General features: G+C 43.2%; 2 protein-coding genes, 1 long non-coding RNA gene and 2 pseudogenes across 3 annotated transcripts; 1 reads left to right on the top strand and 4 right to left on the bottom strand.

Moving 5' to 3' along the window:
* Nucleotides 1-25516: 25516 nt before the first annotated feature.
* On the top strand, nucleotides 25517-468724 carry SND1 (staphylococcal nuclease and tudor domain containing 1). Its single transcript, XM_002752042.7, has 24 exons — nucleotides 25517-25824; nucleotides 62904-63053; nucleotides 71256-71376; nucleotides 75628-75706; nucleotides 77948-78108; nucleotides 79219-79310; nucleotides 79904-80062; nucleotides 81217-81323; nucleotides 83585-83675; nucleotides 97671-97784; nucleotides 183324-183413; nucleotides 223045-223145; nucleotides 268203-268313; nucleotides 284337-284409; nucleotides 308378-308519; nucleotides 366731-366840; nucleotides 451423-451611; nucleotides 457795-457936; nucleotides 461112-461235; nucleotides 462097-462166; nucleotides 463336-463449; nucleotides 466031-466234; nucleotides 467977-468021; nucleotides 468134-468724. Exons 1-24 carry the CDS (start codon nucleotides 25747-25749, stop codon nucleotides 468197-468199), a joined length of 2733 nt encoding a protein of 910 aa, XP_002752088.2. The 5' UTR covers nucleotides 25517-25746; the 3' UTR covers nucleotides 468200-468724.
* LOC103795052 (phosphoglycerate mutase 1-like) lies at nucleotides 202380-203708 on the bottom strand (annotated as a pseudogene).
* Nucleotides 236662-243487, bottom strand: LOC103795056 (CD2 antigen cytoplasmic tail-binding protein 2 pseudogene; annotated as a pseudogene).
* LOC144578455 (uncharacterized) lies at nucleotides 318005-335633 on the bottom strand. Its single transcript, XR_013524282.1, has 2 exons — nucleotides 318950-335633; nucleotides 318005-318373 (listed from the first exon to the last, which is right to left on the bottom strand). It is a non-coding gene; the product is annotated as an uncharacterized LOC144578455 (long non-coding RNA).
* Nucleotides 404077-406588, bottom strand: LRRC4 (leucine rich repeat containing 4). The gene is made up of 2 exons (XM_035254826.3): nucleotides 406489-406588; nucleotides 404077-406312 (listed from the first exon to the last, which is right to left on the bottom strand). Exon 2 carries the CDS (start codon nucleotides 406210-406212, stop codon nucleotides 404251-404253), a length of 1962 nt encoding a protein of 653 aa, XP_035110717.1. The 5' UTR covers nucleotides 406213-406312; nucleotides 406489-406588; the 3' UTR covers nucleotides 404077-404250.
* Nucleotides 468725-501691: the final 32967 nt, after the last annotated feature.

The raw sequence follows: 501691 nt of genomic DNA, 5'->3' as shown, positions 1-501691 counted from the left end.
TTATTTTTATTTATTTATTTTTAATTAATTAATTTTTTATTGCATTTTAGGTTTTGGGGTACATGTGAAGAACATGCAAGATAGTTGCATAGGTACACACGTGGCAGTGTGATTTGCTGCCTTCCTCCCCTCCACCTATATCTGGCATTTCTCCCCAGGCTATCTCTCCCCAACTCCCCACCCCCCGCTGTCCCTCCGCTATTCCCCCCAACAGACCCCAGTGTGTAGTGCTCCCCTCCCTGTGTCCATGTGTTCTCGTTGTTCATCACCCGCCTATGAGTGAGAACATGTGGTGTTTCATTTTCTGTTCTTGTGTCAGTTTGCTGAGAATGATGTTCTCCAGGTTCATCCATGTCCCTGCAAAGGACATGAACTCATCGTTTTTGATTGCTGCATAATATTCCCTGGTGTATATGTGCCACGTTTTCCCTGTCCAGTCTATCATTGATGGGCATTTGGGTTGATTCCAGGTCTTTGCTATTGTAAACAGTGCTGCAATGAACATTCTTGTGCATGTGTCCTTATAGTAGAACGATTTATAATCCTTTGGATATATACCCAGTAATGGGATTGCTGGGTCAAATGGAATTTCTATTTCTAGGTCCTTGAGGAATTGCCACACTGTATTCCACAATGGTTGAACTAATTTACACTCCCACCAGCAGTGTAAAAGTGTTCCTCTTTCTCCACATCCTCTCCAGCATCTGTTGTCTCCAGATGTTTTAATGATTGCCATTCTAACTGGCGTGAGATGGTATCTCAATGTAGTTTTGATTTGCATTTCTCTAATGACCAGTGACGATGAGCATTTTTTCATATGTTTGCTGGCCGCACGTATCTCTTCTTTTGTAAAGTGTCTGTCCATATCCTTTGCCCACTTATGAATGGGCTTGTTTGTTTTTTTCTTGTAAATCTGTTTTAGTTCTTTGTAAATTCTGGATATCAGCGCTTTGTCAGATGGGTAAACTGCAAAAAATTTTTCCCATTCTGTTGGTTGCTGATTCACTCTAATGACTGTTTCTTTTGCTGTGCAGAAGCTGTGAAGTTTGATTAGGTCCCATTTGTCTATTTTCGCTTTTGTTGCCAATGCTTTTGGTGTTTTGGTCATGAAGTCCTTGCCTACTCCTATGTCCTGAATGGTTTTGCCTAGATTTTCTTCTAGGGTTTTTATGGTGCCAGGTCTTATGTTTAAGTCTTTAATCCATCTGGAGTTAATTTTAGTGTAAGGTGTCAGGAAGGGGTCCAGTTTCTGCTTTCTGCACATGGCTAGCCAGTTTTCCCAACACCATTTATTAAACAGGGAATCCTTTCCCCATTGCTTGTATTTGTCAGTTTATCAAAGATTGTATGGTTGTAGATATGTTGTGTTGCCTCTGATGCCTCTGTTCTGTTCCATTGGTCTGTATCTCTGTTTTGGTACCAGTACCATGCTGTTTTGATTACTGTAGCCTTGTAGTACCGTTTGAAGTCTGGTAGTGTGATGCCTCCCGCTGTGTTCTTTTTACTTAGAATTGGCTTGGCTATGCAGGCTCTCTTTTGGTTCCATATGAAGTTTAAGGTGGTTTTTTCCAGTTCTGTGAAGAGGGTCATTGGTAGCTTGATGGGGATAGCATTGAATCTGTAAATTACTTTGGTCAGTATGGCCATTTTCACAATATTGATTCTTCCTAACCATGAACATGGAATGTTTCTCCATCTGTTTGTGTCCTCTCTTATTTCGTTGAGCAGTGGTTTGTAGTTTTCCTTGAAGAGGTCCTTTATGTTCCTTGTTAGTTGTATTCCTAGGTATTTTATTATCTTTGTAGCAATTTTATATGGCAGTTCGTTCTTGATTTGGCTCTCTTTAAGTTTGTTATTGGTGTATAGGAATGCTTGTGATTTTTGCACATTGATTTTGTATCCTGAGACTTTGCTGAAGCTGCTTATCAGTTTCAGGAGATTTTGGGCTGAGATGATGGGGTCTTCTAGATATACTATCATGTCGTCTGCAAATAGAGACAATGTGGCTTCCTCCTTTCCTATTTGAATACTCTTTATTTCTTTTTCTTGCCTGATTGCTCTGGCACTTCTTTTTTTCTTGAAAAAAAATGAGGAATTTATTTTAAAACAACTGATAAAAAGGTCAATCAAATTATCTAACATGATTGTCCAAAGGTGCTAATCTTTTTGGGGGGTGGGGGGTGGGAATGGAGTCTTGTTCTGTCGCCCAGGCTGGAGTGCAATGGCGCGATCTCGGCTCACTGCAACTTCCGCCTCCCGGGTTCAAACAATTCTCCTGCCTCAGTCTCCCAAGTAGCTGGGACTACAAGCATGCACCACCAGACCTGGCTAATTGTTTTGTATTTTTAGTAGAGATGGGGTTTCACCATGTTGGCCAGGCTGGCCAGTTAGGTTGAACTCCTAACCTCAAGTGATCCACCTGCCTCAGCCTCCCAAAGTGTTGGGATTACAGGCGTGAGCCACTGTGCCCCGCCCAAAGGTGCTAATCTTAGTAACTCAGAAGGAATAACAATTATATTGGATCAGTAGCAAAGAATGCTAATTTTCACTTGAGCCCAGGAGTTTGAGACCAGCCTGGACAACCTAGGGAGACCCCATCTCTACACAAAATACAAAAAAATTAGACAAGAAAAAAAAAGGAAACAAAATAAACAAAAAAATTAGCTGAGAGTGTTGGTGCACACCTGTAGTACCAGCTCCTTGGGAGGCTGAGGTAAGAGAATCACCGCAGCCTGGGAGGGCAAGGCTACGGTGAGCTGGAATGGCATCACAGCACTCCAGCATGGGTGACAGAATGAGACCCTGTCTCAAAATAATAATAATAATATTAATTTTATTTCTGGAATTTTCTTTTCTTCTCTTTTCTTTTGTGGTAAAATATACATAACGTAAAACTTGCCATTTTAGTCATTTGTACATGTATAATTCATTGCCATGAAGTGCATTCACAATGTTGTACAACCATCACCAACATCCATCTCCAGATACTCTGTACCCACTGAATAATGACTCCCAACCCTGCCTCCCCTCGGCCCTTCCTAAACCCTGTTCTACTCTCCTTCTCTGTGAATTTGCCTATTCTAGGTACCCCATACGCATGAAACCATACAACATGTGTCCTTTTGTGTGAGGTGTACTTCACTTCGCATCATGTTCATGAGAATAGACTTCATATGCATGCTTTCTCTTCCCTCCTCATCACCCTTGCCTCAGTAAAAAATGAAAGCTGCTTTTGGAGCTATTGGTAGAGCTTTAGGCAGTAATGAAGATGTCAGTCTATGAAGATGAAGGATAAAGTAAAGCACGTGTGCAAAGTTGTCAGTCTATGAAGAACAGACTCCTTTTTTTTTACTCTGAGGCATGGTCTTGCTCTGTCACACAGTCTGGAGTGCAATGGCCTGATCTTGGCTCACTGCAGCCTCAACCTCCTGGACTCAAGCAATCCTTAGCTTACTTAGCTGGGACTACACGCGCACACCACCACACCAGGCTAATATTTTGGTACAAATGAGGTCTCTCACTATGTTGTATAGGTTGGTCTCAAACTCCTGAGCTCAAGCGATTCTCCCACCTCAGCCTCCTGAAGTTCTGGGATTATAGGCATGAGCCACCACATCCAGCCAGAGTTTACATATCTTGAGATCTGGCAGAGCCCCACATGAGACAGAAGACATGGCAAGAGAAATTCATCAGCCCACGAAGATACCAAGCAATTCAAACAAGAAATGGCAGCTTGCCTCTCTCCCCATGTTTCTTCTGGCCAAACCTGGGCTGGAATTGCCCCAAACACCACAGCAGGGTAATTCCCTCAAGGGAGTGCCCAAGCCATCCTGAGATGGAGCTGGTTGAGATTCCAAAGAGAAAAGCACTAAACTCCCGGGTGATGAATCCAATGCATCTATTAGGGGAACTTTTATACAGAGTGACCTACAGCAATGCTTGCAGTGGACAGTGAGAGAAAAGGGAAGGTCTACCTAGGTATGTCCACAGTGAGGGTATCAGGATATGGAATCTATATGAGGTATTTGGCTCAGGGCTGGGGCTGCTTTTCTTGCCGTGTTTTGAGTAACAACCTTGATACCTTTATTAGTGCCTGGCCCCTTTATTAGTTCAAGGCCTCAGGCTGGGTTCAAACCTGCTGGGGAAAACCTATAGCTGGCTGGATCAGAGTAGTCAAGACACTCTGTGATTTTCGGTCTGGACACAGAAAGAAAGTGGAGGTAACTAGGGTACCCAGCACCTCAGATGCTTAAATTTCTCTGAACTGAAGGGTGAGACTCCCTGAGCTCTGATCCGGTTAGTGAGGCAGTAAAGAGTTAGCAGCAGAACAGAGGAATTAAGGTGTCAGAGTAAGTCCTGTCTCCTAGTTCTTTCTCTCCCAATCCAGTCTCATTTTTTAGAATACATTAAAGCTGTAATCTTAAAAATTCATGGAGTAGGAGACAAAGGGAGAAAGTTTGAAGCAGGATGAAGGAGCATGTGGGAGGGGAAAGGAGAAAAAGAAGGTATGGCAACTCCCCTTTAGGACTTGTGGCTGCGGTCCTGCCTATCCAGAGACAGTGGGAAGACACCATTGTCAAGTGTGTGGAGAGGAGGACATTGCCTGGAAAAACTGAGATTAGGCCAAACTCTGCTACTTCTTTTTGCTGTGAAACCTCAACTTTCTATGAATAAACTAACGCTAGTTCATCTTTCTCTTTTCATCAAAGGGAATTGTATTCATTTGCTATACAACTGCCTAGAAAGTACTACAAACTATGACTTAGACTACATACATTTATATTGCCTCACAGTTCTGGGGGCTAGACGCCCCCAGATCCAGATGTTGGCAGGGCCATGCTTCCTCTGGAGGCACCAGAGAAGGATCTACTCCAGGCCTTTCTACTAGCTTTTGGTGGTTCCTTGGCTTGTGTCAGCATAACTCAAATCCTCATGTGGTGTTCTCCCTCTGCGTGTGTGTGTGTGTGTGTGTGTGTGTGTGTGTGTGTCCTCACTGCATCTCTGCATTCTCATTCTGTTCCTAAGGACACTAATTGTATTAGTCCATTTTCATGCTGCTGATAAAGACATACCTGAGACTGGGTAATTTATAAAGAAAAGGAGGCTTAATAGACTCACACACACTTCCCCACATGGCTGGGGAAGCCTCACAATCATGGAAGAAGGCACATCTTATAAGCTGGCAGACAAGAGAGAATGAGAGCCAAGTGAAAATGGTTTCCCCTTATAAAACCATCAGATCTCGTGAGACTTATTCACTACAACGGTAACGGTATGGGGAAAACCACCCCCCATGATTCACTTATCTCCCACTGGGTCCCTACTGCAAGCACATGGGAATTATGGGCACTGTAATTCAAAATGAGATTTGGGTGGGGACACAGCCAAACCATATCACCAGTCATATTGGATTAGGTCCCATCCTATGTCAGTATGCCCTTGTCTTAACTAATTACACTTGCAATGACCCTAGCTCCAAATACAGTCACATTATGAAGTACTGAGGGGTGAGGACTTCAACATGTGAATTATGAGAAGACACAATTTAACCCGTAGTAGAAATGATTCCATTGTTTTAATTAGCACCTCTCTTATGGTAACCTCTCAGCACTAAGGTCCAGAAAGAGACTGCCAGTCCCCTTCTAAGCCACCTTCCCAAGAACCAAGCATCGTCTGTTCTGTGCTTTCCTGCCTGGCCCCAAAGATAAGGTTCTACTCTGCTTCCTGGGCATGGACTGTAGAGTGAGTGGCCAGCAAGGCAATAATTCTCCTGGTTCTCAGCAACATGCCATTTATCCTTTCACCCTCACCACAAGCACTTATTTGGGGACCACTCCATGGGGCAGATATGGGGTCAACACCACTTTCTACTGGTCATCATGGTCTTGTTGGTGATTTTAGATTTCAGTTTAGATTCATCCTCTCTTTCCCTGAAAGTTCTAGGCCTCAGGGTGAGGAAAATACCAGGAGCTGTTCAGAGTCTATCTGACAAACACCATCTTCGAGTTACTTGCTGCCTCCTGAAGACACCTAACCATAGGACCAAGGTGTATGGGGTGGAAGAAGAAGCCAGATCACTGGGCATGCATGCCAGCAAGGCCTCTGCTGGGCAGCCCAAGGGTGTCATTTGGCCTCTAGCCTTTAACCAAGAGGGAAGAAACCTCTAAAAGGGGGGACAGGCTCTGATAATGAGGATAGGATTGAGACAGTCAAGGACTATGAAAGCAAATCCCCCTCTTAAATAGCGCTCCCTATTAGAATAATAGTCCCTATAGGATTCCCTATAGAAGTCCTAATAGGACTTCTGAAAGTTCCCAGATACTGTCAGCTCTGTCTTAACCCAAGAAGGAGGTTAGGGTAGACTGGACTCTCTCTAATCTCTGATTCGTAGAAACAGAAATATTCTTGGAAGATAAAGGACAAACAAGTTAGATAAAAGGGAAAAACATTACCCAAGGTGCTGAATAAAAGTTTCCGTAGGAGGAACATAGAGAATTGCCAGAGTGACTTGAAGCAATGGCTCATCCAGCCTGATGGAGAAAACAAAGATGGGTGGGCAAGAGGCCTTGTGGGATAAGAAAAAATGGGCATATGTGATGAATGTTATGAAATGAATTGGTCTTTGCCAATGCCCCTGGCCTCTATGTGGGGTGGGATGGTCTCTAAGAGACTTCCAAAAATAATGACTCATGTAATAGTTTAACTGGTAGAAAGACTATGAGCTTCAATTCAGGAGTCAAATCATGTGGGTTGGAATCCTGTCCTCCTGAGCCTCAGTTTTATTGTCGTTATAATGGAAACGTGTCTTCTATGGGATTATTATAGTAATTTCATGATAATATGATAATATATATAAAATATCTAGTAATGTGCCTACCCCATTGTAGAGATTGAATAAATGGTAGTTTTTATAATTTACTTGAGCACAATAGAAGGCAACAAGGGAATTCTTAGCTATCAAAAATCACAAGCATAGAGTTTATACAGGCACGCTGAAATAGTGCACAGCAAAACAAGGCTAAGCAAAAAACTCAAGTAGCAAAAAGTCTTTTGCTGCTTTTCTAGGCTGCTGTTTTATGGTCACATGGGATTCACTCCTATTCATCCTTCTCACCAGGTTAATTTTATCTGGAGGCCAGAACAGTATTACTGTCAATCATGCTGTCACTGAAGAGAAGCAATTTGCTGTCCTTCCAGGCTCCACTGTGGATTGTGTTGGCCAGTAGACAAGGCTGCTGGGAGCAACGCCTGCAGTGTAGCAGCAATACCAATCCCCGAATGAGTGATGAAAACCGAGCTTCTGGGCTTTTCTCTAGCATTATACAACCAGCACTCTCTCTTCTTCCCTTCTGCAGAACTGGCCCTGAGAAAAGTCCTCTCTTTGGCGACTTACGGTGGGAGGGAGGTTAGGACCTCCGTGAGCACCCAAGCAGTTCAGGGCCACCTTTTTGGGGAAAAGTTCATCAGTACCACCTACTTTCTAACCAATTACAACCTTTTCTGTGAGCATTTATTATGCTTCCACTAAGTTCTGACTCCTTTTCTCTCTCTTGCATTTCCTGGTCCCAGAAAGCTTTCATACTGGTATAAGATGCAGGCTGAAAATCTTTAAGGAAAATTATGTATGAAGGTGGAATATGTTTTCGTTGGGGCTGTTTAGTTATAATTTGCTTACTTTTAGTTTGGGGAAAACGATAAAGCCATTTAACAACATGGAGAAGGCATAAGCAAGAAATAAGATGAATGGGAGGAAGAGAGAAAGAAGAAGGGGTGTGGATGACTAGTGGAGTCTGTATACTTGTAAACATTAGGGTAATTGAACAGATTTTCCCATTGCCTTTCCTGGCTAGGACGATGAAATTGGTCTCACATGTTAGGAAACAGCAAGCTGGAAATCTAACTTCCCTGAAGTTCCATGAGTAGCAACCCCCAGGAAGATAATCCATTCTAATCCTTCCAGGGGAACTCAAATACCAAGATGGAAATGTTTAAAATTACATTTAAAATGAATGAACATGCTTGTGTTTGCTCCTGAATCTAGGGATCCAGAGTTCAGAAGGGACATTCCTCTTAATCACCTTATCCTGGCTACAAGGGCCAGATGGGAGGGGAAAGTTGATGCTTTTTTTGGCTGTCATGGTGAAAGAGGTGGAGAGCCACAGCTTCAAGTGAAGCTTGGTCTGAAGGAGAGGTCTGGGCTGGGGAGATTGCAGTGAGTAGAAAATACAACATGTACACACCTCTTCTGTAGAAGTTGGGTCCCAAATAACTTAGTTGAATTAGGCTGCTTGAAGAATATAGAGTTTGAATCTTCTAGGGCCTCAGGATTTTGATTTTATCATTTGATTTGTGATTAAGAACTTCTAAGCTCTAGGAGCAGGAGAGTATTCCAGGGTCAGATGCTTTCTTTCTCTCCTACCTCATTTTGGATTAGAATAGGACACAAATGGCTACAGTCCCAGAAGATGAATTAAGGGAATTAAAGGAAGACAAACAAAAAATATTACAGTAGCTCCTGGAATTACTGCTATGAATGTGAAAGGCAAAATAATAAAGCTCTTAGAAGATAATGTATCTTTTTGACCGTATACCAGCTACATATATTATAAAATGCTCAACCCTGATTAGAAATCAGGGAAATGCAGGCCAGATGTGGTGGCTCATGCCTGTAACCCCAGCCTAGATTAATTTTGGGAGGCCAAGGTGGGCAGATTACTTGAGGTCAGGAGTTCAAGACCAGCCTGGACAACACAGTGAAACTGCGTCTCCACTAAAAACACAGAAATTAGCTGGATTTGATGGCACACGCCTGTAATCCCAGCTACTCAGGAGGCTGAGGCATGAAAACTGCTTGAACCTGGGAGGCGAAGGTTGCGGTGAGCCAAGATTATGCCATTGCACTCCAACGTGGGTGACAGAGCAAGACTCTGTCTCAGAAAAAGAAAGAGAAAGAGAGAGAGAGAGAGAGAGAGAAAAGAAAGAAAGAAAGAAAGAAAGAAAGAGAAATAAGGGAAATGCAAATTAAGACCACAATGAGATACTGCTACACATCCACCAGGATGGCTGAAATTTAAAAAGTCTGACAATATCAAATGTTGGTAAGAATGCAGAACTAGAATTCTCATATGCAGCTGGTAGGAATCAAAATTAGTATAATGATTTCGGAAAAAGTTTGACATTATCTATCAAAGTTAACTATTCATAACCTATGACGCCTATATATTCCCCCCAAAAATGCATGTCATGAATGTTTATTTGTAATAGCTACACACTGGGTACAACCTTGTACCAGTTACTATTGCTGTACATTAAACCACTTCAAACTTAGTGGCATAAAACAATCACCATTTTATTATGCTTATGGATTCTGTGGGTCAACAGTTCAGAAAGGACCTAGGAGGGATTGCTTGTCTCAACAATGTCCATGGCCTGTGCTGGGAAGACTCCAAGGTTATGACTCAACAGTGAGGGGCTAGAATCAGTTCAAGGCTTGTTCATTGATACATCTGGCTGCTCATGCCAGCTGTTGGCCAAGAACCCCATTAGACCTGTTGGCCAAAACATCTGTATGTAGCCTCTCCCTGCTCTAGGTTGGGCTTTCTCAAAGCAAGATGGTGGGTTCCAGGCACAAGCATCCCAGAAAAACAAGAGAAAAGTACATGGCATTTTAACAACCTACCTAGAAGTCATTTTTGCTGTACTCTTTTGGCAGAAACAGAGCAAAAGCATATCCAGATTCAAGAGGGAGGGGACTCAGATTTCACCCTTTTTTTGGTTTGTTTTGTTTTTAATTTCTTCTTTTTGTTGTTGCTGTTTTTTTGAGATGGAGTCTCATACTGTCACCTGGGCTGGAGTGCAGTGGTGCAATCTCGGCTCACTGCAACCTCCACCTCCCAGGTTCAAATGATTCTCTTGCCTCAGTCTCCCAAGTAGCTGGGATTACAGGCATACACCATGACACCCAGCTAATTTTTTGTATTTTTAGTAGAGATTGGGTTTCACTATGTTGGCCAGGCTGGTCTTGAACGCCTGACCTCGTGATCCAGCCGCCTTGGCCTCCCAGAGTGCTGGGATTACAGGTGTGAGCCACCACACCCTACTAGTTTTTAATTTTCTTAAAAAAGAGATGGAGTCTCACTCTGTCGCCCAAGCTGAAATACAGTGGTATGATCACAGCTCACTACAACCTCAACTTCTCAGGCCCAAGAGATCCTCCACCTCAATCACCCAAGTAGCTGGGAATACAGGCATGCACCACCATAATTGGCTACGTTTTTAAATTCTCTCTATGTTGCCCGGGCTAGTCGTGAACTCCTTGCCTCAAGTGGTCCTCCTGCCTTAGCCTCCCAAAGTACTGGGATTACAGGCATGAGCCACTGTCTGGCCAGATCCCATCTCTTAATGGGAGGAATGTCAAGGTCACTTTGTAAGAAGAACATGTTTTGAGATATATTACTGTGGCCATCTTTGGAAAATATTAAATACAATCTTCCACAAGCCAAATGTCCATTAACAGTAGAATAGATAAATATATTATGATATATGAATTATGGTGGAATACTATACAACAATGAAGATGAACAAACAACTGCTACATTAAATGATGTGGATACATCTCACAAACATAACACTGAGCAAAAGAAGCTACATGAAGTAATACATGTTAATTCCAGTTATAATTTTTAACCTTGTTCCCATTTTACAGGCCAGTTATAAACTTTTAAAAACAAGCAAAATTACAGTGTTTTGAGATGCATGCTTAGAAAGGGTAGCAGTTAGAAGGGTAGTTTCTGGGGATGCTGGCCATTCATTGTCTTAACTTGGGTGGTAACTACATTGGTGTGGTTTTTTGTTGTTGTTGCTGTTTTGTTTTGTTTTTGAGACAGGGTTTCCCTCTGTCTCCCAGGCTGGAGTGCAGTGGCATGATTGTAGCTCACTGTAGTCTTGAGCTCCCAGGCTCAAGCAATCCACCTGCCTCAGCCCCCTGAGTAATTGGGACTACAGGTATGTGTCACCAAGCCCTGCTAATTAAAAAAAATTTTTTTTGTAGAGACAGGCTCTCACCATGTTGATCAGGCTGGTCTCAAACTCCTAGGCTCAAGTAATCCTCCTGCCTCAGTTCCCAAAATGCTGGGATTTGCAGATGTGAGCCACGGCTCCCAGCTGGTATTCACATTTGATAATGCATTAAGCTGTACATTTTTATTTTGAGCACTTCCTATTTTGTAGTAAAAAGTTTAATAAATTAATTTCCTGACACTGAGACCCAAGTTTATCTGAAAAAGAATTCACTATGGGCTAGGCGTGGTAGCTCATGCCTGTAATCACAACACTTCGGGAGGCCGAGGCAGGCAGATCACCTGAGGTCAGGGATTTGAGACCAGCCTGACCTACATGGAAAAACCCCATCTCTACCAAAAATACAAAATTAGTTGGGTATGGTGGCGTGTGCCTGTAATCCCAGCTACTTGGGAGGCTGAGGCAGGAGAAGAGCTTGAACCCAGGAGGCGGAGGTTGTGGTGAGCGAAGATCACACCATTGCACTCCAGCCTGGGCAACAAGAGCAGTGAGACAAAAAGAAAGAAAAATAATTCACTATGAACCCTAGAAACATTACCCAGCAAACCAACAGAACATTAAACTCTGTTTCTGTCTCTAAAAATTCTGTTAGGTTATTTCTGATGTACATGTCTTATCACTGTGTTGTAAGCAGTATGCAAAACTATTTTGTGTCCTGGCTTTTTATATTGCGCTTGATTTACATAAATATAGCTTGCATACATGTCTTTTAAATCGCTACCTAGTATTTCATTTTGTTTATATACCTTAAGTTTTCTTAGCTATTTTTATATCTTTGGGGCTTTGAGTAGTTTCAAATTCTCAAGATCATCATCATATCACTAACCTCGTTAAGAACTCCCTAGATCCCAGGCACTCTAAGTAGAACTTCTCATTCATTATTTCATCCACTATCCCAACAATCCGTTGAGCCAGGCATTATTTTTATTCCCATTAAACAGATGAGGAAACTGAGATTTGGAGAGATTAAGTAACTTGCAAGTTTCACAAAGAACTTTCACAAACAATTCTTACCCTGACAAACACATTCCATTGTTCATACTCGCAACCCCTATGTCATAACATTTGCTTTGAACTCCTCTGAGCTTCCCTGGTAATTTTTTTCCCCCTTAGAGTTCCCAAAGTGGAACTGCCAGGTCAAAAGACTTGAACAAGTCTTTTGAAGTCTCTCATGCGTATTCCAGTTTATTCTCCAGCTACTCTGAACAATTCACAGTGATATGAGGAATGTTTATATGAAGGCTCAGAGTCATGTCAAGTGTAGGAAACCCAATTTTAGGGTCTCTCTGTATAGCTTCCCTCACGAAGATGGTGTGTGCTGGTGAATGCCTAAATATTACCCTCTCCGCTTGATCCTCTTAGTATATTTCAGAAGATTTTTGTTTTCCCTTTATTACATGTTTTTAAGTACTAACATACTTAGAAAGAGAAAATTAAACATTTTGGCTCCGTTATTTATTTTTTTGAAATGGAGTCTCACTCTTTTGCCCAGGCTGGAGTCCAGTGACATGGCTCATTGCAACTTCTGCCTCCCGGGTTTAAGCAATTCTCCTGCCTCAGTCTCCCAAGTAGTTGGCATTACAGGCATGTGCCACCACGCCCAGCTAGTTTTTGTATTTTTAGTAGAGAGGGGGTTTCACCATGTTGGCCAGGCTGGTCTGGAACTCTTGAACTCAGGTAATCTGCCTACTTCAGCCTCCCAAAGTGCTGAGATTAAGGCATGAGCCACTGTGCCTGGCCTTGACACTTTTATTTATTTATTTATTTATTATGTTTTTGTGAGATGGAGTCTCACTGTGTCGCCCAGGCAGGAGTGCAACAGCATGATTTCGGCTCACTGCAACCTCCGCCTCCCGGGTTCAAGCAATTCTCCTGCCTTAGTCTCCCAAGTAGCTGGGACTACAAGCATGTACCATCACACCTGGCTAACTTTTGTATTTTTAAGTAGAGAAAGGGTTTCATCATGTTGGTCAGGCCGGTCTTGAACCCCTGACCTTGTGATCTGCCTGCCTCAGCCTCCCAAAGTGCTGGGATTACAGGTGTGAGCCACCACGCCTGGCTAACACTTTTATTTTTAAGCAGAGTTTTTGCTTTAAAGTGATTGCTGTTTCTTACCACAGAATGTTTCACTGAATCACAATCCAGCAAATTCCTACAGGTTTTATGTGAACTTTTGTAAGAAATAGCCACCTTTCTGCATCTCTTACAAAACTCTGTTAAAAACATTGCCCATTGGAGCTATCAGCCCACCCCAGTTAAAATGGCTTTTATCCAAAAGACAGGCAATAACAAATGCTAGCAAAGATGTGAAGGAAATGGAACCTGCACGCACTGTTGATAGGAATATAAATTAGTACAACCACCATGGAGGACAGTATGGGGGTTCCTCAAAAAATTAAAAATAGGTTGGGTATCGTGGTTCATGCCTGCAATTCTAGCACTTTGGGAGGCCAAGAGAGGAGGTTCATTTGAGCCCAGGAGTTTGAGACCAGCCGGGGCAACACAGTGAGACCTCATCTCTACAAAATAGACATTAAATTAAAAAATTAGTTGATTGTGGTGGTGCATACCTGAAGTCGCAGCTACTGAGGAGACTAATGCAGGAGGATCACCTGAGCCCAGGAGTTCTAGGCTGCAGGGAGCCATGGTTGTACCACTGCGCTCCAGCTTGTGTGATAGAGCAAGTCCCTGTATCAGCAACAACAACAACAAAGATTAAAATGGAGTTGACATATGACCCAGAATCTCACTGTAGATACATACCCAAATAAAGGAAATCAGTCTATCAAAGAGCTAGCTGCACTTTCATGTTTACTGTAGCACTATTCACAATAGCCAAGATCTGGAAGCAACCTAAGTGTCCATCAATAGATCAGTGGAGAAAGAAACTGTGGTACGTATACACAATGGAGTACTGTTCAGCCATAAAACAGAATAATATCCTGTCATTTGCAACAACATGGATGGAACTGGAGGACAGTATGTTAAGTGAAATAAGCCAGGCACAGAAAGGCAAACTTCACATGTTCTCACTTTATTGTGGGAGCTAAAAATTGAACTAGATAGCTAGATCATTAAAATGATGGTTACCAGAGGCTGGGAAGTGTGGTGGCATGAGGGGCTGGGGAAGGTGGGGATGGTTTAGGGTACGAAAATAGAGTTAGATAGAATGAATAGGCGCTAGTATTTGATAGCACAACAGGGTGACTACAGTCAAAAAGAATTTACTGTACATTGAAAAACAACTAAAAGGTTATAATTGGAATGTTTGCAACACAAAGAAATGATCAATGTTTGAGGTGATGGATACCCCGTTTACCCTGATGTGATTACTACACATTGTATGCTGCTATCAAAGTCTTGCACATACCCCATAAGTACATACACCTATTATGTACTCATCAAAATTAAAAATTTGAGAAAAAACCAAACCCAGAAAAACATTGCCCATTATATTACTCATTGTTTTTTAAATAAAGACTCATGTAATGAAAGCCTTCTAGAATTCAATGTCAAGGGAAATGTTTGTTTCTTTCCATTAAATAATATGCTTCCTTTGATCAGTGAGAATTATATAACCTTAACGTGTCTTCTTTGTTTTTGCCTTGGTTATGAGTACTTCTAATCCAAATTTCAAGTTTAACCATCACAATGATCTCATCCTGCGTTTCTGATATTAGAATGTGAGCTCTCAGAACTCAGAGATTTTGTCCATTTTTGTTCCCTGTTCTGGGGACAGAGCTCCAGGCAGAGGGAAACAGCTGAAAGGCTCTGTATTGAGAACTTAAAAAAAAAAAGCAGGCTGGATACAGTGGCTCATGCCTGTAATCCCAGCACTTTGGAAGGTCCAGGCAAGTGGATCACAAGGTCAGGAGTTCAAGATCAGCCTGGCCAATATGGTGAAACCCTGTCTCTACTAAAAATACAAAAATTAGCTGGGTGTGGTGCTGGGCGTCTGTAGTCCCAGCTACTCAGGAGGCTGAGGCAGGAGAATCACTTGAACCTGGGAGGTGAAGGTTGCAGTGAGCCAAGATTGCACCACTGCACTCTAGCCTGGGCACAGAGCAAGACTCTGTCTCTGAAAAAAATGTAAACACATAACTTGTTGGTAGTTTAGCCTGTTTCAATTGCTCATAAAGCAACATCCTAACCTCTGAAGCATTCTTAAGAGAGCAAACTCAATTAACTGCTCTCCACTGAACAACAGAGTGTGGTATAATATGGTGTAAATAGCAAATATAATTTGCTCTTTCATGAAATCATTTCATATTGGAATTTATGCCATTCTCAAATGCATGAAACAAAGACTTGGAATAAAGAGGAAAGCGAGATGCCACTTTTTGGTGTCTGTGATATTTGTGTGGAATGTGGCTGCAATCGAGCTTTATTCTACCTGAAGTAGTTACCCTTCAGGAGAATTAATCTGGAGGAGAGCCAGAAAAGGCACCTGAAAAAAAAAAATGCACGGACCATCCTGAAATCCACCCTGAGTTGACTGTGCCCTTCAGCTGCCACCTGAACCCTGGCCTCTTGCCTCAGCTCCTGCCCCTGTCCTTGGATTCCCAGCAATGACAAATCTCTTCTCTTGGTGGTAGCTCCACCCTCAGCATTTCAGCTATCCTGTCCCTGTTCATAGAAGCTGGGGCCCATTCTCTCACTTCTGGGCTTGCCCCTGCACTCCTGACCCTTACCATTCACGCTGATTTATTTTCACTGCTCTGGCCCCTAAGCTTTGACAGCTGATGCCAATTGTCCTGGTGGGGACCATGCCCACCCAGTCCAGAGGTCTGGCTTCAGTATGGATCAGCTCCTGGTGATTCCAGGGCCTGCCTTCCCTGGAAAGGGCCTCATCTACAGTCTTGGGGTGACTGATTCTATAGAAACTCATTCCGTCTTCTGATTCCTAAGTCCTCCCACTTTATTTAGACCATTGTGAACAACTGATGTAACTATCTCAATGTCCATCTTCTCCTTCTCAAAATGTTTCTGCATCATTACATGACACCTCTTCCTTTGCTCTAGATTTTTGTTGTTGTTGTTGAGACAGAGTCTTGCTCTGTCCCCCAGGCTGGAGTGCAGTGGTGCGATTTCATCTCACTGCAACCTCCACCTCCCAGGTTCAAGCGATTCTCCCACCTCAGCCACCCAAGTAGCTGGAACTACAGGTGCAAGCCACCATGCCAAGTTAATTTTTTGTATTTTACTAGAGACAGGGTTTCACCATGTTGGCCAGGATGGTCTCTATCTCTTGACCTCATGATCTGTTGGCCTTGGCCTCGGCCTCCCAAAGTGCTGGGATTGTAGATGTGAGCCACTGCACCCAGCCTGCTCTTGACTTTAAATGAGAACTGTTTTGCTAGTAGAACTCCTGTTAGTAGATGGGAGAGCTGCCACCCAGCCTTAGTCTTTGGAGGATTACACGAGGAAAGTCGCCATCCTGTGTTATGTGAGAAAGAAATGCACCTCTGTATTATTTAGGTCACTGAATAATTGTTTTCTTTTGTTCCCACAGCCGGCCTCTCTTACCTAATATACAGGAGCAGCCTCAAGTTAAGATATGTGTGGGTTCAGGAAGAGGTGGAGACACATTCTATTGTTGGCAGAAGTCAAATAATATTTATGATTTCATGAACTATGCTATGTTGCGATCTGTTCAATGATAGAAACCCCAATTAGGATCCCCAATTTTCACCCTAAATATCCCTGACATTCTTAGGTTCAATTTCCAGAAAACATAAAGGATATATAATGAATATAAGGAATGCAAAGGGAAGGTAGATAAGTCATCTCAGACATTCAAACAGATTGAATACTTTAATTTAGTTCAAAATACACTTATTCTTATTGACAAAGAATACAGCTTGCTCTTTACAAGGCACTGCCAGACCTATGGAAAACACAGAGTTAACAAGATTCATAGGAGCTTATTGTCAAACGGTTTACTGGTCCGTTCAACGGCTACACAAGTAACTACGACACAGGAGAGTGCAGTGCACAGCACCGGTAAGGCATTATCCAAAAGGTCTGGGGAAACAAGGGAGGGAAGAGTCACTTCTGTTTGGAAGAATCTCAGATGACCTTACGGGAAAAGCTGTGCCTGAACTGAGCTATAGAATTCCAAGTAGAGGGAACTGGGTGCAGGGACAGAAAGCCCTGGGTGTGTGTGGGGTGAGATTTGTAGAGTGGCTATTGCTACTGGAGCCACAGTAAGCAACAGAGGGCAATGCACACAGGATTATGTTCTTCAGTGGACAGGAAGCCTTTCTGCAGGCACAAGATAGTAGGGAAGCGGAGGAAGCTGATGGTGCCAGGTGTGCACGTTCCCTGAGGCACACCTCTGGGTCAGAGACAGCAAGCACGAAACACAGGCTTACTGCTTTTGTCTTTTTGGGTCTGGAGAGAATGAGGGGCCAGGATTCTGCCTGGAAAGAGAGAACGGAGCTAGGGGATAGGCCAGAGTTCTAGAAGGGCAGAATGGCCAGAAGAAAAGAAGAGGCCCAAGCCTCAGGCCACCCTAATACCCATTTCTGATTCTGTCTCTCTTATCAATCCAAATTCCTTCCCAGCCTCCCCTGCAGCAAGGAGAGGCCTCAGGCCTCAGGATAGGCGCTTCTGGAAAAACTTGCTCTCTTGATGAAAATGAGCAGATGTTTCTGGCACTGGTCTTTTCCTTCTTTTTGCTGCCTCCTTTTCCTCTTCCTCTTCCTTTTCCTTCTTTCTCATGTCTGGAGCTGAAGTAGCTATTTTGCAACTACAAAGGAAAAGCCAAGGAAATTGCTGAGAGGCCTGCACTGAGATGGCTGAACTTTTAAACAAATACCTCCAATTTATTGATCTATAAGAGAAAAATGTATAGTAGTCCCCGCTGTGATCTGTAGTTTTGCTTTCTGTGATTTCAGTTACCAACAGTCAATTGTGGTTCAAAAACATTCAGATGTTTTCAGAGAGAAACATTCAAATAACATTTATTATAGTATATTGTTATAATTGTTCTGTTTTCTTATCAGTTATTACTGTTAATCTCTGTGCCTAATTTATAAATTAAACATACATAGGTATGTATATATACAGAGGAAAAAACAATACATATCTGCAGTTACTGCAGTACTACCTGCAGTTTCAGGCATGTGCTGGGGGTCTTGGAACATACATCTTTCAGATAAGGGGGGACTTCTGTATGTTTATCCCATGGTAATCTAGTTTGCTGTTACTTGCTGAAACTTTTCTAACTGAGTTTGCTGACTTCAGGATTGACTTCAGGATTCTGGGGAGAGAAAGGAATCCTCATGATGTCTGGATCATCTCAGTTTACAGTCTCAGAACAACATGCTACCTTATAAGAAAAGTGGTACAATTGCATAGGTTTTTTAAATGCCTTTTTTCTTAGAAATTTGTGTAGCAAGCTAGGTTGGAAGTGATAAAACTTGACAGCAGTCAAAGCCAATAACTGTAGCAGGAGCGAATTAATATACTATTACCTAAGGCTACAGAGAATTCACAGGTATTGATTAATGACATTTGGGAGAATAGAATGAAGGTTGGCCTTGCCATTAATTGACAACATGACAGGATATAAAGTTGATCCACTAACTAAAAGTTTTGTAATTGTTACCCAAATCATATACTTATGTAAATGCATACTACACTTTCATAAGTCCTTTACACTGAGTTATTATATAGATAGGGCAAATTGGGAAGAGCACATTATTTTCCTTATGTTGAAATTAATTTTTTTCTACCATGAGGTTTGAGATATAAAGTCTAACTCTAAAGCCAAACATTTTTTTTCTTTTTCTTAACAGGATTTGCATTCCACTTTTAATGTTACAAAGTAAACTTTTTTGTTGTTTCTTAATACATTTTTTTAAATGATGGGTTATGCTACTATGCATTTTAACTAAGTTTGGGCTGCATAAAGCATACAGAAATATTTTTTAAACCTACATGGAATATTATGGTAATAGATATAACAACAATATTCAAATTTAATCATATAATCTGATGCTGTGCAATAGTCACCAGCCGTATGTGTTACATTAATTAAAATTAAATAACACTGGCCAGGAATGGTGGCTCACACCTGTAATCCCAGCACTTTGGGAGGCTGAAGTTGACAGATCACCTGAGGTCAGGAATTCGAAACCAGCTTGGCCAACATGGTGAAACCCCATCTCTAATAAATACAAAAAAATTAGCCAGGCATAGTGGCGGGTGCCTGTAATCCCAGCTACTCAGGAGGCTGAGGCAGGAGAATTGCTTGAACCCAGGTGGCGGAGGTTGTGGCGAGCCGAGATTGCCCCATTGCACTCCAGCCTGGGAGCAAGACTCCATCTCAAAAAAAAAAAAAAAATTAAATAACATTAAAAATCTGCTTCCTCAGTTGCACTAGCCACATTTTAAGGACTCATTAGCTGGTGGCTATGTTGCTGGACAGAGCATGTATATGACATTTTTGTCATTGCAGAAAGTTCTTTTAGATAGCACTGGTTTAGACAACATGGGCTTGTGAGGCTTTTTTTTTTTTTTAAAGAAATACAGTCTATCTTGACTCCATCCTTATTAGTTGTTGACCTAGAGTTGGTTGGTCACCTTTTCTAAGCACTAATGTCCTCCTTTGTGGAAAGAGATTGATTATATTTACTTTATAGGGTTGTTCTTAAAAAAAGAGAAAAAAAAGAGGAAGAGTAGGCGAAGAGGGTGAAAGGAGAAGCTGAAAAGTAGGTCAGGGCCAGGTGGTGAGGGTGCTATGCTATGTGGTTGAAATTGCTTTTTTTTTGAGACAGAATCTTGCTTTGTCACCCAGGCTAGAGTGCAGTGACATGATCTTGGCTCACTGCAACCTCCACCTCCCAGGTACAAGCGATTCTCCTGCCTCACCCTCCCTAGTAGCTGGGACTACAGATGCACTCCACCATGCCCAGCTAATTTTTGTATTTTTAGTAGAGATGAGATTTTGCCATGTTGGCCAGGCTGGTCTTGAACTCCTGATCTCAGGTGACTGACCTGTCTCGGCCTCCCAAAGTACTGAGATTACAGTTATAAGCCTCCATGCCTGGTTGAAAATTGCCTTTTAGAAAGAATATCAGGTTAATAGTATATGGGAAATGGGTTGAAGCTGGAGGTGGGCTGGGAGGAATGGAGGCAGAAAGTTATTCTACAGTGTTGAGTTTTCTCCTGTTTTCCCAAACTTACTGGAGAGTTGAACTCTTTCTTTGCCCAGCTTCTGGATTCTACAGGTGCAGGCACAGGATGAGAGGAACATTTTGGATACCTTGGAAGCAGGCTAGTCAAATGGCTAAGAGAAGATTATGGTAGAAAGTTCTAGGTTCAAATCTTGACTCCATCCTCATTAGCTGTTGACCTGGAGTTGATTGATCATGTTTTCTAAGCACTAATGTTCTCCTTTGAGGAAAGAGATTGATTATATCTATTTCATAGGATTGTTCTAAGGGTTAAATTATGTAATGAGGGGAAAAGCATTTAGCACAGAGTCTGTCTAGTGCATATGTTTAGTGCTGAATATATTCAGGCCATTACTGCTAAGAGGAACATATTTCCTAAATTTATTTTCAAGGAAGCTCAAGAAACAGGATGCTTTGTTTGTTTTAGTAAATCTTGTGCATCTTCAGACTACATTCTGTGTGTGTTTTCCATTGTACAAAATGTCTTCTTTAAGGATTTCAAAGTCCCTTTCCTTCCTATAAAGCCACAGGGGAAAGATCATGAGCTTTAGAGGCATAAGAGCTACTGTCAAATCCCTTCTGTACTAGCATTCACTAAAAAATTAACATATAGATCTAGGCGATGTCTAAGTCTTCAACATGTACTGATTCATACGATCCTGCAAACCAAAGCAATCCTAGGAGGTAGGTCCTATTTTCATTTTCATTCTGCAGAAGAGAAATCTAAGGCACAGAGATACTACACAACCTGCTCAAGGTATACAGTGTTGGGATGTGAACCCATGCAGTCTGGTTCCAGGGCCTGTGTGTTTGTTTGAGTGTGCTGCTGTAGATCCAACAGACCTTCCCATTCCATTGACAAAGGAATGGGAAAAAAGGAAGAGGGAGGAATGACAGATGATGTAAAGGTTTTAGGCTTGCAACTGGGTAGCTCTAGGTGCTATTATTTGAGCTGGGCAGGTTTGGGAGGAAAGAGAATTAGTTCCTTGTAAGACAAGTTGAATTTGAATTCTTCAGGTGATAGCCATGAGCAGACCTTTAGAGTATTGCTGGACAGATGGATCTGGAGCTCAAGAGAGATTTTAACAGGAGTTGTATATATTTGGGAGCCACTGGTATGCAGTCATGGGAGTAAGAATGTTTAGAATTAGAAAACAAAAGGCCTTCAGAAGAACCCTGAAGAACATCAATACTAAGGGGCAGGCAAAGGGGTCATCAAAATGGAGATGAGAAGGAGCAGCTAGGAGATGGGAGGGATACACAGATACAGTATCTCAGGAGAAAGGCATTTTAAGGAGCAAAGTGTCAAATGCTATGCAGACCTCGGCAAACTGAGGTCTGAAAAGTGTCCACTGACTGTAGTAACAAGGAGGTCGTTAGTGACCTTGGAGAGAACTGTTTTGGTAAATTGGTAAGGGCAAATAGAATGCGGAGGGCTGAGGATTGAATATGGGGTGATGATGTGAAGGCAACAAAGAGAATTTTACCAAGAAGATTTGCCTGTAAAGGGAGGAGGGATGTCTGGGGAGGGATGTGGAATGAAGGAAAAATGTATTTAATTAATTGACTTTTACAATGCAAGAAATGTGAGAATATTTAAATGTTAATAAGGCTGGTCTGAAGGCAGTGTTATATCAACTGATTGTTCACTGTCAGTTGCAGATTGAACTTCTTGTTCTACTTTTTTTAGGATTAAAAAAAATTTTTTTTAATGCTAATGAGAAGAACCCAGGATACACTGAGAAGCTGTAAAAACTGGAAGGGGAATGATTGGAAATGTAGAGGGGGCAGATCAAGAACTAAGAGGAAGAGTTCAGTAGGAGGGAGTAGGAGGGAGTCTTTCCTTTGGAATATGAGACAAGGTAGCAAATGTAAGAAGCCATGTTTTCTCATTTCTGCTTCTCAGCATAATTTCACAAAGCCCCTGACTGTGACGATGACACATGGCTCTACTGAAAGATGCTTTGAAGACAACACAGGATGTTTTGTCTTCAAAACACAACTCCCAGTGTCTCTTGCTTGAGTCAATGTGGTCCATGAAAGATAAATGACCTTAGTCCTTGCCTTTCCCTGCACAGTTAGTGGTTCTGCTCCTACAATCTATAACCAAATGTACTTTAGTGATCTATAACGAGATGTACTCTTACACCAAGCTTTGATGTGATTTTGCACGTACTGAACCTCCACCTCCTGTGTACAAGCAATGGGCTGAAACACTTCGCAGGCAGAGTCTGGAAACTGCTCCTGGGCTATATATAGTCCTTGGGCCTCAGTAAGACTTCTGGATAAAACTAACCTTAATTCTTTAAAAGCTTGATTTTTTTTTCCTTGTTGACAGTCACAAGGGAGAAGAAGAGGGGAATGAAAAGGAAGACAAGATTTTAGATTCAACAGTGGGAAATAGAGGGAGTTCTTGATTTTCTCTCCCAAGTAGGGGGCCTTATTGCTATTTCAGAGTGTGGGAGACAGTGAGTCAGGGTAAGAGAACACAGAAGGTTTAAAACAAGTTCAAGACCAAACTGACGGAATAAAGAAATTCCAGGCACTGTGTAAGGGCCCATTAATTAATTCACTCTGGCACCAATCTGCAGAATTGAGTATTTTCTCCAGGTAAGTGGTAGGTTTGAAGAAAGGAGAGAGTTATAGAGGGCCTAGAGTTCAGATTTTGACAGGGGGGGCCCAGTGAAAGACAATGGGAATTACAGATGAAGATATTGGTAGGAAAGTGGCTAAAATGATGGACAGTGCATGGAGTCAAGCCAAGGATCCAGGAGAAGGCAGAGGGGAGCTGGTAAAGTGGAGGGTAGTGAGTTCAGGGACTTTAAATTCTGGTTTAAGTTTGCCCTCTGTTGTCTCTCGCTTCCTCTGATGGAAACCAACTGTTATGTTATGAGCTGCCCTATGGAGAGATCTATGTAGAAGGAAACTGAGCCATTGAAAAACTAAGGCACTTACTCCAACAGCTTGAGGAACTGAATTCTGCCAGCAGCTATGAGCTTGAAAAGCAACCTACCTTCAGTCAGAGGAGGATAGTCCCCTCCCCAACTCCCCTTGACACCTTGATTGCAGCTTTATAAGCGAAGACCTAGGGGAAAAGGGTCCCAGCTGAGATTTCTTACTCACCAAAACTGTGAGATAAATGCTTATTGTTTTCTTTAGTATTTAAGTTTTGGGGCAAATTGTTATGCAACTAATACAAGATATAAGATAATTAACTACAGCCAGGAGCGGTGACTCAGCCCTGTAATCCCAGCACTTTGGGAGGCCGAGGCGGGTGAACCACGAGGTCAGGAGCTCGAGACCAGCCTGGCCAATATGGTGAAACCCTGTCTCTACTAAAAAATAAAAAAAATTAGCCGGGCATGGTGGTGCATGCCTGTAGTCCCAGCTACTCAGGAGGCTGAGCAGGAGAATCTCTGGAACCCGGGAAGCAAACGTTGCAGAGAGCCAAGATCTTGCCACTGCACTCCAGCCTTGGTGACAGAGCAAGACTCAATCTCAAAAAAAAAAAAAAAAAAAAAAAAAAAGATAATAACTGAGAAGGGAGAAAGGACAGCACTTACGATCAAAGTACAAGGTGTTTGAGTTTACAATCGTCGCCATGAAGTTATGGTGTTTTATCTGTCCTGGGGGACGTCCTAAATTGGTGCAGAGGTGAAGTTTACTGAAGATGAGGACAAGGAGCAAAGAGGCCAGGGTTTGGGATAAGTCATGCTCATAGATACTGAAGTATTTCAGGATTATTGGCTGAAGCGTGTGGACCCAGCGTTAACAATTTCCATAAATGACAGGGTAAGAGTAGTAGGAGTAGGGGTAGGGTAGATAAAAAGCCACGAGATGGAGAGTGGTATAATCAGATGGAACGAAACCCCACAGAGTTTTTTTGTTTCTTCTTCTTTTTTTTTAAAGGGTGGCAAATTAGGGATCTAAGAAGATGGTGACCTCAAAACTTGACCCTGGGATATGTTTAGAGTGGGAAAATAAACTGACAATCTTTTAAGAGCACAGCGGGCCCAGCACTTTGGGAGGCCAAGGCAGGAGGATAGTTTGAGCCCAGGAGACCAGCCTTGGCAACAAAATGAGATCTCATCTCTACAAAAAAAAATTAGCTGGGCATGGTGGTGTGCGCCTGTGGTACCAGCTACACAGGAGGCTGAGGCAGGAGGATCGCTTGAGCCCAGGAATGTCAAGGCTGCAGTGAGCCATAACCGTGCCCCTGCACTCCAGTCTGAGAGACAGCGCGAGACTGTCTCAAAAAACCCACAAAACCAAAGAAACAAAAAACCACAGGGGAATTACTGTCCTCAGTGTAGAGCCAAGTTTTACGATTAACCAAAGTCCTTGGTTCCACATAGTGGGCACTCAATGAATATTAGTTCTCGCTAAACAGTCACTTAAATATCTGTAGGCCCTGGCTCTCCCGTTCCTTCCCCCACCTCTTTACTGGGGCTAGGGGAGGGTATCCGGCGGCTGGAGGTGCTTCACACTCGGTCGGAGGAGAGCATGAAGCGAGGCTTTTCCCTGACGTCACGGGAGCAGCTGGGAAGAGGCAGAAGAACTAGAGTCATTCTCCCCTGTATACGGGGGACGTCCCTCCTATGAGACGTGTATTCCTCCCACCAACAAACATTAATGGAACGTCTCACAAGTGTTAGACCCCAGAGACACAAACAAGAGCAAGACACACTCCCGACTGTACGCAGATCCCGCGGCCGCGTGGCGGGTCAAGGCGCACATCGGTAGGAGGTTCCCCAAAGCTCTGACTTGCCCAAGGTCTCTCCATACTTCTAGCCGAGGTAAAATGTCGGAAGTCGAGTAAAGCGGGTACGGAGATTCCTCCGGAACTCTGCATGCGTGGCTCAACCCTCCCACCCCATTGCCCGGTAGAGCCGCGTTCACCTAGGCCGGAGTCCACGTGTGCGTCCCTGCGGCCGGCGGGGCGGGGCATCATGGGCGGGGTTAGGTTGGAGGGCGCGGCTGGCTCCGTCCCTGGGGCTCCCATGGCCCCCTGCGCCCCACGGCCAGATGCTGACGTGTCCTTTCCTTCCCACTACACCTCCCGACACTACCTACTCCGGCTGCCCCGGAAATCCCGCCCCATACTTAGCCCATCCTCGCAAATCATCTCTTTTAGCGCTTCCTGGAACTCGCCACCCTTTTGGGGACCAAGGGGCGGGGCTCTGAGAGCAGGGTGCCTATTGGCCTGAGGTCCGGCGGGCTCTGGGCGCTAATTGGCCGGAGGGCGGTGGCGCTCTGGCACGCTTGCGCGGCAAGTAGAACGTGTGGCGGCGGCGGAGATCGCGTCTCTTTTGCTCCGAGTCCCGCAGCTGCTCTCGTGAGCCGCCCAGCGAGTCCGTCCCCTCCGCCGTCCACAGCTGGTCGCCAGGCTGCCCCTCGCCTCGACTCCCTTCCACCAACACCGACACCCACATTGACACCTCCAGTCCGGCCAGCCGCTGCACTCGTTGCCTTTGCATCTCCACACATGGCCTCCTCCGCGCAGAGCGGCGGCTCCTCCGGGGGACCCGCGGTCCCCACCGTGCAGCGGGGTATCGTCAAGATGGTGAGAACGGGCCCCGGACACCGACCCCTCTGCCCGCCTTCGGGCGGGAGTCAGGCGTTGACTTCTTTCCACCTCCCGCCAGCCCGCTTCGTATCCCAGATCCCCTTGACTCTGCCCCATTCCTCACTTTTCATCGATTCTCCAAATCCTCTCACTAGACGGAAGCAGACACGGACTCCCCTGGGTCCTTGTCTCCGGGACACCTTGACATCAGGGGTCACAGTGATTTCCAAGGTTGCGGCATTCGGATCTCCTGGCTGTTTACCAGGACAGATCGATTACTGATTGATTAACGGAGACAATTAGTTGATATCTGTCCTCCCATCCCCCGTCTTTCTGTTCATTTTGACATATGCTGAGTAGTTTGCGGTTTTTCGAGATCCTGACATCGACTGTTTTGTACTACGAGTACTTGGGCAGCATGAAACTTTTCTGTTCCCACAAACGCTGTTACTTGACTCTCAAGTTTCCTCACTTTCTGGCCTTCTTTTCCCCTCTTTGCCTTCGCCTATTGTGTAAATGTGAGAGCTCCTGATCTTTGTGAACTTTTGAGTTTTAAAATGTTAGGCCGGCAAGAATCTTAGTAATCATTGTTCTCTGACCCCTTAAAGATAAGAAGATAGGTTTAAAGAAGGCAAGTGACTTGCTTAAGGTCACATGGTGGTTTGGGTTGGAGCCAGAACAAGAGCCCAAGTGTCTGATTTCCAGTCTAGTGCTCATAGCACTATAGATTCTGCCTAATTTTATGTCCCCTCAACTTTTTGAAAATTTTTGAATTTTGAATTTGAACCTTCCAAGTTTATTTTTAAAATTTACTCCTAATATAAATTCACTTTATCACCTGCCCCCAGTTGTCCTCCCTGCAACCCTCCCAAATCCTGGAACCTGACATTTCTTGGTTTTACCAAATTTTCTGGTTTATGATGACTGTAAACTTTTAGATGTCATTTCATACTGCAGTTCTGACATTTCCATCTGCAACAGCAAATATCCTTTGTGATACTTTCTCCCAAAGCCCACAAGTTTTGCTGTTGTAGAAAGTTTTAAAAATTTTTATTTTAGGCCCAGTGTGGTAGCTCATACCAGTAATCCCACCACTTAGGAGGCTGCAATGGGAGGATCGCTTGAGGCCAGGAGTTGGAGACCAGCCTGGGCAACATAGCAAGACCCTGTTTCTAAAAATAAGTGAATAAGTAAAATTCTATTTTCTTATCCCGTTATCTTTCACAAGATTAAAATGTTCTGTAGCTTATGTGTGTGTAAAGCCGATTTTAAGATCCCCTCTCCCAAGTCCCATGTGCTCATTTCTTAGGTAATAGTCTGCCACCAGCCGACATTCCTGGGATTTTTAATATTGCCTTTTCCTTTTGTTTATATATAATGGAGGGTCAGAACTGATCAGAAACTGAATGAGAAGAGAATTTCCAGGATCTGCATTTATTTTTCCTCTGAAATACTGACCTGACCCATGAATGGATTATCCTAAAGTGGTGCTTCTTTCATTAGCTTTTTCATTTGCACTGATCTTCCCTTCAGCATAGGAACAAAAACATCTCTTGGCTGACTGGTGTTGGGATTGGCAGTACTGAGTGGATCTTTCTGAGATTTCTGCTTGCTGAGGTTTGAGTTGTTCTTAAAGGCCTCTCTCATTTGTGGAATGAGAATAGAATGAGGCTGAACATAGTTTTGTTTCTGCCAATGCTGGAGGCTTTTAGGGCATCTGGATTCTGTGCAGTGACTGCCCACAGATTACCTCCATGGACACTAAATATAACCAATTACTTGTTTATTGTCATGTATTGTGCTGGGTATTCTGCCCATGTTGTCTCATTTGTAATACCAAACAAGTAGATAACAATTATCAGCTACATTTTACAGATGTATTAATTTGAGGCTTAGAAAGAATAGTGTACTCAAAGACAAGTACCTTATATTGGTGATAAGAGGCAGAGTGAGACTTGAACCCAGGCTTGTCTGCCACAGCACATGCTCTTCAAAATCATGCATGTCTCTGACTTCATGACTCCAGGGTATTACTTTATAACATGGAGGGTGGGGCCAGTGATACATAGCCACAAATTGCAGGAAAGTGAAGCTGTCTATAATTGAGAAAAGATTATATGTTACTCCTTGTCTTGTCCGGGAGCTGCTCTTATGGTAAGTGACTTCATTTTGTGCTTATGGTTTTTGCATAGGAGTATGGTATGGAAGATGGTTGAGTCTGGAAGGTGGCATATAAAATTGAGTGATTTGAACGTTCTGTACTGAGTATAGATTGCAGTGCCTTCTCTGACCACACTACAGGGGATGGGTGAGTTACAGGCAGGGATTAGGGGTGGGAAGCTGAGTGAACTGCAGAGTGACAGGCAGATTTGTGCCAGGCTTAGGAGCCTTGTCTGGAATGAAAAATTGACCACTGGCAAATTGCTCTGTGTGAAGCTCTTCTGCTAAGCAAAGTTGTATTTTCCTGGAGAGTAATAGTTTCCATTGGTACCAGGAACTGCTTTGCAAGAACGCAACAAAGGAAGATGGAGCTCTGTGACAGATGAAAGGGAGAAAGAAATAGTTTGATGAATAGGAAAACAGGAGATACTACTTTTCTGCCTTTTGGGAGAGAGGTAGAAATTGGAACACTGACTAACCTATGCTTTTTTTTTTTCCATTGTGAACTCTTTGGATTTATCTGGACTCAGGCTGAGCTGAAGGTCTGAAATCGTCTAGGGTTGAAGTTTGCTGTGGTAAAGAGGAATAGTCCTTCCTCTTTTTTGGCAAAAGAAAGTGTTACAGGGTTATGAAAGGCACAAGTTTCTTCTGGTCTCTGCTTTGCTACCCTATTAAGTCCTACATTCTTTTATTCATAATCCAGTTGTAAAACACTTTGACCGATTTTTAAAAAATGACAGTGGTGGTAATACCTTTGTCTGCTATTGAGAGTGGGGGTGAAGGGACAGCGTTGGTTATGGACTGTTTAAGGAGGAAGTGGACAGTAAGTTGATACTAACATTTTGGAGTTGTTCTGTTACGGAAAAAAATCAGTGAAGATGATGGAAAAACTGGAGATGGATTTGTATTTTCTGAGTTGGGATGAGACTAGCAAGTATGTGGGTAGACAAAATATAACCTGGGTAAGTACTTGTCTTCGGTCAAATCAGATCTTATTTTCTTGAAACCCTGGAGGATTTAAAAATCTGTGTTTCTTTGAATAATTTGTTTGATATTCTTTAACTGCAACAGAATATTGTCAGCAGATGTTAAGTAGAAGTGTTGGGGTACTTAGTATAAACTGAGTCATGCTCCCTGCATTAGCAGCTTAGAGATAGCTATTTTCTCTGGTTTTACTGACCTGGTTTACTCTCTGTTTTGGGGTTAGAGCCCTTTTCTATATCTTTTCACTCATTCATTTCTCATTGAGTATGTTCACATGTCTTGTCAAGTTTTTGAAACAGCAGAATGAATCTTTAATTCTTGAATCTTCATTACTTATCAGAAGCAGCCATGAAAGCAGCATATCTTATCTGACTTACGGTGTGGGAGGCTAAAGGGAGGATGGACAATGCCAAATCCCAGTTCCCATTTCACCTTACCCTCTCCCCCCACCCACTTAATTGCCTCAGAAAGGCAAAGGAATGCCTCTGCCAGTCTTTTGTTTTTTTTCTTTTTCTTTCTTTTTTTTTTTTGAGACAGAGTTTCACTCTTCTTGACCAGGCTGGAGTTCAATGGCACAATCTCGGCTTACCGCAACCCCCACCTCCCAGGTTCAAGCAATTCTCCTGCCTTAGCCGCCCAAGTAGCTGGGATTACATGTACGTGCCACCACACCTGGCAATTTTTTGTATTTTTAATAGAGACGGCGTTTCACCATGTTGGCTGTGCTGGTCTTGAGCTCCTGACCTCAGGTGATCCACCCGCCTCCCAAAGTGCTGGGATTACAGGCGTGAGCCACCACAGCCAGACCCCATTTTTGTTTTATGCTAAGAACTGTAATTCTCACTGGGTGACCAAGGCAAAGAGACACAAAGGAGGAGAGGGCCATAATTTTCTCCTTTAACAGGACTTGTGCTGCCAGGTTGTTGTAAAGCAAGACGTAGACTTCTTGCTGGGGAGCTTAGAGGAGAGTCCTTCAGTGTATAGCCTCCAGCAAATGCTACTTATAATTTAGTTCATTATTGCTAAATGTTTCTTAGGGTTTTTTTTGTTTGGTTGTTCATTTTTGTTTTTTTTTTTTAGATGGAGTCTTGCTCTGTCATCCAGGCCTGGGGTGCAGTGGCACTATCTTGGCTCACTGCAACCTCTGCCTCCTGGGTTCAAGCGATTCTCCTGCCTCAGCCTCCTGAGTAGCTGGAAGTACAGGTTTGTGTCAGCATGCCCAGCTAATTTTTGTATTTTTAGTAGTGATGGGTGTTTCACCATGTTGGCCTGGCTGGTCTTGCCTATTTCCCAGCAGGTGAGCCTGGTAGCTTTTAATCCAGATTGTAAGTAAAGGAATACTAAGTTTTTACTGTATCTTAAAGGTTTTCTGTCATTTTTCTGTCAAAAGGAAGCATCCATCTGGCTCTAGTTATGTTAGCAGTGTAGTAACTAATGAAATAGAATCATAAGCAATTATACTTCCTTTTTTTCCTGAACAAATACTTATTGATCATCTGCTATCTGTCAAGCTCTGGCATTGGAGATACATAATTTAAAAAGTAGATCAGATTTCTGTCCTTAGGGCTCATGGAGGAATCAGACAATAAAGAAGTTAACAAGAAATAAGCCTGATCATATAAGATAGTGATACCAGGTAGGGGACTGGGACAGAATGGTTGGGAATAAGGGAGAGGGTAGCTCCTTTAGAGACTGTGTTTAGGAAAGACTTCTCAGAAGATGGCATGTGTACTGAGATCTGATGGACATCAACAAACTAACCATAAAGGAAGTGTGTTCCTGGCTGAGGGAACAGCAAGTGCAAAGCCCCCGGGGTTTCTGCCATTGATGATTTATTCTTTTTTTTTCTTTTCAGTCAGGATTTTGCTTAGTTGCCAGGCTGTAGTGCAGTGGCACAATCATGGCTCATTGCAGCCTTGATATCCTGGGCTCAAGGGATCCTCCTGCCTCAGCATCCTAAATAGCTAGGACTACAGGTGGGTGCTCCCACACCTAGCTAATCTTTTCTTCTTTTTTTTTTTTTTGTAAAGATGGGGATCTCGCTGTGTTGCCCAGGCTGGTCTCGAACTCCTGGCCTCAAGTGATCTTCCCTACTCTGGCCTCCCAAAGTGCTGGGTTTACAGGCATGAGCCACTGCAGTTGGCCTGTGATTTTTTCTTTAGCGTTTTTATAGTAGCTCTTCAGTTTCTTCAAGTTCAGTATCCCATGTAAATGGTTTGGGTTTAACCTGAGTTGTTATGTAATATATGTGTTTAAAGGTGATAAAAGGAAGAGAGGCAGTGGAGGTGGTCATTTTTCTGGTACCCTGGTGAGATCAATAGCTGATATTAAGTACACTGAATAAATATTAAGAATGGGAGCCTGGGCATCAGAGGCTGAGGCAGGTGGATCATTTGAGGTCAGGAGTTGGAGACTAGCCCAATCAACATGGCGAAACCCATTCTCTACCAAAAATACAAAAAAAAAAAAAAATTAGCTGGACATGGTGGTGCTCACCTGTAGTCCCAACTACTCCGGAGGCTGAGGCAGAAGAATCACTTGTACCTGGGAAGCGGAGGTTGCAGTGAGCTGTGATCGAGCCACTGCATTCCAGCCTGGTGATGGAGTAAGACTCTGTCTCAAAAAATAAATAAATAAATAAAAAGAATGGGAGATTGATAAGAAAAAAATACATAGTCATATGCTGTTTCTAATAGTATTAAGACTAAGATTTTCTGACTATCAGCGAGTCCTGTGTATTCCCAGAGTCACTATTTTTTTTCTAATGTAGGGAAAAACATGAATGAAAAAAGATGCCACGAGTAGGCTTAGTAAGAGCTTAATAGCATCTAAAACTTGTCGTTGTTTATATTTCTGTTAGCATTTTGTTGCTACGTGGAATTTACTGCTGCTCTGGCCTCTGGCAGTACTTTTGCTTAGCAAGCTTTAGCGAACTGTGTTATTGAAAAGCAAAGTAGCATGCTTCAGGGATCAAAACTGACAATCAGGTAAGAACTTGCTCACATACCCTGTGGCTCTTTAACATGGGTGGGGACTTCTGAGTGCAGTGACCAGTGCTGGTAGTAGTGGGCAAATGATTTGGTGACATCTATGTCCCAGTTTACTTGGAGGATGGAATTTGTGAAGCAAGTGAAAATTGTGGTTTCCATTTGTAGGTTTAGCAGAGAAAATTGGCCAGGTTTTTGAATTCAGGTAACAAGGATATCGAAAGCCTATTGTGCACTTACTTGCAGTCACTTCTCAGCATAGGCTAGCTATGCATCTGACAGTTGTGGTTCTAACAGGGGCATAGTAGATATCCTTTGAAGTCTGGTCTTTGGCTTTTTTTCATTTCTCCCAGAAAAACATAGGTACATACTGTAGGAAAATTTGCACCTTATCAGGGAAAAGAAATGCAGTAAAGGGACCCAATTCTTACTGGGCTTATCTGGCTTTTCCTCTTATTTCTTGCTGGGAGAAACACACCCGGTTTCTCTTGCTACTTCCTCTCTTGGGAAACTGACATATGCTTTTTGCTTTTACAGCAGAAATTGATGTGGAGTCACAGGTTGTGAACATTTGATATGGATGGAATGTTATGAAATTTCACTTACTTTCATGAGACTCTATGATAAATTAATGATCTTTTCCTTCACTCTAATGTTTAAGAAAAAAATGAGCAGTGGTTTTGGTTGGCATTTTTAAAAATTAGGAAGTTAAGCAACTTATGGGAAAAATAAAACTAATTAAAATGTTGATGTCATTTTCAGATGCCATTTTTGAAATATGTAATCCGTGATATGAACTGGCTTAGCACATTTTCACTTACATGCTTATCATGCGTGACTTAAGGTACCATGTCCTGTCTGTCCCTCAACACTTTTTGAGGCCCTTTAAGTTCTTAGTTCTGTTTATGTGGCGAGTAGTTTGCTTGGGATGGCCTTGTAACACCAACCTCATGTAACAAGAAGAATAAAGGAGATTTAAGGAATCTGTACTTAAAGTTAGTAATCTAATTTATTAACTTTGTCCCTGGGAAGAGGTCATTGGCCCAGAAGTCAGGGGACACAAGTTCTGGCCTGGGTGCTGCCATTTGGGTAATGTTGGGTAAGATATTCCACCTCAAACTCTCTTTTTCTCTAAAATGAGGTTGCTAGATGCATTGTTTCTAAGCATCTTCCAATCCCATAAGGCTGTATTTTTATAAGAAACCCTGTGTTACATTTCTTTTAGGCATGCTGAAACAAAACTGAGAAATCTCATACCTTAACGGCTTGACTTTACATTGCTGCTTATCTTGCATAAAGCAGGTTTTCTGTTCCTATTTTTTTTTTGGGGGGGAGGAAGGCAGGAAGGGAGGGAAGGAGGACGGTAGGGAGGAAGGAAGGAAGGAAGGGAAGAAGCGGGGAGGGAGGGAAGGAAGGGAAGGAAGGGAATCAAGCAATGAGAGAGACATTGCCGACCTGGATCTAGAGGTTTACAAGTTGATTTCTTTTTTTGAGAGAAGGAAAGGAAAAAAAAAAAAAGTAAGTAAAGGAGAGGAAGAAAGAGGAAGAGAAAGAGGGAGAGTAAACGGAAATATTGCTTTATTTTGGAAAAAATGGGGTATTAATAATGGCCAATCAATGTTTTATTTAAACTTATGAGTAGGTGTGATGTGGTATTGACAAGAATGTATATTTTGTGTATTTGAAGTGGGGAGCTCTATAAATATTTATTAAGTTTACTTGTTCTGGCTCTGAGTTCGAGTCCTTGATATCCTTATTAATTTTCTGTCTCATTGAGTCTAAGTCTTTATGTATCTGGGTGTTAGGATCATTAGCTCTTGTTGTTGCATTGATCCTTTTACCACTATATCTTTGTTGCTTTAAAATCTACTCTATCCGATACGAGATTTGCAACTCCTGCTTTTTATTTATTTATTATTTATTTTTGCTCTCCATTTGGTTGGTAAATCTTTCTCCATCCCTTTGTTTTGAGTCTTTGTGTATCCTTGCATGTGAAACAGGTCTGGATGTAACATGCTGTTGGGTTTTGGCTGTGTCTTTTGACTGGGGGATTTAGTCGATTTAAATTTAGGGTTACTGCCATTTGATGTTAACTGGCTGTTTTATCCATTCGTTGGTGTAAATTCTCTTTATGTTGGTGCTCTTTACTTTTTGGTATATTTTTAGAAAGGCTAATACTGGTTGTTTCTTTCTGTGTGTAATGCTACTTTCAGAAGGTCTTGTAAAGCAGGTCTGGTGGTAATAAAATCTCTGAGTTCTTGCTTGTTCATAAAATATTTTATTTTTCCTTCAGTTGTGAAGTTTAGTTTGGCTGGATATGAAATTCTGGGCTGAAGGTTCTGTTCTTTGAGGATGTTGAATATTGGCCCCCACTCTCTTCTGGCTTGTAGAGTTTCTGCTGAGAGATCTGCTGTAAGTCTGATAGGCTTGCCTTTGTGGGTAATCTGACCTTTCTCTCTGGCTGCCCTTAGTATTTTCTCCTTCATTTCAACCCTGGTGAATCTAACGATTATGTGCCTTGGGGTTGCTCTTCTTGAGGAATATCTTTGTGGTGTTCTCTGTATTACCTGGGGTTGAATATTGACCTGCTTTGCTAGTTCAGGAAAATTTTCCTGAATAATATCCTGAAGGGTATTTTCCAGCTTGGATTCATTCTCTCCATCGCATTCAGGTACACCTATCAAACATAAATTTGGTCTTTTCACATAGTCCCACATTTCTTGGAGACTTTGCTCATTCCTTTTTATCCTTTTTTCTCTAATCTTTTCTTCACGTTTTATTTCATTAAGTTGGACTTTGACCTCTGATATCCCTTCTTCTGCTTGAACAATTCAAGTGTTTAAACCTGTGCATACTTCTCGGAGTTCCTGTATTGTATTCTTCAGTTCCATTAATTCACTCATACTCCTCTCTAAGTTGTCTATTCTCAATAGGATTTCATCAAACCTTTTTTCAAAGTTCCTAGTTTCTTTACGTTGGGCTACAACGTGTTCTTTTAACTCACCAAAGTTTGTTATTATCCATTCCTTGAAGAGTGATTGTGTCATCAGGAGGCGCTCGTTCTCCATCAAGCCTTGTTCCATTGTTGATGTGGAACTGTGATCATCTTTAGAGGGAGAGGCGTTCTGACTTTGAGTATTCTCAGCTTTTTTACGCTGGTTTCTTCCCGTCATTGTAAATTTATCCTTCTGTCGTCTTTGAAATTACCAACTTTCAGATTAGGTCTCTTGAGTGGACGTCCAGGTTGTTAGTTCCCAGGGCCAGAGCAGCCGCGTTAAAACTGATGGTGCTTTTCTGCCCAGGATTCTCCTGTCGGGCTTCCTTCTTGTGTCCGTAGTAGGCGACTCTGCCTTCCTGGGGCTCCAAACCCTGGTCAGAAGGGGAACCGGTCCCGTTTACTCTGCGCTGAATGCTGCCTTGCTGAGGTGCCTTCACAGCCACTGCGCCGGGCTCTGGTGTCCTGCTGGGGACCCGGGCCGGTCCTCCGACCCTGTTTACTCTGCTCCGAGAGCTGCTGCAGGGAGGTGCTGGCGGAACCGCTGCGCGGGCCACGAGAGTCGCGCTAGTGACCCGTGTGTTTCCTCCACTGGGGATCTTCTGCTCCCTGAGCCACCAGAATTTGTCTGAAAGTGTGGCGTCCTCTAGTTCTCTGGGCCTTCACTGAGAGCTGCAATCCTGGGATGTTAGCGATCGGCCATCTTGGATCGTTCCTCCCTATTCTTTTTTTTTTTTTTTTAAATTTTTATTTTGAGAAAGTGGATTAGTGGAAATATGGTTTTCTGGTGTGGAAGACTGGAGAGTTAGAATGAAAGTAAATGATTGGATGGTGGAGTGGATAGAGGGGAGATAGAAGGGGGTGCTTGGTTTCCTTTCAGTAGTGAGTGTATCAGGATAAACTAGTGGGAGTGTTGCTTGAGACCCACTGGAACATGGTGCTGGTGGGTTTTATTCACCTCGTCCCATCTCTACTTCGGAACACCCTGACATTTTCCTGGTGCAGCAGATCTTGACTTGAGAAGGGAGAGGGAGAGGAGGAAACTTTAGGGAGCTGCTGGCTCGTAGGGAGAGTCTATTCTTGCCCTCCTCTTGATTGGGAGACTGATGGGAGTGTGGGGCCTAATAGGGTTGTGATTTCTGCTCTTCTTGCTTGGAGCCATATCTTTAGTTTTTGTTTAGTTTTGTTTTCAGATCTTTTTGACATCCATTTAATGCACAAGTACAAGTTGAATAGCCCTTATCTGAAATGCTTGGACCCAAAGTGTTTCAGATTTTGGAATATTTGCATTATACTTAGGGCGTAGCTTCCTTCATCTGGAAATCTGATATCCAAAATATTCCAATGAGCATTTCCTTTGAGCATTACGTTAGTGCTCAAAACATTTCAGATTTTGGATTTTTGGATTATGGTTGCTCAGTCTGTATAGGAATCATTTTAATCTATTCTTGGCAGTTGCTCACATGGTTTCTTTACTTTCGAGTTTATTTTTTATAGTAAGCCTTCTTAAATCCTTTCTAGAGTAGATTCAGAGTGAGAGAAAGGAGCTCAGTGATTTCCTAAACAGGGCATTGCATCAGGACCACCTAGAAGACTTTTCACAGGAATTGAATTAGAAGCTCTGGGGCTGGCCTGGAAAGATCTATTTTCAAAATAAGCCACTCTTAGGCGATTCTGAAAGAATCTGTTTGGGATTGATTTGGCACTGGCATTTGAGATCCACTGATCTTGTTTAACTAATTCCTGTACTGTTTGTAGTTGAAGGGGCGAGACATAAATAAATGTATGCACGTGGGGTGAGTACACTGGAATTTTATGAGGGTAGGGTGGTGATTTCTCTATCTTGACATTTGTCTTGATGGTTCCCAGGATACTTTGTTTTTAATTTGTGGCTCAATATTGGGCTGGGGTCCTCAGGGTCCACTTACAGTGACTCAGTTTCTATTCCTAGGTCACAAATGACAGATGAGAAGTTGTTTTATATGCCTGATTCAGGCCATATGCTCATTTTAACACTCATCTGCCACTTTTCCTTCTGTTTGCATAGATTCCCAGGATCTTCCTATAATTTGGCACCAATAACTTGGCACATTATTTCAATGGAAGTCTTTAGTGTCATTTACAAAACTAAGATTTTAAATTCCTTGCTTCTTCTGTTCTTGGAATCCTGAGGAGCCTCATCCTTAGGCCTTTTGGATCTGCCCTGTTTCTTAGTCATAGGCCCCATTCTTAACAGCGCTAAAACCCCAAATGATCTACTCATCGGTCTTAGTGTTTGTGTTCCACTAGCTTGTCTAATATCGAAGTAAGATTTTCTTATAATTCTCAGGTCTTATGAAGTCCATATGATTAGGGGGTCACATTTACAGTTTGCTTGATGGCCTTTTTTCATTTTGGTCAACAGTTTTCCAGTTTATCCTGGAATTCCTTCAAAGTGTTCAGGTTGTCATCTAGTATTAGTAATTGAATAATTGGTATTTATATCCTTGACTTGCTGTTAAAATTTCAAGCAGTGAAAGGTATGAAGTCAAAACCAAAAATCTCTGGCTGTGCATGGTTGCTTGCGCCTGTAATCTCAGCACTTTGGGAGGACGAGGTGGGTGGGTCACTTGAGGTCAGGAGTTAAAGACTAGCCTGGCCAACATGGCAAAACCCCTTCTCTACTAAAAATACAAAAATTAGCCAGGCATGGTAGTGTGTGCTTGTACTCCCAGTTACTTGGGAGGCTGAGGCATGAAAATCTCTTAAACCTGGGAGATGGAAGTTGCTGTGAGCTGAGATCATGACACTGCACTCCAACCTGGACCGCAAAGGGCGACTCAGTCTCAACGACAACAGCAAAATCTCTCTCACTGCCCTCCTTGCCCCTCAGTTTTCTATCATTCATTCTCATCCTCCCAGCAAATGTCAACAGTATATTTGCCTCCAAAATGTTTCATGCAGATACACACCCTCCCCTCCTTTTTAAAACAAACTGAAATAGGATCAATTTCTTTTTTTTTTTTTTGAGACGGAGTTTCGCTGGTGTTACCCAGACTGGAGTGCGATGGCTCGATCTCGGCTCACCGCAACCTCTGCCTTCTGGGTTCAAGCAATTCTCCTGCCTCAGCCTCCCGAATAGCTAGGACTATAGGCCCGCACCACCATGCCCAGCTAATTTTTGTATTTTTAGTAGAGACGGGGTTTCACCATGTTGACCAGGATGGTCTCTATCCCTTGACCTCGTGATCCACCCGCCTCGGCCTCCCAAAGTGCTGGGATTACAGGCTTGAGCCACCGTGCCCGGCCTGAAATAGGGTCAATTTCTATGTGTTTGGCAATTTTTTTAGTTAATTGTCGTGGCTTTCTGTCATAGATCCACCTCATTCTTTTTTAATGGTTGAACAGTATTCCATAGTTTGGGAGTATATTATCTTTTCTCTGTTGATATATGTTGTTTTCAGCTTTTCATATTCTGAGCACTATTGCACTGACTTAACTATACATCTTTCTGCTGGGATGCTAGCATTTGTGTAAGGTAGATTCTAAAAGGGCAACTACCAGTACCTTTTCTGTAACCGTTCAGTGTTTTTGGTGGTGGTTGGGGTGCTTTACTTGTACCTTACCTGTTTATTTCTTACAGGTGTCAAGTTAGATAAAATTCAGGGCAAAATACAGCTTAATAGCTCATTACTCAATAATTGTTTTATGTTTGGTAGTCTTATTTTCCTGATAAGAGTATTCCTAAAAGCCACTTTGTCTTTTCTATGAAGGGCAGGGCCCCACACCTGGGCCTTGGTAAATAACTACAGTTGTCCCTTGGTATTTAGTTCCCAGACCTCCCTAACGCCTCAGTACCAAATCTGGAGATGCTCCGGTCCCTTGTATGAAATGGGATTGTTTTTGCACATAACCCATGCACAGCCTTCTTTCTTTATCTTATTTATTTATTTTGAGACAGAATCTCTCTGTCACCCAGGCTAGAGTGCAGGGGCACAATCATGGCCTACTGCAGCCCCAACCTCCTGGGCTCAAGTGATCCTCCCACGCCAGCCCCCTGACTGGCTGGGACTACAGGTATATGCTACCACATCCAGCTAATTTTTAAATTTTTTGTACAGATGTGGTCTCCCTATCTTGTCCAGGCTGGTGTTGAACTCCTGGGCTGAAACGATCCTCCTGAGTCAGCCTCCAAAAGTGTTGGAATTATAGGCATGAGCCACTGTGTCTGGCCTCCTGTATGCCTTAAAAAATTTTTTTTAAAATTGTTGCATTGTTACTCTTACTGTTTTTTTCCCCCCTGAAGATTTTTGACCCATGGTTGGTTGAATCCAAGGATATGAGGGCCTACTGTACTTCTTAATTGGCCCCCCCAGGTGTCTTAGGGTCTTAGTACTGACAGGTGGAGTAGGTCCTTTTGGGCTTTGCCATTATCTGCTTTCTGTGGGTTCTGGAGAGTTCCATGACTAAGGAAATTTTTGACTTCCTAAAGTACAGATGACAGGTAGAGGTGAGGGGCAAAGTCTGTGAGAGAAATCTGACTTTTTTCCTATTTGTAGGCTGATAGCGCTTCTTCTTTTCCCTTTTTCTTCTTGAGTAAGAAGGTGGTGTGTGATACTGTGATGTAAAAAGACTAGCCTGCTCTTGGTCTTCCTGGCATAGAGCTCCTAAAACTCTAGTCATTTCTTTTTTGTTTTTTTGGAGATAAGGTCTCAGTCTGATGCTCAGGCTGGAGCTTAAGTGATCCTCTGGCTAATTTTTGTATTTTTTATAGAGATGGGGTCTCTGTGTCTTGCCCAGGCTGGTCTTGAACTCGTGGGCTCAAGTGATCCTCCTCCCTTGGCCTCCCAAAGTGTTGGGATTACAGTCGTGAGCCACTGTGTTTGGCAAACAAGCCCCTTTGACCCACACTTGAGTTCATGAATGACTCTGGGAAGCTCCTAAGTTTGAGTGGGGCCTGGTTGCTGGAGATCGAGTTCAATCACTGATGGCCAGTGATTTAATAAATAGTGTCTATATGTAGTAACCTCCTTAAATGATGGGGTTTGGAGAGCTTTGAGATTGGGGAGAATGGAGAGGTGCTGAGAGGGTGGTGTGCCCAGAGAAGGCATGGAGGCTGTGCACTCTGCCCCCCTATATATTACCTTATGCATCTCTTCCATTTGGCTGTTACTGAGTTGTATGATTTTATTTAAATCTAGTTACTAGTAAGAAAGCTTTTTTCCAGAGTTCTGTGAGTTGTTTTAGCAAATTAACGAACCCAAGAAGAGGTTCCTGAGAACCCCAATTTATAGCTGGTCAGTCACTGAGGGTGGCTTGAACTTGGCATCTGCAGTGGGGCAGTGTTGTATGATGGCACCTTTAACTTGTGAGATCTGTCACTAATTCCAGGAAGACAGTGTCTGAATTGAATTGAATCGTAGAACACCTGTCTGCAGAGAAATGGAGGATTGCTTGGTGTGGAAAAAACCCACACACATTTGGTATCAGAAGTGTTTGTGTGACTACAGAAGAAAAACAGTTGTTTGTCCTTTTTAGGGTGGTAGGTGGTAGTAAGAATGACAGCATCTGGCATGAAGGAGAACACTTGGTTTTAAGCGTTGTTTGGGGAGGTATCACTGGACCAGGGGATCTGGTTTGCAGCTTTTCTGGATATTGGGAAGTGCGCATTTTAATCCTGGTATTGGTTTACCCAAAGTTTCTCAGGCTTTACATGTTTCTGTTCTCCTACAATGGTTTTGACATACCACTTAATTGAGTTTTGAAAATCTTTTTGACCGTCTTTTAAAATAATAATTTTTTTTTGAGACGGAGACTCACACTGTCAGTTGGCTCACTGTAATCTCTGCCTCCTGTGTCCAAGTGATTCTCTTGCCTCAGCCTCCCAAGTAGCTGGGAATACAGGTGTGTGCCACTACACCCAACAAATTTTTGTACTTTTAGTAGAGATGGGGTTTCACCATATTGGCCAGGTTGGTCTCAAACTCCTGACCACAAGTGATTCGCCCACCTTGGCCTCCCAAAGTACTGGGATTACAGTCGTGAGCCACTGGGCCTGGCCCCATAATTTTGTTTTTAAAGCAACTTACATTTCACTATTGAAAATGCAAAGTCAACATTAAAGAAAAAAATTATTCATGACACTTGTTAAAGATGGTAAGGCAGACTTTATTCAAGGAAGGCCACAGTGATAGGTTTAGGGACCACTGCAGTGGATTCTTGTAGGAGGAAGCGATTTAGAGGTATTTGTTTCCAGTCTCTGAAATAACTAATGTGATGTTATTTTCAGCCTTAGGAATTCTCTTCTAGGAGAGGGGGAATCACTGGTTTTCTTCTTTTTTTTTTTTTTTTTTTTGGGGGAGACAAAGGCTTGCTCTGTTGCCCAGGCTGGAGTGCAGTGGTGCCATCTCCGCTCACTGCAGCCTCCGCCTCCCAGGTTCAAGCAATTATCCTGCCTTAGCCTCCTGAGTAGCTGGGACTACAGGCACATACCACCACTCCCGGCTAATTTTTTTTTTTTTTTTTTTGTATTTTAGTAGAGATGGGGTTTCACTGTGTTGCCCAGGCTGATCTTGAACTCCTGAGCTCAGGCAATCTGCTTGCCTCGGCCTCCCAAAGTGCTAGGATTACAGGCATGAGCCCCTGCGCCTGGCTGGGAATCACTGTTTTATAGTCTTTAATACTGGGACATGAAAAAAATTTTGATAATAACCCAAGACAGAATTACTGTGCCAAGTGAAATTTATCTGTTTGCCTATCAGGACTGTGTTGCAGGTTTTAATGAGAAAATGGTGCATTCTATTCCTCCCCGTGTATAAGGTAGAGGGACACTTCAGCCTACCTGGGTCCTGAAATCCCGCCGTGAGCTATTATTGTGTGTGGTAATTACTTGGATTATTGTTCTTGGCTGGTGAGCCTTTCACAGCCCAGAGGCTAGGAGGCTGCCTCTACCACTTAAAAGCTGAGTTATCTTGTTAAGTTGCTCTCTTGTGAGAGCTTTAGAGTCTCCAGAGACCTCCCACAAGCTCTCAGCAGGACACAGGTCCAGCTCTGGGCTAAGCCCGCCCTGCCCTTGTATTAGGCCCTGGTCCTATAGCAATAACTTGCTGTTACATTACCAGCAAGGTGGTGTGGGGCTGCTAGCCCGGACTGCTTGGTTTCCATTTAATCCTTAAGAGTTCCCATACCGGTGCTGTTAATGAAAGTTCGTAGAAGAAAATGTGTTTCTTTGATTATCCACAGGAGAAGCTGAAAGGCAATGTGCAGAGAATAATAAGCGCAGGACTCAGATTATCTGAGGAAAAGGGCCTCAGAAAATTGATTTTTGGAAGTGGTTGATGGCACAAGGCTAAACATATAGTAAAGGTGGCCCCTGAGTCGGAGCTGTTCATAAACTTCCATTTGAAATCTCTGCTTTATGTGTTAAAGAGTTTAATTATTTGTTATTCGTTGGAGAGAGTGCCCCACTCAAAAAAAAATGTGTGGACAGTCACAGAGCTGGGCTTTAGTAATAGCATAGGGAAGGTAGAATGTTAGGGGTGTTCTTAATAAAAATGGATGAGCAGTCTCTTTCTATGGACAGTACTTGCAGTGCTGGGATCATAAGCAAGTTCCAGATTGTGGTGATATAGCTACCTGTTTAATATCGTGAGGTGTGCAGATCTGTGTGTGATGAGGGAGGGTGGGAAGGGGCAGGGACACTGGCTTCGTGGTGGGGAAAGAATGATCAGTTCTCTTGTAATCACCAGCTGCATTAGATGACCAGGGGACTTTAGCTTTTATTCCTTTATAATAATCTCCCAAGGATTTTAATAATGAGGAGAATCCTAGGATGATGTCTTAATTCAGCAATAAAGGATCCTAAAATTTTTATGGTAGACTTGTGATTTGTACTTTATTTTGATATCTAAAATTGACTATCAAACAGGAAGAATTTCCTGTTAGAGTTTGGAAAATAAATGGGGAAAAGTCATGCTTCTCATGAGTATCATAGAAGCTGACTTATTTCCTCAAGCTCTGTGGTCAGTTCTGTATATAAACCCAAGTGAGTATATTAGACATTCTTTAGAGATGATTCACTCTAAGTAATACCGAATATTATATTTAACATCACTATTTCTGTAGGTCAAGTTCAGGGAAAAGTGTTCATGACTTTATAGAAGCAAACCTGAGGAAGAGTAAATGCAGTCATTTTCATTTCTCTAAGAGATTTCAAGATCTCTGGTCGGCTTTTATTCAGTTGTGTCTTGTATATAGGTCCCCCACCACATTCTATCATTTTGTTATGATTTGATATTTTGTACAGTACATCTCGTTCAGGAGCACAGTGAGGCAGTGCTGTGAGGAGGAGAGATGAGATGACGGCAGCCATGGCCATTGTGGCTAGTAATGCCGTAGCAGCTCTCCCCATCCCTGGATCGGGAACAGCAGCTGTTTTGCGCTTCTCTCCTTTCTCTGGGCCTTGGAACTGGGGAGGAGGAAAGGCTCCCAGTTAAAGGAAGTGGTTGCTGGACTTAACGGATTTCTGGTAATGCCCAAACTGAATCTTTAGACTAGGGCCCAGCCCATCGTTTGGTAAACAGTATTACATATGGGGTGTCAGAAAATATTCAGAAAGCACAGTCCTTGGAATTATTAATCCCACTCATGACAGGCACAAGAACACACATAGGTATTTATATCAAAATCAGAGAGTATAGAATTTGGTGGTGTTAGTGTTTGCATTGTTTTCCATGATGTCAAATGCTACATTAACTTTCTCCAACTGGGATCTGGGGTTGTGGTGGGGTGGGGTTGGATTTTGCGCCTGTCAGACAGTGACCTGGCTTGATCGGAGCCTAAGCTGTTTGTGCCTTCTCCACTGAGCACCTCCTTCCTTGTCACAGTGTGTTCCTTGCCCATCCATTTGTATTTCTCTTGTGAGCTTCTTTCCCAAACATAAAAGGAAATACTATTACTCTGTCATTGCTCTCAGTGTAGGCATTCAGATGTGTTTTTGTTACCATGGTATTGGATATCAGTTTTGCGGTAAATCTACTGAGAGAGTCTTGCCTAGGAAGCAAGAACGAATATAAGAGTTGTGGAGACTTTAATTGTAGAAGAGATGATTGTATTTGCTGAGACACAAAGCATCCCTTCGGAGGATATAGGTAGTGATTGAGGAAAGTGGGAAGACAATTGAATATTGAGCAGTTAATTAAGAGATTCTCCAAAGTGGTGAGGGATATTGTATAGATTTGAGTGGTTTTTGTGGAGAATAGAGTAGGCTTGACAGCTCAAAGGAAATAATTAATTGATTGGTTAGAAATGAGTTAGGTAAGACATTACTGAATTGGGTAACAAGGGAAATTTGATATACTGTAAAAAGTGGAGTGCTGGCCAGGTGCGGTGGTTCACGCCTGTAATCTCAGCACTTTGTGAGGCTGAGGTGGGTGGATCACCTGAGGTCAGGAGTGTGAGACCAGTCTGGCCAACGTGGTGAAACCCTGTGTCTACTAAAAATACAAAAATGAGCCGGGCATGGTGGCGGCGCCTGTAGTCCCAGCTACTCACTCAGGAGACTGATGCAAGAGAATTGCTTGAACCCAGGAGGTGGAGGTTGCAATGAGCTGGGATCGCACCACTGTACTCCAGCCTGGGTGACAGAGCGGGACTCCGTCTCGGAAAAAACAAAAAACAAAAAACCAACAACAACAGAAAAAACGAAGGGAGTGCTGAGGGAAGCTGGCTGGAGTAAATGTTGTCAAAGATGACATGAACTTCTTGGGGGAGAATGCAGTGATGCACAGGCAAGTTGGAGTTGCATTAAAGAGGGCAGAGGGAGAAAGTGGGACAAGGGACTGCACTGTGGTAATGGAGAATCCAAATGAAGGGAGGAAGAGGTTGAGGGTATGCTTGTCTAGAGATTTTGCCGAGGGAATGGAAGGCCCTTAAGACGTGTGGACCACCTCTTGTCATTTGGCAGAGAAATAGGTAAAGCAGATGTGAGTGAAGCACATGCTGTTACGGGTTTGGATTTCTTTCACTTGAGCAAAAATCCAGTAAGCTTATGAGCTGTAGTAAGGACAAGGACCATGTCTCAATTGTTTTTGTCTTCTGTCTCCTGAGTCTAGCAGTGTACTCAATATACAGTAGGGGCTTTTATTTATTGAAAAAATACTTATTTGTTTCTGGTCTTGTTCTGGGCTCTGGGCTTACCGTGGTGAATAGGATAGACATGGTCTTTGCCCTTCCAGAGCATCCGGCAGAGAGGAAGGCTGATACTAAATAATTATTCTCTTATGTAATATTGTCGTGAGTTCTATGGGAGAGCAGTGTTCATACAGCAGGGCAATCTGATCTAGTCTGGGAATTGGAGAGTCCTCTTTGAGGAAGGCCAAAGTTTAAGCAGAATTTGCTGGAGAACATAGGTTTCTGAGTGAGAAAGTTAGGTTGGGGAGTAGAGGCAGGGAATTAATGGACAACACTTCTCAGACTTTATTGTGCAGACATCAGTCACCTGGGGACCTTACAGAAATGTAGATTTTGATTCATTAGGTCTGGGGTAGGGTCTAAGGGTCTGCATTTCTAACAGGTTTTCAGGTGATCACTGGTCATCTCCTTCAGCAGCTTTCTGCACATTCTTCTCGTCAATTCTGCCTTTTTAATTCTTCTTTTGTTTCTACTGAAAGATGATAGGATTCAACTGAATCATTTTTCCCGAGTCTGTAACCATGTTGACTAGTAATCATATAACTTAACTCTTCAGTGCTTTCAAATTGTAGTTGATCAACAGTGGAGACTCTTCCTGTCCCCTCCATGTACTGTCCTGGCTAAAAATGTTACTCTATTGCCTTTACATTTTGATCCACACAGCCTGTATTGTTGAGAAGGCCAAAGGTGTGGAGACAGGAGGAGGAAGTCTTAGGATTTGATAAGGAAAAAAGGAAATAGAATTCAGCATCCTGCAGATTAACATAGAGAATCTCTCTTGGCATTTCCCAAAGCATCTTTTCTCTTTGTTTCTAGTTTAGACTAGAGGACTTAGGCATTGTTATTTATTTATTTATTTAACTAATTTTAATTTGTTTTTTGTTTGTTTGTTTGAGACAGAGTCTCTCACCCAAGCTGGAGTGCAGTGGCGCGATCTTGGCTCACTGCAAACTCTGCATCCTGGGTTCAAGTGATTCTTGTGCCTCTCAACCTCCTGAGTAGCTGGCAGCACAGGTGTGTGCCACTATATCTGGCTAATTTTTGTATTTGTAGTAGAGACAGTGTTTCGCTGTGTGGGCCAGGCTAGTCTCAAACTCCTATCTCGGATGATCTGCCTGCCTCGGCCTCCCCAAGTGCTGGGATTACAGGCGTGAGCCACTGTGTCTGGCCTAATTTTTTCTTTTCTTTCTTTTTATTTTTTTGAGAAGGAGTCATGCTTCATTACCCAGGCTGGAGTGCAGTGGCGTGATCTTGGCTCACTGCAACCTCTGCCCTCTGGGTTCAAGCAATTCTCTGCCTCAGTCTTCCGAGTAGCTGGGATTACAGGTGCCCACCACCACACCCAGCTAGCTAATTTTTGTAGTTTTCAGTAGAGATGGGGGCTCACCATCTTGGTCAGGCTGGCCTTGAACTCCTGTCTTTGTGATCCAACCACCTTGTCGTCCTAAAGTGCTGGGATTACAGGTGTGAGCCACCGCACCTGGCTTAGTTTTAATTTTTTTTTTAAGATGCTGTGTTGCCAAGGCTGGTCTTGAATTCCTTGGCTAACTGATCCTCCCACCTCAGCCTCCAGAGTAGCTGGGATTACAAATATGAGCCACTGCTCCTGGTTCTCAGGCATTATTTTTGATAATACGATTCTTTTTTGAAAGTAAAGACAGCCACCTCTCAAGAATAAAGGATTTGTGGCCAGATTAGAAAACATACTTAAACCAAAAATACATTTAATGATCTTGCCTCTTCTAGAAAGTTCTCAGTTACTTTAACTCTGAACTTCCATCACTGGTTTATCAAATCTTCTGAGACACTAAGGAGTTTCTAGCTTTTCTGAATATAAACCCTAACTGGATCACATTGATTTATTTATTTATAGTTTTTCTTTAGTAATGGGTCTCACTTTGTTGACCTAGCTGGTCTTGAAATCCTGGCCCCAAGAGATCTTCCTTCCTTGACCTCCCACAGTACTGGGATTATAGGCATGCGCCATCGCACTCAGCCATAGATCATGTTTATATGCAATTAAAAAAAAACATGAGGTAATTGGCATAGGAAGGAAAAGGGGTATCTCTAAAACCGAATATCTTTTATGGGGCAACAGTCTTTTTGAACAGCACAGTCAGAAAGTTTGAATTCTGTGATTTGACAGCGTCTACCATTGTATTTCATTTGGAAAAGAGCATGAAACAGTGCATGGATCACGTAGAAAGATATATGGTCCATGCAACATAGTGATAGTTTGTTATTCAAATTCTTAGAAGCTGTATGTGCGTGGAGAGAGGGAGGATTGGACCAGGGAGAGACAAAGTTTCGGAACCACCAGCTAGAGTTTCAATGATTTGTCTAGCATGGAGGCTCCAAAACAGCCTTTAGTATGTTTTTAGCATCTTGAAAGGTGTTTTAAAAAACTTACTGTGAAATAATTTCAAACATTGAGGAAAGTTAAAATAATATAGATGACTCCTGTATCCCCTTTGCCAAGAGTCCCTAACTGCCTTATCATGCCCTCTATATTTGTTACATCACAGTCATTATTCACAGTAGTTATATTCTATACAGTTGCAGAAACTGTGAATCTGTGAGTACCGACAGTTAGGTCCCTTCAAGCTTCTGGTCACATTTTCATCAGCCGATCAATACCTGACCTTGTTCTATGTGTGCGCTTCTGGTTTGTTTGTTTGGAGATGAAGTTCTGCTATGCCCTTCAGGCTGGAGTGCAGCAGCTCTTCACAGACTCTATCATCATATAGTACACTATAGCCTCTGCCTCCTGCTTCAAGTGATTCTCCTGCCTCAGCCTCCCCAGTAGCTGGGACTACTTGCAGGTGCCACTGTGCTTGGCTATTTGTGTGCTTCTGTTCAAAGACTCTTTATTTAATATGTATTTCTGATTCTTTGACTTTGAACTTACAGCCAGTAGCACTGTAACTCATGACTGAATGAAGTTTCATCTGTCATCTGTTTTCTCTGTAGGGTACATCTGTGACATGGTAATTGCCCCATAAACTGCATACCTTGACCATACCTCGGTTTTCCATTGAAACTGCTCTCTGTTACCCTAATGTGACAGGCAAGCAGTCCAAACCCACGCCATCTTGGCCCCTGCGACTTGTAATAAGTAACTAAGGTCTGTAATTTCCACCCTACCCAGACAATGTATAAACTAACACTTATCTTGGCTTCTGTAAACCACTTAAGTAACTATCGGATGTCCAAAGTCTCCTGGCCCTCAGAATGTCGGAAGCCCCTCACGCTCATCACCCCCAGGAGGTGGTTTATGGGCATAAAAGGTCTTGACACCCTCCTTTTGGGGCTGAGGGTTAGAGAGACGCGAGTCCTCCGTGGCCACTGGCAATAAAGACTCTGCAATTTGGCCTAGTCTTTGTCTCAGTGGTGATTTCGCACTGGCTTGGTTACAACACATCACAACAGCTTTCTTGTGCTAGGAATACTAGACAGCAAGTCAGAACTACCCTTAGGGTCTATTTTAAACAGTGAAATCAACAATAGCACTAAAATGTAAAAAATGTGGCACTAAATAGACCACATAAAGAACACTTGTTTACTGTGTGAAAGCTGAAACAAGAAGGCAGAGTATTTCCCTGCTGGGAATGAGGACATCAGGCAATTCAAATTTTTGCCGCTTTATGCATGTACATGCCCATAAATGACAGTAACAGTGCTGAGAGTATTGATTTGGGGGTTACAAATATGTTATAGTGAGTAGGCAAATTCGAAAATTCAGAATCTGAACAATGAGGATCTTCTGTAGTATTTTTTTCTGAATTATTTGAGAGTATCCCATTACCTGTTAATGCTTTTAAGTATTGTTCTAAAACCGAGGGCACGCAGGTATATGAATACAATAAAACCATCAAGACCAGAAATTAGCATGGTTATGGCAAGGTGCTGTAGCTCATGCTAGTAAATCTAGCACTTTGGGAGGTTGAGGCAGGCAGATTAGTTGAGGTCTGGAGTTTGAGACCAACCTGTTCAACATGGCGAAACCCTAGCTACTAAAATTACAAAAATAAGCTGGGCGTGGTGGCACACACCTGTGGTCACAGCTACTTGGGAGGCTGAGACTGGAGAATCGCTTGAACCTAGGAGGCAGAGGTTGCGGTGAGCCAACGTTGCGGTGAGCCAAGATTGCACTACTGTGCTCCATCCTGGGTGACAGAGCAAGACTCCATCTCAAAAAAAAAGAAAAAAGAAAGAAATTCACATGGATACAATACTGCCATCCGACTGGCAAATTCCCTTCAGATTTTGCCGTTTGCCCCAGGGTCACCTGTTAGCTGTCATGTCTCTAGTTGCCTTCATTCAGGAATAGTTCCTCAGTCTTACCTTGATTTTCATGATCCTGACATTTTCCAAGAGTTATTTTATAGAATGTGCCTTGTCATGAGTTTGTCTGTTGCTTCCTTATGATTGGATTTAAGACTGTGTAAGTTTGGCAGAAATACCACATAAATGATGCTAAGTTCTCCTAAGTGCACCGTATCAGTGAGACACACCATGTCACGGTCATATTACTAGTGTTGATAACTGTAATGACTTGATTAAGATGGTGTCTGTCAGGTTTTCTCAGTGTAATTTTAGGTATAAGTATTTTATGTAATAAGTAATCTATATTTTATGTAAAAAGTAATACGTATTTTAACCTATTAATTATTTAATAATATATATCCTTTGGTAGGAGATAGCTAAAATATATGTGTATGTATAATATATAATAAACATATGGTGTACGTTATATATGATACCATATGTTTATTATATATAATGGTGATATATAATTATGTAGTATATATAGAAAATATATAACTAGTACTTTGTGAGAAGCTATTTTGAGATTATACAGATATCTTTTTTTTTTTTTTTTTGAGATGGATTCTTGCTCTGTTGCCCAGGCTGGCTTGCAGTGGTGTGATCTTGGCTCACTGCAGCCTTCGCCTCCTGGGTTCAAGCGATTCTCCTGCCTCAGCCTCCTGGGTAGCTGGGACTATAGACATATGCCACCACACCTGGCTAATTTTTATATTTTTAGTGGAGACGGGGTTTCGCCATGTTGGCCAGGCTGATCTCGAACTCCTGACCTCAGGTGATTTGCCCACCTGGGCCTCCCAAAGTACTGGGGGCATGAGCCACCACGTTTGGCCTCCATTAATGATTCTTATTAGTATGATTTGTTGGCACACGATTATTTTCTAATTCCATCATCAATTCTACATTTATTAGTTGTTGTTCAACTGTAATAGAGAACTTTCTCTTCCACATTTTTTATTCATGTGTTTATTCAATGGATTATAATCTATTACTATTAATTATGTTGATTTTCAAGGTGCCCCAGTTTGGCTAATGAGAGCTCCGATAAGCTGGTTCTTATGTCATTTTGTTATCTCCTCATTTCTTTGAGCACTTTCTTTCTTTCTGACACAGCAAGGTATTCCAGGCTTATATTGTATTTTCCCTGCCCCAACCCTGGATTCAGCCGTTTCTCTAAGGAGCCTCGGTTCTATTTAGCAGAGACATTTCCCTCCCTCCCTTCCTTCCTTCTCTCCCTTCCTGCCTGCCTGCCTTCCTGCTCTGCCTCTCTCCTTTCCTGTCTTCCTTCCTTCCTGCCTTGCCCTATCCTTTCCTGCATTTCTCCCTCCTTTTCTTCCCTCCTCCCTCCTTCCATCCCCACCTTCCTGCATTCCCTTCAAGAAACAGGAATGTTGAGCCAAGATCTGGGTACTAACTAGGTGTGCCTGTTGCTACTAGTGTATCATAGTTTTTGGGCCCTCTTTCTTAGTGGATGGAGCCGGGAAATATTTGTATATATAAGCAACATACATATATCTCTCTATTTTTGTATTTATCTGTATATATTAAAAAGCAAGAGTTTCTTTTTCTTTTTTTTTTTTTTTGAGGCAGAATCTCACTCTGTTGCCAGGCTGGAGTGCAGTGACGCAGTCTTGGTTCACTGTAACCTCTGTCTCCCGGGTTCAAGTGATTTTCCCTGCCTCAGCCTCCCAAGTAAGTGAGACTACAGGCATGTGCCACCACACCCGGCTAATTTTTGTATTTTTAGTAGAGACGGAGTTTCACCATTTTAGCCAGGATGGTCTCCATCTCTTGACCTTGTCATCTACCTGCCTCGGCCTCCCAAAGTGCTGGGATTATAAGCGTGCACCACCACAGGTGGCTAATTTTTGTATTTGTAGTAGAAATGGAGCCATCTCACCCAGCCTGAGGGTTTACTTCTAATCCAACAGGATTTTTTTTTTCTGGCCTTTTTGTATTTGTACCTCCCCTCTGAGAAACCTAGCTCTCATTATCCTCCAGCTTTGATTTGCTCAGTTCCCCTGTAGGTGACAAATCTGCTCACACTAGCTGAATTTTCAGCTTTATATGACCTGCCAGCAAGTGTTAGCTAAATCTTCAGGCCCTAGAACCCTGCCAGCCTGTGCTGACCAAGGGGAATGTTTATAGCTGTTTTGACCTGTTGGTAGCTTAATGTGATTTAGGCATAGGATTATTCACCCTTAAAATAAAGAAGGTCTAGCAGAAAATTAGCATCTCTTTTGTTTTTGGAGGAAAAAAAATGCTTTGCTTTTAGGCATTTTTTCTTTGAAATATTTCCACCTTCCTTTAAACTTCTTGGACGACTTGAACTGGTTTTTTTCCTCCAAATTTAATGTGCTTTTGGTATTTGTCTGGAATTGAAATAAAGTACTTTTGAAAATGATCTCCAGTTTTTCTTTAGTGTATTTAGTGTTTAAAACAAGCACTTTCATTTTGGCCCGGTGTGGTGGCTCATACCTTAATCCCAGCACTTAGGGAGGCCAACGCAGGTGGATCACCTTAGGTCAGGAGTTTGAGACCAGCCTGGCCAACATGGTGAAACCTCATTTCTACTACAAATATAAAAATTAGCCACTTGTGGTGGTGCATGCTTGTAGTCCCAGCTACTTGGGAGGCTGAGGCATGAGAATCACTTGAGCCCGGGAGGTGGAGGTTGCAATGAGCGATGGCGCCATTGCACTCCAGCCTGGGCGACAGAATGAGACTCAATCTCAAAGAAACAAAAACAAAAAAAGTTCATTTTTAAAAAAATTGAAACGTGTTTCATCACTAGAGATGCATACATTTACCCCAGTAGTATATATTTGATTCCTTTTCCCATCAGAATGTTGTATTTAGGAGTCGTGATCACTGTTAGATCTCAATTCTCAGTGGCTATTCAGAATGAAGCCTCAGGATTTTTGTTGTCTACATTTAGATGTATGCTCCAGAAATTCTGGTTTCTCTGACCTGATAATATTATTATTCAAGAAAATAATATGTAGTAGTGAATCTTATTGAGTGGTTTGCTCTAGTCTGTCTTTATATTTTTGTTTTCTCAAATTACAACGCTTAAGGAAATTCAGAAATACTCCTTTCTGAAGGGGAACATGGGAAGAGAATAAAGAACTCTGATTACTGCAGTAACTTTCCTTTACCTTTAGTAGCCTGAGTACTTGACCCTTGACCTTTGATAGAGGAGAAAGTCCCCTCTATATAGTGATACTCTTTTTTGTGTCCTGGAGTCAGTTAATTTTTGGTTCCTTCTCTGGTAAGTTAACACGTAACTGTTACCTATTCTGAAAGATTTTCTTTTGACAGATAGGGTAGATTTCTCTTATACGACGCTTCACATTTGTCTGCTGTGTGTGGCTAGTTCTTCCTGAGTTGTTCTGTCTTATTTCTGAGTAAATAAGCCTTGATCTCCCAGGTCCTTGGCAACAGCAGAGCTCAGCATGAGGTAGTGAGGTCTTGGCTCTGCAGAGGTCCATTGTCCTGGAGACAATCCTGACGCTGGTTTCCTGGAGGTTGAGTGATTCCTTCATGGTGAAGGCTTCGATTGTGAAGGCTAAGCTACAGTCTTGGTTGTGTTCTATTATATAAGTCATCAATATTTTGACTCATGGTTCTTATATCATAGATTTAGTATTTGGGGTTTATTAGCAAGTACGCTAGGAAAACCTGTGTTCTAGCTCTGATGCCATCTTACTGTGCCATAGTTTTCTCATCTGTAAAATGAGGATGAGGTTCCCTGCCCTGCTTCCTCAGGGCCTTCTTGTGAGGATGAGGAGGGGTGGAGAGCAGGGAAGGAAGGAAAGAGAAATTAATGTTCCTTTAACATTTCAGGTTTCAGGCAGTCAGGCATCTTATTTAATAATCCAAATAACCCAGAGGAGATAGTATTATTATCTTCATTTATCAATGAAGGAATATCACAATGTTCAGAATGGTTTTCACTTGAGTTTGTATTCAAACTAAAGGCTAATTTCAGAGTTCATGGTTGTTCCACTTAGCCACACCATCTGAGGCTATGATTGCCAAGACAGTTTGTCAAGTATGAAGTTCAGTACAAACTTAAGAGATGATACTTGTTACTGTCACCCCTGAGGATAGAGATTGGGACATTGGCACTTAAATCTACTTTCCTAGTGAGTGGGTATCTTAACTGGTAAATTAGGGGAATTAGATTACAGGTTATCAGTCTATATCTAACTGAATTCAGTGGTGAGAGAATTTCTGTGATATTTTCTTTTTTCAATTTATTTATTTTTGAGACTCACTTTCGCTCTTGTTGCCCAGCCTGGAGTGTAATGGCCTAATCTTGGCTCACTGCAACCTCCGCCTCCTGGGTTCAAGCGATTCTCCTGCCTCAGCCTCCTGAGTAGCTGGGATTACAGGCTTCTGCCACTACACCCAGCTAATTTTTGTATTTTTGGTAGAGACAGGGTTTTACCATGTTGGCCAGGCTGATCTCAAACTCCTGACCTCAGGGGATCCACCCTCCTTGGTCTTCCAAAGTGCTGGGGTTACAGGTGTGGCCATGATATTTTCTTTTATACCCCTGGAGGAAATGTCCATCTTTTTCTATTGTTGATACTCTTCCAGTCTTTATTGCGGACACACTTTGAGCCATTTCTTATAACAACAGTGTTGGCTATATTTATTGCATCCTCTTGCCAAGTGCTTTTATTATGTTTAGGTTTCATAATAACTCTTTATTTCAGCAACAGATTGACAAAGTGGATCATAACAACTTAGAGATATTCTTATATTTATTTTATAAATGATGAAACTGAGACTAATAGAGCCAATTAAATAACTTTCAAAGGTCACAGCTGACATCGATTTGATTCTGAAACTAAATTCTTACTGCCATATACTGTGGCACCTTCTCTGATTATAAAAATGAGCAGTTTGTGTAACTTGGATTGGTCCAGAATTTATTTTTGCCATGCACTTGCTATTTAGATGACCATAAAACTAGTTTTCATTTCACTTGCTTGTCATAATGCTTTATATCAGGGGTTAGCAAACTTGCTCTGTAAAAGGCCAGGTAATAAATATTTTAGGCTTTGCCAACCATATGGTCTCTGTCGCAAGTACTCAACTCTGCCTTTCTAGTGCGAAAGCAGCCCTAGACAATACATAAATGAATGAGCTTGGCATGTTCCAATAAAACTTTATTTATGGACACTGGAATTTGACTTTCACACTCTTTTGCATGTTACATAATCTTCTTTTGATATTTTTCCAACCTTTTAAAAATGTAAAAACCATTTTTAGCTCATGGACTGTACAAAAACAGTAGGCTGGATTTGGCTAGTAGGCTGTATTTTGCCGATCCTGCATTTTATCATTTTGAAGTTTTCTTTCTTCGTGTCTCCTTTTTGGGTGTTCTTTTGTAATATTGGACTCTAAGTCAGCTTGCCTTGCAGATGGTAGGGTTTATTAAATGTTGGTATGATTTGGGACAGCTAGCTCATGGAAGCTTTACTTGCTTAGTGATTTGGTCTCCAACACCTGTTCTACTGGCACATATAAACACAGATTTTAATTGGGAAAAAGATTTAATCAGTAGGTAACCTCAGATACCATTTTAACAGAAATCGGCTCCCAAATGCTTGTTTCTGTGTGTGGCAGAGTGGACTATCAGGATTGGGAAACTTCAACCTCAGTCCTTGCTTTACTGTCAATCCTGGTTATTGTTATTTTGGAGGCAAAAGTTACTTTACCTGTCTTGCTCTCAGATTTTTCCGCTGTAAAATAAAAGTGTCCAAATTAGATGCTGTCTTTATCTGAAGTCTCTCTGTAGATGATTGTTATGGTCCCCCTGAGATTTAAACTCCCTATATGTAAACTGGGGCCTGATTTTTGGCATAACTGCTGCAGAGCAGAAACTTGGGCTTATATCTGCTGGGTCTGCGAGTATATCCAGAGCCAGTGAGTCAGCAGTGCCATGAGCTCCTGGGCTTCCGGTTCATTGGGTTTGAATGTTGGGCCTTCTAATTTAGGTTTGCCTCTTGTTCTTGCCAGGAAAACAACAACAACAACAAACAAAAAACTGGCTGTGTTGGTGAGTATTCTGGGAAAGGCCTCCCAGACCACACAGCTTATGTTCTTTTGGGATTGCTTGCTTAGTCTAAATGACTTTTTAATTTTCAAGAGATGATTCTTCCTGCGGAGGCAACAGCTCTGGCTGCCAGGAAGCTTTTTCCTGATACGCTTTTTGAAATAGTCCCCAATGAAGTTTCTTTTTAGTTACTCTTTCATTCAGTTTCTTTAGATGTTTTCATTTCATTAAAGGGGATCCAGTAGGACCACACTTTGCCTCCTCTTTTTACAGCAGCTCCTTCCCCATCTCTTGGTGGTATTTTTAGGTGGTATTTTAGAACACCTTGTCCCTGGCCTGCTTCTTTGCCACTCTGATGTAGAGTCCCTGCATGTGCAGCTTTTGGGTTGTGGCCGTTGAAGAGTGGCATCCTTTAGCTCAGTGACTTTCCTGGTTCTCGTTTCTGTGTAGCACACAGGATGCTCGCTGTATTGCTTCTGAGAAAAAAAACTTGTATTGCTTCTGTCCATTTTCCTCCTTTTTAGAGCTTTGTAGATTTCACTGAAGTTCTGTCATTTTCCTGTGGCTTCCTTCCTAGTTACTTCTAGAGGATTTTAAGGTTTATACTTACAGCCTCTTCTGGGATGAGTCACTGACTTTTGCCTCTCAGTCAGCTGCCAAAACACTGGGGTCTATTGGGGGGAAAAGGGGAGGGCCAGTGGGAGGGGGTGGTGGGGAGGGATAGCCTGGGGAGAAATGCCAAATGTGGGTGAAGGGGAGAAGTAAAGCAAAGCACACTGCCATGTGTGCACCTACGCAACTGTCTTGCATGCTCTGCTCATGTACCCCAAAACCTAAAATCCAATAAAAAAATTAAAAAAAAAAAAAAAAAATTTTTATTGCTGTTTTCCAACTAGCATCTAATCTTCCTGCAAGAATATGGAAATCTCTATAGTGAAATAACATTTTATGTCCCCATGTTTTTATAGTTCTGTATTTGACCTTAAAATATTTTTTTTAGATATAATTAATGTATCCTAAAGTTGACAGTTTAAAGTTTATAATTCAGTGGCTTTTTACCACATTCGTACAGTAATCAGCAGTAATTTGGAACATTTTCATCACCCCCAAAGAAATCTGTATCCATTCGTAAATTCCCCACTCTCCCCTCCTGTCAGTCCCTGGGAACCACTAGTCTGTGTTCTGTCTATGGATTTCCATATTCTGGACATTGCACATAACAAAAACAATTTAGTATGTGGCCTTTTGTGTCTGGCTTATTTTACTTAATGTTTTCAAGGTTCACCCATGTCGTAACATCAATCGATACTTAATTTCTTTTTATTTCTGAATGATATTCCAATTGTATGGATATACCGCATTTTATCACCAGTTGACAGCAGTTGATGAAAATTTGTTGTTTTCTCTTCTTTTTTTTGGCTATTATGAATACTGTTGCAGTGAACATTGGTGTACAAGTTTTTGTGTGGTCATATGTTTGTATTTCTCTTGGAGATACCTATCTATCTATCTATCTATCTATCTATCTATCTATCTATCTACCTACCTACCTACCTAAGAGTGAAATTGCAATGTCATATGGAAACTGTTTAACTTTTGAGAGACTGCCAGACTCTTCCAGAGCAGCTGTACTGCTCATGATATATGAGGGCTCCAGTTCTTCCACATCCTTCTCAACACTTGTTATTTGCCTGTCTTATTGATTTTAGCTATCCTAGGAGTTGTGAAGTGGTATGTCATTGTGGTTTTGATTTGCATTTCTCTCATGACTAATGATGAAGAGCATCTTTTCATGTGCCTTTTGGTCATTTATATTTATTTTTTGGATAAATGTCTCTTCAACTTACTTTAATTGGGTTGTTGTCTTCTTACTGAATTATAATAGTCCTTTATTCTGGATACTAGACCCTTAACAGATATATCAGATAGATGAGATAAGGGTCTAGTATCCAGAATTTGCAACTGCTCATTTTTTTTTCTTTCTTGAGAGTGTCCATTGAAGCATACTATTTTTAATTTTTATGATGTCCAATTTATCTTTTTTTTTTTTAAGTTGGTTGTGTTTTTGGTGTCACCTAAGAAACCATCACCTAATGCAAGGTCATGTAGATTTACACGTTTGTTTTCTTCTAAGACTTTTATAGTTTAACTCTTAAATTTAGGTCTCTGGTCCTTTTTGAGTTATCTTTTGTATACGGTATGATGCAGAGAGCCAACTTCCCTCTTTTCCACATGGAGATCTAGTTGTCCCAACATGTTTATGTTGGAAGGACTACTCTCCCCATCGAATTACCCTGTCACCCTTGTTGAAAATAGTTGGCCATAAATGCATGGATTTGTGTTGGGCCTTCTTTTTGTAATATTTATCATCAGATGTCTGCCCTTGTTCTTCACGTTGGTTCTTCATACTGGTGGATGTTGCTGTTACAGTATACGTATTATAATATCTTAACTAGTGGATGTGCCCGTTAAGCTAGTCCTTTTTGCAAGGCTGATAAGATGCTGTTCTCAGACTGAAGTGTATTTTTGCTCTTGGGCTGGGGAAAAATATTGGTTTCATTGACATACAGATTTCTATACCATCCCTTTCTTTGTCCTTAGTGTAGCCGGGTTTTTGTATAGGACGTTTTCTGTCTTGTGTCATTGGCCTGGGAGTTAAAGAGTTAAACAAACCAAGTCATTTATCAGAATCTAGTGAAGATTTAATGTGGTGTTCCTGTTGCTGGGCAACATTAGTGGCTGCCCATATAGTGTTTCACTGTAGGTAAATCTCTCAGTAAACCTTTAAGTGGGTTTGAACAGTTTGAGTTCCCATTTTCCTTCTCAGCTGCCTTGTTTCAGCCTTTGCAACCATGTGACTTGTGCCCTGAAGCCGGGTCCTCTGAATCACACCCTGTCCCTCTGCAACCTTTATTGGCAGAACTGAGAAATTTCTAATCCATAACCTCAATCGAACTGACTCATTATGACGACTGGTTCCACAAACCTCCCACTGTATCAGGTAGTTCTAAGATCGTTTTTCTAGAATGTCATTTTATTAATATAATTGGATAAAGCAGTAACCATTTGACTTGCTTTCTATGCTATATAAATTAGCAATTAAGGATAATTACTGCATCTATGAAAGTTTGCAACATGAATCAGCACAGTTTTGGCAGACTAATTACCCATGGCAGTTTCTTCTCAATCTTAACATTATTCTCCTGAAATTAAAATTCTGATAAACAACATATTTTACTTACATGTGATGCTTATTGTTTGTCTGTCTCCCCCTACTAGAATGTCAGCTCCCCAAGAGCAGAAATTTTTGTCTGCTTTGTTTCACTGAAGCATGCCACTTGCCTAGAACAATGCCTGGCACATAGTAGGCACTCATTAAGTTTGTATTGAATTAATGTGAATAAATTAGGGAATAAAATTATAACAATGATCAACTTGGCAGGTCAAGAAAAATGGCTTGTTTTGGTGCCATATAAGATATAAATTGTCAAGCATATAGACCCTTGGCCTTTTTCACATTTTACCTGGACATTTAAAGTATTTTTCCCCCAGAAGGTATTTTTCCTTGGTTTTATTTGGTGGAGACTGTTAGCTACAGGAAGGCCATTGCAACGTTTTCATTGAGGAAGAACTTGAATAAAGACTATTGGCAATTAAGACAGGTGAAAGAGCTTAACAGTAGTTGGCAGGTGAAATGGAAATAGCAAAAAGGAGGTATAGTTTGTTTTTGAGATGGAGGCTTGCTCTGTCACCCACGTTGGAGTGCAGTGGCATGATTATGGCTTACTGCAGTCTTGATCTCCCAGGCTCAAGCAGTTCTCCTACCTCAGCCTCACAAGTAGCTGGGACTACAGACGTGCACCACCACACACCTTGCTATTTTTTTAAATTTTTTTATTTTTATTAGAGACGAGATCTTGCTGTGTTGGCCAGGCTGTCATGAATTCCTGAGTTCAAGCAGTCCTCTCGCCTTGGCCTCCCAAAGTACTGGGATTACAGGCTTCAGCCACCGCACCTGGCCTGTAGTGTGTTTCGAATGATTTCAGTTTCTGTGAGTAGTAGTAGGAGGGAAACTAGTTCTTCCCTAGTAGAAATAGTTCTCTTACTTCCATTGTGGTGTACAGTCTTTTTTTTATGTCTCCACCAAGGCAATAGTCAAATGAGAGGAGCAGAGTTTCAGAGGAAAGATGCACACAGGCTAATCCTCTCCTCTGTGAGGAACAGAAATAGCAGTACCTGCCACAATGAATCTATTCCTTTTACTTGGGAGGTTGAATTGGTGACTGCTGCTTGAATTCATATATTTAGTGGCATAAAAGTGTAGAGAGCCTGTAGAGTAGAAATCATCTCTGTAATGTTGGTTCAAGCATTAACTGTTGTATGAATGGCATTTTTGGTACAATAATGCAAAGAAGTTCTGACAGCAGCCTTTAGCATTCAGGGAGAAGAGAAGGTGTACAAAGGAGTTTTGCACAATTACTGGTACAGGTTGTTTGCCAAAGCCCTTAATGGGGCCAGTATAATAGTCGTAGACTCATTGTCCCCAGGGATCCGATTTACTAGGCAGAGGCATTAAACACAATAACTTTTTGATATTTAGAGATGAAAGGGGCCCTTCTCATGAGTCCCTCTGTTCTTGAGCTTCTCAGAGGCATTTGTCAGGCTTGAGAAACAAAGATGGTTTCCTAGGCTAGGTCAGTGCTTGCTTATCAGAGTTCACCTTTGTCGGAGAAGATGAGTTTTCTTATAAATGGACCTTAGCTTTTCCACCTGGGCTTTACCAGGATGTCTCCTGGGAATGCTTTATTACATTTTTTTGTGAAAACTTGACCAAAATTGAGCAGCAAGCACTAGAGGCAGATGTTCTGGTTTGTGTGCTGTATGTAGCTTGGCTATCCTCAGCCTCATTTGGAATTTGTGCCTGAATGATTTCAAGTGCAGGTACTCTACACTGTGCTATTCTTGCTGTGTATTTTGTTTCTGCCACTTGTGAGAAAGAATTGACTATAAATGAGTCAGATCCAAGCTCTCCTTTTCTTTTTTGGCCCTTCTTATTCAGGAACTTCAAGCAGCCTCTACAGTAGCATACCTGTTCCTTCCTGGCTTTGTTTGGTTTGAGAGCTTATCTTTTGGAATGTCAGTTCCCTGGGATGATGCCTAGGATATGAGTTCTCAGGATAGGGTGTTAGCACGGTTATTTGGTTAGAAGTTTTAGGGTTTAATTGCTGATAACAGGACAAAAATAAAAAGCATACCTTGTAACTGGATTAGGAAGACAGTCTTTGTGTGTGTGTGCCATGGTGTATGACCAGGGATTAGAGTGACTTAGGCCACGGTCTGTGTGCTTAAGGTGTTGGGGCTATTGAAACATTATCAGACTACTAATTTAATGTACAATTAAATATTGTGTATTGGAATGTTCAGTATTGTTTGATAGAATTACCATAAAAAGGCAAGATGGTTAAGTGAATTGTGATGTATTTGTATACATTCCCTGGTCAGAGTAATAGTGGGGTTTGGGAGAAACGGTTACAAGTAAAGAGGGGCACGTGGAATCCAAGGTTCTGGCAGTGTGCAGTATTTCAGTTCTTAACTTGTGTGGCGGTTGTTCAGATGTTTACTTTTCTTATTCTTTAATTTGTAAATAAGGGTTTAAATTCATTTGTGTATTTATATCAATTGAAAGCATTAATTAAGGTAGAGAGGTGAGGGGACAATGTCCTCTAAGTGAAAGGAGCAGCTTCCTTTCATTGTCCTTTTTCTCTTCCTTTGATTCAACTTCAGATCATTCCTTTACTGAGAACCCCATGGTCTTGTCTGAATGGTGTTTTGTGTTGACAGAACCCTCGAACCTTCTCACTACTAACCTTTCAGAAGCTATTTTTTATGAAGCATGGAATTGAGAGTCTTTCAGATCTAGTGAAGCCGGGGCGTCAGCCCCACCTGTTTGTTGTATTGTGAGTCTCTTCGCAAAGACAATTGAAAGAGCTTGGGTCACTTTTTTCTTATGCCTCTTCTTCCCTTCTTTCACTTGAAATCCTCCCTTCTTCTCCCTTGCAAATATTTTAAGGTTAATGCCAGTGAGCTTCAGAGCTCTTTTCACAGTTGCAAGTGGGTTCTATGCCTGGCACCTTTGATTAAAGAGATGAAAGGAGCTGCTGACTGCACTTGGAAGCCTTAAAGTGCTTATTAGATTCTTACGTTTTAATCATGTAGGACATGGGTTTTCTAGATTACTTCTTTATTTCTCTCTTGTACTGTCCACAAGGGAAACTCTAGGTTACTGCATCCACCATAGCCTTGGCATGCTCAGTTCTTCCCAGTGGTGTGTAGGGACTTCTTCCTTTAGCTTCTCCTTTTTTTTCTTTTTTTTTGAGACAGAGTCTTGCTCTGTCGCCCAGGCTGGAATGCTGTGGCGTGATCTCAGCTCACTACAATGTTTGCCTCCCGAGTGCAAGCAATTCTCTAGCCTCAGCCTCCTGAGTAGCTGGAACTACAGGCCTCTGCCACTACATCCAGCTAATTTCTGTGTTTTTAGTAGAGACAGGGTTTCACCATGTTGGCCAGGCTGGTCTCGAACTCCTAACTTCAAGTGATCTCTCTGTTGCCCTCCCAAATTACTGGGACTACAGGTGTGAGCAACCCTGCCCAGTCAGCTTCCCCTTTTCTTTTTTTTTTCGAGATGGAGTTTTGCTTTTGTTGCCCGGGCTGGAGTGTAGTGGCGCAATTTCGGCTCACTGCCACCTCTGCCTCTCGGGTTCAAGCGATTCTCTTGCCTTGGCCTCCGCAGTAGCTGAGATTACAGGCATGCGCCACCACACCCAGCTAATTTTGTATTTTTAATAACGGCAGGGTTTTTCCATGTTGGTCAGGCTGGTCTTGAACTCCTGACCTCAGGTAATCTGCTTCCCTCAGCCTCCTAAAGTGCTGGGATTACAGGTGTGAGCCACTGTGCCCGGCCGCAGCTTCCCCTTTTCTTAAGCCTTTCATTGTTTGCTTCAATCTGAGAATGGAGAGAAAGTGTCAGTGGAGATATTAATTTCTTAATAATTGGAAAGAGCGAAAGGGGTGGTACTTGTTGGGAAGAAATTATAGAAGTCACTAATCTATATCTCTCACATACTTTTTTACCCCAGTCTGTTTATTCTATGACTTTTCTATTGTTGGTTTTCTATCATTTCAGAATTTGGCCCAAGACTTTATGTAGATATTTCTCTTAAAAAATTAAAAACAATTTTGTTTATTTAGTCATTCAGTAAATAACTTTACATGCCTTTGAAGCGTCAAGTACTGTTTGAAATGTTGGGGATACAGTGGTACACAACGTGCATTATGGTGATACTGCCTCTGGACCATTCATTTTCTCTTTCTTTCCCCTTCTTAGGTCCTCTCGGGTTGTGCCATCATTGTCCGAGGTCAGCCTCGTGGTGGGCCTCCTCCTGAGCGGCAGATCAACCTCAGCAACATTCGCGCTGGAAATCTTGCTCGCCGGGCAGCTGCCACACAACCTGATGCAAAAGATACCCCTGATGAGGTAGGTGCTTCCTGAGGCCGTCGTGCGCCTGTGGACCTAGGTCGTATGTACTCTTTCTTTGTATTTTGAGTTTTTTCATATTGTAGAACTGCTGATTCTGGATATACCCACAAGCAGCTTGTATCTGCTGTTTATATGTTTAGTACCTTTCATGGCAGTCGAAGCTTTACGGCTTTTTCTTGTGCCTTTCCCATAGACTTAGATTTGTTGTGTTTTCACTGCTAACTCTTCTTGGAATAGGTTAGGAACATTTCCTGGTAGCCTCAGCCATTTGAAATCATCATTGGTTATGGCACAGCTCTTCTATTAATTTATTTTTGAATTCATTCATTTATATTGTTCAAATTGCAGAAGGATATATAGTGAAAAATACAGTAGTTCCCCTGAGATACTGATGTTACTAGGGTCTTGTGTCTCTTTCCAGAGATAGTTAAAACCTATATGCTCAGACACTTTCATTTTGTAATAAATTCTCGGCCCATATTTAATTATTTTATTAAAGATTCTTTTTTCTTTAAGGTTCAGAGGGTACATTTGCATATTTGTTACATGGGTATATTGTGTAATGGTGGGGATTGGGCTTCTAGTGTATCCATGACCCAAATATTGAACATTATATCCAATAGATAATCTTTTAATTCTTAGCCCCCTCACTCCTTCTCCCTTTTTGGAGTCTCCAGTGTCTATTATTTCTTTTCTTTTCCCTTTTTTTTTTTTTTTTTTTTGAGACTGAGTTTTGCTCTTATTGACCAGACTGGAGTGCAATGGTGCTATCTTGGCTTACCACAACTTCCGCCTCCTGGGTTCAAGCAATTCTCCTGCCTCAGCCTCCCGAGTAGCTGGGATTGATTACAGGCTTGTACCACCAGGCCTGGCTAATTTTGTATTTTTAGTAGAAACGGGGTTTCTCTATGTTGGTCAGGCTGGTCTTGAACTCCTGACCTCAGGTGATCCGCCCACCTTGGCCTCTTGAAGTGCTGGAATTATAAGCATGAGCCACCGCACCGGGCCTGTTACTATTATTTCTATCTTTATGCCCGTGCATACCCATTGTTTAGCTTCCCCTTATAAAAGTGAGAACATGTGATATTTGATCATCTGCTTCTGAGTTAGTTCACTTAGGATACTGGCCTCTAGCTCCATCTGTGTTGCTGCAAAGGACATGATTTCAGTCTTTTTTTTGGCTGCCCATCTTTGTTTTTGAGATAAGGTCTCTGTTGCCTGGGCTGGAGTGCAGTGGTGTAATCATGACTCACTGTAATCTCAACCTCCCAGGCTCAAGTGATCTTCCCACCTCAGCCTCCTGAGTAGCTGGGACTACAGGCATGTGCTAATTTTTATACCTGGCTAATTTTTATTTCAATTTTTTTAGTAGAAACAAGGTCTCACTAGTTTGCCCAGGCTTGAGTTCCTGAGCTTAAGCAATCCTTTTGCCTCGGCCTAAAGTACTGGGATGACAGTTGTGGGCCACTGCACCTGGCTTGTTACAGATTTTTTATCTGGGATCCATGTACCTCTGAAGGCATAGATAAATCCCATGAAATTGTAAAATTTTGTGTAAACATGAATTCATGAATTGTTTTAGAGGGGGAGTTTTTATCAGATTCTTTCTTTTTTTTTTTTTTTTTTTGAGATGGAGTCTCTCTTTGTCACCAGGCTGGAGTGCAATGGCTCAATCTTGGCTCACTACAACCTCTGCCTGCTGGGTTCAAGTGATTCTCCTGCCTCAGCTTCCCGAGTAGCTGGGACTACAGGCATACACTACCACGCTCAGCTAATTTTTGTATTTTTTTTTGTAAGGACGAGGTTTCACCATTTTGGCCAGGATGGTCTCCATCTCTTAACCTTGTGAGCCACCTGTCTTGGCCTCCTAAAGTGCTGGGATTACAGGTGTGAGCCACCACACCCAGCCATTTTTATCAGTTTCTTAAGGGAAGTTATGACTCAAGAGTAGTTAAGAACCATTGTATTATTGTGATTTGAGAAACTTCCATGCCTCTGTACCACCATCTCCTCCATCCTTCCCCCATACCCCTCAGCCTCTAATGCCTGCCCCCACCTTGCCTTCTTTGTGGTCTGCCTTTGACCCCTTTCGTTTTTGCCCTCGGGTAGCTGCTATGAGTACCAATTTGGCATTGTTTAGTCTTTGGCTTCTACACTTTGAAACATTGGTACTCTCCTTGGTAGCAGTGCTTTGGCTATCAGAAATGAAATTTCTGGGCTGGCTGTGGTGGCTCACACCTGTAATCCAAGCACTCTGGGAGGCTGAGTGGGGAGGATTGCTTGAGCCTAGGTGTTTGAGACCAGCCCTGTCAACTCACAACATAGCAAGACCCCATCTCAAAAAAAAAAAGAAATTAGCTGGCTGTGGTGGTACATGCCTGTAGTCCCAGCTACTTGGGAGGGAGGTGGAAGGATCACTTGAACCTGGGAGTTCGAGGTTACAGTGCATCATGATTGTGCCACTGCACTGTAGCCTGGGGGACAGAGTAAGACCCTATCTCAAAAGAAAAAAAGGAACAAAATTTCTGGATTCTAATTATTTTTCCTCTGCCCCAACTTGAGGATGTTGGGCAGGTTGGCACCTCAGCTTTTGTGTGCTATTCCCTGCCAGGGAGGTAAAGAAGAAAAACCAAGAGTTCATGTGGATCTTTTATTAATATTTAAGGAAATCATTTCGTTTTAAAATTATAATAAAAGATGTTTTGTTTTAATTAAAAAGACAGTAAAGCAATGGTATAGATAATGGAGATAGAGGAAAAATCTCCCATAATTCTGCTACCAACAGCAATCAGACTAAATAGATTAATATACATTTAAGAAGATTAAAATCAGTTTTTTTTTTCCCCACTGGTCTTCCATCAGGGACCACAAATATTGGGAATACTAGTGTATACCTCAGGGTTGTTTAATGAGGATTAAGCAAGATAACATGAAGTGCTTAGTGCATGCTTATAAAATACTTAATAAATGTTAGTTGTGGTAATCACTACTGCTGCTTGTTAATTTCTCTTACTACAAATACTCCTAGATTAAATGTCTTCTAGCATTTTTCTCATTTTGGGCATTAACAAATGGATGAACCTACATTTTGAATAGTTTTCTTTTCTTACTGTGTAACAGCTTGATTGCTTCCAAGAGAAGAGTATTGACCCTTCTTGGAGCTGACCAAGTTCATTTGCCCAGAAGGAAGAAGTAGTGTAGCCTCTGAGAAAGACGTGTTGGATTTTAATTTCCTGTTTTGTGGATGAGAATCTTGGGCAGAGAAGCACAAGGCCAGTTGGAAGTTGTTCTAAAATATCTTAACTGTATCCCATGTTAACAGGACAGTGAAATCTTACCAGAACTATCCTAGGTGAAAGGATACTGTGTAATCTGATCCTAGCATTCTGTTATAGTTCCATATATTTATACAGTCTAGTGCTTTTTGTCTCTCCCATAGTAACTTGGTCTCACTGTTTTTCCTGGTAACTCTTCAAAGATCCCTGTGAGATGAAATATTTGATAGCTGCAGATTTCATCTTTTCCTAGCCCATAGCCATTATTTCTCCTTCTTAATAATCCAATGTCTCCTCACCCTGCTGTGATTTGGTTTTCCTCCTACTGTGCCCTTAAAGCTGCATCGAGGCAAGTTACCAGTAATGCCGACTGATTGAAAAACCTGATATCCCTGCTCTCATTTTGACTCCCCAACCCCCTATCCCAACGCTGACATCCAGGCCTTTAAGGAGGCCTGGAGATGCTGTCTCCTTAAAACCTCTCTTATCCATCCTTGACATTTGATTAACACTGCTAATCTTTGTTCGTCTCTGATAGAATGCTTAGATGTTGAAATAATAGTCTCTCTGCCCTCATTCTCCTTCCTTCTAATCCTTTCTCCATATGCTCTCAGATTTTTTTTAAAGATAATTTTGTTTTATTCCCAGATTCTTCAGTGGTTCCTTGCATTCCAAGACACTTTAGTAATTCCTCATTACCTCTGTGACAAATCTTAATGCCTTAGCCTGGGCTACAAGCCCATTTGTGATTTGACTTCTAGACTTTACTGAAGCCCCTCTGGGATGCCATGCCCTAACCATGCTGAAGAACTGAGGTCTTCTCACAGGCTGGAGTCCTGCCTTCTGCTCTCAGCTCATGCTGCCCCTTCCATCAGGAGTTCCCTTGCCACCTCTGTGGCTGGTGAGCACCTGTTTTCTTTTAGGATTAAAGCACTCAAGAAATCACACCTGCCATTTCCTTTCATCATCCCATCTTTGTGCTGTCATAGCATTCACAACATTTCATTGCGTGTTTACATGTTTATATATCTTTACTGGATCGCAAGCTCTCCAAAGAAGAGAGGCTTTCTCTCATCTCTGTGTCTTTATGTGTAGTCAGTACCTGACACAATACAGGTAAACAATGAATAAACATTTAAGGGAATAATGAGGAAAATAACCTGAGCATCTCTTTTTTGCGGTTGAAAGATTGTGCAACGTGGCACTACCCTTTCTCTCTGGCTTTATTTCTTTGGAGCATGTTTCGCTTTTTCACATTCAGGAATAATCTGGGACCTTATTGCTCATTTGCATCCCTTTTTGTCACTGTCCCAAGTATCTTTACATGATTATTCTTTGCCTTCCATCATGATCTGTTCTTTCAAAGAAACTCAGCTGTCTCCTAAGTCCTGTGGCAATGAAAGCAGCCCCACCGTACGCCCGCAGCCTTCCCTTCCCTGTTCCAAGCTAATCCCCAGCGTTGCCTAGCTACTCCAGGCAGCCTAGATACTGCGTTGATGGGCACTGTAGGAATTATTTATTTATTTCTCACAGATTTATTGAGCTCTTGCTGTTGGTAACGTTGTTTATGGTTTCATGAGAAATATAGAAATGCATGTCACAACCACTAAAGAACTTACTCATTTAACTAAACACCACCTGTTCCCCAAAACCTACTGAAGTTAAAAAAAAAATTAAGAAATACTGTCTTTAAAAAATAAAAGAGAAAAAATAAAATAAAATAAATAAATATTTTGCTATTTTTGTTTGTTTTTGAGATTGAGTCTCACTCTGTCACCCAGCTGGTGTGCAGTGGCGTGATCTTGGCTCACTGTAACCTCTCCCTCCTAGGTTCGAGCAATTCTCCTGTCTCAGCTTCCCAAGTAGCTGGGATTACAGGCGTGTGCCAACATGCCCAGCTAATTCTTTTTGCATTTTTAGTAGCGATAGGGTTTTACCATGTTGGCTAGGCTGGTCTCAAACACTTGACCTCAGGTAAGCCACCCATCTCAGACTCCCAGAGTTCTGGGATTACAGGCATGAGCCTCCCAAAGTGCTGGGATCACAGGCCTAGCCATATTTTGCTATTATTTAGAAAAAAAAATGAATGTCACAATCCTGTGTTCATTGGAGCTGTTGAGGACTGGGGTAGCTGGGGAAGGATGACAGAGCACGATTATCAGTTACATATCCAGATGGTACAGTGGGATAGCTGGAAGAGAAAGAGGAACAAAAAGTATTGAGTGTTGAGCTGTGTACATAGTAACTAGTTAAGGTTTTACGTTGTGAGGTTTCATCTTATCCCCATAGTTTTAAGAATCTCTCTGGTCAAAGAGCAGATTGGAATTAAAAGCTTAATTTCATTGTGGTAGACATGACAACCTTGCTTGGGTCTGGGAGTGCCAAGCAGGCTGTCAGATTGCCTGCAGTTGGGCATTCTAAAGGAAAGAGTAATTTTAAGTCTCAGCTACTTAAAAGCCACTTGCTTCTTAGATGGGACTCTGGGGCATCATTTGCATAGACCACAGTTATTCTTCCTATTAGACCATTCTGGCCTTTATTTGAATAAATGCTTTGAGCAAATTTCATTATACTTGACTCTTAGAGTGAGTGCAAGATTCTCTTAGGATAGACTTCTCCATCAGATAGCCTGGCTGTCCTTTGTGTGGACACATGGACAACACTGGCCTCATTTCCACAAGGGCTCTCTCTCAGAGTGCTCTCTTGCCCTTAGGAAGAGTGATGTGGTCAGTTGCTTTCTTGCATAGCTCTTGGGAGTCTCCCAGTTGCCTGTCTTCTTAATTAATATCTTGTCCAGTTATTGAATTGGCCCAACTCTGGATGGAACACAACTTGAGAGGGCTTATTTAGGAAAGGAAGATTGCAGAAGCTAGATTATTTTTTCTTACATGGTTGGGTGTATGTCCTTTGTAAGACCTTCAGTGTGGCTTTCTCTTATTGACCAGTGACTAACCAGCTGGAAAGCATGAGGTCCTAAGAGGAAGATCTTTCTTCAGTGAACCTTAAAAATTTTTTAGAAAAGTTCTGCCTGGTTGGTAGAAATTGGAGGTTTCCCTGCAGGGGCTGGATATTTTCCTGTGAACTGACCCTTAATAAGTGAGTTTTCATCAGTCTTGGCCTCCTTTAGGAGCACTGGTCTTGTCAGAGCTTTTCCAAGTATTTAGGAAAGCTGTGTGTTACTGAATTTTAAATATTAATACGCTACTCCAGACTAAGTCTTAAACTTATCTATAGCTGGGTGTGTTTTTAGAGTAAGTTGATCCCTTAGGTAATAAAATGTGGGAGGCTGTATTCATTGGTTCAGTGCTGTTTCTGTGATGTGGTTGTTAATTGGGATTATTTGTCAATCATCAGACTCTTTGGTGACTGGTATCTGATTCATTTTTAGGGATTGAGGTAGGGGGTTAGAAATGAGACATAAAATCAAGGTGAACTTAATATTACCATTGAGCGAATTGCTCTTTGTTTGCTGGTGCTTTGAGGAGTGGGCATCATGTAAGTGAGTATCAGTTCATTTTTGTATCTTTAAGAGTCCTTACTCAGGATCAGTTCTTTCTAGAACCTGATTTATGTTATGTAACAGTACTGTTTTTATGAATACTAGCCCAATGGGTTGGTTGACTTGGCCACCTTTTGTTTGGTTTCTGGTTTCCTGAAAGTCATGTGGATGTTTTTCTTCTAGAAAAGCTTGTTGGGTGACTTCATGGAATAATTAGCATGGACCGAAAAGGTATGCAGAGGCTTCCTTTTGGGCCACCAGTTTACTGTTTTGCCTTTACTGTGTGTGGCTTGAGTTCTGTGGTTTGAAGAGATTGTAATAGACAATGTATGCATATTGTGTATCACTTTTCCCTTTTATACTTTGCATTTTTTTCAGCATATGAGCTCTTACTGATCATATGTTCCTTGAAAACCTATCTCTTCCCTCCTCATTTCTGTTCTAAGGGAACTTGGGACATTAAACCAGGTGCAGACTATAAATTCAAGTGCCAGTGGCTTCAGAGGAGAATCTCCCTTTGTCTGAAGCATCCCAGGTGGGATAGGGTGGGGAAGGGCAAAGCCATTCCTTTGTATATTATCTTGAGATGACATGGAGACATGTGGATGTATGGCTCAGTCCTCGTGTCTATGCCTGGAGCAAGTGAGAGGGAAGAATCACTGTTATCAGGTGGTACTTTATCAGGGACTGTTACTGGTTTTCTCCCCAGGATGCTGGGACCTGTAAAGGCTTCCGACTAGAGCAGAAGTAGAAGAGACACTTTGGGGAATATCTTCTTACTGTTGCTGATCTTTAAAGAGGAGGGTGGAGATGACTTAAATAGAGCTCTTACTTGAGCAGGGGATTCACTCTGAAATAAGAACACTAGAATCCTGTCTCCAACAATGGCTTTAACTGGTTTCAGGCTAGTTTAATAGGCAGTGAAAGTGTTTTAGAAACTGGAAAGAGGCGGAGAAATGGAGGTGGTAGTTGTTATTTATGACTTCCCTCTGCCTAGGTGGGTTCCTGGAGCCTGGACTTCCCATTTGAAGGAGTGGGTTGATATGTATATACGGCATTTAGAGCAGTGGCTGGCACATGGTATGTGCTATAAAAGCATTGGCAAATGTTATTCACAAAGTAAGCTATAACTCTGAATAGACAGTGATAGGGAAAATGTCCTGCTGCCAGTGTCTGGAAAACTCTGAGACCTGTTTTTAGTGTCTGTGCTAGTTTTAAACCAACTGCTGGACCCTCCTTTTTTATGAGCCCCCTAAGTATGCAGTCTGCATTGTGTGCATTTCATTTTTACATTTTCAAGGTCCAGTGCAGGGCCAGGACCACAGTGGGTACTCAGACATTTATTGAAGGAATGAAGTTGCTTGAATGCTGATTGGCATCTGGAACTAGGCCGTTCTCATGTAACATATTTGTTTTGTCTTTCAGCCTTGGGCATTTCCAGCTCGAGAGTTCCTTCGAAAGAAGCTGATTGGAAAGGAAGTCTGTTTCACGATAGAAAACAAGACACCCCAGGGGCGAGAGTATGGCATGATCTACCTTGGAAAAGGTGAGCTGCAGGGAGAGGACTAATTTCTCTGAAGTTCCTTTAAAGATCAGTTTTCTTGCCTGGGCACAGTGGCTCATGCCTGCAATCCCAGCAGTTTGGGAGGCCAAGGCAGGTGAATCACCTAAGGTCAGGAGTTTGAGACCAGACTAACCAATATGGAGAAACCCCATGTCTCCTAAAAATACAAAATTAGCCAGTGTGGTGGTGCATGCCTGTAATCCTAGCTACTTGGGAGGCTGAGGCAGGAGAATTGCTTGAACCTGGGAAGCAAAGGTTGGGGTGAACTGAGATTGCAGCATTGCATTCTAGCCTGGGCAACAAGAATGAAACTCCATCTCAAAAAAAAAAAAAAACCAGTTTTTTTGTGGTGGAAGGCCATTGTGGGTTCTGGTGGAGGAAGCTCTAGGACAGTTGGCTGAAGGCTTAAATGGAAATGCTTTGGGCCCTGGGCATATGGAATATATAGGTACAGAGGAACGCCCTCAGTGGTCCTGTTCCTTGTGTATCCTCCTTTCCTGCTTTCTTGGCTTGGTTTGGTGCATGTAGTATAGAGTTGCATTCTTCCTTGTGTTTAGGCCATCAGCACATGGAACTCAATGGCTCTGTGCTTCTAGGTCAAAATGCTAATTGAATTTCTATAGATTTACTTTTGCATCTTCTATTTCTTTTATCTATCTTGTGGCTTTTCTTCTTTGCTTGGAAACTCCTTTGGAAGGGAAGATTCCTTGAGGGCCTATGGTTTTTTGCAGCCTACGTGTTTTGTAATGGAATGGAAGGAACACAGATACTGGAGTTGCATAGATGTAGAATTCCGATTTCCTACCATGTATTCTTACTTAATCCTTAAATCCTGTAAGTCCTCATTTCTTCATTTGTAAGTTGTTGAGAGAATTTAAAGAGATAGTATAGGCTGGGCATGGTGGCTCACACCTGTAATCCCAGCACTTTGGGAGGACGAGGCAGGAGGATCTCTTGAGACCAGTTTGGGGCCACATGGTAAAACCCCATTTCTGTCGAAAAATTAGCCAGGTGTGGTGGTGCACACCTGTTGTCCCAGCTACTCAGGAGGCTGAGGTGGGAGGATCATGTGAGTCTGGGAGGTCGAGGCTGCATTGAGCCATGATTATGCCACTGCACTCTAGCCTGAGGAACTGAGTGAGGCCCTGGTCAAAAACAAACAAAAAAGAGAGATATTATGTATGAGAAGCACTCTGGGCATTTGTGTGTGTGCATACATATATACACCTACACCTATTGTTTAGCTGGGGCAGATGGCTCATGGGATATTAGGTGTTCTGGGCATTTTGGATTAGGTAGTAAGAGTAAGATTGAGGAATGGAGTTGGAACAGAAATAGGACATTGAAAGAGGAATTGACAGGATGTTCTCCAGAAAGCAGCCAGATGAACATGAAGTTATGTTCCTTGAACTATTTGGGGAGCAGATTATTTTTAAGTTTCCTGTGATTCCTTGATTAATTAAAACCCTTTCAGATAGCTCATGTAACGGAGTTGATTTGGATAATCTATTTGACGGATAGTCAGTCCTAGCAATAAGCAAGCAGGGCAGAATGTCGGTGCTGACAGTATTCTGCTAAGACTCTGTTTTTAATGATAGAGGTCTTAGAAAAATGAGTTGGGAATGAATGATGTTGGAGGTGTCTTGTTCAATGTCCTACCTAGTAGAGAAATACCTCTTTTTAGCCTCCTCAAAAATGGCTACCTGCTTCTTGTTTGAATGAGAAATTCTAGAAACATAAGGACTCTTTTCAAAAAGGGAAATAAGTACGTAAGTTTGCTTTTTGCCCATAATTCTTATATTAAGAAACAAACGCTTAAAGATAATCATTGATAATTACGGGTTAGAAAGAATGTAAGAGGAAAAGAAGTATATACTGTCTTCAAAATGCAATTGTTTAAGGATTTTATTACCTAAAAAATTTCAGTTCCATAACAGCTGGTCAGTCTTCTGTTACCCCACAAGAGACCTTACTGGATCACAGATGATTGTGGGCACAGATATTTCTATAAGTAGACCACCCCTAAGAGTTCATTTTAGTACCCTTGGTCTTCAACCAAAATGGTCAAATTGTTTAAGAGAAGCTGACATTTTTAATTATCTTTAGTTGTTTTTTAAAAGTTTGCTTCTTAAACGGACTCACATTACAAAATGGATATAATTTAGTATGTTAAATGCTAGTGTTTGGAATAAAAACTGGCACATAGTAGGTGATCAATAAATATGTACTTAAAGAATGGTTGAAATTACCTATATCTTTCCATTTTAAAGGTAAAGAAATGGATAAGTTTAATATTTTCACTAAGGTGTTTTAACTAATTCTTAATGCCGATTCTATTATAATGAAAGAAAACAATGTCTTAGATAGCATTTGTGTATTTTATTTTATTGTTACTCACCTTTTTTTTTCGAAGGGGGGAATGGTAGAATTTGAGACTTTGTGGTTAACCTAGAACTTATTATTAAAAAGAGATAATTAGTCTCCTGACTTTTGAAGACAATATAGTCACCCACCTGCTCTGAATACTGTCTCCAGATGTGACTTGGTCAAATTCAGAATTTGATAAGTAAGAAGGAAGAATGGAACCCTTGAAAACAAATTCCTGTTTCACTTTCCTATCTGCCACATTTTGTTGCCTTTCTTGAGGGTCCACCCTAGGGAAACACATTTTTCTCCTTTTTGCAGGTGCATTCAGAACTCACTTTCTAGAAGTGGGCCATTTTAGAGTGGGCCATTTCAGCATGCTGTGTGCCAAGAAAATGTCCGGCTTATTGGGTGTGCTGTGGATTGGTTCGTTTTTATGGTCACTTACCTTGTTTGTATCTGGATTTTGTTCTTTCCACCCCCTGACCTCCTGGCACTTCACTGCTCAACTTTTCCCTTAATAATTGAGTCCTTCCTTTTGATTTTTCACTCTTTGATTCCTGTTGCTTAGAAGAACCAATGTAAAATTTGCCAATGTGTCTTTGGCTGGCCTCAGCAGTAACCTCAGTGGAAAGGGTCAGGTGATCCACACTCACCCTCCGAACCTGAACATTCTTTGTATAAAGTCCTCACTTCAGTTTCTTGGTAGGAAAAGAGGCTTGAGATTTACCCCTGCAGAAATTTGGGCATGATAATGATGAGGCATTAGGTTGGGCTTGGAGGTGATGTATGTACCCATTACTACTCACAAAAGTCAGTGTGTAGTATGTGGAATATAAATCTTGCAGGATTTTATTCTGTGCTGACATTACCTATCAGTTAGACTGCTGTGTTTCAGGTTATCTTGGAGCTTGTTCTCTGCCATATTAAAGATTTTTATGTGATTATTCACTCATAGTTGTCTTCCTTTATGGTTTTGGCCGACAAGCAGAGATTTAAGAGAAAATTCTGAGCCTAAAAGCTTTTTCAATAGCATCAAAATACAATTAATGTTTCAAGTGCCTGGGTAGAACCTAATCAGATTGGGTTTTATGTTTAACTTCATTTTTCTTGCCAGGTCTGATGGCTGCTTTGTGAGAAATGAGAAATCTAGCCAGTGTTCTCTCGGTGTCTCTGTGAGAACAAGAGAAAGTCTTTGTCAAATGGTGTGTCTTGTCTTGGTGTCCTCATGGAGCAGAGAATAGGACATTCCTGAGAAAAATTGGAATTTCTGGCATAACATGTGATAGGCAGCCCTAAATGAATCATCTCTCTGATTGTACAGGGTGAAGGGACTAACTTTTTCTAATTCTTGCTGTGCACTTGGCACTGTGCTTGGTGATTTATACATATTATTATTTAATTCTCACAAGAACCCATCAAGGCAAGTGCTCTCCCCACTTTAGAGATGAGTAAATTAAGATGCTGAGAGAGCTTGTTGAAGCTATTAAGCAGCCGGATTTGTGTTCAGCTCCAGGCCTCTATTCCTCCAGTTACTGCTTTATAGTCTCTTGAGCTGCCAGCTGCATGCGTCTTGCTTTCTTGTCTGTCTCCCATGGTTCCCAAGATTGCCTTTGGCCTGGAAGATACACTAGAAAATTAAAAACAAATTCCTGAGAAGAAGATTGATAGCCCTTTGGATCCTAGAGACTACATATTATGGGAAAAGAGGTTTCCTGAAAAACCCAGTGCTACATTGCTGCCTTGTCCATTTCTCTGGCAACATTATTCTCCTTGAGGAGCTAAGTGTGAAAGTGGTCCCATTTGGGCTCTGTTGCTGTTGGAGGCAGGTTTGAATCTTGTTTTTAAATCCCCCCTTTTCCTCCTCAGATACCAATGGCGAAAACATTGCAGAATCACTGGTTGCGGAGGGCTTAGCCACCCGGAGAGAAGGCGTGAGAGCTAATAAGTAAGTATTCATTACTCCGCTGTCTCTCTGACTCCTTGAGACATCAAGGGAGGTTAGGTAGTCAGCTGTAAATTGGCTTTGTTGCATTATTTCATTCTTGCCCCCAGACATGGGTAACTGTGGGGCTTTAACAGCTTCGAGGATATTCTTGCCCAGGTATAGATTATTCTGAGCTAGGAAGTCACTCAGCATTCATTAATGGTGTTTGAGGTATATGACTCTTTTAAATACAGGCTTTGAGACTAGGCAGTTCTGTTCTTCATAGTTGTAAGACTCAACAAGTCTTAGACCATAGATATTCAGTTGCAGAGTATTTATCTTTCTGTGTAGCTAGTCCCAAGTGTTTATTAAGCACTTACTATGTGCCAGGCTGTTTTCTAGGCACTGAGAATACAGTTTGAACAGACTTAGCTTCTGCTAACATTTTAATGGGGAGACAGGCAGTAAGCAAGTAGCTGAACAGTGCAAGGGATAAGTACAGTGAAAATTAAGTGGGTGAATAAATAGAATACGAAGAAAAATCTCTTTAGAATCTGAGGAAACTGACAAGGCCTCATTTGTTCTGTTTTGAGAGTCAGGAAAAATTTATGTATCTTCAAAGTCTTTTAAGTCTGTGTTGTTTTTGTATCTATAGCTGCTTAATAGGTAAAATGTTTTTTTTTAAGCCAATAGCAATGGGAACCTTTTAGAAAGGTGTTGGGGGTTTGTCAGGTTTATAGTATGTATATCATGTTCAAGTTCACTAGTGCTGGTTCTCAGTAGGATGGATTGCAGCTGGCTTTCATTAACACCTTAGTCTCTGAAAAGTGCTACATCTGTATAATTTGGAGGCTGTAATAATGCTGTTTTATTTCATTAAGTCCCTGCTGCCTTACATGACTGTCGTAGCTATAGGAAAGGCTTTAGAGAAATATTTGCATGAGGTATCCCAATGATGAGGATGAGCAAAGGCAAAAATGCACTTTTTTGTATTCTTTCTGCCTTCACAGACTTAGGGGCCAGGTCTTTCACCATGGACTTCTGTGGTCCTTTCTGACTGTGAGGAGACATTTTCTGACTCTATAATTAGGGTGTGCCAGTGGGAATTTGTTGAATTAAGATATTTGTTTTGGTGGTGTTTTTGGAAGTATGCCAAAGCTGTATCTTAAGGACAGTTACTGGCTTGATTACCATTTCAGTATTTTTTGGGAATTCAGTTGGCAACTAGAATGAATAACAAAAATATCTTACAGCAGGATTGGGCCATCTCAACAAAGAAATCTTTCCTGGAGTACCAGTTCTTTTCCTCCAAAATTGTTTTGACTTCAAGTCACTTTTTCCCATTCTGTGTTTGGTTCAGTCTCTTACACTATATTTCTTCATCTAATTTTGACTGTGCATTTGGATCCCTGGGGGTGTGGTTGCCTTTTGGGGTAGGGGAGGGAAGAGAGCTGAAGACTTCTGGCTTGAGAAATTGGTAGGTTGTCCTTGCTTAGGAATCCCTCCTGCTGAAGATGGGAAGAGATTCTGTTTATGCATACAGCCATTGATGGCACCGGGTGTTTGAGATTATGCAAAATCCATGCAGTTTCATGCTGCCTTTAGCTTAGATATAATAGAGAAAGAGGAGCCATTTCTAGCCTTTTTAAAAAAAACTTGATTTGGTTTGTCTACTGATATTTTGGCGGCTCTAGTACGTGGTTTGGTTTCTTGCCTGATGAAGGAGGAGGCTTCCATTTTCAAGCTACTTTCGTCTAGCTTGCCTTATTGAATGTGTAAGTAGTTTGGGGGTAACATTATCTGTGATAGCAGTATTCATTCCACATTCCCCAGCCTTGTTTTGTAAACTGAGAGAGAGAAAGAGTGGTTCTTACTCGGCTTCTCTGCACTACTGAGCTGTGCCTGGATTCCAGTTCCTGAATCTGGGTTGGCTAAATGAAGCTTTATCCCTTGGAGCAGCTCTGAGCCACTAACTTGTTCTCTTCTATTCAGTGATGGTGGCAGTATTGGCATGTGTGTTCTTTAGATCGTCTCTTTAAAGGCTCTTACTATTTAACCTTTTGTTTGAAGGAACAAGTCTGGAATCTAGAAATTGCGGTCATGATGATTTTCTGGTTATAGGCTTGGGTCTTAAGCCATAGCTCTGAAACAGAGCTTTAGTGTCTTCAAGGGGTGAAGATGCTGAAGAAACCCTCTGTCAGAGAGCCTCATATTTCTGTTTCTGAACTCACTAACCACTCTTGTTTATTTTTTATGTTCCAGTCCTGAGCAGAACCGGCTTTCAGAATGTGAGGAACAAGCAAAGTCAGCCAAGAAAGGGATGTGGAGTGACGGGAACGGTTCACATACTATCCGGGACCTCAAGTATACCATTGAAAACCCAAGGCACTTTGTGGACTCACACCATCAGAAGCCTGTTAATGGTGAGGCTGGCGGGAACAGACAGATACGACTCAGGGTGATTTCTTTCTGTTTGCACTCTTTGCTTCTTGAGATTTGTAAAATCTAGTAAGCCTTTCTTATACTTATTTCGTATCCATGGGAAATCCTTAAGGGTAAAACAGCACCTTAGTATTTCAGAAGGGAATTTGGATTCAGTTCATGTAGATCACATCAGATACATTTTGAAGAGGCTAGTCCTGTGCTGTTGCAGGGTAGTAAATTTCTGATATTTTGCACATTGGTTATGTTCTGTTCTCTAAAAGAAGGCTACTTAAATACCACCCTGAAACTTAGAGGTAGAAACATGTATTCTGTATATATCTAAACATATACAGTCATCCTTCATTGAGATTGGTTCCAGGACCCTGCCCCCATCTTCCTCCTGGGGACACCAGAATCAAAGATGCTCAAGTCCTTTATATAAAATGGTATAGTATTTGCCTATAACCCACTCACATCATCTTGTATACTTTAAATCATCACTAGGTTACTTACAATACCTAATACAATGCCTACACACCACTTCATTTGTATAGACTCAGCATAATACTTGGTATGTGGCAAATTCATGTTTTGCTTTTTGGAACTTTGTGGAATTTTTTGTTTTTTTCTGAATATTTTTGACCTGTGGTTGGTTGAATCCATGGATGTGGAACCCATGGATACAGAGGGCTGACTGTATGTGTATTTATGTGCTATATAGTTTTTGGCCTGATTTTGAGATCTTGCTAACTTCAGACTTAGTAAAATAAAATTATTACCAATCGTAAGTTACTAATTATTTTTTGTTGGGTGCCTGGTACTCAGGTGAGCATCCTGGCTTATGGATAACAAACCTTCAGTGTGAGCCACGAGGTCCCAGAAGGTTCAGAAGATGGAGAAACAGGTCTTATCTGCATTCTCCAGGAATCGTTTGTGCAAGAGTCTGTTATATAAACCCTTATGATCTGCCAGTGCATCCTTACTTTTCAGAGGGAGGCTTTCTCAGGCTTTTCGGGGAGAGGAACTGTGTTAAATGCAGTTTGATTGAGCATTGTTTATCCTTGGCAAGATGTTTGCTAAGGGCTTAAGCTGTTTATTCTGTCATGCAGCTATCATCGAGCATGTGCGGGACGGCAGTGTGGTCAGGGCCCTGCTCCTCCCAGATTACTACCTGGTTACAGTCATGCTGTCAGGCATTAAGGTCAGACCATACTCTTGGCTACGTGGTGGGTATAGAGTTTGTGGATGTTCAGTGATAGAGTCTTCTACTTGGGGACTTTGGAACTGCTGTTTTGTCCTAATGTGGGCCATTAACATTGATTTTAAACTTTGTAGTGTGACAATTCTAATTGGATCGAATAACTCTTATTTATTTATTTTTTAAAGTATTCTGGGTCTGTTTGAAATGAGCTGTGCTTAAGGATTGTTGAGTATGTAAACCTAGAGAAATGGAGCAATGAGAGGCCCTGAAGTTTGCGGAATATGGTTGCATTAAGCATTAATGTAAAATATTTATTTTGGTTTTTAAAAAATTAGTAAGGGGCCACTTTTTACTGTAATTAAAATTGTTGTCCTCACGATAATGTGAGTTTTATTATCTTCCTTTGCCAAGAAGTCTGAGATGATATTTCTAGTCCCTTTTCACCAGTGTGTTTTAAATTAGAAGGCCTGATTTAAGACCTTCCTGAGTTTAGCTTTGTGACATGTGTGCTTTTTGGAAGGCTTAGTATGGGGTGAGAGTGCCTAGCACGCACATTTAGGCTGCATTACTCACCTACCTTGCTTTTGCTTTAGTGCCCAACTTTTCGACGGGAAGCAGATGGCAGTGAAACACCAGAGCCTTTTGCTGCAGAAGCCAAATTTTTCACCGAGTCGCGACTGCTTCAGAGAGATGTTCAGATCATTCTGGAGAGCTGCCACAACCAGAACATTCTGGGTACCATCCTTCATCCAGTGAGTGTGTCTGTGCAGACTGGGTTGCAATGGGCTAGGGATGCATTTGGGGTTTGAAGAGCAGGAGTTTGCTTCTCTTTCTCTTCTTTTTCTCTGTATTTAACATCCCTTAAAATATTATGGCAGGATTATTATTAATATCTGCTGATTTTTCAGGCAGTTATTAATTTTGATTTTGATTTTCTAGGGAGCTATCATTTGTCTTACAGACTTGGACAATTTTCTCACCTTTAGGAAATTAATCTCAAGTGTTATTGGGGAAGAGGAAGAGGAACTTGATCATGTACTTATCTAACTTTTTGGTCCCGGAGGTTGCTACATTCATTAGAAGTATAACTGAAATTTGTAGAATAGGGTTGGTGAGATCTAGAAGTCAGCTAGCTGAAGTATTGGTAGGTTAATAATGAGGAAACTAAGGTATGGAAAAATTATTTTTTGTATTCCTTATACAAAAGGAATAGGTTCTTTATGTTCTTGTGCTTCCGATTGTTGAAGTTTTTACCTTATTGTGCCCTTTGGTAGTTGGGTTATTCTTGGACGAAAGATGGCCTTCTTTTTAATACCTAAATTTGAATGGATTTTCATTATTGTAACTTGTGTCTAATATAGTTAAGCTACTTATGCTTTGGCTAGATAATTCTTCCAGTTGTGGAAGGTTCAGAGGCTTGGTTTGGAGTGTGCCAAGGTGTTTTTTCTGGAGTGCTGTCTGGTCATGCCCTGCCAGATGGTTCTGTGTCACTGTAGAGTATGAATTTTAATTCACTGGGCAAAATGTAGCTTCCCGAAGTGCTGATAGTAAGGGAGGGAAGAATAAGGTGTAATCTCTCCTAAAGATGAACATCCTTCTCTGCCCACAAGAAGAGCTATTGAAATGTCAATTCCATTCAATGCCACTAGCATTTATCCTACTCCTGTTAAGTGAGTTACCATGGTGGGTATTGTTGGGATGCGAAGCCAAGGCAGATGAAAGGAGTCTCAGGGTGGCACGTCTCCCATCTTAGGAATGGCTTCCTAGTGAGAGAAGCTGCTCCACTATAAACAAATAACTGCAGACTAGATTGTGGCTATGTTAATTGTGTCAGAAGTCTAGAGAATTGGTTTTTTTGGCAACAGAATCTAATCCATGCCTGCTTCTCATGTACCTTGTGTTTCAGAACGGCAACATCACAGAGCTCCTCCTGAAGGAAGGTTTCGCACGCTGTGTGGACTGGTCGATTGCAGTGTACACTCGCGGCGCCGAAAAGCTGAGGGCGGCAGAGAGGTAAGGTCTGTCAGAGAGGCCTTCCAGCTGTGGATCTTGTTAAGGATATTTAGGGAAAGAAATCTAGTGATTTTCTCTCACCCCTGTATGTCAGTGTCCGTTTTACTTCAGTGAAGGAGTAGGGCAGTTCCTCATAGAGGAGTGACTTCAATATTGGTCCTCAGTTTCAGTCTAATTGAATTCTGGATAATAAGGACTTAAGAGTTTTCCCTTAGGCATAATTCTTCACTTGATTTACTTTCTTAATATTTTCAGGTCATTTTTTCCCAAGCCCCTTGCTTAAGTTCTGGGTTTTAGACATTTGGAATGAAATAAACTTGAAGCTTATTTGAAAAAGTTGAAACTGCTTATCAGCTGCTCCCAAACACACAGGAGTGGAGTATGATGGAAAGACAGAGCCTGTGGATTTTAATCCAGGACCATTCAGTGTTGTTGTGAGGCCTGTGCCCTAACTTATTTAAAAGCATGTTTCAGTAATAAATGCTAATACGACTCTGAGTTGTCACTGGTGTGTTCTTCACTTGTTGCCTATGGTTGAAGCAGATGTAGAAATAACTTGTTTCCAGGAAACATCATGTAGAAATCCCAGAGATTATTGGTCATTTCAACTATCAAGCTCAAGATGTAGATTAAGTGAACTTTTTCCATTTGATGGGGATAGACGAAAGAAAATACACCAGGTAGCAACAGTGGATGAATGGAAATGACGCTCAGGAGAGTGAATCACCACCTTTCATGATACATTTAAGCAGAAGACATCACACAGCTGATGACGATAGTCTACTCTCAAGGCTAGCTCTATGACTTGTTTCAGAATCTTAAAGTTATTATGGTTTTGATAACTACATTTTTGCCACTGAGGTGTACAGCTAAGAGATGTGCAACAACATGAATGAATAACTATAGTATTTGTTCCTTTTCTTAGGTCTTTTTCATCATTACCTATAAGCAGAAGTATTTGCAAGTTTTTGTAAAAATAGATATTAACTTAGGCCATTTGATATGGCACATCCAACATGTGTAGTGTCTGATGAAAAAAACACAGTGATTACTTAGAATTTTTTTTATATTGTTCTACAATTTAATTAGAAAGATATAATAACCACTATCAAGTACAGTGTTCCAAATACTACCGATTATTCTACAGTGCTCCATTTTCTTTTTTTTGGATCAGAGAATCCTTGTTGAGTTCATTAATATTTTAAATTATTCTGATTTCTTTTTGATTCTTTAATTTCTTGCCTTTCTTTGAAGAAAGTGAATGCAGTAAAAGTATTATCTACATGTTATATGATATCAATAGAAGATTTTGGATTTTTTGAGGGAGTGCTCATCATTAAAAAACAGGCTTAGACTAGGGAATGCAAATCATATTTCGATAATATGTGATTACTTGTCTGCTGTTTTGCATGCTATATTTGAGCTACTTGGATCGTAAGTAAAATTGCTTCCTCTGTATTGAATTACTTCATATGTTTTACAACTACTACATCCTGCTTTGTGTTTTTCTCATTTTAGTGCTTCTCTAAAACAAAAAATTGCAACTGTTTTCAGAAATAATAGTTCCTTTTCACTGCACATGTATCCACTTATTTGTAAGTGGTTTAAGACAGCTGTTCATTGATTTTTTTAAAAAAATCTTTGCATATATTCCATTTCCCATTCTTAGTCTGGCTCAGAAAATATCTACTGGGGATAATACTTCAAAATAAATTTCTGGCTACATAGCTACTTTCTTTTTTTTTTTTTTTAACTCTAGTCAATGAACTTTATAAGGATTTTGTTCATTTTCCAATTATTCTGTAGATGCATGTTCTTCTATATAGGTTTGGTAGCTGGTAACCTTTTTATAATTCAGATAGAAATTGAGCAGGTCTGTGCTTTTTAAGAAATTATGTTTGTTTAGATGTGTGGAATCTTCCCATTTAAAAGAACAAGTTACTCTGTGCTTGTCAGCCTAATTTGTATAGTAGTCACCCAGAAGATACTGGATAAACCAGAGTTAGTAATGAAGGTGGACTCGAACCATCTAGGCTCAAAAAATTGTATGCCTGGACCACAGTCTCCCAGCCATGGGCTTACAGTATATATGCATCTTGCATATTTTCATTTACTGTCACTCTTTGTTCTGGTTTGACTGGTGGTCCTTCTTCTGGATATGTCTAAGGGATTCTGCACCAACTGTGCTCCCATGGCAGTGGTGGATTCCATTTGCTGACTTAGTCTGTCTGAATGATCTTGCATCCTTGCTTTGTTACTAGGTTTGCCAAGGAGCGCAGGCTGCGAATATGGAGAGACTATGTGGCTCCCACTGCGAATTTGGACCAAAAGGACAAGCAGTTTGTTGCCAAGGTGAGTCATTCTCAGCATCTTGATAAGCATAGTGGGCATTGCCAGGCTAGTAATAATACAAGGATTTGAACCATTAGAAATGCCGACACTCTTGAAAATTTCAAGGCCAGCCAGTAGAGAGGTGTGTGTGTGTGTGTGTGTGTGTGTGTTGTAGGGGACTTAGAAACCATAAGATCATTTAAATTTCTCATTGTAAATTAGCTAACTTCAAACTAGCTTGAAATATTTCTTGTATTTTAGGACTCTTTTTTATCTGCTTAGCAAATAGCTTTGTCTTAAGATTTCCTGTGTCCAAGTACAGATGATCTCTGACTTACTGGGTGGACTTAAGATATTTTGACTTTACAATGGTGTGAAAGCAATAAATATTCAATAGGAACCACATGTGGAGTATCCATACAGCCATTCTGTTGATCATTTTTTATTCAGTAAATTAATAACGTGAGATATTCAACACTTTACTATAAAATAGGCTTTGTGTTAGATTACTTTGCCCTGTTGTAGACTTACGTAAGCGTTCCAAGCACATTTAATGTAGGTTAGGCCAAGCTATGATGTTTGGTAGGTTAGGTGATTTAACCTAAGCGAAAGTTGGCTACCTAAGCTAAGGTAGGTTAGGCCAAGCTATGGTGTTTGATAAGTTGTATTAAGTTTAATTCCTTCCTTCCTTCCTTCCTTCCTTCCTTCCTTCCTTCCTTCCTTCCTTCCTTCCTTCCTTCCTTCCTTCCTTCCTCCCTCCCTTCCTCCCGCCCTTCCTCCCTTCCTCCCTTCCCCCCTTCCCCCCTTCCCCCCTTCCTCCCTTCCTCCCTCCCTGTTTGAACTAAAGAGAGATAAATGCATTCTCAACTTATAGTATTTTCAGCTTATGATGGGTTTATCAGGAGTTAACTCTATTGCAAGTCAAGGAGCATCTATAGATATATGACCTCAAGTTTCTCTTCTTTCTGTTTTGGAGCTCTTGTGCATCCCCCTGCCCCCTGCCCTGAGAGTTCTCCATTGATGTGTCTTGGGGTAGACTGCTTTATTGCTTTGAAGGAACTAGAGCTATTATCCTTGGTTGTTATCAGCAGTGCTATAAAAATATATTATCTTGGTTGCATGTTTTTGTAACTGAAGTGGCAGACCTGTTCTCTGTGTCTTCCCAAAATGCTGTAATGTTTTCCAGACTATTTTTAGTTTTGCCAAGAGATGCTAGAAGTTTGTTGTTGTTTTTTTAATTGGCTAAAAGTGGTCCAGTGCCAAATTATTGGACTGAGAGGTGCTATCTCCCTATTACCTATTCGTGAGTTTAGGAGGGAAAGCCACTAGGTGGCACTGTGAGCCTGAGAAATCCTGAGACTGTCTTAGAATGGTAAAATTTTAGCAATCTGAGGAAATAGCTACATTTCTTCACTCTCTTTATTATGATGCCCAAAGTAATAGGTCACAGAGTGGTCCAGTGGCCTCTTTCCCTCTTTTTGTAGGTGCTGTCCAAGCAGCTGTGAGGTTAGCCATAATCACTCCTTTTGGTAGTCATGAGTAGGAGTTGCTCCTGGTAGGATAATCCTGGCATCCTCCCGGTCTTGATGCAGACCAAAATGGCCCTTGCTTCCCTTCTGTGAGAGGAGCGTACCTGTGTGGACACTTGGACATGGGTTGTTCTGCCTACTTGGAACTCAGTTGTGCTTATGCTTCCCATAGCGTGTTGTTCCGTGTTAATATAGCTACAGAATGAAAGGATGATTTTTCACTCAAAAAGGGAGGCAGGCCTTCAATTTTTCACCATGATCACTTTGAGGGTCTGTGACATTAGCGATGTAGATGAAGCAGATGAGGACCTTAATACCCTACTGCGTTCCAGCCAGCCTGTCCTCAATTGAAGCTGACTTTGTAGAAATACCTAGAGTGTTTTGAAGAGTTTTGGGCCTTTGCTAATTGGGGAGTTAAATGAAGCACTACATAATAACAAAATTCAAAGCTTTTAGATTATTGAGCTTTGCATTTATCTTAAATCTGACTTTATTGGTAATTAGAAAAGGGAGACCTACCTGTAGGAGAATTTTTTTCATTTTTAAAAATCTAGGATCCTAGGATCTGTCTTTTCTTTAAATGAGAGTGAAGCTTTTATCATGACAATGAAGTTTTATTCATTACAGTGCCAAAGTAGAGGAGATTGCCCCTAGAAATCATCTGATTGAGGATTATTAGGAGTAACCAATCTTCTGTAGAAACTGAAACATAAATTTAGGCTGTTTGGGTATATGTCGGTTTAGAGGGTAGAGAGAAATAGGTAAAGAGTTTTTAAAATTCTTTTTTTTTTTTTTAAAGGGAGGGAGTCTTGCTCTGTTACCCAGGCTGGAGTGCAGTGGCGCGATCTTGGCTCACAGCAACCTCCACCTCCTGGGTTCTAGCAATTCTCCTGCCTCAGCCTCCTTAGTAGCTGGGACTACTGGTGCGCACCACTCTGCCCTGCTTATTTTTTGTATTTTAGTAGAGGCGGGGTTTTACCATGTTGCCCAAGCTGGTCTCAAACTCCTGAGCTTAAGCAATCCACCCGCCTCGACCTCCCGAAGTGCTAGGATTACAGGCGTGAGCCACCACACCCGGCCGAACATTCTTTAGCATTAGCTTTGCTCTTAAAACAGGAAGAAAGCATAAAGGAGATAAGCATAAATACCCATACTACATGAAACACTATGACTTGGCCTTGTGTTGTTGTTGTTGTTGCTGTTTTTGAAACAAAGTGGATTACATTGTGTATCTCAAGGTTGGAAAACTATGGCCCATGGGCTGATCTGGCTGGACACTTGTTTTTGCATGGCCTGTGGATTTTACATTAGAAAAAAATGTATTTTGTGTTAATAAAAAATATATAGTGGCATATGAAAATTATGTGAAATTAAATTTCAGTATTGTGAACAAACTGAAACATAGCTATATGTGTTTGTTTGTGTATTGTCTATGTTCTTGTGCAATAATGGCAGAGGTGGGTAGTTGTGATAGAAACTACAGCCCACCGATACTAAAATATATGTTATCTGGCTTTTTAATAGTTTGATGATCTCTGATCTATACCAGTTTTACTCAAAATGCCTTGATAAAGTGACATAAGGAGCTTGGGCCAGAATGTAAATCAAGGCATTGCTTCCTTCATCAAGAAAAGCTTACTACAAAAAAAAAGTCAGCAATGTTCTTAGTGATGTAGTTGATTAATGTTCTGGTACAAGTTCCTTATCTAACTGCAAACTGGCAGCCACTTTGAATAGCACCGATCTGTATTCTTTTGTGTATAATTTTTATGTTTGCATGTTTTAATTTTTAATACAGAAAATTTAAAATTTTTTAGAGGCTTACTAAAGAATGTACCAGTTTAATTTCACTCCTCCTTGAGGCAGTCACTTTCAACTTCTGGCTAATTCATTTCTGAATAAAACATTTACATGGCTATTTTTTTTTTTTTTTGAGGCGGAGTTTCGCTTTTGTTACCCAGGCTGGAGTGCAATGGCGCGATCTCGGCTCACCACAACCTCCGCCTCCTGGGTTCAGGCAATTCTCCTGCCTCAGCCTCCTGAGGATTACAGGCTGGGATTACAGGCATGCGCCACCATGCCCAGCTAATTTTTTGTATTTTTAGTAGAGACGGGGTTTCACCGTGTTGACCAGGATGGTCTCGATCTCTTGACCTCGTGATCCACCTGCCTCAGCCTCCCAAAGTGCTGGGATTACAGGCTTGAGCCACTGCGCCCGGCCTACATGGCTATTTCTTAATTTTTCAGTTTTAGGTACAACTATTTTCCTTCATACCATGGAAGAAGAGGACTTAGTTTTTTCACACAAGCACGCATACTCACATTGGCGCACAGGGTTCTTACCCAGTTCTTCCACCATGATTATATTGTAATTTGGTTAATACTCAGTATTTATTTTAAATGACAAACACCACTGTGCTATTTAACATATTATGGCTACTTTTAGTTTCCTGTACAATTTTTTTTGTTTTCCCTGGAGTTAATGATGTTTAAAATTTACATTTTTTTTTTTAACATACTTACTATTAATTCAGCCTCTAACTCTGTCTGCCTAAACCTCCTCTCAAGAGGAGATTTAGTCTGCTAACACTATCTTGAGCCTTGAAACCTGCAAAGACTGGTTTCTTTTTTTTTTTTTTTTTTTGGCCTGTTTTAGAGCTCTCATCTTTGGATTTCTTCACCATTGTCCTGGGGGATTTCTTTGCCTTACTGTTGGATTGGAGCTAGGATTGCTGGATCTCACAGCTTCCTCTTTATGATTTGCTACTTTATTTTGGTGGCACACATTCTCTAACTTCATGGCAAAGAATGCTTGGGAGATAAATTTTTTGACATCTTTCGTATCCATTCTCTACTTAACACTTGATAGTTTAGCTGGATATAGAATTTTATTTTAGAAGTCATTTTCCATTAGAATTGTATCCATCAGTATTGCTCCACTGTTAGTAGTTATCAGAAATTTTTTCAATTTCTTGTTTTAGATTTCTTTATAGTTATCTTTCAGTACCTTTATGGACTTGATACCGTTTTATTTTTTAAGAGCTTTTTTTTGTTCTCTGGATTAAAACACTGAGTTTAGAAGCAATGATCCTATGCGTGGGATTAGTTATTTGTTTGTTTTTGAGATAGGGTCTTGCTCTGTCAGCCAGGCCGAAGTGCTGTGGTACCATCACAGCTCACTGCAGCTTCTATCTCATGGGCTTAAGCAGTTCCTCCTGCCTCAGCCTCTGGAATAGCTGGGGCTGCTGGTGTATGCTAACACGCCTGGCTAATTTTTAAATTTTTTGTAGAGACAGGGTCTCCCTCTGTTGCCCAGGCTGGTCTTGAACTCCTGGTCTCCTGATCCTCCCACCTTGGCCTCCCAAAGTGCAGGGATTACAAGTGTGAGCCACCGTGCCTGGCCAGGGTTTACATCTTGAAATCCATCTGCTTCTTAGGAAGATTTGTTTTTGGTCCCATTTTCATTCCCAGTTGAGATGCTTGATTTGACAGTTTCTGAGTCTTGGCAGATTAGGGAGAGTGGGACTGCAGTGTAAATCAGATTGGCTATTGTGTTTTCTTGCCACTGTCTTAGTATTTAGCTTTTGTTAGCCAACGGAGTAAGTTACTACTCATCCATCTGCTTTTGAGCTTCCAGAATTTTGTTGCAGTGTTCTTTCTTATCTTCTTCCTTTTGGGCTTATGTATAGATAGGTTGTACAGATCCCTTTTATATAGAGATGTTTAGAGAGGGAACCAAAATAAAGAGCTTACTTCTTTAATTGACGTGTAATATTCCATCGTAGGCTGCACCATAGTATTTTTTTAACCAGTCCCCTATAGGTCCATATTCATGTAATTGAGATTTGTTTTCATTATTTAGAAAGTGGAATAAATTTCCAAGTAAATGGCAGTTATTTCCTTAGAAATTATCTGGCTCACATTTGCCAAATATGTCTTTAGAAATGTTAACCATTGTGTACCATGAAGGGTGTTCATTTTCTATCAGGTGGTAAAACAGGGATTGGCCAACTTTTTCTTAAGGGACCACATTGCAAATATTTTAGGCTTGGTGGCCATATGTTCACTGTTGTAACTACTGAAGTCTGCCATGGTAGCAGGAAAACAGACATGGACAATGTGTAAACGAATGGTTGTGGGAATATTTTAGGAAACCTTTATAACAATGTGAAGTGGGCTGGATGGCCCTTGGGCCATAGTTTGCCAGTTGTTGTAGAACACTGGATATCAACATAAAGTCTAAAATGAAAAAAAAAAAACACATTACTTCTATAACCTGGAACCCAACAGCAGTTCTTTATCATTTTACCTGATATCAAATGTCTGTTAGTGGCAAACAGCTTTTTTCAGGGAATCTTAAACAAGCTCTAAGGCACCTGGGACCTTCACATAGTCTGAAAGTCCTGCAAGTCTTCCCTGACTGATTCTGCTCTAAAGATCATGTGATTATAAAGCCTTAACAAATAGGGATTCTCTCTTCAACAGTTACCCTGTTTTTTAGGAATTAATTACACAGGGCACAGCTAAAAATCCTGAAAAGCCTGCAGAGGGTAACCTATGGCCTCTAACTGGATGCCTCTGGGTCTCTACAGTTGGTTTCTGGAACTGATGCAAAGCTGTAGGTCAGAGTGCCAAGAGGCTTAAGCCTGAGAAATATGAAACTCGACAAAGTATTCTCTGATACATGTGGCCTATTGAAAGACTGGTTCCCTTTGTCTGCTGAAGCAGTTTTACTTCTTGAGGAATGAAATGCAAGGGAGGGCTCTCCTTGTCTCACCATGTTAGCAGAGAAGCATGTTCACTTCACAGCGATTAGCTGAGCTTGCCCGAGACTTTTGTGCCCGTTGTGGCCTGCCAGTTCCCTCTCTGCCTTCCCTGTGGCGTTTTAGCTGATCTATGCTGTTTGTAGCCATATGGTCCCCTGAGCACGTGGCTTGGCTTCCCTGTTCCTGCTGTTGGATCCTTGGGCATTGCAGATTTCACAGACCTGAATAACATTGTTGTGGGCGTGGGGGAGGGCTGGAGTGGAAGCATGTCCTCAAGAGGTGTTTCCTTACCACCCTGCCTGGTTAGAGGCTTCTTGCTTGGTTCTCTGTACCTATATGTAGATTAAGCAAACAGAGCCCCAAACTAGGTGCTTTGAAAAGATGTAAAAGAACTGGAAGTGGTTCCTGTCTTCAAGGAGCTTACCTGCTAGGGCTTTGTCTGGGAGCTCTAAGTGTTTAACTGGCGTTGGTGGCCAAGTCCAGTTTTGGTGATCACGGTATAAATTGTCCATGGGTACAGTGGATTTTTGAAAGTATTTGGTTTTGCCCTGATAGTTTTTTGCTGTGCTTCTGGTCATAGCACTAGATAGAGTTCATTGTCATGTCTCTGAGAATTTTTTTCCTTAATTATTTTGTAAGGACGAAATTCGTAACATAAAATATAGTATCTTAACCATTTCTAAGTGTACAGTTCAGTGGTATTTATATTCATATTGTTATGTAGCTATCACCAAACCTATCTTTAGAAATCTTCATTATATAAAACTGAAACTATATGCATTAAACAATAACTCTATATTCCTCTGTTCCCCCTCTCCCAGGCTCTGGCAACCACCATTCTACTTTTTGCTTCTGCGATTTTGACTACTCTAAGTAATTCATATGAATGAAATCAGACAGTCTTTGTGTCTGCCTTATTTCATTTAGCATAGTGTCCTCAGGGTTCATCCATGTTGTAGGATGAGTCAGAATTCTCTTCCTTTTTAAGGGTGAATAATATTCCATTATATGTATATACATTTTGCTTGCAATCTGTTCTTCTGTCCATTTGGACACACTTGGTTTCTTTCACATTGTAACTATTATGAACAATGCTTCATGGTTGAACATGGGTATACAAATATCTCTTTGAGACCCTGTTTTCGGTTATTTTGAGTTTGTAGCCAGAAGTGGAATTGCTGGATTATAGGGTATAACTGTATTTTTAAGTTGTCAAGGGAATTGCTATACCGTATCTCAGAGCACGAGGGTTCTGCTTTCTGTATATCCTCACTAACATTTGTTATTTTCTGCTTTTTTTTTTTTTTTTTTCCTTAATAGTGGCCTCCCTAATGGGTGTGAGGTGATATCTCATTGTTGTTTTGATTTGTATTTCACTAATGATTAGTGATGTTGAACATCTTTTCCTGTGCATTTGTATATCTTCTTTGGAGAAATGTCTATTCAAGCCCTTTGCCCATTTAAAAAATAAATTTCAACTTTTCTCTTAGATCTGATGGTACGTGTGCAGGTTTGTTAGATGGGTATATTGTTTGGAATAGGAATGATTCTATCACCCAAGTCACGAGCCTAGGAGTACCCAATAGGAAGTTTTTCGGCCCTGGCCCCTCCCTGCTTCTCCTGCAGCTCTAGGAGTCACCAGTGACTATTGTTCCTGTCTTTAGTCCATGTCTTCCCAGTGCTTAGCTCCCGCTTATAAGCCTTTGCCTGTTTCTTAATTGAAATTTTTGGTTTTTTGTTGTTTTGAGACGGGGTCTCGCTCTGTCACCCAGGCTGGAGTGCAAAGGCACTGTCTTGGCTCACTGCAAACTGCCTCCCAGGTTCAAGTGATTCTCCAGCCTCAGCCTCCCGAGTAGCTGAGGATTACAGGCACCCACCAACATGCCTGACTAATTTTTGTATTTTTGGTAGAGATGGAGTTTCACCATGTTGGTGAGGCTGGTCTCAAACTCCTGACCTCGTGATCTGCCCACCTAGACCTCCCAAAGTGCTGGGATTACAGGTGTGAGCCACCATGCCCAGCCATTTTGTTGAGTTTTAGAAGTTCTCTGTGTATCCTGAATATTAATCTTTTGTTGGATATATGATTGGCAAATATTTTCTACCATTTTGTGGGTTGCCTTTTACTTTGTTGCACACGATTTTCATGAAATCTAATTTGTATTTGGACTTTTGTTGCGTGTTGCTTTGGTGTCGTATTTGAGAATTCATTGCCAAATCCAGTGTTGCAAAGATTTTGCCTTCTGTTTTTCTTATAAGAATTTTGTAATTTTATATGTCTTATATTTAAGTCATGAATCCATTTCGAATTCATTTTTGGTTTTGGTGTTAGATAAGGGTTCAGCTTCTTTTTTTGCACGTGGGTATCTAGTTTTCTTAGGACCACTTGCTGAAGACTGTCATTTCCTCATTGAATTGTCTTTGTATCCATCTTGAAAATCATTTGACTCAGAAATCATAAGGGTTTATTTCTGGACCTCATTCTGTTTCATTGGTTTGAATGTCTGATTTTATGCCAGTACCGTATGGTATTGATAACTGTGGCTTTGTAGTAAGTTTTGAAATCAAGAAGTGTGAGTTCTCCTGCTTTGTCTTTCTTCTGGATTGTTACGGCTATTCAGGGTCTCTTGAGATTCCATATGAATTTTAAGATGGGCTGTTTTATTTCCATAAAAATCATCATTGGGATTTTGATAGGGATTGCATTACATCTGTAAATCACTTTTGGTAGTATTGACATCTTGAAGTATTGTCTTCCAATCCATGTTTGTGGGACATGTTTCCATTTATTTATGTCTCTAATTCTTTCAACAATGTTTTGTAGTTTTCTTTGTACAAGTGTTTCACTTCCTTGGCTGAGTTAATTCCTAAGTATTTTGTTATTTTTTGATGATACTGGAAAAGGAACTATTTTCTTAGTTTTCTTTTTTGGATTGTTTATTATTTATAGAAATGCGGCTGATTTTTTGTGTTGACTTTTGTATCCTGCTACATCGTGAATTCATTTATTCTAACAGTTTTTGTGGGATTATGAGGGTTTTTTATGTATACATCATCTGGGAACAGTGATAATTTTGTGTCTTCCCTTCCAATTTAGATGCCTTTAGTTTCTTTTTCTTGCTGAACCACTTTAGCTAGGACTGTCAGTACTATCTTAAATCGAAGTGGCTCTCTGACATGGTTTTTAAGCAAGGATGCAGCTGAATATTTTTGGCATTATCTGGATTTCTCCAGTATATTCCCATGTGGTAATATGGAGAGAACCAAAAAATACCTGCCACTTCCTTGCCTTTTGCCATTTGACTTTCAGTTGAAAAGAAAGTTCTGGAGATTGTCTTACTAGAAAGGTGGCTTCTGCTGAATCAAAAAGGGGTCAAGACTTGGTTTGCAGCTTATATTAGTAAACCAGTGTGCTGATAAGAAAAAGAAGGTTACTGAGTTAGAAAAGATTGAAAGAATATTAACCTGGCCTTTAATAATTATTATTAGAGACTTCGTTTTTTAGGCCACTCTAAATTTACAGAAAAAATTAAGCAGGTAGCAGAGAGTTCCCACATTACCCATCCACCCTCAGCCCAGTTTCCTATGTCATTAACATTTTATGGGAGTACCATGTATTTGTTATGGTTAGTGTACCAATGTAGATACATTGTCATTAAGTAAAGTTTGTACTTTATTCAGGTATTCATTTATTTATACTTCATTTCTGTTCCAGGATACTATATTGCATTTGGTTGTCACATCTCCTTAGGTTCCTTTTGGATGTCAGTTTCTCAGACTTTTTTTCGTTTTTGATGATTTTGACAATCTTGAGAAGCACTGGTCAGGTAGTGAATAGGATGTCCCTCTGCTGAAAGTTGTCTGATGCCTGATTTCCATGTAAGTACATCTTAAGAGTATCTGCTTTGGTTGTCCTTCGGTGCCTATAGGTGCCTGCATCAGGATGTTGTGGTTCGTTTTTGTTGAGGATGAGGGTGGCAGCTGTACCCTTCTGGGGAACTGGGGAGAAGAGACATAGCATACAACCTCAGGGAATGGGAAAAACAGCCAGATGTCATGATTTCAAAGAGGAGAATAGGTGTCTATGTGTCATTCTCAGTGACCTCATCAAAGCACAGTCCCTGGGCGTGCCTGTAGAAGGCCCTTTTGGGCCGATAATCCTTTTGTTTCTATCTGGTACTGGAAATTTTGGCAGCATTGGGACTATTGGTGTTTATGTCTGTAGCTCAGGAGGCTGTTGTACTAAAAAAGGAGGCTTTTTTGTTTGTTTTAATGTGTGCTTCCGGGTATTCAGAAGCTGAACAACAGCAGCCCTTTGCACCCAGTGAGCACTGGGACAGGCTACGCAGAAGAGAAGGTGACAGAGGCTGAGATAGGCATGGATATCCCTTCCCCTGACAGACCTCTGTAGCTTTCTTGACTCATGGCAGCCCTTAGCCTACACCTTGTTATCATTAAACCATTTTTTCCTTTTATAATTGGGCTTCAAGAAATGGGGAGTGAATTGGATTTAGTGCACGTGTTTGAGTCTAGCTAGTGACTTTCCATGTAGATTTCTGCTCCTATGCCTTAGGTTATCTCTTGGTGTGTGGGGTGTGAGTATACATGGGGTTGACTTGATTAGGGATCTGTAGCTAACAGAGAAAGTGGGCAGTATGGGCATACTTCAGTTACCCTCATGAAAAGCACCAGAAGAAATACCACTGTTAAAATGTGGTCCGTAACGGTGCTGATGAGCTAGCTTCAGATAGTAATCCACTCTGCATCTCACTTACTGCACAGTACGTGACTGTAACCAGTATTTTATTGCCGATTCCATGTCTCTGCTCAGGAGCTGTTTGTTCTCCGGACAGTAATGACACAATTTACAGAGGAATACAAAACATAAACCCCACTTACAAACACATGCACACATGCACTCACCCTTCCTACCTCCACCAGCAAGTTAAACCTTGCTTAGCTGGCAGTGGCAGAGTGCGCAATTCCTGAAGAGGAGGTTTCTAATCAGGGAGATGCTGAGCAGCAGAGAGTCTGCTGCTGGGGCCTAAAATTTACAGCTCCAAGAATTCATTCGCTGCCATTGCTCCTAACATATTACAAGGGATGCCGAATCCCGGTAACTTGTTAGAAGATATCCTTAGATCTTCATGTTCTGTAATCAGGGGTAAAAGTGTGAGCACTATGATACTTTCTTTGGTTTTATTACTCGCTAAGCATGACTAGGGAGCAGAAAACGTCTAGCTATTTCTTGTGTCTTGATTATAGGAATTTCCCTGTGTTTTTGGGAATTTAAAATAAGAATTTGTTTTGGTTTGAGAGAAGGTGTAGATCTGACCAGCATTAAGACTTGGGAAATCCTGTGATGCATGAGCCTTTAATACATCTGACAATTACCTGTATCCTTTGGGTATCCGTTTGAAGGAGGAGCTGTATTGATTTGCTGTAGTAGCTATTTTAATTAGTATGGCTTAGTGGAATTTTTTTCTTCTCTTTGGCTTGTAGTTAGGATACCAGAAGAGCAGATATCATGGAAACCACCCCCTACAAAATGTTCTGTCATCCACTTTATAACATCTTTCCCTTCATCCAAATGTGGAATTTTGAATGACAGGGAAATCATTAGCTGGGGTCTTTCTTTTTGGTCAGTTGTCCAGCTGACTACTGGAATTCCATTATTGTGGACATTTTTACTTGACATTCGTATGTTTAGATGGTAATGGGAGTAAGATGTACTCTATTTTTTTCTTTCAGTGACTGACGTGTTTTTGGTTATACTGTCTAGACAGTTTTTAAGTTCTAAATTCATGGATGTGTTTTTGTGATTGGGCTGGCATTAAGGGGCTATTTGGTTTGGAGTAACCAGCCCTGACCTTGGTCCTGGTATGATCACTCATCCTGCCTTTGATTACCATTGATCTTCACGTTTTTCTGGCCAGATGAATTTTGGGTTCTGACTCTCTGGGTTTTAGTGGTTAGCCTGTGATTCTCAGATCTGCCACAAAGGCTGTAGGGGAATAGTTATGGTTGTTTCAGGTTGTCTTTTTGCTGCTTTCAGGGTTGTAAGTTAATCTTAAGTATTGTAGAAAATTAAACATTTCTACTTCTGATCTACTCAGTTCTTTCTTCGAACTTTCATTACTTTTCTGACTGCTGGGCTGTTCTTCTCTACACTGCCTCCATTGCTTACAGTGGTAAAACCCAGGGATATCTTCCCATCCGCCAGCCATAGTAAAGCTTCTTGGGACTTACAGACTGATTCCAGCTGTCATCTTTCTTTTTTTATTAATTCTGTTTGATAACACTTAACTCCTGCTATTTTCTGTTATATATAATGTCTCACTTGTTTCTGTTTTATATCTTTCTTCAGATATAAAACATCTTATAAAACATCTGTTTCTTAAGGCATTCCTTACTCTTTGGTGTGTGGTTGGCTGGTTCTTTGTGTTTCTGGTGTGTGGTTGGCAGGTTCTTTGGAAAAGGTAGAGAATTCCTGTTTTTGGAGGAAGCTGCGAGTAAATGGATACATTCTGTGTTCGAAGATTTAAGGCCCTTCAAGAGATAGGGAGGCCTCCTTTAATATACTTATTGGTATGACATCCATGATGGCAAAAAAGAGTCTAGCTCCTTTTGTTTCACGCATGAAAGAGGAGGGAAATTTTGCCAGTCCGCCCTCTCTGTGTGGCAGCTGACCCTGTAAGTTTGTTCAGTCTGGTAGCTCTTAAAGAGGCCCAGATGAGGCCTAGAAGAGTTTGATTTTGATTCTGCAGATGAAGTGGATGTTGACAGTATTTTGTAGTCTGCAGCTACGTTGTAATAAAGTGTGGCTTGAAAAAAAAAGGCTTGGAACAATAGGATTTGAATATAATTGGGTGAATTGTAGACTATTGGCTGTATTATGGGATCTAGTTATAACCCTGATGTGGTAAGATCCTGGTTTGTATGGAGTTTTGTTCTGCACACATGGTGGAATGTTCTGATAATCTTCACAGAGGAATATTTATGCTTTTGTCCTTTGACTACATGTCCTTGTAATTTATCCCTGAGTAGTTCTTTTTATTCTGAGGGTGGGGTCCTGTGTTACTGATTGTGGGTTCCAAAACAAAGATGTCTGTGGTAGTAGTGCTGTGAAAAGGTGGTTTTCAGAGTATCTGAGGTAATATCTTAGCAATTTAATGTTTCTGCCTGTGAGATTAACAGCTGAGCATCTCCTTTCCCATGCTGAGATGACAATTCTTTTTGCCCTTCACTTGCCTTTGATTTTTCTGCTTTCTATTGGGGCATCCTATTTTGGTTCTTTCTCATCTAGTGCTGGTATCTTCTTCAAATCCAACCATTGCCTCTTTTCCTAGATTCACATTGAGGTTTTGATTTTAGTTTAGAAGGTATTTCAAGGAAAATCTTCAATTACATATAGAGACAGGATTTCCAGTTCTTAAGCTTTATAGTTAACCACACATCTTGGTCAGGGAAAAGATAAAAAAGGTTGACCATCTTTATGAATGATACAGATTTTGTCTCATTGAGAAATCATCATAAGGTCTCTGGGAACTGATAATTATAGCATAGTTTTCTCTGACATTGTTGCACGATGAAGGATAATACATTTCTCCCGTAAATGGCTGTTGATCTCACTTTCTACCTGTGAGGGTGGTGGGCCTTGCTCGTGGACATGTGATGGGGCACACAGAATCAGGTTTCAGTATGTTCCTTTTTGCTCACAGGTGATGCAGGTTCTGAATGCTGATGCCATTGTTGTGAAGCTGAACTCCGGCGATTACAAGACGATTCACCTGTCCAGTATCCGACCACCAAGGCTGGAGGGGGAGAACACCCAGGTGAGAATAGGGAAACGGCTGCGCCTATTTGCATAAACCAAAAGGAAGACGCCAGAATTAATTCATATATGATACATACATGTGAGAATGCAAAGGGACAAGTATTCACATCTCCACAGTATTATTTTCCAATATTTATAGCCTGACTACCATTGGGCAGGTCTGAGTGTCTTGGGGCCCACACCCACTGCTCTGCTGCATTTCACATGGCCATTGTTGGCCCTTCTCCCCAGGGGGCTTCAGTGCAGTGAGGGTTGGGATATGTGAGATGGTGGATGAGCTTTATTAACAAGATCTTATTTTTCTGTGAATAAGGAGAGGAGAAGGTCTGTATCTTGTGTACCTTGTAATAGGACCTGTTTCTGCTGGTCATTTTGATTTGATGGTTCTTTATGTTTTTGCTCTAGGAAGAAATGAATCTTGTTATATATATTCACTGGGGTCACCTATTCATTTTTTGCAGGTAGTAACTATAGTAGTTAAACTGTTTGCTCTTTCCTGGATCTTTGGCAGATAGGTTGGTGTGTGACTCAGGTGTATCAATTTTGAGAAATGCTTTGTATGAAAACTCTTAATGAGTTAGTATTTCATGTGCAGATAGACTGATTGTTTTGTAATCATGACAGCTATGTAGTCATAAGAGTTATGAGAGTTGGGAATAGGGATTGAAGTTGAACATTTTGGGAGTTTGGTTATGTCATTTTTACAGACCTCTTTCCTGCTTCTGTTTTTGTCCTCTGATAAGTAAAGTGTCTGATTGTGTCAACTAGTTATAGAACTAGTTCCTCAGTGAGAGCCAGTGCCAAAGGCAAGTATTTGGACAGTTTTCAGCAATTAATTATTGTGGGTTGAAGTTATTGCTGTGTGCCCACTTCTCTTTTTTTAAGAAACAGGGTCTTGTTATGTTGCCCGCACTGAGTGCAGCAGCTGTTCATAGGTGTGGTCATTGTGCGTTCAACTTCAAACTCCTGGGCTCAGGCAGTCCTTCTGTCTCAGCCTCCTGAGTAGGTAGGATGATAGGTGAGAGCCACTGCACCCAACTTAGGTACCTTTTTTATTTATCCCTTTATATAAAAGGGACGGGATTAAAAAAAAAATCCCTTTTATATAAAGGGTTAAATAAAAAGGGAGCTAAGTTGCATGCAGTAGTTCTAAAGGGGTAAAATTTGCTTTTCTGATGTTTTGCACATATACACATCTTGGTGCATTCACAAGTTGAAATTCATGCATTGTTTTCATTTGTGTGAGAGTTTATAGACAGCCGGTAAGAGTAGAATAAAAATATGATTGTCTTCTGAATCAGATCATGCATAAAAAACACATACAGGATGGGTGATTTCAATGTCTGGCCAATCAGTTCTTTCTCTCTTTTTTCCTTTGAGGAGGCCGTTTAATGCAGCAAACAGTATTATGGTAAGGTTGAGAATTTAAATGCATGAAAGCCTAGAAAAGCCAAAATAAGGTTCTCTCAGTAGCTGTAGCTCTGCCTCATTGCACAGAGTAAATACACATCTCCAATTTTATCAGTATTGGGAGTAGTCCACAATTCTGCATCTGTGCCATACAGTTGGAATTAAGGTTCCCACAGCAACCACAACTTTGAAATTCTTGAACATTAATTTTTGTGCCTGTATCATCAGCCAATGCATTATGTTAATGTAGACTATATTGCTGAATTTTAAGCAGTTTTTAGGGGGATGGGGTGTTATAGCTTAGGTAGGATAATAGCAGGTTTTCTGAAGTGAGAACTAACCTACTACCGAGTATTTTTAGTTTTCCCAGGATCCTTCGGGACTTATCAGTGGGTAAGAGATGCATTTCCCTTAGTCTAATGACTGATGGGAAATTGTTGGAACTGGAATATATTTCCTAGTTTAGCCAGAATCCTGATTATAGAATTTCTTGTCTCTTACATGGTGTATTACCTCTTTTTTTTCTTCTTTCTTTTTCTTCCTGTTCACTCCTGAGATCTTACTCCATTTTAAGAAAGTTCTAAGTAAGGCTTAGCTGCAACAATCTGCAACATACGGCTTATGAGGAAGATGGAGGAATGATTTCCATTATTTGTTCATTAAATTCATTTGGAAGAGTTTACTGAAGGGCCACATAACAAATAAGTTAATATAGTGAACTTTGAGTACAGTAGTGGAAGGCACCCAGAAGAGAAGCCGGTTTTGGTGGATGGTCTGGGTGATCTTCTCAGTCAGCTGCTGTACGTTGTGAGTGTCAAGGATAAGAATTGAGTCAGCAGGGCCGGGCGCGGTGGCTCACGCCTGTAATCCCAGCACTTTGGGAGGCTGAGGCGGGTGGATCACGAGGTCAAGAGATCAAGACCATCCTGGTCAACAAGGTGAAACCCCGTCTCTACTAAAAATACAAAAATTAGCTGGGCATGGTGGCATGTGCCTGTAGTCCCAGCCACTCGGGAGGCTGAGGCAGGAGAACTGCTTGAACCCAGAAGGCGGAGGTTGCGGTGAGCCGAGATCGTGCCATTGCACTCCAGTCTGGGTAACAACAGCGAAACTCCGTCTCAAAAAAAAAAAAAAAATTGAGTCAGCAGGAAGAATGGCTCTCTAGGCCAGCACTTTCCAACAGATATATAAATGTGAGCCACACATGCGAGCTCTATTTGTTATTTTAAATTTTCACGTAGCTATGTTTAAAAAACATAAAAAGAAACATTCATTGTAATTTTAAAATTTGACTTATATCTAAATTATATCATTTCAACATCTAATGAATATAAAAAATAAATGAAACCTCCCCCTTTTTAAAACTAGATATTTGAAATATGGTATGTATTGTATATTGGCACCACATTTTAATTCATTCTGGCATATTTCAAGGACTCAATAGCCACATGAGGCTAGTAGCTACCATTATGGTTAGCACAGCTTTGGAAATTTGCATGAACAGGTAATCATTATGATATATATTTACAGATGCTTGATTTGCGCCAGATACTGTGCTGGGGGTGCACCAGGGAATAAACAGATGTCCTCTCTCTGCCTCATGGAACTTTAAAGACTAGTAGGGGAAATACACAAATAATTTCATTGATATTAAGTGCTATGAAAGAAAAGCTTAGAGTTTAAGTCAGTGCATAGTCTGGAAACGCTACTTTGATGAAGTGACATTTAAGACCTGAAGGGAGGTTAGGAATTAGCTAGATAAGAACTGGGAGACGACAATTTCTGACCTGGAGAGCAGTAATGACAAGAATTAGGTGAGTTTTGGGGACTAGAGAATGGATGGCTCCTGTGGATGGTGCATAACCATTGGCAGGGCCAGATCAGACATGTCCTGTGAACATCTCAGGATACTCAGGAAGGGAGAGAGAAAATGGGGCATATGATGAAGTGAAAGTGATTTTGTATGACTGGAATAGGAGATAGTTAAATTTCCAGGAGTGTTAAGAAATCGGCCTGTGAGTTAGGCAGGGGCTTGTTGTTGAAGACTTATATAACATGCATTTTACGTTTTTTGTCTGGAAGAATTTTGAACTGGTGAATGGCCTGTTTGGATTTAAATATTCTCAGTTGTTTGAATTTACAAGATATGAAGGTAATTTGCATATAGAGGAATATTATGCCTGATAAAAACTTACTTTAGCAAGGAACTCTGGTTTTTCTTTTGGTGAGCCTCAGTTGAGCAAAGACCTGGAGAATGGCGTGATGAGTGAGAACTGTGGATGTTGCTCCAACAGTCTTTCTTTATACTTGCCTTTCTACTTAAAGAATTTCCCGACCAGGTGTGGTGGCTCACGCCTGTAATCCCAGCACTTTGGGAGGCCGAGATGGGTGGATCATGAGGTCAGGAAATTGAGACCATCCTGGCTAACACCATGAAACCCCATCTCTACTAAAAAATACAAAAAATTAGCCGGGTATGGCAGCGTGCACCTGTAGTCTCAGCTACTTGGGAGGCTGAGGCAAGGAGAATCCCTTGAACCCGGGAGGCAGAGGTTGCAGTGAGCTGAGATCATCCCCACTGCACTCCAGCCTGGGCGACAGTGCGAAACTCTGGCCAAAAAAAAAAAGAAAAAAGAAATAATTTCTCCCCACTGCCCCTCCTCTGGCCTGGGATTACTAAAATAAAAAAGGAGGAGGAGGAAAAAAAAATTCCCCAGAGCTCTTATAAAAAGTACAAGATCTGGCATCCTAGTGTGACTGTAACTGTATGTGGTTAAAGACAGAGCAACAGGCATCCTCTCGGAGTCTTGGGTTTCGGGCTTCCTTTACTTCATACCAGCTGTTTTTACAGTTGCAAGTGGAGCCCAGTCAAGTATTCATGGCATAGATGTTGGGTCAGGACCTCTGTTAGTTCAGATGGCATCTTTGTGCAAATTTAGAGAAGGGTGCTGCTTCCTTCTGTTAGCATCATGCCAGGGGCCATGACTTGGCAAGCAGAATGGAAGCTAAACTTCAGCTCCTGCTCTCCCTTTGTCCCCTTGCCAGGTACCCTTCTGCAAGGCACAGTGTGTGCAAGAAATGGGGCCTGCCTTAGTTAGAACAGCCTGTTAGAATCTCCAGTGAAAACATCAAGGGCATTTTTTTTGGGAATTGGGGAGTGGTTTTGTAGTTGCTGAAACACGAAGTGCTTGAGGGATTGTTAAGACATGAAGGTCTGGGATGGATATATTGTAGAGGGCCATCAAAAAAAATGCTAAGGAGATTACCTTCTCTCTAATTACAGGACTCTGCCTGGGGGCTGGTGGCTTTGTCATGGAAGAGGATAACCTGAGAACTTTTGGTACTTTTCTAAACCAAAGAACAAAGTGGTAGAGGGTGCAGAATAAGGAACTAGATGAGTAGGTGAAGAGGGAAAGTCTGTGGCATCCCCTTCCTCAAGGACAGGCAGATGGGGGCAGTCATTCCAGCTCTAGGGCAGGCCTCCACTGCTAGCTCCCAGAGGTGGACTCAGGAGGACTTTCCCTTCAAGGAAGCATGAGGGAGATTCTTTAAATGTTTTCTTCCTCTGAGACAACTCTACATTTGGAGGATAGTAGGACAAATTGTTTTTTTGTTTTGTACAGAGGCAAGTTCATTTCTCTTCAATTATACAGGAAGATGAACTTTCTGCCTATGGCTATCCATATTTCCACTCTCTTAATATGGTTACTTTCTAATGGGAGCCAGAAGAAGTATTTGGATAAACACTGTGATCAAAGGAGCTGTTTTCACCCTAGGCTTTCCAGTATTACCCGGGAATTCATGGGTAGCCACTTCTGGATTTCGATTGCAGCTTGGTTTGCTGCTAGTTAGTGTTATGGGAGAGTTAAAAGGAGGATGTGTAATATTTCCCTCAGTAGGATTCTAGTTGCATATGTCTGATGTTGTTGATGGTGTTTCTGTGGCACCATACTTCTGGATTAATCCAGTGTCAAGTCTGAGGAGATGTTAACAATTTCAGGCTGAGTGCCAGTTAAGAAAACTGACATGTGATGCTCTTGTGAACCTGGCCATGTATCATGGTTTCTCTAAAGGTATAGTTTGTTTTATCCAGTTGTTTGCTATAAAGAAATGTGCAAAATCCTGGAGAAGGGCTGTGGGTTTTCTGAGCTGCTGCCTTGAAGGAGATAACACATTGTGCAATCTCAGGACTTCCTAGAGAGCGCTTGGCTTTGATCTGAAACTGGAAAGCCTAGTGCTCTATTGCCCAGGGCTGCTGTGGGCTTTGTGTTACACTTGGAGAGTTAATGACAAAGGAAACAGCCCCCAGGCATCCAGTGAAGGGGCTGACTTATTCTCCCTGAAGTCTGCTCTTGCGTGCTATTGTAGTTGACTAAGAGATACAGAGCTAAAGGTACATAATTTGAAAACAGGTACGTAATTTACCCAATCCCCAGGCGTTACATGTATGAAATTTGCTTTAGGTTTCTGGTCCTTTTTCTCAGATTCCTTTTCTTAGCTATTTGTCTATTCCATTCTCTCTCTTTGTATCTGTTTCTCTGTCTCTGACAGCCCCCACTCCCAGCACCCCCACTTAGTATTTTGGGAAGGAAGTGTGGAAACCCGGAAGGTAGAGTTTTTCCCTTAGCTGGTAGTCTTCCCCCTGCTACCAGCTTCTATTCATTTCCACTACCTTGTCTTTTAGCTTTCTCCCTGTGAATTTATTTACCACATAAAAGTTTGTTCACACCAGATATTTAGACCTAGGCACTAAAGGATCAGTTTTGTTAAAGATGCCATCTGCTGAATCTCCCAGTGTCCTTGCTGCCTTCGTTTGTGGAGTCCATCTCCCGGCCCTGGCCTGCCTGGCTCTCCTGGGCAGGCAGGTGGGAGAGATAGATGTATTTATTAGTGATGCCCTGAGATTCTTAAGGGCCTTTTCTCAGAGGCAGGGTCATGTAAGGCACTGATAACTTCATTCATTGTACTGGACTCTGGGGTGCTTTGCCATTAAAAGAGATTTTCAACCAATTCCCTCCAGTTTAGATTTCTAAAAGCAAAGTGGTCCCTCTGGACCCGTAAGCTGACTTTGCCGACTCTGAGATATATACCAACAGAAAGCTGTGGGGTTAGAGACCCTAAGTGAAATTGGGGCAGGCCAGTAGACCCACTCACTGTGATCAGCTGCTTGTGACTGCGAGCATAAGGCAAATAGCAAATTAGAGACGGACTCCAGCTTGGCATTAAGGACCTTGGAGAAAACCAAAATCTCTTTGAAATGGATATAGCATTTCACTAGTCTCCAATGGAGAGATTTTGGGACTGCATCAATGTGATCAAAAGATGTGAAATATGTCAGAGGCTGGCGGAGGCATTCTCTATGAGTTTCAAATTTGTTTGATCTGGGCATTTTTGAGAGGAACACTTGAAATCTGCTTTGTTATAGGACTGAAAAAAATTACTATTAGAAGACTGTGGGTGGGTCTTAGCTCATCTGTTTAAGACTCCAGGACATATATGTCCTGATTTTTAAGATTAATATCTAGATTAATGGTTTAATACCTATTTCTCAGCAGTAGAGGTCAGGGAGTAGGGGGACAAGCCTGTCTCCTTGTGGTGAGGTCAAGACATTTGGTGTCTGGGTAGATAGCAGACTTTTCCTGAAGTGCACGTTTCACTGGTATCTCTAAGTGAATATTAAACTGGAGAAGACAGCATGTGCTGCCTGTCTTGTTGCCCTTTGATTTCCTTTCTTTCTATTACAAATTATATTTTCTTTAGTTATATATTCCCTTTCCCAGGATCTTGCTTATCTCCTTCAAATCAATGTTTTTGGGATTTTAACAGTCTCCTAGTGGGTCTTGGTGGTTTATCCCTGAACTGGGTGCATTTACTTCTAGCAATCCATCTCTCTCTCTTCCTTTAATCATCACTATCACAGTTCTACATTTTCAATTTATCTAAGTCTTTGTAGTGCTGGTGTGTTCATACTTCTTCTCTCTTCTCAGTCCTGTGAGCTGCAGTAATGCTGTGTTGTTTCCAGAGTTGACAGCACCATCATATTCACTACCCTGTGAGCATTTACCATACCTGCTGTGCTGAGGTAACCCTCTTTCTAGTTCTCGAAGGCTCCTTTAGGCCAGAGACCTCCATACACACCATCTTCCCCTTCTCTGCAGCACCTGCACTGTTTATTTGTGTACATAGCTACTTTCCATTGTGAAGGGTAACCTTTACCAAGGCCAGGAATGGAAGGGTCTTCCCAGCTTCATATCCCTTCTTTCAGAATCTTACAGCGTGCTGTGAATAAGTAAGCATTTAACAAATGTTTGAATCAGAGTATCTGCTGAGGCATGAACCTAATTCCATGCATTGCTGGTGAGTGGGCATCATTTTTACCGTTCCCCAATCCATGCCTAACCTCCTTGATCGCTCTGACAGCCATCTTGGCTTGAGCCAATGTCTGGTATCTGTCTCAGGAGGAAGGTTTCGCACTCCTGTTTTTTACTGCTTCCTAATTATATTACTTGTTTTGCTGGCTAGGTCACACATGGCCGTTTTCTATAGGCACTTCCTCTTCCACACTCCCAGTTTTAATCTAGTTGCTGCCATTGGGTTGATTCTCCCTGCCTCTCTCAGTGTGGTGGTTTTCCTCATAATGTGTATTCCATTAGCACAGTGCAGATTGAGTTCAGTCCACCAGAGGGGTTAATTTCAGGATTTTAAGTGCTTTTGGAAATTGGTCCCCAACTGACTTTCTTTCAACACCTCTACTCTGATTCAGGCGTTTCTGAATATCTTCCTTTCATAGTAGTTCAGGTATCTTGATTCATTCAAGTTTATAGTTGCACTTTTTTCTGAGGGGCATATATATGTATTTTATTGTTGTCGACCTTGTTGGTTGTCAGATTATTTCTTTGCTTGGAACTAATTTGAAAATCAATTAGAGAGCTTTCCCTTCATCTTTCTCTCTTTATTTATGAGATACTGATTGCAGAGCTACCTACACTGTGTTTAGATAAATTACTTTTTTTTTTTTTTTTTGCATAGTGTTTATATTCAGGGCAAGTTTAGTGCAGTCATCCAGTGCTTCACATTTTTGCAGGCCAGAGCTGTAGATTTCATTCCTTGGTGGGCTAATTAGCTTTGTACTGGGAAAATTTTGTGCAGTTCAGAAACCAAACATTTAAGTTCCTCGTGTACTTTAGGAACTGTGGCTCTGGGAAATTATTTTTATGAGTAAGGGGTTTAGAATTTTAGGATTCCTAGGCCGGGCGCGGTGGCTCAAGCCTGTAATCCCAGCACTTTAGGAGGCTGAGGCAGGTGGATCACGAGGTCAAGAGATCGAGACCATCCTGATCGAAATGGTGAAACCCTGTCTCTACTAAAGATACAAAAAATTAGCTGGGCATGGTGGCGCGTGGCTGTAATCCCAGCTACTCGGGAGGCTGAGGCAGGAGAATTGCCTGAACCCAGGAGGCAGAGCTTGCGGTGAGCCGAGATCGTGCCATTGCACTCCAGCCTGGGTAACAAGAGCAAAACTCCGTCCCAAAAAAAAAAAAAGAATTTTAGGATTCCTGTCTCTAATCCTGACAAGTATGTGTGTGTGTTGTGGTCACTAGGTAGACTTTAAACTGGATGATGGATTATGGATGAAGCAGCATCATTTCTGTCACTGCTCTAGCAAAGCCTTATCAGAACCGAGACTGGAATGGGAAGCTGAAGGACACAAATAATTTTTTTTCCCTAGCTAATGACAGGCCAATTGCTTAGGCATATTTTTGATGTCACTTTTCATTTTAGCCTTCCTTTGAAAATCTATGGTCAGTTTATCAGCTGTTCATATTGGACAGCTCTTTTTTTTTATTCTTGAGACAGAGTTTGCTCTTGTTGCCTGGACTGGAGTGCAACGGTGCAATCTCGGCTCATTGCAACAAGTGCCTCCTGGGTTCAAGCGATTCTCTTGTCTCAGCCTGCCGGCTAGCTGGGATTACAGGCATGAGCCACCATGCCTGGCTAATTTTGTATTTTTAGTAGAGCTGGGGTTTCTCCATGTTGGTCAGGCTGGTCTTGAACTCCTGAGCTCAGGTTATCTGCCTCCCTCAGCCTCCCAAAGTGCTGGGACTACAGGCATGAGCCACCGGGCATGGCCTGACATTGGACAGCTGTTAGTTTCACCATCTACTCTGATATCGTCTGTTTTTGGCAAATGCCCTTGCCTGGTTCAGTTGTGTATTGGCCACCAAGGAGTATTGCTGTTTCACAGTAGGGTCTCTATTCAGTTGAGCTGTGAAGACATGCTGGAGACTTTGTGTTCCTTGTCTTTTCATTTCTCTGCTAGAAGCCACTTGATATAGTAGTCTTCATCCTTGTTTCACTTTATTGGGCAATTAGTGTGGATAAGCAGAAATATTCCCTTTGTGTGTGTTCAGACATTGGTCTCAGAATCTGCTTACCTCTGCTATCCTGCTGATTCTGGATAGCCCACATGATGGACGCCTGTAGTTCTGCTGTAAAATACTTTTCCATTTTTTTTCTGTACTTTTTTCTCTTTCCCTATTCAGTTTGATTTTTCTGGGTCATGCAGATTTGTCATTTCTTCGCATCTGTTGCTAACTAACTGCCTAGCACATAGTTGGTACTCAGGTGTTATGGTGTCTCATTGCATTCTCATTGGAGGTCTTTACTCATTGTTCATAATTTGGGGATATGGGGATGGGCAGAATATGCTGACTCTTGGTTTTCTAATTCCACCACTCTGCCTTTCCTAGGACGTGTTTCTCATCATTACTGGGAACACTGGACTTTTTTTCACATGCTGTTGTCTTTTGTAAGGTGGGCCACAATTAGGAGAAAACCACATTCATATTCGTATGGAGCTGCCTTTAGCATCTGCTTCTCCAGCTGGAGAGGCTTGTTTTAGAACGACTGGCATGCGGAAGCGGTAGGTGGAGGTCTGGGAGGGGCTGCGTACCCAGGGCTCCCCTTCCAGCCTCCCGTCTCCCTCAGGCTCTTGCTGGCCTGAGGTTTAGTCCCATGGGTGGGGGTCCAGACTGCACTGCCTGCCCGATTCTGATTGGACTCCCTTTCCTCTACTTCATACTGCAGCTGCTGTGAGTGAGTGCACTGTGTTCCGCATGGGAGAATTGGCAGACAGTTCCATATGCTGGTTTTAGCCATTGGGACATCCAGGATTATTAGGCCAGTTTGTACTTTAAGAGGAGGGAGGCTTGACATCACTCAAAGCAGCTTATTTTATTTATTTCTGTTTCTTATAAAGGGGAAAGAAGTTAGCCCAGCCCTTCACTGTTCCTTTCAGCGTAGCCGGCTCAGCAGTTTTCCTCAGGAAAACATGCAGGGTTCCTCCCAGCTGCTTGAGCCAGGCTCTGTCCTGACTTCGCAGATTGCTCTGTGGTGCCTGCCTCTTCACTCTTCCAAAGCTTTTTTGACTTCTCCTTCCTTCCCTCACCTCTCTTGTTCTTTCCTCAGAGAACTGACGGGTTCCTTCAGCCTAGACACTCCTGTTTGCCTGCCAAGTTACCCCTCTTCTGGAGCTGCATGGCCTCAGCACTGCCAGAGTCCAGGAAAACATAAGCTCCTCAAGTGAGAGGCCAGTCGTAACAGCGTTTGGACCCCTTGTTATTCAATAGCCATCTAGCAGGTAGAGAGTTGTCACTGGGGCTCTGCTGGAGATATAGTCTCAATCCTAGAAAATACAAATTAGTCCCAGGGTATCTGATATTGTAGATGGAAGCTGACAACTGGAAACTCAGTGTGATAAAATCCTACAGCCTTTCGTCTCTTACCCCATCACCCAGCAAGAAATGCATTCTGAGGGCAGAAGCTGACGGTATTGAATGTCTCTCTCTTGTCTCTTTGTCTAGCAATATGGTGGAGGGTGCTCCAGTGGGAACACACTCCCTCCCTTCTCTTGTGCCAACCCCAGAGATGAAGGATTTGGAGACTTTGGCCCTTTTACCCAAGCACATTGTCGTCCTCACCTCATGATTCTCAAAAGGTTTATTTGTTTCTTTGTTTGCTATTGCATTTTGACTTGCACATATTTCTGGAAGTATCTAAATGGTAAGAGTATAGGTATGTGCTCCTGCTTCTTTAGTTTTCATCTGGATTTCTTTGAATTGCCTTCCCATCCCATACTGTGGTTCCTTCCATTTCCACCTGCTACCCTCTCTCTTGGAATGCAGAGGGAATTTGTAAAGTTGGGTTTGAATGATGAGGTCATTTCTGACCAACACAATTGGTCATTCTGTTAGTTGTCCCCGCAGACCTTACACGCGAGCATGTTGCTGTTCTTACATGCCCCTGTCTTGTGTTGCTCAAAAATCCTCTGTGCTCTGTTTTGGATGCTGCATGAGCCTGCAAATGAATGCTTAGCATCGTTGAAGTTGACTGTTGCCCTTTAGCTGCCTGGCTTTGGGTTCAGCCAGAAAGAGTGGCATCTTTAACCTGAGTCCCTTTTTAAAACATGGACAACAATGAAACTGTATTCTAGTTTTCTTGAGCAACCACATTTAAACTGCTTATTAAATTCAATTTATTCTAGAAAACTACATTTGTATAGTTGAAGCAAGACCAATATCCTTCTGCTCCTAGAAGTTAAATAAATTTATATCTTACTTGGTAAAATCTCTAAATCTGTAGCTTGTAGATATTCATTTCAAGAAGACACCTCACTGATCACTGTGGAGTCTTGCCTTTAAATGAGTGAATGTGTGCAGCATGCTCATGGTATGGCCCAGTGTTCCTCATTCTGGCTTGTTTGTAATGTCATCTTTGGTGTTTGTATATAGTGGTAGGAGGCTTCAAAATTCCAGTTTAGAGACTGTCAGATTTACTTCCTTGATGCCTGTGGAAGGAATCAGGCTTTAGACAGCTGTGGTTCAAGATACTTTTCCAAATTCTTTCTCATTCCCCTTTTCACATCCATCTTTAACTTTCTCTTTCTCTCTCTCTCTCTCCCCCCCCTCCCTCCCTCCCTCCCTTCCTCCCTTCCTCCCTCTTCCCTCTCCCTAGCTCGGTGTTCATTATTACTGTCTGGGTGTTGGTCAGAATTAATACAGGGGAGTGAGGAATGAAGAAGTTAGTTTTATTTTTCCTTTTCTCCCTTTACCTTATGTCCACATTGAATCTGTCTTTTCTGCCTAATTGTAAGTTACTGCTGTGGCTAATTGAGGGATGTAAAGTCCGTCATGGTATTTGAGGTTACTGATCTTAATGCAGTAGAGGACCAGGAAGATGTAAAATCTAAGGAAGCAGTTTTGACTCTCCCATCCTCAGGCTTGTGTATCTTTCAGTGTTCCTAAAGTAATTTCTGAACAGTTCCGAAGCTGAGGAGTAGGGACTCTTCGTTATTTCTGACTGCTGTTTGACCTTGGTATATCTGTCTTTGACCAAGGTCCCCTTCCCTGCTAGGGAAATTCTGTCCATATGTATGGTTCTGAGGTATTCCCTGATGCAGAGTTCTACAAGGACAAATCATTTGATGGTTAACTATTAGATTCATTGCAAAATATGGCTGCCCAACATTATTGCTTCTCATTTGCGCCAAATGAGCTTCAAGCCTTCTGGGTTTACACAGGACTGCTCTGAGAACAAAGATTAAGTGGGTTTCTGTTGATGCCATATATTTTGATTGCACAGCAGAGTTGCAGTGTGTATTTGGAGGCTGCCACTGCCTTTCTCTTCATGGTTTCTCTTCCTCCCCTCCCCCAAGCCCTAGCTAAGAGGCACAGGTGCACGCCCTCTTGACTCTCACAGTGAAATCTAGTTGAGCTTTTTTTCCCTAGAGTAGAAACCAGATCAGTTTTTCTTAGGATGCAGTTCATAAGCTAGTTAAAATCTGATTGGATTGTTCATTTTTCACAATTGCCAGGTATCTCTATTGCACTTCAGCTTGAGAACCACTGTTCTAGATTGTTGCTGTTAGCAGTGGAAGACTGGGGGCTTACTAAAGCTCTCTCCCCAGGATTTTGGTATCTGACAATGCAGTTTTTCTTTTTTGAGCCAGTCTTCAGCGCAGTAATATCTCTGCAATTTCCTTTGTGAGATTTCCCCCCTCCAGGTCTCAGAGCCAGATGCTAAGCAGACATGTCCCTCTTAGCTTAGAACATCTCCTGAGGATTCCAGTGAAAGGAGATATAAGAGTTCTGCCTGAAGAAATTTATCTGCTTCAGAAAACAGGGTTCTCTAGGGAATAGTAGAGTTTCTTAGGGTTTATAACACACTATTTGAGCTGATGTTTAGGTGGGACCTGCTATTTACAGTTTCAGGGTGAATTTTACTTCATGATAAAAAGAGAAAAGGTTTATGAAGTGGTGCCTTGTTAGATCTGGGGTCACACCTCATGTGCGATTATATTAGCTGAACTCAGTAAGGCAGAGAAAAGGATGCAGGTTGAAGAACGTTTTTGCCTCTGGCATGTGCAGGCAGCCCTCAAACGATTGGAAGAAAATACGGATCCTTTGTGGTACATACAGACAAGGTAAGAGCTTGATGGCAGTTCAGGAGACAGCACAGCAAAATCCTCAGGCACCTTCTGAACTGTGACTGGCCCCCTAGGACAGTGTGCAGGTTTAGTGTTAGTGGACGATCTGTGTTAGGACTGATGGAGGAAATCTTGCTCTTGTTTTGAGGCCTTATACTAGTCTTCTGCTGAGTTCTTTTCAGGACTCAGCTTTGAGCATTACAGGCTCAAATGCTGCCTGTTAGACTAATTATTTGATTTATGCTAAATAAATGCACAGATGTGATTTAAAAGTCAGTTTTGGGGTTTATTAATTTATGATGTAATTTCCAGCTGCCAAACAGATCAGAATGTTTTGATGGGCCAAGGGCGTACTTTCTTGTGGAGGAAGTTTGTTTTTTATTTAGAGTCGAGTAAAGGAGGTCACTGGTTACTGAGGAAATCTGAGGTGCCCTGAGTATATGCCTGGCCCAGGCAGAGTGTGAGGTGCTGGGCATGCATTATTTTGTTGACTCCTCTACCCATCCTTGGGAAAATATGACAACTTGCTCAGGGTTCCTTCTCTGGTTAAGTGGAGAAACCAGGATTCTAATACCTCCAAAAGTGCCACCTGGACCTGGAGGTTGGTCAGATGGGTTGGTGGCCTTCTCCCTTAATGTTGGCTGGACTTCTTCCTAAGCTCCTGTTTTTCAAGATTTCCACTATTTACCAGAAGCTGTGACTGGTTATCTTTGTTATTGTAACATATGCTTTCTTATTTCAGTATATTTTTACAAATGAAAATACTTCCTGCAACCATTTTTGGAGGCACCATAATTTATATCAAAAAAGACTGTAGGGTTGGGCATGGTGGCTCATGCCTGTAATCCCAGCACTGTGGGAGGCTGAGGCAGGAGGATTGCTTCAGGCTAGGAGTTCGAGGCCAGGCCTGGCAACATAGTGAGACCCTGTTTCTGTATGTATGTGTATATATATATATATATATATATATATATATATATATATATTTTTTTTTTTTTTTTTTTTTTTAAGACAGTCTTTGTCACCCAGGCTGGAGTTCAGTGGCTTGATCTTGGCTCACTGCAACCTCTGCCTCCTGGGTTCAAGTGATTCTCATGCCTTAGCCTCCCAAGTAGCTAGAATTACAGGCTTGCGCCACCATGCCCGGCTAATTTTTGTATTTTTAGTAGAGACGGGGTTTCACTATGTTGGTCAGGCTGGTCTCAAACACCTGACCTCAGGTGATCCCCTGCCCGCCTCGGCCTCCCAAAGTGGTGGGATCACAGATGTGAGCCTCTGTGCCCAGCCTGACCTGTATCTTTTTAATTGCCTTGTCTCCTTTCTGAAGTTTTCCTGGCAATGATCTCATGGTTTAAAAGAGTTAGGCCAACTCTGTGAAGAGACCAAATTCTCCCTTTTTAATAGAGAGTCTCAATACTAGTCACTTTTGTACATTTTCTGAGCCCTGTGAGCACCTGCTTTTAGATAGTTCATTGTCAATTTAATTTTCATTCATTATTTTCATACATTAACCCCATTAGAGAGATGGTTGGTGTTTCTGCTTTCATCTTCTCTACCTAGAAATTTTTCCTGATTATAAATATGACATAATTATTTTATAAATTTGGGAAAATTTAAAGAAGAAAATACAAATTACTTAAATTTCACTGCCCAGAGGCAACGTCACAGCTGTTAATAATCTCATGGCCTTCTTACCAGCTTCTCTGTTCATGTTTTATAACTGAGAATTTCTTCTGGCCTTTAAATAATTTCCTAAAACATGATTTTTAATGGCAATGCAGTTATTAATGTGGATGTGTCATAATTTAACCAGTGTTCACTTATTTTTGGATATACCAGTTATTTCCAATTTTTATGATTATATCTTTGTTCTTAAAATGAAAATTTGCCTTGAAGTACAAAGCATTAAATGATCCATTCAGATCAGAGGTAGCTCTTAGGTAAGTTGTGCTGTAGTACAATGTATGCGGTTCGTACCACAGATAGTTGTTCCCAGAGGGGCTGATATTTAGTCCTGCTGGCAGTATACTCTCTAATCACCTAATTCCTCATCTATTTGTATTATTTAGAAGCAGGCTGTGATCCAGACCTTTTGTGTTTTGTTGCCAGAATGCCCATCCCCCCAAACAGCTGAACTTGCTGCTTCTGAAATAAAGGGTAGAGTGGATAGGTAAATCTTCTCCTGGGGACCACTCCTTTTTTCTGTTGCCCTGGCTGGGAACTGGTGTGACACTTTATGGGAACACCAAGGCTCCCATGGCAGCTTCATGGATACAGCCTGCAGTATTTACTTGTTTTGGCCCATATGCTGCTCTGTCAGGTACTTCTCCAGCACACTTGTGAGTATTTGCCCAATTATATTACAGATTATTAAATTGCACCCTATTGTGATAAAAACATTCACCCCCAAGTAAGTGTATGTAAAGCAATTATAGGTAATTAAAATATAAGAGCGTAAGTGACCAGTAGATAATTAAAATCACTGTTGCTAGCTTAAAGAACTATACCACACCCTCACCTTCAGGAGGATGATGCTGCCAGTTCAGGGTTGGCAAGAAATTAGACAAATGAGTTCTCCCCAGCTGTTCTGTCTATTGTGCGTGAAGTCTGAGCACTGTTAACCTAGTCTTGTTTGTTCTTAAGAGGTGGTATAGTGGCTGTGGGCTGTGGCTCACGGCTGTAACCCCAGCACTTTGGGAGGCCGAGGCAGGTGGGTCACCTGAGGTCAGGAGTTTGAGACCAGCCTCCCAACATGGCAAAACCCCGTCTCTACTAAAAATATAAAAAAGCCAGTCATGGTGATGGGCATCTGTAATCCCAGATACTTGGGAGGCTGAGGCAGGAGAATAGCTTGAACCTGGGAGGTAGAGGTTGCAGTGAGCCGAGATGGTGCCATTGCACTCCAGGCTGGGCAACAAGAGCGAGACCAAAAAAAAAAAGAAGTGGTATGGTATGTATGGGGGTTACAACTCACATTGTTGAGATTACGGGTTTAGTATTCCCTACCTGAAGTGGCTGGGACCAGAAGTGATTCGGATTTCAGAGTTTGGAATATTTGCATATGCTCACTAGGTAAGATCCCAAGTAGGAAAATCTGAAATATTCCCATGAGTATTTCTTTTGAGTGTTATGTTGGCATTCAAAGAATTTCAGCAGTTGAGCATTTTGATTTTTGGATTAGGGATACTCAACCTGTATAACCTAGAGTCTGCATCTCAAATACACTTTAAGGCAAGAAGGCAGCCATTGAAAAATGCAGACCCAGGGACAGTGTACTGTCTGTGTTCCATGTCATTCAGCAGTTGAGCTGCTCATTTTTTACTGGCTTAATATTCTGGTTTGATGCCTTGAATCAGAAAGCATATTGCAATAATCCAACCCAGAGTTACTGTAACTCTGTGGTTAACATCTGTATGGCATAATGAGAAAACACTCTCAGATCTTCTACAGTGTTCACATGTTCAGCTTTGTATCTTCTCTGATTATTTGTCGTGTGTCCTTTCTCTAAGGTTCACTGTAGGCAACTTCTACCCCCAGCTCCAAGGTCTAGCACGTTGATTACTCCTAGTGCACTCTCTGGAAGCCTGGCTCTGGCCTTTCCTGAAAGCTGTTTCTTTTTTTTTTTTTTAGATGGGGTTTCACTCTTGTTGCCCAGGCTGCAGTGCAATAGCATGATTTCTGCTCACTGCAACTTCTGCCTCCCAGGTTCAAGTGGTTCTCCTGTCTCAGCCTCCTGAGTAACTGGCATTACAGGCGCCCGCCACTACGCCAGGCTAATTTGTTGTGTTTTTAGTAGAGATGGAGTTTGATCACATTGGCCAAGCTGGTCTTGAACTCCTGACCTCAGGTGATCCACTGGCCTCATACTCCTAAAGTGCTGGGATTATAGGTGTGAGCCACCACACCCGGCCCTGAAAGCTGTTTAAGGCTCACCTCTTCATCTGGAAGGAGTCCACAGCTAGGAGGGGAGAAGGCCCCAATTGAAAGTTGCATCTATTTGCTGCTTTTTTCCTAAGGTCTTTTTCTTATCTCCCTTCCTCTCAGAGGGGATCAACTCTTCAGATCAAAAGGCTCCAGGGAACCTAGGAGACCAGGGGAGGATGGAGGAGTAAGAGCGAAGTTACCAGTTGCTGGCTTGCTGTAGGGGTCACCCTGTATGACCCTCCAGGGTGGCCTCCCACTCATTTCTTCCTAACTTCCTGCCTCCACTTGTATACTTTCTCCCTGTTCCTCTCTTACTGGCTCTGGAGAGCTAGCCTTAAGAGCCAGTAGAGGGCTTTGGAAGGACACTTGCAGGGTGTGTTGTGTGTGATGCACAGGAAGTGTGAGTGGAGATATTTTAATTTGTGCACAGGTGTGTAGCTTGGAGCAACATTGGCTCCCTCTGGTTCAATTCTGATGAAACAGAGCAGTGGGTTTGTGCTGAAATGTGTCTGTAGTTTCAGTAAGGGAAAGAATGGGTTCAGGACTGCTGATCATTCAGTGATACTGTGTCATTTGAATGGGTCCTTCCCTGTGGTTCTGAAGAATAAATTAGTATCTTGGTCATTTGAAAAAGTAATTTTAGCTCGTAGACTTCCTGCCACACTTGAGTAACTTTTGGAATGTATAATATTTTTACCCAAATCCCATTAAATGTTAGGCGCTCTTTCTATATTCCCTTTATGTCCTTTTACTGATTAGTGAAATATTTATGTGAACCCAGAAGGCTGATTTATTTATTTTATTGTCTTTTTTAATAACTTGCTTCTCCCTAGTGCTGCGTGCTTTCTGAGGCCCAGGCAACTGTCATGATTTCTTTGGTAATAATCTTCTGCCCTCCCCTGGCCTGCATCCTCAGGGGATCACTTGGAGCTTTCTTAGCTTTAATGAAGCCTCTAGCTGTTCTGCCCCCTGGGTGGGTGGTAATATATCCAACCAAAATGCCCCCATCAAGGGAGAGTGTAACTCATTTTGGGGCATATGGCACATTAGTGGCTAAGACTCAGCATCCCAGGGACAGCCATGGAAGAGATGTAGAAGTAAAATGCCACATTCCAAGTTGGACTTGGTCTTGGTCTGGATGCCTGTTTCTTGTCCTAGGTCTGAGGGTTTAGTACATAATTAATTTGCTGGCCAAGGTGCTCCAGACATTCTTAAGTACCTGCCTCTGTCTGGACAAGAAATCAGGCAGGGGCTGATGAGAATGGTGTCTGATATGCTGCTCTGGAAATTCTTTTGACCTTAAAGTCATAGTGGTAAAAGATTGACTGGAAGAGGTCCTCTGAGTGGAAAGACATCCTATGCACAATGCTCGTTTTCTTATTCCCCTTATTGCCAGCATAAAGCAGTTGCACTTCTTGCTGGCAGATTCGCCCTTGCTAAGTCTGTGCTTAGGTTGCTGTCCATGATTAAATTCTTTTTGCCTGCAAGCACAGATCCCAGGTGTTGTTTTAAGGTTCAGGGGAAAACAGGTTTCTGTAATCTCTCCGGCTGTAAGGGTAACTGGCTTTTTTTTGTTTGTAATGGACACATGTCTGGCTGTGTGTGTGTTTGTGTGGAGTACCTTTCTTTTATTCATTAGGCATCTATTGAATGGATAAAGTTTGTAAAAAAGCCATTTTCTTTAGCAAGTAGCTTGGGTTTTTTTTTTTTATGTGTTGATTTGGAATAAAAAGCACACCCAACTTGGAATGCAGTAAAAGACTAATGAGAAAAAAAGCCGTGAACTCATCAGTGTTTCAAATCCACTAAATTAGAGCCCCTAAAGAATCACAGTAACTCATCATTGTACGGAGCAGCAGAACCGATTATTGCCTGCTTTGGGTCTGACTTTGTAGCAACATGGCTCAATCACCAGAATAATGCAGAGGAAAAACGTTAAGAATAGATGCTTTTAACGCAGTTCTCAACCCCAGGCTGCACATCAGAAATCACCCAGGTAGCTCTTAATTAGCATACATGCCCCAGGTCTACTGAATCAGAATTTCCAAGGGGGTGGGAAGTGGTCTATGTAGCTTTTCTTCCCTCCACCCTCCAGAGCTCTTCAGATGCTTCTGATGTGCAGTTGGGATTGAGAACCACTTTTGTGTGTGTGTCCTGGGTGGCTGTGGTAGAAGTGATTCTGGATGGGAGTCTTACGTCTTGAAAATGATGACATCAAAACCGTATTGAATCTTGTAGATGCAAATGTTGTTTAGCCTGCTTTAAGACTTATATGAAGTAATCATATTCTTTTACACTTTGGAGAATTTTTACTTATTCCATAATAAAGATGTCATAGCCACACATTTTTTAAACGATGAGTTTAAATATTTCCCATCTGGAAAGCTCTTTCCTTAAAAAGGTTTATTACTACTTATCTGTCTCCTCTGGAAGTAGGGAGAGAAAATCATTAACATAGTAATAGTGTCTGACTTCTCTTCTCTGTCCTATGGTTTGGGCCTTGTTTCCTTAAGAGCCATAATGTGGCCTGATTTATGAAACTTACCTGGGAAACTTTTATTCTCCCATAAAAATATCTGTAACATAATCAGGATACTTGGATGGGTAAATTTCATTCCAGACTTGATTTGCCATGTATATAATTAACTTTCTCAGGAAGTAAAATCTAAATGACTCTTAAATATTGAATGTGATTTTATAAGATGGCTCCTTGAAATGCCCCTTTCCACTTTTGTCCTTTACCTGTTTGTTTTTTGTTTGCTTATTCTTATACCTTAAATCGCTTGGGGGAACTTAAAAACGAAATAAAACAACTGCTGCTCAGGCCTTAACTAGAATAATTAAAGCAAATCTCTGGGAGTGGAGTGTAGGCATTTTTGTACGGTAGGTGATTCTAATTCTGAAAAAGTATTGCAAGCCCCTGTGTTGAGTGTTGCTTGGTGATGTGCTTCTCTACTAGCCCTTCCTGCTTCTTCCTTACGCTTTGCTGACATTGCCCTCAGCTGTGTACCTGGTATGGCCCTTAGGAGACCTAATCATTTCACTTCTGCAGGTGACTTTAAAAGGCCCACTTGTTAGAATGGAACACAGTAGATTCCTCTATTTGAACTTTGCTTTTAATAAATGATGACACCGTGTGCTTATTTAGTGTTCTTTTGGGGTAGCTCAGATCTCCTTAAAAGCCTTATTAATCCCCTCAGTGTTTCCTGAGAGTCAGGTAAGGGTTTCCTTGTTATTAAATCTAATACCCTGAAATTGCTGGGCTCTGTTATCATGTTTTCAGTTGTTCTCAACTCGAATGCTCTCACTATGGGGTTGGACAGTTTCCCAGAATGCCTTTCTGGTAACCGAGCATTAAGATTTACCATCTAGCTTTTCTTCGCCGGAAGGTAAGTCTTGCAAGAACTTCAGAAAGGTGTTCTTTGTGGTCTTTAGTGAAGAGATCTACTTGATGGGCAGCTGGTAGCTGGGCCTGGGTATTCTGAGAGGAAGGATGTTGTGTTAGTGTGAAAGTGTGCATGAACGCTGGACTGATCCAAGCCAGAACTGATGATTCGAGAGGACAGCATGTGCCACCAAGATGTGTCTCTGGCTGATGTTTAAATTGCATCAAATTAAAGGGTATTTCTCATTTTCCACTGTGGTGTCAGCAAAGGGCAGAATTAGTGTCATTTTCAGTAGCTTTGAGCTTCTGCAACAGTCACTCTCCCTGAGGGTCACTAGAGATAGTAACTATCATTCTGAAGAGGCCAGAAACCTCTCTGTTGGATGACTTCTTTGGAGAATTATTATTCCAGATCCTCTGAACCCTACTCAGCTTCATTTAGTACCTTTTTTTTTTTTTTTGAGACAGCGTCTTGCTTTATTGCCTAGGCTAGAGTGCAGTGGTAGATCTTGGTTCACTGCAACCTCCACTTCCCAGGTTCAAGCAATTCCCTGCCTCAGCCTCCCCGAGTAGCTGGAATTACAGGCACCTGCCACCACGCCTGGCTAATTTTTGTATTTTTAGTAGAGATGGGGTTTCATCATCTTGGCCAGTCTGATCTTAAACTCCTGACCTAGTGATCCACCTGCCTCGGTTTTACAAAGTGTTGGGATTACAGGCGTGAGCCACCACTCCCAGCCTTTTTTTCTTTTTTAAAATCTAGAGTAGGAAAAACTTCCTATTAATGCCTGCCTGTCATAATAATAGGGCAGAAGTTATTGGGGGTGGGTGGGTAGAGGGATGGCAGCAAGTACCATGTACCTTTTCTTGTATGAAAGTGCTCCACAAAGAATGAGCCTTGGGAATGTTTTAATTCTCTAGTCATTTTATAAAAGTTTAGTTCTTCAGGTGGTTTCTTAGTCTTTCTTTCCTCTGAGCGTTGTATTGTTAGGCATGAGGAGGGGGACAAAGTTATGCAAAGTTATGCAAGCCCCTGCTGTGTGGTTGTGGGAATAGCTCTAGCACATGCTGATCAAGGCAGCATGTCATAAGATGCAAGAGAGGCACACTCCAAGTGGTGTGGGGGTTCAAAGGAGAGAGGAATCATCTTTGACTTGTCCTTTACCACTTGGATTCTAGTGTTCTTTCCATCTCTTGTGAAGTAGAAACCAAAGTACAGGACATTCAAATACTGCTTATCACTGGGCACGGTTATGGAGGTAACTTGTCAACCCCCTCCCCCCATTTTATTCTTCAGAAATTTTTGTCTCTGTTGTCTCCTTGTAAACTCTTTTGCCATCCCCAATATTGTAGAAGCCAATCTCCTGTCCAGACAAACAAACTGAGCTTTTTTTGGTGGAGATTGGTGGTGAGCCTTTTACAAGGGATGGAACTGAATTGTGAGAGGGTCCAATCCCATGAACCTTCAAGGCGTTGGTCATTAGGTATTTGTTTGAACGTTTTAAATTTGAAGAGATTCCTTTGCAGCCTGTGGGAACCTCGGTGTGCAAGGTGTTTTCCCTTGAAGTTTTGCTTCTTACCTGGACATTTTGTGAAGGCCACTCCTCAGGCAGCCCTTGTCATTTTGCTGAATGTCAGCAAACATTTACTGTCACTGCTCTGATGTCAGGGAGGAAGGTGATGATTTTACTTTCTAGCAAAATAGCCCCTGGTGTTTTGGTAGCACTACATTTAAAGGTCACTATCCTCTCTGTCCTTCTCTTGCCTTCTCTGTCCTCACTGTCATCTTTATAACCTGTCCCTTCTGAAAGTTGTTTCTGAAAAAACATTGAAGCTGTGTTTTAAAGTGATTGGATTCAGTTAAGTCTGAAGGTGGAAGGGTTGATGGTGAGCTTGAGATGGTCACTTGTTCCTTCAGAGGAAGTTCATGGTTTCTGGCTCTTGGAAGAAACTGGTTGTGAGTGTGTATGTGTGTATTACAAGGGGAATGTTTTTGGCTTGACTGTGTATGCCTGTCAGGCTTGGGTTATTTCACAGTTTGAGCGTATTGTAATTCTGAGTACTTTCCTATTGAAATTGACCAAGGCAATCGTGGTTGTTGTAGAAGTATTATCTACTGGTGACATCGTGTACTGTTTCCCAGGCCTTCCACCTGTATTTTATCGACTGGTACATAAATTGCACATAGATACAAATATTTTTCAAATGTGTAATGATGCTAGTTCTAATGAAGAACCTAGAGTTGCTGTAAAAATCTCTTTTAAATTAAGTTTGTATGTGGTGATTTTTAATGATAGTAGATTATATCTTTCATGATGATGATTAAGTTATAAGTTTAGTCAAACATCTGTTTATTTAGCAAAGTCATCATGAATATTCCCTTTGCAATTAACACTGATTTAGGGAAGATCTATATTTATAATTAATAGATATTGAAGGTGTGCTAAGTATATTTAGGCTCCTGTTTTTTTGTTTGTTTGTTTGTTTGTTTTTCCCCTGTTTCTTCAACATTCTTTTCATTAATTTTGTCCTTTTTGGGTCAACTTAGGGACCACACAGATGACCTGCTTATGTTTACTTTCCTTTGAGTATATACACTGTGATTGTTTATTTAAAAAGACAAGGTACTTTATGATGAAATAGTTTCTTGCTAAGTAAGTAACAGTTTTTATTCTTGTACATCCATACAAAAATCCAACGTCACCAAGGTTGAAGTCGTTGCATGTACAGTGGGCGGAAGTAAATGCTGTTGCCTGATTGGGCACTTACTCCTGTTTCTTGGCCTATTCTGAATAAGAGACGTTTTGAACTGGGCTGTCATTACATGACGATATGCTCATTTCTCTTTAGCTACCCTATGCTTTTCTCAAACGATATCACCTGTGTGTGATCCTATTTTCCTTTTTTGTGTGTCAAGAAGATAATGTGCTTGTTAAAGCCCCTTGTTAGATGATAACCTTTAGTCTTGGTTCTTTTGCCCTAAATGCAGAAATACAGGTACAAAAAAGGGAAATGATTTTGGAGGAGTGCAAATAAATAGTGGGAAGGAGGAGTTTAGAGATACAGCAAATATTCCTGTTTGTAAAGACATACCCACAACTCCCCTGAATGTTTAGATTGTTGCTTGGAGCAAACTCTAAGATGACCATGACTGCAACTGATTATTCTAAGGATTGTCTCACTTGCATTTTGCAAATTATGTAAACCCTGAGCAAGGTTTTCTTTTTAAAACTTCTAATAAACTGACAGGAAGTTTAATTCCAGGACCCTTAACTACAAATACCCCGAATTCTGTAAACATCCTTAGTAAGTAGAAAGATACTGATAGGAAGAGATACAGTTATGCATTGCCCAATGATGGGGATAAGTTCTTGAGAAATGGATCATTAGGTGATTTCAACGCACAAGCATGGTGTAGTGCATACTCACACAAACCTAGGTGGTATAGCTTACTACACACCTAGGCAAAATGGTGTGGCCTGCTGCTCCAGGCTATAAACCTGTACAGCATGTTGCAGTGCTGAATACTGTAGGCAGCTGTAGCACAGTGGTATTTGTTTATCTAAACGTAGAAAAGGTACAGTAAATTTTATGAAACAACCACTGTATAAGTAGTGCGTTATTGACTGAAATGTCATTATCTAATGCATGACTACTCAACTGTGTGACAACTGGGAAAAGGATGGAAACAAGGAAACTTCATTCAGATTTTTTGGTTTTTGTTTTGTAGACAGCTTTAAGAATCTTGCTGTTTCTTATTTTCAGAATTCTACTACTTGAGTTACCAGAATCTTCCCTGATTAAAATGCCTACCATAGCACGCCATCAGTGACTAATGATGATAGAGAGACATCTTTTTTTTTTTTTTTTTTTTGCCAATCAGTGTGAGCTTGTAAGGTTGCTCAGGTTAGCCTTGAACTCATGACCTCGCCTTCGCAAGCACCACGACATCCAGCGGGAGCCACTTTGGACCCCGAGAGACATCTTTTTAGCACAAGGGGAAAGTGAGATCAGATTAGGTGCATTTGACTTTGTGTGAGGTTATGATTGGTACAAGCTTCTTGCTCTTTTTCTAAGGGCTGCCACAAAGTTACTTAAAAGTGATTTTATCTTCTTTTCGTCACTGAGTGGCTCTATCATAGACTTAGTAAGTTTGTGAACCCATTTGCCTGAACCCATTCCTCCAAAACCTCGTATGGTCTGATTAAACACTGCCTATAAGCAGTAGTCCTGGGTGGCCTGGGCCATTTAAAGGTCTGTATGTTGAGGTAACAATCACACCAAGGCATCTCCAGCAGAGGCCCTAACTTCAGCTGCCCTCTCCTGGTTGCTTATGCTGCTTATTCTGATGTTTAGAAAGCTTTGAGGCCATTTTGAGGTAGTCAGCTCCTTTATCTGCTGAGGAAGCTGTGAGCTGTGTGTGTCATAGTTCAGATTTTTGGCAACACAGAACACTGATACACACAGGACACACACACACACACACACACACACACAGATGTAACTTGTGTGTGTCAGTGTTGTGTGTTGCGTATAAGCACCTGTGGGAAAACAGTAGGGAGTACCTGGTCACTGTGGGGAATTGTGCATCTTAGAAATCTCTTTTTACTTTATTTCATAGCCTCGTCTCTGCCTGCCATTATGGATACATTGTAATTTTAGAAGTTCTTTTAAAAAATAGATAGCTTTGACCGTAATCACTTATAGCAGAGGTCTTAATTCTTTTACAAAAGCAAGCTTGAAGATTTCATTCTGCTTTCTTGCCAGCTACACCAGCATTTTGAACCCTAGCTCGTGTGTCCTTACATTCATTTCCATAACAACTGTTGTTGAGCCTCAAACTCCAGGGATTATGATTTGAGGTGGGAGTGAATAGCAGGAACCAATGAATGCTTAAATGAGAAATCTGTTAGTAATGTCACAGACTCATCAGAGGAGGGCATTAGAGAAGGAAAGGAAGAATGGAAACGCCACAGACATCCTGCTGGTACAGTGAAAATGTCCCTCTTTTCCAATTTTCTGTGCCTTATTTCACTGGGAGATATTTTGATTGGTTTTATGTGGGTAGCCTTTTCTTACTAATTTCTTTCTTCCTATGAACATTCATCATTTGAGTATGGTGGTGTCTTAGACTAGGAAACTGATGTCTGGCCTTTGTAGGTATAAATACCTGTTATTTACCTAGTCTCTGGTCCCCTTCAGTCCATAGCACTGATTGGCCACTTTGAGCATATGGTAATGAGCTGCAGATATGGCTAAGGAAGGTTGCTAGCATTCAGTCTTAGCCATTTAAGCAGTCAGCCTATGCTAGTAATGTTTGTATTCAGCATAACTTGGAGGCAAGGTGTTCTTTACTAGCACCTTTTAGTTTTGTGTTTGTTGTTGTTACTAATTTTAAAAAAACTTACATTGGAAATAATTGAGAATAAATGCCTTTGCATTCAGCATGCATGAGATGTTGTTTGCTTGTGTATGGGGAGGTTGTTGCTTGGATGGCAGGGCTGGAATTTGTGTATAGAAATGAAGGGAAATGTGATTTGCAGGGCTACTTTCCAGGTCGACCAAGTTCTTCAAAGTGACAAACATCTCTGTTCCTTTGAAAATTATAGAGATGCTGGTGTGCCCTATCATTAAATGAATTGTCAAAGGCCCTGGATCCTGTGGTTTGTATATAAATAGCACAAGTGGCTGTGGAAAGGACTCTGTTGAGTGTAGGATTGTCTATGCAATTCCTGCCCTCGTCTCTCTGAGGAATCATGGACTCAGACTACTTTCTGCTTCTGTTTTTCACTCATGGAGATCGCCAACAGTTGCACTAACATGGCAAATTACCGTAATACATTGTTTTTATTCAAAGTTCAGATGGTATTACAAGGAACTGGCATTGGATATTCAGGGACATTTCTGTGAGGATGAATTCTCCAGATACAAATGGTTTCTCTAGTTATAGTCTTGAAGGGAAATTGGAGTCAGATAATCCAAAAACTTCATGTCCAGCCTGGAAGAGCCTTTAGAAAAAAATTGTTTTTTCTACTGACAGCCATTATCAGCGCCTGGTTATGACATATTTGACAAGACTGAACATCAGTGCTTTAAGGAAATGACTCTTGCATGTGTAGGCCCACAGCATGGTATTTTCTTGTAAGAACTAATTTTTCAGGACATGCTACTGTAGTAATTTTTAGCAGTGCGTTAGCTAAAGGCGGCTTGTGCCTTTCCATTGTCAATGTCGCCATGTCGTATTGTCACTTACTTGAGTTTTATCTCCTTCCTTTGCTTTCTATTTGTCTAATATAGGAACAGACTGTAGAAGACAACAAGGAGAAGTGGTTTTCTTGATTCTTGTAGGATTAGTGTGTTTGTGTATGACGATGGCCCAAATGTAGTCGGTGTCCACCCTTCCCACCTCTTTTACTCCATGTACATATTATTGCTTTGGATCAAGAAACGTCTTGGTTTTTTTCTGTCTTTCTTTTATGTTTGGTTATGTTTGGTTACCAACTGGCCAAGTCAGTGTTGACCTTGTTTCTGGCACAGTGGAAGCACAAACTTGCATGAAAATAGGTTATTGAAGTGAGACTCTAACACTCATGGGAATCATTCCATGTTGTCCCATTGTGCCTGTGATTCTTTATTTTGCTTGCCTGGCCTTGTTGCCTATATCTTCCTCTTAACAGCTTGTTTTCTGCCTTTTGATTTCACACAAACGATGATACCATAATATGCTCAGACTGGGTTTTTCACTTTTTCCTAGGATGCTTGTGTGCAAGGTACTGTCCTTTCAGAACATGCTTTTCCCCCTTTGGGTTCTGGATTGGAATCGCATTAATCAGCTGTGTGTGCTGGCAGTTGCATGTCTGAATTGGTAGCCATGAAGTCTGATTGTCTGAATCAGAATTGCATCATCAATCCGATGTAATTTTGAAATCGAGATACCCTAATAGTATGAGTGAGAATCAGGCTAAATATATGGTGGGAGTAAGAAAGAGATTAAATATTTCTTCTTCCCCCAAAGGAATATATAGCCTTACTGAGCAATAAGCTTAAACACACAAAATGTTTTTAAAAGTAAGAAGAATATGTGCGTTAGAAATCATATTCCTACTTCAGTAGAAAGTAAAAACGACACGAATTGGTCTATTAGAAATTGTTATAATTGTTAAGAGGCAGGAGAAGGTGTTTCAGGCTGGGGTGGAACAGGATGCTTTAGTAGAAATGGCATTCAAGCAGGTCTTGAAGGGTAGCTGAATGAAAGTGCGGTATGTGGATGCTGGAAGTAAACAGTTTTTTTTTAAACCAGCAGCCTCCAAACTTTGAGTATAGACTTACAGAGAAGCTTTAAAAAAACAATACCCAAAACCAAGATTCCTGCTTTGCACCGTACCCCCTCCCAATGATGTCAGAATATCTGTGTAGGATATGCAGACATGGATTATATATATATTTTTTTCCTCTCTTTTTTTTTTTTTGGAGATGTCTCACTCTATCACCCAAGTGGTACAATCATGGCTCACTGCAGCCTCAAACTCCTGAGCTCAGGTAATCCTTCTGCCTCAGCCTCCCAACTAGCTGGGATTATAGGCATAAGCCACCACACCCAGCAATTTTTTATAGAGATGGGGTCTCACCATGTTGCCCAGGCTGGTCTTGAACTCCTGGGCTCAAGCGATCCTCCTGCCTTGGCCTTCGAAAGTGGGATATATTTGTAAAAGCTTTCCTGACTCAGATATACTTCTAGTCTTAAGAAGACAGCCCTGGAAGGTAGCTTGAATCCAAAATGGAACAGTCTTGAAAGCCATCTGGCTTACCTAAGGGTAGCTCTGGCTTCATTCTGTGGGCTAAGTCATTAAAGGCTTTTGATTAGGGATTTGATGTGATTACAGTGTTATGTGAGGAATATTAATCTGTGGTGAAGAGGCTGTGTTGTTGGTATCAGTAATGAGGTACAGAGAGGCTTAATTAGGCAGTGTACATGGATAGGGAGGAAAGGATGCAAGAACATTCACACCAGGAAGAGTCAACAAGGTTTGTTGATTGCTGAAATTTGGAAGCGGGTGGTTAAGGTGTAGATTAGTGGATGTGAATTTATCAATAGAAATGTAAAGTTTTAATCCAGGAGGACAGGAATTTAATTAATAAAAATCGGTGGAGCTGGTTTAGGAGACTTTGGGTAACCACAAGGAGTTCAGCTTCAAGAGGCAGACGTATAGCTTCCAGCTGGGAGCCTACAAACAAGAAGTTGAAGCTGGGTGCGGTGGCTTAAGCCTGCAATCCCAACACTTTAGAAGGCCAAGGTGGGAGGATTGGTTGAGGCCAGGAATTGTAGACCAACTTGGGCAACATAGTGAGACCCCATTTCCACACACACACACTTCAGGCTTGGTAGCATGTGCCTTTAGTCCCAGCTATTTGGGAGCCTGAGATGGGAGCCTCCATCTTCACCAAGAGGTGAAGGCTGCAGTGAGCTATAATCATCCTACTGTACTCTAGCCTAGGTGACAGAAAGAGACCCTGTCTCAAAAAAAAAGAGTAAGTGAAGTTTTAAGCTAAACAAAGTTTTGTATAGCAACAATTTTGATTTGGCTATGTAAAGATTTATTGTTCATTCAGTAATGGGTTGCACGGATGGTAGATGGGTCATAGCATAAGTATTCAGAAGGGCTGAGGGTTGAGTTGGAGGATTTGTAGGCCCTTGTGCTGGTTCTCATGAGTCGAAAGTTTCAGAGGTGGGCCACTGGTGGGAGTGCTGAGGAAGATTGAGACAATGTAGATCCACAGTCTCTTGTCACAAATCCTTAGGGATTGAATTCAGAAGTTTGTGAATTTTAGAAAGGTTATATGATACATGTGTGGTATGTTAATTACGTACTACCCTCAGTGGGGTTGTGGGTAACAACCCCATAATTAAACACATTAAAATTTATACAATGAAACATAATGAATACAGGTTGAATATCCCTTATCTGAAATGCTTGGGATCAGAAATGTTTTGGATTTTGTAATATTTGCATTGTATTTCCTGGTTCAGCATCCCTATTCCAAAAATCTGAAATGTTTAAATGAGCATTTCCTTTGTGTGTCATGTCCGTGCCCAAAACGTTTCAGATTTTGGATCATTTTAGATTTCGGATTTTTGGATTAAGGATATTCAACTTGAATTCACAGTAACTGGGATAAGGACTTTAAAGTGACCTCACATCTGTTTTGCAGCAAATAATTTTAGGTTATGTTAAGTTTTACCACTAATTGTCTTATAAAAATAAATCATAAGGATGAGTTTATACTAGTCTGTTTGAACTAGCGTAAAATCTTTTGCATGTTCTTCCCTTCCATTATACCTAGTCTTCACTCTGGGGTGCATGTAATGGTAGTATCTTGTCTGTTTTGGTGGTAGAATTGTTTTGGTTTCCTAATGGCTCTGAAGAGGTAGAATATACTTTATTGATGTTACTGAGGTGGATCTAGAAAATTAGTATAAGCAAACAGCTCTGTTTTAAGTGTTGTTGGTGTTTTGTTTCCATGGTAGGGTGTGGGTGTGTGGGTGAGTGGGTGTGTGTGTGTGTTGAAATCCATTCAGTTTCAGTCTTCTTCCTCTTGTTGAAAGGTGTAAATGCCTAGGTATACTGCAGGTTGTGGATGACCAGACTTGGTTCAAAAGAAGCATTCTTAGCACTGCTAGAGGGCTTTTGCAAATTTTGGCTTGTCTCTGATACTAGAGTCATTTGATATTGGAGCCCATGAATTAGGATAGTGTAGTTTCAACAGCTGAGTCCTGGCTGTTTCCATGGTGGAATGGTATGCATTGTTTAGAATGTCAGGTGAGCAGTGGCTTTTCTGCCTGTGCATTGCCCACATAGCAGATTCTCTGGTTTTATATTACACAGATGAATTCTAAATCCATGGTTTAGAATAGGGAAGGTTTTTTGAGACAGAAAAGCTTACCAGTTAAAAAAGGAAGTTGGTTAGAGAGAGTCTTAGGGTATGGCCTTCATCTGGCCTACGGACATTGCTTCTAGAGAGACAGGCCTCAGTGTCCTCATTTGTTTGAAAGGTAATGATGTGGGGTTCTGTGTGACTCATAGCAACCTCCGTGTTACAGCGAATCTGTGGGCTGGGCAGGGTTTGAAAAATAAGGAGAGACCTTGCAGTTTTGCAAGATTGTTGTTGTGAACAAATGACCCTATTGCATTCCCTGGTTACCCAGCACCCTCTGGACACTGGCCTAGTCATGGGCAATTGGCTGTCCAAATAGCGTGGACTAGTCTGCAGCCGGAGCTCTTAGTGAGGTGAGGCACATAGCTTCCCCAGCTGACTGCTCGCAGGAGCATTACCCGGTGTGCAGCTGTTGCCTGAATCCCAAGTAGCATCCGAGTGTAAGGCTGGCATGCTTGCCTCTTCCCATCCTTTTTCCTTGCTGCTCTGTGAATATCTGATCGATGGGGCCAGTCGTTGGCTGGGATCCAGCTGAGCCAGCCATGTTGTTAGATGTAGCATTTCTGCCTATCCCCTTCTCATCTTTTCCATTTTGTCACATCCTCGGATAGTGTCTTCCTAATAAAACTGGAGAGTTTATTCTGGTGGGAATTGTACTTGATGTGCTGGTCTCCATATAAATTGAGTGATTTTTATTTCACTCTCTTTGGTGTCTTGTGGTTTCTGAAAGTGAGCAGGTAGAAATTTGGAGGGGGTGGGTTTGTTTGGTAAATCCTGTGTGGTGAGCTTTGTTTTGGAGCCATCATAATGCTTATGTTCACCAGCAATTCAACAAAACACATTTATTACATACCTATTGTATTCCAGCTTTTGGAAATAGAAAGATGAATATGGCCACTTTTCTTCGGAGACCCAGCTAGCCTCTCACTGCTGGACAGACTGCCCATCTGGGCTGCTTGGTTGTTCCATTGGTAGTGCTGAACTTTTAGGCTCTGTTTCCTTTGGCTAAGCAGAAGAGGAATTTAAAAAGTATATGGCAGGGGCCATGATTTTCTATAAAGGGCCAAATGATAGATATGTAAGCAAATATCGAGATTTGTGGACCATGGACTCTTTGTCACAACTAATCAACTCTGCCATTGTAGCTGAAATCAGTCGTATACACTAACTGCCTGAATCCATGGGTGTGGCTGTGTTTCAGTGAAATTCTATTTTCAAATGCTGAAATCTGAATTTCATAAAGTTTTCACATCTCCAGATATTGTTTATTTGATTTTCTTCCAAACCATTACAAAGTGTAAAAACGATTTTCAGCTTATAGGCTGCACAGAAAGGTCAGATTATGTTTACTGACCCCTGGTATACCGCCTTTGTTGAGCATTGGCCTTTATACCAACTCTGCCTCGTTTTCTTCCATCATTGTCTAAGGAATATCTGCTTGAAGACAACTGGCTTCACATTGATCAGGTACTGTTTTCCTGAACTCTGGTTTGTGTGGTTTGGCAGCATGGAGATAAACATGATATTGACCCAGTGATCTTAACTCACTCCCCATTTTTTAGGGACAAATAGTGTCCCCCTTCAGAGCTGCAGAGTGCTAAAAATTCAGTGCTTGCTCTTGGATAACGAATATCTGTCAAGTGTCTTGTTTGACTCAGAGTTTGTAGAAGAGACTGGGTTCAGGCAGAGGTGTTTTAAATTCTTACTGGAGTAGCTTATGCTTTGGGGGGATTATGTGAATAGAAATTTTTACCAAAAGTGACAATGATAATAGGAAATAGTGTACTTTTATGTCTTGAAAAGCAGAGACAGTGCAGAATAGGCCTGCTGGAACCTTGGACACTAGGAGCCAGATGTTGCTTGTAGGTGTGTTTGGCATGAAAATTGAGATATTGATTTTTTTAAAACTTTTTTTAATTGAAAAAGCCTTTCCTCTTCCCCTGCCACCAAAGATGAAACAGCAGTCCCCAATCAGATCCTTGCTTCTTCTGTTCTTTTTGGTTACATAACACAACTGAGACCAAGGTAAGCACAAGAGGCTCCTAGGGTGCCTAGGTGTGTAGTGTACCTTTCATTTCTGATAAATCTTTTGATATTTCGGGAGGAAATCCAGAATGTGTGAATAAAGTAAGGTAAAGCAGTCTGGTGTTGTGGATTTTCCTTCCTCCTTTATTGTGTTCATTAGAGCACTGTCTATTATTTCCTGCTTTCTTTGGGCTCTGAAGAATATTTTTAGCACTGAAATGTGTCTTTACTCCTGAACCCTGCCCAGCTCATACAATTTTGTAACAATTGATTACTGCTAAAATGGTTACTTCCCGTTGTCAATACTACACCCATCCAGATCACAGTGAGGAAGTAAGATTTTGATGCCTGAAGAACCAAAATAGATCCCTTCCCACAAATTAGCTTCCACTAGAGTCTCCTTGAACACCCAGAGGCTTTTTATTAGTATTTTATTCACATTTAGCCCCAAGTAGATTATCAATTAGAAGTGAATTGGAACTAGCATCCTGATAGCAAAATAGAAAGCAGAGAAGGATAAAGCAGATATTAGACCCTCTGAATGTGATGTGTCATTTTGTGTCATAGTATTTTCTATTTGGAGAATAGAAAATGATTTCTCTGTTGGAATTGTATAGATTATCATCTTGAGTGAAAATAGGGCTCAGATTGAGGAAGTCAGATTGAATAAAATAATTTTTCTTTCTTAAAATGGGCCATGATGCTTTGAGAGATCCTATTCTGCCTCTCTGATTGGATGTTTTATTGCTTCTCACTATAGCATCAGTACCCTTGCCGGAACCAAATTTCCTATAGGCTTTATGCAGTCCACTAGGGGTAAGTCATGTTGCAGTAACAAAAGCTCAGTGGCTTTACAACACCAGAGGTTTATTTCTCACTCTTATGTCCATCATAGGTAGGCTGTGGCTCTGCTTCACGTTTCCTTAACTTTGGGATCCAGGTTAACAGATCGTTTATTATATGGCATTTTACCCTTCAGTGGAGGGAAGGAGAGATCTGGCAATCAAGGGCTGACTCACTGTGATTTCACTGGCCACTCCCAGATCCACCAGGCCAGGGAAGTGCTGATGGTTCTTTCCTAGAGAAGAGTACTGAAGGTCACATGGCCAAGACCAGCAGTGAGTTGGGAGGTCGTTATTCCGTCAGAGAAGGACAGACGAAATTTTGAAATAATACCACAGACTTGATAGTTGGCCAGATTTATTTAGTCTCAACTGGGGAACCATATTCTTTTGGAGTACTGGGCAGTTTAGAAAACTGCTTTTGGCTTGCAGATATTTCACTGGTCTGATAGTAGCCAGCATTAAAAGCCTAACAGAGTATAGTATTCAAGTTGTGAGTCTTATTTTCACGTTCCCAAAAGCCTTATTTCTTTTAGACCAAATGAATTCCTTTAGGTGCGTTGACTTGTTCTAATTTTCATGGCTCTACCTAGTTCAGGGGACAGGTTGTAGGGTGGTCTCTGCAATTTGCAGAAATATTTGGCACATGATCTTCCACCTATCACCAATTAGAATTTTGGGCAAATGATGCCAAGAAGTACATAACTGGTATCTAATTCCTGTTGCCTGAAACACCTGAGTAGATTCATGCTAACTCTTCGCCATATCATTACTTATCTATTGGGTAGCAAGGAGCCCAAAAGGAGTGACATCATGTTCTTCCATAGCTAATGGAGTGGCAGCTCACTGCCCCTACCTCTGTGCAGTTGTAGTGTGAGACATCTGATTAAAGCTGAAATGAGGAAGTTCTGTTCAGGAAGGGTTCATTTTTCTTCCTCCTTTCTCACTCTTTGCTGGAGAAGAGCAACATTTGCTGGTTTGATAGGAGCCAAGTGCTGATGCTAAAACCCAGTGTAAAATCGGACCACATCTTTTACCCTTGCCAGCCATACTGAGGACTTAAAAAAGTCATATCTGTCTTGTTTCAGAGACTTCTCAAAATATAATTCTGCTGATGCTGGGCAGCCATAGGTGCTTTGGCATTGGGGAGTGAAATGTAAAATATCTTGCAGCTGGTGAATGGTAGTATGGATGTGGAGTTTCTTTGTCTGTGCCCTTCAGAATGTGCAGCAGCCGGCTGCAAATGATGGTCTAATTTGATGTGGTGCCTCCGTTTGAAAGCGGAAGCTGCTGGTTTCAGACCGGCTCCCTGTAGGATAATGAATTGTCATGCCTCTGCTGATTATCTAACAAGTTTGTACAACGTGTAACACAAGCTGACAAGACAAACAATTTTATTAATTTAAGCCTGCTGCTAATGGGATTGCAGTGCTATATGAATGTAGGAGTATTATACACAAATACAAGACTATGCTACTCTACAAATACTTGTAGTCTGGGTTTGATAATGGGAATAGTCTATTAATTTTTTTAAACAATGTTTAGTGTTTCTATTTGTTTTCAATAAAAGAAAATTCAGTTGATTTGAATTGAAGAATACATGTGAATGTTTGGAGATTTATGGAGCTTAAATAAAATGAGCTTGCACTATCAGCCTTTGAAGTATTAGAGCTGATAAATGCCAGTGGGCAGTAGATAAACTTTTGGTTGTTATAAACCAATTACACTAGAGGAGCTTTTGTCTTTAATGTGTCTAGAGTTTGGTTGTCAGTTGGGAGAGTGCTAGGGCCTGTGGAGAGATGGATTCTACTTTCAGTTTGCGGTCCTTGATCTGCAGTATTTTAATTTCAAATCATCTTATGTTCTTATAGACTTGATAATTTGAGGTAGTTGAATCTTGAATTGTTCAGAGGATTGATTAACTATGTTTATGAAAGGAATTTATCATCTAAGATAAACAGGGCTAGTCCAGGTAGATAAGAAAGGGGTTTTCTGTGAATTCTGTATAATCTGATTCTGCGATCTGAGAGATATATGCCCAGTAGGGAAAATGACCCAGCATAAGCACTGGGCGGTTTCAGAACCTGTAAGACTTGACAGATGTTGGGTAATTTCAGCAAGACTGGTTATATTTCAGAGGTGGTAATGGGATTTCTCCTCTGAGGACATTGGATAAGGAGTGTAGCAGGCTCTGGTCACTTGTGTAGCTGACCAACATGCAGACGTTTAGAGAGTGCAGGCTATAAACTGTGCCAAGTTAATGTAGCAGACAATCAAGAATTTAGGGCACAGGCATTTTAAAAGTTACTTTCTTTGTTTTTTTATTAGACTTAGTAAGTTGAAGTTAGCAAGTGAGGCCCCTATCATCCTGTCTTGGAACCATAGGTACACTAATTGCTCCCCAGCCATTACGATGTTTCTGCCTATTAGCCCTCCTTTCCTTTCTCCCTTTCAACATCCACTTTAGTGCAGTACCTTATGTACTTCAGCTACATAAGGTACCTGTGTGTTGTTTTAAAGCATATAGGGGCACGGGAGTAGGGAGGGACTGGAGCCAAGCTCTGTAAGTGCATTTGGTGTAATTGAAAAAAGAATCACAGGCCGGGCGCGGTGGCTCACGCCTATAATCCCAGCACTTTGGGAGGCCGAGGTGGGTGGATCACGAGGTCAAGAGATCGAGACCATCCTGGTCAACACAGTGAAACGCTGTCTCTACTAAAAATACAAAAATTAGCTAGGCATGGTGGCGCGCGCCTATAGTCCCAGCTACTCAGGAGGCTGAGGCAGGAGAATTGCTTGAACCCAGGAGGCGGAGGTTGCGGTGAGCCGAGATCGCGTCATTGCACTCCAGTCTGGGTAACAAGAGCAAAACTCTGTCTCAAAAAAAATCACAAACTAGAAAGTAATTGGGGGTATGTTTTCCATTTTATCTTAATTCTTTTCTTTATTTTTTATTATTATACTTTAAGTTCTGGGGTACATGTGCAGAACGTGCAGGCTTGTTACATAGGTATACACGTGCCATGATGGTTTGCTGCATCCATCACCTGTCATGTCATCTACATTAGGTATTTCTCCTAATGCTATCCCTCCTTAGCTCCCTACCCACTGCTATCCCTCCCCTACCCCCGCCCCCCCACGACTCCCAAACAGGCCCTGGTGTGTGATGATCCCCTCCTTGTGTCCGGGTGAAGCAGAAGCTGTGTTCTAGAATGTATCACCTCTAGGTCTTCCATTGTCCTTAACTCTGCCTCTTTTTGTATCTTCCTGTTTATCCAGAATTTCTTCTTCCCAGCAGCCTCTCTGCTTTAGCCATTCCTCTGGGATTTTGCCCTCTAAGACTTATCTTCTGCTAGGATATGTGGCGACATAGAATCTGATCTTCCCCAAATCATGTAGCTGTCCCCAAACAAATTAGATACACAGCCTCATTTCTTAAGAGGTAGAATTGCCAGATGCCACCAGGAATAATTTGCATATATTTGCATAACGGTACATATTTTAAGTAATTTTCAGGTTCTCTTCCTAATACTAACAAAAATATTTCCTACTTTCTGGAAGCTTTTTTTTTTTTTTTAAATAAAATACTTTTAAAATTGAGGTCAATATCCAGTTATTTGTATACTGTACAATAATCTTAAATGTAAATATATGTACAATTAAATGTATATATCTATGTGGATACACTAGTGTATCTACCTCCCAAATGAAGACATAGAAATTTGTTTTGTTTTGAGATGGAGTTGGTTTGAGATGGAGTTTTGCTCTTATTGCTCAGGCTAGAGTGCAGTGGTGCGATCTCGGCTCATCACAACCTCTGCCTCCTGAGTTCAAGTGATTCTCCTGCCTCAGCCTCTCGAATACCTGGGATTACAGGCATGTGCCACCATGCCAGGCTAATTTTTTGTATTTTTAGTAGAGACAGGGTTTCTCCATGTTGGTCAGGTTGGTCTCAAACTCCCGACCTCAAGTGATCCTCCCGCCTTGGCCTCCCAAAGTGCTGGGATTACAGGCATGAGCCACTGTGCCCAGCCAAAAATTTTTAGCATCCCAAAAGGTCCCCTTGTGTCCATTCCCAGATGGTATTTTTTATGGCTTAAAATAACCACTATTCCACATCAATTAGTTGTGCCTGTTCTAGTAGGCAGCTTTTCATATCTGGCTTTTTTCATGAAACGCAATGTCTGTGAGATTTATTTGTGCTGTTATTTGTATCATTAGTGGATGGTATTCCACTGTTTGAATAAACTACAGTTTATTCTCTTATTAATGGTCATTTAGATTGTTTCCAGCCTGGGTCTATTATGAAAAAGCTGATAATGAACATTCTTGTGTATGTCTTTTGGTGGATGTGCACATTCATTTCTTTGTGTGTATCTAGGAATGATATTGTTGGGTCATCTGTAGATGAATGTTTAGCTTTGGTTAGCACTGCCAAACACTTCTCCAATGTTACTATGTGGAAAGTTGTTCCACATCCATACCAACACTGGTGTTTTTATGGTTTTAGTTTTTGCCATTCAGATTTGTTTATAATGGCATCTCAATTGGTTTTAATTTACATTTCTCGCGTGGAGCAACTTTTCATAAGGTTATCAGGCATTTGGATATCTTTTGTAAAATACTTACTCAGATCTTCTGATGATTTTAATTTTTAGAATTGGATTGTTCATCCTTTTCTTATTGATTGTTAGGAGCTGTTTGTATATTCTGAATGTGACTCTTTAGTTGAGTGTTTTGTGAATATCTTTTAATTTGTGGCTTGGCTTTCGACTCTTAATGGCTGGCAATGTTTCTGAAAATGTTTCCCATATTCTTACATCTTTTTGTTTGAGAAGACATTCGTTTCTTCTCTTTACTTTGTTTTTGAAAAGCTTCCCTGCTGTTGATGCTTCTGCCATGCTGGAATATAAGTATCAATATAACTGTAAGCAATTACTATGCTGCAAGATCTTCCGGACTCTCAGAGGAATACCAGGTTCCCTTGTAAGGCACCCACACAAAATTTACTTTGGTGGAAGTTAAATTAATGTTATTACATAGAAATGATCATAGTTGCCATATTATTGTGAGCTTACTAAGCAAAGTCTGAGCATTTTTAAACACATGTTCATATAAGTCATGAAACAGTATTATTGATTATGGACTGCTAGTACTATCCACATTTGACAAACAAGGAAATTACAGCTCAGAAGTCTCCTGTGGATAGAATACCAGGCGGTATTGTTGATCTTGCAACATTATGTCCTTATTTCATTCATAGCTGGGGATCTGTTCTTTGCACTTACTTTAGTGAGATTTTATTATGTTCAAAGCACATCTGTAGAAAGTCAGTTAGAAAAGACACATTCCCTATTTTCCTGGAATTCCATGTCCTATCCTGTGAATTGCCTCTGTTTAGTTAAAAGGTTAATAGTATATCAGGGGATTTTTGCATATGTAACTATGGTTTTTTTTGTTGCTATAATATTTTCATTATAAAATGTCTGATGTATATGGCAACTGTGTTGAAATCTTGGTTTGATTTCAGCATTTACTGCTACCTGATCATGTGGTTTTGAGATTTAAATTTTTATAGTAGAACCTTGCTAATATTTTAAACTAATATGTAACCCTTTTTGATTTAGTGAAAAATTGACATAAAAAGGAGGAGAGATATTTGTTTGAGATTTTTAAAGTAACAGGCTGGGAATAGTAGCTCATGCCTGTGATCTCAGCACTTTGGGAGGTGGAGGCAGGAGGATAACTTGAGCCCAGGAATTTGAGACCAGCCTAGGAACATAGGGAAACCCTGTCTCTACAAAAATTAAAAAATTAGCTGGGCATGGTGGTGCATGCCTGCAGTCCTGGCCCCTCAGGAGATGAAAATGGGAGCATCGCTTGAGCCCAGGAGGTTGACGCTGCAGTGGACCATGATTGTGCTGCTGGCCTGGGTGACACAGCAAGATGCTGTCTCAAAGGTAGACAGACAGACAGGCAGGCAGGCAGGCAGGCAGGCAGGCAGGCAGGCAGGTAGGTGGTAACACTTATATACTGCTTAGTAGACAACTTGCAGAAAAGCCAAGTGAATAGATAAGAATCGTCAGAATGTAGCATGTGACTTAAGATGGTGCCTGTCAGGATTTTCTACTGTAACAAACTGCCCCCTAATTAAATAATAAACATTTTGTGGGGCGGTACCTTGAAACTATATAAAATCAAGTTAATTTTTATCAATATGGACTCTTGGTTTGATACTTTATTCAGTGAGTTATAATACATTAATATTTTTTGTTTTGATATTTAAATTGTCCCTGATTTGTCTAGTGAGAGGTCTTAGCTGGTTCCTGTGTCCTTTGGATGTGTCCCCAGCCTTCTTGATCCATTTCTTGCTTTGTGGGATGAGGCTTATCTTAAACTGTCTCCAGCTCAGCTCTACAGTCAGCCATTTTCCCCAAGGAATCTTGTTTCTTTTAGTAGAAAATCGTATCTAAAAGTCAAGATCTTGGCATCAGGTATGCTCATTGCTACTGGTGTGTTGCTGCACCCAGACCATCTCAGTTGATAAGCTCTAGAAAATACATAGATGCATATACAACCATACATACATTTACGTCTTTATGTATTTCTGTAACACCCTATTTATGTTGCAAACCATATATCCACATACATCCACACCAGCACCTCCAGTTCCAACGCAACACCACAGGGTTCAGCTAGTTTTCTCCCTTTCTGCATTTGTAAAGCCCTTGTCCAACAGGGAGAAGTCTTGCTTCTGTTACCATTTACTGATTTTATCATTTTCCGTGTGTGTAACAAATTATCCCATCATTTCTGCTGCTAATTCTCCTCTAGGAAGATACCCTATAGTGCCCCCAGTCAGGACCTTCCCTCCCTCCCCAAGTGGACACCCTGCTCAACATATTTGGGCTTCTGTCTTCCCTGTGTGACCCCTTACCCTGCTTGGCTTCAGACTTCTCATGACAGGCTGCTTGGGCTCTGGCACCAACATGCCATACTTGCTCTGGAAATGTCATCTTAGCCCCCTCATGATTTGGATTTGCACTTCTTTGACTTACTTCAGTCGTTAATCATTAATTTCTCTTGTTTATTAGGTGAGAGACTGGATAAGGAATGGAAAAGCAATAGACTTTAAAGGGTGGGCTAATTGTGTCTGAAACCAGCTCCATCACAAGTTCTGAGATAGTGAGAGGATAACTATATTTAATTCTCTGTTTGAATGCATAAAGCAGGCACTATAATGATGACTTTTCATGGTTGTTGCTTGTTAAATGAAGTTGAATAAGATAATACATAGAAGATATTTAACAAACATTGCTGTCTTTTTGTTTGCTTTCAAGAGGAATCTAATCACCTGCTCATAGCTTGTTAAGGGCAGTGTATTTTGTTTGACTTCAATAACACTAATACTTTCTAGCTTTGCCTAGGAAAATCATCGTGTGCCTTGATGACAATAAGAAAGATTAGTTATGAAATTAATGTATAACTTTGCAAGAGTCTAAAAAGGCACCTCTCTGCCATACATTTTGCCTTTCTGCCTTCTCTTTGCCAACATTAAGGGAAGAGCCTTGGCAAACCTTTTTTTTCCCCTTAACCCAATTATCCTTTAGTGTTAGCTTTTCATCTGACTTTTCCTTTCTTTACTTAAGTTGCTTACTCGTGCCTTCAAGCACTGAGGCCCTACTAAGTGCTGGGCATTTGCTAGTTGCTGATATTGCAGGATGCAGTACTGATGAACCAGAAACTACATTGTCATCACAAACTGTATTCTCAACGAAATTCTAGATCCTCAGAATTCCAGTTTATAGAACAATCTTTAGAGAACATTTAAACCGTATAAAAAGATTTCAGAAATAGATTTCAAGTGGTATATTGCTCTCCATATATACCTTAACTAGGACTTCTGGAAAGCATAGTTTTCATCACATCTCCATATGGTTTTCTAGGCCACCTACCTCTATCATCTTGGCCATCAAGTACAAAATTAGCATGCTGAAGAATTTTGAGTATTTTGCCTGCATCTCATTACGATTCAACTTCTCTGACTTGAGCTAAGTTAATCTTCCCCACATCCCAAAAGTTTCTTTTTGTGTGAGGGTTTTGGGGAGGACAGAACTTTCAAATATCTATATGTAAATTTCTTTGTAAAGGAAACCTGTAAACTCAAAAGCTGTCCATGGCTATCATTTTCTCGTTATGGTTTGATGAATTTTTAGAATTTCAAGGTAACAGAGTTGTGGTCACCATGTTATCAGGTGTATTGGGGTATTTTACCCCCTTGATTAGCTGAGAAATTATCAACTAAGGGAAGAAAGCTATACAACACCAAAAAAAAAAAAGAATATGATGAGGATAGAAGGAGATTTACAGACACTTTAAACACATAGTCATATACAAATTGTTCTGTAACACTTGTCTCTTCTATCTTTTCCTAGAAATTTTTAGTCTTGAAAACCTGAAAGTTGTTGTAACCTTTATAATCCATGGTTTGAAGCTAGTATTGATATGATTTTGTTATTGGTCATTTGACTGCATTATCCCATCTTTCTTTGAAACTTGTTAAAATTAGATTCCTCCCTCTGCCAAAAACAAGTTTCTCCTCTTATTTGCTCATAGCCTTTGTCTTTTAAAATTACCAGTTTTTAGTTTTTCTTTGAAGATGCATCTTCCATATAGCTGTATGATTGTTACAGTATTTTCCAAAGCCTTATACATTGGTACATTTTTGTTCAAAACTATTGACTGTTTTTGAGCATGCTCAAGAACTGTATTCCAGGAATTAGTTGATTTAAGATTAAATTGTAGATTCTTCATATTGATGCTTAGAAATACCTGGGGCTCATTTGTAATTATTCTGGTAATATGGTGGAAGGAGTTTTGGTGTGAGAGAAAGAGATCTTAAATTTTCTTCCTTGATCTTACATTTACTTGCTTTGTGGGCACAAGTGAAAACAGCTACACTCAGCTTGATATTATACCTTTATATGAAAAAGTTTACAACAGACTCAGAGGAACACATGGAAATGTCCTCAGGGCTCAGATTTGATAACTTTATTAGCTTGCTAGGGCTAGTATAACAAAATACCATAGACTCATTGGATTATACAACAGAAATTTATTTACTCACAGTTTGGGAGGCTGGAAGTCCAAGATCAAAGTGTCTCTTGTGGTCCCGTGGTCTCAGGTTTGGTTTCTTCTGAGAGCTCTCTTACTGACTTGCAGATGACGTAGTCCTCTCTGCACAGGCACCCCCCGTATCTCTCTGTCCTAATCTCCTCCCCTTCTGAGAGCACCAGATTAGGACCCATCGTAATGGCCTCATTTAAATGTAATCACCTTTTTAAAGCCCCATCTCGAAATATAGCCACATTCTCAGGTACTTGTTTGGGGTTGGGGCTTCAACATATGAATGTTGGAGGAGCATAGTTCAGTCAATGACAGTTACTTAAACATAGTAGGCAGGTTAGTCTGGTAGAGAGAATACTTTGCCCTCGTCTTTATCTCTGCAACTGTGACTGAAACTCAAGTTCATCTCGATATATGATGCTGACTGTTATGGGTCTCAGAGTGTCTGAAACAAGCTTGACACTGTTAAGGAACTTCTAAATTCAGTTAGTAGCTGTTACAGGTTTGTAAAATTCTCCGCATTTTATTTTTAAGGAATAATTATAAAAGAAATTGTATATGCAATAGCATCATGCTTTGTTGTTTGGGACCATGCAGTCAACGTGGCTAAATATGAAGGTGACTTCATCAAATGTACATAATCTGTATCAGGGTAATTCCCCTCTGAAAGCTGTAAGGGAAAGATTTAGAGGAAGAATCAAGCTTTGTGCCAAAAGGTGTTCGCTGTAACGTGTTCCCTCAGAAAAGGTAGAAACAGCCTAAATAACCAGGAATAGGGAATAGTGAACACATTCAGGTGACACAACTCCTAGAACTCTTGTCACATAGAAATATGTAATGCTATCATTCTAACCTGGAATAATTCTCCTGGTATAAAATATATATGAATGTTACTTAAAATCAAGTATGTGAGGCTGGGCATGTTAGTGCACATTTGAAGTTCTAGGTACCCAGGTACTCTTGAGCTCAGGAGTTCGACACCAGCCTGAGTAACATAGTAAGACCTGTCTCATAAAATTAAGCATATGTACACATCATATATACACATTCAGTCAGATTAAGCTTTTTTTTTTCTGATGCAGGGTCTTCTTCCTCTGTTGCCCAGGCTGGAGTGCAGTGGTGTAATCACAGCTCATTGCAGCCTTGATGTTCTGGGCTCAAGTGATACTCCTGCTTTAGCTTTTCAAGTAGTTAGGACTACAGCTGCACACCACCATGCCCAGCTAATTTTTTATTTTTTGAAGAGATAGGGTCTTACTTTTTGCCTAGACTGGCCTCAAACTGAGTGTGATTTTTTGTTTCCTGTTATTTCTATTAATGGTAATTTGATACTTGTTAATTGATTTTATTGATAATTGATAGCAAGTGATGGTTTGTGTGTGTGTGTTTTTTGAAAAACTTATGGACAAAAAACCCAGGAATATTCTACTTACTAACCTAATTTTTGATATCATTATTATTTTAAGTAGTGGTGAGGATACTTTTTCTACATTATGTTTCAGAAGCACTAGTATTCTAGAAAAGGGTAGCACCAGGCAGGAATGGTGGCTAATGCCTGTAATCTCAGTATTTTAGGGGGCTGAGGCAGGGGGATTGCCTGAGCTCAGGAGTTCAAGACCAGCCTGAGCAACATAGTGAGACACTGTCTCTATTCAAGATTAAAATAAATCAGCTGGATGTGATGGTGCATGCTTGCAGTCCTAGCTACTTTGGAGGCTGAGGCAGTTGCAGTGAGCTATGATTGAGTCACTGCACTCTAGCTGGGGTGACAGTGCAAGACCCTGTCACACCAAAAAAGAAAAAAAAAAGGAAAACATAAAATGAGACCTACCGAAATACATTGCTAAGGCCTATTAATTTCAAATAATGATACAATTATTTATGGGATAGCATGTAATTCTAAGCTGAATATTAGGGATTTCATAAGAGCAAACTGAAAGTGGCCATTGACTTTTTACTTATTGTTAATAGAAAACATTTTTGTTTCTTTTGCCAGAGGAGCTATTTCCTACCCTGTGATCATTCCTACATTATGAGTACTTCTACATCTCTTTTGGTTAGCTTCATTGAGTAGGTACAGTGTATGTGTGAATGTGACGTATTTTAATAGCACAATTTGGCTTTTTCATGGTCCTTAACTCTGGAAGGAACTCCACATACTCATTAAGTTTGTGATGTTGCTGTATTGCAGATGCTGCTGAAGGCTTCCTCTGCCCTGGGCCGCCATCTTTAGTTTGCCTGCATAGAGTAGAATAACAAAAACAAACCAAATCAGAACTTTGACACGGATGTGGCAGGCTGTGCTTATTATCAGAATGTCTTTTATTGTTTGTATATTTGAGTTTTTGTTGAGCTGATTTTCAGAAATCCTGTCTTTTTAAATTTCCCAATTGCATTTCTGTGTCAAAGTGAAGGATTTGGAATCTGAAAAAGAATAATGTCTAAGTTGGTACCAAATGATGTTTCCAGGACTGGTTTGAAGGATCAGATGTGAGTTTTTCAAATTGGAACCTTTTCTAATGGGCCCCTGGGAAATGTCTTAGCTAAATTGCAACAGTGACTGGTGAAGTCGATCGAGGTAAATTGCTCCCATTGCTGAGGGTTCAGAAACCAGGCTGTGGAAGCTAAAATTTCAAGGGAAATCGGGCAGAACTATTGCAGATGGTTTCCCCCTTGAATAGAGAAGGAGGTTGGTGTCACTGTTGATGAATGGGAGGACATTAGAGCCTGATTTTTGCGACGAGTTGGTAACATGTTCTTTGGGAGACTAAAGAGGAATTTATGAGAAGACCACCAGAATCAGTTAGGTGATTATTTTCAATTTTGACTACAAATGACATCTAGGAACACACCATGATGCCACTGGACTCTGTAGTGGTCTTTATTAGAAAAGTAACAGCAAGAGACTGTTCATGATGTTTATTCTCAGTGAGCTCAGAGGTCAAGGAATTGCCCAGGGTCTTACAAATTTTGATTCAACAGTCTACCACTGAGCATTTTTGATTTGCATTTAAAAAAAAATGAACCTGGCTGATTTTGACTGTTTGTGGTGATATGTTAGAATACAGTTCCTCACGCAAGTATTTGTGGTTGGCACGTCTCACTCAGACATATGTCTCACTCAGACATTTACTTTGTGTTTGAGGAAGCCCCTGTGCACAGTGGGAACAGTAAAATATCACAGAATCATGTGGCAACATTAGGTCCTTTGTAATTGGTAAAACTTGATACTAACAACATCTGTCTGTTCATTTCTTTTCAATCTCTTGTAAGTGCTGAGAGTGCTGAAGTAAGGACCAAGCTTTAAATTCTTCAGTTAAACATTTCAAGGCTGAGGCCTGGAGAGAATTTCTTGTATTTTAGCTCTCTATGACTCTTGGAAATTCTTCTTTTCTAGAAGTTTTAGAAGATTAAGGCCTCTGATTTACCAAGAAAGATAAAGGATTTAATGGCTCCCTTAACAGATGATGTAATCGTCAATTGAATGGGCTGATTTTAATATACTTAATAGGTTTGAAGCGCTCCCACACCCATTGTGAGATCATACTTTGATCCATTTTTCATTTCTTCATTTTCTGTAAGCTTTCAGATGTTTAGATGGCATTCACATTATAATATTCCTTGGATGAACATGGCATCATATTATTAGAAAACCAGAATTCATTTTTGATGGTGGTTATGGTCAGATCATGTCCTCTAAAATTCATGTGGTGGAAACGTAATCTCTAGTGTTAACAGTGCTGAGAGGTAGCGGCTTTGGGAAAGCGTAATGGATTAATGCCCACATATAAGGGCTTGTCGGAGGGAGTTTGGGCTCTTTGTTGCCCCTTCCATCCTTTTTGCCATGTGAGGATGCAGCACTCCTTCCCTCTGAAGGATGCAGCAAACAAGGTGCCATCTTGGAAGCAAAAGACTAGGCTTTTACTATACATCGAACCCATTGGTGCCCTGATTTTTGAGTCCCAGCCTACAGAACTGTGCGGAAAGAAATTTCTGTTCTTTATAAATTACCAAGTCTCAGGTATTGTGTTATAGCAGCATAAACGGACTAAGACAATGCCAAAGATGGCAATTGCCATAGATCTGCTATCCAGGAGTTAAACTCCTTGATATCAACTCTTTGCTTTCTAGGAGTTAAAGCTTTGGATTCCTGATGGATTGATTTTGTTCTGTGTGAACCCTTGTAGTGGTTGCTATTGAATAATTCTTCTCTTATCTTACGGTCTTACTGAGTTATTATTGCCAAAATTTGGTGCAACTAAGTATTTTTATGTTTTCCCCACCACTGTTTGTATGTAATTTAGGCTGAGTTCCTCCAGGCTCTGGTGCCTGTGTTTTGCGGTTTGTAAAGTGCTGTGTACTTTTATAGCCTCTATAAATAACAAAATACAGCTCATGGCAATAACACTGTGGCACCATAGATGTTTAGATATAGTGTGCGTTAGAAAGATGGGAAGAGAGAGAGATATATCTAGGGTACAAAGTGGCTAGTTTGCAAAACTGTTCATCGTCACTTACTCATCTATCCTACTTCTCATTTTTGTTCATTTGTTAGCTGATGACATTACTATATCTTTGGGACATTTTATAATAATGACTAGGTGTGGTGCCATTGTCCTCTTCTCTCACTATTCCTTCCCCCATCCCTTCCCGTTGTTTAATGTGGTAGACGTGAAGAGGAGAAGAGCTGGTTCACAGTGTGGTGAGATTTCCCACCAGATGTTTGCATGCTGGGGGCCCAGCTTCCTATCCTGGTCTTTCTCTTTTGTTTCAGTAGATCACCACAGCTGCCTTCTTCTATTTGGGAGATGTGAAGCTAGACACTCAAAGCTATTTCTATTAGCCCTGTCAATATAGTTTGATAAAATGCAAATGTCTTTGAAATGGTAGTCTTCCAATTAAAAGGCTCCAGCAGGGAGTCTGTTTTGATAATGAAAGTGATTAAGAAGGTTCTATTTTTTCCATTGGTATGAATGTTCAGCTAAAATAGCTTGGCTTTTTGTCTGTAATTGGGCTCTGCTAATGAGGTTTGAATAACTCTTAGGTTCTAATAATGATTCTAACAAAACTATTAATTCTCTTCATTGATCAGTGTTGGGGACCAGAACACAGTCTCTGGATGGTAGTGTCATATAGGTTTGTAAATGCCATTCATTTCCCTTTCTCTTCATTCTAAAGAATCAATAGGAGCAAATGTTTATTTCTTTAAATTCTATAATCTTATATAGACATATCTTACCTCTGAGCAGAGTGAAACATATATGGTATGTCACTGCTCATGTTTGGAATTGCCTCAAACTCTGCAATTTATAATAGGCTTTGAAGCATTGGTTTTGGTGTGTGGAAATAGGGGCTTCAGAGTAAACACATTCACTGAAGAAGACTAGGCACCATCTGAAGCCTAATTTTTAGAATGTTCATTCTGTTCAATCCCTTTCCATACGTACCTGTCAGCCCCTGGTAAAACTAGGCTGGATAATTGAATATGCCGCAGCTCTTTAGCCAGCATGATCTGGGACATGTATTGAGCTAGAATGGTTTTGTGGGGTGGGCTGCCGTGGTTCTCTCTCAGCACCTCATTAGCGGCCTGTCACCTTCCATCTTTCCTTATTAGAGGCAATGTTTGTGTTCTGATTTTAATCAAAGTTTTTTTTTTTTAAACTATTTTTCTATCTTATTCACTGTTGATTCTCAAAGGACTTTATGCTTTTCCCTTATGACAAACTTATGAGGCGAATTACAAGTAGGAGAGGATTACGAAGGGGATTAGAGTGGCAGATACCTGTTTTGGGTATGTTCAGTGACTCAGAATGGCCACCAAACTTGCTTCGTTATGTAAGTTCATAATTCCTATTTATAATTGTGGCCTTGTCAGTAAAGCCGTCTGAATCATTGGGGACTTTTGTGGAACAGAAAGATTTTCTATGATCTTAATAGTTGAGGAATGTTTTCAAATGAAGGGATAGAACTGACTAAAAATTTACAGACAATGCATCTTTGTGTGAACATTCCTGTGGTTGGAGGAGCCGTTTCCTCAGGTTTCCAGCCTGTATAGATGGTGCTCGTATTCTCTATAGTAATCAAATAGCAGAGTTGTGGTTTTTATTTAAATATCAGAAAGAAATTACAATAGAATTATATCTTACTGGTGAGTAGAATCTAAGGTCAGAGTATGAGGTGAGCATTGTATATAGTGAAAATTATTCTTGAAAATCCATTTAGTGTTATTTTGCTCAAACTGAAGTGCTTCAGAATGGTCAGATGCATTGCCTAGGATCAGGAACAGTTTATAGTCAAGTCCTTTCTCTTTTCAGGACATTTGGGAGAGGACAGGGCTGGATAGATAACCATCAAAATTTAAAGTCATTCCCCACCTCTCTGACGCCTCTCCTACCTTCTTTATCTCAGAGAATATAGTTACATAACAAGAAGTTAAATATATATATGTATGCCAAATTCTTTATCTTCATGGCGTCTCTGGAGTTTGGAAATGAATTGCTCCTGGATAAGTTAATACCATATGATTTGTTTATGTATTAGGAGACTGAACTGGGGATAGTGAGGTCTTGATACTGGTGATTAAAATGTTAGCTGCTGGCACAGAATTAAGAGTGGTCAATAGAGAGCTTGGGTTTGTTTATCAAAGCCTAGAAGTATTAGGTAGGGTGTTTTTTTTTAGAAGTGACAGTAGTAAACTCTGCTTCCTCAGGGTGCTAACTAATCAAATGCCTGGGCTGTCTGTCCCCAGGTCAGGGAAATGGATGCTTGTCTTTGCCAAAGGGCAGGATGCAAACATGTTTGCCAGCCCTGTTGAATTCTTCGTGCTGTTACTTGGTGGTTTCTCCTACCTAGAGTATTGAGTTCTTGCTGAATTCAGAGGCCTGGACTTAGATTGCTATTTCTCTCTAGCAACCTGTCCAAATAATTCTGATCACCTCTTTTTCTGGCAGTCCCTCCCTGGTTTCTCTTCTGTGTCTTATGTTTTAACCAGCTTCCATTCCTTGCCCAGATCTGTTTATTCCATGTATCTTATTCTTGAGTGGGCTTCTTTGAAATGTCTTTTTCTTTTTCTTGTATAATGTTGATGGAATCTTTTTGAAAAATCTGGGTGTTTGTGTGTTGTATACGTGCATATATATAAGTAGATAGATAGATAGATGTATTTAATGAGTAATTCCATATATATGTTTATATTCTCTTTCCTTTTCCATTACGAAGGGCACTGTATTAACCAGAACAGTGCCCTTTTTGTAGCCCACTGCTGGAGTGTGCAGTGCTTAATCCTCTACTGCTTTTTAACTCTCAGCCTGTAATGAATTAAATAGTTTTTTACCCTTCCTGATAAGGATATTTATGGGTCAGGGTGGCAGAAATTTACAGTAGCACATTAGTGTCTCCTTTGAGTTGACACATTCATGTGGAGGCATCCTTCTGAATGGAGGGAAATGGAAGCGCTTTGGGACCTTGCTGCTTCCTGACCTTCCAGCTTTGTGCTACTCACCATCACCAGTGTGCAGGGTGGCAAGCAGTGGATACCAGGGCCTAGAAGATCTTAAACCTGCAGAGTTGTTTGTACCTATTGCTCAGATATTTCCTTAGCACAACCATAGAACTTAAATATTTTTCAGTATTATGTTAGCTACAAGGGAGTGGAGACACGAAAATGTTTCTGAAAGTAAATGGGATCGTGGCTGAGTCAGGATGAAATACAAATAAATATAATGTATTGTATAATAAAAGGTCTTTAAGAGAGGCACCAAAATAAAATAACATTCAAAGGATGAAAGATATTTAAGGTTTGGAATTACATAGCTCGATATTGCTGTAACTGTTACTGATGATAAATAGCGATATCATTTTGCATGGTGACAGATTTACCTGCTCTAATTAGATAGCTTTAGCTGTACTGTCTAATTGGTTGCTGACAAAGTCAAAGCTCTATAATGCGAGACCTTTTAAAATCTTTATTTTTCATGTCAGGAAGCTAAAGCTTGGACAGGTTAAGTTACTTGTACAAGGTCAAATAGCTGGTAAGTGGAATCTTTGGGACTAGAACCCAGACCTGACCCAAAGGCTGTACTTGTAACCACTATGCCTTACTCTAAATTCTCTCAGTTTTCAATTCAGTGCTTTATCTAGGTCACCAGTTCTTTTCATTTTTTTTTAAATGGACCGAATGTGTTGACTAATTTGTGTTGTGCTGAATGCGTATTGCTATTTCATGCCATATACTTAATTGCTTCTATATGCTTATTGCTTAATTACATAAAATGCAGTATTCCCTTTATAATGTTTCTCTAAAAGTGCCCCACATTTACTGTGATTTAGGCAGACCAAAAAGCAAGAGAGTGTGCTAATTTTTAATTTTGGTGGCCAGAATTCTTTTTGGTAATGTTTTGTTTATGAGTACACCGATTATCTCATTGGTCAAATCATGTGTCTGGTCATAATGCAACTATTCAGCATGGAAGCATCAAACAGCTGTCACTGTGTAGCATCTTTTCCAGGCACCAGGATAACATCTGGACTCAGTATTTTCGTGTAAGAGAAATGGTTCTTGCTAATTGTGTTGTCACAGGATCATACATCAAACAGAGCTAGGGGCTGTGTGTCTCTGCCAATTGCCTTCTGATCATTATTCACCCTGAGTTAATGCAAAGAAAATGATCAGCTTGGGGGCCACAGGCTAATTCTTGGCATGCGTATACTATTGGTTTCCCAAGGGACCAAATTTAAGGTTTTGGTTTTCCATAGATTAAGTGACATGAATGGGTGACAGGCACCTTGTATGTTCATGTTCTTCCAAATAGTTGGCACAGTATACTCTTAACTCATTAAGGTTTACTTGCAAGTCGATTGATTCTACTTAATATGAATCATACAGAATGAATGTAAAGGGTAGGATTAACTATAAAGTCATTTTTGCCAGTAAGATTTTCCATCTGTGATAGAAGGGGGGGAAAAAAAGCTTTGTAGTATATTCATGAAATATAGCTTACCTTCTTACCCCTATTAGAGATATATCAATTTTTTAAAAAAATTCTTAAAAAGCACCCCCTTACACACATACACACACATAGCTTAACATCTCTGAATTTGAGATGAAACTTAGTCACAATTGATGGTGGCATGTAAAATAATACTGTGTCTTACAAGTAGAATCTTAAATTTGATGTTGTATCTTACAAAAAGTGGAACCTTAGCTTTAATTAAATATGATACCTCTATTATGCATCATTATTTGGTTTTAACCCCCACTCTCATCTCTATTTCTGTCAGCTTAGTAAATTGCCCAGTAGATTTGGAGCACCTTGGTGGTTTTGCTTCTGGCTGGGCCATCTATATAAAAAGATGTGTGTTATTCACTGTTCATCACTGGTACTTTTCTATCCATCAGATAATGTATGGAATGCTTCAGAGTTTATGTAACATTTGAGAACATTATGTAATGTTCGAGATAGAAAAGATGCTAATTTAAATGCATCGGAAGCATAGTCTTCACAAATATAATCAATGCAGAGGGGCATTAAAGGAGAGGAGTGGAACATATATGGCAGTGAAAACTCATTTAGATTAATGCTATTTACATTCACCAAAATAAAGAAGGAGCAGTCACTACGTCCTTGAATCTTACAGGCTTAGACCTGGTGGAGACTCTGAGAGTATGTGTCTTTTCTCACTAATCAAAATTAGATTTAAGTACTCAGATGAATGGTCCTTTTCCATGGGAACAAGGGTTTAGTATTTCCTCATTAATTCTGTAAGAATATTTGCCCTTGCTCACAAAACCCTTACTGTAAATAGTGATTGTGCCTTCAGTCCTAGAGAGATGCTTCTTTGCCATCTTTAAAAACACACACACACACACACTCCCCAAAAACAGAAGTAATGTCTGTCATTTGTTCCTCCCTTATACATGGTAATTTTCAGGGTTGGAAGAAGTGGAGTGTCTCAAATCTGGTGTTTGTTTATACAAGCTCTAGCTCTGCTCCTAAAACATAACCATATTTTGCTCATCGTCAGAAATCATCAAAAAATATTCTCCCTGTATCTCATCTGTGCTGCCACAATGCAGAATGTTAAAAGGATATATGTCAGAGGGCCATTTTGATACTTGTTTACATGCTGCCTAAAAAAACAAATTATGAAACATGTAATTTCTTTTTTTTTAATTACCAAGGAATATTTTAAACAAACATTTCCAGCTACTGTCTTGCAAGCAAGTCTCATGAAACAGTAACAGTTTTTTGATACATTTGCCTTAGTAGCAGAATGAACCAGCAATCATCTGTCGCCAAAGTGTCAATCTCTGAATTTATTTCAGTTTCTTCCTTTTTGATATAATAGGTATAATTATTTAATTTCACTTAATAAGTATATTTCACTATCTAATAAGGAAACTGATTTGGTTTTCCATTTGACAATTTGGGCAGTGGTCACCAAATTTTTATTTTCCCGGTTATGTTAACCTTATTTTGATTGGCATAAACCAGACACTGCATGGAGAACCCACAGTGAAAGCTTTTTTATTTTAACCCTGAATTGAGAGTACGTTCTAACAGTAGTGTTGTCTATGTATGTAAATAAACATATATACAAAAGGAGTGTCTCTCTCCTTGAGAATGAAAATTCTTACTAACGGGAAGCAGTCAGGTTAGAATAATGGTTTGGGATGTTTGTTGCAAACGTATTTTGAAATCAGGAAGAAAAAGAAAAGGAAACTATTTTTTTTTGCATTTTGTCAGCCATTTTGAGGTTTTTGGATTCAATATGAAATGGCGATCACTGTGTATGTAGAAGAGTAGATACTTCTTGCTGTGTTAATTGAGCCCTCTTTTTCTTTACTATCTTTTTGAAAAAAATCTGTTGTGGGTTGAATTGTGCCCTTGCGAAAGATATTTTAAAATTCTGTTTGTGAAGGTGGCATTATTTTGGACACATAACATTTCAGTCAAGGACAGACCACATATACTCTTGTATGATGGTTGTTCCATGAGATTATATTGGAGCTGAAAAATTCCTGTTGCCTACTGATGTTGTAGGCTTTGTAATGTCATAGCACAATGAATTACTCCCGTGTTGGAAGTGATGGTGGTATAAACAAGCCTACTGTACTTCCAGTCGTATCGTGATAATAAATGACCACATGACTAGTTCATGTATTTACCATACCATCCTTTCTGTTGTTGTTTTAGCGTATACTCTTTCTACAGATTTTTCTTAAAAAGTTAACTGTAAAACAGCCTCAGGCAGTAGGTATTCCAGAAGAAGGCATTGTTATCCTAGGAGATGACAGCTCCATGTATGTTGCTGCCCCTCAAGACCTTCTAAGAGGGACAAGATGTGGAGGTGGAAGACAGTGATAGTGTTGATCTTGACCCTGTGTAAGCCCAGGCTAATGTGTATGTTTGTTTAAGTTTTAAACAAACAGCTTTAAAAAGTAAGAAAATAAAACTTTAAAATTTATACAGTAAAAAAGTTATAGTAAGCTAAGATTAATCTATGATTGAAAAAAGATTTTTAAAAACCAATATAGTGTAGCCTAAGTATACAGTGTTTATAAAGTCTGTGGTAGTATACAGTAATGTCTTAGGCCTTCACATTCACTCACCACTCTCTCACCGACTCACCCAAATTAACTTCCCCTGTTGCCCCAGTCATGGAACAAGCTCTAGTCATGTTAAGTGCACCATACAGGTGTATCTTTTTTTTTTTTTTTTTTTTTTTTTTTTTTTGAGATGGTGTCTTGCTTTATCACCCAGGCTGGAGTGCAGTGGCATGAGTTTGACTCACTGCAACCTCTGCCTCCTGGGTTCAAGTGAGTCTCCTGTCTCAGCCTCCTGAGCAGCTAGGATTACAGGCACACGCCACCATGCCTGGTTGATTTTATTTTTAGTAGAGATGGGGTTTTGCCATGTTGGCCAGGCTGGTCTTGAACTCCTGACCTCAGGAAATATGCCCACCTTGGCCTCCCAAGTGCTGGGGTTACAGGCATGAGCCACCATGCTCAGTCCATTTTTTATCTTTCATGGTGCATTTTTAGTGTACCTTTTCTATGTTTAGATACCCAAATACTTAACCATTGTGCTATAGTCACCTGCACTATTCAGTACCGTAGAGTCTGCATTTGTAATCAAGTTAGATGTGATCATACTGGCTTAGAGTGGGCCCTAAATCCAGTGGCTGGTGTTCTGATAAGAATAAGGGAGAACATAGAGATACACAGAGGGAAGATAGCATGTGGTAATGGAAGATAATCCAACTGTAAGCCAAGGAATACTAGGTATTCTCGACAAGGAGCAGAAGCTTGGAGGGGCAAGGACGGATTATTCTGTAAAGCTAGCCAGTTTGGGGTAATTTGTGTGGCACACTCTTCCACCCCTACCTTCTTTTTTTTTTTCTTTTGCAGTTTCTATTTTGTGATTAAGAATGACTTTCCTTTTTATAATAACAAGCATAATAAACAAACAAACAAAAAATCACAGGGAGTTTTGAAGCAAACATCACATATATCAAGGATCTTCATTTGGATTTCCAAAATGTTGCTTTGAATGTTTCAATAGATCATAAAAGAACTGGCATTTCTGGAAATTGCTAGATGGGCCAACTTCCAAACATTGTTATACAATGTTTCCCTTCATACTTTATACCTGGTAGCACCCTGGTTGCCCCAGTGAAATTGGGAAAACATTTCTCTACCTTATCTGCTTGCATCTCTTTCTAAGCATCTACCCTTTTCCAAACATCTTGCTCCAATACTTTTTTACATGTTGGTGCTAGTGAGACTTCTTTTTGAGATGAGGTCTTGCTATGTTACCCAGCTGCCCTAAACTTCTGGACTCAAGCAATATGACCAACCCTCAGGTATTCTGTTATATATGGCCCTACAAAATGGACTCAGACAACTTAGAAGCTGTGCCTGGCACCTAGGGAGCTATCAATAAATGTCTGTTACTGCCATTCAAACCTATGTTCGCACACATTTTGCCTATGTATTTCTGAATTAGCAAAGGACTCTACCCTCAGGGAGACTCTACGTGGATCTTTCACACATCATGAAATACCCACCAATGTCCATGTTAAAGCCAATTTCCATTTTTAGAGATGATTAAACTTCAGCACTAAACAATACTGGGCACAAAGTGTTTGTGACTAGGAAGTTTTTGAAGTTCAGTAGGCTTTATGAACATGCGACTGTTCAAAAAAGCAGTTTGTTGAGTGAAAAAAATTGGCTTTCATCTAGCAGTTTTAAAAGGATGGTTTGGAATGGGCTAAATGAAGTGGGATACCAATCACAATATCAAGAGTAAGTTTCTAAAAAGAATGTTGTTTCTTTTATGGCATTATAACTCTGGTTATCACAGAGTTGAGCGTTAAACAGGTAAATCAATGAGGATCAGGGTGGAAAAGTCCTAGACAACTTTATAGCCAATAAAATTATTCTTCTTATTTAAAACTAATCAAAGGAGGTAGATATTTACACATGCGGACATGATAGTGCCTCTATATTGTAGTTAAGATGTTAAGGAGAGAGCCATTTGTGTGTGTGATTCCAGCTACTGTGTCACTTAGACATCCAAGTACAGGAATGGTATGAAACACTGGGTATTTCTTATAACCAAAGGTTCAAAGCTCTTATGTTAATGGCCAGCAAAAGGAGAAAGTGTTGGGGTTGCATTCATTCTCCCAGGCTAAAGCTCATGCGGACAAGGCTCCATTTAACTGCAACTCAGAACAGAAATTTCTGCGAGGGGACCAGTTAGTTTAAAGAATGTGGGATCTGTGGGTTCAGGGAAAGCAGGTCCCTCTTCGCTCCTGTTGTCACCCACAGAATTGTGATGCATTTCTCCTGTAGACAGTTGCATACTCACCTCTTGGTTTTTAGTCACTTGGGCCCTTTTCATCCTCATTCACAAATAGTGAATTTTATAACGATTAGGTTAAGAAGTTATCCAGTGACCCAGCTTGTTAAGAGGAAAGGCAGAGCTGTTGCCACTGCATTTTATGATCAAGGCACTTGCTGCACCCTCCTGCCTACCTCCCCATAACGAGTGGAAACAAATCACTGAGCAGAGGAAATAAAACCTTCTTACGGCAGTAGGGATTGATGTTAGGAAAAATTGATACTGTTGTTAAACTGAGATATTAATGTTAAATGCAAAATATCATTTTGGAGCTGGCAGCTGTATGTTGGAAAACTCTTGGGAAGTGTTGATAAAGTTGTTCAGCATTAGAGAAGATTTGGTGGAGGAAGAGATTCTTTCAGCTTTGTAGCACAGAGTTGGGTGTCTAGTCTTCTTCTGTCCTAGTTGGGTAATTTGAAGAGGAAGTTTGGTTGTCCATATCTGGGGATGGAGACAAGGTCAGGAATGGACAGTAGGAACATGATAGCAACTGTTAAATCTTACTGAATGAGATAGGATATTATATTGTTGATTTCTAAAGCATACAACCACAGTATACTTTAGTGTGGAAACTATGCAATGGGACAGAGTGACAAATTATTTGTCAGTTTACTAAAAAAAATCAGTTGATTTTGAGTTTTTTATGATTGATTGAGATGGAGGTCTCCCTATTTTGACCAGTCTGGTGTCCTGGGCAGAATAGGGAGACACCCTATCCTGGGCTCAAGCAGTCTTTCTGCCTCAGTCTCTTGAATTGCTGCCATTACAGGCATGCGCCATCTGCACCTGGCTCTGATTTTGAGATTTTTTTTTTTAGACTACAGAAGGGAAGTAGTTGTTTTTAAGCAAATATTCATACAGTTCATGAATGAAAGAAGAAAGATGCTGTGTTTTTGTTGTGTGTTATCTGTATCTCTGCCTTTTACCTGGAAGACTGCCCAGAGACCTTGCTAAAATGAGGTGCCCTTCTTTCTTCACAGCTCCACTGGTTCATCCTAGTGGCTCTGTTGGATTTTCTCAGAAGTTAGCACTCAGTTTTATGTTGTGCCTCTTATCTTCCATCTAGAGTTTCATGACCATAACTGGTCATGTTTGTCTACTCCCTTGCCAGTCCCATTGATTTTTTTGTGTCTTCTAAATGCTTTTCTTGTCATCATATGGTAATTTCTGAGAAATACAGTAATTTCATAGAAAGAGGACAGTTTGTAGTCAGACTGACCTGGGTTAATGTGTTTTAAGAGTGACTAACTTTGGATGAGTTATTTAACATCTTTGAGCTCTGGTTGTGTTGTCTGTAAAATGATAATGTTGAATTCTTAGCTTATGTGAATATTAAATGGATCTCATATGCTGCTTATGCAAAATAGACATTTGAATGGTACATAGTTATTCAGTGGTTATACTGTCACTCGAGCTTACTTAGTAGCTCTGAGTTCACTGTAGATCCCCAACTAGGAAGGTACCTAAAAGCAGCCTCTCGCTTTTCATTTACTGCCCATCATCCTGCTGGCTGCCTCCCGGAGCCCTGATGGATTCCCTTAAGTCTGAAAGACTTAAACTAGTAATCTTGGCTTTCATTTTGAATCGCCTATTCTCAAGTGTCATTTTAAGTTGATTTGTTAGGCTAATGCCTTAACAAATAATGTGTTTCCTAATTAGCCCATATGTAATAAGGCAAGGTACCTACCTGCGTACTTGCACACAACATTTTCTATTCAGAAAACCGTTAGTTCCACGTTGCACTGTGGTGGGCATTGTTGCTGCGCATGGAGAAATCTCTTTTTTCTCTGATGTGAATGGTGACATATACACCAGAGCAGACTATGAAAGCTAGGGGTACATGGTGTGGGGTCATTTAAAATTGGTTTGGACAGTATGCTGTTGAACAGAACACATTTTGAATAGTTCTGGTCCTAATTACGTGTTTCCCCAACTGCTGTAATAGCTAGTCCCAACTGGCCTCCTTATTTCCAGTTGTTCCTCTTCTCTAATCCAGCTATATATATGGCTGCTAGATTAATCATGAAAGATACCTCTGATTCAGCCACTTCCTGATCCTCAACTTTTTTCTTTTCTTTTTTTTTTTTTTTTTTTTTTTTTTTTTGAGACGGAGTTTCGCTTTTGTTACCCAGGCTGGAGTGCAATGGCGCGATCTCGGCTCACCGCAACCTCCGCCTCCTGGGTTCAGGCAATTCTCCTGCCTCAGCCTCCTGAGTAGCTGGGATTACAGGCACGTGCCACCATGCCCAGCTAATTTTTTGTATTTTCAGTAGAGACGGGGTTTCACCATGTTGACCAGGATGGTCTCGATCTCTTGACCTCGTGATCCACCCGCCTCGGCCTCCCAAAGTGCTGGGATTACAGGCTTGAGCCACCGCGCCCGGCCCTTATCCTCAACTTTTAAAAAGCTTCTCATTTGATAGTGGCAGTGGCCATACCCCCATGATGTTGCCTAAGCTTCCAAACGTTTCTTACAATGCCCTTTATATACTGTTTGCTCCAATTTAGAATGGTATCTTAACAAGGGGCCTTTGGAAATGTGTAGAGATGATTTTAAAACGTACAGGTCACTGGGGACACTTAATGGTGAGGGGTCTAAAGTGCTCCCCATGGAACAGTCCTGCCTACTGCAGATTTGACCAAATGGCACTGGCACACCCACTGAGCAGTACGGCACAAGTTCGCCAAACTGGATTGTGGTTTTCCGTGTATACTTCGCGCACTCTGTCCTTTTTGCTTTTCCTGCCTGGATTGCTCTCGCATTATTTGTGTGCAAGTGTTACCCACTTATTATTCAAGCAGTCCGTACCATCTCTGTGAGGCTTCTTTGGTCCTTTGTGTCAGAAGTAATTTCTCCTACCGAGCGGCAATAGTACTTTATCCATGTCTTGTCTTATGGCTTTTTTTTTTTCTATTTTTGCACTGTGGGCACGTCTCATCTCCTTTACTAGACTTTTAGCTCCTTTGAAGGTAGGATTCACATTTGATTTGTTTTCGTATCCTCAGCATGCAGATGGTTCCTTAAAGATCATAGACACTTGTTTTGAGTGGATGAAGAGGTCCATTCCTGCCTTGAAGCAATAGCAGTTTCAGGAATTGTTTGTTACCTGAAAATCCCCACTGAAGGGACTAAATCGTTTACGTTACTTTTGGTTTCTCATATGTTTTATATGTCTCAGAATAACTTTTACATTTCACTGACCAAAGTATGGTAGCTTCTAGTTGTGAAATCTAGTCAACGTGTAAAACAACTAGAATATCTTATGGTAAGTAGGATCTTCTTTGGAGGAAGCAGTGAGATGGGTGCCTGAGTCAGAATTCTTTTCTCCAGTTAGAAAAATGGAGAATCAAAACTGTCGTGGCCTTCTAAAGTACCTGCGTCCAGTGCCCTGATATTACAGATAATTTATGAGACCCAGTGAGGCTAACTTGCCCAAGGTATGGATCCTATCAGAAATAATTTCGGCATTGTTGTATTTCTGTTTTCTTTGACACCTGAGATTTGGACTTAGAATCACCTGCCTCTTCTTCTTGACATAATGAAAGCCTGTCCCAATGTTCTCTGTTTAGGGTTTTGCTCACTAATCATGACACCATTAGTCTTATCTCTTTTGCTAGAATTGCTTCAGTGTCTTAACAGGCAAATTAGACAAGGAGAAGAAGAAATTTTTTATTTTAGATCCCTTTTTATCCAATTTGGTCATTTAGAGAAACGGGCAGTCTATCTCCTGAAGGATAGGTTTCACAGTGCACTGGGGGATTTAGTTGCCTAAGGTGTCCTATGTCTGAAAAGCAAGTTCTTCATGATTTTGGCAGCATTTAGAATTCTACTGAGCTAAAAAAAAAACTCAAGTTTTATGACCTCTTTGTTAGGCTGCATTGCAGGGACACTGTAATATTGCCTAGTCAGTGAGAAAGATTACTAGGTTTGTTCTGTGGGCCATCAAACAATAAAAGTAGGATCAGATATATGGGAATGTATTTCTGCTCAATGTGAAGAAAAGAACTTTCTAAGAAAAGTATCTGGTGGAAGAGAGTGAGCTGCTTCAGGAGAAGGTAGGAACCTGGAAGAGATTTGACGGTACATGGGAGGCTGAACTTAAAAGACTTTTAAGTTCTCATCCAACCCACACACCCTGTGATCCTATGATCTTATAGAAACAAAGAAGCCAATTAGTTCGCCATAGAAATAATACATTATTATTAGTATTTTCACACATTAATTGCAAGTGACTTAGCTGGTTTTTGTTGAAGCTGCCTTCACTATGTGGCAATCATCCTTCCTTTCCCCCACTCATCATTATACTCATTTGTGTAATTGAACACAGATCATCAAGAAAAATGGAAACTGGTTTATTGCCTGGTGATACTGAATTTCCTTTATCATTGTAACTCATCCCAGTTATGCCAAGTTGCTGGGGTAGAGATAATAGCAGTGCTTTGGCTTGATAGGAGTTAAGGAAGGAAGAAGAAACCTTTTTGTTCATTTTTTTCTCTTGGAATAGAAATCTGGGTCTGAACCTTATTTCATGGTTTGATTTATAAGTCCTTCCTTTTGTCCAAGGAATATCTTCTTGCTAACCTTAGAGCAAATTAGCCAGATGCTTATATATTTGATAGAGCTTTCCCTTCTCTTATTAATAAAGTAAAAGCAATCATAATAAAATGTCAATTCAGTAATAATGAAATATTCCAAAGCATGTTCACATTTGTAATCTCACAGAATACATAGGAATACTTCCCTGGATTATTCCCAGTAATTGTTTCATAGAGGGGAAACCCAAGATACTGAACTGAGGTATAATTATTTGCAGTACTTAGTCCAGATTCCCCTTTTTCACTTAAGACAACATCCCATAAAATTTTAGCTTGTGTTGTATACCATCAGAGTGGTGGCAAGTTTCTTCACGATTAAGCTGTAATATCTGCTTCTACTTAGGTTGCACATCTTTGAGGAGGCAGAGAATAGTTTCATGCCCTTCCTGGCTGGATCCTCAGTAACTAATCTTAGTCCAGTGCCTTATTTACCTGTCTGACTTCCTATTGTTTCTTGATTGTCTCTCCCAAGCAGGGGAGTTTAATCTAAACACACTGACCTCCTCTGTGGTTGTTGAGGATGATCACAGTTGAGGTCTGGTTATTTTCTGCAGAGAAAAGGGAAGTTAATTTAATAGGATCCTAATCACAATAGTGGTTTCTGTGATATATGTGCATGACTTTGAAAAGCAGTCCTGGGGTCCTGCATTCTCACATTGGCCCACACTGTCTTTTGCTTACCAGGAACTCTGCTAAGATACTGGTCTTCAGATGAGGAATGTATTTCCTTTCATGTTAAGACATCATAAAACAGCTTAGGGAGCTTATTTTTCTGTTTAAGCCTCATTCTGTCATAGGTTACAATCCTTGGAGGGACAGAGATGCGTTGTTGGTTTGCTGAAAATAGAATTTAATTGGCTATTCTACAGAGTAATGATTTTTAATTTGGCAAGAGAGTCGTGATTCAATCAGCCTATTAGGTCTTTAAAGTTATACGGAAGTTAAAGTAACCAAACCTTACTTGAAACACTTGGCTTCTCCCTCTGCAAAGCAGGGCTGTAGACCTCTATGTGTGATTGTGGGTTGTGCACACTGGAGCGTCTGGCCATTGTGAGTAGCTGCAGTGGGCCGCTGACCTTTTCCAGTGGCCTGGACTGAGTTTTTTCAACTGCCGTACGTGTATTTGCTATAGAAATGCTGAAGACTAGAACTGCCCAGCAGGTGAAGCATTATCTTCCTCCCCATTTTGCTAAATAGGAAATAGACCTATTGCAGCACCTAGTATAGTAATGTATGTGGCCAGTGATTTCTTCTTTAATTCAGCAAAGATGCTGCAGGAGAATGGGGACTCTTGGTGAGATTCTGCACATTGGAAATTTGGGGAAAGAAATCAATTTTGGATATGTTTCCTTTAAAAAGTAGTTATCACATGCCTTCTGAGGATTACATGAGTCACCTTCTGGTGTGGCACCCCTTTTCATTTGGATATGTAGAGCCGTGGTTGCTGTTCCCAGCAGACATTGAGCCAGATGTGCCTGCTATTACAGAAGTGAAGTCTGACAGCTGTTACCTAAACTCTTCAATGGCCCGTATTCTATCTACTTCAGCCTGTTTTGATTTTTGAAGCCTTATTAGATACAACAATTTTTGCCCATGGGGAACAGGCTTTCCCTTTTTGGTGACTGACAGGATACTGGTCACCAGACAGTGATTAGCGGGATACTGTGATTCTTTTTCCCCTGATGAGTATTGTGTTAACAGACTACAGCAGCTTTGTGCTACAGCAGATTCATTTGATGTCATAGGGAGATGGATTTCCTTCCATTTTTAGCTTTTATCTGCTTGTATTAATATCTATGTTTGGAGAGGCTGCATGCTCTTAATACATTGATAATTAAGATTGCCATGTTAAAGGGGTGGTTACAGGCCAGACACACCCGCCCCTTCCTGGGGATCCTTGTAGCAGCTGTACTTGCAGTTTAGCTTGAGGTTTTCCTTGCTCTTTTGCTTCATGTGAAATTTTATGATGAAAAAAATTCTCTTTAGTCATCAAGCATTTATTGAGCACCTACTATACTCAGGTCTTTTTATGCTCTGCCTTGAAGACTTAAAACAATTTCTACTATTTTGGTGGTGACTTTGGTAATGTATAAAATAGTATGGTTTCGAGTTCGATAATCAGTGTTCCTTAAGGTGGGGACCTATACCAGTTATTTTATATTGACATTTTCATTGTGTTGATAGAAAACGTGTTAAATGGAAACCCTTGGGTTCTTAGATATTCGTGGATTAATGTTACCACATTAATGGATATTCCAAGATATAAAGAAAAGAAAGTGAACAGGAAGTTACTAACTTTTTTTGAGTTTCTACAAAGGGATTGTATTGGGATGGTGCTTTATGTGTTAACTGATTTAAACTTCTGGATATTATGTCACACTTCTGCCTTTCCCTACCATTGAAGCCTTTACCTCTTGTCTCATTTATTACACAAGCTTTTTGGCTCCCTGTTTCAAGTATGACTGTTCACTTTGTCTTTGAAAAATTCAGATCACATCACTTACCTTCCTAAAAGTTTTCTTCACTTTTGTGTTCTACAGGTTAACGTCTCTGTCGGGCAAACAAAGCAAGGCCCCTGCCTCCTTGTCCTCTGGCACCCTATCCAGCATGACCTCCTCCTGTTGTATTCCTTTTTGAACTCTATTCTTTTCTACTGCCTATCTTTCTTTCCTCCCTCTGGAAAACTCTTAACTCTTCCTTCAAGTTTGAAAGCTTCAGAGAAGTGCCTCTCCCTTCTTCTTCTGACATCATTATTTCTTAAAAGAAAGAAAAACTAATTCTGAAACATGGAAAAGGTATAATTTCAGAATAATGGACAGTCCTTCAACCTGGGGTAATTTACAATAAATTCATCCAGGCCCATTCTCACCACATTGTTCTCCTTTTATCATTTTGTGAGAACCGGGGAAAACTTCACCACAGGCTGTCCCTTGTTCACAGACCTGTGTTTTTGAGCTTCTTGTGTAGGTAGTGAAAGTGGTAGAGAGGTTGGAAGTGGGAGAAGGTGAGTGAAGCAGGAAACATAAAAGGGTTTTATTTATTGAAATATAGAATATTTTGGAAGAGAATAGCTTTTATAGAAAGGCATGGGAAATAGGAAAGCAGAAAGGCATGAAGAAACCTCATGATCATGAAAGGGGGCTGACTTAAAGGAATGTCTTTTTATTTTTTTGAGACAGGGTCTTGCTCTTTTGCACAGGCTGGAGTGCTGCGGCACAATCATGGCTTACTGTAGCCTCTAGACCTTATGAGCTCAAGTGATCCTCCTGCCTCGGCCTCCCGAGTATCTGGGAGTACAGAGACACAGCACCACACCTTTTCTGGTAGAGATGGGATCTCACTATGCTCCCCACGCTGGTCAAGAAGTTCTGGCCTCAAGCAATCCTGCCACCTCTGCCTCCAACAGTGCTGGGATTATAGGCATGATCCACTGTGCCTGTTCAGGAATGCATTTAGATTGACCAGAGGAAAGAAGGAAGGGAGGAAGGGAAAGAGGGAGGAAAGAATGGAGGTCAAAGGAGAAACGAATTGGAAGATGAACAGCATAGAGAAACAAGGGCAAGTCATAAAGCCTTCCTCCAAGAGTCTTTAATAACGGCTTGAGTTTTGTGGGCTGATTCCTGATTATGCAGAGACAGAAGTGATATTGATTCATCTCATGAATTCTGATGCATGCTATTCACAGAAGGAAAGAGAAAAATCTTATACAAGTTTATTAGTGGTGACATGACATTCTTTAAGAAATACCATCCTTGATGGCCACTGGGAAACTTGAGCCATTTAAACCTTTTGGCCTAAAAGTAATCTAACAATTCAGTATCTTTCTGGGTGACTGTAATTGCTAGCTGTTCGACAGTCATGAAATTTAGTTAGCATTCTTGCTGTTGAATTGATTCTTAATGTTTATTTGCAAAACCTCAAATGTGTATCTAAAGCCTTGAATGCTTTCTCAGAGTTATTCATTGTATACTCGGTAGATATGAAGTATCAGTTTTGCAGGCTACCAAAATGGTATTTAATGGTGGCTGACAAGATAGTGTTTAAGGACAATATGTATTAGATACTTAAATTTTTCTATTATCTGACTCTTGGTACAGATCATTGAATTTAAGTTATACTGAGATTGTAGAAGATCTGCCTGCCTTAATAACCCCAGCTATGCTGCTGTTTATTTAGTGCTGGTTCCTTCCTGTGCCTTCTGCTTTCTAACCATGTACAGAAGAAAATAAAACAATCTTTGTTTCCACCTTCACATCTGCTTGCATCAGGAAAGATGTCTAAAAAATGTGAAGGACATTTTTGCGGACACTTCCCGAAGCCTGGAACTGTTCTATGTGATTTGTTGACATCCGTTTTTTTCTTTACCCTGTTCTAATGCCTGCTTCTTTGATCATGCTTTAAGACCCAGGGTTTTACCACATTGCAACTTATAATTTGAGGGTAAATTTGGTAACTCTTGAGCTCCTTAAAAGATGATCTGTTTTATAGCCATATCATTTTCTCTTGAATTTCATTTTAAATTGATCACAGTGTATTTTAGGCATATGCAATGCCCTTTTAATGGCTTCTTGGATAAAATACATTGTTCAGTTAGATAGTAAAGCAGTCATCTGGGTTACTGAGCATGACTCACTTAAAATCTCATTAGGAACAATTTCTCTGCCCACCCCTTGTAAACCATATATTCTGCTAGTATTGCAGAACTTAACTGTTCTAAGAGTTAAAATAAGCCATGGAGATCAGGATTTGGGGTAACAGCTCTCCCTTCAAGACAAGGACTAGAAGTTTCTTTACTCCACTTTTTCTTTGACCAGCCCCTGGTTTTCCTTATCCCTTTTGTGATAGGTTTCTTTGCTGCATGTTTTTTTCCCTCCTAAGAAGGAAATGAGTATATGAGTTAAACTCCAAAGAACTTTGGAATGATTAACGGATGTGATATCCTGAACATAACCTATTTTTTAATGGCTGTCTGAATAAGAAACCCCTTTGTGACTGGCCCAAATTGCATGTTTGCTTGTAGTTTTTCCCTCGTCTCCTTAGGGAACCTCTGATACGCGCTTTTCTCATCGTTGTCATGTGCTCATTGGAACACCTTTTCTTCTGTCTTTTTCTGCTTTTTGTTTGTTGGCTTTTATGGTTTTTCATTTGTTTGTTTGTTTTTGAGGGGGGACAGGGCCTTGCCTGTTACCCAGGTTATAGTACAGTGGCTCTATCCTAGCTCACTGCAGCCTCAAATTCCTGGGCTCAAGCTTTCCTCCTGCCTCAGCCTCCCAAGTACCTGGGTCTACAGCTGTGCACTACCATGCCTGCCTAGTATTTAAATTTTTATTGTAAAGTCAAGGTGTCACTATGTTGCCCAGGCTGGTCTTCAACTCTTAGGCTCAAGTCAGTTGCCTTCCAATTTTGAAGGCTGTGTAACAGCCTTTCCTGATAACAATGGGGAGTTGGTTTTTCATTTGATCCTCTGAGAATCTGTTGATTTGTGTTGATGTTTTAATGTGCCACAAGTATTTCCTTCCTATTAGCTGCCTGCAGATACAGAGGACTTCGGAAATTTAGCTTTATTTTTTTTCCTCTGTCTCTGTTCTTCCTTTCTGTCCTCCCTAGCTCCCAATTTGGATTAAAACTTAAAGAGTGTAGGCCTAGAAGACATAAGACATTTATATAACCATAGATTTATTACCTTTGAATTTTTGAAAATGAACTTTTAAAGGCTTCTTTTCTATTTTGTAAGGTTTCAAGTCATGTCAGTGTCTGTGCAGACTGACAACTGGTACTGGGGGAGGGGAGGGGAAAAATTACACTTATCAAAACATTTTCTGAAGGGGTCTAACTTTGATTTCCTTTCTATGACCTGATTTAATGGAGACATTTCCACCTCAAAGGAGGATTGATATCAAGAATGCATTTATTCTCACTGGTAGGCAAAACGGGTGCTGCTTTGATGTTCTCACACCCTTGGTTGAATGTGAATGTTACAATGTGGCATGTTTTCCAGGAATCATAGGGAATTGACCCATTTTATATAACATTTACAGGCCAATGGGCATTTAGAATTAGAAGCAACATCATTTAGATCTAGTCAGTCCTTTCTCTCTTTTTTTTATACAGAGAAAAGAAGGAAATGAAAGTCCAGAGAGATTAAGTAATTTTATTCAACAAACATTATTTGAGCGTGTACCATGTGTCAGACTCAGTACTAGGTGCTGGAGGCTACAGAGATGAATAAGTTTGAGTCCCTGATGGAGACAGATACATAGTGCCCAGATCATACAGTTTGTAATTAGTAGATTAGGGAATAGAATATTTATGAATTATTCATAAACCAGTCTTTCTGTATTGTTGTGACAAAAATTAACTGTCCTTTTCCTCTACCTTTTAATTGACTCAATCATCTAACAAAGATGATTTTTATTTTTTAAACAAAATTAAATCCACGTCCTCTCTTGACCCAATAACCTCCTTTAGCTGCCATTCTTTCTTGAAAGATTCGTGTACATTAATCGTGTACGTTTTTGCAACTATGTGACTCACTAAAATCTGACTGAAACTGCTCTTGCTGGGCACGTTTGGGTCTTCACAAATCGCTTGAAAGTTTTGAGTCTGTTGTCATATCTTCCTTCTTCAAATTCTCTTCTCTTGCCTCTTCCTTTTTTGTTTTCATTTTCCTTAGAGTTTCAACTGCCTGCTGCTTCTTTCTTAAATGGGCCGTACTTTTGCACATTTCCTTAGCCAGTGGTTGTCCATCCTTTAAGATTTAGCTCAGTATCATCTCATGAAGCATGTCTGACCTTTTCAAGAATTTAGGCACTTCTTTCCCTCTGTTCTTACAGTACCTTGTATATATTTCCTAATCTTGCAAGTTTTTGGTCTGTATGTTAAGCTGCTACTTCTGATTTCTCTCTTGAGAACCAGGGACAACGTCTCCAGTGATTGGCACTTATATTTTAACAAATGTAGTTTTACCCAGAAAGACTTCACATTCACTTACGCAAATATGTGTGCAGGCCTCTCTGCCTACTATCTACCTCTCCACCCTGCCCCCAGCAGTGGGTCTCTGTCTGTCTCCACCTCTCTGCTGGGTTCTGTGAGCTAGGCCAGTGTATAGCTGCCAAGAAACAGCCTGTGATGATTCACCGTTAATGGTAGATTTATAGTTCTATCAATTGTCTGTCAGTATATGAAGCCAGTTAAGAAGCTTAAACATAACCCTTAGTTACATTATAATCGATTGCCAAACGTTCTAAAAAAATCCATAAATTACGCATACATAAATGTGAGCCTAGCCCTGTCTGATTAAATCTGAGTTCATAATTAGTGTGAGACAAATAATTGAATTTTTTTATAGCTAAAATAATGGAATTTCATGTTTCTCACTGTGGTAGAAAGACTATCCTGCATAGTGGCATTGTTTCCATATTTAATTGTATCCTAAACATTCATGATTTTCAGCACACTGGCAGCACCCGAACAGGCAAAAGACACCTGCCTGCCTTTAAGGAAATCCAGTGTACTGCAATAAAAAGGCCTGCAGGTTGGTTTTCCCTAAAGCCTAATCTTTGACATGTTACGTGGCAACGATAGTTCTTTCAGGCCTGATAGTGTGCTGATTCATTTGCTGAGCTAGGATGTGTTTCTCTGGATTCCTCATTTTGTTTAGGTTGTTGACCCTTCATCCTTTGCTGTGCACTTGTACTGGATCAAAATTAGCTGAATAAAACTACATCAAGGTAAAACAAGGAGTAGCCTCAAAAGAAATAGTGGCCATGTGTTACCGTTAAACCATTCAGAAAGAAATACTTGGTTTTAATTATAGCCTTTTAAAAAATTTCTAATTAGTTCCAGTGTCAAACTTATACTTTAGAAGTGTAGAGGTGGTGACATAGATTGTTTGGCTGGTGGCTCTGAATTGTTTGTTTGTTTGTTTTTTCTTATAACCTCCTGGTCTTAGGTTGTGTTCAAATCTGTAAGATTTATTAGGTGAACATTCTGTAGCTAGGTGGCATGATGTTCTGGCTTCTCATTAGCAGTGACCCTGGAGAGATTTCTCATATTCAGCAACATTTGTTTGGAGCTGCCCAGCATCCCTATCATCGAGTGGTGAGGCAGAGCGTGGGTTTGGGTGAGGAGGTCACCTTGTACGTATCTCTGGAGTAGGGGGTGGTGCTGTGTTGGGGATGCTCAGGCTTACTGGCTTCTCTTCTCCTTACACACGCTCTACTCTTCTAGGACAAGGAGCTGAGTGCTTGGAGGAGAGGAAAAGGACTGTTTTTCTGTTGCTCTAAGTCTAAACTATTTAGAGAGGAATCATAGTATTGTTTGACGCCCTGTGATAACATCCAGTAGCCATGGATTTTGGAATTAGTTAAATTAGAGTTCAGTGTTTGCTCCTGCCACTTTTAGTGGTGTGGCCAAGGGTCTCTCAATTTGTTTGAGCCTCTTTTTCTTCATAAGTAAAAATATAGATAATGTTTGTTGACTCTTTTGAATTGCTTTGAGGGTTAAATGAGCATAGTGGTATCAAAAAGGTGAGCAAGATGTTTTTAATTTCAGGTAGCTTCTGATCACCCGTGGTATGTCAGATGCATACATACTGAGTTGGGTTAGATGTACTGTGAGAATATAGGATATTTTATTAGAAAATTCACAGAAGCCTTCCTGGAGACAGCAGGCAGCATTTGAGCATGTCTCCCAGAATATTTTGCATTTTTGTCAACAAAATCTTTAACACTGCTGTGGCAGTCACATCTAGGCAGAAAAAATAACATAAAACGAGGACCACAAGATCCATTAATGGAGCTTCTTCAGCAAGCAAACAGTTTGGAATACAGTTGTTGGGAGCAGAACTAGGCCAGCATGCTTGATTGTTAAAGAGTAATAAGTATCTTTGCAGTTAACCAAAGATTAGGATTTGTATCTGAATATTCTTATATTAATATGGAAACTGAATTTGATAGCATTTCTGATGCTTCTCATAAAGAAATCAGCAGAATATTAAATAAAATGAGCTTTACCTCTTTTTTTTTTTTTTTTTTGAGGCAGGGTAGAGTGCAATAGTGCTATCTCCACTCACTGCGCCCTCAACTTTCTGGGCTCAAGCAGTTCTCCTACCTCAGCCTCTCAGACAGCTACGACTATGGTCACATGCTGCCACACCCAACTAATTTTTGTTTTTATTTTTTGTAGAGACAGGAGACAGGGTCTCACTGTTTTGCCCAGGCTGGTCTCTAACCCTCGGACTCAAGTGATTCAAATGCCTTGGCTTTCCAAAGTGCTGGAATTAAAGGCATGAGCCACCATGCCCAGCACTACTTTTTTTTTTTCTTAATTGTGAGAATGCATACGTAACATAAAAATTTACCATCTTAACCATTTTTATTTACAGCTCAGAAATGTTAAGTATATTCACATTATTGTGAAGCATATCTATAGAACATTTTCATCTCATAAAACTGAAACTTTGTCCCCATTAAATAGTAATTTCCCTTTCCCCTTCTCTTAGCCCTGGGTATGCACCCAGCTCTACATTTTTTTTTGACAGCTGGCTTAAGAGAAGTTCCTAGACTTCATTCAGAAACATTGCATGATAAAATATGTGATAACAAATCTGGGAAGTTTTTCATCTTACTATAGTAGAAAAATGACATTTTGCTGGTATTTTGGGCCTCCCGTGATTTGCCATCCCCATTAACCCTTACTTTATTTACATCCCATTTTATGCAATATAGTAACCACGTTGACACGTTTGAGCTAACTTTAGTCTTCCATTATTTCTATCATGATTGCAATTTACAAAGCCATGAATACAGCCTTCCTGTGGTTGGGCTTTAAAACTACAAAATGATTCACTATCCATGAGAGTGTTCGACAGCATATTAGGTAGAAAAACAATTATAGGTTATATTGTATAATTTTTATATCTTGCACATTCTATGGATTAGGCACATACTGTGACTTGAAAGTCTCTTTGTGTTACCAATTGTTGAATCTTTTGGGCATTTCTCGATTATCACATATTTTAACTGTGGAAGCTCTTTATGTGCACTAGTTCCTTTTTTATTGGGTCTTTTGTGCGTATTTGCACAGTGTAGGTGGTCATGCTATGTGGGGGCAGGACAGGTGAAGGTGGTGATATGGAATAGGTAAGAGGGAATTTTCTCTGCAGAGTGTTCTTTATCAAGAGATGTGGACTGCTGCTATTTGATGGTCACTTTTCTTTGTCCAATTGCGGCCTGCAGAGAGGGTGCTTTTAGCTACTGTGTCTGGATCCAGTAAGGAGATAGAAAGCACACCAGTTATTTTAACAGAGAACATAATGTAAGAAATGATTACCTAGATGTGGGAATACTAACAAGGGGAAAAAAAAGAACCATAAAGGTAGCATGGAGGTAATAACTACAAGGTGTAACTCTTGCCCTCTAAGGTTGGGGGAATAAGAAAAGAAAACGTGTAAAAACATAGAAGTTTAGCTCTTTCTTTCTCTGCCATTGTGGTGTGTGCCTGACTTTGCTTTTGGCCATGTCTACTTATAAGACTTCCAGGATTAAGCAATTCATGGCCAAGAAAAAAAAGCAAAATAGTCTCATTCCCCAATGGATTCAGATGAAAACTGTTAATAAAATCAGGTACAACTCCAAGACACTGGAGAAGAACCAAGCTGGGTCTGTAAGGAATTGCACATGAGATAGCACACATATTTATGCTGTCTGAAGGTCACAATTATGTTACCATATCAAGGTGAAAATGTCACCACTTTCTGGAGAATTTGACAGTGTTTCCTCTCTGGATCTGTTATGAATGCCTTGGTTGGCTTGGTTCAGTAATAAATATGTGAGATCTTTCATTTCAAAAAAAAAAAAAACATAGAAGTTTAGAGGGGGACCATGTGAAACTGGAACATAGACTGCTGTCAACTGATGCTTGTGTCTCTAAGCTTGGAGACTAGTATTAGAACTCCAAGGTCTCGGGACCCAGTTGATTGGTTCTGATGAATCTGAGGAGGTGTGATAACCTATTTCTGGGAGTGTTGGGAAAACAGCAAGCTGAACTTGCTTGCTGCTACTGGAACAAGCTATCATTGCTGGGAGGAAGAAGTAGTATGCGGGAGCCACTGGCAGATTTGAACAGGAAAGACCTGACCCTTCTTCCTGTGCCGGCTCCCTCTGGCACCCCTTATTGGCAAAGCCTAAGGAAGCCAACTGGCAAGGCAAAAACAGGGTTTGCAGGTTCCCTGCCCCCAACATCACCAAGAAAAAGTTTAGAAAGATCAGTTTTAAAACTGAATGACAATAGCATCATAATGGGAACAACTACTGTAACCAACTTTTTCCAGTTTGGTGAGCTTCCCAGGGTGGGCAGGCATGCATTACATGTTGAAATTAATTGACCTTTTCAGGTCTGAGGAACATGTGTGTGGTGAGTGAAAAGCCAGTGAGTAATCTGCCAATTCTTGCTACCGCAGCGGTTGGGAGTCAGATGAGAGCGAGGAACTAGCATGGATTCTGGGGTCAAAAGATCTTTTTGGGAGTTCTTTGCTCTGCAATATGTGATATTGGGCATATTATTTCTCGGGCACCTAACCTCTCAGGTCTCTGTGAAGTAATGCTATCATTCCAGTTTTATTTGTTATTGTGAGGATTAGAATTAAAATGTTTAATATGCAAGCACATAGCAGGCACTCAAAAAAGTCCGTGGTGTTTGTTTTGCTTTTAAATGAATTGTAGAAATTTCGAGTGGTGCCAACCCTTTGTGTTAAGTGAGTTAGGTTGGGGTGCCAGCAGTAGGAAAGGTAAGGGTGTTGTCACAATGCAATGGTGATAGGATTAGCATGAAAACACTGTTAAATAGGCACCATTTCAGTTGTTTTATGGCTGGAAGAACAAGGGTATTTAGGGTGACATTACATGAAGAAGGAGATAAAACTGTATTCTCACAGAAAAAGGCGCCAGTCTCATGTCCCATGTCATTTCCCCCACAGTTACAGAGCGAGAAGTTCCCCATTCTTTCCTTCCTGCCCTCCACCCTCACCTGACTATTCTGTGCCCTGTAACTTGCCTGCCTGTTCACTAGGTACAACCAACTGGAGAAAAGAACCCCAACAAGTTCCTGAGTATTGCTTCAGGTTTCTTACAGTCCCTTCATGCAATAGGGAAAGGCATGCAACGTATATGTATATATAATGAAATTGCTGTGCCAGCTGGGTACTGAATCTACATGCCCATGCTGTTCATAGTTCTTTTAAGTTTATTTGCCCATATGTCTCCACGGTAGTAGTGGGTGATAAATGTTGGAGTTTTCTGATTGATGTCAAGTAGACTGTATAATAAAAGAAAGTCATCTTCCTTCTGTAACGTTAGACTGGTATCTGTCCTGAGAAGGCACAGGCCTCATTTTACTATTATGCACAGGCTTAGAATGCTTTGAATTTGGTGGATGAAATATGTGGCACTAGACCTGGCATCCTGATTTACACTTTGGAGGGATGCAGCTAGCAAGGCAGAAACCCAGTGTCTAAAGGGAGACCTTTCTGTGTGAACTTACATAATTCAGTCTTGAGTTTTGAAATGCACAACAATTTATTGCACAAATTTGACTGGAAATCTGGCTCAGTTGAAGGTTCCACCGGCACCAGCTAAATAATGGTGTCATATCCAGCCTCATTTTCACTACTGTGTTCTCCAGGAAGAAACTTTAATAATAATTATTATTTTTTAATATGGTGAAGAAAGGAAGAGATTTACAAAGAAGCATTTCTCTGACAAAATGATATTATCCTCTGAATGGGCTCACCCGCTCCTGCTGGCTGTTACAGAGAAACTTGGTTTCCTGTTGTTGGGGATTTATTTTCCTTTTCTCTTGTTCTTTTCCCCTCTTCTATAACTGTGGGAGGGTTTGTGGCACATCCCTGTGCTGGATGGGTTTCATCTGGCTTGGTGCCTGTACTTTAAGTAACGGGGTTGTCTCTCCTGAGGGCATTGGCTCTCCATTTTTAGCCTGGGTATGAACAGTAAGAAATGTGGGAGAAGATTTCTCCATTACTAGAAAACATGATTTGGGGCCAATTGGTTAATTATGGGCTTCCGGTGAAAAGGGAAGTAGTGCCAGAAGGGCATAGCCAGTTGTGATATACTGGTCCCTGCTGCCACCGGTTACCATACTAGCTTCCATTACCTTGAAAACCTTCAGTCCTGCTTTGTCTTTGGAGGGTTCTTTTCTCTCTTTTTTTCCCCTACTGCTTTTAAACTTTGGCTTCTTATTTGTAGATTTTTTAAAATGACCTTTCTAGTGAGGGAATCACCCCCTCTTATGTTGATGCATGTTTCTAGTTGATCTTCTCAAGTATTAGCTAGGTAGAAAAGGCTCTTCTACAGAGACACTAATTATATTTTATTTCTTCTAGCTCTGTTTGCTTATTTAATAGCACATAAAGAGTACATTTCATTCACCAAAACTTTATGCCTATATTGCTGCAGATGAATCTTTCCAGAACAAAGGAAGAGCTCTATGATCTTTCACTACCCTTTCCTTCTTTTCTTCCAATTCAACCTCAAAATATACCAACCCCAGCAACTGTGTTTACTTAGGGTTAATCTCGACTTCATGAGTTTTTTTGAGGAAGCTGGTTCTTTTGATTCCACATTAGGAAAATATTCATTTTTATATGGTAGTTTACTGTCATTTATTTTAATGTTGAACTGTCACACTTGAAATATTTTTAGTTTATCAGTTCAGCTTTATTTGAACTCTGAATGGTATTATATGTGTTTTGTAAGGATTTCTGCTAACTTAGGTAATAATAGATTGAGGGTGTGTTTTTTTCAAGATCATAAGTAAAATAATTCATTATGTCAAACTTGTAGGTGTAGAGAGAATAGAAGATTGTTTTAAAGTCTTAGCCAGGTCAAAAGAGCATACTGATTATTTGGGTTTTGTAAATTCAGATTTGCTCTAACATTAGACACAGGCTGCCAAGAGTACTACTTTTTCATTAGTGATTACAAAGAGTGTAGGTTTTGCAGTTGTACAGTGAGATTTCTAGTTAGATGTTTTCTAATCTTTATTCATTACTGGACTTATCTTTGTTAGTATAAAATCATATTTAGTAATAGTAGCCAGAAGGTTGAGGAATAGCTTGTATCCAACTAGTATATTTTAAGCACTCTTCATTCTATGAATTTGCTAACAATGGTATGAAGCTGTCATAATGTAACCGCCCTCCCCTTCAAAGTTCACTTTGAGATTTACTAACCAGATTTATTAAATCCCATAATCACAAGAAATAGAGTTTGAGTTGTCAAAAATAAATTTTTTAGGTAGGCCTTTCTGTATTTCCCATTATATTCCCTCAGTATGTTAATATTTCTAGGAATCTGGCACTGTGCTGGGCACTTTCCTGGGTACCATAGACACCATTTTTTCTCTTTCATAGACATTCCCTCCTGTAGTCTGGCAGAGGAGGGAGGACTCAAGTGATTAGTTGTGTAACTTTGGCTTATCTCGTCTTCTGTCCCTTGACATTTTTGCTCTTGTTAACATCCACGTTAGATGTTGTAAAACTTAGCTAAGTAGCTTTGCTTCTTAGCAGCAGTAAAAGTATAGATTTGGTTTTCTCATGGAGTTTATGTTTGCCAAAATGTTCGTCGAGTGTGAACTTAGAGCTGCCTTAATTTGTACTAATTAGCTTGTTTCTGATTTTTTACAAAGTTTGAAATAATTTTGCTTAGTTTTCACCACAGAGTCATAAGTAAGTAATTTTTATTTTGCTGGGTCTTTTTTTTTTCTTTTGAGATGGAGTCTCACTCTGTTGCCCCGGCTGGAGAGCAGTGGTGTGATCTCAGCTCACTATAACCTCTACCTCCTGGTTGCAAGCGATTTTCCTGTCTCAGCCTCCCAAGTATCTGAGATTACAGGCACACACCACCATGCTCAGCTAATTTTTGTATTTTTAATAGAGATGGGATTTCACCATGTTAGTCAGGCTGGTCTTGAACTCCTAACCTCAGGTGATCCACCCACCTCAGCCTCCCAAAGTGCTTGGATTACAGGCATGAGCCACTGTGCCTGGCCTATTTTGCTGATTCTTAAGAGGAAACCAAGGCAAGCTCCTACCAAGTAGGAGGCCAGTACGTTGAACCAGCATCACTGTCTAGAACCCGGGTTTCTAGTAGATCAGTCTTAAGCTGCCTACTACGCTTGATCATTTGGTTGCCATCAGATATTCAGGGAATGTTTGATTTCAAGGTCCAGAACCGCTCTTTTCCTCATTTAATCTTAAAAAATTAAAATAATTAGCTGGGTGTGGTGTTACATAGTCTCAGCTACTAGCCAGGCTGGGGTGGAAGATTACGTGAACCTGGAACGTCAAGCTCTTTTCCTCATTGCCTTCAGGAGAACTGAACTCAAGCCTTGTTCTTTTCAAGAATTTGATGTCCTTTCTCCCTCATTTTTCCAGGCTTACTGGATGAATCCTCACTGTTCCTCTAGGAAAAGTAGCACAGACTTCATTCCCTCGTGGAGCAGATTTTTACTTTCAGAGGACTTCGGGGATGGGAAAAGTTTGTGTCTGGTTACATGTTGGAAGCCATGCCTGCACAGGGAAAGGAAGATGGGGCAGGGATCCAGCATCTGTTTTTTTTCTTCCTTTTCGGTTTTCTTCAGTGGGTATGGGAGCCACTTTGCTGCTGGTAGCCAAACTTTTTGTGAGCCTTCATGTCCTTTGGCATTTAGGTTTGTGAGGGGTAATGCTGTTTTTTAATTTCACCCTTCCCCCGCCCCCTGCGGTAGTATTTGTAGCTGAGTGAAGGGATTGTATATGGAGTCCCTAGAGCCTTTGATTTATTTAAACTCCTGACTGGGTCTTGGGAAAACAAAGACCTGATGGCTTGGCTCCTGTTATTTCTTCCCCATCCTTCTCTCTGTCCTCTTCCCTCTCCCATCCTTACTGCGTCTGAGTAATAAATAGCAAGTGCTTCTGAAATACTCTTAGGTGGCTAATGTAATTGAATAGAACAATCTCTAGAGGCAGATTTTCTTTTCTTACATGATGGTCTTGAAAATGGTACTTTAATTTAGGATATGCAGGTTGCTGTGGAATATAATCATATGCTGTGCACCGGAGATAACGGGGCAGTCTCTTTAAGGGCATGAGGCTGTCTAAATTTGCTTTAGTTCCTTCCCTGTTGATCCTGTGAAACGCTTCTTCTCTTACTGGCAAGTTGCCAGGAGACATTTGTAACCAGGACTGTTTCTTGGAATTGCCACTGCCTCCTCTTTTCTGCTGTCACTGTGGCTAGTGTGGGTCCAGACCCCTGGGTGTCTTTGTGGGCTTGGACAGGAGAGGGTCAAGACCTGCCTACTGTTGCCATTCCCTGTCATGGCCAGGTTAGTTTGGTGTCTTAGATTCTCAGATCCCACATCCCGTCTTCCAGTGGGAACTAAGGAATATTTGGAAATTTTGTTTTGCCACTGTTACTACAATGTTTCCTGGTGTCTTATTTGTATAGAAGTTGAAGGGGCATTGAATTCTCCCATTGCTACTACCCTACTTACTTATTTTTTTATTTTTATTGAACTATTTTGGCATTAATCAGGTTCCCCAGGGTGGCTTTCTGCCTTTAATAAAACTCTGACCCCCCCTCCTTGTTTTATTGCCTTTGATTTAAAAGTCATGGGGCCAAGAGCCTAAAATAGAGACATTTTTGTGGCCCACAGACCTCCTTATTACTTATTTAAAAATTCAAGTGGCCACATGCAGTGGATCATGCCTATAATCCTAGCTCTTTGAAGGACTGAGGCGGGGTGGATCACTTGAACCCATGAGTTTGATATTAGCCCTGGTAACAGGACCCTGTCTCTACAAAAAATTAAAATAATTAGCTGGGCGTGGTGGTGCATACCTATAGTCTCAGCTACTCGGAAGGCTGAGGTGGAAGGATCACGTGAGCCTGGAACGTCAAGGCTGCAGTGAGCCCTCATTATGCCCTTGCACCAGGAGCAGCAACATAGTGAGACTATGTCTCTTAAAGAACAAAAATGAAAATGCACGTGTGTGGGAATCACACCAGACCTACTGAATCAGATTATCTGGTGTGGGCTTGGTAGTCTGCATGGTTATAAGCTCCCACGTGATTCTTAAGCACACTAAAACTTGGCAACCACTGACAGGTGGTGATTGCCTTTTGGCAGTAAAAAAACAAGAGCTGCAGTGTCTAGCTCACAAGCCATGAGGCTCTAGGGTACCTGGGATCAAAATCCCAGCTTTGCCATTCCTCGTTATGTGACATTAGGGAAATTACTTAAACTCTAAGCCTCAATTGACTTCTGGCAAAAGGGGATCGTGATCCTAACCTGGTAGGATTGCTATTAGCATTAAGCCTATATTTGATAGGGTTATCAATAACTATGATTATTCTTTCAGTTCTAGTGCTTTTCACAGGTGCTAATAGAGCCTTAAAGGTGGGATCAGCAGGATCAAATAGGGTTGCCAGCAAGATTGAGAAACTGGAGGGTCCTACATAAGCAGTGAAACACTTAAGGGAGCTAGTTATCTTCATAATCACCTCCTTCTAACCTCACACCTGTACATTGTATCACATAGGTTCCAGTTTTTTTAAAAGTTTTATTTCCATTTCTACTGTTTACCATTTCGTCTTTGCTTCCTGGAATATATGCTAAATGTATTGCGTTGTTGTGAATTTGGCCTTTGCCCGGGTCATGTCTCTGTTACAGACTCTTTACTTTTAAGAGGCATTTTGAGTGGAGAGAATGAAACAGAGCTGGTTGGAAATAAAGCTGCTTTTTATTTGAAACAACTCTTGAGGTGTTTAGATCTGTGAAGCTTCTGTGTATGGTCCTTTAGGAATAGTTAGATATCTTAAGAAGATAAAAGATACCTTCCATTTGGCAAAGGTGGTTACAATTTTAAACCTTCCTCCCGCTGCTGGCTTGTAGCTTTCTAGTTAGCAGACCTGCCTTTTACAGAACGTGCTACTGTATGAGTTAAGGATCATAAACAGTGGCTATCCCTGTGTGTTCTGTCTCCTGGCTGCCAAGGGAATTGAAAGGTCCTTAATTGTAAATATGCCCAGGGCATGTGGTAATGCTCCTATTTTAAGTCTTTAATTGAAATGGAAATTGCAGCCTTTGTTTATTAAAATGGCATGTGTGGCAGGGCAACTGGGACTGGCCCATTATTTACTGTTTGAAATTTTATCCATTTTAATCTGATCATGTCTTTAGTTCTTATTTTAATTCAACAGTCAATTTTAAGATCATCCTGGAGTATAATTCCACTTGGGTACATTAATTCATATATTATAGTTGAGTCTCCTTTTAAAAATAAAAATCAAACTTGTTTTTGACCCTGTTACAGCATGTTTGTAATTAAATTATTTCCTCTGCCTCACAGAAGGATATATCTAGGGAAGAGTGTCCTTTTTTCAAGGAAATAAATGGAATTTAGTGCATTTCTTATGAGGAAAAGTATGGTCGGGTATTCTGCTGAAGAGAGGAATAAAAGTTTGAGATACTGTGAGAAACGGGAAAGGGTGATCAAAGAAGCTTTGGAGATATTCTCTCCCTCAATACTTTTGTCTTAAAAAAGAAAATCTAAGTTTATAGAATAACATGCCAAACATCTGGGTTCCTTTTTCAGCCTTGATATTCTTTCCTGTGTGCTCAGAGCCTTGTTTTTTGCCTTTTTAAATAGTGTGTATTACAGAGACAGTTGAACGTCCCTGTGTACTTGTCCTCAACCCCATTTCCCCCTTCTCATTTTCTCTGTCTCCACCCATTCCATATCAGTAACCATTATCTTTTTTTCATTTCTGTGCATTTTTATTCTTTTGCCACTTACATAGCTCTATGAATAATATACTATTGTTTGTGTCTGTTTTTAGTCTGCATTTATACGGGGTTTTACTATATCAGTCTACAACTTGCTTTTCCAGCTCAATTTTGTTTTTTAAATCTGTTCGTTTGCTGTGTGCTGTAAATCGGCCTAACTGCTGTGTATTCCACTGCATGACTATACCATATCCAGTATCAATATGTTGTCCTACTTGTCTTGCTATAGTTTTTGGCACACTTAATGTATACTTGGAATTCTTTAGTGAAGTACTTGTTTATATTTTTCATCTGTGGGTTTCTCTTTTTCTTATTGGTTGTCAGTTATTTACTGAGTAAATCAAAGTAATCAGAAAAGAACCCTTACCAACTCTCAGAACCACATCTATCCATCCACATACTGGAATCTGCACCTGTACACCTGCAGATGAACTGCTGGTGCTCTGTGGACAGCCATTCCCTCCATGGCATGGACATTGCTTTAGCAGTTCTCTTCTCTCTCTTCTTTGCTCACCATTAGACCGTTGCCTGTTATTTCTCCAATCTGAAACCAGACCTAAAAATCTTACCTTTGCTCTGCTGATTCCCTGCCAGGGAAGGCACATGCCACCATAATCTCTTCGTACTCCTTCATGACACAACTTTCTAAAGGACTATATATACAGGTGACTCTTGAATAGTGTGGGATTTAGGAGTGCCAGCTTCCACATGGTCAAAAATTCATGTGTAGAACTTTTTACTCCCCCCAGAATCCAACTGCTAATAGCCTACTGTTGACCAGAACGGGAGAGGTTGGTCTTGCTGTCACAGGGATGGCAGGAGAAAATCCACATATAAGTGGACGTGCACAGTTTAAACCCGTCACTCAAGGGTCAACTGTTCTTGCTGTCTTCAGAGTCTTTTCTTGCCATTCTCTTGTGTACCCATTTCTAGTTTCAACTTTTCAGGCTTTTACCCCTTTGGCTCTACCGAAACTATCCTCGTCAAGCTACCAGTGACTCACACTTAGCTAGATTCAAAATGCAAATCTTAGTTCCCATTTTTGCTTGCTTTAGTTTGTGGCATTTGACACAGTTGATCATTCCTTCTTGTCCATTTGTTTTCCTTTCTTGGTTTCCAGGACAAATGTATTTTGCTGGGTCAGACCAAACTCCATGTTTGTATACCCAACTGCCCATTCAACATCTCCACTCAGGTGTCTAATAGCTGATGCTTTGTATGTCTCCTGATCTTACCCTTCTCCCTCTGTCTATTCTACTGGTGATCTTCCCCATCTTATTTGATGACCTCACCCATGTTTCCATTTGTTCAGATAAAAAAGGAGTAATTCTTGATTCCTCCTTTTCTTTCATTCCTAACGTTCCATCTGTCTTCTTTCAGAATGTTTCCAGTTCTGACCACTTCTTACCTTCCTCACTGCTGCTGCCTTGATGTACTCTCCCATGATTTCCTGTCCAGATTACTATCATAATCCCTTAATTTGTCCCCTCTGCTCCATCCTTTTCTTGCTACAGTGTCTGTTCTCAATACAAAAGGCAAAGTAATTCTTTCAAATGTGAAGTCAGGTCTGCGTCTTCATCTCCTGCTGCCTCCCCTCCTGCATTCTGCTCTGGCCGCAGTGGTGGTGCCTTTGTTGTTAACGTGCATTGGCTGTTATCTTTGCCTTTCTTCAGATGACTGGGCATCCCATACATCTTCAAGTTTTTGATAAAATGTAATCTCAGTGAGACCTGCCCTGATCTCATTACAGCTGTGGCCCTGTACCCCTGTTCCCTCTCCTGCTCTCCATGTTCTTTCTTCCATTTCACTTATCCCCACTAACAGTCAGTGCTTTCTTTGACTTTTCACTTAATTCATGATGTCTTTTCAGTACAGAACTTTTAAAATTTTAGTGGAGCCACGTATATCAACCTTTTTAAAATTTTAGTGGAGCCACGTATATCAACCTTTTTTTTTTTCTAACAATTTGTGACTCTTAAGAATTTTTTATTTTCTACACTTTAAGAAAATGAGCTAAAATATACGTATAAAAATTTAACCATCTTCACAATTTTGAGTATATACATCAATGATAATAAATTTATATTTGGGCCGGGCACAGTGGCTCACACCTGTAATCCCACACTTTGGGAGGCCAAGGTAGGCGGATCACGAGTTCAGGAGATTGAGACCATTCTAGGCAACATGGTGAAACCCCATCTCTACTAAAATATAAAAAATTAGCCAGGCGTGGTGGTGTGCGACTGTAGTCCCAGCTACTCAGGAGGCTGAGGCAGGGGAATTGCTTGAATCTCAGAGGTAGAGTTTGCAGTGAGCTGAGATCATGCCCCTGCACCCCAGCCTGGTGACAGAGCAAGACTCCATCTCAAAAAAATTAAAAATAAATAAATAAAATAAATGAATTATTATACCCTTTTTTCACCTTCATTTCTCCCTCATTTATGAAAATCCTGCAGTATCCCAAGGTCATTAAGTTTTGTGGGTACAATGTTTAAGAATGAGCTAGGTAAAATTAGGCCTGAATGGGGCTTGAAAATAAGGACTTCATTCAAGTTTTCTTTCACAACCTCCTAATGAACACTGACTAGAGTCCAAATTTTGGCAATTAGCCAAAAATGCATTCCTGAAAACATGCCAGCTATACCTTTAGATGCTGAGATGTTTGTATTGGCCCTCCTTCCCAAACTGGTGAGAGGAACAGATGACTGACGTTACCTCTTTCATCTCTAATATGAGCCATTCCAGGGCCTACATGCAATGTCATTTCTTGGATGTACAGTGATTACAGCACATACTGGTTTGTATATTATCCACCCACAAGTTTATAAGGCAAGCATTTTTTCCTATTTTTATATTTTAAAAAATATTTCCATGTAAATTAGAATCTAAACTAGACAGTTCTTTTTAAGCAGGCAAGATTCAGCTAAAGTCCTGTTGTCTGAGAATACATTCCATACCTCAATTGCCTCTTGGAGATTTCAAAGGCTTTTATATACCTGGTAATTTGCAGGAATTGCTTTTGTTTTGTGGTTTCTCAGGGACTTCTAATATCTCTCTTGTAAGATGTTTGCAGATGTCAATAGCTACTAGCTCTGAAGGGTTAGAGTAACAAGATCATTCTGTGGTATCTTGTTTTCTGTTTGTGCAATTAGTTTTTTTCTAGCTTCATGAGAGCCATATAATCAGACTCTGAAGGTGCCCTTTTTTTGTTGGGGTATTCGCTGATACATTATTTATTTTCCTTCATTCTTTTGAGGATATTTTGTTCTATGGAGTGTCTTAAAAAAGCAAGATTCTCATTTAGACAACCATTTTCACACATTTAGTTGTACCTCATCCCATAATCTTCATTTGAAGGCTCGTTGTAACTGTGTTTATTCCTAGTTTTGGCATTACTGACATTCCCAGTTGACATTCCCGTCTACCTCTGTGCTGTTTCAGAATATGTAGGGAGACAGATGTAGTGGTGCATGCCCATAGTTCTAGCTACTCAGGAGGCTGAGATGAGAAGACTGCCTGAAGCCAGGAGTTCAAAGCTAGCCTGAGCAACATCGTAAAACTCCGTATCTTAAAAACAAACAAACAGAAAAGAGAATATGTAGGGTAAGGTGTAGGATTTTGGGTTCTGAGGCAAATCATAAGGCTATGTAAGGTCAGCACCGTTATTTTGTTCAATTCATTTTTGAAAATGTTCGCTTGGTCTTTAGTAATCACACAGCTACCCTCAGAAAATAGAATGTCCTCTTGTTCGGTGAATATGAATACACTGACACTTCTTTATTCCTGAGGGCTGATTCTGATAACCATTGATTTTTGTCTTTATTAAAAATCCTGTTTATTACTGGCACCCGGTATCTTCTGTCTGGCAAGCATTCTTACTGTATGACTTAGTGTCATCACTAACTGTTTTACGGCTTATGTGTCACACTTGGCTCTTAAAGAGATCTCTAATTTGTGATCTATTTTTATAAAATATCTATAATCCTGTACATCTGTCCCTGGTGTTAACCAGCATTCCCCTAACCCAGGCAATTTCTATTCATCCCATTTCCTTTATTTTCTATAAGAAAACCTCAATGTTAGTTTGTTGCTCTAAAGACTGTCCTGTTTACGGTTGTATCATTCCCGTTAGACAGTGATCATGACGCACCTGGGCCTTGATCAGAGCTCAACCACCCCAGTGTCTCCTGTTTAGAATCTGTTGACTTCTACATATGATCTGGGAGAAGGAGCTGCCTTAGCTTTTTAGAAGAGCACTGGAATGATGATAATTATGCCCTCTGCCCCCACTTTTTTTTTTTTTTTAACCTAGAAGTAGAAAACAGTTGGATAGTGAAACTCAAATTTCATGAAATATGAAACTTACATTTCCTTGACGCTGAAAGTGTTCTCTATATTCTCTTAGGAGATTTTCTTGGTCATAGTGAATTGAAATGTTTATATTATATGCTAAGGGCATAGAGGCTTAGTTTGCATCTAGGAGGAAGCATCTGTTTCATAGATCTCCTTAACCATAATGCCAACCTTAGGATAATTTTTAAATGGGGCATTAAGATGATGAAGGCTTTTTACTTAAGAGTAGTGGCTATTTAGGAAAATACTTAAGAATATCTTCTTTGAGTACAGTTTTAACTACACAGAGATGTCTCATTTTGTTGGGTGCATAGTAGACGGCAAGGTTCAGCCAGGTTGGATAAGCATAGAGGATGGGGAATCAGTGGTGTACATCTAGGGTAGGGGTTAGTCCTTGATTTTCTCCTTTCTTTCTATATATTTTACAAATATTTTCCTAGAGATTCTCAAATCTGTAAAGCAGTCCTGTTTACAGGATTTGGGTAATTACAAACACTCTCTTATTTGTGAGCCTGTTGTGTGAAAAAGATAGCCCTATTCTCAATAAAGCATTTCAACCAAATACTTTGAAATCATTTATTATGTATCTTAACACATTTAATATTTGTGATACTAAGAGATAACCAATTTCAGACACTCCTATATCTTGTGCTGTTGGACATGTTTATTTGGTTTTGTTCATTCCTAATGTCATGTTTTATTTTACTTTTAGGATAAGAACAAGAAACTACGTCCCCTGTATGACATTCCTTACATGTTTGAGGCCCGGGAATTTCTTCGAAAAAAGCTTATTGGGAAGAAGGTAAGTAATTGATGACAGAAGCATATTTGCAAGTGGTTGGGCTTGAGCTAATCTTTTGGAGGCATTGTGTTAAGCTGGGCCCTTTACCGGCAGATGACACTCCTTCATCAAGTCAAGCAGTATTACTTTGATACAAAGGGAGGCGTGTTTATGTGTCAGAAATGGTGCCCCATGGGAGAGGTTTAAAATTGGGGCCCTGACCACAGTTTGATTGCCAACAGTCTCACGGCAGGGTCTGGGCTCAATTCCAGTTTTAATAATTGCATATTGCCCTGAGCTCCATTCAGTTGGCTCTCTTGTTCTCTCCAGCCACCTTCATTAAATGTCCAGGGCTATGGAATTTACTAGTGAGGGAAGGTTGCTGCTTCCCCTACTCCTGAGGAATAGGCTGGCTATAAAGGGTAGAGGGGATGTCCCGGACTAAGAGCACGCCTGTTGGAATGCATTGTGGCGTGAATGCTCCCTATATTCTTCTTGCCGGCAGAATGTCCTGTACCTGTAGGAGTGTTTTTTTCAGGAATGGGTATATGGCTTCCTGATAGTTCATGTGCAGGTTTTTGTGCAGCATGATGACTTCTTTTTTTTTTTTTTGGAGACAAGGTCTCGCTCTGTTGCCCAGTCTTGAGTGCATGGTGTGATCTCGGCTCACTGCAACCTCTGCCTCCTGAATTCAAGCATTTTTCCCACCTCAGCCTCCTGAGTAGTTGGGACTACAGGTGTGCACCACCATGCTTGGCTTATTTATGTATTTTTTGGTAGAGACAGAGTTTCACCATGTTGGCCACGCTGGTCTCAAACTCTTGACCTCAAGTGATCCACCCACCTCAGCCTCCTGAAGTGCTGGGATTACAGGCATGAGTCACCACACTCAGCCACAAGCTGACTTTATATTAGTAATGCAACAGTTCAGAGCCCCTGCAGTTCATTTCTTTGTGTTCTTTGTTAAAGCATAGGGATATTCTGTGACTGGCTACAGAATCTGCGTTCTGGGAATCTGATAGTGAACCTTTGAGCATCCCCTCATTTTTCCTCATGTTCCCACCCTAAGAGTCCTGAGTAGTTTCTTACATCTTGGATCAACAAATAATATGAATGGGATGGTTCCTATAATGGTAATTGAAGGAATGCTATTCAAGGAGGTACTGTGGTTCATTTTTTCCTCACTTAGTGTCAGTTTGGAGTTTAGGAAAAATATCATATTTTGGGTCAATTTTTATTGTATATTCAGAAAGGCAAAGGCATTCTTTTTTTTTAATCTGGCCATAACAAACTAAAGCCATATTAGGATTCCTTACCTTAACCATTGATGCTATGACATGTTTAACAAGGCTCTGACTTTTGAACTAATACTAAAATAGTATATCTTAATTATAAATAAAACCATTTTTATTGTATACCATAGGCACTAGGATGATAAATTATAGCAAAAGAGATTTTGAAATTGGACATAAGGTAAAATTGCTAATTTTGAGGATTAGAAACCAAACGATTCTCTAAAATGAGTATTAAATCTATTCAGGTTTCTTCAGAGAATAGGCTCATTTGTCATTGTACAAAACTTGACAGCATGCTGTATTCATTCATAAAGTGGAGTACAAATGATGGCTTTAAGCCTCTTTCAATTTCTAGATCTCCTGTTATCTGATCTAATATCTAACATCTCTGTTCCACCAAGTTGATATCATTTCACTCATTTATTGGCTCATAAACAATTGCTTATAGATAGCCAAGGAATTTCTTCACAAGTGTGGATTTCTATTGAAATTTATCTAAAATCACATTGAAAGGAGTGGCAGCACATATCTGATTTGTGTGCAGCCAGTTCCGTGGCATATATTCTGACATCCACCTGGTTTCTTTGAATATTGCTTTAACCCTGATTCTGTTTCATCCCTGGGACCATAGATCATAGCTTATTGCAGCAGCTGCTGAGTGGTCTTGGAAGGTTAGCCCAAGGCCCTGCTCTCAAAGACTGTATGCCAGGCCATTGTAAAGTCCTCTGTCACAGGATAAAAGGACTGACCTCCAGTGTCAGATAAGGTGTCAATTCTTAATCAATTAGGTTCCCTCTTGGTGAGAGAAACATTCTTTATTGGTTCCTGTACAACAGAGTTGATTTTATTCTATTTGTGCTGAGCTCAAGTTTTGTTCCCCAGAGTGACATTGTATAAATGATGAATATCGTATCCCTGAGTAGTGAGTAGGATGCAGCTCAGCTCTGCTGGGCTGGAACATTCCTGATGCAAACTGCTTTTCCTGACTCACCACCTGAAACCACTTGCCTGTCTTCTGGGCCCATCACTTGCCACAGTGAACACCCACGTGCTCTGGTGTCTGGGAGCAGGCAGGGCAGTTGCTGCCTTGGGGGGTGGCTAGCACTCATTGCACATTTCTGCCAATTCCCTTCAGACCTCTGCAGCTGTTCAGCATGGCACATGGTGATTAAGAGGCACCACGAGGGAGCGTGTATGTCTATATGCCTGTGTGCATGAAAGCTGATTAAGGCAGCCTGTCACAGCTTAAGAAAGATAGTGGAGGTAAAATCGTCTCCTCTACCTAGACTATTATTTGACCTTCTCGGGGAGTTCATAATATGACAATTTTGAGGAGTTGCTAGAATGCAGAGAAATAAGATTGAAGGTAAACTGCTAAGGTGTTTTGTTGGCTTTGCTGACCTCCATCCTGGTTTTTTGAAATTGATTCACTTCCTAGATTTAATTCTGGATTAATGCCTTTAATTAAATTACTCATACTTCTCTTGGAGGCTTTCTTTTGTAATTTGTGAACTGGGACTATTCTATGCCTTCCTTCTCTCATGAAGTTGAGTTATGAGAATCCAGGATGATAGTAGGCTTTCAGGTTTGTCCGGATGCCAGTAAAGTACATGGTTTGATTTTGCTTAATACTGTTTTTGTAAAGAATCTATCATAGCCCTACTTTCTCGGTTATGATTTATTCCTGGTTCTGATATCATGAGAAGTGCATCAATGTGCAACTAATCTGACATGAGTAGTATTTTTCCCTGTCTGTCTTTGTTGGTTCTGCCGACTTTATTGCCTTTTCAACTCATCGCATGAATTCCAGTGTTATTTAATTAGATCTGCATGAAGGCTTTAGCTTCCACAAAATGAGTATGTGCTGATGCTAAAGGGTGCGTATGTGTGTGTTTCTACTAGAGAGAGTGGTAGAAGAATACAGGTGTATTTTTGAAGCGTTTTGGAAACTCCCTCAATTGCTATATTGTCTACTAGAACTCCCTTCCCATCTCCTGTTTACCATCTGCCCTCTTTCACTAAAATCTAGACTAAGGAATATTTACTGCAAAGACTTTTGTGTTAATTTCTTCAGCGGCTCATCATGAACTGGAATTTGTAATAAGTTTAACGTGTTTTCTAGTTTTACAGAATGATTTTCTCGGTATGTGAATAAGATGGTGACTGGTGTCCTCAGGCTGTGGTCCTCTTGGGATAGCAGGAGCAATCTTTTCCTGTGTTTATAAATTTTTCCCCCTTAATGCTTAGAGATCAGTTTGCCTTGCCCTGGTCATTTCGCTTTTAGGAGAATAAGATAACTGGAATTTTCATTGGGATTTCCCTCCGCTATCTTATAAAATATCTAAAGTTGAGACTCATTATGGTTTATCCATGTAATACGGTTTTGAAAATGACATATGAGTCATTTCTATAGCTCCTGTCTCTTAATTGCAGAATTTCCATCACCATGGGAACCATTGTATTTAAACTTGGAATTTGCTGGACAACTGGAGTTTCAAAAATGATGGAAAAGATGGAATTGCAAGAAGCCAGCATGTATTAAAGCTTCAGTGCTGACAGTAGATGCTCATTGTAAACTGTCCTATCACAGAGACCTGTCCTGAAAATATATGCCTATTCCCCTAATATCTCTTTTACATGAGCAAATATTGTGGATGAGCCTCACTTGTAAACTAGCAGTGGCCTGTGTGTGGTTTTCATGCAATCGAAATTTGTCCTCTGAACTAACCCAGCTCTTTTTAGGCACTTAAAATTGGGCATTTTTCTTGATCAGTGCAGACATTTGGGAAGTTATAGGGCTATAAATCATTTGGTGAGTTATTTCAAATCCAGATGGCCTTAGATTGTTGTTCTCTTTTCAAAATCTGTGTTTCTTAGGGTATATACTTTTAGGGTGCGGAGATGGGAATGATCTTCATGTGCACCAGACTTATAAATCCAGAATTTCCAAGACTAATTTCTTAATCTTCTGGCAGACAACTGGCTCTCCTCCAGTGTCATGGGAGTTACCCCATTATCTAATGGTGTCAGGCATCTTTAACACCCTCTTATTCCAGTCCCTCACCCAGTCCTGCCAGATAAATATCTGAATGTTTCCTCCTTTCCAGTGCACTGCTCCTGCCTTGCTTTATATCTCATCTGGCCTGGACTCCTATGTGGCTTTCCTAGTGATTTTGCCACAAGAATCAGGGTGTTAGACTCCTTCCTCATGTCGGTAATCCAAAATCAATCTGGAAATGGTTAATATATGTAATGATATTATCTCTATTCTGGGTGAGTGTGCTTCTGTGAGCTAGGTTGGCATCCCAACTACTGTTTATAGCCTTGTTTCTATGGAGTAAAATATTCTAAATGTATAAGCAGAGTTTAGGGAGATGTGGCTCATTTGTAATTTGGTGGCTACCATTATATGATTTTCATGCCGTTGACATTTCTTCTGTGAACTAGACAGACTCTTTATTTATTTTTTTTTTTTGTAAGGCATTTGATAAAATGCCTATAGTATCTTTTTTTATTGTTGTTTGTTTTTTTGAGACAGAGTCTCACTCCAGTCTCACTGGAGTACAGCGGCGCGATCTCGGCTCACCGCAACCTCCGCCTCCTGGGTTCAAGCAATTCTCCTGCCTCTGCCTTCTGCCTCCTGAGTAGCTGGCTGGGACTACAGGTGCGCGCCACCATGCCCAGCTAATTTTTGCATTTTTAGTAGAGATGGGGTTTCACCATGTTGGCCAGGATTGTCTCAATCTCCTGACCTCATGATCCACCACCTCGGCCTCCCGAAGTGCTGGGATTACAGGCGTGAGCCACTGCGCCCGGCCATGCCTATTGTATCTTTAAGGGTTAGGACTGCTGTTTGTTTTATTGGGTTCCCTGTTTGTAGTAAGCACCGAACTCTAAGAGCTTTGTTTCACTTTTAATTTCACCTCCACCCAGCAAGATCTACATATTGTTCTTGTCTCTACAGGTTAAAAAAAACAAACTGGAACTCACAGAAAAGTACTTTACCCAGATGCCAATGCTTTTAATTGCTATGCTGAATTAAAGACTCTCAGAAATGTTTACTTCTCTGTTGTGTATACTGACTCAGATGTAGACAGCGTCGTGGTATTTTTGGAGTAATGTCTGTTCCTGTATATAATACATACTTTACATGCTGCAAGAAAGTTGGTTCTTCAGGTAGTCTGTAGCTATCAGGAGGTGGTAATAGCACTATATATCTGCCTTCAGAGTGCTTTTTGCCCTCTAGACATTATCTCATTAGTCTTTGAGATGTCCCTGTGAAGTTGTGTTTCATCAAGTCATTCTTCAGAGAAAGCAGTGTTAGATTACATGTTCTTCGCCCAGATATACAGACAATGTGAAGTCCTCGATAACATTGCTAAGCCAATTTTGAAGCTTGATTTCTCTTTCTCTTCATTCCCTTGGCATAGGTGCAACTTCTGGGAGTGTCAGGGAGAAAGGAAGGACAGGTGTTGCTTTTTTATCTTGGCACAGAGTCATGGAGAAGTTGAGGGGCACCGTAGGTGCTTGTTCCACTGTGCAAGAATAGATCTCCGAAGGTACCAGGAGTAACATTCCATAGCAGGAGCAGTTTTTCACTTCACTAATGAGAGCTCTTCAAGGGCATAGCGCTTTCCTGAGGAGGACTCCGCCCTTCTCCCTGGCTATTTATCAGGGTTGTCGTTTTTCTTAAAAACACTTGTATGTTCTGTCTGTTGCAGTGTGCTAACCTAATCAGCTGTGTTAATACAAGACTGGGAGTCTGGGGATTCTTGTTCTTAATTACCTCTATTTAAGTTTGGATTTTATAAACATTTCTTTTGTCATCTCCACGTTTTCCACCTCATATTAATTTGATTCATTCATACTATGGAAAAGTCCTTTACATTAATGATCAAAGCAGGCCCTAAGGTTGTGAATGCATTGTGATTTAAATTGACAGGTTTATACAAGGTTGCTTGTCCTTGCCTCTTTAGTGCCAGCTGTTCATTGTGGCTGTAAATTTTTTGAACAAATGACTGAAGATATTTGCCAAATTGAGAGCTGTTTTGCATGACTTGTAATTTCAGACCATGCATTTTTCTAGGAAGAGTTCTTGGAAGTGGTAGGAATGTGTCAAACTGTGTTGGAGGCCATGGTTCATTTTAGATGCCCTTTACCTTTGGGTTTGGGGAAGGATCCTAATCTTTTACCCCTTTATTCTTTTTTTTTTTTGAGATGGAGTTTTGCTCTTGTTTCCCGGGCTGGAGTGCAATGGTGCGATTTCTGCTCACTGCAGCCTCCACCTCCTGTGTTCAAGTGATTCTCCTGCCTCAGCCTCCTGAGTAGCTGGGATTACAGGCATGTGCTACCACGCCTGGCTAATTTTTTTGTATTTTTAGTAGAGATGGGGTTTCTCCATGTTGGTCAGACTGATCTTGAACTCCCAACCTCAGGTGATCCTCCCGCCTCGGCCTCCCAAAGTGCTGGGATTACAGACATGAGCCATGGCACCTGGCCCTACCCCTGATGATTCTTGAGGGCTCTTGTCTAGTGAGGGTTGATTAACATAAATGACTGGAGTTGCCTGTTTCTGGAAGCTCAGCAAGGTAGCTTTCTTCCTACTGCCACCTAAATGTTCTTTTCAATAATGAGATTTTGGTTGTCTTTTGTTGTTTTCCCTGCAGATTCTGAAAAGTACCCCTATGCTTTGAGGGCCATCAGGGTGTTGAGTGGTACACACAGCTCTTTGGTGAAGTGTGTTATTTGTTGTTGTTGTTGTTTTGAGACAGAGTTTTGCTTTTGTGGCCCAGGCTGGAGTGCAGTGGCATGATCTTGGATCACTGCAGTCTCCGCCTGCCAGGTTCAAGCAGTTCTCCTGCCTCAGCCTCCCAAGTAGCCGAGATTACAGGGAGCTGCCAACACGCCTGGCTAATTTTTTGTATTTTTCATAGATAGAGTTTCACCATGTTGGCCAGGCTGGTTTTGAACTCCTGACATCAGGTGTTCCACCCGCCTTGGCCTTCCAAAGTGCTGGGAATTACGGGCATGAGCCACTGCATTCGGTCTTGAAGTGTGTTATTTGTATGATGTATATTTTAATATCCTCTTCAAAAGCATCTCTAAGTTAAATGAAACTAGAGTTTTCAACTGCATTCCTGGAAATTTCTTGTGTATGCTCACCTGAGGGGAATGATTTATTAGTTACAAGAATCCTCGAGATTCTCATATCTCTGGATAATACCTTATATTACTTTGCTTATTATTAAAGACTTTCTTACTTGGACTCCCAAGTTGCCCATAGTTTTCTGGTGAATGTTCCTATATTTATAACATGATTTGTGGTCTTAAGCCACCCACTCCTGATCTTTTCAGCTAGGTTTCTGAAATGTCGTCCTTGGGGCTGGAACTTTCCATGCTTACTCTCTGCAAACCAAGATTTTATTTTAGGGGAGATTTGTGCTGAATCAGCTCAGCTGTGTTTGGGGGTAGGGAGAGGACAGGCTTTTTTTCCCACTTTAAAAATAACCCTTATGTGCCAAAAAACCCTATAAAATGTGCTGAGTTGCAAATCTTCCAACTTCCTATACCTCCTGGTTTACAGAGAATAGATTCTTTTGAGCTTGGGCTTGATAACTGTGCAGAATATCTTATGTTGTAGACTAGTGTAAAGTGAGGCTGGATGCAGATGTGCTCATTTGGAAAGGAAACCTGACAATTGCTATCTTTTTTAAGTAGTTTTTTTCTCCAGAATGCAGGTAGTTTAGTCTGTTATAAGGATCTATATAGGGATAAAAGATAAAAGTTTTCTAATGAGAAAAAAGTTTTCTTATGTATCTGCGAAGTAATTCATATCATTCAGAAAGAGTCCAATTGGAAAGCACCAACATTCCAGGGTTTCTATATATGCAGCGTCTCTTTTTATTATGCTTGGTGAAGTTGGGCTAATTGTTTAGGTTGCTTGAATATTTCTTTCCCAAGGGTATGAGCAATTCGTTTATGCGTGAAAAGATCTGATACACAAATGTCTGTTGGTTCTAAGGTTGAAATCTGTCGTCTTTTTATACTTGGGTGACAGAAGTGATATTTTAAAGGCTGCATCTTCATAATTGGTTCATGTAGTTGTAAGTTAAAAAATGCACCCCTTGTTTTAATGTATTTAAAATCTGAGTGATACTTTTTGCTCTTGTGCGAAAGAGGTTATTTTTATTGATACCCAGAATTGCCTTTTTTATCTTTTACCTGAGGAGTTATCATCTTCTGGCAAAGAATGCAACAGTTTTCTATCCCATGAATAAGACAGGCCTTCCTGATGTTTTCATGATGATACGTGTAGTGGGTTGTACAGCATCTCCCTGGAATACTCATCCATCTGGAACCTTAGAATGTGACCTTATTTGGAAATAAGGTCTTTACAGATGTAATTAGCTAAGTTAAAATCAAGTGATACTGGATTATGATGGACCCTAAATTCAGTGACCGGTCTCTTCATGAGAAGAAGAGGATCTATTGCCAGGTATGGAGGCATGCACCTGTAGTCCCAGCTACCTGGGAGGCGAGGTGGGAGGATTGCTTAAGCCTAGGAGTGGGAGGCCGCAGTGAACCATGATCATGCCACTGCACTGTAGTCTGAGCAACAGAGTGAGACCCCAACTCTTGAAGGAGAAGGAGGAAGAAGAAGAGATGGAGGAGGAGTATGGGGCACAGAGAGAAAGAGACCATGTGACAATGGAGGTAGAGACTGGAGTGGTTTTAGATACAAGCCGGGAAATGCTAATCATTGCCAGGATGCACCAGCTAGGAAGAGGCAACGAAGGATGCCTCCCTGGGCTGTCAGAGATATAATGACCCTGCCTACACCTTGATTTCAACTTAGAGCTTTCGGAACTTTGAGCGGGTAAAATTCTGTTGTTTTAAGCCAGCCAGTTTTCCCTACTTTGTTACGGCAGCCCCAGGACAGCAGGTTAGCTTCTTGTATCTGGACACTTGACTCTTGGCCAAACCTCTTGTTTCTGGGTTTCTACTTCAGTAGTTAGTTTCTTTGCCAAAGTAATCTGTGAGATAGGGTTTGATAATGTCAGCATTGTTCCATCTCTGATTTCCTGCTTGTCTTGTCTTGCTTCCTTTATTTGTGATCATTCTTTCTGTCAATATTCCTTCTGGGTGCTAATGCCGTCCCTCTTGCAGACCAGCTGACAGTTGGTGTGGTGGGATTGATACAATCAAGCACATTTCCAGTGTTATCCATAGGCTCGCCCCCAAACTGTTGTCCTGTTTTCTTTACTTGATGTCCACTTAGGAAGGCTGCACAATATCATGGCCATCCTAGTCACAGGGCCTCCATCGCTTCTACTTAGTAATTAGCAGGATTTTGAAATACGACACACCCTGGGAGAAATCATTCCTGGCAGTAGCTCTTGATGAGCCGTGCTCATCCCATTCAAGGTTGATGAATAGAACATTAGGAATAATTAGCACAAGCCTGTCTTCTGGAACACCATCTCTGACATTCTGCCTGCTTACAGAGAGCATCATGTGCCCTGTGCAGGAATTTTCTTCAGTAACTGTAGGAATTCCAGGGTTCCTCTTTAATGTGGCCTTTTTGGATAAGATATTTTTTTCTGCAGCTTTGCCTTCTCACCTCTTCTGGCTTCAACAAGTGGGCTGCGCTGAGGAGCAAGTAGTCCTCTGAAAACAAATGTCAATAATTAATATGTTTATTTTCTTTAGGACTCAGTCCCTGAAGCTTTGGTCATGTGTAAACACTTGCTATATTAAGAAGGCCTTAATATGTTAACAAGTAGCCTAGTAACACCAATTCATTTCTCAAACTTATTTTTTTTTCTTTTTTTTTGAGACAGCGTCTCACGCTGTCACCCAGGCTGGAGTGCAGTGATGCGATCTTGGCTCATGGCACCCTCTGCCTCCTGGTTCCAAGTGATTCTCGTGCCTCAGCCCCCTGAGTAGCTGGACTATAGGCATGTACCACTACACCCGGCTAATTTTTGTATTTTTAGTAGAGATAGGTTTTCACCATGTTTGCCAGACCAGTCTTGAACTCCCAATTTCAGGTGATCTGTCTGCCTTGGCCTCCCAAAGTTCTGGGATTACAGGCATGAGCCACTCTGCCTGGCTAATGCATTTCTGTTATTCATTCAGCAAATATTTTTTAACAACTATTCTGTGCCAACCTTTGTTCTAGGAATTAGGGAGAGAGCCTATTTTGATAGTACTAGTACTTTAGAAAAGGCACATGGTTGTTTGGTACCTTTATAGAGGTGCAGTTGCAAGTTGCTTACAGTCTAATGGGGGTAAGATGGCATCCGTTATATGAGAAGTTGAATAAGAACATATTTGAATAACTGTTAAGATAACAGAAATGTATCACTTGGTGGTATTTGATTAATATTAATGCAAAGTCTACTGATTGTGGTTATCTTTCACAGATAGGAGAGGTCTCACCCGCTGGGTGACCTTATATATTTAATGGCCTCAGCTTCCAGTCATAATCCTGACTCTTAGGAATATTTCCACCCCAACTTCTTTCTCTGCTTATAGATTTCTGCTTCCAGCTGCTGACCAGTGGATACCCCACTGCAGGGTTCAGTAGGTAGTTGACATCTGTCACGTCCAAAATATAGTTCAGAGTTTCCATATGATTTTTTTTCTCCTGCCCACAAAGTGCCTTGGCTTTGCTATTGATCTTTCTTAATGTCATCTCCCATCCCTTGTGCCAAACATTAAAACCAGGAGCCACCCAGCCCCTAACCCAGTCTTTTTCATAAGCAAATTCATCATTACTCCTCTTTTTCATGTTCTTTTCAGTGAATCTCTTAGTCTGTGTCTTCCTTAGCTCTCATTTTAATTATTGGAACTTCATCTTAACTACTTGCCCTGTTTCTTCTGTTTATGCCATCTTCCAGATTACTGTCACAATTGCTTTCAAAATGCATAGGCCTGATCATGTCACCAACTCTACTGATACCTATTTGGCTACAGAAAAGAATCTGACTCCCTAGACGAATATATAATAAAAAGCAAAGAAAAGGCAGCTGTATGTAAGATACTGTAACTTCCAATGAGCATCTTGCTTGCATTTCCAGTCTGATTTCCGGCATTATTCTCCACATAATATGTCACAAAGAACTTCTCACCATTCCATGGACATGCCAAGCCATTGCACAACTTCTTGCTTTCATACTTTTCTTTGTTGTTGTCAGAAATCTTACCTCTATTCTGTATTTCTGGCTCGCCATGTAAAGTCTGGTGTTCTTTGTCCTCCTATGATGTTTTTGTGACCATTTCTGTTGTAGCAGTTCCTAGGTCTGACCTACCTCCCTACCTCAAAGGGCAAAGAGCCTGTCTTGTCTTTTCATTGGCTCAGTTCCTGAGACTGTGCTTGACATTGAGAATGAGGTTGAGGGCCTCAATAAATCTTTACAGAAGGGGTGGGATTTGTCCTGTGCTTTGTCATATCAAATATTTGGATGTGGAGAAGGGATGGAGAAGGCCTGTCATAGTAGCTCTGAGCTGAGAAAATGGTTTCGTTGTCACCTGCTTTTTAAATTTCCTCATCCTGTTATATAATAATATGGACTTGGAGCCCTAATTCAAGGAGACTTTAGGTATAAGTACTGTCTAACTGAATACAAACCAAGACTTTAAAAATAGGTTGGATAAATGTTTTCCTATGTTTTACTGTATATGAATTAAAACTGTTGGATTATCACTACATCTGATTGGCAGCTTGTAATGTGAAGTCTTCATGAGGGAAGCTAAGCAGTCACTCCTTAGTGCTGTAGGTCTGATTGGGGACTTTTCTGTGTCTTGTTTTCATTATTGAAAATGTGCATTATTTCTATCCTGTTCTTAAAAAGCACAGAAGGATTTACTCAACTAACAGGCAATAAACTGATTTTTTTGGCTTGAATTCTCTATTATTAAAGTTTTAAGTAACATAAGGTTGATGGACCTTGACTGAACCCTGCTGTTCCCACCTCCCTCTCAACCCCTGGCTTGGGATTATTAATGTTCCTATCCCCCAGTAATAGTGCAAATGAGTTGGAAATTGTAAGTCAGTGCCTTGCTCCGCTCTGCCATGTCTGCAGTGGATGGTATACCTTTTTGCCTGGCAGGTTGCTACTGAGCCCGGCTCCTCAGAGCCCGTCCTAGTAGAATCTGATGCGCAGGGTGGGCAGTAAAACAGCAAAATTTCCTCCACCAGGCTAGGCTTCTACCACCTCCATACCTTTAACCCCCATAAAAAGACAACAAAAGAAAAGCAAGGAAAGGAAAAGTAAAGACTGGAAGAAAGAAGAAAGTCACAGAGGTGACCTGGTCTTTAATTGGAAGTTTAGGTTGACTGTGTTTTGGTAAAATGGTGTCTGATGCAGCTAGAGAGCCGAGCAGGCTTTTTTAGCTTTCTGATTGAGTCTCTCAACATTTGAGTGAGAAAATCATAATTTGATGATTTCTGTGTTCATGAGACCTCTGTTTCTTCATCTGTAAATTGGATATCATGTTTGACACCTGTGATTCCTTGGGTTTGTATAGTATAGGGAGAGAGTGTAAGCAAACAGCCACATTAGGAGTAAGTTTGAGCAGGTCAGAACGGATGGAACTGTTTTAGTTCTTCAGGTTGGAACTATAGAAGCTAGCACCTCAAATGCAGACCTGCATGCAGCCTTGTCCAGAATTTGTCAGGCTACATTAAAATGAAGAGATGAGACATTTCCATGACCTCAGGCTGGAAGATATGCAGTTGAAGATTGTGTATTGTCACATTCTTATACTTGGAGTGAATTCATTTCATTCATTGTTCCCATTTTCTTAATTTGGAAAATCCAAAGGTTACTTTTTCTCTATCCTCTAAAAAGATGATCTTACTAAAGTATCCAGAAAGACTCAATTTGTCATTCTGGTATTTCTAATCAAATTTTAACTTAACAACATTTACTTATAAATGTGTAGTTTTCCCAGTATTGACTCTGAGGAGGGCCACCCTAAAGAGGCAGGTGGTTTTCCACCGTGGGATGCTGGCTCATCTTGTAGGATGGGCTGGAGGTAGAAAAGCTCAGGGGCCTGGAGTCCTGGCCTGAAGTATATCTAGTCTTTGTTTATCTCACCCCCGTTTTATTTTGGACCTTAGTTAACCCCTCTCTAAAAACAGAAGGGACTGGCAGGCAGGCTCTGAGGATCAGTTCATAAACCCCAGTTTGAAGATTTGTTGACCTGTTTTGCATAGACTGGACTACTTTTATGGTTCCAAAAGTTTAATCTTTTCATCATCAAAGATTGTTTTATTTTAAATATCAATGAATTTCATGAATACTGATGTGATGGCTATGTGTCACGCACAAACCCTCTTGATTCCTGTGGCCACTGGGTGATTCTTTGAACTTACTGTGAACACTGATTGTTAAAGACCTGTTTGCTGAGAATGCTATAATATAAATCTCTACTGCTTAATTATCTTAATCACTCATGATGCCCACCTTCTCCCAACCCCTACAAGCTGGGAGACTGAATTCATTCTTTCTCCACCTCTGTTTATGTTACCAGGTTAGGGTCAAAGCAGATCTTTTTATCTGAAATGTTTAAGTGGTTAGGTTGGGATTACAATTCAGTTATTGGGGAAAGGAGTTGCTTTCTACTTTTCTAAGATGTGTGGTTCCTCATGATTTTCTCCCACTTGAGGGCTGGTGGTGGTTTACTTCTGTCATTTGTCAGTTCACTACATTTTGAAATAATGGCTTTAGGAATCCATTGCCATCAGAATGATTGACTTCTTGACATTATCCAGGTGCTTTTTCACATTTTCCCCTAGTTTCTCCTATTGCCAGTGGTGGAGTTTGCTTGCTGCCAGCAGTCTAGAAGAAAAGCAGCATGTAGTTTGAACTCCTCAGCATGGGAGAGTTTTTGAAGATCAAAGACAAAGATGAGTCATGTTGCTGTTCTTCGGTATTTCTGCTTTGGTGTAGTTAATCACAGCTTTCTAAGGGGCAAATGGTAATAAGATCACTATGTCTAGAAAGATTTATGATGTCTCTCTCACCATTCAGAGACTGAAAGTAGAATGTAGTCTTTTTAATGTTACAGACACAAACTCCCCCTTTCTTTCTTTCTTTCTCTCTAACCTCATTTTCTTTACTCCTTCTCTATCCTTCCTTTACCCCCATTTCCTTTGTGTTCGATTTTCCCTCCCCCTCCTCAAAGTGTCTTAGACCTCCAACCTGAAATTGTCAAAATGCTAAGCTTGTAGTAGTTCTCACTTTCCAATGTATAGACTCCATCTGCCTTTATGTCTGACTTGGCTGTTGTAGCGGATCCCTGGGACCTTTCTGGCCTTAACAAGAAAAAAGTGATTTGCTAAATGCCATTTTTTCTTGTTTCTGTTCTTCCTTCCAGCAGCATGAAGCTTGGTTCCGTACCAGAGTTGACAGAGCATTAACTTTTTTCTGAACCAGGTCTCCTTAAGTTTTTGCTTGATAGCTCCAGTTTTTTCTTGGCCTTGGATCCTCCCGAATGATCACTCAGAATGTTCCAGGCGAGATTATATTATATAGTACATTTAGAACTCTCTGCCTTCTTTAACTGTCATTTCCCATTGTTTTTGGAAAAGAGAAAACAGGGACAAGGAAAACGTTGCATCAGTCATTCCTCTTAGTCTGAGTTTCCCTTCCTGAGGAGTTCTAGTTGATGGGCCAGTGTATGTGTGTCCTTGCTGGGTGCTCTAACGATGGATTTGCCTGATGCTGCCCCAAGCACAAGTGGCATGTGGGGCGCTTGGATATTGTTTCAGCTAGTAAAAGAGTAAGTACTTGGATATCACTGACCTGCTTCAGAGTCTGTTGTTTTCCTTGAATGACCCAGCTTTCTGTAATTCACATTTGGATTGGATTTTTTTTTTCCTGGACCCCATGTCATCATCTCTGCTCTCCAACTCTGTCTCCAGGTTGATGGGTAGCAGTACAGGGTTGATTTCTCCATGTCCTTGTTTTTTTCTGTTTCTTTCAGATTGCTTTTTACATTGGGATGATTTCTATGGTCAGGCAAAGGTACTTTTCCTTACAGGATTTTTTTAAATTTAGTTTTTAAACAGCCAGGAAGATACAATTTAAAACATTTTTTTGTTTTATATAACATAACTTGTTCTTTACATTTTAAAAATAGATGTAGAAAGGATGTGTTAAAAAAAATAGCTGCGTAGAAAGCACATATATGGATAAAGCAGTGATTAAAAAAATTTTTTCTTAAGATTTTAAAAAGTCAAATCAAGAAAGTAAATGAATTTGGTTGTTTTATTGCTGAAACAGACATTTTGACGTCATTTGGCAGGAAAGCTAATATGGAAACATAGGATATTTTTTGACAAGCTATTATATAAAATGGGCAGACATTTGAATTATTTAACATCCCTTTTATCTTTTAGACATTTTTATTTATGGGGAAATCAATATCATTTTAAGATTTTCTCTTGGTGTGTTCCTTTTATATTTTAATTATTATTTTTAGTAGATAATGCATTTACTTGGTTTAAAATTCAAATGCTAATAAAGAGTATACAATTGGAGACCTTTCTTTTGCCCTAGTCCTTCACAGGTTCATTTTATCACCAAAGAAGCAACCAATATTACCATTTCCTTGTGAATCTTTTCAGGGATATTTTAGGCCTACACAGGAAGATATGTTTGTGGGTAGGTATTCTCCCTTTTTACACATATGCTAGCATCATAAATACAGTTTAATTTCATACATATCACCAAAATAGTATCTTTGCATTCTTGTTTCAATTCTGTGTGCTTGCAGGTGGTAAAGGTTTATCATATTTGATCTGTACAACTTAGAGCTTGCAATTTTCATGTAAAATTTTAGTCTAGTTTTCTCTATGGCCATAATTATCCTACTTGAAAATGTGATTGTGAATTCTGCTAATACTGGTGATATTGTCCATTCTATTCTTGTTTACGATACTGTATTTCTTTTTCTATTTTGTTGTAAGTAACATTGACTGCTCATTTTTTCAATCATAAAAGCAGCACTTCTTAAAGAGGAAAACATAAAGGGAAAAAAAACCCTACCTCCCAGTGTAGCATCTGTTAATACTTGAGTGTGTATTACTCTAGTCTTTTTTGTTAAATGCATTTGTATGTTTGCATAATTTTCAACTTAGTTATAATTACATGTTACTTACTGTTTTGTAACCTGCACAATATGATGTTTTTTCTATGTCATTAAATAGTCTTCTACATGAGATATTTTATCATTTAATATCATTGAATATTTAATCAATATCCTGTTGTTGGCTATTTGTAGTGGTTTAGTGTATGAGCTTTGGAACCAAATAGCCATGAGTTTGACTCTCTGGGGTAGCATTACCTAAGCCAGTCTTGTCATGACCATTAAATGAGGTAATATATGTTAAGCATTTAGTGCTTGGCATATATTATTGATTGTAAGAGCACAATCGATAACAGCAAACTACTGAGTCAGGGTTTAGGAAAATTAAGAACAGAGAGCAGTATACAATATGACAAATAAAACAAACTAGTGCTGGGTCCTGATAAGGCTGAGTGAGAGAGAGAAGGGGATGGGCAAAGTGAGCAGTGTGGTGGGGGGAGATATAGAGTGAGTTCTTACGAGGAAGAAGGCAGCCTTATTTCCCTTACACCCTCCACCTCCTAGTTGCTTTCAAAACCAATCCAGCAAGATGACAGCCTGTTGCTTGTCCCTCTTTAGAAAGTCTTTTTCACCCCCAGGTGCTTGGTTCCCCTGACTATGATGTTCTTGAGTCTGGGAGGAAGTGGAAACGGCCTTGGGAAGGGGGAGTTGGGAGAGAACTCAACATCTTGTTTCCTTCTTTTCTGAGTTTCTTGGCACATTTTTCATAACCAAGTAGGTTTCCCATGGGAGCTGGCAGGACTTCTGAGGAGGATTTAATTTATTTTGACCCAAGAGAAACTAATAAAGGGCAAAGTATGCACCCTACCAGCAGCTTTTTAAAAACCCGAGTTTCTCTGAAAGTCTTAAAAGCTCAAAATTAAAGATTCTCAGTCTCCTGAACTTATCTGTCTAACCTATAAGTTTGTTTCATCATCAGTTAGAAAGAAATGTTGAATGCCTTGCCTCTCTCAACATTTTTGAGTTCTTCAAATGAATGCCCGATTAATCCAGCATTGCAAACCGTTTTTTTTTTTTTTTGAGACAGAGTTTCGCTCTCGTTACCCAGGCTAGAGTGCAATGGCGTGATCTCGGCTCACCGCAACCTCCATCTCCTGGGTTCAGGCAAATCTCCTGCCTCAGCCTCCTGAGTGGCTGGGATTACAGGCACGCACCACCGTGCCCAGCTAATTTTTTGTAATTTTTAGTAGACACGGGGTTTCACCATGTTGACCAGGATGGTCTTGATCTGTTGACCTCGTGATCCACCTGCCTCGGCCTCCCAAAGTGCTGGGATTACAGGCGTGAGCCACCACGCCCGGCCTGTATTGTTTTTTTTTAAATTCACTTCGACATATTTGCTTTTAAAAGTCAAGACTTAATTGAGGAGGTATTGGTGAATTCTGGTATTGATTAAATTTAGATAATATTATAAAGTGAGTTTATTTCTAATCCCATAGGTAGTATATTTTGTTTAAACTTACCTTGAGAGATTTAAAGTGAAAGAGAGATTTGTTGTGATTTGTGTTACAGAGTGATGCATTATATTTACTCATATCATAGTGAATACTTAGGCAATGAAGGATTTACCCTGGTATTAAATAGTGAGTATGACGATAACAAAATGAAGCAGAAATGTTGCTTTATTAAAAATTATAGGTAAACTTTTAAAAAAGTAAACAACTACTTTTGCAAATGCAGCACTGTATTTTTTTTATTTATTTATTTTGCACTTCATTCCTTTATTATACTGATCTGGAAAAAGGATTTAGTCCAGCTATGCTCAAATGAACGCTGGCATGTGGCAGGGCCAGGCAACTAGAACATGATTTAGAAATCAGTGAAAGACACACTTGGACAAGACCAGGAGGCATTTCACTGCCATGAAACAAGGCGGGGAGGGATTCTAAAGCACACAGCAGGAAGCACTCCTGCCCCTCAGAGGTCACGGAGCTTATCCCATATTGGTACGAGGAATGGCTTAGCTTCTGATGATCACATGTGGAACTATTTCAAGTGCCACGAGAAACCCCAGAAAAGTTATTGTTTTGTATTATTTATATATACGCTATACTTTCTTTTTATATATATAAATATAACACACAAATAAACTTAGGATCTATCCCAACCTTCTGGAGCCAGCTCCTCTGGGGACAGGGAGGAAACAGTTGTCACATCACCATGCAGGTTACATTTGTCTTCCACTGGAATGACTAGAGCCCTCAGGCTGGCCTGACTGCAGAAGAACACAGGACTGGTTCCTAGGGGCAGACAGCCTCTCTTGCTTCTCTTCATTGGTCATGGCTTAGCATGATTCTTCCCCACAAGTCCTTAGTAAACAAAGCACTCGCAAAAACCCAACTCACTACCTTTAAACACTCTTGGATAAGGGGAGCTTTTCCACAATTTGGACTGAGAACTTGTGTCCTAGAAGTGCTACTCTGACTAAAATGTATGAAGGGAATGGGTGCAGGAGACAAAATGGCTAAAATGAAAATGGGAGCCACTGGTCCCCATCTGCAGCTACAACTCAAGATGCCTACAGATCGGTCGGTGTGACATGTGCAGGAGGGAGGGGCAGAGGGGTGAGATAGGCAGGGAATGTGCTTCTGGGAACAATAGCCTGCCCTCTGGCTTTCACTTCTTGGCCTTGACCTGGGTAGCCACAGCTTCCATGGCTTTACGCACAGTCTCTTTATCTCCCAGGAACTGCATGGGCTTGATAGGCTTCAAGTTCTTGTCTAATTCATAGACAATGGGAATACCAGTCGGCAGGTTCAGCTCCACGATAGCCTCTTCAGAGAGGTCATCCAGATGCTTGACAATGCCCGAAGGCTATTGCCATGGGCAGCAGTCAGAACCCATTTCCCCTCCTTGATCTGGAGAACTATTTTTTTTTTTTTTTTGAGATGGTGTTTTGCTCTTGTTACCCAGGCTGGAGTGCAATGGCGCGATCTCGGCTCACCGCAACCTCCGCCTCCTGGGGTCAGGCAATTCTCCTGCCTCAGCCTCCTGAGTAGCTGGGATTACAGGCGTGCGCCACCATGCCCAGCTAATTTTTCGTATTTTTAGTAGAGACGGGGTTTCACCATGTTGACCAGGATGGAGTGCAATGGCGCGATCTCGGCTCACCGCAACCTCCGCCTCCTGGGGTCAGGCAATTCTCCTGCCTCAGCCTCCTGAGTAGCTGGGATTACAGGCGTGCGCCACCATGCCCAGCTAATTTTTCGTATTTTTAGTAGAGACGGGGTTTCACCATGTTGACCAGGATGGTCTTGATTGGAGAACTATTTTTTCATTCCAGAAGGGCAGAGCTCTGGCAATAGTATTCTTCAGACCCTCAAAGGAGGGTGGCTGTTCTTCTGTGAGGTCTGGATACCTGTGATCCTTACTGATGTTGCTGTAGAAAGGATGGTCAGGCTCCATTGGAGGTGGTGCGACATCATAGGAGCACCTCCAGATCTTTACCTGGGCCTCACCATGCTTTGCAGCAGTTTCTGCTTTACTGAGACTGGTGAGATCCCACTGAGGCGCTAAGTCTTCACTACTGGCAGCCACATCTGATCAATGGCACTTAGCACTATACAGAGAGGTTCCAGATCACTGTCTTCTATACTGAGGTGAAGCACATGTCAAACCCATAGCCAGCATCTTGCAGTGCTTGCCCACCACACTTGGCCTTCTTGTGGCCTGCCAAGCTCAGGTCTGCATCGTACCAGCCACTGAAGCAGTTCTCCAGTTTCCACATGCTCTTGCCGTGCCATATCAGCACCAGTTTGTAGGTGGCCGTGGGTGGCAGGCTGGGGATGTGGCACCGATTGGGGTTCGCAGATTCCTGAGTGGCAGCCTGCCCCCTCCACTGCTCTGCATGCTCTCGCTGCATGGCCCCAGTTCTATATTTTTATACTATCTTTTCCTGGTGGTATCTTTAAGTTTCCACTGATTTTAAATAATACCCCTTTTAAAACTAAGTGCATATTGACTGAAATAGGTAATTGAAAAAAATCTGATTTTATATACATCCTCAGCAATGTGCTATTTGTCGTCTCAGAAATATTATCTACAAGTTTTTAAAAATTGTTCATGGAAAAGCAGTCAGTGCTTTATTCTTAGGCAAGTATTAAGGTTTTATTTTGTTTTTGTAAGCCAGATTCCTTGATGCAGATAAAACCTGTTTTCTCTCCTTGTTCATTGAAGTCATAACAAGTGTTCAAGGCCACCTCTGGTTTTCATTCTTGCTACCTGATTCTTGATAAGCTGTTAATTCTAAGGACCAAAGCAATTTAGCTTAGGATCCATTTTAGCCCTGTATAGCCTAGAATGAAAATTCTGATCTTTACCCATCTTCATTGTGTCAATCACTTTATCTTTTCTTCTCTTCCATCACTTAAGCAAGAGTAGCATTCCCAGTGTTACAAAGAAGATGGAATATTCCTTTGCTGTTTGCACATATGCAAGACTCCTCGTGTATTCTTTTGTTTGTTTGTTTAAGCTTGCTTTAAAAATACTTGATGAGCAGCGGAATATCATTTTTAGTAGTTGTAACCATTTTGCTGTTGTTTACCATCTTGTTTTCTTAGTTCCTGACCTTGGAAAGCTTTACAAACCTCTGATCTTCATTTTCTTTGTGACTAATCCCATTGTCTTCCACCTCAGGTACTGTAGTTGCCAAATTTTTGGTCTGTTTCTCGGAATGTATGTACAGCTATACTAGTTTTGTTACTTGAAAGGAAGTAGGAATATGTGGGCACTGAATGAAAATTAGTGGGTTGATTAGAAGCCTGTTGGAGAATTATATATAGGGAATCTAATCTCCCTTATTCATACTAACATGTGTCACTGCTTTTTAGGAATGATGTTAAGTAATGTTACCTTAGGAATCTTAGAACATACCTTTTTTTTTTTTGAGACTGAGTTTCACTCTTGCTACCTAGGCTGGTGTGTAGTAGCATGATCTCGGCTCACTACAACCTCCGCCTCCCAGATTCAAGCGATTCTCATGCCTCAACTTCACGAGTAGCTGGGATTACAGATGTGTGCCACCATGCCCAGCTAATTTTTTATATTTTCAGTAGAGACGAGATTTCACCGTATTGGCTGTTGAAATCTCGTCTCTACTGAAAATACAAAAATACAGGCTGGTCTCAAACTCCTGACCTCAGGTAATCCACCTGCCCCAGACCCCCAAAGTGCTGGGATTACAGGCGTGAGCCATTGCGCCTGGCCAAAACATACCTGAACCATGAATACCTTTATGTTTCTTTTGTAGTCATTTTTTTCTGATTATAAAAGCAATATATGTTTATTATACTAATTTTGGCAAGTATAAAGGAAAAATAAAAGTAATTCAAGTAACAGTTTGGGGTATTTTCTTTCACTTATACATTTATATTCTAATCTGTGTCTGTGTGTCCTTTTTTAAAATTGACAATGGAGACCAGGTGTGGTGGCTGACACCTGTAATCCCAGGAGTTTGAGACCAGCCTGACCAACATGGCGAAACCCCATCTCTACGAAAAATACAAATATTACCTGGATGTGGTGGCAGGCACCTGTAATCTTAACTATCGGGATGCTGAGGCAAGAGAATTGCTTGAACCAGGAGGCACAGTTTGCAATGAGCCAGATCATATCACTGCATTCCAGCCTGGACAACAAGAGCAAAACTTAGTCTCAAAAATAAAATAAAATTGACAGTAGAGCCTGAACATCTCCCCACATCCTTAAATAAACTTTTATGTGTTCATTTTAATGGCTTTATGTTATTTTATTCCATGAGTGTATGTTCATCTTAATTTTTTTGAACTATGGTAATGTGGTTTTATTTTATGTTTTAATAAATAAGCCATACTGTGTATTAGTATCAGCTAGATCTAAGTATCACTAAATCCTACAAAATCAGTCATCTACATTTTGGAGGATATAAAAGTTAGAAGAGTTAAAGATAAAAATATTCTATGTCTACTTACTGACAGTGTTGAGCACTTTCTTAGACAGGATTTGGTCACTTAAGAAGCCTAATAGCTTTTTCCCGTCCTTTTAAGTCCTTGTATTTTATCTCATTTAAAAAGGCAACCTTTTTTGGTTCCTGGAATTTTAATTCTCTCATTTTAACTTTAATTTCATTCCTTTTTTAAATCTTAAATACCATTTAGCCTTAATAATTAATTTCTTTATCCCTTATTTAAAAACAACATAGCAACAAATACTCCATTTTTTAAGTATTTAAAATTTTTGATGTGCTTTTATATAGAGCAGCAAGAGGTATAGCTATAGGGTAGGTGGTTTTTGAGAGAGCCAGAGTCATTAACAGATATGTCAGCCTTCTTGCCGACTACCCTCTTCGCCATCTCCCGGTGTCATTCATTTCTTTTAAAGGGTAGCTTCTGAAATAATTCCAACTTGGAAGGCCCTTGGGCTGGCTGGCTCTTCCAGACTGAAGTGCCATCCAAGCATAAAATAGACTTTATTGAAATGATGTTGATACTGTACCTTTTACTGTGGTTTCCTATCCTCGTACTTCAGATATTATTCTGATTTTTAGAATCTTAGTTAAAACTCTTTTATTAACTAGATGTTTATACTTCAGGAAGTCACTTAACTTTTGAATCTGTTTTATATCATAGTGCATGCTTGCTCCAGGTGATAACTGTGGCCCTTTTCATTCTAATTTAAAATAAAACTTTCATTTTAATTTATCCCTTAAAAGCTCCAATTAACAGTTTGAATTTAAATTGAAATCTTGCAATAATTAAATCATTAAAATTTTAAATATTAATCATTTTTTAAAATTAATTTTTCCCATACAGATACATTTTGTTTTTACCCTTTTATAATCTAGCCTAATTGCAAAATATATGACTTGGCAATTTATCTTTTATGTCTCTTTCAAAAGACCCCTTTTCATAATTTGGGGACAAATTGTTTAACTTCTGTGAATCATTAATAACCCTTGTATTGTCATTGTAGATGTTATTGATGTATCTTTCCATTACTCCCCAGCCCTATTAACTATGGGATGTTCTTCTAGAATTTTTAGCCCCAGACTTATCACTGAATATTACTCAATTTATTCTATTCTTATGTTTATCATGATGCATATTCACAGGAATTATAGCAGATGTCACTAATCAAATACTCATTTTATTAGATCTGAGATTGGCATCTCATTTTATAACCTTCTGTCAGTTTTAACCATTTATTATGCAGGTTTATGAACGAGTGTATCCTTTTATTCTCAACATGCTTATGCACCTTGGTTTGTCTTTTAGAGAAAAAAATAAAGGAATAGTATATTATGCACCTATTTTCAATATTTCAGATATAATAGATGTAACTAATTAACCTGAAATGTAGTTGTTCCTTAATACATTTATTTGCATTACTATTCTCTTTGGTGTCTTTAATAACTTATACAGTTAGCATTTTTCTTACTATTTTTCTAATGTAGCAAGTGTTTTTTTTTTTTAAAGATGGAGTTTCACTCTTGTGCCCAGGCTGGGGGAGTGCAGTGTTGGGGTCTCGGCTCACTGCAACCTTCATCTCCTGGGTTCAAGTGATTCTCCTGCCTCAGCCTCCCAAGTAGCTGGGATTACAGGCACACACCACTATGCCTGGCTAATTTTGGTATTTTTAGTAGAGATGGGGTTTCACCGTGCTGGCCAGGCTGGTCTGAAACTTCTGACCTCAGCTGATCTGCCCGCTTCAGTCTCCCAAAGCACCTGGCCACAAATTTATTTCTATTTTCTATACCTTCTGGTTGTTCTGATATATATACTCTGCATGTAGTGGGGCTTTGGGTCATTCTTTCACTCTTTGTTTTGAGATTGTTTGGCCACCCTCATTTAGAGTGATTTGTGTGAAGATCTTGGACAGTGATTACAGTGAATTCTTGTCTGTAGCTGGACACCTCATTTGAGGATTTTCTAGTGTTTGAAGGTTGGTACTTTTTTATAATCTTGGTTATTGTATTGGGATGCTTCTCATACTGCCTGGGCATTTTCTCTGGAACTGCTAGAAATTTTGGCTTTGTTCTCTGTAGAGTTGTCTCAAATTTTCTGGAAATTCTATAGTGTCAGAAAAAATATCATCACTGTCTTCTTGGGCTGGTCTTTTGACAACCAAGATAATAAATTTATAGCTCGAAATGTTATCTCGAGAGCAAAGCTAATTCTCCTATTCTTGAGGTATTGACTTACCTCCTGGGCTAAACGACCCAGAGACTTTTCTTTAATAGCACAAGAATAAAAATTGTTTCCATATTAAATCATGGAGCAGCGCTCCCTGGGTCATTTTTGTTTATTGCTTTACTACTGTCTTGTAGAAGAATGTATCATTGGTTTTCCATCTGACCTCTTAGAGGTAGGGGCAGAAGAGAAGTCAGGTTAGCTGATATGAAGAGCATCTCACGGGAAGTACTGCAGGTGATGCATCAGGGAGAGATTTGTTGCTGTGTATTCGAGCAATACATTCAAACAGGCTATGTATTATTAACTAAGAGGAGAGTCCTTAAAACCCAAATTACAGTCTGATTCCTTTGAATGAGTATGTGCCAGGAATCTTGGAAGCAAATGCAGCAGGTGAGGGAAAAGCCTGTAGGGATCCCCCACCCGCTCCCCTGCATAGTTTATATCTGTGTTTTGTTTGCATCCTGAACAGTGGCTGTACTCTTCATCTGGAGCAAAGGACCTGCTGCCAGGCAGTTTCGTTTCCCCTGAGGTGATTGGTGGGTTGTTTTATTGTTTGGACCATCCCTTGAGACACTGAAAGATTTCTTCCTCATTATGAGAGAGAGACTTTTAATTTTAAAAAAATAGATTTGGTTGAGGTTCTCTGAAGTGGACAGATTAGGAGATTAATATACTCCTTTTATATGACTTGACTCTTGATGGCTTAGTTTGTGTTTGTCAATGAAAGCTCTTCTCCATAGGCCACTGATTGCTCTCAACTGATTCTCAACACACTTTCTCTTATTATTAAAAATAATATTATTACAATATTTTATTAAAGTGGTTCTCAGCATACTTTCTCTTATTATAGCTGCAGTCTCAAAAGTACACCTTAGTGGATAAACAAAGTATGGTATATCCTTACAGTCAGTACATTCTGTCCTAAAAAGGAATGAAGTCTGCTGTATGCTTCAGTATAGATGAACCTGGAAAATACGGTCCCAAGTAAAAGAATTTAGACACAGGAGACTGCATATTATGTGATTTCATTTACACAAAATCTTTATAGGGATCTATAGGTGGTTGATGGTTGCCAGGGGCTAAGGGTAGGGCAGGTTGGGAAAAAGAAGTGACTGCTTCATCGATACAGAGTTTCTTTTCAGGGAACTGGATAAGCATGATGAGTGCACAGCATTGTGAATATACTAAAAACTGCTGAACTGCTACACCTTAAAATGACTGAGAGGGTAGATTTTATGTTTCATAAATTTGATCTTAATTAAATAGTATATCTCTATGTTAGTGGTGGTATTGCTGAATCAAGGAGGCCTTGGTGGCCGGGTGTGGTGGCTCATGCCTGTAATCCCAGCACTTGGGAGGCTGAGGCGGGTAGATCACCAGAGGTCAGGAGTTCAAGACCAGCCTGACCAACAAAGGTGAAACCCATGTCTACTAAAAATACAAAAATTAGCTGGGTGTGGTGACAGGTGCCTGTAGTCCTTGCTAGTAGGAAGGCTAAGACAGGCGAATTGCTTGAACCCAGGAAGCGGAGGTTGCAGTCAGCTGAGATCGCGCCACTGTACTCCAGCCTGGACAACAGAATGAGACTCCATCTTGAAGAAGGCCTTGGTGTTTCTTGTTGCTAATGCTGGTTGTCATTTTAGCCAATTGGTCAAGTGTTGGTGAGAGTGGGGGGTAGGCTGACAATTGAAATCAAGGATTTGCCTCATTAAGAAAAGCATATATATGTCCAGTGACTTCCTAATTCATGGAAAGTGCTGTTGGATAATCACCTTTATATTCTCATTATCAATGGGATTATGAGAAGTTTGGTTAACATGCTTGACTGATTCCAGTCCCTTGTGCATTCACTATTTTTTGCCTAAAGTCTGTATTGAAACTGCCCTGCTCTCCCTCTTTTCAGAAACTAGCTCCTAGTTTGCTGACTAGGTGTAGATAACAAACGCCGTATTTATTTTGAGACTCACTGGGATATACAGTTCTAAATGCTTGAGTTAGAGTTCTAGTAAAAGGGGCAAATTGTGGAGACAGTTTATTTGTACCTGAACCCTCTTTTTCTGTATTATATTTTCTTTATCAGATTATGTGCTGCTCAGAGAATGGGCTCTATGAGCACGAATTCTTGACTCCTGATGCCACACCCTGTGCTTACTCAGTATTATATTAAAATAATAAACAGAACTCCATGCTTTTTATTGACTGTACATGATGGTTAAGGGAGACAGAATGAATCCGAGAAGACTGGGATCCTTTTCTACTCTGCTGATGAGAAACAGAATCAAAGGGCACAATGGGGATGGGACACAGCCCTTCACATGTTACCAGCTGTCTTAGAACTGGCTGGCTAACTCACGTCAAAGTGTTGGGTCTTAGTGAATGGTCAGTTGGCAGAGCAATATTTTATGTCCTCCTTCCACTCTTTTCCAGCTCTCTCTGAAGGGCTGCAGCTAGGTATAACAAACATCAACCAGTAGTATCAGATTGTCAGTGATCAGCATGCCAAAATGCAGTTCCTTGTTACGTGACAAGTAGAGAAAACATATGGCAGGCAGGTGGTGGTGGCAGGATCATTATCAGCTCAGAGTGAGATTGGCAGTTCATTTGCGGATAGTGATGCCCACCTGCCATGGCAACAGTACACCACTGGGCACCCGGAAGCTCTCATGATCGTGTCCTTCTAACAGTGTTTAGCCTGCCCTGCATAATCCTTACGGGTTGGCAGACTCTACTGAGCAGTGGCCGTGGCCTCAGTGTGGGAACTGTTGTGATGAAACAGATGCTCAACAGTAAAGACCCTGTTTGTGAGCAGGCAACTTTTTTGTGTTTTTTGTTTTTAAAGGTAGATGTTTTCTTTATATATTTACTTAGCTTACCATATTGTTTTTCTCAAGCATTAAATTTTTCCCCTTTCCAAATGTAATTTAAAATTTTTAATCGCAGTGGAAATGTATGATGTAAAAAATTGAAAGTGCCTTATAATTTGCCCCTTTGAAGATAAGCCCTTCTAACAGTGGCAAGTATGTTCCTCTGGATTCTGTTCCATGTTTCCCTCACTTTTGTTCCCCTAACAGGATTACATCATATTTACCATTGTTCATTGTCTTTTCTATTTGTAAATCTTTCCATAGCAGAATGTGTAGCACCCACTTGTTCTCAGCAGCTATATCATATTTATTGAGAATATTGGTGATATGTAGGTGAAAAAGATAACGCATGGTTTCTGCCAGCTTAGAGCTCCTGAGATTTAGGATTACTTAAATCTCAACTTGTAATTATGCATTTGTGTTAAACTACTATGAATGCAAAGGACACCGTGCTTGCACATACATCTTTGTTTCTATAGACTGAATTCCTAGAAGTGGAACTGCTCGTTTAAAGGACATCCACGTATTAAGTGTTAGTGGAATTGCCAGCTTGACCTCCAATGGTGTTATAATAATTTACATTCCTGCCAACAGTGAAAAATACCACTTAGAGAAGCATGTGGAAATTGAAAGTTTATTGCACAAAAGCACAGACAACAGTGATTAAATTCAGCAACTAAAGAAGTAGATAGAGGTGGGAAAATGATGGTGAACGCACGGAAAATTTTGTAGATCTGCATGTGACAGATCTCTAAGTCAGATGGTTCTTCATAGAAAGATTGTGTAACAGAGCAGGACATCAAAATTTGTCAATTTTATAGGAAGTCAGTGAGCCATAGACTATTCTTACCCACTTCTACAACAGCCTCTGAAAAATAAGAAAGTTATATTTGGGTTGATTTGTGGTACCTAGACATGCAGCTTGTGCCTTAGAGCAGGGATCCCCAAGCTCTAGACTGCAGACCCTTATTGGTCCCTGGTCTGTTAGGAAGCAGGCTGCACAGCAGGACATATGAGCAGCAGGCAAGCCAGCATTACCGCCTGAGCTCCGCCTCCTGTCAGATCAGCTGCAGCATTCGATTCTCATAGAAGTGCAAACCCTATTGCTAACTGCACATGCAAGGGATCTAGGTCTCATGCTCTTTATGAGAATCTAAGTAATGATGATCTGAGGGTGGGACAGTTTCATCCTGAAATTATCCTCCACACCGTCTGTGTAAAAATTGTCTTCCCGCTGGGTGCGGTGGCTCATGCCCATAATCCCAGCACTTTGAGAGGCTGAGGCGGTCAGATCACTTGGTCAGGAGATTGAGACCATCCTGGCCAACATGGTGAAACCCCATCTCTACTAAAAATACAAAAATTAGCTGGGCATGGTGGCATGTGCCTGTAATCCCAGCTACTCGGGAGGCTGAGACAGGAGAATCACTTGAACCAGGGAGTCAAGAGGTTGCAGTGAGCTGAGATTGTGGTACTGCACTCTAGCCTGGGTAACAGAGTGAGATTCCATTCAGTGGGGAAAAACTGTTGTTCACAAAACCGGTCCCTGGTGTCAAAAGGTTGGGGACCTCTTCCTTAGAGTGTTGACTCTTCCCAGAATATAAGAAAATAGACAAGTATATTTTATATCCTGAGAAAGGTGGCCTAAAAGGTAGACTATTTTATATTATATGACAACCTGAAACCTCTGTGTCTTTATTTAGGGATTATTGAACATGGCTTCCAATTATGATTCCTTTTAGGAGACCATCCATGTATTTTCTTGGGAATGTAATTGAACTGTCTTTTTTGTGTGTGAGATGGAGTCTTGCTCTGTCACCCAGGCTGGAGTACAGTGGCGCGATCTCGGCTCACTGCAACCTCTGCCTCCTGGATTCAAGCGATTTTCATTTCTCAGCCTCCGAAATAGCTGGGGCTAAAGGAGCAGGTCACCATGCCTAGCTAATTTTGTATTTTTGCTAGAGATGGGGTTTCACCATGTTGGTCAGGCTGGTCTAGAACTCTTGACCTCAAATGATCTGCCCACCTTGGCCTCCCAAAGTACTGGCATGAGATTATAGGCATGAGCCACCACGCCCAGCCTGAGCTGTCTTATTGAAGTAACCAGTAGATTTAGGTTAGCTGGGTTTGGGCTGAGAGTTGCCTGGCTCCTGCTGCTAAGTTATTGACTTACGTAATATGTGGGCAGAACAGCCTGGGAGAGAGAGACCTAGATCCCTCACATGTGCAGTTCACATAGGGTTTGCATTCAGTGGCGTTGAGTACATTTGTTCACATTGTGCAGCCATCACCGTCCATCCCCAGAACTTTTTCATCTTGCAGAGTCGAAACTCTATACCCATTAAACAACTCTCTCCATCCCCTGCCAACCACTCTGCTATTTTTGGTCTAAGAATTTGACTATTCTAGATACCTTATTTAAATGGAATCACACAGTATTCTTTTGTGTAAGTCTTTTTTCTGTGACTGGCTTCTTGCACTTATAATGTCCTCAAGATAATCAGAATTGTTTCCCTTTTAAAGCTGAAAAATGTTCCATTGTATGTGTCTACCACATTTTATTTATCTGTTCATCCAACGATGGGTATATCAGTTGCTTCCACCTTTGGCGGTTGTGAATAAATTCTGCTATGAGTATGGGTATTCAGATATCTCTTTGAGATCCTGCTTTCAATTCTGCTAATATATACCTAGAAGTGGAATTGGTGGATCATATGGTAATTCTATTTTTAATTAAGCAATATTTTTGCATCATGTCTCTGATAATTTAGGAGTGGAAACTGGATCACTGTGGCACTGAGAGATGGTTTGAACTAGACTTATCCTCCAGTGGTTACTGTCCAGTTCCTGAACGTGTGTAGTTGTGGGCCAGGGAGTTGGTTGTATACCCGTTTACTGTTTTCCAAAACAATGACTGTAAGTCAAGAGACCTGCATTTGAAGGTAAACACAGATATAATGCAGGATGGTGTTTGGTATCTGTGACTTTAGTTGTCATTGTTCCATGCACCCTGTGCCTTTGATCAAGGAACCTTGCTACATTTAGTAGACCTTTATTGTGTGAAATAGAGGGATGGTGTGGTATGTTTACAGGAAGAAAGGCTGATGATGTAGATACCTGATTATCTTGGAATGTGTACTTAGCAACAAAACTGAGAATTTATATACACAAGTGCTGTGTCCTTGTGCTATTTCGTCATTGACATGCATTCCTAAAGAATTATTGTATTTTTCTTCATAATTCTCCTTTGATGTCATTATGTACATCTTTGAGGTCAACTCACCATTCTAGGTAAATTCTCCATTTAGGTAAATTATTTAGTTTACCTAAACATACGTTTTCCTTGTTTGAGTGACTTCTCAATGCCAGCTCATGGCATGCTGGGGAAATTGGAGTGCTCTGAATTGTAGTGAATGCAGGAGGGCTTTTCTGTTCTGGTTTTGCTCACCCAAGCAATACCTAGTCCCCAGAGAAATAGGAGTTTACTGGAACTCTTGGCAGGGCAAATACTTTAGTCCCCACTTTTATTGATTAGGTTTCTCAACCTGGTCTTTTGGTGGTGCAGACATTCAAAATCTTTATAGATAGAGCAAATGTAATGTAACCTTTTATTTTTGTCCATTTCTTAATAATATCCCCTTTCCCCCAACTAATTCTTAGAAGCCATTAAGCAAGTCACCTTTCTTTATATTCCTATTCCTCTCATCATACTTTCATTACTGCTATTGTTTTAAAGCTTGGGTGATATTGGGTATATTCTATACAAAGGCATAAGTATCTCCATGTAAAATTTGTGCTGCTTGTGTGGCTGGAACTCCTCCAGGGAGAGTTCTGGACAAAGTGATTTAATTTCCCCTGACTGCTGGTGACCTTGGAAATTTTGGCTGTGGATGACTGTGATTGACACTTGTATAAAGAAGAAAAAAGACCCACCCTCAACTTTCATCCTTTAGAGGAAGGCAGTGGGAGGTGGCAGCTCTGGTGAGGAATAAGAAGGGACATGCAGGGGACACAAGGGACAATTTCCAGTAGTGCCTCTGAAACCTTCAGACATTCCTCCTTAGGGACAAGCAGGGTGGTATTAAAACTAAGCTGGTGTGAGTTATGCCTGTGATAAAATAATGAGCAAGATAATGGAGCATTAGCACAAACACACATTATACTTTTTAGGTATGTTTATAGGATTATAAGGCCTGGAGAATCAAGAGATTTAATGAAAATGCTGGGAGCTGGGAGGTTATTTTCAAATAGTAATCTGTCTCCCTCTCTCTACGGTACCCTCAGATTTATTTAAAATATTGTCATTTGTTAAAATTTGATGTTTATATATGCCTATTCTTTACCTCCATACATAAACTGTGCGGTCAGTATATTTTCAGATAATTTTATTATGTTTGTTTTCATGTTATCACTATTTCTAGAAATCTTTGCCATTTTCTAATGGCCTCTTACCTAAAATGTTTTAATGTTTTGTGGATCTTGAGCTTGCGTATGCTCCTAATTAAATATTTACCTAAGTGAAGGTTTATCAGGGAGCAGTGATATCCACTTAAATGAATGCCTGATGTCAGATAGAGACTCTTAACATCTCCATGGACCCTGTGTTCAGCTGTATTTTACCTTTTCCCTCAAAGCGGATAAAAGCATCTGCCCATCCAGAGGACAGAGGAGTGGTTGGGGTAGGAGACTCATTTTGTCAAAAATGCTTCAAATAAGAACACTTCCTAACTGTGCTTACAAAGGTTTATAGGCACTATAGATAAAAATTCCATTGATGAAAATGAAATGTGCTCCAAATAGTTCTGTGATTTGGGGGTGGGAAGGGTGATTTTAGATAGGAGAGAGCAGTATAAATACATGTAAATAACCAACCTAAGCACTTAATTACAATGATTTGGAAGCTAGTGTTATAGAATACATCTGGGCTGGATTGGAGAGTTAGGAAGGGAACATTGGTATATGTCTCCTAATCTTGGTAGCATAGGTGAGACAAAATGTATAATTTTTTAACGAACATATTTGTAAAGGTTGTTGTAAGGGATATCAGAGCTCAAAGATGTCCTGATGGGAGAAGTAAATTTCAGCACTTCATATTATAAAAATTTATAAAAATAAATGGTTTATCTACCAGTCATTCATTTTCTTTTTAGTAATATCAGTCATTAACAGAAGCCTTAATTATCAACTACAAAAACAATTATTTCTTAACCTGAGTTTCTGGCCATCATCTACCCACCATCCATCCATTAGAATAAACTTCAAACACTAATGTAAAGAATTCTGGAATCATGCTGACAATTCAGGAATTAATAAAATTCAGCTATTGAATTGGTAGAAGGCACTGAAAAATACCTTCACCAAACCATGGAATAGAATTTATTTTACGATAGTACAGGCTAAGGGATTTTTCCCCCAGTGTACAAATTTATCCTCACACCTGAAATTCTTTTTTTGAACTAAAAATGTATGTAGCTTGTCTTTGTAATCTAGTCAGATAAGAGATCTGAAAAAGAAAAGGCTAAATATTTTATTTTTTGATACCAGGGTTTTTGTATCATATTTTTTTCATATTTGGTTTAAGAATATTTACAAAGATTCATAAAACATAAGTTCACAGGGAAAAATACAGGGAGAAATTTGAACCACACATAGGATAGAGGAATGAGGCTAAGACTTGTTCGTGTGCCTTAGCCAATACTCTAGGAATGCCCAGTGAGTTTTTAAGCACTTGCAATGTAGCTGCTCCAAATTGAGATGTATGTAAAGTACGCACCAGATTATAAAGATTTAACACAAAAAACAATCTCAATACTGTTATAATATTTGTTATATATTGATATAATGTTTTAGAAATTTTGAGTTAAAATCATATTAAAATTAATTTCACTTGTTGCTTTTTAATGTTTCAACATTGCTACTAGGAAAATGTGAACATACACATGTGGGTCTCATTTGTCACTTATTATATTTCCATTACACAATACTTGTCTAGAAGGAGGTAAGTTTGACATCCTCTCTTGAGAGATGAGCAGTTCCACAAGGGCTTATGTCTGAATTAGCTGGGAGGTAAGCTCAGAGCATGCCCAGAGGCGGGACTAAGAGGCTCCTTAGCAATTTGTTTTGAAGCTCTTCCTGTACCTAGATGAATGGGTGATTGATGTGTGTTATAAAATGGTTAAAATTATATATCACTTTTTTAAGTAAAATGATTACATAATATAATTTTAACAGAGAAAAAAATTAAGACTACATCATTTAAATATTAAGGAGTAGTTTGTATGGAAGGTCCTGTAAGCCCAAGGCCAATGGAAACTTGGTCACTATTTGATGTTCACTGTCTTCCTAATTTAGTAAGGCAAGAAGTATCCTGCCCCGAGAATCCCTGGTTAACCTGTTAATTGAGATGGTTCACAACACTCTGCTTCAATTATCTTTGGTAAATAAAGTATCCAATAACTTGTAACTGCAAAATTAATCTGTTAAATATCTAAAAAATACTAAGAAGTATATCATTCTTTAAATACCTACTTAGCTCTAAGTTGGGATGAATATGTATGAGGTACTACATATTTTTGTTTGGTGGCTCTTTAAAAAGAAAAGTGTATTTATTTTAGTCTTTCTGCCTAGTGAGTTCCATAGTCTAATGATTTACATCAATATGTATCTGATTTATGCATGTATGTATTTGTGTGTGTGTTTGTTTATCTCATGGATACTTATTTAGCACTTAACTCTGTGCCAGACACTGTCCTAAAAAAATTAGTACATGTTTATCTAAAAATAACTGGCCCTTAGATAGAGCTTACAATGATTCAAGCACTGTTCTAAATGCTATATATATATATTTCTTCCTATAGCAGTGAGATACGCACAGTTAATCTGTTTAACGTAAGCAGAGAAGTTAGGTTGCTTATCCAAGTTCACAAAGCTCCTTTCTAGAATTGCTGGAAACCAGTTGCTGCAGCCCGGTTGTTCCGAAGTGTCCATGTTCTTACTGAGTCTATGTGAAACATTTTGTTTTACTTACTGTTGTTTCTAGGCAGCATCAGTGGGACTTAGGCCAGATGATGTCGTCTTTTCTGTATCAGGGGTGTCTAAAGGCTTTCCATAAAGCCTGGAAATTCTGACATGAGAGGGGTTATAAAGGGGTTATTTTGAGAGGCAAGGTGTTTATTATAGCTCTTTGTGAATTTATGAGTGGCTGTGTGGAATAGTGGGTGGGATTATGTGGTGATTATGCCCAAAAGCCTGGTTTTATTAAAACTGAGCTCTGGCTACAACCTGGAAATGTTGTGACTCTACAGTTGTTTTTCTCCCTACCTCCTCTAACCTTTTATGCTTAGGGAGTTCACTTTTTAGCATTTTGTTATCATCAGCAGCATCAGTCTGTGAAGTTCTTTGTTGGTTTGATACTATTTTAGTCACACATTGCATGAAGAATATCCAGAGAACGTCAGAATTCTGTTGTGTGGCCCATAGCTATTCTATTCTAAACGATTCCAGACTTTACAAGCAATTAATATATAAATTTAGTTTGAAGTTACCATCTTAGTTCCTCTGAAGGGGCCTTGAAATTGCTTTCAAGGAAAATTCTTTAATCCAATAGACCAAGGTTGCCTGCTACCCTCTTATCTTTGAGAACCTCTGAGAAAGCAGTAATACTAGAAATTATGTATGTTTCATATGTGGCTTGCTTCATCTTTCGTGGTTGTTTGCATTAGAGCTTTATCACAGTTTTTAAATATTGTTCCTCCCTCGTTTCCTCCTCCCCACCCCCTGTAGTTTAAATAAATATATTTTTGCTGTATAAAACAGCAGAATGGTCAACATCTTGACAAAATGGTCCTCAGGATGTCCAGCCTTTTCACTTCAAAGGTGTCCTTCATAATGTTATGTCTGAAAAGATTCCTAATTATGTATTTCCTCATGCAACAAACGCTTACTGCATAGTTTCCTACCTTGCAGGCCCATGCTAGCTCTGTGAGTGTATAAGACATTGTCTCCCCTCTCTTGGAACTTACAGTTGGTATGTTCCAATAGATTGTAGTGATGTAGGGTAGGAAACACAAAGGTTTAAGAAAACTGCATACAGTATACCATGTCTGACTAAATTATCTCTTAGAATTCTAGAGTTAAACGATGCTCTAATGTTCTATTCTAGTGCTCTCATTTTTAAGGTAAAGAGAAACTAAGACCCAAAGATCTGATGTGACTCATTTGTAACAGAGCTTCAAGTACCATCAAGCAAGGAGCCCATGGCTCTTTGTGGTCAGTCATTGCTATAAACAGGGATCAGGATCTGAGTCAGTTATATATCCTTTGGTCATGTATTCGTAAAATACTTGCATACAAAACATTTCAGGAATATCTTAAAAAGGAGAACCCATCTATATTAATCAGTTTCTTTTGCCATTCCATACCTAACTTATCCACAAACACAAAATTCAGGTTATCATATATTTAGAGGAAGATGTTGCTAAGATTTACAGTGGCTTTAATTGAAGCTGTTAAAACCATGATTCTTTTTCAAGTGATTGGCAGATCAATGATGAATAATACCTTGAGATGAAAAATTCCAAGGTGGACAAAGAGATCTCAGAATCCACAGGAGAGAGACACAAATGCCAATCACACATTGACTTTAATTCCTGATTTTCATAGCTGCCTGCAGGTGTGTATCTTGGCTGTAGGCTATTCTCAGGGCCTCATTTGTATTTCAGATTATCTTTAATAATGTTGCATCCACAAAGAACTGTTTAATCTCAGACTTATTTACAGTTCTCATCCTCTCAATATAGGAAACAGTTCATTGGCAGATGAATGTAGTTGTTTCTTTTGGTTATTGAAGATTAAAATTGTTTTGTCTTCTCATTGATTTCCCTGGAAGACAGTTTTGGAATAGCACCTCACTTTGGCCTTCTGGCCTGAGAGATGCACAGGTGTTCATCTTTGTTTGTTATACCTCCCATTATTACTCCTACCCACCACACATGTGCCTTCTTGATGAATTAGCCCTCTCTCAGGGTCCAGAGCTAATGTTTCTCTGTGCTGAAGAGCTGCTGTCTGTCCTACCCCTGTCTGCCTGCTCAGGAGGAGTTTTGGCATTGGCAGGTGCAAGGTAACCTTGAGACTCAGTTTATTTTTAAACAGTGCTGATTTCTTCCCCTCAGTAGTAGAATTGAGGGCTTGAGCTTGCTAGATGGATTGGGTGACAAGACAGTAGATACAGGACCTCTTTCCTCATTTCCACATATTTATTAACTTCCCAGTGAATGCCCCCAGATTGGACCATACCCTGTGGCCTTGTCCTATTTAAACTGGGCCCTGAGGTACTTTACATGGTATAGCCACATTTGCTGTCTACCTTCTGTACACTTGTGATTTCTTGTGTAATTTTTGCCATGGCTCCAGCTGTCTTGTTTTCCTGGCCCTCTATCTGCTTCTATAGGTTAATTGTGGGGCCTCGTCTGAGGAGAGTTCCAGGGTGTATTAACTTACCCCTCTTTCGTTCCTTCCCTGGTTCTGAGTTACCCAGGCCTGTCTGTGTGCAGCCCTCCCATTCTTTTGCCCTCTCTTTGGCCTGTATCAACTCTGGCCAGCAGCATGCGGGAAAAGCATTAAAAACCTTTTTGTTGGAGGGTGCTAGTTGTTCAGTCCCCTTGTCTGATCACATTTCTCACATTTTTACTCATTTCCTGAGTTTTGGAGTAGTTGTTAAGACCTTTCAATAATTTCAAGGTAGGTATCTAATTTTAGGAGTCATCTTTATCTCTTCTTATTTTTTGTGTTGTGCTATGACCATACTTCTCATAAGAATGATTTACCTTAACATCAGCCCTTAATTGGCTTGGGCTCTGGTATGGCTCTATTCTGCTGCTTCTAAAGTGTGATTCGATCTAATGTTCAAGTGAGCGAACTGACAGTTGGAATTTTTAGGCATCTATCCTTTTCCAGATTTCCTTGTTCATTTTCAAAATGAGTTTTTGAGAAGACAGTTTGAAAGGATTTTAATGGTGCTCACCTGCAGTGTGGCTGAACTCCATGCTTCTGCAATATGCTGTCTTTAAGCTGATCAGAGCTGTAGATGTGTTTAGAAAAGGGATTCTAGACTGTGGGGATGGCTTCAGTCCCCTCGATCCCCATGGTTCTCTTCAGTGTGGGTTTGTAAACCTTGGTTTTGACCCAGAGCAAACCCACACCTTCATTCTATAATGGCATGCCCTATATGTTTGCTACAGGATACCACATGTTTATCTTCAAAGTTTTCATAAAGAAAAAGCATTGCTTAGTGTGTCCATATCCATTTATTTTATGTATTCTAGGGTTAAGCCTTTTTCCCATTTTATGCTTCTCACTTCCTGTCTGCAAAATTAATTCAAAACCTAAAGATTCATCTAGTCCATTCTCTTTCCCATCTCCCCCATCTCCAAACTGCTTAACTCTCAACTGTATTGGTGTTGGGCTTAATTAGTTGTATCTTTTTAATTTATATACTTTAAAACGAATTCCAAGCATCTTTGTGATTGTTACCTTGTTTGTTCATTTGTTTTATTTTTCAGAGAGATGGGGGTCTTGCTTTGTTGCCCAGGTTTGTCGTGGACTCCTGGCCTCAAGCAGTTTATCTACCTGGGCCTCCCACAGTGCTGCAGTTATAGAATCGAGCCATTGTGCCCACCTTGTTTGTTCTTAATAACTCTTAACCTGATCCTTGAGAAGCTATGACAGATTACATGCAGTTTTTCCATGGAGGCAGTTAGTATTTTTAAAGACAGATTTTCAAAGTAGTCTGATCCAGAAAAGGTTAAAGCACTGCTTTATCATGATGTCTAGGAGTCCTACAGGAATGTTACAAATCTCTTCTCTGTAAAGTAGAATTTCTGTGGGGCCTTATGTGTTTAGTTGTTTGACTTACATCTTTGGTTGTCAGCTTTTTTCTTTCTTTTTAAAATGGACTTTATTTTTTTACAGCAGTTTTGGATTAACAGGAGAATTGAGCAGAAGTTACCGAGATTTCCCTTATACCTTCTGCCCTCTACACACAATCTTCCACACCAGACTGGCATATTTATTACAATTGTTGAACAATTAACAACACATCATTATCACACAAAGTACATAGGGTTTGTGCTTGTTGTTAAATCAACTGTGGGTTTTGATATAGGTATAGTGGTATGTATTCACCATTATAGTGTCACACAGAATAGTTTCATTGCCCTAAAAATTCCCTATTCTTTGACTAGAACTCCTGGCAAAATTTCGGCTCTCTTCCTAACTCCTGGCCACCACTGATATTTTTATTGTCTTTGTAATTTTAATTTTTCTAGAATGTCATAGAGTTGGAATCATACAGTATGATACGTTTTAGAGTGTCTGCTTTCACTTAGTAATATACGTCTACGTTTCCTCCATGCTTTCCATTGCTATATACCTCATTTCTTTTTATCACTGAATAATATTCTGTCATCTGGATATACCACAATTCACCTACTGAAGGATATATGGGTTGCTGTTACATTTTGACAGTTATGAACAAAGCTGCTTGTAACATCCACGGGCAGGTTTTTGTGTAAGCATATTTTCAACTCCTCAAATAAATTTCAAGGAGCTGTATTCCTGGATCAAATGGTAAATGTTCAGTTCCCTAAGAAACCACCCAACTATCTTCCAAAGTGGTTGTATCACTTTGCATTTCTATCATCAATGAATTAGAGTCCCTGTTGCTCCACATCCTTGCCTGCCTTTGGTGTTGTCAATGTTCTGAACTTTGACTATGCTACCACAAGCAGTGGTATTTCATTGTTGCTTAAGTTGCCAATTTTCTAATAACATATAATGTGGAACATCTTTTCCTGTTCTTATTTGCCACCTGTATGTCTTTGGTAAGCTATTTGGATCTTTTGCATTTTAAAATAAGTTTGTTTTATTATTGTTGAGTTTAAAGAGTTTTTTGCATATTTTAGATAAACGTTCTTTATTAGTTATGTCTTTTGCAAACATTTTCTCCCAGTTCGTTGCTCAGCTGTTTCTTTTAATTGGTTTTTAAAATCTTAGATTCAGAAAACCAAACTGTAGTGAGCTGATCTTTCACAATTGAGTGGGCACATGTGGCTGCCAGTGAGCTATGCTGCAGACTCCCAACCCTAACTCCCTTGATCTTTATTTCCAGGTCAATGTGACGGTGGACTACATTAGACCAGCCAGCCCGGCCACAGAGACAGTGCCTGCCTTTTCAGAGCGTACCTGTGCCACTGTCACCATTGGAGGAATGTGAGTGTTCTGCCTGGCAGGGACTCAGCTGTCGTCTCAAGTAGCTAAGAGATCTTTGCTTATTTGAGTCTCTCCTTCCTTTCACTCTGCTTTGCTTTCTCCTGCTTTTAACTCAATGGTTTATAATTATATGCCTGTGTAGCACTTTATATTTGTAAGTACTTTATAATCACTCATTAGCTAATCGTATACTTTCATTGTTGTTGTTATTTAAGATTTATTGGGCTCTGTGTGCCTGGCACTATGAAGTACACATCATTACTATAAATAATGCCATTTATTGAGTATCATGCAGGCCCTAGATACTGTCCAAAATGGTTTTGCATGTTGTTTTAGGAAGTCTAGATATAGAATAGGGGATAACAAGGAGGGAAGAAGCGGAGAGGTTAACTGGACATTTTCTTTGTATGTAATCAGTAGATGATGAGGTCATCCTATTCTGCTGTATTGGCTGTAACCTGGTTAGATTCCAAGGTCTCTTGGCAGCCAGGCTGAGGAAGAGTCTTTCAGGGGAGGTATCTGATACGGGAAGGAGGAAGCCTTCTGGGCCCTGCTTCCACAATAAAACAACAGTCAACCAGGCCCCCATAGCCATACTTTGCATAAAATATACCAGCATGGTAATTGTCTCCTTTTCTGTTTAACAGTCTGAAATGCTATTTGTTACCAAAATGCTATTTTTTATTTCTTTTAAAGTGGCATATTTGTGGGGAAGAAAAGAATAGGTTTGTCATCAAAACAGGGATTGTGTTACTGAAAGTACAGTGAAGCCACTTAGAAGTACTTCCACGCTACTGCAGGCCTCTGAAAGGAAAGAGCATCTTGTAGCTGCTTAGCTTCATGAATGTCTCCTAACAGGAGCCTCTTTCCCCTCACTCCTGCTTTCGCGTTTGGAAATGACTATTTTTGGGCACTGCTACCGATCCTATATTTATTAATATTGTTAATGTTCGCACAACAATCGGCAGTTTTGTCTTTGCCAGGAGGCGCACAGTATAGGCATTTGGTATTTACCTTCACACCATCACAGGTTTTGTTAGAAGCAGGTTCTTGACGAATCAAGTAATATTTTTGAACTGGGAAAAACTAGGACATATTTTGATCATTATTCTATCTATGTAAGTTGCTATAGTTATTTATTACCAATTTGTCACCACTTCTTAGGAGTCAGTTGCATGCTTCCCTACTTGTAGAGACCTGGAATCTGTCTAAACATTTTTACTGTCACAAAGAGTCATCTCCATAGATACTGCTGCTTTTAGGTACTGGTGAAAACAGCTTCACTGTTGTACAAAACCACATGTCTTTATGTTTGGCAGGTGGTCTCCACCAGTATTTAACATTCTATTAGAATGGATTCTCTCATTTAATTACCACTGAAGTATATTTTAAAAACAAAGTTTACACTGCTTAAAATGAGATATTCAGGGAGTATTTTATAGCAAGCTTTTTATTTTTTAGGACAATTTGAGACAGATAATTTTAAATACTTTATAGAGCAGAGTGTTGTGGCCATGCCCTGTGCCTTAAACCTCGAGATTTCCACGGCGTTTATTTCTGCTTTGACGGTGATCACTCTCTCAGCCTTCCCCTCTGCAGATGCGGGGTAGCTCTCTGTTCCAGTCTGGATTTCTATTACATTCTTGAGTCTTTGTAAGAACGTGTCAACCCTGTTGGCTGTTTAACAACACAGGTTGGTTGGTCTTAATTAACAGCCTACAATATCTGTACTCTAGGTTTGTGCCAGAGATGATGAATTTGAGTTTTCTGCTTCCCAGTTCTTGTCATTGGATTGTATGAAATAAGATTTTTTTGTGTGATTTACCAAAGTAAATTTTGTAGAAGTTTGGAAGCATATACAAGTTTGGAAGGACTGTACAAGTCATCTTCTAAATACCTGAATTGTCTCTTTGCATTAGGCTGGCCTGGCAGGTACCTGGAAAGCATTATGAGTTTCTTCATAGGGTTGTTCATACTGAACTATACATTGCGGTTAAATGGGTGGGCTGCGAACAGGAGAAACGTAAGAAATTTACTGATATTGAAACCATCTTTCATTAGACTGTTGTGTCCCTGAAGATTGGGAATTTTTGCCTTTCTCCCTGTTGTAGCCCTAGTATCCGGCATTTGGTAGGAACTCAGTGAATTTGTGGAGTGATTTGTTAACTGCACTGCAAACTCTTCCTTTATAAAGCATAGCCTGGCTGTTACCAGCATCCAAGGTATGACCACAGGTTTGTTTTTATCTAATCAGTACTGTAAAACTCATAATGGATAATTTTATTGTTTTGGTTTTTTTTTTTTTTAAATTGGGCAGCCCCAGAATCACAGCAGATTCAGAGAGACTCCCAGATAATGTTATTCTTTTATTTGGTGATTGGCAATTGCCAAAGATAGGCCATCTCTAGCAAATAGACCTAGCTGTACACTTTTTAAAAATTTTTTTACACTTTTTGTATTCCAATCTTAGTCACAGCTCCTATTTATTTTCCTTTTACCTTTCTTTTGTTTTTATTTATTCTTTTTGTTCCTGGATTTTCTATACTTTAAAAAAAATTCTCCAATTAATATTATAGAAAAGTTGAGGTATTAATAAGAATCTCCAAGTATTTAGCTTATATTCAGATTAAATTATACTACTAAGAGCCTTCTCTCTTACTTAATGGTGATTTATAAACACTAGCCAGAGAAGAGACTTTTTAAAAAACACGGTATCTCAAATATTTTATTTTCATTTTAAACATAAAAATGTGTTTTTCAATCTTTGCCCTCTGGGCAGCATCGACCACCTATTTCATATCTTGTTGAATTATATAACTTCTTGTTTGAAACGAGGACTTGAAATACACTAATTATAGACCCTTATATTTTTGTGATTTACATCCCCCCTCATCTGTTAAAGTTGTTCTACACATACTTACTTTGCAGCTACTTTAAAGCCTTTACTTTTTATTAAATTTTTAAAAGCATGTGTTATTCAGCAAGGGGCTCACTGCCCAAAGTGCCTAGACACCAGTAATAGTATGGCACTGGTATTTGAGAAAAGAAAGGGCTTTATTGTGTGGTCAATGGGCAAGGAGACAGGAGGCAGGACTCAATTCTGTCTTCCCAAGTGGGTGTTAGGTCAAACTTCTATGGGTTATAGAGGGGAGTTTAGTGTGCAAAAGCGCTGGGAGGGCAGGTTTCACTGGAGGACTTTAAACCTAACCATTAGGATAAGGTTTGGAATGGTGGATTTCAACACCAGATCTTTCTAGGCAACGGACCCCTTACTTCTAAAAGGATTCTGGGATTCATGTTTTGGCCTTGTCCTAGCCTTCTTGTTTCCACAGGGAGGAAACATTGGTTCTTAGTATTATAGGAGGTGAAACCTTTTTCTGTTGTGCATGCCCTGTCTACATGACTTGCAATTTGTGTTCTGCTGCGTCTGCAGGACAACTTAAGCATGCTTAAGCAATAGAGTTGAACTGGGTTGAGCTGTCCTGTTAGTTACACATGCGAGTGTTTTAGTAAATACATACTCTTTGGCGACGTTGTATTTCAATGATATTTAATGAAGTATGTAATTAAAACAACAAGCATAATCTGTGTAAACTAGATTTGGGGACAGAAACAAATGGCTCATCTGGTTGGGACAGAAGTGCTCAGGTGTTTTACAGTGGCTCTCAGTTACTCTGGCACGTGCCAGTACCTTATGCTGAGGTCATAGAATGTGCAAGGCAGTTAAGGGAAGGGTTAGTAAAGAGAGCTTCTGTGGCTTGCACAGCCTCTGAAAAGTGCACTCTGTTCAGGCTTGAAGAAATGTTGTGAAATTAAGAAGAAATCCTATCTAAATTATGTTTGTCATAATTTAGGCTTATATACCTACATTTAGGCCTTCACAGCACCTAGTGGCTTTCCTGTTATTAAAGAGAACAGCAAACTTCTCTAACTACAGGAGACCTCTGATTTTAGGGGGCTAAGAAAGAGGCAAATGAGATGGTGTCTCTTAAGTGGTTATTTCAAAGCCAAATTTTAGATGCATTTCACATGCAGAGAGTGCAAATTGACTGGATCCTCAATAGAGTTCAGTCTAATCCTTTTCTCCTCTCAATGTATGGGAAAGAGTCGCATCACAGGATGCTGGCAAGCCCTTGCTGATGTGACATAGGCTTCAGCTTCCTAGCTCTTGCCCCTGGGGAATCAGTGAAAACAAGGTTCATCATTCCTCTAATAGATTAAAATTTTTTTCTTGATTAACTTCACTGTGGAGTTGGCAAGAGTTGTTATCTGTTAATCAAAACTGTTTAAATAAAAAATAAAAAGATCAAACTTTGAGTCCTTTCTCATTCTCTGGCTTCTGGGTTGGGAATTAGCTGATCGTTTTAGGCCTGTTTTGTGACATGAAGCTGTCAAGATGGCGCTTCCTGTTAATTACTTTTTATTGTATTTAAGACACTTAAATAACTCTTCTTGTGATTTAGTCGTGTATGTAATTAGCTGCAGTGATTAAAATCTCCTCCTTTCATTCTTGCCAGAGCCTTCTTGAAGAGTGAGATTTTCTGGGGTGACCTTTTACTGTGCTGGACTTCCCGATTCCTTTGAGCTCCAATTTGGCAAACCCTTAGAATCCATTAACTCCTTGCTTGTGCCTTTCTGCATATCACATTTTCAAAGAAAAGTGTTAGAAGAAAATGTGTTCACATTTAGAAAGGAACATCTACAAAATATAGCTAGGGTTAAGCCATACACATACACATACTCCTTCTCACCACCACCTCACCCCTCATCCATGGAAAACTGTCACATATCCAGAAGATAGAGAGTCACTAAGGTACTTCCTATTATTTCCCATTATGTGAAGTATTTCAGGACAATAGGAAACAATACATATGGACCATTTTGTGAAAGTTAAAGAGTGGCACAGAGGTGGAACTATGGAAGGTGAGCAACTGAAAATTCCTGTTTATTTTCTGCACAAGATCACGTCTTTTCAGACAGGTGACTTTGGTTTTTCTGTTAATTTTTCTCGTATTTTCCTTCTGTTGCTTCCTTGCATTGCTCCTCTTCCTTGATGTATGTCATCACCTGCCTTGATGGCCGTCAGAGCATGAGACCTTGCTGCCAGAGGTACTCTCCAAGTTCTGTGGGGGCTTGGGACATCTTAGATAACCTCTTTCCCCCAGTGATTGCCATGCAGCAGTTTCGAGGCCATCTTTATGAACGTCCTTTCTGTCTGTTTGGATTCTTTATGGATAGAGCTTACCTTTATTGTACTTGTATGAACCAGATTTTTAAATTTGCAACGAATAAGAGTACATTTGCTTTTGCCTTTTCTTTGGGTCTAATTTGCAGGGATACTTTTTCCCCCAGCTGTTCTATTAGTGACTGAAGCATTAGGTTAGGTCTTATCCTTACTCCGCTAGAATAATCCTTTTTTAATCCTAGTTTGGTTTTCTCAGTCACAGTAGGAATAAGTGTCATACAGCCCCCAGCTTTTCTGACTACAGTTCTATAGCTTTGAGGTTTTCACTGTCAGCCAAACCTCCGATCTCTCAGAGTTTTCAGTTCTTAAAACATTACTAATATCTAACTTTCAAGCTACCCTTGGGGAAAAAAAAGTGGCCTCTTGAATCCCTCTTTTCTGGCCTAGTCATCTTACCCAGAGAGGCCCACAGCATTCCGAAGTTCCTTTTCAGCACGTTAGAAAGTATGGTGACAGCGTTAATAATGGCAGTGGCTCTGCCACGAGGTAGGGTCTGCATTATAGCCAACGCTTTTTCCCCGCAGATTGATGACTTACACTTTATCATACTCAATGAAATGGAGTGCCAAGCCCCCTTCCTGCCCTGCTCTGAAGGAACGCATGACACTAGAATGAGGGTTGTTGGTTTTTTCCACTTAAATCAGAAACAAACCACTAACCAACTCAACCCAAGCCTTCCCCCTTCCCGAAAAGAGCAGTTTAGATTGTTTTCTGGAAATGGTAGGCTGCTTGGTTAATATAATTGTGCTGCTTCTCCTCTGTTCAGTAGAAGCGTGCCTATCCATTCTGAGGATAGATCAGAAACCTCTGTGGCATTTAGTTAAAAATACTAGAAAGAAGTATTTGAATAACTAGGTCTGTCTTCTGCCAGCTCAAGTATAGCAATCATTTTAAGAGACTTGTCCCATAAAACACTTTAAGAAGGAACTTGGCTGTTGCACAGGGTTCAGGATTACAGTCAGGAAAATATTGTTGAGTTTCAGACAAATCTATCTCTTTTGTTCAAATATTCGTGGCTGGCTATCTATGGAAACCTCATACTGCCAAGTCTTATTTCCTTAAAAATGTGGTTTCAGATTACTTTATTACCATCATTTCTAGATAGAAGTTCAATTTAGCTTTTCATAATGGCACCCTTGAATCCTACAAATCAGCACAATCCTTTACTGAGGTATGTGAGAGCTTCTTTCCCCCTTTTTGCTTTTTATACTATCAGTTGAGTCGAGTGCCAAGCTGTAGATGGATGACTTGAATATTTACTGCACTGATTTTTGGGAAGCTCCCCCATGTCAGTTTCCCAAAGCGTACCACGGAGAGCCCAGGAGAGAGTGAGGCTTTTCTCCAAATCTATTTATGTTGTAACTTTTGCTTCATGTCTCATTGTAATGTTTCTCTAAATATTTTAAAACCTCTTTTGCATTTTTGTTCTATATTCAAGGAGATATCTTCAACCTGATCTTCCAGGTTATATGTTTAGCCAGACGGCCGGCCAGCCATGCATATTGACTTATTTTCATTCATCTGCACTCTCTTGCTTATTCATTCATCTCACTTATTCATTTTGCCACTCACTCATTAGTTCATTTAACAGGTTTTAGTGGAATGCTTTGGTGTGTACTAAGGGACTGTGTTAGGCATCATGAATATATTGGTAATTCTATAATTGAAATGATTTCTATGCTTATAAAATTTACAGACTTTTCTTTTAATCTAGCCCATTTTATTGATTTCGCTTTCAGCATTTATATTTAAATTTTTCTTTTTTAATTGTTCTGTGTTAATAGCACCCTGTTCTTAGTTTATGAATGCAATTTTTCTCTAATATCTCTGAGAACATTTAAAATTGATTAACACCCTCGACTGGGCACAGTAGCTAACACCTGTAATCCCAGCACTTAAGGAGGTGGAGGTGGATTGCTTGACCCCAGGAGTTCGAGACCAGCCTGGGCAACATGGCGAAGCCCTGTCTCAACTAAACATACAAAAAAAATTAGCTGAGCATACTGATGCATGCCTGTTACCCAGCTACTTGGGAGGCTGAGGCATGAGAATTGCTTGAACCCCGGAGATGGAGGTTGCAGTGAGCCAAGATTGTGCCATTGCACTCCAGCCTGAGTGGCAGAGTGAGACTCGGTCTCAAAAAAAAAAAAAAAAACCTGGGCAAAATAGTTCCCCTCTGTAATCCTAGCATTTTGGAAGGCCGAGGCGGACAGATCTTTTGAGGTCAGGAAAATTAGCTGATTGTGGTGGCAGGCACCTGTAATCCCAGCTACTAGTGAGGCAGGAGAATTATTTGACCCAGGAGGCAGAGGTTTCAGTGAGCCATGATGGCACTACTGTACTCCAGCCTGGGTGGGTGACAGAGCAAGATTCCTCTCAAAAAGAAAGAAGAAAGCCAGGCACCGTGGCTCATGCCTGTAATCCCAGCATTTTCGAAGGCTGAGATGGGCGGATCACCTGAGGTCATGAGTTCAAGACCAGCCTGGCCAACATGGTGAAACCTCATCTCTACTAAAACACACACACACACACACACACACACACACACACACACACACACACACAAATTAGCTGGTTATGGTGGCACATGCCTATAGTCCCAGCTACTCAAGAGGCTGAAGTGGGAGAGTTGCTCAAAATAAGGAGGTGGAGGTTGCAGTGAGCTGCGATAGTGCCACTGCACTCCAGTCTGGGCGACAGAGATTCAGTTTCAAAACAAACCAAAAAGCCAAGAAAAAGAAGTAATGCCCTCTTCTGTTTATCTGTTTCCTCTTAGATTAAATGTCCTGGTTTTGTTCCCTTTTTTTTTTTTTGATAAATCCTTAAATATTTGTAAACTTTCACCTGCATTTATGAAGGAACACATTTACCAGTTAGGGTAGACATGGTGTTTCTCTGCAGGGAAGTAGGTCAACTTCCCTTGGACAGCGTCATCACAAAAGTCAGTAGGTAGGCAGTTAGTATCAGAGGCAGACTTCCTTGAAGGCTGCTCAAAAGTATCTGGGCTTGCAGCAGAGAGGAAGCAAGCAAATTATAGACCTCATTGAAATTGTGGAGGGAGATAGGGCTCTGGCAGAGCACTTTCATGCGTTTTCCAGGATTGTGGTGCGAGTGAGGGCCGGAGGTTGACTCGGATGTGCTTTGCAGAAGCTGTCTCAAATGCTATGGCCACACATCCATCTAAGGTTCTTCCCATGTTAAATTAAGGGACAGTTTTAGCAGTATATAGACTTAAAAAGAAAAATCTTCGTATCTAATGTTGAGAAATCTACAGCAGTAACTTCCTTTAGTGTAAGTTGTGACTATTTTGTGGCTTTGAGAACACTAATGCTTTCTGTTATGTTACAGGTAAGCTTGGTAGCAAGCTGAAAGTGTAATTGGAAGAGCTGTGAAGACACATCCTTTAGTATTAAAACAATGAATTAATGAGTGGTCTCTATTAGAAGCAAAGTCCTCTAATATCTCCTCTAGAGAAGGAGAAGGCTTGAGGGCCCAGGGTTTAAGGCTGCTCTGCTGGTAGAGATTTTACTGTGCTTATATTTTTATTAGGCTTGTTTTTACTAGTGCCTGGGCTACAAAGTTCCATAGGGTTTACTTAAGTGGTCTGCCCATAACCCTGTTTTTCTCACTAGCCCTTTTTGTTCAGGGTTTTCTGTGCAGTTACACCTATACTTTTGCCAGGTATTAAAACCCTTTGCTCCTAACTACTCCATGGGCATCACAGGGAAGTGGAGGAGATTCTGGCAGACTGGCCAAGCTCTTCTGAGTGTGGTTTCTAATGAATTGCTCCGGTGATGACCCTAAAGCCTACTCACTGTGGTGCTTTGTATTTGTTCATAAAGGCCCTTGGAATGCTCTTAATTCTTAGTATTTGTGCTACCATTTCTCCACTGATCTGACCCCATCTGCTTTCTGCCTTTCAGGGTTTGCAAACTTTCTGATATGCTGCTAACGCACATTCTTGTTTTCTAGATTCATTAGGGCTTTGTTGGTTTTGTTTGTTTTGAGACTGTGTCTCGCTCCAGGCTGGAGTGCAGGGGTGTGATCTCAGCTCACTGCAACATCCACCTCCCAGGTTCAAGCGATTCTCTTGCCTCAGCCTCCTGAGTAGCTGGGATTACAGGTGCCTGCCACCATGCCTGTGAATTTTTGTATTTTTAGTAGAGATGGGGTATTCCTATGTTGGCCAGGTTGGTCTTGAACTCCTGACCTCAAGTGATCCGCCTGTCTTGGCCTCCAAAAATCTGGGTTTACAGATGTGAGCCACTGCGCCCGGCCAGGGCTTTATTCTTTTCCATATCTGTCCTGCTCTTATTTCAGGGGACCTTGTAAAGGATGGCGTTTGGATGTAAGTTCTCAGTAGATCTTGCTGTCCTCCCACTAGCATTCTCTTTATTTACTTATTTGTTTATTATTTATTTATTGGATAGTGCCATTGATGTGATAAGGAAAAGGGGGCATTTGACATATTTGACATGGTTACCAATAAGCAAATCTTCTGGGTCTTTTCTATGCCATTTCTCAGCCCCCTTCTCTTTATAATTCCCGTGGTCAGCACAGCACCGAGTGTTAAGGGAATTAGGAATGGAATTTTAATAGATTTTTCTAATTCTCAGTAGTGATTCAGCTTAAAAGGGATTGGCTCAACTTCATACTGAGTGATCTTTTAAAAAGTGATAAAAATTGTAGTAACATTTTCAAAAGAAAATAGGGGGCAATTGCCTATTATTTCATCCTGCTAATATAAAGCTCCTATTTTGGGGGTATTTATTTTGAGTGCTGAGTGCATTTTTTTTTTAAGAATATAAAATTTAGAAGTGGAAAAACTTGGGCCACTTAGCATAACGCTGAGATAAAGTCTAAAGCAAACTATTGTTAATATTAAGATTCTATGGCTTTTTTTTTTTTTTTTTTTTTTTTGAGACAGGGTCACACTCTGTCACCCAGGCTGGAGTGTAGTGATGCAATCGTCACTCACTGCAGCCTCAATCTCTCTGGGCTCAGGTGATCCTCCCACCTCAGCCTCCCAAGTAGCTAGGACCACAGCTGCATGCCACCCTGCCTGGTTAGTTTTTGTATTTTTTGTAGAGACAAGGTTTGCCATGTTACACAGACTGGTCTTGAACTCCTGGGCTCAAGCAGTCCTCCCACCTTGGCCTCCCAAATTACTGGGATTACATCATGAGCCACTGTGCTGGTCCTGGATATTTTTTTAAATGAAGACTTTGGAAGTAAATAGGACTGAGGTAAAAATACTCAACTCTGCTATTAGATACCGTGTAATCATGGGTCTTAGTGTTTTTTGTTTTTTCTTCTGTAAGTTAGAGATAGTAATAGTATACCTCATAAGGATATTGTGAGGATTATACGTGATACTGCATTTTAAATGTTTACCATAATGAATAAGACGTAACAATCAAATACTTAAGTGAGCCCTAAGCGTCTCCAGGGAACTGCTCACCATTGACCTAATTTTAAAATCTAATAGTCTCTTCCATCTTTTCTCTGCCCTCTTTCCCACTTCTCTCTCACATGTCCAACTATTTCCTTAAGCTCAAATTTTATTTTATATTTTGTTCTTTTTCTTCATCACACTAACTGTGGCCAACTCATCCACTAAACGGTATTGTTTCCTAACAGAGTCTTGTAAGGATGAATTTAGTAAGTAGTAGCTACCCAAAGTTTAATTTAAAAACAAAACAGCCGGGTGCGGTGGCTCATTCCTATAATCCCAGCACTTTGGGAGGCTGAGGCGGGTGGATCACAAGGTCAAGAGATCAAGACCATCCTGGTCAACAAGGTGAAACCCCGTCTCTAATAAAAATACAAAAATTAGCTGGGCATGGTGGTGAGTGCCTGTAGTCCCAGCTACTCGGGAGGCTGAGGCAGGAGAATTGCTTGAACCCAGAAGGCGGAGGTTGCCATTGCACTCCAGACTGGGTAACAACAGCAAAACTCTGTCTCAAAAAAAATAAAAAATAAATAAAATAAAAAACAAAACAAAACGCCTCATTGGATTATGGTTGTGGACTATGTTTACTGGGCCATTTTATTGTTCCATTGGAGGAACTTTGGTTTGTGTTCGTCTCCTCACATCACTTTTTCAATTTTCACGATGGCGAATTGCATTCATTTTCTCCCTAACGTATACTGTGTTTCCTTAAGACAGTAATGATTGATAAGCACTTGCATACAGGTGGAAGTAATGGATATGCATGAGTAATGCTTAGTGTTTCAGAAAGCTTAACACATGTCTACCATTTAGTAGGCATACAATTTATTCTTTAATAAAAACAGTTTATTGGATACCTTTCAAACCAAGAGGCATGCTAACCAGCTACTTCCCTGGGTATGTTTGCTTTAGCTAGTGAGCTCGCTGTCTACTTGTTACCTTTTTATTTTCATCAAAAGGCACAGGAATACCACATTAGTGTTTTAGGAAATGTATTTACCCCCACCTGAAAAGGCTTACTCAAAGCCAAAATCCACGGAGCTTTTAGAATGGCCCTTTCTGCTGTCATACCTTGGTTAATTTTTCTAACTTTAGTGAAAATGTGTTTAAAACAGTGAAACAGGCGGGTGCAATGGTTCATGCCTGTAATCCCAGCACTTTGGGAGGCCAAGGCAGGTGGATCACCTGAGGTCAGGAGTTTGAGACCAGCCTGGCAGACACAGTGAAAACCCATCTCTGCCAGAATTACAAAAATTAGCAGGGCGTGGTAGTGCGTGCCTGAAAACCCAGTTACTCAGGAGGTTGAGCCAGGAGAATCCCTTGAACTGATGAGGCAGAGGTTGCAGTGAACAGAGATTGCGCCACTGAACACCAGCCTGGGCTACAGAGCAAGACTGCATCTCAAAAACAGTCAGGCCGGGCATGGTGGCTCACACTTGTAATTTCAGCACTTTGGGAGGCCATGGCGGGTGGATCACCTGAGGTCGGGAGTTCAAGACCAGCCTCACCAACATGGAGAAACCCCATCTCTACTAAAAACGCAAAAAATTAGCTGGGTGTGGTGGCACATGCCTGTAATTCCAGCTATTTGGGAGGCTGAGGCAGGAGAATTGCTTGAACCTGGGAGGCGGCGGTTGCAGTGAGCTGAGATCGCACCACTGCACTCCATCCTGGGCAATAGAGCAAGACTCTGTCTCAAAAAAAAAAAAAAAAAAAAAAAACCAGGGAAACAAAAGGAACTTGGGAAACTTTGAAGGATTTAGCAAATATTGGGATCTTGGAGGTAAGAATGTATGGTAGGACTGGGAGATGTTTAAGAGCATTAGCTTCATAAAGGGAGGTGGGATGCCTTCTATCAGATTTCCAATGTTTTACATGGAGCCCTCTGACTTTCTGATATATCTGCTTACGTATAAACTGGGATTCAGCAGACTGTTGCTTTAATGTGAGCATCTGTTGTGTTCAAAATGTAGTTTATAAGTCATCACGCATCAGGTCAGTAGTAATGGGAACTATATTATAATTCTCACACTATCCCTCTTCCTTCCCAATGAAAAGGGGATCATCTTGGCATTGACTACAAAATCACCTTTCCTTTTTTTTTCACACCATGAAGCGATTAAACAATTCATTTATTCCCGTCACCACTTTTTCAGAAATTTCCCTCTGAAATGTTTATATTGCTTTATGTGTCACTTAGCACCGTCTGCAGCTGCGGAAAGATCAGATCACTGAATGAAGGTTGGCCACAGAGTCTTTGTGGTGCCTTATTGTCTTTCAAAGCAAGGAACCAAAGATACCCCTTCCTTTCCAAGGAAAAGGAGAGAGTCTCAAAGCCCTTAAACTTTTGCGGGGCTTATTTGTTGTTTGTACTCGAACTATGAATCATTAAGTTAAAAAACACTCTGGTTTCCAATTCTCAGGAAAAATGTTGACACTTTTTTTTAATGCGTTTTTGTTTTCACTTGGTTTTGTAAGTGGGGTCTCATTTTTTTTTTTTGGTAGTGCAATTGGTGGTGTTTACACAGCAAGCAGAGTCCAGTCAGGGAGGCCACAGGACACCTGATAGGCATCTCCAAGGAGTATCTTCGTGGGAGCAAACACTTAGGCATCAAGGCGAGTCCGCAGGGACTGTGGAAAAGGCCCCTGGCTTCTGGCCATCAGCACAGCCAAAGCCCTAATACACAACTAAGGACTCTTACTGGGAAAGGGAAATTGCCTGAAAATGGCCTCCAATTTCCTCACTGCCTGAGACACTTGGGGCCTTCTCCCCAGAGTCCAGGAAGGAAGGGCCCACCAAACTGGACTCCCTAGCAGACTCAGGTGTAGAGGTCAAAGTCAGTGTGTTTGGAGTTGTAGAACTGATCACTGGGGAGTCCAGCTTCTGGCAACAAACGCTGTCTGGGAAGTAGCCATCACTTACCCAGGTCTGCATCTGGGCTCTGCTGAAGGGCCTGTACAGCTCAGCACCCCTTATTCTCCCACTTGCATTCCCACACCACATCCACCACACCGGCTCCTGGCAACTCTGCTTCTCCTCTCTGGGTAGGGGTTGGGGTCTCCAGTTCCCCCTCCACCCCTTCCTCAGTGAACATGTCCAGGGAGGGTAGGGGTGTGGGATTATGGGGTCCCAGAGTCTGGCACCCCAAACCCTTTAGCCACATGGCCAACTGTTACCTTGTTTCCTGGTATACGCCAAGGTTGCCCCACACCATCTGGTCAGCCAGCCCAGAGAGCCAGTCCAGTCTCTGTGGGGAACTGGGTCACCCGAGCTCCTTGCTGTTCTCTTTGCCTCCTACCTGGGCCCCACAGTGCCCCAGCCACTGTCTCTCTAGGCATTAGTAGCCTCAAAAGTCCCTCCAAGAATGCTTAGGCATTCACTGGGGTCTGGCCCAAACTGTCCTCTTCTGAGTCTGAGGCCTGGCATGGGGTCTCATTTCTAGAGCTTTTACCTGCAGAAGCTCTGTACTTTGTTTATCCAGTGCAAATCTAAAGCAGCTGCCACAATCTGGACCTTAGCAACACTGACATTGGGTTTGGTCTAGTTCCTAATGGACTCTGGGGAACAAAAACACTCTCCTGCTTCTGTGATGCCAGCTGGCTAGTATGTAGGTCGTAAACCATAATGGACGGTAGTGGAATTCTCTTCCTGTGCATCTTTTCCTTTCTGACCAATACGAAATAAAACTTATCTTGAACTTCTACCCTAAAAAGCAACATGTGCTAAAACAAGTTTCTTCTGACAAATTTCTTCTTACCTAGAATGATTGGATTTGGTAGAAGAATGTAGAGTTAGACTTCCAATTAGCCATGGCTTGGTATTTCTCTTGAGTAGAATTATAGTCTTCTGGAATCTAGACAATTGCTTCAGTTTCTTCCTCTGAACAAAACGTTGATTGTGTATACCTGCATTTACATAAACTATAGAGGATGTGAAAATGACTCTCTGGGGCTGCCTCTCTCCATTTTGGACCTTTCTAGACCTCGTCGGTTTGACTGATTTTGCTTTCACTGTCAGAGCAGATCATTCCAGATGCCATTATGTAATTTTCTGACTTGGGATATGTGTTTGTGTGGGTGGCTGGTTTTGTTTTGTTGTTAAGTGGTGCTTAATGTTGAGCCGATAATAAACTGGGTATGTAGGCTTGGTTTTGTCATAATGGCGACAAGTTAGCTTCTCTGTCCTTATTTCTCAGAGAGACAGAGAGCCACCCTTCCCCACCCCTACATAATGTCTACGTTTTGCATGGGGCTCTTGTCATCACAGCTGCCTAGGAAGTACAGCATGGCAGTTGGCAGTTCCATTCTGCAGAGACAAAGATGAGGAATCTTCTCTTTGATTGCGATCACAACTGATTGGTTGGCTTCCTGTGCCCTAAATAGAACCAATAGGAATGAGTTTGCTGTTCCTGAAATAATACCAAAGTTTGCTCTGTTCCCTTCCCACAATTCTCAGGGCCTTGTTCTTTGGGAAGGCCAGGTGATATGACACATTTATGATTCTGGGGCCTTAGGTTGTATTAGGTCATTCTTGGCCTTTGATTTCTTGAGGAGCGTAATGTTAACAGAATCTTCTGTCTGGGTAGTTTTTCCCAAAACTTGATAGAATCACCTGGAGCACTTACAAAAAATAGTGGTGCCGAAATTTAAAATCTTAGTACCGGTGCTTGATGTTTTATCAGTGTAAATCTCTACCCTTAGAGGTTCTTGTTTTATTTGTCTGGTGTGGGGTGTGGCATTAGTGTTTCTTGTGGTGTGCCTAATATCGTTAACCACTGAGAAAGGGAATCTAAAGGAAACAAGTGTCAAAACCCACAATCTTCTCTGCTCTCACATTAGGTCTGCAGCATTGATACAGGTAATAGGAGGAATAAGAAAGACCTTACAAATATTTACGTTCTCAGTTCACTTTTACAACATTAATTTCTCCAATAGCAGCTCTGTTTGGAAAATGTACATGATGTCAGAGCAGTGGAGGGGCCAAGGGGAGATGGTTATCTCTAGTTCTGCCTCCAGGTTAAAGTGTGACCTTGGAAGTCAGTTAACCTCTTTTCCTAAAGCTCTTAGCTGGCCTTTTTTGAAAGTGGCATAAACAGTACTGTCAACATTATGCTTCCTTAACATTTGTCTGCTTAGTAATGTAAAATTCCTTCAGACCTCATCTCAGGTTCTTGGTAGAGGGCATTTCACTGGTGGGAATGTTTGTGGGTGAGACAAGCAGTAGCAAAAGCCGCAAGTTTCCTGTTGGCTGTAACATCTAGCTGTGGATTTTTCCTTTTGTAGCTCTTGCTTCCTGGGCTCTTGATTGTAAGTGATTAGGTTTGCTTGGAAGTCTGGATTTACAAAAGTCTGCTTAAGGTGCTTGTTCTTTATTAATGTAATCAGACTTTACCCGAATGTTTAATTCGTGGTGATTTCCACCAGTTAACTCAGTGAGCTGATTGCCGTTAGCCACTGATGTGACCTTAGTTAAGCTGCTTACCTGAGCAGTGGAACGGTGGTGTAGTGAATTTGGAGCTGTAAGGTTCCTTTTAGTTAGCCCTATCTGATTTTCAGATTCATAGATTTTATTTGGTTAGTGAGGTTTATTGTTACTGTGGTTTTAAAACACCCTCCTAGAAGGAATCCTTGGCAGTAAATGGTGTTAATCCCTTTTGTTGTCTATCCTATTGCTAGCAGTAGGAGAGACCTGTATCTTCAAGTAATAAATATTTGGGGTAATGAAATAAATTCAAGTATAATCATTTTTCAGGCTCTGTGTCAGCTGACGGGTTTGTAAAGACTGAAGCCCATAGTTAAATATCCAAGAACACCTAGAGTTTGTGGTGTTTTATTTTGGGGGATAGACATATGTATATGAAATTAGTAATGTGTATTTTGATGACCAAAGCATAATTATTTGGCAGCCTTTAATCTAAACTAATATTCTGGAGTAGATTTGCTGTTTTATCTTGATGCCCTTCTAGATATAACCCCATTTATGACCCTAGCTGTTTTCTTTCACACCTTTCTGAAAGGGGCTTTATTCAGCCAGCAAGCACAGGTATAACGAACTAGCCAGTGCTATATGTTAAATATCTGGAATATTATCCATATTTATAATAAAATATTTTAAGAATTATATCACCTAGTCATAGAGAACCCTTCAAGGCTGCTTTGTAGGGAGATATAAATCATTGTATGATGAATTGGCAGAGAAGAATCAAGAATGATTATTTCCCTTTTGGTTTGGATCCTTTGAATTGGAACTGTCTTCTGTACCTCACCCTGCACTGTTGAGGTTTGTGTGTTTGAGTGTGGCTGAGAATCATTGCTTGCGAAGGGATGCTCTTCGCCTGACTGTCTACTTGGTATCATGTTTTGTTTTGTTTTTGTTTTTGAGACAGAGTCTCACTCTGTTTCCCAGGTTGGGGTGCCGTGGCTCTATTTCGGTTCACTACAACCTCCACCTCCCAGGTTCAAGTGATTCTCCTGTCTCAGCCTTCTGAGTAGCTGGGACTACAGGTGGCCGCCACCCCACTCAGCTAATTTTTGTATTTTTCGGTAGAGGCGGGCTTCCACCATGTTGGCCAGGCTGGTGATCCTGACCTTAGCTGATTCACCCACCTTGGCCTCCCAAAGTGCTGGGATTACAGGTGTGAGCCACTGCCCTCAGCCTCATTTTTGTTTTTTAAATTCAGTGCACCATTCCATGATATCCTAAAACAATAAGTAGAAGTCTGAAGGCTGTGATTTTCACATGCAGGAACTCGGGGAAAGAAAGAACGGAGTTATAGGCAGAACACGGCCATGCCCACTTGTGCCAGGTTGTTGTTTGTCACCATGCTTTGTTTTTAATGCATTTGTTGAAGACTTTTTCACATTGATAGGCTCTGTGTAGCGATAAGACATTAGTATTCATTGTGGATTAGAAGGTAATCCTCACATTGTTCTCCTCACCTTCTGCAGTTTAGCTTTGATTTCACTACCTAAGAGGTCTTTTTCTAGAAGGTATGCTTCTTTATGTATATTAGCTCCAAAAGCAGGAGCTGAAGAATGCATTCACTTTTCCTAGCCTGCTAAAGGCAAGGACTGTGGAAACAAAATCAGACTGTTACTGTTCTAAAACTTCTCTAGATCAAATTTACTTCCCAAGCACGAAGTGTTAACAGCACCCTACCCCCTAGAATATTTGAGGGGACAAAAGAAATTCTGACCTGGGGCCGGACGCGGTGGCTTATGCCTATAACCCAGCACTTTGGGAGGTCGAGGTGGGTGGATCACAAGGTCAAGAGATCGAGACCATCCTGGTCAACAAGGTGAAACCCCGTCTCTACTAAAAATACAAAAGTTAGCTGGGCATGGTGGTGCGCGCCTGTAGTCCCAGCTACTCGGGAGGCTGGGGCAGGAGAATTGCCTGAACCCAGGAGGCGGAGGTTGCAGTGAGCCAAGATCATGCCATTCCACTCCAGTCTGGGTAACAACAACGAAACTCCGTCTCAAAAAAAAAAAAATCTGACCTGATTACCAGGACTCTTGTCTCCCTTTTAATATGTCTCTATGAGGTTTTTTGCACTGGAATCCTTTGCCCTGTGATCTTAGGACAAGTCCCCATTTGCAGCATAATTTATAAGTTACCCATTCTCTCTTTCCCCTGTAATAACAAAATTGCTGTGATAGCCATCCAACCAGTTAAAAAAAAAATCAGGTAATTCATTTCTAAATTGGAACTTGTTTCTTTTTAATCAGGCTTGTAATGTATTACAGACATCACTCTCAGCATTGGCTACAGAAGTGATTTAATGCTGGGTTTTTAATGACTCCTTCATTAATCCTGGTATTCTGGGATTTAACACTCACTGGCCTTTGACCATTGGAAATGATGAAAACTTTGAATTCATGCATATTGGATAACACTGGGCTGTTGCTGGAGCCATGAATCTTGCCTCTGCAGTGGCATGTATGATTGAGAGTGTTGCAGATGGATGGGTGCTCTCCCGGGCCGTGCACCACTGCTGAAGAGGTGAACACGATATCTTTATTAGCTCAGGGTGACCTCTTCCCAGCACAGTTGCATTTGAAGCAAGAATTTGCCCTGACAGCTTCGTCTCCTAGATCTCTGGACTTGTGAAGTCAGGCATCACCTTTTCAACTATTTCCTAAAAGATGCTTTCTTTGAGAACACGTCCCTTGATGTCTATATTTTGGATTTTTTCCTTCTAATAAAGTCTTAGAATTTTTTAGTAGAAAGATATTGATAGGACTATGTAGTCCACCTCCCTCATTTTGCAAACAAGGCATCAGAGTCCAGGAGGAGTGACATAACTAGGGCAAGGCTAATAATAATGAAAATTAATAACAACAACAGTGACCGCCAGCATACATAATGCTTACTGTGTGCCAGGCACTATCTAAATGTAGTAATTCATTTTTTCCTCACAAAACCTTCAGGAGGTAACACTGCACAGCAAGTTCAGTGTCCCAACAGCTTTTTTCTGTACCTCCTGCTGCTCTTAAAAGCAGGGAAGGCAGTGTTGGTTGTATTCCTTACTCTTAAAGGAAGCATTGTGAATGTTCCATGGAAGCGAGGTGCCATTTTATTGACTATGGAGTCTTATGGCCAGAGTGTTAATACCTTGAATAAATGCCATGTTCTTTCTTCCCTGAAAAAAAATTACTGCTTAGTGGAGAGGAAGTCACCTTATACTTAGAGTCTTCTCAGAGGCTGTCATATTACAGCGTGCTCCCTCAGTTACTTTCTTTTGAACATGTGAATTAGTCACTGGTATATGAAGGTCATATTGGCACAATCATAAAGCAAGAGCTAACTTTTTTTTACACTAATATAGAAATTATTCCTGTCTGACCAACCCCCTCATTACAAGCCTCATGCAAAGCGTCAGTAAAGCTAAGGTATAGATTGGCAAACTTTTTTTCAAAGGGCCAGATAGTAAATATTTTCAGCATTCAGAGCCATTTGGTCTCCCTTGCAATTATTCAGCTCTGCCTTTGTAGTGTTAAAGCAGCCATAGATGCTATACAAACAAATGGGTGTGGTGTTCCCATAAAACTGTAACTACAAAAACTGGAGAAGAGTTTGCCTGTCCCTGTCTTAGGTTATATTGGGGAGATACGAATATACGGTATACCTATAAGACAAATGATAAAATATCAAGGTGAGAGAAAAGTACCTCAAAAAGTGTCTCTATCGAGGGTGTATGCTCTGGCATTGAATACACCTGTACAGAGTACAGCTTCAGCAAAACTTTTCCGAAATGTAATGGCTTAAACAAAAAAAAGTACTGAACGATGTATAAATATTATTAATAAATACTTTATTTGAATAGTTAGATATTTAGGATAAATAAGAAACTTCTCCCATTTTTCTAAGTCTTCCCCAACCCCAGGGAATTAGGTAACTCTTTATATGCAAGCACATTTTCTTGTAATCTTTTTCTCTTGACCCCTATCAAAAGCTCAGTTTATGAGGAGATGGCAGGTTTTGGAAACTGTTTTCAGAACAGTCTGATGGCTTCTCACTTCCTTCTGATTGAGCTGGTCACTGGGGATAGAACAGTTCACCACTTCCGTTTGGTGACACCAGCAGCTATCCATCCACTTCTTGCTGATGGTGTTCTTCCCCTGGCTTTTTGAATCTGTGAGCATGTCCTTGTTTTTCTGGGTGTCTGATTCTCATATTTTATTCAATTGCTACCCAAGTCCAGCTGTCTGGAACCCTTCTGAACCTGTAAAACAGCACAGTCTTTCTGTTAGAATTTTATTACTTTGCTGCCAGTTTAATTTTCTGCTTTCTTTCTGGTGTCTTTCTCCCTTTTGTCATTCTCAACAGTTCAGTACTGACTAACCCTTTTCTTTGTATACCTTGTTGAAGTTTTTAATGTGATCTAATCGAAGGCACGTCCCTGCACTATGGATTTTGCTGGTCTACTTGAGACAGTTTTTCTTTATTTTCAGCATGCCTCTTTTCAGATGCATCTGGAATAACAGCTGCATTCCCACTCCTGAATAAAATGGGTTAGGAAAGCTTCTCACTGGCAAAGCACCTGGACTCTTTGGCAAGATTGGAGGTAAACTCCAGACCAGATCCATCACCACGAGGATGGGAGGACCAATTTTTATAGGGTGGGGATAAACCATATGAATGAGGATGTGAGTGAACTGGTGTTACAGAAGCACCATTTGTATCTGTTAAATGTAAGGGATTAGATAATCTGTCATTGTGCTAATTCTGGGTAACAGATGGTGGAGAGTTCTGCATCTCAACAGCAGTATTCACCATGGGGGAAATTAGCTTGCACCCAGATCAGCAGTCAGGCAGGAATTCCACTGAGAGGTAAACACTACTGGTGATTACATTAGTGTATCCCTCTGAGGTCATCTACACATATGCTGGGTTCCTTCAAATTAGCTCTAGTTTACATATGCTTGGCCGTAGCCCTTACTAAGTTACAGGACCTCTTTTCCTTCTATCTATAAAGAATTTGAGGTGATTAATTTAGGAAGCTCAAGATTGGAAGTAAGTTAGGAAATGTGGCTCAGAGCATTACTGTATCATACAGTTTTTCTTCAAAGAAAGATGCCGTACAGATGTCAAAAACATTGTTTGTCCATCTTTAGATGTGAACTCCAGCAATGAAATGAGAAGCAGGAACTGGATTGTGTTTTTTCTAAGTGCCATACCTTATATTTGGTACAAGATTTTAAAAATATGTATTTAATTAAGTCCTTCAGCTTCACGTTCTCCAAGGGGCTGTCTTGATTCTGTAATTTTTTTTTCTCCTTTGTGTTTTTTGGTTTTTGGGTGTTTTTTTGTTTGTTTGTTTTTTGAGACAAGGTCTCGCTCTGGCTGGAATGCAGTGACATGATCATGATCCATGACAGCCTTGACCTCCGGGATCCTCCGACTTCATCTTCCTGAGTAGCTGAGACTTCGGGCATACCATCATGCCCAGCTAATTTTTTTTTTTTTTTTAAATAGGTACAGAGTCTCCTTATGTTGCCCAGGCTGCGGTATTTTGTTAAATCATAACTTCATCTATCCTTTTTTCTCTCTTCTTTTTTTTTGATACAGAGTCTTGCTCTGTTGCCAGGTGCCAGGCTAGAGTGCAGTGGTGCAATCTCAGCTCACTGCAATCTCTGCCTCCTGGGTTCAAGCAATTCTCCCGCCTCAGCCTCCCAAATAGCTGGGACTACAGGCGCGTGCCACCACGCCCAGCTAATTTTTTTGTATTTTTTAGTAGAGACGGGGTTTCACCATGTTGGCCAGAATGGTCTCAATCTCTTGACCTCGTGATCCGCCCAGCTCAGCCTCCCAAAGTGCTGGGATTACAGGCGTGAGCCACCCCACAGGCCAACTTCATCTATCCTTTGTATGCTGATGATTATCAACTTTTTATTTCTCCTTCTCTTTTCCCAATTTACCACATACCTGCTTTTCATTTCCATTTGTATTGTCTTACTCTCAAGTCATAGCCAGCATGCCTCACTCTAATGGGGATTAAAATGAAGGTTCCAAACTCCAGCGTGCCCAGGAATCACCTGTGTAGGTTATTAAAATACAGCCTAGACAGTGGGCTAGACCCAACTTTTTTAGTACTATGTTAGAGTCCTTATCAGCCAGACATACTGAGCTTGAAGAGAAGCCAAGAATCTAGACAACTCATTTTGAGGAGTTGTCCAGGTTGATTGGATAGCCATTAAAATGTATCACTGCTTGTACAGAGAATATTCCAAATGTGCTTAAAGTAGGCATAGTCATTCGTATTTCATGGGTTACTAAGTTGGTTTATGAGCTATAATTCAAGAAGCGTATAGCATTTTGCATTGGGGAACCTAAAAGGTAGGGGCTGCCTATCAATAATAGCTTTGATTCCCATCAGGAGCTGAAATAATTAAAGGTGTTTGATCCTTCCTAGGTGTCCCTTAGGGTTTTAAGATAAAGTGATTTCATTAGGAAGGTAGTGATTTAGTTATTTGTATGTTAAAGAATTCTCTTTTCAGTTCTTTCCTTCTGCTGTTGCCATCCCTCCACTCCATACACTCAACAAGGCAGATCCAAGCATTTCGTACCTGTAGGTTTTCCCCTCTCTGCATCTCCTGCATAATACTCCTGGAGTAATTTTTCATAAATGCTGTTTTAATGGTGTTATCTCACTACCACGGGTACTTTAGACCTTGACAGCTTTTGTCCACCACGCCCCTACCCTACTATATCTCTTCCCATCACTCTCGGCAGTCTCATCTCTTACTTTCTGGAGTAAATACAGGGTTATCAGGAAAATGCTTTTAACTTCTCGTTCTCTCAGCTTCCAGTTTGCCTCCTTCTGCTTGCTTTCTCATTTCCTGCCTTCCCGTCTCTGAGAAAGTGTCACCTTCTTTCCAGACTGATTGTCCTGCCTGCATACTCTGGAGTCCAGTTCTTTTGTTTTCCTTGGGGTTTTGTGCTGTTGGCTATTCTGTTTTTTAGTTAATTTTACTTTTAATTGTCCTTCAGTCTTCTATTAAATCTGCTTTTCTTCTTCGGGCTTTCTCTTCATAGCCAAGTTAATTGGAAGAATTAAAAGACATTTAAATTCTGTCCCATTTGCTCTTCATGCCTTTCCCTTCTAGCTTTGAACCCTCCGCATCAATCACCAATACTTCCCGCAAGGACACTTCTCAGTCTTTACTTTTACTCGGTCTCTCTGGAGTATTTAATACTTACCTTTTAAAATCTCGTGTTCTTCTATCTTTTCAGTATACCATACTTTTCTGGATTTCCTTCCACAACTCTGATAACTTCTTCTCAGTCTGCTTTGAGGGCTCCTTATGTATTTATGCTTCCTAGGCTTCTGTCTGTGTCCCGCTTCTTACCACTGTTCAGTCTTTTGGTGATCTCATTCACCCTGTGTGCATGTTGATGCTGCTGACTTTCCTTTCCCTGTCTCTAGCAGGCTCTCCACCTATATTCAATTGCTGTTCCTTTACTCAAATAATCCCATCTTTTGAAGTTGTCACCATTTACATAGTCTTTTAGTCTAGAGATCATGGTGTCATCTTTATTTCCTCCTCCCTCCTGGTACCTGATTACCTACTGGTATATCAGATTCATCCTTTCTCTCCTCACTGCCTGGTTTGTACTGTCAGCATAGAATAACTCAACAGTTCTTGTTACTAGCCTCTCTATTTCTAGTCTTACTGCCCTCCATTCCATTTTCTACATTCCTGCTGTAATTCTCTTTGTGAAACTCACATCTGATCTTTAGAATCATTCTACAGCCTTAGGAGTATATGAAGCCATGACCTGCCTCCCTCCCTACCTCTCAGTGTTTAAAGTTACATTCCCCTGCTCTCATTCACCATTCCTTAAAAAAAAAAAAAAAAAAAAAAAAAAAAGCTTCAATGCATTATTATTGAACTTAGTCTGCTCTCTGTCTGGAAAATACATTTCATCTGGCTAGCTCTTACTCATCCTTCAGTGCTTCATTTCCCAGGAAAGCTTTGCTATAGGTATCCTGTCTAACATCTGAATTGTGCATCTTGTGTGTGTCTTTCCCCAGCACTTTGTGCTTACTTATAATAAGACTCTTAGTAGGCCAGGCAGGGTGGCTCACACCTGTAATCCTAGCACTTTGGGAGACCAAGGTGGGTGGATCACTTGAGCCCAAGAGTTCAAGTCCAGCCTGGGCAACATAGTGAAACCCTTTCTCTACTTAAAAAAGAAAAATAGGTGTGGTAGCATGCACCCTTAGTCCCAGCTACTCAGGAGGCCGAGGTGAGAGCCTGGCTTGAGCCTAGGAGGTGGAGGTTGCAGGGAACTGTGATTGTACCATTGTACTCCAGCCTGGGTGACGAACCAGACCCTGCCAACAACAGAAAAGACTCATAGCATGTATGGCACCATGTGACAAATCTCTATTTTATTCCCATTATGTAATGCCTTTTCTGCCGTATAGAGGGTATTTGAGTTAATAAATGCTCATATTCTTTCCATGGCTCCCCATGGGGTATGTCTTTATTCCTAGGCTTGGCTAAGGTCCGAAACACAGATGATGCCTCATATGGCATCGTTTAGAGCTTCAGCTTTGTGTATGACCATAGGGGTCCTTCAGGTCAAGTTAGTCCCCTTGGTATGATAGAACAGAAAATATGACTTGAAAGGTAAATGTCTTTCCCAAGTTTCATTTTACTAAAGCCAGGCTTGGAATTTGAAATCTTGTGTTTCCAAGTGTGAGTAAAACTCAAGGTCATTGCATGTAATTTCCAAATTGCACCTTATTCTTAGGCTGCACAAACATTATATGGTTATTTTATTTTTTAACTTTAGTTTGGGTTCTTTTTTTTTTCTCTCTAGTCAACAGATTATTTACTGAGTCGAGTACATGACGTTGCTTGGCGCCAGCTCTTTTCACTGGGGATAAATGAGTGAATATAATAGAGAGGTTTATTTGTGTGGCGCTTACATTCCAGTGGGGGCAATCAGATAAAGAAACAGTGAAGATATATAGGTGATGAAAAGTGCAATAGAGTAAAATAAAGCTAAGAAAGAGTTGAGGGAGGTATTCCAGGGCTAGGAGGGGAAATTTTTTAGTAGGGAAGTAAGGGAAGAGTCAGGGAGGTCTCAGTGGCAAGGTGTCAGGAGCGACGACCTGAAGGTTTTAAAAAAGCAAGCGGTAGAAGGCAAAGGCAGTGCTAGAGACCACGGTCTTGTGGTCAAGGGTCCTGGATAGCAAAGAAGGCTTTAGGGCCAGAGCAGAGGGAGCAAAGGTGGGGGTGGCGGGAGATGAGGTTAGCGAAGAAGACAGTGGGGACAGTAGACCATGTAAATGACTTGGGTTTTGCTTTGAGTGAGACAGGAGCCGCTACCGTGTTTGGAGTAGAGGGATGGTAACAAGTTTTATTTACTTGCATCTTCAGAGATTTATTCTGGCTGAGAACTATTCTGATTATTCTAAGTGAGAATGTAGTTTAGAGTCATTAGTGATTTTCTTCTCACCTTTTAGTAAGTTCAAATCCCATAGACTTTTTGTTTCAAGTAATTAAAGATTCACAGAAGTTGCAAGGGTGGTAGAGAGAGGCCCATCCCATGCACCTTTCACCCAGTTTCCACCAGTGGTTAGAGCTCACATATTTATAATACAATATCAAAACCAGGAAGTTGACACTGATACAGCATCTTTGTGTAGTTCTGTGCCATTTTATCAACTGTTAATTCACATCCATCACAATGAAGGTAGAAAATTATTCAGTCATTACAAAGGTCTCCCTAGTGCCACCCCTTCTACCCCTTTCCTTTCCCATCATCCCTCTGACAATTGTTTGAAAACTCTATGTAGTTTTGTCATTTCAAGAACATTACATGAGTGAAATCATACAGTATGTGATTCTGTGAGATGGGCTTTTTAAATTTAGCATAATGCCCTTGAGATCTGTGTCAGTCACTCCTTATATAAATAGTTTGTTCTGGTTGACTTCCAGTCTGTGTATGGCAGAGGAGACGGGCTGTCATGGTGGAAGGATGCCTGTTTTATGACTTGAGACCTGAGTTCTAACCCAACTCCATCACTAAATACTACTTACTGTCTCTAGGTCACAGTTTAGCCACCTATAAAATGAATAAATTACAGTCAAATACTAAGATTCTTTCAGGAATAATTTTTTGGTGGGAGGACTATAGTAGCCACCAGCTCCATCTGCCTTCTTTTTTGTTTTTTTGAGATGGAGTTTCGCTCTTTTTACCCAGCCTGGAGTGCAATGGCGCGATCTCGGCTCACCACAACCTCCGCCTCCTGGGTTTAAGCAATTCTCCTGCCTCAGCCTCCTGAGGAGCTGGGACTACAGGTGCGCGCCACCCTGCCCAGCTAATATTTGTATTTTTAGCAGAGATAGGGTTTCACCATGTTGACCAGGATGGTTTCAATCTCTTGACCTCATGATCCACCCGCCTCGGCCTCCCAAAGTGCTGGGATTATAGGCATGAGCCACCGCACCCAGCCCATCTGCCTTCTTAATACATACTGTGCAGTAATCTCCTATGGTCCTTAGTATATTGTTAAGCTCATACTGACCACTCAAGAAACAGCTCATAATGGTTTTATTGACATATTGCTGCTACTTATCTTTTTTCCAGGAGAGGCTTGATAGGCCAATGTAATAATTAACAAGCTACAGTCATGCATTACTCAACAATTGGGACACCTTCTGAAAAATGTGTCCTTAGGCAATTTTGTCATTGTTCGAACATCATGGAGTGTACTCACACAAACCCTGATGTTATAGCCTACTACACACGGAGGCTATATGGTGTAGCCTGTTGTTCCTATACTAAAAGCTGTACAGCATGTGGCTGTACTGAGTACTTTTGGCAGTTATATAACACAGTGGTAAGTATTTGTGTACGTAAACGTCTAAACATAGAAGAGGCATGGTAAAATGAGAGTATAAAGGGTACTTAACCATGAATGAAGCTTGCAGGACCGGAAGTTGCTTTGGGTGAATCTTTGATTAAATAGTAAGTGAATGTGAAGGCCTAGGACATTACTGTATACTGCTGTAGACTTTATAAACTACATTCAGGCTACATTAGATTTATTTCAAAAAGTTTTTGTTTTCAATAATAAATTAATCTTAGCTTACTATAACTTTTATAATGCTTAATTAAAAAAAAAAAAAAAAACCTTTGACTCCAGCTGGGTGTGCTGGCTCCTCGCTGTAATCCTAGCACTTTGGGAGGCCGAGGCAGGCAGATCACCTGAGGTCAGGAGTTCGAGACCAGCCTGGCCAATCATGGCCAATGTGGTAAAACCCCATCTCTCCTAGAAATCCAAAAATGAGGCAGGCAGATCACCTGAGGTCAGGAGTTCGAGACCAGCCTGGCCAATCATGGCCAATGTGGTAAAACCCCATCTCTCCTAGAAATCCAAAAATGAGGCAGGCAGATCACCTGAGGTCAGGAGTTCGAGACCAGCCTGGCCAATCATGGCCAATGTGGTAAAACCCCGTCTCTCCTAGAAATCCAAAAATTAGCCAGGTGAGGTGGTGCATGCCTGTAATCCCAGCTCCTTAGGTGTCTGAGCCAGGGGAAATTGCTTGAACCCAGGAGGTGGAGTTTGCAGTGAGCTGAGATTACACTGCTGTACTGCAGTCTAGGCGACAGGGCAAGATTCTGTCTCAAAAAAGAAATAAACAAGTAGAGAAAAACAAACTTTGACTCTTTCGTAATAACACTAAGCTTAAAACAGAAACATCGAACAGCTACAAAAATATTTTTAATATTATTCTATAAACTTTTCTATTTTTAAAATTTATTTATTTACTTTTAAAAACTCATTTGTTGAAAACTAAGACACAAACATACACAAACATACCTACACAGTCAGGATAATCCATATCACTGTCTTCTACCTCTACATCTCATCCCGCTGGGAGGTCTTCAGGGGCAGTAATGTGGATAGAGCTGTCATCTCCTATGATTACAATACTTTCTTCTGGATACTTCCTGAAGGACCTACCTGAGGCTGTTTCACAGTTAATTTCTTTAAGTTGAAGGAGTGCACTCTAAAATAACAATAATAAGTATGGTAGTAAATACATACACCAGGAACATAGTCATTTATTGTTGTTATCTATTACCGTTACTGTCTGTACGTAATTGTTTGGTTTTGTGCTGTGCCTTCACAAGATTTGCAGTACAGTAGGTGTGTTTTTACCAGCTTCACCACAAACTTGGGAGTAATGCATTGTGCCACACAGCTATGACTATGCAGTCTTTAGGCCAAAGCACATTTTTTAGCTCCATTATAATCTTATGGGATCCGCCTGCATATATGTGCTTCATCATTGACCAAAACATTATTATGTGGTGTGTGACTGTATGTAAATGTGAAGATGAGTGTTTGATTTTTCATTATTTTTAGTGATAAAATACACTAAAATTAAAGAATTAATTTCTTTAAGTTGAAGGAGTGCACTCTAAAATAACAATAATAAGTATGGTAGTAAATACATACACCAGGAACATAGTCATTTATTGTTGTTATCTATTACCGTTACAGAAAACTGTATCTTAGCACTGAAAATAATGGAACTCCTCTTGCTGCCATAGTGGTCCACAACCAGAAATGCATAATGTATGCTTAATGCTCAGTGAAATGATACACAATCTTGTTGCCCTGAAATATTATCAAGTGTCATTATAAAGATGGATAGAAGTATGAATCTATATTGAATATTTGCTTCATGATTATTAATAAGTAAATCCTGGTTCGTGTTAAAAATTAAATTATAAGCTAGGAGCAGGGACTCACACCTGTAATCCCAACACTTTAGGAGGCCAAGGCAGGAAGATCGCTCGAGGTCAGGAGTTCGAGACCAGCCTGGGCAACATAGCAACACCCATCTCTACAAAAAAACATCAAAAGATTAGCCAGGCATGGTAGTGAACACCTTTAGTCTAACTAATCAGGAGGCTGAGGCAGGAGGATTGCTTGAGCCCAGAAGTTCAAGGCTGCAATGAGCTCAGATTGTGCCACCATTTTCCACCCTGGGCCACAGAGCAAGACTGTATCTCAAAAAAAAAAAAAAAAAATTCATTGTAATATGTCTGAGCTAGAAGCTATTTTATAGAGCATTTAGATCTAGCATCTCATTTTGTGAGCATGGAAACTGGCACCGGCTTAGCACATTTACATAAGGTAAGACAGCTATAGAGAGAGCTAGGTTAGAGCCCAGACCTTCTGCTCTTTATCCCTTCTCTGTGTTATGCAGGCTTTTGTGAAACAGGCTCAGAATTGCTCTCTGGCCTGAGAGGGCTGGAAGAGGTGCGTCGGATTACATGACTTTCACTATTGAAGAACAAATGTCAATGCTCTGTGTAACTTATTTCTTTTGTTGGTATGGATGATGGAGAATGAATTGATCAGTGTTTATTTCCAGCATTTCGGTTTGGCCATGTACATTTGTTTTGCTGTGGGTTTCTTGCTCCTTACCTATTTTTTACAATTTAGATGAGAATTTTTTTCCCTATTAGAGTGTTGATATGACACAATATCTTACATTAGACTTTATTAAAAAAAAAAAAACTGCCACTGGCGAACCGTCTGTTTTAGAAAGTTGGTTTCCTCTTTTGTAAGCTTGAGAAAACAAACATAATAAACTAAACTAAAAGCCAAATATATTTTTGGTACCTATAGATATGAAATTATTTTAACTGGTAAGCAGTTGACTGTCTGTGATCGATTCTTTTTCTACTAGGAAAATGAATGTAGTTGGGGTATTGTATTTGGTTAGAAATGTAAAGAAAATAGGACAATACCTTCTTGACCACCAAGAGACCTCCCTCACATTTACCTTGTTCATTCACTCTTGCCAGCACCTAAACTGATCTCTTTGCAGGAATATAATGATATCTTTGTAAAAACCAGAGATACATGTGTTCTTGACTTTAAGATACTCAACTCTTTAATATGCGCCCTTTAATATGCCGATCACAGATATTTCTAAACTGGCTTTTATTCTTCACCCAGTGGCAGTATCCTTGAAGCCACCTTCACTTCATCACTAGTCTTCTCTTGCATTTCTGTTTTTTTTCTGAGCAGGGTGGCTGAAACTGTTGGATTTCAGGTGTGTTAGGGAACCTCACAGAAATGTATGTGTTCAAGGAGAGAACACGTGAAGTTCCTACTCAGCTAGCGGCGAGGTGACAGAGCAACACAGAGTTCTTCCCTCTTACTCTATCCCAAGTACCTAAGCAGAGAATGAAAGAGTAAGTGCTACCCAGCCACCTTTCCTAGACTCTGTAATTGGAGTGGGATTTGACCAACCACCTGGCCTAGATGCTGCAGCTTGAATGGGAATTGAGTAATACAGGGCAAGCCCGGGAAGATAAAATCCTGTTGTATGTCTTTACCTGGGCCTGCAGGACCTTTTGAGGTCTATATATGTCACCTGGGCCTGGGCTCTCATGTTTCCTAGTTTAGAAGAAATCATGGTCTATGCAAGTCATTCTTAGGGACCTTTTGTTTTTGTTTTTTTGTATGTGTTTTTTTAGAGACAGGCTGTGTTGCCCACACTGGAGTGCAGTGGCCATTCTTAGGCATGATTATAGCATATTCCTTCCTTCAACTCCCAAGTTCAAATGTTCTTCCCACATCAGCTTCCCAAGTACCTGGGACTACAAGGACATGCCACCACACCCAGCTGGACTTCTTATTATTTAACTCTTGAAATAAAACCTCATAATGTACTGTTAAGATCCTTTTCCTTGCAAGAAACAGCAACAACCCTGACTGTTCTAAACAAAAGGAAGATATATGGGACATTATGAAGAGCTGATAGAATTCACTGGAGCATCAGGCCTGGAAAAATAGATGGAGAATAGGGCTGCTGCAAAGCCAAATATGCAGAATTGTTGTCTGTAGTTAGGAGCAGTCTGGCCAGGACACCCTCCTTCATGGTGTCACAGGGGCAGGACACCATTGTAAATGAATTCTGACTGTCCCCTCTTTTTTGTATTACTCTTCAGGTGGAAGCATTTAATGGGTGGACCTCTGTCACATGTCTCTGCCCCACCTGCCAGGGACAGGGACAGGGTAGTCATGATTTTCATCTTCTGTGATGTACAGCTTAGCATTGCATCCAATTAAGAGTACAACAGTGTGATATGTTAAAAGGGCAGTGACAGTTTACTGTTACATCCATTGTTTAACATGTGAAAATGGCTTTCAAACACATATTTAAAAACCATATTATGCACAAAAGTTTGGAATGACTATAATCAGTTTTTGTAAAAGGACCCTTTGAGGTTACTGACTTGAGTCCGGAGTTTGGGACGGTGGTGGAGTAGAGGAAGAGTCCCCCAAGAGACTGCACAGACTCTCAGTTCCTACTCCCACTGTCACTGACTGAGAGAAGCTGAGGGTGTTTTTTGATACCTCTATTCACACTCCCTATACTGATCTTTTTTGTGAAATTTTGTTTTTCTAGGGATAGAGTAGCAGAGAAAAGATAAGGAATGAAGGAAACATCCTTAGATCTACAATGAACATTTTTACTTTATGTTTCAATATATCTTGAGAGAAAAGGAGGGATCATCAGACATTTTCAAAGCATTTCTCCTGTACCCCTTAATAAAATCCTCTGAATCCTTAGAAGGCCTATAAATTATTATAATTAATTGTTTAATATATAATTTAGCTAACGTTATTAGTACTAGAGTGCTCAAATCTATAATATGTGGATAGATTTTTTAATATGCTAATACATTTTAATGTATTAAGAGCAACTTAGATAATTCATGTGCATAACATACTTAAAAAACATAGCAGCTTAATAAAGGGAAATAGATTAAGAATCAGAAGGCTCTTAGATACCCATTGTGCTGGTGTCACTCTGTTTTTCTTTTAGACAACAACTCATTAAAAAATTTTCTTGGTTTCTCTCTGGATCTGTCTTCATCTGCGTATGAAGGCATTTAGATTAGTTTATCTCTGTGGAATCTTTTTGTTAAAAATTCTGTGACTCAGTCAGTTATTACTTTGTTTTCATCCAACAGTCCACAGAACCTCCTGGGGACTCAGTGAGTAAAATCTATCAGCTAGCCAATAAATATTTATTGAGTGCCTACTAAGTGTTTTGCTCTTCTTGGACCAATAGGGAATATGATCTAGTTGGGAAGACAAGATATGTACCCAAAACAGATAATATACAGCAGTAAAAGCCAATTGCCAAATGAATGGTGCAGCTACAGGCACCGGCGTGGGGAGAATGCCAGGCTTAGTTGGTGACTAAGGAGAAGCCTGTTCAGGCTAAAGCAGAAAGTTGGAAGGGATTTAACAGAATAGGGTCAGAGGTATATGAGTGTAGATTGTAGAATACCTTCAGTCGTCTGTTGCCTTGTAATTGTGGCCCTGTTGAGTCAAAAGAAAACTGGATTTGAAATCAGAAAACCTGGCTTCTAATCATGGCTCTGCCACTTGCAAAATGATTATACGTGGCAAGGCTGCAATGTTTTCTCTTCTTTGGAAGCAATGTATACTGCCTCTGAATCCTGTATTACTAGAATGGTTCGCTTAATGTGTGTTTAAAGGCATGTTCTCTGGTAGACATTCTGTAGATACTCATTAAATCTGAAATATTCTTTTGAGTGAAAATGGATGACAGTTGTATCATCAGATGTTTTCAGATTAGAGGCTGGACAAGGTCACTGGCAATGTCCTTTGCATCACAGAAACGCCATAAGGAGCCTGTGTGGGCCTCCTTATTCTATCCTTTTCACTTACAAGCTTCGTAACCTTTCTGGGCTTCAGGTTTCCCATTTGTAAAATAGGGAATAATAATAGTCCCTATCTCATCAGAATTTTGTGAAGATCAAATAAGTTAATAAATGTACAGCATTTAGAATAGTGCTCAGTCAACTTTACTCTTCCTCCCCTTCCCCTCTCCATTTCCTTTTCCTGCTTCCTTTTGCCCCTCTCCCCCTCCCAGCCCTCCATCCTACCTCCTCCTCTGTCCTTTGCTCCTTCTCCCTTCATTGTCATCATTCAAATAGGTTATTTATGATTGTCTCCGTGTTTGAAAATTTCTAAAAAAGTTTTCTGTGGTGTTTGTAGTGTGTTTAAGAACGAGGATTAGTTGCCAACCTAATCCTTTAAGAAGATTCAGTTGACGGTATTTAGAATTGGTCAGCATCGCCAGGAGACCAGGTAGGGAAGGCTGTAAACAGTCCATGTGAGAGGCAGTGGGAGTCTCAACTTGGGTAGAGAGAGAGAATCAGAAAGAAAATATTCATGGGAGACACATTGTAGGTTTCAGTTTAGAGATTTTATACAGGAATGAGAGAGATGTCAGGCCTAGGCGCTGAGAGTATGATGGTCCTCCAGACTGGGCTGTTGGGAGGAGGAGCTGATTTGGTAAGATTCAAAAAAGCTTTTATCTAGGGAAGTGAGTTTTATTTTTGAAATGCTGAGTTTTACAGGATGATGAATCATACAAATTCACATGTCCTGCAGATAGTTGAAAATGTGAATGCATGGCATATTTAGCAGTGAGTGGACCAGTTTAGCTGGATTGGAAGTGCATGTAGTTTACTTTCTTCAAGCTTGATCCAGTACTTGATTGGTCCAATCTAATTATTTTTGAAGTATCTATTTGTTTCCTTCTGGGAAAGAAGTATGTTTGTTTATAGCAGGAGTGTCACTTTGTGGACATTGCCCCATGTGCTGTAATTTAGAGAGATTCAGACAAGTCTATGCCGTTTATATTAAAAGGATTTTTTTCCCCTTGTTTTCCTTCTCTCTCTTACTGTGATGATTGAGGATCAGAGAAAATATTAGATATTTGAAGATGGACATTGTTTTATTGCCACTTATATTTAATATGCCCCACATTCTTCAGCCAACATTCATCATGTCCTAACTTCCCTGGATATTTTACTGACATGGAAGTGCAGTGGTATTCAGAGAGGAGCTGGCATAGCAGAGTCTAATACCACAGTTTTACTTGTCTTATAAAGCCGTAACCATGATATTGCTGAATAAATGGAACTATCAAATAAGAGCTGGCAATAACATTACAGCACTGCAGAAATCCTGGGGGCAGAATAAAATTGTCTATTTACTAAGCATAACTATTTGATAAAACTGTTTGATGTTATGGCTTCTTCCTCCTCTTTTTCTAAATTGCTTTGACCCATATTTTTAACACCATATTTTCTACTCACCAGCTTTATAAAGTGGGTTAGTTGTTGAATTCTACTGCTTCCATGTATATTTCTATCTTATCTTCCCGTCTGTTCATTGTTCTTTCAGGAGCTCTCGGGTAGGTGTTCACCTAGGTAGGTAGAGAATGAGTGGAAATGAGGTAATGGGTATGCTATGGCTCAGAGATGCCTTGGAGCAGATGTAGCTCTTCTGGCCGGGGGATTAGGAAGTGACATTTCTTTATCAACCACTTTATATATATATATATATACATACACACACACATATATATGAGATGGAGTTTTGCCATGTTGCCCAGGCAGGTCTCAAACTCCCGACCTCTTGAGCGATCCACCCTAGGCTTCCTAAAGTGCTAGGATTGCAGGCATGAGCCACCACATCCAGCTTATCACCCACTTTTAAAACCCCAGTTTACAGATGTCTTTGGTTTTATTTCTTTCCTTCCCCAACTGAAGGAGGCTATTGGTGCTCAGTGAGATGTGGCCTCTGAAGCTGGAGAGGTGTTTGTCAGGACTCAGATGTAAGCAGCTTATTAATAATGAAGTTTGGATGGGTATGTGCTATAGGGATTCCAGGGTGTGTTTGTCTACAAAACAGTCATATTTTAATGGAATGAGTTTTCTCTTTCCTCCTGCTCCTCTTTCCCCTTCCCTACCTCCTTCTTTCTTTCTTTCTTTCATGAAGCATTCTACCAATGTTGTTTATGGGTGTCTTTTGGTTTCATTCTAAAGAAATGAAAGTATCCTTTCGAGTTCTTAAAATAGGACTAAGTCTGTATCAATCTTCATTGTTTTCTTTCCACTTCCTCCTCACATGAGGAAGAATGATTAGGAATTATTGAAGTGCATTGTTCCCATGAGTTCTTGATTTTTCTATCTCCAGTATCTAGAAAATGCTCTCAACACTCAGTTGTATTTATAATCACAGACCTATTCATAGTCTGAATGCTCCTTAAATATGAACTACAACTTATTGGAGAGATTTGTTTTGGAGAGTCTAATTTTTTGGGGTCATGCCTTTTATAGGTTGTCCTATAACAACAGCTGTGCTGGTGGACTGTCAAAGGCGGTAGACACTTGGCTCTCAGAGCCTGGAGTAAGGATGCCCTGCCCCAGAACATTGCAGCTCTTGACAGCCCTTGATTTTCCCATCACTCCACATGAGCTACCAAAGCCTGGCCAGGAATGTCGAAGCATTTGAATTTTCCTCTGTTTTCAGCCTGTATTATGAATTCTGGGAAAGTCTAGCCACTGTTTCGATCCTCTGGTGGTTTTCCTGGTGGCAGGTCTTGTTAAACAGAAAATGGGCTTTAAATTGTTAATCAGTGTAAACGGATTTAAAAAATCAATTTCAGTCATTTTTAGAACTACATAAGTTGAAGGGGGAAGTGAAAAATAGTGAAGAAGGTGGGAGAGAGATTTAGTAAATCTATAAAGCATGTGTGCCACCTCAAATGTTTCCAATTATTGAGGCTTCCAAAACAGAATCTCCTGTCTACGGATGCAGCTTGCTTATGTGAGAAATGCCTCCTAGATATATATGAAGAACAAAAATGGGGACAAAAATATCGATGATCCAGATTCACAGGAATTCAGCCGGTGGAGACTAGCTTTCAGAAGTTACCTGTTGCTTTCTATGACTTTTTCCTTGTTGGAGACCTGGTTGGAAAATAGTAACTTAATAAAAGATATTGGCACATGGCCCATTGTCTCTTCATCTCTCTCATCTATAATTTTTTCCCTTACCATTTAAAGATTTCTTTTGTCAGCTTACAGAAGCCAAATCTGTCTCGAGTCTGAAATTGTTAGGTTCCTGCTTGAAAGAACATGGATGTTAGAGGTCTTAGTGTGAACTTGCAGGGAAGATCTAAAGAGAGCCTGGCATTGGGCCTGTTCACTGTTGAGCATTTTTTCTACTTACTAAGTATCTTTTGGTATAGGGAGCCCACATCCTCCAGATATGTGGTCAAAAGAACTAATAATCTGAAGAAAATAGTTTTTCAATCTTCTGAGCTTTCTACCCTGTTATTGAATCCTGTGGTGACCTTCCTTACGCGTTTCTAATCTAGTTGCAAAGAAAGATATCAACACCCTGTAGCTTCCCTTCTGGATCAGCCCCACAGTAAAATATCCCCTGCATAGCTGACAAAAAGTGAGATCAGCCATGTGGTGTATCGGGAATCAATATCAGAACTCTGTCAACTGCAGATCTCCATCCTGGCTCTTCTGAGAATCCAGTTTGTAAAGGGAGTAGAGCAGTTTTCCAGCGTTAAGACATTGGAGCCTTTGAGGGTCATGGGTGACAGAGGCCTGGGATACCTGCCTGATGTCTCACAGTAAACAGCCATGGGGTGCCTTTTGCGCTTAGTGCATACAATTTTATCGCAGGGCCTTGAAGTTACCATAAAGAATATATAATGAATGTACGTGTGTGCATGCATGCAGCAATCCACATGAGATATGTGCCTCTACTATTGATGAAGTGACCACAGGAGTTCCCCTTGACCTGTAATTTTAGTTACCCATGATCAACCACAGTCTGAAAATATTAAATGGAAAGTTCTAGAAATAAACAACTCATAAGTTTTAAATTGTGTGCCTGTCTGAAGAGCCCTATTCAGTGATGAGGTATCTCACCCTCCATCCCAGGCTATGAATCATCACCTTCTCCAACTGTATCCAGACAGTATGCGCTTATCCACATCTTAAGTCTCTTAGTAGCCATGTCAGTAATTAGGTTGACTGGCTATGGATGCTGGCATCTTGCTACAGTTGTTCTGTTGTATTAGTAGTTATTGTTGTTAATCTCTTACAGTGTTAAATGATAGGTTAAACTTCATTATAAGTATATATGTAAAGGAAAACACATACAGAGTTCAGTACTCTGTGCAGTTTCAGGCATTTACTAGGGGTCTTGGAGCATATATTTCTTGTGGATAAGGAGGGACTACTGTATTACAGATATACTACCCTCTTAATTATATTTTATTTCTTTCCTTTACCTGTGACTAAAATATATTGCAGACTCATTTCTTTATGGTTTTACTTTATTCTGAATATGTGCCCACATGTGTTTACTTTAAGGAAAATATTCAGCTTTTCTGATCTCCATGGATGCCTCAGAGACTGATAAAATGTAGATAGTTTGTAAATGAAAAATGTGAAGTTCAAAGAGCCAGATAAAGATCTATGAACCAGAGCCACTGGGTTATCATATCTTTTTCAGATGGAGAAGGAAGGGGTGTGTGTGTGGGGGGGTATAATGGTGTTATTCCCTGTGCCCACTCTCTTGATACTGTTGAGGCCCAGAACACGATCCCCCACAGGTTGACATTTTGACATGCAGAGAGGTCTCTAATTTTGTTTACCTCACCCTGCTACCCGCAGGGAGGGACTCTTTTCTGGAATGTCCTATTTGACTAAGATAGCTTCTTTCCCACGGAAATGCAGTTGTCTTAAATCCCCTTTCTAGAGATCTCACCAGATAATCAGAAAAGATGGACCACTGGAGTAATAGTAGAGAGTGGGCCCCATCACCATTCTCGAACTTTTCCTGTGTTTTTCTGAGGGCAGCTCGGAGGGATTTACCTGGAAGACGATTGGCTTAATAAGACAACTTTTGTTTCCTCTCACCTTCCAGTAATGTCTCCGTCCCACCTTCTGGGCCCATTTATTCTCCCTGAAGATTTACTGCTCCTCAAAAAGTTACCACATTCCTCATCTCACTTCTCCCCTATCAAAAGGGGTATATAAGTTTCTATACCACCCTAGGTTATTGGATGATCATTCTGTGATTCCCTCCATGCTATGCACATTAAAAATTAAATGTTATGTGCTCTTTCTTCTGTTAATCTGCCTTTTGTCAGCTGAGTTTTAGGAAGCCTTCAGAGGGCAAAGGGGAAGTTTACCCTCAGCCCCTGTGATGTCTTTATTCATTTAACCCAGGTTCTTTTTTATCAAGTAGTATATTCCCTTTAAGTTAGCTCTACTTATATGCACCAAATCTTCAAAGTCACAGATTGCATGAATGAGTGAGAAAGAATATATATGTGTATGGGAAAAGTTTTATCTTTATTGTCCCTGTTGAAATATGCATTACCTTTGGTTGTAAATATAACTGGACAGGCAAATGCGTAACACATAGTCTGGTTCTCTCATGAAGAAGCAGGATCAACTTTGAAAAGCTCTCTCTGCCTCTTCATGGTTTGACTCTATGAAAAGTTAGCAGTCGTTGGTGTTTAGTGTCAGATGGAAACAATTTTTTTTTTTGAAACAGTCTCACTCTGTCACCCAGTCTGGAGTGCAGTGGTGTGACCACGGCTCACTGTAGCCTTAATCTCCTCGACTCAAGCAATCCTCCTGCTTTGCCCACCCAAAGTGTTAGGATTATAGGCGTGAGCCATCACACCAGCCAAAACAATTCAGTCTTATAGCAGTTAGGGCAGAGGCTAGATGGAGTGGCCCATGCCTGTACTCTCAGGACTTTGGGAGGCCAAGGTGAAAGAATCGCTTGTGCCCAGGAATTCGCAACCATCCTGGGCAGTATAGCAAGACCCTTTCCCTACAATAAAAATTTAAAAATGAACCAAGCATGGTAGCATGTGCCTTTAGTCCTAGCTACTTGGGAGGCCGGGGTGGAAGGATCCCTTGAATACAGGAGTTTGAGGCTGCAGTAACTATGATCATACCACTGCACCCTAGCCTGTGTGACATAGCAAGACCCTATCCCTTTTATTAAAAAAAAAGAAGCAATCAAAGCAAATCAAAGGCATATGCGCTCAGAGAGGTAGTCTGGCTTGGGGTCTCAGAGCCCCATAGGAGGTTAAGGATGATCAGTCATACAAGGTATTAGAGTCCAAGCTGGGTGCAAACATCCAGATGGAAGGTGGCTCCATAGCCAAGCATTAAAGACTGAGTGTCCACTTGGGAGGGGTGGCATCAGTGTTATAAGATTCGTTATACTCAGGAGTATCAATCCTACCAGTAAAAGTACTAAGGAAAACCAGGTTTCTCACCATCAGAGAAGGTATTTCCAAATACAAAAGGAAGAAAACTAGAATGAACCCTGTAGTGGTGGATTGGAATTTTAGATATTTGTGTGAACTCATGGTATGGTGGTTTAGGCTCTACAAGAAGCACTTTGCCAAGAAGGATTAGATGTGCAAGAGATTAACTGGGGAAAACTCATCTGAAGGAAGGTGGGAAGGGAGCCCCAGGATGCCTGGGAAGAGCCATCAGACTGCAATGCAGGTCAAATCCCTGTGCAGAAGGGAGGGAATCAAGGAAGGTTAGCTAGGGACCGGCTGAGCTATGGGCCTGTTCTAAAGAGTTTCCTCAAAGCTTGATAAGAAGTCAAAATTGTCCATCATAGGAGCCCTATGTCCCTCAGCAATAGGCCTGCCTTAGTATCTCTGTTGCACTCCACTATTGGCTGGGAGCAGCTGGTGGGAAGCATAGCCTTGGCTGAAGTAGCAGTGATTGATTTCAGAGCACAGCAGCTGGGCTGTCAGTCTATTATGCTTCCTGCAGTTAGAGATCCAAGAGGCACATTTTCATGACTGCCACACATGGTTTTCAATAGATATAGATAGATTTAGAAATAAACATATAAAAATAAATATAGATGTAAATGTGGGCTCCTTAGATAAATGGCTAATTTCAGATCTGGGGAAGACAGTACAAGATAAGCCTGGAACATGTTGTACCAGAAAACAGAGAAGCGCTCAAAAAAAGATAGGAGACATGTCTAAAGGACACAGAAGTTCTGGCTCCCACTGGCCGCATTGGGAACAATTGAGCGTCCAAGAGCAGTAGTAGCGGATTATAACTGTTTGACTAAAATGAGATTCCATGAATTTACACTAATACAAACAAATAAATGAATAACTTGGGAGTTTAATGAGAGGTGAAAATTATATAGTTCAAAGTGTCTACTCACAAAATATCTATTAATTACAGTGGAGAAGCCTGGTAGACACCACCTAAATCAAGTGATCAAGATTACCATCATCAATAAATGATGAATCAGTGCTTAACTTTAATATGGTCATGAAGAAACATCAGACAAACCAAAATAACTGACCTGTACTCTTCAAAAGTGTCAAGGCCATGATAGTCAAAGAAAGACTGAAGAGCTATTCCAGACTAGAGTGACATGACCAGTAAATGCAACACCTGATTCTGAACTGGATCCTTTTCTTGAAGTATTCCATTAGAACAGTTGGCAAAATTTGAGGAGGTTTGTGGATTAGATAGTAGCAATGTGTTAATATCCTAGTTCTAATGTTCTTTGAGTATGCAGGAAAATACTCTACTTCATAGAAAATGCAGAATAGATTATTTGAGGAGAGGTACAGCAGATCGGCCAGTTGCTCTTAAATAGTTGAAAGGTATGCTCTTCGAACAGTTATATGCAACTTTTCTATAAGCTTAGGTGGTTTCAGCATTAACACAAACACATTTGAAGTAATCTGGGCAGTTTTAGACAATTATCAATTGTCAATATATTGTTACTTCCAATATTGCTAGAGGTGGGGAAGGCAGGCAAAAATATGATCAAACAATTGGGGCCTACTGTAAATGAATTTTACCCCCTAGGACTCCTGTTCTCTTGTACGGTTATAGAACACATCTTCTCCATATTGGCATAATACAGAACCCCACGGGTTCACTACTGTCTTATCGTGGGTAAGTTTGAGCTTACAAGCCTCTTGCTGTGGAAATTGACTGGAGGAGAGCATGTCAACTACTTGTCTATCCTGTGAGCAAGCCTGTTCTGTGAGACCCATGTCATTTGTGTTTGTTTATGTCGGGGACCACCTGATCATGCCTAATAGAAACTGTTGACTTTTACTAGAACCCTAAATATCTCCTTGAGTTTGGAGAAGCATTTCAGTCCTCGCACTAATTTTCTTTGTGTTTCTAGCTGATAGGGAGAGTGATGGCTTACTGTGAGACTTCCAAGGCTGTTAGGTCCCTTTTTATATGCCGATTGTTAATTATCCTTTCAGGCCAGACATGTGTAATTGGAGTAGAATTACTGATACACTCAAGAAAGAAGAATTTATAAATTTGTCCAAAGCAGCATAATGTCATGGCACACAATTTAATGTTCCCTCTTCTTACTGGGCAACTGATCAACACACTAATGTCAGGTTCGGAGCCATCTTTAGCCAGGGGAAAATCTCCTGACCTTTCATTAGCAGCCAAAAGAAATGAATGAGATAGTCAAGTATATGGATCTAGGCTAATTCCACTTTCTCTCCCTCCCTTTCATTCTCTTTTTAAATTGAAGTCTCAGATAATTGAGAGGAAGAAGACAAAAGCTGGGAAGGCATGCAGAAAGTTATCGTCCTTGATTCCATGCTGGGAACACTTGGCTAGGAGAATAATGTTCCAGTGCTGTATTTCCAAAATAATTAGGTATTTTTCTTTTCTTGTCTTGTCTTTCCTTTCCTTTTCCTTTCCAGACAGAGTCTCACTCTTGTCGCCCAGGCTAGAGTACAGTGGCTCAATCTTGGCTAACTGCAACCTCTGCCTCCTGGGTTCAAATCATTCTCCTGCCTCAGCCTCTCAAGTAGCTGGGATTACAGGCACCCACCACCACGCCAGACTAATTTTTGTATTTATAGTAGAGACAGGGTTTCACCATGTTGACCAGGCTGGTCTCAAACTCCTGACCTCAGGTGATCCACCTGCCTCTGCCTCCCAAAGTGCTGGGATTACAGGGGTGAGCCACCGTGCCCGGCCAGGTGTTTTTCTTAAAAGAATATCTCAAATTTTCCTGGATGTTTCAAAACAAAATTTTTTAAATGTGCTTTAATTTTGCTATGCTTTTTAAGTTATTTTTTTAAATCCTAGATGAGATAAATGATTCAATTTAGAAAATACTATATACTTTGTGCATAATACTGTGCTTGGCACTGGGATGTAGAGCAAGAAAAGCATGGCCCCTGCCCTCACAGAGTTTATCACTCACCAGGGAAGATAAACAATGAATAAATAATTGCCATATATTGTGATGATGTATCACATGGGGAATACACCAAGAAGAGAACACATGTGATTCTCATATGCATGGCACGTAGTAAATGCCCAATAATGATGGTTGTTATCATTTCGTGTATTTTTACTCTTGTTACTGCTAAGCACCAGCATCACAACTGTTCCTCCAGGAGAAATCTATAATTAGGGGATAAGAAGCTAAGGGAACATGGCTTAGATGCTGAGCTTTAAAGGAAAGAGAGAAGAAAGCAGTGGGCAGGGTGTGGAGTGATTTGGGAATCTAAGGCCTCAGGAACTCCATATGGCAGGTCTTAACTGCTTTGTAGACATTTGCTGATGGGATAAAGAGGGCAGGGACAAAGAAGAGTAAGGAAAATGCCCTTGGTTTTTCCTGGCCAGGCAGGTTCAGTAATTCTTTGAATTGATTTGAGCAGCACTAACTGGAGTGGATCATTAAACATTTGTGTTGTTTTTCTTTTTATATCAAAGCTTGTTTGTGTGAATTTTTTCTTGCCTGCTCTGCCTGCCATTCCCACTTTCTCCTCCAGACCCCATGTATTGACTGTAAAATGTCAATGCTTAGTAATTCAAAATTCAGTAACAAATATTTCTTTGTTCTCTTGGTGTTTAAAATGGCTGTGACATCTCAAACTATCAAAAGTGGAGTTGTCCCCCATACCACTCCCCAGCCTACTTTCTAGCTCTTTGATGGGTGGAGCCTCTCTTGTTCCCTGCTAGGGCTCCTTGGTGACAATCTTAGTTACATCCTCACCATGTATCAACATCTGCATCTGCTGATTTGAGGCTGTTGCTTTCTCCATGCTGCCAAACACAACCCTGTGATAATGACAGCATTTGCCAGCACGCTTATGCAGTGACTCAGGAGACAGGGTGGCCAGCAAAGCAGCCTCTTTGTGGGAGTGGATTTTGAGAAGTGCTAATTCCGTGGTGGTTTGGAGATATTAATATCATGCTGGCAGTAGATAAACAGGCATCAGAGGGGCACATAATGAGAAGATAATCAGCCACCACATCTTTTCCTCCATGTTCTACCGACACATTTATTTTTTGTTCTTTAAAAAACAAAACTATGTTCTCCTGGAGTTTGACAAATAGAGCCCTTAAGTTGCATAAACATGCACAGATACTGGTTGGTTCAGCTCCCAGCATCCCCACAGTATGGCTTTCTAAGAACGACTGGTTTGTTAGGAGTTAACCATATTTTCAAACAATACTCAGTCATAGCATATGGCACGGTAGCCTATTGCTTACCATAGCCTCTCCCTAAAGGGCAGCAAACCAGATGGTTTGAGTAGGGCCTTTGGTGTAATTATGACAGACACAAAGAAAGACATAACCACCATTCTCCCTCAATAATATCATGCCTCTTGTTTTTCAGTATTTGCTGTAGTTAATTATACTTAATTTTTGAAAATTTGTTTTTGTAGTTTGATTGTTCATAACAAAGTTTCCCTTTCCAGGTTGGGGAGGAACCATTCAAATAAGCACCATTAAGTGTCTGCATGCCATTTTTCATTTATCCTTCTCTGGTTAGTAGATGCAGGCAACAAAGAGTGGCATCCCTATGTGGCATTCCCAAGTGTGAGCAATTTTCTTATTCCGGCAAAAAAAAAAAAAACCACATTCATTGCATTTGATAATTACTTTGCATTAGAGTCTAACTGAGATCTTTTGTAGCTCCTATGTAGTATTGCTTCAAAACTAGTCATCTCAGATTTTATACTTTTTTACTTTCTTTGGTTCCCATCTTGATTTGATTTTTCTTTCTTTTTTGAGATAGGGTCTCATTCTGTTACCCAGGCTGGAGTGTAGTGGTGTGATCACAGCTCACGGTAACCTCAGACTCCTGGTCTTCCTCCCTCAGCATCCCACCTAGCTGGAACTATAGGCATGCACCAACATACTCAGCTAATTTTTAAATTTTTATTATGGAGATGGAGTCTCATTGTGTTGTCCAAGCAGGTTACAGACTCCTGGGCTCAAGTGATCCTAGCACCTGGGCCTCCCAAACTGGGATCATAGGCATGAGCCACAGCACAAACAATTTCCTTCTACTAGAATGCCTCCTTCCTGCCTGCCCCTTCTCTCTTCATTCACAGTCTTATCTTTTCCAAGCCCACTTTGGGTAGGAGATTGACTCTCGGGAGTTCTTATAAGAGAAACACTGTTATGTTAAACCAATGTTTCTAACGTCACCAAACCAAAAGAAGACATTTTCTGGTTGTTCTGTCTGCTAGAAAGATTTTGAGAAATTTAGGTCATGCTTTTATGTGTTCAGTTTTTTCTCTGTGTGCCTAATATTTTATAGCAGACTTTTCTTGAGGGCAGTGGCTTGTTTATAGCATTCTGTAAATAGCCTGGCACAATGTGGGCTCTTTACAGATATTTTTTGCTAGTTTTTATGTATGGATTGATATAGCATCTGACTGTACTAACCAGAAAAATGCTGAGCTAGGGAACTTTGTTATTTAACCTTTTATTTGGATTTCTAGCTTAGCAACTCATTGGTCTTGAATGAGTTGGCTTCCCCCTCCCTCTGCCAGAATGTGTTAAGACCTCCAGGTGCCTACTGTTATTATTTCTGTTGACTGAGCCCCATATGCACTTCTAGTCCTCACTGACCTGTCTTTTCTGTTGCAGAAACATTGCTGAGGCTCTTGTCAGCAAAGGTCTAGCCACAGTGATCAGATACCGGCAGGATGATGACCAGAGATCATCACACTACGATGAACTGCTTGCTGCAGAGGCCAGGTAAGAACAAAAATTACTAAACACATGGAGACCCACACCCTCACCTGTTTCTTTCCCAGTATTATGCCTATACCTGAGCAGAATGTGTTGGAAAATAATATGCTGAGAATGCTTGTATTATTATTCCAGATTTTCCCCATCAAAAGAAGGACACACTTTGAACTTGCTGTCTAATTTTGGTTAAGTGTACTTGGTCTTCCATTTTAAAAAATATGTAAAATAGGTATACATTAGATATGATCTCACTCTGTAGCTGTATAAAAGAAAGCATGAATGAGTGCACAAGAGCAGATATGTTTATCATCATTCCCGGGACTAACAGTGAAGCTGTGCTTGTGTGTGAAGTACATTCCCCTCGGTTTCTTACCTCCAGAGGCCTCTACTCCCAGCCCCTCCCTTTATCACCTCTAGACCTTTTGTCACGTACAAAGGAAATGAAAACATTTATTAGGAAATGAGTTTTGGTTTCAAACACTTTTGACAGCTGGCAGGAGAGCGTTTGAGAAGCCCTGTGACATTTTACTTTTGTCCTTCATCCCTGTGGCTGGTTGCCCCAAGGACATGCATGCTGCTCAGCAGTATTTCTGGCCATTGGCATTCCTCAAGGCTCTTACTCAGGGAGGCTTTTGTCACTGGGTGGTGTGGTAGTTGAGTGATTCCCAGACTTCCTGGGAAACAAAGCAAGAGCTGAGTTACTTTTTACTGAACTGACTTGGATAGCTCAGCAGACTGCTTGGACTCAACCAAAATATATCCATTGTTTAAACGTGATTGCAGAGGCTTCCTCACTCAGCAGTTTTTCCATAGCCTCTAGGACCCATTTAGTTCTAGGAGTTTGGTAATTGTCCAGTTATTTTCTACAGTTAGAAGAGGAATGATTCTGGGCACATGTTATCTAATCTTGGCTTCAGATTTTGTCATTGAATCACTTCTCTTGCTCTTTGGCCCATAACATTGCCCTGATGTGTGACATTTACCTCTAACACCATGTCACATCCTGATGGATAGAGCATCTGTAGAATGTCACACAGAATGTCATTCGAGAAATCAGTCTGTCAGGCTGCCATGGCTTTTGGATTCTTTCTTGTGGGCTTTTCCCAGTAGACCCTGTCGAGGACCTCATTCTTAAGTACAAAGAGTCCAGTGAAAATACTCACTTCTTTGGTTGTTTAAGGCTCTTTAACGGTCATTTAAAATGTTTAGTTCATGACTGGTATATTCTCGTAAACCTCCTTACTTTCTTCTCTCCCTATCAGTAAGCAAGGCAGCCCCAAAGAACTCATGGTAAGAAATGTGACTTCATGTTTCTTGGTTCTGTTGTTTTTTTAAAAAAAAAAAGTTTTAATTTTTGTGGGTGTATAATAGGTATATGTATTTGTGGGTTACATGAGATGTTTTTATACAGGCATGCCATACATAATAATCACATTATGTGAAATGAGGTATCCGTCCTCTCAAGTATTTATGCTTCATGTTACAAACAATCCAATTACACTCTTTTAGTTATTTTTAAATGTACAGTTAAATTATTACTGGCTATAGTGACCCTGCTGTGCAATCAAATACTAGGTCTTATTTATTCTTTCAAGCTGTTTTTTTTTAATACCCATTAACCATCCCTACCTCTCCTCCACCTTCTCGCTGCCCTTCCCAGCCTTTGTTAACCTTTGTACTCTGTGTCTCCATGAGTTCAACTGTTTTGATTTTTAGGTCCCACATATAAGTCAGAACATGCAATGTTGGCTCTGTGCCTGGCTTATTTCACTTAGCATTATGACTTTCAGTTCCATCCATGATGTTGCAAATAACAAGATCTCATTATTTTTAATGGCTAAATAGTACTCCATTGTGTATAAGTACCACATTTTCTTTATGCGTTCATCTGTTGATGGACACTTAGGTTCTTCCAAGTTTTGGCTATTGTGAACAGGGCTGCAGCAAACATGGGAGGACAGATATCTTTTCGATATACTGATTCCTTTCGATTCCTTTTTTTAGACGGTATATACCCAGCAGTGTGGTTGCTGGATCATATGGTATCTCTATTTTTAGTTTCTTGAGGATCCTCCAAACTGTCCTCCATAGTGGTTGTACTAATTTATATTTCCACCAGCAGTGTATGAGGGCTCCCTTTTCTCCACATCCTTGCCAGAACTGATTACCTATCTTTTGGATTTAAGCCATTTTAACTGGGGTGGGATGATATCTCATTGTAGTTTTGATTTGCATTTCTCTGATGATCAGTGATGTTGAACACCTTTTCATATGCCCATTTGCCATTTATATGTCTTCTTTTGAGAAATGTCTGTTCAAATATTTTGCCCATGATTTTAATTGGATTATTAGTCTTGGTACTGTTTGATTATCTAGCTCCAGTAGGAAACGGACAATTACTAAACAATCCATGGGATTTGGGGGCTGGGTCCATGCTGGGCATATTCAGCCCAATCTGATGGCAACTTGAAGAACAGGTTATCCATTTCCGGAGTAGAAGGAGCCCTCAGCAGTACAATTGAATGTATAGTTATATTTTCCACACAAGCTTCACACTGCCATTAGTGAATATGTAATTCTGACAGGCAGGTAAGCATGGAAATAATTTGCAGGGCTGCTCTGGAAAGTGAGGCCAGAATAAGCTTTCTTATTATGCTGTTAGAAATAGCCATGTTGTGCTATAATGCTTAATGAGTATTCATAGATAGTGAAATTTTTAAAGTTTTAGGTTTTAAGATGAAAACAGCCTTTTTAGTCTAGAGCTCATTTTGTGCTGAAGTAATGTAACAAGATGCTTGCTTGCTAAGGCAGTGAGCTGCCTAGAGATAATTGTGTTGAGCCATAGCTTTCAGACTGATGGTGGGAAAATTGGCTTCAGGGTCATTGCACTGCTGCAGGTTGAGTAAACGGAGAGAATTAACCACTTTCTATGCCCATGAGGCATTACCATAAGGCGATACAGGCCTCATAAAGAATGGGGAGAAATACTCAGCATGAACTGTGAGGGAATTTTTGTTTGGAGCAGTCTTGTCAGTGAGCCTCAGGATGCTAGCCTAGTGCCATCTTCTCAATGCTAACCTCCAGGAAGGTGAAGTCAGATTCAAGAAAGATGAGAATAGTTGCTAGATAAGAATGGTGGATTTGTAGCCATTAAAAAAGATTTTCAGTGCAGAATCCCTATCCCATGTTTTTGGTTTTGGTGGTGGTGGTGGTGGTTTTGAGACAGGGTTTTGCTCTGTGTCCAGGCTGGAGTGCAGTGGTACAATCATGATTCACGGCAGCCTCCTTTTCTTGCAAATGGTAAAGTTGACCACTTTTCAAGACGACCTGTGTCCTGACACTGGCTTATTTTGAGTCCCCCTATGTCATACTCCCCATGTTCCTTTAGCATTCGTCTTGCCTCTCTCATGTTACGGCATGTCAGAGCTCTTTCATGTGCTTCTTCTGCCCCTTATCTGACCAAGTATTGAATGTTATCTGAGTTTAGGGTTGCTTTCCCCTAGATAGATTAGCTGTATTTTTTCTAGTTGAACTCTGCTTTGTGATTTTATGCCCCTATCAGTGCATTTTCTCTACCTCCCAGCTTCGTGTCCTCTGCAGATCTCATTAGTGAGTTGTTTACTTCTGTTCTGGGCCCTGAATAAAACCCCTATACAAGAATAGCTTTGGTGTTGACCCCAAGTCTCTCACTGCATGGACTGTCACTTAACTGTCTCTTGTTTATCATCCTTCAGCCACTTTTTAATCTTCAGCGATTGTGTACTGAACCAAGCCAGTTTGAATTAATTTCCCAAGCAAAATTTCTTAAGGTACTGTTTCTAATGCTTTGGCAAAGGCCAAATTCATAACATCTGCTGCATTCATATCAGTCATTCGTTCTGAAACTCTTTAGGTAAATAATAGACGAGTCAGGTGGCAGAGCATCATTCTGCTCAGTTCCTCCCCATCAGGGTGTCAATTCTAACAGACTCTTTGACCCTAGTTATTGCTGGTAATATCAGCGGTGATGCAGAGTGCTCTTCTGTTGACTTTGCTTTCCAGTGCACTGCTTGGCCATTAATACTTTCAGAGAAACATTGTAAGCTTTGGGGAAAGGGCAGCCCGTTAAACTTGTCTGACTTAGGTCAGCACAGCTGCCTGCCTAGAAGTTGATGAGCTTTCCCAGGGCTCTGCAGCCCCTGCTTCCTCTGCAAAGGGATATGATCTGCCAGCCTTTCTCATATCATTTCATGGGAGCTCAGGGAGTGATGCGGTAGGCACTCATTGGGAGACCAGATGAGACAGGGGGAAGAAGAATAGCAATTTGCACTTTGCCTATTGCTTTCAAGCATATCCACCTGCCTGCATAGACACAAACTCTACCACATCAGCAACTCTGTTCAGTTTGCTTACCCTTCAGAGCTCTTTTATTCAGGTGCCTCTCTGCTTTGGGAAACCCCCATTATGTCTTAAATACATGGCCCATCTAGAGGAAGCTACATCTTTTTTGTTTAAAGGGTAAATAAACCTCACATTCCCAAAAGGCGGCCTTCCAGCTCTGTTGTCTATCATCAACTGCCTCCTCTCTCATTAACTTGTGTCCTAGCAAGATAAGGTTTTGCAGTTTTCTCATATGCTCTCAGGCCTTGTTTCTCTCATAGTCTTCATTGGAAAGCACTTGCTGTTGTCCCACGGTTCTGAGAGTTCCAGCATGTGTATCCTCTGTCTTTTGTCCGCCCCTACCCCCCAACCAGAAAAAAGAATTTAGATGACCCACAGTTCTCTGTGACACTCCTGAACTTGGTCTCCCTTTTTAGAAGCATGATATGGACTCCGTAGGGAGCATGACACATCATTTCTGTTCTGCATGATCCTGTTTGATCACCATATTGACTTCCCAGCATTTTCAATACCTCTGTTTTAGTGTTTCTCAGTTAGCTGGCCTGCTGCATATGCCTAGTCTTAACGAGTCTTCCAAACTTTAGGCAGAGCTTTTAACTTTTTCAGGGAATATTTCTTATATCCTTCTTTAGTATTTCCAAGATAATGAGTCACTACCGGGACCCTTCTTACTTTCTAAAGTGTCACAAAATTCTTTCATATGCTCTATTTTATGTATTTGGTGTTACACATCCAAGTTTTGATTTCAGAGAGGCCAGAATGTGAATTTCATCATCCTGCTAGATATCTTCCAAGTGGAGCTTTTGTTGAGCATACTATGGACACTGAATTCAAGTTTGTAATGTTTAGAGTCAGATCAGAGCATGGCTGTGTGCTGTTTTCTTTAGACACGGGGGTTATCATCTGTGTACATCTTCTGATGCTACCATCAGAAGCTTTATTTTAAAATGTAATATCTTAAGAATTCTTAGAAATTATTAGAATCTGGGCTCTTTGCAAGAAAACACAGAAGTTATGTTAGTTCAGAAGTTGGGGCTTTATTCCTTTAAAGCTATCTTTTAATTCTAAGATTTGCAATTTCAAGATTGGATGTATATATTCAGAAAAGAAACTGATGCTCCAGCTTGACTGGAGGAAAGCAATTGTATTGAACAGCCTAGTGTCTGAGCAGATTTAAATGAATTGTAGGTTCATTCTGGTCATACACAATGAGGTTGGGGTTATCTCAGGAGAAGAGAAAAGGGCAGGTTCTCTCTTATCTTTTCATGTGCATTCTGCTTCTTGCCTGGCACACTGCAGATTTAGAAAACCATGGTGTTGTCATCCATCTTTGAGAGGCAAGTGTGAACCTGCCCTCATCTCAGCATCACTTTGGCTCCTTCTCTTCCCAGTCCCCTAAAGGACTCATTTTTCTGATTCAGCAAACCCTGTTTTTTTAAAAACAACAACAACAAAAAAAAATACTAGCACTCCAGCCTTAATGTGTTCTCCAGCTCTAGTCTCCATACTCTAAAGCCATAAGCACCAGTCTCTTGCTTTTTTTAGTGAGATTGGCAGTACCCTCATATTGTACGCTTCTGTGCTTGAACCTGTAGGAAATCTGCACTGGCATTTCTGTCACTGACTTTGGTCAAAAGCAATAAACAAATAACTCTTTCTTTCTTAAACCAATATCCTTGGTCATTATTAAGAGGGATACAGTATTAATTGCATGTATCTCTTGCTGACAAATGGGAGCCATGGTGAGCTAAGTTCTATGTGTTCATAGCAGTGACTTATAAATATATTTTGCAATTTCATTGACTGAAGTGCTTTTAACACCACTGGGAAGGAAATGCTCTTGGTCTTCTACTCTGGACTTAGGAGCTTTCCCTTTATTTCTGATTTATAGGAAAGTTTTTCCATAAAATTTCAATAAATGGGGGAAAAGTAACTTGTGCCTTAAAAAGAAAACTGTTGACAGGGTCCTTCATATCTGTGTCTTCAGTTTTACTAGCATTCACATACTGGTTATGAATGACATGTGAAGAGCTATTTGCCAGCATTTTTTGTTGTTAAGTTAAAAGATACAATTTTAGTATTCCGAAATGGAAGAGGTTAGTACATTAATTTGACACAGTTGTGATTTGTTAAATGTCTTGATAAGAAGCAAGTTTTATTTCTATACCCATCTATTTAGACAGTTGGCATTGAATTTGTCTGTTTTGAAATTTTATGACTGATATATCCTATCACAGAGTGTGTAGTTTGTATGGGTTAATCAGTTCTCTAAGAAAGCAAACTTTCCTCTGTCGGAATCAGTGGTTAAGGCTTGTCTATTTTGCATGGCTTTGCATTCATTTCTTCTCTTTACTCTTTTTTTTTTTTTTTTTTTTTTTTAAGCGTATCCTTGGTTCCAGACATGGGCAATAATAGTGGTGAACAAAAAAGATAATAGACTCAACCCTTTACAAAGCATGCAATCTCAGAGGGACAGGCATTAAATAATTTTATTAGTACCGCTGGATTTTCTTGTTTTTCCTATTTCTTCTCTTTTCTTACCTGTTTTCTTAGCCCTTCCTCTTTCCTCCCTCTTTATTTTTAACACTCCTTGCCTTACATCTTTTTAATTCCATCTCTCATTTTTTTATTAAATGGTCCCATGAGAGCATCTTTCTGAAATTCATCTTTTCTGTCCAGCCTCTGTTCTTACCTTCTCAATAGTTTAATGGTATGGCTTTAAATAAATGAAGATTTCTTACTTTCAATCTAATGACTTCAACAAGTGAAAATTCTTTTTGAGTAAAAGTAGAACCTACTGAATACTGCGAAAAACTGAGTTTTTACTTGAAGTTTAATGGTAGATTCCTGTAACACCAGGGTACTGTTGGATTTTTAGCTCAAGCATCATAGGAGGCAGTAGTTGGGTGCCTTACCACTGCCCTCTTCATAGGTTGAAAGCCAACACAGAGGAAGAGACTGGCCTTTATCTTAAATGTCCTAATAGCTTCCTTTCTTTTTTAACTTCGGAAATGCACACCCCACTCCATTTTGGGCTTGCAGTTAAGTGTCACGGTCATGAGGTTGCTAGTTGGATTCAGCACGTGTCATTATGTATTAGTGTGGAGGGTTTCACTGTTGAGGAGTAGGGAAGATCAGTTTTTGCAAGTGGATGTGATAACAGGAAAATGCATTAAAAGAGCTGGTGTGGGGAAGTGATTTGACGATGCAGCTGAATGTGGGGAAATTTAGCTTTTCCCTTTCTTCAGAAAAGATGATGCACTCAACATCCAAATAGCAGTAATCAATCTGCATTTAAGGCAGCACAAATGGCCACTTCTGGAGAGCTGTATAATGTCTCCATTTCCAAATAGTTTTCTCCTTCAGGATATTAAGAGGATCTGTTCACTCCCTCCATCTCGTCCTTCTCTTCCCTCCCCACCCCTTGTTCCTTCTGACGTAACTCATGCTGTGAGACTTTTCTTTATGATTCATGAGGGGCTGGGGTATAGCTGGCGCCCCTTAGCTTTATCTCCTGTCTTGAGTAGCAAGCTGTGGGTAGTCCTGCAGATCATGGGTGGATGATGAACTGCTGGGAAGCGGTCCTCCTTGGCTCTGTCCTGTAATCATTAGTCTACACTGGTTGTATTCCTTCAGAGAGGACATTGTTCTAGGCTAAATTTCCTACATGAATTAGTCATCGTTGTGTCTTTCCCCACCCCCACCCCCCAAAATAGTTTCAGCTATGACCGCTTATCTGTCCAGAACCTCTTGTCTATTTTCTTCCATCTCACTCTATTCTTGGCTAAGAGGCTCTTGAAGGTTCTTGTACTGGGAATATCATTTCAATCAAAAATAAACTGTAACAATAAAGTGATAACACTTGACCCTTGACTTTCTTGAATGTCTTATATAACTTGCTTCCCTAAACCAGTGGCTCTCAAACCAGCCACATCACTGTCACTTGGAAACTTGTTAGAAGTGTGAATTCTCGGCACCCTGCCCCCTGAAGTCTCTTTTAACATGTTCTTCAGGTGACTCTGATGCACACTAAAATTTGAGAAGCACTGCCCTAATCAGTTCCTTATCTTTGTAAAACAAATCAAAGTGTGTGCCCTTTTATGGAAGACTGATCATTTAATCTTCACTGTAATTGGAATTACAATTGTGGTTTTAAGTAACAGAGAACAAGGCATGGAATGGATGAGCTTTGGATTTCTATAGTATGTCCCAGCTTTTCATTCCCCTTGACTCCTGTCTCTTTCCCCGTCCCTCAAACTCTGAGTTCATGGTTCCTTAATTCGATTCCTTCTGAGTAGCCTCCACCAGCTCTTGGCTAATTTAATGTGAAATAATCTCAAGTGTTACAGTGCTTGCTTGCTTTGGCTCATCTGCAGCGTCAGGTGGCTGAGTGGGTCGGAGAGCTGAGTCTCTTTTAGGCATATCCCTATCCTGCTTCTGCTCTAATCCATAGAAATCTCTCAGGAGAACTATAGTTCGAATAATTAATCACTGATACATCAATGCACAGAATTTTGTATCTGCCTGTGAACGGGTAATCTGCTTCATAGCTTTCTTTCATTTGCAGGATTCTTTACATCTACATTTCTTGTAAACTACCTTGTACATATCTGTTTTATCCTAAGCTGCTTCTGACTCTCCCCTCCACCAGTACCCTCCAGCTTTGGGCCCAGAAGTTGAGAAGGATTACTTCCCATTGCTCTTGCTTCTGCATCAAGGTCAGAGAGCCAAATCTCTGGGGTATGGCAAGGAATTTTTTCCAGTAGGTCAGAGTAAATGTAGCTCACACTGAAAAACCGGTTTCCAAACTGAACATTGTCACAGAATTGTTGCTTTTCACTCAGTCAAAAGACAAATTAAAATTTTCTGTAACTGATACGTTTGTGTTATAGTAACAAGTATTTTACCAGCTGTTTTGAGGGTAAAAACAAAAACACATTCTCTAGTGGTGATTTCAGTGAACAAGTAAATAATTACAAGTATAATTACGAAAATGGAAAATATATATGGGTAGCTGGGATACATAGGGACAGGAGCACCCTTGTATTTTGATGGGTTATCTACAAATAGAGTCCACAAGAGAAGGCGTGTTCTGCTTGGTTTGCCTTGGTAAAGAGAGATGGAAAGCAAATGACAATTTCTTGCCCTATGACAGCAGTTTCTTATCCTAAGGAGGTAATTGGCAAGGTGCTCATCAGTTTGTCTAGAAGTTATTCCTCATGGCATTATCTATAATAGTAGAACTATTCACATAAATATCTAGCAACAGGGGATTGATTACAATTTTGAACCATACATTCATATATGATAGATTTCCCGTGCACCTATTAAAAGTGATGATTAAAGGGTGTTTTCTTCTTGAAATAGGATGAGTCATTGTTTCCCGAAATTTTTTTCTGTTGGACTTTGTAATCAGAACAGCAAAATCTATAAAATCAGTGTCGTTGAGGCAGCTTTGAGTAATCCACCTTCCTGAGGCAGCCCTGTTCTCTCAAGAAGATTTTAGACTGCTAATAACCACTACTACCTAGCTCTAATATTCCTTCGATCCTAATTTGGGATAGTAGAGTTTACAACTGTGTTTTCCTCATCTCTAGCATTGAGTTGGCGGTTCTCTGCCTTGGAGTTTATAATCCCTTTCCTCCCTCTTATCTGCCACTGCAGATCCATTGTCATACCCAGCACAATAGCATGTGTCTTCATTCCTTCCTTATGTTAGTTTTAGACGAGATCATGACCTAGAGTTCTTTGTTATTTGCTTCACTGCCTCATAATACCTGCTGACTCATTAGTCTGCCCACCTTCCCTTGACCATAGGACTCAATTTCCTCATTTCCAGTCTGTGCACTCTCAATCTTTTCTGTCTTTCTCATCAGTAATTCTCATTTTCGTTGAAAATGCAGCTGCATAATCTTAGTGCCCCCACCTACCATTCTGCACCTGCTCCTGCTCTGTATCTTGTTTTCTGAGTGGTGCTTCCCTGTCACTTCCTCCAGCTGCCAAGGAACTGGAAGAAAGGCCAAAGGAATTATTTATTGCTGCCGTGTTTCATTGATATCTGTATTTGGTTCATGCTGAAAAACCGTATTCCTCAATGTGACCCGAAACACAATGAAATGTGCTTTGGAAGTTTACCAAGTTTTTACTCTTTGTTCTGCTTTTTAACCTTTTCTGTTGGAATTAATTTTTCTTCCTACTGAGTCATTTCTCCTTTAGTATATAGTAGGAGTTCCTTGCAATCCTGCTATTTGGCTCTGTTTTATTGTTTACAGTGGTCAAGCTTTGCTCCTACTCACTGCCACTCAGATTCTTGCCCATCTCCTGCAGTTCCAGGAGACTTAATGTGGAATATGATGCTTTTGTTCTGGATGCTCCTCTGCTTCTGTTTCTGCTCAGAGGCCAGTCTTCAGCTGCTTCTGCCCTGTAGCATAGATCAGAGACTATGCTTCCGGGAAAGCCAACAAACCCCATTCTTTTCCCTTACAGTCACTTAGGCATTGTCCCTGTCTCCAATTTGAAATATTTTCGCTGTTCTGCATTAGTCAGTCAGTTACCAAACATTCGTTCAGCTTTACTTGGCACACTTTAATTAAACTAGATGGCCCTGAATTTATATAATTATGGAAAGATTGCTGTCTGTTAAATACTATAATAAAGATTAAGGGCAGAATACTAACCCTCAAGGGGCCTGTAGTCTAGCTACAGAAATAAAGATTAATACATGAAACAATTTGAAAGTCGTATGTTGCAGTTTACATGCTGAACTGAGTGATACCTGTGTGTGTCTGTGAGCATGTGCACACACATGCACGTGCGCACAACTAAGGAGTTCACCTAGGACCCCAGGTTTTCTGTTGTCATAACTATTTTATGATTATAGTGAGGTTTGGCTACAGATACGTGATACTCTTTTCATTGTAGCGTTGACCTAGACTGACAAGTAGAATCAAGGGGGAAGCAAAAAGCCCAGGGGACACACATAATTAATAACTTGTATGTAGGGGGCATGAAGAAAATGGGCCTAATTGGATTAGGAGTAATGTGGAAATCATGTGTATACGTAAACTAGGACCACATGGTCGGGGCCCATGAAAGCCAAGTCTGATAATTTCCACTTGATTTCACTTTGTCTTTGTTTGGGGTGTAAGTAGGGGAAGAAAATGATGATGTTGATTTTTATTGAGAAATGATGTGACAGTGGTGTGCAGCGTTCAAAGTGTGTGTAGTTTCAAAAGGGATTGATTGAATTTAGTTAAAATACTCGTGGTGATGTTATCTTGAAATAAATTGGTGAGGGCCTAGCCCAAGAGAGTTCCAAAGGGCCAAGTGAGCACAATTATGAAAGAATGTTGGATGTAGGGGTAAAGCAAAAGCAGAGTGAAGGGATATCATGGAGCCTGGTTACCAGGAAAGCATTGTTAAAAGGAAGTTACAGATGAGGAGATGTGTTCAGGGGTCCTGATCTCCCTCAGCTCTATAGCCTTCTTGCCCCATCATCTCCCTGCCACCTATTACATGCCATTTCTGCTTTCTCTCATTGTATTTTCTTTAGATCTCTTTCATATCTGAAAGTAGTTCTTTTTGTAAAACTGTTGAAAGCTCCTGCTCCCTCAGAAAATTCACAGATACTTTAGGGTGGATCAGAGGGATTTCTAGCATCCAAGCTGATGTTCGGTATGTCCCCAGGTTAAGAAGTCCTGATGTGCTATTTTGTGGTTGTGATAAGGTTGAATCTAGCCATAAATCCTGAGTTTTTTGTAAGCTCACAAGAACGTTTGTTCAGAATGACAATCTGCCATCATTGAATTGGCAGTAAGGGAGACCTGCTCATTGGCACAGGAGAGACTGTGACGGTGGTGCTAAGACTTCCAGCTTGGAGAGCAATGGTCTTGGCATTTTCTCGATGAACCAGGGACTGCAAACCTAAGAGCAGACTCTTGCTTGGCATGAAATGTATGCAGATTCTAATCTTGTGCTGAGGCCATGGAGATGATCTCCCCGCAAAAATGTCCTCATCTGCCTTTGCAAAGCGGTAGGGTTTTTCTTGTAGAGGAAAAGCAGCAGCTACCATGTGAGAATTTTCAACTTTGTTGTTTAAAGAAAGCAGAGTTTTCCAGTGGTCTGAATAGAGTTCATCTTCCCACACTTGAGCACCATACAGCCCCGTGGTTCTTAGAACCAACCTAGAAAGCTGAGTTTTCATCCTTGTGTTGCCCTCCACTCCTTGGCATGTACGCAGATATATACTTACTTTGCCTGACTGGTGATGATGTTTGTCCGTTATTGACACTGGTAGTCTTTGCAGTCTTCGTACCGCTGCATCTTGGAGAGGAAAGCTTAGGATTAGGCTGTGTTCTGCCCCACTGCTTCCCTTCTCCTGGCTGGCCTGCACACCAGCCTGCCTTTGTGAGGAAGCGGCTATTAAGCAGACACAGCAGGAGAAGTTTAGAAGTCAGGAGTTTCATTCCTTGCCTAATGAAAAGGGATGCAGAGCTGTGGCTAAGGCCCGCAGGGAAAGGCGGTGTGGGGAGGAGGGGTGCGTGTTTGCTCTGTGGAGCAGATACAGTGGAAACCAGCCTGTGGTCTGCCTACCTTCCCACGTCGCAAAGACAGAACTCCACAAATCTATCCCCGAGAAACTGGGTTATGTGAGATGCAGAGGAGAACCCCACTGAGAAGTGGTAGCAAGGCAGTACACCTTATTTTCAGCAGAGCCTGGGTCTCCATGTCATGTATCCTCATAGCTTGGAATAAAGACACACTCTCCCCTTGCAGATAGCGGTGGCAGGCCTCTCCTGTTGGCATTTTCTCCTCTCATCTGTGCGATTCATTCCTGAATTCCTACCCTGGGCACTACCCCCAGGTACTCTTTCGTGGGGAATCTCTTGCTGTGGCATCAGCCTTGTGACAGGCAGAGGGAGGTTTTCTGGAGATGGCTCACTCAGTGTTGTTCCTGCAGCTGTGTGGGATCCAGAAGCAAATCAGCCTTGGCATGGGGAAGGAGACCTTTGCTGAAGCAGGTCATTCTGCTCATTTCTCACAGACCCCTCCCACTTTGTAGTCTTGATCTAGTATGCTGCTAAGAGGCTAGAGTGCTTCCTAGGTGGGCATATTTGAATTTAATGGTTAACTACCTGTTGTTAACTTTGAATTTTGCTTCTCTTTTATGAAGAATTAACAAAATAAGGACGACTGCTTCTCAGTTTATATATGATGGTACAGTGCTAATTTCTTGCTGCCTCTTGAATGTGCCAGAAATGGATCTAGTTTAACGATAATATTTAAAGCGTGAAAAAATTGTCTTTGAACGTTTTCCCAAAATTTATGCCAGAACACAAATAAGTATCTGATAATATGCTTTGTAGAAACAGGGTAGAACATGAATAATATTAAGACATTTTTAAAGATCGTGTTGCTGCTATTATTTTAAATGTCATGTGTACACCATTATCCACATCTTCCAGTTTTTGATGTTAATTTTTTCCTCTTTGGTAGCATATTTAGTCTTGGTTAAGTCCTAGATTTCTGCTTATAGCACAGAGATACTTTGTGATCACAGAAAGAAGGCAGAATTATAGTTTCCCACCTCACTGCTTTTGCCTCGAGGATCTTTGCTTTCTAACTTACTGCTCAGGCCCTGTTCTTTTTTCCTTTTAGTATATGAGATGCTCTCCAGCCCCCAGGAAAGGCCACAATTTCAGCGGTGCTCTAACTTGAACCTGTATGTTTACAGAACAGATCTGTTTATTTTGTTTGTCCTTGTTTTTAAAGGATAAGGCTGTAGGCATTTAGTGCCCCATAGGACCTACAGAAAGCTTTGCAGGTCTTGCCTTGAAGGATGTGAGGTATGGTCAGAGTGGGAGGGAGCATGTCTTGCATCACGGCAGCTTCGATCTTAAGGCTGCATCTTCCAATTTACAGTAGCAAAATAAGGAGAGCCTGCTGGTGGCAGAGGAGGTTATAGAAATAGGACATGCAAGATATAAGCAGGGCTTTGGGAGGTGGAAGAGTTGGATCGTTAGTTGGCTGCTAGCCACCAACCTCTAGTCTTTTACTGGTAGCTTGCAAATCCCAAGGGGTGAGGGGCAAAGCTTGAGAATCAGCCTTGGTTCCTGACCACTAACAGGATCCCTGAATGATAAATCACTAGAGGAAATTGTAAAGGGAAATATTCTTACCCATTTGCAATTTCTTTTACTTTATTTTGAGACAGTCTCTCATTCTTTGGCCCAGGTTAGAGTGCAGTGGAACGATCTCGTCCCACTGCAACCTCTTCCTCCTGGGTTTAAGCGATTCTTCTGCCTCAGCCTCCCAAGTAGCTAGGATTACAGGCATTTGCCACCACACTTGGCTGAATTTTGGACTTTTTTAGTAGAGTGGGGGTTTTGCATGTTGGCCAGACTGGTCTCAAACGCCTGACCTCAAGTGATCTGCCCTGCCCGCCTTAGCCTCCCAAAGTGCAAAGGGCCCCATTTGCAGTTTCTAGAGCTGAAGCCCAGTGGCTTCAAGAGGAGCCAGGAGATTCAAGGAATTTGGAAGTGCTGTCTTTCGGTTAGCGTTTCAGATCAGAGTGAAAGAGAGGCTATGATTTTTATTTTCTTGTTAATTCAGTGCTTGCCCTCATCAAGGAGTAGACCCTAGATAGTAAGGAAAACTTTGGTTGTTTCTGAACCAGAAGCATTTCCAATCAGTTGAGTGAGGGACAGATCTCCTGGGATGAAGGAAGGGGGCTCAGGCAGATGATAAAAGCCCAAGTATGACTGTTCTACTTAGCACTGAGCAACACCCCCCCAACAAGATTCATGGGAACATCTCTAGTTCCCTGTCTCTTAAGCTCAGAACTCTTCCCTGCTGATGTCTGCAGGCTGGCAGTGCACAGGAAGGCCTTATCCAACAGTGTAGGGACCAAATGATGATTCACCAGTCGCTTTTATTCTGTGGTCCTTCATTGTTATACTGGTTGTCATACTGAGTGATGCTTAGGCTTCTGTCCCCAGAGCTACCACTGAGGATTGGGTGATTAGAGCAAACCAACCCATGGCTGAGGTTGGCAGAATCCCAGAGTTCCCTTTAAATCCCCTCTTATTATAGCTGAGACTGATTGAAAATGAGACTTAATGTCAGTTATGTAGCATTTGCTAATTTTTTTTCCCTACTGTTAAATGACTTTTCTCTACAATATTGCTCCATTCAGGACAACTTATCTTTTTACCTGGGAGGAACTTATTTGCATTAGAATTGGAACACTAGCCACATATTTTACATTTAAAATGTTTCATGTGATTAAACTCCGAAACGTTATTACTTCTGTTTCTCAGGTGGGTGCTGCTCTAACTGATTCCTCTTTTGTGCCTGGAACAATGCCTTTAATTTGGAAACAAGTAAGGGAGCCCATTGATTACCAAGCACACTGTTAGTGACAACTGGCAGCCAAGTGCTAGAAACTGGGCTTAAGAGAAGAGCAGCTTTATAATCCCCCCTCCACCAAATCCTCTTGCACAGACCGGCTACTCAGCAGTGTGCGGTGTGACTTGTGTAGTCATACATCCTCACTTTAACAACCCTTGATTCTCTCTTCATTTTCACACCCTCCTACCCCTTCCCATTGTGATTCTTATTTTAATCGGGTTTTCTCTTCTTCCTTAACAGAGCTATTAAGAATGGCAAAGGATTGCATAGCAAGAAGGAAGTGCCTATCCACCGAGTCGCAGATATATCTGGGGTGAGTCGAGTGAGTCCCTGAATCAAGCTGTGTGGCTCAGAGGCTCAAGAGCGCGTCTGCATATTTGCTGAAGGACTTCAGCTTTTGTGTTTTCTCTAGCTCACTCCTTTCCAGGCACTGAATGTGATTTTTTTTTTCCCCTGGGGCATCTACTTAGGTATCTATAGGGAGCCTGTTTTATAATCTGGAAAAGCAGAATTAACTTCATTCTTTTTCTTTACCTGAACTGTCTCTATGTTGCTTTTTCATTTTGAATTACTGTATTTTGAGTTTGGAAGGTACTTCTTCTCTGTTGTATTAAAATAAAATTGCCTCTTTTAAAAACCCCTGTCCAGTTCTTTCTGTGAGTGGGAAGTCTTACTGGCAAAAGGTTAAGTATAGGTTTTAGGACAAGTATATGAATTGATCATGATTTCCTCATGATCTCTTGTTCCTCTGCTTGCCTATAAGTGGGACAGAATGGAGAAATGTATGAATATCCTTTGAGATAATGCAGATAGATAATAAAGAAGAATCAATGGCACCAGTATTTTAGCGCTTTCCATAGGCTGTGTCCAAGTGATTCTTTAGCTATAAGGACTTTACCTTTGAATGTTTAGGGTCTCTTTGGCTGAATAGATCCTTTTATTAGTTGAGGTGGTTTGTTCATTTAGTCAACAAGTGCTTATTGAGTGCCTACTGTATGCCAGGAATTGCTGTAAGCACTGAGAATATGGCAATGAAGAAAACTGATGAAGTCCCTACGTTCAAGTGGGAAAGGGAGGCAGCTGCAATGCCAGGTAGCAAAAACTACTGTGAAGAGAAATAAAACTGGCTGAGGGGATAGTGAGTGGTATAAGTGCTGATTTTGATCAGGTGACCAGAAAAGGCACTCTCTGTTGCTGAGAGACACACCATCCATTTCAACGCTGCAGTCACCAATGGTTAAGGAAAGGATCAGGTCTGTACCATGTATAGGGAAGATGCCCAGGGAGATGAAGGAGGAAGGGCCAGTAAATCTTAGCTTAGGCACTTGGGAAATTTGCCTTCACTGGGAAGAAAATACTAGTATAAACAAAAGTTCTAGAGCTCCGCCTAGGCTGCAGGAGTAATGAATCAGAGTGTATTATCTTCCTGTTATGTGGTGTGCCCAGGCCTGGCTGAGGTTTTTTCTGTTGCTTCTGGTGATTGCTTGCTACAAATGTGTCTGGCAGGCTCCCTTTTGCCTGGGTGCAGGGGTCCCCTGCTCATCTTAGACAATGGGACTCTGTTGAGCTTTTCTTTCTCTATAACCAGTTACTGCAGATTATAGTTAAACAATGTTACCTACAACACATTAACTGGACTTCAGTCTAGAGGTTGGGTTCTCTGTTAAGTGGGTGAAATAAAGTGATATGTACTTTTTGTGGCTTAGAATCTGAGAAGCCCAGAAACCTGTAGCTAATGGCCTTTGAGCCACAGGTAACTATGGTGTATCTGCTGATGTTCATTTGTAACAGATGTGACTCACCCAGCACTGTTACTTGGCTTATTTACTGTGGAGCTTACCCGGCTGAGTTGTTCCTTGCATTTATATTATTAATATTTTTATGTATGTGCTGAGGCATTCTCAATTCTTTCCTTAATATTGGTCTTTTGGTAAAGCTGTTATAGTAATAAGAGGGCAAATTTTTGGCAGTTTATTAGCAGGAGAAAAAAAAAGTATCAGTGTTTTGGAAAATGCAATGAAAGCCCTTTTACACAAAGGGCCAAATATGCTCATCCAAAAGCTTATGTGAGGCCCACACTCCAGGGCCTTCCAGAAGCTGATTTCAGCTGTGGGGATAGGTTCTCTCCTTGGTCCCACCTGAGTTCATTTCTGGTTCTGATTTCACACCAGCAGTGAGGTGAAGCAACTCTAAGGAGGTTTTGAGGCCTTGGGGCTGTCCTCTCTGCACCCCTCAATGTGGTGTCCTAAAGATCTTTATTGCCATCTCTGAGTCTTATGCTGCCTCCTTCCTTGATGATTTCTGATGCTTTTTTAATTCCTTTATTTCTGTCATCATTAGCAGTGGGTCTTGTGAAACTTGTCTTCATTTATTTATTTATTTTTATTGCTACCCCACCAATTCCCCCTTAAACTGTAGCTCAGTTTCTGTAGTTTAAACTGTAGCTCAGCAAAACAATAATAAACCTAAGATAAAGAACAGCTGAGAAACCTGAGATAAAGAACACTGACACATATATTCCAACTTTTTCTATTTCAATTTGTATTATCTTTTCTGTCTCCATATTGGAGGTTCGGTTTGCTCTTAAGTTATTTAAACATAAATGCCAATTAAATTTCCCTCAGTCACCACATAAATAAAAGAGTAAAGCCTGAGCAAGTAGGAGACTGAATGTGAAAAAGCTGTTCAATTTAAATGGATGTCAGATATGACCTTGTCTGCCTGAATCACAAATTATTCAGCTGAGATTGCAGTTTTTTTATACCCTCTTTAATAGAAGAGTTTTGTCTTTTCCCACCTTCTAACCTTCCCATCTTTCCATCACAGAGTTAAGTCCATGTGTAAGCTGGATGCCCTTGTTCCATTTAAGTGAGATATATGCGTTTTCTGCTTCCTGAAGCGTGCTGGCGATTTTGCTGTCTGAGGGACAGGTGTGGGGTCAGATGGGCAAATGGTTTACACCTAGATGAAAAATAAACAGGGATGAAATACAATCTAATGTACGTATACAGAATGGTTTCACAGAGATTTCTTAATTGTTTTCTAATCTTTGACTCTGTTACCTACTGCCCCAGATTGATCCCCCTCTTAGTTACAGGCCATGATAAATGGAGGTTTTTGTTGAGCTGACAGTGTGGGCAATATGCTGCCAAAATAATTTACAATGAACTGGTGTTTGTGCATAACACCTCTCACCACCCTCCTCTCCATCCCAGTACACATAGTTGGTGAGGGAAAATTAAGAAAAGACATGCATAAGTGCACATTCTGTCTCCTAAACACTCTTAAGAAATGTGTTGAATGGAAGAGATACCTGATGATGGGGCAAATAACCTGTAATTTTGTTCTAGCGTTAACTGCCTTCGTCTTTAGGAATTGAGTTTCTACTCCTTTTCCGTTATCTCCTTTTGCTGTTTAAAAAATGATTTCACAGAATAATGGTCAGAGTGCATTAAAATGTTTTTGTATGAAGACCAAGCAAATATAAGTCCTGCTTAGCTGATTGCCTATGGTTGGAAGTAAGTAATCCAAGCACAGGAGTGTGAGGTTGATGACTCGCCTTGGTAGGTAAGATACCAAGTGGCCAAATAAGCAGGCCTTCTTGTTATTAGAGATGGGTTTTGATGTCAGGGTCATCTGAGTGTTGTGTTTTCCATAAGATAGACAGTATATCTGCATATAACACCAACTGAACAAACCCCCTATTTGTCTAGGGCTTTGATAAAGACTTGGCCTGCTAGACCAAGTGTGGTGGCTGATGCCTGTAATCCCAGCGCTTTGGGAGACGGAGATGGGAGGATTGCTTAAGGTCGGTAGTGCAAGACCAGCCTGGTCACCATAGTGAGACACCATCTCTACCAACAACAACAACAAACATCTTGACCCATCTGCATCTTTTACACCTATTTTTAGGGTTAACTACTAAGGGAAGAAAATTACATACTCCCAAGCTGCTACCTTCGATCCTGAAGAAGTTACTGGTTTTCTGTTATTTCTAATTTTTCCCAGTGTGTAGGAACTGTGGTATTAGAAGTACCAGCCACTGCTGTCATTTCTATCATAGTCTGCTTTCCTTTTAGGCCAAGGATGTTCCAGAGTGTGTAGAACCAGCTGAGAATTTGACCGACTTGGTACTAGGTCTTGTTTGATTTGGAGGGTGGTTCTGCGGTGACTGTTTGACTCGTACATCCGTGTTTTCATTGTTAGTGGGTTTTGTTTTTCCTTGATCCTGTCTGAGCTCCCTCCCTTGCCAGCATAGAAAAAGTTGGAATATGCATGTCAGTGTTCTTTATCTCAGGTTTCTCAGCTGTTCTTTATCTTAGGTTTATTATTGTTTTTGCTGTAGCCTGCTCTGTAGTAAATACAATCTCCTGCAGATACAGAGTGTAAAACAGGCAATAAAATGGGGCTGGTGCATGGCTTACTGTTCTTCTGGTAGATCAGACAAATCAATTATGGTTCCAAGATTAGAGAGAGCTCTGTACTACTCAAGTTGCAGCCAGCCCTGCGAGTGCTGATTTTACCTTTTAGCTTTACCTCCACTTCTCTGTCTTCCTTTTATTTGGGATTAGGACTCAATGAGTCATAGTGTGTATCTGAATTTTCTTCTCTGTCCTTTTTCTTTCATGTCTCTCCTCTGTGCATGAGGAGTTACAATGTTTGTTTGATGGTACAGGAAGATAGCATCCTCTTCAGTCTTACTTCTGAAAGTCTCAGAATGGGAGTTGTCTTTCTTTGAATATATTCTGCCTTTTCATGTTATATGGTCCTGACAATTAGTTTGTTGATTTCACTATTACAGTATTTACTCACTTCATCCGTGGTTCTTTTTTCTCTTAACTGCTGCTGTGCTCCTTTGGACGTTTATCATGTTGTGGCTTGGTATCTTGCTCATGTTACATAGTACTTTTTTTTATAACTGCCTTTCTCCATGAACGATTTTATTGGAAATGCATAGTATTACACTGATACATGTATATTTTATGTGTGTGTGTGTGTATTATATATATATATATAAATTTTTTTTTTTTTTTTTTTTAAGGAGACACAATCTATTTTGTCACCAAGGCTGGACAGGGGCACAGTGGCACAATCATAGCTCACTGCAGCCTTGCATGCCTGGGCTCAGTTGATCCTCCTGACTCAGACTCCTGAGTAACTAGGTCTTCAGGTGCATGCCATCAAACCCACAGGATCTTGCTGCATTGCCTAGGTGGATACCAAACTCCTGGCCCCAAGAGATCCTCCCACTTTAGCCTTCCAAAGTATTGCTATTATAGGCGTGAGCCTAAAAAATTAAGCCATGGGTTGGAGTTCTCCAATGACTAGCTTTGGGGAAGGTGCAGGGCACAAGGGAGGGAAGTCAGACATTTAGGTCCCTGTTATTCATGGGACGAAGTGAATCATGAAATGAAGACTTACAGAGTTGACCAGTGGGATTCTAACTTGCTAATATAAAGGATTGAAGTATTCCTTTAAAACAGATCGATACGGTTAAATAAATAGATAAGAGGTAGATTGGCAGTCAGGGTTGGATTTTCTCCAGCCTTTCCACCTGACCACTGCCTTCAGTTTCTGGTTTTCATTGCCCTCTTAAAGTTAAATAGCACTGTTATCCTTTCTTTGAGATTTCTGTAGGTGTTACCTTTCCTTAGCTCTTTTTTTTTTTTTTGAGACAGAGTTTCGTTCTTGTTACCCAGGCTGGAGTGCAATGGCGCGATCTCAGCTCACTGAAACCTCCGCCTCCTGGGTTCAGGCAATTCTCGTGCCTCAGCCTCCTGAGTAGCTGGGATTACAGGCACGCGCCACCATGCCCAGCTAATTTTTTGTATTTTTAGTAGAGACGGGGTTTCACTATGTTGACCAGGATGGTCTCGATCTCTTGACCTCCTGATACACCCGCGTCGGCCTCCCAAAGTGCTAGGATTACAGGCATGAACCACCGCGCCCGGCTACCTTTCCATAGCTCTTTACGAATATTTAGGCCTTGATGGAAACATAAGAAAAAAATTAATATTCTTTTTGGCTAAAGAGAAGTTTAAAAAAAGGCTGAGCACAGTGGCTCATGCCTGTAATCCCAGCACTTTGGGATGCCAAGGTGGGTGGATCACCTGAGGTCAGGAGTTCAAGACCAGCCTGGCCAATATGGCAAAACCCCATCTCTACTAAAAAATACCAAAAAAATTAGCCAGCCGTGGTGTCAGGCACCTGTAATCCCAGCTACTTGGGAGGCTGAGGCAAGAGGATTGCGTCAACCCGGAAGGCAGAGGTTGCAGTCGGCTGAGAGCCCCACTGCACTCCAGCCTCGGCAGCAGAGCTAGACTCTGGCTTTAAAAGAAAAACAAAAAAGAGAGATAATTAAAAAAAGAAAACAGTGGTTTGCCTGGTAAGTCTGAAGAAGGTAAAAGGAACAAAATCACCCAGAGGCTTTACGAGGTAAGTCTGTGTTAAATTGCGGTTTATCTTAAATGTTTTCTGGCCTACCTAGTTCCAGTTTATTTTTCTTACTCTCGTGATTCTAGTGTTCCTTTCAGCTTTCTGTTTTTTCTAATCTCCGGTATTTGATACACAAATGCTCTATGACTGTTTCTGGTTTTTGTTGTTTTAAATAGCCCTTCCCTTTTTTACCCCCCTTGGCCTTACATCAGGTTCTCACATATCTCGTGCCAATTGCAGTCTAAGTTAGTGTACAGATGGCACAACATCAAGGCCTATGGTTCTGCCAGGTGGCTTTCTGTGACCTGGAGGGGTTACCTAGCACTGGAGCTTCATTCACATAGTCACTGCTGGCTCCACTGCTGGGCTCTTTGCTACCCTGGGAAAATCCCAAAGGAACTCTGGAAGAGCCAGCTCACCGTCTGCGGAACTTGCTGTCCAGATTAAGCAGTGTGTGCTCTCTAAATATGGTCGGCCCCTTGCCTGGAAGTGATGGTTGGTAGAAGTGTTGGGTTATCCTGGTTGCTTCCTTGCATCCCTGTTGCATTTGGTAGCTGAAGTTGTTACTAATTTAGGCATAGATATTGCTCTATTTCTTTCTTTCTCTTTCTTCAAGCAAAGGTTATTGAACTCCACTTAGACTACAATGTGCAGGTGATTGGCTTGGAATCTTGCTGCACGGAAACATGCCATCGGTTCTGTGGCATACAACCTCTGATGCTAAAATGGCAGCCACCTTGAAAGTTTCTCCTAGACTTTGGGGAAAAAAAAAATCAAACTATCAAACTCTTTTTCTTTTCTCTTTTCTTTTTAATTTTTAATTAAAAAAAATATAGAGATGGGGTCTCACTTTGTTGTCCAGGCTTGGTCGCAAACTCCTGGGCTCAAGTGATCCTCCCGCCTCAGCCTTCCAAAGTATTGGGATTGCAGGAGTGAGCCACCATGATGCCCGGCCTCTTTTCTCTCTCTTTTTTTTTTTTTTTTTTTTTGAGATGGAGTCTCACTCTGTCACTCAGACTGGAGTGCAATGGTATGATCTCAGCTCACTGTAACCTCTGCCTCCCAAGTTCAAGCGATTCTCCTGCTTCTGCCTCCTGAGGAGCTGGGACTACAGGCACGCCACCACCTTCAGCTAATTTTTTTATTTTTAGTAGAGATAGGGTTTCACCATGTTGGTCAGGCTGGTCTTAAAACTATAGGGCCACCCCTCTCTCTAAATAAATTTGAAAACATTTATGATTTCCATGGGAATTTTTTCAAAATTCCATTTCAGCGGGTACCACAGTTAGTGGTGGTTGTGTTTCAGTACCTCCTCTCATAGATTTTAGTCCACTTTTTGACTGAGTTGTGTTGTTTTTAGAGGGCACCAAATTTAGGACATGGTTTCTCACTTATTTTATTTAGCTTCTGTTTAACTGGGCTGTTTTGCATCTTTGCAGACAGAGATGCAGAAATGTGGTCCTGAAGAGATACCATTGATTTCCACCATGTAAGAGAAATGATTTGAAACTTTACATTTTTACTCCCTAGTTTGACTCTGTTTCTGCATCTTTAGCAAATTCACCTCAGCATTCCCAGTAACTTATCTGTATCTGTTCTTTAGTCTCCCTTGAGCCTTTCTGGTTCCCTCATTAATTAGTGATGTTAAAGTAAAATTTTTGACCAATTCAAATATTTTATATTTGAATAAATATTTTATATTTGAATAAGAATCAAGCTTTTGCCTTACTGAAAATTATCTTTTAACAGAAGAAACAATTGCAGAAGCAAGAGAAATACAAAATCATGTATATAGTGGGCAATAAAAGATTATAGAATTGTGTGCCTTGAAAATCTTAGTTTTGTTACCTCCAGTGTACCTAGAAACATGAACAATAATTTGGCTGTGAAAGTTCTAAAAAAAGAAAAATTCTAAAGTGAGTATGTCTCTTTCATCTGCATCATTACTGGTTCCAAATGTGTGCCTTACTTGGTCTAGCTTTTTGTTCTAACAGTCTTGTCTTGGAAAATTCAGGCACCAGAGCAGATAACCTTGTGGTAGGGAGCCAGATTGGACTTTGAAGGCAGGGCACAGTTTCTTGTCCTTTGGTGCCAGTGTCCTAGCTCTGCAATTCAACACCTCTGAGTAAATGTTTGCTCAGGTGAGTTGCCCAGAGGTGGAGTACTGTTGGAAGCAGGGTTTCTCTATTTGTTCCTTCTTATATAACAAAAGCATCTTCCTCCCAATATAATCAGTAGCATGTCACTGTCGTGGATTCTATTATCAGGAAGCTTTCTGCCATAAATTTTTCTGGTTTCCTTCTGCCTCCTTGTTTAACTGTGCCTTCACAGATAGGAGTGCATGTAAATGAGCTCCTCAGCAACAGGGTCCTAGCTTTTATTGAAGTATACTGAGCTATAATGATTTTTGCCTTCTTCTTTGTTCAAAGACATGAGAAAGGAAATTGAGGGAGTTAGGAACATTTTTTCCAAATAAAGTAGCATCTTTTTCAAACAAGAGTTCCTCTGGTCCATGCTCTTCAGCTGTTCTCTTTCCCATTCTCTAGGTGCATGTAGATCACACTCTGTGATTCTATTTCATGGGTCAAAATTGGTTAAATGAACCCATTACAGGCTTGGCAGGGATCAATGTAAGTATATTTTGGAGGCAGTTGACAAAATTTCTGATTCCCAGGTTAAGGTGTGTGATTGGGTTGTCTGGTCTGTCCCTTGGCTGCTGAGTGATGTGATGAAACTTGAAATATTTCTGCATAGGCCCAGATTCACTCTCCACTTTACCGTCATAACACTTCTTAGCCTTGGATTGAACTCATTGTGTCCTGTGGCTATTGCTTATGTAAACATCTCAAAGCAAGTAATTTTACTAACATAGACATTCTACTTACTTGTATTTTAAGTCTTTATTTAGCATGCTTACTACATATTCCCTATAGAATATGTTGTACAGAATTTTGGACACTCCTTGCAGTGTTAACATCCAGATATTTTGGAATCAGAGAGAAAACTCAGGGTTACTTTGAAATGCCCTGGTAGTTTTCTGCCTCAGTTGTTCAGGAAATGGTGTTCTCAGGAAGAAATTATAGAATTCCTAATACAATATCGAATTTGGAAGGGGCCTTAAAGTGTAAGCTATTACCAAGATTTCTAATTTGGAGGAAGACCTATGTTCTATTGATTTGCATTACTGCAACATCCCCAGATAGTTTGCCCACAGTAGAGCCCATTTATTTTCTTTATATCATATTCATCTCCTCCACTTCTTAAGGTCCTCAGTCGACTGACTCTGACTTCCTTGTTAATTAGCTCTTGTTGAATCGCATTTCTAGTTTTTTTGCAATGCTGTCTCTTTTCCGCTGCTGGCCATGCCTCCTTCCCTGGCATATGTCTCTTCTTCCAGGTGATTTCTCCCTTTTTATTCCCACTGCCTTCTGATCATGCCCTTTTTCACCATTTACATAATCATATTGCCATGATGTTGCACCTGTTGATAAATGGGTAACTTCTCAAATTGTTTAATATGTGTGCATTGGTTTTCCTTACTAGTTTCAAAACTCCTAAGGTGGGGATCTTTTTGTATCTCTTTATAGTGCCCAGTTTAGATTCGATTTGCCAAGTGATGAGCTCAAACAGCATGAACTTTTGTTTGGGAAAAAAGTGTCCCATACTCCAAGGTACAGGATTAGTAACTATAAGTGGGCAGGTTAGTAAAAGAAGGCAACAGAAATGGTGCATGTCTTCTAGAATATACTGGCAGTATGGAGTCATGATTATTAGCACGGCTGTAATACTAGATTGCTGGGGTTCAGTTGTGCCTCCATTGCTTATTACCTTGGCACCTTGAGGAAGTAATTTTTTTCTCTCTGTGACTCAGTTTTCCCCTGTGGGAAATGGGTATGATAATGGCACTTACCTCATTAGATTGTGGTGCAATTGAATGAATTAATACATGTAAGTGTTTTAAACTGTTGACATAATAAGAGCTCAACAGAGAGAAGTGGTTCACATGCCAGTGTTCATTATATTTTTTTGAAACAGGATCTCAGCTCTATTGCCCAGGCTAGAGTGCAGTGGCGCAGTCTTAGATCACTGCAACCTTCCAGACTCAGGTGATCCTCCTGTGTTACCCTCCCAAGTAGCTGGGACTACAGGCATGTGCCATTACATCCAGCTATTTTTTATATTTTTTTGTAGAGATTGGGTTTTTTCCATGTTGCCCATGACAATCTTGAACTCAGGCTCAAACACGAGCCACTGCACCCACCCTGGTATTCATTATTATTAAATTGCTCAACATTCTGCCTAGCACACAGAAAGTCCACTATAAATGAGAGCTGTCATGATCATCCTCAGTAGTGTTTACATTGCAAACTCTTCATCCAATTCAAGCCCCAAATCCTACTGCTCCGTCTCCTGAGTTCTTTTACTGCCTCTTTATCTCTTTTTTTGACATTTAACATATGTCATCTCTGGCTTGTTTTTTAAACGCATTCCTCATGTTGAATCAGTGAATGAATGATCAAACAATAAGTATTTATGGAGAGGTTTTCATATGCCAGGCACAATGCTGAGTGTTGAGAATATATTAAACAAGACAGCTACAGTCTATAGGGAATACACAGTTTGTTACATAATTACAATTGTAATGGAAGTACAGAGTCCTGGGAGAGTGTATGCTGATGGCCACAACTTATTCTAAGAGGTCTGACAAAGTCCTCAAAGTGATTTCAAATGAGGCCCAAAGAAGGAGTTAGCAGAAGATCGATCGTTCAGGGTCAAGGGATAAAATGTTGTATACGAAGGTCCTGAGGTTGAAGTTTGCTTGTGTTCACAATGGAAGACCAGTCAGCATTGCTGCAATATGAGGATAGTAATGGGAGACACAAGAATGAATTGACTGAATAATTTGGACATTGTAGTCCTTGAAAAGGATTTTGAATTTTATCTGAAGAACAGTGAGAAACCATTGAAATGGGAGTGGAATAATTAGAATGGCATATGAGTGTGTTGAGAGAGAGAGAGAGAGAGAGAGAGTTAGCTAGCTATATATAATTTTTTTTCCATTTTGGCTGTTGTGTGGAGATAGACTTGAAACAATGATCAGGAGAGAATTGCAGTACACCCAGTGACTGCTGAATAGTGGCTGGAACTAGGATTGTGGCAGTGGAGGCAGAAAGATAAATGGTGAGATCTGTTTTGGTATAAGAATAGGTAAAATTGAGTGGTTGATTAAATTGGAGTCAAGGAAAGGAAGTGAAATCAAGTGCCATGCATGATCAATCCAAATGTGTGACACAAATATCTGGGTATGGTGCTGCTCCTTTTCTGATATCGTAAATACTGGCAGAGTAGATTTGCAAAAAATTAAGAATTTCTGAACATGTTAAAATTGAGGCACTAATGAGCTGTTAGTGGCCTCGGCTTCATGCATGAGTTTAGTACTATAGGACACCTAGATGTGAGTGTACAAAATTGCCCAGAGAATATTAAGAGAGAGGAGTCCCTAGGTCAAGCCCTTTATTTCAAGATTACATATGGACAGGGGATTTTGAACAAACAGACTTTTTAAAAGTTGCCTCTGAAGCTGCGAGAGATAAATCAGGTGAGTGTGATGTACAAATTCAGAAGAGAGAGAGCTTCACAAGGCAAGAATTGAGTCTCCAGCTTCAAGGTCAAGTTGAAAACTATCCAGTTACATAAGTTACTGGTAACTATAGAGCAGTTTTTGTGGAATAAAGGAAAGCAGGGGACAGCAAAAGCTAGTTATCTTCCCACCTGAGTTATCAGCATTAACTGTGTCTTATCTCTCTAGTTTTTAGGAGTTTCCTAACAATAGGAAATCCATAAATGTTCATAATGATGGAGTCTATGTAGTTTTGAATGAGAGGAATCTTGAGAGCATCCATCAGAATGTGTGCAGTGATACAGAAATGACAATGATGTGAGATCCTTGACTGAATAAACTAACTTCTGTTATCGTCACCAAGCTGTCTCAGTTCTCTGTCATCACCCATGTACTCTGGTACATCATTTTCCACTGATGGACAAGATCCTTAGAGTCTCAATTCTGCAACCCCAATACAATATCCACATGTGGTTACATCATAACAAAATTGTAAAGCCGCTGGGTGGGGTGAGATTAATTCTATCTATATTTTCCTTAAGAAGAATTAGAATTCCCAAACACACCCAAAACACTTAACTACATTTCAAACTACTTTAAAGGTATCATGCTGTAAAAGTAGTTTCACTATTGTTTAAAGTTGTTTTCACGTATTTTTATGCCTGCATGGGTATGCTTTGTTAAATCTATCTCTGCGCCTGTTGGGCTTTTTACAAGTTACTCTCTTTACTAGGAACAAATTTTTATTCTCACATCCTTTTAATGTATGGTTTTTGTTTGTTTATTTTCTACCCATTTCCCACACTCTTTTTGAACAGGTAACTGCGACGTCAGGCACACTACCACAGCCAGCTAATTAAAAACTGTTTTTTGTTGAGTTAGGATCTCTATCCTATGCTGATAGGGTCTGCTATGTTGCCAGAGCTGGTATGGAACTCCTGAGCTCAAGTGATTCTCCCACCTGGGCCTCCCAAAGTGCTGGGAACATAAGCATGACCCACTGCTCAGCCACATTAAACTCTTACTCCTTAGAAAAAGACTTAGTTTGCTGTCATTAGTACCATAAAACACTGTGCTTAAATCTGTTTTTGATGGAATCATGGAGCAAATTTTACATGCAGCTTCAGGTCAAGCTGTTTCCACATCAGTTTACAGATTTTATTATAGCATCAATAATATTTATTTCTTTCAAAATATGTAGAACAATTATTTATAAGTACTAATTCTCTGTACTGAATGTTGAATGGTTACACTTCCAAACTAAAGGGACCATTAGTTATCTGACCTTTAATAATTTACAAGTTTATCTAGGCAAAGCTAAATCAGCCTTGAATGTTAATAGATTTTTTTTCTTTTCTTTTTTTTTATACAGAGTCTCACTTTATAGTCCAGGCTGGAGTGCAGTGGCGCAGTCTCGGCTCACTGCAACCTCCGCCTCCCATGTTCAAATGATTCTTGTGTCTCAGCCACCTAAGAAGTTGGGATTATAGGTGTCTGCCACCATACCTTGCTAATTTTTGTATTTTTTTTTTTAAGCAGAGACAGGGGTTCACCATGTTGGCCAGGCTGCTCTCCAACTCTTGACCTCAAGTGATCCGCCTGCCTTCACCTCCCAAGTGCCGCGATTACAGGCATGAGCCACCATGCCCAGCCAATTTTTTCTTTTAAAAACAAAACCTTATGCATATTTTTCATCTCATCTTATCTCTTCTCCCCTCTCCTCCCCTCTCTTTTGAGACAGTCTCTATCACCCAGGCTGAAGTGCAATGGCGTGATCTGGGCTCACTGCAACCTCCGCCTCCTGGGTTGAAGCAATTCTCCTGCCTCAGTCTCTCGAGTAGCTGGGATTACAGGCACCTGCCACCACTCCCGGCTAATTTTTTGTGTGTGTGTTATGTGTATTTTTAGAAGAGGTGGGATTTCACTCTGTTAGCCAGAATGGTCTCTATCTCCTGATCTCATGATCCACCTGCCTCTGCCTCACAAAGTGCTGGAATTACAGGCATGAGCCACTGTGCCCAGCTGGCATATATCTCTTTATTGAATTTTTTGTCAAAGTTTCTGTTTTTAAATGCATCAAATATAAGTGAATGAAAAGAATAGAAATGATCTGTACTACTAACTCTTATATTCACCAGAATGTGGGTTTCTTTTTCTTTTAAGTATTGTAAGCTCTTTTCAGAATGGGAAGCTTCACTGTGTTATTCTTAACTATATAGTCAGGTCCTAGATAGGTGTTTGGCACCAAGTAGGTGCTTAGCAGATATTGTTGGAGGAATGAATGTTGTAAATTGTTCTACTAGAATTGATTTAATCAGCCTCCTATTGTTGGATATTGGGATTGCTTTTGTTTTTTCCTCTCGTAAACACTTGTTCCTTTAGATAAATCATAGTCTATAATTATTTTCTCAGAACATGTCCGTAGAGTAGAAACCTAGGCCAAAGAATAGCATATATTTTTAATGACATCATCCTATAAATCTCTATGGAGTAAAATGATTGGGTTTTTAATTGAATGCATTTGTTGTTGTTCTTCAAAACACTGACCACCTTCTGTTTTAATTAGTAATAAATTTCTGTCATAATTGTTGCCATTTTTCTCCATGTCAAAAAATCTAGAACTTTCTCTTGTGACTTGTGTAATTACCCATTTTTATTAATGCTTTAAAGATGTAAGGCTTTTAAAAGACTAATAAGTAGACATAAAAATAAAACTTTCACTTAAGGTTTATTGAACCTGCACTTGCAGGCAAAAATGAATGTTCAAAGCCAAATATTAAAAGTATTTTAGCCATTTGGCCTTTATAACAGTTATTTTGATTTTAAGATGATTTTTATGTTACAGATTACTTGCTGACATTTTTTTTTCCTCTATTCTTTTAAGTTGCATTCTTGCCTTGGGTGGGGCACAGTTTAGTGTGACATCAGTTTCCTTGCCCCAAGTTCTTGATTTGTCCATGAAATGAAGACTGCTGCTCATCAGATGTGTTTTCCCTTCTTTACTCTGCACAGTTTAATTATCTCTCAAGCCATTTTCTGGTTCTATAGTAAGATCTTACCTCTTGCCTGTAGAGACTTTGGAAGTGATAAAAATCGATCTAAAACTGTTAATGAAAAAATTAGTATTTTAAACCTGTTATTTTTTAATCCTAGCCTTGTAACTGATGTGCACAGTTGTAGACGGTGGTTGATTTGCTTTATTCCATATTCTCAATGCCACATACCATGCATAAGCTATGTTTTTAGCCCAGTCCCATGTCTCAATTCTGAAAATGTAAAAGATGTTTATTGTAGTATTCCTATAAAAATTCATTATCATTCAATTCTTAGAAAAGTAACTCTAGGCCACGCACGGTGGCTCACGCCTATAATCCCAGTATGTTGGGAGGCCAAGGCGGGTGGATCACGAGGTCAAGAGATCGAGACCATCCTGGTCAACATAGTGAAACCCCGTCTCTACTAAAAATACAAAAATTAGCTGGGCATGGTGGCACGTGCCTGTAGTCTCAGCTACTTGGGAGGCTGAGGCAGGAGAATTGCTTGAACCCAGGAGGCGGAGGTTGCAGTGAGCCAAGATCGCGCCATTGTACTCCAGTCTGGGTAACAAGAACGAAACTCCATCTCAAAAAAAAAGTAACTCTAGAGTTGTTAAATGTCTAAATGGCCTTTTTCTGTGATTATCTTTATCAGTTCAAAGTAGAAATGCTTCTTTTAACTATTACAGTTTAATGGTGTATTTGATATAAATTGGATGTTTACAGTTTGAGTAAAGTACCTGGTTTTGTAGAATATTTTAGCTGAAAATAATTGGAAGGTATACCTCCCAGTGTGTTAAACTCTCCTATAAACATTTTCTTCTTACAAATTGGTATTTCTGAACCACTATCTCTTATTCCTATATTTGAGTAGATACAATTAAGTTTCATACTAAGTTGTCTTCACATCATTGGTAAAGCATTCAGTCGTATCAAAAATATAGTACATTACTATACTGATGAATAACGGAAGAAGTTTATGTGTTGATTCAACATATTCAAGAGTAGGATAGTTTTTCTCCTAAATAAAACTACAAAGTCAATTCTCTATTTACTTATTTGACCTCGGAGAGTGAAGAATTTTCTGTATATTAAATAAAAAGAGTTTGTGGGGTTTTTTTATATTTTTTTTTTTTTTTTTTTTTTTTTTTACAAAAATGAAGAGAAATAAACTGATAAAGCAAAGACATGGATCGAGGAAACAATCTGGGAAAGGGTGTGAAAAGAATTGCCAGAGTCTTGGCCAAAGGAAAGCCTAGCAAGCCGCCATGCAGAGGTCCGCAGGAGGATGGAAGAGCTCTTAGGAGGAAGCTCTCTAAATGGAGGGCTGTCATTTACAAAGTCACGATATTATAAACACTGCGTATTGAGATAAAAAATTATAAGACCGGTGTGTTGAGAAATTAGAGTATGAAAAAATGAGGAACAGGGACAGTTTGGGATGAAGTAGAAAAGGCAGATTTATTCATGGAAAGTTTTCTATTCAGCAAGAATTATGAGCCATACCTTTTAGGTAGTTCTGTGGGTTGGCAGCCCTGAGAAGGACATCACCTGGCACCTTTGGCACTGCCTTGACGGCTGCCTCTCATCCAAGTTAAAGAAAAAGGATTGAAGACAGGAAGATAGCAAGCTTATGTGCTTGATACTTTAGCCTAACTAGGTATATTCTTATTTCCGCTCTTTTTACTTGAGGCACAGATACACCATCATCTGCACTTTTTATGCCTAACTTATCTTGCCAAAAAAAAAAAAAAAGAGTTCTGTAGAATAAGCCAAGGGCATTGTATTTCCTGTTGATGATAAAATGCAGATTTTTACCACTAAAAGGCAATGACTTCATTTCTAAAGGTTAAATTGAATGGTTCTCGCAGCATAATTTCATATGGTTAATTTGATTGAGAATCGGGTATTACTTTATTCACATTAAGCCATATCACATGATTTTATTTCAAGGTAGAAATGTCAGTAGGCATATGTACTTAGTAGAACTTTTTTCTTTATTTGAACAAAATGTGTCCTCTGTGTGGCCAGTGGAGGATGACCTCATGCTCCATCTGATGCTTTCTTTTAACCATTGCCCAAGAGTTTAGACTTTCTTAGGCTGATTTGGGGAAACCAGTAAGACTTTTTTTCTGTGCTTTTCTAACCCTTTGCTTTCTCATCTACATTTTCTTGTTAAATTTTTAAAGTACTTCAGTTCACTAAATAGTATTCAAGGTAGTGATCAAAGTCGTTGATTTAAAATGTAATGATGGGGCAGTTAATTTTGAATTTTTCTCGCTGAACTACTTACAGATTAGTTAGGGGAAAAGTTTCCTTGAGTTAAAAATTAAAATATTGTATATTCTTCCTGTGCAGGTTGTTTTCATGTTGGTATATATTCTTAAAGGTATAATTTATATACAGTAAAATGTTCTCATTTTTAGCATATAATTTTGTGAGTTTTGACAAGTGTGCATTTTGAGAAACATGTATTTATGAAACCATCACCACAGTCAAGAGACTAGAACTGTTTCATCATCCCCAAAATTTCCTCCATTCCTTTTAGAGTCAACCTCTAGTCCCTGGCAACCACTCATATATATGTTGTTCTGTTTAACTATACTTTAACCGTTGTGAAAATGTCACACAAGTGCATTCGTGTATTTGAGATTCATACATGTTGTTGCCCATGTCACTTTTAGTGTAAAGTAGTATTCCATTGTGTGGTGTGCTATAGTTTATACCCAGTCGAGGGATATTTAGGTTATTTCCAGTTTTAGTGATTATGATACAGTCCAGACCATTATCTTTGCTTTGCTTTGTTTTTCTAAAGGATGAGACAAGGTCTTTGTCATCCGGGCTGGAGTGCAATGGTGCGTTGTCACAGCCCACTCCTTGACCTCTCAGGCTCAAGCTACCCTCCCACATCAGCCTCCTGAGTAGGTGAGACTGCAAGTGTGCACCACCATGCCCAGCTAATTGTTTTGTGAGGCAAGGTCCCACTTTGATGCCCAGGCTGGTCTCGAACTCCCAGGCTCAAACAATGTTTTTGCCTCAGCCTCCCAAAGTACGGGGTTACAGGCTTGAGGCTACTGTGCCCGGCCCAGGCCATTTTCTCCGGGTCCCTAATCTGTTCCTCTAACATGATTTCACTTTATTTTCATGGACTGTGGTGATTATTTGAATGGTGCTTTGCATATTTTTGTTCTAAACACAGAGATGTGTCTTTTCTTCCTAAGCATTTGCCAAGTTCTGGTTTCATTTCTCAGTATAGTACATTGCAGAAAGGAAAAAATAAATGACAGGTAGGACCAACCAAATAAAAATATTTGTAGATGTCTGATATTCTTAGGGCTCCTTAAACTCACAGACGATTTAGTTCCTTGCAAGTTTGATTGGAGGGTCATTGTTTTCTTCTATGTGTTGGAATTGTTTTCTTTCATATGTTGGAAATGAAGCTACCTTTGCCCTACTGCTTCCTTCTTCCAGTTAGGCAAGCATATCATTCCTGCCCCCTTTGGAAACTTTGATTAGCCAGGATATTTTCTTTTAATAACTGTAATACTCTGTTGAGGGCATCATTGATTAGAATGCCACATTCTAAGCTCAAGGCTTTATTCCAGCTTAATGCTCCCACAGATGTCCAAATGTCCTCTTGATTCATGCTCCCAGAAGTGGAGCTCAGAGCCTGGGCTGTGGCTTCTCCTGTGTATCAGCACGCTGCAGGCCTGACTGAGGTGCCATACCAACCAAGTAAACAGTGTGAGAATCATAAAGCACAAACAACACTTAATGATTTTTAAGTTTTTAAGAGACAAGGTCTTAGTCTGTCACCCGGGCTAGAGTGTTGTGGTATGATTATGACTCACTGCAGCCTCGAACTCCTGGGCTGAAATATTCCTCTTGCCTTAGCCTCCCAAGCAGCTGGGGCTACAGGCCCATATCATTGTGCTTGGCTAATTTTTAAATTTTTTGTAGAGATGGGGTCTTTCTGTATTGCCCAAACTGGTCTTGAACTTCTGGCCTCAAGTGATCCTCCCACCTCAGCCTCTCAAAGCGCTGGGATTACAGGCATGTGCCACCCTGCCCGATTATTGAAAGATTGTTGATGGCCTAGCTTTAGCACCTTTTTTTCTGATGTAATTTTTTTGTTTGGGGGTTGGTTGTTTTTGTCAGTGTTTTCTTCTATGTTCACTTCATTCCTGTTAAACTTACAACTCACTGAAGGTTACGCCCTCCCTGGTCTCTTTAGTACACATCTCACCACAAAGCATAGATAACCAGCCAGGGAAGAGCAGTTTACAATTTCCAGTGCTTCGTGGTAACAGAGGAGCTCAAAGGCATTCCCAGAGTATCCTCCAGCTGCAGGGTTCCTTGTATTTCAAGAGATGATGATGCTGTACAATTGGCTCTTCATTGAATCATAAACTTATTCTGTGAATTAAAATGGCACTTGGGGCCTTAGGGCCCAAGGTGTGGAAAGGAAGAAGAGTTTGGAGTCATAGGTGATGGTTTTGCCTGGCTGATAGGAGATGTAGTTGTGATTTGTCTTCCACATAGCTGCAAAAGTAATTCTCCTGGTCTGCACAACCCTGAGAAAGATAGATAACTATGGCAATGAATAATCACAATACACCTTAAAATGAGAGAGCACATTTGTTTCAGTATCCTTAGCAATTAGTTCTGATCACCACACTCTTTTTTTTTTTTCTGTATCTGTCCTCTTGTTCACAAGGATTTTGCTGCTTTAAAGTTAAGATTGGTTAGACCCAAACAGCATTGTGCCCTGGAGTCCTTTACCCTCAGGTCAGCCGTGGTGGGACCAAGCAGTACAGAGAGCTTTCATAGGAAGAAATCCTGGGTTCGGCAGTTGAGTACATGCTTGTGCCTCCAGGAAGACCCAGGTTGATGGACTTCTTTCTAGTTGTTTCTCAAGTGCTGGTAGAATATACTTCCACAGTAACATAATAAGTTCTTTATGTATTTGTTTTTAGTTCTTTTTCCTATGATGTTAATCAAAGAGTGATCTCCATTGTTAACAGTTCCCATTTGAGACTTGCACATGATAATCCTGAGTGGTTACTTGTTAACTAATAGGTTTAGTCTATTCCCATTTCCCTGTGCTGTTTTGTGTGCTGTGGTGTTTGTCTCTCACCAGCCCTTTCTAGTTTTATGCCTGCTATTTGGTGATTTTCATTGGAGAAATCACAGGAATCACTTTGCAAACATCTAGTGCACTCTGACAGCCTGAAAGCCTGTTTTAGCATTCACAGAAATTGTGATTTCTGTAGTTCTGCTCCTGTAGGAAGCAGGTGACCTGGCTGTTTGGGGTGGTGGTCTTTTAGAGAGTTCTATCCTGTACCTGCTGTACAAGGATTCTGCTTCCTCTGCTTTCCCACCTGTCCACCCAACTCTCCCACTCTGCCAAGCCTGGGAATTCATCCTACTAAATTATTTTAAACATGTATTTGTATACACAGCAAGGTGCATTGTAGAGATAAGTTGCAATCTAACTGCTGAAGGGGATGTCTTATAGCCATAGAGAGATGTACCCGCATTTGGAAGAGATTTGGCCTGACAAGCCAGAAGTCAGGGCAGAGCGAGAGTGTATAATTAAGGTGTTTTTATAACCTTTGCTTCTCTGCTTCTCTCTAAGGATCATCCTGCGATTCTGGAGGGTCATTCAAAACCCTATTCCTTTAAGTTTGAGATATAGATATTAACATCCTTTGAAATGAAGTCACCCCAGGCACATTTGTTGCATCATTACTTTCTCAATTTCAAGGTGCATTGAGGAGGCAGAAACATTCCTTAAAGAGATGCCATCCACAATAGCAGGTTAAATGTAGCTAATGTAATCTTATATTAGCTTTTCTAAGAATACAGGAACATACTTATGTATAGTTTGTTGTAGAGCACAGGTAATGTGAAAACTACCAGTGCAACAACAACTAGAGATGATTTCTCTTGTCAGAAATTTAGTTGCTTCCTGATTATTTACACCAGTGGAGGGGAATATTGGTGTCGATAACAGAAAACCATAGCTAATTTATTTACTTGAATTCTCAAAGTTATGAACCAACATAGTGGCAGAAAACTGGCAAATAGAATCCCAGACCTTATGTAAATAAGCCACAGCAATGAAAACTGAGAGTGAAAGCCTTAGCATATAGATATCTAAGCAGAAATATTTGATATTACCTTGAAATGAGCATTCTGTGTAACAAGTCCCATTGTCGTATCTCTAAATGTAAGGTCTCTAATCATTATTTACATATATGGTTTGGTGGTAGTCTTGTTTTTTTTTGTTGTTGTTGTGTTTTTTTGACACGAAGTTTTACTCTTGTTCCCCAGGCTGGAGTGCAATGGCAAGATCTCAGTTCACTGCAACCTTCACCTCCCAGGTTCAAGTGATTCTCCTGCCTCAGCCTCCTTCAAGTAGCTGGGATTATAGGCACACACCACTATGCCCGGCTAATTTTTCTATTTTTAGTAGAGATTGGATTTCACCATGTTGTCCAGGCTGGTCTCGAACTCCTGACCACAGATGATCCGCACGCCTTCACCTCCCAAAGTGCTGGGATTACAGGCGTGATTCGTGGCACCTGGCGGGTTTTTTTGTTTGTTTGTTTTTTCTTGTTTGTTGTTATTGTTTTAAGAGAGAACATCTCTGTATCCCCACCTCTTTTTAGCCCTGGAAACATGTCTAAAAGACTGAAGCACATTGCCACTTGCACTCTCTTTGGAAGACAAATTACTTAACCGAATTCAGTCAGTTCTACAATGGTATAATCAGAATTCCTAAAATAAATAATTTTCATAACTAAATTACCAGGGAGGATTTATAGCTACATCACCTGAGGAAACTTGCCAGTCCTCCTAACCAGTGTTTTCATTTGAGCCACTGAAACAAATATGATTTCAAGAATATTTGTATTGGAAAGGAACATGCTGAGCAAAAAAGTGCCTGAGATGACAAGGAAAGACAGACACCATTGTGTGCCTGTGACTGAGATTTGAAAGCACAAACATCTTTGGGTTCCTACAATCCATTTAATTGACTTTGTAAGAACTTAATATTCTGTCAGCTTGAATGAAATGTCCATCTTTCCTCTTAATGACTGGTCCAGAAGCGTGTCACCTCATCCAAGCCTTTGGAATACTTGCCTCAAGAATATGGGGAGCTCCATGTTCTTCCTACCTTGTAATTTTGGTTTAGAAATAAACATGGCCGATTCTGATGGACTTTTAAATTTTGTTGTATGCCTTTGATTGTCATCGTTGGCTTTCACTTCTGATCTTAGCCATAATCAATGACATGTCATCTTTTTGGCTCTCTTCCCATGTGTCATTTCTGGGATAGAGCTGTTGAGTTGTGCATTGAGACTTGGGAGAAGGCAGGAACATGTATTGATTTTTATGACATGGATAGCACCTTAGTCCCTTTGAGGCGCCTTGATTATTATCAGTCTGAGTAGGTTTCTCTCTTTATAAACTAGGTAAGAGTTTAGAAAAAAAGGAAGAGAGTGTGCTGCAACCTCCTTGTTAGTTTAAACTTGAAAGGCATGCCTGTGTGTGTGCTGTTGTTATTCTTACAAGCACTTTTTCCATAATTACATCCAAAGGAGAGTAGTGATGAGCAGAAGTCTATTTCTGAAAAACATAGTTTGCTCTGATCTTGAGGAAAAAGGCCTTCTCTTCTGAGATGTTAGGTTGCCTCATGATTTACGATAATCAATTTGATAATTGTTGTTGACTTTCTGGTTCAGCTGGTGAATAATATCCCAGATTTAGACTAGTATGGCACAAGGATTTTAATCAAGTAGTGCTTTCTTTCCCATGGAGCATTTATCTTGCTTGACTGTTCTGGACTTCAGCCAGCTGCCAGACAGGCATTTTTCATGCTGCATGTGTGTTCAGTGGGGAAGTCTTCAACCCACTAAAGCGCATGGGTTCCTTTCCTTTTACCACTGTGCTGTTAGAGACACTGAGAATGGATCGCTGTCTCTCTTTTTCTCTAAGAATGTGTTTGATGGGAAGGATGAATCTTATTACTGTAAATATTGTTTTCATCGCAGCCCACCTCACTGCTTCTGAATGAGAGGATCCCCTTTGGCTGCTCTGAAAACTCTTGAAACATTTGATGGCTGGTTACATTTTCGTTACCTAACATGCATTAATTTAAATAAAATAGCTCCGTTGCTAGAAGAGTCAAAAAGGAAGAGCTTGGATGGGTGCAGACTGCTTGTGTCACAGAAGTCAGGAAAGTGTGCAGAACTTGGTGTCCTCAGAGGGGGTTTTCAGTTTTGCTGGCTGGGCTGAACACCTAAAATTCTAACATCCAGTGACTGTTCCCCCCGCATATGCAATGTGATATTTTGATGCTCGCTTACCCTATCATCTGTTTAATTAGCTTGAGAGACTGGAAGGATTTGAAGACCCTTAGCTTTTATGTGGCTGACAGTTCTGTGATTCAGAATGTCCATGATTTGGCACTCTGGAGGATAGAATGCACAGACTTTGTGTGGATGCTTGAGAAAAAGTTTTTAAATGCTGTTCTGTTTTACGTGTTCTTAGTGTTTCTATAATTATTCATGCTGACATGAAGTGGTATTTGTCTCCATGGACCACATCCTGCTGTTACACATTTCCCTGGGTAGGAACAATATGCCCCAGGTATTATCTCATCCCCAAAATGCACAGAGAGCAGGAGTTGCTGTACTAGTGCCTGGAGCTCTTCTCAAGGTGAAGAAACTGTGAGCTCTGAATCTTACATAACCTATTTAAGACTGAAGATAAACTACTTTTGGCTTCCTGGGATAGGGTTATGGGGACCATGTGACATATCCTAGGCATTGTTTTTTAAAAATTAATATTAACAGTTAAATAGAAGGTTAGTACCTCAATTTTATGTTAAAGAAAGATGAGCTCTTCTTGCCCCAGAGAAGTCTCGTGTGAAAGTCTCATTTTCCAAGCACCCTGTTAACTGAGTATTTAAGTCAATGAGAATGTTCTGGAAACTGTTGATTAATTATATTTCTTCTGTTGAGGCCTCATGGGTATCATGTCTGTGTCTTGATTTCAGAAATGTCTATAAATAGGGTTACCTGCTTAGCTTCCTGTGGTCTGCCAATCTTTTTGTCCTAGACTAGAAAGAAACGATGGATTTAATTGCCTTCTAGTTACTCTTTTTTTCTTTCCTCCTTCAGGATACCCAAAAAGCAAAGCAGTTCCTGCCTTTTCTTCAGCGGGCAGGTCGTTCTGAAGCTGTGGTGGAATACGTCTTCAGTGGTTCTCGTCTCAAGCTCTATTTGCCAAAGGAAACTTGCCTTATTACCTTCTTGCTTGCAGGTAAGTCTTATGTGTTACATGTTACTCTGAGCTCAGAAGTCACCCCTGGAGGCCACATGCCCTCCTTTCCCCTGTGTTCTAGACAGGCCCTAGAGCCCACCAGCCTGCTTTTCCTCTCTGGTTGGGATATGCAAACACAGTTTCTAGATTGGATCCTCCTGTTGCTGCAGATCCAGCACTGCACCCTCTTTCTGTTCACCCAGTGTTGCATCCTCTTTTTGCTCCTAGTTTCTACCAAGCGCAGGATGCAGGAGTAGTAGAGCAACTTGAAAGCACGCAGCCCTTTTAGAGCTAGAGTACAGGAAATTCCAGACTTAGGAATACCAGCAATGGAATTCTCAGAGTTGGCATTCATTACCTGCTTGAAACAGCCCACCCCTGCCATTTTAGTTGCGGGGAGACCTCAGAGTAGCCAAGACACCATGCCCCTGCATTTACCCAGGCAGTGCCATTTGTCTCTTTTTTATTCTTTTCAAATGCCATTAAGATCCCAGCACTTTTTGAAACCCCAGCTATGACGTTGCTTTCACACGCTCTTCCCACATCGATAGTATTTCTTGTTGTGCTAAGGTTGAAGTGCTGAGGCAAGCGATGCTCCTTTCTTTGCTGACTTAATGTGGTCTCTCTTATCCTGTCTTTTCTGGTAGCTTAATATTTCACAAGCCAGAAGCCTATGTATAAACTGTGCTCTTTGAGCAATTTACATTTATACATTCAAGGAACAAACTGCTTCATTTCTTTGCTGCTGGCGAATAATAGTTATTTATTTCCAATTGGTGTTTCACAGAGACTGCAGTCTTTGAGGGAAAGCTGTCATTTTATTTCCACCACCCCCCACCATGCCCGTCCAGCTACCCCTGCACACAAACATTCATTCACTTGCAAAAGACATATCCCGCCGTGGTCTCCAGATGCACGTGGTCTCCAGATGCACGTGGTCCCCAGCTTTCCTTTTTTGTTACTGTCCTGTTGTCTCAATGCTTCTTACGTTGGTTGAAGTCTTGAATAGAATTTGCTGTGGGGAAAGAAACGGGAGCCATGCTTGCTGTCTCCTGCCAGATCGCCTTGGCCTTCTTTTCCTAGAAGGCACAGGTAGTTTCTCGTCTAGATAAGGATCTCCCTCAGGCCTCAACTAAATGGATTGAGTTATGTGAGATAAATCACTCCCTGAACACATGACTGTGGAGCTCACTGCTGTTGCTTGGCTGTCACTTCTCGTTGCAGCTCTTGTGCATACTCCTATGAACTTGATCGCTGCACAGTTCTGCAGTGCACAGTTCTGCAATGAGAAGGGACTCATTGAAGTGTGACTCCAAGCTCAGGGCAGCTATGCATAAGAACAGATGCAGAAAATTCATACCTTATTGGAAGGCTATGCTTTTATTTTTGCTAATGTGAGTTGTCGTAAACTGGGGGGCACTGTGACAGTGTGTGAGAGAGTCCTTTTATGCAGTCATTTGTGCCTTTTTACTAAGATTTCTATACCCATGAAGTTTCTTGGCAGTGAACTTTTGCTAGAGGGTTGGAGGCACAGACATATCCAGGTTTCTTGCACTTCACAGGTTTGCATTGTTTTTACAAATAGGAGGATTGCGGCAACCCTGTGTTAAGCAAGTATGTCAGTACCATTTCTCCAGCAGCATGTGGCTGTCATATTTTGGTAATTTTCGTATTTCAAACTTTACTATTAGTAGTAGTACATCTGTTACGGTGATCTGTGACCAGTGATCTTGGATGTTATTATTGCAATTGTTTTGGGTCGCCATGAACCACTGCCTAAGGTGGCAAACTTAATTGATAAATGTTGTATGTGTTCTGATTGCTCCACCCACTGAATGATAAGAAAACCGAACAAAGCTGGGTGCAGTGGTGTTTGTCTGTAGTCCCAACTACAGTCCCAACTACTTAGTAGGCTGAGGTGGGAGGGTCACTTGAGCCCAGGAGTTACAGACCAGCCCGGGCAACATAATGAGACCCTATCTCAAAATAGAAAAGAAATCAAAACCGCCTTATTGTTGATACGGAACAATTTTAGTGGTCCTGGATAGAAGATCAAACCAGTCACAACATTTCCTTAAGCCAAAGGCTAATCCAGAGAAAGTCCTCTGGATTCGACTCTTCTCAATTCTGTGAACACTGAGAAGTAAAGAAGTTGCAGAAGAAAAGTTTGAAGCTGTTAGAGGTTGGTTCAGGAGGTTTAAGGAAAAAAAAGCCATCTCCTCAACATGAAAGTACAAGGAGAAGCAGCAAGTGCTGATATAGAAGCTGTAACACATTATTCAGAAGATCCAGCTAAGATCACTGATGAAGGTGGCTACACCAAACACCAGATTTTCAATGCAGATGAAACAGCCTTCTACCTGAAGAAGATGCCATCCAGGATTTTGATAGCTAGCGAGAAGTCAATGCCTGCCTTCCAAGTTTCAAAAGACAGGTTGACTCTCTTGTTGAGGTCTTATGCAGCTGGTGACTTTAAGTTAAAGCCATTGTTCATTGACCATTCCAAAATCCTAAGGCCCTTAAGAGTGATGCTGAATCTACTCTGCCTGTGCTCTGTAAACAGAGGAATAAAGCTTGTATGACAACACATCTGGTTACAGCATGGTTTGTAGACTATTTTAAGCCCATTGTTAAGATCTGCTCAGAAAAAAAAGATTTTTTTCCATAATATTACTGCTCATTCACAACGCAGCTGACAGTCACCCAGAGCTTGAAAGAGTTGTACAAGAAGATTGTACATGCCTGCTAACACAGCATTCATTCTGCGGCCCATGTATCGTATCAAGGAGTAATTTTTATTTTAAAGCCTTACTATTTAAGAAATACATTTTGTAAAGCTAAAGGTGCCATAAATAGTGATTCTTCTGATGGATCTGGGAAGCAAATTGAAAACTTTCTGGAATGGATTCACCACTTAAAATGCCATTGAGAACATTCGTGATTCATGGGAGGAGGTTGAAACAGCAACCAACATAAACAGGAATTTTAAGGAAGTTGATTCCAACCCTCATGGATGTCTGTGAAGAGTTCAAGACTTCAGTGGAGGAAATAACTGATGGAAATAGCTAAAGAACTAGAATTAGAAGTAGAGCCTGGTGATAAAACTGAATTTCTGAAATCTCATGAAAAAAATTTGAACGGATGAGGAGTTGCCTCTTAGAAATGATAGAAAGTTATTTCACTGACCGGGTGCGGTAGCTTATGCCTATAATCCCAGCACTTTGGGAGGCCGAGGCCGGTGGATCAGGAGGTCAAGAGATCGAGACGATCCTGGTCAACATGGTGAAACCCCGTCTCTACTAAAAATACAAAAATTAGCTGGGCATGGTGGCACATGCCTGTAATCCCAGCTACTTAGGAGGCTAAGGCAGGAGAATTGCCTGAACCCAGGAGGAGGAAGTTGCAGTTAGCCGAGATCAGGCCATTGCACTCCAGCCTGGGTAACAAGAGCAAAACTCTGCCTCAAAAAAAAAAAAAAAAAAAAAAAAAAAAAAAAAAAAAAAAAGTTATTTCATGAGGTGAAATCTAGTCCTGGTGAAGGTGCTGTGAACATTGTAGAAATGGCAACAAGGGATTCAGAATATTACATAAACTTGATAAAGCCACGTCAGGGTTTGAGAGAATGGACTCTAATTTTGAAAGTTCTTCAGTGAATGAAATGCTATCCAACAGCATTCCATGCTATAGAGAAATATTTGTGAAAGGAAGAGCCAGTTGATGCAGCAGACCTCACTGGTTTTTTGCCACAGCCACCACCTCCATCAGCAACCACCACCCTTATCAGTCAGCAGCATGAACATGAAAGCAAGACCCTCCAGCAGCAAAAAGATTATGACTCACTGAAGGCCCAGATGATCGTTAACATTTTTAACAATAAAGTGCTTTTAGTAAACTACAGTATAGGGTAGTAACGCTTACATGTTCTGGAAAACTAAAAATTTGTGTGACTTGCTGTCTTGCAATATTCACTTTTGCAGTGGTCTGGAACTGAACCCACAAACTCTCCGAGGTATGCCTGTATACATTCAACTCATCATCTGCTGTATAGCTGAGAAAGAAAAGCATCCTTTTGGCAGTGTAGCGCTTTATCCCAGGGGTGAAAAAGGGAAACAGTATTATTCTTTCTGGGAAACTTGGCCACACATGTATAGGGGAAGGAGAACATTGAAGTTCTGTCTTTTAAACTCTAAATTACCTGAATGGAGCCGGCTCAGAGCACAGACCATCTTGGCTGGAGTTTTCCTGCAGAATTCTTCTAGTTTTACGTTGCTTAGACACAAGCAGTCTGATCACTCGTCTCTGCATCAGCCAGTTCCTGTGTGTATTTGGCATTATTTTAAGCTTAGCAATTCAAACGGCATTGCCTGAGTTAACTTACATTGTGAAAGATAGATTACACAGAAGCAAATAAGTGATAAAAATATAAGCCTTTTACATTTTTTTCCTGCCATAGTGTATGCCGTTAGATTATGCATCTTTTGGTTTCTTCAGAAACCTGGCAAGAATATAGGACAGGGAAAAGTCTTAGGAGAAAGCAGATCTCAGTTTGTATCATGGCTCTACTGTGCATAAGCAGGTGACTTTAGTGAGGTTATTTACCCTCTTCAAGCCTCGGTTTACACATCAGTTATAACTGGGGATTGTTTCCTGCCTCATGATTGTTGGAGTTTAATGAGTTCAATCTAAAACAAGCCCACTATAAAGCAGATCATCAACAAATATGCTCCTTCCCCTCGCAAAGTTAGTGTTTTTTTAACTAGAGTTTGCCTTGCCCCTCCATTTGGAAGGGCATAATTGTGCAGCATATGTGCACATAGCTATGGCTCTACCACAGAAACTGCGACACACCCATTAGTGGAAATAAGAAGAGGAGCTGTGCCAGCTTCCTTCTGACTGAGCTTGCTGGAAGGAAGGCACCTGGGTTTTCCCTCTGAGACTTTGGAGCAAGGAACTCTGCACTGTCCTAAACCCCATCCCGAAGAATACACAGGTAAGATACAGTCCTAGGTCTCAGGAAACACCCACGGAAATACAGACATGTAAACAAGATGTAAGGTTGGGCACTAGATGAGAGAATAGAATTATGGACAAGGTCTAGAAGCAGCACTGCGGAGGGAATGATTATTTCTTTAGGTGGATATCAGAGAACACCTCCCTAGGTGCTGATATCTTGACCTGTGTTTTGAAGGACATATAAGAGTTCACTGTGTTGGAGAAGTGGAGTAGGAGGAGATGCACGTTCTAACTAGAGATAGCAGCGTGTGCAGAGTTGCAGAGGTGTGATACATCTGCATGGATCTGGGCAACCACATAGCCGTTGTTACTGGTGGAGTATAAAGAGTGAGGAAGGCGGAGCGTGGGATCAGGCTGACAACTCAGACCCAAGCTAGTCCTTCTCTTTTAAATTATGCAGTGGACCCTCAGAGTCACTGGAAACTATTAAGCGAGGAGCAGCATGCTCAGACTCGGGTTAAGAAAGTTCATTTTGTTGGATATATTGGAATAAATGAGGCACAAGAGTCTGGGAGAGCAATTCAGAGGCAAAAGAGTAGTAGAGGTCTGAAATCTGGGGAGGAAACTGCAGAGATTCGGCAAAGTAGGAGACAGACTAGATGAGATTCTGGAAATTCCTGGTCTCTTTTTGGTGAGGAGTAGGGGACGATGTTGAGTGGAGGGGAGAAAGTGACAGTGTCCTAGGTTTGAGCAGTCAGGTAGATCGAGATGTCCACAGTCAAAAGCAACACAAAAGTAAATAGGTTTTAGGAACAGGTTGCTGGTTTGGTTTTGGAATATCCATGGGAATGTTCAAGCTGAGCAGAGGAGCCTATGCAGATATTCAGGTCAGGGAGCCATCGGCATAGAGGTAGTAATTAAAACTGTTACAGTGCCTAGAGGGCACGTTTACAAGGAATAAGCACCCTGGAAGACACCAACCTTTGTGGGGTGGGCTAAGTGTTCATACATGGGCAGAGAAGATATGGTCAGAGCAGTCAGTCAGGAGACAGCATTCTTCTGGAAGCCAAGGGAGTAAAGAATTCCCCCCAGGCATCAACAGTGTCAGAGTTTACATAAAACAGCAAGTATATAAAAACATATATGAAGTGCTTTTATGCTGCTTATCAACTAGTATGTCACAGGTGACCTCTCTTGGTACAATTTCATCAGAGTTGAGTCAACTAAAGGCAGACTACAGGTGACTGGGAAATAAAAGTGGGAAGTAAGAAACAAACATTAAATACAGATTGCACTTCCCTAACATCTAACAGAGAATGGAAAAGTAGTGCAGAAAGTAAAAGCCAAAGGGTGAAGGTAACATTCCGAGGATGTCAGTATCTTGAGTGCTCTTAGAACTGTAATTCTTATTCAAGAATCAAAAAGGTATGGAGAGTTGAAAAGGCTATTCAGTATACCTATTGTTTTCATAATATCCATTTTAGAATGTAAAACTCAACAAAATATTGGCAAATGAGGCTATAAAATAGATGGAGTGAGCGATTATCCTGGGGAACATGAGATATGAAATGTTGAGAAGCACTGGTTTGAATTCTGAAGAGAAGGAATCAGGAAAGGCTGCACAGGGATAATTAATGGAGCAGTGACCTGGAAGAAACAGAAGGAATGAGATGGATGGAGGATGTGGGTTGAGGGAGTAGGCTTAGAGAGAAAAGGAGCTGTTGGTCTTTTAAAACTACCTGCAAAGCTGAAGGTGAGTATAGGCATGCTATTCATGTTGTGGGATTGTTCGCCTGGGTAGCGATTGTCCTGCTAGAGCTTTGCAGATAACTGTCGCGTGCACTCTCCATTATGTAAGCGTGGCATTCTGCTGGAAATGATGTCCCTTTGCAGTAAGGAGGGAGTTTGGGTTGTTATTCTTGAGGGGAAAGTCAAGATAATTGTTGGGAGCAGTCCCTTATGTGCTGCTCTCATTAATCCCAGCCTTTTGGAGAGCCCTCTGTACTTCAAGGTGGGGTGGACACTTTCCATTTTTATGTGGCCTTTTTTTGGGCAGACGGCCCCACAGCTTGATAGGGAGTGGCATTTGGCCCAAGCCAGCTGGCCGTTCTGTCACGGTTCCTGCACCCCTGTATGTAGAATGATCAGTTGGTCAGATGGGATAGCAGGTGGGGCTGGGGAAGTCAGCTGTAGCCAACAGGTCAGTGCCTCCTGAATGCTCTTGCCCTCTAGTCCTTCAAGCACCTGCCTTAGGCTTGGTTGGTGAGCCGGTGACCTTACAGCATCAGAACTGAGACTGTTCAAGGTCTCTCTTCCTGCTGCTGTGGCCTCCTCCTAAGCATGCTTATTTCAGTCTCGGAGGCAGGCACAGTCAGTTCTTGTCCTGTGTTAGCAGGGAAGCCAAGATCCCTGGGCAGCCTGCATTTGTTAAAAAGCATCCTTTTTCCTCATCTGGCATTTAGTGAGCCCCGTACGTTTCTTCCATGACAGCAAAAGTGGTTCATGCAGTTTTTAGTTTATTCTCACTTGTCATGTGTGTCCCATTTTACTTTAGTATTTTGTCTAGAGGAAGACTGAGTCACATATTTAGAAATTATTTGACTCTCAATTCATGCTTTTATTTTTTACTTTCTTTTTCTTTTTTTGGAGACAGGCTACAGTGCAGTGTCCCCATCATAGTTCACTGTAATCACAAACTCCTGGGCTCAAGTAATCCTCCCTCAGATCCTGAGTATCTGAGACAACAGGTGCGTGCCACCACACCTGGCTAATATTGTTTATTTTTTGTAGAGGCAGGGTCTCACTATGTTGCCCAAGCTCAGCCTCCTGACCTCAAGCAATCCTCTTGCCTTAGTCTCCCAAAGTGCTAGGATTTTAAGCATGAACCGTAACACATGGCCTCACATTTTTACTTAAGAGCCCAGTGGTGTGGAGTATTTGTCTTATTACATGACCTTTACATTGAGTGTCCTTATTGTAATTCCCTTGTTAGTTCTTAGGTATCAGGGTCATGCTGCAGGCACAGTTCAGGAAGTGGCCCTGTTGGATAAGCATAGCAGGTGTCAAGGTATGGTGCCTGTAAACCAAATACCTTTCTCCTGAATTGGAAGAGAGCAATAATTTGAAATTTCAGTGCAGAGCGATCTGAGGAGCCTCATATCAGTTATTTGGAGTCTTCTGCCAACTCACTGAGTGAGTCCACCGTGCTGTTTGCATTTCCTTAGTGCAAAGGAGGTACTGCAGTAAATGTGAGGGATTACAGGGCGAGGTAGGCAGGAAATGGATGCCAGTCACCTTGCATGGAACTCAGTACAAACCATCTAGAAGGCAGCAGCCACTTGGCAGTGAGTTCCCCTGTGGATCACACACAGCAGGTGACTTACAATTAACCAGTTACTTATTCATATGAAATAAGACAAGAAAATGAGAAGTCCCTTTACCTGCCCCTTTAGCATTTTTCTTTCCCTCCCCCTTCCTCTTTCCCTCTCCCAACCCCTCTTCCTCCTCCTCTCCCTCTTCCTCCCTCTGTTTCTTCTCCTCTCCCTTTCCCTCCCCCTCTCCTTCTCCCTTTCTGGAGCTGCATTATGACAAGGGAGGCACTGAGAAAGGTTCTAAGTGTTTAGGATTTGATAAATGGCGGTGGGCTTGTGCATGGTGAACTAAAGGTTTGGCTGCATGTCCTTGCACCCTGAATGCCTTTGAATGAAGTTCCTCATTTCCTTCTTTTCCTTTAAGATCTCCTTTCCAGGCAATCCTCATTGTAATATCAACTGACTGTTTCAATAGACCAAAACTTCTAATGAGAGGAGAGAAGGGAAGGTGAACAGGAATATCCTCCTCATCTTCTGGTCCCAGGAATGGTGGGTCCCCATTGATTATCAGTGCCTAACTAAATTACACAATTAAAGCCGATGTATGTTTAAGTGAGAAATCCCATTCTGCTATCACAGAGGTGCTAATGAATCAGGCTGTTATTGTGGTTGTGTTTGCTAGGCTTCTATCCTTAATTAAGCAATTACAGGGTCTGCTGATACTTATGAATTCCTTTCAGATGCTTTAATTGAATTGCAACCTAATGGATATTTGTAAAGTGGGGTATTCTTTCTCTTGGGACTTTCCAGTTTGATTCTGTCTCCACTGCCTACTTACTTTCTGTTGGGTCCCATTACTATAAATGGGCAGCTTAAAACTATCAGATTTTATTTTTGTATAATTTAAGGAAGGTAAAGTTAGGGGACTAGAAGACTAAATTGGCTTCTATATATCAATGATTTAAATGTAACTAGTTTGTTGGGTTTTATAGTTAAAATTATATTTTTGTATATAACATAACTAATCTGTAAATTGTAATAAATATATTTGCAATTATTAAATGTTAAATGATTTTTAAAAAAAGAAATGGGCAGCTTAACATGCAACTTTCCTGGAGCTGCTCTATTTCTTTACTTTTAAAGATATCATTATAAGAATTACGTTCACATCCGGGGATCCTGGAGAGTCACTTACAGGAAAGAATTAACACAATGAACAGATTTGGGGAGTGTTTTTTAATGAGTCCAAGATTTTTACAAGCACAGAATAAGAAAGATAGTCTTCAATAGATAAACTTTGGGTGATACATAAATTAGTAGGGTAACTTTTGCCTCAAATATTTTTTGTCTAATTGTGTAGAGAGCCATACCAAAAGTACAGACAAGGAAATACAAGAGAGCAGTTGTCAACAGCATAGGCCACATACTGTGAGAATACAGAGCAAATAACAATTGTTGAATGGAAAAGTTTTCCTCAGGGAGATGGCATTTGAGTCTCTTAGAAGATCTGCTACATTTTCTTTGGGCAGGCTGGGTTTGATTCATCTAAGCAGAAGAAGTTGGCCTATATCAGATCTCAGGAAGAGTTGCCTAAAAGAAATGGACATATTCATCAATCATTTTTCTCTCCACTTTTGTATTGGTGTGTGAATCTCCCTCTTAGCTCTTCTGCCACTGAGCGTTCACTGCTCCGTCTTCCGCTCCCCGTCTGTACAGGCACACCGTCACCCACTGGTCATGTGAATGAAAGTGCAAACCTCCAATTACAGCCTGATTATTTTCATCTTTACATCATGAATCATCCCCAGAATGAGCCTCATCATGCTTATGGGTCATTCAATTACATGGCTATTTAATAATTTTTTAATATTCATTGGGTACAATGCTAGGAATACAGAAATACATGATATAGTTCCAGCCTTTGAGCAAAGTAATTGTGTCAACTGGAGTAAAGAATATCAACATGAAGAAAAAAGTATTTTCAACTATTTTAAAGTATTTAAGGGTAAACATTCCTTAAATACTATACAAATGAAAACAGCTCAGGTTTTATAAAACGCTAAGAGCAAATATGTAACTGCTGTCAAAAAGACTAGTTTAAAACCCAGAAATACAGAACTCAGAGAGGAGTGGACCCAGGTACTGACCCAGCCTGTCATTGCACACCTGGTGTACAGTGTTCCATCTGAGGACCATCCTATTAGGAAGGACATCAGGAAACTGCAGGTGGTCAGATCAGAGGAGGATGAGCAAAGATGAAAAGAGCCTCAGCCTGCCAATACCTGAAGATTGGGAGTAGGAATTAAAAGAGAGACATCCACAATGTCATCAAGTGTTTCACAGTAAAAGAGGGAGAAATATGATTTGTTTAGCACTCATTCCAGAGGAACAAATAAAATCATCAATAAAAATAAGATTTGTTTGGCATGGTTTAATGACCAGACCTTGGAGCTAAAACACTTAAAGATGAATTCTTGCTCTCCTGCTTCCTAATTAATTATTTATGTCAGACTGGCCTGCTTATCTTGGTGTGATGCTGGTGACGGGGAGGTGAGGGAAACAGCAAGGCCCATATGGCATTTATGTGCCAGTGCATCTAGAGCTTCCTTTAACTAGGGAAAGATAGTCTTGGTGGTGTCATCACCTTCAATGGAGTCAGACTGCTGAGGATGGTGCAGCCTCCTGATTGGGGTGTTCAGTCCTCACCATCTACTTGGTTTTATGTGCCAAGAAAAGACAGATGTTGATTTACCCTTGCTGTTATGTGACAGGCCTGTGGATTGGCTTTGGACGGGTAGGTCAGTGAGGAGATTCCTTCCTTCTAAATTCTCTGACTAGTGTTTTCTACTCTTCTACTCCAAAGCCTTCTACTGTGCTTTTTATTTTTATTCTTTTATTTTTTTATTTATTTAAGACGGAGTTTTGCTCTCATTACCCAGGCTGGAGTGGAATGGTGCGATCTCTGCTCACTGCAACCTCCGCCTCCTGGGTTCAGGCAATTCTCCTGCCTCAGCCTCCTGAGTAGCTGGGACTACAGGCACAGGCCACCATGCCCAGCTAATTTTTTGTATTTTTAGTAGAGACGGGGTTTCATCATGTTGACCAGGATGGTCTCGATCTCTTGACCTCGTGATCCACCCGCCTCGGCCTCCCAAAGTGCTGGGATTACAGGCGTGAGCCACCATGCCCGGCCCTTTATTTTTCCTCTTAGGTTTTATATTTTAATACTGATGAGACAAGGGGAGAAAATATCCTAGATAGAGATGAGGCCTGTCCTATGCACAGCTAATGAGTCCAGCTGAATGGTAGAGAAAGTCAGATCTGTGAGCTTTTCCCTAGGCATTCCTTTTCAGGTCCTTCTCCTTCCCTCCTACTTTAAAGCTCTTTCTGTCTGAGTCTAAGCAGAATTGTCTGGCTTGCCTTCTACCTGGTGGGCATTGGGGAATGGAATGGGAAGTTTCCAGAAATCTGATGGCTTTTCTCTGTTGGATCCTTTCCAAAAACAGCACCTGTCTCGTTGGTTGTACCCAAATGCCTCAGTTCTAAGTCCATTCTTGTGGCTTTCCCAGAGGAATACATTTCAGTGTGGTTTATTCAACACCATCTTGTCAACCTGTGGGCATTTCCCAGCAGCCACTTAGTAGTAATGTTGACAAGTTACTGTGCTACTCACCACCACTCCAGCTCTGTGGGGGAGTCCATTTGGCCAGACTAATAGTAGAAAATGACAGAACCTGGATGCAGGAGAGGGAGTGTAAATGGTTTGGTAATTTGAAATTAAAGGTTAGTGCTTTGAAATCTAGTAATGGGCAGCCCCAGGCTGAGCAGTGCACACGGCTGTAAGAGTTAATCTGGTTGCCATGGAAACCACCTCACAAATCCCCCATCCCTTTCAAGCAGATTTGACTGGGTTTAAAAAATAAATAAATATAACCATTCTTCATCATTGAAAAGCTGTTTACCCCCTCTCCCAAACTCCAGGTCATTGCTCACCTTGAGTTTCTTTCAAAAAGTTTTCCTGAGTCTTCTCCAATCAGGTGGGCTGGACTTGTTAAGAGTTTGGGCCTAGTTTTTTGTGTAGAATTTCAATGACTAGCGCTAACATGGGAATTAGAAGACACTCGGTATCCCGTGTGGGCAGCCTGTGCAAGCTTGCTCTCCTGCTGGTGTTGAGGAGGTGTCACAGTTTCAGTCCTGGCACTGGACAAGGCCACTGACCACAGAGTGCACTTCCTCGTTCCCTGTGCATGGGGGGTTTGGAGGAAGCCCAAGGAGCTGCTCTTCGTCTCAGTGCTGTGGAGTGTTCCCAGATTCTGCTGCGGGGCTGCCAAGCACGGGCCTAGGAGGAGCAAGAACAATCTACAGAAGTTCCTTTCGTATTTGGAAAGCATCTGAGACAACTGCATTCTCTCCGTCGTTTTATTTCATCATTAGAGCTTTTTCCAATTTACTTAAATGACCCTCTTAATCTAGACCTTGTAAGTTTTTGGGCTTTTTTTAACCAAAGCTTCTTCACCCTTTGCCTATGATGAAGTAAATGAGATCTACATCTCATTTGGCTCCCTGCAAGATTAGCTTATAGGCTTTTAAAGTAGGCTTTGGAGGAAACTTTCTATTCAAGCTTTCTGGATTCCCTGTAGTTTTTCCTTAATGTACTTGTTATGCTCTGTAATGCTTTTACAATAGCATTCCTCAATAAACCTTCGTAACTCCCATGCTTACCTTTACTATATGTAGGAAAATATTTAAATTGACTGGCTAGTCTATGGCTGGTGGAGAAGTTCCCATTTCCCTGCCCTTGTGTGCCTCCTTTTCCTGAGCTTGTACATCTGCTAGTGATTTTTCTAGGGTTAATTTGGGTGTTTTTATTTTTAAATTGGAACATGGTGTCTGTCCCTTCTCTGTGTGTGCTTTGGATGCAGCCCCTGTGCTAGGCATGCGGTTATTAACTCCACTCATATACCAGTTCACTCATTAGCATTTGCATTTTAAATTACAAGCTAGAGCAGACAACATTTATGCTATATTTGTACCATTGCCTTCTTCATGAATGATGTCGTATGTGCAGGGAATGCAGAAATAACTCTTCTAAAGCCCTAGTGTATTTTAGTCTCTTTTTTAGCAAACTGCTATTTCTTTTTTACTCTTGATTCTCATTGTTTGATAGGGAGGTTTTTTTTTTTTTTTTTTTAATTTTCCAAGTTTAGACCTATTTGTAAGTGCTACTGATTGGGAAGTGCTAACGACAGACCAGCCCTTCATATCAAAATAGGCATATTGCGTAGAGTGGCCATCTTTCCCTTTCACGTGGTGCTCCTTGTAAGCAGCCTGCCTTGATTTGAGGAGGGAGTTTTTTCCTCCACGGTTTGGTGGGTGGAAAGACATGGTAACAGATACTTGTTCTTGCTAGTATTCTTGCTCAAATCCCTCTTTTTTATAGTTGACTAGTTATTGGTTATTTAACCAATGGGGAAAAAAGGGAAATAGTGTATGTCTTCAAGGATCTTATTTTTGACAAGAAGCATTTATATTTCACCACAGAACAGCGTATACTTAAATGTTAATGTTGAGTGTAAAATACCAAGTTAGAGGTGGATTTCTTAAGTGAGATTTGCCAGGAGGGAAGGTCTTGTGGAGCAGCCGTTGCTCTTGGCAGACGGTGTAATAGCTTCAGCATCTGGATCTCAAGAACCGAATCAGAAGTGCACATAGATCATGGATCTATGATTGGAGCCTTCCTAGGCTTGCAGCTCTATGCCTAACATAGTGTTTGTCTGGTTTCTTGCAGGAGGATGGGGGCGCAGAATACGAGTTCTGGTAGATAGGTCTGTTCATGTCATTGTGCTTTCCTCTATGAGCTCTAATTGGGTTCTCTGAGTTCTGTTGCAGTTTCTTCCTGTTGGTGAATTCTAACGTTTAAAACATAACATGAAAAATGCAAGGAAGTCATACTGGAAGTAAATGTGCATCGTTGGTAGGCAAGCACAAAATCTGCAGTTGATAGAAACTATTTTTATTTTCCCACATTCTCCCTAAAGGTCTTCTCTGATATAATCTTCATTCTGCTAATAGTTGTTGGAATAACCAAGACACAAAGAGTTGCATTTGATGCTGATAATCCACGTACAGATGATATATTAATTCAGAACCTGATCCCTTTAAGGAGTCTCATTACTGCACATGGCATATCATACAGTAATAAAGAAATTACATGGTATGGGGTAATAGCGTTCTAAGCCTCTTCTTATGTTGATCCATTTTCCACTGTGAGGTTGGCCTCACAGTGAACATTGCCATATCATACCCACCCCTTATTCCCTTAGAGAATAGATCTTACTATTGAAATGAGTGCTGGGGAGTTGGTAGCTTTGGTTCCTTCAACATAGTAGCACTTGAGCTGTGCTACTTCACCATCCAGTTCTACTTCATGTTTGATACAGCTTTGTACATTTCCTTTGATTCTATTAATTATTTTAATAATTTCTTACCTGGAATCTCTTGATTCATGGTTTCTAAGAAATTCATACACAGCGCATCAGAGCTCCAAGTGGTGTCCAAAGTCATGTGAGTCCAGTTCCCACTTCACCTCAGTCTTCACATTAGTTCATTTTCCATAAATAAAAGTACTCAGGAAAGTCTTTTGAAAAATCGATGGGCAGGACAAGACAAAATTGATGAAGAATTGCTATCTATCTTTGTATTTCCCCTCTGAAGATTGTCCATTCTCGGCCCAGTGTTTGCTCTGCCCTTCTGTGGCTTCCATGAAATCCAGGCTCCAGATACAGGCCTTTGTGTCTCAGTCTTTAGCTTCTTTTAGTCTCTGTGCCTGTTACCTGGCAAAGTTGTTCTCTAGAAACTAGTAAGCTGTGCCTACCAGGGCAAGTCTAGATCTCACGGAGGAGATGAGTGGGACCCCAGAAACTTGGAAGAGGTAAGGCAGAACAGGAGATGTCATTGGCTGGCATCACCTGCAACCAGATGAAGGTGCATTTGGATGGTGTGGCAGCAGGCACCTAGATGGCACTGGGCACATTCATTCAGTACCGTTTAGAAATGCTCCTTAACAGTGCTGATGAGAGCAGTTTTGACAGACAACTCACTAAAGAGCAGTGGAATCCCACAGACTGTGTTTCATTTTTTCATTACATTTGTTAACCTGGTGGAGGGCTGATGGCTGCCAGTCACTCCCCATCCTGCTGAGCTAGTGCTTAGAGGAGGGTGGATGTGGCTTGACTGCATTCCCCCAGCTGCCAAGCCATCCAGCCTTCTTGCAGTTCTCTGCGCCTACCTCCACTATGCCATTGGCTCCCGACGGAAACCTTGAATTAAGTGGGTTAGAAATAAACTGCTTGAATGCATTTGTGTAGATAGCTTCTCTCACCAGCTATCTGAAATGCTTTTTGAAATACACGGGAGCCCTTTGTAAGCTGCTTTATAAGCTGTGAAGTCCATTGTTGCTGCTCTCTGCAGCTAGCATGTCTCTAACCTAAGTAACGTCTATTTGGCTCTGGGCCAGGGCTTCGTATTGGAAACTGGCGTAAGCAGCAAAGCCGCCCACCAGAGTCACTAGCAGCTGTTGCAAGTTGGAGGATTTGCAGAAATTGAGATTGCTGTTCCCAGATATTGGCACTTGCCTGGTGATGAATGACCGAGTCTGTGCGAGGGGACTCTGTATGCTTTCCTTCAGCCTTTATTCTCAGCCCTCTATTGTGGTGCCTGCTCAATGGCCCCATTGTGGAGGAGGGCGGCTGAATGGAGGGGTGAGGGGCCTGCCTCTACTTCCATTCCCTCTCTCAGTTGGCCTAAACTGAGACATTAATAATAGCTCTTTGATCCCCTGAACTGGATCTTGGGGCAGGAATTTCGTGGCACATAGCACAAATGCCAAAGGCTAAGAATCCAACCTTGAGAGAGTAGAGAAAGGAACTTCACCTGAGAGCAAATTGAGCCCTGCATTGACTACTCTAGTGCCCTTTTGCCTTAATCCACCCATCTGATCCAGAATAGCCAGGGAGGTAATAACGGGTAGTGTTTATTTCTGATACGATTTCCCAAGAATGAACTTTTCAGAGGGTGACGCCATGTTGTATAATTTCTTCTTGTTGCATATAACCATGCATATTCATATATGCATATGCTGAAACCAGTGTTACAGTGCCATCTTCCTAGAGATTACATTGCAAAGAAGCAGCCTCAATTAAGGGGCATCCACCCTCCTGACTACATCTCCCACTGCCACTCCCTCTGACATCACTGTTTCATCATCAGATTGTCAGATGCTTGAGGGTAGGGACCTTGTCTATCTTGTCACCACTGAACCCATCCTAATACTGCCTAGAATAGTACTTCACCAAGTCAGTGCTCACTAGAAAGTTCTTGGATAAGTGAACGAGCACTGATGTTTCTTGGCTAACATTTTGACTATTTTAAAATTTAGAAAACAAAACCCTACGGTTGCCATAGAGAATAGAGAAAGAATGCTAGAGCCACAGCAACCCTCTAGTCACGAATGAAACCAAACTGAGTGTCTCTCAGGAGAACTGGATTAATGCCTAGATCTGCCCCCAGAGTAACAGAGCCTTGAACAGGTCACAGAGCCTTTCTGGGCCTCAGATTTTTTTCATAGAATGAGGGGTTTGGATTAGGTTTCTCTAAGATTCAGTCCACATCTGAATTTCTGATAGTAGTTTTCACTTAATGAGTACTTACATGCTGTGGATTAATTTATTTGATCCTTGCCAACAATCCTGTGAGGTAGGCACCATTACATTACAATCTCCATTTTGCAGATGAGAAAACTGAGGCCTGGGAAAGTGAACTTACTAAATAAATAGCAGAGCATATTTTCTTGATCTCATCATATGTCTCATTTAGAAAGCAGTGCTCTAATTGATACTGAGCATACTCTCCTCCAGGTAACAAGGGACCTTTCCAGTCTTCCTCCATTCACTGCATCTGCCTGTGCTCTCTCACTAGCTAGGAATCAGTCTGGTACTGCCTTTCTTCACGACCAAAAGCAAAGCTTAAGAAGCGGACAGTGTCAGTGGCCCTACGTAGTGAAGGTATGAATTTTTAGTTGTGTGGGGGTTTGGATTTGTTTTATTGGCCCAGAGATGACACCAATAGGGAACACATCTAAGAGGAGAGCATGGCTAGGACATGTGATGGTAGAGCAAGAGAGAGCAGGTCAGACCTGTGGGATGGGTTTATGAGCTGGGGCATTTATAGATAAATTAAACTTTAGCCCTGAGTAAGCAAGGTCCTAAGCCAGTTATTACTCTAATGGGCCCTATGCAACCCTTATAAATTATTCAGCTGCTTTATTAATAAAAGGCCAAGCAACTTGCCTAGTCCTGGTGATACTTCAGTGTATAGCTTAGAGAGAACAGGTTAAAGGAATAGAATATTTGCCATCCACCAAGGAACCCCCTTTTCTAATGTGGAGGTGACAAGGTTAAACTGACCACCTTGAAGAGCAGAGTTTCTGGACAGAGTGCGTGAAACTGGCATTGAAACGTTAACAGTGTCTGCTAACAAAGGGCTTTCCTCTGAGGAAGTGGCTGTTGAGATTTGCTGGACTTTTGGATCTGATGCACCTTTCGTAGAATGGCATGACTGCGGCAAGTAAGTGTCCCAGGAGATCCAACATTTAAGCCTCAGAAATTTTTTAGTTTTTGTTTTTAATAATTCTTATGCCTCTTTATTTTAATATAATTTTATGCTTACAGAAAAGTTAGAAGAAGACAAGTACAAAGATCCTTCCATTTACCCTTTATTAAATTGTTAACATATTGCCCCACTAGCTATTTATGGATTTTTAGAACCAGAGATTTTGGTCAGACTGCTTCTCACATCCATAAGAACAGAAAGTGATGTTTTTCCATCTCATGGAGAAAATACTTTTTTCTAAAAGTTCAAGGGCTCACCATTCTTGTTTTACGATATTGTTCCAGCTTGAAAGGCGACCCATGGCAGTTGTACATCCTGACTTTTCCAGGGAAACTTCTGCTTTCAAGTTCTCTGTTCAAATTCCAGGCCAACTGTGAGGCCAGTGGGTCTTTTTGGTTCAAAACTTAGCATTCTAGCAGCTTTGGGTTGGGGCTAGATGTTTTCAGGGGTGAGAGAACCTAGAAGTATAATAGGATTAAGTAATGTAGTTTACAGCCCTGTCTGGAAGCCTTTGGAAATGTGTACATCTCAGGATATTTTCTGTCTGATTTTTCATGCTGCCCCTAGCTATGACAGGAGCTTTATAATGTTACCTTCTTTCAGATTTCAGGAAATAATGGGTCAAAAGTATGGCAAAATAATCTACTTCATATATACTTCCAAGCATGTTGGGATTGTTATTTAATGGCACTATGAGAATATCAGTGGTTTTTTTGGTGGACTACAAATATTAGCTGAATGCCAACCTGCTGAATGCAGATGAACAGCACAGAGATGAGAGGGCCCTCAAGGCTGACGCTTCTCAAGACACCAGCTAGAGAGGCATGGAGGGCAGCTAGTACCTGATTCCTCTGGGCGCTGGCCTCACATGTCATGGCTCACAGACTAAAAGGAAGACTTATTTCTGTCAACTTTGCACACTCATCATTTTTGCGGTTCCACCCACTCTGAGTCTTGTGTCCTCCTGCATTTTCACTGAAATGAGTACTTTGTTGGTCTGTGTCCTTGTCCTCATTGATTATGTCTCTTTCACCCTCATTCAGCTCTGTTTTCTCACCCATCAGAGAACAGTATGGATTTTATAGCTTTAATAGCAAGCATTATGCTAATAATGGCCTCACCATTCTTAGCTTTTGTACTTCTTTTGCCCCCATTGCTATCCACGATCCTATAAAGGACTGCAAGGAGATTGCTACTTTTTGGTACAGCAGGACACACTCAGTGTAGTAGGGTTGAGGTAGGAAACCTAATTCAAGGGGAATAAAATAGGTGAAACATGAGTTGGAAATAGAGGAAAGTTGATAATGGAAAGTTTAGTAAGAAATTGGAAGACCTTCTCTTCCAGACTCTACTGCTTCCTGTATGGCCTTAAAACACAGCTCACACAGGTATCTGCTCCTCCTTCTCTGATTCTCATTGTTTGTGCCTTTATAGGCTGTACCTCCCCCTCAACCCTCCATTGTTAACTCCAGGTTATAACCCTAGCTATTGGCCTTGAATTATATTAAATGGTAGCTGATGTTCTTTCAAGTGTTCAAATGCCATGATCTTATGAATTCTGCTCCTTACTCTCCTACATTTTGAGTTTGAAATCAAGTCAGCTGATCAGCAAATTGAGTTGATTAAATTTTTTGCCCTGACATAAATGTAATCTGTATGAGTAGGAGATGACAGCTTAGAAGACAGCCTGTGTCTTCCTTTAGTTCATCAGATAAACACTCTAATTGGATAACAGAGCTCAGTTTTAAAGTAGACTGAGCTCAAAGGTGAGCTAGCCAAGGGCTAATGCTAATGCTATTGATCCAATTCTCAGAAGAGCAATTAGGGCCCTAATGAGATGAGAACCTTAGGCTTCTGTGATAGCACCAGAGAGAAGCTGAGAAACTGTGTTGAATGGCCCTACCAGCTTCTTTGGGGCCAGCTGCTTGTTTGGGATTCACCTGTTGCTCAAATGTCTCCCAGATGTTTGTGCAACATCTGGGCCCCTGCATAGCCCAACCCTCTTCCGTTCCCAGCTCTCTTTTTGGAAGGATTATAGATTCATGATGCTCACCGTTCGGTTTATCCGGGATTTGACTTTCTTTGTCAGGTGCTCATTCGTAAGGCTACAGATTTAAACACACAAGCTGAGAAATAAGTTTCAAGTTCTGTTAAAATGCTGTTTCGCCCACTTCACACATGTGGTATATTAAGGGTTCACCTTTAGCAACAGCCAATTAGTAATTGCCAATACTGCTTATGTGCGGTGTGGGATTCTTAACAGTTGCTATGAGAACCTTAACTTTTGCATTCCCTGACTCATTTTACATGAACAATGCAAATGTGAAGAGATTTGAAGGGGAGGGATGAGAAGATAGGGAGCTGGCAAATAAATGAAGCCCTGTTCCCTCTTAAATCATTTTGAATGGTAAGTTCTTGGTGCTCATTCCGTTTTTCCACCTCATGCTCTCTCATGCACATTTGTTTTCCCTAAACCCTTAAGAAGAAAGTAAAATAGTTTGACCTTTATTTGCATCAAACTTAAAAGCAGTTCAAGTTCAATACTTAGCAAGAAGATTGCCTTTAATGAGCCAAGTTTAGAAGAGCTGGATTTTAATCTCTTAATGTTTGGAAGGAGATGAGATGTGCATACACACTGAGAAAGTAAGCTTATGGCTTTAAACTATTAAATTCAAAAATGAATCACTCTCCCAGCAGCATTTAAGAACAAAAAACTGTGGGGTTTTTTTGTTGCTGTTTGTTTTCGGAGGAAAAGCATCTCATACAGCATGCGCCTGTGTGTGAAATCTTGCATTTTGAAAAACACCCTTTCCCCAACAGCCCAGAAGTCATCTTTACTTGTTTTGGACATCACCTGAGGACAGCATTTTTTTCCCAAACCTTTGCCTTCTTTGAAGCTGCCTCCCAGCTCAAGATCTGGCCCCAGCACAGGGTGAAATGTGGGTTAAAGCCTCTGAAGAAGGAAAAGGTGCTTCCCTCAGCCTTCGTCAGCTAATGGCCAGCTGTGTTTTGTGCTCTGTCACTTTGTTTTTCCTCTCCCTTGTCATTTGGTGGGCCAGGCTTTATGCTGAATAGTCGATAAAGCGTGCTTATTCCCCACTCCCTTCCCTCTCAGTTCTCTTCCTCTTACTGTACCTGAAAGAAAACTGGAATGCTGGGTCAGAACTTCTTGATTTGCCCTTCAGAGTGAAAACCATAAAGGGACTGTGGTCACTAGGACCCCATGAGCTCTAGGATCCCAAGAGCTCTAGAGTAGCTCTTCCCAAACTTATTAAATGGGTCTGGAGTTGGGCTAGAGAATTTGCATTTCTAGCAAGTTTCCAGGCAATGTCAATGTCAGTAATTTGCAGACCCTCATTTGAGTAGAAAGAGTCTAGACTTCCCTCCCCGTTTTTTCCTCTAGGTTTGGGGATTATGAAATATTCGTTGCATACACAAAGCGTTAGTGGCTAAGAGAAGAGGTTTGGAGCCATTCCTCACCTAGTCTTAAGTTTAGGCTCCCTAACTTGCTAGATATGTGGAACTCCCAGTTTCCACATTAAAGAAGTGGAGAAAAAATAGTGCCATTGTGATCAGATCATCCTTGTGATGTGCCTCTTGTCTGGTGACACAGCACTTGTATGACGCAAAGAAGCCCTAAGTGGCCATTTTGATCCAACACTTGATGCATGAATTGAATCCTGCCCACACACATGCTATTGTCTGGGAAGGCCTTTGCCTTATGACATTTTAGAGCATATCCTTGAACCAGTACATAACTTTCCCTACTATCCATGAAATGACACTGCAGTCTACTGTTATATTCCCTTCCTCCTGCCCAGATTAGCCCTTGCTTGGTGAGAGGTAGTGAGTTCTTAGTGTGCATACTAAGCTGGTCTGTCATTGTGGCCACGTCTTACAGAGATTTAATGGATCTCTCCTGCCTCGATGCTTGTAGTCAGGACCTCTATGTCGTACAGCAGAGTCGGGCAATTAGCTACCCACCTTGAAGGGTAAGAGGGCAGTTCTTTTGCTGGCAATGGTAGTTGCAGATTAAATCTCAGATGTATATAGGACCACAGACTCTTTAAAAAAATATTCTGGACCTCATACCCATTAGGATGGCAACTATCAAAAAACCAAAAGATAGCAAGTATGAGCAAGAACCAATTTATTAATTTTTAAAATCAGTACCAATTCAAAACACATCTAGATTTGGAACCCTTGTGCGCTGTTTGTGGGATTGTAACATGGTGGCAGCTGCTATGGAAAGTAGTATGGAGATTCCTCAAAAAATGTTAAATATAATTACCATGTGATCCAGTGATTTTGCTTCTGGGTATATATCCAAAGGAAAGGAAATGAAATCAGTATCTTGAACAGATACCTGCAGTCCCCTGTTCATTGCAGCATTTACTCACAATAGCCAAGATATTCAGACAACCTAAATGGCCATCTAGGAACCAATGGATAAAGAAAATGTGGTATATACCACAATAGAATGTAATCTAGCCTTAGGGAAAAAAAAAAGGAGATGCTGCCATTTGCTACTCATGGATGAACCTGCAGGTCATTATGCTAAATGACACATTATGCTAAGTGTTGCAGGACAAATATTGCGTGATTCCAACTGTAGGAGGTAGCTAAAATAGTGACACTAACAGAAACAGAGAATAGAATGAATGGTGGTTGCCAGGGGCTGGGAGCAGTGGGGAACAGGGAGTTGCTGTTCAACAGGTCTAAAATTTCACTTATGTGAGACAAGTCAGTTCTGGAGATCTGCTGTACACTATTGTACCTGTTGGTTAGAGTACTTTATTACACATTTAAAAATGTGTTGAGAGAGTAGGTGTTATGTTAAGCATTCTTATATTTATATGGAAGGGGACAAGGAGAGATTCTGCTTCTTACAAGGAATTTTCTTCTTGGGAGTAAAGCTCATTTTGAGGGACAGAATGTGGTGGTCCAAAACAGAGTTTGGAAATATGGGGCTGAATTGATTAAAGATCAGGGTTCCTTGCACAAATCCTAGGCCCTGACCTCCTTTTATTAGTAAGGGTGGAAGCTTTATCAAGTGGCCTTGTGTCACTGATAAAGCAAAAAAAAACCCAAAAAACAAAAAAACCTTCTCGAGCTGAGGATCCTTTTTTTTCTTTTCCTGGACTTACTTGGACCTGCACATTGCAAAAACCACATTGCCACATTGAAAGAGCTAGCTCCTGTTCATCCTTCACTTCTCAGTTTAAATTCCACTGTTTCCCAGAGCAGAATAAGCCCTTCCCCTTCATCATGGGTTCTAGCTCCCTGCAGTTCCCCTCCCTTACTTATTTCTTAATTAGTGGAGGCTTTCTCCAATAGACTCTTAACTCCTTGAAGTTTTTGTGTTGCTTGTCTCTATTGTATCCCCACCTAGCAGTCCTTGTCACATCATAGGCACTCAATAAATGTTTGTTGAATAAGTAGAAATTTCATCTATTTTCAAAGCCATGCATTTTTGAGTAGAAAATAAGAGAACAGGAAAGCGATGAATGTTCTTATATACAAGTTTATTGCTTAGCAGCTTTTGATCTCAATTTCTATGGGATATCATTTCCAAGATATTAATGGATTTTTGTTTTGTAGTTGTATTTGTGACACCAGTGTGCATTTCTGAGAGTCTCCTGAGAGGCTATTCTACCTCTAGGAATGAAGACTGCACATAAATAGAGATCATCACTGTTTCCAAAGGGCAGACAACAACGACACAGGATGCAAATGGATGCTACAAGCTCAGGGAACAGGAAAACACAAACATCTCTGAGAAACTGTTAGCTGTAGGCTGAAAATTAGGAACTCTGAGCTTTCTTGTATTTTTTCAGACCCCATGGCCTAGCAGCCCTGGGGATTCCTCAGTAGATCCATCAACCACTGAGGAAAGCAGCTGTGTTAGATTTAATGGCTGTTTGCTTTAGCTTTCTGTGCTTGTAACTCATTTTTGACATGGCAGTTAACAACAATCTAGATTATTTCTGAAGTTGCTTATCAAAATTGAAAGTGTCAGATACCCAATATTTTGAGGCCTGTAATTAACAGGAACATTTTTAGTTAATGTAGATGCCTGTAAAACATCTTTTAGCAGTAGACTCTCGACAATTTTTCCTGGTATGGGTGACTGTAGCACAAGTAAGAGAAACCTACAGTCAGAAGAGAGCAGCCAGCTGCAGTGGCTCACACCGGTAATCCCAGCACTTTGGGAGGCCAAGGCAGAAAGATTGCTTGATCCCAGGAGTTTGAGACCAGCCTGGCAATATAGTGAGACCCTATCTCTACAGAAAATTTAAAAATTAGCCAGACATGGCTCACGCCTGTAATCCCAGCACTTTGGGAGGCTGAGGCGGGTGGATCACGAGGTCAAGAGATCAAGACCATCCTGGCCAACATAGTGAAACCCCGTCTCTATAAAAAATTAGCTGTGCGTGGTGGCGCGCATCTGTAGTCCCAGCTGCTTGGGAGGCTGAGGCAGGAGAATTGCTTGAACCTGGGAGGCGGAGGTTGCAGTGAGCGGAGATCGTGCCACTGCACTCCAGCCTGGCTCCTGGCGACAGAATGAGACTCTGTCTCAAAAAAAAAAAAAAAAAAAAAAATTAGCCAGACATGGTGATGTGCACCTGTAGGCCCAGCTACTTGGGAGGCTGAAGTGGGAGGAACACTTGAGCCTGGGAGATTGAAACTGCAGTGAGCCATGATCACTCTACTGCACTCCAGCCTGGGTGACAGAGCAAGACCCTGTATGTATGTGGGTGGGTGTATGTATGTATGTATGTATGTATATATATATATATGAAAGCATCTGTATTAGGGTGTTTGATTCCTCACCTGCCAGCATCAAGATCTGCTAATGGGGACAGAGGTCTTGTCCTGGATCTCTGATACCTCCCCCGAACTTTTCCTCCCTCCTACTTTACCACCCCACACATTTCTCATTCTAGAATTCCTCTTAAAGTCCTTTTTACTTTCAATCTCTTTTCCTCTTTATTTATCCCACCTACTCCTATTTTTCCTGCCTTTAAGTTTTTCTCCCCAGCTGCCTCCCTCTAGTAGGAAAGGAGGGCAAGTATGAAGTAAACATTTGTGGGCACGCATGTGAACCGATCTAGTTAGTCTCTGTGCTCCTGGCTTTCATGTGGATTACTCACTTAATCTCCCTTAATTCTCTCAGTCTGCCTCTTATTTATTTATTGTCATAATGATACTAATTGGGGCAGTAAAAGAAATGTCAAAGTAAAAAGGGAAAAGTGCTTTTGATGGAGAATATTTTTTCCTTGTTCATTCCACCAGCAATCGTTTTTACTTGGATTTGAAGCTATTGGAAAACAAGTCTTTTATTTTTATTTATTCAGTGACTGCTTATCCAATTTGGCAATTATCATTTCCTTCTCTGGTCTCTCCTGCTGTTACTCTTAGCCTTTTCATGGCTCCTCTTCCACCATAGGGAAGAAGAAAAGTAAGGAAATAAAATTTCAGGGTTCAGTATAGCTACTTATTTTTTAATTTGATCAGTTGATTATTGTAAGGCAATATGTAGGTTTGAGATGGACAGCATTTAGATTTGGGAAATTGAATTGGCTTTAAAAAAAAATTGCTTCTTACAAGCTCCTCCCCCATGGGATTGTGGGCAAAGATGGACCAGCTGATTGGTGGGTACTGGACAGCAGACAGGGTGGCTAGGTTGAGCACCTCTCAGTGAAAGGAGTCTGGAGGAACCCGCTTTCTTTCCTTCCCCACTGACTCCAGCAAATATTTATGGAATGCACACTGTGTTCTGGGAACACCGCAGGGAACAAAACAAAAGCCCACCTTCATTAAGCCAACAGTGGGATTTTGTATGGAGATGCTGTACCAAAGATCTTATCTGTGAAAATACCTATCTTCACTCCCCCCAAAATGCAGACTGTAAACCTCATGACTGCAGGAGCCCTTATTATTACCTGCGTGGGTAAGATAGTCCCTCCCCTATTTCTGCCTGAGTTCTGCTTCTCCTTGATTAAATAGTGTGGTTCAGATGGTTTCTTGAAGCAGGGTTGAAAGAGACTCTGGGGAGATCATCTCCTCCTTTAATCTCTTATGTCTTTGGCTTTGTGTGGAGCAGCCATGTCTCTCTTTCCCTGGAAGCTCAGGCCCTATCCATGTGACCACTCTCCAAGAGCTTTGTGTTTGTGTTGGCAGAAGTTAGGATCTGGAGAGCAATATTTCTTACAGATTAATTGCCAAAGTAATTATATTGTAAAATAATATGCATGATTGATATTTAATATATCCCTCTCCAGGGAGCTGGAGAGCTCCATTGATTTGAGAAGATGAGCCAGTTGCTTGTTTAGGAGCAGAGCTTTGTATGAAAAGCCAAATTGATGGCCTGGACCTAAAGACAAAGAGTAGGTGATGGAAGGTAGATAAAGCGCAGCCACCAGCATCATAAAGGGTGTTGCATCAAGAAATCTCCCACCAGTTCCACTTCCAGAAATTACAGATCTCTAGGAGATGACAGGCAGCAGGTTCTCTTGCTGAGACTCATGTCTTGTTCAAAATGAGTATCCCTAGTATCTGCAGTAGGATTGTGCCAATAAAGAATCTCCTCCCTGCCCTCTTGCTTGTACTGGTTTGAAGGATACTGGCTCAAGAGCGGTATCTGGCAGCTCTGTAAAGTCTCTTCCTCTCCTTTCTTGTTGAACAGGGCACATGCAGCTTCTCTGTGTGGGCGACGTCCACATAAGGAGAATGCCTTATTTATTTTGGGTCCATGAGCTTGCGTAATGTGCCTATTTAACACCCTCCTAAAAGTGCTTTTCAGCACATGAGCAAGTAACGAAGCCCACTAAATCCTGCCTCTTCTGGGCACACTGGGCTGTTTAAGGTTGTTCCTGCACTGTGTATTTATGGACAGGAGCTGGAGTTATGACATTTATCTCTGTTGGTTAGGGCACTGATATATATCTGCCTGCATCTCCCATGGAGAGCCGCACCTTATCTTGAGAGAGAGAGATGAGAGCATTCCCATAACTCATCCTGCCGAGACTGGGACTGTCAGTGTGGGAAACTACTTCTCTCCCCCTAGCCAGTGGAGTTGGGGGGTGGCACATGGTTATGCAGGGAGATTTCGGTGGTAAAATTATCTAGGATTTAAAACAGGAGAGAGAAAAATGTAGCTCCTAATAAGCTATCCTTTTGGTGTCATGCTTTGTTCAACCCACCCCCCCCCAGCCCCGTTTCTCAGGCATATCATCAGCAGTCTTTGGGGTCTACAGAATCAGTTTATTCCAGTCTTTTTGCTCAGACAGGATTCTCATCTCCTAACCAGTTTACTGCTTCTGTTCTAATGACCCTTCTGGCCTGTCTGCTTTGTACAAGGGAGATCATTCTAAGATGCACATCTGCTCACATTATGCCCTGCTTGTAACTTCTCATTCAGTTCCTTTGCCTTCAAAATAAGACATACATGTCCTTCATCTGTTCATCCTTCTAGCTTTGCTACCTACATTTCTCCACCATGCCCTCTTCCTGAGCCATGGGCACATGAAGAGTCCAAAACTAGTCATAGTGGCCTCGGGCATCTAACCCATTCTGCTCTCTATTGAGAATGCCTGTTAACTTCTCTCTTTATCATCACCTCCCAGAATCTGGTGTAACTATATGCGCCACAGAAACCTCAGTGTAGCATACATGTCTCTCTTCCTGTAGCCTGTGTTCCAGGTTTATCTTCATATGCTCAATCCTTAGTGCAATGCCTAGCTGGTAGCATGTGTTGCATCTGTGTATGCTGAATGAACAGAGATTGTTACATAGCGATCTCCTGCCAAGCCTCTGCTCCCAACTCCTTGCTCTGTGTGACCACTCTGGCTCCCTGAAATCCAGAGCCTCAGTATGCCACTTGCTCCAATTGCCCCTGCATTTGTAGCAGGACTGTGGCAGATACATCTGGATACTTTGTCTCCAGGAGCAAGTTCATGTTGAGGAGGGTGGTGCACTTGTTAAATCAGATTAAATACTCCTTTAGTATTTAATTAACTCTCTAGCTCACTTCAGGCAGTGAGCATCTGCATAAAGGTGAGATGAGGTTACAGAGCATCTCTGAAAGTTCATGTGAGAGACAGGGATGGCGTGATCAGGAGAGGCTCCATGGAGGGCCAAGAGCTTCAGCAGATCCCTAGGGGCTGTTTCCTGCACTGCCAATGATTATTATTGGCCTACTGCTGAGTCCCAAGAACAGGAGCAAGCTGCAGTTTGGGGCACATTATCTGTTAGTTATCCCATGCCTGAGTGCTGTGGTCGGGGTAGTTTGATGATACATATTTATGCATCTGCACATGTGCATGAGTGCATAATTTTTGGCTACCTTCTTCATTGACACTATCTCTTGTTTTCTGTATTTTATTGGATATTACTTATCACCTTCTATCACACTGTATAATTTACTTGCTTATTTTATTATCCTTTCCCCCTCTTCAGAATATAAAGCCCATGGAGGCAGAGATTATTGTGTGTTTCATTCCCTGTCATATTGGCAGCACCTGGAACATGGCCTAGTTTAGTGGGCATTTAATCAATAGAGGCAGTTTTCCCTAAACAGGAAAATCCTGAGAGGCCATCTAAGAAACCTAGTATTTACCAGTCCATTCAGTGTTCTGTGACCAGTAGAACAGCAAATTAGTAAATTGCATGACTCTATAGTTCTGTCTCCAGGTCCCTAAGATAAGTCCAAGAACAGTTTTTCTTCAAAGGTATCTTGCTATGTTGTCCCTGCAGCTTCTGAACCATGGGAATAGTGAAATGACAATGTTATGACCATGTTGGCATCATTTGGAACTAGCAAAGCAACCCAGTTGGCATTTAACCAAGTGGTATCCTCTCCTGCAGAGATGCTCAGCATGCTGATGAGAACCTGGTCCTGTGTTGGTAGTAGCCAGTTAGATGGCCTCATATTTGTGGGGGTGTTTCTGATGAATTGAAACTCATTCCCTCATCTTATTCTTCTGCTGCCATAGCTGCCATTCTGTTGATTCAAGAGATGTAGAATATGACCTCCTAAGTTTTTGTGTCTGACATTGCATCTCTTGGAAGGCTGTTCTTTCTATTCCACTTGTTATGTACCATTTAAACATCAAAAGTTATACCCTTGCCTTGCCTTGCCTTGCCTAGCCTAGCCTAGCGTTGGCTATGTAGTAGAGATTTCGGCTCTTCTAGAGCAGGATTTCTCAGGATTCTTAGACTAAGAGTTGTGTGATAATAATAATGGCTGCAGTTATGTTATTTGCTTCTTTCTTTATTTATTTATTTATGTATGTGAGATGGAGTTTTGCCCTTGCCCAGTCTGGAGTGCAATGGCGCAATCTCAGCTCACTGTAAACTCTGCTTCCCAGGTTCAAGTGATTCTCTTGCCTCAGCCTCCTGAGTAGCTGGGATTACAGGGCGAGCCACCACACCTGGCTAATTTTTTGTATTTTTAGTAGAAGCAGGGTTTCACCATGTAGGGCAGGCTGGCCTCGAACTCCTGGCCTCAAGTGATCCACCGACTCGGCCTCTCAAAGTGCTGAGGTTACAGGAATGAGCCACTGGGCCCAGCCTAGCTGCAGTTAATTGGGCTGTGATCACTAAAGGTTTAGCTGTTTCTTCAGCTCATGCAGGAGTTCATGTTGAAGGCTAGGGGGCATGATGATGCAAAGCAAACTATGTGAACCAAAAGGCCAGTAGAATCTGCTGAAAGCTGATTAGTACAGGGCCAACCCAGATCCAAGATTCAGATCAGTCATTGGGAGCCTCTTCCCTGGCAAATCTCACTGGTCCCTGCCACCCAGTGATTTAGGATGAAACTCTTCTGAATTTTGTTAGTAGGCACTTAGTGTTTCCCAGTGCTGTTAAATGCTTCGTAGTAAATTATCTGATTTAATACATATAATAATCCTATTTTTATTTTCACTGTTACCCTTATTTTGCTGCTGAGGAAGCTTTGTCCAGTTGTCTGTTTCAACTCTGGAACTGTTCAGGGCATGGACTGCATAGCCATGCATGGTGACCCTGAGATGCACAGAACTGGGGGTAGCCTGAGCTACTTTGCTCTACCTTTGAGTGTCAGAATTGGCAGGAATGTTTAAGTGGAGTCATATAAGGCTAGAGTCCAGGTTCCTCATATGAGTTTGAGCTTCTATGTGAAGGGATGTGAAGCCCCTGGATAAACATGACACATCTTAGGTTGACCATTTTACCTTTCTTTCATCCATGCTTATGTCCAGAGTGCCTGTCACTTATGGGACTCTGCCTGCTCCATTTTGAAAGAAGTGGGGCTCTCCTGCCCCAGGCCTCTGTAGAATACATAGAGAGAGGAGAGCTGCAGGAGAGTAAACCACTGGACAGCTTTTAGCAGGCATTAGGTATGAGTATCCAGGTAGAAGCAGTGACTTCTCTGTCCCCTCAATTCTCTGCACACATAGAAACTGACCTGAGACGAGACTTGAGGGTGCAAGGATGATGAGAGCATGCAGCATGCTGGCAGGTTCACTGATTGCTGCTCTTATTACACTTCTAAGGCAGTGTTAAATTAGCCAATTAATAAAAATGAACACACCCTCGGAAGCTACATTTGTGTGGGGCTTTCTGTTGTTGTTGTTAAATTGGCTAATTTAACACCATCCTAGAGTGGTAGTGATGGTAATAGCAGCAGCCCACGAGTTCAGGAGAAGGTGGGGGTGATTCCTCCCGAGCTTTCCCAGGCATTGCTGTATGCTCTGTGTCTTTACTCTGTGAGGAAATGGGATAAACAATAGCTAGATATCCACTGGCAGACTTGGGACTCTGCAGTACGCTAGCCAGATCTCCATCGTCATGTCTATACCACTTAGGAGCATTTCCCTTGGCAGACTGCATTGCAGTCATTTTTATATACACATTCCCACACATGTAGCTGTCTATGTGTTTCTTCATCCCTGGGTGCCATTCTAACAGTAGCTTTCCATTTGACTCAGAGTGTAAGCTGGGTTCTCACTGTGGCCTGCAAGTGTGGCCTTTGGTCCCTGTGCTTTGTTTTCTCTCTCTGACCTCATCTCCTGCTCCTCACACTTCATGGCCTCTATTCCTGTGTTGGGGCCTTTGCATTGTCTTCTGGTATCCTTATGGTTCAATCCTTGCACTACTTCAGATCTTTGGTCAAATGCAGCTTTCTCAATAAATGTTTCCCTAACCCTCCTCTTTAAAATCGCGAAACTGCCCCATCCCCTCTCCCTCTTCCATAGCACTGTCAACATCTAACATAGTATGTATTTTACTGGCTTGTCTCTCTCTCCCCATCTTAAATTGCAAGAAGTTGAGGATTTTTGTCTGTTTCGTTCGTTGCTATGTGTATCTCCCCAGGATATAGAACAATGCTTGGCATATGGTAGGCACTTGATACATATGTGTTGAATGAATGGACTCTAACTGGTAGCCACAGTATTCCCCTATGAAATCTATGTTGTATCAGTTTTCATTTCACTCATTACTGGGTAAACATCACCCAGCAGAAGAGTTCATTGATGTTGTCTCTTGTTCCCCTGTTCCCTCTCGTCTGCTGTCTGTTTTTGCTCAGGTGGAGAAGGAAGTAGAAACAGATCTGTTCTTCCAGATGCTGGCCATTTGTCCTCTGGAACTTACTGGATGGCAAGATCAATCTAGCAGCACGTCTGCTTCTGTCACTGCTCTCCCAGGCTCACATTCCAGTATCTGGGCCAATATTATCATTGCTGTCACAGGCACCCTGTTTTTCTCAAGCTTCAGAAGATTGGATTCTCATTACTGATTTCCTAGTCACAGCGGGAATTCCTAGGTGGGCATAGGCAGTACCTAAGACAGATAGTAAGTGCACTGTGTAGGACTGCCCGCATTCACTTGATTGGTCCTTCCTCGCTAAATGCCTTTAGCAGCACACCATCCCACCCCAGGTATTGCAACAACCAAAAATGACACCCAGCCCACACACAACGTACATGTTGGAAAACACTCTTTGGAGTTTGATACTGTTCCTCCTTGCAGCTCATGAATCTCTGTTAGAAGAAAGAACGCACTGAGTTATAGTCATCTAGAAAAGGGTGGAGTGCAGAAGTTTTGCTGAGCATTGAGTCTCCACCTGAGGTTAAGTAATGATAAATAATTATTAAAGTACAGTCAGACTGATTATATGAGTTTGTCCATTCAGCTGTAGGCTACAACCCTAGGCTCATCAGTAGCTGAGAAAATAGACATTAAATCTGTATCCACCATGATTCCTTTGTGTTGATGTAGGAAGAATAAATGGATCAGATTGCAATCTATATTCAGATCTTCTCTGTTATATTTTAGGAGAGAGATTAGGACCAGACTGGAACCTTTAAGGGATTATATCAGATGCTGCAGTGCTACAGTGAAATTGGAATGAAAGCTCAACTTCTGTGAGATTCAATACTGTCCTGCCAGCTGCCCAGAAACATCCTGGGATGAAGCTTAGGGGAATCCCAAGAGAAGTTTGATCTTAGGAGAAGAATTTTTGAGTGCCAAATGTATCATTTCCTTTCCACCTGGACTTGGGAGGCGTAGGCACATTTCTGGCAGAGAATTCCTCAAACCCTAACAACGTCAGCTTTCCTTCCTCCTGGCAAGAGAGGGCATTAATTAAATACAGCCCTATCATTTTGGACCATGCAAATTCACTTGTATGTGGGTCCACTGTAGGTTTTTCCATAGCCCTAGCATTTTATCCTGATCGTTACTAAATGTGTTATGTAAAATATATACATACCTGCTTCACAAAATTAAAACTATAGTACTTGGTTAATTTAGGAAGATCTAGTTGTAATATATTACGTAAGTGTATTTTCTAAAAGAATCGATGACAGTTTTTTTCATACAGTAACTACAAATGATGTTTACTTACATATTTTCTTTACAAATAAAGCTGTATGATAGTAAGATCTAGATACTGGCATCTTCATTCTGAGCCACTGTAAAAGCAAGATGAAACTTAAGAACAGAAGAAACCTTAGGATGATAGCATAACAAATAAAATTAAATTCTTTGATTAAGTGTTTGCCTCTGTAAAAAACACGTGCAAAAGCACTCATTTTCAAGAGAGGAGGAAAGAAAGCAGATCATAAAACCAAAACAACCAAAATTTAAATACTACTTTTGCCATGTGAAATTGTCTAATCAGCCTCATTTTCTTCTATTGCCGTCCTCAGCTTCTGTTTGTTCTGATGCTTCATTTTTAGTATCGTTATGGGCTTATGAAAGCAGAAAGATTGCCCGAGTTGGAACAGGCTTTTCTACCATTTCCTATGTGTCCATTCTCAACCAGAATAAATCAGTGCACATGCCAGTGTCTGCTCCCTCACCAGACCTTAGAGACCTATTTGGGAGAAAAAGGGTGTATTTTATCAGGCTACATGAAACTCAACAGGACACCCTCCTGCAACAACAGAGTTGCCCTTTGGTGGCTTAAGGGCCTCTTGTCATTACCTTTGAGAGCTGATTGGCCTGAGTGCTCTCAGTACCTGCCCTGTGCATTGCATTGATCTGATTCTGTAGGCATCTTAAGATCATATTGCACAACTCTTAGAAATGAGTAAGAGAATTTAAAGGTAGAACAGCTACATTGGTACACGTAATTTATGCCTTTTCTTGCTGTTACTAAAAAGAAAATGTAGTTTCAGAGAGTTCTAATATAAAGCTGAGGAACTCTTTGCATAAGGGAATATGATGTATTCTCTCACTGCTTGGAATTGGTGTGCTTGAAGCAAGATGGGGAAAGGGAATGAATATAGTCAAATAAATTAAGCCTTGAAACCCAAATAGTGCTGTGTAAGCAAACTGACTGCAAATCAAACAGAGGAGCGTTTGCTAAAGAATACATGATCTCGGCTGAGGCTGAACAAAACCAGGTTCTTTGTACATACGTATATATTTCTCTGGATGTGTGCAGAGTTGTTGCATTTCCACTCCCTTAATCTTACACATCTTTGGCAAAATGTGTTATCTGACCAAGAAGAAGAAAACTGAAGAGCGTATTTCCCCCAAATGGCAAAGCATAGGCTTTATCAAATGTAGGCGAGCCTGTTGGCAACAGAAAGCAGGATGTATATGGTTTTTCTGTCTTTAGGAATCCCGTGTTTCCTCTGTTTCTTACCATTTTTCTGGCTAACATTTAAGTCTGGATTAGGTCATGGTGTGGGTCATAACCATCAAGCCCACTCTATTCTCCATCACCACCCTGCAGGCAGCTCTGACACCATTTCCGGAACAAGCATTGAAAACTATCTGACTGTCTGTTTTTGTTTTTGTTTTTGAGACAGAGTTTCACTCTTGTTACCCAGGATGGAGTGCAATGGCGCAATCTCGGCTCACCGCAACCTCTGCCTCCCGGGTTCAGGCAATTCTCCTGCCTCAGCCTCCTGAGTAGCTGTGATTACAGGCACGCACCACCGTGCCCAGCTAATTTTTTGTATTTTTAGTAGAGACGGGGTTTTACCATGTTGACCAGGATGGTCTCGATCTCTTGACCTCGTGATCCACCCGCCTCGGCCTCCCAAAGTGCTGGGATTACAGGCGTGAGCCACCGCGCCCGGCCGACTGTCTGGTTTTACAGATGAGGAAACAGCACAAAGAAATGGAGTGGCATTGTCATAGTTACAAACCGTGTCAGCGGCAAAGCAGAGGCTTCATCCACTGGACTTTCAGCTCTACAGCTTGCAATCAGGCATAACATGTTCTTAACTTGCCTTATTGAATAGACAGTTCTCAGAGCCAGAGCTTCTCTAAGCATCAGTTCAAATGACTCCATAATCTCTTAGAGTCTATAAAAAAAACTTTGGAATAGAACATATTTTCTTCCTTCTTAGAACCTCAAGTCAAATCAACAATTACTTTAAAGTTTATTCTGATGATTGCATTCTATTTGATCTGTTTTTCTCTAAGTTGTTAAACAGCCTTTGGCCAAAATCATTATGTTCTGACCTGAACAAGGAGATTGGAGCAGCTCTATTCTAAGCTGTGTGAAAATGCAAAGCATAGGCAGGGTGCAGCAAGTCGTTCACTTTGGATGGAATGTGGATGGTGTCTGAGTACCCAGAAATAAGACTGGAGCGGCATATTTCCAACAGGGGGCAATAGTGGCATTGGGGTGGAACATTTCCTCCTTGTGGAAGACCTCCCATGAATTGCAGGATGTTTCCCCCTTAGCTTCCCTTCTCAAATCCCATAGCACCCTTCTGCAATCAGAAACACTGGGAACCTCAGTAAACCACCCTCAATTTTCCACATGCTCCCAGTGGGTGTTGCACCCTCATTAGATCTGCTGGTTGCTAAGAGTGCTAGAGAAGGCAGAAGGTCGAAATGGAGGCAGTCCTGGAAAATCGTTTAGGAGCTATCACTCTCCTTCTCAGCAGGATCAGTGTTCTTAGACATGGAATTCAGAGAGAAAACTCTCATGCCACCTTGATGCTTCAGGCACCAGTTCATGGCAGGGATGGGGTTGGTGGAAAAAAATTTGCTTGCTAAAATCATGATGCAGCAAATCAGCAAGGAATGTAATTTCTGCTTTCATGTAACTATCACTTGTTGCCATCCATGCTGTATCTTTCAGGGAGCTTGAATAACTACGGCTTGATATACTCCCTTCCTGATTTCCCAGAGGTTGTCTGTTCTTCATGCTTCACAGACTTCAGCCAGAAACACGTCCTAAGATCTAGGAGATGCAGGCCTTTTCTTCCTACTGAGCACCCTACCCCTTCTGGCTTATTCTCACTCCTACCGGCTTATCCTCACTCCTGCCATGCTCTTTAGAATCCAGAGTATTCTCTAATTGTGTTATATATATTTATCCATATTCAGTTTTTCTTGATATACCCTGCTTTTACTTCAGGATACGGTTACTGTGCATTTGCCAGGGAACTATAGTTCCTAAAAAATATCTCCAAGAGGTATTTGTTGAAGTGAGTGAGGTCATTAGCTCTCTCATCACCAGTGTGGCCACCTTTAAGCCCTGAATTGGACCATGATTAAATATGCTAAAACTCATCAGGAAGACTATCCTCCGTAAGTATTAATTTATATAATAACACATACTTCTCAGGGTGTTTCCTGTATGTATTTCCCCCTGGATGCTTATTACAATGCTGTGGGGTAGGAAGGATTGCTCTTGCCACCGTTTAACAAGTGAGGACACTAAGGCTCTGCGAGGTTATTAATCAGCCAGGGTCACACAGCTTAATTAGGGATGGACCTGGCACTTACCACTCCACCATTTCCTCCCTTTCCTTTTCAGGGACTGAGGGAGGAAACCAATTTGATTTGTCCTCTTTAGATGTCAGAACAATGTTGCTTTTTTTCAAGGAATATTTTAAGCTTTTCAATTTCGATCTTCCATTGAGACAAGTTCTTTATTCTTCTGCTGGCAAATTGTGACCTCCTGTCAATCAAATATCTGTCCTCTTTCAGTGACTCTACATCTGTTTTGAAATTTGTCTCAGTAGCACAGATCTGCAGTCCGTGTTGTCTGATATATGTATATAATGTTGGGAAAAACCATTTCCACAATAGTAGAAAGTTAAAGATTTTCATTAAGTGGGGATGAATTATAAAACAGTCCACTTTTTACTCTTCTAGCTCTCATTGAGTTGCTTTTTATAAGGTTTGATTAGACCTCAAGAGAGGGAAGAAGAATGCTGGGATAATGGTTCTCAGATCACAATTTAAATTAAAACCAAATCCGATTGATATTGTGAAATGCTGCGTTCATATAGTTTGCACACAGAGAGTCTGAATGATTACCTTTGTCGATGTCTAAGAAATTATAACAGAATTTGTTGGAGGAAGGAACACATAGGATGCAGTTGTGTTTCACAAAGCCAGTTCCTTTTCTGCCTTAGAAGGAAGAGTAGCGGGAAGACTCTGTCTTGTGCTCTCCCAAGCATAACACAACAGATCCAGCACCCCCTGAACTGGGCTGTGGTTCTCAGAAGAAACCCAAAGGCCCTGTCAGGGTGCATATAGTTTGTTTTTGCCCCAGCCCTCCCCCCAAATTCGTGGCTTCCTTCTGGTTACAACTCAGCTCCTTCCAGAGTTACCTCCTCCACATCCTTCTCTGCCTCCTGTGTGTTCACGTGGCATCTTTTGCTGCGTCTGTTATTGCCTAGTTCACTACCACGTAACTGTTGCTTCGCCTGGAGTTTTGACACTGGCAACACCATAGAAATAAATAGTTGGTGATGGGTAGGTGGGTTCTGAGTCCTGAAGAGGATTAGAGTAGCACATTCATTTCTCTGGTTAGTCATTGCGAGTGCCTTGAACCTGGGAAGGTTCCAGCTGCTTCTACCAGATGTCCAGGTAGAACCAGCTAACCGCTTTCTGTCCCCTCTAACGCTAGTCCAGTAACTGCTGTATGGGAGAAAGTAAATGCCCAGTTTCTGATCCTGGCTCCATTCTTTTATGTACAAAATGAGAAAGCTGTACAAAGATAATAATTCAATGATATATTCCTTTTTGAGGGATGCACTTTATTCATTTCACATGTGAATTTTAGAATCACAGGAATAGGCTCAAATTCTGGAGGTACCCTTTGTGATCCCCGTGGTCTAGGACAAGTTACTTAACCGATCTTTACCTTTGTTTTCTCTTCTGTAAATTTCTCTAAGTATTAAATGGCATGATGCCTTTATTTAAAAAGTGTCTGATTCAGTGCCCTACAGAGCAGAAGGTAATCTCACATTGTAGTCATTATTACATAAGTTTCTTCTCCAGTAGTCTGTGTAGTCTCTTGTTATACTTCAAAAAACTTTTAATTATATGTGAACCTAGTTTTGATGATACAGCTACTTCCCATGTTTTTTCAAAGTCCAACATAGCCTATCAGATTATCTATTCATTTAGGAAAAGACATCTAAAAACAGAATTCCTTTGGAGAAATCAGGTAACCTAAGAAAGATAAAGTGCATTCAACCTGAACCGACAGGATACAATGGAAAGAACAACTGCCTGTCAAAAGACAGAGTTTATAAGCTGTGTTTTATTGCCAAGTCGCCATGTGACCTTGTGTAGGTCATTGAACTTCTCTTATTTCCAGTAACCTCCTCTGTAAAAATAAGGACTTTGTACTTGATGATTCCTTTTTTTCTTTTTTTTTTTTTTCCGAGACAGAATCTCGTTCTGGCACCAGGCGCCAGGCTGGAGTGCAATGGTGTGATCTCGGCTCACTGCAACCTCCGCCTCCTGGGTTCAAGCAATTCTCCTGCCTCAGCCTCCTGAGTAGCTGGGACTACGGGTGCGCGCCACCACAGCCAGCTAATTTTTATATTTTTTTAGTAGAGACGGGGTTTCACCATGTTGGCCAGGATGGTCTCGATCTCTTGACCTCGTGATCCCAAAGTGCTGGGATTACAGGCATGAGCCACCGTCCCGGCCTGTACTTTGATTTCTAAAGTTCTTTCTCCAGCTATAAAATGTTGTAATTCTGTGAATGCTGAGGTGACACATGAAGATGTCTTTACTGTCACTGTCTTTTCCTTTTTAGGCAGGGAAACCCAGGAAAGACAAGCAGTGTGATTTCTTTCTCCAGTTTTTTAAAATTCTGTGTGTCATAGAATGGTAGTCAAATACACATATTTTCTAGGCCCTTTATACTGAACCTGTGTGAAAGTATATCACAGTCTCTCATTTTCTGTTGAGCACTTGCTGTCACCCCTTTTCAATTTTATCTTGGTAACTTTTTTTTTTTTTTTTTTTTTTTTTTTTGAGACGGAGTTTCGCTCTTGTTACCCAGGCTGGAGTGCAATGGTGCAATCTCGGCTCACTGCAACCTCCGCCTCCTGAGTTCAGGCAATTCTCCTGCCTCAGTCTCCTGAGCAGTTGGGATTACAGGCACACACCACCATGCCCAGCTAATTTTTTGTATTTTTAGTAGAGACGGGGTTTCACCATGTTGACCAGGATGGTCTCGATCTCTTGACCTCGTGATCCACCCGCCTCGGCCTCCCAAAGTGCTGGGATTACAGGCTTGAGCCACCGCGCCCGGCCTTATCTTGGTAACTTTAAACCCCGACTCTTGCCTGATTGAGTCTTTTTATGTTTGTATGTATTAAATACATACATCTGCAATGCCTTCACCTCAGCTGTTAATTAAAGTCCTGATAAGGGCCAGGTGTGGTGCCTCATACCTATAATCCCAGCACTCTGGGAAGCCAGGGTGAGAGGCTCACTTGAGCCCAGGAGTTTGAGACCAGCCTGGGCAACAAAGCGAGAGAGAGAGACCCTGTCTCTACAAATAAATAAATATTTAAAAAAATAAAAATTCTGATAAGGCCCCATCATCTGATCATTTTCACAGGAGCAGTGAATTCAAACACTCAGATTTATTCATTCCTTCAGCAATATTTACTGAGCTTCTTCCCAGCCCCAAGCCACCCTTTGCAGACAGAATCTTTTGCTGGAGTTCAGCACAGAGCTATTTCGATGTCACTTTTCCCTGTGGCTCAGTTTCTTTGCTGTTAGGGGAGAGCACCAGCCATTTTACAAATCTTAGAAAGCTGTAGGCTTTCTCTGTAGGCTTTCTCCCTAGGAAATGCTAGGTAGTTTGAGGAAAGAAAAAGGGTTGTAACCAGCAAGGGAAGGAGAGGGCTGTGAAAAAGGATTGTTATTCAAAAGGACAAATAGTTTATTAAGGCTGGCATGTCTCCTAGAAGAGAGACAGTGGTTAAAGATTAGCTTGGAAAGTCAGATGCCCTAGTCTTAGAAGGGCCTTGTGTCTGTGCAAGTTGTTTAGATTGTACCTCATAGATGAGCTGTTGGTGATGCTGAGTTGTAGACATTCTCAGTGCATAATGAATCTGAAGAGAACAAGGCAATCTTATCTTCAGAAAATACATACGAAGATTTTAATATAATTTCATTGGGTTTACAAACACCAGCCTCCATCCCCCAAGCCCATTCTTGACCCCTAGTTTAGGAACTCCTAAGGCAAATTATAGGAAGCAGTGAAAGATGGGTGATATATTATGTCATTAAAATAAACTTAGATGTGACTTATATAAAGTGCACAAGTTGTTAAGTATACAGCTTGCTGAGTTTTATGTGTGAACATACTCTCAATCACCATGCATGAAGATACGAAGTATTTCTAGTACTCCACAGGCTTCGTCACGGTGCTTCCCTCAAAGATAACTGGTATTCTTTCCAAGCTCTGTCATCATAGATTAATTTTATCTAGTTGTTGGGGCTTTTTCGGGGGAGGGGTGGTTTTCTTTTGTTGAGACACATTCTTGCTCTGTCACCAGGCTGGAGTGCAGTGGCACAATCTCTGCTCACTGCAGTCTCTGCCTCCCACGCTCAAGTGATCCTCCCGCCTTCCCAAGTAGCTAGGACTATAGGCTCATGTCACTGTACTAATTTTCATATTTTTTATGGAGACAGGGTTTTGCCGTGTTGGCCAGGCTAGTCTCAAACTCCTGGGCTCAAGTCATCCCCTGTCTTGGCCTCACAAAGTGCTGGGATTACAGGTGTGAGCCACAGCACCTGGCCCTATTTTTGAACTTCAGAAACGGAATCATAGTCTTGGTTTACACTTTTTTATTTTTTTGAGATAATCTCTCACCGTGTCACCTAGGCTGGAGTGCAGCGGCACAACCTCGGCTTGCTGCAACCTCTGCCCTCTGGACAGAGGCAATTATCCTACCTCAGCATCTCTAGTAGTTGGAATTATAGGTGTGCACTACCACACTCCTGGCTAATTTTTGTATTTGTAGTAGAGACGGGGTTTTGTCATGTTGGCCAGGCTGCTGTCAAACTCCTAACCTCAAGAAGTCCGCCTGTCTTGGCCTCCCAAAGTGCTGGGCTTACAGGCATGATCCTCTGTGCCCAGCCAGTTTAAATTTACCCAGCTATTATCTATGAGATTCATCCATGTTACTGGATGTAGCAGGAATTGATGTTTTTTATTGCATTATGTAATTTTCAAAGATCCCTTTGACCACAGTATGGAGACAAGACTAGAGAGGGCCCAAACGAGGTAAGGAAGTCTGGCTGGGAGGTGGTTGCCGTGTATCTGAGAAGAGGAAGGAGTAGCCCTGTTTCAGGGGGGCTTTAAGCCTGGTTGGTTCTTTGATAGAGAATGAGGAAGAGAGAGGTCAGCTGTCTGATGAGGTCAATTTTGACAGCTTGGATATTAGATGCCTGTGGGTGTTTGCATGTAGATTAAAACTTTGAGAGTCATCAGCTTATAGTAGAATTTGAACCACAGAGAGCAAATGATTGCCTAGGGACTGTGGAGTGGGAAGCAGCTAAGAACAGACCATTGTGATATTCAGAGGCTTCAGGAAAGAGGATCTGAGAGCAGAGGCTTAGATTGAGAAGAGGTGGCAAGTGTATCAGGACGAAGGGCAAACAAAGCAGCCAAGCCAAGGGCAGAGGAGTAGGTTAGAAGGGTCAGTGTCAACGATTTGGGAAGAGGAGGCTTTGAAGCTGCCTGAGGGGAGGTGGTCTCTAACATCTCTCCTCTTCCAGCCACACCCATTCACTGTCGCGTTCGCCGACCTCATGCATTTGGTTCTGCTCTACCTACAGCATTGTACTGTGTCATATCTATGTGTGTGCCTATCTTCCACACTGACCTGTGTGGATTCTTGAAGGAGAGACACGATATTTCTTCCTCTTCTCATTCCTTTCCAAAATTTAGTGGAGCAGACCTTTTATGTAGTAAGTGGTCACTATGTCCAAATTGCCTTTGTTTCTAAGGCAGCCCCGAATTGACTGGCCTTCCCTGGCCTGACTGCCTGAACCTCTGTGGGCACTGTCTTGCTGAGGAAGCTTGTGCACAGCCTGGCTATGTGCCTGCCTTTTGTCAGGGGACAGGGAGGTTGAAAACCCAGCTCTGCAGAGTCTCAGCAGCAGACAGTACTGCCTCTCTCGGAGCGCTACTGTCTTCCAGCAAGCTAGGTGGCTTCTTCACTTACATAAGATGTGTGTGTTCTGGCAGAGAAGAGCTGCCTGAGTGAGTGTTTAGCAAAAATGATTTGTGTGGAGTTATTTTGAGACCCCAGGGAAGGGAATGGCAGCCAAAGCCTGCAGTATTTTAAACCACATCACTCATCTCCAAAGATTTAATACGATACAGCATCTCAGCTAGAATACTGGTGAAAGGGAAGTAAGAATGTTATGGTCCCATAGAATTATAAATGGCTGTTATCTCCATCCATACAAGGTGAATTTGGAGTGGGTGTGGATCAAACTTGGTACCTGAAGATTCGTTTATGCTCCTTCCCTGATCTCGCCTGCCCTGAAAATACCAAGTAGAATACAGAGTTGCCTGCTGGGAGATTGGCCTGGGCTCCCTCTGGAGCAGCGATTTCATTGCCCTCTCTCAATCACTACCTTGGGAGCCAGTTGGTTTCCAAGGTGATACCGAAATGAGCCCACTTTTTGTGCCCAAAATACTGACATTATTTAGGTAATTGAGCTTCTTCAAATTCCAAGCTGTCTAGAATCCCCCTTCCAAAGCACTCACCTTTCCTCCTGACTCAGGCATGAACAGCTGTCTGCTAAGGGTGGGTGAATTTGAGAATATAAGATTTTCCAGTTTAGTGACATTAGGGGACACAGCCTCCATATGAAACACTTTTTTTGTTTTTGTTTTTCTCTTGGTTGTTAGGCTGTGAAATTTGCCTCACTGCTCCCCGCCCTTTTGCTGACAGCTGTCCTCTTTGCCATTCAGGAGCTGGTGTATCCCTAGGGTGGCTGGCTGAGATGGAAAAGGCCATCTTCCTGTTGTATAGCTGAGGAGCGTATTGTGCCAGGAGGTCTAGTTACCTTCTGACCTGTGGGGATCCATCTGGGCCAGAGTGTGTCCAGGCACTTTGTAGGTTGCAGAGGGAGTAAGAACCCAAAGAGAAAAAGCCCTATCTGTGACTGACCGCTTGATTCTGTTTGTTTATATTTTTAGAGAACATACAATTACTTTAATAATAAAAACGATGGAAACCAAAATATATTGTTACACAAAAGAGGCATACACAAACCATACAGCTTTTCAGACTTCCCAAAGTTCCCTACAAGGATGCTCAGACCATCGTTTTTCCTTTAATTTAGGTGTTTTTTAGCAAGCCTCTTGTGTACACCCCAGTGTTGAGTGTAGTAGGGAAACACAGAAGGGGACACACTCAGGAGAAGCATTACTTGTGTTTGCGTGCATGGATGTGCATGCGTGTGTGTGTGTGTGTGTGTGTGTGTATGTGTGTGTGTGTGAAAGAAATTGATTCCCCTCTGCTTGCACCCCAGAGCAGCCAGCAATCAGAGAAAAGGGCTTCAGCTGAGTTTCTTCTGCTTGTGATACTAGACAAGAATGGCCTAACAGCAGGGCTACAATATGGTGGAGAGGGAACATGGAACCAAAGTGAGTGAGAAGGGACAAACAAGCCAGCATCTACCAAAGACTGCAGGATGGACAGAGGCAACAGAGCAGGCAGGCAGCCTGGGGCTTTGAAAGAAAGGTGAAGGCGGGCAGATCACTGCAGAAGGAGCTGCTCCTCCCCTTTGCCCTGGCGTGAGACTTCTTTTGTGTTCTGTGCCAAGCACACTACCTGTTCCTCTCTCTGCTCCACTCCACTCAGACACCCCCACAGAGGTGCTTGTGCCTGTCAGTAGGCAAGTTCGGCCCCATTAAGCATCCTTCCTACATTCTTCCCATATACCAGCTTCTAATTTGGGTCATTGTGACAGTTGCTGTGTCCCATCATGGGCTTATGCATGAGAGTTCAGCCCTCAGGGACTGCCTCTCCCCTCCTGCCTCGCCCCTCCTCCACCCTCTTCTCCTTTCCTCTCTTCTTCCCCACCCTCTTTCCTGGGGTGAGTGACCACAGACAAGTGCACACGCACACGCACACACACACGCACGTACACACACACACCCTTGGCTGTCACGGGCACTAGGAACCCTTGTCGGGAATGTGCGGAGCTGCGTTCAGAAAGTTTCCTTCTCCTCTGGGTAATCACTCCTTGCCAGTCCCTCCCCTGTCCCGCCCTTGTTAGAAATTCTGATTTCTGGCAAGCTCCCATCCTGGTGCTGTCCTTCTTTTGTGTGGAGCGCACTGGAGCAGCTTTCCCTGGAAGACGGCACAGCCTGATGGCACAGGTTAATACCTCCCGTGTGGTTGCAGAAATAAAAAACAGATGCGGGTCTGTCGGGTACCTGACTTTCTCCCACACTGCCTTCCCTCTTTTCAACTGAAGGTTTGTGTCCAGTGTCACAGCTGAAATCCTGGTGCTTTGGTGCACTGTTGCCACACCAGGACAGGGGCTGAAGAGCCTCAGTTGAGTGCACTGCCGTGCCTTCCCTGTCCACTGGCCATGGCGGTGACTGAAATAGTCACTCCTGCAATGTTGCATCAGTGAAAAGTAAAGGATGCAGAAGTTCTTTTCTTTCCCTCAGGTCTCCCAAACAGGGAAAATCATCACTTCAGTAGAACAGGCTTTCCCTGAATTCTGCAAAGTGAATTCTGGGCAGTGATATGGATTTGCTGTTCCTTTTGATCCCGGAGAGCCCAGTGAATGAGAAAAGGAAATGAATAGATTGCTTGTCACAACACCACCAGGGTCTCCACAGTGCCTGGGGCTGCTGCAGAGAGACAGAGAATGAAAGCTGGAATGGAGGCCCTGGAGGCCGGAAACCTTCCCTGGCGGGGCTCCACCTCCCCCGGGCATGGTGTCTTGAGGGCTTCCCATTTTCTTAAGTCTAGGGATTCCGCCCACACTGATGGAGCTGTCTCTTGCTGCAGCATGCTGCCTGCAGGAAAAGTCCAACTCTGCCTGGACACACAGGGAGAAGACTGATACGCAGTCTCTGCATGCCCCACCCCCATTTAGCCCACAAAGTAGCACATTTCAGTGCAGAAGCTTCCAGAGCCGGCTCTCAGCAGTGCAGAAAAAGGGACGCTCCCTGTTGCACACTCCGCCACCCCCATTGGACCTTTTAATTAAATCAACTGGAAAGATATTTTCAGTCTGAAGATTCACTTCATCTTATGTAGGTTTAAAGAAGAAAAAGAAGAGAATGGTAGGAAATCAAAATTCATGTCTCATGAGGACCTTAGGGATGTTCAGCCCAGAGAAAATAAGACATGAGAAGAAGAAGAAACAGATGTTGCAAGTCTCTTCAAATATTTGAAAGGGTGTCAAATGGGTAACGCATGTTTTATATGGTCTGAAGGAACTGGACCCTATCTTAGAAGGCCTAGAATGTCAGAGTGTGGAGTTCTGATTTTATCTGGAAGCAAATAAAAAAATAAGAAGCAGAACATGGTATTTTAGGAAGATTAGTCTGGTAGTTGTGTATATTAAAGAATAAGTATAGGGAAAAATCGAGGGCAGGCAGGTAGATCAGAGGATTCTTGGCCACAAGTGACAAGAGCCCAACAAGCACAGAGGTATGTTGAAGATTGACAGGAATAACTATGGAAGGGAAAACAATGGAATCAAGAGGATGTAGCAATCATTGGGTTATGTGGATAAGGTAGGGAAGAACATAAGAGAGGTTTTCAGCCCAAGGAGGATGGTAGTACTGGAACCAGAAAGGGGAACTCTGGAAGAGGAGGAGGTGGTGGAGGTTTAGGAGGAAGAAGATGAGTGGTTTTAAAACACATTGAGTTTGAGGTCTTGGCAGGACATCCAAGGGGAGACATTGACAGTTGTCAGATGTTTGGCAATTGGGTATAGAGCCAGGATTACGTGTCTGAGTGCTGCATATAGAAGGTGAGAATGGATAGGCCTGCCAAAGGATGGTGCAGAGAGAAAAAAAAGGGCCCCAGTGCATGACTGAGGGCAACAGGAAGAAAACAGCCAGAGAGATAGGACAACTGGGAGAGAGAAGCAACAAGGAGGAAAGGATCTCACTAAGGGGTTGGTGCTCAGTGGTAGATACCATAGAACAATCTAGTAGGACTGCTAACTATCATTTAGTTGAAAGATAAAGTCTAAGGACAAAATCTTAGGAGCAAAGGACTTCTGCACACGAAGCGTAATGGTGAACAGATTTGTCAGGAAGTAGAGAGAAGCAGTTACGATGAAGAACAGAGTGGCATCTCTGGCATTTTCAAGCTTTGAGTTTATGGAGAGTATGTTTTGAATGGGGAAATATGCATCTGTGGGAGGAGAATGGGAATTAAATAGAATGATCAGAAGTACAGGAGAGTGGACATTCATAGAACAGGGCTCAGGAGAGAAAGGTTAAGGGGCACATACCTGCGGTTGATAACTAAACATCAGGTTTAGTTATCCTGTACTATCAGGTTCAAGCCATTCTCTTGTGTCAGCCTCCTGAGTAGCTGGGATTACAGGAGTGCACCACCACACCCAGCTAAGTTTTGGATTTTTAGTAGAGATGGGGTTTCACCATGTTGGCCAGGCTGGCCAGGCTGGTCTCGAACTCCTGATCTTGGGTGATCTGCCCACCTTGGCCTCCCAAAGTGCTGGGATTACAGGCATGAGCCACCATGCCCGGTTGTCTGTATTTTTTTTAAAACCACTTTGCAACATGCTTCAGAGCATGTTGGCAAACTTTTTCTGGAAAGGGCCAAACACCTTAGTCTTTGTGGGCCTTACGGTCTCTGTTACAAGCATTCATGGTACAACCCTGTACCGTGAAAGCAGTTATAGGCAGCAAATACATGCGGCCATGTTCTAGTAAGACTTCATTTATTGACACTGAAATTTGAATTTCATAGTCTTCAAATGTCACAAATATTCTTTTGATTTTTGTTTTAACCATGCAAAAATGCTAAACTCATTCTTAGCTCATGAGCTGTACAGAGTCAGTGGGCAGAGCTTAGTCTTCAGGAAGTTGTCTGCTGTTCGCTGCTTTAGAGTATGGTAACTAAAAAATAAATTGATAAATAAGGCAAATGCCATTCTTGACACACAGCCAGCCCAGGATTCAAGCTACTCGGGACAGGATGTATGGAGATTGGCCAGTGCTCTTGACAGACCTCGACTTTTCAGAATTCCTTTCCCTTTTTGCTTGCTTTTATTATTCCTTTTTCTTTTCTTTCTTTCTTTTTTTTTTTTTTTGAGATGGAGTTTCGCTCTTGTTACCCAGGCTGGAGTGCAATGGCGCGATCTCAGCTCACCGCAACCTCCGCCTCCTGGGTTCAGGCAATTCTCCTGCCTCAGCCTCCTGAGTAGCTGGGATTACAGGCACGCACCACCGTGCCCAGCTAATTTTTTGTATTTTTAGTAGAGACGGGGTTTCACCATGTTGACCAGGATGGTCTGGATTTCTTTGACCTCGTGATCCACCCGCCTCGGCCTCCCAAAGTGCTGGGATTACAGATCCACCCACCTCGGCCTCCCAAAGTGCTGGGATTACAGGCTCGAGCCACCGCACCCGACCTATTATTCCTTTTTCTTTAACATAAAGTTAGTGAGGTGAAGGACTCTTGCTAAGAGTTTCTCAGCCCAGAGGTTTTTTTTTATTCATTCTCTTTAGTTCTTAAGTCTTAATATTCCTGACACTAGCTGGTTTTTCCTCCCCATCCTACTGAAGGCTGAGTATACTAATCTCTAGACATTTGGAATTCACTTGCCTCAGGAGGAGGAGCTCAGAGCAATTTTCTTTGAGTGAAAGCTCAAAAAAGGCAGTAGTTTGGAAGTACACTCCACACATCTCAGAACCAGTTTGTTCAAATAAAACAGCTTGGTCTAGAAAAAGTCACTCTAAATTTATGCAGGTAAGTAGCTTTTACATTGGCTGCCAGGTATATGCCAGAATACCTTATGGAAGCTTAGACTTGCAAGCTCTGTAGGGGTATTTCCTGTGGCTTTCTCCTCACCTTGTAACAAATCTCTAGCAGCCTGGACAACAGATTCAAATTTTTCTCTTTATTTATTAACATGGAATAAAAAAGACCAAGAATAGGAACCTTTGGTGCCAAAAATCAACAGAAGGGGAGGGATGTGTTTTATTTGATTCAAAGATAAAGTCCTGTTCCTTTAAAATAAGTCAGAAGAAACAAAAGTTGAGGTTCTCATAGAAACCAACTCCCCCTCCTTGCTCAGGCGTAGCGTTTTTGCTTGATAGGTGCTGTCTGCACAGTGCCACTGTGTTACATAAAAGCTTGAGCCACGTAGGAGCTTTCTTGTCCTTCAGAAGACGGTGGCACTAGCTTTTGACCTCAGATACTTTGTTTTCTGTGAGTTTGTTAATGAAGGTATGAGGGTGTTGTTTTGGTATGGATAATAAAGAGAAACCCAAGGGAAAAAAATACTTGAAAGGCACAGATCTCTCCCATGCCCAGTTGTTTTATTCTGCTAGTAGCTGACTGTGACATTATTGTAGCTGCTGCTTATAGCAATCCCCAGAAATGAACATGGGCATTGGGAAGCAGACAGCCTGCCATCTCCAGTCCCCTTCTCAAACACACCCCCAGAGACAGCCTGGCAGGGTGGTTTATGACCTGCTCTTTGGATGCCACAGGAAGGGAAAGGCCTCGTTAATCAGTGAGAGTTTTTTTTTTTTTTTTCTCCCCTTAAAAATCATTGTTTTCAGATCTTGTTGGGCAGTGGGGAGAATTATAAAAGGTTATTCCCATGCTGGCCTGATTGTTATCTTCTGTACCAGCTCCATCTAAAAATGCTTTTTGCCCATTTGGGAGAGATTCTCTGGTGTCTACAGCTAACAATACATCAAATTTGGTGAAGCTGGTTTTGTATATTGCCTGGCTAGACTGAGAGCAAGAAATTCAGTATAAGGCGTCTAAGTCATCCCTTCCTTGCCTCTTACTGACTGTGGTCAGTGTTCGAGCATTTAACACACACTCACCTTTAAGTCTTGAGAATAAGCAGTACTAGAATTCCTCATCAACCCTCCAAATGTTAGCTCACATGCATCAAGAACTTTTGGAAAAGTAGATTGTTATAACAGTTTTAATGTATCTGTTCCTGCTAGATTTTCTCCTCTCTCACATTCATGTAACAAACTGAATTATTGAGCATCTTCTGTTTGCCAGATACAAGGGAGGTAGCGAGAACTGGCATATCCGTTACCTCAAGCGACTGCAGAATAGGGACCTACCATTAACAGGCGAACAACCATTACGACTTGTATCAGAGAAACTTAAGGCATGTTTAACAGCCAAGCACTGCACTTCCTGTCTGTAGATGCTTCTCTTCTCTTCCCCTTCCTTTCTTCTAAGAGAGCTGCAGTTTCCATTGCAGTGTGAAGACTTGATTTTCTTGTTCCTATTTCAAATTAACTTCAGTGCCTGGTCTTTCAACAAATGCATCAAACGTTACAAAATCCGAACAACCTAATAAAAGTCTTTTCTAAAAAATTGGAGCTGTGACTAAAAACAGCTTCAGTCTCAGCTTCTGCCCAGTTCTCACTCCCCCAACTACAATTACCTGAGGTATTTGATCCCTTTAATTAGGATCCCTTCATTCTTCTTTTATCCCTCTATTCTGATCATTGAAAGAGCTTTAGCAGTGACATGTTCCAAAATTGGCCCACAAGATGGTACCTCCCCTGAGGTAACAAAGTAGGGGTTTAGAGAACAAGGGAAAGAATAAAGAATTTGAGACAATGCAAAATCCTTGTTTTACTTCTAAACGTTTTAGCAAACTGCAGCCTCGTATCATGTAGAATGAACTTTTGGGAATCAACTGGTCTACCATTTGCCTTTTTCTTTGGGCCATTTTAGGAACATGGAAATATATGCCCTAAGTGAGCGTGCAGTTTTCAATGGTGAACTCATTCATTGACCGCATTTGTAACCTGAGACCTCCAAATTCTTTCTACTTTAAAGCTTATGAGCAAGAAATACATGTTTTTGGTATATGAGCTGTTACTGCTCTGAAAAACAATGGCACGAACTGATTTGGCTTTGTATGTTTTTTTTTTTTAAATATACATATTTTATTGCATTTTAGGTTCTGGGGTACATGTAAAGAACATGCAGGATTGTTGCATAGGTGGCTTTGTATGTTATTTAAGTGATAACTACGTTCCTTAAAATTAGGCAGACGGTTGGTCTGCCTCTACCTTTCATGTTGATGGTTAAGAGTTCTTGATTTTGTTCTTGATGCTTAATGAAGGAATAGCTATCTATATATTATTAGTACTGAAAAAGTTTTGAACTTGGCCTGGACAGACTTAAAAGTGTTGCTTTTCTTGAGCTGAATACAGAGTTTAAGTATCTTACCGTCTATGTGTAGTGGGGCTACTTGCAATTCTGTTTTGTTTTTTGGTGGGGAGAAGGGTGGTATGGGAAAGTACAGAAATGGAGCTAATTGAATCTAGGGGTAAAACACTGCTGGGAGCCCATGGATTATAAGTCGAGTAGCTGCAGCAGCAGCTCAGGCAGAGGTATGGGAGTGCAGTCACTGGGACAGGAAGCTTGTTTTGGTGTTCTTTCTGTGTCTTTTCTTGTCCTTGACAATGACTCCAGGGGACTGAGTGCAGTCTACAGAAAAGAGAGGTGTCCATAGTTTTCCTATCTGAAAAACTTTACAGCATTCCTGCCTGGGGTCTTAAAGATTAGGAAGGAAGATGAAAACTAGATGAGATACTCTTGCCTCCTGTTCCTCTCCCCACTGTCCGCCCCAACATCTGCACTGAGCTCCACTTTATCTGCTAGCTAGATATGTGGCTAGGAGATAAAGCCTGTTTTGTTGTGAAAGTTTCATCAAAACTGTCATTATGTCTCCCCCATGGTTTGATCAACAAATTGTGTTGAAATTTCAGGGAGCATTATTTAAAGCAGAGATATTGAATATTCAGTAATATTGAATATTATTAATTTGCCTAAATATAGAAAATAAAATCACAATTTGTGGGCCTGGGCTCCTCATTCTTAGCAGAGGAGTGGACTTAGTGACCATCTTTCAGCTTTAAGACTGAGTAACAACATTTTCCCATCTACTGGGAAACTTATTTATATCCCCGTAGTCATCTTCACACTAAGTTTTTCCAATATGGCCTCCAGATTTTCTTACCCCTAATAATTACACCCACCCCCTGTTTCCAGGCGAGGCATTCCCCCTCCTTTCTTGTGTTTACACCTTTCAAATATTTGCAGATTGTTATCCTGTCACCCACTTAGTCACTACTTATCTGAGCTGTACAAATTTAGCACCTTTTATCTTGCCTTTAAAGTCAGGCCTCCACGCCCCTGAGTCATTTTCCCCTGCTCTCTTTAAGTGTGCTCCAGTTTTCTGCATTTCCATGTGGTCACATAACTTCCTAGAACTGAACACAGGTCATGAGTGAGAATTGTTTTCCTCCTTTGGTGTGTCAGAAGCTAAACATTTCTGCTGTGCTCCAGCCTCAGGTCTCTCTGACATAAGCTGCTCAGTGTTGGCCACTTCAACTCTCATTAAACCACTTCTCCAAATGTGCCAATTTAAAGACCAGTGGGGGAAAGGGTGTAGCTATGCTATAACTTTTTTAATCCTTGAAGTGTTACATAACCATGGGAAAGTGGGATGTATGTAGTTATGGATTCTGTTGGCCCCTCTCCTGGCATTTGCATAAAACACCTCTCTTCTCCAGGTGCCTCAGACTAGACCTCATCTCAGGTCTGCACCCCGACAGTTCATCAGTCATCTCCTTCTCTGTGCATTTTTTCAGAACTCTTTTTTACTAATATTCATTGAACATTTATTGAGGGCTTCTAATGCCACTGTGTGCTGCCTAGTATGTTGGGTGCTGGAAAGAATAAAATCTGAATATGACACAATATCTTAGTGCCTACCCTAAGATGCAATTTCTGTTTTAGTTTTAGTTTTATTTTGGTTGAAAGTACCAGATCCTCACAGATTGGCTTACAGTGTCAATGAGGGGAGAGAGCCAAGGAATATCCATGAAAATCTAATAGGATTGTAGCTAGGGTCAGGTGTCACAGATTCTGGAAACTGGGGTGATTCTGAGTCTGAGATTGCTCCAGGGACCTCACTATAGATCTCCAATGTTAATGCCAGTTCATCCCCTCTGCTCAGTGCCTTTTTCCTCTGGCTCCTGCTGGGCTTATGTTTTAAACGCTGCTCAGTTCAAATTCCGGAAAGAGACTCTTATTGGCTTACCTGCCATCTACCGTTTCTGTCTGAACAGAGCTGTTTTTCCTATTGCTGGCCTAACTGCACATTTGCTACCCTTGAAGTTGGTACAGCACCACTCCCTCCCCTCCCTGCCATCCCCATCTCCTGCTCTGACTTCCCATTCCCAGCTTGTGGTGTGTGGAAAGAACAGAGGTCAGGGTAATGTGCTACAAAGCATAGCTGCCCAAGGCTGTCTCCTTAGTGAGGAGGGATGTGTCCTCTTAAGCCCTGTGATTGACTTGTCCACTACATTCTGCCAACAGCTTCCTAGCCATACATGCATCTGCCTAACATAATCCAATTATCTATCATGTACTTTTTTTTTTTTTTTTAATGAGATAGAGTCTCGTTCTGTCACCCGGGCTGGAATTCAGTGGTGCAATCTCACACAGCAACCTCCACCTCCGTCATTCAAGCGATTCTACTGCCTCAGCCTCCTGAGTCGCTGGGACTATAGGCACACACCACCACACCCAGCCAATTTTTGTATTTTTAGTAGAGACAGGATTTCACCATTTTGGCCAGGCTGCTCTGTCCTCAAGTGATCTGCCTGCCTCGGCCTCCCAGAGTGTTGGGATTACAGGCATGAGCCACCGTGCCCAGCCATGTACTATTTCTCAACATTCTGCAACAAACAGGCCAAATGGCAAATCCAGTCACCAGTAACATATCTTATACAATAGTAGAGGAAAATAATCTTTCCTAGCTGGTAATTAACTTCATGAGCACAAAGTGTTTTCATCACTGAATCCTCATCTTCCACACAACAATCCTCATCTTCCTGGCCCAGGGTAGACATTGGCAAGTATTACCTAAACTGGGGTGGGGGTCTGCTAGGTGAGCTGGTGGATTTTTCAGTATCCTCTGTGGACACAAGGCATGGGCTGCATGCCTTCTGTACCCTTCCCCTGTGCTGTCTGATGCAGTGGTGAGAACACAGTGGGCGTACCGTAGACACCACTGACTAATCCTTCAAACTGTTTATTGTTTCCACTTGAGTTTTGTCTCCTTCAGCTAATGCCTGGTCTCTTACGCCAGAATAAATGCCATTGGGAAGCTGTCACATACTTCCAGCCAAGGCCAATTTGTCACACTTCCCTTAGCTCCCACTGCCCAATAAAGAAAAAGTGAACACATTTTGAGTCCTGAGGCTTAGTTATCATAAAACTTGACAAAGAGTATAAAATACTCAGAGCGATACATAGTTTCACGTAGCCATCAGTAGAATATCTTACAGAGCCCATTATCTTGTCATTAACAAGAATTTGTACTTTTTGTTCCAAAGCTGTCTGACCAGAGTGTTTGTGTTAATTGACCTAGTTAGTCAGTGTCTCTAAATGTATAATTTTTTAATAGAATGATTGCTCCATAGCCCAGCATTTTTTTTTTTTTTTTGAAACGGAGTTTCGCTCTTGTTACCCAGGCTGGAATGCAATGGCGCAATCTTGGCTCACCACAACCTCCGCCTCCTGGGTTCAGGCAATTCTCCTGCCTCAGCCTCCCGAGTAGCTCGGATTACAGGCACGTGCCACCACACCCAGCTAATTTTTTGTATTTTTAGTAGAGATGGGGTTTCACCATGTTGACCAGGATGGTCTCGATCTCTTGACCTCATGATCCACCCACCTCCACCTCCCAAAGTGCTGGGATTACAGGCGTGAGCCACTGTGCCCAGCCAGCCCAGCATTTTAAGTTTGATATTTTGTGCTCCATGAGTCAAAGCTTGGGTGAGGAATCTCAAAAGGGCATAACCAAAATGGGAAGATTTTGTGTCCAGAGAAGGCCTTGCATATCTGTTATTTTATAAACAGAGACCATGAGGTCTGGATAAGTTTAATATTCTGTCAGTGACAGAGCAGAAACTAGAATCATGATGTGCTGATGGCAAACAATGAATTTTCTCTTCCTAAACTACAAAGTCAAGCAAAAACCTCTTTTTACTTTATTTCATTTTGTTTCAAATAGCCGTGGTCAACCATTCATATCCCAGAAAGTCTAGAAAAGATGTGAAAAAATAATGAGTTTTTACTTATAGGCAGATGGACCTGTAGAGTTTGAAAGAGGTCAGGAGCAGGAGCCACATGGAGCAGGAGGTGGGTCAGGCATTTGTCTTACCTGCCTCTCCTGTGCCTGCCCTTGTGGAAGTCAGCTGAGTACCCCCATGGGGGATCTGTCTTTGTTCTGACGCATCCCATAATCGGGAAGGAAAATGCTCAAGAATTCTTGGGTTTCTTTTTTTAGGTATAGTGTTTTGTTTTATTTAAACAAAATAATGTGTTTCTTTAAGTGCTTGTTTTAGAGGTGAGCTTGGCACTTCACTTGCACCTGTGGCATTTGAGGCACAGCTGAGTTAATATATCCTTATCAGCAGGCAGCACTGCACTGGTATGTTATCAGAAAAGACAGCTATTAGTGGTAACATGCAGGATCCAGCCAGGCACTTCCTCAACTGGCTGGGGAGAACTTCTGCAGCTCCGGTGATGTCTCACTTCGTATTTACAGTCCAAGGCCCTCCGTGGCTTGGGAGCACTCCATTGCTGCCTATCAGCCTGCCCAGCTGAGCATCAGCAGCCTTGCGTTTGCTGAGAACCCGACTTTCTTTCCCTTTATCTGTTTTCTTTAACTTTTTTTTTTCTAAACGTCTATTTTATTGCAACACCAGCCCAGCAGTGCAGGCGTTGCTTGAGGAAAGGTGCAGCATGGATTAGGCTGACTTGCTCCATGAGCTCTTGGGAGAGGAGGGCACGCAGGACTCTGCTCACTGGTAGCATGTGTCTTCACCTGGGTTTCAGCAGCAACTGACATTTTGGCTTTAGAATGTTAACATTTGTGTGGTCTCCTCTCTGTCAGTGGACAGCATATTTTTTGCCCTGTTCCTTGGTCTCTTAGTACACAAAAGCAGGTCTAGAAACTGGATAAACCCTCAGTTGGAACTGTTTTTTAACTCTGCAAGAAAGCCACCAGGGCCTGCCCTGTCCTTCCAGCCTTCTGTCTTTACACCTCAGTCTGTACCAGTGTTTTTCAAACTAAGTGTTTGCCCCACTAGAGGTCTTAAATCAATTCAGTGTCATAAACATCTTGTTTTTTTCCTTAACAAAATGGTGAACAGAAGAAAGACTGTCAGTATAACATACATAGTCAAGATTAACCATTGTTTTGTTGGAAACCTAATAACTGCTAAGCTGGCCTCCAATAACAACCACCCCCAAATAAATAAATACATACATAAATATTGCTCTGCAAAGGTAATATCAAGATGGCAGAGAAGAAGACATCAGGAAATGGTCTTCTCGCCTAGACAACTGCACTGGCACAATCTGCCTGATGTGACTGTTTTGAAACTCTGGAGCCTATTGAAGTCTTCTGATTTCCAGCCGTTATATACAGGTGTCTAAACCCATATGTAAATGTGTATGTGGGTCATAGTCAAAATAAGTCTGAAAAACGCTCATCTACAGTATCTTCCATCTGTAGATGTAGCTTGGCTCGGCAAATTTCTAACACTCAGACATTTAGATATCATAAAGCCAGTCCTGCTCTCCCAGCCTTGACTTTGCACCTTAGTCTGGGAATAGATTCTGCCTGTGCCTGACGGGAATGGATGGGAATGCATGTTTACTTATTTCCACTTGAAAAAGGACACAGAAGCTGCCTGCTTCAGCTTCCTACTCTTGTTGCGCTGGGGCTCAACTGCTGGGAAGTGGACTAGCAACATAAAAACAAAGGCCCTTCTTTGCCATTGTGTCTACGTAGAATGGTTGGGATTTGGTTTCCAGAGGCCCAAAGGACTAGCTCATGAAAAATGTTTCAAATCTATTTCTGCTTGATGTGTTTAACTTCCTGGGCCCACTGAGCCATCATGTTTTCTCAATTTAATCACTTGGTGGTCTCCAGGATTCAGAGCATGCTACAGCAGTCTCTGCAGCTTACCAACCTCGCGAGATTTCAGAATACCAAGAGAGTGACAGGAGTAGAGTGGTACTTAGTAAGTGAAGCTCAGAAATCTTTTGTGCCCTCATAGTAAAAATTCAACCCTTTAGTTCCTGCTGCCCAGCGCGGTACCCCAGCTACATCCCAGTTCTAGTCCCCAGTTCATAGCAGCCCCACCCAGTAGCACCCAGTCCTGCCCCACCCATATGGCTGCTAAGAGTCAGAAACAAACTGCACACTTGTTTTAGAATTATGTATGTTTCTGCAACAATGCTTTTTCTGTGGTTATGTGGCAAGATTGTTCAATGAAATTGTTTTTCTCTCTGACGATTTTGTTCTTGCTTAGTTTGCAGATATAAAAAGAAAAGTGTTTTTGGCTATTGATGCTGTAAAAACCACGGGCCATCTTTCATTCCATTTTTCTGTAGCCTCATCTCTCCCTGCAGGGTTAATCTTGGGTTCCCTGGCTCATGAGTTTATTGCAGTCTCCTACAAAAATAAGTTCCACTTCTCCCTTGCAGGCTGGCACTGAAGTGCCAGGAAAGAGGCAGCCCTGGTGATCTTAGCCATGTGACACTTGGGTGGGGCCTTCATCTGTCTCATGTTTGCAAGGGTGGGAGAATGGGCCCTGCTGCCACCTCAAGCTGCTCTTCCTCCTGGCCTAGCATTTTATTTGATATGGTGTATTCCATTTGTAAGGCCTTAGGGCTCAGAGAGAAAGCTCTGTTCTTCATCTTCTGAAAGCCCAAGATATAGCCTTTTCCCTTCCTTCTGAGCTTTGTCATCTCAAATCAGTGCCCTGGCCAGAAACATGAGCAGCACAGCACCTAGGTTGATTCGCTCATAGAGCTGTACCTTCTGTCCTAGCAGTGGGATCTTGTCTCCCCCAACCAGGTGTTTGCCATCATTGAGACACCCTGTTTTTGCTGTCCCTATGCCACATCTCTTGTACATTCCCTTGAGGCTGTTTGTAAATTAAAGCTAGCACCTCTTAGTTCTGCCTTACTGCGGGAGGCGAGACACAGATACTCCGTGCATCCTCCCCCAGATGTTCATCATTTTCGTTTCCTATGTCCGTAGCCCAGTTCTACTTTCTGTGGAATTATGTGTGTAATTATGTAGCCTCATAATTACAGCTACAGTGAAGATTTCTTTGAAAATATTTGTAAGTCTCGATATCAAAATGTAGCATTTTTCATGGTCTGTCACAGATGACCACTGTTAGTGGTAAATATACTTGCAAAATTAACAGGTTGACTCAAAGAAAAGGCAGTCTCATTTGGTTAGTGAGCACTTTGCACAGAACACTATGGTTGGGTACAAAAAGAATATGAAGGATAGGAGTCTGTCTTCAGAGGCAGGTTGGTTGTGGGGGTCAAAGAGGATTTTGAGGTTCTGAGCACGGAAATTGCTAAGAGTGATAACGATGATACAGAATAGTAACAGGAAATAGGGAGCCTCTGCCTGTGGCAGGCATCGTTCTGAATAACCTCTCCTAGTCCACACAGCAACCTTAAGCAGTGGATATATTAAAATATCTGTTTTGACAAGTAGGGAAACTGAGACTTTATGAGTAATTTGGCCAAGGTCACACAGCTGATAAGTGACAGAGTTGGGATGTGAAGCTGGGTCTTTTCGGCTCCAGCACCTAATACTTCATCAGTATTCTGAGGTGTGTTTGCTTTTTTTTTTCTCTCATCCTGAATGAAAAGCTGATGCTACTATTGTCCAAAATACAGCCAGAGTTCAGAGGGGAGGCTTATTTGAAGAGGAAAGTGACACCGAATTAACCCTTTTGAATTTGTTGTAAAAGTCAGACAGTAAGGAGAGAAAATGTCCAGGAGTCAGTGGGAATGACGCTTAGGAGGCAGAATGGCTAGAATATCAGCAGGTGAGAGAGCCATTTCTATAAGTGATGGCTCAAGCTGCGAGACTGTGGGGTGGTAAGTTAGAGGAGTGCAGGATGAGGAGTTCCTGCTCATCTTATTTGGAAGGCTCCCTTCTCCATGTGCTCTTCATAATTCCCAGATGCGGTGGCTGAGAGCCCCTATCCATTGGTGCTGCTGTGATAGTGTTAGTTTCTTCTACCTGGAGAAAACTAAACCCCTCCTCCACTTCTCCCATTGACTCCTGTCTTCGTCTCAGATAGAAGGGATGGAAGTTAGATGTAATGCCTGCTGGTTTGTTGGAGGTGTCAGAGGACTGTCCTCATTGGACAGCAGGCCTAGTGGGCACCTTTTCATAACAGATTCTCCTTTTCTCCTGACACAGGTATTGAATGCCCCAGAGGAGCCCGAAACCTCCCAGGCCTGGTGCAGGAAGGAGAACCCTTCAGCGAGGAAGCTACTTTTTTCACCAAGGAACTGGTGCTGCAGCGAGAGGTAGGACATCTTCCTGTTGCTTATTCTATGAGGAGGGGTGAGAAAATAAGGCTCCCTTGGTCTGCCATGTCAGAGATCAGCCTGTTGCTTTTTCTACTGCTCAGACTTGCACATCCATAATCCATTCTTGTGTCTGCCAACATCTTATTTCCCTGAGCCCTGCATCATTGGCCAGCCACCCGCAAATTGCTCCTCTCCACTGGTGGCCTGGGATGTGTGGTGAACACCAGGCCAGCCAGGCTCCTGATGCAGAGAGCTTACAGCTTTGCATTCCTCCTCCTTGGTGAATTAGCCTGAGCTGCCTGCCTCCAGCTGGATTTAGAAGCTTGACTAACCCTGTCAGGGGCCAGTTTTCTTTGAACATTTATTTGTATCTTTGAGTAATTGCATTTTCTGTAGCGGGTTTTCTGACTTAATTTAATTGTATTTCTGTTTCTGCCTGTTGGGCTGGCTCTTGCAGGCAGGAGTTAGGATCTCAGCTGCTGTGGTGCCCTTCTACCTGCTAATTTTGCTCAAGCCTTCGTCAACAGATCCATCTTCTTTCCAGGAGTATGCCAGCCATTTGTCCTGCTAGGTGGGCACAAGAAAGGAACAGTGGGAGCTTTGTTTCACTCAGCCTTAGGATTTTTGGATCTGCCTTTGTTCCCATTCCTTTTACAATCATATCTATAGGGTCCCTCCAGCTTTCATAATACTCACAGAGGTACAAGATTAGAGGGTCCCAGAGGCTGTCTCTCTAATGAATCTTCATAGATCTTTGACAGCAGATGCCTGTATTTCCTTGGGATGCTCAGTGATAAAAATACCTATTGATAAGCTTCAGCCTCTCAAGCTGATCTGAATTGCTAAGAAATATATCAGGCGTGAGAGAACAGGAGAACACTTGACAGTCTGAGATGCTTATGTTGGACTATCCTGTCCTTGAGAGAAGTATTACTGCTATTGGTTGCCACCTCTTTTGTATTTCTTTAGTGCTTGCCTTCTCATTTTGTAAAAGAAAGTGGGGTGGCCAGACAAATCCTGAATTCTCAGTTCCATTTCCCAAACTTCAGCTACAACAATCTGGGCATCACATCTGCTTTGCTGGCTATCCGCACAATGGTTGGAGGACTGGGGGGCTTAACAGTATCATCAGATTCACATTGCCCTCTATTTTATTTTTTACAAAGATATTTTTGTTAAGATGCTTACGAAGATGTTTGTGAAGTAAAAATCCTTATATTGACATGGAAGGTGCTTCCCCACCTCCCATTCTGTAGTTACACAATGCCGCCTGAATTGTTATCAATGAAAAATAACCCGCGCAAGAGAAGTATTTAGAGAATCCGAACACTCCAGTTGTCTATAAGTGCCTGTTGTAATTTTTGAAGTGGCCCAGGGATTAAGTGGATGGGGCAGATATTGTAGAATTTCCTTCTAATTTTGCGGGCCTTTGGATAATGAACTGCAAAGTAACTGTTGATAAAAGCAGGTGAGTCTATCCAAATTCATAACTTGAAGACATTGACAAGGATGCAGCAAAAGATTTTTGTTTGTTGTGCTTTGGATGGAGGAAGGAAATCCCTTCATTGGATCGCCCAAGACATTTGTTGGTGGCATTCTCATTTACTAAGTCGCATTTCTCACCATTGTTGTCTTCCAGTTGTGTCACATCTCCTAAAGTTTCTTTCCCTTTTTTTTTTTCAACTGTTGTATTCCCAGCCACCTTTCTTCTTGATCATATTTCTGGTCTATCATGAGATCCAAAAGTACCGGGGTCAAAGAGAATACTGACCACTAAAAGGAGTGCGTGGCCCCAAGCTCTTTTACTCTCCCATAGTTATTGTGAGCTTGCCTTTGTCTTATATTTGCTAATACTTGACTGTTGAAAAGGATAAAAATTTTCCCCAGTTTCTTTGGGGAAACTCTTCGGTGCTTTTGGCGTGTAATTGGGTTTGCAGATCCTTTCTCTAACCCAGAGTTGATCTTTCTTGATTATAATGGCCCAATCTTTCATATCCCCACGTTGAGGGTCTCAGTAAGAACCTTTCTTCGTTTTCTTAGATGCTTATATGATCACTTGGGCTGGCTGTTTTGAAAGTTCTCTTTTTTACTGAGAAAATGTGAGTAAGAACTAAACTGAAAAATTTAAAATTCTGACAAAGTTCCAGTCATTGCCTACTGTCCTGAACATTTCCCTTTTATTATGTATGAGACTGGTTTCTGAACAGCATAGGAATGGAGAGACTGGCGTCTTGTTCTAGGCTTATTCATTTACTCTTACCTAGGGAGTGCCTCCATTTTTATTTCGTAAGTTGTCTCGAGGAGTGCTTCTCTTTGTTCTACCCTCCTCACCCCACAAAGATCTAGCAGAACAGGAAAGTTCCAGTCCATTGGTACTCCTGGATGCGGAGGTCCTTCCTGCCCTCAGCAGAAGTCCTGAGCAAGGCATGGATGCCTGAGTGTGGACCCACAACCTCCCGCCTCATGCAACTCTTACCTTCCAGGCAGCCTCTGTCGTGCCCACAGTGCATAACAGTGCAAAAACTCTCCTGGGGTGGAGCCACTGATGGGATGCCACAGTTGAACTGGTTTTTTGCACCTTCTGCCTGTTGCCTTGATCATGAGTTTTAGCTCGGGTAACCAGGTATTTTTTTTTTTTTTTTTTTTTTTTAGGTAGAGTCTCGCTCTGTTGCAGGCGGGAGTACAGTGGTGCGCTCTCAGCTCATGTAATGTCCGCCCCCCAGGTTCAAGCAATTCTCCTGCCTCAGCCTCCTGAGTAGCTAGGACTACAGGCACGCACCACCATGCCCAGCTAATTTTTGTATTTTTAGTAGAGACAGGGTTTCACCATGTTGGCCAGGATGGTCTCGATCTCCTTACCTAGTGATCCGCCCACCTTGGCCTTCCAAAAGTTCTGGGATTACAGGCGTGAGCCACCACGCCTGGCCATAACCAGGTATTTTGAAGACGTGATTGTCCTTGGCCCTGCCCTATCCCTTCCCTTTAAAGTTTTAAATTTTTGTTCGTATCATTTCTTTGGTCAGAATTTCTCTATCTCCTGCATGCTTTCCCTGGTTACCTTAAATCTGCATTATCCTAGGAAAGAGGAAGCCCACAGATTTTAGGATTTCAAAGTACTTCTTGGGCCCCTTCATGTGATCCCGCAGAGGCTAGGTCATCAAGTTGGATGTCCCTATGTGAAACCATAAACTGACCGGAGGAAGATACAGAGAGGAGAGGGGCTGTGTAACGGTGACTGCCCTTAGGCCAGCTTTCTACCAGGGAGAGGACAGGATGCTGGCATGCAGGGTGCCTGGCACTGATAAAATGATGCCATATTTATAAGTGCATCGCCCTGGCTTTGGGTGGGCCATGCAGGAATTCCTGCCTGAATTATAGTCTTTCCGTCTCATATCTTCATGTGGAGCTCTCAAGCTTTAGACAAGTCTTTTATCTCCATTTCCAGGCGACTCCCATTATCTGAGGCCTCGCATTGCTGCTTTCCTTAAATTTGTTTTACAGTGACACTAGTCAGCACAAAGCTACTGACATTTCTGGCCACCCCTCAGCTCCTTTTTGTGACTTCTCTCCTGCCCCCTTACATTGCATTTCTCCTTTTTTGGAGTGCAATGGCGCGATCTCGGCTCACCGCAACCTCCGCCTCCTGGGTTCAGGCAATTCTCCTGCCTCAGCCTCCTGAGTAGCTGGGATTACAGGCACGCGCCACCATGCCCAGCTAATTTTTTGTATTTTTAGTAGAGACGGGGTTTCATGTTGCTCCTCCTTAGCCATTGGTTTCTGTTGGCTTTTACTCTTTTACCTGAGTTGGAAATCTGGGAAGACGATTCCAGCTCAGTGGTCTGGCCATTCTGGTGGTGCTGCCAGGCCCAGGACAAGAAGAACAGTAAGTGAGACACTGTGCTATTACCTGGTTTTCTGACCTTGATGCCCAAAGCAGCCAAGGAGCTCTCAAATGGCGATCACATTTTACTCTCTCTCTCTCTCTCTCTCACACACACACACACACACACACACACACACACACACACAGAGTAAACTCAGCATTTCTTTCTAGCCTAGCTCCGCTGGTATTTAGCACGAGTGGGCAAATCTGTGCCACTGCCAGTTTTTACAATAAAATTTTATTGAAACACGACCATGCTAATTCTTTCATGTATTATCTATAGCTGCTTTCACACTGTAACAGCCGAGTTGTGTAGTTATGACAGAGTATATGGCTTGCAAAGCCTAAAATATTTACTATCAGTCCCTTTACCGAAAAAGTTGCTGACCACTGCTGTATATAGTATGCTGAATTGGGTTTAAATGGCTTGTAATAGCCCTGAAAATGTAAGTTGGCTGTCCTGTCCCCTGCCATTGAGGCTGGACTGCATGACATTTTATCTGTTGGCTTTAGCTGTGACTATGAGCTGAGTGCCATGTCCCATTGGATAGCATGTGCTTGGTGACCCATGCCCCACATACATCTGACTCTTTAAGGCAGTTCCCTGGCACACAGTCAAGGACAAGATCTGGTGTGATTTCCCAGATGGAGAGCTGTGCCCATTACTAGCATCCCCCAGATGAGAGAGACCATTAGCTAATGGGTAGATAACTGGCTTGAAAGTGTAAACTCCTAGGTTTTCGCACTCTAGTTTTTATGTGGTCCTGGATATGTGATTCTTTTCTGCCTTGGTGTTCCTGTCTAAAACACTGACGTAGCAATCCCAAGCCATCCTTTCCTTTTTGCGGCCCTTGTTCTGAATAAAACAGTGATTTCAGATATCTTCTCACTTTCTTTCAGAAGGCAGCTAGCCAGCACATACTCACTGACCAGTTGCTGCCTGCACAGCAGAGTTTTCACTGCTGTGTTGGAGAAACCCGAACTCTTAGAGAAAGGGCCCTAAGGTATTATTTAAAGAGAGCCATGTCACAGTTCAACTCTCTTCACAGTTCCAGGCTGTAGGAGGTACAGTTTCTGAGGACAGGGGCAATGTATGTGGGTTTGGTGATCATTTCTAAGGCCTTTTTCGATGACCCCTTTGTCTTCTCTGAGACATAAGAATTGCTCTTTGCTGCTGCCTGAAAAATGATGTCCTCATGCTGGACAGCCCCAGTTGAAAACTCAGCCTGCTGCCTTGACCTATTTCCCTTCTCCCTGCTGACATTAAAAGGGAGGATGTCCCCCTGGGGAGCTCATTCTGCAGGCCGCAGTGGCCAGGGCACAGTCCTGGGTTTCCTCTTTCTCCCTTACTCCCTGCTTTAAAAAAAAAAAAAAAAAGATACAGAAAAACATTACAGGTAACTGTTGCTGTTGGAAAAAAATATATTTATGTTTCAGGGGAATGTGGCCTCAGCAGTGAATATTGGTGTATATTTATGAAGGGGTGTGTGTCTGAGAAAGAAAACTTAGAATAAAAGAAAAAGTGATTTCATTTCCTTCATCATAGCTCCAAGTGTGCTGTATCCTGTCTGAAATAGATAAACTGCTCTAAGCAGTTTCAAGTTTATCTCAATCTCTGTCCTTCCTGTGCCCTCGGTCTTTTCCCTACGTCACCCCACAAACGCTGTGGTATGTTCTCTCTTAGTCCTTCCCATTCCATCTGCCTGCGCAGGCTCCTTCCCTGTCGAGGAGAGGAGACTCACAAGAGAGGAAACACTAGCAAAATATATCTCTGAATCAAAGGGATGAGGACAGTTCAAGCCACAGGGAATTCCAAGAAAGTAAAGGACACCCGGTGAGGGTGAATCCAGTGCAACCTACGCTCCTGACTCTCCCTGATTGTCATGTCCCTTGGGAACCCTTGGTGAGCCACTAATAACTACCTGCTAGAAAAGCCAAGCAGGCTCTCTGGCGATATTTCATTTATTTTCACAAAGCCCCTTATTCTAGATTATCTCAGCCACTGCCCAGGAAAAAGGTAACATGTTATGGTCAGCTTTCTAAATAGCTCTCTCATTCTACAAGCTTTTAAAGGCTGTTTGGAGGCTAAGGCCTTTCTCACCTCCTGACACATGCTTGACAGTTCATCACCCACCAGTGGTCTTTAATTTCAAGCAGTTTGTTCTTAAAGGCCATCTTCTTTGAACAGGGCTCAGGTAAGAAAAATTCCTGTCTTAATAGTGATCAAACTTTAATTTTATATAGCACTTTCTGGGTTTAAAGGTGTTTTCATGCATGATATTTGATTTTAATATAATAGCAAACCAATAAGCAAAATATTAACCCTGTTTTACCATTCTCAAAACCAAAATGCACAGCAACAGAGCTAGTGGTAAGACATATACTAAAATTCAAATATCTGCATTCCAAATCAAATGCTTTTTCTCCTTAAATCTTACCAGTTTTGCTTTTAGAAGGCAATAGTTTTAGTCATATTTAACCATTTTTCAACTATAGAATATCTGGAACTTGTTAAAGGAATAGCAGAGGACTTCCCTGAAGGTCCCACACTGACTAAGAGTCAGTCTTCTATAAGGCATGGATTCTGATCCTGCAAGACTACAGAGGAATTTGGAGGATTTGCTGTGACCACGCCTTCCTTAAATATTTACTCTGCTCCTGCCACAGCTTCTGTGTCTATGGATTGTCTGCTGCCTGCTTCATCTGCTGTCTGATTTTTGTGGGCCTTGCTTTTCCCATTTTCTCTCTGTGTCTATATTCCTATATCTAATCTCTCTTAAAAGATGAATCTGACTGTATAGTTTCCTTTCTTAAAAAATATAACTCCCCATTGCCTCTGGGATAAAGTCTCATCTCAGTTTACATATGTTCTTGATTCCCTCTCCAACTTTGTGTCTCACCACTCCCACTCACTTCATACTTCGTGCCTTATCAGAATGGACCTGTTATGCTGTCAGTTCGTCATATATACCATTACATTGTGTCTCTCCCATCTCTAGGTAGACTTATGCTCTCCGCCCAGCACATCAGTCGTCCCTCTTGCTTGCTTTCCTGTTCACTCCTATTCTAGAAGGTGCATCACCTTTTCTTGGAAGCCTTCCCTTAGTCTCCCAGGCTGAGATATCCTTGCTATCCCAGGGTGAGATATCCTTCCATCCGTTCCCACAGCACCCTGTGCATACATCTGTTGTGCACTTACCAATAGTGTAGAAGGGATCTATGACCCAAGTCTCTCACCATTAGCTTGCAAGCTCCTCACAGACAGGAGCCATGTTTTGTCTTTGTACTCCAGTGCCTAGTATATACGAGATACTCAATAACTAAATATTTGTCATATCAAATTGATTCCCTGTGACCTAATTCTAGAGAATGGGAAGAAGGCCTGTTCTTTTGTCCTTTATGGTTCTTTAGGAAAGCTCTCCAAGCTCGGCATTTGTCAGGGTGGGAAGAAAACTTTTTTGAAGTATTGAAGCTGGACACATGGCTGCTAATTCATCAGCTTCTCATTGAGAAAGTCTATAGGCAAAATCTGACTGTGCACTTACTACAAGACCATGACCTGCCTGGGTCTCCCCGTCTTTCCAGCCAGTATATTTAAAGGTAATGAGATAATGTTGAATGTTTTGAAAAATGTTTAGTGTTCAAATAGAAACCATGCCTCTTCACTCTCCGTACACAGTCTAAGTAATCTCTCCCTCCCTGGTATGTGTCTGTTTTGTGGATTAGACTGTTAAATGAGTGAAGAGTTAATTTTGAAGTTCAGGTCAACTAATTCCTGTTTGGAGATGGGCTGTAAGGCCTTCATGAATACCAGGTTGTTATCTATTACAGCCCCTTCACTTCTGGGTTCTGGCCCTTTGCCAAGTACTCTTCCAAAAGCCCTAGAGGGAGGGCCCTCAAATTAAAGTGGCATCACAAGGAGAAGAGTTGAGGTAGAAATATACAATGGGGATGCTGCCCCATTGCCTTTCTTCCCTTGACTGCTGGACTTCCCCTAGCAGCTTTTAACATCTGAAAGTAGCTGAGTCTCCAGTCACTGGTGGCCTTTCCCAAGTGAGTTCATCAGCATGATAGGTGCCAATACTGCGCTGGCTCCAGTGGGATTCCTCTCTGCAAAGCTGCTGGCTCAGCTCGGCTGTTTCCCTATTCTTCTCCTTAGAACTTTCATAGCCAGTGAAGCATAGAATTGCATCCATTCTGAAATAGGTACTGCACCTAATTTTTCATTGGCTTGGCCAAGATCCTACAACCTATAATTATGTCATACAGTCTGACTGGTGTAGGTCTGATAGGCCTCACTGCCCTCCAGAGGCTAGTGTTGCTATCCCAGGATGGCCGTTGGGATTAGGAGTGGGATAAGAGCTAGTTTAGGACCACAAGAGATTTCGCCTCTGTGGGACAAGTAGGAAGGCCTCAAGGATGTAATTCTAGCCCAGGGAAGAAAATTCTTTTCAGCTGAAGCTTCCCTTCCCTTCCCTTCCCCTAGGGAATGAGTCCCTACTATAGTAAACTCTTCTTAAGAGAGTTTTAGGTTTTCTCTCTCAGATCAATTTGTTTTTCTTACTGTTGTTCTTATTTAAAAAAATATAAAAAATAAAAAATAAAAAGCCAGGTTGGGGGAGAAAGACATATAGTCCTTAGACCTCACAGTTTCACTTTTCCCCCCAAGTAGAAGCAATAGAAACCTTAGCAGTTCCAAGACTCCTGGCACTCACTTTTCCTCTTCATCCTTAGGTCTGACCCAGCTCAGCCCAGAGTAAAGATGTAAAAGCCTCCTACAGTATTTCCTCTTGCATTTTTTCTGTTTAAAAGGTCCACAGTACTTACTTCATGCCTCATCTCCATTGAGGCTGGGTCATGAGGATAGTGGGCAGTGACTGCCATTGGAGAATGCATGTACTGGATCACATAAGGTCATGAAACAGTGCCTGGCTAAGCAGAACCCTTGCCACTCACGGTATTCGATAAAGTCTACCCATCTGACATGAAGTGATATTCTTAATGAGCCATTCCTAGGGAAGACAGCTATTGGCCGGCACATTGAATCTCCTGATCTCCCCCTTTTATAGCTATGTAGGGCCTGTGACGTAGAATAAATGGAAAAATGTTATCAGGAGGAAGAGACTGCTGGGCTCCCCCAAGAAGTAGGGTTTGTGCTAGGAGAGCTGGGTGCCATTTATTTCATTTAGATATATCAGATGCTCCTAGTAACAATTCCTGGTTTCTCTTACCTCTTCAATCATCCTGAATAGTCACTGCTTCTTGAGCTTTGGTGAGTGTTCTCTAAAAAAAAAAAAAAAAACAAAAGATGGAAGCTAATATTTTTAATAACAAAGGTCTGAAGAAAAGCAGCTCAGAATTTTTACTTTTCAGGTGAAATACCTTATTGTGAAGTCTATTAATTTCCATCTGAAAGCCTAATTTGGCAGTATCTACAGACAAGCAGATAATTTCTTGACAAACTAAAGATGACCTCACACAGACCTGCCCACTACTTGTTTTCAGAACTTCTGAACCCAGAGATTGGTCAGGAGCGCCCATGCAGAATTAGTTTGAGTGTTAGCTTGCTTTGCTTTTTTGAGACAGGGTCTCACTCTGTCGCCCAGGCTGGAATGCAGTGGTACAGTCATCTCCTGGGCTCAGGTGATCCTCCCACCTCAACCTCTCAAGTAGGTAGGACTACAGGCCCGTGTCCCCATGACCAACTAATGTTATATATTTTCTGTAGAGATAGGGTTTAGCCATGTTTCCCATTCCCATTTCCTGGGCTCAAGAAATCTGCCTGCCTCGGCCTCCCAAAGGGCTGGGATTCCAGGCATGAGCCATTGCACCTGGCAAGTGTGAGCTTTAATGTGGCATGTTTGGAGTGTCTTCAGGCTTTCTGCCTCCCTGTTCTGTTTGTCCTAAACATTGCAAGCTATGCCGATTGTCTGAATATCCCCTATGGAATTACATCATTCGACTCATATCTTTTTAGAACACAGCTCTTAATATACAATAGCAAGGCTACCTGAGCCACCAGCAAAGCACAAGCAGACTGTAGTTTGCATTTGCTTTCCAGGTAATACTAACATTCTGGTGTTTCACATGTGACTCCCCCAAGGACACAGGGGCGACTGTTCTGGTGGATGAGCTGACTTTCACCCTGACCTGTTCTTGCCATTAGCATGCCCACTCCTTGAAAGAACCTCCGTGTTCCAAACCTAGCTGTATTGATGAACTTACCGCTTGCTACTCCACCCGTGACAGCTTCTGGTCAGCTGCACTTAAATGGATTTTGAAAATGAAAGTGACCAATGGTCTGTTATGAAATGCTGTGGTGCATGAAATAAGATTATGAGCAAGCTTGATAATTAAGAACAGAGATACCCTAACCTGCTCCAAACAACATGTTTCACATGGTGAGAAAGGACTAGCTCATTCTTAGACTCTTCTTAAGGACTTTTAAGGGCATCTTTTCCTTCTTAATGAAAACTGTGTTAGCATGTGAAAGGTCAGATCTTGGTTCTCATTCCAGCTTTACCATTTCCTGTGTGACCATGGGACACATGCCTCTCTAAACTGAGAGGATATCCCTAGCATTGTGCAGTGCAGCCATCCTGCTAAACCTAATTGCCTCACCTCTGGAAGGAGGTATATTTCTCACTAGGGTTATTGTGAAAATTAAGTATATGTGTAAACTGTTCCTTGCAAACCATAATATTAAACACTCAGTGAACAGCAGCTTGCAGCATCATTTTTATTATTAGTAGAAATTCTCTCAGAGCTTAACTGAAATTTAGGATTTGAACTTCAGAATGGACAAAACCGGAGTAGAGTTCTAGGCTGGATCTAGGTGCTGTGAACAGCATTCAGATTAGAATCAACAAAGAACAATCCTCCCAGTGCTCTTCACTCCCCTTCACTGTCCCTGTTCAGGCTGTCCACCCACGGCAGACATTGCCAGTCAATCACACCGCTGCTTTGGCTTAGGGCTCAGGTCCTTCTCAGAACAGGGATCCTCACTACTACTACCAGTCGAGTGAATTTGGCACTTGATGGAAACCTGTTTGCCATCCTTGGTCTAAGTTTGCAAAAGACTATTTCTTTAAGTACTCTCAGGGCATCAGCCAGTCTTTTTTCTGTAAAGTAAAAAAACATAATATCTCTTTGCCTCTGATTCCTCAGGGTCTCACACATTAGACAATATTACGTTCAATGGAAAACCACAGGTTTGGAGGTAATGCCAGCAAGTCTTAACCTACGCAAGATGCCTTTTCTAGACTTGGCTATGGACTGATAAGGCCGTCACCAAGGGAGAGGAGACACCAGGACTCCACGGATACCTTATGGATGTCTAAGGAATAATGGTTTGAGCATCTTAGCCATGTACTCTACTTGCCATGCCGTATTTGGAGACTTATCTGCCAACAGTGACGGCTCTCTGCTTTGTCTCTGTCGATACAGGTCTTCTTTCACATTGACACTGCAATTTGAAAATGAGGGATACAGGGATACCTATCTAGATCCTGGCTGGTGCAGGCTTCTTTATCCTCTGACAGAACAGCAGTGCTCCTTTGTGTCTCCATACTTTGCTACCGTGAACACAACAATCCAGGATTGCCATAGATTTGTCCTTGACCTGCATTAAGTTGAAGAGTTGGAAGACAGGTAACACAGGCTGGGCACAGTTGCCCGCGCCTTTAATTTCAGCACTTTGGAGGCTGAGGCAGGGGGATCACTTGAGCCCAGGATTTCAAGACCAGCCTAGCCAACATGGCAAAACCCTGTCTCTACTGGAAAAAAAAAAAAAGTTAGCCAGATGTGGTGGCACATGCCTATATCCCAGCTACCCAGGAGGCTGAGGCATGAGAGTCGCTTGAACCCAGGTGGCGGAGGTTGCAATGAGCTGAGATTGTGCCATTGCACTTCAGCCTGGGCAACAGATCCAAGACTCTCTCAAAAAAAAAAAAAAAAAAAAAAGAGAGAGAGAGAGAGAAAGAAAGATCTAGGTGTTAAACAAGGCTGGAAAGGATAGGAAAAGAACTCCAAGAAGAAATGTTTGGAAGGGTCACTGTAGCAAGAACAGGTACCTCTTGAACGGGGAATTAAAGAAGGAACTGGAAACTATGTCATTATGCTGTTTTCCTTTCCAGATTAGGATAATGCCTTCCTCTTCTCTCCTTTCCCTTCTCTTGATACAGTCGAATTCTTTATCACAGTTACCAGAAAAGGGTTTGGCATTGGGTGTACAGCTAGAGGTAGATCATGCAGATAAGACCAACAGGTCCCTCCATTCCCCACCAAAGGCCTGCCTGTGCCATTTCCCTTCACCCATCTCTATAGTGCTTACGGTGCTGGGGTGCCATTACCTCTCCATTTAAATAAATCTGAAACCACTGACCCAGGATTTTCATAGCAGTGCTGCAGCCTTAGATTAGGAAATGCAACAAACAGTCCATTAGCACTGATTGGATATGGATTTTTGGCCTGGCCACCTGCCACTTGATAATTTTAGAATAGGGTCACTTTCGGAATTGGAAGATTCCTTGTAGGAGGGGACTGGTATTTGCTAAATAGTTGTATCTTACTGTCATGCCCTTTTACAGCCAAGCTCTCTACCTCTGGAGTGAGGGGCCGGTCTCGTGGCCTGCCTGGCAGAAAGGGCTAGAGCTCCTTCTTCATCAGCTTCCAGGGCTGCAGACGTGGCCATTTCCAAACACCCAGGGTGCACTTAACCACTTCCTCCTCCTAATCTCAGCATTTCCACTCTAAACACATCAGCAGCTTTGTAACTAACTTTTTTTTTCCCCCTATTTTGGCCCTTCAGGTATTTGTGGGAGAAAGATAGGTAGACTGGCGAACTGTGATATCAACTGATTTCAGAATGATATAATTACACTCTGAGTCACTGCCTCTGGAGAATAATTTAAGCGAGGGTGCCAGGAGCATTGTGAAGGGCTCTTGTTGTTTTCACATGTCAGTGACTGCCTGCCTTGGTTTTGCCAGCCGCAAAATGGGGAAACTAAGCCCTCTTTTGCCTTGAGAATGCTAAAAGGTGAATACTTAGATATGGTGGGGAGGTTTCTAAGGAGACCCAGACCCTAGATGATGCTCTAAGAGTGCCCTGTGACCTGAAGAGGAGGGGGCCTCTGGTCAGAACTTTTTTTCCGTGACCAGCAGAAAATAATTATACCCAGTTGGTGGATTAGGAGAACTGTTGGTCTAGGGCCCCTATCCGACCGTGATGTTCCCCATTGGAACAAACTTTGGCCAATATTTCCTTTTTTCTATGCCATGAAATCTTTTGTGTTGCCTTTTTCTGGACATGAGTAGGGATTCTGGCTTCTGATAAGCAGCATATCCTAAAGAGAATCTGTCCCAGAGGACTTAAGGGTTCCCTCAGTCTTTGCCGCTCTGGTTGCACTATTTCTGAGCTGAAGAGGAAAATGAGACATCAGATGTTCATCTTCGTGTTATGAGTTGTTATCCCCAGCTGTCATAACCCTGTGTCTTGTTTCCTGGTTGTCTGCATAAGGCCGTATTTACATAGAGTTTGACGTCTTGCCTGAGTGTGGTCAGTATCCCTTTCACCCTCGGTTTACAGCTAGACCTCTAACATTTTGACCCAGCCATGTCTTTTCCCCAGAGTGTTTCAAAGGACAGGCCTGTGCCCTCAATGCCATGATGTTTGTTATCTTCATGTACAAAGCAAGATAGTTTTCCTTATATGCTGCCTGTCTGTTTTCTTGGAATGTCAGCCAGGGAGTGAGTTTAGTAAGGTATAGCTAGAGATTGCCCTTGAAGCTTTTGATTCTTGCTTTCTTGTCCAGAATTATAGTCAGTTATTGAGATAGCCTATCCCAACACCACTAATGTATGGCAACTTCAAAAATTCATGAGGCCTTGGGATCCACAGCACCTCTCAGTAATCTAGCCTTGCATCAAGAGAAGTCATATGACTCCACCTGCCTTGTAGCCCTGCTGGATCATTGCCAGCATGTGAGGCACAGAAGGGCCACTGAGACTACCCTCCATGGCCAGCCCTTCAGCCCTTCCAGGTGTGAGAAAGGGCTCTTTTTGCCACACTTACATATGCTGCCATGCATGCCTAACACCCAGTGGCTGAAGACTACCTCCAGGGAAATACAGCAGCCTTACACTGCCCAGACATTCTTTCATCTGTCCTTCTTCTTTCATTCTTTCACCCACCCCCTTGTGTTTCTGTAATTTGTACAGTATCGTTGAAAGGTGTTGAAGAGATCAATAGCAATTCACCTTTTCCCTTATTGATTCAAGTGACGGCAAGAAAAAATGGCAGGCAATACCAATTCATTTGTCATTAGCTATCCATTTCCTAAAGCCACCAGTGACCTCTCCCAGTGCCTGTTATGTTGCTGATTTGCAGTTGGGATTACTTCTTTTTCCAGCCTGCTTTAGTAGCAATGAGAGAACCACTGTGTTTGACCCCTGTAATCAAAGCTGGGTGAAGAAGGAGACAGCAGGCACTGAACAGGAAAACTGCTATGGAGCCTGGTCTCCAGCTCTGTGGTTTTGAGGAACTCCCCACCTGTGCTGGGCTCTCAAACAGAGACAATACGGCATCAGCTGATGGAGTTGCTATCTCCCCCAGCACTTTCCAAGTCCCCACCCCCAGCCCCCGACCTTTTTCTAAAGGACACAGCCTGCCTTTATTATGTTTTTCCACAGAATGTAAATTGAGTGTCGTGAGTGAAAAGTTCATGACTCCTGTGAACTGCCTTTGCTTTTGCTGAAGGTGAAAAGGTTTGCCATTCCTTTCATGAGCCTTCAGGTGGTAACTTCATTTCACCCTGGGAGAATATGAGGTGCCCGGGGGTCCGCCCTTAGCAGGGCTGTGGGTGAAGGAAGGGCTCTTGTTCTTAGAGGGTTTTGCATCCACCAGGGATACAGAGTGGAGACAGTTCTTCTCAGCTTCTTTTTCTGCCCCAGAGAAACAAGCATAGGAAGGGGTAGAGAGGGGTGTGTGTGTGTGTGTGTGTGTGTGTGTGTGTGTGTGTGTTTTGATCAGCCTCACTGGGAACAGTCTCTTAACTCTCACTTGGGAAAGGTAATGGGGGAATCCTCCCTGCACTTCCAGAATAGGACATTTAGCTGCCACACACTTAGGTGCACATTTTAAAAACTGTTCATTGCAAATGGCAAATACATATTAAGTTCACTCACCTGGTGGGAGGACCAGGGTTCTTTGAATCCCAGCACTCTTAGGAGGGAAGTTGGCACTAACTACAAAGCCAAAACTTGGTTAACCCAGATGCTGCTTCTCCTTTATGTACCATATTTTAAAGGTTGTTGGTTCTTACACAGAAGCAACTATTGTCCCCCACGCCCAGTGTGGTCACCAGGCCCTCTCAACTCCCATTAGTGCTGAAGTTTGCTGCTGTGGCATAAAGTAAGCCAATTCGCAGAAACTCTTGCCTGTGTAGACTTCTGGCAGAGAGGCAGCATTTGGAGGGCCACCTGGAAGAGAACCTTGCTCAGCCACTTACCTGAGTGGGCAGTTCCCAGAGCTGGTTGTTGCCAGCCTGGAGGTCACAGTCTTTGTGTCAGCCCAAGCACCCGGCCAGCCTTCTCCAGAGTAGCACTGCCATCTCAGTCATGTTTCCTGAGCGCCGAGTGGGTTGAGGTCACTGTTTTGGATGCCCCTCTCCCAGTAGGGAGATTTCGCTAGAAACCCAGTGTCGCTGTGTCAGGTAGCTCTGCGGTTGGTGGATGCCAGGCTTGGAGAAGGCAGCCAGCTCTCTGTGAAGCTGGTTAATTACATGTGAAGCTGCCAGCAGGACGATTGTTTTTTTCCCATGGATCATTAATAAACCATTCTGGCCTGACAATTCCGTCATCTTCCTCAGCTTTGTCGGACAGATCTTCCTCCTTTTTAGTATAATGCTTTAAAAATGGCTAGGAGTGGCGAGAGGGAGGGAAGAGAATAATCTACTTCCATTTATTGCACGTTTTTCCCTAAGCTGGAAAGTGGACCCTGCTTTCAGATCATCTTGGCAGCCAGAATACCAAGGGTTCAAGGCTTGCCATGGGTGGGAAGTGGCTCAGCTCCTAATATTTGCAGCAAACTACAGACCAGGCCTGATTTGGAAATGAGGCAACGAGTGCAGCAGATGGCAAATAGTCCTGCTCCACTGGGGCTCGAGATGCGCACCATCTTCTTCCTTCAGCCAAGGCAGCCTCATCCCTGCTATGCCTGAGTGCAGAAAGCATTTCTGGCTTTTTAGAAACTCCTTTTTTAGGCAAAGATGGAAGAAGGCAAAGCAAATATAATATGGGAAACTCAGTCTAGTTATAGACGTTTTCTTGTCAAACAGACTAAAATAGAGCTTTTCCTTTGTTGGTTAGAAAAATTTAGGAATGGAAATCAACATTTCTCCAAAGAAGATTAAGTGCAAAGATAAAAACCAAATTATAAATAGAAGTGAATATGACCCATTCAGTTTCCAAGGACTTGAGCATACAACCTTCATAATACTGAATTATATAGCCTTTCATAAATATAAAGGCTCAGAGGTTATAGAGTCCAATCCAAACATTTCACAGTAAATGAGAAAACTGAGGCATAAAGTTTATCACTTGGGCACATTCACACGGTAAATTCATGGAGGAACTAAAGTCTCCACATTCCTGTTGTATTGCTCTTACCTTTATCCCCACAGTGCCTCCCAGAAAACAGCCTCATCATCCACCTGAAGTACAAGTAATAATTTGAGAATATGACAGTGGCATATAAAAGGGAGTAGGTGATGTGATGGAGGCAGACAGAAGAGGTAAGCAAGTGCATTCTCTTTAAGTGGTATTATTTTAGTGAGATAGGAATGAGAGCCTAAGTCAGAGAAGTCATCCAGGGCCTTGGCCTTCTGTAAGGAATCTCCTAGACAGGGGTACAAAGATAACCACACACAGATTGAGAAAGCATTCCAGGGGAGGAGGAGTACAGGTGTCTGACAGACCTGGAATTTTCCATTGCTTTTCCTAATATGTAGTTGTAGAAAAGCTGCTGTCTATTCGTGCCAAATCTAAGCTTCAGATAAGCCCAGAGGAAACCAAGGAGTGCTAAACTATTGTGGTTGGGGCCATTTCTTTTTTTAAGAGGGGAGTTGCATTGTTCAATTGAGAGAGTTGTAGGGAGGTCAAATTGCCCATCTGGGATTGCCCTCCAACTCCCTAGGTGGTACTCCAGTTCAACCACTCTGTTCTGGTCAAGTTGAGGCAGGGCACAGGGTGGGCCCATGAGTGCCATCCTTTCCCCCAGTATCCTGTGCTCCTGACCTGCTCCCTCTACTCTCCCACGAGGCTGATGCAGGAGCCAAGCTATGCTGTCAGTGTCTGGGATCTCTCCCACCCTGTAGCAGAGGCTGGTTACCCTTCTTGTTAGCAGTGATGTCTGTTTGTCTTTTAAGGGGTTGTCAATTGGGGGAGGAACAAATCACATTTTCCTGCAATTTAATTTTATTAACTCTGATTTTTTCCCCTTTTCCAAAACACAGCTAAATGGAGCTAAACATACACATGAGGGCTATATTTAGTCCTAATGGTGTGGTAGAGTAGAGAAGGCACAAACACAGAGGTTTATCTACTACCTAGTAAACATGGGGAGGTGTCAGGACTGGAGAATTCAATAGTAATAATAAGCATTTTTATGGTACAATGACAGCTTTGATACAGGGCATAATTTTCTCAGGATTGCTATTAATTGTGCTTCTGCCTGTGAGCGGCCCCCTGGTGAGGGGCTTGGAACACCACACAAGTTAAGCTATATTAAACATAATTAAAACAGCATAAAATAGAAACTGAATAAAATTTGCAAAGGTCAGAGTGGCTGTGAATATGCAGACAAGGCACTGGGGAAGGAAGGATTAGGGCCTGGTGAGCCTAGTGCACTGGTGGATTCATGCTCCCATATGCTATTAGCTTAGTAGGTTTGCTGGAGAATGAATTATGGGACCCTCTAGCTTTTCCAAGTTCAATTCTCCTCAAAGAGGTTTCAGAGACTACTCGTTGCAGGCAGCAAGAGATGAAAAGGACAACCAGCTTCTACCAGTGCTGTCCAACACAACTTTTTATGTTGGCGGAAATGTTCTTTATCTCTGCTGTCCAGTTCAATAGCCACATATGGATATTGAGCACTTGAGATATGGTTTATGCAACTGAGGAATAGAATCTTTATGAAATTTAAATAATTTTAATATAAATAGCCACGTGGGGCTAGTGGCCACCACACTGAACAATAGGGGACTCTAGACAAGTCCCCTGCACATTGGGCACTCTGGCAATGTTAGGTTTGCATTGTGTTCTTCTGAAAAAGTCTATACCTTCCCCCATGCCAGTGAATGTGTTTTCTCAATAACTTTTTGTTTATTTATTTATTTGACCCTTATCTTTCATGCTCTTAACACAGACTTCCTCATTTTTTCATAAGGGTCACACACAATGCCAAGAAATGAGAAAGGAGTTAATGGCTGGATCAAATCAGACAGCCTTGTCTTTATCCTTGCCTCCTTTTCTCCTGACAGCCCCTAGCCAATATAATGCCAAGTGTTTCCCACTCCCAGAGAGAAAAGGAGGGAATGGCTTTGGATCTCTGGCTGAAGATCACAGACTGTGGAGTCGTCAGTATTCCCACTGAACATCTGATTAAGTTGCTGAGTCTGACCCTTGAGTTGCCCAGAACTTGCAGGGATTGCAGAATCATCCAGGCAGCACTCTCCTGACAGTCTTTGGTCCTTTTGGCATCTGAACTGAAAACCCCTTTTCCCATAGGTCTTTTAACACTTGTTGAATGCTTATAATGAATCCATTCATTAGGATGACACAGTATAGGAGAACAAAGTACTATACCTGTAATCAGAAATCCCATGTTTAAGTCCTGACTCTTCCATTTACTATCTCTGTGACCTTGACAAAATCATTTCACCTCCCTGAGGCTTCATCTTCCCCAATAAAAATGAGTGTATTGGACTAAATGACCTGTGGGTGCTAAGAGGAGGAAGAAAAAAGAGCCAGAGAAAGAGGCCCTTATTGTGAAGCCCTGTGCTTCCACATAGTCTCCCCGTTCTGATGTCAGCTTGCATTTAATGCAGCGCTTTCCTAAGCCCACTGAGACACTTCCAGCAAGTCTGGTTACCACTCACCCCACCCACCAGTTGTCCAGCACCACAGACATACCCTGAGCCAGACAGCATGGCATTACTGCCTCTGGTGGTTATTACACTCATATGAACCTCAGGGAAGTCAAGACCAGTCCCCTATTACTTTGGGTTATCCTCAAAGGTGCCAAGAGGGCAAGAGGTTTCTTGGCTTGGGCACTGGGTCCATAAAGCAAGAGGGGCTTTGGAGTTACCTGACATGTGCAGATCTCCATGCTGGCTTGATGGCTGTTGCCAGCCTTCCTCCATCCAGCAACAGCTAGTCACTGCTCCAAGGATTGTCCCCAGCCGCCCAGAACCCCTGTGGCGCCGCCAACACTGCACAGCTCACAAAGCGCCCTGTAGCATCTCTAATTGAGGAGCTGGTGAGCGGACGCCCTCAGCAGAGGTATTTTTAGCTGCAGTGATACAGCCTCATCTTTTTGCAGGACGTTTTGTTTAGTTATTTTTTTTAATGAAATAAATAAGTAAAATTGAAGACTGTGGTACTTATACCTCAGTGCCAATACCCAAGAAGTTTTGGCATGCACCCCTCCTCCCTGCCCCCCGCCAAACACACACACCACAGACCTATATAATTAATCCTCTTCAAGACCAGGTGCTGAGGCTCAGAGTTTGCCAGAATATTAGGCCAGAGAGAGACAGTATGTACAGAAGCAAGAAGAGCTAGAAATAGAGTGGAGGAATGATGCAGGCTGGCCCAGAGCAGAGGTGCTTAAGGGCCCCGTGAGCTGCCCAGGCAGCTGGGAACTACCCTAGTTCCTGGCCTTTCAGACCTTTGATGGATTTGGTGGATCAAGTGAGTGGGCCTCAACTCCTGGAGAGAGAGTTCCCTTGTAGTATACAAAGGACTCACTTCTATGCCTTGCTGACATTTTAATGCTTTTGTTTTCCTTCTCTTCATCCTTTCTGTGGCATGTCACGTTTTCCTTGGTTCTTTCATTGTGTGACATGTGATCAGGGACTAGAGGACATTCACAGAGCTTGTTTCAGATCAGAGAGCAGAATCAGGGTAGTGGTTCTCACCCCTGGCTGCACAGTGGAATCATGAGGTAGGAAGGCTTAGGAAAGCTACTAATGCCTGGGCTTCCCTCCAAAGAGTCTGGCTTCATCAAGCACCAGCTCTTTAACTTCCCCAGATATATTAGCTGATACCAAGGAATAACTTTGACAATTTCGGTAGGCATGATAATGGCATTGTGGTTATATAAGAAAATGAACCTTTTTTTTTTTAAGAGATGCATACTGAATGAAGTATTTAAGGTTGAAAATGGCATCATGTCTGGGATATACTTTAAAATGCTTCCACAAAGAAAAAGGGGATAGAGATGAAGCAAATATAACTTTGGTAATTGCTGGATCTGAATGGTAGTTATATGGAAGTTCATTACTATCCTATTTTCAGTATTTTGAATTTTTCATACTAGAATAGGTTTGCAATTGTATATAAATACATATATACACACACACACACACACGTGTGTGTGTGTGTGTGTGTGTGTGTGTATTTTAATGTTGAAGCTCCCCAGGCAATTTCAATGTAGAACTAAGATTGAGAACCACGAGTTTAGGCGATTAAATTTAGATCACCATCGCCTAAAAGATATGTTTTGTCTTTGGACTTTGTCTAACCTAAGCCTGATCTTTCTGGATACGTTTTCATGAGTAATCTGGACTCTTGGTAGGTGGGGGACAGGATGGCACAAAGATCAGATTAGACCTGTATCTGGAATCTGACTTCAGGAACAGAAAACCAGACAACATTGTCTCTTCCACTGGATGACCTCACTGTAACTACCCTGAGAGCTATTATGCCTTGGAGTTTACCTGCCTTGTGACTTGCCAGTGCTGCATGTCCCATCCTATGGACTTCTCTGGCTACACCAGGGCAATGGAAGACAACTGCAGCTGCACTGTGACACATGCCACAAGACAGCCCCAGTCCCTTAGGAGTGCTCAGCAGTTTACCAAGTGATATTTGCCTAAAGCTAGGACAGGAGGACTGAAACTTGTACCTCCCCCCATTCCCAGGAGTGCACATGCCCCAGCTCTGCATGCATATGTATATGAGGCCTCTTTTGTGTCCTCAGCGTCTATTCCAACTCCCAAGCACTATTTTGCTCTGGCTGCTTAGCAAGTGGGACGAACAGCAGCTTGCTGCAGCCAAGCTAAATGGAGTTCTGGAGCTCAGGCTGGAAGCTTCCATGCTACATTTACATACCACATCCTTGCTTAGGACCCTGGCTGTGCACCTCTTCATTCAGGGGCAAGCTGCTAGCTCTTCATTATTGGGAGGTTTTGTGATTTACACCTAAACATTAAGCTATTAGTAGTGTATGTTTTGCTAAGCCATACTAAAGCAGAGGGAAGGGCAATGGACTACCCAGGTCAGTCAGCCACCCCAGAGGTTCAGGTGGCAGCCCTCCTTCCCATTCCCCCCGGACTCCTGAGACAGCCCTTTCAGCCAGTGCCTGCCAGTGCACAATTCACCCCCTGCACCTCTGTAGGAGGGCGGCGCATCTCTGTTTTCCTTACCCAGTCAGAGTCAGCATTGATCCCACATTGTCCAGTGCTACATCTGGATTCCAAATAGGGGAGTTGCTTCCTCAGCCCAGTCCTAAGAACAAGCCTACTGTGTGGCCTCATTTGTGTTTCTTCACACGTCTCTGGACAGGAGGAGGCAGGGGCTTTCTCTGACTCTGGCTCGCTCTCCAGAGTGCTCCCTCTGTATATACCTCCACTGTCCCACTCTTAGACCACATTGTCATTATTTCCACCCAAGTGCTGAGTGCCTCGAGGGCAAGGACCAGGTCTTTCATCTCCATTGTTCCCCAGCACCTGGCAGAGTGCCAATCACTGTCCTGGTTCTAAATAAGCAAACTAATGAATACGTGACTCACAGAGGGCTATGGCAGGGAATGCCCTTACACTAAGGGTTGGAATCCACACACTTAAAAATTAGTTTCTCAGTCATTTGGGATTATGAACCTAAATTGTGCGATGATCTACAGCAGCAGTCCCCAACCTTTTTGGCACTAGGGAATGTTTTTGTGGAAGACAGTTTTTCCGTGGATCGGTTGGAGTGGGGCATGAAACTGTTGCACCTCAGAGCATCAGGCATTAGATTCACATAAGGAGCATACAACCTAGCTCCCTCGCATGTGCAGTTCACTATAGGGTTCGAGCTCCTATGAGAATCTAATGTCACTGCTGCTGATCTGACACGAGGTGGAGCTCTGGCAGTAGTGCTCCCCACCCACTGCTCTAATCCACAGGCAGGGCTCTAGATCAGGGGAGACCCCTGCTCTAGATATTCTTCCTACTTGCCTTGGCATAAAGGGTAATCTCTCTGTGTCTTGGTTTCTCCCACTTGATTTTCACAGGCTCTGAGCAGTCTGTTCTCTCTCCTGCCTTGCCTGCGGCTCTGAGGAGAGTGAACTCCTTGTAGGAGGGGTTCCCTTTGTTTTTCCAGGGCAATCAGTCAGTTAACACCTGGCCAGTTCTTTTGGAAGTTACTCCTCCTGAATCTGAATGAAACCTCTGGAACACTCACTCAGGTTAAGCAAAACCATGTACAACAAGTACTTCTGGAGTCAGTGGCACTACTGTCCTGTCTATCAGAAACCTGTCTGATCAGTAATTCTTGTCTCCTTTTTGAGTCTAGAGGCCCTCATCCTGGGTATACCTTTTAATCTCCTGGATGGTTTTTTTAAAAGCATTGAAGAAGTCCTATCACCAACCCTAGAGATTGCACTGTATTTGATATACCATCTAGATTTCATCTACACTGGTATTTTTAACAGCAATAGTGCTGATAATGTGTGCCTGTCACTGAGATGCATTGTCTCCAAGAGTCCTCACTAGAAGGAGCTGGAGTAGCACTTGTCCTCCCTGAGCAATCTACTGCTGGCCTCCCTTTCTGGAAGGTGGGCAGGAGAGCAGAGCACCTGTGTCGTCCTCCTCAGCTAGATCTGAGATGGGACTCCCATATTGCGCAGTTGGTGGTGCAACTTCCCACACGCCCACACACACACACGCACACAAAGCCCACTTCTGCTTCACCTTGGGCACATCTGTGGAGGGGAGATAGATATATCTGTGGACTAAGATTCAGTTTTGCTTTGGCGGGCAGCTGTGAGGGAGAACAGTCCACAGCTGTGTCTGCAATTTGTTACCAGAGATGAAGATTTTTTAAAAATTTTTAAAAATTATAGCTCAAGGAATGCTTCCCTATATCTATCCCACCAGCTCCCAAGCATCACATCCCACCCATTGGTAGCAGAAGAGCCTGCCTTAGCAGTGAGAGGCAAGGCCAGACACCAGTTGAAATCCCAGACGGCTTCCTACCCTCCCTCTATATCTTGTCAGATATTTCAAGCTTTTAAGTCCTTATTCGTGCTCTGCCTACTTGGCTGGCTGTTCTTGCACTTGAGTGGCTTGTTTGCCTGGACAGGTCCAAGCTGTCTGAGCCATCAGCAGCTGCACCTCCTCCCTCGCGCCTTCTGTCTGAGCCAACCTTGATTCACAGTAGTGCAGATGGCCCCAGCCATACCCAGCGACGTCTGCCACTCCCATCCCCTCTCCTGCCCTGCTTTCCCAAGATGAAGGGGCTGGGCCAGGCCTTGCCTGCAGGTCAACCTGGGCCTAAGATGAAGACCACTCTTCGTTCATGTTCTGGCTTATTAATCAGGGTGACATGATAAAAAGAATTGATCTGAAACTCATAGAAGAACAGGGCAAGGTTTAAGTTCATATTTTGCAGAAAACACTTTCCAGCCTTCATCAGAGCGAATCTGTTTTTGCAAATAGCCTTAATACCACCCACTTTACTCCCTAAATATTTCTAGGAGCTGAGAGTCAAAAAAAAAGCAGGTGTCAGAAATCACCTTTCTTCCTTTTCCTACCCTTACCTTATTTTAATACAGATTTTGGCAACCTTTCAAAGTGCCAGCGCTCAGTTTTTCAGCCTGGTTCAAGGTGCTTAACAGTACCCTGTAATACACCAGTATAATCAATTAGTTTCCCTTCTCCTTGTCCCTTTCCAACAGAAATGAAACGATTGGTAACAAGTATGAGAGGGGTCATGGGTGACCTTGTTCAGGAGAGAGATATGGCTGCAGCAGCCCCAGGGCACCACTCTGCCTTTCCCCATTGCTGACTTATTGCTGAGCAGCAGAAATTTGGAGCTGCACAGGAATCAGATGTCCCACCTAGCAGGCTCTGCCGGAACAACACATAGCCATCCACTCTGGCAGCAGCCTACTGAAGGGAGAGAATCCTGGGGCAGCAATCTACGATGCCGCCCCTTCCACTTTAAATAGGGCCATGCAAGGTAAATATATCATTTGTATTTACATTTGGGTTATCTGCAAACCAAAGGGATCCCAGGAGCTGTGGGAATACCATTGGTACAGCCATACCAACATTTATATTATTCACCCTCATGCCTACATTGCTATTACGTTATTTTACGGCTTTTTCTCCCTTAGAGAAAGCTCTTCCAGTCCTAGGCTGCTTAAATCGGGAGGAACTTCTTTTATTTTATTTTTTAAGGACTAGGGTCTTGCTACATTGCCCAGGCTGTTCTCAAACTCTTAGACTCAAGAGTTCTTCCCTCCTCATCCTCCCTAGTAGCTAGGACTACAGATGTGCACCACCCTGCCCAACAAACCTTTTTTTTTTTTTTGAGATGGAGTTTTGCTCTTGTTACCCAGGCTGGAGTGCAATGGCGCGATCTCGGCTCACCGCAACCTCCACCTCCTGGGTTCAGGCAATTCTCCTGCCTCAGCCTCCCAAGTAGCTGGGATTACAGGCGCGCACCATCATGCCCAGCTAAATTTTTTTTTTTTTCTTTTTTAGTAGAGACGGGGTTTCATCTTGTTGACCAGGATGGTTTCGATCTCTTGACCTCCTGATTCATCCGCCTCAGCCTCCCAAAGTGCTGGGATTACAGGCTTGAGCCACCGCGCCCGCCCCCCCACCTTTTTTTTTTAATTGAGGAACATTAGGATTGAGACTCTATACAACTTGGGGTGTTTTCTTCAGGATAAGGATATTTTAAATTTTTAATAATGATAAAATACCTTATTGGCACCTAAACAACAATAAAATACTAAGAGGCCTGAAGAGCCATCAGTTTCTGTCTCTAGAATCTGCAGCCAGTCATTTGGTGAGCTCTCATGCTGGAGTGGGCATGGGGCCATGTGGATGGCAGAAAATCAAGGGATCTTATTCCACTGAAATGTCATGGCTACCTCAGCCTATGGCTGGTGTCTGCCCTCTTCTCTCCAATTTGCTAGGGAAGTAAGATCCTTTACCAAAGGGTAGAACACTCAGGAACCTTTTTCTTTCTCTCAAGTCACATAATAGATCTCACCAAAGCAGTCAATTTCTTTTTCTTCATAATTGCCCCCACCCTCCTTGTGTAGAATTATATGTCTTTATCTCTTCCTGTTACAATTGTTACTTAACCTCTTAACCACAGGAAACTTGCTTTCTTGGATCCATTATTTTCTTGTGTCTGACCAAATCTTAATGATCTGCCTGCTTTAGTTTTTGATCCAGAAATACTAGTCATTTGTAAGTAATGCACTTAGGGTCAGCTATAGGTACAGTCCAGGTTCTTGAGGTATCGGTCCCAAGGACCTGAATTGACAGTATTTTTCTTAGTCTTTAAAGTGACCGTCAGATTCACTGCCAGAAACTTTAGCTAGCAACAAAACGTGGCAGATACACCACCACCACCCCCGTTGTATCAGAGAACATCCCTGAAGCTGCTCAGCACAGTGTAGAGGGGACAGCAGAACTCCAAGAGGGATGCTGCCTTCCTCATCCTGCAGTGAGGTGTGATTCAGAAGAGCCTACAGTACACTAGAGGCTTGCAGGTTAGGGTAGGGAGGTTCTTCTCCCATTCTCATGTGGCATTACCTGCAAACCTGCCTAGTTGGGGACTTACAAACAACTATTGTCACCCCCCCAGTGCTGCTGGGACTGTTCAAATAACTAGGTAGCTGCTTGGTGCCAGATGTCCAGAACATGATGGGGATGCATAGGTACAACTATTAATCACCCAGGAAGATGTTTTCCTGTTGTCCCAGTACAGGGCTACCTCTCAGGCTCCACGTGTCATATCCACTGAAGTTTTAGACATAAGAAATGGCTCTGTTCTCTCTGGGAACAAGTCAGGAAACGATTGCCCAGCTGACTCTTTCCTGGTCTCAGTTCTGAATGGAAAGGCTGCCGTGTGGCCCTCAGCACCTGCTACTCCCCATGCCACACTGGTCCCATCTCAGGTTGTTTCACACCACCAGAGGGAAGCCCTGTTCCCGCTCCAGCAGCAGCACCACTCAGGGGGCAAACTCTTTACCCTTGTGATATTTCGTAAACTGCAGCAGCAAGCTCTGAACTTCCAGGAGGGAAATGAAATGACCTTGGCAGGTGACAGGTTCAGGACAGCCAGCATTTGTCTTGGTTGCTGCATTCCACGTTAAATGCTAAGTTGCTTCTGACCTTCCTTGCCTGCCTTTGTTGGTCAGGTCCTATATGCACTGTGGCATTTGTGCAGGAAGCAGGGGAGAGGAAGCTTTGCTGCTTTACTCTGGCAACTGACAAGGGCTCTCTATCCAGCACTGGCATTGCCAGTGGGGAACTGCTGAAGTAGCACTCTAGAGAATCACCCGGGAGACCCCTCCGTATCCTGCCAAGCTAAACAAACCCTGCCCATGCACTCTTCTGAATCACACCTCACTGCAGCTTTATTCCTTCTTCCCCATTACTGCTCAGGGTACCACCTTATGGAAAAGTCCTGTGTGTCAGCAAGAGAAGCCCTTGAGGAGAAACAAACTGATGTCGGAAGGGGGAGTGCCACCCAGTCATCTTTTAAGTAGAAAGGAAAAGGTCATCTGAGCTCTGTGGGGTCCAGATTGCATTATTGTTGATGCTGCCTTGCTGTGGCAAAAGGGCCAGCTCACTGGGTCCAACCCTTGGTATTGCCAACCCCATCCAGCTGCTGACAGCCCAGCACAAAGAAAACGCATGCTGTGTACACAGATGGGCTTGCATGTCAGCATGAGCCCATTTTTAGCCTTTGCCCAGGAAGGGCAGTTCACAACACAGTAATTTAATTAAATTTGCCTCCCTCCATGGCCCACATATTTGAAGAGGTTTGGGGGGAAATGAATCTGGCTGAGGAACATTACCCTGTCGCTCTGGCACTGCCCCAGAGCTGAGCCACAGTACCATAAAGGGTCTCACCATCCTGAATACGGCCCAGGGCATCTGTCTGCACTGCAGGCTCTGGCCGGGCTGCCTGCTGGCACATCTGGCAAGGCAGCCTCTGGAAGCACTCTGTCTCTATCACAGGGAAGCCACCAGGGGCAAAATAAGGGACTCCCTTCCCCCTACAAAAGACCTGCTGGCAGCAACTTTAGCAGTAACTCACAATATTAGCTTTCATCACAGATTTCAATGTATTTAGAATGGAGAGGGTAGAATAAGAGAACCCCCTACCCCAACTAACACCGAAGCCTCAATAACAGCTGTGATCCTAACTTTATTGCTGTTAAGGCCACATCCCTATACTTCTCTCCTGGAAATGATCAGTATTTAGGGACCTGAAATTGATTCCCTTAGCTTTACTTCCCATGAACTTCTTACATTTCATATCTCAAATGCTCATCAGTTTTGTCCATTATACCTGAGCTTAACCCACACTCCAAACTCCAAAGACCTGCCCCTCCCTCCCAGCCAGCCAGTGCCTCCTTGCACTGAATTCATCGACTCATTAGGAGGCCACTTCTCCTGTGGTCACCCCCAGTCCAGAGTATCTGCCTGTAATGGATAGTCCTTTCTTATTGCTAACCTGTAACCTCTCGGTCCACCTTTTCTGTCCTAAGTCAGCTATACCAAGCCTGCTAGGGAAGAGCTTTCTCTTTGGTTATCTTTCTCTCCCCACATCAATAGCACATCCCCCTGGCTAGCTAATGTCTCTTGTGTAATGATAGCAGCACCTCTGAGAGAAAGGGAATTTCTCTGGCACAGTTCATCTCAACACCAGCATAACACAGGCTGTTGCTTAGGAGTGGGACTCATTAGAGTCAGGCCATTATTGGAGGGGACCAGTCTCTAGGGGAGCTAGCAGAAATTACCGCTCCTTAATAGATAGAAACTCATTTGCCTGAAGCCCCCGCCCCCTTCTTTATTTTCTCTGCATTCCTCACCTCCCATTGCTTCTCAGCTTTGAAGTTGAAAAGAAAGGTAACTCCACTCAATGTAAGGCGGCAAATTTCTGCTAAATTAACTTGGTTAGAGGAAATCCTTGCCTGAAAGCGCTGTTCTTTTAGAATGTTTCTATTGGGGCTTCACTTGAAGCCATCATGAAGGAGACAAATTCTAATTAAATGTATGTGATAAAATGATAGCCAGGGCCACTCTGTTCCCAAGAGAGGCTTTGTTCAGATGGGAGGAAGAGGAGACAATTTCCTAGCTTCCTGGACCCGTTTCAGGGTGGGCCCCTGACTCAGCCTGGGCTACCCGAGCTTTCCCTCTGAGGGGCCCCTTGCTTACACAGCACTAGGAAGGCCAGGGAGGTGGAGCAGAACTCTGGGCCTCTCTGCTTCTCCAAGGGTCTGCATGACCTTGAACAGATCTCTGACATGATTAAGCTTTCTGAAGCCTCCTGGCATGCAGGGATAGATGTTGTTACCTGACTATTCTACACTCTTATAGAGAGAAGAGGAAGGCCATGGAAGCAACACATGCCCCTTTTCATTTATTAGCTGTGGGGCCGCCATCAGAACACACATGCCCTGCAATACTTGTGGTTGAAGAGAAAGGAAAAGTTGCCTGATTTCTCAGCTCTCGTGAGTGGGCACCATCTGTCTCAGAGCATTAAGGACAGACACAGTACTGGTGGGAAAGGCCTCCCCGCTCTTCACAAGAGGGAACTATAAAGGATTGCACCAAATTGCAAACTCCAGGGGGGGCACTAATCACTTTGCCAGTTCTGTAAATGGCGCCTCCTGGAGTTGTAAGTCATGATGGCCGTGCAGGTACTCAGCAGTTGTGCTAGGTGGAGAACCCGGAGGCCACAGGCAGGGTCTCTGCATCACCAGCTGTGTGACACTGGGCAAGGCTCATCTTTCTGGGGTTCATTTTCCTCATAAATAAAATATAAGGGTTCAACTAGATTTTCTGAATTAACTTAGAAGTTCTCATTGCTGTCTCCACATCCCAGAAGTTAGAAGCCATGAGCCTGTGTTCTGTCTCAGTGTCCACTGCCATCCCAAGGTCAGCCAGCCTTGCTAACACACCCAGAATGAGAAGGTGCTCTTGGCTGACATGACACTGCTAGTCAGTGGATGTGGACTTACACATGAAGTGGGAAGCATTAAGGATAGGGAAAGCCTTCAACAGGCACAATGGATGAAATGGTGAGCGCAAAGAATGGGCCAATGCCGTTTTCTTCTTGTGTTCATCCTTCTCTGTGGCTTCAGAGCCTTTTTTTCTGATGCACATGCACACAGCACCCCCAGTGCTTGCCATCACTCCCCCTCATGGGAGAAAAAAATGAAATGCAAACATGCTTTGAAAGAGAACATTCTTGTTCTGTCCCTCTGCATCCCCTCTCCTCATTTCTAACAGAAAAAAAAAAATAGTCTTCCCTTTCCCTGGTTCCTTCAGCAGTCTCTTCCTTAGGCTATTTATTTCCTCCTCCTTTTCCTACTCCATCCAGACTTCCCCCTGCCCATTCTTAAAGAGATGAATTGGAAGAATATGCAGTTGTGTCAGAAGGATGCCATTGTCAATTCACACAGGCAGACACTAATAGGATAAAGTATTATCTGACTTCCTTTAAGTCCAGAAATTAAGTCTTCTTGCAATGGTAATATATTATAACTTATAACCACTGTGGCTGGCAGGCTGCAGAAACAGGCTGTTAGTATCTGAGGCCTCAGCTCCATTTCTGGGCCTATTGTGAGGGATGCACTCAGCATTCCTCCAAACACAGCTGCATGATCCAGGGAACTGGCACTTGGTTCCTAGCTGGAACTGCCTCTGTGGATAGCTGCCTATAATTCATTCAGTTCACCTACCATGGGAGAAGCTGTCTGAATGGTCTTAATGAACCTGGATGAGTGGGCAGGTAAAGGGAGGAGGCCAGGGCCTTGAAGACTGGGAAGAAGTAGCCCGAGGCAAGGAAGCCAAACTTTGCACTGGGAGCAGTTAGTATGTGAAAGCTCTTCTCAGTCATCCTTGCTGACTCATTGAGCAGGTAGAGTGACTTATCTAGTGACTAAATCAGCACCAGCTTAGAGATACAGGGAAATGAGGGTTGAGACCTTAAAGGAACTGTAAAAGAGACTACAAATTAAGGAGTTGCTTTGGAGAGGAAATATCATGAGAAATGTTAAGAAGAAAGAACCATCATTCTTCAAAATGGAGGCCCTCATGCAGGATTTCCTAGGTTCTGTCATGGCAGATGAATGTACTCAAATTGGATTTATGGGACATGAAAACTGATACAATAATTAATTGAAGGATTTCTTTATAATTTTTAAATTTGTTTTCTTTTTTATTCTTTTCTCCCTGTGGTATTTCAGGAATAGCAGGGTATGTTTTTATGAGTAGGGCTATAAAAAGGTAGGTGGGGGCCAGGCGTGGTGGTTCACGCCTGTAATCCCAGCACTTTGGGAGGCTGAGGCAGGCAGATCGCCCGAGCCCAGGAGTTCAAGACCAGCCTGGCCAGCATGGGGAAACCCCCTTTCTACTAAAAATACAAAAATTAACAAGGCGTGGTGGCAGGTGCCTGCAGTCCCAGCTACTCGGGAAGCTGAGGCAGGTGAATCATTTAAACCCAGGAAGTGGAGGTTGCAGTGAGCCGAGATTGCGCCATCGCACTCCAGCCTGGGTGACAGAATGAGACTCCGTCACAAAAAAGAGAAAGAAGGTAGGTGGGTACGAAAGAAACAAGTAGATCAAGGACTGTTTCTTTGGCATCCTATAATTGATTTATACTGTAGAAATTGCTCTAGTATTGTTCCTGAGTGAACAGAATGAATGAACCTGGAAGGCTAAGTACTACTTTGTTCCATCTAGCCCCACACCTGACTTAAGGATAGCCTCTCATATCAGTGTCTCCCTACTATCGTTTCAAAACTCTTCTTGATGGGGGTAAGTGAGCAAAGATCACGCCATCCTCTCAAATGCAAACTTCCTTTGACAAGACAGTTTCTCCCAGGGATATCCCCCACAGGCCCAGGCCAAATCTCTGACTCACTGCAAGGGTCCATGTGCACTGAACTCATAGACATCATTATTTTTATTAGAATACACAATTTATGTAACACTCTCCCTCTGGAATAATACTCTTTTTGTGGACAGATATCAAGTTGCTCCCTCTCTTCTCCCCAGCACACCCCCTCCCCCTCCCCATGACTGTGCCTTAATAGAAATGAGGAAATGGGTTCAGAGCAGATCCCTGAGTGAGCCTGTCAGGGTCAGGATTAAATTACATCCCTGAAGGCTGGGTTGCTTCTCCAAGCAATGGACAGCCTCCAGGATAGGGAACAGGACTGTTGTGGGTAGGTGGTTTGGCCCAAGTACTGACAGCAAAGCTGGCATGTACCAGAGGATAAAACCTGTGATCATCCTAAAATCTAATTCTAGCCTCTCATTAGGAAATCAAAATGCATTCTTTCTTCGCCTCTCTTGGAAAGTTGCTCTCTCTGCTTTTCTTCTCCTCTGTTCCGTGCCATGAATTTCGCACTAACAGTCCTCCCCCATCCAGGGTCCAGCCAGCCTCTTGCTAAGGCAGAGGAATCTCCCTGGCTTTCCTCCTTGACTGCATTGCAGCCCCTTAGTCTGTGTGTCTGCCACAAAGCTCCATTCTTCTCTCATTTGCTCAAATTATGGTGCTTTTTGTCTGCCTTTCCTTTCTCTTAGCTCTCTAATACTGCTTGGAAGCCCCAACAGCCCTCTCGGTGCTACCTTCTTCCGCCTAGTGCCTCCCCTCTCCCCACTCTCAGTCCTGGTAACACTTCATGGTCGGGGAGGATTTCATCACTGACCTGAATAATAAGACTGCGATTGCTCCGTGCCAGAGACATGGGTAGGGGAGAAGACGTTAGGAAGCTTACATTCTTGGTAAAGGATCTAGGCTTCCCAAGGTCCCAGCCCTCAGCTTGTGCACCACTATCAGCACCTTTACTTTCTTCTGGCTCAACACAAAGAAAGGTAATCTGTTCCTGGACTAAGACAGTGTGCTTTGGGCCAGGTATAGTGCTGGTGTAGGGATCGGAGTACAAGGCAAGGTTTTCCTGGGAAGGTAAGTATAACCAGGTTTTTCACAGTGATTGGGCTTTTAGATACTATTGTCTCTGACTTTAGATAGTTACCCTTCCTCTGGAGTAGCATAATAGGCTTGCCTCTCTTTGGACAAATACAATGTTCAAGAATAAGGGTGGTGTTGATCTGTATGTTGGTGTGTATTGTCAAATAACTGTTACCTAGCATTTGCTAATATGGTGTGGAGCACTAAATGTGAGATCTATATCACATACATATATAATTATATATATGGAAAATTTCAATTCTCACAATCTCCGAAGTAGTGAGGTAGATAGTAATATTGTCTTTCTTTTTTAGATGAAGAAACTGAGTCTTTTCCCAAAGTCACACAGCTAGTAAGTGATGGAACTAGGATTCAATACAGGAAGACTGGCTAGAGTCTGTGCTTGCAAGCACTATGCTATATTGCTTTGTGTATGTGTGTGGATATATGTTTCACTGATCTAGTTCCTGAAGCCCTTATCCTTACTCCAAGAAGTAATTTACTTCATTTTAACTTAAAGCAAAGATGAAAACATTAACCCACTGTCCAATCTATTCTTCCCCCTGCATGGGAGAGGGGTGCTTCCTGAAAGGATGGAGACCAAGGGAGTTGCTTTGAGCCAAAAGCTGCCTTGCAGTTTAGCTGAGGCAGGATTTGGAAATGGCGTGAACAGTGCCTGCATTAGCCGATGCATGGAATGCTGAGTGCCAGCAGAGGAGATAAAATCAGACATATGTTTGGATATAAATGTTCCTCTCACTCTCTTTTCTCTTTTCTAATTTTAAGCCCCTGCTGCTTTGTTGCAGTGAAATGATGGAGCCTTAATTATAGGCCCTGGCCCCCTGAGGTAGAAGCCTGGGGTGAGTAAGGCCCACTTAGCCCTCTCCCAGTCTCTACCCATTGCCACTGAAGGAAGCCAGAGACCATGGATTCTGACCCTCTTCCCAGAAAACCACAGGAATTGTCTTGCAGGGACTCTCTTCTGGTTGTTTCCACCCAGCACCCAGCAAGTTGCTGGCCTCAATACATGTTAAATAGCCATGGTAAAGCTAATATCTGTAGGCCTTCGAAGCTAGCCTATCTACCATAATAGGATGCAGCTGAAGGGTGTTAAAAAGCCCTGGAGCACATTATAGAAGTAGCAGCTATAGCATGGTACTTAAAGAGCTAAAGCTGGGGTAGATATAGTGGAGCCGAGGGGTGAAAGAGCCTCCCAGTATTCTCATTGTTGAGCCGGATAAGCAAAAACCACTCCATTATGGGGAACCTCTGTGGTCCGATAGGTGTTTTAAGAGCTCCTCTACGCTGCAGAGCTTCCAAGTCCAAGACTGGCAGGAGGCCAACCCACCTTTTCTCACTGTAAAACACCAAGTCTTATCTGCTTCGCTCCTTCCCCTTTAGCTGTCACCCTCTGTGGGATCCTGCAGTTTCTGCCTGCCATTGGGCCTAAGAATCAGGAAACTGTACAGTACTGAGAATCTAACCCCTTAGCACATGTGGAGCCCCTGTAGTCAGGCCTTAGAGGGAAGTAGAGCCAGTTCTAAAGAGATTGAACAGTTCTAAAAGGAGTAAGAGAACACAGAAGTATCTTAGGAAGGTCCCATTTTAACTGCCTTGTGCAAGTTAAGAAGTATATTCTTGATAGCCAATAACAGCCTGGGTGAGAAAGCACATTGACTCAGGAGTCAAGAGACCTGGGCTTTAGTCCCACCTTCTCCATTAACTAGCAGTATGACCTTGGATATGTCTTTTAATTTCTCAGGGGATCAGTTTCTTTGACTGTAAAATGTGAAGGGATTAGACTAAATGATTTTTCATGGCCTTAAGTTCTATAATGAAAATCCTCTAACACCATACATCAGCAGCAGAGTCTTTACATCCAACGTGTTGCTATAACTACCCCCCAAAGAGCTACCAACCCATGTTCCATTCCTAGGTAACAAACCTTGGCCAGGCCAAGGATGACTCACTTACACAGCATTAATGGCTGCATTTTTGGTACTCACAGGATGCCTCTCTGAAAAGCTGTCCCAAGTGCCTGCTACAGGAAGATATACCCATTATAGCAAAGGAAGGTTACGGCTCTAAAAGTTAAAACTGCACGGATCAAAGGGCAGGCCCACTAGGGTAAGGAACTCTCCTTGCAGCTCTGAGGATACTTAAATCTAGGATCCATATACTTAGTTTCCCCCAACTCCTTTGAGGTTTCTTTGAAAAGTCCTTCTCCCACAGATTGGAGCCGAGTACACTCTTCCTTGGGACAAATGTATTTGTCCACAGGACTCTTTCCCAAGATTTTTAGGCCCATTACTGTAAGCCACAGACTCTTAGTCATTGCAGAGTTACTGCATAATTCCCTGTCTGCTCAAATAGCTGTCAAAAAAAAAAAAAAGGGTGTTAGGAAATTGGCTCCTTATCCTCTATTTCTGAAGCAGCAACTTCCTCCGCAATTTCCTCTGAATGCATACCCGGGAAGCTGTTTTAAACAGCCTGAGTTGTGTCTTGTGGCACTAGGAAAGGGAGTAATTTCTTGCTTTTTCACCTGGTCCTAGCCAAGTCCCACCCTTTGCTCTCCTTCAGTTTTCTTTTTATTGGGGGTATGGTGGTAAAGGAGAAGCAGGAAACATATCTTTGGTGCCTAGAACTGTGAGTGGCAGTTTATAAGTGTGTGCCCATGCATATGTGCTGGCACACATACCCAGAAATGATGTATATACCCAGGAGGATTAAGAATTGGCCCTTTCTTAGCCAACTGCTGCAGAGTGCTTCCTGCCTCTCTTTCCTTCCTCAGTACCAAAGAGTTCACACCCACTCAGTCCCAATTCCCTGCATTAGTATAAATACTAGCACTAAAGAAACGCAGGGTCCCACTTCATGCAGCCTCTGGGCATTACTACTCGGGACACCTACCACCAAGACATGTTTGGATTATTTAGCACCCAGAAAACAGAAGCAACATTGCCTGTGGAAAATTTAAGCCCAACTACATAATTGCAGACCTCTGAAATCCAGGTCCCCCAGGGTCCTCAGCTAGAGCTGGTGCTGCCTGACCAGCAGCTTCTGCTGAGGTGGCATTTAACTTTTGGCCAGGTCCCAGGAGCTGAGGCTGACCCATTTCCCCTGCTTTTCCAGGGCAGAGGGAATTTGGTTATACCCCCAACAAAGCCAGGGACTAACACAGTTAGCTTGTGGAAGGTGCACTAGAATCGGGGTGCTTTTATTTAAGCTAAGGAAAGATTATTGACAGCTTTAGCATTTTCTCATACTTGAAAATAGTTTAACATTTGTCTTTCCCCCATCATACCTCTACCCTCCCCTCCCCACCTTTTTTTATTAAATAGAAATGACTTGGCTCATAAGAATCTATAGGTTCAGGGTCTTACTCAATTTAACCCTTTGGGGACATTGAATTAAAAATTGAACAATATTTATTAAAATACAAAAATACACTTTTCTCACATTACAATCAGTGTTCTTTTGTTGGCAATCCCCTCCACCCCTACCCATACCACCCCCTTTCAAATCTGAACCCCTTATTTCCTTTTAAAGCTAAAATAATAACTGAAAGAAGTGACATCATTAAATGGACCAGAATAACAGAGATCTCTGCCTTCCCCACCCACACCCACCCTTTCTCTTCCACCTCCTCCTGAGGTGGCCTGGGAGAGGGAAGCTTCCCCTCAGTGTGCTCCATTCAGCAGGACCCCATGTGGAACTCCATGTGTGCATGCGTGTCACTTGGAACTGTGACTCTCACAGCTTGTTTGTGAACCATCCTGGCTGGGAAAGGCTTCATTACTTTACATGAGCCTGTACCCTTTTCATCTCTCCTTTTTCTTTGCTACTCATGTTCTGCCCCCAGCCCATCACCACAACCAGTTGACATCCGCTGTAATAATCCCTAATGAATCAGCATTTAGAAGAGTCACCAAATCACAAGCATGAGAAAAGCTTCCACTCCCAAGCTCCCCACTTCCAGCTTCTCCTCCTTAAAACAAACAAAATTTTTTTTAAAAAAATCATAAAATGCCATCATTGTCTACAATCATTTGTCAGATTCCAGAAACAACAGGTGGACGTGGCACAATGCTAATTTATGGCCTCCTGTGAATACATTCTCTCTGCTCTGCCCTCCCTTCCCACCCCCCTGCTGCCTGCCGCACCCCCTTCAGGGGCCTCCTCCTCCTCCTGGGAAACCCTGAATAGACACATGCCTTGCAGAGTGGGTTAAGCCCAACTGCAGGAATCTGGTGCATTGTGAAAGCATTAGGCTGAGAGCTACGCCAGCTCCTGTCCTTCTCTGCTCCTTCCTAAGCATTCTGTCAGGCAAGGCACATGCGTGTCCCAGTGCATAGACCACAAGACTTGTGCACATGGACAAAGACTCAGCCCCTTTAAGGGTTCGTTTGAATTTTGGTGGTTTTCCTGCTTAAAATACATGTATAGATCTATCCTCCCCTTAGCCTCTGAAGAAAAAAATTATTGCCACTAACATTTTGGCACAGTACAAATTCATGGTGCTTTTTTTTTGTATTTTTTTTTTATAAGATAATTCTGCAAAGACAGCTCTCAGCTTAAGAAAGATGTCTGTAGAAATGGGTATTCCTGTGTCCTATGAAGCATCTTCTATATAAAATGATAGATTCAGTCTATCCCTCTTGCCCCCTCAGCAACCCACACCCTACCTCTTTAGGGATGTTTGTTGTTTTAGTTTATTTTATCTCAGCGATTTCAACCTTATACCAGAAATCCCTTCTGGCAGCATAGCAAGTCAACGTGTGGCTTGTACCCCACAACATTCCCAAGATTCCCTCCCACCCCTTTAAATAGAACTTACAAGTTAGAAAATATTTTTGTTTTGACTTTTTGTTTTTAAATTTTAATATAATCTGTTTTTTTAACCAGCCCATAGATTTAATATATAAGCATATACAAGAAAAAGTCTCTCCCCACTCTGTACAAAAGTTGCTGTCTTTGTTTGTGTGCATTCTATTGCATTTTATAAGTTTTCTGGGGGAGGGGAGTCATATTTGAGTTTCCTGTACCTTGTCCTTGGTATGGGTCTGAATTATATAAGGTTCAGAGATAGTGGTGACTGTGGGGTGCAGAGAGTTCCCCAGGCTGTTTTCTGTCCATTGGGCCCCATGTGCTGGTTTGTAGGTGTTGTAGTTAATATGGTCATGAATTGTGGGCAGCACTACTGCCCCCTCACCTGATACACCGGATGGAGCTGCTGTTGCTGCTGCAGATGTTGCTGCTGGGATGTCTTCGTCCACCTGGATAATCTCAACTGTCCGGGCGGCTGTGACTGTACTCCGCTGCTGGTGCCGCTTACGAAGTTTATAGAAGACAATCAACATGGCGGCAGCTAGCAGAGTCACTGCCACAAAGCAGCCAATGATGATCTTGGTGGTCTTCATGACTTCATCCAGGCTGGTCTGCATCTTGTCAGTGGTATCTGTCGCGGGTACTGCCACCTGCTTGGGCACACGGGTGGTCTGAATGAGCACCGTGGTAGAGGTGGTATATGCCGGCTGGTAACCAGTGGATGTGGTAGGAACAGGCTTGTACTTTCGAGTTGTGTCCTCGGGCGAGATCTCCGTGGTCTCCACTGTGACTGTGGTGAAGAAGCTGTAGTTGGAGGTGTTGAGCTCGGCCGTGCTCACATTGAGGTAGGCCGAGGCATTGGAGTTGCCTGCCACATTGGTCACCATGCATGTGTATACCCCAGTGTCTGAAAGCAGCACGTGGGAGAAGTTCAAGGTGCCATCATTGAGGACAGAGATCCGTGGGTGGCGGGAGGCGTGGCTGAGCACTGTCCCATTGGGAAGCAACCACTTCACAGAGGACATAGGGGGAGTCCGACACTTAAGTTCCACCATCCGACCCTCAGAAATATTGAGGTCTCGAGGTGCATCCATGATGAAGGGGGCAGAGCATTGGAAGGAGGCCTGGTCCACCTCCACGAGGTAGCGGCCTCGCATGTGCATGGGAGCGTGACAGCGGCCACAGCAGGTGGAATTGGTGGGTATATACTCTCGAAGCCACCAGGCTAGCCACAAAATGTCACAATCACAGTTCCAAGGATTGTGGTGTAGATGCAACTCCACCAGGTATCTCAGTGGGGTAAAGAGGTCATGGGGCAAAGAAGAGAGGTTATTGTGGGCCAAGTTGAGTTCCACAAGTGAAGCCAGCCCATCAAAAGCATTCCGCTCAATCAGGCTGACTTGCGAGTTCATGACCCAGAGCTTCTTGAGGGAGCTCAGGCCATGGAAGGAGCCAGGCCTTATCTCAGGAAAGTGGTTCCCTGACATCTCCAGCTCCTCCAGCCCGACAAGGGGGGTGAGATTGGGCATGTCTTTAATGTTGCACATGCCCAAGTTGAGATACTTGAGGTTGAACAGCCCCTCAAAAGCTCCCTCAGAGATATACTCCAGCTTCTTAAGCTCCCCCAAGTCCAGGCGCATGAGGGAGGGCACCCGGTTGAAGGCGTAAGAGGGGATGCTTTCGATGGGGTTGTTGCGAAGCCAGAGCTCCCGCAGCTTGGACAGGTATTCAAAGGCCCCACTGGGGATGACTGTCAGCCAGTTGTCGAACAGCTCCAGGGTGTTGAGGCTAGCCAGGCCGTTGAAGGCCCCCACCTCAATCTGCCGGATGGAGTTCCTGCCCAGCTGCAGGACCTCCAGATGGTGGAGGTGGCGGAAGGTGTCGGCCTGGATCATCTGGATGTTGTTCTCCATGAGGTTGAGGTACCGGGTGTTGGAGGGGATACCCTGCGGGACCTCAGAGAGGCCCCGGCGCGTGCACACCACCTTGCTGAACTGGTTACTGCACGAGCAGACGGAGGGGCAGTTCTGGGGCCCGGCTGAGGCAGCAGCAGCGATGGCTGCACACAGAATCCACACTTGCGCCGTGAGGTAGACGACCGGGAGCAGGATGGCATTCCAGGTGTGGTGGTGCACAGTTACCTGCCACAAGAGCTTCATGGTGTGGCACGTTCATAATTCACCATCGCCTGGGATTTTGGCTTGGAAAGGAGAACCAGCCCTACCCCGGCTTAAGTGAGCTAGGAGCTCCTCTTTCCATCTGGAGAAGGAGGTGGGGAGGGGGCGATTAGAGAGACGGAGCGGATCGGCCGAAAAAAAAATCCTGCCAAACTCAAGAGCGGCCCCTGGTCTCCCAGCCCACCCTCAAGGCAAACCCTCCGAAAGCTACGACTCTCCCACACTGCCACCGTCCCCACCCAGTTCGCCGTCACCTACCTCGGAAGGAAGGCAGAAAAGCACTGGCGTGGTGTCCTTAAGCTTTCTCCACGGGAGCTGGGCACCTCGTTCCCATTCCGACTTCTTAGTTTTAATTAACAAAAGGGGGAAGTGGTGGGGGCGGGGAGGGCAGAAGGGAGGGGAGGGGACGGGTGGGGGAGACAAAATGGCTTCTAGTAAATCCGGAGCCGGAGCCGGCGAAGCCGCGGAGTTGAGGCGCGCCTGGGAGAGCCAAGGCCCGGCGGGCTATGCAGGTGCATGCCCCCCCCTCCGCCCGAGGAGCGGCGCTACCAGCGTTTTCCGGCTTTGTCCTTGGACCCTGGCACCGGCTCGCTCCAGCCGCGGGGAAAGGCGCTTCATCGCCAAAGTGCGCTCCGGCGGCACCGGCCCGCTCCTTGGGCCGCCGCCGGAGGGGGTGCGGGGGCGCCCCGAAGCCGCCCAGGCCGCGCTCGCTCGGTACTGCGCTCCCTCTCCCGGCGTCGGCCGCTCCGGGCCGGCGGCAGCTGATTGCGGTCGTGAGCTCGCGGGGCGGCGAGAGTTAGGTGGTGTTCGCGGCGCCTTCGCCCTCCCCAGACACACACCCCCTTTCTCCTCGCCTCTTCTCGGAGGGTGGAAGAGACGAAAACCGGGCTCAGTTGTCCAGTCCGCCGGCTGCAGGCGCACGGGGCGGCGATCCGTCCGGCTCCCGAGGGCGAGCGGTGTGGCTACTGCGCCCGGACCCAGTCCGCCGGCCGGGGGAGCGCGCGGCGCCCGCGGTCGCGCCCGCACCGCAGGCCCCTTCAGGGAGTCCGGGGGCGGGCGCGGGTCCGGCGGCGGCGGCCGCAGCCCCTGGCGGCGCGCAACCGCCCGTCGCCGCCCGCCGCTGCCCGGCCCCCGGCGCGCCGCCGGCTCCGGCTTTGTGCAGAGGGAGCGAGTTCGCGGCTTCGGCTCCCGGCGCCCTCAGTGGCCGCGCCGCCCGCGGACTGCTGCAGCGGTGTGAGCAGCGGGGGTCTCAGCTGCGGAAAACGCTCCGGAGCCCGGGAACATGGTCCCCGCTGGTTAGCGGCGGCGGCGGCGGCGGCAGCAGCGGGGCCCCTGCGCACGGCGCCCACCGTCTCCTCCTCGCGCCGGGCTCGCGGTGTTGCAGGCGGCAGCCACGCAGACTGCTCTCTCATCCTTTTGTCCTTCAGTCAGAACGTGAATGTACTGCTGACGCATACTGTTCTGGGAGAAGATTAGCGTGATGCAGTGCTCTTATGTATTAGCGCCGCTCCCCCTCCGCCGCCTGCCTCGCGGGGTTAACGCCGGCGCCTTTCAGCGCCGCGCCGGCTGGCGCCGCGCAACCCCGCACCTCCGGCCGCCGGTCTTCCTCCTTCCTCTTCTCTTCCTCTCTCCCCCTCCCCCCACCCCCCTCCCCGGGTCGCTTCCTCCCCGCCCCCTCTAGACGAGCTGAGCGGGGCCGGGGCGAGTGAGCGGGCGAGCGAGCCGGAGTGAGCGTCAAGTGAGGGGCCGCGCGCAAGTCGCAGGCGTTCGCAGCTATTTTGGGCCGGTCGGAGGGAGCCGCTGGGTGGCCGCTGATAGGCTGGAGCGGCGCGGGGCTGCGGCGGGAGAGCCCGCGCAGGCCCCCGCCCTCCGGCCGGCACCCCGCGCCCCCTGGCTCTGGAGAGCCGGTCTCAGGGGCCCAACGGCCCGCGGCGGGGCTGCTGCAGTTGGCCGGCCTCCTGCCCGGCCGGCATCATCTTCACTCCCGCCGAATGCTGACGGGGCTCCTTGCGGCGCCTTCCGGGCCGTGGACTCGCGCTCGGAGTTCGGAGCTGCGTGGTTGGGGACTCGGGAGAAGGTGGCAGGAGCCGCGTGGCGCCCAGGACGGAGAACCCGGGCTTCGCTGCTGCACTGCCGCCGGCCCCTCCCTCGCTCTGTCTCACCCCTTCTGGGCTCTCACTGGGGCTTTAAATGAGTTTTCTTAATGAGGGTTGCGGGGGCGGGAAACAGTGGCAGGAATGACCAAGTGCGACGAGCTGGGGAAAGACAACCTGGAACAGCACAGAGGCCGGCAGGAAGGATTGAGGTGAACTCCCGGAGCCCACGACACAACCGGTTCATTCATGGAGCTGCAGCCGCGGCTTCTCTCAGTCTTCGCTGCCCCGAGTCGCCCCTTACTCCTCCCAGCTGCGCCCAGAGAACTGGGGGAAGGGAGGCGGGCGGCTGAGTTCCCTGCCCTGCGGAGCTCGCCAGCCCCTCCTTGACTGGGACTCTCTGAGAACTGCGTAGCAGCCAGGGGTAGCGATTGAGGTTGGGGGGGGGGGGATGCTTGCCCCTATTTTTAGTAGGAAAAGACCCTAAGGCATTTGACAGACTAGTGCTGGTGAACAGGACTAGATCAGCTTCCACCCGCCCCGCGAGAAAGACGGCCCCTTTCTCTGCCGACTGTGGGTGGGGCAATCCGTAGCTAAGCCCTGGGAAGCCAGTCCGACAGAATATAGCATGGTTTGATGTCTCTTCCCTTCCAGAGCTGCCTCCAGATTCTTCATCCCCCATCACTTTCCCTGTGTGTTTTCTGGCGGGCTCGCTTGTTAAACCCTCATCACCTGCACGTGGGCTGTTGCTTAAGTAGGAGGAGGTCCTGGATTTCTCAGTTTCCTGGTTTCTACTACACCCATTTCTCAATATTGTCTGTTGCCCAGTAACCTGAACCTCCTTAAATATGCCATGGAATTGTTGAAGTCCTGGAAACGGTTCCTAACCAGACCTTTTTATTATCATTTGCTGTCACATAACAACCTTGCTAGTTTCTGTTTCTTGATCCCTTACTCTGTATTTCACTCTTAATATTCTCAGCAACCCTGTTACTCATTTTCTATAGGTCAAACATGTTGCCTAGGGTCACGAGTAAGTGATGGTGGATTTGAGCCATAGCACGCTTCAGCTGTCAAGAAATTTGGGTGTGGAAGTGATTCCCCAAAGTAGTCTCCCGGCTGGATGAGAACTCAGGTTCCATTCATCCACTTCAATAGTCATTTAGCATAGTAGATGCTTATCTACTATGTGCCATCCACCTTACCAAGAACTTAGATATGTTCTTGTTTAATCTTCATTTACCCAATGAAAGTAATTGCCACGTTTGTCTCCATTTCTCAAATGAAGGCACTTAGCTCACACAGGCAAATAACTTGCCCAAGGTCATACACTAGAAAGTGACAGAGCCAGCCTTTCCATCCAGCCCTCAAACCCAGAGTCTGTTGTTTTCATAACAAAAATGCCCTCTGTGTCTACTCTGCATGGAGTAAATGGTGGGGACAAGTGGAGAGGGGAGGAGAGCGAGACTAGGAAAGTTGAGTGAGAGATGTGTCAGAGAAGTAAGATGAAGGGTAGGGGACAGACACTGAGAAAATGCACTCTCACTCATCAAGAAAAAGAATGAGGCAGACATGGAGGTAAGTCAAACCCTGATACTAGGGTTTAGTTCCATCTCGGCTCCTTAGCAGCTCTTTTTATGTTCTTCACTGAAGCCCCATCTGCATATTCTTAGTCTTAAGCAGGACACTACCGTCTTGTAGACTCAAGTGTGAACCTAGCCTGACAGGACTGTGGAGGACACTCAGATTTTCTGGCGAGAGGTTCTGTTCCTTTATAGCTGGCACCGACCTACTCGAGTTGTCTGGTGCCTAAGGAGACCCCTGGCCAGGGTCTGAATGGCAATGATTACGTATGACTGTCCCTCCTCAGGCAACAGGAGCTCTGCCTGGGCTGGTCCCCTGCTAGTGTAGGCAAACTCACACCCTGTCTGTTCAGCTCCAGGCCCCACAAATGAAAGCTGCTGCCTCGCACTGTAAAGGTGGATGAAAGTGGGGGCTGGCTTGGGTCAGACCAGTGCTTAGTAATGAGATTGTCTCTCAGTAAATATTTGTGACTGCTGTCCATGAAGGTGACTATGCCCAAGTTCTGTAGAGCTCTACACTGGACTTCTTTGCCCTCTGTAGGCCAGCTGGGCCAGGAAAGCACCACTAAACCTACCAACTGGACTGCAGAGGAGGCTGTGGGGCCATCGTAGCACACAGCCCTTCTCAGCTGAAAGTGGACTGCAGCCTCTCATCTTGGTAACCTATGTACCATCTAGCCATGGCTTCTTGCTCCTCACAGCCCCTGGTTCTGACTGCTTCCTTGAAATGGTGCCACCAAGGAATAAGAAGGGAAGAAGGCTACTTAAACCCTAAGAGGAAGAAACACTGGATTCAGATTGCATTCACTTACAGTTTCACACAGGGAGACTCTGTGATAAAGCCAGAGAGAGCTAAAAAAGCTAGTGGTGGTTGGGCAAGGCCTGTGCCAGCAGCCTGGTATTGTAGAATGAGCCCTGCACTAAGATTGGGATACCTGAGTTCTAGTCCCCTTTCTGCCACTAATTAGACGTGACAAATCTTAAAATAGCTCTAAACCTTGTTTTTTCCATTTATAAACTCAAAGAAATGGGTTAGAAAGTTTCTTGCAGCTCTCTCAGTCCATGATTTCTGCCCCATCTCAGATATGTAGCTCTGTGAAGAAGGTTGATCCTTCGGGATTGTAGCCAAGTCTTGGAAATGGGCCACAAAGTTAAGTGAGAATGCTTCCTTCATTTAATCTAGAGATCCACAGTGCCAGAGCAGTGCAGGTCGGACTGTGTTTTCCCAGCTGCTAAAAAGGCATAGATCACAGAATGTTAAACTAAAATGGACCTTGGAGATTATCTGGATTTAACCTCACTTTACAGATGTCACTCATGAAGCTCAGAGAGGCACGGTGACTTACCTAAAGCTACATGACTAATTAGTATCAGAGTCTGTTCTTTCTGACCTCAGTTCCTCAGTGAAAATGGCAATGTATGGCTAATTGGCATTTAAACCTGGGCCTTGAAGATACTTCCAAATGTCTGTCTTCTGTGGTCTTGTATGCCAGAGGTACTATATTTTGATGGATTGAGATAAAGATGAGTCTTCAATAGCGCCAGTATGTAATTCCTAGTGACTTTGGGTCCCCAATAGAAAATGACAGAAACAGTCGTCTAGGAGACCGAACTAGGGGCCATCTAGAGGACCCAGGACTTTCCCACCCAGTGAGGATAATTGGGTTCCTAGTAAAGCCAAGCCCAGGGCTAGACCCCTCCCCAACCTGATATGTATCCCTGAGGCATTATCCTGAGCAGCCACTAGATGTCCATAATGCCTCATAGGGTGTTCCAGGAGTGAGCAATCTTCAGCAGGGTATCATTTTGCCACCAAATAACTTTTGGGCCCCTTTTAAGGGTCGGTCCGTCAGTGGCAGGAACAGAACAAGAGCAAAGACAAGAAAGGAATTTGGGATACTAGAAAGAAAAAAAGAAGTATGGAAATTGCCCTCCACAAAGGGAAGCAAAGATAGCAATTGATTGGTGGATCAGTAATAATAAAAAGTAGGAATGATCTACATGGAAATAGCCACTGCCTTCTTTCCAAGGTAATGAACACATTGTGTGTGTGTGTCTCATTTCCACCCACGTATGCAAACACCCATCAGAGACAACTAGCCATGAATTTTCTGTTTAATAAGAAAATCAGAATTGCAAAAGGAAGGTTATTTTTCTTGCCTGTGATCCCACAGTGAGGCTGGCTGTGCCATTACTACCCACAGTCATAAAGGGAATGAATTTTATTCCTGGAGCTTGATGATTCAGGGCAAGACAGCTGTTCTAGAGTTACCCACTCTTCTGAGTGTGCTTAGAATCCACTGTTCTTTTCCCCCGAGGACTCAGCTCTTTAAGAAAGTCAGAGGGAGTGGACAATAAAGGACAAAAAAAGCATTCTCCCTCCAGGTCCCATCAAGAGCAATTTTTAAAAAGCATGGCTCAGAAAAGACAGTGCTTAATACAAATGGTAAAGAGCTATAAAATGGAAAGGCCTTTCCCTCTCCTCTAAGACTAGGTTTCTTTCTGGGCTGCAAGGCTTGAGTGATAGGGAAAACCTCCCAGCTAGCACTCTGCCTCCTCTTTTGAAGAGTTTGGTATGTGTTCTAGCCACAGTCACCTGCATGTTCAAATGGAAAAGAGAGGTCCAGCCAGGAGCCTTGAAAATGCACTTCTGCAAGTATACTGGCCCATTCCAGGCCCGTGTGGTTTTTCCTCTTTAATTGCCTGTGTATAGCAGTAATAATAATGGTTTTAATAGCAACATTTACTGCAGTGTTGTTAGGTACTTGGCACTGTGTTTAGTTACACATGTTTACCCCTCACAACAGCTCTGTGAGGTGGGTACCATTAGATTTCCCCATTTTGGAGATGAATTTAAGATGTGTTCTCAGGATCACAGAAATGACTAATGAGTGACTAAATTAGTTTCTTGAGGCTGCCATAACAAGTCACCACATAGTTGGTGATTTAAAGCAGAAATATATTCTCTCACAGTTCTGGAGGCTAAAAGTTCAAAATCTGGCAGGGCTGCACTCCCTCCAGAGGCCCTTAGGGGAGAATCATGCCTTGCTTCTTGCCTCTTGCCCCTGCCAGCTTCTGGTGGCTGTCAGCATTCCTTGATTTATAGCTGTATCACTTCAATCTGCCTCCATAGTCACATTGCACTCTTTTTCTGTCTGCCTCTCTCCTCTTTGTGACTTGTAAGGACACCAACCATTGGATTTAGGGCCTACCTGGATAATCCAGGATGATCTCCTCATCTCAAGATCCTTAATTTAAATGGGTCTTTGCAGACATAATTTCCAAATAGGTTTACCGTCACGGGGTTCTGGGAATGAGGATGGACATCTTTTTTCTGGGGGCTCATTCGGCCCATTACAGTGATAGAGCCAGGTTTTCAGTCTGGGTACAGATCCCAGACTCAACCACTGTAATGTGCCATTTAAGAGGAAGGGGAAAAGGACAATGCATCTGATATCCAGCAGGTGACTCTTCCACACACCTGTGCCTGTGAAGGGTAGGGGAGCCAAGCAGGAGCTGTGTGGCTGTTGGGTCTTCCCACTGGGAAGGGAGAGGGTCTCTCAGTCAGGAAACAGCACATGAGCCGAGAGAAGGGAGCAGGATGACAAGACACACTGACGAGAAATCTGCCTCTTATTTTCTGTTTCTTTCTGATTCCATTCTAAATGATTTTATCACTTTCTCTAGACATTGTCTCTAGATTTTATCCCAAAGATATTGGAACACTAAAGCATTTACCAGTAGTAATACCAAAAGTACCTCCTGTTATTGCCACCAAATTTGGCTCCACTGTAACTAAGTCTTAGAAATGTTGAGCTTCATGTTCGTTGGAAATTAAGGGATACTTCCAGATCAGAGCCAGCAGGAACAGATGTGAAACTGAGAGCTATGAATAGAGTGGCTTTTCAGGTATCTCACACATAAATGTGATCATTAATTCGTGCCTGTGCTTACAATTAACCTCTTCACAGACACACACTGTGTGCTTAAAATTATTCGGGTTTTGGTTGGAGAAAACCCAAAACAATATTTTTCCCCAAGCGGACTAACACAAACTTTGCTACATAAGAGCACACGTGTGTGGATGCTAGTGGGCACTGTGGCATACTGGCAGTATGAAGCATTTCTGGAGTCAGACAAACCTGAGTTTAAACCCCAGTTCTGCCTCTTACATACCATATATATATATATATATATATGTGTGTGTGTGTGTGTGTGTGTGTGTGTGTGTGTGTGTGTGTTAGTTGTTTAAGCTTCAGATTCTTAACGTGTTAAGTGGGATTAGTAACTTATTTCATGGTATTGTAGAACTAGAAGCAAGTAAAGGAAATCACAATCTCAGCAAATAGTAATGGTGGTAGCATCTATTATTTTCTATTATGGAAATTGGTACAGAAGGAGCTGTCTTGTTCCAAGTCGGTTATTGAGGGAATTCTTTTTTTCTAGATATCTGCTCTTGTTGCTGCACCTAATTTATAACTTTTAATTCTCCATTTAAGGTATGAGATGTTTTTCATTGTTTGTTTTTAACAGTTACTGAGTTGGTTTTTTTAATTTCGAGGTAATTTTAGACTCGCAGACAGGTCAAAAATAGTACTGAGTTCCCATATGTGCTTCACCCAGCTTTCTCTTATGTGAGTTAATATCTTATATAACCACAGAACATTTATTCAAAACTAAGAAATTAATCTATTCAAGACAGAGATTTTTACACTTGCCCTCTACAGTCTCTTCTCCATAGCAACCAAAGTGATCTTTGTGACAGTAGATCAGATTATGTTATTGATTTGCTTAAAATGCCCCAGTGTCTTCCTCTCGTAGTTTGAACACCAACCATGCTGCTTCCCATGGCCCACAGGCCCTAAGCCTTCATCCCGGCCTGCACCTCTTCCTTTATGTTTTATCATCTTCCTCCTCATTCCCTGACTTCAGCTACACTGGTCAGCTTCCTTTTCCTGGAATACCCTTACCACGTGGTTCTCCCCATTAAGACCTTTACTCTCTCTCCTCAACCTAGAATGTTCCCCCACATCTTCAGGTGGGTATGCTGTCCAGAGTGGCCCCACTCATCACAGTCATATCACCCAGGTTTGTTTTCTCATTTTATTTTCCATTATCTTTATATTGTCTTGTTTATGGCCTGTTTATTGTACATCTCCACAAGAGCAGAAGCCCCTCCATCTTGTTTCCAATACCAAGACCATAGTGATTTTATTATTTCAGAGGGATGAGGACTGTTTCTGTTGTCCCATGTGGGTAAGAGCTCCGGCCTTCCTAATTTTATTGATAACCCTACCCCGCTCTACTTACAGTCTTTGAAGCGGCAGTTGAATAATGGCTAGCCTGAATTTTTTTTTTTTTTTCTGTAAATACTGGGAAAATGAAGGAGAATCCCAGTGACCTTAAGGTGTCTCCAGTTCTCAATTTTTAGAATTCCTAGCCCCTTGCTGACAGATTTATGAAGGAGAGTTTTATGGAGGTATCATAAAGGCTCACAGGTTCTTGGCAGTTGTGAGTATGTGAGGAGTGAGCATAGGTACACAAATACACATTATCTGTGCTCATGTACACATAAGCCTGTCATTTTCAAATTGGCTAAAGTGCATTTTCTTCAAAGGGAGTGGGGGCTGTTGAGCCTGAAATAGGGAGCACCAGGACAGTAAGATCAAATGCTTTGAAAGTGGCTGTGCCAACGCTTTTTGCTAATTAAAGAATGTTAGGACAATCACCACTAGCAGCAGTAAAGGGCGCCCCATTACCTCGCTTTATGGAGAGCTGGGTAAATTTAAAGGCAGCTATAAATATCCCACTGAGTGCCGGAGCTGTAGCACAGTGGAGAGGCACCCGCTGGGCAAGGAGAGGAGCCCAGAGCCTCTGGGCCCCTCTGTCCAGGGTCCTCATCTCTATTACCTGCCAGTCCCCAAACTTTGGTTGACTGAAGAACAATTCCATTAACAAACTCTTAATTTAAAAACACTCAGAGGGAGACAGCAAATAGCTGTGTGATGAGTCTATCTGGGAGCCCAGGCTACCTGCGTCCTCCAGCTTTGTCACTGACTTTCTTTTTCTTTTGCCTGGATGGAAGATGTTTCTCCATGTTGTGATTTTTTTTTTTTTTTTTTTTGCCTTCAAACATGGGCGTGTCACAGAAATCAAAAAACAACAACAAAAAAGCCAGGCAAGATGGCTTATGCCTGTAATCCCAGCACTTTGGGGGGCCGAGGTAGGAGGATCACTTGAGCCCAGGAGTTTGAGACCAGCCTGGGCAACATTGTGAGACCTCATCTCTACAAAAAAGTTAGCTGAGTGTGTAGCCCCAGCTACTTGGGAGGCTGAGATGGAAGGATCACTTGAGCCTGGGAGGAGGAGGTTGCAGTGAGCTGAGACCGCACCACTACACTTCACCCTGGGCAACAGAGCAAGGTCCTGTCTTTTTAAAAAAAAAAAAAAAAAAAATGAAAGGGAAAAAAAAAGTCACATGGTTTAAGATCTTTCTCCTGGGAGTATTCTAGAACCCCTTAACTGAGTAACTGCTCCAGATAAAAACTTAGCATCTGGAAAGTGGGAACAAAATGGGGACATACTTTTTATACTTATCCTATGGAATTTCTGACTAAATTACTCAGCTTGGAACTTGATGTTTTAATCTATTCAATTTGGCTTGAAACCTATTGTGTCTTTTTCTGGGGTTTCTTATATCTCTTCTCGTCTTCCTTGGTTTGTAGAGTGGTGCCATATTGGGACTGCCTCCTCTCTACCAGCTTTCTTGACCTGTTCATTTTCTTCAGACATCAGCATTTGTGACCATCAGGCCACCTTGCACAATTTGCTAATTGTTTTCAATTGTATGCCTCCAGCTTGAGCTGTGGTTAGGGTTTTCCTGTTCTAGTAGTCCCTCATTCAGTCCCAGGCTAGTAATGTGAGTTTCTTGGCATGTTCATTTGTCTCATCTAAGAAGTTTCAGGAAAGGAATTAACATACCCATAATGGAAATGTGGGCTTGAATTTTGTCTCTTCATAGCTGGTACTACTCACCCCACCCCTTCCCATCTTTGAGCAAAAGGACAAGCACTTTTCCTTAAAAGGTAGAGTGGGCACAGTGTTGGGGCTCCTGCCTATAATCCTAGCACTGCAGGAGGCTGAGGCTAGAGGATCGCTTGAGCCCAAAAAATAAGAGGTAGAGGGGAGTGCAGCATTGGGAACACCAGGAGACCAGCCCAGTGCCCATACCACTGGCTTCCCCATGAGTCATCAACCAACCAATGGGTGAACTGGCTAACACGCAGGTTCCCGGATGCCGCATTCCTTTTATATTATGACATGAGCTTCTTCAGGAATTAGGTCTGTCCTGCCTCCAATCTGCTCTTGCTCCATGTGTTTTTTTGTTTTTGTTTTTGTTTTTGAGATGGAATCTCGCTCTGTTGCCAGGCTGGAGTGCAGTGGTGCAATCACAGCTCGCTGCATCCTCTGCCTCCTGGGTTCAAGTGATCATCCTGCCTCAGCCTCTTGAGTAGCTGGGATTACAGATGTGCACCACCACGCCCAGCTAATTTTTTGTATTTTTGGTAGAGATAGGGTTTCACCATGTTGGCCAGGATGGTCTTGATCTCTTGACCTCGTGATCTACCCACCTTGGCCTCCCAAAGTGCTGGGATTGCAGGCATGAGCCACCGTGCCCAGCCACTCCATGTTTTTAGATGCAACTCTGTCTGCAAAAGCTTCCAGTGGAAAATCACCTTTATATCTAGAGGAATTAGGGACAGGTGAACATGGTCTAATGGTGGTGGACCTCTCAGCTCCTCTGTGAGATTTAGGAAGAATGAGAATGTTCGCAGTTTGTTGGTTGGCTAATTGGTCTATTCATATACATATTCTCTCACTTTTACATACTGAGTTTCTCTCCTACAGCTCTGAATTTGGCTAGAACTGACAGGTAGATTTGTTTGCTTATTTCCTTTTTACCATGGGTAACATGACTACCTTGAAACTTATTCTGCCTTACCCCAATATCACTCCAAGCCGTGAATCCCCATCTTTCAATGTTTGCCTCACTACCAGCCAAGAATGCTAAGTAGGGTGTTCTGGGGAACCTTTCATCTTGGTCTACTTTAAACTATTTCTCTGATGAACACCAGACTGAAATGTCTCTGGTTCGGGGTGGGGGTGCAGGGGGGGCTAAATCCCCAGCCTTTGTGGGCCTACCAGTTGGGGATCTGGGGGGTCTCCTACCATGATGCCTAGATACTAGCAGCCTGGCTAGCAGAGCTCTCATTCTCTATCACTTTCTTGGTGACTATGGATAGTTTCTATGGCAGCCCAGTGAGGCTATTTGATTTGTATTCTGTGCACAAACCCCAAAAAAAAAAACCCATGAGGAGCCCTGCCAGCCAGTAACTGAAAGGATGCTTGTGTGAGTGAGCAGCGTCTCAGCTGGACAGGGACTTTCCTCCCTCCCCTGCAAACAGCCTGTCTGACCCAGCAACTGCTTGGTGCTTTGGATCTGGCACAGAGCTCCTGGGGATCCCTCCCCAAGAGGAGACCATCTTGGGATCCCAGATACAGCGATCAACTTAGCCCCGTCCTTCCTGCCCAGGCTCTGACAGTCTGCCTCCATGTGTCAGTCAGCAGGATCCATTCAAGCTGGTGCCCGTGTATGCAAGAGAGACAATAAGTGGAAAAGGGGAAAGATGAACATGAACAGACCAACCAGCCAACAAATTGGGGATGTTGCTGTTTTCTCAGATGCCTGAGAAGGGTGTAGCCTCTGCTCAGCACTGCTGGCCATCCTGCCGGACTGGTCCTTTCCTTTCTCCCCAAGCAAGAGCTGTGGTAGCCTGAACCTGTTTGATTTCCTAACCCATAAAAGCCTTCTTTTGCTCCTATTATCTGAAAAGGGGCAGAAATAAGAATTCAGCTCCTGAACATCTGGTAGCTACAAGGTAAAATTCTTTATCAAATTGGGACCAAGAGGTGTTCCAGCCTGATAGGAGACCAGGCCTGTCAGTACCACCAGCAACCCCGTCCTGTTTTTAATGCTTCTGGAGGAGTTGGCTCCTGCCAGCTGCTATCTGAGTCTGTCTCCTTTAAAATGTTATTTGTTATTAATGAGTTTTCTAAACACATAACCTTGACTCACTTGCTTAGGTGAACAAGACCATTCTCATTAAGTACTGTTTTCTGTGAAGGAAAAGAATTAAGTGGGTATTGAAGAACTTTCTAAGGGCTCATGCATATATGAGAGCCTGACAGCATCACCAGCCCATGAATGGCAGACTGGTCTCAGTCTTTGGCCCCCGAACATCTCCTTCTTAGGCCAAAGAGGGTGGCTGAAGTTTATTTAATCAGGTGCCCATCTCAGAGGTGACACCAGTTCTCCCCCAATATTTCAGTGATGCTGGCTAATACCAGCCCCATCTTTGCCAAATTAAAACCCTCCTTGTATCTCGTTTGCCCTAATTATTTTGAATTTAGTCCATCATAAGTAATATATATGTAATAAGGCCAAGGCAGGCAGATCACTTGAGGTCAGGAATTCGAGACCAGCTTGGCCAACATGGTGAAACCCTGTTTCTACTAAAAGTACAAAAATTAGCCAAGTTTGGTGGTGTGCACCTGTAATCTCAGCTACTCAGGAGGCTGAGGTTGGAGAATCACTTGAACCCCAAAGGCGGAGGTTGCAGTGAGCCAAGATTGTGCCATTGCTCTCCAGGCTGGGTGGCAGAGGGAGACTCCACCTCAAAATAAAATGTGTATATATACACATACACACACACACACACACACACACACACACACACACACACACAAGCAATAAACATTGCAACACTTAGCATGTCTATTAAATAGGACAATGTAACCAAACAAATATTTTTCTTTTATTTTAGAAGCCTTTAGAAGAGGGATAGTGCAGAGAGAAGGGCCTGAGAGACGCTGTGTCTGGGGACAGAAGGTAGCAGGCCCTGCACTGGCCTGCACTCAGCTTCTCCAGGGAAGTGTTTACTCCCCAAAAGGAACTAAGATGTGGCCCCAGTCAAGCACTTTACCCCAGACTCATTGCTTTCACATCTGAATATGTAGAAGAGAAGAAAACACAAGAAAATATTTCCATTTGGCAGAAAGAGTTTTTTCAAGACCCTCCTCATATCTCAAGTGCCCCATCACCACACTTGAGCCAGTGGCACTTGTGGTTTGTGTGTTATCACTTCTGCACTCAGTGTGGTCAGGGAGCTTTGCAGCCCTGACATGTAGCACAGAAAGATTTATTCAGGCTGCAGCCGCAAAGGGACAGGCAGACTCCTAAAGAATCAGCTGTGTAGACAAATGCAGCCCTGCCTGATTTCCAGAGACCTTTGTCCCCTGGGATAGATGAGGTGAGCGGAAAATCTGAAACCAGTGACTTGAAAACTGTTTACCACAGAATTTCCTGCACGGGCCCCATACGTGTATAACATACTTATTTTGAAAATTTTCCTTCCTTGCTCTTAGCTTGCTGAAATCATTCATTGTTTTTACAACAAAGAAGATAATCAAAAAGTGTTTAGAATAAAAAAGGAGTTCATCTTCTTCCCCCCCACCGCCCCCCTCCCCACACACATACCTTTTATTCCCCTTCTCATTCTTACTCCTAAACAATGTGAGATAATCTTCCAGTTTAAGCCATTTTTGAAATGGCTTTGCTCTCATCCTTGAAGAAGGTGTTAACAGCCTTTCCCCATTCAGTCCTTTATTTTTCCAGATAGTTCATACAGAGTAGAAGGAACATACTGTATCTGTTTCTGTATTGATGGATCGTGTTCATTTGTGTACATTTGTCTCTGAGGCCTGCTAATGCCATTTGAGTTCCTAAAATCCTTATTTTTGCAAATCCATTTGTGTCCAGGTTTTAGCTCCCGATTATAGGATTAGCAGAGATTATAGGGTCTGTCTGATGCCTTCTCCAAGCTTTCTATCAGATTTATGGCTATGAATTGAGAAGTTTGCACATAGATAGCATGGAAACTAGAGGCAGATACAGGCTGATGGGAGAAAAAAGCAAAAGTAGCTCTTGTAAGGAATTGGAGTTGTTATCAGGCCAGATATTTGGATCAGAACCAGTTAAGAACCTGAAAACACCAACTCTCTGTTTCTTGACTTCACAGCTATGCTGGGCTGCCCATTCCCTCTTTTTCAGAACAGCTTTCCATGAACCCTGGCTGTGCCTCCTCCCTACCCCACCCAGTGGCTGCCCCCAGAATAGAGCTCTAAGCCATGCTTCAGCCCTCTGGGTGGCATCCTTTGCTAAGAGTGTTCTCTCCTGTCATCAGCAGTTCCTATGGCCTCCATCCTGTCAGTTCTTATTAGGCAGCTCTTCTGCTGTACATCAAGGAGCCCAAGAGACTGGAATAAAGGACAGAGAGGGGTCTGGGGCACAGAGCAACCTCGGTCACTCCTACCCTGTGACACAGAAATATTAGGGGGTTCCAGACACCTAATTTTTTCTGGAAGTGGAAAAAAACATATGGTAAAGACTCATGGGTCACTTTGGGCTATATGCATTTTTATGCTGCAGTACTAGAACTTACAAGCAGCTTAAATAATGAGCAGATTTATCATCTCACATAAGAAGTCAGTCCCTGGCCAGGAGGAGCACTTTGGGAGGCCAAGGCGGGTGGATCATGAGGTCAGGAGATAGATATCATCCTGACTAACACAGTGAAACCCCCGTCTCTACTAAAAATATAAAAATATTAGCCGGGCTTGGTGGCACACACCTGTAGTCCCAGCTACTCAGGAGGCTGAGGCAGGAGAATTGCATGAATCTGGGAGGCAGAAGTTGCAGTGAGCTGAGACCACACCACTGCACTCCAGCCTGGGCAACAGAGCAAGACTGTCTCAGAAAAAAGAAAAAAGAAGACAGTCCCTGAGTAAGACAGCTCAGGGAAGGGGTGGTTGGTTTAACCTAAGATATGGCCCCAGGTCAGAATCAGGCACCTTGGTTCTTTCTTCCCTCTTTCTACTCTGCCATTCTCTTCCCATGAGCACAAGTGCCTTTCTTGGCGGCAAGGTGATTGCCATAGCTCCAGGCATTGCATGCTCATACACCAGTCTCCAAAGGCAGGACAAGCATAGTTTCTTGTTTTGTGTCTTTTCTAAAGTTAAAAAAAAATAAAAAATCTTTCCCCATAAGCCCCTCAGCTTTTACATCTGATTATCCAGATCTGCATGACATGCCTAATCCTAAATCACTATGTGAAACCAGGAAAGCGGACTCTTTTCCCCCACCCCAGTGATTGGCTGAGACCAGGGATTTGGAGGGACCATGAATTTGGATGTGGAAAAAACATACCTTTTTTTCCCCTGGAAGTCAGAGTCTCACTCTCACCCAAGCTGAAGTGCGATGGCACAGTCCTGGCTCACTGAGCCTCCAACCCCTGAGCTAAAGCAATCCTCCCACCTCAGCCTCCTGCTAGCTGGAACAATAGATGCCTACCACCATGCTGGGCTAATTGTTTTTATTTTTTGTAGATAAGGGATCTTGCTATGTTGCCCATGCTGGTCTTTTTTTTTTCCCTTTCTTCCTCTTCCTTTTTTTTTTTTTTTTTTTTTTGAGACACAGTCTCTCTCACTCTGTTGCCAGGCTGGAGTGCAGTGGTGTGATCTCTGCTCACTGCAACTTCCACCTCCCAGGTTCAAGTGATTCTCCTGCCTCCGCCTCCCAAGTAGCTGGGATTGCAAGCATGCACCACCACGTCCAGCTCATTTTTGTATTTTTAGTAGAGATGGGGTGTCATCATGTTGGCCAAGCTGGTCTCAAATTCCTAACTTCAAGTGATCTGCCTGCCTTGACCTCCCAAAGTGCTGGAATTACAGGCGTGAGCCAGTGCACCTGACCTCCATGCTGGTCTTGAAGCAGTCCTCCTGCCTCAGCCTCCCTAAGTGCTGGGATTCCAGGCGTGAGCTACAGCACCTAGCCTGTGTCTTTATTTGTATTAACTGCTAAGATTTACTTTTTCCTTTGAATATGAATTAAGCAACAAATCAAAGTAAAACTAATTTATGACCTCATCACCAGTAGAAATAAAGAATATATTCATATCATTTTACAGTAATTGAAGAATTTCAGAATTGTTTATTCTTATCACTTCTTTGAAAGTATAGTGGTTTTTAGAGCCGATGGTAGATCTCTTAGTGTGTTGATAAAGAAACACAGGTACTTATATCCTGATTTTGATGGGTTTTTGTACATATTTTCACTATAATTGGCTTCCTTTGCAATCCTATATATTTCATGTATGTAAAAAGATTATCTTTAAAGGGGTCCAAGGCTTCCCTCAACTGCCACTAGGGTCCATGGCACAAAATATGACTTATCCTAGTCAGCATTTTCCTGAGTCACATATGAGAAAAAATGATGGGCTCCTGCCAGCAGGGAGAAGGTTGGAAATGGCTGTTGATCCAGCAGCCCATGGACCTTTCCACAGTGAGTGCCTGTGGACTCAGGCAGCCTAAGTGCCACTGAGTGGTCCCTTCCCTACTATTGCCCAGCTCCATTTACAGCAGGATCTTCCAAACTTTAGATATTTTTATACCATGCCTGTGCTTTAGCCAAATCCAGATACCACCTATTATTTCCTTAATATTTTTCTTGAAATCACTCTATTCTTTCTGAAATCTTTTTTTAAAAAACGTTTTATTAAATGGAAAAAATACCATAAATGAAATCTTAAACACATAGAATACAGAACAGTGTTAGTGAATTCCGGCTAAATCCTATTTGGCTCCAAGACTCTGCCCCTCTTTTGTGAAAGAGATACTAAGGGCAGATTAGTGGCAAACTGAGACTTTCTCCTTAACATAATCAAAGTTGAGAGAGCACTGAAAAGGATGTAACTTAGTTTGTGGTTTCCATTTTGTGCCCTATCGTTGACCCAGCTAAAATAATTCAGTTCGTGGGCAGGTTTAAGATAGACTCCTTGTTTTACAGACTAGTGACCGACCTACAAAGGAAGTGAGTTTTGAATGACTTATTTTTTTATGAACGTGCATCATCTCTTTTTAAATTTTTTTTTTTTTTTTTTTTTTTTTTTTGAGACAGAGTTTCGTTCTTGTTGCCCAGGCTGGAGTGCAATGGCACGATCTCAGCTCACCACAACCTCCACCTCCCTAGTTCAAGCCATTCTCCTGCTTCAGCTTCCCAATTAGCTGGGATTACAAGCATGCGCCACCACACCCAGCTAATTTTGTATTTTTAGTAGAGATAGGGTTTCTCCATGTTGCTCAGGCTGGTCTCAAACTCCCAACCTCAGGTGATCCTCCCGCCTCAGCCTCCCACAGTGCCAGGATTACAGGCTTGAGCCACTGCACCCAGCCGCATCATCTCTTAATGACTGTTTCCTGGGTGTTGTAAGAGCTCACTAACCCCATTTCAGTAACTAGTTACAGAGCTTGATCTGGGACAGACTTCAGTTCTTCTTACCTGTGGTTCGTGGAATTCACTATCTTTTTGCTCCTTTCTTTTTCCCCATGTTTTAAAGCTCAGGGTAGCATTTGCCTGTCTTCATCCTAACAGTTTCTCTTCTGTTCTCTGTGATCCCTGAAAGCATACAGACTATAATCCAGCAACTATTAGGTTAGTTGATTAGGCTTGATATTACTCAATAGGGACTTTAAGGAAGAAGACATTGGTCTTGGAACCCAGTGGCAGAGGAGACAGCCCCAGAGTGCAAAAAGAGGCAAACTGGATGAGCTGAGGCCCTAGAAGTCAAGCGGCAGAGGGCTGCACCAGAGTGGTTTAGGCCCTCGTCCCAGCAGGATGGAAACGTGTGGGGGGTAGGACTGAGACGCAACTTCAATGTGCAGAGCCAGGATTGCAATCAGGTGTTTGAGAGCCAAAAAGGCAGAGAACTAGTTCTTTTTTTGTTTTTTTATTTGTTTTATGAGACAGAGTCTCATTCACTCTGCTGGCCAGGATAGAGTGCAGTGGCACGATCTTGGCTCACCATAACTTCTACCTCCTGAGTTCAAGAGATTCTCATGTCTCGGCCTCCCTGGCAGGCAGGATTATAGGTGTCCGCCACCACACCCAGCTAATTACTGTATTTTTAGTGGAGATGGGATTTCACCATGGTTGGCCAGGCTGGTCTCAAACTCCTAACCTCAAGTGATCTGCCCACTTTGGTGTCCCAAAGTGCTGGGATTACAGGTGTGAGCCACGTCACCCAGCCTGAAGGGCAGAAATCTAATTCCACCCCCATCTAGAGCTGAAGCAGCATAAACCTGGAGAATTGAAGCGGCCTCCATAAAGTCATACTGGCGGAAAGGACTGGCAGAGCTGAGAATCTGCCCTGAGCTGTTGCCACAGCTGAGAAGTCAGGGAAAATACGGTACACTCCATGCTTCTGCCCACAGCATTAACATCCGTCTGGGGTTGCTTGCCTGCCTTCTCCTTCACTCTTCCTTTCCTCACTTCTCATTGCTTTAACCCTTCTTCCTTGTTCTTCCTCTCACTTTTCCTCTCACCAAAGCCGATAAAGACCAGAGCACATAACATCTTGAGCCCCCGCACCCCCCCACACACACCGTCCTTGCTGTAGCTCTACTTCTCCTGAGCACTCTTTTCTTCTTACTTGGGCCCTTCAGGGTATTCTTTTGAACAGTAAACCTTTGCTCTGTGGACTTCCCTTTCTGAAATGCTGTTGCTTATCGGCATCCTTTCTGATACGGACAGATGAGAAGGCAGCAGTGTCCAACAGGGTCTTGGGGTAGTGCTGCTTTCTTTCCGCTCTCTCTCACCTCCTCTCAAAGATTCTCCTCACCAAGTGCAGTCGGATGTGAGGTCTGCATTTCTCTTCTTCCTCATTCTTTTTTTTTGTGTGTGTGATGGAGTCTTGCTCTGTTGCCCAGGCTGGAATGCACTGGCATAATCGCTGCTTACGGCAACCTCTGCCTCTCGGGTTTAAGCATTTCTCCTGCTCAGCCTCCCAAGTAGCTGGGATTACAGGTGCCCACTACCATGCCCAGCTGCATTTTGTATTTTTAGTGGAGACAGGGTTTCACCATGTTAGCCAGGCTGGTCTCAAACTCCTGAACTCGTGATCCCGCCTGTCTTGGCCTCCCAAAGTGCTGGGATTACAGGCACGAGCCACCGTGCCCGGCCATATTCTTCCTCATTCTCGTCTGGACTTCAGAGAATGCAAGAGGCAGAGCTCTGGAAGACAGTGAGACCACAGCTTCAATTTCCAGGCTCCGAATTGGAACTGGCAGTGATTTTTTTTTTTTCTCCAATTCAGGAAACCATGTTGTAAAAGACAGGCTGACACTTGCTGACTACGCTTTGCAGAATCTCTCTTTAAGCTCTAATTAGCTGTGTGCATGTTTACATATTGAGTGTGCCTTGCGGGCATTTGTGGGCATGTTTGCATGTGAGTGTGCTGTGATACCAGAGCAGGCCTCATGCATGATGCCTCAACTGAGTCACTTTTCGTAATGATTTGAAATGACAAATGTTATTGTCTTTGAATTAAGTGGTTCAGTCAGCACTGATTGGAAAGAGTGGGATGAACTGGGAAAAACACGCCTGTTTGATAACAGCCTTGGGAACAGAGGGAGAGAGGGAAGGTGTTACCCCTGAAAACAGCTTCTCAGTGGTGGCCTCACCAGCTGCAGTGGCTCTAGAGAGTGCTGCTGGGACCAATTTTTGTTTTGGAGGGTGAGAGAGCAGTAAGCTATTAGAAGAGGGGCCACGGCGAGCTCTCAAGTAATGGAGGGTATATGTGTATCATCCCTGCTGCTGTAAGAGATCTTCGGTTCTTCAGATAAAATATTCATCACTCCCCCTTGTGTCTTTTCTACCCCACTGGCTCTTCTGCAGTGCACTTTCAGTTAGTAGAGAGAGAATGCTCCCTCTGGTTTATAGCTACTTCTTCCAGCTATTCACACATTCACAGGTGTTTGTCTGATCTGTCTTTCTGTCTGCAAAAGAGCAGAACTGTTGGCAGCATTATAGAGCCTTTTGGACCTCCTTCTAAGCAGCCTTGGCTATTTTGGCCCCACAGTCATCTTGGGGTGGAAATGGGACCAGAACCTTTCCCCTTCAAGGTCTGCACCTTTTGCAGCCTTCCCTCTTCACCCCTCTTGCTACCCTTTCTGGAGCAAAACCAGCATCATTTCAACCTGAAGATTTTTCACTCTTCTCTTTCCAACTAGGCCTGAATTTTATAACACCATGGAAGGCTTCACAACTGATGAAGTCAGGTTCTGGGGAACTTGACTTCACTCTGTCAGGTGCCCCAGAAGCTTTTCTGTCTTCTGGATAAAAGAAACAAGTTCCTGCTCCGCCATATTGTTATCTCCCAGCCTCCTCCTTCCTGTCCTCTCCTCTCTGAACTGCTCTTTCCCCCAAAACTGCCCCCACTCCATCCCTCTGCGGCCTCCCGACAAGGACAGTTTCCTCTTTAGGTGCCATTCTGACATGGAGCCCACCAGTTCCCCCTCTTCCTTTCCTTTCCCCTCAAGTCCACCATGGTGCTAAGAGCACTCAGCTCCCCAAGCTCCACCTGTCATTGATAAGACCAGAAGACTTAAGAAGCTTTGCGGCTAGTGCAGTGTCAGTGCGGCAGGATGGCATTGTGGTCAGCAGCATGGACCTTAGAATCAGAGATCTATGCTTGAATTCTGACCCTGCCACTTACTAGCTGCATGGCCTTAGACCTAAACCACTTAAGTCTTTAATCTTCAGGGTCCTCATCCATAAAATGGGGATGATAATATTAAGAAGAATGATGGGGCTCGGTGCGCTGGCTCATGCCTGTAATTCCAGCACTTTGGGGGAGGCTAAGGCGGGCGGATCACAAGTTCAGGAGTTAAGACCAGCCTGACCAACATGGTAAAACCCCATCTCTACTAATAATATAAAAATCAGCTGGGCATGGTGGCACACACCTGTAATTCCAGCTACTAAGGAGGCTGAGGCAGGAGAATCGCTTGAACCTGGGAGGCGGAAGCTGTGTGAGCCGAGATTGTGCCACTGCACTCTAGGCTGGGCAACTGAGCAAGACTCCGTGTCAAAAGAAAAAAAATGATGGGAGCTAGACCCCAGATGAGTTCAGATCCCCAGCAATTTTGCCATTGGAGCAATACATGAGAAAAGCTCTCTTTAGCCTCAAGTTTCTGGCTGATTTTTTGGTCTTCCCTCTCACAGTTTTCCCCTGGTCTTAGGGCTCAAATCTCTCTTCCATTTATCATGTCACCTGCAAATCAAATCTCTGTTCTCTGCATTCCCACAACCATCTACCTATGACCCAGCCAGTGTTTTCCAGAAACATTCCATACTTATTTGACAGAACCATTGTTAATCCAAGAAGATAGGCAGAACTGCTCTGATGAAGGGCTCTGGGAGGCAGCAGGGCCAAGTCAGTCCTCCTGAGCTGAGGAAAAGCATCTAGGAAATGATTCTTAGATGCCTCTGAGCTCTTTTCTATATCATCCCCATTTTGGCCACAGACCACTAAATCCATCTCTGGGCCCGTGCAAGTGGCAATAGCTTCACTTGCATGAGTGAAAGCCTCAGATCCAGTAACTAGGAAGGAGAGGGCTCAGTTTTCCAGAGGGTGGAGTACAGATCCGCTCCTTCTCTGGTTCTGCCCTGTGTGCTCACTTCCAGAGCTTCCCACAACCTTCCAGCGCAGGAGTTTCCTCCTGGACAGTGTCAGCAAATCCTTCCCATGGGGCATCTTGGAGTCACTGTGCTCCTGGAGGCATAGGCAGAGGCCCAGGAAAGACGTTTGAGATGAACAAAACGTTTTATTGTTAGAGCCAAAAATCAAAGTTCAAAATCTCCTGTAAGTGTATGAGAGAGAGAGAGAGATGGGCTGCAGCTTACAACGTGAGATGTAATTGATCTGTATCACCAAGTCCCATGTTTAAGTTCAAAAATCAGTTACACCATTACAAGATGAAGGTGACCTAGCTTGACAGAAATTTATATAAAAATTGCCCCGCGGGGTTTTATTTACCACAAACTGCAGCTAACAGTGTGAAGTGACTGATAAAAATTGTATTCATAGAGAAATCATACAGATCGAAATCATACAGGAGGTAATTATTCGGCACTGCCTAAACAGCATCCGGGATATTGTGTTCAGTTCTGAGCAGTGTGTGTTTAGAGGGTACCTGATTAACGGAGGGGCATTCCTAGGAAAGGACCTGGGTGGTGTAGAATATGGGATCCACGTCCAGGTAATAGAAATCACTCAGGATGGAAAGAAAGGACAAACGCTGATAATACCAATGGCTGTCATGTGGAAGGAGGCAAGGAATGAACACTTGTGTACTTGCTCTTACTAAGTGCTGTACCCATCATTTGACCAACCTTCTCTGGTTTAGTCTGAAGGCAGCCATCCTCTGAGCTAAGTGATAAGTGGGTTCAGAGAACTTTCTAAAAGTCATCCGCTGGCAAGTAAGAAAATACAGGTCACGTTTGTTTCAAATTGCTCCAGAGTACCAAACTAAGACCAATAGGAAGAAGTTCCAGTTAGAGGGCATTCATTTGAAATAGGACTTTTCTAACAGTGAAATGGGCTCTTTTTGAAGGAGATAGAAGTTGATAGACGCTGATATCAGAGGTGTAAGGATGACATTCGTGTTGGGGAAGGAGCATTGGGACAGCTGATCCTCGGTTCAGTGGAGTGCTCTGGAACTCTCTAGGGCTTTCTGAGGGCAGCATCAGGCCCAGGGGAGCTGCTAGGCAGGATGGGAAGGCTGGGGCTGCCAGGGGTCCATTTCTCCTGCTTGGACTTACAGATTACAAGCCGTTTATGTCCAGCTTTAGCCTAGTACCCCTGTTTGCTCATCTCAGCTGTCTGAACAAGCTCCCATTCTGGCAGCTTGTCCATCAAGGTTGGATCTGTCTCTCTTCCCTTTTGTGACTCTGCTTCATTGCCACAGCTTGTCTTCCCACCCAGGAAAGGGTATTTGGAAGAAGCTTCGCCCTGTCTCCCTTTCCCCATTGGTGCAGTCTCCTCCCATCAGCATTTGCTGAAAGGGGTGTAGTCATCCTGGCCCCAGACAGAGCTGTCTTCCAAGTCACGGATGTTGACGAGGCCTATGTGTATATCTGCATGCTCACACCACAGCCTGATCGATGCCTGTCAGAGCTTAGCATCAGAGTGACAGCTGCATGCCAGGCTGTTTGCTGAACACAACTCGTCCGTCAAGGGAAATCAGACGAAATCCATCTCCTTGTCCAAAGCCTGGCCTGATGGGCTGTGTCTGGAATGCCAGTCTTGTATCCCACCCTACTTTTGTGCCCTGAAAATCATTCCCTCTAGGATTTCAGTGTTGCTTTGATGGGTCCTGGGGCAGGAGGATTATAGTGAAGAAAATTATGTGAAAAGACCAATATTCAGCTCTACCCTTGAGGAACTTCTAATTTAGAACTAGTGCCTACCGTATGGACAGTGCAAGTCTAAAGCACACAGGAATTGGCACATGATCATCTTAAACTGGTTGGTATAAAAATAGAGCATAAATCAAATGCATTTAATAAAAAACTTGCTTATATATATTGAATGGGGAGTAGCAAGATTAAATAGTATGCTGTAGACAATTGGTGGGGAAGGGTCTCTTTAGGGAGTCTCATTAGAGAGACAGTTGGGGGGGTTAAGGCTTTCAGAATTGACAAGTTTTGGCAGAGGTTCTATGTTTGTAAACCATTTAGGGCTGCAAGAAGCTCTGTCACCCCGTGTCTTGGCAGTAAGCCAAATAGCTGCTTCTCTTTCCTCTCCCTAAAGCCTCTTTATCCCATACAAGTATGTACCTGAAACTTGAAGAAGCCCCTCTCTAGCCTCAGCCACTCCAGCACTTCCATTTCCCAAGGCTTTGGGCACTTAAGTGGAGAACTACCCTGTTCCCAGCTGTGTGAGCTAACTCTCTCCCCTTAGCCTGCCCTCCCTTCAGGGGTCTGAATGACTGTCAGGGTTCAAAGAAAAATAGTCCAGGAGGCCAGAGACTTTGGAAGGTAATATTTGCCCCCTCACTACCTACAAAACTGGGGAACACAAAATTCAAAAGACAGAAGTGAGATACCTGGGCACTGAGGGAAAGAAATCAGCCCAGAAGCAAGAGGGTAGAGCATAGCAGCCGAGAGAGAGGTTTTTCTGGGGTGGAGGGGGACTTGCAAAACCCGCAAGCAGAGGATGGCAATTCTGGATAAATGGGAGACCAGGGAAAAGCCCGAGTTTCAGAGCAGCACCTTTTTCTGCTGGTCCTCAAAGGGCCTTTCAGACCAGGGAAGGATTCTCTGGTATTGCTTCCCTGGAGATACATTGGCCAGAATCAGCCCGCTCCTTGGGCCTCCTCTCCACGCTGCCCTACTGCTGCAGGCTGAGCTTTTCCCCGACCCCAGGCCTGTGGAGTGCAGCAGTCAAAGCTTTATTGCCCACACACTGGAGCTGCTCTGCAATAAAGGAAAATAAAACAAGGTAATAGGAATGGCTGGTACAGGGGGCGGGCCCCTGGAGAAATGGGCCTGCTGCTGCCCATCTTCCCAGCGCCACTGATCACTGCTAAGTCCACTGTCAGTAAGCCATCTGCAGTCCCCTGGGTCTCCTTTCTGGGGCTGAGTGACCTACACAGTGGTCAGATGGAGCATTGGCAGCATGTACACAGGCTTGCTTATGCAGGCCTCCGTTAGCCACAGGCCTCAGTGTCTTCTCCAGGGGACAGCCCTCCAGGGACAGGAAGACAGAACAGAGATTGGCATCTCACCTCCTAAGGCAAACCAGAGTGGGGAGAAATGAGTCCCACTCAGAGGTGCCCCAGAGGTGGCCAAGAACAGAGGTTGGTGTGTTAAAGACAACCTCGGCTAAACCATATCTGAGGTAAGTGCTGGTAACACAGAGCTATCTGGCAGAAGGGGAGTCTGGAAATGCCCAAAGGGAAATGGAGGGAGGCATGAGCACCTGGCTGACTATCCTACTAAGGTCCTCACCTCACACATAGATTGTTCTGCATAGCAGATATGTATGCCTTGCACGGAGGTTGGCATTAGAAATGGTTCAAAGTCTCCAATAATTTTCATTTTGTCATGTGGCGTGTCTGGCCCTTTGACCAAAGAGCTTTTAAATTCCTCCTCCTCAGACCTCTTTCTCTTCTTCCTCTTCCTGGCTCCACCATCCCTAGTCTTGATCCAGACTTGTTGATGAGCCTCGGCTTTTCCCCCCACACACAGGAGGCACTAAATCTTCCCTGCCTGCCTCATGACCTACCATCATTTCCCGAGCTCACCTGCGCCCATGAATGCTTAATTTAAAACTTATGCTGCCTCTCAGCAGTTTGTAATTCTGAGACTGATCTCAACAGAGGAAACAAAATGGGCTGATGAATGTACTGAGGAAGGTTAGCAGAAAGCCATACACAGCTTCTCCGTGATGTGGAGAAAGGCTTTCTTAACCATTGAGTTTAATAAGATGAATGTCTGCAGTGTAGAGTTATTCTAATAGGATGGATATCTGCCTGATCTATTGGCCTGCAGGATGGTTATGAGTTTTAAATTTCCTCATCTCCAGGGTAATAAATTCTCTGGGCTTTTAAATTATAAACTTAGGGTTGGTTTTTTTTTTTTCCAGTTGGAAAAGCGGAAGGATTTTGTTTGGGTCAGAGCATGACCAAGGTAGATCCAGTCAGGGGTTGGGAGACAGAAAGGTGGGCCAGTTTCTGTTCTTCCTTCAGCTTTACCTTCTCCACAGCTGTGTCCACAGCTGTGTTCCTCCCTCTGGTGGCTCTGTGGGACCACAGTTTCCCTTGTTTTTGTCGTCTCAGTGTGGCTGATGTTCCTATCACAGAGATCAGAGGTTAGAGCCCCTCTCTGGGTGTCTGCTGTAGCTTTCCTCTGCAGAGTAATGGCAGCAGGGGAGGAAGGAAATGGGAACCTACTGGCCTCACAGCAAGGGGTTGCCCTAACCTTTCTACCTCCCAGTGTAAGTCCGAGAGGAAGAGGTTGCAGCCAGTGGCTCCCAGGTAGTCAAGAGAAGTGATGATGAGTTTTGGGGCTGGGCTCATGCTGAGCAACCAACAGAGAATAGATGCAACGAGCCCCAAGGGGTAATGAGCCCAGAATGCTGCTAACCGGAGTGCTCCGCATGGGATCACTGGGAAAGGAGCTCCGGCAGTTCTGTGCTGAGGGGAATTGAAGCTTCCTTAATGACTTTTTTCCTTTATACTGACACATCACTCCTCAGCCCAAGAGCAGAGCGACTAGGGCCAGCAGGAAGACAGATGCCTCTCCCCGGGTCTGCTTCCTGGCCTTACTCTGCATGCCTTCATCCCGCACTCACTGGGCCAGAGCCTCTACCTCGGCTGCTTCACAAAACTTAGACATCTGGGAGTGTGCTGCTCCCGGATGTCAGCAGAATCATGCTGCCCACTGCTAGTGACAAGAGCCAGGCTCTGGAACTAGGCAGGGCTGAGTTCAAATTCTAGCCTCTCCACTTATCAAATGACCTCGGGCAAGTTCTTCTCTAAGCTTCCATTTTCCTGTTAGTAAAATGGGACTTAAAACAACCACGTCACAAAAATGGTTGTAAGGATTAAGTAAAACAACATGCACATCTTTGTGAACCTAATTCAATGTGTGGCACACAGCAGGTACTCAATAAATGTTAATTCTCTTCCCTCTCCCCTGTAACAAGGAGCTATTGGTCTTTCCTTCAGATGTGGAATTGGACAACTACAGGGCCTCTTGCCGAGAGCATTTATGATCTATCCCCTGCCAGGCCTGGCTGTTGGACAGAACCTGTGTTCAGGGGCAGTAGCTGGAAGGGCGCAGCCATAATGAGCCGGCCTTTGCCCCAGATACTATATGCCATGGACTGCGTTTGGATCAGCAACCAAAGAATAAAGGGCTTTGTTTCTCTGAGATTATCCTCCCTTTATGTTCTTTGAATCAAACATTCTTAAATGCAAAGACAAATTAATAGATAAGTACCAGTGATTGGCATCTGTATTTCCTTTTCACTGGATTCATTTAGCAAACATGCGTTAACCTTCTACTATGTGTCAGGCACCGTGCTAGGAGTTGGGACCACAAAGTCAGATCGTTTTCTGCCATCAAGGAGTTGGCAGACACATGAGCTCATCAACAACCAGAATACAGGGTGGTACAGTAGCCACCTTTTATCCACAGGGGAGACATTCCAGGACCCTCAGTGAATGCCTCAGACCACAGACAGTGCCGAACTAGACGTATACAATGTTTTTTTCCTATAAATGCATACCTATAATTTATACATAAGGCATCATAAAAGATTAACAACAATAATGAGAATAAAACAGAACAATTATAACAATATGTCAGCATCACCTCTCTTGTGCTTTGGGGCTATTAAGTCAATAAGGGCTACTTTAACACAAGTACTGTAATACTGTGGCTGTTGATCTGGTCCCTGCTAGGGAGAGGGCTACCAGGGGAGTCACAGGCAGGTGGCATCGACAGCCTGGATATGCTGGACTGAGGGATGATTCATGTCCCAGGCAGGAGGGGAAGAGGTTTCATCACGCTACTCAGAACGGCACACAGTTTAAAGCTTTGAATTGTTTATTTCTGTAATTTTCTATTTAATATTTTCAGACAACAGTGGAGCATGGGTAACTGAGACTGTGGAAAACAGAATCGCAGAGAAGGGGAGACTCCTTTATATGCCCTGTGGTGCACAACTGGGGATTCAGAAAAGATTTCCTGTTGAGGCTGAGTTTGTAAGAATGAGTAGGCATCAGCCCAGCCAACGGGAGAGGAAGGACATGCATTCCAGAGAGAGATTCAAATGCAGCTGTCAGGAATTGCATTCCATTACTGGTAACACAGATCAAAAACTGCATTCATTTAACAAGGTTAAAGTTTACTACTTTCTCATAAAGGAATCCCAGAGGTGGGCAGTCCAAAACTGATACAGTGGCACCTGGTAGCGTCAGGGATCCAGGCCCCTTCGTTCTCATGCCCAGCATTTCTTAGCACCTGGCTTCCATTCTCAAGGTCCAAGCTATCTGTGATCTCCAGTCATTCACCTCGTCCTTCAAGTCAGGAAGCCAAAACACAGGGAGAAAGCACAAAGATAGCAAATGCTTTCCTAGAAGTCCTACCAAGAAATTTCTGCCAAATCCCTGGGGTGGCCAGTGAGAAAGGAAACTGGGAAATGTAGCCTTTCCGCTGACCATACTGATGCGTGGAATAAAAGAAACAGAAAGAGGAGAGAATGGAGCTGGGGAGATAGAGCTCTACCACACACAGTGTGTCCAGAGGTGCAGAGACGTGAAACTTCAGTTTCTGTTGAGGGAACAGGGAGATCAGTCGGCCCAGATCAAAGAGTCCCTGTGGTATAAGGCGAGTAGGAGGTGGTGGAAATGAGACTAGAGAAGCAAATCCACATCTCCCTGCAGTTACTAAAGGTGGCCAGTACTCAGGCCGGGGCTGGGCAGGCAGCGTCTGCCAAGGGACTAGAGTCCAGGATTCATAATCTCTGGTTCACCACACCTTGCCTGTCCCAGAAGAAAGTTCCTGTGTACTTCTAGAAATCACATAGGGCTGACCTCCTGCCAAGCCTAGGCAAGCAAACTGAGCTATACATCAGCCAAAGGCCTGCAAGGTTCCTCTAGAGAACTACAGAGCTCAGTCACTCTGTGACCTAGGTACACTCAACGTATATTTCTATTCTTAACTACATGTGCTCAGCACAATAAGAAGAGCCAATCGTTATGGAGTTCTTATTGTGTGCTAGATGGTGTTCTAAGATCTTAATGTATATTAACTCATTTAAACCTTGTGAGGGAAGTGTTCAGCTTTATTACTCCCATGTTACAGCTTGAAGAAACTGAAGCATAAAGTCTTAAAATGACTCCCTCCAGGTCCCTGAATGGCAGAGGCTAAATTTGAACTCATGTAGTCTGGCTGCAGATCTCTCACTGGTTACCTCTGTACAGTTCTGCCAGTGGATGTTACCCCGAAATCAAGAGGAAAATGTTGGACTTAAGGCAGGACCAGGCATAAAGCATTTTGGTTCTCTTTTATGCAAGGAAGGATCGAAAATTTATGCAACTGACCACATCTGGTAAAGGCTGGGCCTTCAGCGTTTTTCTTCTCTTTCTGACTCCTTTGATCACTATTCCAAACGTTCTGACTCTAGTTCAACATGGTCGATTCGCAAGCTTCCCCGGGCATCATCATTTCTTTCCATTTCATTCTCCCAGCCATCACAGGATTTGTTTACATATTTTTCAGATTCCTCTCCTTCCATCCCTCCTTCCTTGAATCCAGCCCCTGATTCATCCATCCCAGGTCTGTCTCAGCAAGCGGGTGGGCTCTAACTGAGCCCCTTGCCCATCTTCCAAGGTCAGCTCTCTCCAGATTTTTCTCTGAGCTGCTTGCACAGTCTCCTGGCTTCTGCTATCCCCATCATCCCCAGTGTTTCTCTGATGTCTGCTTGCACCTCCACTGACCTCAGCACGGCTTTCTGTCCCTCATTCCTTCTCCTACCCTACCACTTATGCACTATTTCTAAAGTGTGACCCTAGACGTTCCCCATGCTGGAACATGTTTGCCATTCTCCTCACCTGTGAAGTCCCATCCTTTAAGGTCCAATGCCACCGAAAAGAGTTTCCCAACTCTTCAGCCCCCGGAGCCGGCTCTCTCCCATGAACCCCTCTAGTACCTGCTGCCTGTACCACTCAGCCATCATGTGTTTTACATGGCATTTTGTCACTGACTGACAGGATATGGCTTTATCGTGTCTTCTCAACTAAATCATAGGCTCTTTGAAAACAGAAGTTAATTCTTTCTCCTTTTAGATCTGTGGTGCCTAATACAGTGCTCTTCTACTTAGAAGATAACAAAAAATCATTTCTCAATCAGTTGGTTAAAGTGACTGTTAGGTCTCTTTACATACTCTTAATGATTTTTATACATTCACGTTCTCTCAACATGTATCTTCTCACTTTGAGGAACCCTAATCATTTTTTAAATGTTCTCATCTGTGTAATCAGCTCAACTAGGCATTCCAATCCTTCTCGAGCCCTGCTGTCTTTCTGGAGACGCAGTGCTGAACCACCACCGTCCTTCCCTGCAGTGTACATTGTACTCTGTTACAGTTCTGACCTGCATTTTCTGCTGTTTGTCTGGCCTTGGAAGCTGTCTTTGTTAGGAAAGCTCTGGACAGCAACCAGGAATGTAACCACACAGAAGGTGCTGCCCAGAAACAAAAGAGCCCTGCCAAGCACAGTGTCCCCCAGGAATCCAGCACCTTCTCTTTATGAAGCACTCTGTAGAATCCTGCTGCACATGCCCCAGCTGTGGGGACTGGGGCTGGGTTTCAAAGAAACAGGAAAATAGCCTCATTCAGAGGGCTTAACATGTAAGAGGTAATGGATTAACAAGAGCAAGTGGATATAGGACAGAGCATGAATACTGAGTTACTTGTTAGGAAGAGTAGATCAGGGAGGCTTCCTGGAAGGCAAAAGCAGTGGGTGTGGGTTGCCCTTGCAAGCAGTTGGAACAATTTTCATTCTGTATTCCTCGACAACGCCTTCCTGAAGGGGGTGGCTTAGCATTCCTTTACTGGTAGGTGAACAGATTTCCTTCTGAGTGGGCTTTGCCTCCCTCGTTGACATGTGGGAACTACAGTTTGTCTGGCCTTTGAGCCATGATGCAGGATCAGGGTATCAGGGACTGTCAGGGCTATAGGAGATGGATTGGGCAGCTCATACAACAAGCAGATCAAATGAGCCAGAGCAGAGGGTCTGTGAAGGACAGTCAGAGGAAATGAGGTTGGGGACATGGAAGCATGAGCACCATCGAATATGCTCTCTCTTCGAGAAGATACAAGATGCTGAGACTCTCCTCTGAGGCCTTTTTTGTTTTTTCCTGTCCTTTCTGTAGTGTCTCCATAAACACCTGTTTAAAATAAAGGATGGGGCTTGGCCTTTCCCTTCCTCCTCACTGCTCCTGACCTTCCCACTCAGTATTTTCCTGCCTGCTGCCTCCCAGCAGCAGCTCAGGAGCAGTGGGCAATTGAGAGCAACTCCTGAGAGCACTAAAAGAAATCACATTGCTTAGATGGTATTTACACCGAGGGGTGGGGCGGTGGCAGGAGTCTCAAAGCTTTTTCCTTGGGCACTGTGGCAGGAAGTCCATGGTGGGAAGAGCTGCATCCAGGTGGCCTCTATCCAAGGAGGCAGCTGTTATGCAAGGGTGAGGTCAGTGTTCTTCCTCCACAGTCAAAGAGATCTCTTTAAAAGCTCAATTGTGACTTCTGGGGCATCTTAGCAAGAGACACTGAGTATCTTTATTTCCTCTCTCCATTTCAGGACACACCTCCCTTGAAGGAGTGCTTTCTACCTGGAAAGCAGTGCAGGTATCAGTGGAATTCTGCTTAGCACAACAGAATTGGGAAGTGAAGCAGGGAGAATGAGGCCAGCCTGGCCGCACTGTGGCAGCCACAGGGCAGCATCAGCCTGGGCAAATAGCAGGGCTGAGGAACTAACCACTGCATCCCATGACCTTGTCACACTGAATCGTATTTGGGACATTGGACTGAAGTAGGGAGAGAACAGTAATTGAAAGTAATGAGACCCTGGCTCCTATCAAGCAGATGGGCAGAGAGCCCCATCAGTACCTGTCCTGCTAACCCATCCTATGGATTGTTCTTTCCTGTCACTAATATTTCTCCCTGTCTCACCTCTGATCTCATTGCAGAGGCTTTGAGAACTTTTAGGGGCTGATCACAAGGCCCAAAAGAGCAACAAGAGCCCCTGTCCTGGGCAGTGGGTAAAGTGGGAGAAGAAGGAGTGTGGTCCCTATGTGGAGGAGCTGTGGGGTCAAGATGCCCGGGCTGGGCAAGGACCACTGGGGCCTACTGCAGAATAAGGAAGGCCAGAGGCAGCACTGCTCATTGAGACCCAGACATCGCCAGGCCACACACTGTAGCCCTGCACTAGGAGTTTGAGAGGGCTGTAGCACGTCAGAGCTCCACTCTGAGGGTGTAAGCCAGCCATATTTTAATTGTCATTAGCAATAAAAAAATTAGCAGTGAGGAAACCCGACTGCCACACAGAAGAGGGCACGGGCCAGGGTCATTAACCAGGCCGATCCGGCCTCTGACATGCTGCATTTATCTTTATTTCACGTGTATGTGCTCAAATCTTGTAATTGGTGGCTTTTACCCACAGGCTTTTCTTCGCATTACTGCTGGCCAGAGCAATCCTGGATCCTCCAGGTCATACCAGGCAAGAACCCAGTTGTCCTGTGCACAGGAGGGAGAATGCAGAATAGCCCTCTAGCACTAGCACTGCAGGAGCTCAGAGACCAGGCTCAGGAGCTCAGCATCATCTCAAAGGCCTCTTCACTTTCCTTGCTGGGTTATAATAGGTTTGAAACAGTTTGGGGACATGCACAGTCCCCCGCAGTGTCCAGATCTTCTCTCTACTGTGCCTAAGGGCAGCTCCTTAGTAGGGTAAGAGGATAAGCTTGGATTTTTTTTTTTTCTGTGTCCTATCCAGAGTGTAGGTTAACAGGGCTGAGCCTCCTCCCTGCAACAGTGCCTTCCTGTGCATCAGAAAAAGGTGCCCTCTCTGGGCCATTGTACTTAGCTTGGCGAGGAGAGCCAGGCTTTCTGCTTGGGACATGAAGGCAGGGTAGATTTAAGGACAGGGTAGAGGACTGCCTCCGAGGGGATGGTACCTTCTTAGCCAGCCTGATGATAAGGGAGGCATGAGGACAAAAGGAAAGAGAAGAGGCAAGGGAATTCCTTCCTTTCACCCTCTGGTGCTTTCAGCTGTGCCTTTCAGGCAGTTAATCGAACATTAGTCAGGGAGGGATGGGCATGTGTTTGGTCGAAATTGTTTGGCGTTTCTTATATTCAGTTTTATGAAGTTAAGCAAATTGCATGATCTCTAGCTGGGAGTATAGAATTTTTATCTGTTCAAATAGATTTTTCTCTCTGGTCCCTTCTTCTGGCCTGCAAGAGGCATTGGCATCTGTGCCTCTTTTGCCAAGAGATCAGCTGGTAAAAGAGAAAGTGCTCCATGTCCCCTTCCCACCCCCACATGGGACACTTCTGCCTTATCCTGACAGCTCAGTTTTGAGAACTCTGAAGGGATTGAGCTAGGGGTTGGCTTCCCAATCCAAGCTCCAGATTCCTTCAAACCCAGTAGCAACTGCCTTTCCTCAAAGATTTCCTTGTGCCAGAGGGCTTGAGACCTTTCAGCACCCGGCAGGTGACTTGTAGCTTCCAGCTGTCTCGGCCCTTGTACTCAGATCCTTCCAGAGGTGACTGTGGCCTGACCAGCACCATCTAATCCCTTGCTTAAAAGCCTTCACACTAGTCAGTGGCCTGGGCTCCAGGGATCCAGGCTTCGTGGCATCTGCGGCTGCACCCCTCCTGCCTCTGCTCAACGTCGTTAGCTCATGCCCTGTCCTCACAGCTCTTCCTAGGCTCTCTCATGTCCCCTTTTGCTCTCACTCCTTCCTTGCTGAGGGATGGGTGGCCAGGAGGTGGTGGACGTGTGGGAGACCAGAGGGAGTCACATGCGGCTGCTGCCTGCACTCTTGCCTCGATAAGCAGAGGAGGCATTCTCACTCCACTTGTAGTCAGTACAGGTAAAGCCAAGTGTGAAACGACCCCTTCTGCTCATGGCGTCCCGGCTGCCTCTGAGTCGTCATTGCTGGCTTCACTGACTGAAGCTGGTTTCTACCCCTCTGGGCTCCCACAAGCATGCTTGTGGCAGGGGCAGCTGACGAGTGGTCCTCTCACCTTAGAGGAGTTCTCTAAATAGGTCTTCACCTGTCAGTTTGGTGCCATGCATTTGCCCAAAGGTAGTGTTCTGTGCAGGCACTTTCCTTCTCCCACTTCGCTGCCGGTGTTCTGGAGAAGCTAAGACCTGTTGCCTTTTGTCATCTATTTATTGAAAGCCTACCAGGTGCTGTTAATAAATGCCCGTTGTAATACTGTCATATGAACAAAATGCTGTGGGAACAAGCCCTACCCAGGTAAGTAATGGAGTGGTTCAAATAAAATCGTTCTATTATTTATCTGGGGAGGAGCTTGCAGATGAAGTCACAGGAAGAAACATTCCAGCCAAAATGAATAGTGTGTGCCAAGGCCTGGAACCGTGCAACTTGTGTGTGGAGCTGGGACTCATGTGGCATGACTAGAGCAGAATAATGAAGGCTACAATGGCAGGATGTGAGAGCAGGGAGAGCCCGGCTGTGAGGAGCTGATGCTGTGCTGTACTGAGGAATTCGAGCATTCATGGAGAATGAGGAAAGGATTTCAGCAGAAGGTTGAAGTGATCATATTGGGAATTTTTTTTTTTTAAGTAACATTTATTGAGCACCTACTATTTCCCAGAGTCTTCTTATGTCTTTAACTTGAATCAGTTCACTTCCTCTTCACCAAAGCCCTTTGAGGTAGGTAGCATTCATTATTATACCCATTTGACCAAAAGGTTAACCTAAACCCGGAGAGGTTAAAAGAAAACCCACTCTGGGTTAAGCCAGGAAGTAGTAGAGCAAGCCCGGAAAGAGATGGTCTGGCTGCAGAGCCTGCATCCAACCGGGGTGCTGCACTGCCTGCCACAAGCCACACCCTGCAGGATCATGGAGGGTCAGTCCTCAGCGTCAAGTCTGCTGGCAGGGACAGCTGTGGGGGCATGTTACTCAACTAGGCCTGGCAATCACGATAACAAAGAGGGGAAGAACCCGAGAGACATTTCTGAGGTAGAATCAGTGTGCCCCAGAGAGGGGTGTGGACCTACCCACGGAGCCCAAGGGCGATTCTGATGCTCATGCTGCAGCCCGGGATGAGAAATGCAGGTGGAAAAGCAGTTTTCATAGTGAATGTGAGAGATTCAGGATGGGACTCATTACACTGGAGATTCGCCTGGTGGAGTTGAATTCTGAAGTGAGCTCTGCACTAGAGGTGCAAGTTGAGTTCCATAATTCAGAGAGCAGTGGGATGCAGGGGCTGTCTACAGCTTAAAATAGCCCCTGGAGAACATTCATATTCAAGGGCCATGTTGTTGAGGAAGAATTCAGAATTGCTACTAAGAAAGCAGGGAGAAAAAGCCAAGGTTGGGAAACAGAGGCCTGAAAAAGGAAAGTTTCAGAAAAGAAAGGGAGTGCTTGACTTTTTCAGATATTTGAAAGGTCAAAAATGATGAAATCTGAGAAGAATTATTTAAATGGTAATTAACAGGTCTTGAGTGACCTTTGAAGTACAGTGACATTGGAGTACTGACTGTGGTAGCCAGCTGCATTGGCTACAGGAGTGAAAAGGGGCTGGCAATGTGCAGAGTACTCTCTGGGTAAAGAGAACGAGGTCGACTTGATGGGATATGAGTCAAAGCAAGGCTTGCTAAGATGGGCAAGATGTTTGCAGATGAAGAGTTAGATGCTCGTGAAAAAGGAAATCAGGGAGGTGATGACGGAAAGAGATAAATGATGGAAATGGGTGCCCGAGGAAGCAGAAGAGGTTGTGATCTGGGGCCAAGTTCATTTCTTTTTCTGAAAGATGGTTGGAAGGGAATGAAGTAATCATGGATGCTAAATGCTTCTTAACAGCAAAGTGTGGGTCCCTGTGGGAAACAGTATGGTTCAGGTAAAGGGGCCTGAGAATTGGGGTCTACAAAGCAGAGTGGACTGGCCCCACTGGGGGGCCCACTGGACAGCTACATCCTGCCTGAGAACAGGGCAGGGGTCTGTAACATCCCAGAGGAAGCCTTGAGGTCAGTTACATAGGTATAGGTACCAAAGGGGAACTGACATGTGATCTTGACCTGATTGGACAACATTTGGTTACTTTCAAACCAGGTCAGAGATTTAATAACCTCATGCAGTTACTGGATAGATCATATACTGATTTTCCCCAAGAAAAGAGGCCAGCTGTCATCTTAACATCCCTAGCTCCATCCTTTTAGGGCTCAGGTACAGCTCTAAAGCCGTAGAGGTTCTTTGGCTTGGGAGAACATGGGCCACCTTTGCTGACTCCATGGCCCAAGCCAGTGTTCAAGATAAAGAACAGAGGCACCCAATGGAAGGCAGCCTTCTCCCCTGGTTTTGCCTGGGACTGCCCTTCACTTCAGCCAGGAACATGAGGAGGAGCTGCACCATTCAGGCATGGACGCTCTCAGAAGGCATTCATTCCAGAGCCTGCCCCTGGCTCTGGGGACCTTTGGGAAGACAGGGGTGCCCAGAATAAGGGCCCCTGATCTAGCCATATCCCTGGCACCAGCCTAAGGAAAGTGTGTTAAATTCCCTCCAGCCTCCAGCACGGGGTTTTCTTGAGAAGATGAACAGTCTCTGCTTCCGTATTGTCTGCACAAAAGAAACAGATTGTGTCAGTTTGTAAACTGTGTTAGCGCTCGCAAAGGCCTAGAGTCAGCAGGTTCACATTTCCCAGCAGACCCAGATGACGCTGATGTCAGTGGCTGCTGCCTCACTGCCTCAGACAGGCTGCCCCTCTACTCCTGCCATCCCGCCCTCATCCCTGAGGCAGGGAAAAGGCATTCAAGGAGGGAGAGAAAGCCACCCTGAGCTTCTAGAGCCAGCTTGCCCACTGCCCAGGTCTTTCCTTTCCAGGCGCCTCTTGGCCCCTCTTGCTGCTATGCCAGCCCAGGCCTGACTTCCAGGCATTCGCAGCACTCCATTGCCAGAAGACGTTTTCTAGAAAGGCAATCCACTCTGTGGGCTGTGCTCAGAAGAGTTACCTGGTCTGGAGGTGATGAGGGGAATCAGAACCACACTGCCCCAGTAGCTCATGGGAAATTCGTGCTTCTGCCTGCTCCTAGTTGGACCACTCCCCACAGATGCAGATGGTAATGAGACCCAGGAGGCATTGCATGGGCACAGCCTCTCGGCTTCCGCAGCATTGCCTTATTAATTGCATTGTGTTAACGTTCATCATCTCTGAAAGAAGTTGGTATGGCTCTGTGTGACCGGGAGTGTGTGACCGAGAGGAGATGAGCTGGCTGTGTTAAACTGCTACTGTGTTAAGGTGAGGTGTCTCTTCAAGTTCACAGCTCTGGCTGTGGTAGCATGCTACAGCCTTCACGCAACATCAGTGAGGGTAGAAAACCCAGCCTTGGGCAAGGCTATCTCTGCATGGCAGGAAAGGACCCAGGCTACGCTCTGGTTAATCTGGAACTCTATTCACATTCTCGAACAAAGCTGCATCTAGGATGAGTGGTTTGGGAGGAGGCAGGGGTACCTTGGACGCCTAGTCATTATTCACTTCCCCTCTCTCCGTTTCCTGCCGTCCCCCTGCAAGTTTTCCTACAGGACTTGATCCTTAGCAAACAGGGCCTCCCTGCTTGCCCTTCTCTCCCGTGGAACTGTTGCTTTTCTTCCCCCTTGTCGGCATGCAGGCATGGCTGTCAGCTCTGCCCCTACCTGACCTCAGAGAATGCATAGCGGAGAGAACCTTAGAAACTTTGTCCAACTCACATTTCACAGATGAAGAAACTAAACCCAAAGAGAGGCTCAGTGTGCCCAGAGCCCATGAGGGGCGGAATTGGCACCTGGATCACAGTTTGAGTCCAGGGCCTTTCTCCGTTCCTCAGTGCCTTCTCCCTGTCCAGGCCCCTTGCTGTGCTCATTGCTGGTTGCTTTGGGAATATTGAAAGCAGGAGTGTGACTGGACAACATGTGGAAAGAATGGAGATTTCTGCTTCTAAAGCCTGTCGGTGGGGACTGTGATGTCACCTTCCCACAGATAGCCCTGAGGTCCCCCACCCTGCTATCTGGAAGAACTTCCAGCCAGTACCTCACTTTGTGCAGCAACTCTTCCTCCCCAGATGCCTCAGGGCAGTGGCGCCCTGTACTGGGCTCTTCTCTACCTGGGACCAGCCTGTTGTGCCTGAGGCAGCCCCTCTCCCTCAGGCCGGGAGCATCCTCTGCAGCTGGTTTCAGGCAATCTTCAGCCTCCCGACTCAGGGTTCTGAGGTTGGCTGAGGCTCAGTAATTTCCTGTGCTGCCTCAGGCACTGTGCACCACAGCAATGCCTGTGTACTTGAGGGAGACGGTGCCTCTTCTCCATCCTCCTGGAAAGTAGAAAGGGAAAGCCTTGTATGTGTGGGGGGTCTCCCTGTCCTCCCCCCCATTGCCAGTAAATTCCCTGTGTGAACTCTCTCCTTTGGGTTTCCTGCGTCATCAAGGGGAACGTGCATCCCCCTGCTGTCTTTGTCTAGTCTCCATTTCTTAATTATTTTGCCCTCAGTGCCCACGGCTCCCTTATTTAAGCCAGCCTTACCAGAAGCAGCCTCAGTGCACCTTCTCCCTCCCCCACCCCGCAACTTCACTGCGACCTGGAGGAGACTTTAGGAGAGGGACCTGGGTCTTCCAGCTTTGTGCCTACTTCGAAGCATGAGGCGCCCAGCTTGGCTGCAGGCTCCAGGCAAGTTAGGACAGATGAAGCTCAATCAACCCCCAGGGCAGTCAGAATTTCCTCTGTGGTTTGAAAGCTGAGCTCTTAAATAATCTTTCCCATACTTACCATAGACACGCACACACACACTCACTCCCCCCACTTCTTTAGGAAAGATTTCAGAATCTGAAGTCTGATTTGCAGAGGGCCAAAAGAAGTTGAGAATGTTGACATTTCTAAAGCCATCAGCCATTGCCTGCCTGCCTCTCTTCCTTTCTGCAGACCCCTCAGCCAACCCCCAGTGCTTCCCCAGCCCTGCATTCCACCCCAGGCCAAGAATATGCCTCACTGCTTATAGAAGGAGGACTTGGTCCCCACTGCCTGTTTGACTGAAGTAGTTTCTGTTTTAAGGAGCTGACAGAATCCAGACACTGGGGAGAAGGGAAACAATTTGGGATGAGGACAGGGAGCCCAGGGCACTGAGACTGCTCAAAATGGGGCTGCAGGAAATGAAACAAGTTCCTGGCCACCCCCTTCCTCCCTCTTTGATTTCAGCCATGGAAATGGCTGGTGGCTCCATGCTTTTCTTTCCTCTTCCCGCTTCTCCCCTTGCTTATCCCCCTCCCTGGGAAGGGTGAGACCACAGCCCGCCTGGGTGATCACTGAGGTGTGTGTGTTGCCTGGGCACAGGGAGCTCTGCCTCGGTAATTAGGAAACGTGCAAATTAACAGCCTGTGCCGTTTGTATTAATTTGGTAAATAAGCCAGAACAATTTCATTAGTGGCACATTAATGTGCTTGGGAGCAGGAGGATGTGTCCCACTGTAAGGGAGCCGGGCCCACTGGCTGCCCTAGCCCACAGGCCAGGTCCAGCGCATCGGGCTGCTGTCCTGAAGAGTATGGCTGGCTGGCAGCACCCACCGCTTTGGTCCTGTGGTGGGGAAAGACCTCCACTAAAGAGAAAGGGATCTGTCTGTGCAGATGGCACGGGGACGGTCACACACCTGAGCTCATCCTGTAACCCCACTTCTCTTACCTTCACTCTGTATTTTGTGTAAGAAAATACCCTGGTATAAGAAACCCAAAGCTTTCAGGGTCGGGGATAATAAAGGAACTCAGTAAGCAGGGATTGCCATTTCTGATGAGAAAACCCATGTACGCAGTGCAGCAAAGCAGGACAGCTGCTGGATGTAACCATCCCAGAGACACAGGACCACCAAGGCATCACTGGCATTTGTTGAAGGGAAGGAAGCAGTTTTGCTACACAGGACCCCTCCTCTTTTTACTATAAGGAAAAGGTCTAAGAGAGGTCATGTGACTTACCCAAAAATTCAGATAGAACTAGGAGTTGAAACCTAGTCAATCTGACTCCGGAATCCATGCTCTTTCTGCCGCCTCATGGCCCAGTCAGTGTGTTCAGCTCTTGAACAAAAGCTTCATTCCCCATGGAGCTGACAGTCTAGTTGGAGAATGAAGACATTTAGAAATGAAATAACTGCCCCTTCCAGGAAGTAAATAATTTATGATGATTATGTTGAAGCATTTGTGTGCCAAGCACTCTTCTAGATGCTTAACATACTTATATTAGCTCATTTAATCATCATAACAAATCCTTGAGGTAGATGCTGTTGCAATCCGTTTTACAGCAAAGTAAACAGAGGCACAGAGAAGTTAAGTGGCACCCCAGAATTCATGCAGCTCTAGTCTGTCTGGAGCCAGATTCCATATTCTTAACCTCTGTGCTATACACTGCCCCCCAAATGCCAAAGGGAGGGTGAGCCCATAGGCATTCAGAGGGTGGCTCATGGTAGGCATTTAGAAATGTGTGTGCCTGTCAGGGAATGATATGCACACACATGCTCTGGTGCCCTCAATGCCATAGTCACCCATGTGTGTACATGCCAATGCATGCTTTCATATGACGCCTGCTCCCAACCTTCTAGCAGCCTGTGGTAGTCACCTAAGTCACTTAAGGACATAGGAGGCCTGCTGTGGCAGCTATTGAGTCCAGATCTCTTCCTGAAACACTCCAAGATGCCCGAGAGCTGAGTGGCTATGTTACAGCAGTTTGCAAATTATGCAACCCTCCATCAGTAGGCTCTCATTTAATGCTTGCAGTAGCCAGTTGGACAAGAAGAAATTTCTTGTCGATTTACAGGAATGAGCCTCCCCTGACGTGTCTTCAGTTTGAGGCAACTTGTGGGAATTAACTCTACGTGTCTATACAGTCAGTCTTCATTGTTTGCTGGTCACATATTTGCAAATTCACCAAAATCTATTTTTGTAACCCCAGTATCAATACCCATGGTACTTTTCACACAGGCATTTGTGGACATGCACAGAGTGACAAAAAAATGGAGTCACCTGGCGGGGCACATTTTCATCTTAGGTGGAACAAGGCAACAGCACATATTAGGCAAGGTGTCTGCCTGCTTGCTTCGGCTCTGATAATATAAACAGGTGTCCTTCTCACAGTCTATGTAGCATCATGATGTTGCCCTTTTTTGTGTTTTTTGTTGGTGGTTTCACAGTCTTAAATGGTCCCCAGTGTAGAGCTGAAGTGCTGTCCACTGTTCCCAAGTGCAGAAATACTGGGATGCGCCTTATGGAGAAGATACGTGTGTTAGATAAACTTCATTCAGGCATGAGTCATTGTGCTGCTGGCCATGAGTGCAATGCTAATGAGTCAACAACACTTTTTAGACAAGGTATCTTTAAACGGAAGCACAGAACAAGGTTATATATTGATTTGATGAAAATATTGTGACCAGAGGCTCACAGGAACCCAAACCTGCATTTCCCCTGGGAGCAATGGTTCAGTATTTGCAAATTCAGTGGTCTTTTTGTAGAACAAAATTACCACAAATAGCAAAATTGAACTGTATCTGTATATCTCTATACATGTGTGTCTTTTAATTAAGAGAAAATGTCAGAGAAATTTGAGTCTTTGAGTTGAACAAAGAAAAAATACTTGTATAAACATAGACCCACATAATGTTACAGTTAAGTCATAACTTTCTGGCAGTCAGTGTAAAAGAGAAACATCAAAGGATGATCACACACATACAACCTGCTTAAACCTCTGCTTGCAACCTCCGTAATTCTCCCAGAGTTAGATAAGAGTCACTGAATTCCACAGCCTTGTCCAGGCTGAAGTGTGTTTAGAAGGATAGACACAGCATGGGGTTTGGCTAGAGAGGAGCTAGCCTACTTTCCCCAAGTGCCTTCGTTTGATTGAGAAATTACTGTGGCTGTGGCAGCTGTAATAAAAGGCAACAGAACCCCATGGGCGACAGCTTTATCTCCATCCACAACCCAAGATGGATTCGGTGGCAGCAGTGTGCCCAAGGCCAGAGATTTCTTTTCTCTGCGGCTGGCTGGGCCCAGGGACTTGCCAAGCCCAAGTTAGCATATCGATTGCAAGTGACAGACTGGTTAAGTGTGAAGTTGGTGCTCACCTGCCCAGGAGAGCCTGGCTGTACCCTGCAGTGTTGGCCCCAGGTATGGCTGCTTGTCACTGGGTTCCTTCTCGCGTAAGCCCTAGAGAGAGGGGAGCATGTGGATTGCAGCCTCAGAGAGCAGGGTGTGAATGTGGGGTATGCCACTTGGGTTGGGGTCTGAGCATGGGCACCTCACAGGATAGACAGCGACTGTGCCTGCCTGGTTGCCTCTGCAGCCTGTCTCTGAGGTTTTTGCATCAACCCCAGCAACCCAGTGCCAGAGCCACACTGGCCCATCACAAGCTGTCCTGGGCCTGCTAGGCCCAGAGAGAGGCCTCTCAAGCAAGGCAGCCATCCTTGGTTTTAGGGAAAGGAAACTTGGCTACTAAAGTTGTGGAAGACGAGAGGTCAGGGAATACGGAAACTGATGTGGGCCTGGGCTCAGTGTTGGCTGGGAACTGTACCAGCCTCATTTGCTTTCGGCCAGGCATGTATCCAGGAGCCCCCAGACACAAGGCAAGCAATCTCTCTGCTCTTCCTTCTGCTTCCCCAGAATTCTTCTAGGACCTGCTGCTTCTTGATCTTAGCATGTTTGATAAAGCTTGGCAAGTTAAGAAGAACAAGAGACAGTCTTGTCGTGTATCATTTTGCCCATCACAGGTCTTGTCCACCCCCACCACACTGTCCCTGCGGCCTACCCCAACCCCTGCAGGCATGACAGCTTATTCTCCATTCCTGGCCTCCCCCTGGAGGAGGCGCTCAGTCTTCCAGTGGCTGAGCTTCCCCTATGCTCCAGCACCCTGGGTGTTTGCCAGGTGGGTCCAAGGTGTTGAAACCTGAGCAGCCTCAGGTTGTGCTCGCCTGCCCTTCTGCCCTACAAGAGCCAGTCCTTCAGTAAGTTAGTTGCCAAAATTAGGGATAGGAAAAACCGGTTTGAACATCCGTGGGCACTAGACTCCGTGTCTTCTGCTTCTGCAGTGTGGTACAGGCACTGGGTCAGCCCAGCCCAGCATTAGGGCCAGCACTTTCCCCCAGGCTCTACTAGTGAGCTGCAGGGTCCTACGGTCCTGGGTGGTGGACAGGGCAGAGATATGGCAGTGGAAGGAAGGGCTGCTCCTGAAACAGAAGGCTATGGAAAGGGGGGATTAGGGAGGGCAAGGGTCTTTTCTGCCAGGAGGCAGTGTAGAGAAGGCACTGGGGAAACCTGGATTCTGCTCTCAGCTCTGCCCCTTGATAGCTACTCTCCTCCAGTGCCACCTACAGAATCAACATGGACTGGACCTATATGTTCTCTATTATCTCTTTTTCTAACCCTAATAGAGGCCACACGTCCCCTTGCATACCACACTCCAACTTCAGGCATCGTTAAAGCTACATTTCCTCTCGAAGGATTAAATGTGGGTCTCAAGGAGGAAGAGGGTGTTCAAGAATGGGAGGAAGTGAGGTCCTACCTCCCAGGCTCTGCCCATCTCCCTCCCTGCTACCTTCTCCCTGCACACCCAGACCACCTCCATGTCCTTCTGGGGAGGCATGTCGCCCAGCATCCCTCATCCCTTCCAACCTTCTGTCACTAGCTTCAGCCCAGACTTTGAGAATTCCCAGGTATTTAGACATTCATTTTATTGGTTAATTGATCTTGAAGCCATTTAAATTAATACAAGTTTTTACATTTGGCAACAACGCCATTTATAGGCCCCTTTAGCAGGGGAAGAAAGAGGTCAGGAGAGAATCAAAGAAGGCATTTATCCTGGGCTGTGGCCTTCACGACGTGGGAGCAGATCAGCTACCAGGAGGGCCACGACCCTGAGGCTGCCCCTTTAGAGAAGCAGTCAGCACTGGGGTCCTGGGTCCTCGGGAGGAGACAGTCAGTGGAGGAGCCCTTGGGGCCTGTGGAGATTCCTTGAGGGCTCTGGGGTTCAGCCACAGCCCATGGCCCCAGGGACTGGGTTTATGGCAGCGACCATCCTTCTGGCCACTCCTTCTGCGGGATTGTGGCTCACTGCCCTTGTACTGATAAGTTTCCTGCCCATGTCTTTCTGCCTCTCCTGTCCTCTCCCCCTCTTCTCTCCTGCTTTTCATGCAGCCACTTTAATTACCTTCATTAGACATGAATTCATTCAGCTCTACCAGGAAGAGCAGCCTCCCTCTCCCCAGGGGTTGCCTCACTCCCTAAGGGCCTGCCAGTCTTCTAGCACAGAGCTGGGGTGGGTGCTGAAGAGTGGGAGGCACCCAGAGCTCTGCCTGCTTCTTAACTTGCTCCTGACCTTCAGCTGTGTGTTCTCACTCTTTCTCTCTCTCTCTCTCTCTCTCTCTCTCTCTCTCTCTCTCTCTCTCTCTCTCTCTGTCTCTGTCTCTCTGTCTCTCTCTCTCTCTCTCTAAAGTTAAGGAGAGTCCCATTTGCCCCAGTAGCTTTCTACCACAGGAGGGGAAGGGGCTCTGAGAAGAAAGGCAAGTTTTGAGAGGCATCTGTCCCTGTGTGAGGCTGAAACCAAAGGGTTCCAGGGGCTCCCAGTGCGGATGCTGCACCAGGTCCTGCTCTGCCTCATTCCAGCTGCTGCTGCCGTGTGCAGTGAATGTGGCAGCGGTTGCCACAGCCTGTGAGCCCAAGGCTTCGGCACTACTGTCCTCCCCACAGACACAGCCCCTGCACACTCAGGCCTGGCCCCCACAGACTTACGCCTGTCTCTCTGTCCCAGGTGGAGGTGGAGGTGGAGAGCATGGACAAGGCTGGCAACTTCATCGGCTGGCTGCACATCGATGGTGCCAACCTGTCCGTCCTGCTGGTGGAGCACGCGCTCTCCAAGGTCCACTTCACCGCCGAGCGCAGCTCCTACTACAAGTCCCTGCTGTCTGCCGAGGAGGCCGCCAAGCAGAAGAAAGAGAAGGTACGTGTGGCAGCCCGCCGCGTTCTCCCTGCCCTCCTCTCCTTCTCACACATTAATGCTGCTGCCTCCAGAGAACAGGAGGGAGCAGTTCTGTCGTCCCTGCACTGAGTACCCACACCAAGGCCACACATAGGCAAGGAGAGGCTGCCAGCTGAGGGGTCCTCAGCCATAGCCTGTTGCAGACCTGAGGTGGGCCTGGGCTGCCAGCCGGGAAGGCCACCAGTGATCCCAGGCCTGCTCAGGTGGGCCTGAAGCAGAAAGCTGTCTAGGTGACCGTGGGGCCGTGGGACAGATGCCTAGGGCATCCCTCGCTCCCCAGCCCTGATCCGTCTCTGTCAGTCCCCTCAGAGGGACTGGGCGGGCCAAGCCCACATCTGACTTTCCTTCACATTGCCCTGAGGGGAAACAACCCCAGAAGAGGCCTCTAGCTGTTAGGACAAGAGATTTACAGCCCATTGGTCTCTTCAGGCACTGCATCGAAGAGACAAGGTGGGCGGGGTGGAAAGCGGCTTCTGGAAACCAATTGACAGTTGAGGAACCCAGTGTTTTGGAGGTGGGAGCCAGGCTCACTCAGCCTGTTGCTTTTGACTTATAGCCCTGCCCTGATAATGGGGATAAATCAGCTGGCCACCAATTTGTCAGGGCTCCTCTGAGCTTTAGGAGGATTCGTGGGACAGCCATGCTGAGCCATAAATTTGTTCCAGGAATAAATGCTTCCTTCCCCATGGGGCAGCCATCTGGCTCAAAACTCACTTCCCAGGGCCAAGGCCCAGACACCTGCCAAAAAGAGTCAGGGGCTTTGCGGCCCCAGAAGCACCAGGTTCTTCACCAGCCCAGAGCGGCTGCCTCCTCACCCATGGCTGCATTTCTCTCCCAGGACTGACCTCCCAGGTTTCTATGTATCTGTTCTTCCCATCCCCCCGGGATTAGGGCAGGCACCCAACCCCTTGGTAATGAAGGTAGAAAGACTCCAGGGAAAGGTGGACCACAAAGCTGGCACAGGTGAAAGAGAGTGGGTGCCCTGGAGGAGATTCCCACCTCCTGCTCACATCAAGCCTCCTCCTCCCAGAATGAGGGGGAAGCAGGCAGCCTCAGCTCCTATAGGAAAGGAGTCACATGGCTTCTTCCTGGATTTCCTGCTTGTGACAGCTGAACTTAAGACTGCCACCCCCATGTCTTCTGCCTGCTGCAGAGAGAGGGAGGAGAGACAGTACTGGGGCCTCCTTTTTAAAGGATGACACCTTCACAGAAGAGTTAGCAGCTGGGGTAAAGTGGCAAGCCCCGGAGTCTAAGCATCTTCGTCCTGGCCCTTCTTCCTGGCTTTTCAGCCATGAGCTCAGAAGCCACCTTTTCAGAGCTGGGCAATCCTCTACCCTCTGAGAGTAGAGACCCTAGAGGAACCCAGGAGAGCACAGAGAGGACTCTGGCTGAGATGGAAGGGTGGCTTCCTTGCCAGGGGCTGTGCTGAACTCAGCGTTGTTACTTACTGCACAGTGGGTTTGTCTGAAAGAGCCCAAGTCACCATTTTGCCGGTGCCACTTGATGACGCTGAGGAGTAATTACCAGTGATTAATTACTTACATGGCCTGTGTGTTTTTATTCCAGTCCAATTAAAATGCAGTGCACAACTCTCAGTGCTAGGCCCTGCCGCCTCCTGGGTCTCTCTCCTGCAAATCCCGGTCTGCTCATCAAGGAGCCTGAGGAACCGAGGCTCTCTTCCTCCTGGAGGGGCTGTTTCCTAGGAGCTGCACTGGCAGAGCTTTGTACCAGCTCTCAGAGTTGGCTGGACCCCGATAAGAGGATCTGGTGGCCGGCTGGGGTACAGTAACCTGAGTATCTGGGGTGTATCCAGCCTTGTCCCACTTGTGACCCCACAAGAGCTGCCTTACCTATCAAAAGACAGTGGTTGAGAGATCCTGTTAGCATCAGGATGCATGAATGTTTGTGCCTATGGTTAACCAAGGAAAGGTCACGCTGAGGGGTTCTGTGAGACCAGGAAGTGCAGAGGCTTTTGTGATTATGTGTGTGTGCATTCGTGTGTGTGTCTGGAGGAATCTGACAATGGTGGTTTCCCAGCTGTGAGGGCTTAGCTACCTCCCTGCTGAGTGTAATTCCTCCCTGTGCCCTGTGAATTCCTCCTCAGTGAAGAGGCTGGTAGGGCCCTCTCCTTCCTTGGCAGGAGGTAACCCTGCCACCTCCTCAGCGACCTGGGCAGACCTGAGGACCAAGGAAGGAACCACGAATGGTAGATGCCTGTCCCCCTTCCTTAACCCCCACCCCACACATGCGCCCAGCAGGACCCTGCACAGGGCTGGATTGGCCATTGATTGGCTTTTGTTGAGCTTGACTCCTCTGCTGTAGTCCCGAAGGCCTCTGCCACCTTGGCCCTGCGCCAGCCCCACCCCTGGAGCCTTGCAAGCAGTTATGTTAAACAGGATTTAGAAAGGAAATACTCCAGCCAGTGGATCCTCAGTCCACAGTCCCCATCGCCTGCCAGGAGGAGGACCTGGGCTCCCTGAGGAGGAAGTGCAGGGAAGAGGGAGGGCCAGGACGGAGAGGACAGGAGAGACAGCCTCCGCTCCTGACTGCCTGGTCTATGCCTGGCTTGATGGGCTCTTTCCCTCAGAGTGGCCTCAGCAACAGAACACAAGGAGCCCCAGAGTGTAGAGGAGACCTGAGCAAGACAGGAACTAGCGGCAGAGCAGCCTGGAGCAGATGAACAGGTTCGGGGGGCCTCCCTCCACCCTTCCCAGTCTTGCTCTGTAGCCAGGGCCATGGGAGGTGTCCCATCAGACCACAAACCCAGCCATCAGTCAGCTGGGACAGCCTTTCTGCAATGGCTTACTTAGTAACAGCCTCTGCACGTGCTCAGATGTGGTCCACAAGCAAGAACAGACCGTCTCGCGGTTGGCTCTCCCAGCATCCCTGGGCCCGCTGCTTAGGCCAAGGTCGGGACGCCTGTCCTCTGCCCAGCTCCTTGGCCATAGAGATTCTTCCCCAGCTCCTCCATCTGCCAAGAGTCTGGGGTAGAGCCATAACTCTGTGTGTACAATTACTGCTCCCTCTGGAATGGGTCTTTGAGTTTTCCTCGTCATCTCCCCAGAGGTCCAGGAAGAAGAGCGTCTACAATGGGGCTTCCCAGAAACCAGCTTCTTGTGGGGAATCTGAGCTGTGAGGGGCTGAGGATGGCTGTGGAAAGTGGCCGGGTCTGGCAGGTGTCTTGCCAGCGGGGTGTCTCCTCCCTGCACCGGCTCTGCAGAAGGGCAGTCTGAGTCAGCATGGGCCCAACACACCCTTGTTCTAAGGATGGGCACAAGGGCAGCCACACCTGTCGCAGCCAATGGACTCCTTCCTTCTCACCAAGGGGCCACCTGGCCAGCCTGCATGTACCAGCTTGCCTATGTGGCTGCAAGTCCCAAGGAACAGCTGGTCACCTCAGGGGAAGAGGGAACCATCATAGCTCCACTGCCTGAAGGGCCAAAGGTCAGCCTCTCCTAGAAACAGAATTCCTTTATCTAAGGAGGCAGCTGTCTCTCTCCCACTCTCTAGGTGCTTCTTGGCAACCTCGGGTGCCAGCCACTTTGTGTATGGAGACACCTCGCTTCTGCTGTCTTTTCAATTCAGGTGGCGGTGTGCACCGCCCCACCCACCACCAAGTGAGCTGAGGCACCTTGTCACAGGGCTGGCCCCAGTGCCGGGGGCTGAGGGCCATCCCTGAGGCTTTGGCTTGCATCTTCCATGACCTCACGCCTGCTGCCACCTGAGTCTACAGGGCTAGAAGCTCCACCCTCCTCTCCCCAAGGGGGAGACCCAGTGCTATCACCCCATGCTGTCGCCTGAGGCACTTTTGCTTGAGGAGTCTTTAGAAGTTTCTGCCCTCACCCTGTCAGTCTGTTCCCAATTCATCAGCGCTGCTGAGGGGCCACCTTCCCCCACAGCCAAGGGAAGCAGGGTGGGGCTGAGATGGGAACCCTCAACAGCTTGCAGGCTCAGGGCCCACAGCCCATAGCCCACTCAGGAACAGCACAGAGGGCTGGTCTGTGTTAACAAGCTCAGTGCCGGGAAAGGAGGGAGCTGGCAGGAAGAGGGAAGGGCCCCAGCATGGAGCCTTGTAAGCAGCAACGTTGAACAGGATTTAGAAGGAAAAGCAGGGATTCAAGAGGCAGGGATGCCTGCTGGTGGGGAGGAGGGGGCAGACTCCTGAGTCAGGAGGGCTCTGCTGCAGCTCACTGAAGTCAATGCTGACAGTCTCATCTATCCTCAGAGCTGCAAGCATCCCAGAAGGGCTGGGAGCCCAGGTGTCAATACGAGTGACTGGATAAGTAGGTACCAGGGAACTTGCAGTTCCAGAGGCCCAGGGTTAAAGCCTCAGGCTTATCAGGACACAGGCTTGGCATTTATGGCTATCCCCACCCTTTCACAGGGAAGCCACAAGCTAGAGACGTGCTTCCCCACGTGGGCAGGGAGGCCCTTGGGGGATTAGGGTCTCTCTCCTGCCTAGAGACAAAGCTGTGGGTTAAAGTCCTGCTGCCTGCCTCCTCCCCTCTGTCCGGCCAGGGCTTAGGAGACTGGATGCAGCAGCAGGTACAGGTCTCTGGGGATGGGAGCAAGTGTTAGGGTCTCGGGAGCCTTGAAGGTAAGAAGGGGTCAGGAGCTATTTGAGCCTGAGCCCAGCCCCAGACCGGGGCCCACAAGCCCAGCCATAGAAGGCACTGCTTGGTGTAGGATGGTGGAAAGCTTGGGCCTGGGAGATGTCTCAGTCAGTCCCCCATAGCCACTCCTTCTAGAGGAAGCACATGCTCATGCCACGTTAAAGGCAGAAGTGTGGGGTCTGGGTTGAGCCAAGGTGGTTCCAGATTTCCAGCTTTCCTGCCCTTATGCTGGGTCCTGAAGCTCCCTAGGAGTCTGCATTTCAGCTGAGAGACAAGAAAAGGGGACCCAGAAAAGTTTGACCAAGGTCAGACAACATGTTCAACAACAACAGGGACCTCATTCCCGCCCCCACCACCAACAAATAGCTTTTTCCTCCTGGTTGGTGGCGCTTTCTCAGGGATACTAGTCAATGCCAAAATGCCCCTGGAAGAGCTCTAGAACTGGGTTGCCTGTGTTTGAATCCTGATTTCACTACTTCTAGCTGTAAGCCTGTGTAACTCAGTTTCCCCATTTGTAAAACAGGGATAATATCAAGACCTACTCCAAGGGTTGTTGTAAGGTCTATATGAATTAATATTGGGAGAATGTTTAGAATGCTACCTGGCACCTAAAAGCACATAAGTATTGGAGAAATACTTTTAATCATCCTTGTTCCCGTGTGTGTCTGTGGGACCCCATGCGTGATCCAGTCCCTGCACTCTCTCACGACCCCCTTCCCGCTGCTCAGCTGGAAAGCTCCCTCCCTTCTCCTCCCTGCTCTGACAGGCCTCACCATTTGGATAATCTCCTGGCCGCAGGATTGGACTTGACACACTGTCACCTCAAATCACCTTCTGGACCACTGCAGCCCTGACAGCACAGGACTTGGGGAAGGAAGGGAGAGAGGGAAGGGTGGAGAGCACATGGCCCAGCTTCTGAGCTGAGGTCAGAGCAACCTGCTGGAGGTGAGGAGGATGGAGAAAGGGAAAGTTGCTGAGCAGAGGCATTCTTGGTGAGCCCTCCCCTGGCCTCAGGCTGCAGCTTGGACTGCCTTAGGAGTGCCAGGGGCCCTGTGACAGCAGAGGTCCTGCAGAATTCAGAGGTGCCCTACAGAGGGCCACAGGGAAGGGAGAACCGTAGCACTCAAGGTGCGAGTGTGAGGAGTGTGAGAACAGGGCTGTCACACTTGGACGCACATGAGATGGCCTGGGAGTCTGCTGTTGCTCTTTTTTACTGTCTGGGATGTTCAGAACAGATTGTAATTTGCTAGGCCTGGGGTGGGACCTGGGGCCTGCATTTTTAATAAACTCCCTTGTTGCTTCTGCTGCCTGCCAAAATTTGAGAATTCCTGGATCAGAACTTTAGAGAGCCCACCTTTCCCCTCTGAGATAGGGGGCTTCAGGGTCTCAGCCTGGTGTGAATCGAATGCCCCAGAGTGACCCCACAGTCACTCACCCAGGGGTGATCCCATTTGCCCAAAGCCCATTTCCCAGTGTCTTCTATGACTTCACTTCCTCGCTTTCTTCTCACCTCTGCCGCCTGAACATGCAGGTCTGGGCCCATTATGAGGAGCAGCCCGTGGAGGAGGTGATGCCAGTGCTGGAGGAGAAGGAGCGATCTGCCAGCTACAAGCCGGTGTTTGTGACCGAGATCACTGACGACCTGCACTTCTATGTGCAGGATGTAGAGACCGGTGAGTGCTCGGGCTGCTGGCTCGTGGTTCCTGGCTTGGTCCAACTGGCGCTGCCTGGGGTGGGAGGAACACAGCCCAAGCAGTCCAGGAACCTTCCCTGAAGAGCTCACGCTCTCGCCGCCCCTCTCCCCGCCTCGTCCCACTGCTCTCTCAGCTTGGGGTCATTTCAAGAACTCTCACGTGAGCTCTGGCGTGGGCTCAGGCATGGAGGCACTGCCGGGCAGGTCCTCTGAGAGCAGGTGAGATAACCAGGTTTATCTGGGTGGCACTCTGAGACTTTTAGGGGAGTGTTTATTCCCAAACACCCCTGGCTACACTGGGCAGGAGGATTTGTAGCCCCCAGAGTCTGTCAGGTACCAGCCAGGCATCATCAGCCCCTTTCCCTCTTGAGGAGCAAGGAGTGGCACTGGGTTTGTTTCTGCTAGGGTTTCTCCTTTAGAGGTTAACAGAGCCCTGCGTGATGTTTCCATGGAAACAGGCAGCGCTCCAGGGAAACGCATCCCCGGGCAGTGTCTGCAGGGCCTTCTCCTCCTCCCATCCTGAATGCTGTGCACTGTGGCCAGAGTCCCCTAAACAGAGACCTGGGGTTTCTGAGGCCAGCCGGCAAGAGAGAGCTCTGGCAGCCACTGGCCTGACTCTACCTCACCTGCTTCCTCTCTCCACCCTGACTGCCGCTTCTCATGGGCACCCTGTGCAGGGCAACAGTTGAGTTGGGAAGAGAAGGAAAAGCTCTTAGAGCTGCCTCTGGGTCCCAGGAAACAAATCATGGCAGAGGTGGGCAGAGGGGGCTGGAAATGTCATTGGCACTCGGGCAGCCCTCCAGATGGCAAGACAAAGCTCTGCCCAGCTTCCTCAGCCCACCCCAGGCCCACTCCAGATTGCCCCATCTCAGCCACTTCCCTCAAATGCTGTTTCCCAGGCAGCTGCCTCTGTGGCAGTGTCATTTGCCAGGAAAAACCTGACGGTTCCTAGCCCTGGGCTGGCTGTGCTTGGAAAGAAAAAACACGAGGGGGAGGGGTAGAGACGGAGCCGATGAGCCTTTGGGATTAGGTTCTCTTGAGGTCAGCCACAGTCCTGCTGAAAGCTGCTCTAGCAGTTGCCTTGGGAATGAACTGGGCAGGGCCAGCCTCTAGGGCTGGGTCGTGTGACAGGGAAGGAGTCTTGTAGTCGTGGTCTAGGTAGCAACAAGAGCTGTTCTGGGCAGAGGAACCACCTAGAATCCACCACCCCCAAATCCTGCCAGCCCTCCAGAGAACTTGAGCAAAAGGATGCAATCACTCCCAGGTAGGCCCCCATAGCCACTGGGTCCTGCTGGGGAGGGCCTGCCTTGACTCAGAACAGGGTGCTGAAGTCTTCAGGGAGCAGAAATCTGAGGCAGAAAACAAGGGGAAAAAGAAAACTAGAGAAAACCATGTGTCCTTAGAATGCTGGAAAAGAAGGGAGTGAGGCCCTCCTGGTGGGCCACCTGGGGATTTGTGGTGGGCTCCAGAGAGGAAGGTGGTTCCATGGTATCCATGGAGATAAACCTCAGGATCCACAGCCCCCCTCTGCTGAAACCTTCATCCCCTCTCAGGGGCATCCTCTCGCCCTGTCTCCCTTCTTTCAATTAAAGTCCGTCTTTGAGAAGGATCTGACGAAAACATTGCCATTAGCTGCAAATGACCAGCAAGGCTCTATAAGGACCTCCCAGAGGGCTTTGCCTGTTGGCGGGAGGAGAAAGCCTGCTTCTGTTGCCTTGGAGCAAAAAAATAAAAGTAGACCAAGTTAGGGAGGAAGCTGGCTGTCAAGGCTTCTTAGTCCCTGGAATTTTACTGTCTGTGGCAAGGAGCACTGTCTAAGGAGAATGATAGAGGGCTGGCCATTGGGTAGCAGGAGGGGCAGCTGCTATTTGCAGGCCTCTATCCTGCGGATGCTGAGCCAGTGGCCTGTGCAGCAGCCTGAGAGTGGACACACATCCCTGCATGCTTGTGCAGAGTTTATTTTCAATGCAGCTGAATTATTAACCACCCTGCATGCATTGGGGATTCTACCAGGCCTTGCACGAGTAAACAGAAACAAGTGAGCTACGGTCTGTGCCCTGAAGGAGCTCACAGTGTAGTGGCAGGGAACTTACAAGGCTGACTGTGGCCAGGGTAACAACAGACATGTCATGCCTTGGGCCCTGAAGATAAAGAGTCCCACACTTAGACCACACATCCACAGTCACCCTTCTTGCTTCTGAGAGGAAAGGGGCAAGAAGGATCTGAGACTGAGCTAGAATCAGGGCCAGAGGAGATATAAAAGGGGCAGCCACAGTGGACTCAATCCTCCCAGAGTTACGGTGGGAGGATGCTGCAAAGAGCCAGGGAGAGAAACTGGGGAAGCCTCAGTGTTGCTACAACAGGCAAAAGCAGCAGATAAGCAGCAGGACCGCTGACCCAATGTCAGAATGCTTAGGGAGAGACAAGGTGGGAATCCCTCCTCCGGTGGAGCAGGGGCCCTGAGTGGTGACGTGGGACAGTAGAGCCCCAGCCCAGCAGCACTGGAAGTCCTGTTCAGCATGTATCTTGCAGGGTGACAAGAGTCAGAGTGACCAAGTTTGAATAATACTGAGGCTCTAGGCCCTGATCCCAGAATGACTCCCCCATCTTCCATGACTTAAATTCTGGGGCCTTTTCTTTGTCCACTGTGGTATGGGGCCCATCCTTCATTCCTACTTTTGCCCCCTGGGAAGCAGTGGATAGTGGCTGCTGTCAGTTACCACCTCTGTGGCCTTGGCCGGGAGTTGGCGCTGTAAGAATGGAGTACGGGCTGGCCAGCTCTCACCCTGGAGCAGGCTGTTTGGCGTTGGCCTTGCTCCCTGTCTCCTTGCTTTCTCCACCTCCTTAATCAAAGCTCAGACACATCCCAGGGGCTCCCACAGCCTGGGCAAGTCGACTGGAGAGCTGAGATGGCAAGGCTGTGTGTGCCTTCAAGGCCCGACGTGTCAGCAAGTCACCAGTTCCACTGCTGAAGACAGATGGCACGAAACCTCTGGAGTGAGGACCAAGAGGGCTTCCCTGCTTGGGTTGGGGACAGAGCCGGTGCTGCAGTGCCTCCTGGAATTTCACATTGAGCTCCCTCTCCAAGCCCTCCCAGAAATGAGGCTTCAAGGAATCCAGCACCCAGGTCTCACTGCACTCTTCCTCCCTGGCAGGCACCCAGTTGGAGAAGCTGATGGAGAACATGCGCAATGACATTGCCAGCCACCCCCCTGTAGAGGGCTCCTATGCCCCCCGCAGGGGAGAGTTCTGCATTGCCAAATTTGTAGATGGAGAATGGTAAGCCACTTGGAAAAGCAGTGCAGTCTTAAGCAAGAGCGATAGCAGGGCTGTCCACAGGCCCTGGGCGTTGCCTTAGCAGTCTGATTTCCCCAGCTGGTTATTGACTGACCCAGCAGCTCTCCCAGGTGTCCCTCTTCATTGCCTACAGCCCACCTGGTGCCTCTCTCTGGCCTGTGCACCCCCTGTAGTCCAACCAGGCAGAAGTGGCTCCTTTCTTCTCTCCTGGGGGATTCCAGGGTAGGAGCCCTGGCTGGCCAGCTGGCTGGCTGGCTGGCTGGCTGGGCTCTCCAGCACACCCCTCACCCCACCTGGGAAGAATGATGTCACAGGGTCTGAGGTGGAGGCTGGATCACAGTAGGCCCAGAGCAGCTGCCAGATCCTCCTCCCTGGCTGTCTGGGACATGAGCAGCAGTGCTCATAGGCCGGAAGGTCACTGACGTGTGATCTACTAAGGGAGGGCCCATGGCCTTCCCAGGGTGACGAAGTGACTTGGATATGTTCCCTGCTGTGGCCTCCCAGACAGATCTGCCGGCTAATTACAGCTGCTGTTTAGTGCGCTGGGTTTAAACAGCAGACATCAATCTAGTCATTAGTCTTGTTGCTTTATGCCCCAAGGACACATTAATCTGCTCCACATGCTCCTTTCTCCCTCTTCTGCTCCCAGCTATGCTCTGATTCCATTAGGTGGTGGCCACAGTGCCCGAGGCTGAGCCTAGGTGGAGTGCAGTAACTGTCCCCTGTGACACCCGTTGAACCCGGGCAGTGAAATGCTGTGCCCCTGCCCTGCCGTTGCTGAGGCTCTGGGAGCCCAGACTCATCAGGGCTGTCTCTTGAGCTCTGCCCATGATGCCATTGCAGGTACCGTGCCCGAGTAGAGAAAATCGAGTCTCCTGCCAAAGTACATGTCTTCTACATTGACTACGGCAACGTGAGTGTTGGGGACCAGGGTGTTGGAAGGGCCATCAAACACAGCAGCCCCCGGGATCAAAGCCATCTGATCTCTCCAAGGTCCCTCTGAGCTTACTGATAGAACAATGAGCTTTGGGGCATCTGTGCCGTGTGGGCAACAGGCCAGGCCCCTGAGTGACCTGGCAAAACTGGTGTCTATGGCCAGTGGCTGCAAACACTGATAGGTCTCACATCCAGACCTCAAGGGTGAGGAACCCACAGTTCTCTTCTGCCTGAGGTCTCTGCAGAATGGGGCAGCACCTCTGTAGACACGGAGGCGCTTTACACCCACAGCTCCAGGTGTTCAAGCCAAACTGGGTGTTTGTTCCATGTGCTAATCCCCAGCACATCACCAAACTCAGGCTTGCTGGGAAGGGACAATCACAGATGACAGTGACTAACTAGCACCCTTGGGAGAAAAGTTGCTCCAGTGGGGCCTGGGAGTCTGCTGACAACTCCTGGGAAATTCCCTTTAGGAACAGCAGCCAGCCAGTGAGAAAGCTGTTGTTCAGGGGGGCAACTCTCCTGAGTCACGGCTCTGCTTGTCTGCGTTTCTCCCATACCTTCCTCAAGGACTAGGACTGAGGATCTATTAGTAGAGAGCCCAGAGCTGGACCATGCTCCCAGTCCACCTCCTTGAATCCACAAAGGAAGAGGTCCTGCCTGACAAGGGCCAACCCACACGCCTGGGCTGGAACCACAGGCAGGCCCACTGACCGCAGGAATTCTTGTCTTGGTGTGCTCTCCCAGCGAGCAGCTGCAGCACCCTCTGGCCTGTGGGAACGTAGTCAGGGAACCCATGTCACAGACTGAAGGGCATTTGGAGGAAATGGAAAAGCGATTAGAGTCCAGTTATACTGATTATTATACTGTGATTGTTTTCATGGGAACCACTAGGTGTGCTAGCTCCAGGCCCAGAGTGAGAGGGTGTGAGCCACAGCTCCCCACTACTGCTAGTACCAGTAGGGCACGTTCCCCTGAGGCCTCACCCTCTGGGGAGCCTTTGTACATGGCAAAGTGGAACCAAGTAATGAGATGAACAGGGTGGCCCAGAGTTAGCATTCCCAGTGGCCTGGCCACAGAGAGCTGTCCTGTGAGAGCAAGGGGACAGCGAGTATGTGACATGTTGGCCTGCTGCTTCCTTTGCAGAGAGAGATCCTGCCGTCCACCCGCCTGGGTACCCTACCACCTGCCTTCAGCACTCGGGTGCTGCCAGCTCAAGCCACAGAGTATGCCTTCGCCTTTATCCAAGTGCCCCAAGATGTGAGTCTAGCGTCTTCCTCCTTCCAAAGGGGACTGTCCACCGACACTCAGCTGCTGCTGCAGCCCTCGTGGCTGACGGGAAGAGATGGAAACTGATGATCTGTTAGTAATAGGACTCAAGAAATGGGAAGTTGAGGAAGATGTCGCTGAGAAGGTAGCATTTGGGCATTCCAGCTAGTTCATAGAAGCAGGTAGGCCTGGTGGCCATGGTGCATTTGGACAAAGGCTAGACCACCACAGCTAGATCCCAGGGGGCTTTCAGGCCGTGGCAGGAGGTGAGACGGGGAAGGCCTTGGTGTCGTGAGCTTGTCTACCCTGGCAAGGAGTTTATTCTTTGTGCTGTATAGGCAGGAAGGAAATGTGGCACCATTTCCGGGAGGAGTGTGACATGGACCAGTATGTTTCTGAGAGTTAGTTCTGATGGCACAGTGAACAGAGGGACTGGGAGGAATGGGTGGGAGACAGTTGCAGCAGTCCGTGCTAGAGACTAACGTGGCTCTGGATTTCTTATGTGTGGATGTGTTGCTGCTGACCAAGAAGAATGAGAAGAAGCAAATTTGACCAGTGGGACCTCCAGGCAGCCGTACAGTTTTCAGTTAGGGAGTGAGATGAGACCTGGAATAGTGTAGTTAAACCAAGGCAGTGTACAGGATTGCCCAGACTGAGTGTGTGGAAGGTGCAGTGAGGAGAAGAGAGGGTGTTAGAAGTACTGGGGTCCCACCACCTGAGAACAGGAGCCTAGAGGCAGCAAGTGCAGCCGGAGAGGGGAGAACTCATTCGTAGGGTCATAGATATCCTCCATTCCCAAGTAGAAAGCCAGGGTGCAATGCCCAGATACCCAGGGAGCTCAGGCAGGTTGAAGCTTCCCAGGGGCTGCCCTTGGCTTTAGCTTTGAGGAGGTGCCTGGTACCTAGAGTGAGAGCTGCGTGAACACCATGGTCGGCACTGTCACCAGATTAAGGGTGTAAATGAAGAATAAGCAGATTTACTCTCTGCTGTCAGGAGCAGTGGCTCATGCCTGTAATCCCAGCACTTCAGGAGGCTGAGGCAGGCGGATCATGAGGTCAGGAGATTGAGACCATCCTGGCCAACATGGTGAAACCCTGTCTTAAAAAAAATTTTTTTTTTATTTACTCTCTGCCTTTTCACAAAGTTGCTGAAGGGCAGGAGAGAAACAACAGAAGATGCTGAAGGCAAGTATCACAAAACAGGTCAGTGAAGACAGACACATGGGATCAGGTGCAGTGGCTCACACCTATAATCCCAGCATAGGAGGCCAAGCAGGGAGGATTGCTTGAGGCCAGGAGTTCAAAACCAGCCTGGGCAACATAGCAAGACCCTGTCTCTAAAAAATAATAATAATAATAAGCTGGGTGTGGTGGCATGTGCCTGTAGTCCCAGCTATTCAGGAGACTGAGGTGAGAGGATCACCGGAGCCCGGGAGTTCAAGGCTTCAGTGAGATGATGGCACCACCACACTCTGGCCAGTCCCTACCTCTTTTGGGTTTTTTTTCTTTTCTTTTTCTTTTTTCTTTTTTTTTTTTTTTTTTTTGAGGTGGAGTCTCGCTCTGCCACCCAGGCTAGAGTGCAGTGGTGTGATCTCAGCTCATTGCAACCTCCACCTCCAGGGTTCAAGTGATTTTCCCACCTCAGCCTCCCCAGTATCTGGGATTACAGGTGCCTGCCACCACACCCAGTTCATTTTTGTGGTTTTAGTAGAGATAGGGTTTTACCATGTTGGCTGGGCTGATCTCGAACTCCTGACTTAGGTGATACACCCACCTTGGCCTCCCAAAGTGCTGGGATTACAGGCATGAGCCATCGAACCTGGCCTAGTCCCTGTCCCTTAAAAAAAAAAAAAAAGACAGACACAGGATGTCATGGGCTCAGTGCACTGGAGCAAGGTCCTGCGGGAGATAGGAAATGAGAGGGTACCAAGTGTAGGTGAGCTTTGAGTGCCAAGAAGTCACTTTTCCTCAGAGACACAGGGCAGGAGGGTGGGGGCTTGGGGTAGGAAAGAAAGGGGTCACTTGCAAATAGTCTCAGGCTAAGGGCAAGGAAAAGAAAAGGGGAAGACTTCCTATCCAAAGCCCTTTTCTCCCTCACGAGGGAGGGTTTTTTTGTTTGTTTGTTTTGAGGCTGAGTCTTGCTCTGTTGCCCACGCTGGAGTACAGTGGCACAATCTCAGCTTACTGCAGACTACACCTCCCAGGTTCAAGCAAGTCTTGTGCCTCAGTTTCCCTAGTAGCTGGGATTGATTACAGGCTCCCTCCCACCCTCTCCCACCACCACACCCAGCTAATTTTCGTATTTTTGGTAGAGATGGGATTTCACTATGTTAGCCAGGCTGGTCTCAAATTCCTGGCCTCAAGTGATCCACCCACTTCAGCCTCCCAAAGTGCTGGGATTACAGGCGTGAGTCACCGCACCTGGCCAACCTCCCTAGCGTTCTCAGGGGAGTTGAAAACACCTAGCAGAGGAGGCCCCTGCGGCCAGACTTTCTTGGGAGTCCATGGACAAGAGCTGGGGCCCAAGTGGCTGTTCTCTGGCTTGCTCTGACCTGAGTGTGTCTCTGATCCAGGAAGATGCCCGCACGGACGCTGTGGACAGTGTGGTTCGGGATATCCAGAATACTCAGTGCCTGCTCAATGTGGAACACCTGAGCGCCGGCTGCCCCCATGTCACCCTGCAGTTTGCAGATTCGAAGGGCGATGTGGGGCTGGGCTTGGTGAAGGAGGGGCTGGTCATGGTGGAGGTGCGCAAGGAGAAACAGTTCCAGAAAGTGGTACGTGATATGGAGAGGTGGCCCCAGCATTGCCCTACCACCCTCACCGAGGAGGGGACTGCACCATGAGCCAGGAAGGGAGCAGGGAATCCACCATCCTGCTGTTCCTGCTGGGGAAAGATAATGGATTTGGGTTTGTTGGGGTTTTTTTGGTTTTGGTTTTGTTTTAAAGCTAATTACATCCCAAATTAATTGGCTGCGGGTTTGGCTAAGAATGCAGCTGCAAACTAGAGCGGAAAGTTTCCTTCCCATGTACCCCCAGGTAACAGGCAAGAAAGCTTTGCCAGGGGCAGTGTGGAGAGGGTCAAAGCCTGTCCCTCCCGCTCTCCCAGTTTCACTCTTCAACAGACAACTCCCAAGTCCATAACCAACTCCTGGTACCCAGTGCCACCCCGAGCCAGAGCTGTCGAGGAGGCGGCACCAAAGGGCCCAGGGGAACTCTGCCACACAACCCTCTGGCTGTTTGGAAAGCTCCTTGGACTTGGAGTCCTGGCTCTATCGTCCTGAGAGGAGAAGCCAGCTCCTGAGCCCCATCTCCCTGCTCATGAAGTGAAGGGAGCACCGGCTGCCTTGCCTCTTCTCAGGGCTGATCATGACGATCAATGTGCTTGTCCCTGGGAAATACCTTGCACTGCACGGTCATTGGTGATTAGCTTTGGGATCTGTATACAAGGTAGCCCCTTCCATTCAATGCTGTACATTTCTGAGTCCCTCCCTACCCTCTCACCAAGCAGCCACTGAGGCCCTATTGCAGACCAGCCCTGCTTCCCAGCTGGGCTGAATCAGTGAACCATCCAAGTGGGCCAGGTCGGGGGAAACTTAATGTCTCTGCTGTGCAGAAAATTCCTTTTGCCCCAGTCCCTGAGAGAAACACCAAACGTGTGTTCGCTTATCTATTCATGCTATCAGTAGACATTTACTGAGGGCCTATGGTATATAAGTGAGCAAGAGATAGTGCCCCTGCCCTGAGGAGCTTACATTCAAGCATGAGCAGACAACAATTAAAATGGAAATAATAAGTAAATTAAGTATGATATTAGAAGATGATAACTGCAGTGAAAAATCAGAGAGAGAAGTGGAATCCAGGGAGTCAGGAAGGGGAGGGGAAAGTTTTGTGTTTATTGTTCTTGTTTGGTTTGGTTCGAGACCAGGTCTGGAGTGAGTGCCGCAATCACGGCTGACTGCAGCTTCAAACTCCCTGGCTCGAGTGATCCTCCCACCAAAGCCTGCTGAGTCACTGGGACTACTACGGGCATGTGTGGGCCACCACGCTTGGCTAAAATTTTTTTTTTTTTTTTTTTTTTTTTTTTGTAGAGATGGGGTCAGGCTGGTCTTAAACTCCTAGGCTTAAGGTGATATTCCTGCCTTGGCCTCCCAGAGTGCTGGGGTTATAGGCCTGAGCCACCATTCCTGACCTAGGTGGTAATTTTAAATGGGGCTGCCTGAGACTTCATTAAGAACGAGATACTTTACCACAGACCTGAAGCAGGTGAGAGAAGGAGCCAGGACAACATGATGGGAGGAGGATTCCAAGCAGATGGAAGAACCAGTGCAGAGTTAAGGGAATAGCCAGGAGATGAATGTTATTCCATTTTGCATTTTACTCTGAGGGAACTAAGGCTCCATTGGACAGGCTTGAGCAAGGCAGAGATGGGACCCTGACCTAAGCATTCTGCAGGGTCATGCTGACTAATCATTTGAGGGCACCCCTGACCACTCCCTTTTCTCTCTCATCCCTCCAGATCACAGAATACCTGAATGCCCAGGAGTCAGCCAAGAGCGCCAGGGTGAGTTCTTGCCTTGGGAGCCCCCAGAGGCTACCGAGTTGAGGGGTTTGGCTTTCTGAGTTCCAGTGGGTCCTGTACCCCTGAAGAGCTATTTTCTGTTTTTTTCTTACAGCTGAACCTGTGGCGCTATGGAGACTTTCGAGCTGATGACGCAGATGAATTTGGCTACAGCCGCTAAGGAGGCGATCGGGTTTGGCCCCCAGCACTGCTCACGCCAGTCCCTCTTCCTCTGCCTGAAGGGTGTTTCCAACTCCATACCCCAAAGAGGGGGTGTAGATTGGGTCCAGCTTTGCTTCAGTGTGTGGAAATGTCTTGTGGGGTGGGGGACCCCAAGGCTTTCTGGGGGCAGACCCTTGTCCTCTGGGATGATGGGCACCGCTATCCACAGCCTCTCCCAGTTGGTTTTATTTGGAGGTTTGTGTGTGTGTGTGTGTTCTTTTTTTTTTAAAGTCCTCAAATCAGGAAGAAGCATCAAAGACTACGTCCTGGTGGAGGGAGTCATCTTAACACCTGGGCCGCTGCCAGCTGGCACCTGCCTCTGTCCCAGACTGCCCTTCTTCCCAGCTCTCTGTCCAACTGTTGATTATGTGATTTTTCAGATGTGTCCACTCTCAAATGCCAGTGTGTCCACATCTTCCCCCTGGCCAGCCCATTCTGTATTTAAAGCTTTTGAGGCCCAATAAAATAGTACGTGCTGTCTGCAGCCCTTATTGGTCACAGTGGGGTCCAGAGCATGGTGTCTTGGCAGCTTCAGCCAGGAGGAGACCTGGACACTTGAATGACCCCCAAGACAGTCATCCAAATGCCTGGCCACTCTCCCTAAAATAGAGCACTGGGGAAAGTAAGGCAGATCCTCAGCATTCGAGCAAGCAGCTCCTGGGCCTAGTGGGCACCACTTGGCACCATGGCCATCATGCAGGAGGCTAGAGGTCTTTTCTGACTCATTGCACATGGCTGTTCTCAAGGACCTTAGAGAGTTAGAGCAGCTCGGCTAGCAGAACCCAGGACTATTCACCCGCTGTGAATTGTTGGGCCTCGCCTTAGGCAGACCCTGCCAGATCCCCAAGAAAGGATCCAAAAGGGAATCAGCTGAGAGAAATTACTTCCCTAATTCCTGGTGTGGCCCGGTTAGAGTGGATTAGAATGCAGGCCCCCTGGTTCCTCCCTGGAGCACAGAGCTAGGAGGACCGACCTCTCACGAAGGACCCAGGTCCCAGGTGAGAGGCCCATCTACACCAGGTTAGCCATTGCTCCTGTCTAACTTGATAAGCTCTCCTCGAAGGTCCTCAGGTAGAACTGGCCCCAGAGCTCAGACTCCTCAGACTGCATATAGCCTGTGGGGGAGGAGCCACTGTGGTGCAAGGCCAGGAGCCCTGGGGAGAGAGTCAAGTGTGCAAGTCCCCACTTTCCACACCCACAGTGTCCACGCCTCATTATTTCTCCACTGACAGCGTCACCTGTGTGCCCCTGCCCCTCCCTGGCATATACTCTGGTGAAACTTGGCAGCATGTCCGTCTGACAGCCCCACGTTCACCAATATTCTGATCTGGGTTGATGCTCTAAGCTGCCATATAAATTGATCCTTTGGTGTTTGGGGATACAGAAGAGTCCATAGAGGTGGCAGGGCCTGGCTGGTCAGATTTCCTTCCTAAGCCGGAGGTCCTGCCATAACATACACTTGTCCTGGCCAGGGCTCTTAGGGGTTTCTCATGTGTTTCTTACACTCAAGTTGCACTGTAGTTAAGAGAGGTGAGAGTGAGAGGAAACAGGGAGGAGCCATGGGGAGAAATGAGAGTCAATTCAACTCCAGAAACCACTAGTTTCCCTTGGTCATCTTGGGGACTCACAGTTTCTATTTGCAGTGCCTCCAAGCCTAGCCAGAGCAAGTGCTTATACTCCCTGAATGAGACCCCTTATGGTCCAGTAACTGTGCTTCCCTTGATTGTGTGCAGCCCCTTAGGGGGCCCAGCAAATTAGGAGGGGTGTGGATGATGACTTGGTGTGAACCTCTCCATCCCCGCTCCTGGAGAAGCTGTCCTTCGTCTGGCAGAGAAGCATACTCTCACCATGGTCTCTGATTTTATTTTTATCTATCAAGAAGAGAATGCCCATCTCACTTATTTCTTGACCTCTAAGGTGCTTCTGGTAGGGTGAGATGTGTATTCACAATGAACACAATCGGCAGAGGGGCAAGATGCCAGCCTGGTCTTTTGTGAAAGGGTCTGAAATCATCTCACGGTCTTCACAGTTGCCTTGGTTACATCTGTGCCCAAGGATAAACCCTCCTTAGTTTTCCAATTGAAATTTTGCCTGTGCCTTCCCTCTTCTGATTTTCTTTCTCTTCCAAGGCTGGTTGAGACAAAGGTCAGATCAGTCACCAGCCAGGAAGGCACTACTGCAGCTTTTCTGGTTTTGGCCCCAACTTGGTGTTTCTCTCTCTATCACATCTGCTAAGTTCCTGAATGTGACCTGGATGGGGCTGGAACCAAGGTGAGGCAAGCCAGGTGCCGAGGGTGCAGATTTGAAGGAGGCACTCAGAGTACACACACATCGGCGTGTTCTGTTTTCATGTGTAGCTGTCCGCTCAACACCAGCCCTTGTACCAGTAACACAGAAAAAGCTCTCCACAGGTTCCTCTCCCTCCCTGAGTTATAAAACTTGCACCTTGGCCTCAGGATCATGGGTTCTGCTTCTCCATCCACCTTTCCTGTTGAATAGTGAAGTCTCTTGAGCACCTATTATCCATCCATTTAGGCATCCTTCAAACAAGGATTAAGACCCAGTTAGTGCCAAGCACAGTGTTGGGTCCAGCGAGTGCCAGGGTCATCTCTCTGGGCTCTCAAGGAGGCAGCAGATACCATGCTATCGATAACAAGCCACAGCAGTGGGCGGTGTCCTGGCCTTGGCCCAGGTGGCTGGGAAGTTTCCCAGAGGAATGGAGAAGAGCTGGGGCTAGCAGGTATCAGGAAAGCATCACTTATGTCTGGGCAGGTTGAGGGGGCTCCTGGTCTCTGAGGGTGGATGCAGCAGAGCCCAGGGCTTGGGAAAGCCGCCGGGGAAGCACTGGTGCCTGAGACTCCTCCACAGCGAACTTGTCTCCCTCCTCTGGCTAGTGTGCAGGATCAGCAGGGAAGGCGAGCAGTGGAGAGAAGGGCTCCCGTTACTGCCTCCGTTTTATTTATTGGTTTGATTATTTCTACATCCTGGGGAGAGAGAGTCAATGGACCCCCCCCTTTTTTTTTTTTTTTTTTTTGCATTAGCCCATGTTGGGAAGCAATGGGGTTGGGCCAGAAAGCTGGTGCCTCAAGAGTGGTTATTGATGTCCTAATTACAAGAGGATGCTAATTTAATTTGAACCTAATTACAGTGCACTACCCTGGGTGGCATGTGTTTTAATAATTAACGTCCTTCAGATGCGTAGGAGTGTAATAATATTTACACTAGGTTGGCCAGCAGCCTGGGGAGGCGGGCTGGGGGCCCATACACCACCCCCCTCCTGGATAGCTTGGCTTCGAGCAGGTGGGGAAGAAGGCACATGGGTCCTGGCTGGCGAGTGTCTTGTCATCCTTCCCAGGAAACATGCTTGGGCCTCATTTCCAGCCACTCCCTTGACCCAGCAGGGAGCTTTGCTCTATGGTGCACCAGGCTGGAACTCTGGAATACATCAAAACTGGCAGGATCAGGTCTCTGAGCTCCAGCTCCCAACCTACCACCCCAACCCCACTCCACCACACAAGCAAGTTTCTGGCCTCCTCAGCCTGCCTGGCCCCATCCCGGGAAGGCTTGTTTAGGAGGGAGAAAGGGGAGCTGCTTGGTTTTTCTTCATTCCTTTAAGGGAGGTAACATTTATCAGGAAATAGACATATTAGAAAAAGTGCACAAATTAGAAGGGAACCGCTCAAATAACACAGTGAGCGTTACCCACCCAAGCAGTACACACAACAGAAAAGAGCATCAGCAACCCCTCGTGAGCTCCTCCACAGCCACTCTCACCCCCAAAATTAACCTCTCTCATCTTCTATCCCAGTAGATGATTTTCGCCTATTTTGTTTGTTATGTTGATGTGTTTCTGGTTTTTTTTTTTTTTTTTTTGGCTTGCATGGCTTTACATTTTACATAAGGGGACTCAGACCATACGTATTATGTGCCTGATGCACACCTGTAACTCAGCCACGTGGTTGAGTCTTACAGGTGTGCATCAGGCACATAATACGTACGGTCTGAGTCCCCTTATGTGCATTTTAGTTTGTACATTTTGTGTGGTCCATTGTATGTATACACCAATCCTTGATTATTAGAAAGTCTGCATCGAACAGTCTGCTAGGATCAGAGCTATGCCAGGCCCTAAAGGAGAAATCTGCTCATCCTAATTATGCAACTGGGGGCAGAAGGTGACACAAATGAGAAGGGGAAGCAAGATGACAGGACAAGGCAGTTCTGTCCCCAACAATACCAAAACAGTGTGTTTGTCAATGTGACCCTGCGCCCAGCCTTTCTGAGCCTCCAGAGGCAGGGAAAGGCCCTACCAGCAAGTCCAGAAGCCAAGCAGAACCAGGGGCTTCAGAAATGGGCCATGGGCACTTTGGTGTCTCTGCCAAGTCTCACTAGGCACTAAGTGTGGCTGGCAGGCCAACTACATCAGAATCACCTGGGGTGCTCGTTAAAATACAAAAATAGTGCCAGAACTATATTAGGACTGAGGAGGTAAGTGAGCTGAGTCCTCATCTATCATAACAGGAAGACAATGGGTAATGTCTGATAAAACAAGAGCTAGCTTATTATTTAGCAATAAGATAGTAACCATCAGATCAAACACATGATTAAAAGTGGTTGCCTGTAGGTAGCACACTAGGGGTGAGGAGCACTGCTTTTTATTATAATCACTGTCTACTATTGAATTTTTTAACCATTTGTGAGTGTTTCTAGTGGTCTTTTTAAAATTCGTTGTTGTATAAATACACGTGTATCTAGGTGCCACTACCGACCTATTACCTCAGTCCCCATGGGGTGGGGCCTGAGGAGCCACTTTAACAAGTTTACTAGGTGATTCTGATGAGTTCTCAAGTTCAAGAATTAGCTATCACTGTCCAAACTCATTTTATAGGATGAGAAGGGAGACAAAGTGACTTGTCCAAGGTCACCCAGTTTATTAATGGCAGGGCCAGGAATAGAAAACAGGTCTCCTAGTCCCAGGCCTATGATTTTTCTCTCCATCATGGCTTTCACCTTGGAGGGTGTCCATCCCAGCAGGCCTGGCCCTCGGGGACCTGCAGGGTGAGCTGTGGTCCTAGTTCAGATGAAGGAGGCTAGGGTGTTGTTGCACAGGGTAGAGGAGTGACTCCTGTCACAGGCCCAGAGCCCTCAAGTAGGCAGAATATTTCTAACCGCTGCATGTTGACAGTGCCCTGGATTTGTGCAGATCCATTGCAGAATCCGGCACGTGCAAAAATGCAGCTGCTCCTGTGGCTCTGCCAACAGCAACATCTTTGAGGTTTGTTTTCTCAGGATGGGAATGAGTCTGCCCTGAGCCATCCATAGCCCAGTGAACATTCAGACATTTAGTGTTTCCTGAGCTGCTCCAGGCACTGTTCCAAGGGCTGGGGGAAAAGGAAGAGTTAACTCTGTCCTCGTGGGGCTCACAGTCTATTGAGAACAACAGATGCTGGTGATAGATCTGATTGATGTAATCGATGTATGTACAAATGCTGTGGCCTTAGCATGTCCAGTTGACAATGGCCATGCCCCATGACCCAGCAATTCCCTCCTGGTTCTGTGGCCAGGGGCTGCTCACATGTGTTAGAACAACCCAGCAGGAGTCATGCAAGAATGGGCACTGCAGCTTTGTTCCTACAAACAAAAATGGGGCACTAACAGTCGTGACAAGGTGTATTCACACAATGGTGAATTAACTCTGGCCACACAAAGCAAGGATAAATCTCAGAAATAATGTTGAATGAATAAAGCACATCTCAGAGAACTTCACATCATATAATACCATTATTATAAAGCTCAAAACCAAGTAATGCATTGCTTAGATGTGCATGTATCTGTGATCATTTAATTTATTGTCTAAATAGGGATGTTTTTGAGAGCAAAAAGGAATGCACATTCTGAGATTTGGACTGCAATTTTAAGCTGACACTATCTACAGCAAAGGGATGATAAACAGAAATCTGGATAGTGGTCACCTCCAGGTGGGGCGAGGGACCCCAGGGGTGAGATAAGGAAGGACGTTGGGAGGACATAAGTGACTGGGGATGTTCTGTGTCTTGGTCTGGGAGGTGGGTCCATAGATGGCTATTAATAAAGTGTAGGAATTCAAAGGAGAAAGCTCTTCCAGGGAGTTGAAGGTTTTGAGGACAGGGTGACAGCTTCAACAGTTTACCAGATAAACAATGGCTCTGGTTGAGGGAACTCACTGAGCAAAGCCCTCTCCTGGCTGGTGGGCCCTTCTGAGAAGGCTGTCTGCATTGCAAGTCTTAGTTCTGTGTGTGGTCACAGAACTAAGGACTTTGTTCTTACCAGCCCTGGTCCCTGATCAGCTGAAGCCTCATCCTTTTGGGAAAAAGCAGCCAACGGGATAGGGAGAGCTGACCAGGCCTGCACAAGACACTGACTTCAAGGTTCCCTGCTCACTTTTCAGATTGAGGTGTAACTTACAGGAAGAGCACAGATCTTAAGCATATGGCTTGTGGATTTTTGCAAATTTATATACTCCTGAAACTACTATTTGGATCAACTGTAGAACATCAGCATCCCAGAAATCTCCCTGATAGCAACAACTTTTACCCCATAACCATAGTTTTGGCTCTTCTTGGTGCGAGGGTCTTTTAAAAGACATTTTTTCCTGAAATAGTCCTAACAATATGATGGGACCGTACAGTCTCTAGGTATCTTTGCCAGAGCACCTGTGTGTGGGGCTTGAGTTGACACAAGGTAGGATGGGGCTTCAGAGCCCCCTCCCCTGCCTCTTCACAGCTGCCTCAGAGCCTTAGGCAAGGACAGCAGGAGACAAGGGTCCCTCACCCTGCTGCCTGAGGGTCTTGGCTGTGTCCAGCCAGGCAATACAGACCTATTATCCCAGCTTAATCCAGTCATTATTCTAGGCCCTGGGCCCAGTCACTGCCACAGATCAGGTGACATTGATGCAATTCATTGAGCAGGCAGCCTCGATCTGTAGGACTCATCTGGCTTCCTGGGCCTGGAAAATAGGCCAGCTCCCCTCCACTCGGGCAGTCTCTCTCCTGCTGCCACATGTATGCCACAGGTCCAGCACAGATCCTGTGGTGTTAACATTTTGTGTTCCCAGTTTTGTGGAAGGAGAAGAGGCCAAAGCTACTTACGGTTATTCTAAATGATGCTTCTGTTTGGCTTTGCAAATGCTCTACTCCCCTGTGGTCAGCAGTGTCTCAGCCTCAGAGATTTCACAGTAGAGGAAATGATGGAGCCAAGCCCTCCCTCCAGCCCACTGCAAAAGCCACCATGCCTGAGTTGGCTGCCTCTCTCCAGCCTGTCCTCACACATGGTCAGGACAGGACCTGACCAGGGAGGGTGTGAGGATTTTGGGCTTCAAAGAATTTCTTGCAGAACCAGAGGCTGCATTCAGAGACTGAGTTGATTGATAGATGCCAAACAGATTAGTAAGTATCAGGCCGAGTTGGTGCTGATCAAGAACGTGCTGTGAGATTGATCTCAAGGAGTCAGTGGTGGAGGACATGGTTCTGAAGGCAGATGGGCTGACCTTGAGTCCCATGTGCCACGCCCTAGCCGAGTGCCCCAAGTGAGCTAATGAACCTCTCTGAGGCAGTTCCCTCATCTGTAAACTAAAGAATAAAAGATAAAAATTCCTACCTCGCAGGGTTGATAAAATAATTCAGAGGCCAGGCACAGTGGCTCACACCTGTAGTCCCAGCACTGGGAGACCAAAGCTGGAGGATCAGTTGAGCCTAGGCATTCAAGACCAGCCTGGGTAACATAGTGAGATCCCATCTTTTTTTTCTCTTGTTTTTTTTTTTTTTTGAGACAGAGACTTGCTCTATCACCCAGGTTGGAGTGCAGTGGCGTGATCTCAGCTCACTGCAACCTCTGCCTCCCAGGTTCAAGTGATTCTCCTGCCTCAGCCTCCTGAGTAGCTGGGACTATAGGTGCCTGCCACCATGCCTAGCTAATTTTTTGTATTTTAGTAGAGACGGGGTATCACTCTGTTAGCCAGGATGGTCTCAATCTCCTGACCTTGTGATCCACCCACCTCAGTCTCCCAAAGTGCTGAGATTACAGGTGTGAGCCACCGTGCCCACCCTCTACTTTTTTTTTTTTAATTTAAAAAATAAAAAGTAAAGGAATACAGAGAGATTTGTAAAGTCCTTTACACAAGCCCCAGCACAGATTCTGTGTTCACTGTTTGCTATTACCACTCAGGGGAGAGGATGCAAGCGTGAAAGAACCCCTCTGCTCTCAGGAGCCCTGTGGGGTTGAGGCCAAAACGGAGCCAAGGTGTCAGGAGGTGGGGGTTGGGAGGCTGAGATGACTGGCCTGAGTCTCTGGCTGTCCGCTGTGGAGTGGTGGGTCGCAGGAGGCATGCATACCCAGGGCAGGTCTTCACCTTGCTGGCCTGGAACGAGTTCTGTAGCTGAGGTGGTCAGCCCATGTGCACTGAGCACCTGTCGTGCCAGGCACCATTTGGGTGCTGAAGTTAATGGCAGCAAACAGCACAGAGCCCCTGGCTGCATGGACTAGGGAAAGGACATATGCCCATACTCACCTGGCATGGAGGACACCATGCCCAGCCAAAACTTACATGTAGACACTTGCCCTCGAACCTGAAATCTGAATTTAGACGGCAGAAGGAAGTTAGTGGTAGGGGTTAGGGTGTGTGTGTGTGTGTGTGTGCACACGTGCACGTGCATAGATGTCTCTTGGAGCAGCCGGTTCTGATTCACAGACCTCATAACCAGCAGCAGAAAATGAGTCCTCCCTGCTGATGTGGGTGTGATTCTGGAGAAAGTCCTGTGCTGCAGCTGAGTGGACCGGGGGTAGGATGCTGCAGTGCACCCCACCCACTCACCACGGGAAGCCCCGAGATGGAGTTTACTGGGGCCTGGATGCAGAAGGAGCAGCCAGTATCAAAGCTGCTGCACTCCTGCCTCGTGAACTCCAGCACACAGGCATCACTGGCTGTGAACCGGGAAACATGGGTTTCAGGTGCCAGCAGGCAGAGCTGTGCAGAGGAAGACTTCCAGGGTCAGGCAAAGGGCATCATTCCAGGCAGGAAGTGTTAGCCCTGATGTGGGGACACCTTCTGGGCCATCCTCATGTCCACTGAAACCCTCATGTCCACTGTGTGAGTGGCACACAGTGCATGACTGTTAAGGACATTCCCATTTGACAGGGTGACAAAGCAGAAGAGGTGAGTGCTTAAATCCAAGTTATACAGTGTGTGAGGAATTAAGGCATGAGCTGCACAGAGGCCATCATGATGAGCTGCTTACATGACCTTGACCCTTAGTGAGAAGGACCTGTGTGGGCAAAGACGGATCTGGAGCTGCACTTTACTCAACAGCTGGGGAGGGCCGTTTCCAGAGGGAGCTCCACAAGGTGCAGTAGCACATGCACTTGGGGGTTTGCAGGGAGGAAAATGTCCTTGGGAACTAACCTGGTGGCCCTGTCTCATCCTGGCCTGATCTGTAGAGGGCAGCTCCCAGGGGGAGACCTGAGGCAGAGATCACAAATAGTGCCATGTCTGATCAATTGATAGTGGCTCCCTGGGGTGCCCTATAGTCAAGGATTCTAAGGTCGTGCCAGAAAGTCAGCTGTAATCAATTATTAATGTCTACCAAGGGTGTGGGAAAGGGGGATGGTCATGTGTGCCCCATATGTTTGCTATCCTGTGTCTGCTTTCATGGGAAGAGGATACAGGAATCTTACTCCATCAAAGTAGGGGGCACTTCCACAGTGTCCTTGACAGCAGGTGTCCACTTCTACTTGCAGAGAGGACTGGAAACTCAAGGAAGTGGTGCCCAAATCCATTCTTACCCTGTTACTGCTATTGTGTTCCAGTTGCAAATAATGTTTTGCAATTCATAAACAAGTTAAACACCTACTCTGTGCTGGGCACGAGGGACCCACAGCTGACCAGTCAAGTCCCCTGATATTATCTGCAGATACTTGAACTTGGTAAACTTCAGTGAGACCCATATTTTTTGGTGGGAGGGAGAGGCTGCTAAAGCCAGGGACAGAGAGTTCTCCAGAAGCAGGAAGAGCTAAGGCCCTGAACCTGGAGGTGGCTCCTTGGACATGGGCATTTTTTGAAGACCAAGCATCCATTTTCCTCTGGTGCCTTCCAGGCCAGTAGGCCCTGGAGCAGTGCTTCTCAAACTTTAACATGCTTGGGAATCATCTGGGGATCTTGTTAGAATGCACATTCTTGGCCAGGCACAGTGGCTCACACCTGTAATCCCAGCACTTTGGGAGGCTGAGGCAGGCAGATCACCAGAGGTCAGGAGTTCGAGACCAGTCTGACCAACATGGAGAAACCTTGTCTCTACTAAAAAAGTACAAAATTAGCCTGGTAGCCTGGTGTGGTGGTGCATAGCCATAATCCCAGCTACTCGGGAGACTGATGCAGGAGAATCACTTGAACCCAGGAGGCAGAGGTTGCCATGAGCCAAGATCACACCATTGCACTCCAGTTTGGGCAACAAGAGCGAAACTCCATCTCAAAAAAGAAAAAAAAAAGGAACATTCTCCTTCAGTAAGTATGGAACAAGGCTGAGAATCTGAATTCCTTTTTTTTTTTTTTTTTTTTGAGACAGAGTTTCGCTCTTGTTACCCAGGCTGGAGTGCAATGGCGTGATCTCGGCTCACCGCAACCTCCGCCTCCTGGGTTCAGGCAATTCTCCTGCCTCAGCCTCCTGAGTAGCTGGGATTACAGGCACGCGCCACCGTGCCCAGCTAATTTTTTGTATTTTTAGTAGAGACAGGCTTTCATCATGTTGACCAGGATGGTCTCGATCTCTTGACCTCGTGATCCACCCGCCTTGGCCTCCCAAAGTGCTGGGATTACAGGCGTGAGCCACCAAGAATCTGCATTTCTAACCAGCTCCCAGGAGGTGATTTGGGCCACAAGATCACCCTGAGGAGCTATCCCCTCCCCAGCCCTTTCAGGCCAGAGGCTCCCAGCAGATGATAGGTAGAGAAACCACCTGGGTCCCACAGAGGGCTCTTGGGAGGTCTGACCAAGGCCTGAGTTTGGAGGCAGGAAGCAAACAAGACTCATGCTACCCAGAGTCAGAAATGGAAGGAGCCAGACCCCGGCACAGCTTTGCAGGATAAGCTGCCTGAGGGGAGGGGCTGGGCCTGAGCCTGGGGCTGGGGCTGGGGCTGGGGCTGGTTGAGAATCTCTGCTCTAGGAGCTCCAGGGCCAACATAGAGTGCGGGCAGTGCTATGCTCTGAAGTGTAGGCTCTCTAGGCTACACGCTCAAAATGATCATGACGTCAGTGGCAGCTAAAGATCGGTGGGATCCCACACTCAGCTAAGCACTCTGTGGGTGGTCCCATCAGGGAAGGACCTTTGCCCCCATTTTACAGGTAGCCTCTGGAAAACAGACATAGTGTCCATCATTAGCAAATATTCAATACACGATTTATGAGTGAATGAATAAATGGTTAAAAGTGCAGCTAAGTCCAGGCAGAGGGCATGAGGCCCAACCCAGAGACAGGCAGAGAAATAAAGTTCAAGTCCCAGGATTGGAGGCCGTTCTTCTTCACTTCCCCACCAGACCCAGGCAGGGCTTGATCTGAACGGGAGCCTGGGAACCTGTGGCGAGCCTTTTTACTTGTTGGAGAAGAGCAGCCCTTAAGCTCTACTGCTCCAGGTTGATGCTTCTCTAGTTTTATTTTATTTTAAGATGGAGTCTCACTCAGTCTCCAGCCTGGAGTGCAGTGGCGGAATCTCGGCTCACTGTAACCTCCGCCTCCCAGGTTCAAGCGATCGTTCTACCCCAGCCTCCCAAGTAGCTAGGACTACAGGCGCGTGCCACCACGCCCGGCTCATTTTTTGTATTTTAGTAGAGACAGGGTTTCACCACGTTGGTCAGGATGGTCCCAATCTCCTGATCTCTGATGCGCCTGCCTCTGCCTCTCAAAAGTGCCAGATTACAGGTGTGAGCCACCGCGGCCCCTAGTTCTCTTTTAAAAAAACACTAGATCCGTCCTCTGCGCTGAATGGGGGCGGAGCAGGCCTCCGTTCTCCAAATGGCCTTATCCACGGAGCTCTTCCCTTGTGCCGGGCTCAGTGCCAAGCACATCACATGCTGTATCCTGCGGCCAGGTTGCTGTGGTCCAGGGTCATACCCCGGTCCAAGGTCGCAGACCAAGGTGGGACTCTGATCCAGCAACCACGCCCCTGGCCCGGAGACCGCGCCCCCTGAGGCCCAGCCGAGGTGGGGAGGTGAGCTGCCGAGGAGCCAAGCGCGGGCAGGGAGGGCGCTGCCAGTCGGGGAAGCAGCCAAGGACGGAGGACGGAGGCTGTTCTTCCAAGGACACCCTCTGCCGGGTTGCGAACAAAGGTCAGGGGAGCCCTGAATGGTTTGCGCAGGAGCTTCTCTGTGCGTTCCACATCATAGACCCCCAGAGCCTCAGAACCGGAGATCATCGTCCCACCCCCATTTTACAGACGAAGACACTGAGAGCCGAGGAGGGGAAGCGACGTGGCCAAGGTCGGAGGGCTCATTCGTTGCAGGGCGGGGTTTGGAACCCGCGGTCTGGCTCCGGACCACGCACCCTCGGCCCGCAGCCTTCTGCCCCCTGTGCCCCGCTGCGGCCACCAAGGGACCCCCTCGGCGCGCACCCTAGAGAGCCCGAACGCTCGGCTGAATTCGTGGGGACTCGGAGCCGCGGCTGGCGGGGCGATCGCGGTTCCTGTGCTGCGTGTGCGCCTGGTGTAGCTGAGAGGAGCCCCGGTATCGGGGGCGCTGCACCGACCTGGACCCCTCACCGCTCGCAGACCGGGCCGGGCCGCAGCTGGAGACCGCAGCAGTGCCGGGAGGCCTTCGGACCCCTTCAGGGTGTGTCCGGGAGACTGGTCCCGGGCGGCGGGGCCCACCCGCCGGGGACCGCTTAACTTCGCGGGGGTCTGCCTTGGGCGCTGGGAGACTCGGAGGCTCAGACGGCAGCCTCCGGGTACTGAAAGCCCAGGCTCCCTGGGGTGGTCGGCGCGCCCGCCAGCAGGTCTCTGGGGACTTCTGATCACCTGTTCTTACCCTCCCCCATACCCCATACCTCCCGCCCTTGTCTCAGGAACGGTGACACCGGATTGCTCTCCATCTCCTGTTGGTCTACACTACACACAACTCAATAATCCACTCTTCCATCCGGGTGACAGAGACACAAATCATCTAAGCTAGCGGTGCTCAAAGTACCAGTCCAAGAACAGCAGCATCAGCACCTTTGGGGAACTTGTTAAAAATGTGGATTTGGGGGCCCCACCACAGATCTACTGAACAGAAGCTCTGTAGAGCCCAGCAGGTAATTCTGATGCAAGCTAAAGTTTCGGAGCCACTGATCAAACATTCATTCATTCATTCTTCACCTGGCCCACCCAGCCAGTGGGAGAGACACCCACAAAGCACCAGGCTGTGAGCCCCACCACTGTCCACCCTGAGACAATGTCCATTAGCTTTTGGATGGCAGGCAGAGGTGCTCCAACTTGGTCCAGTACAGGCTTGGGAATCGGGACCAGGTTCAGGGCAGCAGGTTAGCTAATGGCAGCCAAAGGTTCCCCTGGGATGGGGAGTGGGGAGAAGCTGCCTGGTTTGGCCCATGCTGCTGCACTCAAAGCAGCTAGCTTTCGAAGCTGCAAGAACAGGAAATTGACCCTTCTCTGCCCCCAGTAATTGATGATGGAGTCTCTGGAAGGCCAGGCAGATGGGGTCTTGCTCTTTGCAGCAGGGAGCTATCATGACTGAGTGGGTAACCAAGGGGCAGGGCTTTCTGCAGGAGAGGAAACTTACTCCTCTCTCCCAAAGCAGGCTGCTATGGCTGCCTGCCTGGAAGGAAACCCAGGCAAAGAGATTCAATGTGGAAAAGGTCGAAGTTCTGAAACGGAAGCTTTATGGGGTCTTTCTAATACGACGAAGGAACCAGGGGCAGCTACATAGGCCAGATGGATCATGCCAGTGGGGCTTAAGCACCGCCCAGAGCCTGGCTTTCCTTGGTTATAGTCCTACAGGCAGGGGGCCAGAGACATCGGGATACACTGCATCTTCCTTCAGGTCAGAAAGGAGGGGACAGAGCCCTCCTGGAGGGCTTCAGGTGAGCGTGAAACTGGAGCCCTCCCCAGTGTGGCGTCACATGGAACCTGATGTTGTCTGATGGCATTTTCGGTGTCCCACAGCTCCGCCTGCCATGAAGTGACAGCTGATATTTATTCCCCGGCCCCACTCTGATCTCAGGGAGAATATCTTACTATAAATTGGCATGCCATGGCAAACAATTAAAAGAGAAAAATAAACCTCAGTGCAATCTCAGGGTGCTTGGAAATGAGGAATTACAAGATGGTGGCTTGAAAAAATTATATAAAAATCTATTTTTACATCACAATAATGTGCTTTTATACGGGTTGTAATTTCTGGATGTGCAATAAAGTGGCTTTTACATCAGGCAGAATCAGAGTTTATAGGCAATCAGTGCTTTTATCTGGGAAAATACAGCTCACCCATCTTCACACCATCCATCCTGTAGGCAGCAGGCCTCGTCTTCCCCAGAAGTGTTACTGAGGAAATAATTATGCAATTAAAATGTCAGTCCTCCAACCACCCACCAACTGCCCCCTTGGCCCCTCCCCCAGGAATCTTCCAACCACATCTTCCAGCTTCTGTCATTGGCCTTTTCCCAAAGGTAGGACAAGCCATGGGTCCAGGACAGGGTGTCAGAGGTACCAGACAGATGCTGGTCACTGTCTCCATTGGGCCAGGGAAGATCCTGATGGGCTCAGAGAAAATACCTTAGGGCCAGCAAGCACTCCGTCAACACCAAGGGTCCACTACGGGCCAGGCACTGTCCCAATTTTGTGGCAGTCATGATGCAGGAAGGGAGGCTAAAAGCTCTGGCAGAGGTCAATCCAGGGAGCTGAAGGGGCACAGGGGAGGAGTCTGGGGTGGGGTGGAGTGTGGCACTGTACTGGGGAGGCGGGCAGGTGAGATAGGGGAAGGTGTGAATACAAATGTGTGGCAGAGGGGAGGTGCCAGCCTACGTCATGTTTCTGGTTGGGGCACTGAGACAGGCATATTACAGGACATGGTAGCTGTCCTCAGACACCAAATGTTAGTGCCGAAACTGTCCTTAAATATTAGGTAGGCTGGCCCATCATTTTATGTATTCCTTCAAAATATTGGACACTGTATCATCAGTCAGCGGTCCAGCAGTAAACAGATGTCACATTCCATTCAACCAAGGAATATGCACAAAAGTGTAAGGGCAGAATTTAGGGAAATCAAGAGACGGCACAGTACCCAGGCCCAGCAAGAGAGAGCAGTGGTTACCACCAGAGGCCTGAAGTAGCAGGGGGTGGACACAGCTAATGGCACCCTTTGAGAGGAGCTGTGTGAGGGCCACCAGGCAGGTGACCTGGCTGGCTGTCACCTGAAAAGTTGAACAAAGAAGGCCTAAGTGAATGAGACACGTTTTGAGGGGAGTAAAGCCCTACTCTCCATACTGCTCCCTCATCCCCTGCCAGTTCCTCTCTATAACCATCACCAACCAGCAGCCAGAGATGGAGGGAGCCTCCTGGCACCACCCAGACCGATCTGCCTGCAGGGTAGAGAGCAGGGTGGAGGGTCGATCTGGATGTGCAAACCGGAGCCTTCCAGCACAGGTGCAGATTGGGAATGATCGGACAATCTGGTCATTTGGCAAAAATAGAACAGTACAGCAATGGCTGTAATTTTTATGTCTCTATAGTGCAACTTTGGAGGTTTTTCTTCGCACATTTTTGGCTCACCACAACCTATACTGAGTGTCAGTTCTGACAGTCTTCCATGACGCTGTGCTCTGTTTCATGGCCAGGGAGCCTGCATGATATGATGGAAAAGAATTCAATGAGGCCATGTAGATGGGGTGGTGGCAGGTGAGATGGCAGTCCTGAGGCAAGCGGGGCCATGCCCACCCTGAGGTCCTGTGTGTCTCTTTTTGGCATGTACCCCTCCCCCCAAATTTCTCACATGCTGTCACAAGGGGACAGGGTGGGACATCTATGACAATATTTCTTGAGGTGGTGGGAGATGGAGGATCCACTGTGGGGAGACTGGATGGGTCAGATGCAACAGAAGCAACCCAGGGGCTCAGCATCAGGAAGCAAACTGTGGTTCATATAGAACACGCAAGAGCTCACAGCAGTGCTGAGTAGAAAGAGGAAGAAAGAGAGATTTGTAATTCTGAGCCACTCAACTAGATTAAAAATAGCACACACAGGCAACAAACACAAGCGCGTGCGCGCGCACACACACACACACACACCGCTGTGCACTCTTACAAACCGAAACACTTTAGATTGGTTGGCTTTTGAAAGGAGAGGCGCAGAATGGCATTGAAAAAGGATAAACAACCCCTAAATAAAAAGAAGAGAGCCTAGACTCAAGAGACAGGCACACCTGGGCTCCCATCAAAGAAGCTGTACCGTGTGTGACCTTGGGCAGGCGTGTTACTGCGTTGTTTCATCCTGCAAACAGGAGGAAACAGTAATAAATAGATCCCGAGGCGCGTCAATGTGACCTAACTAGACCTGTCTGAGACGCTAATCCACCGAGACCTGTTCCCAGGTGGGTCCACAGAGGCCTCTGCCCCAACAAGTGTAGGGCAAAGGGCAGCCTGGGCTGCTTGGAGGCGACCCAGCAGCAGCTGTGCATGTGTGGCCAACATATTCGAGACATCCAGAGCTGTGACAAATCCCCTCCATCCAAAAACATGTCTCATTGCCAGCATCAGGGTTTCCTTTCTTTGAGCTAAAGCCTCTGCTGCACAGAAATGCAAAATACACACACCCCCGCCCCCACCCCACCTCACGGACTCATTTTGTTGTTAGCGATTATTAACAGTTTCAGCCATTAGCTCTCAAGTTGGTCTGAATTTGTGGGTAGGATTAGTTCCCTGTCATCCAAAAAGCTGAGAAAAGAAAGCCTAAGGGAACGAGACACGTCTGGGGAGAAAGAGAGAGAAAGTGTGTGTGCGTGTTTGCGTAGGGGAACTACTCAGGGTGGGTAGGATGCTAGGGGCCTGGGATCCCCAGGGAAGGCCCTAGGTTTGAAAAGGGCTCCAGATGAAGCCAGGAGAGCTGAAGACAAGCATGTGAGTTTGCCAGGAGCTGCCCAGGGGTCCCGAAGTGTCAGCCTACCCCTCCGCTCCACACCCAGGAAGGGGCAGGGCGGGAGCTGCAGCATCACGGGGAATTTCAGGCCTGGAGGTGGTCTTCCCACTTGTCACCTCTGTTTCTTCTTGGCCTTCTTGCCTAGGTGGCACACATTCCGTAAGGCTCAGATTTCTTTCATTCAACCTTCTTTCTTCCTATTTTTTCTTATTGTCTGGCTCTTTCCTGCAGAGGGAAGGAGAAGACATTGGTGTAAAGCTTGACTCTGAGCTGAGGGCTCAGACGCTGGCTGAACTTCTCATTTGCACCAGGAGTAGGAGGGAAGCAGGCAGCCCAGCACAGAAGCAGATCTCTGGCAAACAGCTTTCTCTGTAGGCCTTGTGCCCTCCAACCACAGTGCCCTCTGACCTTGTCACTCTGCAAGTAGGGGACAGAACTAAGGAGCATCTCCACAAGCACCTGACTAGTGAACTGAACAGTGTTCCCCCAAAAATATGTCCAAGTCCAGACCCCTAGTACCTGTGGATATGACCTTACTTGGAAATAGGATCTTTGCAAATGTAATTAAGATAGGACTTGTCTGAGTCCATTCAAGCTGCTGTAAGAAAAAGTATCATAAACTGGGTGGCTTATAAACAACGGAATCGATTGCTCATAGCTCTGGAGGCTGGGAAGTCCAAGATCAAGGTGCTGGCAGATTCAGTGTCTAGTGTGGATTTGCTCTCTGCTTCAAGGAAGGCACCCTCTTGCTGTGTCTTTACATGGTAGAATGGGATAGCTAGCTCCCTGGGGTTCCTTTTGCATGTGCGTGAGACAGAGTCTTACTGTGTTGCCCAGGCTGGAGCAGCCCAATCTTGGCTCACTACAACCTCTGCCTCCCAGGTTCAAGCAATTCTCCTGCCTCAGCCTTCAGAGTGGCTGGGACTATAGGCATGCACCACTACGCCCGGATAATTTTTGTGTTTTTTAGTAGAGATGAGGTTTCACCATGTTGACCAGGCTGGTCTTGAACTCCTGACCTCGGGTGATCTGCCTGCCTCAGCCTCCCAAAGTGCTGGGATTACAGGCATGAGACAATGCACCTGGGATCTGGGGTCCCTTTTATAAGAGCACTAATCCTGTGAGGACGGAGCCCTCACAAACTCTTCACCTCCCAAAGGCCCCACTTTCTAACACTGTCACACTGGGGATCCAGTTTCAATGTATGAATTGTGTAGAAAACATTCAGACCACAGCCATAAAGATTTCAAGATGAGATTCAAGGGTGGGCCCTGAATTCAGTGACTGGTGTCCTTATAGGGGAAAGGAAAGGGCGACGCAGGACACGGGAGAAACTGTCTGAAGAAGACAGACGGAGCCACAGAGACTAGAGTTATGCAACCCCAGCCAAGAAACACCACGAGCCACCAGAAATTAGAAGAGGCAAGGAATTCTTCCCTAGAGCTTTCCCAAAGAGAGAGCGTGGCTCTGCTGATTTTGTAGAAAAGAGAAACTGAGGCACCAAACTACATCAGCACTCCCTGGGCATGGAAGGCTGGGCCCACAGCAGCTCCAACCAGGGCAGAGATGGTGCTGGAAGCTGATGCCTGCCTCCCAGCTGAAGCCTCCTCCTGCCTTGGGTGGCATCCTTTCACTTAGCCTCTTCAGGGCCAGAGGGTATGGCCATAGCAGGGTGGGAGCATATGCGGGCCCAGGACCCCTGGCTGGACCCAGCCCCTCGGCTGCACCCTGGGGAGATGGTTGCCTCCTGTTCCCTCTCTAGTGGCATCGAGGGTGGTGCCAAGCTCACACCCTCCCAGAAGTGATTTCATGCCCCATAAGATGGGTAATCAAAAATAATAGACACACAGCAACCTGCCTGGGGCCTGCCGCTGCAGCGGGCAGCTGCTGAGGTGGCTACCTGGAAGATAAACTAATTCCCAGCCCCAGTGAGGAGAAATAACAGCATCAGCGAGGAGCAGGAGCTTCGTCTTAGTCTGCAAAGCCCCAGCCAATAAGTGGCCTAAAAATAAGCACCTCTCCCAGCTGCGGTGGCACCCTCCCTTCCCTGACATGAGCTGGCCACGTGGGTTTCTCAGACTCTGGTGGGTTTCTCATGTCCAGGCAGGTGTCTGTCTGCTTGGCAGCCTTGCCTCAGGTCTGGCTGGGGTGGCCTCCATGCGGGGAGCACGGGCTGCGGAATGAGCCTAGGGAAAGGGGATGAGGACCTTCTGACTCCTCCGGGCTCCCTGTGGGGCCTTGGCTAGTCACACAGCCCCGGGCTGCTTGCTGTCTGTGCTGAGCATCCGACTGTCACTGCTGAAGGACATTCTGAGTGCGGCGCTGGAGCTGGGCCCCCAGGGCCATCTGTCTGCCCTTCTCGGGGAGGCGTGTGCAGACCCCTCACTGTCGCTGGCTCTCCTTGGGCATGGTCTGTGATCCACAGAGAGTAACCCCAGGGTGGGCCTGTGTGTCCAGCATGTACTACGTGTGCCTCCAAAAGAATGAGTCGGGAGGTGGGGATGGGACAATGGGTACAAAAAAACAGAAAGAGTGAATAAGACGTACTGTTTGATAGCACAATCGCGTAGCTATAGTCAATAACTTCACTGCACATTTTAAAATAAAGAGTGTCATTGGATCGTTTGTAACTCAAAGGATAAATGCTTGAGGAGATAGATACCCCATTCTCCATGATGTGCTTATTTCACACTGCACGCCTGTATCAAAACAGCCCATTTGCCTCATAAATACATATACCTACTATGTACCCACAAAAATTTTAAAAGAATGAATCCAGTTTAAAGCAAAACAAAACAAAGAACCAACATTTTAGTAAGGAACTGGGGAAGTGAGGATTCCAAAGAACGCCCACCTGGAGTGAGGGGTTAGGATGTGGATTTATCTCAATTCTTCCGCCCTTGATGAGAAAACATTTTAATAATGCCTCTTTCAAAATATAGTTAAAATAGGAGCCTCACAGAAATATTCCTTATATTGCTTTTCGTCACACTCTGCATGAACTCTCGGGGGACCCTTTTGTCCCCTCGCCATGGGATCATCACACTCAAGCTCCCACTTGCCCCACGTCCTGGGTCCAGCTGGCTTCAGGTTTGCAACGTCTCTTACGTGGAGAACCGCCAAAGTGTCCTCATCATCTTCCTGCCGTCAGCCGCTGCCTTCCTCCCCTTTGAGAGTCAGTCCACTCTCCAGCTTAAAAAAGTTCAAAGACTTCTCCCACTGCCTGGCCTCCAGTCTGTGGCCAAATTCCTGTTTCACCCATGCCTGCCCACACATCCTGCTCCTCAGCAAAGGAGACCACATGGGGTCCCCTCAATGCTCCTAATTTCTTCATGCCCCCTATGCCTTTGCTAAAGACAGTCCCCATTGTCTAGAACACCCTGTCCACCTTCATTGTCTCTTGAAATTCCACTGTATTGTCAAAGCCCAGCTTGCGTGTGAAGTCTCTATCCCCAATTCTTCTCAGGGAAGAATTGGCCACTCCCTCTGTTTGGGTCTCCCTAGCTCTTTGGACGACTTCACAGTGCATTTCCTGCATTTCTCGTTATTGTTAATTTCATGTGTATCTCCGCAGCTGGATGGCTCGATGTTGAAGGTCTGACGCAGAACAGTGCCTGCTGCATAATAGGTGGCTAATAGATGCAGCCAAACTCAGTCAACCTGTAGACCATGATATGAATGCTTTTTGTTGCAAGTCACTGAGACTTTTGAGAGTGCTTTATCATTACACAGCCTTATCAAGCCAAGAGCTGGCTGAGACAGATTTGCCCAGGGAGCCTGGGGTAATATTGGACTGCACACTTAGCATTGGCAAAACGTTGTTTCAAAGGCATGGTAGGGCTGAATATGGGTGTTCGTTGTGAGGTAAAGTTGCTCTTGACACGGCGGTAGAGGGCTGACATCACATCAGACCACCAGGTTCAAGTCTTGGTGGTACCATTTGCTGCCGTGTGTGTGTCTCTGGGAGAGTTACCCTCTCAGACACTCATTTTTCCTTATCTATAAAATATGAATCATAACACAAGGATCTATCTCATGGGGCTGTTGTGAGAAGTGGGGGAAACCATGCTGAGCCCAGTGCCTGGCACACAGTGGGGGCTCTGTGGTGTCTGCTCAGTGGTCATGCATCATTAGGAGTGACTGTCATTGGCTCCTCCCTCCCTGTGTCCAGCCTGCCTGCTCCCTGCCCAGTTTTGTACAGGGTGTGCGTGTCTGTTGAGAGAAGCTCACAGAGGGGTGATATTTATCTGTTCATTTTCCATGGCTCCCCCTGAACTCCAGTGTTTCACGAGGGGCTGGCAGTGGCCTGCGTCCTGTCTTCCCCTAGAACTGCTTAGCTCCAGCTGCTCTCCACAGAGTTAAAACAGGAAGTCACATCTCAGAAAGCAAAGGATGGGGACAGCAGTGACAGTGATGACTTCATTCTCCCGGCTCTTATGTGATGGTCCACTTCCAGGACCACCAGTTTCTAGAGATGGACAAGAGTCTTGAAGTGGCCACGGTCACTTCCTTGTCTGTGACATCAGCAGTCAGTCATTCTAACCATATTCCCAGGAAATGGGGACTGTAGGGATTCAGGGAGGGGGGAGGCATAGACCCTGCTTTCTGGAAGCTTCTGGCTAGGGTGGCCCAAGGGACATAGGAAATAGCTGAGCAGGTCACAGGATCGTGTACTGACAGGACTTCTGAAAGTGCCGGGCAGAATGTCCCATGAAAAAGGGACACCAGAATCTCCCAGGGGACACCTGCGAGGCCTAACATGATGACAAGGGCTTGGATAAATAAAGAGGGTGGCTGAGCCACCCAGGCTCCCCAGGACTTGCTGCTGTCCTTCTCTTGACGGTCCACCCTGTAGAAAGCTGCAAGGTCCCATTGCCACCAAGGGACCACAGTGGCTGTTCTTTCACTGGTCTTCCTAGGAGGGAGCAGCCCTCCCCAGCAGCCTCCTTCCAGGCTGGGTTGCAAATAGTTCCCAAACAGAGAGACCTCTCCTGGGCTGCCATTTCCCAGGAATACCAGCACCCCAAAGCCAGAAATGGGGAGGAGGGAGGAATTGGCTCCCGTAGATCTCTGGTGCAGGCATGAGTGGGCGAGCGCCCAGCTCCCTGGACTCCTGCCCCCCTCTGCAAATGCAGGATGAGATGGAATGATGGCAGAACATCTGGGCTGGAAGGCTGTCGGGCGAGAAGGCATCTGAACAGACAGGCTGAGTAGCTTGCCCATGGCCAACAGATGGTGAGGGGTGAGGCCCAATGCTAGGTGCTCAGTGGAATCCCCCGGAGTTACTGGAGGTGGGAGCATTAGAAGCAAGACTAAGAGAGCCTTGGGAAGGAGACAAAGAGAGACACCTCCTGGCAAACGAAATGGACTAAAACCAACAGAGGCATCTGGAGCTGAGAGCAGGTGAGCTGGACGCGGAGGTGGAGGAAATGCTCCTCTGAACATGATGCTGAAGGGCAGGGGAGAGAAGGACCCTAGAGAGACAAATGGATGGGAACCAATGGATAGGCCCGCTGTCCCTCACAGCCCCGGCCCTCTCGCCACGCAGCCTCCAAGCTTGAAGGGAAGCATGTGGGGAGCTTGCAGTGTGGGAGGATGGGCAGTAAGGGCCATGTCCTGACCAGAATTGCCCAGGCTTGTGGTGAGAGGAACCAAGCACAGCGGGGACTGCTGGCCAGGCCTGGGGGCCAAGGTTTTGGCTGCCACTTGCCTACCACGGACACCCCCCCCATCAAAATGCCTCTCTTTGTCAGGACCTATAAACACAGCTTTGGGGGCCATGTTCGAGGGTTTTCAAACCACCTTCCCTCTGTGGGTGGGCAGCCCTAACCGCAAGGCTGGGCACGGTTGTCCTACCCAGCACGGCCCTGCAGCCTTGCAAAGGCAAGGACATGGCCTCCTGTCATGCCTGAGTGCTGTGGCTGGTGTGGGGTGGGGAAGGCCAAGCAGGACAGGAGGGCAGCACCAGGCCAAGCCAGACCCCTGAGGCCTGTGCCTGCAGCCTGTGTCCCGACCTCACAGTGTCCTGGGACTGTCCAAGCCCACTCACTCCTGTCTGGCAGCCAGCCTTGGTCACAGAGCACCACTCCCCATGTCCTTGGCCAGCACCACGGTCTGGCCTCGCCAGCCACAAAGGGTCACCCAGGTTCAAGGGGAGGGGACATTGACTCCCTTTTGTCACTCAAGGTCACACTGTAAAAAGAGCAGATGAGCTGGGAGATAGCACTGTAGCCATCCCCAGAGAGTGTAATCTGCCACACCAGGCTATGCCCACAAGACCCGTGGCCCTTCCCTCCAAGTTCCAATTATCACGAGTCCCAGAATGCCCTTCTCCAGCATCTTAGTCTATTTCCTGCTACTACAGCAGAATACCACAGATGCGGTAATTTACAATGAAAACTTCATTTGGCTCACTAATCTGGAGGCTTCCACCACATCCAAGACCAAGGGACTACATCTGGTGAGGGCCTTCTTGTTTTATTGTAACATGGGGGAGAGAGATGGGAAGAACAAGAGAGGAAATCAGCCCAAACTTGTCCTTTAATCAGGAGCCTACTTCTGAGATAATGGCATTATTCTATTCGTGAGAGTGAGCCCTCGTGAGCTCTTAAAGGCCCCAGCTCCCAATACCATCACAATGGCAATTAAGTCAACCTGAGTTTTGGAGGGGGACATTCAAATTGTAGCACCCAGGTATATCTGTGAGTGCCCCTAAGATACTCCATGTCTCATTGTCCTGTGGGAAATGACCTGGATGCCATGGTGGCCTCTGTATGCCAGCCATCCCAGAGGTCACAAGACAGGGGAGCTCATTGACAAAATGAAGATTCTCAAATGACACGGCTTATTAAAACAATTAAAAACACACAGTAGGAATGAAGGAGAAAGAGAAGGGTGAGTGTGCACACAGGCTAGGGTGCCTTCAGGGTGGACGGAGCACACTTACCCCTGAATTCTGGGTGCGCCGGGTTCCCATGACCTGTTCCTCCCTGCTGCATCAGCCTTGTCATTTGTGCTGGGACTGCAAGGACCAGAGCCAGGTGGGCAAAGGGGCTCAGCAGATGAAGGTGCCCAGAGCATGCACACGCTTGCTGCAGCAGAGGGGTGCAGGGGCAGCTCTGGCTTGCTAATTAGCCTGATAAGCAGCTATTAGCTTTTTTAAAGATTCAAACCCATTTGGTGTTTTATTTAGTTTATACAAAGCATTTTCCATGGTAAGAGTTAATAGAAGTTAGCATCTGGGATGTTTAAGTAACGAATTTACTAATTTTCTCGGGCATAGGACACGTGAAGCCAGAATGTGTCACCGGCGGGTGGCCCATTTAAGATCTCATGAATACTGAGCGTGTTGAGTGCCCCATGGGTATTTAGTGCATCATGGGTATTTGAGGCCTTATCATTTCTTCCAACCTTCCTACCTGTCGGTGATACTCTTATTTGTTTCCTCCTTTTTAAATCTCTGTTCGACATACACATATCCTGTATACTCTGTGTTTACTAAGCGTATTTCACCAGCTATTTGCTCCTGTAAGTAGCTTCTGTCAGTTTGACCTCAGAACGGAATATTGAAGCCATCTGGCCAGCACGCAGTCCAAGCAGACACTCCGGGAAAGACCGCTGCAGGCGTTCGGCCCGGACTTCATCTCCTTCCAGCCGCCACTCTTCTGGCTACCCAGGCCTCTGCTGGTGGCCATGACCAAGACCCTCACTCCAGTGCCAGGCACAGGCTACTCCTCTCCCCTTTGGCTCTGTCTCTGAAACCCGGGACAGGCCTCCCAGCTGCCATTAGAAGTGGCTACCCTTGCAGCCCACACACGCCAACCTGCTCTGAGGGCCAGCTCCCTGACTAGCACAGCTTGCCCCGCAGGCCAGGGACCAGCTCGCCATCCTGAGCGCGTTCCCAGCAGAGCCAAGCCAGGCTCAGTAAAGACCTCCCCATTCTCAGCTCTGGGCCTGCCTGGTTTCCTACGGGGATAGCCATAGCCATACCTTTTAAAGGGGACCCCAGTAGGGTGTGGTTGGCACCTGTCCTACAAGACAGTCTCCACAGCCCAGCAATGTCCTTCCAGACCCTGGTTTATGTGGTCACATTCCTGCGTGGGGTCACTAATCACCCATCCCACGCTGTGCTGGGTGGAGGCCATCCAGTTCTTGCCTAGGTCTTAAGTGCAAAGTAAAGAGGGTCTGCCTCGCCCTTCCCCAACCACATTGCCTCCTAAGAGCAAAGGCTTTTGTTTAATGCAGTCATCCAACATTTACTGAGCATCTACCATGTGCCAGACACTATTCTATCTTCTGGCGATTCAGCAGGAAACAAAATAGACATAATCCCTGGCCTCATGGCCCTTACATTCTAGTGGGGGAGTGTTATGAACGGAATGTTTGTGTCCCCTCCCAATTCATATGTTGAAATAAAACCCTCAAGTTGATGATATTTGGAGGATGCCTTAGGGAGGTGATTAGGTCATGAGGGAAGCGCCCTAATGCATGGGATTAATGCCCTTCTAAGAAGAGGTCAGGTCAGGTGCGGTGGCTCACATCTGTAACCCCAGCACTTTGTGGGGCCGAGGTGGATGGATTACCTGAGGTCAGGAAGTTGAGGTCAGCCTGGCTAACATGGTGAAACCCTGTCTCTACTAAAAATACAAAAATTATCTGGGTGTGGTGGTGGACACCTGTAATCCCAGCTACTCGGGAGGCTAAGGCAGGAGAATCACTTGAACCCAAGAGGTGGAGGTTGCAGTGAGCTGAGATCGCACCACTGCACTCCAGCCTGGGCGACAGAACGAGACACTGCCTCCAAAAACAAAAAAAGAAAGAAAGAAAGAAAAAGAAAAAAGAAGAGGATAGAGGGCTAGCTTGCTCTCTTTCCACCATGTGCGCACCCACAAAGTCAGCAGTCTGTAACCCAGATGCCTGAAGGTGCTGAGAACCTGCTCTCAGACTTCCAGCATCCAGAACTGTGATAAATACATTTCTGTCGGTTACAAGCCACCCGGGGTATGGTATTTTGTTAATAGCAGCCTGCACCAAGGCAGGGAGACCGACAAGACGCCACATAAATACATGCCACAGCATTGGAAAGTGCTGAGTACCATGGGCGGGCCGGGGAGGGCTGTGCCAGGGAAAGGGTGCAGATTGTGGGGCCAGGCGTTGAGCTGCCATTTGAGATGAGGTGGTCAGGGATGGCCTTAATGAAAAGTCGACGTTAAGCGAAGTCTCGCAGTGCACGAGAGCCTGCAAGGGAAGATGTGGGAAGGGCGCTCTGGGCAGGGAAGCAGCCAGTGCAAAGGGCCTGAGGTTTTGCACAAAAACAAACATCGCTTCTAGGTTTTAGATTAAAAAAAAAACTCTGCCTCCGCAAGAGAAAGTTTTTCCCAAAATGAGCAAAGGGAGGGTCAGTCAGCAGAGGCCGAGCTTCCACCTTTGGGTTGGGCTCTCGGGTGGGCAGGTGTCCGCTCTCTGGACTCACACCGAGCAACGAAATGGCTGCCCAGAGGGCTCCGCTGCAGAGCAAAGGGAAAGCTGGTCCCGACGACAAACCCAGATTTCTGCCCTTCTGTTGCTTTTAATCCAGAAAGAACAATCTTTCCAATGTTCCCACATTTTAAGTCCAATCTTTCTTGGACAGCCTTTGCATTTATTTAATATTGGGGGGCCAGTACAGCTGTGAAACCCTTTGAAGGATGATGATTATTCCATTTTGCAATTTGAGAACTGAGGTTCAGGGACAGGAATTCCTATGCCTAAGGACACAGAGCCAGCTGGTAATAGAACTGCTGTGCAAATCCGGGGCGGTCCCTCTGTGGTCCCTTCTGATGGGGGTCCCTTTCCAGAACTGTTATTTGAGATTCAGGCAGAGGATGTGGAGGGCCCTAGCTGTGACTGCCCCTCTGGCTGGGAGAGGGTTCTGGGGCACAAGGGTCATGGCCCTTGGGATTCCCTGCTGAGCCCAGCCCCAGCTGTACCCTCCTTACTGCAGCCAGATGGAGTTTCACACCCACTTCCATTAACAGCTGCGTAACCTTGGCTTCAGAGCCTCAGGTGACTCTTCTGAGAGATAGGAATAATGCCCGCTACCAGGTAAAGCATCTTGGCACATAGCAGATGCTCAGTTGTTAATATTATACTCTTTTCACTCTTGCGTGGGTGATGAGGGCTCTGGGTGCATCAGAGGTGGCTGTCCCCTGCCCCCAGCCCCCAGTAAATCTGGCCTTAAGAGTCCCCAAGGGAACACACAGGACACATGGGGGCCTCGGGGCTGGGGTGGCTCCTTGAGGCTCTGACCGTTTTCTGTCTTCCCTTTCTTCTCAAGCTACAATAATTTAACAGCCTCGGGAGCGAAAAGATAGCTGGGGGAGCAAACGTGGAAGCACTGAAATTAAAGTTAAATTGGAATAAATTAAATTAACTGGCAACTGTCCGGTGCTCACCCCTCAGTCCAAATTACTGTGGTGCGTTTCTGGCTGCAAAGGAGAGGGCTTAGGCAGTGGATCCTGGCGCTTCCTGGCAGCTCCCCCAGAAGCCGGAGTGTGGGGAGCTCTGGGTTCCCCACTTGCCCCGAGGAGGCGAATGCCTCTGGCAACTTCTCCTAGCTCAGGGAGGAAATGGGGGGAGCACAGGTAGCCCGAGGCTCAAGCTGGCCGCGCCCACCTCTGTCTCTCCACACTTCCTGCTTCCACCACCAGGCCGCTGGCACCGTGGGGCGTGACCCCGAGACAGATAATCCCCAGCTCCCGGCCCCTCTGCTTAAGGAGGTGCAAGCCTGACTGGTAGCCATGGGGCCTAGAGCACCCACTAGGTTCACAGAGATCTTGACCCCTTGGGCTTCTAAGGCCTAAGTTAGAATTGGGGGAAGTGGGAGTCCCAGCTGCCCCGGCTGCCCCGGCTGCCCCGTCGTCTCTCCTAGGCTGCCCTACATTCAGGACAAAGCAAACCAGATTCCAGACCAGGCTGAGGCTCACGGGCTCTGCTTCCTTCAGCTTTCCATCCAGTTCCCCCAGGGTTCAAAGAAGAAAATTCGCCACAAGCACAGAATTCTTTCAAGTCCCGGCTTTTAAATCCATGTGCACGTTCCGTTCTGCTCGGTAATGTATTCATGTTGATTTTAATGTGTAATGTTTTATACTATTTACCAATGAGTAAAACCGACATGCCTGGAGGCTGTGCCCCTTTATCTTGGATCTTCTGGGAGGCCCTGGCATAAGGCCTGGCAGCCCCTGGGTGAGAATGAACCACAGGGTCTGTGTGCACTTCTACTCCCCCCACCCCCGCCCCCAGGCTGGACTCCAAGAAGGAAGGAAAATCCCGAAGTTACAACAACAGGGGTGAACCTAGAGGACAGTGCGCTAAGTGAAATAAGCTGGTCATAAAAGAACAAATACTGTGGGATTCCATTCAGATGAGGTGCTTAGATTAGTGAAATTCACAGACAAGGAAAGTAGAATTGTGCTTGCCAGGGGCCAGGGTCTGGAGGGGAACGAGGATGTAGTGTTTAGCAGGTATAGAGTTTCAGTTTTGCAAGATGAAAATAGCTGCACAACGTGAATCACTTTCTGCCACTGAACTCCACGCTTGGACGCGGTGAGGATGGCACATTTTACATTATCTATCTTTCACCACAATTTAAAAAACAAACAAGGCCGCTGAGGGCCAGAGGTGGCCTGGCGTGTTTAACCAGCCAGGATCTCACTGGGGGACAGGGCCAGGGCCAGGGTCAGGGTCAGGGGCTGACACTCCTTTTCTTGAAGAAGACCCCAGACCTGCCCTGCTCCCCAAAAAGTTGGCAGTAGATGCAGTAGATATGGCTCTCTGGCCACCTGGGTTTTCCCCAACATTGGGGCTGGAAGAAGCCCTGGAGAACAATCATTCCAATCTCTGAATTTTTACTGATGAGGAAACTGAGGCTGGGAAAGGGGAGCCACCTCTCGAAGTCACACAGACAGTGATGGCCAGCTTAGAGGGCTGATTTCTCTCCTCTGGTGACTCACCAGCAATGAAAGGCCGGAGTTGGTCACGGAAGGCCCTTCCTCGCAGCACCAGCCCCTCGTCACTGACCCCTGGCCCCCCTTCTAAAAGGGCATCAATAACCTTTGCCCCTCCTCAGACTGCAAGCAGGCTGATTAATTAACTAACCCTTGTTAAGGGCTCAGGCACAGGCTAATGGGCAGTAGGCATTCTCATTATTATTTTTAATCAGACTATGCAATTTTATAGCTCCTGTCACCCAGGGTTATTATGTGTCTCTGTGTCTCTGGAAGTTAATTAAGACCGCCAGGGATGGGCTCACAGTGGGTGAGGAAGCCCAGGGCTGGGCCGAGGGAGAGCCCAGAAATCCTGATTCCCCTCAGGGCCCCACCTAAGGGGGAGATGTGAGAGGGTTAGCAGAGGGGGAGCCAACCTGTGCTGAGCCATCGGTCACCTGGCAGAGCTCACCCCAGGGAGGCAGGGAATGAGCTGCAGCACTCACAGGTTCCAATCTCTGACTCTTTCATAGAGAGCATCTGTGCTATGTGAGCCTAGGAGAGTGCACTCCTGCGGGGCACCCCAGTGGCTGGGTAGCTTCCCTCTGTCGTCCAGGCTGGAGTGCAGTGGCCTCATCAGAGTTCATTGCAGCCTTGACCTCCTGGGGTCAGCCTCCCAAATAGCTGGGACTACAGAAACACACCAACTAATATTGATTGTTTAACTGATTGATTGATTGAGACAGGATCTTGCTCTATTACCCAGGCTAAAGTGCATTAGTGCAATTGTAGTACCCTGCAGCCTCGAACTCCTGGGCTCAAGGGGTCCTCCCACCTCAACCTCCTTAAGAGGTGGGATTACAAGCATGAGCCACCATGCCCAGCCTGCGCAGCCTCTTAGAACATGCATTATCACATCACACTTCTCTAAAGATCCCGCTTCATAGCTCTGACTACTCTGGGATCAGAAAGATCCAGACTTTCCATGACGGGAGAGCTGGAAGGAGCATTTTATGTAGACAGCAAAAGGATTCATTGAAAACTATAGGAATGAGAACTCTGTACGGTTTGCTATGAACTAAACACAATTATTCACAACAAACTATGGATAATATATACATTTGCCTGATATAAATTTATACTTTTTATTATTTGAAGTTTGAATTCATTTCAATTACAAGTTAATATATCAATAATGCATCTATTCACCTTTAAAATTACCGGAAATAAATCTAAAATTTTCATTAACCCAACAGTTCTCCTATCTCCAGCCGTAGACCACTATTATGATTTTGGTGTGGATCCAGAAGATTAAAACGATTTTGAGATTCATTAGATGTAACCACAGAAAATAGATAGTATTGTTTGCAGTATGTGTTTTTAAAATAATGTAAATGGTGTGCATATTCTGCAACTGTTTTTTTTTTTAACTAAATGATCTTTTTAAACATCTATATACATTGATAGATTTAAACCAGGTCCATTCCTTTTGGAATGAGCTGCCGCAGCGACTTCTACCCTAAAAATATAGCACATTTTGCTTAGCAATTCCACAATTTTGCTATTTCAAAAATACTTCAATGATCATTCCTGGGCATGGTTCCCTGTACACGCGTGTGAGTATTTGTATCGTCCTGACACACAGCAGCATAATCATTAGGTTATGGGAGATGCACGTTTTCTGCTTTGAGTAGATACTATCAAATCACCCTCAGGAGTGGCTGTGCCCATTCCCACCCTTCCCCCAGCAGTATATGAGCATGCTCATTTCCACATGCCTCCGTAGCTCTTGTTGTTAATAAAGGATTTATTTTTTATCAAGCTGATGATTAAAACTAGTATCTCCTTGGAGTTTTGATTTACATTTCCTTGATCACTCTTGGGGTTGAGCATCTTTTCATGTGTTTATTGGCCATTTATATTTTCTCTTTCGTGAATTACACATTTATATCCATTGCTCATTTCTTTTCTCTTGGGTCATTTTTCTTTTTCCTGTTGATTTGCAAATGCTCTACAAATGATGAATTTCAATTCCTTTTCTGTACACTTAAAATGTTTGTCACCAGTCACCAGTTAAAAGGCAATGTTGATTGCCTTTTAAATGTGTTTATAGTATTTTGTACCCTGTAAAATTTTAAATTTTGATTTGTAAAATTTCCTATATGATTTTTAGACTTTGTGTCTTGTTTAAATAAGTCCTCTCAGCTGGGCTTAATGGCTCACACTTGTAATCCAAGAACTTTGGGAAGCCAAGGTGGGTGGATCACCTGAGGTCAGGAGTTTGAGACCAGCCTGGCCAAGATGGCAAAACCTACTAAAAATGCAAATACTAGCTGGGCATGGTGGTATACACCTGTAATCCATCTACTCAGGGGACTGAGGCAGGAGAACTGCTTGAACCTGGGAGGCAGAGGTTGCAGTGAGCCAACATCACACCACTGCGCTCCAGCCTGAGTGACAAGAGCAAGACTCCATCTCAAAAATAAATAAATAAATAAATAATAAGCCCGCTCTACCCCAAAGTGAAAAAAGATGGTCTTCTTAATTTACCCTAATAAATTTAAAGTGTTATTTTTTATATTTAGGTCTTTAATTCATCTGGAGTGTACTTTTGTGGCAATAATGTCTCAGAAAAAACTATATTTCCTAGTCTCCTTTGAAGCTAGGGACTCCCATGTAACCTAACTCTGGCCTAGAAAGAGCAAAGTCTATGGGGGAATTTCTGGGAGAGTTTTTCTGCTATAGGCACTGACTCTTCCTTTTCCTAATTTCCCTCTTTCACTTCCTGGAATGTGGCTGTGTTATTCTTCAGCAAAAAATTTCAGAATTTGCTTGGCAATTTTCTTGAAAAATCTTTTTGAAAGTTTTATAGGGGCCAGGCACAGTGGCTCACATCTGTAATCCCAGCGCTTTGGGAGGCTGAGGCAGGCAGAGCACAAGGTCAGATCAGTTTGAGACCAGACTGATCAACATGGCGAAACCCCATCTCTACTAAAAATACAAAAATTAGCCGGGTGTGGTGGTGCATACCTGTACTTCCAGGAGTCTGAGGCAGGAGAATCACTTGAACCCAGGAGGTGGAGGTTGCAGTGAGCTGAGAGCATGGGCAACACAGTGAGACTTTGTAAAAAAAAAAAAGTTTTATTGGGGTTTGGGATTTGTAATTTGTATCAGTTTCGAGTAACAGAGGCAAATAGACATTTAATTTAATATGATTTTATAGGATTTTTAGTTTTGGATAACAGGTAAATTCAAAGGGATGCAGGCCAAAGCTAATGCAGAGACCCCCTGATGTCCACAAGAAACTGAGTTGCTATTTTCTTTTTTCTCTACTTTTGTCAGTATTTGGCTTTTATCCTCTTGGACCCAATATGTGCATCTTCATAGCAGTGTAAACTCTAAAACGAACCTAATAAAAAATCTGTGAGACCTATAATGGGCCCTTTCCATCCATGAACATGGTAGAGTTTCTATTTATTCAGCTATTTTCTTGCATATTCTTCTGGAACAAGCCTACCCGGTCATTGACCGATTGGTAATTTTGTATTTGTGTGTGCAAGCAGAAGTGGCTGTAGTTTTCCCTCTTGTGCTGTAGTTCTCCCCCTTGGGCTGTAGTTCTCCCCCTTGGGCTGTAGTTCTCCCCCTTGGGCTGTAGTTCTCCCCCTTGGGCTGTAGTTCTCCCTCTTGGGCTGTAGTTCTCCCCCTTGGGCTGTAGTTTTCCCCCTTGGGCTGTAGTTCTCCCTCTTGGGCTGTGCATGTCTACTTTTAGGATCACAGTGATCCTATCATCAGAAAATTAGATTGAAACTTTCCCACCTCTTTTCTGAATAAACTGAAAAGTTTATCCAAAATGAATATTACTTAATAATTTAAAAGTTTGGGCCAGGGATAGTGGCTCGCATCTATAATTGCAACAGTTTGAGAGGCCAAGGCAGGAGGATTGTTTGAGGGGCCAGGAGTTCAAGACCAGCCTGGGCAACATAGCAAGGCCCTGCCTCTAAAATAAATAAATAGGCCAGGTGTGGTGGCTCACACCTGTAATCCTAGCACTCTGGGAGGCTGAGGCAGGAGAATCATTGGAGCCCAGGAGTTCAATCCATTTCTGGTCAATGAAGCGAGAACCTTGCTCTTAAAAATTTTATTTTCATCTAAAATAAATAAATAAAAGCTTCATAGAATTTACCTCAGTTTACCCTCTGGGCCTGGTACTGTCTTAGTAGGGCAGCTATTATAAAATGCCATAAACTGGGTAGCTTATAAACAACAGAAATTTATTTCTCATAGTCCGGGAGGCTGGAAAGTCCAATGTCAGGTCACCAGTAGATTTAGTGTCTGCTGAGGATTTGC

The sequence above is a fragment of the Callithrix jacchus genome, chromosome 11 (genome assembly GCF_049354715.1).
Source record: "Callithrix jacchus isolate 240 chromosome 11, calJac240_pri, whole genome shotgun sequence".
In the NCBI taxonomy this organism is placed as follows: Eukaryota; Metazoa; Chordata; class Mammalia; order Primates; family Cebidae; genus Callithrix; species Callithrix jacchus.
The sequence above is the reverse complement of the archived record's forward strand: the minus strand, read 5'-3'. Positions and strand labels throughout refer to the sequence as shown.

Excerpts from the sequence above, each read along its gene's own strand:
- LRRC4 (XM_035254826.3), bottom strand. The coding sequence starts at position 406,212 with ATGAAGCTCTTGTGGCAGGTAACTGTGCACCACCACACCTGGAATGCC.
- SND1 (XM_002752042.7), top strand. The coding sequence starts at position 25,747 with ATGGCCTCCTCCGCGCAGAGCGGCGGCTCCTCCGGGGGACCCGCGGTC. Across the intron at positions 223,146-268,202 it reads ACTGTCACCATTGGAGGAAT|AAACATTGCTGAGGCTCTTG; the intron begins GTGAGTGTTCTG and ends TTTCTGTTGCAG. Across the intron at positions 457,937-461,111 it reads TGTGCAGGATGTAGAGACCG|GCACCCAGTTGGAGAAGCTG; the intron begins GTGAGTGCTCGG and ends CCTCCCTGGCAG.